General features: G+C 45.0%; 1 protein-coding gene, 2 long non-coding RNA genes and 1 pseudogene across 13 annotated transcripts; 1 reads left to right on the top strand and 3 right to left on the bottom strand.

The window, feature by feature from the left end:
* Positions 1-38,532: 38,532 nt before the first annotated feature.
* CCDC88A (coiled-coil domain containing 88A) lies at positions 38,533-395,743 on the bottom strand. 10 transcript variants are annotated; one of them, XM_043543868.1, is made up of 33 exons: positions 394,866-395,743; positions 394,667-394,767; positions 297,599-297,707; positions 283,474-283,543; positions 272,468-272,526; positions 267,532-267,615; positions 251,456-251,596; positions 231,516-231,685; positions 186,259-186,340; positions 172,329-172,487; positions 165,218-165,364; positions 161,952-162,096; positions 134,713-134,897; positions 125,081-125,218; positions 123,328-124,398; positions 122,657-122,784; positions 101,812-101,953; positions 99,875-100,051; positions 98,964-99,125; positions 89,953-90,230; positions 89,571-89,714; positions 87,974-88,160; positions 75,480-75,625; positions 74,687-74,779; positions 74,242-74,456; positions 58,030-58,113; positions 56,865-57,068; positions 56,471-56,542; positions 55,213-55,293; positions 52,487-52,752; positions 47,107-47,596; positions 42,532-42,631; positions 38,533-41,931 (listed from the first exon to the last, which is right to left on the bottom strand). In XM_043543868.1, exons 1-32 carry the CDS (start codon positions 394,926-394,928, stop codon positions 42,567-42,569), a joined length of 5,658 nt encoding a protein of 1,885 aa, XP_043399803.1. In that variant the 5' UTR covers positions 394,929-395,743; the 3' UTR covers positions 38,533-41,931; positions 42,532-42,566. The 10 variants fall into 10 exon arrangements, with proteins under 10 accessions (XP_043399803.1, XP_007070124.2, XP_007070126.2 ...); XM_007070062.4 differs by having other exon boundaries at positions 52,487-52,755; XM_007070064.4 differs by lacking the exon at positions 58,030-58,113 and having other exon boundaries at positions 52,487-52,755.
* On the bottom strand, positions 336,081-346,927 carry LOC122465228. Its single transcript, XR_006289907.1, has 3 exons — positions 346,917-346,927; positions 338,989-338,993; positions 336,081-337,468 (listed from the first exon to the last, which is right to left on the bottom strand). It is a non-coding gene; the product is annotated as an uncharacterized LOC122465228 (long non-coding RNA).
* Positions 395,744-395,948: 205 nt separating the features above from the next.
* On the top strand, positions 395,949-449,874 carry LOC114021913. 2 transcript variants are annotated; one of them, XR_005224914.2, is made up of 4 exons: positions 395,949-396,105; positions 436,803-437,024; positions 442,115-442,205; positions 449,674-449,874. It is a non-coding gene; the product is annotated as an uncharacterized LOC114021913 (long non-coding RNA). The 2 variants fall into 2 exon arrangements; XR_005224915.2 differs by lacking the exon at positions 449,674-449,874 and adding an exon at positions 446,523-446,744.
* A 2,825-nt stretch (positions 449,875-452,699) lies between these two features.
* On the bottom strand, positions 452,700-456,651 carry LOC114021911 (annotated as a pseudogene).
* Between the last annotated feature and the right edge of the window lie 76,622 nt (positions 456,652-533,273).

Here is a 533,273-nt window from a genome sequence, read left to right on the forward strand (position 1 = left end):
TTTCTTTTTAAAAATCTGTTTTTTTGTTAATTGTATACAAATTCATATTTAATCAAGAATATATTGTGACAAAGTTCCTCCTCTACCTTGGTGGGTCTTGCGCTTATTGGCAGATTTGCTCACCTCGGAGATTCACAGCAGAGCTCAGTTTGGCCACTTTTGTGGCTCAGATCTGCCGTTCACTCAGTTGGCCTCATCACTGGCCAGTATGGGGAAAAGGAAGAAGAACAATTCCTGCAGTTTCTGCTGATCCACCTAATGGATCGGGGAACAGGCCAGAGACCTTCCCCTCTGGTGGAACCCACAGTCCAGGACAACTCCTCCAGTATCAAGTAGGGAGTTGGGGGGGGGGGGAAATAGAGGGATGGGGGGAACCCAGGCCTCTACTCTGGGGGCCTGCTGACCCGCTCCCCAGAGGGGGGGGAATGGAGGGACCCAGCCCCCAGACCCAGCCGCTTGCTGTTTGTTTGTGGACCCGTATTTGGCCGAGAGGAATTTTTATCATCTGCTCCGGCATCCCTGGAATTTTGCAGCTGCGGACAAAGTCCGGAACAGAGAGAAAGAGAAACAGCCATCTACCAGAGGAACACTGCCCGGGGAACTTACAAATCGCCGTGGAGGGGGCCCAAGACTGAGTAACTTTCGAACTGTGCTCTCGTGTGGGGGGAGGCCTTGACTGTGTCGTGACTGTGTTTGTAGGGACATAGGGGATGTGGCACGGAGCTGCCCCCCGATCCATCTGTGTCCTCCCAACCCCCACACTACCATCTTCACAACTGCCTCCTCCACCGTCATTGCTGGCTGTTTAATATCTGCCTCTGGACTTAGCTGCTCGCCCTGATTCCACCGTGTGGGCCAGAAGCACCAGCCAAACAAACAGGACTCTCTGGACAAACGTACGGTGGTTCATGTGCCCGCCCCACCCCGAACTGCCCATCCCACAGCCTGTCCCTTTTTACCTGACCCCAACTCCTGTTAACCACCTGCCACTGCCCCCGCTGGGGCATCGGCAATGGAGGGCACCAGGGTGACCTCCGCCGCTGCCATGCCCACCACCTCCCCAGGCTCTAGGGGAGCCCCCCCAGCCGGCAGGAAAGGCCAGGGCAAGAAGAAGGGGAAGGTCCCAGCTAAAACCACCAGGCCCTCCGTGGCAGGGGCCACCCCCACTGCTGTGGCCCCGCCACCAACCACGGCGTCCCTCCCCACTGCCCCCTCCACCAGCTCTGCGGGTGTCCCTCCCTCACCCCCCACGACGTATGCCCGGGCAGCGGCAGCCCCCCCGCCTGCCGCCTCGTCATCTCTCCCACCCACCGCCTCTGCCAGCATCAACAGCGGCTGGGGCCCTTTCCCCACCTTGACCAGGAAGCACGGTGTCCGTTACCTCCTGGTGCCCGCCTCGCCCCACGTGGAGACATACGTGCAGGTGTTGGCGAAGGTGGTAGGACCCACGACTATTGTGGCGGCCTCCAAGATGTATGGGAAGGTTGTTTTTTTCTTAGCTATAGAGGCTGCCGCCCAGGAGGCGGTGGAGAGGGGCCTGGCGGTGGGGGGGGGGTGTTTGTCCCCCTAGAGCCGCTAGAAGACATGGGCGTTCGCCTCGTCCTCACCTCCGTTCCTCCCTTTTTACCCAGTGCTGCCCTGTTACCCGCTCTCTCCGCCCTGGGGAAACTTACCTCTGTCATCAGCCCTCTCCTGTTGGGCTGCAAGGACCCCACCCTCCGTCACGTCCTTTCGTTCCGCCGGCAAGTGCAGCTTCTGCCGCCGGCGGGGGTGCGTGACGGGGAGGCGCTTGAGGGGTCCTTCCTAGTCCCTTACCAGGGAGCCCGCTATCGGGTCTTTTACTCCACCGGAGAGGCCCGGTGCTACCTCTGCCGCTCAGCGGGGCATGTCCGCAGAGACTGCCCTTTGGCCCGGGGGGGAGGGGCACCCGAGACCCGGCAGGACATCGGCCCCGTTGTTGCCGACGCCCCTGGCTGCCCGGCACCTGAAACCAACCCTCCTCCTACTCACTCCATCGCTGCTCCCGTCCGGGCCCAGGAGACTCCTTCCCTACAACGCCCGGGCGAGCAAGGGAGTCCCACCCTTGCTATTTCCACTTCGGCAGAGCCTATGGAGGAGGGTGCGACAAAGATATTATCGAGCATAGGAGAGGGCCCGCCCCAAGGAGAACCCCCCCCCATGCTGCCTCACCGCTCCCCCCCCGAACCCCTGAACCATTGCCTCCGCCCCCCGACACGACCCTTGCTAACCAGCCCCCAGACGACGCTATGGAGGGCTGGAACCTAGTCCAGGGGAAACGAGGCAAGCGGAAGGCTCGAGCTCCGCTGCATTCATCCGACGCGGAAGCCCCCCGGAAGACCAGGAAGGGAGGCACTGATATCGAGCCCTCCGCTGCGACCACGAGTGAGATCTGTCCGCTGGTGTCGGGAGGAGAAGACAGACTGGCTTTGGAGGGCAGAACCCCCCCTCCACGGGAGACCCTCCCCTCTGAGACCCCTGAGGATGCCCCTTCTGCCCGGATGCCATCCGAACCCCCCGCGAACCCCAAGGCGACCGCTGAGGTGGGCCCTAGAGGAGAGGCCCCCGGGGTAGCAGGCGTTGGCTTCTCCTCCGTGTACGCCCTCCATCTCGGCGTTTACCTTTCTGCCATGCATCCCTCTCCACCGGAGAACTGGCACAATTTAGAGGGCGGGGTGATAGAGCGGCTTCGGAAATGGACAGAACTACTCCGGTGTCTCTCCCTTTGAGGGAGAGCGCTGGTGCTTCATCAGCTAGTCCTGTCCATGCTCTGGTACCAGCTCAACACCCTGGTCCCGGACCCGGGTTTCTTGGCCAACCTCCAGACATCGATTCTGGAGTTCTTTTGGTCAGGACTGCACTGGGTCCCTGCAGAGATTCTCCATCTACCCCTGGAGGAGGGAGGGCAGGGCCTGAAGTGTCTGCACACTCAGGTCCATGTCTTCCGCCTCCAGGCCCTGCAGAGGCTCCTTATTTTGCAGGTAGTCTGGCATGGAGCATACTAGCGCACGCCGTCCTGTGCCGCTTCCAAGGGCTCCGATACGACCGGCAGCTCCTTTATCTCCATCCGAGAGGTCTTCCGCGAGACCTCTCCAGGCTGCCGGTCTTCTACCAGGACCTCTTCCGAACCTGGAAACTGCTTTCAATGACCAGGTCCATGGCGGCCACCGAGGGGGCAGATCTCCTCGCGGAGCCCCTGCTACAAAACCCCCAGCTTCGTGTGCAGGTGGCGGAGTCTCCCTCGGTGTGCCAGAGGTTGGTCCTGGCAGAAGTCACAAGAGTCAGAGACCTCCTGGACTACAACCGGGGAGACTGGCTGGATCCCCTGACTCTCGCTCAGCGCATGGGGCTCTCCAGACCTCATACTCCCCGGCGCGTACTTCAGGAGGTGAAGGCCGCTTTGCCGCCCGCTGCTCGGGTTTACCTCGACCGGGTCCTGCATGAGGACGCTCCCCCCCACCCTCCACCCCAGGCCTGCTGGACCTTTTAATTGGGCCCCTACCCCGTGGACCCAACCGACCACCCCCCCATCCATTCACCACAAGCTGCAGCCGGTATGCTTCCAAACCGCGCCAAGGAAACATTTATACACGCTCATGCTCCACACCCTTCACGCCCTCACCCTCGTGTCCCGCCCCGATACAAAATGGCGGGACCTCCTGCCACCTTTGGAGGGTGAGGACCCCTGGTGGGCCAGCCTATATTCCACCTTGGTCCCGAGGCCCGCCAGGGATATCAGTTGGCGGCTCCTTCACGGAGCCGTGAGCACGGGCGTGTACTTTGCGCAGTTCACCCCTATCCCGGATACCTGCTCCTTTTGCAGCGTGAGGGAAACCTTGGCACACATATATTTGGAGTGTTCCAGGCTGCAGCCCCTATTCCGGCTCCTCACCAATATTTTATTACATTTTTGGTTGCACTTTTCCCCTCACCTTCTTATTTATGCACTCCCTATCCGAGGCCCCACAAAGTCACGGAATCTCCTGGTCAGCCTCCTCCTAGCCTTGGCTAAAACAGCCATTTATAAAACCAGAGAGAAGAGGTTGGCCCATGAAACGTCCTGCGATTGTAGGGCCTTTTTCCGATCCTCAGTACATTCACGTATCCGGGCGGAGTTTCTCTGGGCGGCGTCCACCGACTCCCTTGACACCTTCGAAGAGCGGTGGGCGCTGTCCGGGGTTCTCTGCTCGGTGACCCCGTCCGGTTCCCTCCATCTGACCCTTTGATTGAGGGGAAGAGCGAGAGACACCAGCCCCAGCTGTTGCCGCTGTGGATACCATCGTCACTGTCATCTAGGAGGGGTCCTATAATACGTGGGTGTCTACTCCCCCACCCCCAAACCGCCCACCCCGCAGCCGTGCCCATCTTGCCGGGCACTCTCGGGGGGGGATAATCGGTGACACTGGGCGCGGCACTAGGTAACTCGAGGGGGTGGAAGACCACGAGTGTCGAGGAAGCCCCCCCGCTCTAGGCCACCAGGTAACTCAGGAGGGTGGAAGACCACGAGTGTCGAGGAAGCCCCCCCGCTCTGGCCCAGGCTAGCCTGAACACTTCTCCCTCCTGAAAGCTGCTGTGTTATACCTTCTGTTTGCGTTGTTTTGTTGCAAAGTTTGTTTGTTTTGTTTGGTAATTCCTTGCAAGTGTTACAATAAAATTGTTTTCTGTTTAAAAAAAAAAACAAACCTTCCCTGCTCCCTTACCTAGGGAAAAGGGACCTCCTTCGCTTGCTGCTTAGCTATCTGCTTTCTACTCTTTCCTAAAGCCCCCTGGCCTGGATTTTTCTTACTTTTTCCCCTGCTTCAGTTCCCCCCCCGCCCCCGACCGGGCCAGACGCTTTTTCTTCGTTTGTTTTTTTTTTGCTGTTTTTTTGCTGCCGTTCGAGTGCTGGTCGGTTGCCAGCTTGCTGCCAGCCCCCCCGCCACGCCTGCTCTTGGACGCCGCTTTTGCTCCAGCTGAAACCCCCGGAGGAGGGGGGGAGGACTGCTGACCCGCTACCCGGAGGAGGGCAGTGGAAGCCCCCAGACCCAGCCGTTTTGCTGTTGTTTCTAAACCCATACCAAGCTAGGAAGATTCTTCTTATCTCTGCAATATTCTTGGCCAGCTGAAAGCCTCATTACAAAGCCAGAAGAGAAGATAGCCGACAGAAAAAATCACCCAGGGAAGCTACGAACCATCGTGGAGGGGGCCGTAAGACTGAGTAACTTTTAAATTGTACTCTCGTGTGGGGGGAGTTTGATTGTGTTTTAATTGCGTTTGTGGGGGCACAGGGGGTGTGGCACGGAGCTGCCCCCCGATCCATCGGTCCCCCCCCAACACTATTACAGCCGTCACGGCCCCCCCGCCGTCCGTCCCTGCTGGCAACTTGCCATCTGCCTTTGGATTCAGCTGTTTGCTTTGAATTTTGCTGTTTCGGACCAGACACAACAGCCGACCAAACGAGACTCTTTGGACAAACGTGCGTGGGTCCACTCCCCCCCCCCCCCCGGACTGTTTACCCCACACTTTGCCCCTATTACCGGACCCCAATTCCTGTTTTCCTCCCCTGTCCAGTCCGACCCATTTGGCACCCCCGCCCCCCCCCGCCTGCAGCCCAGCAGGGAGGAGTGGTTAATCTGCTTCCCCCTCCCTCCTCCTCCTTCTGGTGTCTCCCCGTCTCTCCCTGCTCACAATGGCGGGGAGTTAGAGGGATGAGGCCCCTCTAACAACCTCAGTTGCCCCTCCCCCACTTACCCCCCTACCCAACCCCCAAGCCCTCCCCCCCACCACTGCTGTCAAAACACCTACCACCGTCCCCGCTGGGGCATCGGCAGTAGGAGACACCGGGGCGACTACTGCTGCTGCAACGTCCACTGCCCGCCCCAGATTCTAGGAAACCCCCCCCAGTTGGCTGGAAAGGCCAGGGTGTGAAGAAAGGAAAAGGCCCCGCTAAAACCTCCAGGCCCTCCATGGCAGGGGCTGCCCCTACCACTGTGGCCTCGTCATCGACCATGGCATCCCTCCCCGCTGTTCCCTCCACCAGCTCTGCGAGCGTCCCTCCCCCGGCCCCCAGGACGTATGCCCGGGCGGTGGCAGCCCCCCCCCCGCCTGCTGCCTCTTCATCTCACCCACCCACCGCCTCCACTACCATCAATAGCGGCCGGGGCCCCTTTCCCACCATGACCAGGAGGCACGGCGTCCGTTGCCTCCTGGTCCCCGCCTCGCCCCACGTGGAGACATACGTGCAGGCATTGGCGAGGGTGGTAGGACCCACGGCTATTGTGGTGGCCTCCAAAATGTACGGGAAGGTCGTCTTTTTCTTAGCATCGGAGGCTGCCGCCCAGGAGGCGGTGGAGAAGGGCCTGGCGGTGGGGGGGGTGTTTGTCCCCCTGGAGCTGCTAAAGGACGTGGGTGTTTGCCTAGTCCGCACCTCCGTCCCTCCCTTTCTACCCAATGCCGTCCTGTTACCCGCTCTCTCCACCCTGGGGAAACTTGTTTCTGTCATCAGCCCTCTCCCGTTGGGCTGCAAGGACCCCACCCTCCATCACGTCCTCTCGTTCCACCGGCAAGTGCAGCTTCTACCGCCGGCAGCGGCGCGTGATGGAGAGGCGCTCGAGGGGTCCTTCCTAGTCCCCTACCAGGGAGCCCGCTATCGGGTCTTTTACTCCACAGGAGAAGCCCGGTGCTACCTCTGCCGCTCAGCGGGGCATGTCCGAAGAGACTGCCCTTTGACCCAGCGGGGAGGGGCACCCGAGACCCCCGAGACCCGGCAGGACATCGGCTCCGTCGTTGCCGACGCCCTTGGCCGCCCGGCACCTGAAACCACCTCTCCTCCTGCTTGACCCACCGCTGCTCCTGTCCAGGCCCAAGAGACACCTCCCCTACAACGTCCAGACGAGCAAGGGAGTCCCACCCTTGCTATCAACAATCCAGCAGAGCCTATGGAGGAGGGTGCAGCAAAGCTATTACCGGGTATAGGAGAGGGCCCGCCCCAAGGAGAACCCCCTGCCCCTCATGCTGCCTCACCGTTACCCCCCCGAACCCCTGAACCATCGCCTCCGCCCCCCGACACGACCCCTGCTAACCAACCCCCAGACGACGCTATGGAGGGCTGGACCCTAGTCCAGGGGAAGCGAGGCAAGCGGAAGGCTCGAGCTCCGCTGCACCCATCCGATGCGGAGGCCCCCCGGAAGACCAGGAAGGGAGGCACTGATATTGAGCCTTCCGCTATTCCGACGAGTCAGATCCATCCTCCGGTGTCAGGAGGGGAAGACAAAATAGCACTGGAAGGTAGAATCTCGCCTCCATGGGAGACCTTCCCCTCCGAGACCCCTGAGGAAGCCCCTTTTACCTGGATACCACCCAAAACCCCCGCGAACCCCGAAGCGACCGTCGAGGCGGGCCGCAGAGGAGGGGCCCCTGGGGTAGCAGAAGACGACCTCTCCTCCATGTATGAGGAGATTGAGGCCCTGGGTTTGACCCCGGTCACCCAGGGAGAGAATGATCTACTGCCGGCTGGCCTCGATCTGGGCAACCTCACCCCAGTCCCCCTTTCCCCATGCTCCCTCCCCCTAACCGCCTTCCTGGGCGGGCACCCTACAGAAGGTGGTCCACCACCTGATGCCATGGCCGCCAAATCCACCACAGAGCCTGCGCCTAGCATCACTGGGAGCCCCCTCCCCTACCCCTCAACCCTCGAATCTGCTCAGGAGGCACCACCTTTCAGCTGCTTGCCTCCCGAAGCCCAGAGCCTTGCCTCTGCCCCTGCCCCCACCCCTGTCCCTGCCCAATCCACCTCCTCCTGCAATGCTATTGCCACCCCTGGGGTTATTTCTTTTCCATTTTTTGTGGATTCCCCCCAGGGAGCAGCCTTTGCATTTTCCTGCCACGACCCATTAGAAGCCGCAATTTTCCCTCCGCCATTCCCTTCTACCCCAAGGCGTGAGATGGACCTAATAACTTTAGCCTGTCAGATGCCCCGTCTGTGGTTCGTACCCTGCCTGCCCGCCTCAGTGGACCACGAGGCTGCATGAAGAGCCCCACCAGAGAACAACCCGGAAATCGCAACCCCACCCCTCCATGAGCTGCGAAATGCATTGCGGAAGTTTTTAGAAAACATCCGTGGCACCCGCAACAGGGTACAGCTGGCTCTCCAGCTATGGGGGGACTTTGATCAAATCCTCCAGGCCACAAGGGCCCTTATAAAGGAGGGTAGAGGGCAAGGAAGGTGCGGTGCTGCGGCCTACGGGTGGGCCCGCGGCTTCCATAACGATTTACTCACTTACGGAATGGGTCACGGATTGCTGTGCAACCCGCTGGGGGCCGCGAACACCCCCGCCAATAAGGAACCCCCACCCCCCCAGCCCTCCGCATGACGCCTCTCATTATCGCAACTTTGAACACCAGGGGCTGTAGGATGGCTCTCCGCAGGTCCCAGGTGCTCTCTTACCCTAGGGAAGAGGGGTACTCTGTAGTTTTCCTGCAGGAGACCCATACGGATCCGACCGCCGAGGACAGCTGGAGTGGGGGGACGGGGTCTACTTTAGCCACTTCACATTGTGGCAAGCTGGAGTGGCGACCCTGTTCTCCCCCACCCTACGGCCCGAGGTGCTAGGGGTCACTGAGGCCGTGCCTGGCCACCTGCTGCATCTCCGAGTCCGTATCGAGGGGCTCGAGGTCAACTTTGTTAATATTTATGCCCCGACTACGAGCCCGAAACAGCCACAATTCTATCAGCGGGTGTCCGACTTCCTTGGCACCCTAGATTCTCACGAGTGCCTAGTCCTGGGAGGGGACTTTAACACCACCCTCGAGGAACGGGACTGCTCAGGGGCCGAGCTGAGCCCGGCCGCTGTGAACATTCTCCAAGAAATAGATGAATATCACTCCCTAGTAGACGTCTGGCATGACCACCACCCAGATGACACTTCCATGTTTACCTTTGTTCGGGTGGAGGCCCACCGGTCACACCACTCTTGTTTGGACCGTATTTATTTATCCCGTTTCCATCTTTCACAGGCCCACTCCTCCAACATTTGGACGGCCCCATTTTCAGACCATCAGCTAGCCACCAAAACAGCTTCCCTCCATGCAGAGAGGCCGGGGCCGGCCTATTGGCACTTTAACAACAGCCTGTTGGAGGATGAGGGCTTCGTGATGTCCTTCCGGGAGTTTTGGCTGGCCTGGCGAGAGCAGCGGCGTGCCTTTCCCTCGGTGCGGCGATGGTGGGATCTAGGGAAGGTGCGCGCCAAGCTCTTCTGCCGTGACTACACCCGGGGCACCAGCCGACGGAGAAATGCAGCGATAGAGCAGTTGGAACGGGAGGTCTTAGACATGGATAGGCGTCTGGCCGCCAGCCCCGAGGACCCGTTCCTCTGCGGAGCGTGCCGGGAGAAGCGGGAGGAGCTCCGGGCCCTCGAGGACCATCGGGCCTGAGGTGCCTTTGTTCGATCCCGCATCCGCCTCCTTCGGGAGATGGATCGCGGCTCCCGTTTCTTCTACGCCCTGGAGAAAATGAGGGGGGCCAAGAAACACGTCACCTGCCTTCTAGCAGAAGACGGCACCCCCCTCAGGGATCCAGTGGAGATGTGTGGGAGGGCCCGTGACTTCTACACAAGCCTTTTCTCCCCGGATCCGACCGATCCTGGCGCTTGCAGGGTGCTCTGGGAGGAACTCCCCATGGTCAGCGTGGGCGACCGAGACCGGCTAGAGCTGCCTCTCACCCTGGCCGAGTTCTTGGAAGCCCTCTGTCGCATGCCCACCAATAAATCTCCGGGCATGGACGGGCTGACCGTGGAGTTCTACCGCATGTTGTGGGACATCCTTGGCCCAGACCTAGCCACTGTCTGGGCTGACTCTTTGCAGGGCGGGGTCCTCCCTCTTTCGTGCAGGCCAGCTGTGCTCGCCTTGTTGCCGAAGAAGGGGGACCTCTGAGATTTACGAAACTGGCGTCCCGTCTCACTCCTTAGCACGGACTACAAAATCGTAGCAAAAGCAATCTCGCTGCGGCTAGGGTCCGTGATGGCGGACGTGATCCACCCAGACCAGACCTATACTTTCCCGGGTCGCAGCATTTTTGACAACCTCTTTCTAGTCCGAGACCTTTTGGAACTCGGGCATAGAGACGGTCTGTCGTTCGCCCTCCTGTCTCTTGATCAGGAGAAGGCGTTCAATAGAGTAGACCATGGGTACCTCCTGAGCACTCTGCAGGCGTTTGGATTCAGACCTCAGTTTGTGAGTTTTCTCCGGGTGCTGTATGCCTCCGCGGAGTGTTTGGTTAGGCTCAACTGGACCCTGACCGAGCCGGTCAGCTTCGGGCGAGGAGTACGAAAGGGGTGCCCCCTCTCGGGCCAGCTGTACGCTCTGGCGATCGAGCCTTTCCTCTGTCTCCTCCGCAGGAGGTTGACAGGGTTGGTGCTGTGGGAGCCGGAGCTGCGGCTGGTCCTGTTGGCGTATGCCGATGACGTACTCCTCGTGGTCCAGGACCCGGGCAACTTGGCGCGAATGGAGGCTTGCCAGGCCATCTATTCGGCAGCCTCCTCCGCCCGAGTCAACTGGGTCAAGAGCTCTGGCTTGGCGGTGGAGGACTGGCGGCAGGTGAGCTCCCTCCCACCTGTGCTTCAGACCATCCAGTGGAGTGCGGGTCCACTGCTCTATCTCGGCGTTTACCTTTCCGCCAGGCACCCTTCCCCGCTGGAGAACTGTCAAAATTTAGAGGGCGGGGTGCTAGAGCGGCTCCGGAAATGGACGAGGCTACTCCGATGTCTCTCCCTCCGAGGGAGAGCACTGGTGCTTAACCAACTAGTCCTGTCCACGCTCTGGTACCGGCTCAACACCCTGGTCCCGGCCCCGGGTTTCCTGACCAACCTCCGGACATCGATTCTAGAGTTCTTTTGATCAGGAATGCACTGGGCCCCTGTTGGGGTTCTTCATCTACCTCTGAAGGAAGGAGGGCAGGGCCTGAAGTGTCTGCACACTCAGGTCCGTGTCTTCCGTCTCCAGGCCCTGCAGAGGCTCCTTTATAGTGCAGATAGTTCGACGTGGAGCATATTGGCGCACGCCTTCCTGCGCCGCTTCCAAGGGCTCCGATACGACTGGCAGCTCTTTTATCTCTGTCTGAGAGGTTTTCCGCGAGACCTCTCCGGGCTGCCGGTCTTCTACCAGGACCTCCTCCGGACCTGGAAACTCTAATGACCAGGTCCATCATGGCCACCATGGGAGCAGATCTCCTCATGGAGCCCCTGCTACACAACCCGCAGCTCCGTGTGCAGGTGGCGGAGTCCCGCTCAGTGCGCCAGAGTTTGGTCCTGGCGGAAGTCACGAGAGTCGGAGACCTCCTGGACTACGACCGGGGAGACTGGCTGGATCCCCTGACGCTCGCCCAGCGCATGGGGCTCTCCAGCCCTCGTACCCCCCGGCGTGTACTTCAGGAGGTGAAGGCCGCCTTGACGCCCTCTGCTCAGGCTTATCTTAATCGAGCCCTGCGCGAGGGCGCACCCCGCCCACCCTCTACCCCAGGCCCGCCAGACCTTTCAGTTGGGCCCCTACCCCATAGATCCCAACAAACCCCTCACCCTTTCACTGCAAGCCGGCTGCATGAACTGCAGCTGGTCAGCTTCCAAATCGCGCCACGGAAATATTTATACACACTCACGCTTCACACCCTTCACGCCCACACCCTGGTGTCCCGCCCCGATACAAAGTGGCGGGACCTCCTGCCACCTTTGGAGGGTGAGCAACCTCGGTGTGCCAGCCTGTATTCCACCTTGGTCCCGAGGCCCGTTGGGGACATCAGTTGGCGGCTCCTTCACGGAGCTGTGAGTATGGGCATGTTTTTGACACGGTTTACTCCCATCCCGGATACTTGCCCTTTTTGCAACGTGAGGGAAACCCTGGCACACGTATATTTAGAGTTTGCCAGATTGCAGCCCCTTTTCCGGCTCCTCACCAATATTTTATCACGCTTTTGGCTACACTTTTCCCCTCACCTTTTTATCTACACACTCCCCATCCATGGCCCCACAAAATCGCGAGATCTCCTGGTTAACCTCCTCCTAGCCCTAGCTAAAACAGCCATTTATAAAACCAGAGAGGGGAGGTTGGCTAATGAAGCGTCCTGCGATTGTAGGGCCTTTTTCCGATCCTCAGTACATTCACGTATCCGGGCAGAGTTCCTCTGGGTGGCGTCCACCGACTCCCTTGACACCTTCGAGGAGCGGTGGGCACTCTCCGAGGTTCTCTGCTCGGTGACCCCGTCCGGTTCCCTCTGTCTGGCCCTTTGATTGAGGGGAAGAGCGAAAGACCCTAGCCCCAGACATTGCCGCTGTGGATACCATCATTGTCACCTAGGAGGGGTCCTATAACACGTAGGTGTAATCCCCCCCCACCCCAAACTGCCCATCCCGCAGCCGTGCCCATCTTGTCGGGCACTCTCAGGAGAAGAATAATCGGTGACACTGGGCGTGGCACTAGGTAACTCGAGGGGGTGGAAGACCACGAGTGTCGAGGAAGCCCCCCCGCTCTAGGCCACCAGGTAACTCAGGAGGGTGGAAGACCACGAGTGTCGAGGAAGCCCCCCCGCTCTGGGCCCAGGCTAGCCTGAACACTTCTCCCTCCTGAAGGCTGCTGTGTTATACCTTCTGTTTGCTCTTGTTTTGTTGCATAGTTTTGCTTTATCCTCTTTTGTAATTTTTTGTAAGTGTTACACAAATAAAATTCTTTTCTGCTTAAAAAAAAAAAATTCTCTCCTAAAGCCCCCTGGCCTGGGCTTTTCTTACATTTTGCTCCCGCTTCAGTTCCCCCCCCCCCCCCGACCGGGCCAGACGCTTTTTCTTCGTTTTGTTTTGTTTTTTGCTGCCGTTCGAGTGCTGGTCGGCTGCCAGCTTTCTGCCAGCCCCCCCATGCCTGCTCTCGGATGCTGCTATTGCTCCAGCTGAAACCCCCGGACCCGGGGGGACTGCCGACCCGCTCTCCGGAGTAGGGGAGTGGAAACCCCCAGACCCAGCCATTTTGCTGTTTATTTCTGGACCCGTACTGGCCAAGAGGAACTTTTTGGTATTTCTGGAATGCTCCACAGAGCCCGGGAGAGAAGACGGCCGACAGAGAAATCGCCCAGGGAAGCTACGAACCATCGTGGAGGAGGCTGTAAGACTGAGCAACTTTTGAACTGTACTCTCGTGTGGGGGGAGGTTTGACTGTGTCTTGACTGCGTTTGTAGGGGCACAGGGGGTGTGGCACAGAGCTGCCCCCCGATTCATCGGTGCCCCCCCCCAACACTACTACAACCATCACGGCCCCCCCGCCGTCCGTCCCTACTGGCAACTTGCCATCTGCCTCTGGATTCAGCTGCTCGCCCTGATTCCACCATCCGGACCAGAAACAACAGCCGACCAAATGAGACTCTTTGGACAAATGTGCGTGGGTTCAAGTCCCTCCCCCCCCCGGACTGTCCACCCCACAGTTTGCCCCTACTACCTGACCCCAACTCCTGTTTCCTTCCCCTGTCCAGTCCGATCCATTTGCCCCCCCCCCCCCCCCGCCTGCAGCCTAAAAGGGAGAAGTGGTTAATCTGCTTCCCCCTCCCCCCTCCTCCTTCTGGTGTCTCCCCGTCTCTCCCTGCTCAAGATGGTGGAGAATGAGAGGGGTGAGGCCCCTCTGACAACCTCAGCTGCCCCTCCCCCACCTACCCCCACCGCCCAACCCCTAAGCCTCTCCCCCCACCACTGCTGCCAAAACACCTGCCACCACCCCCGCTGGGGCATCGGCAGCAGGAGGCACCAGGGCGATTACCGCCACTGCCATGCCCACCGCCCCCCCAGATTCTAGGAGAGCCCCCCCCAGTTGGCCGGAAAGGCCAGGGTGTGAAGAAGGGAAAGGGCCCCACTACAACCACCAGGCCCTCCATGGCAGGGGCTGCTCCCACTGCTGTGTCCTCGTCATCAACCATGGCGTCCCGCCCCGCTGTTTCCTCCACCAGCTCTGTGAGCATCCCTCCCCCGACCCCCAGGGCATATGCCCAGGCAGCGGTAGCCCCCCCGCCTGCCGCCTCGTCATCTCACCCAGCCACCGCCTCCGCCACCATCAAGAGCGGCCGGGGCCCCTTTCCCACCATGTCCAGGAAACACGGCGTCCGTTGCCTCCTAGTGCCTGCCTCGCCCCACGTGGAGACATACGTGCAGGTGTTGGCGAGGGTGGTAGGACCCACGGCTATTGTGGCGGCCTCCAAAATGTACGGGAAGGTCATCCTTTTCTTAGCATCAGAGGCTGCTGCCCAAGAGGCGGTGGAGAAGGGTCTGGCGGTGGGGGGGGTGTTCGTCCCCACCCCCCATGAGCCCGAAAAGCGTTGCGGGAGTTTTTAGAAGACACCCATGGCTCCCGCAACAAGGTACAGCTAGCTCTCCAGCTATGGGGGGACTTTGACCAAATCCTCCAAGCCACAAGGGCCCTTATAAGAGAGGGTAGAGGGACAGGAAGGCAGGGTGCCGCGGCCTACGGGAGGGTCCGCAGCTTCCGTGATAAATTATTCACTTACGGGACAGGTCACGGATTGTTGCGTGACCCGCTGGGGGCCGCGAACACCCCCGCCAACAAGGAACCCCCACACCCCCAGCTCTCCACATGACGCCTCTCATTATCGCAACCTTGAACACCAGGGGCTGTAGGATGGCTCTCCGCAGGTCCCAGGTGCTCTCTTTCCTTTGAGGAGGGGTACTCTGTAGTTTTCCTGCAGGAGACCCATACGGATCCAACCGCCGAGGACAGCTGGCGACTGCAGTGGGGGGACAGGGTCTACTTTAGCCATTTCATGGTTTGACAGGCTGGAGTGGCAACCCTGTTCTCCCCCAATCTACGGCCCGAGGTGCGAGGGGTCACTGAGGCCGTGCCGGGCCACCTATTGCATCTCTGGGTCTGTATGGAGGGGCTCGTGATCAACCTCATTAACATCTATGCCCCGAAAACAAGCCCGAAGCGGCCTCAATTCTATCAGCGGGTGTCCGACTTCCTCAGCACCCTAGATTCTCACGAGTGCCTAGTCCTGGGAGGGGACTTTAACACCACCCTTGAGGAGCAGGACCGCTCAGAGGCCAAGCTGAGCCCGGCCGCCACGAACATTCTCCGAGAAATAGTCGAACATCACCACCTGGATGACACTCCCACGTTTACCTTTGTCCGGGTGGAGGCCCATAGGTCACACCACTCTCGGTTGGACCAAATTTATTTATCCCGTTTCCATCTTTCACGAGCCCACTCCTCTAACATTCGGCTGGCCCCATTTTCCAACCATCATTTAGCCACCATAACAGCCTCCCTCTGTGCAGAGAGGCTGGGGCCCGCTTATTGGCATTTTAACAACAGCCTGTTGGAGGATGAGGGCTTCGTGACGTCCTTCCGTGAGTTCTGGAAGGCCTGGCGAGAGCAGCGGCGTGCCTTTCCCTCGGCGTGGCGATGGTGGGATTTAGGGAAGGTGCGTGCCAAGCTCTTCTGCCCTGACTACACCCAGGGCACCAGCCGACGGAGAAATGCGGCTATAAAGCAGCTGGAAAGGGAGGTCTTAGAGATGGAGAGGCATCTGGCCGCCAGCCCCGAAGACCCGTTCCTCTGCGGAGCGTGCCGGGAGAAGCGGGAGGAGCTCCGGGTCCTCGAGGACCATCGGGCCCGAGGTGCCTTTGTTTGATCCCGCATCCGCCTCCTTCGGGAGATGGATCGCGGCTCCTGTTTCTTCTACGCCCTGGAGAAAATGAGGGGGGCTAAGAAACAAGTCACCTGCCTTCTAGCAGAAGATGGCACCCCCCTCATGGATCCGGTGGAGATGTGTGGGAGGGCCCGTGACTTCTACACAAGCCTTTTCTCCCGGGATCCGACCGATCCTGGCGCTTGCAGGGTGCTCTGGGAGGAACTCCCTATGGTCAGCATGGGCGACTGAGACCGACTAGAGCTGCCTCTCACCCTGGCCGAGTTCTCGGAAGCCCTCTGTCGCATGCCCACCAATAAATCTCCAGGCATGGACGGCCTGACTGTAGAGTTCTACCGCACATTCTGGGACATCCTTGGCCCAGACCTAGCCACTGTCTGGGCCGAGTCCTTGCAGGGCGGGGTCCTCCCTCTGTCGTGCAGGCGAACGGTGCTCGCCTTGTTGCCAAAGAAGGGGGACCTCCGCGATTTACGAAATTGGCGCCCCGTCTCGGTCCTTAGCATGGACTACAAAATCGTAGCGAAAGCAATCTCGCTGCGGCTAGGGTCCGTGATGGCGGACGTGATCCACCCAGACCAGACCTACACTGTCCCAGGCAGCAGCATTTTTGACAACCTATTTCTAGTCCGAGACCTTTTGGAACTCGGGCGTAGAGATGGTCTGTGATTCACCCTCCTGTCTCTTGATCAGGAGAAGGCGTTGGATAGAGTGGACCACGGGTACCTCCTAGGCACTCTGCAGGCATTTGGATTTGGACCTCAGTTTGTGAGTTTTCTCCAGGTGCTGTACGCTTCCACGGAGTGTCTGGTTAGGCTCAACTGGACCCTGACTGAACCGGTCAGCTTCAGGCGAGGAGTACGGCAGGGGTGCCCCCTCTCGGGCTAGCTGTACACTTTGGTGATCGAGCCCTTCCTCTGTCTCCTCCGCAGGAGGTTGACAGGGTTGGTGCTGCGGGAGCCGGAGCTGCGGCTGGTCCTGTCGGCGTATGCCAATGACGTGTTTCTCGTGGTCCAGGACCCGGGCGACTTGGCGCGGGTGGAGGCTTGCCAGGCCATCTATTCGGCAGCCTCCTCTGCCCAAGTCAACTGGGTCAAGAGCTCTGGCTTAGTGGTAGGGGACTGGCGGCAGGTGAACTCCCTCCCACCCGCGCTTCAGACCATCCGGTGGAACGCGGGTCCGCTGCTCTACCTTGGCATTTACCTTTCTGCCACGCACCCTTCTTCGCCGGAGAACTGGCAAAATTTAGAAGGCGGGGTGCTAGAGCGGCTCCAGAAATGGATGAGGCTACTCCGATGTCTCTCCCTCCGAGGGAGAGCGCTGGTGCTTAACCAACTAGTCCTGTCCACGCTCTGGTACCAGCTCAACACTCTGGTCCTGGCCCCGGGTTTCCTGACCAACCTCCGGACATCGATTCTAGAGTTCTTTTGGTCAGGAATGCACTGGGCCCCTGTTGGGGTTCTTCATCTACCCCTGAAGGAAGGAGGACAGGGCCTGAAGGATCTGCACACCCAGGTCCGTGTCTTCCGCCTCCAGGCCCTGCAGAGGCTCCTCTATAGTGCAGGTAGTTCGACGTGGAGCATACTGGTGCATGCCTTCCTGCACCGCTTCCAAGGGCTCCGATACGACCGGCAGCTCTTTTATCTCTGTCTGAGAGGTTTTCCACGAGACCTCTCCGGGCTGCCAGTCCTCTACCAGGACCTCCTCCAGACCTGGAAACTGTTTTCAACGACCAGGTCCGTGGTGGCCACCGTGGGAGCAGATCTCCTCACGGAGCCCTGCTACACAACCCTCAGCTCCATGTGCAGGTGGCGGAGTCCCGCTCAGTGCACCAGAGTTTGGTCCTGGCGGAAGTCACGAGAGTCGGATACCTCCTGGACTATGACCGGGGAGACTGGCTGGATCCCCTGATGCTCACTTGGCACATGGGGCTCTCCAGACCTCATACCCCCCGGTGCATACTTCAGGAGGTGAAGGCCACTTTGATGCCCCCTGCTCAGGCTTATCTCAACTGAGCCCTACGCGAGGGCGCACCCCGCCCACCCTCTACCCTAGTCCTGCCGGATCTTTCAATTGGGCCCCTACCCCGTAGATCCAAACAAACCCCTCACCCTTTCACTGTGAGCCGGCTGCACGAATTGCAGCCAGTCATCTTTCAAACCGCGCCAAGGAAACATCTATACACACTCACGCTTCACACCCTTCAAGCCCTCACCCTGGTATACCGCCCTGATACAAAGTGGCGGGACCTCCTGCCACCTTTGGCGGGTGAGCAGCCCCGGTGGGCCAGCCTGTATTCCACCTTGGTCCCAAGGCCCATCGGGGACATTAGTTGGCGGATCCTTCATGGAGCTGTGAGCACGGGCGTGTTTTTGATGCGGTTCACCCCCATCCTGGATACTTGCCCTTTTTGCAACGTGAGGGAAACCCTGGCACACGTATATTTAGAGTGTGCCAGGCTGCAGCCCCTTTTTCGGCTCCTCACGAATATTTTATTATGTTTTTGTCTGCACTTTTCCCCTCACCTTTTTATTTACACACTCCCCATCCATGGCCCCACAAAGTCGCGGGATCTCCTGGTTAACCTCCTCCTAGCCCTAGGGTAAAACAGCCATTTATAAAACCAGAGAGAGGAGGTTTGCCAATGAAGTGTCCTGCGACTGTAGGGCCGTTTTCCGATCCTCAGTACATTCATGTATCTGGGCGGAGTTGCTCTGGGCGGCGTCCCCCAACTCCCTTGACGCCTTCGAGGAGCAGTGGGCGCTGTCCGAGGTTCTCTGCTCGGTGACCCTGTCTGACCCTTTGATTGAGGGGAAGAGCGAGAGACCCCAGCCCCAGCCATTGCCGCTGTGGATACCATCATCACTGTTACCTAGGAAGGGTCCTATCACACGTGGGTGTACATCCCCGCCCCCCCCCAAACTGCCCACCCCGCAGCCGTGCCCATCTTGTTGGGCACTCTCAGGAGAGGAATAATCGGTGACACTGGGCATGGCACTATGTAACTCGAGGGGGTGGAACACCACGAGTGTCGAGGAAGCCCCCCCCGCTCTAGGCCACCAGGTAACTCAGGAGGGTGGAAGACCAGGAGAGTCGAGGAAGCCCCCCCAGCTCTGGGCCCAGGCTAGCCTGAACACTTCTCCCTCCTGAAGGCTGCTGTGTTATACCTTGCGTTTGCTTTTGTTTTGTTGCATAGTTTTGTTTTTTCCTTTTTGGTGATTCTTTGTAAGTGTTATGCAAATAAAACTCCTTTTTGCTTCAAAAAAAAAAAAAATCACTCTCCTGTAGCCATCTGGCCTGACCCTGTCACAATATGTAAAATAATATGTTAAAAAGTAAGCTTTCATTGAGTTTTGTTTAATTCTACCTGGCATTGCTCACACGCTCATGACAGGGAACGTAGAGGCAGCTGCATACAGCAAAAGTTGGCTGGCCTATTTCTGTCTCCTCCACGAAGACTCAGAGAGATTGCTCCAGAGTTTTCCTACAACTGTCACAGCTAAGAATTGTAAAAGGGCATGGCCATGGGTAAAATGGGTGTAGTCTCATGTTTATGCTTTTACATACGTGTCCTCTCTGCCCAACAATGGTGCTTCAGCATTAAGCTCCCTGTGTGAGTTATTCCTGCTATTTGAGAAAAAGAATGCATGAAGGGCTGTGCATTGAACTGATTTTAGGCAGAATACAGTGCACAATGACACTACCTGCCTCAGTGTTGTAATCAGGAAACTAAGGCAAAATCTTTTTCTTAATAACACAATTTGTTTAAGAAAACAAATATATAATTTCATTCCCAAAGGAGGTTCCACCTTCTAGTAGAGGGGCGAGGGGGAAAGACAGTCTTTCAGAGGAAGACTCCAAGGAGAGCTCCTACATTAGGATAGAAGGGAGGTGGATGAGTAATGGAGGTGTGGGGCACAGGTAAGGGCCAGCTGCTGTTAGTGCTGGCATGGGCCATGGTATTTGAAAGTGGGCAGGAAGAGTACTACAAGTCTCAAACAAAGAAGCTTTGATGTCTCCAGGTGAAGTAGGGAACTGCTTTACAGGCAGCAGGAATATGCTTCCAACATCTCCCTCCTGCTCCCCCGATCTTGCTCTTTCTGAGTGGGTGGCAAGATCCCATCCTTATTAGCTTCCCCATCTACAGCAGTGCCTAGTGGCCCACCCATCCTCATGTGTATCTTGCAAATGATGTCCTGGCTTCTCTGATGTGGCCTAAACATTTAAACCAAACCAGCTCTCTTACATTCTTCTGGTCGAATCTGCTAATTACATTTGTGCATCCAGTTTTACTAACAACACTGTTTGCGTTACTGAGCACATTCTGAACAGATAACACTGTTTTTCTTGTCATGCTTTTCTCTGTCTTTAAATAAGAAGAGCCAGTTCATGCTGCTGTTAACCGCCTCTGGGACTTGCCTCTTTTAATCTATTGGTTTAAAGATGTTTGGAGCATCAGTTAGCATAATATCCTACAAGCCATTTTAAAGCCTTTCCAATTTATTGTTAAAGGGACATCATGATGCAACCCACATATCCAGAGATTCACGAAGGGGCTTCTTTGCTGGAACTTCTCAGTACTCAACACTTTTAAATAGCAGGTCACTTATTCAGGCATCTATATATGGTTTTAGGAGCCTAATTTTAGGCACTTAATTTTAAAATTTTGGTCTAAATAGTTAAGTGAAAAAAGTTTCCATTGGTGCTGTTATTATTGTTATCGTCATCTTCTGCCTTTTCTCTAGTCCTTTCTATGTGTGCTGCACCCCCCTGTTATACTTTGGCTCTATGTAGATTGTAAACTCCTTGAACAGGGGTTTGTCTTTTACTATATGTTTTGTACAGAAATCAGCATAATAGAAGTCCAATCCTTATTACAGCCTCTGAGTGCTAGCATAAGATATAATCATCACAATTGCCAATCTAGTATTTGAATTGTATTAACATATATAATCTCAAATTGATTTTTGTGAAAAAAATAAATACCAAAAATGAGTTTCATTAAATATTTGTTTAAAGGTTAGTTCTAGAGCAAAATTCTGAAGTAATGTGTCAGATTATGGAACTACAACCTAATTAAGATACCCCCCCCACATACACACCTATATGAATACACAGACAGACATGTTTAATGGTTAGTGGGATTAGTGTTATGTCTCTTTTTAATTCTTCTTAAAGAAAGATTTATTATGTGGAATAAAATGTTTTGTCCATTAATGGCAACGGCTGTTACCTTACAGTTAAAATGTGACATATTTCATACAGTATGTTAACACATTTATTCAAATCAGATTATTATTTTTTTTTTTTTTTGCAAAACAGCTACTCCCAAATCAGAGTGAACCCAGGGTTAATATTGACTTAATATCTGAACCATCAGTTATTAGAATTAATGCAAATTTATTCCATTTGCAGCTAGCTTCCTGCTTGAAAATTGTTCACAAGACTTTTATATAAGCAAATACAGCCTACATACTGATGAAGAACATATCACAGACTTCCACAATAGCTTCTAAATACTTAATACAGACTGGCAAATCATTCCAAAATGGTAAAACACAAAGGGAAATATGTCACACAGATTTGGTTCTGGCCTGCTTACAAGCAAAGCCCTGCACAAGTTACTTAAGATATAAAAATTGAGACTTTTTAATATGTAAAATCAGTTCTCTCAAGTGGCCTAGTGTTAATAACCTTGTATCACACCGCAAGGGAGCCAAAGGCTAAATTCCCAGAAATGAAGGAGCTGCAGCATGGTATTTAGGCTCAGTCTGTCAAAAACATAGAGATCCTTGATTATATTAAAAAAAAGATGTCAGTATTCATTCTTTTAATTCGGGTAAAAGTCAGGCAAAGGAATGCAAAGCAATTTGTGGGTGCTGCAAGACCAAACTGTTTTTTAAAATCAAAATATTTTGTAATTAATTGATAAAAAAATTATTTTTCAGATAGATTTTTAGAGAATTCTGTTCAACATTGGGAACTACCACTAACTATAAGAGTGTATTTCAGCCTTGGGAAATCATCATGTAAATCAGCTACCAGTCCTTTCCCATGATATTCACTTATAAACCAAACCAAACATTCTTGCCCTAGATTTGGTTAAACTGGTTTAGATACAGTAGCAAATACACCCTCCACCCATAAATTAAAGGGAACCTGTGCTCTGTTATCCTCATTCACAGCCATACAGAACATAAAATTTGAGATTAACCCTCATTCCCATTCTGAATTCACACAGCAGTTAATCCTCCCAATAGATCTTGGGGTGGGGGAGAGATTCAGATCTCCTCTCCTGTAAACCTGCCTGTCTTTGCAGTTGTGGTTTGTGTAAGACCAGCTGCTGCGGAACGTCCGGCTCATGTGGGACTGAGCTTTCAGCAATGGCCGTCCAGCCGCAACAGCCTCTGTCGTCTCGTGGGCTTTGGGAGGCGCTGGACATCCCAGTGGTCAGTGTGGAGCACCCCAGAGTGTCAGTAGCTATGCAGCCACCTATGATGCTGGGTCAGTGCAGCAGGGAGGGAGGTGCCACGTGTCTGTTAGGGAGCAGGAAGGGTATAGGGCAGGGGTAGCCAATCTGAGCCTGAGAAGGAGCCAGAATTTACCAATGTACATTGCCAAAGAGCCACAGTAATACGTTAGCAGCCCCCCATCAGCCTCCACCCCCACTCCCAGCGCCTCCCACCCAGTGGCAGCCCCGCCGATCAGCACCTTTCCCTCTCTCCCCGCACCTCCAAATCAGCTGTTTTGTGGTGTGCAGGAGGGGGAGGAGCGAGGGCATGGCAGGCTCAAGGGAGGGGGCGGGAAGGGGTGGAGTAGGGGCAGGCCCTGTGGCAGAGCCATGGGTTGAGCAGTGAGCACCCCCTGGCACATTGGAAAATTGGCACCTGTAGCTCCAGCCCCAGAGTCGGTGCCTATATAAGGAGCCGCAAATTAACTTCTGAAGAGCCGCATGTGGCTCCAGAGCCACAGGTTGGCCACCCCTGCCTTAACCTTTTTGAATCCCGGTTGGCAATTCCTACATTTGATAGAATTACAAAAATAGTGGATGGCAGGAGGGCAGTAGATGTAATATATTTGGGGACATACTGTGCCACTAGTTTTTAAGCTGAACTCTACATTCAGTCCCCTGAAGAGTTTTGTTTAAAAAGATGGATGATGGATTTTAATAACTCTTTCAATACTATGTCTCAAAATCTTACTGGAAAAAATATTTTGTGTTGGCATGGTGTGGCAGATCCCTTCATAGAATTTGGTACCCTTAGCCTTGATAATAGTGCCTCTCCTGGTACTGGATGAGTGTGTATCTCATTTGCTATTGTCTGTGCTGATCCCTCATTCCTCTTCGGATCAATGCTGCCCTCATGTTGGGCTTCAGACAACTCTGACTCTTTGGCCCATTGGGGCTGGTTCCCCTGTTATCAGCAGAGAACCTCAGGAACTCCTGAATATCCAGTTCAGATTCATCTCCCCTTCATCGTCACCCAATAGGTTTTTCAGACCTTCCTCGGCTCACCATTGGTACTGAGATCACCATCTGTACTGGGTTGGGGACTCTTGGCTGGGCCATGCTGGCCACTAATGTCTTTACCCTGGTGCCCAGTGGCCTCCTTGAGACACTCTTCAGCCTCTGGGGTCACACATTTTGACCTGATGGTGGCGCCTGCTCCCAAATCACCCCATCTGGTAGTGACAGCTACACCTGGTCCGTCTCGACTGTTGGAGTTATTCTGAGCAGATTCTGTGGTGCAAGAACAGAACTATTGTTGGCACAGCCAACCAAACCACCTCTTGGACCTCTCTGGATGACTCTACTGTGCTGGAATCTTCTTCTCCATGCCTGAGGACTTTAAAGCATATCAGGACTTCCTAAGATGAATGGCCACTGCCTTGAGCATCCAGGCAGAATTCCTGTGGGAGAATACACACAAACTGCTAGATATTCTCCAATCATCAGCTCTGGAGAGAAGAGCCCTCCCAATAAATGAGGCTCTCTTGGAGCCTGCAAAGGACCTCTGGAATAACTCCAGATTCATTGTAAAGCATTCAGAGAAGGGGCACTTCGTTCAGGGGTTTGAGGGTTTCTGCACCCACTTGTCCCCTAACTCTTGGCTGGTAACTGCAGCAAATGACAGGGCATGACAAGGCAGGTATATGTCCACCCCTAAGGACAAAGAGTCCAAAAGGTTGGACTTTATGGGGGAAAAGATTTATACCTTTTCTTCCCTGCAGATGCACATTGTGAGCCAGTAGGCGTTGCTTTCCAAATATGACTTTGTTAATTGGGTGGCCATGTCACGCAGTCTGGAGTGGCTCATGATTGTGAGTGCCAACCTCAGGGCAGACTTGTCAAAAAGCAGGACAGAATCCCCAAACCAATTGTATGTTCTATAATCAGACTTCACCAACCTAGTAACAAGTGTGGACTCTTAAAGCACTAAAACAGTCTCACCATGGTGTCACAGACAGTCCCCTTGGGCATTCAAGTCTATCTTGCAATCCAGGCAAGCTGGACTTACTGACAGATGGTTCCTTACACCAAAACACACAACAGTATTCAGGTTACTCCCAGTCCCAAAGGACCAGTCACTTATCCCAGGTCAGTTGTACTCAGATTTCAAACCAAAGAAAACACTTATAGCCAATCCTGTAATAAACTAACTAAAGGTTTATTAACTAGGAAAAATAAAAGGAGGTTATTTAAAAGGTTAAAACAGGAAACACACACACACAAATCAGTTAGTCTTAGATGTAAAAAGGTAATGTAAATTTCTATAATATGCAGCTCTGCATGTTCTTCAGGGCTGACTCATGCCAAGCAGTAACTGGAAACAAGCCAGCAGCTTTGTTGACCTCCTCAGATTAATGACCACAAGAATCACTTCCACTTCTCCAACTAGGTTGCTCTGGTGGAGGGCTTCCTATTATTGAGCAAGACTTACCGGACTGCTTCCAGACATCATTCCTCCTCCTCATCTAACTATGCAGCATCCACCCTGTGAGATGCAGGCAGCTGAACACTGGATTCAAAACCTGACCATGTTGCTGGGTCAGGAGGTTGGGATGAAGAGAAAGGGATATGGGAGGCCAAATCAATAAAGCAAGGAGGTCGGAGAACCAATAGTGTCTCAGCTGTGATGGAGCAATGCCAATGAGCATGGCATGGTCCCGTTTCATTTTGAAAATGACCTGTGAGATTATTCGAATTAGTGGAAAAGCATATAGGAGTGCTTATTCTCAGCTCGGGCAAAAAGCATCAGCCAAGGAACCAGACAGAGACCCCCTCGGGAGTACAGCAGGCAGGATTGCTTGTTTTGTCTCATGGTGAAGGGGGGGGGTGGTGCCCCAAACTGCAAAAATGGACTGTAGGATGCTGGGCTTCAGAGACCACTTGTTAATCAGAGAAATTTCTGCTGAGGTGATCTGCCAGGTGATTCTGGACCTCAGGTAAATCATTGACCTTGGGTGTAATGTTTCCCCTGATGCAAAACTACCAGACTCTGATCACCTCCTGACACAGCATGTTGGAGTGTACGTCTCCCTGTCTGTTTACATAATGCATCACAGTGGTGTTGGTGATTATGAGAACCACTGAGTCCCTGACATGATTTTGAAAAATCTGACAGGAATCAGATGGCCCAAAGCTCCAGAATATCGACATGCAGAGAAGCTTCCTATTCTGACCATAGGCTTGAACTTTCAGTGACACCAGACGTGCTCCCCAACCTGTTTAGGAGGCATCTATGACAATAGTTTTGGTCGGTGGGCAACTGTCATAAATATAAAGGGAAGGGTAACTACCTTTCTGTATACAGTGCTATAAAATCCCTCCTGGCCAGAGGCAAAATCCTTTCACCTGTAAAGGGTTAAGAAGCTAAGGTCACCTCGCTGGCACCTGACCCAAAATGACCAATGAGGGGACAAGATACTTTCAAATCTGGAGGGGACGACGACAAAGGGTTTTGTCTGTCTGTGTGATACCTTTGCTGGGAACAGATCAAGGATGCAAGCCTTCCAACTCCTGTAAAGTTAGTAAGTAATCTGTCTTGTGAAATTCGCTGTGCTGGAGGGAATGTGTATTCCTGTTTTTGTGTCTTTTTGTAACTTGAGGTTTTGCTAGAGGGATTCTCTATGTTTTGAATCTGATTATCCTGTAAAGTATTTACCATCCTGATTTTACAGAGGTGATTCTTTTACCTTTTCTTTAAATAAAATTCTTCTTTTAAGAACCTGATTGATTTTTCATTGTTCTGAAGATCCAAGGGTTTGGGTCTGTGTTCACCTGTACCAATTGGTGAGGATATTATCAAGCCTTCCCCAGGAAAGGGGATGTAGGTCTTGGGGGGATATTTTGGGGGAAGACATCTCCAAGTGGTCTCTTTCCCTGTTCTTTGTTTAAATCGCTTGGTGGTGGCAGCGTATCAGGTTTTTAACCTAAGCTGATTCCCAAGGCAAGAAAGAAATCTGTGTCTTGGGGAAGTTTTAACCTAAGCTGGTAAGAATAAGCTTAGGGGGTCTTTCATGCAGGTCCCCACATCTGTACCCTAGAGTTCAGAGTGGGGAACACACCTTGACAGCAACACAGTTTATTGCACCCGTTGCAAGTCAGTGTCAGTATTGGGCATGATAGCTGGTGTATTGAGATCCTGCATGTTCCAGATGCCTTCCAGGCACAAAGATATGTGATGATTTTAGATCTGTCTCAGATCCTGCCCCCAAGTATGGATTTACGATGACATTTGGAATCTGATCACACATGATTGGGATTGTTGCACATGACATTGTGATACATGTGGTAGTCTTTATTGCTGCTTGTTTTGCAAAACAGCAGAGAAGACCAGCTACCACTCCAAAGTAACTCCCAGGGCTGAGGAACAAAGAACAAGAGACAACTTCATCACTTTCTATGCAGATCTCTTTGCAGTGCTTGTATGAATTTACTCCAATTTTTCCCAGCTTACCTGGTGCCTCTGCTCTCTGAAACTAAAATATTTATGGGGTTGCTAGGCAGCAGATGCCTGTGTGCTGGTGATACCACAGTATTGTTCCATCATCTCCTTTGATAAGGTAAGATATGGACAGGAGAATCCCAGTTGCTCCCTAAACTGCCCAGCCAGCTCCATGTTGAATACCACCACACATTGATACATTATGGGTTTTTAGAACAAGAAATACAATAACCAAGGTAAGATGGGCTATCTTGAGGTTGGAGGAGGGGCCTGGAAGTTAGGACTCATGGGTTTTATTTCTTTTTCTGTTGCTAATTCACTATGGTTATGTCTACACTGGAAAAAAAAAGTTATGTTCTTAACTTGGGTTGGCTAACCCATGTTAACTAACTCAGGTTAAATAGCAATGGAAACTGGACATTCCAGATTTTAATTCAGGTTAATAACTCCAATTAAATCTCAGCCTCCCTTTATAGACTTTACTTGAGCTGTTAATGTGCGTTAAAAGCAGAGCTGTCATACCTTCATTGCTATTTTAACCCAAATTAGCTAACCAAACTTAAGAAGGCACTTGGGGGGGTGGGGGAGAAGGGTGTTTGGCAGTGTAGATGTACCTTATGTGGCTTTTACTGAGCAGGTATGCTCATGATCCCCTACTGGTTTTACTTCTACAACATTTCCAAAATTCACTACTAGAAATCAGTGTACCTGAAAGAGTGAGGTGAAAAGCCATGGGGAAAAATGATAGATTGTAGAGGTAAAACTGGTGATTTTTTTTAATTGTACCTGCTCAATAACATTATCTATTTTGCCCTCATCACCTATGGGCATCCTAACCACACTCACGGGTCTCTTCTGTTTCCTGTAGCATGCGTGGGGTAAGGGCAACTATGTCCACACAAGGACTTAGGCTAGGTCTGTTATTAGCCCTGCCCCATACTGGGTGAACAGAGTTGGGAATGGAGGAAACATGCTAATGTCATTCGGTGTCATTAATGTATATAGTTTGTAAAATTCTTGGGGGAGAAGGGTTTGACACAAATAGTTTGTGCTTAATTAGTTGCTTTGCCTGAAGTTGTTTCTGAGTAGGAGCATAATTTTGAAAATGAAAACAGTGTTGGTATCTGCCCTGTATTGATCTTGGTAACTTCCCCATCACACCCTTAAGTTTATATTAGGACTGTCGATTAATCACAGTTAACTCACGCGATTAACTAAAGATAGACCAGGAATGGAGTCTTAGGACTTTTAGTAAGTAATCTAGCTAGGTACGTGTTAGATTATGATTTCTTTAAATGGCTGAGAAAAGAATTGTGCTGAATAGAATAACTATTTCTGTCTGTGTATCTTTTTTGTAACTTAAGGTTTTGCCTAAAGGGATTCTCTGTGTTTTGAATCTAATTACCCGTAAGGTATCTACCATCCTGATTTTACAGAGGTGATTTCTTTACTTCTATTTCTATTAAAAGTCTTCTTGTAAGAAAACTGAATGCTTTTTCATTGTTCTAAGATCCAAGGGTTTGGGTCTGTGGTCACCTATGCAAATTGGTGAGGCTTTTTATCCAACATTTCCCAGGAAAGGGGGGGTGCAAGTGTTGGGAGGATTGTTCATTGTTCTTAAGATCCAAGGGTCTGGGTCTGTAGTCACCTAGGCAAATTGGTGAGGCTTTTTACCAAACCTTGTCCAGGAAGTGGGGTGCAAGGTTTTGGGAAGTTTTGGGGGGAAAGACGTTTCCAAACAGCTCTTCCCCAGTAACCAGTATTTGTCTGGTGGTGGTAGCAGCCAATCCAAGGACAAAGGGTGAAATATTTTGTACCTTGGGGAAGTTTTGACTTAAGCTGGTAAAGATAAGCTTAGGAGGTTTTTCATGCAGGTCCCCACATCTGTACCCTAGCGTTCAGAGTGGCGAAGGAACCTTGACAGGAGGTCACAGTAAAAATCTTTTTTTTAAAGACAAAGAAGAAAGGGTTCTGGCTAGTAACCGTTCTGCATGACAAGCAAATTAATTTAAATGACCTCGCTAAGAAATTGGTTGTTGGGAATGGAAATCTGAGGTTTGCAGATGAAAATGCCGTGTTAGAAAAACAAAAAGTAGGCCAAGGCCGTGCAACACCAGTGGCCCTTTTCTGTGACCACAGAGATGTGAAATTTGTATTGTCCAATGACAAACTCAGCAACCCTGGGCTTAAACCCTGAAGACTTTCTAAAGTTTGTGAAATCAACAGGACATGACCCTCATCATCATGCATTTTGATGAAAATATTAAGTAGTTGAATCTCACAAAAATTTAATTATTTCACATTGGGCATCACTTGTTATAAAGAAAAACTGATGAAAGTTTAACTAGAAATACAAATTTTGAAGTTACAGAAACACACTTTAATATTAATTTTAGCTAAATTTGTATTTTATTATTTGGTGAAAAATATGTTGTCTTTGAATTATCCAAGGCTTAATAAAATATTCATTTCACCTTATGATAACGATAAGATTTAAAATTCTTTTGCAGCCTACCTGTATGTACACAGTGTGTAGAGTCGTGATACTCAGACTGGAGTTCGCCAGCCGCAAGTGGCTCCTTAGTGTGTCTCTTACTGCTCTTTGCAGCACAATATTAAAACACTGTGTGATTTAAATATTAACCAATCTAAGTTATTAACCAATCAGGATGTTTTTACTATGTTATTAACCAACTGTAGTTGATAAAATGATAATAGAAGATCTGCCATTTTGCTGTGAAAAAATATAAAAAATAGTAAATGAAACAATGAATGTACACTACTGTAGCTCTTTTGGGTAATGCTGATCACTAATTTGGCTCCTGAACCAGTGAGGTCTGGTGTAGAGGGATAATCTTTCTCTGAAATAACTTTACAGCCTCTCTTTTTTTAAAAAAAATCGGCTAAAATGGAAATGTCTAATAACTCATACTGTGCTTGAATGCTGAGACTTGAAATACTGTCACTGTTGGGAAAAAACTGAATCAACCAAGTTCTAGTATTTGCAGTACATTTGAGACAGTGTTCTAAAATAATAGAGTAACTAACTTCATGAGAAGAATTGTCTATTTCTCCTATAGTGCACCTCCTCCCCACATTCCCCCCTCCCCCCCCCCATTGTTTCCACTTTAATGTTTTTTACCTAGAAAACCAACTTGGCTACATTAAAAGAAAACATATTTGATTATCTATTATCTTTGCTATATTTTTTCTCTCCCCCACAATTAGTATCATTTTACAGTCTCAGTGGAAACATGGTCCTTGCTGGGTGTCAGTCCTGTATTCAAACCACTAGGTTTTTTGTAGACAACTTCTTTGGATAGATGATAAATTGGGTAATATAAGAGAGAGAGAGGAACTACATTCAAATTTCAGGGTCAGATTATCTCCCTTGTGAAATGCCAGAGAGGCCTTTTTATAAGGAAATTCCTGAAAGTAATTCCTTGCTGAGATTATTCCAGATTGTCCCATCAGGGAAGCAGTATTTGTCCCATCCATCTAAAGAAACACCACTCCAAACTTGGCAGATCCTGAAGGATACATTGAGGCCGGGCTCATCTGCAAGGAGGCTCTGACAACTGGAAGAATCCTACTCTTTGGCAACATGGCTCCAGAGGAGCAGTGCTACTAGAGACTCCTCCCATCTGCAGCACCAGTCAGAAAGGCTAATGTAGCCTGAAGCTGTATTAACTTTTGCTTCTAACTTCTACTAAGCTGTGGGGACAATGTGCATGTTCCCTACCTCCACCCAGCCACCCTGGGAGGGCCCACTGCAGAACAATGCAGAAGCAGAGGCACCTGAATCTTTCATTTCTCCACTGAGAGGGTGGGAGCTGCACGTGGAGAAACCTTCCATGTGTGGATCCAGGAGGAAGAGGTGGGGGTTGATCTTAGGGATGTAAAAGTTTAACCAGTTAACCAATAAGCATCAGTCGTATCAGTTTCAGTTAATGATTAAACTCTGCTGCCGGCCCCACCCAGGACTCCGCTGCTGCCTCAGGCCCGGGGCCGGCAGCGGGAATCCTGGGCGCAGGCGGCAGCGGAGCCCCGTGTAAAATGTGGGGGTGCTGTAGCACCCCCCGCACTCCAAGTTCTCCGCTGTAATGGTTAACCATTTAACCAACAGAATTTTAATAGGTTACACGGTTGCTATTTTTAAACCCTATTTACATCCCTAGTTGATCTAGCCCTTAGTATTTATTATTTTAGTATTATCTGCCAACAAGAATGACTCATTCACAACACTAATAACCCCTGCTCTACCCATTGCTCCTGCTCCCTCCCTCTCAAAAAACCCACCCCTACTTCAATCAGATTTTCTGTTCCCACCAAAGAGAGAGGAGCCAGAGATTCCAGGAAGTCCACCAACCTATTTTACATGGAAGGGGCTCAGCTACTATGAGAGGCAATATAAAACCCGAAACTAAATAGAAGTTGGGTATTGAATAGTGAGGTGATACAATTTGCAGATAATCTCAATATAGTGAACATTAGACAAAACTAAGAAGAACTCTAGATAAACCAGATAAAGTTAGGTGACTGGGCAGAATGATAAACAGATGAAATTTATTATTAACTATGCAAAGTAATCTACACTGAAAAGAATAATCCGAACTATTCATGACCATGGCTGGGATCTAAATTAACTACAACCAGTTAGAAATAAGACCTGAAGACAGCTCAGTGGAAACTTTTACTCAGTGTACAGCAATGTACAATACAAGCAAAAACATGACATGATATACACAGAATGAAACAGAAATAATAATTCATGTTTTCTGGCATTATATAAATCAATGGTACACCTGCACAGGGAGTACTGTGTTCAATTCTGGTCATGCTTTCTCAGAAAAAGATAAAGATGTCCAGGAAAAGATACTGAAAATGATCAAAGGAATGGAGAGACTTCTGGACAGAAATAAAAAAGACTGAGATAGTTTAATTTAGAAAGAAGACAAAAAAGAGAAGTATAGAAAGTACTGAATGCTAAATCTTGAATTTCTATTTACCCCTATTTATTTTTACATAATATGACAATGGAATAGACTGGAGAGACTGCCGGGACTCATCAAGCCCTCGGATCGCTACCCCTTCCTGCTTCTCCAGGTGGGCACCAGTGATACTGATAAGAATGACTTGAGCGGATCACTGCAGACTATGTGGCTCTGGGAAGAAGGATAAAGGAGTTTGAGGTGCAAGTGGTGTTCTCGTCCATCTTTCCCGTGGAAGGAAAAGGCCTGGGTAGAGACCGTCGAATCGTGGAAGTCAACGAATGGCTACGCAGGTGATGTCGGAGAGAAGGCTTTGGAGTTTTTGACCATTGGACAGTGTTCCAAGAAGGAGGAGTGCTAGGCAGAGATGGGCTCCACCTAACGAAGAGAGGGAAGAGCATCTTCGCAAGCAGGCTGGCTAAACTAGTGAGGAGGGCTTTAAACTAGGTTCACTGGGGGAAGGAGACCAAAGCCCTGAGGGAAGGAAGCACGAGCAGGAGCATGCGAGAGGGGAGGGCTCCTGCCTCATACTGAGAAAGAGGGACGATCAGCGAGTTATCTCAAGTGCCTATACACAAATGCAAGAAGCCTGGGAAACAAGCAGGGAGAACTGGAAGTCCTGGCACAGTCAAGGAATTATGATGTGATTGGAATAACAGAGACTTGGTGGGATAACTCACATGACTGGAGAACTGTCATGGATGGATATAAACTGTTCAGGAAGGACAGGCAAGGCAGAAAAGGTGGGGGAGTTGCACTGTATGTAAGGGAGCAGTATGACTGCTCAGAGCTCAAGTATGAAACTGCAGAAAAACCTGAGAGTCTCTGGATTAAGTTTAGAAGTGTGAGCAACAAGGGTGATGTCGTGGTGGGAGTCTGCTGTAGACCACCGGACCAGGGGGATGAGGTGGATGAGGCTTTCTTCCGGCAACTCAGGGAAGTTACTAGATCACAAGCCCTGGTTCTCATGGGAGACTTCAATCACCCTGATATCTGCTGGGAGAGCAATACAGCGGTGCACAGACAATCCAGGAAGTTTTTGGAAAGTGTAGGTGACAATTTCCTGGTGCAAGTGCTGGAGGAACCAACCAGGGGCAGAGCTCTTCTTGACTTGCTGCTCACAAACCGGGAAGAATTAGTAGGGGAAGCAAAAGTGGATGGGAACCTGCGAGGCAGTGACCATGAGATGGTCGAGTTCAGGATCCTGACACAGGGAAGAAAGGAGAGCAGCAGAATATGGATCCTGGACTTCAGAAAAGCAGACTTTGACTCCCTCAGGGAACTGATGGGCAGGATCCCCTGGGAGAATAACATGAGGGGGAAAGGAGTCCAGGAGAGCTGGCTGTATTTTAAAGAATCCTTATTGAGGTTACAGGGACAAACCATCCCGATGTGTCGAAAGAATAGTAAATATGGCAGGCGACCAGCTTGGCTTAACAGTGAAATCCTTGCTGATCTTAAACACAGAAAAGAAGCTTACAAGAAGTGGAAGATTGGACAAATGACCAGGGAAGAGTATAAAAATATTGCTCGGGTATGCAGGAGTGAAATCAGGAAGGCCAAATCACACCTGGAGTTGCAGCTAGCAAGAGATGTTAAGAGTAACAAGAAGGGTTTCTTCAGGTATGTTAGCAACAAGAAGAAAGTTAAGGAAAGTGTGGGCCCCTTACTGAATGATGGAGGCAACCTAGTGACAGAGGATGTGGAAAAAGCTAATGTACTCAATGCTTTTTTTGCCTCTGTCTTCACGAACAAGGTCAGCTCCCAGACTACTGCACTGGGCAGCACAGCATGGGGAGGAGGTGAGCAGCCCTCTGTGGAGAACGAAGTGGTTCGGGACTATTGAGAAAAGCTGGACGAGCACAAGTCCATGGGGCCGGATGCGCTGCATCCGAGAGTGCTAAAGGAGTTGGCGGATGTGATTGCAGAACCATTGGCCATTATCTTTGAAAATTCATGGCGATCAAGGGAAGTCCCAGACGACTGGAAAAAGGGTAATGTAGTGCCCATCTTTAAAAAAAGGAAGGGGGAGGATCCTGGGAACTACAGGCCAGTCAGCCTCACCTCAGTCCCTGGTGAAATCATGGAGCAGGTCCTCAAGGAATCAATTCTGAAGCACTTAGAGGAGAGGAAAGTGATCAGGAACAGTCAGCATGGATTCACCAAGGGCAAGTCATGCCTGACTAATCTAATTGCCTTCTATGATGAGATAACTGGCTTTGTGGATGAGGGGAAAGCAGTGGACGTGTTATTCCTTGACTTTAGCAAAGCTTTTGACATGGTCTCCCACAGTATTCTTGCCAGTAAGTTAAAGAAGTATGGGCTGGATGAATGGACTATAAGGTGGATAGAAAGCTGGCTAGATTGTCGGGCTCAATGGGTAGTGATCAATGGCTCCCTGTCTAGTTGGCAGCCGGTATCAAGTGGAGTGCCCCAAGGGGCAGTCTTCGGGCCAGTTTTGTTCAATATCTTCATAAATGATCTGGAGGATGGTGTGGATTGCACCCTCAGCAAGTTTGACACTAAACTGGGAGGAGAGGTAGATACGCTGGAGGGTAGGGATAGGATACAGAGGGCCCTAGACAAATTAGAGGATTGGACCAAAAGAAATCTGATGAGGTTCAACAAGGACAAGTGCAGAGTCCTGCACTTAGGACGGAAGAATCCCATGCACCGCTGCAGACTAGGGACAGAATGGCTAGGCAGTTCTGCAGAAAAGGACCTAGGGATTACAGTGGACAAGAAGCTGGATATGAGTCAACAGTGTGCCGTTGTTGCCAAGAAGGCCAATAGCATTTTGGGATGTATAAGTAGGGGCATTGCCAGCAGATCGAGGGACGTGATCGTTCCCCTCTATTTGACATTGGTGAGGCCTCATCTGGAGTACTGTGTCCAGTTTTGGGCCCCACACTACAAGAAGGATGTGGAAAAATTGGAAAGACTCCAGTGGAGGGCAACAAAAATGATTAGGGGACTGGAACACATGACTTATGAGGAGAGGCTGAGGGAACTGGGGATGTTTAGTCTACGGAAGAGAAGAATGAGGTGGGATTTGATAGCTGCTTTCAAGTACCTGAAAGGGGGTTCCAAAGGGGATGGATCTAGACTGTTCTCAGTGGTAGCAGATGACAGAACAAGGAGTAATGGTCTCAACTTGCAGTGCGGGAGGTTTAGGTTGGATATTAGGAAAAACTTTTTCACTCGGAGGGTGGTGAAACACTGGAATGCGTTACCGAGGGAGGTGGTGGAATCTCCTTCCCTAGAAGTTTTTAAGGTCAGGCTTGACAAAGCCGTGGCTGGGATGATTTAGTTGGGGATTGGTCCTGCTTTGAGCAGGGGGTTGGACTATTTGACTTCCTGAATTCCCTTCCAACCCTTATATTCTATGATTCTATGAATGTTGCATTATAGTGAAAGGCAAAATGTTTAAAAGTTATAAAAAGAAACTTTAAAAACACAGTGCAGAATCAATCTGTGGGACTCACTATTACAATATATCAATGAAGCCAAGAGGTTAGTAGCATTCCAAAAAGGAGACATTTGTATGGATAATGAAAACATTCACAGGAACACTGTATATTTTTATAAGGAACATAAACCATCGTTCTTAGGGTTATAAGTGAAACTTCCCTGGGACAGGTTTTTCATATTTGTCTTTTACACGTTTTTTTGCACCTACCTCTGAAGCATCTGGCACTTGCTACTTTCAGAGACAGAATATTGGACAAGGTGGGACTGGTGACCTGACCTGATATGGCAACTCCTATTTTTTTGTCCACCACATAAAGGTGCATAGTCACCACGTTTTCCACATGTAAACTGGCACATGTCTCAAAAGGGATATAGTTTGACCAGACTGAATTAACAAAAAACTACATGGAAGAATCAATAGGAAGTAGTTCAACTACACATGAGTTTACACATTTCAGTTAAAGAAAAGATCCAAATGCAACATCTTACACTTAGTAATGGTGGATGGGTTCAATGCACTGCCTAGAGAACTCTGTAGCCACAAACAAATACAGTGAGATGTTAAAATACAGGATAACAAATTTGCAGAAGTGAAAGCACCCGTCTCTGAAAACTACCCTTTAAAGTACTCTCAGTTGGGCACCCAAAATCATTGATCACTTTTGAAAATGTAGGCCAGTGTTTTAATTTGACATCTGTTAAGTGTTTTGAAGCTAATGAACAAATTAATGAAGTTAATAAACAGAAATTACTTAAATCACTGTGAATAAGGGTCTAGTTACTGTCTAGGTATTTCTGAGGTGCAGAGCTGCATTTGTGAAACTAATTTGGTAAATTCTACAGCTCTTAATGTTCACAAAGCAGCCTAAATTTTCAAGTTAAACATATTCTCACCTTCTCCTCAAAAAGTCCAGCATCTGACATTTGTTCTCAACAACAGTAACAGCCAAGATTAATCAATTTCAAATACTGCATAGCTATAACTTTTTGCAAGTTTGTGACAATATTTGTACTTATGAATTTCAGTAAAATGTGTTAGCAGTGTTTTATAATACTGTAGCAAAATATAGTTAAGAACTATTTCTTCACAAATAAACAGAAAGTGAAATGATAAAACAAAGCAAACCAGAGGAGCTCTGCTCCATTAGTATGACTCCCTTTCTGAACAAAGATCCACTATCATATTAAGAGGTTATTGAAATTAAGTGACCACAGAGTCATCTCTTATTTAACACCAGTTGACAGAAAAAAAAACCGTGTGTGTATATAGACAATGTGAATAAAAGTTATTTGGCTTGGCATTTTACTAATGTTCTTAAGTGTACACAATGGCAAACATTAAAAAAAAAGTCCTTACCAAGTATGTAAAGAAAAACACCGTTTTAAATTCGAATTTTTATAAAATGCTGTTTAAGTTCTGTGTCACACCTAGACACATTCCTTTAAGACAATTCCATTATTACCAATGTAATATTACACACACAGCAGCATAGTCTACACTAAAAATTATATATGAGTTCTTTTGTTGGAGTTGCATGCTGTCTCAGACAGAGAAAGCTTCAAAGAAATAATACATTTAGGGAATGTTATAGTAGCCTTTGCAGATGAGAACTCAGAAGAAAATTAAATGGAAATTATATATCATGTGGTATTATATCATTTACTATAATCTTAAAATTAGGAGCAACAAATTTTCCACTTCTTCTTCTAAACTGATATAGTGTTGTTGCATTCTGTTAAACAGCAGTTGTGTTCCACTCCAGAGGTGCCTGAATTTCAGTAGGGGTAAAGGGGCTCTCATATTACATATACATAGACTGTTAAAAGCAGTGGCTCTCAAACTTTCCAGACTACTGTACCCCTTTCAGGAGTCTGATTTGCCTTGGGTATCCCAAGTTTCACCTCACTTAAAAATTACTTGCTTACAAAATCAGACATAAAAATATAAAAGTGCCATAGCACACTGTTACTGAAAAATTGCTTACTTTCTCATTTTTATCATATAATTATAAAATAAATCAATTGGAATATAACTATTGTACTTACATTTCAGTGTATAGTATATAAAGCAGTATAAACAAATCATTGTATGAAATTTTAGTTTGTACTCACTTCGCTAATGCTTTTTATGTAGCCTGATACAAAACTAGGTGAATATCTAGATGAGTTGATGTACCCTGGAAGACCTCTGCGTACCCCCAGGGGTATGCATACTCCTGGTTGAGAGCCACTGGTTTAAAGGATATAGAGATTGTAAAGGACATTTGTGGTGAAAGGGGTCATATACATTTTTTTTTAAACTTATTCAGACAGGGTAAAAATCATAGGAGCAATAGAAGATCTACTCATGTCCCTCTGCCCTGGGATGCGATCTGTAAGAGAGAAGTACTGGGAAAGAAGTGACAAAGGGAACTTCTGCACACTTTCTGTGCTAAAATGAGCTCTGTGCTATTAAGAACATAAAAAAGGCCATGTGTAGGGTCAGACCAAAGGTCCATCTAGCCCAGTATCCTGTTTACTGACCGTGGCCAATGCCAGGTGCCACAGAAAGCTGAAGCCTGAGCCTCACTGCCTGTGGCTGAAGCCAAAGCCCAAGCAACTTAGCTTTGTGGGGCCCCCCATGGTGTGGGGCCCCGGGCAATTGCCCTCCTTGCTACTCCCTAATGTCAGCCCTGGCTTTTAATCTACTCAATATGCAGAAAAACAGTTATTGTGGCACAGGTGGGCTGTGGAGTTTTTATACCATGGGGAAGAACTCAGAAAGAAAAAGGTTGAGAACCCCTGAGAGGGGACAATCTTGGGAGCTGTCAAGTGGCTGTGCTGAGTTGACTAGTGTCCTCAACTCCCAATAAACTCCATGGTACTTGAGGACTCTCTCTCAGCACCTCTGAGAATTGAGCACTATCTGCTGATAATATACTGCATGTCTAGGCCAGACTAAGGAGCAGCTTCTGGATCAGTGCTTAGGTAGATCAAGTGGCTCCAAACCTGCTCATAGGGATATGGAAGGGCAGTAATTAGCATTTCAGTCCACAAGTCAGGAACAGCACCTGAGTAGTTGTAGCACAGCCCCGTGGCCTGCTGTAATTTGAAGGATGAATTGCTCCCAACTCCCTCCTTATTTTTTCCACACAAAGACTGACTGCCTAGGCATTGGGAAGGGGAAGAGTGAATTTCACCTTTAACACATTAATTTTTATCATTTAAATTATATATAATAAATGTACATTTCAGGCTAAAGCCTGCCTGGTGTCACAAATGTGCATTAGGAGACACAAAGGTGTAAAGAAAGACATAATGGGATGCAAAAGGCAGCATGTGTAGGAGGATCTGAAATGTAATATTAGCCAAACTCATGAGTGTATAAAAGAGCTAAATAAATGCAAAGCCAAGAAAGATGCTAATCTGAGAAAAAAGACATGGCCAATCAGAAACCTGATAAGTGTATATGCAGTTTATACATCAGAAGCACAAGATAGCCACAATAGCTGTGCATAATGTGCTTCATGGAAAAGCAATAAAAGAAGTACTGTGAAGCATGTTGGTCATGCCAATATATCACCCTGACCTACAATGGAAGGATTTTTCCTGGGCGGATACACTTTCTGGTATCCCTAGGTACATACTGTTGCCTAGCCTTTGTAGCATATAACTAGGATTTAGCCATTAGCATGTATGCTTGTTAAATCATAACGGAGTGCTTATTTATACTACTGATGTTGCTAATAATTCAGAACCTAATGGCATGAGGCTGAGTGCCGTCAATCCCCACTCTAATTTATGGACATTGAGGCCATGCAGCAACTCACAGGGGCAGACCCTTAACAAGAATTCAGAAGTTTGATCAAGACTGAACAGAGAGATGCTTTCAAAATATTTTATGTTTCGGGCGTCTCCTACTATAGGTACCTTCAAGTCCTTATGAATGTATTTAGCACAGCAGCACTGTACTTTCTGTCTGCCAAACAATGTAAGGGGAACTTTTGTCTCTATGGGCTAGATCCACAATGGGGACTTAGGCTCAGGCACTGCAATGCTTAATGTCTAGGCACCCTGCTGCCCAGTAAATTCACAGCCCCAAGTTAGACCTCTAAGAACAGGATTCAGAGAAGCCAGCATGCTGTGTAGCTAAACTAGCTAGTAAGAAATGCTGGGGAGAGAGGTGTGCCTTAAGCCCCACTACACAAAGGGAATTAGACACCTACGTCAAGGCTGGAGGGAGGTGCCTCCCTCTAGTCATGATTCACAGCTGTGAACCCTCTTCTGGAGTTGGGCACCTAGGGAAAGACAGAGACCCACTGCAGAATATCCTACAGCCTGGTCATTATGGCACTCACTTGGGAGGTGGGAAAATCAGGCAGAGTGGGGATTTGAACTTGGGTCTTCTGAGGAAGCGCTCGAACTACTGAGCTATAGGGTATTTTGGTATGGGACTCTCACAGTGTCAAATGTCAAAGTTGTTCCACTTTGTATAATCTACTTAAATATTCATTAGTGCAGAGCACCATGACCATCTCCACTGTGTTTTGGTCAGAACCTGATCTGGTAGGCATGTTCTTAGGTGGCTTATGAAAATGCCTACTGGATCATGCCCCTCAGGTGAGGTAGGCAGGATAATGGCTAGCATAAGGATCTGCCAGGGCTAAGGCGCTGAGCGTTTCATCACCAGCAGAAATTTAGGCACCTAGAGGACTTTACTGGTGGAAACTTCGGTACCTATGGACTTTAGGCATTTACAGATAATGGGACAGTTGAAGATTTTGAAGATCCAGATTTTGGGCTTAGGTGCCTAAACTCCTTTGTGGTTCAAGCCCTACGAGTCCAATCATGCCTCCATTAAAATCAATGAGAGTTTGACACTGAAAATAACGGTAGCAGGATCAGGCCCTCTATTTGAGAGCATTAAGTCAGTGATAAAATAATCTATCATTGTGACAAGCTATCAGAAATGTTTTTTGTGTGGAGAATGGAAATTCTGTTCTGTGGAGGATTAAGAGATTTGTTTTAATTCCTGTTTGAATGACATCCGACAATTTCAAAATTCTCTGCAAAAGAAAATTTTAAAAAATCGTTTCAGATTTTGACAAAACTAAAACTTGTTTAGATTTTGATTTTTTAATTTTCTATTATATATGATACTCCAAAAATTTCAAAATGAAGTTGTTTAGAAAGGAAAAAAATAAAAATGTTTCATTCTGATTGTATTGAAACAGGGTGTTTCAACATTGTCAGAACCACCCTCCTGCCAACCCCGCCCCCAATTTTGGCAAAATCAATATGATTTACAAAGTATTTTGATTTCGACGGAACTGCATTCTCAGATGGAAAATGTTTCTGTCAAAGTTTTTCCAACCAGCTCTAGTCTTTATAGATGGTCGTGAAAGCCTAAAAAAATAAATTATTACTACTTAAAACTATATATAGTTGCTCTGCCAAACAGGTTAAGGAATGTTGTGAACTTGGTGTAAATGTAGTCCATGGCCCTGATTCTGCAAACACTTATGGTCGTGCTTAACTTTACTTATGGGAATAGTTCCATTAACATCAGTGGGACTAATCATGTAAAATTACTCATGTGCATAAGCGTTTGCTGGATTAAACCCTATGAAGTTACACAGTTAATTTGATTTTTTCATAGAAATATTAATGCACTTATTGATATATAAGAAAATAAAATTTTGATATTTAATATAAATTGGGATTGAGTGATAAGTCCATGTACGTTTCCCTGGGTTAACTAAATCTGCTTTTCTGTGCTCTTGCAAATGTCTTCAAGACAACAAATGCATACAAATATTTTAAAAGTACTAATAACATTTATCGATTTTAATGTAAAATTATCATTAACAAAACAGAATGTCTTATTAATAAAAGAGAATCTTAATGAGTGAATTGATTGTGAAATGCAGATGACATTATTTACATAGTTTTTTGCCATAAGAAAACCTCCTAAGCCACAGTCAGCACACATCAAAACACAAATTTTAAAAAAATAGTTAAAACACAAACATTTAGTATAAGACAGTTTTATCCTGGGAATGCCATTTGTTGAAAAACTACATTAGGAAAAAAAAAGTCCTAGTAAAATTATTCTTGTCAATCTCCTGTAAAGAACTTCTGAACTTATCTGTGCAGTATAACTTGTGCATCTGGAAAACACAAGAATTTCTACATAGTGTGAATATTCCATCACTCCATCTTTATTATGGAGTTGTTCAAATGTTTTCATGTAGATAAACAGAATTTTCTTTTGCAGTATGCACCAAAATAATAATCAGCACAGATTTTTCTTTTAAAGAGCAACATCATGCAGATTATGCTAATCAAATAAGACAGTGAAGTGCCCGTAAGCTTGTGGGTTTTTTGTATCTGTACAGTAAATGTCCACAAAATACTATGGCATTTATTTCAGATTTACAGAACTAAATATAAACTGTTAGATTTTTGCTAATTATTAGCAGAAGCTGTAAGCAATCAGTGGCTAAATTCATAAACAAAAGATGAAAGACAGAGCATTTTATTCCTGGAGTAATCCTTGATATCTTAAATGGTTGGTCTTTAAGGAGATGAGAACTGTCCTTTATTCAGTAGATCTTAACAGTGCAATGTGCAACAATTCCTAAAACCGTCTAAAAAGTTTCATCAGTAGACTCCAGTAGAGCTCCTTGATTCAAGGAAGGAAGGAAGGTTTGTATTTCTTGCCTGCTCTATTCACGAAGAATTGTAAAAAGTTCCCTTAACGTTTTTTAAAGTTATTATTATTGATTCCTATAGTCGACTGTCTTGTTACTTCAGAAATAAAGGCTTCATACTGAGACACTGAAGGACACTTTTCTCTCTGTGTTCAGTTGAAAGGTAGAAAAAGAAGAAAGAGAACATAAGAAAAGCTTAAAGTGTAGAAGAGATACAAAATTCAGAGTAAAGTTTCTAAAAGAACTTAACAGCATGCTTCAGAGATTTAGTGAGAACAAGAAAAGGACAGAATGCCAAAGATAAACTTTACATAAAGGCAGTTTCCCTGCAATATATAATAGTTTGTAAAACTAACCTTTTTCGCTTTATAAAACTATTCTTTTGCATTTATCTGTCCCTTTCTAAATGAGTGATTTCAATACTGTTTCATAAGTTCATTTTCTTGAAGCTTTCTTTTATAAAATTTTAACAGTTTTTAAAAGACATCCTAGAAATCTTATATATAAAATTGATGTCATTTTACAAGGAAAAAAAGTGTTAAAAGATTTCACATTCCCTGCCCAGACAGGCAAACAAACCTAACTACAGCAGTCTGTTCTGGCTTTACTAATAAGCAAAATAGAAAGCCAGTTAAGCAAGCAATATTTACATCTGTTAATGCAATGTGCACTTATTGTTATACATAATGCTGTTAGTTTGTTGTAAATGAAATTAATCTCATTTACATTTTGGGCAAGAAACTCACCACTTGGCCCACATCTCATGTAGTGGGTAATAGCATTAGGAGCTTTGTTGCTCCCTAGACCTGCTTTTTGAATTTCTGCTTTCTGGTATAGCTTCCACATCTGCAGGAGATAAAGCATTTCATGTTATTCAATTTGTTTAGCAGGACAAGAAAAAGCCCCCACTTTACAATACGCAGTTACTTAATAGTAGGATATACCTGCTCAAAGGTATAAAAATACTTTTTTGAGGGACAGGGTTGTTGAGGGAGAGGAAAGGAAGGAATTCACTAGAATAATCTACAGACATATCTTAAAGGTCAACCTGTTATAAAAGTTCATATTTGCATTTTTAAAATAATTAAATATAAAATAATCAAATATTACTTTTCAAATCCACAAGAGGTTAAATACAACATTTAAATGTAATGGTCCTAAATCTGTGCCAGTATGAAAGGGCAAAACACCACTGAAATCAATGGAACTGTGTCCACTTACACCAGCAGAGATATTGGCTCAACTTTTGTTTGTTTGTTTAAACCTAACTGCTAGTAACACACACTAAAATGGCTAAATGCAAGTCTGTAAAGTGGAAAATAACCTTTGCATGCAACAGATGTAACATGCACAATACAGTATCTTAACTAAGCGTTCATTTAGAAAAGCAAAGCTTCAAACAAACCTTTCGTTGCAAGCAAAATATTATTCCTGTTCATGGCAGAACAATTAATTGTCTAATGTCCATTTTTGGCTGATGACCAAATACTCTGAATTACCATGCAAAATTTGATTTTTAGGTCTGGATTTTCATTTCTAAGGCCAGCAGGGACCAGGAGTTGCAGAGACATGGATCAAGAAATGAGTGCATTGTATTGCTTTGTAGGAAGCCCTCTGATTGATCTAGGAGCAACACTGATGGGATCTGAAGGGAATCCCACAAAGCCTCCACAGCTGAAACAACAATTAAAAGATTCAGCCATGATGTGTGAGTATTTGTTAGGGAGTACAAATTCAGAGGAGAAAAACTCTCTGTGCACGAGCACATCTGTTTTTTTCCAAATATTAGAGCTGATGAGCAGCAGTTGATTTTTTTTGGTTGATTTTTCAAGGCAACTAAAATACTCCCTAATAATGGGTCTGCTCCCACTCCCATTAAAATCAATGGGGCAGGATCAGGCCCAACAGAAAACGAGGAACACAGGGTCACTTTTAAAATTCCTATGATCAATAGCATGTCAGAAATTTGAAAAATAAGGGGAAATAGTGATAGTGGCCCAAGCTGAAAGAGGTCACTCCAGAACCCCAATGTGAAGATATGAAATTTAAAGGGGCTGATTTTCATTTATACAAAGCCTCTTAATATCACTCTGGTAGTGTAAGGTGCTGGTAGTGAAAATGAATATAAAAGAAAAATTGCATCCACTTTAAGACCCCTTTCTTTTGCCAGAGTTATTTTATTAGTTATCAAATTTAATTGGCGAGTGTGGTTCCTCACGACAGACCATCAAACATATCATTACCTACTATCCAATTTATAAATAGGAAGGCGGCATTACTGCAATAAGTTCTGCTACTCCTGATGTAGCCATTTGGCTTGATCAACTTCAGGTGAAATTGTAATTGCTGCTCTCTACCAGGCATATGGAAGAAGAAGATTGATGTGTGAGAATTTAGTGTTTGTGAAAGGAAAGAAAATGATTCAGAGATGGAAATACACATTGGCTGGAAAAGTTTCCTTTACTACCTCAATATCAATCTATAAGGATCACATCTAGGGTTGAAAATGTAGGTTGAAATTCTGTTTCCCTTCAATTGTTGGCCTCACTGCTGAGCGCTAACATAGGTCGCAATGGTGCTGTTGGTTTATTCTTAATAAACTCAATGTACTTCATTATAAGCTATCGGTTTTTCCAAGAAATAGGTTTCATGTCAGTTACCCAACCCCCCAAAAGTACCGATGCTTGTAGTGTGCTTTCTGAGTTCCTGTAGGATACGTCAAGATTTTATAGATTTCCTATATAATTCCATAGATAATTTTTAAAATTTGTTGTGCATATTTCTGTTCAACTGGCAGCACTGAATATGTTAAAAAATGAATTAAACACATATGGAACAACAAGAAGTGAAGCACAATGAAATGACCCAAGACTGATGTACTTTGTGTATGTGAGAATAAGAAGAATTATGTTGACAGCATTTCTTTTATTGTATTTAGGCCAGAAACCATCTTTAAAGGAGATACAGCAATGACATAATTGAGAAGCACAAGGCTGGATATAACCAAAGGATAAGTGAGAGATTTATCAGCCCATAAACTGTGTAGGAGTGCAAACATGGTAAAGGAAGGCTATTTTATGTTTTGGAAGAAGCACAATTTGTTCCTTCGTGGAGTCTCTCTCAGACACTTTACGTTCTCCTCCCACCTTTAAAGGCAGTTCATCATGCAGAGGAGACCTGCCAATGGATTCCTCCAAAGTTCATCAATGATGCTCCTGTATCAGCTGAAGATATTTCTAGAGAGTGACACAAAGGAATTACTGCTTCCCTCATGAAGAGCTATTCTTGCAGCACTTCTAGTCCTTGCTGACCTGGGACCAAAGGTATCAAATTTGGGTCCCCATGTGGCAGTGCTGTGTACTGCCACAAGATTTCTGGCCAAAGAAGCACAATTTTAAAAGTTAGAATATGAAATTCATTATTTTCAACAAGATATATTTTCTTCTCTCATGCAGGTTTTTATATAGCACAGCTACTTTTGATTTCTAAAACCTAAATATTTAATTGTGTTTCAATTTCTTAAAAAAAATGCTGATGTCTACTTAAGGGTCCAGCTCTACAAGCACATGCAATTTATAGCTGAAGTATGGTATAATTTTAAAGTTTGGGTGAAATTGTTTTAAGCTTAAATTGTTACCAGACTTAAAGTGTGATTTCAAGCAGTTGCAGAGATGCTAGAATTTTAAATAGCTTTTTTTCAACATTTTCTGTTTAGCTAAATTATTCCATAAAGCATTCCTAAATTGACAATTTATAATCAAATATTTAAATTATATTATTTCAGCTGCATTCATATTTAATATAGTCTTATTGTCAAATCTCATATGCCTCATTTTCTAACTAATCAATGTTCTATCTGCATAGGAAAAAAAAGAATTTCCACCATAATTAGTAAAGATTTTTATTATTATTATACATTGTAAAAATTCTCATAAAACTATAGTGTTACTTGACTCCAAATAAAACAGCATATTGGACCACCTCTGTATGTCAGACATGGGAAGACAAACCACAGGAAAGGGAAAAAGAGGTAGAGGAGGATAATTTTTTCTATGCAACTGCTACACTTAATTTGATTGTTATATTTTTTAAATGACCATTTATGAATATTAACAATTGTTTTATTTATTAAAGTTCAAATATTTTAATAAATATGAACTGCAGTTCATATTTATTGTGCAAACTACAGGCACTGAATTATTTGGGCTACAACTTATTCCTTGAGCAAAATGACACACAAAACATAGTATAAATAAAAAGCAAAAGATAATGAAATCTCTCTAATTAGTTGGGGTTTTTTGCTAGTATACGTGCAAGAGGATAAACAGGCATTTTTGTATGGGTGATGCATCTGAAAACAAAAGTACAAGTGAGAAAAGTACCTTCCTGTTGGTAAAAATTACCTGGTTCTTTGCGCCATTTTTGGCAATGCAGCATGCAACTGCTTTAACATGCATTCAATAATGTATAGAAAAACAAAATATTTCTAGCAGGTGACAAATAAAAATACAGAACATTACTTTGTATTATTAAGGCTTTTAGAGGCATGCAGAAAATATACAGTGCAATTAATGTTTCATGCAAGCTTTGGTGTGATTACAATTTTACATTTACGCATGCTGTAATACACAGCTGATTTTTATATTACCATTCAGAGGAAAACACCCACCCCCCATAAACCTGCCAAGAAACTATTTTTTATTTTTAGTAGAACATTCCCTAAATCAGCTGACATTGACAAGAACATCTGTGTCATTTGTATTTAATATGACATCTCTCTTATCATACACAACCATACTCATACCAAACAGTTTGGTTATCTTCAGAAACCAGTAAAGGGGATTCAATCTTGCTAGTATTTACACGTGCAGAAGCAATAAATTCAATATTTAGAACTGACTGTGGGTTACTGTTATCAGACATATGGTCATCAGAAGACTGTTCATGATCTTTCTGTAAAGATTTAACTGATGAGACAAATGTCTCATCAGTTACCTTTGCTGTAGACCTTTGAGGTAATCCACTTATATTACTAACTAATTCAGTGTTAAGAGATAAAAATGGCTGTGACACATGGGCCACAGTAAATGACCCTGTGCTATCATTAGTTGATACACCAACTTTATCACTGAACACATTAGTGCTTGAAGTTTTGTCAACAAAATCTGACTTTCCCATCCTTGAATTCCTAGGCTTCTCAGATTTATATCCCAAGTGATCTGGTTTAATTGTATTACCTAAATCATTTTGTGGAACAGAATCTACATTGTAAGATGTATAATGAAAAAAATTAGAGGACTGCTGGTGTGCACAGTACTCACTAGATGCTGATGGAATGCGTCTATCAGCTGTAGATGGTGCTGGATCAATTGATACAGGCTGCCTACTGTCCTTAGATAAAAAATCATGAATGCTTGTCCTTCGAGTAGTTCCTTCTGCTGTAGAAATCACACTGCTTGCACGAGGTAAGGTAGCATAAGGGCTGCAATCTTTTGATTGTCGTTGTGATGGATTTGTTTCCACTTTTTGTTTGATTGACTTGACCTTTCCTTGAGTACCTGACGTCAATTTTATTGGAGAGCTGGTAAAGTACGTATCTTCAGTTTTATGAGGGCTGGGCCTTACACGCAGTTCAGGTTTAGCTGACCTTCCATCTGAGAAGTCAACTGTGTTTTTCACACTTAAGGATCTGACGATACCGCTGCCGACAGACGACTGTTTCCTTAGCTTTTCTTTTCCTGCCAACTCAGCAGACTCAGACAAACTTTTCATTACTTCATCTAAAAGATTCTCTTGGCTTGCACACTTTATCTGTCAAAACATATCCAAACAGCTTATTGTGTAGTTCTGATTTAATTTTTAAATTTACAAGAGATATATTTTAGTCATCTTTATTACATGAAAGTGAAAAACAATTAGATTATTATTTTATTTAAATACTACATTAATTTGAGTATGAGAGGGGTAGCCGTGTTAGTCTGGATCTGTAAAAGTGGCAAAGAGTCCTGTGGCACCTTATAGACTAACAGACGTACTGGAGCATAAACTTCCGTGGGTGAATACCCACTTCGTTGGATGCATGGGGTGGAAATTTCCAGAGCCAGGTATAAATATGCAAGCAAGAATCAGGCTAGGGATAATGAGGTTAGTTCCATCAGGGAGGATGAGGCCCTCTTCTAGCAGTTGAGGTGTGAACACCAAGGGAGGAGAAACTGCTTTTGTAGTTGGCTAGCCATTCACAGTCTTTGTTTAATCCTGAGCTGATGGTGTCAAACTTGCAAATGAACTGAAGCTCAGCAGTTTCTCTTTGAAGTCTGGTCCTGAAGGTTTTTTGCTGCAGGATGGCTACCTTTAAATCTGCTATTGTGTGTCCAGGGAGGTTGAAGTGTTCTCCTACAGGTTTTTGTATATGGCCATTCCTAATATCTGATTTATGTCCATTTATCCTTTTACGTAGGGACTGTCCAGTTTGGCCGATGTACATAGCAAAGGAGCATTACTGGCTCATGATGGCATAGATTACATTGGTGGACGTGCAGGTGAATGAACCGGTGATGGTGTGGCTGATCTGGTTAGGTCCTGTGATGGTGTCGCTAATGTAGATATGATATCTACACCAGCGACACCATCACAGGACCTAACCAGATCAGCCAAACAATCACCAGACCTAAGCAGATCAGCCACACCATCACCGGTTCATTCACCTGCATGTCCACCAATGTAATCTACGCCAGTGGTTCTCAAAGCCGGTCCGCTGCTTGTTCAGGGAAAGCCCCTGGCGTGCTGGACCGGTTTGTTTACCTGCCGCGTCCACAGGTTCGGCTGATTGTGGATCCCACTGGCCACGGTTCACTGCTCCAGGCCAATGAGGGCTGCGGGAAGGGCGGCCAGCACGTCCCTTGGCCCGTGCCACTTCCCGCAGCCCCCATTGGCCTGGAGCGGCGGACCAAGCTTTGAGAACCACTGATCTATGCCAGAATGTGCCAGGAATGCTCCTCTGCTATGTACATTGGCCAAACTGGACAGTCCCTACGTAAAAGGATAAATAGACATAAATCAGATATTAGGAATGGCAATACACAAAAACCTGTAGGAGAACACTTCAACCTCCCTGGAGAAACAATAGCAGATTTAAAGGTAGCCATCCTGCAGCAAAAAACCTTCAGGACCGGACTTCAAAGAGAAACTGCTGAGCTTCAGTTCATTTGCAAATTTGACACCATCAGCTCACGATCTGACGAAATGGGTATTCACCCACGAAAGCTTATGCTCCAGTACGTCTGTGGTCTGTAAGGTGCCACAGGACTCTTTGCCGCTTTTACATTAATTTGAATTGCTTAGGACTACTCATTAGTGACATTTTACCTCTTAAATTTGAATTGTATATAACTTTGAGCTATCATATAGATTGGCTATAAGGAAACATTCCTACCCTGGAAACTAGACGTATGTGAAAGGCTGCAACTATCTGGAGTTCATGAGATATTGCTTCTCCTCTGATATCAAGTAGCTCAACCAATCAAGTAATTAGAACTTCACACTCACATCTTCTCTCCCAGCTGCCTTCCTTTTCAATAACTAATTGATAATTTCCTTAACAATATGAACAATATGTACCAGTGTTTTGAGCCTAAGACTAGTGTGTGGAGTTCTGGATTCGAACCAGGTTCGAGCGGCTGGAAGAAATTCAATATGCAAAGTTGGAAGAAAGTTTCCTTTTCTGTTCAACTAGCTCCATCCATCTGGAATTCATAGGCTATATCTAGTAGTACTCAAAATCTTGACCAGGAGGAATTTTCAATTAAGTCATGACCTCATTTTCTCATGAAAAAGTAAAGAGGTGGTTTGGTAATAGCTCTTAAGCATCAGGGAATTCCCCAGTTCAATGATCTCTAGGACCCAGTGGTCTGAAGCAATGCTCGTCATTCTTGAAATCAAAAAGGACATGAAGTCCTCAAAAGATGGCGTAAAAGGGGAAGAAAGACAAGGATTTGGATACTCCAAGACTAGTTCTTTGGAGCATCCTCAAATTCACTGACTACATATGGCCCCCACCAGCAGGTCAATCTACCAAGGTCTAGAAGGAAGAGCGTTGTCTCCCATGGCACGGACAGAATGACTTCTCCAATTGTGTGGGTCTTTGCTGGTAGCAAGCTCTTGAAGACGACTTCTGAAAGTGTCTGTTATGCAATCTAACTGAAGATTTCCTCTGAAAAACAGGCTAACTCAAGCCTAGCCACTGACTTTGTGCTTTTCTTTTTTTCCAAAATTCCAATAGTCTACAAAGCACTTAAACACACACAAATCTATCCATATTCAGCAAAGCACTTAAGAAAAGGTTTAACATTAAGCATGTGAAATGAGACAATCATGGGGAACAGGGATGCACCTAAGCATGAGCTTACATACCTTGCTAAATCAAAGCTCAAGAGCATACCTGTCTTGGAGCTGAAATCATCTGTGTCTTCAAAAGTGAAGTCCACAACTTTTGCCTGGGCCTCAACTTAGAGACCAGAATTCCTGAGCCAGTCGGGTTTCCTAAGGAAGAGTTCTAACGAAAGTCCCACCAGTTTTGTCTAAGATATCACAGAAACTGTTGGAAACAGTCTGGCCTTTTTTAAAGAACTCTGGAAATTTCTGTTTCTTAACCCAGGAATGTACTGGTCTCCAAAAGTGGTTCTGGACCAGAAAAAAAATTATATCTGGCTATAACCCCCACCAATCATAACGTCAGGGAAGCTGAAGAATAAACCTTTATTCCAAACATGACCAATCATTTGGACTCAATGACATCTTCCCATTTCTAGTTTTCTCACTTGCAACAGAAATCACAAGTGAGTACATTATAGGACGCTGGTAAAATAAATCAAATCCCTCCTTGGAAATTTCGTATGAAGGAATCAGGTTTCCTTGAGGCAGAAATACCATAGGCAGGAGTAGTTCCAGACCTCTTTAGCTAGTTTCAACAAACTTTCATTGACTGGGAGGGCTATACTTCCTTTCCCTTGGACTTCCAGGGAGTCCAAAAGTTTAAGTGGTGGCTTCCTGGCCAGGAGTGCTAAACCCAGAGCCCAGTAACATGTTAAACCACTGCCAGCAGCTGGAGTACCAATTGTTATGCTTATTGCTGAAAGCAGCTAAAAGGAGGTCTTTCTGACACCTCAGCACAGCTAACAGACCAGGAGGGGAGGGTGAAGTGAGTGACCTCAAGGAGAAAACATGACCCTCTGTCCTCCTGACATGAGTTGTTTTTCTGAAGCGTGTGGTTTTGCAAGATGGAAAGTCTGGCAATAGTTAACTATTGCTATACAGCTGGTTAACTGATGGAAAGTTCCCCTACCTGACTTGAATGTTTGGACACCTCTCAAGTTCCCTTGCAGATGGCTGGCTGGCCATTGGATGCTTGCAGTTATCCACTTGAGACCTCCCCAAGACCCTGGGTAAATATGAATTTCTTGGGGTGTTTTACTAACCTGTTGTGGACATGTGTAAGTGCTTGAGACTAAGTAAAGTATAGCTTTAAGTGAAAGCACTCTTGTATTGTCTTGTTTGTACCAACCATCTACCGGTCGGACGGCCGTATCTCCATTGATTTATTTCCTGACACCACCTCGCACAGAGTAAAGTTACTAAGAACTTTGGATTGAAAGAACCCCTGGTAACAATATCAGGAGTCACAGACATTCATCCCACCAAAACTAGAAAGATCCTAACATCAATTGGAGAAACTGAAACAGGCAAGACAGCCTCCTTAGATGATGCGTTAGAGGGGGGAAACCTCTGAAGACAATCCCACCACTTTCTCCATCTTCATGAGGAGGGCTCTGATAGCAGTTCTCACTGAAGACAATTTACCAGGCAGTGAGAAGAAAGGAAACCACTTTAGGGCATATGACTGCCCACCCAGCCACTACTGATGAGTATGCCCAGCTACAGCACTTAGGAGAGGAGCCCTCAACTTTTCTTTCCTAATGTGGTCATCAGGGAAGCAGCAACCACTTACAAATTGTTACACTTTGTATTTATTTTTTTTAAAACTATACCAGGAGTGGATCGGTCTCCTTTTACTGGGGATGCACACACTGATTTAAGTACATTCCCTGCCATCTGAGCAGCTCTACTAATCCCAGGTGGGTAGCAGCTGTTTTTCCCCACAGCACACTGAACCAGAATGCCACTTAGTTCCTACTTAGCATGCCATCTCACATTACATTCTGTAGCCTTCACCCTCCTTTTTCTGTTTTCCTTAACAAAAACTAAATTTTGGACCTGAAAATGAAGGGCTTTTCTATAGGAACATTTAGTTTGCAGCAAGCTGTGGTGTGAATCTACCCCACGCTAGCTTGCCACAGACTAACTGTCTGTATCAACACTGCTGACACTCATTATCAGTTCACTAATGCACTTTGATGTAGTCCTGATTCAAAAAAGACTATATCAAAGTGTATTAACAATCTATTAATGCATGTCAGCAGGGTCCACGTGGACAGATAGTCTGTGGCAGGCTAATGCGGGATATATTCATACCCCCAGCTTGCCATGAACTAATTGTTTGTGTAGACAAACTATTATTTGACAGTGTCTCTTTAAAAGGATTTTAATGGGGTCCTGCAATGGCACACGCTGTAAGTACCATATTAAATATGTGCATAAATATACGGTATTGTATAGCTCTAAAATTAAAATAATTTTTTAACTAACCTCTGTAGAAGTAATCTTGTTGCTTTCTTCTAAAAACTGCTGCAGAGTAACAACCTCACTTCCAGGAGAACCAGTTTTGATCTTCTGCTTTCCTTGATTATCCACTGTTTCAGGCATTTTTTCCTGGATCATGGGACTCGACTTAGTGTGACTTTTCAAATACTGGATAGGACTGCTGCTGCTGCTAGACCAAGCCTCATGTTCATGAAGCAGACTAAATTCTCCACTGCTGTGACTTTGTGGCCTACTTTGGTTGTTAACTCCACCTGCTTTTGGGTAAACAGTATTAAATATTCTCTAATAAAAATTACATGAAAATTATTGAACAGCACATTCTGAACAATATCTGGAGGATTATTAGATGTCATTTAATAATGCCTGTTTATATACTTTTTTAAAAATGCTGAAGACTCTAATTGTCCTATATTACTCAGATCAAATATCCTATTCTGAAATCATGTTATAAAATGCAATTTCATCCCCTTGGCTTATCTGTTACAACTTTTCAACCTGATTTTTCAGTTTTTCAATGAAAAAAAACAAAATACCTTTCACTTGAAATTTGTAAATTTATTTCCACAGTACTAGATTATAAGAGGTTAAATATATAGAGAAGACTTTATGATTCAATTCATGTTCAGCAACTCTGTAAAGTGTATATTGTCATCTGCTATTCATATGACATCTTATATAAATGAGACATAAAAGGTGGAACATGAATCATATCATAGAATCATAGGACTGGAAGGGACCTCGAGCGGTCACATAGTCCAGTCCCCTGAACTCATGGCAGAACTAAGTATTATCAGACAGATGTTTGTCTAACCTGCTTTTAAAAATCTCCAATAATAGAGATTCCACAACCACCCTGGGCAATTTATTCCAGTGCTTAACCACCCCCTGATAGTTAGGAAGTTTTTCCTAATGTCCAACCAAACCACCCTTGCTGCAATTTCAGCCCATTGCATCTTGTTCTAACCTGAGAGGTTACGAAGAATAATTTTTCTCCTTCCTCCTTGTAACAACCTTTTATATACTTGAAAACCGCTATCATGACCCCTTTCAGTCTTCTCTTCTCAAGACTAAACAAACCCATTTTTTTCAATCTTCCCTCACAGGTCATGTTTTAATCATCGTTGTTGCTCTTCTCTGGACTCTCTCCAATTTGTCCACATTTTTCCTGAAATGTGGCGCCCAGAACTGGACACAATACTCTAGTCAAGGCCTAATCAGTGCGGAGTAGAGCGGAAGAATTCCCTCTCCTGTCTTGCTTACAACACTCGTTAATACACCCCAGAATGATGTTTGCCTTTTTTTGCAAAAGTTTTACACTATTGACTCTCATTTAGCTTGTGATCCACTATGACGCCCAGATCCCTTTCTGCAGGACTCCTTCCTAGGTAGTCCATTTCCCATTTTATATGTGTGCAACTGATTGTTCCTTCCCAAGTGGAGTACTTTGCATTTGTCCTTATTGAATTTCATCCTTTTTTTGTCAGTCCATTTCTCCAATTTGTCCAGATCATTTTGAATTTGAATCCTATCCTCCAAAGCATTTATGATCCCTCCCAGCTTGGTATTGTCCACAAACTTGAAGAAAATGACTGCCAATTCTTCAACAGAATTTTCTAGAAAGGCTCCTCTAGAAAGGTTTTCCTTATACACCTCTACCCCAATATAACACGACCCGATATAAAATCATGACTGGTGTGGAGAAACTAAATAAGGAAGTGTTATTTATTCCTTCTCATAAAACAAGAACTAGGGGTCACCAAATGAAATTAATAGGCATCAGATTTAAAACAAACAAAAGGAAGTATTTCTTCACACAACACATAGTCAACCTGTAGAACTCTTTGCCAGAGAACGTTGTGAAGGCCAAGACTATAACAGGGTTCAAAAAGGAACTAGATAAATTCATGAAGGATAGGTCCATCAATGGCTATTAGCCAGGATAGGCAGGGATGGTGTCCCTACCCTCTGTTTGCCAGAAGCTGGGAATGGGCAACAGAGGATGGATCACTTGATGATTACCTGTTCTGTTCATTCCCTCTGAAGCACCTGGCATTGGCCACTGTTGGACGACAGGATACTGTGCTAGGTGGACCATTGATCTGACCTAGTATGGCTGTTCGTATGTATGGTCTATCTTAGACTTATTTTAAAATAGTTTCAACTTCATATATTGTAATTGCTCCTATTTTAATATTTACTAAATGCATTTGAAGGTCTACTGTATTAATATTCTTCCCTAATTTGGAAAACGAAGGGCATAAAGCAGTGGTGGGCAACCTGCGACCTGCACATGGCCTGTCAGGGTAATCCGCTGGTGGGCCGCCAGACAGTTTGTTTACATTTGCACGGCTTCCCGCAGCTTCTAGTGGTCGCGGTTTGCCGTTCCCAGCCAATGGGAGCTGTGGGAAGCGGCGTGGGCCACAGGGACGTGCTGGCCGCCGCTTCCCGCAGCTCCCATTGGCCGGGAATGGCGAACCGCTGCCACTGGGAGCTGCGGGTGGCTGTGCAAATGTAAACAAACTGTCTGGTGGCCCACCAGTGGATTTCTCTGATGGGCCGCGTGCAGCCCGCGAGCTGCAGGTTGCCCACCACTGGCATAAAGTGTTAAAAGAAAAACATGCCATGAATTTTTTATTTTATTTTTTTATCTGCCCATCTTACAAACAAAGTCATGGAAATGAAGCATAGATGGCAATTCACCTACACCATACCTTTGACTTCATGAAGTGAAGCGTTGTTATTGCTATTACTAGTGGATGTTCTGCCACTATCAAGGCTGGCTGGTCTGGAAGCTAAATGAAAAGTAAGGAGACAGAATGATAAACACAATTTTAGCAGATGACACTATACCTTTACATTCTGATCACAGAATATTCTGAGGTAGGAATCATGCACTATTTCACAGGCTGAGCACGCCCATTGTCAACAAAGTGTTGTTTCTTACAGATCAGAAAGCGAAGGGATTTCCAGGCAGTCCAAGAGGACACTTTAGTAAAGGATGCTACAGGAACAGTAAGATACAAGGGAAAGAAAAACAGAAAACAGAGTGCATGTTTAGAATTGAAACAGATTTGTTAGTGGGAAACCAGGATTTTAGAAGAACACAGTGGCATGCAGAAAGCTGCTTGTGATTTGGTCACTTACAACAGATTTGACAAGGAACCTTGCACACTGTAGAAATGCCACAAACAGGAGGAGCAAGAGCATCTGCATAGTTAATGTCCTGTACTCCTCCCCAATATAAACAGGGGTGCTGGAACAATTTGTATAATGGGGGTGCTGAGAGCCATTGAACCAAAACTGTAAACCCTGTATATAATGGAATCCACTTGAAGCCAGATGGTGCTACAGCACCCCCCCATGCCCCTAGTTCTAGCATCTGTTAGTACAAAGGAAATAATTGCACTGTTAATATTTTCCAAAATATTAAATAACAATATTTTATTTCAATTTTGTTTATATTCATTTTAAAATATTTTAGTAAAGAAAAATAGTTTCAGTTTTATTTCTTGTAAGAAATTTCTTGTATTTATTTCTTTATTTAGCTTTTTCACTCTATATTTTTACTTGATGAAAAGACTTATTTTGTACTATGAAATATATAAAACTTTACTTTAAAATCAAGAAATGAATCACTGAAACCTAAAAAGCTTTTTAATGCAAGTCAAAATTTCCCTTCTTTCACAATTAAACCCAAATATATCTGAAAATGGACAAAAAGAATTTGTATTCTTTCAGGTGCATTTCATAGATATCGTCTACTAAAATACACAACAGTTAGTGGAAAGATTATTTTATAGAAAAAGAAAAAGTATTAGGTTTGAAGAAATGGCACCATATAGTCAAGTCATACGCAAATTATAGAAAACATGCTCACTTGCAATGCTTCAATTCACTGTGTGTGCAAACATCGTTAGCATTCACATCATGTATTCTTAATTTATTATTTAATTAAAGTTCACATCTTACCATGAACTCTTGATCCTGTACTAGAATCATCACTAATGCCTTGTGGACTTACATCTTCAAAGGATGTAGTATCTATACATAGAGACATAAAACAGTATGTAAATTAAATTTCTCAGCAAAAATGTAATTTAAACATTTGTCATCTGTAAAATGTAATGAAATAATTATTTCAAATACAATCCATCTTTGCTTATGTAGCCTTTCTGTAGGAAAAACTCTAAGGTATTTTACAACTGAAGCTATTAAACCCATTCAATTACTTCTTAGTACTGTAATTCAATTATTCAGGTTGTTTTCTACAGAAGAATGTGAAATATGAAGGAATAAAAACAGATTTATATAAAATTGTTGTTACCAATATAATCACAACAGTGCAAAAAGCTTCTACCTATACCTTTATTATTTAGCAATTGCTTGGATCTGAAGCCTGAAGAAGAGTTGACAGTTGCAAAGTTGATAGCTGTAGTAGAGAAGGCCATAGCTCCCAATTCTTTTTTCCTTTTACCCGTAGATCTATCATCAGGGCCCTCCAGATGCTCAGAACTACCTGTCCATTGTCCTCCTGCTAGGACAATGGACTGCACCAGGTCATTCATGGCTGGGATGCAAATGAAAGCAAATGAATCAGCATGGTTGAATGTATTTTTTTTATTTCTATTTCGTATTGTAAAAAGTTTGACATTTGTCTAAGCTTCAAGGCATACTGAATACTGAAAGCTACAAACACAAGATCATCCATGTTATGACATGCAATCAGCTCAATGAATGAAAAGTATTACAGGCCATACTTTCAGTTCAGATATGATTTTTAATTGATTTTATTAGATAAAAGTGCCATGCTTGTGCTGCAATGATATGCAATATATATGTTAGAAGCTTTGATATGTTGTTTTGCAAAGACAAATGGAATGAATAAGGGTAAGATGGGCAGAGGTGCTAACACAACATGAACTTTGGCAATGGTTGGGGTCCTTGTTCAGTGCAGGTTACTGCAGGAATACTGTATTTTGCATTATAGTAGTTAAAAGGATCTGAAAGAGATGGCATCCTATGATATACTCCTTTGCTTTACAACACTATAGAAGTGTCCACCCCCTTTTTTAAAAAATAGAACATTTTAGTAAAGAAGAAATGACACACATTTGAAAAGAGTAACAGACCACTTTATATCCTTGCACTATTTTCTCTATAGATTCTTTAAACCAAAAATTTAAGATATTTGTGGTTTATAAAATGCTTACTAAAAGTGGAATTTAAAACTATTCAAATGTCTATAGAGTGCACTGTAAATTTATATACACATGCATGCACAATGTGTATATATAATAAATATGTATACAAATATATAAAATGTAATCACAATAAATCGAGTATGTATATATACATATATTATTCAGTGCCAAGGTTTTTCAAAAATTCTTCCAGCTCCTTGTATTATAGCAGGACTTGCACATTGCAAAATAGTAAAAAAACAGCACAGTCCAGGGGAAAGGTTAGTGAAAAATTAGTAATGGAAGCCAGTGTAGCCATTTAAAAGAAGCTAACTGTCAAAGTCTTACACATGGAGCGACGGTAGAAGGCCTTCATTTTGTCTTTTTCCTTCGGTCTGTTCCTCAAAAAGGGCAGTCTTTTCAGTGCAATCACTTTTATGTCATAGCATGAGGAAAAACGGAAACAGGGAAATGAAAGAAAAAAGGGAGAAGAACAGATGGAAGTTAAATGTTGAAACTAAGGATAGAAATGAATGTTTGAGTTTCAGCTATGTATGCTATGCTAAAAACTATTATTCTCATGCTGCTGAGTGATAATGAAATATGGAAACTACGCTATGAAACCTTCAATATACTCAGAAAAGCACTGAAGACAATGGTGAGGAACGTAATATATTTTGCAAGTGCAGAATGCCAAATTCTTGAAAAAACAAAAGTAACTTCTTTGCAGAGATTTATATAAAGAGATAGAGTTTTTCCAAGAAAGTGGAAAATAGATTTATTCAAAAGGCCTAAAATTTGATTACTTTGTGATTTCAATAAAACATCCACTTTTCCTCTTTAAAAAAGAGTTTGAATCTTAATTACTTGCTATAATGTATCTTTTCTAATTTGCTTTTCTCTTGTACTTTTCACTCATGATTTACATTTTTATAAGTTTTGATACATTATGTATTGTGCATATTAATTAAATAACTCTCTCTTTCACTCTTTGTTTCTGTACATTTTCTTTCTATGGACCACCTGTTCAAGGGACTATGTGAACGGAGTGCAGAAAACTGAAATAATAAACTACAAGTTTGTTATAAAGCTGCAGTGATTGCTCAGATTTCCTGGTTGGCATGGTACCCTGCCAAACTGCTACTGGAAAAAAGTACCAAACAGAAGATTAACACCTCCTCCTGACCACCACAAAAAAACAAAGAAAAAACAAACAAAAATGGGGGTGTGGTTATGACATTTTGGGGAGTCAGAAAAATTAAAATAATACATGTAACATCTGCAAAAAGAACATTAAAATTATATTAATTATTACAATTAGAAAAAGTCACAAGTTACTCCTGTCCTTAGGTTGGAGTGCAGTGCAACAGTAACTTGTTAATAGTGGACATCTGTGTCTTCACGTAGCATCATATAAATGTGTCAGCAGACTGCCAAGCATACAGGAGCAACATGCAAACAATGGAGATACAAGGGCTTCATCTTTGACAGAAAGGAGCTCAGAAATCAAAAATTTCTTACAAATGCCCAGGCCCCTGCTTCATTTGCATGCTACCCAACATCACAATCTACAGGTTTTACATCTTGTCATTTGCCTCAAATTTGTTGAACCAATGGCCTGTTACAAAGCCATTTAATATGCATGCACATGGATTTTTCTATATTTTTAGACACATCTGCTCTTTCTGTATTTCTCTGCACAAAAGGGGAAATATACCCTATATTTTGTTATATTTCTTTTTAGTTTGACGAAAATGGTGGTTCAACAGAAAAAATCAAAATATCCAATTTCTGGTATCGCCATTATGCAGTATTTCTCATACCGCTCTATTATAAGAACTATTTCATGTTAGAATTAATACAGCCATGCAAAATCACCACGAAATGGTACCAGACCAAATAAATGCTACTTAGCCATAATTATGGTGTAAAAATAAAAAAAATTACTAGCCTTTCAAAAAAAAAATTCCCTGGCCCCAAGTGAACAGGCAAATAGAATTTTGCATGGCTGGATTAACAATGTTAGAAATAGTATAACTTCAGCTACTTAAATGGACATTGATAAGTACATTTTTATCTATCAAAACATTCATTTTGTACAAAAGGCCAGGCTGTTTCTGACCTCACAAGAGTGCAAGTTGGGAGAAAATGTAAGCATCCCGTTGCACTCATGTACAACAGCCAGCCATAATACTGTGGAGGACTGCAAGCACTGGTGGTATCCTTTCCAAAGGAGGAGTACCTGATTGAAAGTGGGTTATCACATTGCTTCCCCTCCACCTTTTGCACTCAGCACGGGGGGGTGGGGGGGGCGTGTACAGTGTACCACTTTGAAATGTGGTGGAGCTCCTGCTGCAGCATGCACACCCCAAGAGACCTAGGAGGATGTATGTTTGATTCAGCTAGATTTCCTCCAGACAGTCCTGCTGTAACATGGCTCCATCAATTTAGCACTAAAATATTACAGTAAAAACAAAAGCTATATATTCTACAACTTTCATTACTGATTAAATCTGGTATAGTCTCATATGCTTTAACTCAGTGTTTCTCAACGACCAGTCCGTGGACCCTGAGATTTCCCTGACAGTTTAGGAAGGCAGCAAGCTGGTCCCTGCTATCAAAAAAGGTTGAGAAACACTGCAAAATGATCAACATACAGAGAATATTCACAGTTCTAATGTACAATGGTATCTAGATTAGAGAGAAGCTGCTCATCCTTAATATAAGTCAACTGTTCATACCTTTGGGTGGGGAAGGGTAGGGAGACATAAAGGGAACACACACCAGTCAATATATGTGTTTCTTATATAGGAGACAAGTACACTTAATATATGTTAACCTTTAGCTTGCTGATTGCGTAGATATACCGGTAGGTACTCAAACATAAATTAAGCTTTTCTGACCTTCGTTCAGCTCAATAAACACAGCTGCTTTCAATAATCAGGAGGGAATGAGCTGAAAGCAATGTGAAAATGGACACTGATTGGCTACAGTAAGTTGAGTGATCATTAAAGCCTTCATAAAGAAGATATGTTGTCTATCTAGATCTGTGAAAAGTTACACTTTTATTTCACTGTCTGCCAAAAGAATGCATGCACCAGTATGAAGCTTATTTCTTGCTTTTGTGACAAATAAAGTATAAATAACTAGTTTTAGCATTAGTGACAATGAAATGAGGAACACGCTGTGACAATAAGCACTCTCTGTATTCACATCCTACATACTACTGTAATAATCTTTGAACAAAATATGCCTTGTGAAGTGTCTTTTGAAAACTAATAACTCAATGATCATTAATATTCTTGTGTGATGTATGTATGGGGTGGGTATTAAGAGAGATGAATATATGCTGAAGTTATGACTGAAGTGTGAGTAAACCAGGTATGCCAGGGAGAGCTGGTAAACAGGACTACACTAGACAAAGGAATATGTTTTCTCCACCTGGGAGTTATTTCCAAAGTACTTTGAAAGACAAAGAGAATGTCTTTACATTAGAAAGACAAGGTGGGAGATATTAATCTTTTATTGGACCAACTTCTGTGGCTGAGAGATATATAACATATGTTGGTCCAATAAAAGATATTACCTTATCCACCTTGAGTGTCTCATATCCTGAGACTGACAGGGCTACAACACCACTGCATACAAAGTATTTACATATCATGTAAACAGATCCATCTAGCTAATGAGGGATGGAAGCAAATCTCACACTAACAAGTGGGGCAGAAGACAGCAGAGTGGCTGGTAGAGAGAAGCTTGATCTGGGTTTTACTTTTCAAAGAATACATGGCAAGGTTTAGAGGTCTACAAAGATAGAGTGGCTGAACCTCTAGTGATAAGCAATTGAATCAAACTGATGGTATACAATATTACTGTACTGTATTAGAAAAGTGTGACACTCAGACTTAGGCTTGGCAGCTGCAAGTGGCTCTTTAATGTGTCTTCTTGTGGGTCTTTGCAGCACCTTTTTAAACACAGTATGATTTAATTATTACCCAATCTAAGTTTATTAACCAATCAGGATGCTTTTACTATGTTATTAACCAACTGTAGAATACTTGGTCAGTCGTTTTGCTGTGAATTGATACACACACACAGAGTAAATGAAACAATGAATTTATACTACTGTGGCTCTTTTGGGTAATGTTGATTGCTAATTTGGCTCCTAAACCACTGAGGTCTGAGTATCACTGGTACAGAGTGAGTTCTTTTCTGAAAGCCTATGGCACACTGGTGATTGATATCACCATGAATTGTATGCATTACCACTATATAAGGAATTATGGATACTCATTGATATTGGGCTGTACAGTCTCTCCAGACAGGAGGGAATGCCACATTTATTAATTAAGCATTGTGGAATCAGAAACAATGGAAACCCCATTTACATAGAAATTGTATAGGGGGATGAGAAGCCCACAGGAAGAGAAAGACACCATGAGATCATTTTTCAGAGTAACAGCCATGTTAGTCTGTATTCGCAAAAAGAAAAGGAGGACTTGTGGCACCTTAGAGACTAACCAATTTATTTGAGCATGAGCTTTCGTGAGCCACAGCTCACTTCATCGGATGCATACTGTGGAAATTGCAGAAGACATTATATACACAGACATCATGAAACAATACCTCCTCCCACCCCACTTTCCTGCTGGTAATAGCTTATCTAAAGTGATCATCTGGAAATGGCCCAACTTGATGATCACTTTAGATAAGCTATTACCAGCAGGAAAGTGGGGTGGGAGGAGGTATTGTTTCATGGTGTCTGTGTATATAATGTCTTCTGCAATTTCCACAGTATGCATCCGATGAAGTGAGCTGTGGCTCACGAAAGCTCATGCTCAAATAAATTGGTTAGTCTCTAAGGTGCCACAAGTCCTCCTTTTCTTTTTTCATGAGATCATTCTGCCTCTTGAAAACAATTAATTGAATTTTGGAAGATATAAGCAAGGAGAAAGCCATCTTGGGCATCCATCACTAGACAAATACAAGAGGCCAGAGCTCTTCCAAGCTAAGAAAAATATGTCCTTCAACCAAGGAGGATTGAAGTCTCTGGAACTGAAGATAGGTGAGAAATCTGCTTAGGCAAAGATCTTTCACCTAAGATGACATGGGAAGCAAGCACCTTGTACTTTTGTGGAAGGTCCCGACTGGGGGAAAGATGGCCATGGCTGGGAAAAAGAATGACTAGGTAGAGAAACTAGCTTGAACAAAGACTGTATCTTGCTAGATTAGGTTTAAGACTTTTAGATGCATGTTTTCACTTTTATTTGCTTGTAGCCCTTTCTAACTTTATTGCTTGTACTTAGCATCACTTAATCTATGTCCTATTGTTAATAAATCTGTTTTATTTTACTATAAACCAACTCAATGCTGTGTTTAAAAGGAAGGGTGCATTTACTCAAGCTAAGTTAATAAGCCGTGATGTAGTTTTGTCTCTTTACAGGAGTATTGAACATTATTATTTCTCTGAGCTGTCCAGGAAAGGGCTGAATATTTCAGGGCACACAGTTTTTGGGAAATTTGGAATGGGGAGTGTGTTGGGGTCATCTTGCTGGTTGTAACCCAGGCTGGTTGAAGACAGAGTGTGACTGGTGTGTTGCTGGCAGGCTGCTGGCATCAGACTGCTGGACTCAGGGCTGCTGCTATATACAGATATTCATAGTGGCAGGCTGCTTGTGAGCGGCCCAGGTTGGGAGCTACAGCAACAAAGAGCTGTGAGGCACCCAGGGTTACAGGGCAGGTGGTGACAAAATCCTTTACTGGTCTGGACTGCCACCTGAATCCCATGACACACACTCCTTCTTTTTTCTTACTGAGTTAATCTTATTGTGGTTGTTTCTAACTGCATTTTGTTTTTTCATCCAAACTGACAAGAAATTACCTTTGATCATGTGTTTTATAAAACCTGTGTTCATACTACAAAAAGTATACAGTCACAAGTAAATAACTGCAGTTAAGACAATAGTTATCTTAACTTCATGGTGATTCTTGGTCTCTAAGAAACAGATCCACAAAAAGGGTTGGCTTGTGGCCCTCAGCTAACCTACAAAATGTGAGATTTAGCTGTAGATACTGATAGCACTTAGCTCACTAAAGCAGATATCAAATCTGTCCTTTGATAGAATCTGCTCTTCTTCTTGTTGGAATCACATGATTGTTGCTATGTGTGGCATATGGCTGAAACATTGCCTGAAAAATCCTTGTGACTGGTATGTGGAAGTGGAAGTGCTTTTCTTGGCAGATGAAGCAGTGGCCAAAAGGTTTTAAACATGTCCTGGCATCTTTAATGAAGTGCATCTGTTTTGATGCTGAACAATTCGGGGTCCTCAGAGATCACATCTTCTATTGCCTTTTGTACCCCCCCCCCCCACAAGTAAGGGAGAGGATTTTAGCAACAAAGACAAGAACAACATTACAGCGGTTGCCACTGTTCTCAAATTCAATTGGAAGAACTACATTTCCAGGCTGTTACATTAAAAAATTGTCAAAAAGACAATGAACTATATCTATTTTACACAAATTATGACAACACAGTCACCAAGCTAGTCCAGTGCTTGGGTGAGGAACTCACGGATGAAGAACACCTTGAAGTTGATGCTGAACCTGAGAAAAACAGAAGTCATGCTGTTTAGAAGAGGCAAATACTTTTGAGAAGTTTGTGACAGCCATGACACATTATTTTCTACCTGAGGAAGTAAGCTCATCATTTGTAAAGTTAGGAGTGAAAGGAGGGGAAGGTCTAGACACTGAATCCCCAAGTCCTGATGTCTCTGCACTTCAAGAGCTTCCCCTACGTTCCTGTCTCAGTTCCCCTGGCAAGGCTGCCTTGGTTCACAGTGGAGCCAAAGAAGCAGAACCACAGGAAACCTTTTAGGCACAGATGACCAAGGCTAGCAGGCAACCAGGAACAGACCTGAAGAGGATATTTTTTAAGCTGAGAGCAGCTAGAGGGTTTTCTGTCTATTTGCCTGGAGACAGCAATATTACTTTTTTACAAAGAGGTTTTTCTTTTTTGAGCTTGAGTTTTCTCTACCTAAAGGCAGGGTAGTTAACCTCCTGCAGGGAAATTCACAGATTGCTTTTTTTCTTTCCTCTCCTAACTCTCAGGTATAGCAGCTGGAAAATGAAAGCACAAGAAAGCAGGAAAATGACTACCAGTGAAGCAGCTAATAAACTAGAGCTGGCCAGATTCGAACCTGAAGAGAAAAAAAAGAGCATGATAGACAGATGATCTTAAGGCGCTTGGAGGTGGAGGCAGAAAAAGCCAGGGTGGAGGCAGAGGAAACTGCCCCTAAGAGAGCTATGGAGGAGAAAGAAAAAGAGAGGAAGCATGCACTGGAGATGGAGAAGGCAAGGGCTCAGCAGAATATACCAGCCAACCCTAGCAATCCTTCTCCAGGTACCGCTTCCCATCCCAGAAAGTTCCCCACCTACAAGGCAGGCGATGATACCGAGGACTTCTTAGAAAACTTCGAAAGGGCCTGCCTTGGATACAGCATCTCTACAGACCAGTACATGGCAGAGCTGAGGCCACAGCGCAGTGGAGCCTTAGCACAGATTGCGGTTGAAATGCCAAAGGAACACATGAACAGTTATGAACTTTTTAAAACCCAGACGAGAGTCAGAATGGGGCTAACATCCGAGCATTCTCATTGGCGGTTCAGAGCCCTAAGGTGGAAACCAGATGTGTCATTTACTCGACATGCCTACCACATTGTGAAAAATTGGGATGCCTGGATATCAGGAGCAAGTGTTAAATCTCCAGAAGAGTTGCCCTTCCTAATGCAAATGGAGCAGTTCTTAGAGGGTGTCCCTGAGGAAATAGAAAGGCACATCCTAGATGGGAAGCCCAAAACTGTAATCGAGGCGAGGGAGATTGGAGCCAAATGGGTGGAGGTGGCAGAAAAGAAAAAAAACTAGTAGCAGTTGGAGCGAATATCAGAAGGGGCAACCCGAAACAAAACCCTATCACTGGGGGTAACCCAAGGCCCCACCTACATCCCAAGGAAAACCCCAGACACCTTATCGTCCCACCACACCATTCTCCAGCAACCCATCTCGCCCCAATGCCCAGTCAACTGGATGATGTTTTAAATGTAATGAGCTGGAGCATGTGAAGGCCAACTGCCCCAAGAACCCCCGGCAGATTACACTTCATTGCACCGGGGTCACACCAAAGGTCTTCAGGCCCAGATGCCTCCCAGATACCCTTAGAGCGAAGGGAAACTGTGTGTGGGCAGGAAGAAGGTTACAGCGTGGAGGGACACTGGAGCGCAGGTGTCAGCTATCCATCAATCCTTAGTGGACCCCAACTTAATCAACCCAGAGGCCCAAGTGACGATTCAACCCTTCAAGTCCAACTCTTTCGATTTGCCTACAGCCAAGTTGCCTGTCCAGTACAAGGGCTGGTCAGGAATGTGGACTTTTGCGGTCTATGATGATTATCCCATTCCCATGCTGCTAGGGGAAGACTTGGCCAACCAGGTAAAGCTGGCCAAGAGGGTGGGAATGGTCACCCGCAGCCAGACTAAGCAAGCTTCCACACCTATCCCTGTTCCTGAGCCTTCCACCAGGGCCCCGTCTGTGTTACCAGAGACCCAGATGGAGGTGGGGGAACCGGATCCCCTGCCAATAACTGCAACGGCCATAGTGGATCCAGAGACCCAGCCAAAGCCAGTCCCCGAACTGAAACTGGCGAAGCAACCAGCAACAGAACCATTGCCAGCGCTGAGTCCAATGCTTGCAACCCCATCTACAGCTTGAACACCAGAGGGCACCATCGAGCCTGCACTGGCAGCAGCAGCAGCAAATGACCCTACACAAGAGGCTCAGCCAGATCCTGAAATACCCCATAGTGCACCAGCGGAGAGCGGTTCACCATCAATGGAAACAGCCCCATCACCTGCATCGTTTCCAGAGGGACCAAGGCGAGGTCCACAATCCATTGAGGAACTGATGTCTCCAGCATCAAGGGAACAGTTCCAGGCCGAGCAGGAAGCAGATGAAAGCCTCCAGAGAGCTTGGACAGAGGCATGGAGCAACCCACCACCTCTCAACTCTTCTAATCGATCCCGATTTGTTGTAGAAAGATGACTTTTATACAAAGAAACTCTTTCTGGTGGACAACAGGAAAACTGGCATCCTCAGAGACAGCTGGTAGTTCCAACTAAATACCGGGAAAAGCTCTTGAGCTTAGCCCACAATTATCCTAGTGGCCATGCTGGGGTGAACAGGACCAAAGACCATTTGGGGAAGTCATTCCACTGGGAAGGAATGGGCAAGGATGTTTCTACTTATGTCCGGTCTTGTGAGGTATGCCAAAGAGTGGGAAAACCCCAAGACCAGGTCAAAGCCCCTCTCCAGCCACTCCCCATCATTGAGGTTCCATTTCAGCAAGTAGCTGTGGATATTCTGGGTCCTTTTCTGAAAAAGACACCCAGAGGAAAGCAGTACATATTGACTTTAATGGATTTTGCTACCCGATGACCGGAAGCAGTAGCTCTAAGCAACACCAGGGCTAAAAGTGCGTGCCAGGCACTAACAGACATTTTTGCCAGGGTAGGTTGGCTCTCCCACACCCTCACAGATGCAGGAACTCATTTCCTGGCAGGAACTATGGAAAGCCTTTGGGAAGCTCATGGGGTAAAGAACTTGGTTGCCACCCCTTACCACCATCAAATAAATGGCATGGTGGAGAAATTTAATGGAACTTTGGGGGCCATAATATGTAAATTCGTAAATGAGCACTCCAATGATTGGGACCTAGTGTTGCAGCAGTTGCTCTTTGCCTACAGAGCTGTACCCCATCCCAGTTTAGTGTTTTCCCCATTTGAACTTGTATATGGCCGCGAGGTTAAGGGGCCATTACAGTTGGTGAAGCAGCAATGGGAGGGGTTTACACCTTCTCCAGGAACTAACATTCTGGACTTTGTAACCGACCTACAAAACACCCTCCGAACCTCTTTAGCTCTTGCTAAAGAAAACCTAAAAGATGCTCAAAAAGAGCAAAAAGCCTGGTATGTTAAACATGCCAGAGAGCGTTCCTTCAAAGTTGGGGACCAGGTCATGGTCTTAAAGGTGCTCCAGGCCCATAAAATGAAAGCGTCGTGGGAAGGGCCACTCACGGTCCAGGAGCGCCTGGGAGCTATTAATTATCTCATAGGATTCCCCACCTCCAACCGAAAGCCTAAGGTGTACCATATTAATTCTCTAAAGCCCTTTCATTCCAGAGAATTAAAGGTTTGTCAGTTTACAGCCCAGGGAGGAGATGACGCTGAGTGGCCTGAAGATGCCTACTAAGAAGGGAAAAGTGATGGTGGTGTGGAAGAGGTGAACCTCTCAAACTCCATTGGACGTATGCAGCGACAGCAGATCAAGGAGCTGTGCACTAGCTACGCGCTGACGTTCTCAGCCACCCCAGGACTGACTGAACGGGCATACCACTCCATTGACACAGGTAATGCTCTCCCAATTAGAGCCCAACCTTACCAAGTGTCTCCTCAAGCTAAAACTGCTATAGAACAGGAGATCCAGGATATGCTACAGATGGGTGTAATATGCCCCTCTGGCAATGCATGGGCATCTCCAGCGGTTCTAGTTCCCAAAACAGATGGGGAGATACGTTTTTGCATGGACTACCATAAGCTAAATGCTGTAACTTGCCCAGACAACTATCCAATGCCATGCACAGATGAACTATTGGAGAAACTGGGAGGGGCCCAGTTCATCTCTACCTTGGACTTAACCAAGGGGTACTGGCAGGTACCGCTAGATGAATCCGCCAAGAAAAGGTCAGCCTTCACCACACACGTCGGACTGTATGAATTTAATATGCTCCCTTTCGGGCTGCGGAATGCACCCACCACCTTCCAAAAACGTGTAGATGGTCTCCTAACAGGATTGGGAGAATATGCAGTCGCCTACCTTGACGATGTGGCCATATTTTTGAATTCCTGGGCAGAACACCTGGAACACCTACAAAAAGTCTTTGAGCGCATAAGGGAGGCAGGACTAACTGTTAAGGCTAAAAAGTGTCAAACAGGCCTAAACAGAGTGACTTACTTGGACACCAGGTGAGTCAAGGAACTATCAACCCCCTACAGGCCAAAGTGGATGCTATCCAAAAGTGGCCTGTCCCTCAGTCAAAGAAACAGGTTCAATCCTTCTTAGGCTTGGCCGAATATTACAGGCGATTTGTACTGCAATACAGTCAAATCGCCGCCCCACTAACAGACCTAACCAAAAAGAAACAGCCAAATGCAGTTCAGTGGATTGAAAAGTGTCAGAAGGCCTTTAACCAGCTTAAAGCGACACTCATGTCTGACCCTGTGCTAAGGTCCCCAGACTTTGACAAACCGTTCCTAGTAACCACAGATGCGTCCGAGCGTGGTGTGGGAGCAGTCTTAATGGAGGAAGGACCGAATCAAGAGTTCCATCCTGTCACGTTTCTCAGCAAGCAGCTGTCTGAGAGGGAAAGCCACTGGTCAATCAGTGAAAAGGAATGTTACGCCATTGTCTATGCTCTGGAAAAGCTACGCCCATACGTTTGGGGATGGCATTTCCACCTGCAAACTGACCATGCTTGCGCTACAGTGGCTTCATACCGCCAATGGAAATAACAAAAAACTTATTCAGTGGAGTTTAGCTCTCCAAGATTTTGATTTCGACACACAACACATTTCAGGAGCTTCTAACAAAGTGGCTGATGCACTCCCCCGTGAAAGTTTCCCAGAATCAACTGGTCCAAATCGTCCTTAAGATGTGGGAATATTGTTAGTCTTTATACAGTCAGTAGTATATTTAGAGATGCATGTGTCTTATTAACTCTGTTTTATTCTCGAGCTCCAGGAAGAAATCACATCCAGTGTTTCACCCTATCTGTGATTTGGGGGGCGTGTCATAAATATAAAGGGAAGGGTAACCACCTTTCTGTATACAGTGCTATAAAATCCCTCCTGGCCAGAGGCAACATCCTGTTACCTGTAAAGGGTTAAGAAGCTCAGCTAACCTGGCTGGCACCTGACCCAAAGGACCAGTAAGGGAACAAGATACTTTCAAATCTTGGGCGGGGGGTGTGGGGGGAGGCTTTTGTTTGTGAACTTTGTTTACGTATTTGTTCTCTCTTGGGACTGAGAGAGGCCAGACAGAAATCCATCTTTTCCAACCCATCCTAATCCAAGTCTCCAATATTGCAACCAGTGTAGGTATGCCAGGCAAGGCAGATTAGTTTATCTTTTGTTTTATGTGAATTTTCCCTGTGTTAAGAGGGAGGTTTATTCCTGTTTTCTGTAACTTTAAGGTTTTGCCCAGAGGGGGATCCTCTGTGTTTTTAATCTGAATACCCTGTAAAGTATTTTCCATCCTGATTTTACAGAGGTGATTCGTTTACCTTTTCTTTAATTAAAATACTTCTTTTAAGAACTTGATTGATTTTTCATTGTTCTTAAGATCCAAGGGTTTGAGTCTGTGTTCACCTGTACAAATTGGTGAGGATTATTATCAAGCCTTCCCCAGGAAAGGGAGTGTAGGGGTTGGGGGGATATTTTGGGGAAAGATGTCTCCAAGTGGTCTCTTTCCCTGTTCTTTGTTTAAAACGCTTGGTGGTGGCAGCATACTGTTTAAGGCCAAGGCAAAGTTTGTACCTTGGGGAAGTTTTTAACCTAAGCTGGTAAGAATAAGCTTGGGGGGGGTCTTTTATGCGGGTCCCCACATCTGTACCCTAGAGTTCAGAGTGGGGAAGGAACCCTGACACCATGTCTTTAGCTTATACAATCATAACAATTAAATACAACGGTTGTTAATAACTTAGCTTAATTACAACATTTTTTTCAAATAAAGCCTATACACAAGATTTCAATTAATTTTAACGACTGTATATAGAGGAAATTTTGAAGAATCTGTGTTATTCCATTATTAAGATAATTTTAGACAAAGAAAAGATTGACACCAATGCTACATTTCTTAAAGGACCCATTTAAAATTAATTTTAACTCATAAAACAATTAACAGATTTACTTGTAAATTCTAAAAAAAAATAGTACCTATATTTAAAGAGTAAGTGCCGAAAGTTTGTGGAAGATATACTCTATTTTTCATATATAACAAAATGGATGAATCGGTGCTGTAAGCACAAAACAGAACACAACCTTAGCTATGAAACTATGACCAGTGCCTCCATAATAAAGAACAGGAGAGTTCTTTGTCTCTAGATTCAGAGCTTCAGCAAGTCTCACGAGGAGAGGTGGAGAGACTGACATTAAAGCCTAAGATTAATCCAGAAATGAGGAAAATGGTGATTCTCCCTCTTCAGAAGGGTTATCTACCTGAAGCCTCTTCATCTTCACAATCTTCTGAAGCCAACAAGGGCCTAGAAAAAGATAGCAGTTGAGAGGACAGATATTCATTTTGGAGATGGAAATCTGACAGGAGATAGTCTCTTTTAGCTCTTTTTCATGGAAAAGATTTATGAATCTTTTCGACCCCAGAAAGTTAGTTGAGCCAACATCAGTCAATAAAGCCAGGATCCCCACTTTATAGGGATAAACGTGGATTTGATGATCTCAAGTTGTAGTTCTTAGTAGGTTTACAGAATAAAACAATCTGAGAGGAGTGGAAAGCCCTGGACAGCGAGGGATCCTAGGTGAACCTGAGGCTCTATACATTATGACATTGAGGTTAACCCTCAGCCATGGAACCTACTGCTCCAGGTTACTGTACTGATGAAACATGAAAAGGGATTACGTTGCAAAAGAGAATTCCTTGCCCAGAGCTACAAAAGAGAAAGATGACAAAGCTTGACTTGCCCACAAGCTGAGTTTCTCCTATTCACTTAGAATCCAATACACCAGGGGTGGGCAAACTATGGCCCTTCAGACCATTTAATCTGGCCCTCAGCTCCAGCCGGGGAGCGGGGTCGGGGCTTGCCATGCTCTGCGCAGCTCCCTGGAAGCAGCCAGCAAGACCTGCCCCCAGCTCCTTTGTAGTACGCAGAGGCATGGCCAGGTGGCTCTGCGCACTGCCCCGTCGACAGGTGCTGCCCTCGCAGCTCCTATTGGCCGTAGATCCCAGCCAATGGGAGCTGTAGGAGTGGTGCCTGTGCACAGGACAGCGCACAGAGCAGCCTGGCCACGCCTCAGAGCCAGAGTGGGTACATGCTTCCGGGAGCTGCTTTCAGTAAGCGCCGCCTGGAGCCTGGACCCCATCCCCCTGCCTATGCCCCAATCCCCTGCCCTATCCCTGATCCTCCTCCCACCCTCCGAACCCCTCGATCCCAGCCCAGAGCCCCCTCCTGCATCCCAAGCCCCACTCCAGAGCCCTCACACCCCCCAACCCAGAGCCGCCTCCCATACCCTGAACTCCTCATTTCTGGCCACACACCCATCTGGAGCCCTCACGTCCTCCTGTACCCCACCCCAATTTCATGAGCATTCATTTTCCACCATACAATTTACATACCCCTATGTGACCCTCAGGCCAAAAAGCTTGCCCACCCCTGCAATAGACCCCACAAAACGGGGATGAAAGATGGGATGTATGGATATATCTACTCAAAGAACTCCAGTTATAGATGAGTAAATCCTCTTTGAGGATTGTTGGTATAGGTTCCCACTCTTGGAGATTCACAAAGAATAACAAATCCCTAAGGAGATGGGAATGAGGAGGATTATTTAACTGAATAATGATTATTGTAGAATTACTCTCCTAGACTGGGCATCAGATCATAAGGCCAGGCCAACAGTGATGCTGTGTAAAAATATTGACTGCAATCCAGGTAGCAGCTCTGTATATTTCCAAAACTGCAACATTCAGGGATCTGATTCCGCATTATCACACAGCATTTTTGTATAAAGGATCTAATCCACTTTGACAAGCATTGATAGGAAATATCAGAAATATTTTGTTCCATAATCCTGTCACCATAAACCAGAAATAATATGGGGGATTATCTATGGAATGGTGTTATTTTATTAAGGTACAAGATAAAAGCCCTCTTAGCAACTAGTCACTGCTTTGTTGAAGGTCCTGGTCTTCTTAAACCAGGGCCTGTTTTTATCGTTAATGGATTTATGAAAGATTTAGTCTAGTTAAGGTCCTCTCTTGTTATACACAAGCAACTCTTGGTAGCACCACATTTGAGGGGAGACTAATCCTTGTAGTGAGGACAAAACGAATGAAGGCAAGCAAAATAAAAAAAATCCAGTATTTATATAGGCAAGGGAAGGGTTGTAATTATTTTAATCTGCATCAGGTTTCAAATTGCTTCTTTTCAAAGGGTCACATAACCTTTTATAGCCAACTCCTTTTAAGAAACTAGGAATTTCAAGCACTTCTTTTCAGCAAGATTGTCCCTAGATGCATTGGCACCCTATCCAAAGACAGACTCTTCCAGATTCTCTCATGCTCTACTTTTAATTTCCGTAAAAGTATGTGAAATAATACAGAATTTATTATTGTTTTTTAAATTTTTTATTAAGTTTGCACACTAAGAGCCAAAATCAAAAACCACCATGTGAGATTTTTTTTTTAAATAAAGGAAATTCTCACCTGGGATGAATATTGGAATACCAAATTTTCACCTTATATATTCTGAAGTCACTTAGATATTAAACTTTAAAAGGTATGAATTATAATATAAGGGTACATTGATGCTTTATATGTAACATCAATATCTCACTGGTAATAAATATATTAACTAATCAATAATGCAACTTGTTTAACAAGGAATGTAATGGCAAAAAACTAATTACCTGCCACTGGAAATTTCATGACTTAAATTATTGATGAACAACAAAAGAAACAAGTAAAGGTTGCATAAAATACTCTAGGCTATGTGAATCCTAACAGCTAGGACAAAGTGGCTCATTCAGGGTAACAATTAGTGTCTGGCAAACGTCAATTCCCCCTACGTCAGGAACTTATCAGTTATTTCTCTCCGTAGCTCTGCCTATCTCTAGGATCAGTAGTGATCTGTGTCCTTCTAACTACTTATATCGCTCCACAGCTCCTTCTGTTCTCTATTATATTGTTGCCAAAACCCATCATCATGAGGTTTACGAGACACATGATCTTTTAGCAGCTAATGGTTGTTAGTATGGACACAATATGGAGAGGCACACTCAAGGAGAGTGGGAGTCTCATGGGAATGAGAGAAAACAAACAAAGCAGAAGGAGGTGGATTAGGGAGAGAGGAACAGTGCCATCTGACCTTCCATTTGAAGTTCTGACAGGCTAAATGCCATTATTCTGATCCAATAACCCTACCTAATTCTGCATCCCTGATATACTGTAAATTCATTTTAATGTATTTAATTACATTTACTGAAATGCTAAAATAGGGCATCTATCCATATACACTCTAGGCAGGGTCTGAAGCTGTACCACCGAAGTCAATGGGAGTTTTGCCCTTGACCTAAAGATTACAGGCCTTGGGAGCTCTTAACATTATTTAAAGATTTCCAACTGACTTGTTCTTTCTTAAGTAGTTTTGAAGTTTTTACCACATCTTGGAAATATACTTAACCAAACAGTATTTCAAACTAAAATCATTTTGTAACTACTCACTACTGCTCTTTTTGGTTCCCAGTGTCTGGCCATCTTCAAGAGAGTTTGAGCCCACTGAGGAACTATCTTGACTCTCCTGATGGGGTAGCTGAAGAAATCCTTCGCTGGACTCCGAACGGGTAGGTGTAAGAGTCAGAGACTTCAGACGCTCACGGTTAACATCTTTCTTAGATTTTATCAATTTCCTCATTTTTAGAGTAATCCAATTGCCCCTTCTGTTATAATAAAATTAAATCCATTATTTCATTTATAATTCATTACTTTATAAAATGCATAATTTAAAAAATATTTTGTGTGCATGTTTAACTACAATATGTGGGCATGCTCTGCTCCCATGGAAGTCAATGGGAATCTTACCATCAACTTCAAAAGGGGCACAACTGGGTCCTTAGCTTGTTTAAATTTCTAGTTATGCTCATTTTTATAAAATATATTCAAGCAGTACCTTCTGGGGGGGGATGGCTCATAAAATTTATACTGATCCATAATCTTCTCCTCTAATTTCTCCTTTTGTCGTCTCAATTCATTTAACTTGTCACTGTAAATAGAAATTAATCAAAATTGCTATTTTAGCAGTTATTTATATATTTATATAATATTACATGTTTCTTTGTGTTTTTAGGTATCTGAGAGCAGACTCTCTTTCACCTAAGAATAAGCGGGAGCAGCATAAAAATTGCCAAGAAACAGAGATCTCTAAGTAATAAAGAGGAAGAAAGAGAAATACAGAAAATATGATGCAAAGATATATCTAAATGAATACATTTTAAAGACTTTCATGGGCCATTTACGGTCTTTAATATAATGTAATGCTTTACTTTATGAACATAGCATGCACATATAGGATACAATAAAGTAGCATTTAAAAACACTTTCTTTTTACTGCCAAAGGAAGCAAAAGTTCTCTGCTGGAAAAAGCAACAGAATTTTTAAAGGACTCTGGGATGCTTGTTTGAAGTGGAAGGAGGAATAAATTTTTTTTTTCAGTAGATCCACATACCATAAAAACCATGTATTTTTATTTTTTTTAGTTTTTAAAAATCAAGATTTCTGGTTGTGATTATCAGCAATTCATATATAATGCAATTACTTTAGTTATGTTTGAAGAAAAAATACAAGAAAATAGGGTATGAGAATATTATGTAATGTATCAGTCAGTAGAAGGTGGTTTTTAAAATTTGTAAGCTTGCCGTTGTCATATTTCTGAACAGCGGTTTCATAATTTTTGGTATACCTACATGTACTGTCTTTGTTCAACGTGGAAAAGATCCTTGCTTTCCATATTCTGCTCCAGTAATGTTCTATTCTGTAGCATTAATGTCTGAATTTGATCAAGTAGATGTCTGTTTTCTTCCTCCAGATTTCCTTTAAGCTGGCTAAGCAACTGTTAAAAATGTACAAAACAGGACTTAATATAAAACTGAGCACGCTGCCTGGTTTACAGGCTTATCTAGAAAATATAAGCAGGACACACAAAGGCTTCAGTAACTCAGGCAAAAGACAAAGCAAGATCAAATAAATCAACTCAGAAATGTTTCTTTTAACATTTTAATATTTTGTTAATTGTCTGGATTCACTTTAACTAGCAGAGCAATCATAACTGTAATAGAAAAATATCTTACTAATATGGGAGTCAAGAAATTATTTTTGACCTAAACTCTTGACAGTGAATACCAGGATATATGTTTCAAAAATGAAAATAAACAAATTTCCGCTGTTTTTGAGATGAGTTTTAAGGGTATTATTAAGTTGTTGCAGCAGAACACTGTGGCCCTGAAATAGCTTATTGCCAAGCAGACACTAAGAGAAGCTGAAGAAGCTTTAAAGTTCCTTTGGTGGATAGTTTCAATTATCCTTTCTGCAGGATCTTTTTGGGGAAAAAACCCATTCACAGCAGGAAATGGTGTCTTTTGCCAGGGATGCCACTGCTGCATTAACTATAGAGAAGATGAAGACGAAATCTCTGGGTTGTACTATAATGCACAATTTCTGGACTTGATGACTAAGCCTTTCCTATTGTTGGGTGTTTCCCATTCTTCCCTAATGATGTCCTTGAATGAGGAATTGAAGGGAGACAACTTGATTTTGGATAGAAGATTTAGCTTGCTTGTCTTCTTTCTCTGGTAGCCACTTCTTTCCTCCTCATAGTGTCAAACATATCTAAGACCAAGAACCTTTCCGAATTCTCTAGTTAGGGATTATACTGTGAAGCTGAAAGTTCCCCTACTATGGAGATGGGTTTTTTTGTCTTTTACTTTATTTTTGCTTTTAGAAGATCGATTTTCATCAACAGAGGATCTGTTCCTTTTCTTACAGACCTATCTCCCCACAGCTCCCCTGTGACTTAAGGTTTATGAGGCTATGGGGGAAATGGAGCAGATGTGGGGGAGAAGGCAGCTTTTTGCCCCCGTACTCATTATCCTCCAATATTAAAGAGGTAATGTTAAGAGTTCAAATCCTCCTTTTGTGAAGGACATTCAGATAAGCAGGCCAGACTCCTTACCTAGTGATTCAATTGCCTACTTATGCAGGGAGCTTCTTTTTTAAAAAAAATGGATTGGACTGGAGGTTGGGGAATTTTTGGATTCAGCACTGAAGAATCTCTGTTTGGTGAGGAGGGTCCAGTGTGCTCAGTCCATGGTATTGAAGAAGACTGACCTTTCTTTGTTGAGGTTTCTTTGGAGAAGTCTTGACCTGTGCATAGAGAGTGAAAGGCTCCAACACGGCCATCTAGACTTTTGAGCCCCTTCTCCTGGTAAGAAAGTGTCCACAGACTTTGATCAGCTATGGCATAGCTCTTCTGCAGCTCCTGAGAGCACCAGGAAACAAACTCTCAGGAAATTTTGATTTCCAAGGGACTAGGATAGGCTAGGACAGGGGTTCTCAAACTGGGGGTCGGGACCCCTGAGGGGGTCGCGAGCTGTCAGACTCCACCCCAAACCCTGCTTTGCCTCCAGCATTTATAATGGTGTTAAATATATTAAAAAGTGTTTTTCCATTTATAAGGGGGGGTCGCATTCAGAGGCTTGGTATGTGAAAGGGGTCACCAGTACAAAAGTTTGAGAACCACTGGGCTAGGAAAAGATTTTGCTCACTGATGTCTCTAAATAAGTTTTAAAAGCCAGGATGCTAATAAACAAAGGTAAAAACACTGAACTGCCACTCTATTAATACTATACACACAGAGAATCTAGCTGTATGCCTAGAAGGAGACAGGACCCATCTTCAGAGCCCATGGACAAGTCTGAATGGCCTCTGGTATTTACAGGAAAAGAAACACAAACCCAAATATGTTGGACTGAAAGAGAAGCCAAAATCCAGGAAAAAATTATTTGAAAAGTATTTTATAATCTTAAAATTTGTACTAGAGTTCCATTTTTCTCACATATCACCTATATTTAGTCAAGAAAAGTGTCTAGCACCTTGCAATGTTAACACAGCCAAAAAAGTTCATAGAGCTACATTTAAAAGTTTGCAGTACCAACATTTACAGTGACTCTCAGAAACCTGCATTTTTGAATGTTCTGATCTCCTGGTGATTTCTTAATTTCTATTTGGAATTAAATTGAATGACTAACTATCTATTTATTTCTCTATACATCCCATGCTCACTATCACCAATAGACTCTTTAAAATAATTCCAGAATACCTGCTAAGATGAAGTGGAATTTTGTCTCCATGGATATAATGAATATGATGTAATGACACTGAGAAGGAATTATATCTCATGATAGTTTATTTCAGTCCAGTCACATCTTGCTTGCAGTAATAAAAAGCTAAACTGTGGCCTATCTTGTGTGACAGTACAAGGGAGTAACAGAGTGTTGTAATATTTGGGCCTCCAAATTTACCTTAATTATGATGAGTTCAACTGTGAGAAGCGAGTTAAAGTTTATAAAATATCACAATAACCTGTAACAAGAAATGTTGATGGGAAAAGGTAAAAAGGGAGACAGAAAGACTAAATTAGTCCACACAAAAAAGGCCTGCTTTCAAAGACTGGGTTAAAATAATGCCTAGTAAACAAGAGAAATGTGGAACCAGAAATCAGTGGACCAAAACTGATGTGTCAGAAATAAGATTAATTGATGAACAAAATAACAAGGGGATGGGTTATTCCACTCATCACTCCCTTTTGAGGTTTTTAAAAAGAAAAGACTTGGGGGAAAAAAATTAGCAGGAGGCAACTGCTGGCTGGGAGATGAGTGGACAGGAAAGGAGCAACTTCACCATCATGGCTGCCACTCTACCATCTCCTGGGACCTCAGGATCCATTGTGTCATTGTTGGGCCTTTGTCATCCTAAGCCCAAGAGATGTCCTGACCAGAGTGGGTCAGAGACAGAGGGATCCAGATGACATTGCCATCTCCACCTTTACTGGCTCCAGCTAAATCCCAATCACCACCTGGGATGTGACACTGTCTTATCCATTCCCCCCCAGTATGTCCTTTTTCTCCTCCACTTTATTCCTTCTCTTTCCTATCACTCACCTTTTCCTTCTGTCTAATAACAACCTGTTTTATCGGGTCACAACTGTATTTTGCAACACTGATGTAATCCAGTGACCAGAGAGGCAACTAAAAGCAATGCCCTAAACCAGGGTGGGCAAACTATGGCCCATGGCCCACATCCGGCCTGTCAGACCATTTAATCGGCCCTCAGCTCCAGCTGGGGACTGGGGTCAGGTGCTTGCCCCGGTCTGTGTGGCTCCCAGGAAGCAGCTGGCATGACTCACCTCCGACTCCTACATAGTATGCGAAGGCATGGCCAGGCGGCTCTGCGTGTTGGCCCGCCCACAGGTGCCGCCCTCACAACTCCCATTGGCTAAAGTTCCCAGCCAATGGGAGCTCCAGGGGTGGCGCCTGTGGACTGGGCAGCGCGCAGAGCCACCTGGCCGTGCCTCGGAGCCGGATGGGGGACATGCTTCTGGGAGCTGCTTGCAGTAAGTACCGCCCGGAGCCTGCACCCCTGAGCGCCCCCCCAATCTCCTGCCACAGCCCTGATCCCCCTCCCACCCTCCAAACCCCTCAATCCCAGACCAGAGCCCCCTCTTGTACCCCAAGCCCCTCATCCCCAGCCCCACCTCAGAGCCCTAACCCCCCGGTGCCCCAACAGCCTGCCCCATTCCTGATCGCCCTCCCACCCTCAGAATCCCTCCATCCCAGCCTGGAGCCCTCTCCTGTACCCCAAACCCCTCATCCCCAGCCCCACCCCAGAGCCCTCACCCCCCCAACCTGGAGCCCCCTCCCGCACCCTGAACTCCTCATTTCTGGCTGCAACCCCAGCTGCAGCCCTCACCCCCTCCTGCACCCCTATCCCCAATTTCATGAGCATTCATGGCCCGCCATACAATTTCCATACCCCAATGTGGCCCTCAGGCCAAAAAGTTTGCCCACCCCTGCCCTAAACAGCCCTATGCTGGTACAAGTTTGCCAGGTCTCGGAGTGGCTATTAAGACCAAATGCCATGCATGTGTTTTCCGGCAGTGAGGTTACAAGTGACTGAACATGAAAGACAGAAGTTGCATTTTCTCTAGTTGTGGTTCTTTTCTCTCCCTTTTTGTGTGTTTGTCTCGTTTTGTTTTCTCGGAAACAGGTTCAGACTTTTACAATAGCAACAATAACAGCTCCTCCAGCTCAGCTCAACCAACTTTCATTCTTTTCTCCACAAAAAGGGCTGTCAAGCAATTAAATAAAAATTATTGCAATGTTAAACAATAATAAAATACCTTTTATTTACATATTTTTGGATATTTTCTACATTTTCAAATATATTAATTTCAATTACAACACACAATACAAAGTGTACAGTGCTCACTTCATATTTATTTTTGATTACAAATATCTGCACTGTAAAAAACAAAATAAATTGTATTTTTCAATTCACCTAATACAAGTACTGTACTGCAATCTCTTTATCATGAAAGTTGAACTTTCACATGTAGAATTAAGTACAAAAAACTCCACCTGGATTCAAAAATAAAAATGTAAAACTTTAGAGTCTACAAGTCCACTCAGTCCTACTTCTTGTTCAGCCAATTGTGCAGACAAGCAAGTCTGTTTACATTTGCAGGAGATAATACTGCCTGCTTCTTATTTACAATGTCATGTGAAAGTGAGAACAGGCGTTCGCATGGCACTGTTGTAGCCAGCATTGCAAGATAATTACGTGTCAGATGCGCTAAAGATTCATATATACCTTCATACTTCAACCACCATTCGAGAGGACATGCTTCCGTGCTGATGACGGGTTCTGCTCAATAACAATACAAAGCAGTGTGGACCAACGCATGTTCATTTTCAACATCTGAATCAGATGCCACTAGCAGAAGGCTGATTTTCTTTTTTGGTGGTTTGGGTTCTGTAGTTTCCGCATCGGAGCGTTGCACTTTTAAGACTTCTGAAAGCATGGTCCACACTTTGTCCCTTTCACATTTTGGAAGGCACTTCAGATTCTTAAACTCTGGATCGAGTGCTCTCTTTAGAAATCTCACACCGGTACCTTTGTGTTTTGTCAAATATGTAGAGAAACTGTTCTTAAAACGAACAACATGTGCTGGGTCATCATCTGAGACTGCTATAACATGAAATACATGGCAGAATGTGAGTAAAACAGAGCAGAAGTCATACAGTTCTCCCCCAAGTAGTTCAGTCACAAATTTAATTAACACATTATTTTTTTAACGAGTGTCATCAGCATGGAAGCATGTCCTCTGGAATGGTGGCCAAAGCATGAAGGCGCATATAAAAGTTTAGCATATCTGGCACATAAATACCTTGCAACGCCAGCTACAAAAGTGCCATGCGAATGCTTGTTCTCACTTTCTGGTGACACTGTGAATAAGAAGCAGGCAGCATTATCCCCCGTAAATGTAAACAAACTTGTTTATCTTAGCGATTGGCTGAACAAAAAGCAGGACTGAGTGGACTGTAGGCTCTAAAGTTTTACATTTTTTTGGTTTTTAAGTGCAGGTATGTAACAAAAAAAAAATCTACATTTGTAAGTTGCACTTTCACGATAAAGAGATTGAAGTACAGTATTTGTATGATTTGAAATAAAAGTACTATTTCTTTTGTTTATCATTTTTACAGTGCAAATATTTGTAATAAAATAATAATATAAAGAGCACTGTACACTTTGTATTCTGTGTTGTAACTGAAATCAATATATTTGAAAATGTAGAAAAACATCCAAAAATATTTAATAAATTTCAGTTGGTATTCTATGATTTAAGGAGTCAGGTCAGGCTATACCTGACACAGTACTGAAAGTAGATAGTACTACCTGCAGCTCATCAAACCCACTGCCTTGTGGGTGAATTCACGAGTAATGTAAGGCTATGAGACTAAACTCAGATAGAAAATCTGAAGTGGAGCCCCAAAGGCGATCAGGTACTAATATTTTAGTATCTTTCCGGCAGCTCCTGCAGTGGATTGGGTAGCAGAAGTATTGGTTTTTCCTCTCCGCTGGATTTTACCGGTGATGCCAAGAGGGAGGTCCTGATGCATGGGCAACTCAGGGCCTCCATATCATCCGCCCAGGCTCGCACCCTGGAGAGGTACTCCAGCTTTGCCTTGAGTGTCGACACAACTTGGGAGGCAGCAGTCAATGGTTCTAAGCTCTTACTTGATTGGTGTAGAGTTGAGCACCAGGGGCTGTCTCCAACGGTTGGAGAGATCATCGTATCTCACTAGACAACCACTGCTCGCCATAAAACTGGGCAGGCCCCAGACAATAGGGTGTTGTCTTGCCACAGTCTGCCTGTTTCAATGGGTGCTTGGAGCTTAGAGTTTTATAACTTGACAAGTGGACTGTAATCAATGCACCAGGCAAGTCAAGTAAAAGAAAGAAAACATCCTTAAAGACAGGGTGCTGGAACGTTCGCACCATGACAACTGGATTATCTGAGGACCTTCAACAGATTAACGATGTACGTAAAACTGCCATGATCAATGACGAGCTGAAATGACTCAATGTGGATATCGCATCCCTCCAAGAAACAAGGCTAGCCTCAAGCGGATCTCTCAGAGAAAAAGATTACACATTTTTCTGGCTGGGGAAAAGCTCAGAAGAAACACGAGAGCATGGAGTGGGATTTGCCATTAAGAACTCACTTCTGGAGGTGAGGGAGCCACCTACAAATGGATCAGAGAGAATTTTGGCACTACATTTGTTCACATCTGAGGGTCCAGTCAACCTTGTGAGTGAGTATGCCCCAACACTCTCCTCGTCTTCTGACATCAAGGACCAGTTCTACAACCAGTTGAACACCACCACCAGCAAGATTCCAAAACATGAATATGTTTTCCTGGTAGGGGAGTTTAATGCGAAGGTGGGAGCAGATCATGAAGCATGGACAAACTGTCTTGGTCAACACAGAACTGGTAAGATGAATGGAAACGGTCAGAAATTGCTAGAATTCTGTTCCTATTACGACCTCTGTGTAACAAACTCTATTCTTCCAGACAAAGTCGCAAAAAAGTGTCTTGGAAACATCCCAGATCTGGCCACTGGCACCAACTGGATCTTACCATTACAAGGCGTGCTAACCTTAACATCGTCCTCATTACCCACAGTTATCAAAGTGCTGATTGTGACACAGATCACTCTCTGGTATATAGCAAGGTCAGACTTAAACCAAAGAAGATATATAGATCTAAAGTAAAAGGATATCCTTGTATTAACCTCAGTGCCATAGTGGACCAAGAAAAGTCACAGCAGTACAAGAACATACTACAACAATCTCTTGACACCAGTAACTGTGCCACAAGCACCCAGCTGACATGACACAATCTATGATGCAGCTCTGTCAGTCTTTGGGAAGAAGGAAAACAAGACCAACAACTGGTTTGACACATATTCCAGTGTGCTGACACCAGTTATAGAGGTCAAACATAGAGCCCAAACCAACTACAAGAGAGACTCAAATGAAAAAACCTTACAAACATAGAAGTGGCAAGAACCAAGGTACAACAAACTGCTTGACGCTGTCCCAATGACTATTGGCTGCACTTATGTGAAAGCATCCAAATAGCAGCTGATGCAGGCAACACCAGAAACATATATGATGGAATCAAGAAAGCCTTGGGTCCAACTTTAAAGAAGACAGCCCCATTGAAATCAACAACAAGGGGAAACAATCAACGAGAACTAGGGGTCACCAAATGAAATTAATAGGCAGCAGGTTTAGAACAAAGAAAAGGAAGCATTTCTTCACACAACACACAGCCAACCTGTGGAACTCTTTGCCTGAGGATGTTGTGAAGGCCAAGACTATAACAGGGTTCAAAAAAGAACTAGATAAATTAATGGAGGATAGGTCCATCAATGGTTATTAGCCAGGATGGGCAGGGATGGTGTCCCTAGCCTCTGTTTGCCAGAATGAGTGACAGGGAATGGATCACTTGATGATTACCTGTTCTGTTCATTCCCTCTATGTCACCTGGCATTGACCACTGTCAGAAGACAGGATACTGGGCTAGACGGACCTTTGGTCTGACCCAATATGGGCGTTCTTAAGTTCCACTGCGCTTGGTTATGTCACTGTAAATGGCCTCCAGGAGATGTCGCACAATGACAGAGGAGGCTGTGCAGTCCTAGCTCTGCTCCAGCTGAAGGAACTCCGATATCTGTGGTCAGATTTCTTGTGGCATGTTGGATAAGGGCTATGAATGGGACACACATCAGTGCTATGTGAAGATAAAGGAGCTGATGCAGGAATACCAGAAGGCAAGGGAGTCAAACCGTATCTCTCATCCTCAGCGGTGACCCCACCTCTACCGCCAAGAGCCCGGTGGATACTTTCGCAGGGCTGGAGACAGCGGACAGCAGACTCAACCCCAAGGATGAAGTCATGGATGAGGAGGTCAAGTTGGAGGACAATGTGGAGCATGAAGCAGGGTCATCCAGTGGCACGGCGAGTCAGGACCTCTTTTCTACTCCAGAAGAGTCTAGCCAGTCACAGCAGTCTGTCTCTGGTGTGCATGATGCAGGACAGGAAAACTCTGGTAAGTGATCTTGTTGAGTTGATGCTGCTAGGTTATATGAGGTAGAGCTGTCCTTTGCTTTGTATATTCTAAAAGTGGATGAATGGGAAGAAATGTACAAGACTAGCTGTGTTTGCATGTGCTTCACATTCTCTGTGCAGCTAAGCAGTGCGGTGGAACAGTGTGTTAATGCACACTGAGATTTCACAAGAATCTTCCACAGAGAACTTTAGGAAACTTTCCTGGAGGTACTCGCCAATCCTATGCCAAAGGTTCCTTGGCAGAGCCGCTCTATTCCTTTCCACATTGTAGGAAACTTTCCCCGTCAATCACAACCATTTGTGCAGGGACCAAAGTGGCACACAAGTAAGCAGCAAAGGGACCTGGTCTGAAGCCACACGCATGCATGAGATGCGCCGTTGCTTACCCTCAGGAGTGATATATCAGCTTCAGTGACCCCCACCTGTGGAAAATGGTGGCAGAATTTACAATATTGTCCCTAGTCACCTGCAGTGATCCCCTTAAAAAAACACTGAGATCCTTTGCCTCATCTTGAGTGGTACCCCTTGGCTGAACTCACCATGTTTAGGGTGTTTGCCGAGCTGTGTGCTTGCCAAGGGACAGTGAGAAACTGATTCGTATTTAAAAAGAGGTGCATTTCACTATAATGATTCGATGCTGTGCATGCACTATCATGCTTTTGTTTATTTTTTCTTGTGCTTCTGCTTCAGGGGAACCCCTTACACATTGCTGGGGTGCCTCAGCCAGATAAGGAAACAACCAAGAAGGAGCAAGGACAACATGTTTCAAAAGGTTCTCCAATCCTCAGAGGCTGAAAAACAAGAATGCAGGGCATGGAGAGAGACGTTAAAAGAAAATTATAAAAAAGACACAAAAAGGAGAGCCAGGAGTGAACTTTAATGGGCCAGGAGCAGATGATAAAAGCGATGGAGGAGCAAACGGAGATGTTGAAGTCCCTAATCATGCTGTAGGCAGCATTCATGTGTGCTCAGCCCCCCATGCAGCCGATACAGAACTACTTTCCATGCCCTCCCCAAACTCCTCCCACACATTCCTTGCAACTTTCCAGCTTATCTTGGTACCCCGTTCACTCCACCCCTTCTGACAGCTTCCAAAATGATAGCTGGACTTACACACAGCTATAAGAGCCTATACTGCCCTTCATTGTTATCTCCCTTCCCACCAAGCCTTTTGTGTGTGTTGCTAATTGGTATTTAATGAAAACATACTCTCTGAAAAATAACCAATCTTTATTTGTCTCCTACACATGGTGGTTGCTGCTGGAATCACAGTGGCAATTTGATCATTTGCTGAGTACAAATCATGGTCAGGAATTATCAAAATGTTCATGCAAGGTGGCAAGTTAACAAAGCATGGCAGAGTGCTGTATAGAATGACACTTTACTGGATCTCATTGTCAAATATTGCCTCAAAGCCTCCCTGATTCCAATAGCCCCCCATTGTACCTTTCCAATAGCCCAAGTATCTGGCTCCTCAAAATCAGCTGCCAGGCGATCTGCCTCTGTACTCCATCCTCGGAGAAACTTTTCACCCTTAGCCTCACAAATATTTTGGAGTGCACAGCTCTCCCAGCATGCTTTTAATTTGCCAAAGGCACATTCAATGGTTATTCTGGAACTGCTCAGCCTATTGTTCAAGCACTCCTTGCTGATGTCAAGGTTTCCTGTGTAAGGCTACATGAGCCATGAGAGTAAGGGGTACACTGGGTCTCCCCAGGATCACTTTGGGTATTTCAACATCCCCCATTTGAATCTTCTGGTCTGGAAAGAAAGTCACTGCTTGCAGCTTTCTGTCTAGGCCAGTGCTCCTGAAGATACATGTGTCATGCACCTTCCCAGAACACCCTGTGTTCATGTCAGTGAAATGCCACGGTGATCCACAAGCGCCTGAAATACCATAGAGAAGTATCCCTTTCTATTGATGTACTCCATCGCAAGATGGTCCGGGGCCAAAATTGGGATATGTGAGCCATCTATCACCCCGCTGCAGTTAGGGAATCCCATTGCCACAAAGCCATCCACTATTTCATACACATTGCCAAGATTCACAGCCCTTCATAGCAGGATATGATTAATGGCCCTACAAGCTTGCATTAATGTAGCCCCAATGGTGGACTTCCCGACTCCAAACTGATTCACGACTGTGACTGACCAGTAGCAGTCTGGAGTTGCCAGTTTCCACAAGTGATCACCACGCAATGCTCCACCGAGAGGGCAGCTCTCATTTTGTTGTCCTTGTGCTTCAGTGCTAAGGTAAGCTCCACACACAGTTCTAGGAAGGTGGGTTTCTGCATCCAAAAGTTTTGGAGCCACTGGTCGTCATCCCAGATCTGCATAATGATGCAATCCCACCACTCAGTGCTTGTTTCCTGAGCACAAAAGCAACGGTCCACCATGTGCAGCTGCTCCGTGAATGCCAAAAATAATCTGCTGTTGTTTCTTTCCATGGCACACAGCAAATCAGGTGCCTTTCAACAGTAGACAGCAGTCCAGGATCCATCCTTTCAGACAGAGATGGTGGCTATACAGTAAGCAGGGGCCATTGAAAAATGGCATGAAACTCACTTGAAAGCCCAGGGAATGTTGGGACAGAAAAAACGGCATAATGGGATGTTGAGCCTGAACCCCTGGTGCACTGCAATCCATGCTGCCTTCCCACAACTCCTAGCTGCAGAAGGTGGAGAGTAGCACAGTGTGATAGCTACCCAGACTGCTCTCTCTGTCAATGCTAGAGCACCAAGTGTGGATGTGCTCTGCCGACAGAAGGAGTGTTGTGTGAAGATGCACAAGCAATGTAATTATACTGGTTTCTGATCGTCAGCAAAACTTGTGTCGACAAAACTCTGTAGTGTAGACAAAGCCTAACTTTGTCCTTCCTAATTTACCCGGAAGTTTCTATAACAGTAGAAGGCAGCAAATGTATGGTTATTTTATTTCTGTTGAAACAAGAACCTGTCCACTGACATGGATTGCTTTCAGGTATTTAAATTAAAAGCTCAGGAGGGCATGCACGCCTTTGGTGTTAGATAAACAAATACGTTTTGTTTTCCTTCTGAAAAAGATCACAGATAGCTTTCTCTAAAATTTGTGATAAAGATCTTAGCATCCCACTTGAGAAAGATCTTGTTCACTGCTTTATGGTTCATGAATCAGTTTTTATGACGCTGTAATTGCATTAGATTGTAAATTCTTCATAGCAATGATTTTTCAGAGGCTTATGGCTTGGTCTAATTTGGGCAGATCTTCAAGGGGATGGTAAAAGACACAACTCTGCCACTACAACTACACTAAGACTAATAAACTAAGGTATAGAGAAGAAAACCATTGAGAAGTGCCTTGCTGAAGCAAGAGGAGTTGTTCCAGCACCCTTCACTGGTGGTAAGAAGGAACTGAGAGCGTGCAGGGCTGATGGCATAAGCACGCGGCAACACAGGGCACTAGAGCTCGCCTGATGGATACCACTGAGGGAAAAATCTCCAGCAACGGTGCACGCAGCGTGCACACACCTAACGTGGAATGGACATGAGCAAGCACTCAAAAAACAGGGAGGTTCATTTTTCTTCTTAACAGTTATATTACAACCGTCCGATTACCTATAAAAGCAGATACATTAATAAAATCTAGCAAATTGCATAATATTATCTGAATTTACAATGCTATAGTAACTGAAGTATTAACAGAAGAGATTAAAAAACTTTAACTTACCTCACACTGATTATTCAGTTTTGTAGATGTAATATCCAGTTGTTGGTACTGTTCTTTCAGTTTAGAAAATTCAGCTTCTAATCGTGTTTGTTCTAGTTTGGAATTGTTCAATAAGCTTTTCAAATTCTTATGGTCAGTTTGAAGAACTTCATTCTCTCTCAAAAGTTGACTGTATGTATGATTTAGCCTGTAATTAAAAGATGTCATATAAGAATATATATAGATAAAAAGATAATACATATTTTAACCAGAATTTTGTTTAAAGCATGTAACTTCCATAATTCCATGCTATTTGTAACATGAGTGACACACATTCTTTGGAAGAATATATGAACTAATTAATAGCCTCTAGTCACCAGTCTGGTTAGATCAAGATATTCTACTCTATGAAAATTCTATTCTCATTAAGAGACAGGAAGAGTGATTGATTTCTGGGAAATTATATTATTATAGAACTCAAATTGTGGGCAAGTATTTTCTTTTCAAAATGAAATACCTTTCATATTTTAACTCTATGCTTGGGAAGAACACAAGGCTGCTGAAAGTTTCTATACAGTTAAAAAAGGAAAAGATTTAAGTGAAACTTTGTTTTTAGATCAAGTAACCATAGTTAGGATCCAAATCTGGTCTCAAGTAAAGGACAATAAAAGCAAAGCAGAGGTTTACAGTAGTACACTAGATCCTGTTTAACTGTGGAACCAGACCAAAAAAAGAAGGAAACTGGATGCACAGGAGAGCGAGACATTCCATTATTTGGAGTAGAAGCCATGTGTAGTAGGTGGGATCCTTCACTCTTTACAGGAGTCTGACCTAAGCCCAAAGAAGGCTCAAGAGTGATGAGTAAAATGACGCAGGGAAATGTGTATGTATTTTTACTATTTTGGATAGATCTGTACATTTCTTGTACTAGCTAAAGTAAAGAACAATTGTGTTTAGGAACCCCATAAAGTCTGTGTGTCTATTGGCTTATAACTATCACGTCCTCAAAGAGGTGAACTGTAAATTCAGAGCACCTCTGAAGTTGTTGCTCTGGAAAGAGTGTGCTTAAGTTACTGGGGAGGCTAAGTGGGTCAGTACTGGTTCAGGAAGCCTATGAAAACTGGATAGTGGGGCTTCATTTCCATGAAGAGGTAAAAGTCAGTCCGTGCATAGGAAGTGTAGTCCTAAAACCTACTCAGATCAAGGGAAGCTTCAGGGTACACAGACCCAGTTTGTACAGCTCAAAACACTGCAGCCTGATGTGCATCCAGCTAGGGGGAGCTCTACCAGGGTTGTACAACAACTAAGTTGGGGAGGAAATCATTAAAAAGCCCCTCATTTCACAGGGTTAGACTGTGACTTGGACTACATGCACATGCAGAGGAGACATACCATATGCAATAATATACTTTATATACAAAGGCATATACTATATGCAATAATACAAAATATTACACATGAGCAAATTAACTTAAATTATGGTTGCTGTGGGAAATGCAAGTTTGAATTTCTTGACTTTTATCAAGTTTAAAACCGCAGCCTTAATACCGTACAAATGTTGGCTTTTTCATTTAATAAGATATTTAAATCTAAATAAAGTATCAGATTTTTTACTTACCTATCATTTTCGTCACGAAGTTTTTTGTATTCTGCTGCTACAGTTTCATGTTTTTTGCTTTGCTGCAACATTTTCTCTTGTTCTACTTTGAGCACTTTTTCCAAGTCCTCTAATTGCACTTTTTGTTTCAGTAACTGATTGTACCTGTAAACGAGATTAATATAAAAATGTTGGTTATATCCTCTAGAACTAATAAAAATAGCTAAGGATGTAATTTCAATTTTGAACAAGGAGAAATTTATTCAAGGAGTTAAGATCTAAATGACAGATTAAGAAACATTCTTTTTATTCAACCTAATTTATACAACAATGTTCTTGTATTATTATGAAATGCAGATTTTTAATGTTACTCACAAGATCCATCTTACATATTCATGCTTACCTATCTTCTAAGTCCTTATGTTCCACCTCAAGATTTTTGTGTGCAGACTTGAGGCTTCCATGTTTGGCAATTAGAGATTCATATTCGGAAGCTTGACGTTCATGAAGATGTTCCAGTTTTTCATGATCTTTGACCAGTGAATCATACAATGATTTCAGATCCTCTCGTTCCTTGAGTATAGATTCATTTTCATTTTCCAAGGCAGACTGTTGGATCAGCAGTTGTGCATTCTGATTCATAAGAGATGTACTTTGAGAATTAAGGGTAGAATTTTCAACCTGCAGTTGTAAACAATGTTATCAGAAATAAAGGAAACTCCATTTAATTTAGTATCATCAACAATGAAAGTGGGGATTAGCATACTATAGTTATTAAGGTAACGAAGGACTTTAGGTCCTTTAACCTAGTCTAACTCCCCCTAGTGAAGGACTGGCCTCAAAATTAATTAAATGTTTTTTTAAATCTAATATACTTATGAATACTTCAGTGACTTCAACAACTTCATTAGCCAAGTTATCCTATTATCTAACACACCTTAAGGGTAATAATTTTACCTGATACTTAAATGGTATATTTTAGTTTCAAGTGGTACATCCTTAGGTAAGTCATTATGGCCACAATTCAGGAAAGCATTTAAGCATATGGTTAAGTTCATTTCTATTCAGGAAAGCATTTAATTGTGTGCTTAACTTCATGCCTCTTCTTAAATGCTTTCCTGAAGAAAGATTCTTTCCGACTTTTAAGCAGTGAGGTTGACAGGTCTATTAAAAAATGTTTTGGATACCAATGTTTATCACTATCTGATCACTAGAAATCCTTTGAACAGATGAGTCAGAACTGTGACTATTACTTGAAGAAAGGAAATTTTCAGGTAAGCATGCATGTTTTTTCTATTCTTCATTGTATTCCAGAGATCCATTACAATGGGATTTCAATCAACAGTGTCCATCTAGAGTGGGGAAATGGAAATAAAGTTAAATCAATAGCACCTAAGTGAAACTGTGTTCATTCTCTTTTACTGAGAAACTACACTGCAGAGCGCCCTTCTGCCAAAAATAATGGCAGCTGATGAATGGATGTCCAATTTATAAAATTTGGAGACAGGATGCACTGAAGAACAAGTGGCTGCCTTGAAGATCTTCCCATGGAGGCATACAATTTTTCTACCCATAAAGTCATCATTGCATCATTGCCCTTAAGGCGTGGGCCCTGAGGTTTGATAGAGGTGTAAGACTCTTTATTTTGTATGCCTCTGAAATACTCAGTTTAATCCCTGGACTTCATAAGGGGTTTAGTACACTTAGTATATATCCTGAAGTAATGGCAAACATCAAGTGTGAATTAGAACTCTCCCGTGGGTGGGAAGGCTTCGGGTAGAAGCACAGAAGGACTATTTCTTGATATGTATTGAAGATGGAAATTAATTTGAGGAAGAACCAACTTAACATTCAAAGGCCTGCTCTGTCCAAAAGGAACACACAGTACTGAGATCCTTTTGAGGGGACTTCTGTGGTAGATGAATCAGCCACCCATGTTTTAAATGGAATTTAACAATTCCTTCCTAGGTTCCAAAGGGTGCAGTTAGTACAGCAAGGGCTAGATTGTGACAGTATGAAGAACGTAACAGAAAGGCTTTCCCATAGAAGCATCTGATGTTCAGATATACAGACATTTTTCTTCTTTCAAATACAGAATACTTGCTAATATGGATATTTGGCCTTAAAGAGTGATGGCTTTGAAGCCCATATTGAGGCTTTCTTGGAGAAATTCTAAGGTATGTTTAACTTCTGCTCATGTAGGGGACACAGCTTGACATCTGCAGCAGTACCTGAATCTTAGCCAAGTTTTGGAGTATGTCTTATTTGTTGCCTGTGTTACCTCTTTTCTAAGATACTTTCCTTCAAAATCCAAGCAGCTAGGTTCTGTCCATCCGGATCTGGATACAGGGTTGGTCCCAGAGACAATAACTTGTCTGCAGAGTAAGTATATTAGTGGCTCACAAGCTAGATTGAGCAGGTCAGAAAACCATCATGTACTCCTCCACCTATAAGGGGCTATCAATATTACCATTGTTTCTTCCCCCTCCCCCCGACCCTTTTTCTGTATAGTCCTTGGGATTTGCAAAATGGAAAATTTCGTACCCAATAATTTTCATTCTACTAAAAGCATCCCCACAATTCTGATATGTATGGGCTATTCCTCTCCTGTGTGAAGTTTCATGAGGTGGTTTAAAGCTACAGCACAGCCCTTTGCCTGCTTGCTGCCTGATGATTCATTCCAAGCTGTGAAAAAAACTCCTAGACAATGATTAGTAACAATAATTTCAGTGCCAACCAATTAACCATGTACAGCAGGCCACTACATAAGAAGCAACTATCCAAATAAAATGCTGACCTGTAGTGGTGAAGCCATACAGGTTGGGTAGAACTATGGGAGACGCTGCTAGCAGAAAAGAAATGATCAGCTTAGAAACTTTCCATTCTGCAGCCCAGCATCTCCCACAATTGTGATTCATATGGCAAGTAGTGAACAGGAGAAGGGAGAGATACAAAGTGAACATAAAAAACAGGAAAGACACACTCAAATGGCAAGGTTATGTCTGGACCACCACTTGCAGCACTTTCCTGTCCAAGGAGTGCTCTGTAGAGACAGAAAGTCCACCTTATAATGTTTGATAGAGGTGTTGGCCGATGGCAATGTGGCTGCCCTAGAGATATCTGTGGTGGAAGCACATGCTTTCTCGGCCCATGAGGTTGCAATGGGCCTTGTAAATGTGCCTTGATTCCTTCTGGAACAGGTGCGCCCCAGATGGCTTGTTTGCCTCAAAGCTGTAAATCTAATTAATCTAGTAAGAGACAGTTTGGATGCCCTAAACAGCTCAAGATCAAAGGAAATGAACAGGAAGCCCAATCTCCTTGTGGATTCTGTAAGCCTGATATAAGTCTTTAGTGCTCTCAGTCTGCCTTTTGGTTCAGCTCTCCTTTCACGTGTATTGTCTTTAGAGAACAGAGAGTTTTGTCTGCTCATTCCATCACTTCTGCATGTAGTGCTACACTCCTTGTTCCCCCTTGATTGTTTATGTATGTAGCTGTGGTCGTGTTGTCTGGTTGGAACAAGACGTTCTTGCCCTCTAGGTAGCTCCGGAATCTCAGTAGAGCTAGTTTGACAGCTGTGAGCTTCAAGAGCTTGATGCTGAGGCTCCTTTTCCCAGAACTCCAGATTCATTATGTCATTCTGGCTCCCAGAAGTGCTCCCCATCCCTCAGAAAAGTGTCTGTTGTGAGAACCTGCAAACCGGGAAGGCATATGGGAAGACCCCTAAAGACATTCTCTATGGCCAGCCACATCTTAGGAAAGCTAGTACCTGACTGGGAACCAGTAACTGGTCTTACATTCGCTCCAGGCAATGGTCCCATTCTCTCAGAAGAAAGACTGGAGACACCTGATACGTGACCTCACCTATGGGGAGACCCGTATGTGCGAGACAAAAAGGCCCAGTGGCTAGACAGAACAGAGGCTCTTGGCCTCCAGCATTTGTTCAGCATGGATATCAGATACTGGATCTTCTGGAATCTGTCTAGCAATGGGTTCATCTTCATCACTGAAGTGTCTGTCTCCACTCCCACTGAACTATGTTTGCTGAGGGAATCAGGGAGCTTTTCTTGGTGTTATTGCAAAGTCAGGCACTTGGAAGCAATCCAGAGTCCACTGTGCCTTGCTGTGACCACTACCAACCACCTAAGACTGTAGGTGCAGAAGATGGATCAAAAGGAAGAGTCTGTGTTATGCTCAGAATTTTGTTGGTTTGGAGGAAAATTAATCTAGGTTTCCTTAGAAACTTCTGCTCCAGATTTTTTCCCCTTGCCAGGGTATCAGACTCCTTTCTTGGGTATCCTGTATTGGTAGCAACCTGGATTCCTGTAGACTTTGACAGTCAGGGCTGAGGCCTCTCTGCAGTCTCAGTTACTAATTTCTCTAATGTTTCTCCCACTAATTCTTCACCTGTAAGTTTGGATGCACAAAATATCAGTTTAGAATGAACAATGACTATTCATAGATGTAACATGACATCCTTGTAGCCACCAAATTAGAATCCATTGCTCATCACAAATCACATCAAGGGCTTTACCAAGACAGGACCCAAGACATCTCATTTGAATCAAGGATCATACCCCAGAAGCTGAGCCACTTGTTTACAACAAAGTAAGCTTTCTACTAAAGATATGAAAAGCTTTTGGTCTGAACAGCTATAGATGAGGCTTTGAAATTGCTGAGTAGTGTATCATCATTCTTATGGTCTATAGGGTCTGAAGGTGTGACTTTCTTTCACCGGTAGAACTCTGGCTGCACTAACCTTAGGCTCCCAAAATTTGTGAAATTTCTTTGTTTTATAGATAGATTAGATAGACTAAATAGATATAAACATTTTAGTTTAACATTTGGTTTAATCAGGTGACCTTATTTGGATGTAATGATGCCCTCAAAGGAGGCATCAATGGGAAAATGTGTCGTAATTATGTTTGGAAGGAAAGATAGGTTATTAATATTTATACATTCCTTACAGCCCACTCACTGACATCCTGTCTTAAAAAAGCTATGTAAATTGTTGGTGTGAGGTTTGTTTGGTAGGTGTGGTACTTCTTCCATGGATGTTTACGATGGCGATAGGGTAGTATACTATTCATCTTGGTCTGGGGAACCAGACAACAGAGGAGGGGTACTGGTACACATACCTCAAATGTGCAAATAGTTGAGAGTTGTCCTCATGAGCCTGAAAGTGCCCTGCCTGCTCCCCCCGGCTGGTGAGCACCCAAGTAAGTGCTGTACAAGGAACCTAGAACCGTTTGGAGCTTTACTCAGGAAATCAAGATCATTTTGAACATGGGAAGGGATTTCTCACTTACCCCTCTGTAATCCCAAGAAGGTGCAGCTTCATGGGGAGTGGATTTCTCAAGAGCTTCTGTTCTGGTCACAGACTGCCTGAAGTGTTCTAGACTTTAATGTGGAGCCAGCCTGCAGAGCAGGGGAGGGATAGAGAGACAGACTGTAAGCTGCTGTCTCAAATTTTAGCCCCTTTCCCTGGCACATAGATAGTCCTTGGGCTGAAATCCACACTGGCACAATTTCCATTAGGCTGCAGCCTGAGGCAAGGCTGCACAGGAGGCACAGGCTTCTCATCATGCCCAGACATGCTGCAAGTTGGGGAAGGGGTGGTAAGTATGGTACAGAGCACTGAGAGAGAGACTCTGTGAAGATAAACACTCCCTAAGGGGAAGATGGCATAGGAGAAGAGGTTTAACTCCTGATTCTCACTTCACTTGTTCATTAACAATAATAATCCCTGCCTTGCAAAGGACACATTTGCTTTTGCCATTTTGGGAGGATTTACCCCCAGAGTATCATGAGAATTGCCTGAGTCACAGTGCGAGGAAAGAGCTGTGTAGTTCTCCTGCTTCTGCTTCTCTCCACAGGGAATCTAAGACCCACTTCAGGACTTGTGGGGGGAACCAGTAGCCCAGAAAGCTCTCATCTTTATGGTCCTTTGTTGCCCTGGACGTACCCTGAGTCATTTCATTTGGATGAAGTTCTCCTAGTCCTCAAAGCCTACTCTATGTCTCTTGGTCAGGTTTTTCTGTGTAGTTGCAGCTACTTCAGAGGGTGGTCTAGAGAGGCTCCAACTTGTCTGACTCAGAGCCCTGTGTCCTAGCAGAAATATGGTCAGCTGCATGCAGGCTTGGCAATTTTTTACCTTATGCTGAGCCTGAGAAACGTATCTCATATACGGAGCACCTTTTGGATTTTGCCCAGTGCTTGAACGGTTGTTCTGCCAGGCCTCAAAGGGGGCACAGCAGCTTGGCAGGAAGGCACTGCAGCGGAGATTTCATATGGTTGTTGCCACCACACTGCTCAGAACCTGAACCAGGAAGTGGTGAGAAGGTTTGAAAGCAAATAAAAAGGCTTTAACTGCCTGAAAAATGGCTAAAAATTATTTTTTTTAAAAAAGCAAGGGAGTGAAGCAAACCACCACTTGACCGCTGCCGTGGAGTCAGAAGATCTGGCAGCAAGCACGAGAAGGAGGCATGGCTAGCATAGGCTGTGCTGTAGCTTTGAACCAGAAACCGCACACAGGAGGGCAAGAGCCTATATCAGAATTATGGGAGACACTGGGCTGCAGAAAAGGAGAAGGCATAGAGACAAGAACTTGGCCAGTTCTGAATGTTTATGTTGTTTCAGCCTCTGGATTCAGTCACCTACAGAAATAGCAAGATGCCTTCTTGTTTCTGGAAGAAAACAGGTCCATCACTGATCTGCCAAATAAACGGACCAGGGATGAGAATATTTCTGAGTGTGGACTCTATTCCACTTGAGTTAATGTTTGTTTGCAGAGCCAATCTATCTTTTTCAATTTCCCTTGAGGTACAGGATGCACAGCAACAAGAAGTTTTGTTCTTCTCAAGTCAACATGAGCAGAGCTTTTTTCTTAAATGGTATGGTCATAACCAACATATGTCTACTGCCTAGAGAGAAGGTCAATGCTTTGAGACCATAACTGACTACTCAGAGCTCCAGCCAGTCAATGCTATGCTTTCTCTGTTCTGCAGATGTGATCCCGGAATTGTCAGTTTCTGAAAGCACCCTCCTAGTTTCAACCTCCTACACTGATGTCTGTTGTGATTACTGTTCCAACTCACTTGCTGACTGCCTCTTTGAGGCTAAATCCTTTTTCATCAGCCAACTGAAGGAGATAGATACAATCCATATGACTTTGATTTTCACAACAGGCTGGAGTAGGATGGGATGTGGAAAAGATAACAGAGCTGGAGAGCTCTCGTATGTATCCTGGCACACTGCAGATTGTCTATTGAAGATACTAACAATCCCAACATGTTTAGTAGGGCAGAAAATGACATTTCTTCAGCAACTTTTACTTCCTTTATAGACCACTTAATCTTTTTCTGGTATTCCCTGGAGATGATCTCCTTGTGCCTCATTGGATTTATCTTCATAACCAAAAGAATGATGAAAATGTACTGGGGATATTACATTTTTTCTTCTCTTTATCTAACTATAATGTTCCAGAAGCTGCTTGGATTTCAGGTAATTTGCTTCTGCTTTCTCTCTGGATAGAACCCTGATCAGGTCATCCAAGGAGGGGTAATCCTGCTTCTAATACTACTATTGTATATCTTCTCCGGACTACGCCCAGAACTTATTTGTTCAGAGTCAACAGCAGTCATCAATTCACAAATTAAAGGAATCTGATACCAATTTGCTGTTCATTTTGGACTAGGGCTAGGAAGAGAGTCATTCAGTGTGTTCTGAGGAGGCTGAGAGCTGATCTGAGAATTCACTTGTTTCAGACTTTTCTGGTTTAATTATATCTTCTTGTGTAACTGCTGTCTCTATATGCTGTGTTTGTTAGTGTGAAATACCGGAAATGATTGGTTAGGCTTAAAATAAGGCTTTTACTTTCTGTAATGTATAATAGCAGGGGTCAAGGCTCTCTTGGTCATTTCTGATGATTCACCTATTTTCCCATAGATTCTCTAAAGAGGTTGCCTCTGGGAAGTAAGTATTTTGAAGCCTCTGTAAGTTGTTTAGTTGAGATCCATGGAACTTCATGTGCCTGTAAGAGAGTGCATTGTATCCCATTGCTCTAACTAAGAACAAGGGATGAAGGTTTCAAGTGATGATCCAAAACAAAGGCAGCCACATGGGAGATTTTCCAGAGAGAGGCGCTTAGGCTGTATCCTTTCTTAGTTCTGAGTGTAATGTCTACAAGAGAATCTATCTATACCAGGATTGGCCAGGCAAAACAAACAGAAACTGGTGAGGCTTTCATGGTGGCTGATGTAGCTTCATAATTCCTGTGGAGGGAGAAGTCTAATTCTTATGTCCAGGTGACTTTATGGAAGAAATCCAATTCACTGGGAGTGTCCTTCACCAAGGAGGATAAAGCCAAATCTGCCATTGCAATGAAACTACGTCAGATTTCAACTGATGTATGTTGTGGTCCTTTTTGGCCTATTTTCCTAGACTCTTCAATGTAGCTGTGAACTCCCAGTCATCTTTTATGATATCCTGCAAGACGATATGGAAAAGGATACATGGTTTCAATTTGAAACCAAATAGGAACTACTTCCTAGTTATTAAATTCCTTTTCCCTTCTGTTCAGATTCTTTTTCTTTCTGGGGGTCTGGAGGGATATTAGAACTGCAGTGGCCTTTCTACGAATGGTAGCAATTTGTTCACAATATCTCAATTAACAAGATATTAAAGTTGTTTATCCCTAAATATCCCTAAAGTTGTTTGATCCTTGGAGCCCTAAAAAACATAAGATCCATTTGCAAGAGGAATTCATTTATTGGAGAAACTGTATTTGAAAACATAGGTAGCCTGGGAGGGATGGCAATTTAGCTTTGATTTCCTTAAGGTATCTTTGTGAATGTTAATTTTGTTTTCATAGCTCCCAGGACCAAAGCATATGGCTTTATTTTTTTCTGAGCAAATTACATTGCACTTATCTGAATTAAATCTCCTATTAATTTTGGCCCACTTCTCTACATTTTCATTCAGTGTGTTCACAATCTTTCCTCTTTTAGTATTATGTGTCAATTTACACTTCATTACTTCTAACTCATTTAAGAAAATATTAAAGAGTATCTCACCTAATATTAGTGCTCAGGGTGCTTTAACTGCTTACATCACCAGAAGTCAGAAGTTAAGAACGTAAAAGAAAGGGTGTGGAAGGAGGCTGACAAAGTACACTTAGTTCCTGTGCATAAATTCCAAGGGTTTTAAATATGATAAATGTATGATGTTAATATTTTGTTGTAGCAATTTATGACTGACTGTTATTAGTGCAAACTAGAAATGGTGCAAGGTGCTTTGATTTCCATGTCAACTGAAATTGTGATTGCTAGTGCCAAACAGTTTATAGCAAAGCTCTGACTTGAAAAAAATCTACCTTTATTTTGAATCAGATGATAAAAGCAAAATATAAAATGTAACCTGCAGCTTGGCATTCTGAGTTTGTAAGGTTGTATTTTGCTCCTGTAAAGAAACAGTCTGTCTCTGAAGTGATAGAATCTGAGCTTGTAGATTATTGTTCTGGGTCTCGAGTTGCTTTAGTTGAGTTTTCAGTGCTTGTTTCTCTGCCTGCAGGGTAGCATTCTTAAAAAAGAAAAAAAGGTTAAAGATAGAAGAATCATGCATATCAAGAGGACATTGTTTATATTTTAGGTTAGTTTACCTAAAAAGAAGATTATTTATTTTAAATACAAGTAAGATGAAGTTATGGGTTTCCATTAAAATCACAAGAGAGAAGCAATTGTGAGATAAAGCTTCCACACTGTTATTAATTTATCTGTTTTTTGCTTATGAATGTAGTGGCCACACTAACCTGAGATATTCATACAGGGATGGAGGGAGGGCACATTTTCAAAACTGGCCCCAAACTAGACATTCAAATGGCGCTAGTACAATTACTGTCTTACACTCAAATCCCTGTTTGTATGTGACACCCATGGATGTGTCATTAGCAGCAGAGACTGAACCTTGAACCTCTGGTTCTAAAACTATACGCCTCTGCTATTTGAGCTAAAAGATTCAGGTCTGACAATGCAAAGACTGTAGGAGACCCATAAAGCGCTATGTGGTTCAGCCCCTAGAGAAGGACAGAGTCATACTGTGTAAGTGTGGATTACACATTCACCCTGGCCATGGAAGTTCATCCTAAGTGTCAGGGGGTCTATCCCGATTAAATCTCCACAGGGGGCATCACTTGTAATGTGACACTCCTGGGAGTAAAAGCATGAGCCTCTACTGGCTGAGCTAGAAAACCCATGTTTGTTAACTCACGTGTTTACTTTGGCCACGTCACTCTCACGTCACATTAAACAAGTAAAATTAAAACAACTTACATTCCTTTCTACTTCTATTAATCTATCTTTAACCTTCAATAGTTCTCTAGTAGTTTCCTGATTTTCCTTTTCCCATTTATTGACAGACTGGGTTTCTTCACCAGTTCTTGGAGGAGAATTCTGTACCATCCTTTCCTCCTCTTGTCTTTGCTTCAGGGCTTCATAGTTTTTTTTCACCTAAAATCAATTAAGACAATTACAAAAATTGAAAATATAACCTCCCAACTCTTTGTTTAACTATGTGTGAATGTAATTTGCACAGGACAAGAAACTCAATGAATATTTTCAATACTTATAATTGTGAATTTAACTGTGGGAGTTTACACATACTATATAAATATAAAACATGAAACAGCCAGAAGAGCGTGTTTGACATATGTATCTTTTGTGCACTCAATTGTACCTCAAACTAATTATACAAGTGTAAAAATCTAGATGGGTAAATTTCATAGATGACCATCCCATTCCAAATGTTTAAAGTTTTATCACTAAATTCTAGATTTCTTGGGAAGTGAGGATCCTTTGTACCCCAAATCAAGCCCTGAGTTCAACTGCATTTTTCTCTTTTACCCACAATCAAAGCTCTGTGACTTGGCCCATGATGTAACTCCTAGTTACAACCTGTCTTATCACTTATTTTAACTCTTATCTGGAAGACACAGTCCTGCCAACTCTGTGAGTTCAAAAATTATGATCCAAGCCAAAAAAAGTCATGAGATTGGCTTGAAAATCATGCATTCTGTAAAAATATCAATATTCCTTTTTGGTTTGCTTTTGGGATTTCTTTTATAAAGTCTTAGAGATCACCCTCTGCTCTCCCTTGTGTATGGATTTTTGGATGAAAACACAGACAAAATGCAACAGAAATTGAGAGGGTCTCCCCTCTTCTTTTTCCTGACTGATGGAGGCAAAGGTTCTCTGAACTCTCCCCAATAAATGCACTTTCCCTTCCAGATAGTTTCTGGGTACTACTGTCAGGTCCCTATTCTGTTTCCCACCACCTCTCCATTGAGTACTTCTGGCCTTCCCCAAACATCATCCTCTGCCTCTCCACTGGGCATTGTATTGTTTTGGCTCCCTTCTCTGGCATTTTCTCCTACCTTAACGAGCACTGCTTCCTGTCCTCTTCCCCACTATCACCTACATACACTATTTCAGCAGCAGTGTGGAGAAAAATGCAAGCTGAAGATGGGTGGGAACAGGGATACCCCTCCTCAAAGTGACCCTCTTTAATCACCATCTTTCCTGTGGGAATTGGTCATGTCTTGGAGTTGCCACTGGCTGGTGTCTCTAGTCCGACTCCTGCTGCTCTCCTTGCCTTGTTGGACTCTGCAGGATTCTGAACAGGCACAGAAGTGCAGAGCAAGCAGCTGAGACACTGGACTAATCAGTAAGTCAAGGAAATTCAGCCCCTAGTTTCAATTGCAACAATTGTTCACCCATAATTCTTCAACTGAAAACCACTGTACACGACATTGAACAGAAAATACTGCAAAAACTGTAACTCTTGAGATAAATTCACAAGAATTAGCAATGCTGAAGACATAAAACTGTTGTCTTAAGGTCTAAACTCAGTAAATAATTTGTTTTTAAACACTGTTCCTCACACACACCAAGTCTTGTCGAGAAATTCAAGACGTCCATCATGAATCACCATTCTAATATTTTTACTGAACAAAGATCTGAATTCTTATGTAACGTGAGTTTTTGAAAATTTAGTGCTCAGAAAATTACAGACAAGCTTTCCTGTGTCTTGTAATATAGAATGCACTACTTCTGAAGCTTAAGTATTTTGAGAGAGAAGTGAATTATTTTGTCAAGTGCACTTAATTTTGTAAGAATGTCATTATAAACTGCAAATAAAATTGGAAAATAAGAATGGTGTTCAAGAATTTTATAATCTGAGGAAAAAAATGGTCATGTCATTTTTTCCTTACTGTTTTAAGTTCCTGGCGCAGCTGCTGGTTTAAATTTGTTGACTCTTCTAAACGAGCTTCCAAAGCCGCAATTTTTTCTTCTTTTATTTCTAGAGACTTCTTTAATGTAGACTCTAATTTTGACTCCAAAAGCTTGTACCTACTACTCAATGACATTTAAAAATATATATTTTTATTATCTCCTATTTCAAGAAAGAAAAAAAGTTCTTTGAGACTTATTTTTTTTAAATGACATACATATTTTAAAATTCTGGGTGAATATAGTGCTCTTGAAAAAAATGGTTACTAACCTTCTGTAACTGTTGTTCTTTGAGATGGATTGCACATGTCCATTCCAATGTAGGTGTGTGTGTGGCCCAAGCCTAGTTGCCGGAAATTTTTCCCCTGTGGTAACTGCTGGGTCGGCTCTGGCACCCTCTGGTGTCGCACATTCATAGCACCAGTAGAAAGGGCTTGCCAACCCTGCACCCCCTCAGTTCCTTCTTTCCAGCTAACTACGTTAAGAGAGGAAGGAGGGTGGGTCTTGGAATAGACATGTGAAACACATCTCGAAGAACAACAGTTACGGAAGGTTAGTAACTGTTTTTTCTTTTTCGAGTGCTTGCACACGTCCATTCCAATGTGAGTGACTTGCAAGCAGTTGTATATGAGTGTAGTGTGGCGGCTGCCCCACTCCATAGGAAAAAGGGCTGGAACAGGCCAGAGAGGCTGCGCAGACCAGCCTCCAATCAGCAAAGGCCTGTGGAGAGACAATCAGGGCAAAGGAAGAGGCAGCCTATCAGGGCTGGGCTGGGCCCTAAATAAGGGCTGCCTAGCAAAGTAGAGGGCAGTCTCTCCCTGACTAGCAAGGGAGGAGGACTGGCTCCTGAGCTAAGGAGGTAGCACCTTGGACAGAGCAGTGTTGGGCAGTCTCAGGGGAGCAGAGGAGAGCTCCATGCCAGGCTGTAGCCCCTACTAAAAAGGGTCAAGAAGGTGCACGGGGCCAAAGGGGAAGTGGCCCAGGGAAGATAGATGGACAAGAGGGGTGTGAAGGAGGGGAGAGAGAGGCTGCCGGTAAAGAGTCACTGGGTCGGGACCTAGAGTAGCGGGTGGGCCTGGGTCCCCCCCTTCCCCTGCACCTGCCCACAGAGGAGTCTGGCCGAGACAGACTGCAACTTGCCCTGAGGTGAGGGGCTAGACTTTGGGGTTGTGCTTGGCCACTGAGGCAGGTGCAAGCCGAAGGACTGTTGTTATCCCCCGCCCCCCGGAAGGGGGTGAGAATGGAGTAGTGGGCACTGCCAGAGGGCAATGTCCTGAAGCGGACACCGCCGAATGGGGAGCAAGGCGGTTCCCAAATCAGCAGAGCAGATAACAGGCGAGACACCACACGCAGAGAGTGCTCCGCAGCTGACAAGAGCTAATTCCCGGAGCAACCACCCGGAGGTGCCAGCGGTGGTGAGTCATGACCCCGTTACAAGGAGAGAGGCTCAGAGTTCATGGACATGCTGACAGCCTGTTGGGTGATGGCTGTCTCAGAGATCACGGATTACTTGACTTTAAGAGGACTTCTTCGGTTGACTCAGCCTGCCGCAGTGGCGGGACTAGAGCAGCTGTCAGCTCCCATCCAAGAGCAGTGCTGGGGCCAGAGTAGTAGCTGGCGATCAGCCCACACCGCAGGAGCAGTGGCCAGGGACAGGAGCAGCAGCCCCTGGGGCTGGGGCTCAGCCATTGATACAAGAGCAGCAGCCCCTGGGGCTGGAGCCACGATCCGGGCTCAGTCAGCCCCCCACCGCAGGAGCAGCAGCAAGGCCGGAGCAACGGCTGGTGGTCAGCCCCCAGTGGGGCTCTCACTATTAGTCCCCCTCCCCGGCTATTTTTACTAAAAGTCACGGACAGGTCGTGAGCTTCCATGAATTTGTGTTTGTTGCTGGTTTTGCAGTCAGACCTATCCGTGACTTTTACTAAAAATACCTGTGACAAAATCTTAATCTTAGTGATGGCATAGTGTGCTGAGAACGTGTGCACTGATGACCAGGTTGCCGCACTGCAGATGTCCTGAATAGGGATTTGCACTAGGAAAGTGGCTCAGGAGGCCTGTGATCTTGTGGAATGAGCAGTCAGGTTAGCTGGAGACGGAACTCCCACCTACTTATAACACATGCAAATGCATGATATGATCCAGGACGAGATTCTCTGAGTGGAGATAGGGAATCCCTTGATCCTCTCTGCTACCACTATGAACAGATGGGTAGATCTATGAAACAACGTAGTCCATTCTATATAGAACATTAGGCCCTTCTAACATCTAGAGAGTGTAGCCGTTGCTCCTCCCTATTCTCATGTGGTTTTGGGAAGAAGACTGGAAGGAACACTGCTTGACTGCAATGAAAGTGCGAAAACCCTTTTGGGAGAAAAGCAGGGAGTGGACACAATTGTACCTTATCCTTGAAGAAAACTGTGTATGGGGGTTCTGACGTGAGCCACACATCTCTGAAACCTTTCTGGCTGAAGTGATGGCCACTAAAAAGGCCACCTTCCAGTAGAGGTGAGTTAATGAGTATGTCACCAGCAGCTCAAGCAGATGACCCAAGACCCATAAGCTTTGATAAGGCGAGTTTAGGTCTCAGGGAAGAATGGGATCTTTAACCTGAGGGTATAACCTCTCTAGGTCCTTAAGGAAATGGATAACTACCACATGAAAGAAGACAGACTGCCTGTTGACTGGGGGATGGAAGGCTGATATCATGCAAGGTGGACCTTGACAGAAGAAATAGCCAAGACTTGCTGTTTCAGATGCAACAGGTACTCCAATATAACTTGCAATGAAGAACTCAAGGGTAGAATTCCATGCTGGGAAGACCAGATGAAGAACTGCTTCCATTTTGCAAAGTAAGTAGCCCTGGTGGAGGGCTTCCTACTACCTAGCAGGACCTGATGAACCTGCTCCAGGCAAACCTGCTCTTCAGGATTCAGCCATGGAGCTTCCAGGCCATCAGATGAAGAGAGCTGAGGTTCAGATGGAGCAACCGACCATGGTCCTTGGAGATCAGGTCTAGATATAAAGGAAACGGGAGCAGGGCCCTCCACTGAGAGGCCTAACAGGGTGGCAAACCAATGTTGCCTGGGCATTGCTGGGGCTATGAGAATGACCTAGTCCTGCTTGATCTTCATCAGAACCTTGTGAACTAGTGGGATAGAAGGAAACGCGTAATACAGCTGATCTGTCCACAGTAGCAAGAAAGCATCTGTGAGAGACCCTGGGCTGTGGCCTCACAGGGAACAGAACTGGTGGCATTTCCTGTTGATTTGGGTAGCAAACAGATCTCTCTGGGGAATCCCCCACTGTTGGAAAATGTCCCTTGTGATATCTTGCCAAAGGGACTACTTGTGGTGAATGGAGAAAGACCGGCTAAGGTGAAATGCCAGTTGGTTCTGCACTCCCAGGAGGGAGAAGCCTTGAGGTGGACTGAATGTGCTATGCAGAATTCCCACAGATTAACTGCTTCCTGGGACAGCAGGAAAGAACGTGCCCCACCCAGTCTCTTGATGTAAAACATGGCAGTCATATTGTCCCGGACAGCCAATACGTCTTTGTTCACAATGTGAGACAGGAAGGATAATGAGAGAGCGTTCTTCTGGAGACTAAAGGCCTTGAGTCCTGAGAGGCGCTAAGTGGGCTCCCCAGCCCAGCACCAATGTGTCCAAAACCACCAACATCGAAGGTTGGGGCCGTGAAAAGGGTACTCTCTCACAAATCGTGTGATGGTCCAGCCACCAATCCTGGGAAATGAGGACCTGAAGAGGTATGGAGAGAATCGAGTCCAGATGGTGACAGATGGGTGAGAACACTGTGGCCAGCCACGCCTGAAGAGGTCTGAGGCGTAGCCTCACATGTTGCATGATGCATGTGGCCCAGGAGTCTCAGACAGCTCCACACTGTTGTAAGTGGGTGGGCCTTGAGGGACCTTATCAGGACTGTGATCGCCTGAAATGAGTCTCCTGGGAGGAAGGCTCTGGCCTGAGTGGAACTGAGTACTGCTCCAATGAACTGTATCCTCTGCACCGGGACGAGGGTAAACTTTTGCATGTTTATTAGCAGGTCTAATGCCTAGAAAGTTGACTGGATGAGGTGGATTCTGCATTCCACCTGAGCCCTGGACTGGCCTTTGACTAACCAGTTGTTGAGATATGGGAAGACGTGCACTCCCTGTCTCCTCAGGAAGGCTGCTACCACCGCCATGCCTTTGGTGAAGACATGCACATGGTTACCATCGAGACCAATCCCTAGGATCCAGACAGGGAATGATGGAGGCCAGAGAGATCATGCAGAACTTTAGATTCTTGAGGTAGCTGTTGAGGCGGTGCAGGTTTATAGTAGGTCTGAGATCACCCTTGGCTTTCAGAATTAGGAAATAATGGGAATAGAACCCCCCCTTTCCTTTCAAGTTTTGCTGAAACTCTTCCACAGCTCCCATCCAAAGGAGGGATTGGACTTCTTGGACCAAGAATTGCTTGTGAGAAGGGTCCCTGAAGAGGGATGGGGAGGGGAATGGGAAGGGTGAGTAGAAAGAAACTGGAGAGTGTATTCTACTTCCACCATGCTCAGCACCCAGAGGTCCAAGGTGATAGGGGCCCAGGCATTGATAAATTGGGACAGGGGTTCGAAAAACAGAGGGACAACTGGATCCAATATAACAGGGAGTGGGATGGCAACCTCGAGCATCCCATCAAAAGGAGAGCTTCAAGCTCCCTGAGTGCCTGGGAGCAGCATGTCAGCCCCGAGGCGGAAGCTGGTGGAGGAGGCCTACGCTCAAACCTCCTGCTCCTTCTCCTCTATGGGTCTTGACAGGCCAGTGGGGCAAAGCATTGGTCTGCTCAGAGAAGAGCGAGGATCCTTCAAAGGGGAGATCCTGGAGGGCTTGCTGGACGTCTTGAGGAAGACTGGAAAACTGTAACCAAGAGCTCCTTTGCATGGTTACCATCGAGACCATGGATCTGGCCACGGAATCAGTTGCGTTCAGGGCTGCCTGCAAGGAGGCCCTCGCTATGGTTTTCCCTTTGTTAACCAGCGAGGAGAACACCTGGCTAGCTTCTTAAGGGAGCAGATCTTTAAACTTGTGTATGACACCCCACATATTAAAGTCATAGTGACCCAGCAGTGCCCGCTGGTTTGCTATTTTCAGTTGCATCCCTCCAGTAAAGTAGATCTTTCTGACAAATAAGTCCAACTTTTTGGAGTCTTTTGTCTTAGACAGTGCCCCCAATTGCCCTTGATGATCTCTTTAATTGGTGGACGATACTACAGGGGACCGTGGAGGGGGATACAAGTATAAGAAATTGCAAATTTGGACTTGCAAATAATACTTCTGCTTCCTATGTTTTGACATAGGGGGAAGGGAAGCAGTGGGTCTGCCACAGAACTGTAACAAGGTCCATGATAGACTCATTGAGTGGCAGGGCCACCCTTGAGGGGCCCTCCGCTGTCAAGATGTCCAGCAGGCTATGAGAGGACTCTGTGACCACCTCTACCTGGATGTCCAAATTCAAGGCCACCTGCTTTAACAAATCCTGGAGAGCCTTGTGGTCATCTTGGGGAGAAGACACGCCAGCTGCCAATACTGTCTCATTCGGGGAGGAGGAGGAGGAAGCCAGCATTGGTTGAGGGCCCTCCACCCCTTCTTCCATATTGTCCGGGACTCGCGGTAACTCTTCTTGAAGCTCGGTACTGGAGTCCAGATGGGGAGTCTCCCATCGAGGCATTGGTGGTGCTCTACTCTCGGAAGCCACCAAATAGGAGTGCCTTGAGAAAGGACCCTGTGCGGGAGTGGGGGGGGGGGGGGGGAAGGGGGAGACGGGACGGACAGGGACGGGGACGGGGACCTGTATGGGTTCCAAAAGGGCCATTGCATTGGCACTGGCACCGAAGAATGAGAGGGGCAAGCACTCGGTGGTACCCCTGTGTGACCCCACTTCTGACTCTGAAGACATAGGGTCTGGGCAAGGCGACCAGGGAGGTGTGGACCCCATTGTTGCCGGAGATCAGTGCTGTGATGGTGAAGTCTGCGCTGGTCCTGATACTGGGAAGAGGCTGGAAGATGGTTCCCCGTCTGACTGTACCGGTGGTGCCAACTCCTGCACTGCTGAAGACATAGGCACTGGCAACAAGAGCAGGTCCCTGGATGCTATGAACGCCTCCAGAGTTGACGGCCTCGTAAACTTACTGGTACTACACTGCCTGCCTGAAGATGGAACCTCTGGAGCCAGAGTCAGCAGGGCCTGCATAGGCACCAGAGTCACTGGTACCAGCTGTTGCGGTGCCGAGGTAGAAGAGTGGCCTGACACAGTTCTCACTCTATCCCAGTCCCCATGCCTTGCCGACTTCAGTGACAGGGATTGAACCCTCTCAGCCGGCTGTCTCTTGTGCTTCTTTTTAGGAAACAGGGATGGGGAATGGTGCCAAGATTCTCGCACAGTGGTAGGAGCACTCCGCATGAACGCCGAGTTACTCAGTGCCAAGTCCAAGCAACTTGGTTCCGAAGTGGGTCTCAGAGCTGCCTCCATAAGAAGGAACATTCAATCTCGCCTCTCGATCCTTTTTCTGTGCAAGGTTTGAAGTCTTTACAGATCTGGCACTGGTCCTTTCAGTCAATCTCTGCCAAGCACTTGAGACACCTCAACTGTGGGTTTCTCAAGGGCTTTGACTTGCCACAGGAGGCACAGGGCTTGAAGCCTGGTGATTGAGGCATGCCCCATGACCAGGGAGTGGATGAACTTCGCCAACTGAAGGAGAAAAGCTCTGCCCTTATAGACTAAAACTGACTAACTATAACTAATTTAACTATATACACCACAAAAAACAGTGAAAACCACTGGGAAAGTTTGCCGAAGCAAAAAGAGCAGTTCCAGAGATCATCGCGGGTGGTAAGAAGGGACTGAGGATGCGCAGGGTCAGCAGGGCTCTTTATAGTGGCACTATGAGTGCATGGCACTGGAGGGCACCAGAGCTGACCCAACAGATACTACTAGAGGAAAAATTTCTGGCGACTGTGCTCGAGGCATGCACATGCCTACACTGGAATAAACATGTTCAAGCACTCGAAGGTGTTGGACTGACGCCCTAGTAGTGGCAATGTAAGCTTCCCTGACTCCCTGCCAACATGCTTCACTGGTGTCTTGGCAGGACCATGTGTAGGAGTGAATATAGTTCAGTATCCATGCCCATTCAATCCTAGGAACCTTTGATTAAATTGCAGAGAAAAGTACAGTACCATTTGACATGGACTGAATTTGACCCAACATTAATGATGAAAGTCTCATTATCCTATTACCAAAACTCGAGCCCTCCAATACTTTCTTTAGATATTTTTAAGGGATAGTTGTCAAATTTGTCACATCTTGAAAAATTTTACCCTCCATCACCCTTTTAAAATATATTCCTTGATACAGAAAAAGCTACCATATCTACAAAATCAACAGCAACACACAAACTAAAGATGCTGGTTTTGGTTGGACCATTAGTAGGCATGTGAGAAGATCACTCTTTCTTTTGGCTCCATTTCAACCAGCGAAGCACAGAACTGAACTTGATTAGACTCCTGTGCTCTGAAGTATTTGGAGAACAAGATTCGCATCAGTTTCTATTTCCTGCTTGCTCACAAACCAGAGGCACAAAGGAGGAGGAGGAATAGAGTATTGTGCACGTGCATGCTTATTTCATGTACATGTTCACATGTGAATTGCTCACCCAGCTCAGCTCCTGATATTTACAGCCCTTGTTTGGGAGTATTGTACTATATTATAGAGCATGAAAACAAAACACCCGCCACCCTGCATATATTTAGGGGTAAGTGGTCATATTTAAAATATTTAGGTTTGGAACAATATCTCTTGGGATTGTCAGTGACGGATAATCTTAAAGAACTGTTGTGATTTCAGAAAAACTTAAGTCACAGTCATTAATTTTTTTAAAAAATAGCTTAATCATTTTACTTATTCCCTCATTATTATATGCTCATTTTTTTCTTATTATTTTTAAGTTAGCCATTTCCACTTTCTCCAAGTGTAAGGCAAAATTGAACATGTTAGCAACTTGATTTCAGAAAAAACATATTAGGCTTATTAAATGGAACACACTATCTGTGATTCTTGAAGCTACATCCTGACAGGAATTGAAGCACAGGACCAAGAATAAAAGGATTTAAAAGATGATACAGTGGATTTTAAAGAGTCACCATCATATGAGGGGGAGATTACCCCAGAATTTCAGAGTTTACCTATTTGACAGCCCATGTAAACATCAAATTGCAAATAAAAAAATCTTCCATCTGTAACTGAGAACTAGACTAGACTATACAAAGAAGTGAAAAGGAAAAAGACTAGCAGAGACCTCACATCCAACATTTTTGGAAAATGTAGGGGACAATTTCCTGGTGCAAGTGCTGGAGGAACCAACTAGGAGCAGAGCTCTTCTTGACCTGCTGCTCACAAACCGGGAAGAATTAGTAGGGGAAGCAAAAGTGGATGGGAACCTAGGAGGCAGTGACCATGAAATGGTCGAGTTCAGGATCCTAACACAAGGAAGAAAGGAGAGCAGCAGAATACGGACCCTGGACTTCAGAAAAGCAGACTTTGACTCCCCCAGGGAACTGATGGGCAAGATCCCCTGGGAGAATAACATGAGGGGGAAAGGAGTCCAGGAGAGCTGGCTGTATTTTAAAGAATCCTTATTGAGGTTACAGGGACAAACCATCCCGATGTGTAGAAAGAATAGTAAATATGGCAGGTGACCAGCTTAGCTTAACAGTGAAATCCTTGCTGCTCTTAAATACAAAAAAGAAGCTTACAAGAAGTGGAAGATTGGACAAATGACCAGAGATGAGTATAAAAATATTGCTCGGGCTTGCAGGAGTGAAATCAGGAAGGCCAAATCACACCTGGAGTTGCAGCTAGCAAGAAATGTTAAGAGTAACAAGAAGGGTTTCTTCAGGTATGTTAGCAACAAGAAGAAATTCAAGGAAAGCGTGGGCCCCTTACTGAATGAGGGAGGCAACCTAGTGACAGAGGATGTGGAAAAAGCTAATGTACTCAATGCTTTTTTTGCCTCTGTCTTCACGAACAAGGTCAGCTCCCAGACTACTGCACTGGGCAGCACAGCATGGGGAGAAGGTGACCAGCCCTCTGTGGAGAAAGAAGTGGTTCGGGACTATTTAGAAAAGCTGGACGAGCACAAGTCCATGGGGCCGGATGCGTTGCATCCGAGAGTGCTTAAGGAGTTGGCGGATGTGATTGCAGAGCCATTGGCCATTATCTTTGAAAACTCATGGCGATCGGGGGAGGTCCCAGATGACTGGAAAAAGGCTAATGTGGTGCCCATCTTTAAAAAAAGGAAGAAGGAGGATCCTGGGAACTACAGGCCAGTCAGTCTCACCTCAGTCCCTGGAAAAATCATGGAGCAGGTCCTCAAGGAATCAATTCTGAAGCACTTAGAGGAGAGGAAAGTGATCAGGAACAGTCAGCATGGATTCACCAAGGGCAAGTTATGCCTGACTAATCTAATTGCCTTCTATGACGAGATAACTGGCTCTGTGGATGAAGGGAAAGCAGTGGACGTGTTGTTCCTTGACTTTAGCAAAGCTTTTGACACGGTACCCCACAGTATTCTTGCCAGCAAGTTAAAGAAGTATGGGCTGGATGAATGCACTATAAGGTGGATAGAAAATTGGCTAGATTGTCGGGCTCAACGGGTAGTGATCAATGGCTCCATGTCTAGTTGGCAGCCGGTGTCAAGTGGAGTGCCCCAGGGGTCGGTCCTGGGGCCGGTTTTGTTCAATACCTTCATAAATGATCTGGAGGATGGTGTGGATTGCACTCTCAGCAAATTTGCGGATGATACTCAACTGGGAGGAGTGGTAGATACGCTGGAGGGCAGGGATAGGATACAGAGGGACCTAGACAAATTGGAGGATTGGGCCAAAAGAAACCTGATGCGGTTCAATAAGGATAAGTGCAGGGTCCTGCACTTAGGACGGAAGAACCCAATGCACAGCTACAGACTAGGGACCGAATGGCTAGGCAGCAGTTCTGCGGAAAAGGACCTAGGGGTTACAGTGGACGAGAAGCTGGATATGAGTCAGCAGTGTGCCCTTGTTGCCAAGAAGGCCAATGGCATTTTGGGATGTATAAGTAGGGGCATAGCGAGCAGATCGAGGGACGTGATCGTTCCCCTCTATTCGACATTGGTGAGGCCTCGCCTGGAGTACTGTGTCCAGTTTTGGGCCCCACACTACAAGAAGGACGTGGATAAATTGGAGAGAGTCCAGCGAAGGGCAACAAAAATGATTAGGGGTCTGGAACACATGACTTATGAGGAGAGGCTGAGGGAACTGGGATTGTTTAGTCTGCAGAAGAGAAGAATGAGGGGGGATTTGATAGCTGCTTTCAGCTACCTGAGAGGTGGTTCCAGAGAGGATGGTTCTAGACTATTCTCAGTGGTAGAAGAGGACAGGACAAGGAGTAATGGTCTCAAGTTGCAGTGGGGGAGGTTTAGGTTGGATATTAGGAAAAACTTTTTCACTAGGAGGGTGGTGAAACACTGGAATGCGTTACCTAGGGAGGTGGTAGAATCTCCTTCCTTGGAAGTTTTTAAGGTCAGGCTTGACAAAGCCTTGGCTGGGATGATTTGATTGGGAATTGGTCCTGCTTTGAGCAGGGGGTTGGACTAGATGACCTCCTGAGGTCCCTTCCAACCCTGATATTCTATGATTCTATGAAGTACCTGAAAGGGGGTTCCAAAGAGGATGGCTCTAGACTGTTCTCAGTGGTAGCAGATGACAGAACAAGGAGTAATGGTCTCAAGTTGCAGTGGGGGAGATTTAGGTTGGCTATTAGGAAAAACTTTTTCACTATGAGGGTGGTGAAACACTGGAATGCGTTACCTAGGGAGGTGGTGGAATCTCCTTCCCTAGAAGTTTTTAAGGCCAGGCTTGACAAAGCCCTGGCTGGGATGATTTAGTCAGGGATCGGTCCTGCTTTGAGCAGGGGGTTGGACTGGATGACCTCCTGAGGTCCCTTCCAACCCTGATATTCTATGATTCTATGAACCTCCATGGATTAGGGGGCTGCACATGCGAAGATATCTTCTAACCTAATTTGAGACTTCAGTGTCAGATTGGGGTGGAAGAACCATGAATCCACTTTGTCTAAAGATAAAAATCCAACCCTAAGTGCTTGAAAGTGCAAAGAAACAAACGGAAAGATCTTTAATGTCATCATTATCAGGCTATGTGAGATTAGGCCCAGACAGAGGAAAGATTTTAAGATACTGCTAACAATGCTCAGTATAAAAAATGCCAATCCCACCCTCCATCCCAAGAAATTAGAAAGGCTAGATATATCTGGAATATTTTCTATCTCCATGACCAAAAAATGGGGAGCCAGACAAGGAATACTCTGGAATAGAAAACAGCCCTGTGGATAAAGACTATTACTATCCCCATCATTAGAGGTTTTTAAGAACAGTGCAAAAGGCTGGACTTGATGAATTCTCGAGGTCCCTTCGAGCCCTACATTTCTATGATTTTATATGAGTGATTGTTTACTTTAAGCAGTGAAGGCTGAACTACAGGAATACAAATGGTGACCTTCTGGCCTACCAGAAATCAATCCAGATACCTTTTAGGTGAAAGTAAGGGGTGAGAATAATGGATCCAAAGACATGACAATTTTGGAAGTTATTATCCCAAATGAACTAATCCATTTCTTGAGTAAAACAAACATTCATCATCCGCAGTCCTCCAACTTAGTCTGGAGCCATTGTGTCTGCAATGGCATCTTGAAAAAGATAGTGATATCAGCTAGGACAGCATCCATGATATGTGTTGCCCTGAAAGAACATTCATTTTGAACAGCAACGCCTATAACTGTCCAACTAATCTTGGAAGCAAGGGGAGCAATGAAGAGGTCAGGAGAGGAGTCAGCAATATATTCAGTGTCATCAATGGATCGTGGACCCAGGAATTGACAAAATATGGAAAAAAGCTATTAGTTAATCCCTAAGGACAAGTAATTTCTCATTTTCCTCCTGGACTCATGTCTATAGCTCCAATAAAATCACTTAAAATGGGAGGGAAATCATCTAAACTAGATGCTCCAGGGAGAAGGGAGAAATCTTTATGTAGTGATACCCTTGGACAGGTCACCTGCTGGGACTGAACCTATGATATCTGGATCTAAAAGCAGACACCCTTGAAGAAGGCAACTGATGAGGAAATCGATTTTGTAGAGTGTATGTGGAGTGCGGATGGAGATGCTAAACTGTGAATCTGGTAACAGAGTGTGATACAGTTCGAGACCTATTTAGAAAGTCTCTAAGCTGAAACTGCTTTTAGACCTATCTGCAATGGAGAGGAAGAGCCTAGGAGATTTCCTAAAAGCCTTTGTCTTGTCCAAATAGAAAGCCAAGGCTTTCCTTACATCAAGAGTATGTGGAACAGCTTCCCTATTATTCTGGTGTGGTTTGGGGTAAAAGGTCGGGATGTAAATGAATTGATTCATGTGAAATGGGGAAGTCACTTTGGTGGTGAACTTTAGGTGTGGTCTGAGTGTGACTTTGTCAGGAAAGTACACTGAAAAGGGAGAATGCACCATCAGGGCCGTTGTCTCCCCTATCCTCCTTGCTGAGGTAATAGCAATCAGAAATGCCATCTTCATTGAAAGGTGAGTTAGTGAACAAGTGGCCATAGGTTTCAAAGGGCTGTCTCGTCAGTCCTTTAAATACTAAATTCAGGTCCCATTGTGGGTAGAATGTCTGGGTTGGGAACAGAGGTTCGCTATGCTTTTAAGGAACCTCTTCATAGTTGGGTGCAAGAAAACCGAGTACCCTTCTATTTGTTGGTGAAAAGTTACTATTGTCGCTAAGTGTACCTTTAGCGAACTAACAGAGTCTCCTGATTTCTTAAGAGACAGTAAATAGTCTAAGACTATTGGTAGAGTGGCAGTATTTGGGGTAATTCTTCTGGAATGGCATCACGTCTGAAACCTCGTCCACTTTTGTAGGTAAATATAATGGGAAGTCACTTTCCTACTGTGAAGTAACACTTTCTGTACCTCCGCAGAGCAGGATGTTTCTATGTGGTGGAACCATGAAAGTGCCAAGCTTTGAGCCAGAAAATCCACAGGTTGGGATGGAGAGAGCGTCCATCATTCTGCGAGAGGTGGTAAGGAGTGGGTTGAAGAATCATCTGTGGACACAGTGCCAGTTGTAACAGGTGAGGATACCACATCCTTCTCGGCCAGGTGGGAGTGATCAGTATGATGTTTGCTCTCTTTTTATTTTCAACAGGACTTTCAGCAACAGAGGGAATGAGGGAAAGGCATAAAGAAGACCCTTGTCCCATGAGAAGAGGAGTGCATCCCCCATGAAGTGCTGGCTGATGCCTGTTCTGGACCAGTACTGTGGATATTTCTTGTTCTGTTAAGTGGCGAACAAGTCTATTATTGGTATCCCCCATCATCGGAATATGTTGTGGAGTGTCACCCAATCTATTTCCCATTCATGGTCATGTGGGAATTGGAAGTTAAAACTATCCACTGTTGTGTTGTGCACTCCTGGTTGGTACGCCTCTGCACCAGTTTCATAGCTTTAGTGCTTCGTCACAAAGGGAGGGTGATCTGGTACCTCTTTGACAAGTTATGTAGTACATGGACGCTACATTATCCGTCATGACCTTTGTGTGTGTGTCTCTGATCAACAGAAGGTAGTGAGCACATGCGTTCCTGACCGCTCTGAGTTCAAGGAGGTTGATGTGAAGACACACCTCGGAGGGTGACCATTTGCCTTGTACAGTGAGGTCGTTGAGATGTGCGCCCCATCTTATGAGTGATGTGTCAGTGGTGAGAAGTAGTAATGAGGGAGTCTGTGCAAACGGGATTCCTGTGCAGACGTTTGCTGGGTCCTTCCACCAATTCAAGGATTGTTTGATCTTGGTGGGCAGAGATAGTGCTTTGTCTAGGTTGTCTTTGTTTGGTCTGTAAACCAAGCTAAACCATGACTGGAGGCATGTGAAGTCATGGCATGAAAACTTCATGACATGTGAAGTCTGGCATGAGCTATCACAAATGTGCCTGCAGCCATGTGCCCCAGAAGAAGAAGGCAGTGTCTGGTTGATATTTAAGGGCTGGTTTGCACTGTCTATAAGCATGGAGAGACAGAGGAATCTGTGTTCTGGGAGGAGCACGCTCACTCGGGCAGAGTGGAGACTGGCTCCTATGAATTCTAGTCTCTGAACCAGTTAATGTCGACTTTTGTATGTTGATTTGTAGACCCAGACTTCTGAGTAAATCCAAAATGGTATCGGTAACTCATTCAGCTTCAGCGAAGGATGGTGTCCTGAGGAGACAATCATCCAGGTAAAGGTAGATCACAATGGCCTGGGAACGTAAGTAGGCTGCCATTACAGAGAGGACCTTAGAGAATACTCTGGGGGCCAATGAGAGGCCAAAAGGGAGTACTTCAGACTGGTAATGCTCTTGGCCTAGTGTGATTGTAAGGCATTGGTGAATCACTGAGGTGAATCACAGTATGTCTGAAATATGGAAAAGACAGTTACCTGTTTCGTAACTGGTGTTCTTCAAGATGTGTTGCTCATGTCCATTCCATTGAAAGTGTGTGCGCTTGCCACATGCAGCGGTGCTGGAAGTTTTTCCCTTAGCGATATCCATAGAAGACCGGCTCTGGCGCCCTCTGGAGTGGCGCCTATATGGCACAGTATAAGGGGCACTGCCTGCTTCCTCCACCCTCAGTTCCTTCTTGCCGGAAACTCTGATAGTGGGGAAGGAGGGTGGGTCATAGAATGGACATGAGCAACATCTCGAAGAACACCAGTTACGAAACAGGTAACTGTCTTTTCTTCTTCGATTGCTTGCTCATGTCCATTCCATTGTAGGTGACTCCCAAGCAGTGCCACCGGACATGGGTAAGAGTTCATGGACGTGTCGACTGGAACACAGCTCTGCTGAATCCAGCATCATCCCTGGCCTGCTGGGTGATGGCATAATGCGTCGTGAACATGTGTACCAATGACCACGTGGCAGCTCTGCAGATGTCCTGGATGGGGACGTATGCTAGGAAGGCCGCCAAGGACGCTTGTGCCCTGGTCGAGTGGGCCTTTAGTATAGGTGGCGGCTCGGACCGTGCCAACTCATAACAGGTCCGGATACACGAGGTGATCTGGTTAGAAATCCTCTGCGAGGACACCAGTAGGCCTTTCATCCTGTCCACGGTCGTGATAAAAAGTTGGGTCGACTTGCAGAAGGCCTTGGTGCACTCCAGGTAGAAGGCTAGGGCGCGATGGACATCCAAGGTGTGCCGCCGCCTCTCCTCCGCAGTGGAGTGCGGCTTTGGACAGAGAATCTGGAGAAAGATATCCTCGTTAAAATGGAAGTGAAATACCACCTTGAGCAGGAATGCAGGATGGGTTTGCAGCTGGACCTTGTCCTTGTAGAAAACCATGTAATGGGGCTCTGAAGTGAGGGCTTTAATCTCGGAAACTCATCTCACCGAGGTAATGGCTACAGGGAAAGCTACCTTCCATGACAGATGTGAAAGGGAGCAGGAGGCCAGTGGCTCAAAGAGAGGCCCCAGGAGCCTCGAGAGGACAAGGTTGAGGTCCCATTGTGGAATCGGATCCAGGACTGGTGGGAAGAGCCGCTTTAGTCTTTTCAGGAACCAGATGGACATGTAATGTGAGAACACCTATTTGTCCTGAACCTGCTGGTGGAAAGCCAACATGGCTGCCAAGTGCACCTTGATGGTGGAAAGCGTGAGTCTTTGTTGCTTAAGGTAAAACAGGTAATTGAGGATGGACTGCACAGAGGACCATCGGGGAGATGCCACGCTCCTCCACCCAGCAGGAGAATTGCTTCCACTTCGCCAGGTAAGTTGCTCTGGTGGAGGGCTTTCTGCTTTCCAAGAGGACCTGCTGTACCTGGCTGGAGCAGGACCTTTCCTCTGGATTCAGCCACCAAGCCGTGAAGTGGAGGGAGGGAAGGTTCGGATGCAGAAGCCATCCATGGTCTTACGAGAGGAGATCTGGATGGCTGGGCAGTGGCAATGGGGGTGCGACGGCTAGGTTCACAAGTGTGCCGAACCAATGCTTGCGAGGCCACACAGGGCATCCATGATTACCCTTGCCTTGTCTCTTTTGACTTTTGCTAGGACTCTGCTGACCAGCAAAATCAGCAGGAATGCATACATCAGATCCCCCTCCCATGACAGAAGGAAAGCATCAGAAAGGGAATCCCTGCCTAGGCCTTGGAGAGAGCGGAAGTGCTGGCACTTTCCGTTCTGCTGGTGGCAAACAGGTCCACTTGGGGAGCACCCCACCTTCGGAAGAGCACCTGGACAACCTCCGGGTGGAGGGACCACTCGTGGGGAGAGAAGAAGAACCTGCTGAGGCGATCCACCAGCGCATTCCAGATGCCGGGGAGGTGTGATGTCTCCAGGTGGATGTCGTGCTGGATGCAAAAGTCCCACAAACAAAGTGCTTCCTGACAGATGGCCGATGAGTGAGCTTCCCCTTGCCTGTTGGTGTAGAACATCGAGGCTGTGTTGGACGTGAGTATATGTGTACTTTGAGTGGAAAGGTGTGGCAGGAAAACTCCGCAGGCTAGGTGAATTGTCCTGAGCTCCCTGACGTTTATATGCAATGTCAGCTCCTCTGGGGACCATGTCCCTTGGGTCCGCAAGGTGCCGAGATGCGCTCCCCAGGTAAGGTCGGAAGCATCCGATATCAGAGATACCGAGGGTTGGGACTCTCAAATGGAACTCCTTCCAGGACCACCCTAATCGGTCCATCACTGCAGGGAGCTAAGTACCTTTGGTGGAATCATGACTATCTTGTCCAGATGGTCTCTGGGCGGGGTGTAGATTGTTGACAGCCACTGTTGGAAGGGTCGCAGCCTGAGCCTCGCATGAGGGACAACGTAAGTGCATGCCGCCATGGCCCAGCAGCTTGAGGCAGACCCAGGCTATGGTGAGGGGATACACAGAGATGCTGGGAATGAGACTCGCCATCGTCTCGAATCTGTCCTGCAGCAGAAATGCTCTGGCACGGATGGAGTTGAGGACTGCTCCGACGAGTTCTATGTACTGGGACTAAAGTTGATTTTTCCTCGTTTATCAACAGGCCCAGAGCACAGTACATGAGCTCCAGCACTGAGACGTTGTCTTGGACCTGAGACCTAGATGAGACCCTTGATGAGCCAGTCGTCGAGGTACGGGTAAAACTGGATACCTTGCTGCCTAAGGAAGGCCGCCACCACCGCCATGCATTTGGCAAACACCTTCGGAGCTGTAGCCAGTCTGAATGGGAGCACCGTGAACTGGCAGTGAGCGTGACCCACTGTGAAGACCGGGAATCGTCTATGTCCCTGGAATATTGATACATGGAAGTATGTGTCCTTCAAACTGAGGCTGACATACGAGTCTCCCGGATCCAGGGAGGGAATGATGGAGGCCAGGGAGACCAGGCAGAACTTCAACTTCTTGAGATATTTGTTGAGGTCTCACAAGTCCAGAATGGGTCTTAGACCTCCTTTGGCTTTGGGGATTAGAAAGTACTGGGAATAGAATCCCTTGCCCCTGTACTCCTGAGGGACTTCTTCCACGGCCCCCAGCTGCAGAAGGTCCTGAACCTCATGAACGAGCAGTTGCTCATGACAAGGGTCCCTGAAGGACAGGGAAGAGCGGTGGGAGGGGGGGACACAAAGAAACTGGAGAGTATAAGCCTGTGCCATGGTGTTGAGGACCCAATGGTCCAAAGTTGTGGAAGCCCATGCAGGGAGGAAAGGAGACAGGTGGTTGGAAAAGCACACAGAAGCAGGATCAGGGATACAGGCTAGTAGGTCACCCTCAGGTGCACCCTCAAAATGCCTGCTTGCCACCCTGTTGTTTGATAGCACTCAACTGGGCAGAGGACAGTGGCTGGTGACCTGGCCGGGGTCCGTAACCCCTGCTCTTTTGGGGAGGTTTAGGTTGGATATTAGGAAAAACTTTTTCACTAGGAGGGTGGTGAAACACTGGAATGCGTTACCTAGGGAGATGGTGTAATCTCCTTCCTTAGATATTTTTAAGGTCAGGCTTGACAAAGCCCTGGCTGGGATGATTTAGTTGGGGATTGGACTAGATGACCTCCTGAGGTCCCTTCCAACCCTGATGTTCTATGATTCTCTTTTTACGGGCAGGTTCCGACCTGGGTTGACTCCCAGAGTCCTGGGCCTGTTGAGGCTTGAACCGCTTTCTGGATGGGCCCAGGGTGTAGAGGCCGAGGGTCTTCAGCGTCGCATGGGAGTCCTTGAGCCTGTGCAGTTTTGTTTCTGTTTGTTCAGCAAACAGAGCTTGGCCATCGAATGGGAGGTCCTGTATTGACTGTTGGACTTCTGTCGACAGGCCCAAAGACTGCAGCCAGGATGCCCTCCTGATCGAGATGGCCGAGGCCATGGTTCTAGCCGCAGAGTCCGCCACATCTGAGGCTGCCTAGAGGGCCGCTCCGGCCACTGCTTTGCCCTCTTCGAGGATTGCGTGGAACTCCTTCTTGAGATCCTCAGGCAGCAAATCCTCGAACTTGGCCATTGACTCCCACATATTAAAATCATAGCAGCCAGGCAGGGCCTGGTGGTTGGCCACCTGCAGCTGGACACCCGCAGCTGGACACCCGAGGACGAATAAGTCTTTCTTCTGAACAAATCGAGCCTCTTCGAGTCTTTACTTTTCGGGGTGGAGCCTGGCTGGCCTTGCCTTTCCTGCTCATTAACCTCAGAGACCACTAGGGAGCTTGGAGCAGGGTGCGTATAAAGGTACTCATGAGCTTTAGCAGGCACATAGTACTTGTGTTCTGCCTTTTTTGAAACAGGAGGCAGCGATGAGGGGATCTGCCACAGGGACTTGGTGATCTTTGCTACCCCCCCTCATGTAAAGGCAACGCCACCCTGGCTGGGGCTGCTGAGCTAAAGACATCAAATAGGGAGTCTGAGGGTTCCTCCAGGTCCTCAGCATGAAGCCCCAAATTCAAGGTGACCCTTCTTAGCAGCTCTTGATGGGCCTTAGCATCATCCTGCGGGACTGGATGAGGGGGCCCTGTAATCGCCTCATCAGGCAAAGATGAGGCGGAAGCTGGTACCAGAGGATCTGTTGCCTCCGAAGGCTGCTCAGCTGGTTCCTCCATGGTATAGATGCGAGTCCGGTGCATCAGACACAGAAAGGTCTCTTGAGTATTGGAAGTCTGGTGATGCCATAGGCATCGGTACCGATAGTGGTTGGCAGTGCTGGGATGACTACAATGATGGTGTTGTAGATGCAGTCCTGGCAGAACGCGTGCCAAAGACAGTACTGACGTTGATGTCCATACCGAAGGAGCCTTCCCCAAGGCAGGTTCTCTATCTTTGTCTTATCCTGTCATTACCAAAGTTTCTTTGCCTCTGCCAGTGGGTCCTTAGGCATACCCTGTCCATGGGGTCCCCAGATGGGAGGGGGTGGTTGGGATTGAACAAAAAACGAAGTTTAAAGTTTTTTTAAAAAATAAAAGAATAAAGAAATGTAAAGGAAACGCTAAGAAGTAGTTTTCCCTTTTTAAACAAGTAGCAAGTCTTTAGAAGTTAATGATCTGCTAGCGGACAGCTAAAGCTCCGTCTCTAGCCAGGGGCAGTTGAGAAAGAACTAAGGAGGGTTTGCCTGCGCAATGCTGGTTAGCTTCATGGCAGAGCACAGGTGGGGGACAGCGCATGTGCAGGCCAGACACTGCTACCAACATTCTCTGATCAGCAGTGCAGAGACGCAAACATACCTACAGTGGAGCACCCAGAGGGACATTTCGAAGAAGAAGAACATTTATTACAATATTATAATAATTTCAATGACACTCCCATTTTGGGCCTAACTCTATTTAATGTCTTTTTTAAAATAATGCTGTCAGGGTTCCCTCCCCACTCTGAACTCTAGGGTACAGACGTGGGGATCCGCATGAAAGACCCCCTAAGCTTATTTTTACCAGCTTAGGTTAAAAACTTCCCCAAGGCACAAACTTTCCCTTGTTCTTGAACAGTATGCTGCCACCACCAAGCGATTTAACAAAGAACCAGGGAAAACGACCACTTGGAGTTCCTATTTCCCCCAAAATGTCCCCCCAAGCCCTTACTCCCCCTTTCCTGGGGAGGCTTGAGAATAAACAACATGAGCACAAACCCCTTGGATTTTTAAGACCCTAAAAACCCAATCAGATTCTTAAAAAATAGAACGTTATTAGAAGAACAAAAAAAGATAAGAGAACAACTCTGTAAGATCAGAATGGAAGATAATCTTAGAGGAAGTCAGATTCAAAACATAGAGAATCCCTCTAGGCAAAACCTTAAGTTACAAAAAGACACAAAAATAGGAGTACACATTTCCACCAGCACAGCGAATTTACAAGCCAAAACAAAGAAAACCTAATGCATTTTCTAGCTAGATTACTTACTAACTTTACAGGAGTTGGAGAGCTTGCATCCTTGATCTGTTCTCAGCAAAGGTATCACACAGACAGACAAAAAACTCCCCCCCAACTCCAGATTTGAAAGTATCTTGTCCCCTCATTGGTCATTTTGGGTCAGGTGCCAGCAGGGTTACCTTAGCTTCTTAACCCTTTACAGGTGAAAGGATTTTGCCTCTGGCCAGGAGGGATTTTATAGCACTGTATACAGAAAGGTGGTTACCCTTCCCTTTATATTTATGACAAATGTTATATGGAGAAAACCGTAGGAAGGAAAACCATTTTATTATTGTAAATGAAAAACAAATGTTTGCCAAACTATCCCAAACTGATCTAGGCACTCTCACCTGTCATCTGTGCTCTGTTCATCATGCAAGAGGCGCTCTTTATTTAAACCTATCTTTTCAAGTTCATGGGTAAGTTTTTCAAGCTCATTATTCATTTGCTGGGTCTTCAGTTTTTCATTCACCAAATCCTTATCCAAAATAAACAAAAAAATCAATCTAAAATGTTAAATTAATAATGCAGACTTAGTTTCTGGAAACTGTCTATGCACTAAATTTCTGTGATTACATGTAGCTTGTACAACCTGTTAATATAACTTCTTCCTTCCTCCCAACTATTAACATCTGGTAAAATCAGAAACTGTATCCTAAATATAAGTCTGATTTCATCTTAGATGTTTACTTCCTCTTTTTTTTTGCATGACTTCCTGTCTAAACTTGATTTGAACATGAGGATAAAAAAAATACCAAACTAGTTTAGCAGTATCAGAGTGAAATAATAATTATTAAATGATAATTATTAAAGTTTAAATACAATATTTAACATGTAAATACTATTAATTTAAGCACACCAACAAGGTAGGAATATGATTTTTTCAGAAATTACTAGTAGACATATTTTCTGTATTTTACAACTGTTAAAAAAGCTATTATGATCTTATAGACACACAGCACTTAGCTATATTAGATTTATGATGGACAGATAATAGAAGAATGGAAATTAGTCAAATTACCTCTCGTAATGTGACAAGTGTTTTCTTATCAATGGTAGCTCTTTTCACAAGTTCTTTATTTTCTTTTTCTAGCTCTTTTAGACGTACACAAGACTCTTTAAATATACCTATTTCTTTACATAGAGATTTGTTTTCCTTTTCCAGATTACTAATTTTTATATTGTTCTCTTCTAAAGTACTGTCTTTAATTTCTGCCTGTTGTCGGAGTCTCTTATTCTCTTTTTCTAGTTGTTTCTTATCCTTTTCCAGCTGAGAAGTCTCTTGTTCCAACAGCTTATTTTCCTTCTCTAATTGCTCTAGGCGTTTACTAGAGATTTTTAATTCTTCCAGATTCTTTTGCAGAGTTTGGTTTTCAGACTCTAAATCTTGTAGTTCACTTTCCAATTGTTGAATCTTTTTGTTACTATTTTCTAATGCTTTCTGTAGCCTTTGGTTTTCTGTATCTAAACCTTGGTAGCTGACTTCTAAACGTTCTGTTTTCTTACAAGAAGCTTTCATAAACTCCAACCCTTTTTTAAGTTGCTCCTTTTCACTTTCCAATTCCTTATTTTCTAACTGTAATTGAGCCATCTTGATGCTTGTACACTTCAAAGATTCAACTGTTCTTCTTAGTTCTAAATTTTCTTCATCAAGTTGTGAATTCTCTTTCTCCAATGATTCTAACTGAAAAGTAAGGTTTTTTAAGCTATCTAAAGTTTTTTTCAACTTTCTGTTTTCCACTTCCAGATCTGAGTTTTCTTGCTCTAAGGCTTCTATCTTCTCACAAGTAATTTTTAAATTGGTAATCTTTTTCTGTAATAACTCATTCTCCTTTTCAAGATGATGCAACTCATTCTCAAGCTCTTCTGCTCTTTCTCCTTTCTCTTTATAATGTTCCAGTTCTTTCCTCACTTGCTTTTTCTCAAATTCAATCTTATTTAGCTTACTGCTGGTCTCTTTGATAGATTCATGGAGGATTTTATTTTCTTTTTCAATGTCTTTCACTCTTGCTTCAGCGCTGATTTGGGACCGTTGCCTTAGAGCAGCTACTGTTTGATTTAAATGTTCATTCTCCTGTTCCAATATTTTAATCTAATTATTTGAAAAAAAATTATAAATTTAGGTCAGTACCATGCCAAAAATAATTTATTTCTATACATAAACAGCAGTCTACTGAGGTAAAACAAATGGAGATGGATTATATTATACATCACTTCCTCTTTAATATAAGGTAAAACAAAAGTTCTGCTGTGGTTTATTCTACTATATTATAACATGTAACATGTTCTACTGTATTATATACCATGTAACATAACACACATTGTGTGTGTGTAGAAGTGATGGTTATGTAATAAACTGTAAATACAGACAAATTTTCAAGTACATCAGTTTGTCTATTTTAAGATTATATAAACAGTCAAAACCAACATACATTATTAGCTTCACTCTCTTTCTGGTTGCCATTTAATCCAATAATGGATTCTTTTCCCAAAACAACATCTTGAGAAATAAAATATAGTAGAAATAGGCATATCAGCAAAAATCCAAACATCCAGTCAAACTATGGCAAAAGACTTTTTGAAAGATTCTGAATGCAGTTTAAGAAAAAAATACCTCATCATTTTATTTGAAAATATAGAAAGTTCATCTTTGAGGTTTGCAGAGTCTATAATTGCAGTTCCACTGATTTTTGTGACTGTTTACGCCAAGACTATTTTAACCTTTCATTAAAAAAGTTACTAGTCCTTTTTCTTTCAAAGATTATGTTACTTACCTGTCTCTCTGAATTTTCTCGAAGTGTCTCAATGGTCTTTTCAAGTTGTGCTTTTTCTTTCATCAGATCTTTGCTCATATTTTGACTATTCTGAAGACTTTGTTTCTCTTGGCTAATTTCATTCTCAAGTCCTTCCAACTGTGGGGAAAACATATTAAAATTCATCCAGAGATGACTATGGATATAAATGACTATTCTTACCGAGGTGAAGTGAAAAGATTATAATTATTATTTTTGTTTTCCATATGTGTTATACGGCCCGATCTAACACCTGTTAAAGTCAATGGAAAGATTCTCATTGACTTCAATGGAGCTGGATCAAGTCCATAAGTTTGTATTTAAGATCTGGCAAATATTACAATCTCTATCCTACCTAAAATAAGCTTTAATCTAAAAATTAAAAAAATCTAGCCCCCTTTGTTGTAAAGATAGCGTTCAATATGGAAAATATTGTTTGGTTTGAAAGTTTCCTGAAAATCATGAACTATTCATGAAGATTTTTTGAAACATCTCAGTCGCTCCACAGCTGCACACTTGACCTGTATTTTCAACTGCTATGTGACCAAGATCCTACCTTCCATGATTATTCCTGGCGTCTGGAATCTTCACAACACTAGTTCATCTGAAGCACAGAGTGTTCCTTTATCCTATTTTGCAATTATTTTATTTATTAACAGATCTATTCTTTTATAACAGAAATTGGACAAATTGGAGAGAGTCAAGAGGAGAGCAACAAAAATAATAAAAGGTTTAGAAAACCTGACCTATGAGGAAAGGTTAAGGAAAGTAGACATGTTTAGTCTTGAGAAAAGAAGACTGAAGGGTGACCTGATAACAGTCTTCAAATATCTTATGGCTAAAGAGTACTGTGATCAAATGTTCTCCATGCCCACTGGAGGTAGGGCAAGAAGTAATGGGCTTAATCTGCAGTAAGGGAGATTCAGGTTAGTTAGGAAAAACTTTCTACCTGTAAGATAGTTAAGCTCTGGAATATGCTTCCAAGGGAAGTTGTGCAATCCCCATCATTGGAGGTTTTTAAGAACAGGTTAGACAAACACCTGTCAGGGATAATCTAGGTTTACTTCATTCTGACTCAGCACAGGAGTCTGGACTTGATGACTTCTCAAGGTTCCTTCCATCCCTACAGTGCTATGATTCTATAAAATCTTACAAAACTTGTTTTACAACTTAAATAGAGATAAACTCAGTATACACAAAATAAACAATTATAAATTGGCTTAATGAAGTCCCTAAAGCTGTACTGAGGTGGCCTGCTGCTAATAGTTGCTTTCTTCAGCTTTATGGTATTGATCACAAATTGTGGTTGATGCTTTTCTCCTTTTCGTCGTCTTCTTCTGGCTTGTCTGTTTGTAGTGTCAGTTAAAGTATTTGTGTACATCTACACCACATACTTCTTCTAGCAGCATGTAGTGTACGTACATGTTTAGCCCCTTTGATGGGAGGTCTACCCCACACAAGGCTTGAAAGGATTGCACCTGGAGGAGGAGCCAGGGAGCACGGGTTGATTAAATGAGGCTCAGCTGGGTAAGAACAGGAAGGACCTGTATAAAGCCCAGGATCTGGTAGCAGAAGGGGGGCTGCAGGGAAGTAATCTGCAATCACTCCCTGGAAGAAGGGAGGTGTGTTGGAGCTATAGAGAGCAGTCTACACTTACTCCCTGGGGGGAAGGAGTTTGAGCTGGTACACCCAAAGGGTGGGGTGAACTAGAAGCTGTAAGAAGGAGTCCAGGGAAGGAGCAACAAGGGCTGAGAGAAAGCATACCACAGTTACCAGGTACAGGGTCCCTGGACTGGAACCTGGAGCATTGGATGGGCCCGGGTTCCCATACTGGCCACTGGGGAAGTGGCACCATCTGGACAGTGCTGGAGAAGACTGCCTGAGACTGTGTGTGTCATAACTATAAAGGGAAGGGTAAACCCCTTTAAAATCCCTCCTGGCCAGAGGAAAAATCCCCTCACCTGTAAAGGGTTAAGAAGCTAAAGGTAACCTCGCTGGCACCTGACCAAAATGACCAATGAGGAGACCAGATACTTTCAAAAGCTGGGAGAAGGGAGAGAAACAAAGGGTCTCTGTCTGTCTGTATGCTGCTTTTGCCGGGGATAGAACAGGAATGGAGTCTTAGAACTTTTAGTAAGTAATCTAGCTAGGTATGTGTTAGATTATGACTTCTTTAAATGGCTGAGAAAAGAGTTGTGCTGAATAGAATGACTATTCCTGTCTGTGTGTCTTTTTTGTAACTTAAGGTTTTGCCTAGAGGAATTCTCTATGTTTTGAATCTAATTACCCTGTAAGGTATCTACCATCCTGATTTTACAGAGGTGATTCCTTTACTTCTATTAAAAGCCTTCTTGTAAGAAAACTGAATGCTTTTTCATTGTTCTAAGATCCAAGGGTTTGCGTCTGTGGTCACCTATGCAAATTGGTGAGGATTTTTACCAAACCTTCCCCAGGAAGTGGGGTGCAAGGGTTGGGAGGATTTTGGGGGGAAAGACGTGTCCAAACTACGTTTCCCAGTAAACCCAGTTAAAGTTTGGTGGTGGCAGTGGAAATTCCAAGGGCAAAGGGTAAAATTAATTTGTACCTTGGGGAAGTTTTAACCTAAGCTGGTGAAAGTAAGCTTAGGTGGTTTTCATGCAGATCCCCACATCTGTACCCTAGAGTTCAGAGTGGGGAAGGAACCTTGACAGTGTGGAAGGACTTTGGGTAAGCCCTAGAAGGGGAAACCACGTAGTGACCCAGCTGGAGGGCTGAGTCATGAAGTGGAGGCTGCAGTTCCTAGAGTAAGAGGGGCTGCAGGGCAAGACAGGACAGGTGAAGACACAACCAGAGGAGGGTGCAACACCTGGCAGAGCTATTCCCCAGGACGGTCAGGAGGAGGCACCACTGGAAGTGAGTAGAACACAATTATAAATAGCAGGTTAGCCAGCGAGGCATGGCTTAGGCGAGTAAAGACACCCCTGAAGGGTGTGGATATGTACATGAGTATGTACCCGAAATGGCTAACTGATGTCTCCCCATCTACACTGCTATTTTTAGCAGTGTAATGTCCCACTACCAGAACCTTTACCCAGCAGTGGGGAATGGCTCTGGAAGGGGAAGGCAACGGGAAAAGGCTCAGGCAGCTCCCCCTGCTGGAGCCCTTCCCCACTACAGGTAAAGACTGGCATCAGGGAAAGGCTTTGGCAGCTCCCTGGTGCTGAAGCCCTTCTCCTCCACAGGGAAAAGCTTCAGCAGCAGGGAAAGGCTCTGTCGGGGGGAAGGAGTCTTGCGCTGGCAAGGGGAAGGCAGGAGGTTTTTCTCATTGCAGTGAAAGACTCCAGCAGTGGGGAGCACCTGAAGTTTTTCCCCAGCGCTGAAGTCTTTCACTGACAAATACAGCTAAACACTACAGTGGGGACGAAGCTTGCTTTTCACAGTGGTGTGCAGCTACATATACACTACATGCTGGTGACGCTGTGTGTAGTGTAGACATAGCTTCTGCGTCCCTTTATCCTGATCACCTTAACTATATTATCTGCATTGTGATGGTCTGGAGAGGCTACTTATTAAATTATTTTAGCAAACTGAAGGAAAGATGAGGAGATCTCCTTATCCTCTTATTCTGTTAGAGTTCACCCTGTCTCTGGATAATTGTACCATCTCCATCTGGACTTTTATCCCAAGGAATCATAAGTATACATTTTTTGTCTATAAAATGGGCCACATTCTACTAGATGATGGATATTTCAAAAATTTTCCTTAGGAAAGATTCCCTTTGCTGCTACAAGGCATTCACTGCTTCCCTACCCACGCTTTCATTTCTACAAATTATACATTATACTCTATATATTTTTAAAGAATTAAGGATAAACTTTTCCTGAAAAGGGTACTTTATGTATGGAGTTATTTTGCCAAATGGTGCTGCTGCCTCCCACCTTGGTTATGAGAATGCATAATTATTTAAATGTGGAAACAAATGAACATATTTCCTAGTCCCCCACTCCTTTTGTTTGCAAGCACCTGTATCCACAGGGCATAGGCTTTATCACAGGCAAAGTGAGAAATTTTTGGGCGAACACTTGTTAAAACTGACAGCACACCATTTCACCGATATTTCTAATAATGGCTTCAGACCACCATTATTCTCACATTAAGTGGTGAACCAGCCACCACATATGGGAAACTCACTTAGTTTTTCTAGAGTCCATCCTTCCACTACAGACCAAAGATTACAATATCTGGCATCTTATCCCTCAGATCTGCCACAAGGATAGATACTATAGGAAGTAATAAAATAATTATGTGAGAAATTAATTCAGACAGGACACTTCCCTCATTCACATACCACTAAGAGCCAAACATACCAATCGTCTACATTCACCATTCATATGAAGGTTGAAAACTCCCCTATACCTATCCTATTCTCTCTCCTCATGGGCTGGTGACATCCAACCTTCAAATGAAGTTCTAAGATTCATCTTTACCTCAATCTATGGACTCTGACCACAAATCCCATAGTATTCTTGGGCTAAGTAAAGTCTTTACTTCTGCCCTTCCTAGAGGGAAGACAGCATATGCAGTAGCTGAGACGGATGAGGTATGGAACATGCTTTCAGAAGTCTTAAAAGAGCTACACTCCAATGTATCCAAACAGAACCCAAAACACCAAAAAAGAAAATCAACCTTCTGCTGGTGGCATCTGACTTAGATGATGAAAGTGAACATGCATTGGTCTGCACTGTTCTGGATCATTATCGAACAGAACCCGTCATCAGCATGGACGCATGTCTTCTGGAATGGTGGTCAAATGAGGAGACATGAATCTTTAGTGCATCTGGCACATAAATATCTTGCAACACTGGCTACAACAATGCCATGTGAACGCCTGTTCTCACTTTCAGGTGACATTGTAAATAAGAAGTGGGCAGCATTATCTCCTGCAAATGTAAACAAATATTTTTGTCTTACTGATTGCCTGATCAGGAAGTAGGACTAAGTGGACTTCTAGGCTCTAAAGTTTGACATTGTTTTGTTTCTGAGTGCAGGGTTTTTTTGTACGTAATTCTACATTTGTAAGTTCGACTTTCATGATAAAGAGATTGCACTAAAGTACTTGTATTAGGTGAACTGAAAAATACTGTTTCTTTTGTTTATCATTTTTACAGTGCATATATTTGTGATCAAAAATAAATATAAAGTGAGCACTGTACACTTTGTATTCTGTGTTGTAACTGAAATCAATATATTTGAAAATGTAGAACACATCGAAAAATATTTAAATGGTATTCTATTGTTTAAAAGTGCGATTAATCATGATGAATGTTTTTAATCGCTTGAGAGTTCTAGCTATTAACATAATTTTATATGGCAATATAAAAGCTTAACTCTATTTTGACATTTGTTGTCTGGTAACGTATTACTGATGAGAGCAAAAGTTTATGAGACCTGCTCATTTGAAGATTACATCTGACCACAATTTTTGTAACAAGTAACGAGATAAATATGCTAAATTAACTGTCTTGTGTTTAGTTGCAGAAGTGTTGCAAATTGAAAAGGTAAATCTCTTGAAAATCTGCTATAAGGGAAAAATCTGGAAAGGCGAATTCCCCAAACTTACTCAAGTCTCAACTGCTAAAATTATTTCAACTGTCCCTGGGATCCAGATAACTGTCTCACTGATACCCAATGTTCTATTCAATCTGTTCAAAATTCCAATCTGATAATTTTATATTATGAGGCTGGGGTGCTGGGTACCTTATTACATCATAAGAGAAGTTTGTTGTGGAACAATTATTAAAAGGCCCGAAAATAGAGGTATCCCTCAAAATGCAACACAAGGAAAATTAATACAATTTTTTTTTGGTAATGATCTGCAAACATAATGTTGGATTTTGAGTAAAAGCCCTTTGAAAACCCATGTTTAAAGAAGATAAAGAAAATACTGACATTTTGAGGGTGTGGCACTTTTTAGAATAATATACACAACACAGTGGATTACGACACCGAAACATAAACATGAGGAACTGCTAAATGTACGAGGCCTTGCTGGCATAAGTGTCGTTTTCCCAGTTTTTTCTCCACTTGTAGAGATTTGCTTAAAATTATGTTATTGCTCACAGAACAAAAGTAATATGTTGTACTGGTAGATGTTAGGTAGAACATAAACAAACTTGAAAGGGTAAGAAGCCCACTCTACTGGGAAAACCCAGAAGCAGGGTGAGACAGAAACAGAATAACAAACAGCAAATGTGTAAATTGTAGCTTGGACATGCATATTGTACAGGTTATCTAAAACAAATACTACATGTACTTAATGCTGATTGAAGAAAGGTTCATAAATATGTAATGAGGAAATAAATAAATAAAAATTAAAAAAGACGCTAGATACTATTTTCTTTTACTAGTTGAGAAACTGAAAGAACGGGACTGATGGACCAGGCTGGAGATAAGAGGCGGCAATGACCATCACGAAGTACCGGAGAACTTTCCAGTGCCCCAGAATGCAGTAACTTGAGCCTGCTGTAGTATTTTGAGATCACATATGAGCACCTTCCAATGGCTGCAGAGAGAATGCAACCAAGTTCAACAGGATGCTGGAGGGAAGAGCAATTGATGGTAAATGAAGAGTGAGGGAAGGGGAGAGTTTGAAAAGCCCACTCCCCAGCTACCAGAGGGTGTGTGTGAGGGAATTAAAAAAAGAGAGTCCCAAGTCTCAAACTACTTACTATTTGAAGTAAGGAAGGAATGAAGGAATCTGCAAGAGCACCCTGTGAAGGAGCAGGCTATAAGGGCTAAAAAGCAGATGCAAGAGACACAAGAGGGGGAACCACCATAGGTGCACCAGACAGAAACTGTTCAAGGAAACCAGCCAATGGAGAAGAGGGTAAAGAAATCTGAACTTGTAGAGCCATTACCCCTCTTAGGGCCTGGAGCCTGCAGAACTTGTGCAGGGTCCACAGGGAGGGGGAGGTTTAATACTGGAGTACAATCTCTTTATCATGAAAGTTGAACTTACAAATGTAGAATTATGAACAAAAAATAATTGCATTAAAAAGTAAAACAATGTAAAACTTTAGAGCCTACAAGTCCACTCAGTCCTACCTCTTGTTCAGCCAATCGCTAAGACGAACAAGTTTGTTTACATTTATGGGAGATAATGCTGCCTGCTTCTTATTTACAATGTCACCTGAAAGTGACAACAGCCATTCGCATGGCACTTTTGTAGCCGGTGTTGCAAGGCATTTACGTGCCAGATATGCTAAACATTTGTATGCCCCTTCATGCTTTAGCCACCATGCCAGAGGACATGCTTCCATGCTGATGATGCTCGTTTAAAAAATGTGTTAATTAAATTTGTGACTTAAGTCCTTGAGGGAGAATTGCATGTCTCCTGCTCTGTTTTACCTGCACTCTGCCATATATTTCATGCTATAGCAGTCTCCGATGATGACCCAGAACGTTTGTTTTAAGAATGCTTTCACTGCAGATTTGTCAAAATGCAAAGAAGGTACCAATATGAGATTTCTAAAAATAGCTACAGCACTCGACCCAAGGTTTAAGAATCTGAAGTGCCTTCCAAAATTTGAGAGGGACGAGGTGTGGAGCATGCTTTCAAAAGTCTTAAAAGAGCAACATTCCAATGCAGAGACTACAGAACCCGAACCACAAACAAAGAAAATCAACCTTCTGCTGATAGCATCTGACTTAGATGATGAAAATGAACATGCGTCGGTCTGCACTGCTTTGGATCGTTATCAAGCAGAACCCATCATCAGCGTGGACGCATGTCCTCTGAAATGGTGGTCAAAGCATGAAGGGACATCTGAATCTTTAGTGCATCTGGCACGTAAATACCTTGCAACACCATGCCATACAAACGCCTGTTCTCACTTTCAGGTGACACTATAAACAAGGAGCGGGCAGCATTATCTCCTGCACATGTAGCACACTTGTTCGTCTGAGCGATTGGCTGAACAAGTAGTAGGACGGATGGAGAGGACTTGTAGGCTCTAAAGTTTGATGTTTTATTTTTGAATGCAAGTATTTTTTGTGCATAATTCTACATTTGTAACTTCAACTTTCATGATAAAGAGATTTTACTATAGTATTTGTATTAAGTTAATTGAAAAATACTATTTCTTTTATTTTTACAGTGCAAATATTTATAACAAAAAATAAATATAAAGTGAACACTGAGTACTTTGAATTCTGTGTTGAAATTGAAATCAATATATCAGAAAATGTGGAAACCATCCAAAAATATATAAATAAATGGTATTCTATTATTGTTTGATAATTTATTATTAATTTTTTTAATCGTGATTTTTTTTTTTTTATCGCTTGACAGCCCTAGTCAAGAGCTACACTCCATGCTTCCAGGAAAGAGGCATGAAAAAAGACTGAAGGGCTGGGGGTGGACTCAGCCTATTAAGTCTTTTGAGTCAGGCACTTAGGCTTTCATTATGATTTGTCTCCGTACTTCCGGGTAGTTGGTGCTGTAACATCAGCTGTTCTGTTCTTCCAGCAAGAGAGGAGCAAAGTGAGATGCTCAACAAAATTCAATTTAAGAATATACTTGGTGACTTCTTCAGTATCTATGAAACCGGGAGCTTTTTAAAACTAGATTCTTTATATTGGTTCATATTTATTAAGTTCATCACGATAAATATCTTAACATCTCTAAATATCAGGAGATATGCTGTGTTTTATGTATCTTTTCTAAGACTGGAAACTGAAGTTAATGTTGAAAAAGTAACAGTACAACAAAGAAAAAAAGAAAACATTATAGTTTTACAAACACAGACATCAGAAATCCAAGAAATTCTAGGTTAAGGTTAAATTCAAAACAAAATAACCTTCAACAAATCCAATGTTGTGAAGTATGGAAATTCCTAGTTAAAGTACTACGAACAACCTAACTTTGCCCCTTGCTTCCCTACACAAACATACATACACAGCTCAACCACCTAGCTCAACACAGCCCACACTTAGTTCAACCATTATTCAGCAAAAAAGTTTGTACTGATGCTGAAAATAGAGCTGGCTGAAACCTTTACAGAGTTCCTGAGCTGTGCAGAAACAGCCATGATAGATATTCCACACTTTAGTTAGTCACTAGTGAACAAGTCCAAAACAAAACCACCCAGTTCTCTCTAAATTAGTTCTATGCACTAAATCATATCAAGGACTCTTAAGTCAAACAAGTTTCTAGGCCAAGCTGTTCTGAAAATATAATGTGACAAAGATATGCCATTAACTTTCTGAAAATTATTGTAACATCTATTTTAAGTTCCACACGTGTCAGATTCACTGCAACAGTTTCATCAAAATTCCACTTTGGCTAAAGACCACAGATGCAAAATCTTAAATACAAAGAACTTTTTTTTTTTGAGAGAGAGAGAGAGAGAAAGAGATTGTAGCAAAGGGGGCAAAATCAGATTCAGAATGGAAAGCCTGCTTTAGTCTTAATTATGAAAAGACTAATCTCTCTCTCTCTCACACACACACACACACAAAACACTTTAGCACATGTGAGTAATGCATCCATCCCAAACTCATGCTGATAAAACCTGACATACCACACCTTTTATAGTCTATTTGATCATATTATACATGCACATATTGATGGTTACCTTTTTGCTAAGTCTTTGGTTTTCTTTTTCCATTTTTAGAATCTTTGAATTACTGCCTTCTACAGAACCCATTGTATTTTGTAGCTCTTCCACCATCTTCACCAAACTCTGGTTTTCCATTTCCAGCTTAAGCAATCTACTTGATGTCAATTCATTCACTTCATAGCCAAGTGACTTTCGTGGCACTGTAAGATTTAAAAGAAATGGAGCTTACTTATCATTAACTGAAGAACTTTGAGGTGAGCCTGTACATTTTTAGACTTCTGGGATAAAAAGGCCTGCACTACGATCCTCCAAAATCTTCTAGTCAGCATTGTTTGTTGGGGCCACTCACACATCTCTCTCCCCCACCTAAGAACAACTATGAAATTGTGGATGAAGGAGGACTGAAAAAAAATGATTACTAACCTTTCTGTAACTGTTGTTCTTCAAGATGTGTTCCTCATGTCCATTCCACTTTAGGTGTGCACGTGCCACATGCACAGTTGCTGAAGATTTTCCCCTCAGTGGTATCTGTCAGGCCGGCCAGCTCCTCTCAGTTCTTTCTTGCTGGCTAACTCTGACCAAGGGGCAGAAGGGTGAATTGTGGAATGGACATGAGCAACACATCTCAAAGAACAACAGTTACAGAAAGGTCAGTAACTGTTTTTTCTTTGAGTGTTTGCTCATGTCCATCCCATGTTAGGTGACACCCAAGCAGTACCTTAGGAGATGGGCTCGGAGTTCCTAGACATGTGGATTGCAAGACTGCTCTATCAAACCTGACATCATCTGTAGCCTTCCGGGTAATGGTGTAGTGGTATGAAAAAGTATGCACCGATGATCAAGTCACTGCTCTACAAATATCCTAGATTGGGACCTAGGCCAGAAACGCTGCTGAGGACACTTGAGCTCTTGTCGAGTGGGTGGTCAAGAGAGCAGGAGGCAGGGCACACACCTCCTCACAGAATGTGCGAATGCAGGAAGTGATCCATGATGAAAATCTTTGGACCAAAATTGGCAGGCTTTTCGTCGTCTGCTACTGTCACAAAGAGCTGCGTAGACTTGCAGAACGGTTTGGTCCTTTCTATATAGAAAGCGATGGCCTGCCTAACATCCAGCATGTGGAAACGCTGCTCCTCCCTATTCGTGAGCAGTTTTGGGAAGAATACTTGCAAGAAGACAGTAATGAGGCTATGGAACTGCGAAACCATCTTCGGGAGGAATGCGGGGTGGGGAAGTTGTACCTTGTCCTTAAAGAACACTGTATAAGGGGGTTCTGATGTAAGGACCCTGATATCTCAGACTCTCCTGGCCAAGGTAATTGCTACCAGGAAGGTGACCTTCCAGAAGACGTACAAAAAGGGGCATGATGCCAGCGGCTCAAAGAGAGGGCCTGAGAGTCTTAACAGGACCAGGTTCAGGTCCCATGGTGGAACGGGTTCACGAATCTGAGGGTATAGTCCCTCTAAGCCCTTGAGGAAGTGAACAGACATTTTGTGAGAAAAAAACGACCTTCCATCCACCAAAGGGTGGAAGGTGGAAATGGCCACTAGGTGTACGTTAATCAATGAAATGGCTAGGCCCTGCTGTTTCAGATGAAGCAGATATTCCAGCATAGACTGGAAAGGTGACCTACCAGGTGAGAGGCCTCACTGGGACGACCACATGGAGAAACGCTTCTACTTTGAGAAGTGGCAAGGTAAATCGCTCTAGTAGATGGTTTTCTACTACATAGCAATACCTGGTGGACTTGCTCCACTGCATTTAACCATGGAGCTTCTGCGCGGTCAGGTGGAGGGCCTTGAGGTTTGGGTGGAGAATCAGCGGTGATTTTGCCAGATCAGGTATGAGGGGGACGAAATGGCATCGGGGTCACGATAGGTCCAATAACGTGCCAAAACCAGTGCTGGTGTGGCCATGCTAGGACTATAAGAATAAAAAATGGTTACTTTTTGTAACTGTTGTTCTTCAAGATGTGTTGTTCATGTCCATTCCATTGTAGATGTGTGTGCTTGCCACATGCACTGGTGGTGGAAGTTTTTCACGCAGTGTTAGCCATAGGGGACCAACTCTGGTGCCCTCTGGAATGGTGCCCGTATGCCCCAGTATAACGGGCACCACCTGCTGTCCCCTCCCTCAGTTCCTTCTTGCCGGAACTCCAACACAGGGGAAGGAGGGTGGGTCCTGGAATGGACATGAGCAACACATCTTGCAGAACAACTGTTACAAAAGGTAACCATCTTTTCTTCTTCAAGTGCTTGCTCATGTCCATTCCATTGTAAGTGACTCCCAAAGCAGTACCATGGGAGGCAAGTAGGAGTTCATGGACATGTTGATTGCAACACAGCTCTGCCAAATCCAGTGTCATCTCTGGCTTGGTGAGTGATGGCATAATGCGTTGTGAATGTGTGTACCGAAGACCACGTCCTGGCCCTGCAGATGTCCTGGATAGGGACGTGCACCAGGAAGGCAGCTGAAGACGAGTGAGTCCAGTGGAATTAGCCTTCATTATTGGTGGGGGCACAGCCTGCACCAACTTGTAACAAGTATGGATGCTATTTATGATCCGATTCCAAATCCTCTGAGGACACCAGAAAAACCTTCATCCTGTTAGCTACTGCGATAAAGAGCTTGGTCGACATGTGGAAGGGCTTGGTGCACTCCAGGTAGAATGCCAGGGTGCGCTTGACATCTAGAGTGTGCAGCCACCTCTCCTCATTGATTGTGTGAGGCTTTGGACCGAACACTGGGAGGAAGATATAAAATCACAGAAGATTAGGGCTGGAAGAGACCTCAGGAGGTCATCTAGTCCAACCCCCTGCTGAAAGCAGGACCAACACCAACTAAATCATCCCAGCCAAGGCTTTGTCAAGCCAGGCCTTAAAAACTGCTAATGATAGAGATTCCACCACCTCCCTAGGTAACTCATTCCAGTGCTTCACCACCCTCCTAGTGAAATAGCTTTTTCTAATATCCAACCTAGACCTCCCCCACTGCAACTTGAGACCATTACTCCTTGTTCTGCCATCTGAGAACAGCCGAGCTTCATCCTCTTTGAAACCCCCCTTTAGGTAGTTGAAGGCTGCTATCAAATCCCCAGTCACTCATCTCTTTTGCAGACTAAATAAGCCCTGTTCCCTCAGCCTTTCCTCGTAAGTCATGTGCCCCAGCCCCCTAATCATTGTCACTGCCCTCCGCTGGACTCTCTCCAATTTGTCCACATCCTTTCTGTAGTGAGGGACCCAAAATTGGATGCAATACTTCAGATCTGGCCTTACCAGTGCCAAAGTGAGGGGAAAAATCACTTCCCTCGATCTGCTGGCAATTCTCCTACTAACGCAGCTCAATATGCCGTTAGCCTTCTTGGCGACAAGGGCACACTGTTGACTCATATCCAGCTTCTCGTCCACTGTAATCCCCAGGTCCTTTTCTGCAGAACGCCACTTAGCCAGCCTGTAGCAGTGCATGGGATTCTTCTGTCCTCAGTGAAGGACTCTGCATTTGTTCTTGTTGAACCTCATCAGATTTCTTTTGGCCCAATCCTCTAATTTGTCTAGGTCACTCTGGACCCTATTCCTACCCTCCAGCATATCTACCTCTCCCTCCAGCTTAGTGTCAACTGCAAACTTGCTGAGGGTGCAATCCATCCCATCATCCAAATCATTAATGAATATGTTGAACAAAACCAGCCCCAGGAGTGACCCCTGGGACACTCTGTTTGATACCAGCAGCCAACTATAAATCAAGCAGTTGATCACTGCCCACCGAGCCCAACGATCTAGCCAGTTTTCTATCCACCGTATAGTCCATTCATCCAATCCATACTTCTTTAACTTGCTGGCAGGAATACTGTGGGAGACAGTATCCAAAGCTTTGCTAAAGTCAAGGTATATCACATCTACTGCTTTCCCGATATCCACAGAGCCAGTTATCTCATCATAGAAGGCAATCCAGTTGGTCATGCATGACTTGCCCTGTCAAGGGTTCTTTCCCCACTCTGAACTCTAGAGTACAGATGTGGGGACCTGCATGAAAGACCCCCTAAGCTTATTCTTACCAGCTTAGGTTAAAACTTCTCCAAGGCACAGATTTCTTTCTTGCCTTGGGAACCAGCTTAGGTTAAAAACCTGATACGCTGCCACCACCAAGCGATTTAAACAAAGAACAGGGAAAGAGACCACTTGGAGATGTCTTCCCCCAAAATATCCCCCCAAGCCCTACACCCCCTTTCCTGGGGAAGCCTTGATAATAATATCCTCACCAATTGGTACAAGTGAACACAGACCCAAACCCTTGGATCTTAAGAACAATGAAAAATCAATCAGGTTCTTAAAAGAAGAATTTTATTTAAAGAAAAGGTAAACGAATCACCTCTGTAAAATCAGGATGGTAAATACTTTACAGGGTAATCAGACTCAAAACATAGAGAAACCCTCTAGGCAAAATCTTAAGTTACAAAAAGACATAAAAACAGGAATACACATTCCCTCCAGCACAGCGAATTTCACAAGCCAAAAAAAACAAAAGAAAATCTAACGCATTTTCTAGCTAGATTACTTACTAACTTTACAGGAGTTGGAAGGCTTGCATCCTTGATCTGTTCCCCGCAAAGGTATCACACAGACAGACAGACAAAAAACTCCCCCCCCCTTCCAGATTTGAAAGTATCTTGTCCCCTTATTGCTCATTTTGGGTCAGGTGCCAGCGAGGTTACCTTAGCTTCTTAACCCTTTACAGGTGACAGGATTTTGCCTCTGGCCAGGAGGGATTTTATAGCACTGTGTACAGAAAGGTGGTTACCCTTCCCTTTATATTTATGACACTTGCCCTTGGTGAATCCATGATGACTGTTCCTGATCACCGTCCTCTCCTCCAAGTGCTTCAAAATGGATTCCTTGAGGACCTGCTCCATTATTTTTCCAGGGACTGAGGTGAAGTTGACCAGTCTGTAGTTCCCCAGATTCTCCTCCTTCCCTTTTAAAAAACGGGCACTATATTTGCCATATATAAGATATTCTGACAGGTTTCAGAGTAGCAGCCGTGTTAGTCTGTATGTGCAAAAAGAAAAGGAGTACTTGTGGCACCTTAGAGACTAACAAATTTATCTGAGCATAAGCTTTCGTGAGCTACAGCTCCCTTCATCGGATGCATTCAGTGGAAAATACAGTGAGGAGATTTATATACACACAGAACATGAAAAAATGGGTGTTATCATACACACTGTAAGGAGAGTGATCACTTAGGATGAGCTATTACCAGCAGGAGAGCGGGGGAGGGGGGAGGGATCTTTTGTAGTGATAATCAAGGTGGGCCATTTCCAGCAGTTAACAGGAACGTCTGAGGAACAGTGGGGTGTGTGTGTGGGGGAAATAAACATGGGGAAATAGTTTTACTTTGTGTAATGACCCATCTACTCCCAGTCTCTATTCAAGCCTAAGTTAATTGTATCCAGTTTGCAAATTAATTCCAATTCAGCAGTCTATCATTGGAGTCTGTTTTTGAAGTCTTTTTGTTGTAATATTGAGACTTTTAGGTCTGTAATCGAGTGACCAGAGAGACTGAAGTGTTCTCCAACTGGTTTATGAATGTTATAATTCTTAACATCTGATTTATGTCCTATTATTCTTTTACGTAGAGACTGTCCAGTTTGACCAATGTACATGGCAGAGGGGCATTGCTGGCACATGATGGCATATATCACATTGGTAGATATGCAGGTGAACGAGCCTCGATATCACTACAACAAGTTTTCTTCTCCCCCCCCACCCCCGCTCTCCTGCTGGTAATAGCTCATCTTAAGTGATCACTCTCCTTACAGTGTGTATAACACCACCCATTTTTTCATGTTCTGTGTGTATATAAATCTCTGTGTACAAAATGTATTTTCCACTGAATGCATCCGACGAAGTGAGCTGTAGCTCATGAAAGCTTATGATCAAATAAATTGGTTAGTCTCTAAGGTGCCACAAGTACTCCTTTTCTTTATAAGTTATTCTGGTTGACATGGAAGTGCGACACCACCTTTGGTAGCAAGACTGGATGGGGCCGCAGTTGGACCTTGTCCTTGTAAAATCCTGTGTACGGGGACTCTGAAGTGAGGGCTTTAATTTCAGAGACACATCTCGCCGAGGTAATAGCTACAACAAGTGGGAAATGGAACAAGAAGCCATAGGCTCAAAGGGTGGATCCGTGAGCCTGGAGAGGACCAGGTTGAGGTCCCAATGGGGAACCGGGTCCCGAACCAGTTGAAAGAGTCTTTTAAGGCCCTTCAAGAAGCTGATCGACGTCTCATGCGAGAAGACCAATCTACCTTGGGTACGAGGATGGAAGGCCGATATGGCAGCCAGGTGCACCTTGATCGAAGAGAAGGTGAGACCCTGGTGCTTTAAGTGAAGCAGGTAATCCAGGATGAACTGCAGAGACAACTGGGTTGGGGAGATATTCCACTCCAATGCCCAGCAGAAGGAACACTTCCACTTTGCCAGGTAAGTTGCTCTGGTGGAGGGCTTTCTGCTCTCCAAGAGAACCTGCTGTACCTGACTAGAACAGAATTGTTCCTCTGGATTCAGCCACGCAGCATCCAAGCTGTGAGGTGGAGAGAGGTGAGGTTCGGGTGCAGAAGTTGACCGTGATCCTGCAAGAGTAGGTCCGGGTGGCTGGCAAGTTGCCATGGGGCTGCAACAGCCAGGTCCATGAGCATGCCGAACCAATGCTGGTGAAGCCATGCTCAGGCAATCATAATGACCCATGCCTTGTCCCTCTTGATTTTTGAGAGGACTGCTGATGAGCGGAATTGGTGGGCAGGCGTACATCAGGTCCCTGAGCAAGACAGGAGAAAGGCATCGGATAGTGAGCCTCTGCCGAGACCTTGGAGAGCACAAAACTGATGATAGTTTCTGTTCTGTCTGGTACAGGTCCACTTGGGGAGCACACCACTTCTGGAAGAGTATTCTGACAACCTCCAAGCGAAGGGACCACTCGTAGTGAGAGAAGAAGGACCTGCTGAGGTGATCCATCACCGTGTTCCGGATGTTGGGGAGGTGCGAGGCTTCCAGGTAGATTGCATGCTGGATGCAGAACTCCCAGCACAGAGCTGATGATCAAGCTTCCCCCTCCTGTTGACATAGAACACTGAGGCCGTGTTGTCCGTCTTTCACCACCCAGCCGGAGGGTTGGAGAAGGAAGACACTTCAAACCAGGCAGATGGCTCTGAGCTCCCTGATGTTTATATGCAATGTGAGCTCCTTTTGAGACCATAACCCTTGAGTCCGCAGTGTACCGAGATGCGTTCCCCAACCAAGGTTGGATGCATCTGAAATCAGGGAGACCATGGGTTGCGGGCTTGTGAACGGCACACCTTCCAACACCAGAATTAGGTCAGACCACCACTGAAGAGAGGTAAGCACCCATGGAGGGATCGTGATGACCTTGTCTAGGTGATGTCTGTCCAGGGAGTAGATCGACACCAGCCACATCTGGAGGGGATGCAGCCTGAGTCTTGCATGTCGGACTACGTACGTGCATGCTGCCATGTGCCCCAATAGTGTGAGACAGACCCTGGCAGTGGTGAGCAGATGGGCAGTGATGCTGGCAATCAGATCTGACTTTGCCCTGAACGTGGCCTCTGGCAGGAATGCTCTGTCTCAGAGAGAGTCAAGTACCACTCCGATAAACTCCATCCATTGGACCTGGATCAACATTGATTTTTGTTTATCAACAGGCCCAGAGCTTAACAAATGGCTTGCAACATCTCGACGCTGTGCTGGACCTGGACCGGCTGTTGATGAGTCAGTCATCAAGGTACTGGTAAATCTGGATATCCCGACATCTGAGGTAGGCCACCACCACTGACATGTATTTCGTAAACACCATTTTTGCTGTTGGTAGGCCAAAAGGGAGCACTGCAAATTGGCATTGGGTGGTCCCAACTACGAAATGTAGGAACAGTCTGTGTCAGTGAAATATTGATATGTGAAAGTGAGCATCTTTCAGATCGAGGGCAGCGTACCAGTCTCCTGGATCCAGGGAAGGAATGATGGAGGCCAAGGAGACCATGTGGAACTTCAACTTCTTGAGATACTTGTTGATGTTTCGCAGGTCGAGGATGAGGCATAGGCCCCCCTTGGCTTTTGGGATAAAAAAAATACTGTGAATAAAATGCTTTCCCCCTCAAGCGCAGAGGGACTTCCTCCATGGCTCCCACCCACAGAAGGCCCTGCATTTGAGCGAGCAGATGCTCGTGAGAAGTATCCCTGAAGAGGGACGGGGACGGAGGGTGGGAGGGGTGGATAGAAATAAACTGGAGGGTATATCCCCCTGCTACTGTACTGAGGACCCATTGGACCGATGTTACAGAAGCCCAGGCAGGGAGGAAGGGGGACAAATAGTTGGAAAATAACATGGGAGCAGGATCCAGGACACAGACTGGAAGGTTGCTCTCAAGCACACCCTCAAAATGCCTGCTTGTTACCTGATTAGTTACGGGGGGGGAGCTCAAGTGAGCTGAAGGTGCCGGCTGATGGCCTTGCTGGAACTTATAGTCCTTGCCCTTCTTGCGGAAGGGCTCTGACCGAGGTTGGCTCCCAAACTGGTGGGGCTGTTGTCGCTTAAACAGCTTCCTCACCGGTCCTGGCATGTAAAGGCCCAGGGAGCGCAAGGTAGCCCTAAAGTCTTTCAGGCCATGTAATTTACTGTCTGTTTGCTCCAAAAACAATGCCAGGCCATCGAATGGGAGGTCTTGGATGGATTGTTGAACCTCCATCGATAGGCCCAATGACTGCAACCAGGACATCTACCTCATAGAAATGGCTGAAGCCATGACCAGGCTGCAGAGTCTGCCGCATCTGAGGCCGCTTGGAGCGCTGCCCTGGCCACAACTCTGCCCTCATTGAGGATATCCAGGAATTCCTTCCTGGGCTCCTCTGGCAGCGAATCTGTAAACTTGGCCATGGAATACCAAATATTAAAATTGTAACAGCCAAGTAAGGCCTGACGGTTGGCCACTCTCAGCTGGAGGCTGGACGTAGAATAAATTTTTCTACCAAAGAGATCGAGCCTCTTTGCCTCCTTGTTCTTAGGTGTTGTTCCCAGTTGGCCCTGTCTATCACACTCATTAGCTGCCAACACAACCAGTGAGCTTGGGGCAGGGTGGGTATAAAGATAGTCAGTACCCCTTACTGGGGACGTAGTATTTTCTTTCCGCCCACTTGGAGATGGGGGGCAGGGAGGAGGGTGTCTGGCACAGGGCCTTAGTCATTTTCACCACTCCCTTGTGCACTGACAATGCCACCTTGCTTCACTTAGCACATTGAACAGGGAGTCTGAGGGCTCCGCCAGTTCCTCGGCTTCCAGCCCCATGAGTCCTGGTGGGGTCTTGCATCATACTGGGGAACCGACTAAGAGGACCCCGTTATTGCCTCACTGGGGGGCGGGTGGGAGACTGTCACTGACTATATTTCAGAAGTCCCCAAGGCCAACCTATGCTCCTGCAATGGGTGGGGAAATCCCCAGGGGTTCCATAGTTGCCAATGAGCCGGTCACTGGCCCTGGGGCCATGCTGCCACTGGTGGCCCAGAGGGGAATACCTGTGCCCCCAGTGGGTGGTCTTGGCCTGCAGGAAGGGTCTCCTCCTCACTGTCCGAGCCCGAGGAGGGAGAGACTTGACTGGAGGACCAGGACGGTACCAAGGCTGCCTGTCTACCCCAATCCCGTTGGCTCTGGGTGCAGACCTCCATTGAGGACCTGTATGGGGGTGATGGCACTGGTTGCTGTGACCCCAGTGATCGGTGGCGGTGTTCGGAGGATCAGTGACGGTATCCTGGTGATCAACACCTCACACTTAAGAGAGTGATTCCGCTGTGTAGATTGGGAGTGGGAATGAGAAGACCGATGTGTTGGAGACCGTTGACATGCCCACGGTGAACCGTACCGGCGATCCGGCAACTGGTGAAGGGGCTCCGGGGACTGGCGTCTCAACCCTTCAGAATGGTGCCATGAGCAACCTGAAAGGCCTCCGCCATGGACGGCACAGTGCCTCTGCTGCTTCCTGGGGTGGCAGGCGGGTCTTGAATTGGGCTTGACAGCTCAGCAGGCATTGGAGCCTGGCCGCCATCCAGAGGGGAAAGGCTGCACTGCGTGGGTCTTTGCTCTCCTCTTACTCTCTCCTTCCCTTTACAGGATGTAGGAGAATGCCCCCTCCCAGCCTTCCTCTGCTTTTTAGCCGGTACCGGGGATGGGGATCAGTGCTGGTCAGAGGTCAGTGCTGGTGGCGCGCTCTGCACTGAGGCCACAGTGGTTGGAGTAGAGTCCGATCCCATCAGCTCCGAGGCTGGTGGAGTCCATAAGGAGCACTCGGAGACGAATGTCCCGGTCCTTTATGATCCATGGACTGAAGCTCTTGCAAATGCGACACTTGTCACTCACATGGGTTTCCCCTAAACACTTTAGGCCGCTTCTATGGGGATAACTGACAGCCATGGGTTTTTTGCAACAGTCACAAGGTTTGAAGCCTGGGGCCCGGGGCATGTCCCATCCTTAGACTGAGTCCTGCCTGCGACTAACTATTTCTAACTTAACACTAAGGGAACTATTAACTATACAACTTTAAAACTACTATACACAACAAATTCACTACTAGGCACAGTAGAGACAGAAAGAAAAGCTTGCGAAGCAAGGAGATGTTCCAGCACCATCACCGGCGGTAAGAAGGAACTGAGCGAAGGGGGAGCCAGTGACGGCCCTTATACCAGCGCATATGTGTGCCTCTCCAGAGTTTCTTGAGATAACTGTTGAGGAAATGCAGGTCAAGGATGGGTCTGAGACCCCCATTTGGTCTTCAGGATTATGAAATAACGGGAGTAAAACCCTTTCCCTCTCAAGCTCTGAGGTACCTTCTCCACAGCCTCCTGGGGTAAAAGCTGCTCATGAGAAGGGTTCCTGAAGAGGGATGAGGAAGTGGTTGGGAGGGAGAGATAGAAATAAACTGGAGAGTGTAACCTTCCTCCACTGTACTCAGTATCCAGCAGTCCAGGCTGAAGCGGGAAAGAGAGTTTGAAAACAAAATGAGGGCAGGATCCAGTTCAGAAACTAGTATAACGTCTTTGGGCACCTCCTCAAAAGTTCTGCTTGGGGCCTCCGGAGTATCTGTGAGAGACCGGTAGCAAGGCTGAAGAGGGTGGGGGCAGATGTCTTCATTTATAACCCAATTTGCTTCTCAAACAGGTCCTGGTGCGGTGCTGAAGCCAAGAAGCAGACCGGTTGTTGAGGCCTGAAGTGTTTCCTTGAAGGCGCTGGTGCATATAGACCCAGGGACTCAGAGTGACTCTAGAATCCTTCAGGCCGTGAAGCTTCACAACCATTTGTTCAGAGAAGAGTAAAGGTCACTTACAGGCATGGGCTTGCTGCAGGAGGCAGAGGGCTTGAAACCTGGGGACTGAGGCATGCCCTGGCACCGGGAGTGGACGAAAATCTGCTAACAGGGCGAGAAGTGCCAACTAACTATATACGACTAATCTACAACAGTCCATACCGAGAAAATAAAGAACTGGGATAGAAAAATCAGGGAAAAGGACTAAACTAAAACCACTGAGTAAGAGTTTGCTAAAGCAAGAGGAGCTGTTCTAGCAACCATCATAGACAGTAAGAAAGAACTGAGAGGGTGTGGAGTTGGCCAGGCCCTTTATACCAGCAGATGAGTGCGCGGCAACAGAGGGTGCTAGAGCAGGCCCAATGGATATCACTGAGGGAAAAATCAAAGACTGTGAACATGAACCTAACGTGGAATGGACATGAATAAGCACTCAAAGAAGAACTACCAAAATAAATATCAGCTCTGGATGCCAGCTCAAGAAAGCATTACAAATTATTGCAATTTCACTTTTCCAAATCAGAGCTCAGCTAGGGAAACATTTGCTTGAAGCACATACAGAGAACTTCAGGTAGCAGCTCTGCAAAACTGTATGAGGAACATTGTGCAAAGACATCCTATAGATGCTGCCTTCAATCTAGCCGGGTATGCTTTGATACAGTGTTCTCAAAAACAGTTCCGTGGACCAGCACCAGTCCCTGAGATCTCCCTGAAACAGTTTAGGAAGGAAGGAAGCCAGTACCAAAAAGTTGAAAAGAAAGGGTTAGTTACCCTCTGCAATAAGTAAGGTTCTTCGAGATGTGTCTCCCTATGGGTACTCCACTGTAGGTGCAACCGTGCCACCTGCATCTGGGCTCGGAGATCTTCATCAGCGGTGCCTGTCGGACCACACATGCACACCTCCCCTCTCTTACACTGTATGCGGAACGTATACATAGTGCTGTGCAGTCCGACCACCCCCAGTTCCTTCTCTGATGCAGAGCGTATATTTTCAGCTCCAAAGCAGAGGGGAGGAGGGCAGGTAGTGGAGCACCCATAGGGACACACATCTCAAAGAACCTCAGTTACTGCACAGGGAGAGTAACTCTCTATTCTCTGAGTGATATCCCTTTGAGTGCTCCTCTGTAGATGACAATAAAGTAGTGCCCATAGTTGGAAGGCTGGGGTTTTGGAGCGACATGTACTGCTGAGGATAGGACAGCATGTCCAAGGAGAGTGTCTGTTATGGCATTGTGCATAACAGCATAGTGCTGGGTTAAAGTGTCTGTCAATGCCCATGTGGCAGTCTTACAAATGTCATCAATGGAGACATTATTAAGAAAGCAATCAGGGAGATAACGATCATGTGGAATATGTTCTGATTGAGGTAGGACGTTGTCTATCGTGGAGTTCGTAAGATAAACGTATAGACTCTGAGATCCATTTACAGAGGTATTGTTTAAATATAGCACTGCCTCGGGATTATCTGGTGGTGGGGAGGAACAATCATGGCAACTTCCAGAAGAGTTAAGTCCTGTCCAAGTAGAAGGCTAATTGTGCTCCTCACACATACGGTGTGTATAGCTCCCTCCTGTTGATTACTGTGAGGCTTCGGGAAGAAGCAAGGGAGGTTTATCGATTGACTGAGATGAAAAGATGTTGGGAATTTAGGTAAGAATCTTGGGTGTGGGCGTAGTGTAACTTTGTCTTTATAAAATGGTGCCTATGGTAGATATGCCACGAGGGCCGAGATTTTGCCTAGCAGAGGTGATGGTGACAAGAAAAGCCGTTTTCATTGATAGATGTACATAAGAACAGGTTGCCATTGGTTCAAACAGGAGCTTAGTTGGAGAATGTAGGACTAGGCTGGGTTCCCAGGTCGGTATCAGGTCTCGTATATGGGGATAGAGATTTTGAATACTCCTCAAGAAGCGTTTTATGAGTGGATGTGTGAAGACGGAGTGGCCATCAACGGGGGAGTGAAAAGTAGTGATTGCTGCCAAGTGTACCTTTATAGAGCTATTGGCCGATCCTGACTATTTAAAGTGTAGAATGTAGTCAAGAATAAGTGGCAATGGAGTGTGTGCTGTGTCAATGTGGTGTGAAGCACATCAGCAGTGAAATCTAGTCCACTTGTGAATGTAAATGTTCTGGTCGTGTCATGCCTGCTATTCAAAAGTATGTGTCTGACGTGTCTGAACAGGTGATTTCCAGACCCTGGAACCATGGAGGAGCCAGGCTTTGAGGTGGAGCATCTGCGGATGGGGAAGGAGAATGCATCCTTTGAGGGGAGCCCCTGCATTAGGTGGAGAGAGATCGGTCAGCATACCATCATGTGTAGAGGGTAAGTAGACCAGATCTGTCGTGGCCATGTTGGAGCTATTAGTATGACACGAGCTCGGTCCTTCTGTATTTTGTGAAGTACTCAGAATAGGAGGGGAAAGGGAGGGAAGGCATAAAGGAGTGGTGCGTTAGAGGTTATGAAGAACGCGTCTCCCAGAGATCTGCACCCCATTCCTGCTCTGGAACAGAATTGAGGGCAATGGGCGTTGTGTTGAGTGACAAAGAGATCTATGGTGGGATGGCTCCATCGGTTGAATATGGGTTAAAGTGCTCACATATCCAGCTCCCACTCATGATTGTGTGAGAACGTCCTGTTCAGTACATCCGTACTGGTATTCTGGTGTCCCGGGAGGTACGTGGCTGAAATGCAGATGTTGTTCTGGATACACCAGTTCCTCCATTTGATCACCTCTGAGCATAAAGGGTGGGACCACAGTCTGCCCTGCCTGTTTATGTAATACAGCAGGCGAGATTGTTTGTCATCACTCTTACGGTATTATGTTTGAGAAGTAGGAAATGTCGGCAGGGATTGCGGACCACTCGTAGTTCTAGGAGGTTGATGTGTAAGGTGGATTCGGTGGATGACCTTCTGCCCTGCACTGTGTGTTTGTGTAGATGTGCCTCCCAACCGATTAGGGAGACATCGGTGGTTAGGATCATAGTTGGTGATGGTTGTAGGAGAGGAATTCCAACACAGACGTTGCTGGGCTGTGTCCATTGTGACCTAGGGTAGCCTTCACTGAAAATGCCAAGGTCATGGCAGGCTGCAAAAAGGAGAGCAGATTCTCCTAACACTGGTGGTTAACACTGAAGTTAGACTCACCAACCAGTCACAAATTGTGCTCCTGATCCCCACACTGGTTATCAAGAAGCTAAAAAGGAAATCACACAGCTCCCTTTATTGCATTCCAGTTCTCTGGTTCTCAATCAGCACGACGGTCCAGTACAGTGAGAAGTTATTTAAAAACTCCGCTCACTATACAAAATGGTCTTCTGATCCACAAAGGGGCAGCCACTTTACCAGATCAGTATTAGTTTGGATCTTACCCAAAATATCATACTGCCAGCCAATCCTTCAGTATCTAAAACTAAAGGTTTATTATAAAAGAAAAAAAAACCAAAAAGAGAGTTGTTATATTGTTAAAGGAGTCAGATACATACTTAAGACCATATTACAGGTTCTTAGCAGTAGTGGTGAGTTTGCTGGCTTGAAAGTTCCTCTGGAGCACATCCACAGCTTGGATGGGCCATTCAGTCCTTTGTTCAATGCTTCAGTTTGTTTTGAACTGTTTGTAGAGAACCCCAATTTCCAGAGGTTGGAAGCAAAACTGAAGACCAAACTGGGGAAGATGCAGCAGCCTTTTATATTCTTTTGCCATGTGGCTCGTACTCCCTTTGTCCCAAACACAAACTTACAGCACATGGCATAGAAAAGCCTTAGAGTTCTCTGTCCACAAGCATGCCCCTACATGTCTTGCTAACTCATAAGTTGTAGCCCCTGCCATCTCTCAATGGGTTAATTGTATAGCTGATTGCCTTTGATAGGCCATCAAGCAGGCTGGATAATGCTGATGCCAATCTGTCTGGGGGTATCACCCAGAAACACAGCACAAAGTTTGAAATACAGATATATCACACATATTTGTAATTCACAATACAAAGATATAAACAAGATTATCATACTTGGTGTTAGGGGGCTTATTCCTTCACCCACTTACTTCCCTGGTCCTTCTCGCATGAACAGAGAGCAACAATACCCGAAGTCCAAAGGTGCAAACAATTCGATGTTTTCTGGGGTGAACTTCTAGCAAGCATAATTCCAGTTTCCTTCCTTAGTGTCCCCCTTCCCAGCTCTGACACCACAGAGCCTTACCTGTGTCCTTCTTCCCATTCCCCCCCTTAGCAAAACATGATTCCAATTTCCCAAACCCCCATTCCCTGTTCCCATTCCCCACCCCCTTACTTCCTGATTGACTGCAGACTATATAGTAAAACTTGAGTTCTGCTTAGCCATACCTTAACCAATCATTTTACTGAAATTTAACTAACCAATCCTAACACATTATAACATGATTATTTAATCAATTATATCCCACCACCTTAATTAGTTTACACCCAGCAAAATTAATTATACAGCAGACAGAAACAATCACAGAACCAGATAGAGACCATGCAAACAAACAATAGCAAAGTGGGAACTATAATGACAAAACAATACAGAAGTGTGGATTTCACAACTATATCTATAAAGACATAAGGGTTTCCCAGCTGTGTCTATTGATAAGTGAGTTCTTACCGAACAGAAAACTATCAAACTAAACTTCCTTTTACATCCTCTAGGCTCTTCCCTTTCTCTGGAGATGATAGATCAGATCACCTTTCTAATAGCCCGAGATTGCCTTATTTCAATGTGACTAGTTTGGAATGTGAGGTGTTAGGATATAGATATTCAGGCCTGTCTGCAAAGGCCTATACTTTAAGAATTTAGGTATAGGTTTATCATTTAGCTAGTTACAGAGGTATAAAAGAGAGAATCAAAATCACTGTCTGCTGGTGTAAGGGCCTTCTCTTACTGTGACAGCCTGAGGCCCTGTTCTTAGGCTAAGGCCTTTGCCTAAGTAGCAGAGGCAGCCATAAGCTGAGAAGCGAACGGTCACATCCTTACATTCCAAACTAGTCACACTGAAATAAGGTGCTATTGGACTGTTAGAAATACAATCCTGTCCTGATAATGCCTATCGCCTAGGGTAAGAGTTGGGGTCAGTTGGGTAATGTGATAATGCCTATCGGCTAGGGTAAGAGTTGGGGTCAGTTGGGTTCCCCGGACTAGAGCTAGGTTTACAAAGGATAGGACTCCTTCACCTAGGATTAAACTTGGGGTCAAATGGGCTCCCTAGCCGGGGTTTAGGTTTAGAAAGGGTAGAGTTCTCAGGCCTAGGATTAAGGTTGGGTTCTTTAGGGCTCCCTAAAGGGTTAGGATTGTGGTCAGTAGATCTCTCAGGATTTAGGATTAGGGTTGGGGTCAGCAGGGCTCCCCAGCCTAGGTTTAGGATCAGTAGGGCTCCCCACTCCAGGGTTAGGGCTGCAAAGGGTAGGTCCTCCTGGCCTCAGGTTAAGGTTGGGTTTAGTAGGGATCCCCAGCCAGGGCCCAATTTAGGGGCAGATGACCCAGGAGACCTCCTGGGGTGCCGTGCTTCAGGGGTGTCGGGCTCGGGGCGCTGTTTTTGTTGTTAGCGACAAAAGGAAAAATAGAATGTTTGAAGTAAAATGTTTCAGGTATTCCATATGTGCATTCATTTTTCACTAACCTCCTAGAATGTTCTGAACCTTTGTAGAATCTCATGGAACTTTCCAGACTTTCTGAGAACTACATTTTCCTTGAACCTCTTAGAATGTTGTCAGCCATGCCCTTGTGGGTATATAAGGGACAGGGTATCACTGGTCAGCCAGTGAGATATGAGAACGAAGTGAGAGCGCAGATGCGATATTGTGAACCTTTGTTTTATTGTGTAATTGTGAAACTGTACTTGTGTTTTAAGACTTGTCTACCCAATTTTGGTGCATAGTTCAATTTCTTGATGTTAGTACATTTCAGTTATTCTTAAAATTAAAAAGTTTTTATAAGCTAAGATGAAAGAGAAAGTTACTCACTCTGTGCAGTAACTGAGGTTCTTCAAGATGTATGTCCCTGTGGGTGCTCCACTTAAAGGTGTCAGTGCATCCGGGCACCATTAATCGGAGATTCTTGGTAGCAGTGTCTGTCTGAGTCATATGTACGCAGCGGTCATCTTGCAGCACTGTTGATGCCTTTTCTAGCACGTGACCCAACCCATTCAGTTCTTTCTCCACCGTAGAGTCCTTACTGAAAACTCCGAAGTCGAGGGAAGGAGAGTGGGTAGTGGAGCACCCACAGGGACACACATCTTGAAGAACCTCAGTTACTGCACAGGGTGAGTAACCTTCTCTTCTTCGAGTGATGTCCCTGTCGTGCTCCACGTGATTGTAGAGCAGTGCCCCGCTCAGGATTGAAGGGTCTTCGGAGTTTTATGTACAGATGAGGCTAGTACCGTTAGTCCTAGGATCACATCTGAGCCTGAGCTTTGAGTTATTGCATACTGGTTTGTGAGTGTGTGTTCTGAGGCCCAGGTGGCCGCTCTACAGATGTCTATAATGGGTACATTGTTCAAGAAGGCTATTGAGGTAATCATATATCTTGTCAAATCAGTTTTGATCCCTGATGGCGGGGAGGGGGTCCGTTTTGTTTTGTTGATAACATAAATGCATGCAAGTAGATAGTCATTTTGATAGTCTCTGTGTGGATATAGCAGAGCCTTTGGAACGCTCTGTAATGGACACAAAAAACCTTGGAGAGATTCGAAAAAGCTTAGTTCTAAGTAGAATGCAATTGTGCATCTGATAGTCCAAGGTATGCAGAATAGCCTCTTGTGTATTTCCATGAAGTCTGGGATAGAATGTAGGCAGGTGGATCGGCCGGTTGAGATGAAATGCTGAGATACTCTGGGCATGAATTTGGGGTGTGGTCTCAATGTGACCCTATCCTTAAAAAATATGGGGTATGGAGGGTACACCATGAGAGCTCCTAATTTGCTTTCTCGTCGTGCAGATGTGATTGTGACTAAGAATGCTAACTTCATAGACAGGTAAAGTAGAGAGCAGGTAGCTAATGGTTCAAACAGAGATCTGGTGAGGCCTCTGAGGACCAGGTTTAAGTCTTATCCTGGAGTTGGGATGCATATTTCTGGATAAACATTCTGTATCCCTGTGAAAAAGCTTTTAGTAATTGGGTGTGCAAATATTAACATTCTGTCGATTTTGTGATGGAAGGTGGGGTAATGACTGCAAGATGCACTTTAATGGACTTGTTGAAAGTCCTGGATTTTTTAATTCCAGTATGTAGTCTAACACCAATGGAAGTGGTGCCGTGACTGCAGTTTTTCGTTTGTTCTGACACCATAAGGAGAATCTTTTCCATTTTTGGATGTAAGTAGTATTTGTGATTAGTCTCTTGCTGTTTAGTAATATGTATTTAACCTGTTCTGAACAGGTTAACTCATCATGACGGAGCCATGGAGGAGCCACACCTTCAAGTGAAGTGTCTCCAGATTCAGGTGGAGAATCTGGCCATTGTCCTGTGATAACAGGTCCAACCTGAGTGGGAGAGATCATGGAGTGCAGGTCGCCATGCACATCAGGTAAGGATACAAGGTCTGTCTGGGTTACGTTGGGACTATTAGCATGACCTTGGCTTTGTCTGCCCATATCCTGTGTGTTACTCATGACATCATCTCTATCTGCGGGAATGCATAAAGAAGAGGAGCGTCTCATCTGATTCGGAAAGTGTCCCCTAAAGATTGGTGCCCCAGTCTTGCTCATGAGCAAAAATGTGGACACTTTTGGTTCTGTGATGTCATGAACAGGTTGATGAGGGGGAACCCCCATAATTGGAATATGGGTTGTAACACTGTTGTACAGTTCCCATTGGTGGTCCTGGGAAAAATGTCTGCTTAGTGTGTCCGCTGTCATGTTTTGGTAACCGGTTATATAGGAGGTGGTGATACTGAAGTTGTGGGTTATGCACCAGTTCCACAGTTTCATGGTCTCAATGCATAGGCAACAGGAGCAGGCTCCCCCTTGCCAATTTATGTAGAACATTCATGCAATGTTTTTGGTCATTGCTCGTATTTGTTTTGTTCTTTATCAGTGGAAGGAAGTGAGCATATGTATTGTGAACTGCGCGTAGTTTGAGGAGGTTGATGCGTAACTGTGTCTCCATGGGAGACCACGTCCCCTGGATTGTGTGGTGGTTCACATAGGCACCCCAACCAATCAGCGAGACATCTGTTGTGATCAGTACAGATAGCGGGTCCTGTTGAAAAGGGACCCACGTGCACACGATCTCTGGTTGTGTCCACCACTGTAATGATTGTTGGACATTCATTGTCACTGTTAGACTTTTGTTCAGGTTGTGCTCATTTGGTAATGTATACCGCACTTAGCCAGCCTTCTAGGCAACATATAAGTAGTTGAGCATACCCTTCTACAAAAGTGGTGGCAGCCGTGTAACCTAGTAAGTATAGGCAGGTGCGTGCTGATACCCGCAGGCTGTTTGTGACTACCAATATGAGGTTGGTCAGTGTCAGGAATCTGGTCACTGGGAGTGACGGTCTGGCCTCTATGAAGTCCAGGTGTGTGCCAATGAAGTCCAATTGTTGTACTGGGACTGAGGTTGATTTTTGTTCATTTAATCATAACCCTAGGCTCCAAAAAAGGATGGTAGTCCTTTGACTGATGTCTATTGTTTCTACTTGGGTGGGACTCTTCAGTAGACAATTGTCTAGATATGGGAATATTATGATCCCTTGCCTGCGCAGATGTGCCATTACTACCGCAAGGGTTTTGGAGAATACCCTCAGAGTGGTCGACAGTCTAAATGGTAGAACTTTTTACTCAAAGTGGTCACTTCCCACTATGAAACTTAAGAACCTCCTGTGTGCGGGATGTACGGTGATATGGAAGGTCGAGGGCTGAGAACCAGTCCCCCCTTTTCAGTGCTGATATTATTGAGGCCAGTCTGACCATCTTGAATCTTTGGTTCGTATGAACTTGTTGAGTTTTCTGAGATCTAAAATGGGTCTACACCAATGTTCCCTCTAATTTTTTCCATCCAGATGCAGAATAAATGTTATGTGCACCAAGGTATGTGCGGATGTGCACCACCAGTAGAAACAAAAAAACCTAGATATAATATATATTTTTAAAAAGTTACTATAGGGATAATTACTCCAGCCAGGACAGGTTAGGCATTTTAGAACTCACTATTCAAAGAATTAAATTTAAATGTAAGAGAAATAAAAATTATGAAATGCAAAGACCAGTCAAAACACTAAAATAACACACTTTGAAAGAATAAAATTACAGATAATATATGTGCATTGTAGGAAGTACCAAGAAGTAACGGCAACAATAATACAAATATGTGTTGGGAGGTGAGTGTGACACAGTGTGTGTGTGTGTGTGTGTGAGAGAGACAGACAGAGACAGAGACACACACACACAGACAGTGTGTGCGATGGCTGCTGGGGACGTTCCTAAGAGACGTTGTGTGCTGTCTCTTTAAGTCACTCACTGAAAGCTCTCCTGCTCTGTCCTGACTCTCAGCTCTGTCTCCCCTGCCCCATATCTGAGGAGATGAGGTACATGGGCAGGGGAGAGTGGGGGGAGAGAGAGTGTGTGTGTGGGGGGGGCCAGAGAGACAGAGACTGTGTGACCTGGCTGCTGGGGAAGTCTCAGAGACAGTGTGCTGTCTCTTTCAGAAAGGCACTCACTCATCACCCAGAGGCTGGAGTATTCAGACCGCAGACTGCAGCAGTTCCGAGTCTTGATCCAGGCTTTCCCCTCTGCCCTGCTCTGCAGAGATGAGGTATGGGTCAGTGGAAGGGTGACACCCTGACATCAGCACCCCCTTCCCCCCCCCCCCGGCTCTACACAGCCAGTAGAAGGGTCCCGGGAGCAGCTGCAGGACGGAGTAACATGGCAGCAAAGCAGCAGGGGGAGGGGCACCTGAACACACACTGCTGGATGTGAGAGCTCTGCTAATCAGCTGCGCGGCACTTGAATCTCTCCTGGGCGGCCGTCCAACCGCACAGCTTACAGGGAAGGGAACATAGGCCTCCATCCTCAGTTTTTCTTCTGGATTAAGTAGTAGTGGAAATAGAAACCCTTCCCCTTGTGTTGTGATAGAACATGTTCCATGGCACCTAACTGTAGAAGATGATTTATTTCTTGTTGTAGGCAGTACTTATGAGAAGGGTCCCTGAAGAGAGGCAGAGAGGAAGACTGGGCAGGTGGGGTGGAACGAGTGGGATGGAGCAACCCGACCTTATTATCTCTAGTACCCATTGGTCCATGGTGATGGGTGCCCAGGTGTAATAAAAAGGGCATAGGCGGTGACCAAAAATGTGGGTAATTTCTGTAGTTGGCACTGTTTGACAGGGGAGATCTTTCAGACCCTTGACGAATGTTTCAAAATTGTGGCTTGGCTGGCATTGTTTGAGATTTTGCAGACTGCTTCTGCTGAGTTCGGCGTCTCTGCGGTCGTTGTCTCTGTCTCTGGGAGTCATATGACCTCTGTTGCCATGGCAAGGTGTTGTCTCTACCACGTTGGTACAATTGGTATCGTCTCTGCATTCTTGTGGGTGTATAAACACCTAGAGTGAGGAGAGTCGCCAGTGAGTCCTTCATGGAGTGACGAACTTCATCCATTCTGGCAGAATACAGTTTTTCTCTATTGAATGGTAGGTCCTCTATCTTCCCTTGGAGGTCTTTTGGGATCCCGGATGACATGATGCTCTGCGCATGACTACTGCCGTGGCTGTCATTCATGTGGCCATGTCTGCCACATCAATGGATGCATGCAGCACTGTTCTGGCAACAAATTGTCCCTTGCTAATAATGGCCTTGAATTGTTCTAGTTTTTCCTCAGGGATGTCATTGAGGAATTTGTTCATTTTGTTATAATTATCATAATTATATTTCAGCAGGAGGGCAGCATAGTTGGTAGTGAGGAACTGTAAGGCCGCAGAACAACAGACCTTATGGCCAAATAGGTCTAGTCTCTTCTAGTCTTTATCTAGAGCAGACAACCTATTCTGTGGCTGTTTCCCTCGTTCATTTGCCACTTCCACCAGTAGGGAGTTGGGCTGGGGGTGCAAAAAAAGGAAGTTCATCCCTTTTGTTGGTACAAAGTATTTTCAGTCAATTCTCTTACACATTGGGGAATAGTTGCTGGTGTTTGCGAGACTGTGTCTGCCGGTTCCATCAACACATCGTTGGTAGGGTAGAGCTATCTTTGACATGGAGGCAGTGTGTAAAATTTCAAGGAGTCTGTGTTGGTTTTCCGTCACCTCCTTGAAAGGGATGTTCTGGCTTTGTGCTACTTGGCGGAATAACTCCTGAAATTGTTTGAAATCGTCTACTGCAGTGGGGGGCAGTAGCATTGCTGCCTCATCCAGTGATGAAGGTGAATTGTGGGCAGGCAAAATGTGCTGTTCCGTGTCTTCGTCTCTTTCCTGTCCCATTTCCTCAGGGGTCTCCGAGACCTCCTGTAAGGAGGCCATTATGGGGCGTATATGTCTCTGAGGAGTGGGAGGTCTGAGACAGTGTGCCCTGTAGGTCGCCCATGGGTCCTATTTTGGCCATTGCATTGCGAAAGGTATGGGTAGGCACATCCATGGGTTTTCCTTTCATGGTTGCATATCTCAGGCATGTGGTCCCTGGATCTGATGGGTCCCAGCAATGGTCCTGTGCCAGTGGGCGAGGAATGGTATGATGAGAAGATGCCCTCCTCCTTGTCATTGTCCTCCTTGCCTGAAAAAGGTGGGGCAATGGGAAAATTTGGTTGCTCCTATGCTGTCTGCACCAGAGAGCTGTCCATGCTGAATAATGGAGAGCCTGGAGTGGAGGACATCGTCATGTCGGCATGTTGCGTAAACCAACAAGGTGCCAAGGATTTTGGTGCAGTGTTCATGGGTCTTGACGATTTTGATGTTGCCATGGTCAGTGCCGTTTGTGTGTGCAGTGGTTTAACTGGTGCTGATGGTGCCATTTTAGATCTCTCGGTCAGTGCCGATACTGTTGGTGGTATTGGCATAGTTATTGGAGATGCCTGCGATGCCGTCACTTTCACCTGCGTTTTCAGTGCCCTAGAGGAGGAGACTGGCTTGTGTTTGCCTCTTCTCTCCTTACCCTTGACAGCAGAGGCCCCAGAGTGGGTGGGGCCAGAGGTTCCCAGTACCTCAAAGGTGCTCACTCTCAGCATGGGTGGCACTGAGGATGGCAACTGTGCAGGAGACAGTTTTCATTTTAACGGTTCTCTCTTTGTGGGGACAACATTGCTTTTTTCCTCGTTTTCTTGGAGAAAGGAGTCTTTCCCACCTCCAGTGATGACATGCCTCGAGAGTCCCCAGTTGAGGGGTCCTGTTATTCGGGGTCAGAGGCTGGCTGGAGAGACTTTTCCGTGAGGAAAGGTTTCAGGTGGAGATCTCTATCACACCTGGCTCTAGCCCTGACATTGCTGCAGTAAGTGCAGTTTTGTGGTGTGAGTGACACATAGTGAATCCCAAAATGGGCGTAGAATCCCTACAAGAGTTGCATGTCTTAAAGCCTGGAGAACCAGGCCTGTTGTTAAGGTTCCTCGCTGAGGTAACTTTTATCAGAGAAAAGATACTAAAGGGTGTGTGGAGTTTTGTTGAAACTATAATTAACTACTAACTGAAACTTAACTATTTCTAAATAATACTATTTCTAATTCCTTTTCTAGGTTTGTTGTCAACACCATTACGGAGCTTTGTCTCTCTGTCCCTGAGGATGGTTGAGAAGGAACTGAGGGGGTTTGGTCACATGCGCTAGAAGGGGTGCCAACAGTACTGCAAGGCGACCACTGCACAAGCGCAACCCAGATGGACACTACTATTGAAAATCTCCGATCAACAGTGCCAGGCCGCACTGACACGTGAAGTAGAGCACCCACAGAGACATCACTCAAAGAAGAATGAATTTGCTTATATATGGCATGAATAAATACAGATTTACAGATCCTAGCATGCAAATTTATCATCTTATATGACAGTGATAAATCATGCATGAAAATCATGTATCAAAATCGTGAAATGGGTTAAAATGCAATAAAAATAAGGTATTCAAAAGTTTAACAAATAGACGGGGGGGGGGGGGGGGTGTCATTTGGCCTAAGGTCACAGCCCTATCACCAGCCCATGATTAGGGTTCGAGCTGTAGGCTTCCTGGCCAACAGTTGGGTTTGGAGTCAGTAGTGGTCTATGGTTAGATTTTAAAAGGGTAGGACTCCCCAATTTAGGGTCAGGGTTACAAACTATATGGCCCTCCAGTCTAAGGGGCTGGTTCAATAGGGATCCTCGGCCTAGGGTTACAAAAAGAGCTCATTGGCCTACAGTTAGGATTAGAGTCAGCAGGGCTCCCCTGCCTACGGTTAGGGTTGGGTTAGGGTCTGGGTCAGCAGGGCTCTCTGGTCAAGAGTTTTAGTTGCAAAGAGTAGGCCTCCTGGGGCTTGGGTTACAATTTAAGTCAGTAGAGCTTCCTGGGCTAAGGTTAGGGTTCCAAAGGGTACAGCTTGTTCTTTGTTTATACAAAGTTCCAAGGACTGGGACAAGACGCCCATGTAGCTCTGAACCAAAGTCTGGAGACAGATATGCTTTACCCCTAAGACAGATATTTTGGTTTTGCTCCCAAAATGGTTGTCGGGCTTGCTGTTTGAGGTCAGTACTATAGTCAGAAGGAAAAGTATCTCAGGGATAACTTCTGGTTGGTTGGTAATCAGGAAAATCCCCTTTGGAATCCAGCAGAGTGGTCACCAACCCTCTGTTGTTCCTAGAGGGCTGTTACTAAAGGTCAGAAGTACGTCCCTTGATATAGTGCTCACAGTGCCTGATAGTTAGCAATTTTCACCCATAGTGTGGGAAAGAAATGTCCCCACATAGCTATACATTTGATTAATTTGTGTCTGTTCTCAGTTATGAATCCATGACTTGCAAGTTATCTGAAGCAACTGAACCCCTCTCAAACTGCTCTCAAGTGTTAGACCAAACTATTTCACTGGATCTGGTGACGGTTCAGACAAAGGGTGAAAGCTCATAATTCTTTCCAACCTTGAAGTAGAATATGTACTGGGACTAGAATGTGGGCAATATGGCACTGGGAAAATCAAATATGTCCAGTGCTCAGGTAATATGGTCCCAAGAATCACTGTATATAAATTCTTTTGATAGCTCTGCTCTATTGAAACCAGGTAGCTCCTCTCAATATGCTTTCTCCACTCCTTGTCCAGGTAATTGCATACAAACAGGAAAACCCTGCATATCTAGGGATTTGGTACCAGCAGATTATATTGAAGCAAGATTCAGGTAAAGCTCTTTTTGGCTTGTTCTCAGATCTGAAGCATCAACACCAGTGCCTACAACATTAGGTGTCTTGGGAGTGGGAGTAGAAAGGCTGGCCTTTTGAGTCTTGGCTGGTTTCAAAGTCAGTACACTGAAACCAGATTCAACAGTCTTAGCCAACGTTAATATCAAGAAGTACTGAGACACTGACTGAGACCCAGAAGATACATAAGGTCTCTCTATATAATGCCCAGGAAAAGATTTTTCAAAATGTTTAGGTGCTGAGGGTGTCTCAGCACTCAGGAAACAATCTGGGACTTCACTTCCTCTGCCAATTAGCAGGCGCTGCCAATGATGTTGAAGGTAGCTTAGGAAAACCAGAGTGGGAGGATTTTGGAGCTGATGAAGGCTGTGCTATGCCCTGCTTGGAATCCCAGCCTGGAAATTTGGGCGTTTCTGATGATTTTGCCTGCAGAGATTCCCACAATAGGACGTTCTAGAGCAGGAGTCGGTGACCTTTGGCATGCAGCCCATCAGGGTAGTGCTGCTTCCTCCAGCTCCCACTGGCCGGTAACTGCGGCCACTGGGAACTGCGGGGGGCCGTGCCTGCAGACGGTAAACGTAAACAAAGTGTCTCGTGGCCCACCAGCGGATTACCCTGATGGGCCGCATACTGAAAGTCGCCGACCCCGTTCTAGAGCTTCAGATGATGATCCCTGCAAGCTGTGGGTGAGACAGATCAGCAGGCCTCACATCTGTCCAGAACCATCACCAGGTTTATGCCAACCCTCCAGTTCTGTATGGGACTAGATGATGCCTGTGCTGGACAGGAACCATTTCTTCTTTCTTAAATAAAGAAAAGTTGACTAACTACAATCTAACTAAAATAAAAATAACTCAAACAGGGCAAAAGAAAAAATGACAAGAGAAGCATTTAGGACACTTCACACACACTGAGTTCACTGCACCTTCAGAGATTCACAAAGAATTGAAGGATGGTTTGGGCCCAGGGACGTAGTTTGGGGGGGAGAGCGTTGCCCCCAAAATTCCAGCCTTGGACAGGCGCAGAATTTCCCCCACCATGTGCAGCCCCATTGGCCTGACTGGAGCTGTCCCCCGCCCCCAAATACAGAAGTCAAACTATGCCCATGTTTCGGCCACTCCCCTTTACAGCCTCAGAATCCTGCACTAGATGAGGGAGATTCCAGAGGTGCACAGCACAGGGACTTTAATTTTACATGTGGGAAAGTGCAGAGGCCATTCCAAGTGGAACTATCATCATTAACAGACGTCTGTTTTAGCCAGTTGATTCCAAAGAAGATGGAAATTTCTATATTAATGGTATATTTTTCTTCAGCACGTCACAAAAATCATTATATAAATAAAGGTCTTTTAGTTATTTTCATGCTGTTTTCTAAATTAAACAAATTGGGTCAAATTGTCAGCTGGTGTAAACCTGTATAGCTCTACTGAAGATGATTTCACCTTATATGTATGACTGTAGAAATAACTATGCATGCAAATAGGTCACTTCAAGCATCAGTATTTTCAAAATTATTTCATAGTATTAATCTGATACCCTGTTTAACTATGCTATTCCAAACTTCTATCTAAACTAGTGGCAAGTATTCATTTACCTTCAGAAAGCTCAGTAGTTCTGTTAATCTGTTCAAGTTCCCAGCCAAGATGTAATGATTCATCCATGCTTTGTTTCTGAGCCATTTCTAGAGTCATATTTTCCTCCATGAGTTCCTCGATTTTTTTTCTGTCCATATCATGCTCCTTAAAAATTAACATGAACCTTTAAAATAGTCTGCCTCAAAATGCACAAAAATATAAAATTCAATAGCCATTTGTAACGTTGCACTCCATATGCTTTATGAAAATATGCTTGGAATGTGAATATTATGTAACTGGAATATGCTTTATGCAAAAGATCTCTTGTAAGGTATCATTACAAAGCTTATAATATACTGAGTGTGTTCATCACGTTTGTATAAATGTATCATTCTTGTATCTGATGCTAAAAATACGAAGTATTACTCTGAAGTTCTATTGTAACTATGCAAAGTGTGGGCCATTAATGGTGGCCTGGAATCTTGATAAGAACATAAGAATGGACATACTGGGTCAGACCAAAGGTCCATCCAGTCCAGTATCCTGTCTACCGACAGTGGCCAATGCCAGGTGCCTCAGAGGGAGTGAACCTAACAGGTAATAATCAAGTGACTCCCCCACCCCCCGCCTTCCATCTCCACTCTGACAAACAGAGGCTAGGGACACCATTCCTTACCCATCCCAGCTAATAGCCGTTAATGGACTTAACCTCCATGAATTTTAAACCCTGTTATAGTCCTAGCCTTCACAACCCTGTTATAGTCCTAGCCTTCACAACCTCCTCAGGCAAGGAGTTCCACACGTTGACTGAGTGTTGTGTGAAGAACTTCCTTTTGTTTTAAACCTGCTGCCCATTAATTCCATTTGGTGGCCCCTAGTTCTTATATTATGGGAACAAGTAAATCACTTTTCCTTATTCACTTTCTCCACACCACTCATGATTTTATATACCTGTGTCATATCCCCCCTTAGTCTCCTCTCTTCCAAGCTGAAAAGTCCTAGTCTCTTTAATCTCTCCTCATATGGGACCTGTTCCAAACCTCTAATCATTTTAGTTGCCCTTCTCTGAACCTTTTCTAATGCCAGTGTATCTTTTTTGAGATGAGGGGACCACAACTGTATGCAGTATTCAAGATATGGGTGTACCATGGATTTATATAAGGGCAATAAGATATTCTCCATCTTATTCTCTGTGCCTTTTAAAATTATTCTTAACATCCCATTTGCTTTTTTGACTGCCGCTGCACGCTGCGTGGACATCTTCAGAGAACGATCCACGATGACTCCAAGATCTCTTTCCTGATTAGTTGTAGTTAAATTAGCCCCCATCATATTGTATGTATAGTTGGGATTATTTTTTCCAATGTGCATTACTTTACATTTATCCACATTAAATTTCATTTGCCACTTTGCTGCCCAATCACTTAGTTTTGTGAGATCTTTTTGAAGTTCTTCACAGTCTGCTTTTGTCTTAACTATCTTGAGCAGTTTAGTATCGTCTGCAAACTTTGCCCTCACTGTTTACCCCTTTCTCCAGATCATTTGTGAATACAATGAATAGGATTGGTCCTAGGACTGACCCTTGGGGAACACCACTAGTTACCCCACTCCATTCTGAAAATTTACCAAAATTTGGCTCGAATTACCTAGGACAATTGGTTGTAAATGGCTCTGTTTACTTGTAAGCTTACCAGTGGGTAATGAAGTCTCACAGGACATGTGAACCTATCACGTGATCCTGGAATCCATCTTAAACCTGGCTCTTTTCCATTTAGAAAGAAGGGTAAGAACCCAGAGAGACACAAAGGATTCCCGCCTTGTGCCAAAGATATAAAAGGGGGTGGAATAGAATAAAGGGGGCTGCCGGTCATGAGAAATCCCCTAGTTACCATTTGAGCTGGAACTAACAAGAACTGTACCAGGGAAATGATTGGGCCCAGAATAAGGAGTCCAGTCTGTGAAAGAAGCTTATTGGAACACTTCTGAGGGTGAGATTTACCTCTATTCAGTTTCTTAAATGTATTAGGCTTAGACTTGCATGTTTTGTTTTATTTTGCTTGGTACCTTACTTTGTTCTGTCTGTTATTACGTGAAACCACTTAAATCCTACTTTTTATACTTAATAAAATCACTTTTGTTTATTAATTAACCCAGAGTAAGTGATTAATATCTGGGGGAGAAAACAGCTGTGCATATCTCTCTATCAGTGTTATAGAGGGAGGACAATTTATGAGTTTACCTGTATAAGCTTTATGCAGAGTAAAACGGATTTATTTGGGGTTTGGATCCCATTGGGAACTGGGTGTCTGGGTGCTGGAGATAGGTGATTTGCTGAGCAGCTTTTGGTTAAAGTCTGCAGCTTTGGGGACATGGACCAGAGCTGGGTCTGTGTTGCAGCAGACTAGCATGTCTGGCTCAACAAGGCAGGGTCCTGGAGTCCCAAGCTGGCAGTGGAAAACGGGCTCAGAGGTAATTCCAGCACGTCAGGTGACAGTCCCAAGGGGGTCTCTGTGACCGAACCCGTCACACCATTATTTTACAAAATACTAACAGTTGGATTCTCTGGTCTGCTAAGGCCACTTTTGGATTGATTACAATGGTCTCAAAGTGGCTGGAAACAAATCATGGAAAATTTCCCCTGTACAAAGGAACTCTCTTGTCAGCATTAAGCTTGTGGAGGTGGCTCTACTCAGTCCGCCACCCCAGCTCCAAAGTAAAGGGAAGGAGGGTGTTTATCATTTTGGTAAGGCATACTAGCATTTTGGTAAGATAAATAAGATTATAAATAAGATAAATCACATATTAAAAAAAGAAAAATAATGTTAATAATTATACAAACATTATTTGTTCTTTTAAACTTAATATTGCATTGTCTGTATTAGAGCTGGTCAAAGCACAGAAAATATTTTTGTGAAAATATTTGTGAAAACTTTGCTGTTTTTTGTCAACTTTCCAAATTTTGACCAATTCAATTTTGGATGAATATTCAACCAGATACCATCTTTATCTCACAGAAGGTTTTAATTGCTATCACTGGTTCTATATTCCTGTTCAACAGACTCCTCTTAGCAATAGATGTCTCTTTATGCAGAACTGAAGCTATTGAAGAAAATAACATCATGTTTGTGTGTCTGAAAACTGTAAGCTATTCAGGCCCTACTTTCTTCTTCCACTGAGACTTGAAGGTCTTCCATTATTAAAACTTTCAAATGTAAATTCAAAAAACAACAGTTATATTTTTCTTAAAAACACAGGTATGAATGTCATCTTCTATTTAAATACTTACCATCTCCATATCATGTAGTTTAGCTTTTAATTGCAGATTCTCCTTTTCCAGTTCATGTAATTTATCAGAACGGGCTCGGGTCCCTTCTAGTTGATCTTCCAACATTGTCTTTGTTTCCAACAATACCTGATTGTCTTCTTTTAACTCCTTCAAGAGTTAAACAGAAATCAAAGTTTTCTCATTCATACCAAAGCTGAATTCAGCATATCTAGTTTTTAAAATATCAATGTAAGAATACAAAATGAATTTTAATGGTAAAAACAAAAACTCGTTTTATACTATTTTCTACGGCTCTCGATTAATCGCACTTAACTCATGCCATTAACTCAAAAAAATTAATCACGATTAAAAAAATTAATTGCAATTAATCACACAGTTAAACAGTAGAATACCAATTGAAATTTATTAAATATTTTGGATGTTTTTCTACATTTTCAAATATATTGATTTCAATTACAACACAGAATACGAAGTGTACAGTGTGCTCTTTAGATTATTTTTGATTGCAAATATTTGCACTGTAAAAATGATAAACAAAAGAAATATTATTTTTCAATTCACCTCATACAAGTACTTTGTACAATCTCTTTATGGTGAAAGTGTAACTTACAAATGTAGATTTATTTAATTACATAACTGCACTCAAAAACAAAACAATGTAAAACTTTAGAGCCTACAAATCCACTCGGTCCTAATTCTTGTTCAGCCAATCGCTAAGACAAACAAGTTTGTTTACATTTAAGGGAGATAATGCTGCCTGCTTCTTATTTACAATGCCACCTGAAAGCGAGAACAGCCATTTCCATGGCACTTTTGTAGCGGGCGTTGCAAGGTATTTACTTGCCAGATTTGCTAAACATTTGTATACCCATTCATGCTGTGGCCACCATTCCAAAGGACATGCTTCCATGCTGATGATACTCGTTAAAAAAAGTGTTAACTAAATTTGTTACAGAACTCCTTGAGGGAGAACTGTATGTCTCCTGCTCTGTTTTACCTGCATTCTGCCATATATTTCATGTTATAGCAGTCTTGGATGATGATCCAGCACATAGAATCATAGAGTATTAGGGTTGGAAGATACCTCAGGAGGTCATCTAGTCCAATCCTCTGCTCAAAGCAGGACCAACACCAACTATGTTTGTTTTAAGAATACTTTCACTTCAGGTTTCACAAAACGCAAAGAAAGTACCCATATGAGATTTCTAAAAATAGCTACAGCACTCGACCCAAGGTTTAAGAATCTGAAATGCCTTCCAAAATCTGAGCCGGACAAGGTGTGGAACATGCTTTCAGAAGCCTTAAAAAAGCAACACTCCAATGCGGAAACTACAGAACCCAAACCACCAAAAGAAAATCAACCTTCTGGTGGCATCTGACTTAGATGATGAAAATGAACCTGCATTAGTCCTCTCTGCTTTGGATCGTTATCGAGCAGAACCCATCATCAGTCCTCTGGAATGGTGGTTAAAGCATGAAGGGACATATGAATCTTTAGCGCATTTTGCATGTAAATATCTTGCAACACTGGGTACAACAATGCCATGCGAATGCCTGTTCTCACTTTCAGGTGACATTGTAAACAAGAAGCAGGCAGCATTATCTCCTGCAAATTGTAATCAAACTTGTTTCTCTGAGTGACTGGCTGAAGTAGGACTGAGTGGACTCGTAGGCTCTAAAGTTGTACATTGTTATATTTTTGAATGCAATTTTTTTTGTACATAATTATACATTTATAAGTTCAACTTTCATGATAGAGAGATTGCACCTTAGTACTTGTATAAGGGGAATTGAAAAATACTATTTATTTTGTTTTTTACAGTGCAAATATATATAAAAATAAATATAAGTGAGCACTGTATTCTTTGTATTGTGTGTTGTAATTGAAACCAAAATATTAGAAAATGTAAAAAACACCCAAAAATATTTAAATAAATGGTATTCTATTATTAACAGCACAATTAATCGTTAATTTTTTTAATCGTGAGATTAATCACGATTAATTTTTAATCGCTTGAGAGCCCTATTTTCATAAAAAAGGCATTTACAACTGCATGTTACACAACAAAATGTTTGAGTGCTAAAAATTACATCTGAAATATTAAAATCAGACCTCTATTATGATTCAAGCAGACTGAAGTCTATATGAAATTTTAAGTAACTGTACTGTAAACATTTACTATCCAACTATTATTAGCTTAGGAAAAAGAAATGTTCAGTAAAATGATATGGATAAATGCATTGCCAATAATTGTGATTTGGCCTCAATTATCTCTGGATTTTGAAATTTGATCTGGACAGGCACAATCCCAGTCAGTGTCCTGGCTGCAACAAACAGGAGTTGTAGGGTTGTTGTTTTTTAAAACAATGTTGGCTTCCCTTGCACAGAGGAACAATACTAGTTTTGCACTACTTGGAGGACCACTGTTGCCAGTGAGGTGGAGGCTGGATTTTCCTTGTAGGACATGGGAAATTAAGCCACTCTAGCCTAAGCAATTGTTGTTCCTGTTAACTGAGTTGCATATTCAAAATACCACCAATATTTCAAAATATTAGGCAAAAAGTACTTGTTCAACTGCAACCACCTCTTTGTTCAATAAAACACCTCTCCCTCTTCTTTGTGCCACCATTTAATAAATTATTTTAATATCAAATAGATCCCGCAAGTTGAAGGAATTAGAGATCAAAGCATTAAAGAGTTCTTACTAATAAAGCATAATTATTTGTATACGCATATATATCCATTTTGCCTAGACCCATAATTACATGTCTAATACTGCTGAAAATGCAATAGCATTCTTAAGGGGTCCCAACAGCTTCAACTGATGCATATGTACTAGCAGTTTTCATATCCTTTAATGGCATCTGACGAAAATATTAATGAACGTACAAGAACTCAGTTTGATTCATTCAAGCCAAGCATATCTTTTTCAAATGTCAGCACAAGCCAGCTGCAATCTATGAAACTGATATTGAACAAAGAAATCTTGACTTCATATTCCTTACTTCACAAATGTTAAAAATTATTTTCGAATATTATTTTAGGTGCACAAATGACTAGGGGTGTGTGTGGCGGGGGGGTGTGCATTTGTTTTAAACCAGCATTTTAGGAACATGAAAATTCCATCTGTTTAGCTACTTGGCCACTTTGTTATTTTCAGTTCTGCCTTCATCAAGTCTTTCATCATATGGTTCCTGAAATCATTTATATATTATGGGTGAAATTCATCCCTTTCAGATGGCCCACATATGAGTGTCCTCTTCTTTACAGGCACCCCATGGAAAATGCACTATGTGCTCTAGCATCTGACTTTCAAATGCTCACCTACAGATTAATTTTCTTGACCAACTTCAAAATTTTGTTTCATTGTTATCTGCATGATTTAAACTCTATGCTCTCATTTTTAATGGAAAATTTTAGTTTCTACGCTTTTTGTGTAATTTGAACATATTTTGGGGAAAAATAGCTTCTTGTTAATTAAAATATTTTCTGCAATCTAATGTTAAATTTTATTTTGCCCTTAATTTATGTGCTACTGCAACACTTATTTCTATGTTTCTCCAAATCAGTTTCTCTATATTTTTAAATGCTTTCATTTTTTTCTAGAGAGACAAGGTGAGTAAGGTAATATCTTTTATTGGACCAACTTCTGTTAGTGAGAGAGACAAGCTTTTGAGCTTACATAGTGCTCTTCTTCAGGTCTGGGAAAGTAAGGGCAGGTCTACATGCCGCTATTTCACATCTGGTGAAGATACTCAAGCTTCTGGGAGAGATCTCACCCATTGGCTTAACAACTCCACCTCCATGAGAGGCAGTAGCTATGTTGGCAGGAGAGGCTCTCTTGCCGACATATTGCTGTCTACATGGGGGATTAATGTCGGTATAACTACATCGCTCAGGGGTGTGGATTTTTCATACTACTGAGCTATGTAGTTATACCAAAGTAAGCATGTAGTGTAGAACAAGTCAAATTTAAAGTATCACTGCTAAACACAAGGGTTGAACAGAATGTTTAACATAAGTAGTTAATACATATTTCAAGGACTATTCAAAGTTAAGTGGCCTGTTGACACCCGTTCAGTCACAGGGAAGAAAGGAAGGGAAGGAGGAGAAAATAAAACAGCTGGAGGGTTTGTTAGTGCATTACTGTTGTAATAACCCATAAATCCAGTGTCTCTAGTCAGTCCATGATTTTTAGTGTCTAGCAAAGTTATGAATTTAAGCTCCTGGGATTGTCTTTTAATAGTGTGCAGGTTTCCTTTCAGGACGAGCACTGAGAAGTCAGACATAGAGTGATTTCTCTGGGAAAAGTGTTCACCCACAGGTGATAGGGTGTTTTTGTGTTTGATTATTTTCCTGTGCGAGTTCATTCAAGAGCCTAGTGAAAAGAAAAGGAATACCTGTGGCACCTTAGAGACTAACAAATTTATTTGAGCATAAATTGTGAGCTACAGCTTTTGTGAGCTACAGCTCACTTCATCGGATGCATTCAGTGGAAAATACGGTGGGGAGATTTATATACACAGGGAATATGAAACAATGGGTGTTACCATACACACTGTAACAAGAGAGCTATTACCAGCAGGAGAGCGGAGGGGTGGGGGGGACCTTTTGTAGTGATAATCAAGGTGGGCCATTTCCAGCAGTTGACAAGAATGTCTGAGGAACAGTGGGGAGTGGAGGGGGGGAATAAACATGGGGAAATAGTTTTACTTTTTGCATTGCAATAGTGCAATGACCCATCCACTCCCAGTCTCTACTCAAGCCTAAGTTAATTGTATCCAGTTTGAAAATTAATTCCAATTCAGCAGTCTCTCGTTGGAGTCTGTTTTTGAAGTTTTTTTGTTGAAGAATTTCCACTTTTAGGTTTGTAATTGAGTGACCAAAGAGATTGAAGTGTTCTCCAACTGGTTTTTGAATGTTATAATTCTTGACGTCTGACTTGTGTCCATTTATTCTTTTATGTAGAGCCTAGTGATTGTCTGGTTTCACCCACATAATTGTTATTGGGGCATATTTTGTCCAATCAAGCCTAGTTTCCAACACCACTATTTTAGTTCACTGATTTCAGGTTCCACACTTGAACACTTGAGCTTGTTCAGGAATGGTAGGTTTGATGACAGATTGTTGATTGCTCCATTTGTTGTACCCAGGTAAGGTTTCGTCAGAGTTGCGAGTTGGTCAGACTATTGCATGGTTTAAGGTGGGACAGTAGAACAACTTCATCACAGAAGGCCATGTTGACATGGATGCAAAAATCCCCCAAGAAAATGAGTCTTAAGAACTTCACCACCATTGATGACAATGTCTCAGTTCCAGAAATCAAAAAAGGTCCCACATAACTGTCTCCCAACAGACATCTTGTAACTTGTCTCTTACCACAGTTCTCAAGTACCTTCTCTACTTTGCCAGTGATGCCGGCTTTGAAGCTCCGTTCATCTTATTTTTCCCTTTCTAAGAACACAGGAATTGCCATACCTCATCAGAACAGTTTTGTCCTGTTTTTGACAGTAGCTAGCCAGATGCTTCAGAAGAAAGAGCAACAATTCCCCATAGAAGTCTTTTATGCAATAATCTGCTTATTGGGAAGTTTTTTTCTACTCTCATCAATTAGTAGCTATCTTATGCTTTTAAATTCTTCAAAAATGTTTTATCCTATCTAATGTAACTGTGAATGTTCCAGTCTATATGAATGTCTCATCCTTTTCTGAATCCTTCTAAGGTCTTGGCTTCAATGATATCTGACTATGTGTTCCATAGCTTAATTATGAACTGCATACAAATGTATTTTCTTTCATCAGTTTCAAATTTGCTGCCTTTCAATTTCATTGATTCCCTCAGTTTTCTATGAAAGGAAAGAGTAAAGAATAGTACCAAACTGACTTTCTCTATATCATACATTATTTTACATATTTCTGTCATGTGATCTTTTATTTTACCCCTCTCTAAACTAAGTATTCCTAATTTTTTTCAATTTCTCTTCACATGGAAATATTTTCATGTTTCTAATAATCTTTATCATCTGTCTGTAAAACCTCTTCTATTTTCTGTTATATCATTTTTCAAGTTGAGTGACTAGACTTAACACAGTTTTCAAGGTAAGGATGTCCCATCAGGTTATATAATGTCATTATAAAAGTTACAGTATTTTATATCATATGTTATACAGACTAACACTGCTTGTTTTTTGACTGCTGCTTCATAATGAAGACAGGACATTAGTGAAATGTCAAAATGACACTGAAATCTTTTTCCCAAGTTAGTTTTCAACTTAGCAACATAGTTCAAATTATTCCTTCCAATAAACATTACCTTGCATTTATTGAATGTGATCTGCCAATTTGTCTAGTTTTGTTAGGTTCCTCTGAAGTTCCTTACAGACTTTTCTGATTTTGACTACCCTTAATAATTTTGCATTCTGTGCAAATTTTGTGACATCCCCATTCACCTGCTGTTTCCAGACAAAGGTCGTGGCCTTAGTAAAGATAATTGGGCATCCCACTGTTTACCATGTAGAAAATTAATTTATTCTTAGTTTGGCTTTTTTTTTTTTTTTGTCTCTTACCAATTTCTAATTCATGATAGAATTTGAAATGTCTCTTCAATTCTATCTCTCTGTCTTTTCCCATGTTTTATGCATGAAATACCGTCCTAATCCTGGTTCACCATGCCAACTTCTTTTCCTCATTCAGATCATTCCTGAAAACTTCCTTCCCCCATGATGCCCAGAAGAAGTGAATGAAAAATTAAACTTAAAATAAATTTCAAGCTAACTCCCTCCAGGGTGTTTCCCATGTCTTCTTTATGTCTGCTTGTAGACCCTGATCCTGCAAGTGGATCTGCATAGATGGACCCATGCACTAACAGAGAGTCTTGCTGACTTCAAATGAAACTCCATGTGGATAGATATTTGAACACTCATCTTGAAAACAACAATTTATCAGACAAGATAGAATAATATATTGCAGTGCAAGAATCTATCAAATTGCTTTCATGTCTTCATTTCTTTCATGTCAAAATAAAAAAAAAGAGAGAAAGCAATATCAATTGGCAACACGTTTTTTACTAAAAAAACAAATTGTACGTGATTTAGAATTGTTTTAAATATACCTCAACTCTAGCCTTGTAAAACACAATATCATGCAGCCTCTCTTTGTATCGGCTGACTTCACTTTCAAGCTTGTCAACTCGGATTGCCTTCTCACGGAGTGCGTCTAACTCATCACGGTACACTCTGGCAGAGCGCGCATCCGAAAGCAAATTCACGTTCTAGAAAATAAAAAATTAAGTTTTTGATAGGTAATCTATGAGATGATATATTGTTCATCTCTTTTTCTATTTTTTCACAAACCTAGATGGATTGCCTAATTGGAATATATAAACATAATGTATATTTACACAAATTACATGTCCAGATTTTGTTTCCTATCTAACACTAAAGCTCTTGAAAGGGGGGTTCAGTGAGTTTCAACACATATTTCTTTCAAGTAGAACAAAGAAAAATTACTTCAATGTGATTAAATTCCTACCCAAAAGATCCATATTATTTGTCATTTCTTACATGAGCAACTTGAAAATGCTTTAAAGCAAGTACAAAAACGCTGAATCTTCTTTATGTGTCTTAATTCTCAGTTCAAACCAAAACTGTGATGGTTTATAGGAATGTATATAGGAAGGGGCCAGAGAGGCCCTGGTGGCAGGGCTAGTGTCCCCCCACAACCCACCATCTGGCCCTGTCTATCATGCATGATAGGAAGTTGACATTTAAAAGGGAGAACCCTGCAGTAAATAGGGGGAAAGGAGCAAGATTGCCCTAAATAGCAGACAGCAGGAGCAACTTCTGATGCTGCAGTATGAACTTCTAAGCAGGAGATCTTCACCCCAACCCTGAGAAAAGTACAGTGGACTACCAGGTTAAGACAGACAGGCAGAGCCTGTCACAGAGCAATTTCCCCCAACCTGTTACATTAGGGATGGATTTTTGGCACCACCCCACCCCCTTTTGCCGTGACCTCAGGGAGGGAGTATCCCTGAAGGTGTGTGGGTTTGTGACTTTCATTTTGATCCCCCAGCTAGAGAGACTTAAGCAGGGGTGCCATTTCAGATAGGGCTGGGGGGCGGAAGACAACTTTAACTGTGATTCAAGGGACCACTTAGGCACCTGAAAACTCTAATTTTTTGCAGATAATAACTTAGAAATTAGCTGACAGGAGCACTGTATCTCATTCCTATATAAAGAAAGAAAAAATATACAAACAACAATTAAAGCCACATTTTAAGTGTATACTTAAGATTAGAACAATCAGGAGATAATACAGGAAGATATTGCCAATCCCAAACCTTGAGGTATCAGTTCTGAAGCCTTGACACAGATATCAGATACGCATGTTTGGATGTTAGCAGCACGGATCTATAACAAACAAATTTTGGCAGCCAAATTTTACAGATTTTTCAGATTGGCTTGTGTTTATGTTAACTGAAGGGTTTATACAAACAGTTACGATAAATACGAAGGATTAAGTTAGAAGGATGTTTCTTGTGTGTTGCTGTAAGGATTAGTGAGAGTAAACATCACCGCAATGAAATTCACAGATGGTACTGAACGTTATGAGACTCTGCCATACCCTCAGAAATGTTAGAGTAAGTATAACAGGAGATAAGAATACTTACCAGCAGGAAAAGAAGGAGATACAGCCGACAGCTGCAAAATGGCTGCTTGAGGGCAGCAGCTCCTCAAAAGGTATTCTGGGGAAAGGTCCTAGAAAAGTGCAACCAAACTCTGGGGAGATTTGATAAAATCCAGACATTCACAGAGGAATCAGTGTTTCTGTGTCACAGCCGATGGACCTGACCTAAAGCCCATTGTAGGCAAAGGAAAGACCCCCACAGACAAGTGGGACTAAATGGTAGAATAAATGGCCACACTGGTGCCATTCACTAAAAAATTAGAGAGTTGGAAAAAAATTGGGAAAATTTTAAGTGTATTTAAAACAATATTTTTGGTGGTGGCAGCACACGCTTGTTTCTTCACCGCAGGGTGGTCTATTCTGCAGTGCTATTCTTGCAGCCTGAAGCTTGCTAAGCTGGCCTGTCTGTGAGGATAATTATCCTCTGAATGTGCCTGGCGCAGCAGCCCCCTCCCCCACCTGAGCAACCTCATATCTATTGGTGTCACAAAGGGCTTGCCTTAGAAGCAAAAGGCCTTTTAACATGTTGACATGTGAAGGGTGAGGGGCAGATCATGATGAAATCTACAGCAAGCATCTTCCGGCCTAAGCACAGAGCTTGAGAGCTTCCTGCCTCCCACCATTACCTGAGCATGTTTGTTTCAGGAATGAAAAAGTGTTGCAGAAGCTCCCAGCCCTACCAGATAAACCTCTGCATTCTTATTTGCTGAGCAAAGAATAGGCCAGTGAGGGAAGGGGGGAGAGGAGTGAGCGACGTCACTCCCAGCCAGTGGTACGAAACTGGGCGGAGGCATGGAGGAGCCCCCTCTGCCTCACCTAAATGGTCCCCCTGGACTTAAGGAGGCCCACAAAACGCAGATAGCAGGGAAGTGGGGGCGGTGTCGCAACTACCCAGTGTAGACAACTGGGTGTGGTCAGGTTCCCCCACCCCCTGAGGGAGGAATCACCAAGGACTCTTGTTACAAAACCCCTGACAATGCTGAGCAATACTAGTACTGAACTAGTATTTTAAAAAATGGAGTCACTGATGAATGAGAACAAAAGTACAATACAATTGCCTTCAGAAGAAAAAAGAATTTCTTGTCACTTTAACAGTAACATATAGTAAGGACAACACAGAATGTTTATTTACCTTACTAGAACTGTCATTTTTCGAGATGTGTCGTCCACATGTATTCCACTTCTCATGCACACAAGATCAGACACTTTTGAATAGCAGTGTCTGTTGGGGCTCCATCTGTGCCCTGCATGCTCTCCAGTGACTGATAGCTTAGAGAGCACAAAGCGTGGTGCGGCTGCAACCACTCTCAAGTTTCTTCACCAAAACAGAATGCAGATTGCCAAATAGCCCACAGTAGCAGGGAAGAAGGGCAGGTTGTGGAATATATGTGTATAACAGATGTCAAGGAATCACTAGTTATAGGAAAGTAAACTGTTCTTTCTTCTTTGAGTGATTGTCCACGGGTATTATGGTAACCCATGAGCAGTAAATAAAGACCTGGAGATGGGTACTTTGACTCTACTGAAACAATGACAGTAGGACAAGTCTGCCAAAACAGGTGTCAGGATCAGGATGTGGGTGGTCTGACCTAGTGGTTAGTGTAACCCCCAAATTTGACATTTTTGTGTGTAACCCCAGAATTTGACAGTATTCAGTCAGCCATCTTGTGTGTCCAGCCACTGCTAGCTAAAGAACAAATAACACATAGCTAGGAATAATCGTAGACCCTGAGAGGCAAGGCCAGACAGCTGCATGTTTGCAGTTTGTCTAATCAGAGTGGGAGGGATTTAATGTACCATGAAAATGGAAGAATGTTTGGACAGTCAACATTGGTTAGGAGCCTCTGACATATACGTTTTATTGTTGTTATGACTAGAAATGCTTTAATAATAAGAGATAATGAGTAGTTTGCTGAAACTGGGAGAATTGGTGACCCACCGGGGTTACTTATGGTGACCCACTAGGAATCATTATGAGTTATGTGCTTTAAGTTCACTATAAAAGATTAGGTGAAAGAATATACTTTGAAGCAATCTGAGGAAGCTTTTCTTTGGGCAAGAATCTGGTACCTAAACTCCCCAGCAACTGGACAGAAGGAGGGCCCTTGGAAGGCTGGTTGCTGATTCCTCAAAACCATTTCAGCCTTTGGGTATATAAAATTTTTGGAATGCTCTAACCCTACTGCTACAGCTTGTGTATGTGTGCGTGCACACATGTTTAAGACCTAATGAAAAAGTAGTGTTAGGTAAAAGCACTTTGGTTTGTGCCAATCATTTAGCAGACAGAGGAGCTGACACCGTCTGGAGAGAAACAGTTAAGTTAAATCTTAACTTAAATCTCCTGTGTGTATATAAATCTCCTCACTGTATTTTCCACTGAATGCATCCGATGAAGTGAGCTGTAGCTCACGAAAGCTTATGCTCAAATAAATTGGTTAGTCTCTGAGGTGCCACAAGTATTCCTTTTCTAGTTAAGTTACTACTGCTTTGGGTTCTGAAAACCCTGGGTAAGAGTTAGAGTCAAGGCCCAGCCTAGTATTAGAACCAGGACCGTGCTTAGAACCAGGGACAGGAGTCGGGAGCCAGAAGCCAAACCCTGAGCAAAGAACGAAGCCCAGAGCCAGAGCCAGGGGTCAATAACCAGAGCCAATGGTCAGTGTCAGAGTCAGAAGCTGGAGCAAAGAAGCAGGACAGGAACAAGACTGGAACATGGCAGGGAGAGGAGCGACTGTAAATGGGTGTAAGTATTAAGCAGCCAGCAACTTGCTGCTGAACATAAATGCAGACCTGTTGGCTTCTTCCAGACAGTTAGGCAGGCCACCCAATCAGGTGATTCTGCTTCAGCCCAACTGGGCTTATTAGCCTGCCTGAAGACTGAACAGGCTAAGTCCCAGGCTCAGCTGAGGGATCTCAACCCATGTTTCCTGAAACAGATGTATGATCTGGAGCCCTCTACCAAACAGCAGTGTGAACTAAACTCCAGGCAGCTGCTTTGCAAATCTCCGCGATTCAGTCACCTTGCTTGAGCTCTGGTGGAATGGGTTCTAACTTGCCCAGGTGAGTCTAAGTGGACTACTGTGTAGCATGTTTTAATAGAATCAGAGACGTATTTCGACAGTCTTTGAGTGAAGACTGGTTGACCCTTCATTCTCCAAGCAAACACTAGGATCAATCTAGGAGAATTCCTGAATAGCTTTGTCTCTCCAGATAGTAAGAAAGAAACCTGACCATGTCCAAAGTGAAGTTTAGCTTTTCCCTGCATGGTATAAGGCTTGGGGAAGAAGATGGGTAGGTTGATCATCTGATTAATATGAAGGTCAGAAACCACTTTAGGTAAGAACTTCAGTGAGGCCTTAAAATCATTTTATTTTTGTCTAAGACTGCATAAGGTGGCCCCACCAAGAGGGCTTGACTCTCTCCTATCCTTCTGGCTGAGCTTATGGGGACTAAGAAGATGGTCTTCGTGGATAGATTGTACAGGTCGTCAAAGGCTCAAAAGGAGGATCCATAAAACCTGTTGGAATAATGTTGAGATTATAGGAGGTTGGAGTCTCTCTGACTGGAGGGTAGACATGAATGAGTCTTTTGAGAAATCCAATCACTATCAGAAGAGAAAAAAGGGTATAGCCTTCCACCAGGAAGATATAGCCATCAGGTGCTCTCTTGTGGAATTGAAGGAGAGGCCTGAATGCTTTAAGGCAAGCCCTTATGGAACAGATTTTTGGTATGTTAATACAATAATACCAATTAGACAGGTCTTAGGCCAGTAGTTTGCATAGGTATTTAATATCTACAGAGTCAAAAAACAACCTCCTATGAATGCTGAGAGTCATCTGAGGAGTGCAATATTCCTCTCTTTTCTCAGAAAAGTCATCTGGACTTTTTCCAGCATTTTTTTTTTTGAGTTAGAGGAGGAAAAGGATAAGAAGTGATAATATGGGCTGAGACATAGCTGTCTGTGTTATCTGATGTTTGAGAACTGGTTTTTAGGCTTAATCTACGAATGGAAGAAGAGTTTGGCTTTTGAAGGCCTCACTAAGTTTTCTAGTCTGGTGAATAAGACATTTATGATCCTGTGATCTTTGTCACAAGGAGCACAAAATAAAGTCACAATAGAATGAAACACACAGAAAAAGAAAAAAAAGTGCAGTGCCCTCATTTCAATAGACAGTAACATTTTAGGGGAAAGCATTTTGTGAGAAAAATGGCTCATACCTGGAGACAAATGGCTATGTCCTTGAGGCTGAAAGGAAACTGGAGTAGCTAAGTACAGAGAGAGACTGGTAAGGGTGCAGAAAAAAAAAAGCCAGGGTTGTACAGTACTACTAGACAATCTGCTTATTATAGAGAGCATGAAGGGACAACCCAGCTCTCCTGGCCATTGTTGCCTGGGAAAAGAGCCTTATTTAAAAGAGGCAACAATTCAAGGATACAGACAGAACACTGGAAGAGTCTAATAATGCAAAAGTCAAGATACTTACTCGTAAGTGTTTTGTTTCCTAAAGCAGATTTCTCATGAGTACTGTTGTGTTTCTCCATCCTGAACAGCGCTCAGGGTGAGTGAGCTTGGGAAATGCAATAGTTCTTTTCATATTGTCTGTTGAATAAGTAGGTCCCAACAAATTGGGCAACATAAATCCACAAACAGAAGGCTTTCAGAAGCATTTCCTTTGCCCCCTCATGATTTATGCAGTGTTACTCATTTCAGCTTATTTCTTGAGATTGAACTCAGCATTTCCCAACAATTTCCCTTACCAGGAAAAAGGAATGGTTACTTACTATAACTGTGGTTCTTTGAGATGTCATGCAGATGTGTATTCCAAGTACATGTATGTGCTCTGGAGCTGAAGACTTTTGCCTAGCAGTACCCATAGAGGGGTGGTGCTCCTGGCTTTCGCCCCTCCCCCGGCTACATAAGGTGGTGCCACCCTGACCCACTCAGTTCCTTCACACCAAACGTTCAGGGGAAGACGCCGATGCAAAGGGGATGGAGGGTGGGTCATGCAATACATGTCTGCATCACATCTAAAAGAACTATAGTTACAGCAAGTAACCATTTCTTCTTCTTTGAATAGATGCAGATGCATATTCCAAGTAGGTGACCAACAAGCAGCACCCCAATCAGAGGCAGAGCTCAGAGTAAGGACCAGAGGACAGACGTTCCAACATTAGCATCTCGCCTTGAAAGAAGCATTGAGTGCATAATTTGTCCGTAAAAGTATGCACGGACAACTATTTGGCCACCCTACAATGCCCAGTATGGAAACATCATCATGGAACACCACTGACGTTGCCTGCACTCTTGTCAAATGCACCCATATCTGTTGAGGGGCATACCAGACGCTATCTCGTAAGCACTCCTGATGCAAGATGTTATCCACCTGGAGATGGTCTGCACCGAGACCCCTTGACCCTTCATACAGTCCGCATATGATATGAATAGGTGAGAAGAGGTGCTGAGGCACAGAACTGTTCCGTCCTGTCCAGAAAGAAGGCTAGACAACAGCTAACATCTACTGTAGAGTGGCACTGCTCCTCTGGAAAGGAATGCAGTTCGGGAAAAAATACAGGCAAGTACACCACCTGGTGCAGGTAAAATTGGGAGACCATCTTGGAAACAAACTTCAAGAGCAGTCAACCTTGTCCCTGGAGCACGGTGTGTAAGGAAAACCAGCCATGAAGGCCTGTAACTCACACTCTCTCCTGGTCAAAGTAATGGCTATCAAGAATGCCATCTTCTGAGACAGGAGGGACAGTGGGCAGGAAGCAAGGAGCTCTAACGGAGACCCAATCAGAGCTGCTAAAACCATTTTCAGATTCCACAAGGAGGCTGGCTCTTGGACTGGAGGATGTAGGCGGAGGATCCCTCTGAGAAATCTCATCACCAAAGCTTTTGAGGAAACTGACTTCCCTTCGATGGGCAGATGAAAAGCTGATATTGCTGCCACATACACTCTCAAAGAACTGAGTGCTAGAACAATTCCTGAAGGTGCAGCAAGTACTCCAAGATGTCCTGGCTGGAAGTGTCTGCTGGACGGGTCCCATGGGCTAAGGACCAAATGGAAAACCTCTTCCACTTCACCAAGTAGGCTGCTCCAGTGGAAGGCTTCCTACTGTTAAGTAGAACCTGTTGGACAGTCTCTGAACAACATCCCTTCCTTCTCATTCAGCCACCATGCCATCAGGGACAGCAGGGCCATCGCTAGTTGAAAGGTGAGGCCATAGTACTGCTTGAGGAGGTCGCGAAGGAGAGGAAGCGGCGTGGAAGGCTGAAATGACAGTGAGAAGATCCAAGAACAAGTGCTGTCTTGACCACACCAGGGTGATGAGGATGAGTCTGGCTCAGTCCGCCTTGAGCCTGGCAATCACAGAGTCAGAGAATATCAGGGCTGGAAGAGATCTCAGGAGGTCATCTAGTCCAACTGCCTGCAGGACCAATCCCCAACTAAATCATCCCAGACAGGGCTTTGTCAAGCCTGACCTTAAAAACTCTAAGGAAGGAGATTCTACCACTTCCCTAGGTAACCCATTCCAGTGCTTCACCACCCTCCTAGTGAAAAAGTTTTTCTTAATAGCCAACCTAAACCTCTCCCACTGCAACTTGAGACCATTACTCCTTGTTCTGTCGTGATCTGGGTAAGGACCGGTATAAGAGGGAATGCATACAGCAGACCTCGCTTTCAGCTGCAGTGGAAGGCGTTGGAGAGGGAGCCCAGGCTGAGTCCCTCCTGAGATTAGAATAGGCAATACTTCTTGTTTTCACTTGTCACAAAGCAGTCGATTGTGGGAATGCCCCAAGTTGCAACCACGCCCCGGAGGACCTCTGTCTTCAAGGACCAATCATGGCTTGGGGAGAAGACCCTGCTGAGATGATCTGCAAGACAACTCTGGATCCCCAGCAAATGGAAAACTATTGTTTTCCATTGGGGTAATGTCCTCATCAATACAGAACTGCCACAGGTTGACTGTCTCCAGGCAGAGTGCTCTGGAGCAAACTCCCCCTTGTTTATTCACGTAGTACATCACGGTAGTATTGTCCTTGAGTATGTGAACCACTGAATGTCTGATCCAGTCCCAAAAGGCACAACATGCATTCTGGCTCCAACACACTGATATGAAGCAAGGGGTCCTGCTCTGACCACAGGCCCTGCACCCATAACGAGTCTAGATGCACTCCCCCAACCCCAGAAGGGATGCATCAATAACCACTGACTTGGTGGGAAAGGGCCAAGCGAAGGGGACCCCTTGGTACACACTGCATGGCCGAGGAAGCTGAACCAATCTGTCAAGAAAGTACAGGGTAGGGCAATAAACCGTCCTGAGCCACATCTGTGAAGAGGACAAAAGCATAACCTGGCAAGATAAACCACCTGGGTACATGCGGACATGTGGCCCAACGGGCTCAGGCACACACGAACCATCATAAATGTTTGCGATTGTAGGCTGAGATCCAGCTGTCAAATCACCTGGAAGTAATCGGCTGGCAGAAATGTTCTTGACTTCGTGAAACTAAAAGGGCCCCAATTCACTCTATTTCCTGAGTGAGGACCAAAGTCATCTTGATGCTGTTTAGAATGAGCCCCAGATGGTCAAGCAAGTGCACGGTGGTACTGACATAGGCGCAAACTTCTTCTCTGGAACCGCCCTTCAACAACCAGTTGCTGAGATAGAGAAAGACATGGATTCTCTTCCTCCTGAGATATGCCATGACCACCGCCATGCTTTTGGTGATGAAGACCCAGGGGGCAGAAGAGAGACTGAATGGAAGAACCATGTAATGAAAATGGCAGGCTCCTACCATGAAGTGAAGATACTTCCTGTGATTCAGCAGAATGGCCACACTGAAGTAGGTGTCTTGAAGGTCCAGAGCAGCAAACCAGTCGTTCTGAGACAGCACCTGGCGGATAGCTGACAGAGTAACTGTGCGGAACCTCATATATTTGATTAACTTGTTGAGTCATAGAATCATACACTTTAAGGTCAGAAGGGACCATTATGATTATCTAGTCTGACCTCCTCCATAATGCAGGCCACAGAAGCTCACCCACCCACTCCTGTAATAAAACCCTAACCTGTGTCTGAACTATTGAAGTCCTCAGATTGTGGTTTAAAGACTTCAAGGTGCAGAGAATCCTCCAGCAAGTGACTTGTGCCCCATGCTGCAGACGAAGGTGAAAAACCCCCAGGGCCTCTGCCAATCTGCCCTGAAGGAAAATTCCTTTCCGACCCCAAGTATGGTGATCAGCTAAACCCTGAGCATGTGGGCAAGACTCACCAGCCAGACACCCAGGAAAGAATTCTCTGTAGTAACTCAGATCCCACCCCATCTAACATCCCATCATAGGCCATTGGGCATATTTACCGCTAATAGTCAAAGATCAATTAATTGCCAAAATTAGGCTATCCCATCATACCATCCCCTCCATCAACGTATCAAGCTTAGTCTTGAAGCCAGACATGTCTTTTGCCACACTGCTCCCTTTGGAAGGCTGTTCCAGAACTTCACTCCTCTGATAGTTAGAAACCTTTGTCTAATTTCAAGTCTAAACTTCCTGATGGCCAGTTTATATCCATTTGTTCTTGTGTCCACATTGGTACTGAGCTTAAATAATTCCTCTCCCTTTCTGGTATTTATCCCTCTGATATATTTATAGAGAGCAATCATATCTCCCCTAAGCCTTCTTTTGGTTAGGCTAAACATGCCAAGCTCTTTGAGTCTCCTTTCATAAGACAGGTTTTTCATTCCTCTGATCATCCTAGTAGCCCTTCTCTGTACCTGTTCCAGTTTGAATTAATCCTTCTTAAACATGTGGGAGACCAGAACTGCACACAATATTCCAGATGAGGTCTCACCAGTGCCTTGTATAACGGTACTAACACCTCCTTATCTCTACTGGAAATACCTCGTCTGATGCATCCCAAGACCACATTAGCTTTTTTCACAGCCATATCACATTGGCGGCTCAGAGTCATCCTGTGATCAATCAATACTTCGAGGTTCTTCTCCTCCTCTGTTACTTCCAAGTGATGCTTCCCCGTGATGAGTCTGCAGAGGTTGACGATGGGCCTCATCCTGTCCTTGGATTTCAAAATCAGGAAATACCAGGAATAGAACACATATCTGTGATGTTCTGGCAGACCCAACTCTACCACTCCCAATGCTATCAGAAAGCTGAGCCATGCAGAGATGTGCTGGCCGCTGCTTCCCACAGCTCCCATTGGTTGGGAACGGCAAACTGCTGTGCCTGTGGATGGTCAATGTCAGCAAAAGGTCTCACGGCCTGCAATCAGATTACCCTGATGGGCCATATGTGGCCCGCGGGCCGCAGGTTGCCCACCACTGGCATAGCCTGATCTGACAGTGTCTAGGACCCTGCTGTCCAATGTTATTGAGATCCAGGCATTGAAAAAACAAGCCAGCCTGTCCCCAAAGGAACAGGGAGGAGGAAGAACAACTGGCAGAGTACTCTGGACCAATGACTCAAAACAGGTGCTCAGCAGATATCAAAGGAGGGTGCATTGAGCGCCCAGGTCCCAAGCTCCAGTGATTCCTCTTATGAAACCTATCCTGCTTAATGGAATAGTCTCGCTGTCTTGGGGGAACGGGTTGGACAAAGTGGGGCTGTGGCTTATACGGCTGGTGCTGTTGTGCCCCATAATGGCATCTGTAGTGGCTTGCAGTGGTTCCTCCCTGTCAGCATCAGAGGAAGGCTACCAAGCTGCTGAGAGCTGATCAACAGGAGATTAGCACCAATAACAGTCTGTAGCCAGCCCTCCAGCTGGGGCAGGCAGCAGGCACAGTAAGGCTCAGCCCTCTAGATGGGGCCGAGCAATATCAAGCAGTCAGGCTCAAGCACTCTGGGCGGGGCAGAGCAATGGCAGTCTATGACCCAACTCCTTGGCTGGGTAGACAGCAAACAGTCAGGCTCAGGCCCTCTGGGTGGGGCAGAGCAAAAGCAGTCTATGACTCAGTTCCCTGGCTGGGCAGACAGCAAACAAATGCAGGCCATCCTGCCTAAGGTGAGTAGGCAGGATGACTCTTATACTTCCTGTTCTGCCCTCAGGGTGGTGTTAGCAGCAGTGGGTAGGGGGACCCAGGCCAGTGCTACTCCATCAGGTCCCACAGCGGTGGGAAATCCCACCACTGGGTCAGCAAAGGTTCTACTGAAACATGCTTACTGTAGATTCAGCAAACACAACCAGACTAATATCTGGTTTCCCTGGGCTACTACTTACCCCCTACTTGTGCCCTCAGGGTACTTGACAGTCAGCAGTTCCAGCAGCTCCTTGGGGTATTCGCCAGGTGGCAGCTCCTCCGGGTATTCACCGGGCGGCAGCTCCTCCAAGTACTCCTCCAGAAGCAGGTCAGTTCCTGATTCAGTGGCCAGCAGCAAGGCAGCAGTGTCTGACTCCTTCTCTGGCTCTCCCTCAACTGAGCTGCAGGCCCCACCTCTTATACTTCCTGTTCTGCCCCTCCGCTTCCAGCACAAGGGGCAGGCCTAGCCTGGCTCGGCCCACCACGGGGTGGGGAGTGGTTCGTCCCTGTCAGCGTCACAGGGAGGCCACTCTGTCTCGCTACAGTGTCTCTGCGCCAATGGGGAGTACACCCCCAGTAACAGCAGGGTAGCCTTCAAATCTTTAAAAGAATGGAGGGTTTAATCTGTTTTGTCCAAGAATAGGGTTCAGCCATCAAACGGCAAGTCCTCAATTGTTTGCTGGACATCCAGCGCAATCCCTGAGTTCTGGAGCCAAGAAACCCTCCTCATAGTAATAGCTTAAGTCATCGCCCTGGCCAAGCGTCTGCCATATTGTGGTCAGATTATAAGGCCATCTTTGCCACTAAGGAGCCCTCAGCAACGAACTCCTGAAATTCATCCCGGGAGATCTCAGGCAAATGTTCTTCAAACATAGCCATAACTGACTAATTAAGAAAGTCATATTTGGTCAGCAGGGCTTGCTGATTTGTAACCCTCAGCTGAAGGGACAACAAGATGTAGATCTGCCTTCCCTACCCTGTATCAAGGGAGGGTCAGAAGCCCCCACACCATCCTGCATGCTGGAGTTGGTACCGAGCTGGCCTGCACTCTTACAGGAGGCAGAAGAGTCACTCCAGGACCGGGAACATCCCCAGTTGGTTTTATGTAACCTCCTTCTTGGCACTGATGACAGAGAATTATTTCTGTGCCTCTCTGGAGGTGACCCAGCCCCAGAACTAGGGGCAGCCAATCTCCCTCCAAGCCCAAGAGTGATATGAGGCTTGAGGAAGGACTCAGGACCTGAGGAAGGCCTCTGTACCAGATCAGGCATCATGGCCTTCTCGAGTAGGTGCTGCTTCAGGCAAAGGTCCCGCGCCACCTGAGTCCTCTTCTTGAACAAACGACAGATCGAGCAGCATTCCTTCAGGTGGGCTTCACCAAGTCAAAGCAGGCACTGCATACAGGAGTCACTGTTGGGCATCGCCCCACACGAATGGCAGTGCGTGAACCCTGCTAAGGGCATCACCGGGCGGGGGGGCAGTACCATTAAAAATGACACTATACTAACTCTAAACTAATGAACGACTAATGATCAACTATATACGCAACAACTAGGCTAGAAAATACAAGTTCACGAGGTTGTGGAGCAATAACCACACAGAGCTCCAACTCCAGCTGATGGGTGGTAAGAAGGAATTGAGTGGGTCGGGGCGGCACAGCCTTATACAGCCAGGGGAGGGGCGACAGCCATGAGGCACGAGCACTGCCCCTCTGTGGGTACTAGGCACAAGTCTCTGGCTCCAGTGCATGAGGCATGCACACACCTACTGGGAATAAATGTCTGCATTTACTCAAAGACGAATCTCTTTTTGTACATTTGTCCATCTCTCTATGAATCACAATAGGAGGACCAAAGTTCTTCCACTTACGATAGTATCTATGAATGACCTGAAATATGGTTTTATATATAGGTGTACTGAAGAACAATTGAAAAGTGCCTTTTCATCCTTTGTCTATCAACAGACATACACAAAATAGAGAATTAAAAATGAAGGCTACTGGAGCTTGTCAAGATACGCCTCTGTACATTCACATTTGTGGGGTATTCTGGTGGTACAACATAGATGTGAGACTTTTGCACAGGCCACTCATAGAAGACCCATTAATATATAATAAGTGATAATTTTTGCAATTAAGACAAACTGGATAAAATCAATCAATTAATAAGCTATAAAAGTTCATATTTATAGATGTGATATTAATGCAACAAAACAAAAATACTGCATAAGCTGAAAAATGAAAATAATACTGTTATGGAGATGGTCAATTTCTTAAAAGTTATGTTGACTTTGTATAATAGATGTCCAAGATACACACCTCCTGCTGCAGTCTCTTTAGTTCAGCCTCCAACTGTTCAAGTTCTTGTTTACAATCCAGCAACTGCTCAGTTTTTTCCTCCCTTGAAAAAACAAAAAATGTAATTAAAATAATATAGTACTATACCACTGAATCATTGTCTTATTTGCCAATATTTAAATTACTGACAGTAGCTGGGCAACGATAACTACCTCTTGATATTACTCAAACTTTTCTTTATTTAATCCATAATTTCTGGGAGTCTCTTTAGTTCAGCCTCCAAAGAGCTATGTTGTCTTGCGGAAGGGTTTAGTCCATTCGACATAGAAGGCTATCACCCGCCTAACGTCTAAGGTATGCAGCCAATGTTCCTCATCCGATCTGTGAGACTACAGAAGCAAGACAGGCAGAAATATGTCCTAGTTGTTATGGAACTGTGACACCACCATTGGCAGGAAGGACGGCTGGGGGCACAGTAGGACCTTGTCTTTGAAGAACACCACATAAGAGGGTTCTGAAGTTTGGGCTCTAATTTCGGAGACCCTTCTGGCCAATCTAATTGTCACTAGGAAGGCCATCTTCCACGAGAAGAGCAGCAGCAAACAAGATGCCAACAGCTCAAAGTGGGGGTTCTGTGAGCCTAGACAGTACCAGATTCAAGATTCAGACAGCACCAGATTCATGGGGGAATTGGGTCGCAAAACTGAGGGTACAGTTTTTCCAAGGCATTAAGGAACCTGACTGTTATCTTGTGCATGAAGACTGATTTACCTTGGACCAGAGGGTGGAACGCCGAGATGGCCGCAAGGTGGACCTTGACTGACGATAGGGTCAGACCCTGGTACTTCAGGTGGAGTGAATAGTCCAAGATGGACTAGACGACTGAGAGGGGGAAAGACCCTGATCAGAGGCCCAACAAGTGAAGTGCTTCCACTTAACAAATAGGTCACTCTGGTAGAGGGTTTCCCTCTACCCACTAAGACTTGCTGGACCTGCTCCGAGCAAGCCCACTCCCAAGGGTTCAACCATGCAGCAGCCAAACCATCAGATGCAGGGATGAAAGGTTTGGGTGAAGCAACTGACCTTGGTTCTGCGAGATCAAGTCTGGGCGTAGCGGGAGCTCTAGTGTGGCTGCTACCAAAAGGTCCAGAAGCATGCCGAACCAATCAAGATAACCCTCGCCTTGTCCCTTCTGTGATCTTTAAGGACCCTGTGGACTAAGGGTGTTGGGTGGGAAGGTGTACAGCAGTCCCACTGCCCACAAGAGCAGGGAGGCATCAGACACGGAGCCCTGGCCGAGACCGTGCATTGAGAAAAAATGCAGGAATCTCCTGTTCTGTCTGGAAGCGAAAAGGTCCACCAGGGGAGTCCCCCACCTCTGGAAGATGGAGTTGACAACCAACGGGTGCAGGGACCACTCAGGTGAGAGAAGAAGGACCTGCTGAGGAGATCCACCAGTGCATTCAAGTGGAGTCAAGTCAAGTGGAGTGCCCCAGGGGTCGGTCCTGGGGCCGGTTTTGTTCAATATCTTCATAAATGATCTGGAGGATGGTGTGGATTGCACTCTCAGCAAATTTGCAGATGATACTAAACTGGGAGGAGTGGTAGATACGCTGGAGGGCAGGGATAGGATACAGAGGGACCTAGACAAATTGGAGGATTGGGCCAAAAGAAATCTGATGAGGTTCAATAAGGATAAGTGCAGGGTCCTGCACTTAGGACGGAAGAACCCAACGCACCGCTACAGACTAGGGACCGAATGGCTAGGCAGCAGTTCTGCGGAAAAGGACCTAGGGGTGACAGTGGACGAGAAGCTGGATATGAGTCAACAGTGTGCCCTTGTTGCCAAGAAGGCCAATGGCATTTTGGGATGTATAAGTAGGGGCATAGTGAGCAGATCGAGGGACGTGATCGTTCCCCTCTATTCGACATTGGCGAGGCCTCATCTGGAGTACTGTGTCCAGTTTTGGGCCCCACCCTACAAGAAGGATGTGGATAAATTGGAGAGAGTCCAGCGAAGGGCAACAAAAATGATTAGGGGTCTGGAACACATGACTTATGAGGAGAGGCTGAGGGAACTGGGATTGTTTAGTTTGCAGAAAAGAAGAATGAGGGGGGATTTGATAGCTGCTTTCAACTACCTGAGAGGTGGTTCCAGAGAGGATGGTTCTAGACTATTCTCAGTGGTAGAAGAGGACAGGACAAGGAGTAATCAAGTTGCAGTGGGGGAGGTTTAGGTTGGATATTAGGAAAAACTTTTTCACTAGGAGGGTGGTGAAACACTGGAATGCGTTACCTAGGGAGGTGATAGAATCTCCTTCCTTAGAAGTTTTTAAGGTCAGGCTTGACAAAGCCCTGGCTGGGATGATTTAATTGGGGATTGGTCCTGCTTTGAGCAGGGGGTTGGACTAGATGACCTCCCTTCCAACCCTGATATTCTATGATTCTATGATTCCGGCCCCCAGGGAGATGTGACGCCTTGAGGTGAACGGCGTGTTCCACACAAAAGTCTCACAATCGAAGAGCCTCCTGACACAGGGCTGAGGAGCGAGCTCATCCTTGCTTGTTGATGTAGAACATCGTGGCCATATTGTTTGTCAAGATCTGTACAGCTCTCCCTGACAGATAGGGAAGGAATGCCTAGCAGGCCAAGAGTATCATCCTGAGTTCCCTGACATTTATGTGAAGAGAAATATCCTCCTGGGACCAGAGGCCCTGAGTACAGAGGCTGTTGAGGTGGGCTCCCCACTCCAGGTCTTCAGCATCTGAGACCAATGTCACTGACAGGTATGGGGCAGTGAAGGGGACTCGGTTCATCACCATCCACGGTTCTGACCAGCAAGTCAATGATGCCAGAACGCTCAATGGAATTGTGAGAAGCAAGTCCAAATGGTGTCTGCTGGGGGAGTAAACTGATGCCAGCCACATCTACAGAGGTCTGAGATGCAGCCATGCATACTGCACCACCTAAGTACATACTGCCTTGTGGCCCAGCAGCCTGAGTCATGCCCAGGAGGTCGTGAGCAGATAGGCCTTGATGTGGGCGATGAGTTCTGACATCACTTGGAACTGGGTCTCCGGCAGGTAGGCCCTGGCCTGAGTAGAGTTGAGCACTGCTCCTATAAACTCTATTTTCTGAACTGGGATCAGAGTTGATTTCTGCTCGTTCATAAGCAGACCCAGCTCTTGAAACGTGGGCCGTACTATGCTGAAGCTGTAATGGACCTGAGCTTGTAAACTGCCTTTGACTAGCCAGTTGTCAAAATATGGATAGATCTACATGCCTCGACATCTCAGGTAAGCTGCCACCGCAGCCATGCACTTTGTGAAAACCATTGGGGCTGACAAGAGACCGAAGGGGAATGCGGTGAATTGGTAGTGGCACAGTACCACCATGAACCGGAGGAATCTCCTGTGCCCACGGAAGATTGAGATGTGGAAATAAGCGTCTTTTAAATCAAGGGTGGCATACCAGTCTCCCGGATCCAGGGCAGGGATGATGGAGGCCAGAGAGACCATGCAGACCTTCAACGTTTTAAGATATTTGTTGAGTTGACGCAGGTCTAGGATGGGCCTGATGCCCCCTTCGGCCTTTGGGATTAGGAAATATCAGGAGTAAAAACCCCTTCCTCCTCAGATCTCAAGAAACTTCCTCTATGGTCCCCCACACGCAGGAGGGATTCCACCTCCTGGACGAGGAGCTGCTCGTGAGAAGGGTCCCTGAAGAGGGACGGGGTTGGGAGGTGCAACGGGGGGATGGATGAAAACTGCCACAGTCCGAGGTTATTCGGGACCATGCAGTACGGAAAGGAAACAAGTGATCCAATACCGAAAGAGGGCATGGATCCTGGGTCAAGTCTGGTACGCTGTCCTCGGGCACACTCTCAAAAGGCCTGCCTCAAGCAACCGGGGTATCTTCCTGAGCCCAACTGGGGAACCAAAGACGACTGAGTGGGCTATCAGCACTTATATCCTCTCCCTTTTTCTCTTATAGGGCTTGTGCCTGGGATGACCCGAGAACTGGAGAGGCGGCTGCGGCCGGACTGTCTTCTGGAGGCCAGAGCCGTGTACAGGCCCAAAAAGTGCAGAGCAGCCCTAAAGTCCTTCAGGCCATGCAACTTAGCCCTGGTCTACACTACGAGTTTAGGTCGGATTTAGCAGCGTTAGATCGCTTTAGCCCTGCACCCGTCCACACTACAAAGCCATTTTTTCTGACTTTAAGGGCTCTTAAAACTGGTTTCTGTGCTCCTTCCCGATGAGTGGATTAGCGCTGAAATCAACCTTGCTGGGTCGAATTTGGGGTAGTGTGGATGCAATCTGACGGTATTGGCCTCCGGGAGCTATCCCAGAGTGCTCCATTGTGACCGCTCTGGACAGCCCTCTCAACTCAGATGCACTGGCCAGGTAGACAGGAAAAGCCCCGCAAACTTTTGAATTTTATTTCCTGTTGGGCCAGTGTGGTGAGCTCATCAGCAGAGGTGACCATGGAGTCCCAGAATTGCAAAAGAGCTCCAGCATGGACCGAAAGGGAGGTACTGGATCTGATCGCTGTATGGAGAGAAGAATCCGTGCTATCAGAACTCCATTCCAAAAGACGAAATGCCAAAATATTTGAAAAAATCTCCAAGGGCATGAAGGACAGAGGCTATCATAGGGACCCTCAGCAGTGGCGAGTGAAACTTAAGAAGCTCAGGCAAGCGTACCAAAAAATCCAAGAGGAAAATGCCCACTCAGGGTCAGAGCCCCAGACATGCTGCTTCTATGATGAGCTGCACACAATTCTAGGTGGTGCCCCTACCACTGCCCCACCCCTGTACGTGGACTCCTGCAAGGGGGGAGTCACGCAACAGGAATGAGGATTTGGGGGACAAAGAAGATGATGAGGAGGGGAAGGTTGAAGATAGCGAACATCAGGCAAGCCGAGAAAACGTTCTCCCTGACAGCCAGGTACTGTTTATCACCTTGGATCCTCCCAACCCGGGCTCCCGGATCTTGAAGGCGGAGAAGACAGCTCTGGTGAGGGTACCTTTGTAAATATAATACACGGTTAAAAGCAAGCATGTTTAATGATTAATTTGCCCTGAAGACTTGGGATGCATTTGCAGCCAGTACAGCTACTGGAAAAGTCTGTTAACATGTATGGGGATGGAGCGGAAATGCTCCAGGGACATCTCAATGAAGCTCTCCTGGATGTACTCCCAAAGCCTTTGCAAAAGGTTTCTGGGGAGGGCAGCCTTATTGCGTCCTTCATGGTAGGACACTTTACCACAGCAGGCCAGCAGCACGTAGTCTGGAATCATTGCACAACAAAGCATGGCAGCGTATGGTCCCGGTGTTTGTTGGCATTCAAGCAACATCTGTTCTTTATCTCTCTGTGTTATCCTCAGGAGAGTGACGTCATTCATGGTCACCTGGTTGAAATAGGGGAATTTTATTAAGGGGACATTCAGAGGTGGCCGCTCCTGCTGGGCTGTTTGCCTGTGGCTGAACAGAAATCATCCCCGCTGTTAGCCAAGCGGTCTGGGAAGGGGTGAAGCGATCATCCCAGGGAATTAGCGGGGAGGGGGTTAGTTGGGTTTGTGCTGCACGTTAACACAAAAACCGCAGCCCCTCCTTTTAAATACCAACCCATTTTAAAGGGCCAACCCAACGGGTGCTTGGTATGTGAAATGAGGGTGCTGCTGTTTGAAACCATTCCCACATGTTAGGAAGGTTAAAGAAGCCAAAAGACTGTGGCTTACCATGTCTGCCTGCAAGCCGAATTCTGCTGCCTGCCAGCCCTGCATGTGTGATCTCTCACACCATACTTGCAGGCCATCGATATAAGAGGCAAAATGCGACCTTCTAAAGGTATGTAATGTTAACAGCTTGGTTCACCGTGAAAGAGTCTACCCATTGTTCTCTAAAATGTCTCTTTTTAAAGACTAATCTCCCTTTTTTCCCTCCCGCAGCTGCAAATGTTTCAACACTCCCCCTATCATCTCCGTCCCAGAAGCTATCAAAGATTAGAAGCCGAAAAAAAACGCACTTCTGATGAAATGTTCTCTGAGCTTATGCAGGCCTCCCATGCTGAAAGAGTACAGCACAATGCGCTGAGGGAGACAATGTCAGAGACCAGGAAAGCACAAAATGAACGCGAGGACAGGAGAAACGAGCGAGAGGAGAGGAGGAACGAGTGAGAGGAGAGGTGGCATCAGCGTGATGAGAGGAGGCAGGAGACAATGGTGAGGCTACTGGAGGATCAAACTGATATGCTCCAGCATATGGTTGAAGTGCAGAAAAGGCAGCAGGAGCACAGACAGCCGCTGCAGCCCCTGTGTAATCAACCGCTCTCCTCCCCAAGTTCCATACCACCCAGACGCCCAAGAACGCGGTGGGGGGGCCTCCAGGCACCCAATCACTCCACACCAGAGGACTGCCCAAGCAACAGAAAGCTGGCATTCAATAAGTTTTGAACTGTAGTGTGGCCTTGTCCTTCCATCCTCCCCTCATCCACCACCCCTCCTGGGCTACCTTGGCAGTTATCCCCCCATTTGTGTGATAAATTAATAAAGAATGCATGAATTTGAAACAACAATGACTTTATTGCCTCTGCAAGTGGTGATCAACGGGGGGAGGGGAGGACGGTTGGCTTGCAGGGAAGTAGAATGAACCAAGGGGGCGGGCTTTCATCAAGAAACAAACAGAAATTTCACACCATAGCCTGGCGAGTCATGAAACTGGTTTTCAAAGCAGGGCGTGCTGCGCATCAGAGAAGCTGTGCTCTTCTAACCGCTCTGGTGTCTAGCTGCGTGTAATCAGCGGCCAGGCGATTTGCCTCAACCTCCCACCCCGCCATAAATGTCTCCCCCTTACGCTCACAGATATTGTGGAGCACACAGCAAGCAGTAATAACAATGGGAATATTGATTTTGCTGAGGTCTAACAGAGTCAGTAAACTGTGCCAGCGCACTTTTAAATGTCCAAATGCACATTCTACCACCATTCTGCACTTGCTCAGCCTATAGGTGAACAGCTCCTGACTACTGTCCAGGGTGCCTGTGTATGGCTTCATGAGCCATGGCATTAAGGGGTAGGCTGGGTCCCCAAGGATAACTATAGGCATTTCAACATCCCCAACGGTTATTTTCTGGTCTGGAAAGTAAGTCCCTTGCTGCAGCCATTCCCACAGACCAGAGTTCCTAAAGATGCGAGCATCATATACCTTTCCCGGCCATCCCACGTTGATGTTGGTGAAACGTCCCTTGTGATCCACCAGTGCTTGCAGCACCATTGAAAAGTACCCCTTTCGGTTTACGTACTGGCTGCCTTGGTGATCCGGTCCCAAGATAGGGATAAGCGTTCCATCTATCGCCCCACCACAGTTAGGGAATCCCATTGCAGCAGAGCCATTCACTATGACCCGCACATTTCCCAGAGTCACTACCCTTGATAGCAGCAGCTCAGTGATTGTGTTGGCTACTTGGATCACAGTAGCACCTACAGTAGATTTGCCCACTCCAAATTGATTCCCAACTGACCAGCAGCTGTCTGGTGTTGCAAGCTTCCAGAGGGCTATCGCCACTCGCTTGTGAACTGTGAGGGCTGCTCTCATCTTAGTATTCTGGCGCTTCAGGGCAGGGGAAAGCAAGTCACAAAGTTCCATGAAAGTGCCCTTACGCATACGAAAGTTTTGCAGCCATTGGGAATCGTCCCAGACCTGCAACACTATGCGGTCCCACCAGTCTGTGCTCATTTCCCGGGCCCAGAATCGGCGTTCCATGGCATGAGCCTGCCCCATTGCCACCAGGATAGCCAAACTGCCGGGGCCCGTACTTTGAGAGAAGTCTGCGTCCATGTCCTCATCACTCTCCTCACTGCGCTGCCGTCGCCTACTCGTCTGCTTTTGCAGGTTCTGGTTCTGCATATACTGCATGATAATGCGCGTGGTGTTTAGAGAGGTCACAACTGCCGCGGTGATCTGAGCGGGCTCCATGCTTGCTGTGGTATGGCGTAAGCAGGAGAGCAGAGTGGCAGCAGAAGCGGCGGGTGGATGACGATGCTGACAGCAATATGGTGCCTGCACGGAAAAAGGTGCAAAACGATTGTCGACCATTGCTTTCACGGAGGGAGGGAGGGGTAGGCTGGCAGCAGACCGTGCTGCTGGCTGGGAGAGCAGCCTGAGGCAGAATGGCCCCCTCAAGGATTGAACTCACAACCCTGGGTTTAGCAGGCCAATGCTCAAACCACTGAGCTATCCCTCTGCCAATATTCCAGGCAGGACTGAATCTCCATTAGACAAAACTTAAAGAAGAGAATGATCTGAGTCACTCCCATTTATACGCAGGCGCCCCTGACAGACTTTACTGAGCGGGCTCCATGCTTGCGTGGTATGGCGTCTGCACGGGTAACCCATCAAAAATGGTGCGAAACGATTGTCTGCCGTTGCTTTCACGGAGGGAGGGAGGGAATGGGGGCCTGATGACATGTACCCAGAATCATCCATGACAATGTTTTTTGCCCCATCAAGCATTGGGATCTCAACCCAGAATTCCAAGGGGTGGCGGAGACTGCGGGAACTGTGGGATAGCTAGCCACAGTGCAACGCTCTGGAAGTCGACGCTAGCCTCCGTACTGTGGATGCACTCTGCCGACTTAATGGTCTTAAGTGGGGACACACACAATCGACTGTATAAAATCGCTTTCTAAAAATTCGACTTCTATAAATTCAACCTAACTTCGTAGTGTAGACATACCCTTCGTGTCTGTCTGCTCCGAGATCAAGGGGAGGTCTTGGACTCACTGCTGCACCTTGTGAGACACCTGATGATTGCAGCCACAAACTGTGACACATAGACACCACCCACGCCATTGAGCCTGGCTGCTGAATCAGCCACATCTAAGGCAGCCTGAAGTGAGGCTCTGGCCACTGACTTGCCTTCCTCCAGGATGGCCAAGAATTCCTGCCTTGACTCCTGAGGCAGGGAGTCTTTAAACTTGGCCATCGAGTCCCAAATATTAAAATCATATCTCCACAGCAATGCCTGCTGGTTGAAGAAACAAAGTTTTAGGCTGGCTGTCTAATACACCTTTCTACTAAACAAATCAAGCCTCTCTGCATCCTTATTTTTAGGGGTCACACTTGCTTGTCCCTGTCTATCCCGCTCATTTGCAGACGAAACCATCAGAGACTCAGTGGAGGGTGAGAATACATGTATTCAAACACCTTGGCTGGGACATAATATTTCTTCTCTTGCCTTTTCAAGGTCGGGGGCAGGGAAGATTGGGTCTGCCACAGTGCCCTAAACAGTTTCAGTACCCCTTCATTGACTGGTAGGACCACCTTGTAGGGGGCCACTGCAGTCAAAATGTCAAACAGGCTGTCCGTGGGTTCCTTGAGCTCCTCCACCTCTAGCTTCAAGTTTGCGGTGACCCGCTTGAGGAGCTCCTAGTTAGCCCTGAAGTCATCCAGTGGCAGTGCGTTGGCACGCCCCGTGACTGTCTCATCTGGGGATGATAAGGAAGAGGCCACCACTGTAGGAAGGGCTGGTTCCTTCTCCACTGCCAAGGCTGCCTCCTCTGGGACTGCTGGGGTCTCGGATCAGCGTCCAAATCAGGGTCGGGGTTCGCCTCTCGGAGATCAAGGATGACAGCTGGGATTAAGGTCCCGACATCGGAGGGAACCCCTATGTGTTCCAATATTGCCAGTGCACCAGCCACTGCTCCAGTGGCCAAACACCAACAGATGGTCCCGCACCGAAGTCCAGCATGTAATGCTGATGCCGGTGCCTCCTCGGGGGAGGGAGGGATTCGTCCCCAGACTCCGACAAGGATTCCTCTCTCGGAGACCATGGTGGAGCCATTGCCATGTCTGCCTGTCAGCTGTGATGGGGAGCCGGGGAATGACATTGGGTTGGAGACTGGTGCTGTGGAGCTGGTGACCGCTGTCATGGTACCAGGGATATGCGTTCCGGCACTGGTGACCAGTGCCGTGAAGTCAGTGACTGGGAAGCTGGTGATCAGCGCCGCGAAGGTGGAGATCAATGTTGCAAAGCTGGAGACTTGCGTCTGGTTGGAGACCACTGAGGTGGGCCCATGGAAGGTTTCCTTCTGGAGGGGGCCATCTTCGACAACTCCAAGGGAGTCACTTAAGGTTCTTGGGGTGTAAGCAGCATTGGAAGAGACATTAAGTCCCTTGCCGACTTGAAAGCCTCTGGTGTTGATGGGGCTTGTAGGTGGAGGATGGCCCAATCACTCCCAGGAGTCGGTGGTGGGTCCCGGACTGAGCTCAGAGCCCTAGAGGGTGTTGTCGCTGCCAACTGTGGCTCTGGGGAGGACGAGTGGCCCAGCACGGTTCTCAGCTCATCAACTGTCCCCTGCCTATGCCTCTGTGGCACTGGGGAGCACCCTCTTTTGGCACGCTGTTTTTTGTGCCTCTTCCTTGGCACAGGGGATGGAGACTGGTGCCAGGAAGGGCACAGTGCTGGGGGAGCACTCCGCACTGAGGCCAATATGCTTGGCACGAAATTGAAGTGGCACAGTTCCGAGGCCGGTCTAAGTGCTGCTTCCATTAACAGGGCCTTCAAGCAAATGTCCTGTCCTTAAGTGTGTGGTTGCTATTGCTATTGCTCCTTGCTGTGTGCTCCACAATATCTGTGAGAGTAAAGGGGACATGTTTATGGCAGGGTGGGAGTTTGAGGCAAATAGCCTGGCAGCCGATTATGAGCAGCCAGACACCAGGGCGATTAGAAGACCACAGCTGGGTGTCCTGCGCATCAGAGAAGCTTTGAAAACCAGTTTCATGACTGGCGAGGCTACAGTGTGACAGTTCTGTTTGGTTGACTCTACTTCCCTATAAGCCAACCGACCTCCCCCTTTATCACCTATATCACCGCTTTCAGAGGCAATAAAGTCATTATTGTTTCAAAATCATGCATTCTTTATTAATTCATCACACAAATAGGGGGAAAACTCACAAAGTAGCCTGGGAGGGGTGGGTGAGGAGGGAAAAACTGGGTGGGGTGGTGGATGAGGGGAGGAAGGAAAGACAAGGCCACACTACAGTTCAAAACTTATTGAATGCCAGCCTTCTGTTGCTTGGGCAATTCTCTGGGGTGGAGTGGCTGGGTGCCTGTAGTCTCCCCACCCACGTTCTTGGGCGTCTGGGTCAGAAGGATATGGAACTTGGGGAGGAGGGCAGGCGTTTATACATGGGCTGCAGCGGCGGTCTGTGCTCCTGCTGCCTTTCCTGCAGCTCCACCAGATGCCTGAGCATGTCAGTTTGCTCCCCCATTAGCCTCAGCATTGCATCCTGCCTCCTCTCATCGCGCTCCTCCGTCCTCTCATCGCGTTCATTTAATGCTTTCCTGGACTCTGCCATTGTTTGCCTCCATGCATTCTGCGGAGCTCTTTCAGTGCGGGAGGACTGCATGAGCTCTGAGAACATTTCATCGTGAGTGCGTTTTTTTCACCTTCTACTCTGCCCTAGCCTCTGGGCTGGAGATGATAGGGGGAGCATAGAAACATTTGCAGCTGCGGAAGGAAAAAAAAGGGAGAGTCATATGTAAAAAGATACATTTTAGAGAACAAAGGAAAGACTATTTCACACTGAATCAAGCGATTCACATTACATAGCACATGTGCTTTTGGTACAAGGTCGCATTTTGCCTCTTATATTGAGTGTTTGCTGGTTTGGTGTGAGACATCACACATGCTCGGCTGGGCAACAGAATTCGGCTTGCAGGCAGCCATGGTAAGGCAAAGGGTTTCGTCTTCTTCAACCTTCATAACATGTGGGAACAGTTTCAAACAGCAATGCCCTCCTTTCCCATACCAAGCAAAGCCCGCTGGGAAGATCCCTGTCAGCCAAACGCAAACAGCTCAGTATGAACGGGCCTCCCCGCACCGCGTGGCTAACAGCAGGGATGATTTCTTTTCAGCCAAAGGCAAACAGCCCAGCAGGAACGGGCACCTCCGAATGTCCCCTTAAATAAATTTCCCATATTTCAACCAGGTGACCATGAATGATATCACTCTCCTGAGGATAACACAGAGAGCACCCCAGGAGAGCTTCATGGAGATGTCCCTGGAGGATTTCCACTCCTTCCCAAGACATGTTAAAAGACTTTTCCAGTAGCTATACTGGCTGCGAATGCATCCCAAGTCTTCAGGGCAAATTAATCATTAAACATGCTTGCTTTTAAACCATGTATTATATTTACAAAGGTACACTCACCAGAGGTGCCTTCTCCAGCTTCATGGTCCGGAAGCCCACCTTGGGAGGGTATTGGCTCCAGGGTGATGAACAGTTCCTGGCTGCTGGGGAAAAGGGATTCTCCTCTTGCCTGCTGTGTGCTATCCTCAACCTCCTCCTCCTCATCCACAAAATCCTCATCCCTGTTGCGTGAGACTCCCCCATTGCAGTTGTCCACAGACAGTGGTGGGAAAGTGGTAGGGGCTCCCCCTAGAATTGCATGCAGCTCATCATAGAAGCGGCATATATGGGGCTCTGACCCAGAGCAACCATTTGCATCCTTTGTTTTTTGGTAGGCTTGCCTAAGCTCCTTAACTTTCACGTGGCACTGCTGTGTGTCCCTTTTGTAGCCTCTGTCCATCATGCCCTTGGAGATTTTGGCAAATATATTGGCATTTTGTCTTTTGGAATGGAGTTCTGCCTGCATGGATTCTTCTCCCCATACAGAGATCAGATCCAGTACCTCCCATTCGGTTTATGCTGGAGCTCTTTTGCGATTCTGGAACGCCATGGTCACCTGCGCTGATGAGCTCTGCACGGTCACCTCTGCTGATGAGCTTGCCACGCTGGCCAAACAGAAAATGAAATTCAAAAGTTCCCGGGGCTTTTCCTGTCTACTTGGCCAGTGCATCTGAGTTGAGAATGCTGTCCAGAGCGGTCACAATGGAGCACTCTGGGATAGCTCCCGGAGGTCAATACCATAGAATTGTGTCCAAACTACCCCAAATTCGACCCAGCAAGGTCGATTTTAGCGCTACTTCCTTCGCCGGGGAGGCGTACAGAAATCAATTTTAAGAGCCCTTAAAGTCGACAAAACAGGCTTGGTCATGTGGATGGGTACAGGGTTAAATCGACCTAACGCTACTAAATTCGACCTAAACTCCTAGTGTACACCAGGGCTAACTATTTTAATTCACTAACAAGAGAAAACTATACACAACCGAAAAAGTCCGAACCACTAGGGTAAGAAAGCCTTACAAGCGCAAGAGACCAATCCAGCAACCATCATGGGCGGTAAGAAGAAACTGAGAGGGTGTCGAACCAGTGGTGTCCCTTATACTGGCACATGAGCGTGGGACTCCGGGGGGGGCGGGGGTTAGAGCTGGCCCTATGGATACCACTAAGGGAAAAATCTCCAGCAACTATGCATATAGGTGCGTGCACACATAGCATGGAATTGACATAAGCAAGCACTCGAACAACAAAAGTTACGGTACAGGTTAGTAACAGTTTCTTATGAATGACCGCACATGTTCATTCCACTTCAGATGAACTCACAAGCTATATCTGGTGGTGAGATTGGAGTCTGCCTGAATGATTAAAGGACTGCTCATCCAAATCTGGCATTTCTAGATTGCTAAGAGATGGCATAATGTGAGGCAAAGGTATGCATTGAAAATCAAGTTGCAGCTGTACAAATGTTGAGACTAAGTACCTGGGCTATTAAGCCTGGAAAAGTTGCATAACATCTGGTTGAATGCATTAGTACCCTGTTTGGAGGAGTTACATTGGCCATGCTGTAGCACAAATGTACACAAGAAAAGATCCAGAATGAGGTTCTCTGAGAAGAGATCAGAAGTCCCTTCATCCTGGCTGCAAATAGAGAATCTCTTCCACTTCACCAAGTGAGTATGCCTAGTGGTTTTCTACTATTCAAGAGCACATCTTGCACCCTCTTTGAACAGATCTCCTTCTGAGATGTCAACCACAGAGCATCCACGCTGTCAGGTGAAGGACCTCTAGGTTGTGATGGAGGAAGATACCATGGTACCATGAGATCAGGTCCAGGTCCAGTGGTAGCGTCAAAGAACTGTGTCTGAGAGGCTCAGCAGAGTGAAAAACCAGTATCTGAGAGGCCATGCTGGTGCTATGAGCATAGGTGCCAAATCTGTGGGTGCTCTGGGGCTGGAGCACCCAAGGGAAAAAAATAGCGGATGCTCAGCACCAACCAGCCACCGCTGCTTGGTGGCTGGGGAGGGGCTTGGGGGAGGGTGAAGAGCAGTGAGTGGAGAGTGGGTGGGGGCCTCAGATAGGGGGCAGAGCGAGGTTGGGGCCTTGTGGGGAGGGGCAGAGCAGGGGCGGGAGGAGAAGGAGTGAGGGCAGGGCCTTGGGGGATGGGGCGGAGTGGGGCGGGGCCTGGCTCGGAGATGGAGCACCCCTAGGGAAAAATAAAAGTCAATGCCTATGACTATCATTCATGTATGGTCGTACTTGATTTTTAACAACACTCTGGGTAGGAATGGAATAGGAGGGAATGCGTACAGAAGCTTGTCCATCCAAGGCAACAGGGAAGTATTTGAGGGAGATCTTGGACTGTGACCTGCTCATGAACAAAACTGATGACACTTCCTGTTAATTTTGATTGCAAAAAGGTCTATGTGGGGAATCTCCCACAGCTGGAAAACGAACCTGGTTACATCTGGACAGAGACACCACTCATGCTCAACTGGTCTCCCAGACAGTTCTGTACACCCAGAAAGTGGGAGGCTTTGAGGTGGATTAAGTTGTTGATAGAAAAGTCCCACACTAGAACTGCCTCTCAGCACAGCAGAGTCAACCAGGTCCCTCCATGCCTGTTCACACAAAACATGACAGCTGTATTGTCTGTAAGCACTAACAAATTCTTTCCCTGTTGATATGGGAAAGGATATCAGGACAAGCTAGTCAAATAGTTCTCAATTCTGTTATATTTATGGGGAGAGCTAAATCCTGGGCAGACCACAGACCTTGAGTCTGCAGGAATCCCAAGTGGTCCCCCAACCTTGGGCAGAAGTGTTTGTAACTAAGGTCAAAGTAGGTTGAGAAGGGGCAAATGGAAGGTCCACACATACATTGGCTGAGATGGTCCCCCAGTCCAGAGAGGCTAAAGTTCATGTAGGCACCTAAACTTCCATGTCCAGATGATGATGAATCATGGAGTACCTTAAACTCATCATAGAATCATAGAATATCAGGGTTGGAAGGGACCTTAGGAGGTCATCTAGTCCAACCCCCTGCTCAAAGCAGGACTAATCCCCAATTAAATCATCCCAGCCAGGGCTTTGTCAAGCCTGACCTTAAAAACTTCTAAGGAAGGAGATTCCACCACCTCCCTAGGTAACGCATTCCAGTGTTTCACCACCCTCCTAGTGAAAAAGTTTTTCCTAATATCCAACCTAAACCTCCCCCACTGCAACTTGAGACCATTACTCCTTGTTCTGTCATCTGCTTCCACTGAGAACAGTCTAGATCCATCCTTTTTGGAACCCCCTTTCAGGTAGTTGAAAGCAGCTATCAAATCCCCCCTCATTCTTCTCTTCTGCAGACTAAACAATCCCAGTTCCCTCAGCCTCTCCTCATAAGTCATGTGTTCCAGACCCCTAATCATTTTTGTTGCCCATCGCTGGACTCTCTCCAATTTTTCCACATCCTTCTTGTAGGGTGGGGCCCAAAACTGGACACAGTACTCCAGGCGAGGCCTCACCAATGTCGAATAGAGGGGAACGATCACGTCCCTTGATCTGCTGGCTATGCCCCTACTTATACATCCCAAAATGCCATTGGCCTTCTTGGCAACAAGGGCACACTGTTGACTCATATCCAGCTTCTTGTCCACTGTCACCCCTAGGTTCTTTTCCGCAGAACTGCTGCCTAGCCATTCGGTCCCTAGTCTGTAGCGGTGCATTGGATTCTTCCATCCTAAGTGCAGGACCCTGCACTTATCCTTGTTGAACCTCATCAGATTTCTTTTGGCCCAATCCTCCAATTTGCCTAGGTCCCTCTGTATCCTATCCCTACCTGCCACCGTATCTACCACTCCTCCTAGTTTAGTATCATCCGCAAATTTGCTGAGAGTGCAATCCACACCATCCTCCAGATCATTTATGAAGATATTGAACAAAACCGGCCCCAGGACCGACCCTTGGGGCACTCCACCTGATACCGGCTGCCATCTAGACATGGAGCCATTGATCATTACCCGTTGAGCCCGACAATCTAGCCAACTTTCTACCCACCTTATAGTGCATTCATCCAGCCCATAATTCTTTAACTTGCTGACAAGAATACTGTGGGAGACCCTATCAAAAGCTTTGCTAAAGTCAAGAAACAATACATCCACTGCTTTCCCTTCATCCACAGAACCAGTAATCTCATCATAGAAGGCGATTAGATTAGTCAGGCATGACCTTCCCTTGGTGAATCCATGCTGACTGTTCCTGATCACTTTCCTCTCCCCTAAGTGCTTCAGGATTGATTCCTTGAGGACCTGCTCCATGATTTTTCCGGGGACTGAGGTGAGGCTGACTGGCCTGTAGTTCCCAGGATCCTCCTCCTTCCCTTTTTTAAAGATGAGCACTACATTAGCCTTTCTCCAGTCGTCCGGGACTTCCCCCGATCGCCATGAGTTTTCAAAGATAATGGCCAATGGCTCTGCAATCACAGCCGCCAACTCCTTTAGCACTCTCGGATGCAACGCATCCGGCCCAATGGACTTGTGCACGTCCAGCTTTTCTAAATAGTCCCAAACCACTTCTTTCTCCACAGAGGGCTGGTCACCTACTCCCCATGCTGTGTTGCCCAGCGCAGCAGTCTGGGAGCTGACCTTGTTCGTGAAGACAGAGGCAAAAAAAGCATTGAGTACATTAGCTTTTTCCACATCCTCTGTCACTAGGTTGCCTCCCTCATTCAGTAAGGGGCCCACACTTTCCTTGACTTTCTTCTTGTTGCCAACTTACCTGAAGAAACCCTTCTTGTTACTCTTAACATCTCTTGCTAGCTGCAGCTCCAGGTGCGATTTGGCCCTCCTGATTTCATTCCTACATGCCCAAGCAACATTTTTATACTCTTCCCTGGTCATTTGTCCAATCTTCCATATCTTGCAAGCTTCTTTTTTATGTTTAAGATCGGCAAGGACTTCACTGTTAAGCCAAGCTGGTCGCCTGCCATATTTACTATTCTTTCGACACATCGGGATGGTTTGTCCCTGTAACCTCAATAGGGATTCCTTGAAATACAGCCAGCTCTCCTGGACTCCTTTCCCCCTCATGTTATTCCCCCAGGGGATCCTACCCATCAGTTCCCTGAGGGAGTCGAAGTCTGCTTTCCTGAAGTCCAGAGTCCGTATTCTGTTGCTTTCGTTTCTTCCCTGTGTCAGGATCCTGAACTCTACCAACTCATGGTCACTGCCTCCCAGATTCCCATCCACTTTTGCTTCCCCTACTAATTCTTCCCGGTTTGTGAGCAGCACAGGTCAAGAAAAGCTCTCCCCCTAGTTGGCTCCTCCAGCACTTGCACCAGGAAATTGTCCCCTACATTTTCCAAAAACTTCCTGGATTGTCTGTGCACCGCTGTATTGCTCTCCCAGCAGATATCAGGATGATTAAAGTCGCCCATGAGAACCAGGGTGTGCGATCTAGTAGCTTCTGCGAGTTGCCGGAAGAAAGCCTCATCCACCTCATCCCCCTGGTCCGGTGGTCTATAACAGACTCCCACCACTACATCACTTTTGTTGCTCACACTTCTAAACTTAATCCAGAGACACTCAGGTTTTTCTGCAGTTTCGTACCGGAGCTCTGAGCAGTCATACTGCTCCCTTACATACAGTGCTACTCCCCAACCTTTTCTGCCCTGCCTGTCCTTCCTGAACAGTTTATAACCATACATGACAGTACTCCAGTCATGTGAGTTATCCCACCAAGTCTCTGTTATTCCAATCACGTCATAATTCCTTGCCTTCACCAGGACCTCCAGTTCTCCCTGCTTGTTTCCAAGGCTTTGTGCATTTGTATATAGGCACTTGAGATAACCTGCTGATCGCCCCTCCTTCTCAGTATGAGGTAGGAGCCCTCCCCTCACAGACGTTCCTGCCTGTGCTTCCTCCCGGTATCCTGCTTGCCCACTTACTTCAGGGCTTTGGTCTCCTTCCCCCGGTGAACCTAGTTTAAAGCCCTCCTCACTAGGTTAGCCAGCCTGCTTGCAAAGATGTTCTTCCCTCTCTTCGTTAGGTGGAGCCCGTCTCTGCCCAGCACTCCTCCTTCATGGAACACCATCCCATGGTCAAAGAATCCAAAGCCTTCTCTCCAACACCACCTGTGTAGCCATTCGTTGACTTCCATGATTCGACGGTCCCTACCCCGGCCTTTTCCTTCCACGGGGAGGATGGACGAGAACACCACTTGCGCTTCAAACTCCTTTATCCTTCTTCCCAGAGCCACGTAGTCCGCAGTGATCCATCCTCACAGCCTCCTGAGATGAAGCCTGGCATACCACTGAAGTCTGAGGCATGGCCCAGAAGTCTGAGGCAATTCTGTGCTGTTGTGGTAGGATGGGCCTTCAGATCTAAAGAAATGGTCAGCATTGTCTGAAATCTGGTCTGTAAAAGGAAATCCTTGACTTCCATAGAGTGCAAGACTGCGCCTATGAACTCTATACTTTGTACAGGTGGCAGAGTTGACTTTTCCTTTTTGATGAGCAATCCTAGCGTGGCCATGAGCAATCTTGGGCACATTACACAGCACTTGCCCCTTGGCCCCCGTGGCCCCGTCATTCATTTAGGGAAACACTAACTCCTGATTTTCCCAGGAACACTGCCACTACTCCCATGCACTTTATGAACACATGAGAGGCTCCAGACAAGCCAAATGAGAGGACTGTAAACTGGTAGTAGGATTTGTTGACCAAAAACCTGAGGTATTTCCTGTGGCTCTGATGTTTTGCCACATGGAAATATGTGTCCTTTAAGTCAAGGGCAGCATACCAGTCGTCAGGATCAAGGGAGGGGATAATGGAAGCAAGTGTGACCAAGCAAATCTTTATTTCCTTTAAATATTTGTTGAGCTGTTGAAGATCTATTATAGGTGTGAGACCTCTTTTTGTTTGTGGTATGAGGAAGTAATAAGAATAAAACTCCTTCCCTCTGTGAAGTGAGGGAACCTCCTCTACGGCTCCCAACCAGGAGACAGAACGAAAGTCTCAAAGGAGAACTTCTTCATGAGAGTGGTCCCTGGGAAAAAGCAACAGGGAAGAGGAGTGAGAAGGGGATGTGTGTGGAAATAAACTGAAGGGTGTATCCCAATTCCACTATACGTAGGACCCACTAGTCTGTAGTGATGTGGATCCAAGTACTTAGGAAGTGAGACAGCCTGTTGGAAAACACTAGGGTAGGAGAAGCTAGCAGTGTCCTCAACAAACATCAAAATGCTAGCTTGGAGTTTCCAGGCTGTCTGGACGAGCTGGCTGCTGCTAAAGAAGTAGGTGAGGGTGGACTCCTCTTATAACTCTTGCCTATCATTTTGGTTTGGTCTTGGTGGCGAGGAGTAAATGAAGCACACTGATGTGGCTTCTGGAGATGGAACTGTTTCTTCTTTAGGACAGGTGTATAAATGACCAAAGACTTGAGTGTAGCCCTAGAGTCTTTAAGGCTATGCATCTGAAGAAGTGGGGTTTTTACCCACAAAAGCTTATGCCCAAATAAAATCTGTTAGTCTTTAAGGTGCCACTGGACTCCTTGTTGTTTTTGTGGATACAGACTAACACGGCTACCCCTCTGATATACAGCTATGCAGCTTGTCATTCGTCTGCTCTGAGAAAAGTATTGGACCCTCAAAAGGAAGATCCTGGACAGTCTGTTGGACCTTCTGAGAAAGACCCAATGACTGGAGCCATGAACATCTGTGCATTATAATGGCCAACGCAATGGCTCTAGCTGCAGAATCCGCAGCATCCAAAGCAGATCCAGCCTGAAGTGAGGTCCTGGCTACTAACTTTCCCTCTTCCATCATAGCAAGAAACTCCTGTCTTGCCTCCCATGGCAACTTGTCCATAATTTTTAAAACATTGTCCCAGAGATTAAAATCATAGAGCCAGCAATGCCTCCTGATAAGCAATCTTGAGCCATAGCCCAGCTGTTGAATAAAGTTTCCTGCTAAAGAGATTGAGCTTCTTTGCATGTCTAGTTGGCAGCCAGTATCAAGTGGAGTGCCCCAAGGGTCAGTCCTAGGGCCGGTTTTGTTCAATATCTTCATTAATGATCTGGAAGATGGCGTGGATTGCACTCTCAGCAAGTTTGCAGATGACTCTAAACTAGGAGGAGTGGTAGCTACGCTGGAGGGTAGGGATAGGATACAGAGGGACCTAGACAAATTAGAGGAGTGGGCCAAAAGAAATCTGATGAGGTTCAACAAGGACAAGTGCAGAGTCCTGCACTTAGGATGGAAGAATCCCATGCACTGCTACAGTCTAGGGACTGAGTGGATAAGCAGCATTTCTGCAGAAAAGGACCTTGGGGTTACAGTGGATGAGAAGCTGGATATGAGTCAACAGTGTGCCCTTGTTGCCAAGAAGGCTAATGGCATTTTGGGCTGTATAAGTAGGAGCATTGCCAGCATATTGGGGGACATGATCATTCCCCTCTACTCGGCATTGGTGAGGGCTCATCTGGAGTACTGTGTCCACTTTTGGGCCCCACACTACAAGAAGGATGTGGAAAAATTGGAAAGAGTCCAGTGAAGGGCAACAAAACTTTTTCACTTGGAGGGTGGTGAAGCACTGGAATGCGTTACCTAGGTAGGTGGTGGAATCTCCTTCCTCTGAGGTTTTTAAGGTCAGTCTTGACAAAGCCCTGGCTGGGATGATTTAGTTGGGGATTGGTCCTGCTTTGAGCAGGGGTTGGACTAGATGACCTCCTGAGGTCCCTTCCATCCCTGATATTCTGTGATTCTATGATTTTTGGGTTAGATGCTTGCTGACCCTGAAGCAGTCTCTCTTTGAAGGCTGAGACCACCAAAGACCTCACTGGGGGTTGAACATTTTTTACACCCAATCCCCTACTGGGTCTTTGGTGGTCTCAGATGTCAGAGACACAGTTCTTTTAGTTGTGGGAGGTAGGGAAGATGGAGTTTGCCACAGCACTTTAGCAGGCTCTGTAATAGCCTTGTTAATGTGAGTGCCAATCAAAAAGGCCCCACAGATGTCAAGATATCGACCAATCTGAGAGACCTTTCTTGAACCATTGCACCTGAATATCTAAGGTGCAAGACACTCTCTTTAGGTGCTGGTGGGCCCTGTAATTGTCTGTGAAGAAAAAAAAGGTTACCTACCTTTCATAACTGTTGTTCTGCGAGACGTGTAGCTCACATTGATTCCATTCTAGATGTGCGCGCACCCAGGTGCAAAGCTGTCAGAGATTTTTGAGTTCAATTTGCCCTCCACTTCTGATTTTTGAGGCTTCGGAAAGAAAACCGGTAAGTATATGTCTTGACTGGTATGAAACTGTGAAACTAACTTGGGCAGGAATGCTGGGTGCAGCCACAGATGGACCTTGTCCTTGTAGAACACAGTATAGGGCCTCTCTGAAGTAAGCACCCTGATCTCAGAGACCCAACTGGCGGACATTATTGAGATCAGGAAAGAAACTTTCCAGGACAGGAGGAGAGGGGAGCAGGTAGCTGGAGACGCGAAGGGAGGACCCATGAGCCGTGACAGCATGAGGTTCAGGTCCGAGAGGGACAGGATCCCTGACATGAGGGTAGAATTGCAGGGTGTAGTCCTGAAATACAATTTCTAGCACCCTGATGTGTGGGTAGAATTGCATGGTGCAGTCTTGAGATACAATCTCTAGCACCCAACAGTCTGAGATGACCCGCGACCAGGCCGAACGGTATGGATAAAGACGGTTGAGGAAAGAACGAACTGGATCCGGGGAGTTGACTGGGGCGTTGCTCTCAAGAGCATCCCCAAAACAAACACTTCTGGCCCCTCTGACCCTTCAACTGACTGACGGAGGCATCGGCATCATAGGCATGCCCTACGCGCTCCAATAGGGCCATTGCGCAAGCCACTGGCTTTGCTGCCATGATGGCATCGCAGAGGTTGATGCAGCCTCAAGTGCCCAATCACGCCGGTGCTGTCGCAGTGAAGGGCTGAATTCCCTTTCTGTACTAGAGGAATCACCTTCCGGTGACCATAAAGGGACCGTCAAAGCTTGCATCTGACGGCTAACTGTTGCTGTGAGACACTGGTGCCTCAAGTAGGAGGATCAGTGCTGTGACAGAGACTCCTCCCACTGTCTGGAAGACAGGGATTTGCACTGAGGAGCCAGCCAGTGGGAGGATGATTGGTGCCAGCAATAAGGTGACCGATGCCTTCCTCTAGGTGACCCACGTCGAGAAGGCGGAGACTGCGAGTACAGTGCCGGTAATCTAGGACATCCTGCAGAAGACAGAGACATGGGGCGTGGAGATAGAGAGCGCTGTCTCGTTGCCAGAGACCAGTGTAGTTTGCCCGCCCTCTGTGGGGTCTTTACGCACGGCTTGCCCTCGCCGGAAGCCTTTGCCTTGTCCTGTGACACACACGGTGCCGCAGTGTTGGTAGAGGCCTCTGCTCTCTGGGAAGGCGTCGTCCCCTACCACTACGTGGAGTTGGTGGGGATCCCTTGGGGTGGCTCTGGTGTGGGCTTGTGGCCCGAACTGGATCATTTGCCCTTCTTGCTTGGTGCCAGGGAGTTGATCTTTTTCGACCTCTTCTTAGGCACTGCTGATGAGGAGCAGAGCCGGGCGGAGCCCGGTGCCGGGGGTGCGTTGCACACTTAGGCCAAGGTGCTAGGGGCAGATTCTGGCCGGGAAGGCTTGGACACTGGGCAGAGAACAGCCTCCATGAGGAGGGCCCTCAAACAGATGTCTTGCTCTTTCTGAGTTCTGGAACGAAAGTTCTTACAGATGCGACACTTGTCCTTCACAGGTGATTCCCCCAAACACTTGAGATATGAGGGTTATTAACAGGCATAGGCCTGTTGCAGTTAGAGCAGGGCTTAAAATCCAGAGACTAGGGCACGCCCCGCCTGGGGCAAAGTCCCCACTGGGACTCTCTGTCTAACTATACTACTTTACAACTACTTACTAACTACTGTAAACAAATTATTTACAAGGCCTTAAGGCTCAAAGACTGAAGTAGAAGAACTGCTATCCCTTGCAAAGGCAAGGGAAAGGCGCTCCGACTAACCACCACAGGAGGTAAGAAGGAACTGAGAGGGCGTAAGGCTGGCGGCGCCTAATATACCGACACATGAGCGCAGCACTCAAGAAGGCATCACAGCCGACCCTTTGGATACCACTAAGGCAAAAATCTCTGACGGCTGTGCACGTAGGTGTGCGCACACCCAAAATGGAATCGACATGAGCAAGCACTTGAAGAAGAACCTGCCTCATTGGCCAATTGCCTCCTCACTGGAGGACCACCTCTGGACTCGGGGAGCTGAAGTTTCTCTCAATTCTTGCAAGAAGGGGGAGAGTTCACCAGAGCACACTGTTCATGTTTGGTACCGATCCCAGTACCAGGAATGGCTTCCTGCTGCTCTTGATGGGGAGAATTTTTATGACTACTGAAGGAAATAGAACAGAGAGGCCATGGAGACGACCTGCAGGCCAAGGGTTCTAAAATGGCTACTGGTGTGGTCTCAGAGCCCAATTCTTTCCAGACCACAGGTCTCTACCAGTTGGCCAAGACGGAACTTCTGCTGGGTAACCAAATGAAAGGGAATGGTAACTAATATGATGCAGTCGCAATACGTCAAAGCTGACTTCCGACTCAGAGGATAAACCAGATTCATCCGACCAAGGAGGAACTGGGGATCAATGCCGGGAGTCTGGAGAAGGCGGCACTGGGTGAGATCATCACCAGTTTGCCTCTGAAATGACATCATACGAGGAAGTACTAGAGTGTCCGGCACTTCCCATTGTACTGGATGCTGAACTACAGCAGATGGCAAATCCTAAAAACAACTGTTGGTTCTAGATGGGATGATTCTTGAATACCCAGCTAAACCAGTACCAAGAGACGCAGATCGTGTGCCACAGTATATGCTTCAGGTGTTAATAACACAAGGATAGATTCTTGCTGCTGCTAAGCCAATAAAGACCACACTGCTGAGCCAGATGGTGCCACCTTAAGGATTGGTCTCAATGGGGTCAGTACCAGGCCTGCAATCGATGACCCTACCTGAGCAGTTATCTGCACCGGGGAGTTACCTCAGGTCGAGTGCACTCTACCTTCCCTGCCAGCATGTCTGACGGACTTCAGTGACAAGGACCTCAATCTTCTAGATACTGAGTCCTTTGATGCCATCTTCCGACGCCTCTTCCTCCATACCAGAGAAGGAATCTGGTGCTGAGAGTCTGGCAAACCAGGAGGAGTGTTCCTAACCAGATCAAATATGCTTGGTACACACTCCAAACAAGCGGGCTCTGAGGGTGGGAACAGGGCTGCCTCCATCAGGTATTTTAATCTGAACTCTCTGTCCTTTTTAAGTTCTGGGCTTAAAGTCCCTGCAGATTTGGCACCTGCCTCTGACGTGAGCCTCTCCTAGGCACTTCAGACACCTGCAGTGCGGGTCACTAACTGGCATCGGCTTCTTGTAGGCGCTGCAGGATTTGAAGCCTGGGGACTGAGGTATGCCCTGGCACCAGCTACTGGTACCCAAATGGCGGGAACCAAAAAGTACAAAAGCAGTACACCAATAAAGGAAACCCACTACTAACTTAACTCTTAATGAGTACTAACTATATAAAGATGTAAAATGAGGGAACTTGTGGTAGAAAGATAAAACACTCCAACAACTATCACAGATGGTAAGGAGGAACTGAGGGGGGTTGGGAGTGGCTTTGCCCTTAACATCATCACGCAGAAATGCAAGGCAGCAGAGGGCGCATGCGCCATCCCCCTGGGTACCACTGAGGGGAAAAATCTCCAACAACAGTGCACTGGGTGTGCACGGACCTGAAGTGGAATGGACATGTGCAATCACTCAAAGATTAACAATGTAGTTAAGGCTAAGAGTACCTATCAGTAATGAAAGAAGTTGAAAATATTCCAGGTATGTTGTGACAATCCCAAAAACAAGCATTACATGCTCAGGAAATTCAGAGTTAAACTTACAAAAAAATCCAAACATAGTAAGATATGGAAATGTACAGTTAAAACACTCAAACAACTTGAACTTAGCACTGTAGTATGAAATAACTGGACAGCTATAATTGATGCAGGTAAGTGCTTGTGGTTCTGAATCAGATGGAAGTAATTTTTAAAACCACTTGATTTTTTTCAGGGTCAATAAAAATCAATGATTTTTAAAAAAAAAAATTTTTAAATCTGTTTTTATTTATATTGGATTTTTTTTTGATAAAATGCTTTTTGATAGTTTTAATTAAGATACATTATAGCTCAAAGATATCTCATCATGGAATAGGTATTATAAATTCTAATTCTATAGTGTGAGACAACATATTAATGTCATGTTTAAGAAAAGTTTTGTAAATGAGTTCCAATAATTCATGGATCAGGGACCCAATCTTATGGGGTTCTAGGGGCTTCTGTATAGATTATTTAGGTTAATCTATATACCCAATGGGACTCAGTCTAGATGACACCTTTAGAGTTTTGCAGTTCTCAAACTGTGGACTTGTGTTTCGAGAGATAACATTCTAGTTAACAACAAAAATGTTTTAAAATAAATAAATAAATACTATATAGAGGCTTTTCCAAATGTGTGGCAGTGCCCTGGTGGGTGGAAGGCTGATTTGGACGCCAAGTGCACCTTGACGGACGAGGGCACTAGGCCTTGGGCTCTAAGGTGAAGGAGGTAGTCTAAAATGAGCTGAATCAGAGCAGACACAGGCGAAACGCTCTGATCAGCCGCTTAGCGGAAAAAACCGAGACCACTTATCCAGATAGGCCCGACTTGTGGAGGGGCGTCTACTTTCCAGCAGGATGTGCTGAACCCCTTCCGAGCAAGCCCTCTCCTTCCGGCCTAACCACTGAGCAGCCATGCCATGAGGTGGAATGCCGCTAGGTTGGGGTGGAGGAGGCGGCCCTGGTCCTGGGATAGCAGGTCCGGTCAGGATGGCAACGGCCAAGGTGGGGCAACTGCCAGGCTCGCGAAAGTCCCATACCAATGTTGCCTGGGCCATGCCAGGGAAATCAGGAGGACCCGGGCCCTGTCCGTTTTTATCTTTTGCAAGACCTTGCTGATCAGCGGGATTGGGGGAAAGGCATAGAGCAGCTGGCCCGACCAGGACAGGAGGAAGGCATTGGAGATGGCACCCAAGCCCAACCCCCCTTCGTCCCCCCGGAGCGAAAACGGGAACACCAGCAGTTCTGCCTTGTTGCAAACAGGTCCACCTGGGGAGTGCCGCACATTTGGAAAAGCCTATGCACCACCTCTGGGTATAATGACCACTCGTGCTCAGAGGAGAAGTCCCGGCTCAGGTGATCCGCAGGGGAATTATGGGCGTCCAGTAAGTGGTGGGCTTCCAGATAAATATTGTGGATATGCGGAAGTCCCACAGCCTGACGGCTTCCTGGCAGAGGGCTGAGGAATGGGCCCCGTCTTGCCTGTTGACTTAGAACATCGAGGTCCTGTTGTCCATGAGAACCCTGACCACTCTGCCCTCCAGGTGTGAGCGGAAGGCCATGCATGCCAGATGAACTGCCCTTGACATTTATATGCAGGGCAAGGTCCTGCGCGGACCATGGACCTTGGATCTGAACGTTCCCCACACGGGCTCCCCACCCAAGGTCCAACACGTCGGACACCAGCTCCACAGACAGGGACTGGCCTCTGAAAGGGACCCCGTGGAGCATGTTCCCCAGGGAGAATCACCATCGCAGAGAGGCAATCACCGGTTCGGGCACAGTGAGGACTTTCTCCATCCTGTCCCTGGACTGGGAGAACACCGAGGCCAGCCAGAGCTGGAGGGGCCACATCCTGAGTCTGGCATGATGAACCACATACGTGCATGCCGACATATGATCCAGGAGCTGGATGCACACTCTGACCATGGTCACGGAGAACCTTGGGACTGTGCTGATGAACTCCCTTTGGGCCTCGAACCTGTCCGGTGGGAGAGACGCCCTGACTGATACCACGCCCGGAAGTGCCCTGATAAACTCTATGAACTGCGCGGGGACTAACATGGACTTGGTATCATTTACCAACAGCCCAGAGAAGTGCACATGGACATAAAGAGTGCCATGTGATCCTGCACCTGTGACCTGGAGCTGCCCTTGACCAGCCAGTCGTCGAGATAGGGGAAGACCTGGACCTCCCCACTTCTGAGGTAGGCCACCACTACAGACATACACTTTGTGAATACCCTGGGAGCCGTGGACAGTTTACGGTCCTTCCGTTTGGCCTGGTAGTGCTCCTGCCCAACCGTGAAAAGGAGGAAACATCTATATCCCTCTAATATATGAATGTGGAAGTACATGTCCTGCAGATCAAGGGCAGTGTACCAGTCCCCAGGATCCAGGGAGGGGATGATGGAGGCCAGAGAGACCATGCAAAACTTGAGCTTTACTAGTTCAGTCTTTGCAGGTCCAGGATGGGCCTGAGCCCCCCTTTGGCCTTTGGGAGAAGAAAGTAGTGGGAGTGGAAACCCTTGTGTATGAACTCCGCTGGTACCACCTCCACTGCTCCTAAGCCAAGGAGCCGCCTCACCTCCTGCTTGAGCAGGGTCTCATGAGGGGGTCCCTGAGGAGGGACGGGGTGAGGTAGAGGTAAACTGGAGGGTGTAACCCTAGGAGACAGTGTTGAGGACTCAATCGGTCCGAGGTCAGTCACGACCAGTCCGGGAGAAAAGCACACAACTGGCTGGAGAAGGGAAGCTTTATTGCGCGTGGATCCCTGGAATGAACTGGTAAGTTGCCCCCGAGCATCTTGTCAAAACTGACACTTTCCCGCCTGTTTGCCCTTAGAGGGTGCAGACCCGGATTGCCTCTTCGGGTGTTTCTTACAGTCCCTTGACTTTTTATAAGGGGGCTCATATTTAGAGTGGGTGGCCTGGGTGGGAGCCTGCTGCGGCCTAAACTTGGTCCTGTTCGGGGCCGGGACATACAGGCCAAGGGTCTTTAGCGTTGTACAGGAATCTTTCAGGCCCGGCAATTTCATGTCCGTCTGTTCCACAAACAGGGCCTTGCCATTGAATGGAATGTCCTGTAACGAGTTCTGCGCCTCTCTGGACAACCCAGACAGCAGAAGCCATGATGCCCTCCTCATGGACACCACGGAGGCCATGGACCTTGCAGTAGTATCTGCAGCATCAGAGGCTGTCTGAAGGGCTACCCTGGCAGCCGTACCCTCTTCCACCTGAGCCTTGAACTCCTTTTTGTCACGCTCTTGGAGGGAATCCTCGAATTTGGGCAGAGAGCCCCACAAATTGAACTCATACCTCTCCAGGAGGGCCTTGGTGGTTTGCCACCCTTAGTTGGAAACTGGAGGACGAATAAACTTTTCTACCAAATAGATCCAGCCTCCTTGAGTCCTTATTTTTAGGAGTAGGGACTGGTTGACTTTGCCTCTCCCTGTGGTTAATCGACTCCACCACTACGGAGTTGGGGGCAGGGTGCGTGTACAGGAATTCATGCCCTTTGGCAGGTACAAAGTATTTCCGTTTTCCCCTCTAAGAAATGGGGAGCAAAGAAGCTGGGGTTTGCCACAAGCCATTGGAAATCTTTGCCACCCCTTCATGGAGAGGGAGAGCCACCCTGCCCGGCGCCGAAGCCAAGAGGACGTTGAAGGGGGAGTCCGAGGGTTCATCCACCTCCTCGGCTTGAAGCCATCGTTTTCAACGGTTCTTGGTGGGCTGTAGAGTCCTCCTGTGGGACAGGCGGAGGAGGGGTCATGACTGCCTCATCCGGGGAGGACGAGGATGGGGGTGCAGAACTCTGCGTACCCACCGGAACCATAGGTCCCACCCCTGGGTCCCCCTCCAGGAGCAGGACCAGGGATGAGCGCCCCACCGACTCCTTCCTCGGAGGCTGAGATAGGGAGGCTGACGGGGGCTGCATCGGGTGCCACAGGGCCCATTGGTACCACGATGCCAGCCAAGGGGCTCGGTGCCACTGCACCTGCTCTGGCACCAGGGGAGCAGGCTGTTCAGCCTGACTGGCCTGTCCCAACGGCTGATGACTGCGAAGGGAGGCTGGGCTGGCATATGACCTGCTGCTATCCCAGGACTGGGAGGAGCGGTGGCGTTGGGAACGGTACCAACCACGAGACCGTGATCCAGGCGTGGAGGAGTGGGAGTTCTGCCGGTAGCAGCTTCTCCGTGATTGGCTCTGACGGGCGGATCCGTGACGGCAAGGTGGCGGAGATCGACGACTGGGACTGCGAGAGCGGTGCCGTGGCAGGGACCTCAAGCAAGACAAAGAACGGGAATGGCGTCAATGCACGTACCGCACTGGCCTACAGTAGCCTCTCGGAGATGAGGACCTCCGGTGCCAACTGTCCCAGTGTCGATGGAACACGCTCTTCTCGCGGGGCCTACAATCCCTTGAGGTGGAGCAGTGCCTGGAACCCCTGCCAATTGGTACCAAGCCAGACAACCTGGTAGGGGTTGATGGTGACCAGCACGGACTGCGCACGGGGCGGTGGCTGAGTGGGGAACGGCGTCGGGAACATTCCCTAGACTGACCAGCACCATACAGGCGGCGACTGCAGAGATCCAAGCAGCTGCTTGCCTCTAGACTGGGGAGCCAACGGTGGCAGTGCCCCTGCACTGGCAGAGACATAATGTCCCGAGCCACATGCAGGGCCTCCAGCGTGGAAGGCATCTGGACATCAGGGAACGCAGGCTCGGAGTGTGCCGGGCTACTCCGCTCAACTTGAGTGGGAGGCCGGGAGGCCGATGGGGACCGAGAACTGCCCAAAATGGGTCTAGTTTCTCCCCCCGGTCTTACTCTGGTGTTTCGGCAGAGAAGACCTCTTCTTAGCCTTCTCGGAGTGCCCCGTGGACGGGGAGCCATGACGGCTGGTGGAGGGTACAGAAGGGTCGCCATGCACTGATGCCGTGGTGCTTGGCAACAACTAGGAGCAGTGCAATGGTTCCGGGGTCAAGGCCAACTCCAACAAAATGGCTCGGAGCTGAACGTCCTGCTTCTTCTTCGTCCGAGGCTTGAAGGATCTGCAAATCTTCCAGTGAGAGCTGAGATGGGTCTCCCCAGACAGCACAAACAGTCCGCATGCAAATCACTCGCTGGCATCAGTTGCTTCCAAGTGTCGCAAGACTTAAAGTCCAGGGCATTGGCATGCCCCAACCTTCTTCAAATTCAAAAATTCAAATTCTAGTACGCAGCTTGCTCACAGACAGTGCTCATTTCATGCATCTCCTAGCCAAAGACTTCAGTGTTTCAGAAATAAAGGCTAATGTTGTTGAAATTGCAAAATTTCTTGTCATCTAGTCCAACCCCCTGCTCAAAGCAGGACCAATCTCTGACTAAATCATCCCAGCCAGGGCTTTGTCAAGCCTGACCTTAAAAACCTCTAAGGAAAGAGATTCCACCACTTCCCTAGGTAACCCATTCCAGTGCTTCACCACCCTACTAGTGAAAAAGTTTTTCCTAATATCCAACTGAAGTGAGTTGGAGTGGCCTCCCTCCTCTGGGGCGAGCGAGGATCCGCTACACTCCCATTGGAGGGCGATGCCTACGTCGCCCCACCCCCCTCACCGGAAATACAGGGGTGGGGCCGGAGAAGGACAGGGGTGACCCTGCACCTGGCTGTGCCCAAGCCCCGGACACTGACAAGGACTGGCCCGGAGTGCCCGCCGCTGTGTACCCCGAAGAGCCAGATGAGGCCTGGAGGCCAGAGGTACCAACCCCTGGGGAGGCAGGAAGTAGCCCAGAGGCAGCCACAGACTGAGTCGGCCAGAGATTAAGCCACAGACTGCTAGGGCCCTGGGCTGGGATGTGGTGGAGTAGGGTGGGCCCTCATCACCCTGCCCACACCCCGGGGAGCCAACTCCTGCCTGGTAATGGGAAGGTCCTGCTGTGGAAGAAGGCGCCTCCCTGCCCAGGCACCCAGCTAAGACTATATTGTTTGCTGTCTGCCTGAGTCCTGCCCAGGCTAAAGTCAGCCCTGAGACTCTTTGGTTACGGACTGCCTGAGCCTCCTCAAGCCCAGGCCCCAGCCCACTTATAGACTTGGCTTAAGCGACGACAGATTGAGATGCCCAGATCAAGCTAACGCCTGATGGGGACTGTGTGTCGCCCAGCTCCACTGGGGGCCCTAGACTGTCTGCGGACTCTGATTCTGGCCAGACAGGACCGGATGGAGTGAGCGAGGGCCCACTACACCAACCTAAACCTCCCCCACTGAAACTTGAGACCATTACTCATTGTTCTGTCATATACTACCACTGAGAACAGTCTAGATCCATCCTCTTTGGAATCCCCTTTCAGGTACTTGAGAACAGCTATCAAATCCCCCCTCATTCTTCTCTTCTTCAGACTAAATAATCACAGTTCCCTCAGCCTCTCCTCAGAAGTCATGTGCTCCAGCCACCTAATCATATTTGTTGCCCTCCGTTGGACTCTTTCCAATTTTTCCACATCCTTCTTGTAGTGTGGGGACTGGACACAGTACTCCAGATGAGCCCTCACCAATGCCGAATAGAGGGGAATGATCATGTCCCTTGATCTGCTGGCAATGCTCCTACTTATACAGCCCAAAATGCCGTTAACCTTCCTGGCAACAAGGGCACACTGTTGACTCATATGCAGCTTCTCATCCACCGTAACCCTTGGTCCTTTTCTGCGGAACTGCTGCTTAGCCACTCAGTCCCTAGACTGTAGCAGTGCATGGGATTCTTCCATCCTAAGTGCAGGACTCTGCACTTGTCCTTCTTGAACCTCATCAGATTTCTTTTGGCCCACCCCTCTAATTTGTCTAGGTCCCTCTATAGCCTATCCTTACCCTCCAGTGTATCTACCATTCCTCCCAGTTTAGTGTCATCTGCAAACTTGCTGAGGGTGCAATCCACACCATCCTCCAGATCATTAATGAAGATATTGAACAAAACTGGCCCCAGGACCACCCTTGGGGCACTCCGCTTGATACCGACTGCCAACTAGACATCGAGCCATTGACCACTACCGTTGAGCCTGATGATCTGGCTAGCTTTCTATCCACTTTATAGTCCATTCATTCAGCCCATATGTCTTTAACTTGCTGGCAAGAATACTGTGGGAGACCCTATGAAAAGCTTTGCTGAAGTTAAGGAATAACATGTCCACTGCTTTCCCCTCATCCACAGAGCCAGTTATCTCATCATAGAAGGCAATTACGTTAGTCAGGCATGACTTGCCCTTGGTGAATCCACGCTGACTGTTCCTGATCACTTTCCTCTCCTCTAAGTGCTTCAAAATGGATTCCTTGAGGACCTGCTCCATGATTTTTCCAGGGACCAAGGTGAAGCTGACTGGCCTGTAGTTCCCCAGATCCTCCTCCTTTTCTTTAAAGATAGGCACTACATTAGCCTTTCGGGACCTCCCCTGATCACCATGAGTTTTCAAAGATAATGGCCAATGGCTTTGCAGTCACATCTGCCAACTCCTTTAGCACCCTCGGATGCAGCGCATCTGGCCCCACGGACTTGTGTTCGTCCAGCTTTTCTAAATTGTCCCGAACCACTTCGTTCTCCACAGAGGGCTGGTCACCTCCTCCCCATGCTGTGCTGCCCAGTGCAGTAGTCTGGGAGCTGACCTTGTTCCTGAAGACAGAGGCAAAAAAAGCATCGAATACTTCAGCTTTTTCCACATCCTCTCTCACTAGGTTGCCTCCCTCATTCAGTAAGGGGCCCACACTTTCCTTGACTTTCTTCTTGTTGCTAACATACCTGAAGAAACCCTTCTTGTTACTCTTAACATCTCTTGCTAGCTGCAACTCCAAATGTGATTTGACCTTCCTGATTTCACTCCTGTATGCCCGAGCAATATTTTTATACTCCTCCCTGGTCATTTGTCCAATCTTCCACTTCTTGTTAGCTTCTTTTTTGTGTTTAAGATCAGCAAGGATTTCACTGTTAAGCCAAGCTGGTCGCCTGCCATATTTACTGTTCTTTCTACACATCGGGATGGCTTGTTCCTGCAACCTCAACAGGGATTCTTTAAAATACAGCCAGCTCTCCTGGACTCCTTTCCCCCTAACATTATTCTCCCAGAGGATCCTGCCCATCAGTTCCCTGAGGGAGTCAAAGTCTCCTTTTCTGAAGTCCAGGGTCCGTATTCTGCTGTTCTCCTTTCTTCCTTGTGTCAGGATCCTGAACTCAACCATCTCATGGTCACTGCCTCGCAGGTTCCCATCCACTTTTGCTTCCCCTACTAATTCTTCCCTGTTTGCGAGCAGCAGGTCAAGAAGAGCTCTGCCCCTAGGTTGGTTCCTCCAGAAAATTGTCCCCTACACTTTCCAAAAACTTCCTGGATTGTCTGTGCAGCGCTGTATTGCTCTCCCAGCAGATATCAGGGTGATTGAAGTCTCCCATGAGAACCATGGCCTACGATCTAGTAACTTCTGCGAGTTGCCAGAAGAAAGCCTCGTCCACCTCATCCCCCTGGTCTGGTGGTCTACTGCAGACTCTCACCACGACATCACGTTGTTGCTCATACTTCTAAACTTAATCCAGAGACTCTCATGTTTTTCTGCAGTTTCATACTGGAGCTCTGACCAGTTATACTGCTCTCTTACATACAATGCAATTCCCCCACCTTTTGTTCAACTTCCATAACAACCACTTTGCAGCAGCTGCTCTGAAAAAAGTGGAAGGAACCAAGCTAACTCTCCCACAAGATGTGCGATGGAACTCAGTAGTGGACTGTTTTGGGCACTATATCAAGAACTGGCCTAACCAGATGACAGTTTGTGAACAAAATCGTGAAAAAATAGATGGCACTTTCACAGCCGAAGTTCTCAACACTGGGCTTGAGAAAATGTTGAACACATGCTTAGTATCCTGAAGCCTATTTCTGTAGCCTTGAATAAAATGCAGGGAAATAGCTATTTTATTGTTAAAAGAAAAGGAGTACTTGTGGCACCTTGGAGACTAACAAATTTATTTGAGCATAAGCTTTCGTGAGCTACAGCTCACTTCATCGGATGCATTCAGTGGAAAATACAGTGGGGAGATTGCTGACGCTGTTGAAATTTGGAAGGAACTGAGTGAGATCTTAAAAAGAAAATATGCAATGACAGAGTTAAATTACAAGATTAAAAAAACGAATGCGACAAGCACTATCTCCAGCTCATTTTCTTGCAAATATTCTAAGTACTCGGCACCAGGGTCAAACCTTAACTGCTGAAGAAGAAGAGTTGGCTATGACATGGACATCCAGCAATCATCCCCTCCATAATGCCAACTACAATAAACTTCAGAGCTAAGGGTGAACCATTCAAGAAATATATGTTTGCTGATGGTGTTTTAAAGAAAGTCACACCAGTGAACTGGTGGAAGTCACTTAAGCACTCGGATTCAGAGACTGTTGAAGTGATAATCTCACTTTTAAGAGCAATAAGCTTCTTCTGCTGGTGTAGAAAGAATATTTTCTTCCTTTGGACTGATTCATTCCAAATTGAGAAATCATTTGGGAACTGAAAAAGCAGGAAAGCTTGTTTTTCTTTTCCAGATTATGAACAAATAGGAAAATGACGGTGAAGATGACTGAGCTAGCTGCAGAAGCCAATATTTTAAGTTTTGTCGTGTTGACCTGGCTGACATAGTTGATTTAATTTTTGTTTTTTTAAATAAAATATTTCATTTAACTATTTTAGTTTCAAACAATTTAAACCAAACCAAACCTGATTTTACAAAACTCGAATGTTTAACTAAATTCAAAAATTCATATGCTTGTTTTGTTAAAATATTATACGTTTGTTGTTGAAAAAAAAATCCAGAATACATAACATTGTTGTTTTGGTTAAATAAAACAATTTAAATGTCTGTCTGGTGATGTTTTCCTCCTAATACAGCATGGCAAGAAAATCCTCCAAATATTAACGATTAACCTGTTGAATTGGAGATAGTTCACCTCCCAGTGACTTCATAAATATCTGCTTCAATTACTTTTGGTAAATGAAGTAACCAAACAATCATTCCTTTTCTGATATAGCTGTAAAACTAATCTGAAAAGTTTTCAAAATAAATCACTTTTAAAATGTATAGTGTATACCTTCTAAAAATGAAACCTACATCTATCTCTGAGTTGTGAAGAATATGTATTAAGGTCTTAACAACGAACAAGAATGAACTTTTATGTAGAAATCCATGATTAAATCAAGTCTTCCTGACTAGTGATTTAAACCAAATCCACTCTGATTTTTTTCATTTTTTCTTCATTGCTCCAATATAGGGGTGAATTAAGGTTGTTTCAGTGCCTTAACTGATAATAAGAAGATACAGCTTAGCTACATAATTTCTTCAAATATAGCCTAAGCACAAATTTCAATAAGCCTAAGCTTTATGGAAAATCTGAAGTGTCGGCATTATTCCATCAAGATAATTGAGGACAAAAAACAGAAAAGTGCAAAATTTCTTAAAGATGTCTGTTTTTAAAATGATTTTAATTCAGACTAACACATCTACTTGTGAATTCTCAGAAAATTCATTCCGTACTCAAAAAAAGTTAAATAAGTTTAGTGAAGATATGCTTTATTGTGCATACGTTACAAAGGTTGAACCCTTGATTTACAAGCAAAACTCAATTCAATCTCAATGCAAACCCAATTAATTAGAGAGGCTACCAGTGCCTCTATAATTCAATTCCTCTCCAGGTTAAAAAAAGTTTCAGTTTGAAATATCACACATTCAGATATATTATTACATTTCTGAGTGATCTTTGACTTTACTTGACGAGTGAAATAGAAAAGAAACATAATAAGAGGGACTAAGAGAACTATCTTGACTTTGGCAAAGCTTTTGATACGGTCTCCCATAGTATTCTTGCCAGCAAGTTAAAGAAGTATGGGCTGAATGAATGGACTATAAGGTGGACAGAAAGCTGGCTAGATCATCAGGCTCAACAGGTAGTGATCAATGGCTCGATGTCTAGTTGGCAGCTGGTATCAAGCAGAGTGCCCCAAGGGTCGGTCCTGCGGCCGGTTTTCTTCAACATCTTCATTAATGATCTGGAGGATGGGATGAATTGCACCCTCAGCAAGTTCGCAGATGACACTAAGCTGGGGGGAGCGGTAGATATGCTGGAGGATAGGGATAGGGTTCAGAGTGACGTAGACAAATTGGAGGATTGGGCGAAAAGTAATCTGATGAGGTTCAACAAGGACAAGTGCAGAGTCCTGCACTTAAGAAGGAAGAATCCCATGCACCGCTACAGTCTAGGGACTGAGTGGCTAAGCAGCAGTTCTGCAGAAAAGGACCTGGGGATTACAGTGGATGAGAAACTGTATAGGACAGCAGTGTGCCCTTGTGGCCAAGAAGGCCAACGGCATATTGGGCTGTATTAGTAGGAGCATTGCCAGCAGATCAAGGGAAGTGATTATTCCCCTCTAGTCAGCACTGGTGAGGCCACACCTGGAGTACTGTGTCCAGTTTTGGTCCCCCACTACAGAAGGGATGTGGACAAATAGGAGAGAGTCCAGTGGAGGGCAACGAAAATGATTAGGGGGCTGGGGCACATGACTTATGAGGAGACGCTGAGGGAATTGGGCTTCTTTAGTCTGCAGAAGAGAAGAATGAGGGGAGATTTGATAGCAGCCTTCAACTACCTGAAGGAGGGTTCCAAAGAGGATGGAGCCAGGCTGTTCTCAATGGTGGCAGATGACAGAACAAGAAGCAATGGTCTCAAGTTGCAGTGGGGGAGGTCTAGGCTGGATATTAGGAAACACTATTTCACTACAAGGGTGGTGAAGCACTGCAATGGGTTACCTAGTGCAGTGGGGGAATCTCCATCCTTAGAGATTTCTAAGGCCCAGCTTGACAAAGCCCTGGCTGGGATGATTTAGTTGGTGTTGGTCCTGCTTTGAGCAGGAGATTGGACTAGATGACCTCCTCCAACCCGAATATTCTATCTATATCTGTACTGAGATATTCAACATTTGAATGAAAATGTAACAAACATGAAAAGAAACATTTGTTTAAATGAGTGCCAGGCGGATGGACCCCTGAACATAGGCAGAGTCTCAATTAAATAAATGGGTCTCCACATGCATTCAGGAGCCCACTCATGTCAAGCTCATTGCAATACCATGGCCCACAGTAAAAGTCAAAGATGCTTCCCTATACTGATATCCAGAAATCACATATTTTTGATATAAGCAAATTCTGCATAATATTGCACATTATTAGATTAGGGCACTATGACTTTTCTGTTAATGTTTATGTTCCTTGCTTACATCTCATTCATATTTTTAAATAGAAATCTACAAGCAGTTTGATTTCGATACATTGAATTAAGCGTGTATGAATACAGTTTCTTGCAGTGTCTTCATCACACTGAATTCTTGGATCATATTTTGTATCTAATTCCTTGTGCAGCATGCTAAAAATATATCTCAAAACAATCTTCATACACTTTTTTAAGGAATTGTGTGGTATATGGTATAGGTTAAAACAAACTATGAAGTTAGTCTACAAGAAACAGCTTACACTGTCTGTCATCTAGGACTACTTATTTTTTGACTCAAGATATGAATCTACTTGTATTTTCACAATTTTAAATGCAACCCAATATATAGTATAGAATCCCAAATGTTACTGACGGTTTAATAATTTAAAGAAGTCTAAGATTTTCAATATACTCCTATGCCTAGAGGAAATGTATTTATAAATTAAATTCAAATACAGTGCAAAATGTTAAATGTTCAGAGCCTTCACTGTGGTTCTAATTGTATGCTTCAACTAAAGACTAGAGAGAATTGTACTAAATTATAAGGAACATACTGGTGTTCACTGTTTAGGCTATCTATTAACTGCCAATCAAACTAATAACAGTAATTTTTTCACTAATTTTCTTGGTGCAGCTGTTTATAGAATATCCTGGGCGGGATCATTTCAATAGACACATAATAATACAGACATCAGAAAATGAGAGCCACTTCTTTTGTTCTATAGTCCTCATAAAGACTAAAATGTAGTGGGGGAGGGGGTTTCTGAATGAATCAGCAGATAGTTCAAAAAGAAAAGGAGTACTTGTGGCACCTTAGAGACTAACCAATTTATTTGAACATGAGCTTTCGTGAGCTACAGCTCACTTCATCGGATGCATACTGTGGAAACTGCAGAAGACATTATATACACAGAGACCATGAAACAATACCTCCTCCCACCCCACTCTCCTGCTGGTAATAGCTTATCTAAAGTGATCATCACGTTGGGCCATTTACAGCACAAATCCAGGTTTTCTCACCCTCCGCCCCCCCGCCACACAAACTCACTCTCCTGCTGGTAACAGCCCATCCAAAGTGACCACTCTCTTCACAATGAGTATGATAATCAAGGTGGGCCATTTCCAGCACAAATCCAGGTTCTCTCACCCCCTTACCCCCCTCCAAAAACCACACACACAAACTCACTCTCCTGCTGGTAATAGCCTATCCAAAGTGACCACTCTCCTTACAACGTGCATGAAAATCAAGGTGGGCCATTTCCAGCACAAATACAGGTTTTCTCACCCCTCCCCCTTTTTGGGAAAAAAGAGAGCTGGGAAAAGGGTGGGGGGTGAGAAAACCTGTATTTGTGCTGGAAATGGCCCACCTTGATTTTCATGCACGTTGTAAGGAGAGTGGTCACTTTGGATAGGCTATTACCAGCAGGAGAGTGAGTTTGTGTGTGTGGTTTTTGGAGGGGGTGAGGGGGTGGGAGAACCTGGATTTGTGCTGGAAATGGCCCACCTTGATTATCATACACATTGTGAAGAGAGTGGTCACTTTGGATGGGCTATTACCAGCAGGAGAGTGAGTTTGTGGGGGGGGGGGGGCGGAGGGTGAGAAAACCTGGATTTGTGCTGGAAATGGCCCAACGTGATGATCACTTTAGATAAGCTATTACCAGCAGGAGAGTGGGGTGGCAGGAGGTATTGTTTCATGGTCTCTGTGTATATAATGTCTTCTGCAGTTTCCACAGTATGCATCCGATGAAGTGAGCTGTAGCTCACGAAAGCTCATGCTCAAATAAATTAGTTAGTCTCTAAGGTGCCACAAGTATTCCTTTTCTTTTTGCGAATACAGACTAACACGGCTATTACTCTGAAACCTAAAAAATGAAAGAATCATGACTACCTTTTTTAGACATGTCAGGTTAGCATTTAAATGCAAACATTATTCAAGACTGAACAGTTACCAAAATAATAATAATAATAATAATTTTTAAATTACTAGGTAGGCAGCAAGCAAACTGTTCATGCAGCTTGCTTTTCATTAACTTCTTTTTCTTTATCAGCTTCAACTGCTTCATCTATATCTTTGTCATCCTCATCACTTATCAGTATCTCCTTCTTGCTCTTCATCTGATGAATACATCTTCATCTGCCATTTTCTCCTCCAATCTTAAATTGTGATGCGTACTCACCAGATTCCCAGTAGTGGAGGTCTGCAGTCTATTTCTGATTTTTGAACGAATGATTCCGCAAACCAACCAATTTAGTTCTGCACAAGCAGTCGTACACAGAAGTGTTAAAAGAATTTCTACCACTTTGCAGCTAGAATGCAATGAGGACACAACCCTTTCCACCATGATGGAAGTGCAGAAGTATTTCAATTCAGCTGCTGGGATTGCACTACATATTGTTTTATGTTTTATGACTGAATGAGCTGATTCTTGTTTTATAATTTCCTGTCTCGGTCAGAGTTGTTTGTTCATTTGTATATCCTTTAAAATTTGCAACAGCCACTATGAAGTTACAGGCTGAATCAAACTTATCATCAGAAATGTCTTGGCCCCTGAAGTGTGGTTCAAGAAGGTAAGCCCTGACTGGGATGATTTAGTTGGGGATTTGTCCTGCTTTGAGCAGGGGGTTGGACTAGATGACCTCCTGAGGTCCCTTCCAACCTTGATATTCTATGATTCTATGAAGTAACAACAAGCAAAAAGAAAAGGAGTACTTGTGGCACCTTAGAGACTAACCAATTTATTTGAGCATAAGCTCTGATGCATCCCGATGAGTCGAAAGAATAGTAAATATGGCAGGCGACCAGCTTGGCTTAACGGTGAAATCCTAGCAGATCTTAAACATAAAAAAGAAGCTTACAAGAAGTGGAAGGTTGGACATATGACCAGGGAAGAGTATAAAAATATTGCTCGGGCATGTAGGAATGAAATCAGGAGGGCCAAATCGCACCTGGAGCTGCAGCTAGCAAGAGATATCAAAAGTAACAAGAAGGGTTTCTTCAGGTATGTTGGCAACAAGAAGAAAGCCAAGGAAAGTGTGGGCCCCTTACTGAATGAGGGAGGCAACCTAGTGACAGAGGATGTGGAAAAAGCTAATGTACTCAATGCTTTTTTTGCCTCTGTCTTCACTAACAAGGACAGCTCCCAGACTGCTGTGCTGGGCATCACAACATGGGGAGTAGATGGCCAGCCCTCTGTGGAGAAAGAGGTGGTTAGGGACTATTTAGAAAAGCTGGACGTGCACAAGTCCATGGGGCCGGACGAGTTGCATCCTAGAGTGCTAAAGGAATTGGCGGATGTGATTGCAGAGCCATTGGCCATTATCTTTGAAAACTCGTGGCGAACGGGGGAAGTCCCAGATGACTGGAAAAAGGCTAATGTAGTGCCAATCTTTAAAAAAGGGAAGAAGGAGGATCCTGGGAACTACAGGCCAGTCAGCCTCACCTCAGTCCCCGGAAAAATCATGGAGCAGGTCCTCAAGGAATCAATCCTGAAGCACTTACACGAGAGGAAAGTGATCAGGAACAGTCAGCATGGATTCACCAAGGGTAGGTCATGCCTGACTAATCTAATAGCCTTCTATGATGAGATTACTGATTCTGTGGATGAAGGGAAAGCAGTGGATGTATTGTTTCTTGACTTTAGCAAAGCTTTTGACACGGTCTCCCACAGTATTCTTGTCAGCAAGTTAAAGAAGTATGGGCTGGATGAATGCACTATAAGGTGGGTAGAAAGTTGGCTAGATTGTCGGGCTCAACGGGTAATGATCAATGGCTCTATGTCTAGTTGGCAGCCGGTGTCAAGTGGAGTGCCCCAGGGGTCGGTCCTGGGGCCGGTTTTGTTCAATATCTTCATAAATGATCTGGAGGATGGTGTGGATTGCACTCTCAGCAAATTTGCAGATGATACTAAACTGGGAGGAGTGGTAGATACGCTGGAGGGCAGGGATAGGATACAGAGGGACCTAGACAAATTGGAGGATTGGGCCAAAAGAAACCTGATGCGGTTCAATAAGGATAAGTGCAGCGTCCTGCACTTAGGACGGAAGAACCCAATGCACAGCTGCAGACTAGGGACCGAATGGCTAGGCAGCAGTTCTGTGGAAAAGGACCTAGGGGTTACAGTGGACGAGAAGCTGGATATGAGTCAGCAGTGTGCCGTTGTTGCCAAGAAGGCCAATGGCATTTTGGGATGTATAAGTAGGGGCATAGCGACCAGATCGAGGGACGTGATCGTTCCCCTCTATTCGACATTGGTGAGGCCTCATCTGGAGTACTGTGTCCAGTTTTGGGCCCCACACTACAAGAAGGACGTGGATAAATTGGAGAGAGTCCAGCGAAGGGCAACAAAAATGATTAGGGGTCTAGAACACATGACTTATGAGGAGAGGCTGAGGGAACTGGGATTGTTTAGTCTGCAGAAGAGAAGAATGAGGGGGGATTTGATAGCTGCTTTCAACTACCTGAGAGGTGGTTCCAGAGAGGATGGTTCTAGACTATTCTCAGTGGTAGAAGAGGACAGGACAAGGAGTAATCAAGTTGCAGTGGGGGAGGTTTAGGTTGGATACTAGGAAAAACTTTTTCACTAGGAGGGTGGTGAAACACTGGAATGCGTTACCTAGGGAGGTGGTAGAATCTCCTTCCTTGGAAGTTTTTAAGGTCAGGCTTGACAAAGCCTTGGCTGGGATGACTTGATTGGGGATTGGTCCTGCTTTGAGCAGGGGGTTGGACTAGATGACCTCCTGAGGTCCCTTCCAACCCTGATATTCTATGATTCTATGATCCGATGAAGTGAGCTGTAGCTCACAAAAGCTTATGCTCAAATAAATTGGTTAGTCTCTAAGGTGCCACAAGTACTCCTTTTCGTTTTGCGAATACAGACTAACACGGCTGCTACTCTGAAACTTGTCTATTATCTTCTTCTCTTCAGCTTTTGCAAGTGGACTGCGTTCATTATTCTCACAAATATGTCTCTTACAAAGTGTTGTTGTAGCCACATTGGTCCCAGGATGTGAGAGACCAAGGTAGGTGAGCGTATATCTTTTATTGGATCAACTTCTGCTGGTGGAAGAGATAAGACAAGCTTTTGAGCTACACAAAGTCTCTTCCACTGATCCAATGAAGGATATTATTTCTCCCAAATAAGTTTTAACACCAAGAACAAGTTCCTGAACCTCAGACAATACAGAACTATCATTTTCCAATTCGGAATGGACTGAGCTACAAGTTCAGGCAGTGAAATGAATTTTTGCGTTTCAGATCCAAAAAGGCATTGTCTTCAAGAATATTAGTGAGGATTTTTCAGAGGTAGCACCTAGCCACCATTTCTTCAAGCTGACTGACTAGCTTTCTTGCTTATTTGAAGATCTTTGAGACATTTAATAGAAGATGCCCATTGAGTACAACAAGCCTTACTCAATGTGGATGAAATTGAGTGCTGTATTAAATGACACTGAAAAAGGCTGTTGATACTTCTTTGTTTTTTAAAAAATTGACAATGCTTTTCATTTTCGAGGCATGATGAGAAAGTTGTCAGATCTTCAGTTTCACCAGTGAAAACCCGCATTGTATGGGCAGCTCATTCATAACACAGAACATTTATCAAAGACCACCAAGCAGAGCTTCCATATTAGCCACTTCGTCAGCCACAAATGAAATAACCTTCCGTTGACCCAAGTCCATTATATTTTTTTAACTGGTCAGCTATACGTTGGGCTGTGTAATGATGCTCAGTTATGCAATGGAACAAGTAAAACTTTGGTTGTGGAGCTGTTATCATGAAGTTGATGACAGTCTCATTGCTCCATCCATCAGACACTAGAGATATGAGGGGTTTGTGCAATAAAAACACCAGCTCTCTTTTTTCACATCATCCACTTCAGCATTCAGAAGACTTCCTGCAAGCTGTTTCCTACTTAGTATTTTGTAAATTGGACAAAACTTATGAAAAAATTATGGCATATAAGGATTACTGACTATATTAAGTGTACTACTGGCATAAATACCTCTAGCAAATCTACAATTAAGTTCATTTTTCTGGTAACAGGACACTCTATCCAAAAACCTCTTAATACCACTTTCAAGAACATCTGAAGACTTTTCAGAAGTAGGAGTTTTAAATGCTGAACCAGATGGAGTAGTAAAATTCTTATTAGAAGATCAAGAAATGGCATCAGCTTCACTTTCATTGTCATATCACTATCTTCATCAAAAGACTCCATGTGTTGTGATACTGCTGCCGAAGACAAAGTAGGAGAATGCAGACAAATTTTGATGCAGACCACTTTTCCCTTTCTTGTTGTTTGACCATAATAATCTATCTTTGACAGTAGTTGGACATATATCACAAGAATTCAACAAGTGTTTCTTCATTCTAAATACATGTGTTATACTCAGCAAAAAGATCTTCCATATAGTTTGAACAGTTTTTCCATGTTCCTATCTAGTAAAAAATTTCCATGCAAATGATTTTGGCTTTCTCCTACTCTGCATCATTTATTATGTCACTGGTGGGTGAGGTAGAATCTTTTATTGGACCAACTTCTGTTGGTGAGAGAGATAAGTTTTTAAGAGACACAGAGCTCTGTGTACTGTTATTAATGTCTCATTACTTCTAGAATGCTCTCTAGATTATGAAGTATTTCTTGTATTTAAAAAAAAAGAAGTACTTGTGGCACCTTAGAAGACTAACAAATTTATTTGAGCATAAGCTTTCGTGAGCTACAGCTCACTTCATCAGATGCATCCGATGAAGTGAGCTGTAGCTCACGAAATCTTATGCTCAAATAAATTTGTTAGTCTCTAAGGTGCCACAAGTACTCCTTTTCTTTTTGTGAATACAGACTAACACGGCTGCTACTCTGAAACCTGTTCTTGTATTTCAGTCAACCAGTAGCCATTCAGTTCTATTTCTAACTGATCCTATTCCAGAAGATTCCAGTAAATCAAAATGCTTTTGGGCTTGCTGCCCTCTCCTCCCCAAGACGCTTACAGACTCCCAGATCACATAAAGGGGAGCAGGTGGCCACTCCTTCCTGCAGCAAAAACAATCAACTCATAAGCAGCAAAAGAAGCAGAAACAGAGCAGGGAGAGAAGGACTTCTATAGAGATGTGATGTCACAACACTGTCAATCGCACAGAACTTTTTATATGATCAGTAAGGTTTTGGCTGAGGATAAACAGGAGGGGTCGAATAACAGGTGGTCATTATTTGACTGGTCAATTGACTGGTTTACCAAGCCTAAGGTAAAGTACACAAGAATGTGTAAGAATGTACACATAGGGAGTTAGTGGGGTTGCACCTACTGTGCTGTAAATTCACACCCTAGCTTTCTGTGCACTAACTTCTCATATAGACAGGCCATTACATTATCTGAAGATTGTGAATGTGAAATGGCTCAATTACACCAACCAGGCACCGCAGGTTTAACATAAGTCACTGAACTGCATGGCAACTCACGATTGGTCATGTATATCCCAAACCCGCAAGGAGTTCCCAAATATGCGAACCCTCAGGAAGTTGCATAGTATACTTTTATGAGCACTTCACACTCATTTTACATCATCACAATGACACAAACTAACCACAACATACTCAAAAGTTCAACTTATTGTTCTGTTGATATGTTCATAGCTAAAACATCAATGAATTCTCAATATACAGTAAGAGAAAAAGCACATATACTAAGACACATCTGAAACTACAGCTGTTGTTACAATAAAATTCTCACACTCTAGATAATATATAATAGTAATAGCTCCAAAATATATTTAAAACTACCGTTTCATATTTAAAACTGGACAATTGGCCTAGAGAGTACAGTATTGTGTGAGGTCAGCAATACTGTAAGACCCAAGAACCCAATTCTCGCATTGAGATTCATTTCCAATCAATATGTACTTACAGCTCCTGCCTAAGTCTTCTTATTTTTGCTTTGGCATCTGCTAGCTCCACTGACAAGTGCTGTCTGCTTTCAGTGCGTTTAATGCCTGGAGATCCACAAGGTGATTGTGCTGCTGATGCGTGAGGTAGAAAATGAAGACAGTCCCGTTCTTCAGAAAGCTCTACGATAGTCTAAGAAATAAAACACAACAAGCATATAAGCACTTCAGATGGCTGTTTATATGTCAAAAAGTAACAAATAACTTTTACAGGTATAGTAAGTCAAAGATTGAAATGATACAAGAACTAAACTAATATGGTCTTGTGGTAAAAGAACAAGTTGGAATCAGAAATACTAGGTTCAATTCCTAGCTCTGCCACAGACCTCCTTTGTGACTTTTGGCAAGTCACATAAGATTTTCAAAAACAGAAGCTTAAATTTAGACTTCTAGTCTCATATTTAAGTACCAAGTAAGAGGCCTGCTTCTCAAAAATGTTCACCACTCAACAGTTTCCATTGACTTTATTGAGAACAGCAAGGTTCTCAGCACTTTTGAAAATCAGCTTATTTATTTAGGAGCTATGACACCGGGCCAGAAAGGGTTAAGCAACTTGTAGGCTAAATGACCCAAATTCAACCTTTAAAGACATCTGAGAGAAGTATGTAAATACTAACTAGGGCTATTCCTTATAAATAGCTAACATAGCTATGTTAAATAGACTAGAGTTTTGAAATGCAAACCTGTATTGTTAGAGAATTAAAGGTAATACTAATTGTATGTGTTTTTATGTTGTTAGTTGTTAACCATGTAAACCACCACTGATGTAAACAGATAGTTCCTGTCTATTACTATAGCTATCGATTCAGAGATCAAAAGAGAATATTAACATTTAGATTAAACTTGGCTGTAATAGTGTAATTGTCTATATTTCTCTTTGAACGTTGTAGTAAACTGTCTTTGACCTGCTTAATGGATAATTACCTTATGCTAATGAATGCAACCAGTTACCTGTGTATACATAGGAAATAGGTAATTCTACTTCAAAGCAACTATTCTTCACCCAATGGATCAAACTGATATTGGACATTGAACTGAACTTATGGACTAACTCTGAAAGAACTCTTTGAAACTTTAAAGCTCACCATCTCTACTATTAAACTGATAATTTATTCAATTCTGTATGTATAATGATCTTTTAACCAATACTCTCTCTCTCTTTTCTTTTTTAATAAAGTTTACTTTAGTTAATAAGAATGGCCTGTAAGCTATATTTGGGTAAGATCTTCCCTGATGCTCCCTGACTCAGATGAGAGAAGAGTAGAGAGTCAGGAAGGGACAAAACCATCAAGTCTTTAGCTACTATATAGGAGGTGTAGACAATACCAATATGGTACTGGATAGGATGGTACTGACTGTGAGCTGGGAGGCTTCATCAGTAATGACCCTGTTAGTGCTGGTCTTGCGAACAAAGTCATTGGGGATGATCTTGTTGACCAAAATTACCAGTACCAAGGTCATTAGTACTCACGGAAACTGAACCTGTAGAGACAGTGCAGAAGATAACAGTACTGGGCCCTTTGAGGAACAATTAGACCATGGCAAAATGGGGTGTGAAACTAAACTGCAGTAGTCTGCCAGAGTATAACAGTCTGTGTGCATCCTGTTGATGCATGTTAACAGTCCTCTTTGAAATGGGACTAGTTCATAGTGCATTAAGGGACTGTTAATATGTGTCAGCAGGGTGCATATGGACAGTGAGACTGCAGCAGGTTACCGCAGGGTAGATTCACACCCCAGTTTGCCATGGTCTAATTATTTGTAAAAACAAACTTTATGTTGTTGAATGGGCACTAAGCACCAGTATGTCAAAGTGCACTACAAAACTTTTAGTGAGGTAGCAGGGTCCACATGGTGACTTAGACCAGTGGTTCTCAACCAGAGGTAAGGGTATCCTTAGGGGTACACAGAGGTCTTCCAGAGCACACATCAACTCATCTAGATATATGCCTAGTTTTACAGCAGGCTACATAAAAAACACTAGCGAAGTCAGTATAAACTAAAATTTCATATAGACATGACTTGTTTATACTGCTCTATATATTATACACTGAAATATAAGTAAAATATTTATTTTCCAATTGATCTATTTTATAATTTTATGGTAAAAATGAGAAAGTACTCAATTTTTCAGTAATAGTGTGCTGTGACATTTTGAATTTTTATGTCTGATTTTGTAAGCCAGTAGTTTTTAAGTTACGTTTACTTGGGGCTACGCAAGACAAATCAGACTCCTGAAAGGGGTACAATAGTCTGGAAAGGTTGAGAGCCACTGATTTAGACCTGGTCTACACTACAAACATAGGTTGATGAAAGCCACCTTATATCAACCTGTATGCGTCTACACTACCAGGTCCCTCCTACCAACCTAACTTGACTGTTATGTCGACTTAATTACTCCACCTCTGCGAGAGACATAGCGCTTAATTTGATGTTGTTGGTCGACAGAGAGGCAGTATAGACACAGCACTGTGTAAATCGACTGTATTGGCCTACAGCAGATGTGCCACAATGCTCCGCTGTGACCACTCTGGTTATCGTTTTCAACTCCGCTGCACAGCCACTGGGTACACAGGAAACAGCCCCTCCCCTTTAAAGCCCTTGGAATTTTTGAATTCCCATTTCCTGTTTGACAGTGTTTTCCCCAGGAATTGACATTAGGGAGGTGTTCGAATTTGCGGGGTGGGGAGGTCTCAGGGCCGATCAGAGGTGCGACCGTGAGGGTGAAGGTGGGCTGTATGGCACCATAGTAAAAACTGAAAAATGTTTCATGACTATTAGATTTAACTCATGTTTTAAAATCATCACACAAATTAAAGTTGGCTACTCAAGCCTTCTATGAAGCACTACATCTACATCCTTCTCGGTTTCTCGTTATAATTTTGCACAACTCTGTTAATGAACTTCTTGAATGCAATGCTTTCATCTTTGGTGGCTTCTCCTATGTCCGATACTTACATTCCTTCAACTGATATGCTCATTAGTTCATTCACATGATCAGGCAGAAGGTGACTTCTTTCAGAACACAAAGTTCTGTTCAATGATGAAAAAGAACACTCAACTGTAGCTGTTGTGACTGGGAGTAGCAAGAGATGCATTCCTACTTCTTTCATCCCAGGAAACATAGCACAAAGATCAGTTTGAGCCATTAGTGATGATAAAAAAGAAGTTGAAGTCAAATCTTCATTCATTCATTGCCTGATACTCCAACCTGTGTTCAAATTCTCTATTCTGTCCTGAGCACATGGCAGCCCCATTGCTGGTAGTGTTTCACTCCGCTCAACTGTCGGTGTTTTATAGGACAGCAAAAGCTATGTAGAGGTTCACTAGAATCCAGAAGTCTCTGTTGTAGGTTTTTAAGAATCAAGTCTGTGTACTTTTTCAGCTGGCTTAACAAATACTTCTTGTCCTCTTCACTTAAGGATTCAATATAAATGCCTTCATTAGTCAACTTCTGGACTGAAGTCTTTGCTTCTTCCAGTACTTTTTCAATGGATAGCTCTCTGATTGATCCAAATGTAGCTTCTATTGCTGGACAAAGATCTACTACTGTTGTAGCAGATGCCTGGATGGCATTGTTTAATGACCCAAGTGGTTTCAACAGTAGACTTACAAGAGAGAGAATGGCAATAGTCTTCTCTGAACATAGTAGCAAAACCCTAAGCCTCACTACTTAGATCCATCCCATCTTGGTAGATACTTTCCAAAGCCAGTAACAATGGCTGGAGTAATTTTAAGACAACAGCCAAGGATCAATCATGAGAAAACCAGAGGGTTTTCCCAGGTTGGACTAATTTGAACTTCAGCCCCAGTGTATCTTCCATATTTTCCTAGATATTCAGTCTTTTTTGGACTCTTGCTGAAAAAAGAATATAATGAAGACATCAAATTTATAGCTTTGTTAATGTCTTTTGAAGAGTCTGCAGCTTGTACTAGCACTAGTTGGAGTAGATGGCCTCTACAGTGTCTATAGGAGAGATTAGGCTTACACTTTTCTCTGAGCAAAGCTTGTACTCCACCATGTCTTTCAGAGAAGTTTGCAACTCCATCAAATGCACAAGCAGCCATCCGTTTGGAATCCAACTGACAAGCATTTAACTCTTCTAAGATGTGGGTTGTCACAGACGCAGCTGATGTGTCTTCTATAACTTGAACATCTAGAAATACATCTACTGGCCTACCACTGACATCAAGATAAAGTACACAATGACTTAATACTTGATGCCCATTTGCATCGGTGCATTCATCAGCCACGTATGCAAATTTTTTGAATGTGGTGAGAGAGTTCTTCACTTTTTCAACTGTTGAGTCTTCCACTGTTGCACCACATGCTTGTAGCCAGTCAGTTGAGTATCTTGCAGAAAGATAGTGAGCATTTGCTGGTCTTGTTCGGAACCAGTGTTCAACTTCAGGGTGAACAAGTGACAATGCACTTAACACTGGCCTCCAGTTTGTAATGTGTGGTATCTCTTGCTTAAATAGAAAGTAGGATGCCACAGCCATGTTTGTTCGCATGAACTGTGTTGTGTCTCCAGCATTCTTAACAGCCCATTAACACTCACCGGTGTTGTCCTTGGTCAGTGGAGACTCAGCATTCAGAGGTGCTTTCACATGAGTTCACCTCCCAGCTGGGGGACAAGAAGGCACCTTGCACGTTCCTCCAGCTGCTCACTGTTCGCTCTGGCCACTGTTATTCATTGTGCCACCGTTCACTCCATCGCTCTGTTGCCAATGGCCCTGCGCTGTCACCTTCTGCTGCCACCTGCCACTGTGACCTCTGCAAGTGGTCTCTTGAGGTTCCACCCAGCTCTCAGTGATTTCAGCTGATCTCTCAGTGGGGGAACCTCGCTGCTAGTACAGACTGGACCATCTCTTCCACAGAAACACTGTCCCACAGCAGGTCTAAGCACTTAGACCTGATTATCAGTGATTTCAGCTGTAGTGGTCACTTAACAGAACAAAAGACTATCTATGGAGCGTAATCAGCTCTTTCTTTAAATAGTAGAAAGGGGCAGGTCAAATAGTACTTGTGACTCAAGCAGACCATCAAGCGAAACACCTGTCCCCACCCTCTCATAAGAACATAAGAATGGCCATACTGGGTCAGACCAAAGGTTCATCCAGCCCAGTATCCTGTCTACCGACAGTGGCCAATGCCAGGTGCCCCAGAGGGAGTGAACCTAACAGGTAATGATCAAGTGATCTCTCTCCTGCCATCCATCTCCTCCCTCTGACAAACACAGACTAGGGACACCATTTCTTACCCATCCCAGCTAATAGACATTAATGGACTTAACCTCCATGAATGTATCCAGTTCTCTTTTAAACCCTGTTATAGTCCTAGCCTTCACAACCTCCTCAGGCAAGGAGTTCCCACAGGTTGACTGTGCGCTGAGTGAAGAAGAACTTCCTTTTGTTTTAAACCTGCTGCCCATTAATTTCACTTGGTGGCCCCTAGTTCTTATAGTATGGGAACAAGTAAATCACTTTTCCTTATTCACTTTCTCCACACCACTCATGATTTTATATACCATATCCCCCCTTAGTCTCCTCTTTTCCAAGCTGAAAAGCCCTAGCCTCTTTAATCTCTCCTCATATGGGACCTGTTCCAAACCCCTAATCATTTTAGTTGCCCTTTTCTGAACCTTTTCTAATGCCAGTATATCTTTTTTGAGATGATGAGACTACAACTATGTGCAGTATTCAAGATGTGGGCGCACCATGGATTTATATAAGGCCAATAAGATATTCTCCATCTTATTCTCTATCCTCTCTCTTGATGCCCTCAATCAGCACAGGCTAAGTACAGTTCCACTGCCCTTTACTCATACAATAAGAACAACAACATTTCATTACCTACCCCCGCCCCACATTCAAGTGATTTGTAACCCAACCCCAGCCAAAATCTATCACTTGGGCAACACAGCTCTGTTTGCTGGATATCTAGGTGATTAGGTGTGAATGTAAATACAATCTGGTCCTGAAGCCTTTGCTCCCAGCCCCCAGCTCATCACTAGCTGTCAGGGAGAGCTCATTTAGAGTTTGCTTACAAATCATCATTTGAAATTATTATGTTGGCCAACATCACCGAAATGAAAGCACTGACACTGTCATAAAAAACAACACCTGTATAAGGAAGCTAGCCTATGTTCATATTTTTCAAATCTATTATACTTAAGTGTGTATTAATGTTTCAATTTCAATTCAAATTTCTAAACAGTCACTAAATTGGCAACACTGCATGTAATTAGTTCACAAAACTGGGGTGAAGGGGTGTTGGGGAAATTCGGGGGGGGAGTGTAGGGAAATCCCTACTGTTTGATCAACATGGAGAGCTCGGCAACCCAGCTGATCATGGTGACTCAACGCACCGAACGCACTCCAGTCTGGAGTACATAGAAGGTGGTGGATCTTATTGGTCTGTGGAGAGAATAGTTTGTGCAGGCACAGCTCCGACCCAGCCATAGAAAAGTCGACACATACACAAAGATTGTGTGGGGCATGGTGGAAAAGAGCTACACCAGGGACATACAGCAGTGCTGCGTGAAAATCGAAGAACTTCGGCGAGTGTACCAGAAGACAAGGGACACAAACAGTCATTCTGGTTCTGCACCACAGATATGCCATGTCTACAATGAGCTGCATGCGATTCTCAGTGGCGACCCCACAACTACCCACAAATGCAGCGTGGATACCTCACAAGAGTCTGGGTCCGGGGCCACCTGAGGAACAAGGAGGGAATTGTGGATGAGGAAGAGGAGAATGGGAGACAGGCAAGCCGGGGATCCATTCTCCCCAAGAGTCAGGAGCTATTTTTAACCTCAGAGCAGTCCAGTTGGTCGCAAGACAGCATAATGGCCGAGCGTGATGCCGGGAAAGGCACCTCTGGTGAGTATGCAATTTCAATCAAACTGTAGGGGTTACATGCTCTTATATTTTATGTTTAATTTGAAGAAAAAGTGAGGTGCAGTGGGTATCTGTTTCCCAGTGTACGCTCCAACTACGGAGAGGGTGCCCCAAGAAAATCATAGAATATCAAGGTTGGAAGGGACCTCAGGAGGTCATCTAGTCCAACCCCCTGCTCAAAGCAGGACCAATCCCCAACTAAATCATCCCAGCCAGGGCTTTGTCAAGCCTGACCTTAAAAACCTCGAAGGAAGGAGATTCCAGGACTGCACTAGGTAACCCATTCCAGTGCTTCACCAACCTCCTAGTGAATACTTTTTTCCTAATATCCAACCTATACCTCTCCCACTGCAACTTGAGACCATTACTCCTTGTTCTGTCATATGCTACCACTGACAACAGGCTAGATCCATCCTCTTTGGAACCCCCTTTCAGGTAGTTGAAAGCAGCTATCAAATCCCCCCTCATTCTTCTCTTCTGCAGACTAAACAATCCCAGTTTCCTCAGCCTTTCCTCACACGTCATGTGCTCCAGCCCCCTAATCATTTTTGTTGCCCTCTGCTGGACTCTTTCCAATTTTTCCACATCCTTCTTGTAGTGTGAGGCCCAAAACTGGACACACAGTACTCCAGATGAGGCCTCACCAATGCCGAATAGAGGGGAATGATCACGTCCCTTGATCTGCTGGCAATGCTCCTACTTATACAGCCCAAAAGACTGTTTATGTCCTCCAGGGAGATCTCCAGGAAACACTCTGCTATCCTTTGCAGAAGGTTGCTGGAGAGGGTTGTCTTATTTCTACCACCTCAGTAGGACACTTTCCCATGCCACTCTAGTATTAATTCTGCTGTCATCATTCCGGTACACAGCATAAGGACCAGGTCTTTACCCAGGTGGTTGCAACATCTGCTCCCTTGCCACCTCCTTTACCCTCAGGAGACTGATAACCCATAGGGTCACCTTGGGGAGATGGTGGAAGCTTTCATTACAAGTACTCATACTGCAAACAGAGCATGTGATCCGCCACCCACGGTACCTCAACCACGTTTTCGCTAACATGCCTGTGGTTTGGATGGCTAGGATCTGCTTGACCTTGGAATCTGGAAGCCCAGGGCAACTGCTACCAGCAGTGTTAAGGGGGGGCAGAGGGGAGGGAGTGTGATTTTAAAATACCGACTTTGTACTAGGGTATGCACTGACAATGGTTGCCTTGTGCTTTGCATGCCTTACAGTAGAAAGCTTGGCCTTTAGCATATCCTCCACACTGTCGGAGAGGCTTTAACAGATTAGAAGACAGAAAAAGAACGTGTGATGACCTAAGTTCCCTCTAAGCTGTGCGGCTGCGCAGCTGCCTATTAAGCCTCAGGCAGGGGCTAAGGGCCCTCCCCGCCGGCCCCAGCGCGGACCTGCAGCAGCCTGGAGAGGTTGCCCCTCACCGTTGGCCACAGCGCATCCCTGCCATGGCCAAGGGAGAGGCATCCCTCACCGTTGGCCCCAGCACGGACCTGCCTCGGCCGGAGGAGAGGTGTCCATCCCCGCCGGCACCAGCGCGGACCTGCCTTGGCCGGGGGAGAGAAGCCCTTCCCTCAGCCCAGCCCAGGCCCACCAGAAGTGCCGGGGAGAAGAGCCCCTCCCTTGTCCCAACCCAGCCCCACTGGAGCTGCCACAGCTGGGGAGAGGCGCCTCTCCTCCAGCCCCAATCTGCTATGGCAAGAGAGGGCTGAGAGGAGTCATCTCTCCCCACTGCAGCTCTAGGATAGCCTGCACCTCAAACCCCTCATCCCTGGCTCCACCCCCGCACCGCACCCCAACCCTCTGCCCCAGCCCTGAGCCCCTTCCCAAACCCCTCATCTTTGGCCCTACCCTAGAGCTCGCACCCTCTGCACCCCCACCCTCTGCCCCAACCCTGAGCCCCCTCCCGCATGCCAAACCCCTCATCCCCAGCCCCATCCCAGAGCCCGCACCCTCCCACACCCCAACCCTCTGCCTCAGCCCTGAGCCCCCTCCCACACTCTGAACCCCTAGGCCTCACCTCCATATTGGTGCACATAACAAAATTCATTCCGCACATGGACATAAAAAATCAGAGGGAACACTGGTGATGACATGTTCAGCGAGATAATGAATGCCTCTGGGACAGATGATATGGAGCTAAGAGCCTGGAAGATTTCATTGTCTGAAAAACTGGACATGGACAGCAAGAGAGTATTCTGGAAGCATGAACATGCCATGCAAGACGAGATCCTGAGGATTATGAAGGATCAGACATGTTGAGGCGTCTGATTGAGCTTCAAGAAAAACAGCTTGAGGTTAGACTCCCTCTGCAGCCCCTGCAGAACGGCCTGCAAACATCACCCTATTTCAAAATCCCCCTTCCCCAAACTTCCAGGAAGTGGGGGTGGGGGGAGGGAAGGTGCAGTATCCCTTCCACTCAACACCTGGGGAGGGTACTAAGAGCTAATGGCGGTCATTTTAAGACCTTTGATAGGCAAGACTTCTGTGCTTACACAGAAAAGCTGACTTGATTTCTCCCCTCCCAATTTTATCACACTGTTTGCTCAAGGTTAAACTATTTTCCTGGTCTTTCGGTTTGTTTGTGCAATTAAAGTCAATGTTTCAATAATGAAATATTCTTTATTTATTCTAAGCATGGAGATTTGGTGGGTAGAAGGGGAGATACAGGGAAACTGATGCAACGGAGGGGATGGTATGGGAATGCAGCCCAATATGCCATTAGCTTAATGCAGCCTAATATGCCATCAGCCTTCTTGGCAACAAGTTGCACAATACTGTGTGCCACTTACCATAACAGTATTCTGGCTCATTACTGAAACAGGTTTTCAAAGTCTCCCAGAGAGGCAGAGCTCCTTGCTGGGCTCTTCTTATTGCCCTGGTATCTGGCTGCTCAAAATTAGCTGCCAGCCTATCCGCCTTCATGCCCGACCCCTGTGGAAACTTCTCTCCTTTGATGAACATATATTATGGAGCCCACAGCAGCCAGCGATAACAATGGGGATATTGCTTTCACTGAGGTCTAGCCTAGTAAGCCAACTGCGCCAGCAACCCTTTAAATGTCCAAAGGTACATTCCACCACCATTCTGCACCTGCTCAGCCGACTGTTGAACTACTCCTTCCTGCTGTCCAGGTGGCCAGCGTATGGCTTCATTCAGCAGTTCTGCAGAAAAGGACCTAGGGGTTACAGTGGACGAGAAGCTGGATATGAGTCAACAGTGTGCCCTTGTTGCCAAGAAGGCCAATGGCATTTTCGGATGTATAAGTAGGGGCATTGCCAGCAGATCGAGGGGGATGTGATTGTTCCCCTCTATTCGACACTGGTGAGGCCTCATCTGGAGTACTGTGTCCAGTTTTGGGCTCCACACTACAAGAAGGATGTGGAAAAATTGGAAAGAGTCCAGTGGAGGGCAACAAAAATGATTAGGGGACTGGAACAGATGACTTATGAGGAGAGGCTGAGGGAACTGGAGATGTTTAGTCTACGGAAGAGAAGAATGAGGAGGGATTTGATAGCTGCTTTCAAGTACCTGAAAGGGGGTTCCAAAGAGGATGGTTCTAGACTGTTCTGAGTGGTAGCAGATGACAGAACAAGGAGTAATGGTCTCAAGTTGCAGTGGGGGAGATTTAGCTTGGATATTAGGAAAAACGTTTTCACTAGGAGGGTGGTGAAACACTGGAATGCGTTACCTAGGGAGGTGGTGGAATCTCCTTCCTTAGAAGTTTTTAAGGTCAGGCTTGTAAAGCCCTGGCTGGGATGATTTAATTGGGGATCGGTCCTGCTTTGAGCAGGGGGTTGGACTAGATGACCTCCTGAGGTCCCTTCCAACCCTGATATTCTATGATTCTATGATTCATAAGCCATGGGAACAAGGATTAGGCTGGGTCTCCAAGGATCGCTATTGGCATTTCTACATCATCTATGGTTATTTTGCAATCTAGAAAGAAAGTCCCTGATTGCAGCTTTATGAACAATGCACGTCATGCACTTTTCCTGGCCATCACACGTTGATGTACATGAAATGCTCTCTGTGATCCACCAGCACTTGTAACACCACTGAAAGGTATCCCTTTCAGTTTATGTACTCTCTGGCTAGGTGGTCTGGTGCCAAGATAGGGATATGTGTGTCATATATTGCCCACTGCAGTTAGGGAACCCCACTGCAGCAAAACCATCCACTATGTCCTGCACATTTCCCAGAGCCACTACCCTTCTTAGCAGAAGTCAATTAATGTCCCTGCCAACTTCGATCACAACAGCTCCAACAGTGGATTTACCAATTCCAAATTGATTCCACACAGAAAAGTAGCAGTCCGGCATTGCTAGTTCCACAAAGCAATCGTCACTCACTTCTCTGCTATCAGCAGCTTTAGTATTGCTGCGCTTCAGGGCTGGGGAAAGCTCTGCACAAAGTTCCTGGAAAGTGGCCTTCCACATTCTAAAGTTCTGCAGCCATTGCTCATCATCCCCTAACTACATAAAGATGCAATCCCACCAGTCAATGCTTTTTTCCCAGAACCAGTAACGGAGTTCCACCGTGTTCTGCTGCTGTGCAACTGCTAGCAGCAACTGGGAACTGTTTCATTCTATGGCTTGCAGCAGGGCTGCTCGAAGGACATTGTAACGTTCCATGCGGCAGCGCATGTCTCAGCTCTGGAAATACTGCAGGATAAGGTGCGAGGCATTTGTAATGCTCACAACAAGAAAGCACAGCTGAGCAGGGTCCATGCTTCTCAGGCTATGACGTATGCGTGGCAAAGCCAAGCTTTTGAAAACAGGCGTGAAAAAGTATGGGTTGTTTGCCACTAATATCAGGGTAGCGAGACAGGGAGGGAGGAAACTGCATCTTGGGAGGTTGAAGCCATGTTCCCATTCTACCCTGAGACAATGTTTTGATCCCACGAGGCATTGCAAGCCCTTCCCAAAACCCCCAAAGGTTAGTTGCACTGTGGGATAGCTACCCATGGTGCACTGCTCTATGCATTGATGCAAGCGCTGCTAGTGAGGATGCACTCTACCAAGACAATGAGCATGGTTTGCAGTAATTAAGTCCAATCAACTTAATTACTGCAGCGGCTACATGTCGACTTAAATTAAGCAGGGGGAGAGGTAGATACGCTGGAGGGTAAGGATAGGGTCCAGAGTGACCTAGACAAATTGGAGGATTGGGCTAAAAGAAATCTGATGAGGTTCAACAAGGACAAGTGCAGAGTCCTGCACTTAGGACGGAAGAATCCCATGCACTGCTACAGGCTGGGGACAGACTGGCTAAGCAGCAGTTCTGCAGAAAAGTACCCGGGGATTACAGTGGATGAGAAGCGGGAGAGGAGTCAGCAGTGTGCCCTTGTTGCCAAGAAGGCTAATGGCATATTGGGCTGCATTAGTAAGAGCACTGCCAGCAGAAGAGGGAAGTGATTATTCCCCTCTCTTCAGCACTGGTGAGGCCACATCAGGAGTATTGCGTCCAGTTTTGGGCCCCCCACTACAGAAAGGATATGGACAAATTGGAGAGAGTCCAGCAGAGGGCAACGAAACACTATTTCACTAGGAGGGTGGTGAAGCACTGGAATGGGTTACCTAGGGAGGTGGTGGAATCTCCATCCTTAGAGGTTTTTAAGGCCTGGCTTGACAAAGCCCTGGCTGGGATGATTTAGTTCATGTTGGTCCTGTCTTGAGCAAGGGGTTGGACTAGATGACCTCCTAATATCTCTTCCAACCCTAATCTTCTATGATTCTATGATCTTATGAAATTAAGTTGACTTAACTTTGTAATGTAGACATGTCCTTAGTGTGTGGCACTGTAGAATTACATCCTGTCTTGTCATGCATTAACTCTCTGTGTAAATATGTACCAAAGAAGTGCTATAAAAGTGTTGACAACAGTGAGCTGTGAGGCACCACTAAAGCTCTGACTTTGTAACCACAGGCAGTGAAAAGGAACTGCGAGGGTGCTGAGGCAGCCCTGCCCTTTTTTCCCTCTGATGGTGGCATCAGGACACAGGGTGCATGTGTCACCCCCAGAGGTACGGCTAATCAAGTCTCCAGCTCAAGTGCATGGGGAATGCACATACCTAAGGTGAAGGAACTAAAGTGGAACATACATGCGCACAAACAGCTGAAGAACCACCTAACTTTAGGCTCCTATTTACGAAAACCTTGCATTTAAATGTCTCTTTTGTCTTCTTCCTCAACTGTAAAATGGGGTATTAATACTTACCTAGCTCTCCATGATGTTTTGGAGCAAAATTAATTAATATTGTAAAACACTTTAAGATCTTCAGATGAAAGGTGCTATGATTGCAAACGTTTTATTTTTTGTTTTTGTTAATAGTATTGTGCTAATGCCTGAGGTTCCCAATCAAGATTGGAGCCCCATTACTCTAAGCTCTGTATCAAAATAAGATATGGCTCCTACCTTAAAGAGTTTACTATCTAGAGCTCCAATCCTGAAAAGACCTACACATGTGCTTAACTGTATACACAGTGATCAATCGCACTGAAATCTAACTCTTTTCCTGAACCAATGACCGTTCATTGTCATTCTTTTATAAAAGAAAGGGAAAGGGGGGGCACTGAACCTGCGTCTTCCATATTTCAGGAGAGTACCCTAACCACTGGGCTAAAAGTTATAAGGAAGGGCTAGCAATCTCCCCCCCCCACCTCCCTTTTTTTTATGAATCTAGTCCTCCTTTGCTTTTGTCAAAACGCTTGAATTTAAAACAAACAAAAAAATCAAGTCAGACCAAAACAAAACATTTTGTTTCAATTTTTCAATTCATCAAAAAATGTTTTTAAAAAATTCTTTTTCAGTTCAACCAGAAACAAAAAACTGTTTTTGGATTTTTCATAACTCTCAGCAAACCAAAAATCCATTATTCACTCAATTCTATATGTAACAGGCACGTAGCTTTCAAATCCTTCCACTCCTTCATTTATTCCTCATTACTTGTCTAGGAAGATACTGGGCATAGCTCCGAACAGCCCTTCATTGTCAATTTCCAATTGTGCTTCTGTCATAAATATTCTGCTAAGGGTAGCATAAAATCCCTCCTTTACCTATAAAGGGTTAAGAAGCTCAGATAACCTGGTTGGCACCTGATCAAAAGGACCAAAAAGGGGAGAAGATACTTTCTAATCTGTGGGGGAAGGTTTTTGTTTTGTGTTTCTTTGTATTCTCTTGGGAGGCAGAGAGGCACCAGGTCGGGGAAATCCATCTCCTCCAAACAATCCTGAAACGAGTCTCTAATATTACAAAAAGTGTAAGTAAACAAGGCAAGGCACATGAGGTTATCTTTTGTTTTAGCTTGTGAATTTTCCCTGTGCTAAGAGGGAGGTTTATCCCTGTCTTTTGTAACTTTAAAGTTTTGCCTAGAGGGGAATACTCTGTTTTGAATCTGATTACCCTCTAAAGTTACCTTCCATCCTGATTTTACAGAGGTGCTTCTTTACTGTTTTTTCTTTATAATAAAGTTCTGTTTTTTAAGAATCTGATTGGTTTTTAGTGTCCTAAAAACCCCAGGGTCTGGTCTGTGCTCACCTGGTTTACCTATTTGGTTGGTAGATTATTCTCAAGCCTCCCCAGGAAAGGGGGTGAAGGGGCTTGGGGGGATATTTTAGGGAAACAGGAACTCCAAGTGGTCCTTTTCCTGAATCTTTGTCTAACTCACTTGGTGGCAGAAGCAGTACCCATTCAAGGACAAGGAAGGATTTGTGCCTTGGGGAAGTTTTTAACCTAAGCTGGTAAAAATAAGATTAGGGGGTCTTTCATGCGGGTCCCCACATCTGTACCCCAGAGTTCAGAGTGGGGAGGGAACCCTGACAGCTTCCCTTTTCATTAGTATTTGGATCCCTTATTTTCCATAATGGATTTAGTGAAAGATAATAAGTGTTCACCTTTTAAATCACTTCACTGCTCATGTGTGAGATTTCCAAATATTATTATTTTGAACATTTCTCTCTCTGGGAGCATAGATAGCTACACTGCTATCCAAACAGCTATTCATAGGATCCTAAATTAAGTCATACAGGAGTCAGTCACTCTGTTTTTCCAACTTGCTTTCTATTTTTATATAGTCTCTAGTCTCTAACTAGTCTCTAATGTAATTTACTTCCTATATACACATTATGATGATCAAATCAATAACTATTAGTAATATAATTAAACTTACTTGGTTGCATAACACTTTATTTTCTAATCCCTTGCTTTCGTATGCTTAGAACTTTCTAGAACATTCACATTGGGCTGATTTTTTTCTGAGTGGCCTCTGGTGATATTCATTGGGGAAAAAAAGTTTGAGCAAAACCCATTGAAGCTGTACTTGAGATAAGGGAGATTTAGGTTAAAAAAAAAATCTCTTTTCAGTTTAGCCGTAATTTCTGAACACAGCTCTGATAACAGCAGACATTTTAAGTTGTTTTTTAATATGGCTTAGACAAAATCCTCCTTGAGGACTCATATCTTTGTTTGGTTCAGAATATAATTGTTTTTATTTAACAAAAAGTTAGAAACATTTGAAAATTTCAAACTCAAAACACTTTAAGTTAAATCAAAGGGTGCACACTTAACATAGGCACATTTTGAGCTGTATCTCCTTGCACAAAGTGGACACTCTTAAAAGCTACTGAAAGGAAGACTAACAAAACTTACATCACTCAGGCTGCAATTTTCCAGGCCTGGTTTTTATCTATGTTCTTACACTGTATTCCTCAACGTAGTAGCTGAGTACCTTACACATTTAAATGAACACAAGATTGACCTCTGTATTTGTTACTTTCTTTCCCCATTCTGTAGGGCTTTAAAAAAATATAACATTGAGATATGGCTCAGTTGAAGAAACCTGGCTGCATTTCCAACTGAAAGTGCTGAGGTTTGTGATCATTTTGTCTAAAAGCCAGTTCCACGGTTGTGGGGGCCAATCCCCGAGAAAGCAGTCTCCTGTACACACAATTCTCCCTCATGAGGAACACCGTTCCATTATTCTAGTAGAACGTACCTGTCACAGGAGATCAAGATTAAATACAGCAAGGCAATCCTCCAAGTAACTTGGATAAATCCATGGAAGGCTCTGAAGAGCAGGACTGCAACCTTGAAATAAACCCAGTGATCAAATAAGAAGTTAGTGAAGAGAATGGAGCACTGAGATGACATACTTTCAACGGCTTGTGCTGCTGACTAAGAGAACCATTATGTACTGGACCAATTTTTGAGGCCAGTAGTTTCACTCCAGTAGGTGCAGATCATCATGGCCAAGTGACAGGATGGAACATAGTCTTCTAGTCAGCTGCAGGGGGAAAAGGGTGTGGCTTTCAGGATATCCCGAATCACTGAGTTATGCAGGTGAACATCGAAGTCATGGATCTTCTTAACGATCCGAAAACATGGTGTCAATGGAGTATGATGCATTGAAGATGAAAAGTTCTGCAAAAATTTCCCTTTCCCTACCAGCATCACAACAGTCTCTTCCAGATTCAGCTTCATCCAGCTGTTTATCACAGCCACACCCTTAAGAGGAATTGGAAAATGACCGTGATTGCATCTGATGTAAATGTATCATAGACTTGAATGCGTCTACGTACTGCTGAAATGTTAGTACACACTGTCTCACAATGGATCCTAGCAGTTTCAGGATCAGTAACAGGTTGGGGGATACGATGGATCTTTGTAGAACTCCACAAGTAATATCTCTACAGGCAGTAGAATAGGCACCCATCATGACTCTGTGCATGCAGCGTGAGAACACCTGAACTCCCACTGACCTCTGCCACAACCCTGAAGTAGGGTAGAAGCACTACATTGTTGACTCAATTGTTGTGGAGATGCCCAGCAATATGAGCATGGATGTATGCTAATTCACCATCATCAAGAGGAGATCAATGTCTCCAACCCTATTTATTTTCTATGATTCAGGAGATAGGTGGAACTGGAGATGACCACTGAAGAGGATGGCTGCACTGAGGAATGTTTTTTTAACTGCTGTTCTGACTACAGAATGCTTTAGGGTGGATATTAGATTTCCCTCCACTTGGGTGGTATTGACAATTTCTCTCATTCTGTGATTTCCTGCTGTGTTTCTGTGTCTTCCTGTCATGGAACAGAGCAAACTCAGAAAAAGAAGGTGATGTGTTATCAAGTCTGCATCCAATGTATTGCTCCTCAAGTCCAGAAAAATCACCTTGGATGCAGGCAATTTTCTCTGAGAAGACTTTGCAAAGGAAGGTTCTAGAGCTGAACTGAGGCAGTCTCAGTAGATCAAATGATTCAAGGTTTGGAGTAGTGTTCAGCGTGGCATGATTAGCAGCTGTTATGGTGAAAGAAAGGTAGGACCCATTGTGCTTTTTTCACTGTCAAGGCATACAGATTCCTTGTGCAAGTCTGTCTGCTTGCGTTTTCCACCACTGATACTTGAGTTTTCCTTCTTCCCACTTCTGTCGCAGACCACATGGAGAACTGTGGAAGTGATGGGGAGTGAGTGTCCTCAGTTAATAGGATAAGCTGACTGTAGTTAATGAGGTAGGAGCTCTGCAGAAATAACATTATGTGATCATATAATTAAAGACATCATAATGCGTATGGACATGGGGACAGTTTTTTCTTAAATCTGAATATCCAAACATGTCTATTTCTGCTTCTCTGAGGACATCACACAGGAGTCTCACTCCCGGGCATCTTGTTCCTATCATGAAACCACAGAAGCTCCCAAATATCAAAACTTCTAAGTCTAAGGGACAGCAGTAGTGGGAGTAGGGTGTATGCCAGGCCCCCTATTGAATATCATGTGATATACCTCTCCAACATATATATATACAGCTGCCTGTAAATTCTATGCCAATCCCTTCCTTTCTGTGTCATGTAATCTGTGCATCATATTTGACTTCAACCTCTCTTTAGACCTGTACATCCAACATGTATGCAAAATATGCTGCATCTTCCTCCATATTGTTTCCAATATTTCACTTTTCCCTCTCACTACACTACTAAAACCCTCACCCTTGCTTCCTGTTTTTCCTACTACAACCTCCTTTCTCTGGTCCCCCCAGAACCCACTTTGCTTTACTTAGATCAAAATACTGCTTAAAGATCAGAGCTACAGCCAGAAACCAAGAAAACAGAAGGAGATTTACACAGGTATTTTAAATACATTCTTTATTGCTGGGGGAAGGAGGTAAGAGCAGGAGGGGGAGAATATTGTTTAGTGTGAACGTCTCTGTAAAATCAAAGGAGCCATAAATATTTGCCTCTTTTTATTTTATAATTGGCTTATGGAGTGAAACTCTTTTGGATTCCAAGTCTCAAAGTCCATCGGACCACATTGTTTTGGAGAAATTAACATATGTGGATAATCAGCTCAAAACACATGTGGCAAATTGCTGGTACTCCTATGATGGGTCCCGCACTTTCTCTTCTTGGGGTGGGGGGATTTTCAGGGTGCCGTTTCTCACCCCTGAATTGGGGTATTAACTGTCCCACTAGTATCGCAGAGAAAGGGAATGGAGAGGAAGAGGGACCCGGGCCCGCCCTCTACTCCGGTCCCAGCCCAGTGGCCCTAGGGGTAGCGGCAAACCACTTGAATTAGCGATTCCTTCCCCTGGGCTACTTCCCTCTCCGGCCTTTCAGCTTGTGGGGCTTCCTGCCCTCTCTCTCTGCTTGGACCAGGTTTCTCCCAACCCCTTGTCTGTGGAGTCCCTCTGCTCTGCATAAGCCGGGTTTCCCTTTACCTAGGGTCTTGGTCTTCTGGCCCGCCACAGCACTTCTCCAAACTCTCCTCTGTTTCCCTCCAAACTGCTCTCTGCTCCAACACCAAAGCACTCTGCTTCAACTCCTCCAACTGCCTGATTGAAGCAGGGGTTTTTTATCAGGTGCTCTAATTAGTCTATAGCAACCTCTCTTCCCTCTACAGGGAATAAAGCTCTCATCATCCTGGGGCTTACATATCTCACCTCTGGCCATGCTGTATCACACACAATATAAAATTATGACTTCAAAAATGTTCAGTCTATGCTCAGAAAGAATATTGTATCAAAGTCAGACTCTTTTATAAAACTATTGTCATCCTCTCAATTAATCCAAATTCTATGGCTTTTCTATCTAACAACTGTCTGATCAAAACTGGGAACTGGATGAAAGTAAACTGGCTGAGACACAATTTAAACAAAACTAAATGGCTGGGATAAATATCTGAAGGAATGGGCAAGAGATGTATCTGCCCTCTGTTGTGGGGGGTATGTCCAGCACTGAAATGATTAATAACTTGCGAGTGTTACAAAATTCATTCCTGTTTCTGGATTCTCACATAATAATAGTAGTTTGTGGTGTCTTTCTCTGTGTTTAGAGATGAGGCTGTGTGACCTTTCCTTTCTAACATGGACTCTATACATGGTCTGAAATTCTTGCAGATCCTGCACTTCTAACATATGCCTCACCAAGGCACATAGGCAGCTTGTGTGTAGGTCACTGATTGGCATAGGTTTGTTGCATGCAGCATATGGCTTAAACCCCAGGGACCAGGGCGTACCCCGTCCCTGGGGCTATGTCCCCAACGGGACTCTGCTACTAATGACTACTAACTATAAAACTACAATAACTATGTACAAGAAAAACTCAGAGTCCAAGCGAAAGAAAACACTATGGGGCTTGTGAAAGCAAGGAGCATTCCAACAACCATCACTAGTGGAAAGAAGGAGCTGAGAGGGCGCGGGGCCGACAGTGCCCAGTATGCTGGCATGTAAGCAAGGGGCTCCAGAGCTGGCCCAACAGATACCACTAGACGAAACATTTCCAATGACCATGCACGTGAGCACGCACACACCTAACATGGAATTGAGATATGGAACAACTTGAAGAAGTGTTATTTCAAGCCATGGTGCCAACTGATAAAGTTCAAAGAACGTATATTATCTATTTTCAAAAATTCCAAACGGTTTAATTTTAAAAAGGTATTTTCTTATACTTTTTATTTTTAAATAATAAAACACATACAACATACCTCAGAATGTTCATCTCTTTCATCTATAAGTCTTTTTAAATGTAATGCCATATTTTTCAAGAGAGGCTCGATATATTCTTGTGACAGAATGCTGACATCCATCCACTGCAGATCAAACACATTTTCCTGATTATGAGTTACCTATAGGAGAAAGAAATAATTGTGAAAACAACCTTTATGTGCTATTTAATTATAAGAATGCACAAGAAGTATAACAAGAGGAATAATTGGGAAAACTCCTTTTAACTCTTGTCTCCCAGCACAGTTTATCCTCCATGGGTTCTAATACATGTCTGATAATTAAAAATATTTTAAGTTGTATTTGATGGAATAGTTTCTCTATCCACAATGAAAACCTGGAAAGCAGATCAATTAGGCTTAGATGTAACTACACACGAAATATTATTTAAAAGCCTACTCTGACACAGAACTATTTCTTTTTGCCAAATTAAATTCCTATACAGAATTTGCACAAAGAATTTTTACTAAAATAAAAATCCTGTAATTTTAAGTAATTCTTAGAACCTGAGATTTGTGCCACGGAAACTAATTACCTGAAGAGTGCCATTGCAATTTATTGTGAGCACACACTTGCTCACAATATCTCCTTTTATTTCATTCATTTATAATACTTTATGATTTTTTTAAAAATAATTTTATCTAGAATATTAAAAATATGTGCACAAATCACATCTTGCAGAAGTATTACATTTTAATATTCAGAAGTGTGATGGGATGCGTGATGGGTTGGATCACAGGAAACCCCCTTGGGAACTGCCACCTGATGTGCTGAGACTACCTCTGAGCCCCTTTTCCCTGGCAGCTTGGGACTTCAGTGCCCTTCCTGCTTTGAGCCAGACACACTAGCCTGCTACAAACACAGACCCAGGTCTGAACCACATCCCCCAAAAGTTGCAGGCTTAACTGAAAACAGCTTAAGAAGTGTTCCTGTCTTCAACACTCAGATACCCAACTTCCAATGAGGTCCAAACTCCAAATAAATCCGTTTTACCCTGTATAAAGCTTATACAGGGTAAACTCATAAACTGTTTGCCCTTTATAACACTGATAGAGAGGTATGTAGAATGTAAGTGGTTCCAAGTAATAACAGACAGAACAAAGTGAGTTACCAATCAAAATAAAATAAAACACACAAGTCTAAGCCTAATACAGTAAGAAAGTGATTACAGGTGAAATCTCATCCTCAGGGATGGTCTAATAAGCTTCTTTTACAGACTAGTCTCCTTCTAGTCTGGGTCCGTCACTCACTCACATCCCTGAGCTTACTGTCCTTTGTTCCAGTTTCTTTTAGGTATCCTTTGGGGGTGGAGAGGCTACCTCTTGAGCCAGCTGAAGACAAAATGGTGGAGTCTCCCAGGACTTTATATACAGTAACTCCCCACTTAACGTCCTCTCACTTAATGTTGTTTCGATCTTACGTCCCTGCTCCATTACAGAACGTGCTCTGCTTAAAGTTGTGCAATGATCCGCTATAAAGTTGTTTGGCTGCCTGCTTTGTTAACAGCTGGCAGACCCTCTATCAGCTCCCCTACACACACATCCCAGCACCTCCCGCCTGCTGGTAGACCCTGCCACTCAGCGCCTTCCCCCTGCTCCCCACGCCTCCTGCCCACGGCAATCAGCTGGTTTGCGGCGTTCGGGAGGGGGGAGGAGTGAGGACTTGGCGCGCAGGCTCCCCCTCACTGCCCTGCCTCCTGAACACTGCAAACCAGCTGATTGCCACGGGCCGGAGTCAGGGGAAGGAGGAGAGAGCCTGCATACCGCATCCTTACTCCTCCCCCGTCCCTCTCCTGCCTGCAGCAATCAGCTGGTTTCAGGCATTCTGGAGGCAGGGGAGGGAGAGGGGAGGAGCAAGGATGCGGCATGCGGAGTTGGCGGATGTGATTGCAGAGCCATTGGCCATTATCTTTGAAAACTCATGGCGATCGGGGGAAGTCCCAGATGACTGGAAAAAGGCTAATGCAGTGCCCATCTTTAAAAAAGGGAAGGAGAAGGATCCTGGGAACTACAGGCCAGTCAGACTCACCTCAGTCCCTGGAAAAATCATGGAGCAGGTCCTCAAGGAATCAATTCTGAAGCACTTAGAGGAGAGGAAAGTGATCAGGAACAGTCAGCATGGATTCACCAAGGGCAAATCATGCCTGACTAATCTAATTGCCTTCTATGACGAGATAACTGGCTCTGTGGATGAAGGGAAAGCAGTGGACGTGTTGTTCCTTGACTTTAGCAAAGCTTTTGACACGGTCTCCCACAGACTTCTTTAACTTGCTGGCAAGAATAATGGGCTGGATGAATGGACTATAAGGTGCATAGCAAGCTGGCTAGATAGTCGGGCTCAACGAGTAGTGATCAATGGCTCCATGTCTAGTTGGCAGCCGGTATCAAGTGGAGTGCCCCAGGGGTCGGTCCTGGGGCCGGTTTTGTTCAATATCTTCAAAAATGATCTGGAGGATGGTGTGGATTGCACCCTCAGCAAGTTTGCAGATGACACTAAACTGGGAGGAGTGGTAGATACGCTGGAGGGTAGGGCTAGGATACAGAGGGACCTAGACAAATTGGAGGACTGGGCAAAAAGAAATCTGATGAGGTTCAACAAGGACAAGTGCAGAGTCCTGCACTTAGGACGGAAGAATCCAATGCACCGCTAGAGACTAAGGATCGAATGGCTAGGCAGCAGTTCTGCGGAAAAGGACCTAGGGGTTACAGTGGACGAGAAGTTGGATATGAGTCCACAGTGTGCCCTTGTTGCCAAGAAGGCCAATGACATTTTCGGATGTATAAGTAGGGGCATTGCCAGCAGATCAAGGGACGTGATCGTTCCCCTCTATTCGACATTGGTGAGGCCTCATCTGGAGTAGTGTGTCCAGTTTTGGGCTCCACACTACAAGAAGGATGTGGAAAAATTGGAAAGAGTCCAGCAGAGGGCAACAAAAATGATTAGGGGACTGGAACAGATGACTTATGAGGAGAGGCTGAGGGAACTGGGATTGTTTAGTCTGTGGAAGAGAAGAATGAGGGGGGATTTGATAGCTGCTTTCAACTACCTGAAAGGGGGTTCCAAAAAGGATGGATCTAGACTGTTCTCAGTGGAAGCAGATGACAGAACAAGGAGTAATGGTCTCAAGTTGCAGTGGGGGAGATTTAGGTTGGATATTAGGAAAAACTTTTTCACTAGGAGGGTGGTGAAACACTGGAATGCGTTACCTAGGGAGGTGGTGGAATCTCCTTCCTTTGAAGTTTTTAAGGTCAGTCTTGACAAAGCCCTGGCTGGGATGATTTAGTTGGGGATCAGTCCTGCTTTGAGCAGGGGGTTGGACTAGATGACCTCCTGAGGTCCTTTCCAACCTGATATTCTATGATCTATGATTCTATGATAATGGGAGGAGGTGGGGGGGAGAAGAGGCGGGTTAAGGCTGGCTTGCAAATCCTGAGTGATGACGATCCTGACAGGGAACACAGCTCCAAAGTGATTAGGGGAGGTCATCTAGTCCAACCCCCTGCTCAAAGCAGGACTGATCCCCAACTAAATCATCCCAGACAGGGCTTTGTCAAGACTGACCTTAAAAACTTCAAAGGAAGGAGATTCCACCACCTCCTTAGGTAACGCATTCCAGTGTTTCACCACCCTCCTAGTGAAAAAGTTTTTCCTAATATCCAACCTAAATCTCCCCCACTGCAACTTGAGACCATTACTCCTTGTTCTGTCATCTGTTACCACTGACAACAGTCTAGAGCCATCCTCTTTGGAACCCCTTTCAGGTACTTGAAAGCAGCTATCAAATCCCCCCTCATTCTTCTCTTCCGTAGATTAAACATCCCCAGTTCCCTCAGCCTCTCCTCATAACTCATGTATTACAGTCCTCTAATCATTTTTGTTCCCCTCCGCTGGAGTCTTTCCAATTTTTCCACATCCTTCTTGTAGTGTGGAGCCCAAAACTGGACACAGTACTCCAGATGAGGCCTCAGCAGTGTCGAATAGACGGGAACGATCACATCCCCCTTGATCTGCTGGCAATGCCCCTACTTATACATCCCAAAATGCCATTGGCCTTTGTCAAGGTCCCTCCCCCACTCTGAACTCTAGGGTACAGATGTGGAGACCTGCATGAAAACCTCCTAAGCTTACTTTCACCAGCTTAGGTTAAAACTTCCCCAAGGTACAAATTAATTTTATCCTTTGTCCCTGGATCTCCACTGCCACCACCAAACTCTAACTGGGTTTACTGGGAAACGTAGTTTGGACACGTCTTTCCCCCCAAAATCCTCCCAACCCTTGCACCCCTCTTCCTGGGGAAGGTTTGGTAAAAATCCTCACCAATTTGCATAGGTGACCACAGACCCAAACCCTTGGATCTTAGAACAATGAAAAAGCATTCAGTTTTCTTACAAGAAGACTTTTAATAGAAGTAAAGAAATCCCCTCTGTAAAATCAGGATGGTAGATACCTTACAGGGTAATTAGATTCAAAACAGAGAGAATCCCTCTAGGCAAATCCTTAAGTTACAAAAAAGACACACAGACAGGAATAGTCATTCTATTCAGCACAGTTCCTTTCTCAGCCATTTAAAGAAATCATAATCTAACACATACCTAGCTAGATTACTGACTAAAAGTTCTAAGGCTCCATTCCTGTTCTATCCCTGGCAAAAGCAGCATACAGACAGACACAGACCCTTTGTTTTTCTCCCTCCTCCCAGCTTTTGAAAATATCTTGTCTCCTCATTGGTCATTTTGGTCAGGAGCCAGCGAGGTTACCTTTAGCTTCTTAACCCTTTACAGGTGAGAGGATTTTTCCTCTGGCCAGGAGGCATTTTAAAGGGGTTTACCCTTCCCTTTGTATTTATGACAGCCTTCTCGGCAACAAGGGCACACTGTTGACTCATATCCAGCTTCTCGTCCACTGTAACCCCTACGTCCTTTTCTGCAGAACTGCTGCCTAGCCATTCGGTCCCTAGTCTGTAGCGGTGCATTGGATTCTTCCGTCCTAAATGCAGGACTCTGCACTTGTCCTTGTTGAACCTCATCAGATTTCTTTTGGCCCAAATCTAATAACTTGCTATAAAGAAATTTACAGAGGAAAAAAAAAAGAAAGCAAAACAACAATCTCTAGATGTGTTTTTTCAAGTTCAGAAAGTTCAGCAAGTACAGCAAGAGAAGCAGCCGAACAATCCACCCTCTTCCACTCTCTGACTCCACCACCTCAGCCAAGCTTCATACTCCGCAATGATGATTGTAGTATTAAATTGCTTCTTTAAAATTGTTTCAAACTTATACCTGTATTAAATTGCTCATTTAAAATTGTTTAAAATGTATATAATGCCTTTTGTCTGGCAAAAAAAAATTCCATGGAACCTAATCTCCCCTATTTACATTAATTCTTATGGGGAAATTGGATTCGCTTAACATCGTTTTGCTTAAAGTCGCATTTTTCAGGAACATAACTACAACATTAAGTGAGGAGTTACTGTAGTTTCTCTCCTGTGGGTGGAAACCCCTCCCTCCCCCGTGTAAAATTCCAACTACAAGATGGAGTCTTGGAGTCATATGGGCAAGTCACATGTCCATGCATAACTTAGTTCTCTACAGGGACGTTCCCAGGAAAGCTCAGATGTGCACTGGCATCTATCAAGGTCCACTGTTCACCAAGTACTTCCGTTTACTTGAATAACCCCTTCACAATATGTTGATCAAATCTGCCTTAGGTGCTTTCTACAGCAAACACTTTAAATACAAGAATAGAGCCAATGCTCATAACTTCAGATATAAAAATGATACATGCATGCAAATAGGATGAATACATGCAATAGAACATAAGCTTTGCAAAGATATGTTACATGGCATATCTAGCATAAAACATATTCCAGTTATGTCACATTTACATTCATAAGCATATTTCTAGCCTGGGAACTGATAGCAGAAGGGGTCTGCAGTCACTCCCTGAGAGAAGGTAGGTGTGATTAAAGCCAGAAGCAGGTAGCCTACAGCTACTCTACTCTACCCTACTCTACTAGGGAGGAGTTGGGAGGCTGGCAAACCTGGGGTGGGGAGAGCCAGACAGGTTGGAAAGGCTCAGGGAAAGAGGCAGCAGGTCTAGGAAGGAACAGACCTTGGCTGCTGATTAGAGGGTCCCTGAGCTGGAACCTGGAATAGAGGGTGGGCCCAGGTTCCCATACCAGTCACTGGGGAAGTGGCACCAGCTGGGCAGGGGATAGGAAGACTGCCTGAGCCTTTTCATAAGAGACTTCGATACCCTGGAAGGTGAGGACCATAGTGACCTGGCCAGAGGGCCAAGTCACGAAGAAGCAGCAGCAGCTCCTGGTGCGAGAGAGTGGCTGCAGACAGAGAGTGAGAAGGAGAGACAGAGTGCAACTGCAGAAAGGGGTGTCAGCGTCACAGAGGTAATCCCCAGAACCACCAGGAAGAGGCACCATCCAGTGATGAGTAGAGCACCCAGTCACAAGAAATCAAAGATTTCTAGTCTCATACAAAACATTTCGTTTAAGAAGCCACATCTTTGTGAACAGCGTAAAAGAACCCTATGAATAAGTTATCTAACATCCTTAATTTCAAATGAAAGATTAATCAAACAATATTAACATCCAACAGTATTTCATTTCAGCAAAATAAAAATGGAACATCAAAAGAGGTAAAATACAACCGTGCGAGCCTGGGGCATGACAGATGCTGCACCATGCTTCCATGTGTGAGACCTACACTTAAGAGTGACCTCAGGATGACATAATAAAACCAATGCATTCTTCTTCCTGCCTACGTTGAGTTTGAAATTAAAGTACAGCCTGACTGCTTGTTTTCTTCTTGTACCTGGTTAAGTGCCTTATTCACAAGTTGAGCATAGTTGCAATAAGAAAAGGATGGTATGGTATGTTTATTTGGGAAAAAATATGCTTGTAACTTAGAGTGAATGGAAACTTTAAGAGTTCCAGACTTAAACCCCAGACTCCCATGCTGTCAATTTCTCCTTCCTGGCTTACCAGGCCTCTGCGCTGAGCTCAGATAGAATTAGGAAGACTTACAGGCAGCAACAGAAACAGAAAGTAGCTGACAGAGCTGGGAAATTCCATTAGCTATTCTTGGCAGAGCTTCTTAATGTAATGGCAAAATAAGGGAATAAATTTTAACATATTGTCTGTAAATATTTGCAATCTACACTATAGTGCACAGGTAATTATCATGTGTGGTTGCTTAGCTAAATGGATCCGAAAAAATATTACTGGAAATTCAATGGGGCTTGTTCATTTAAAATTTGGTGATTACATTAAATCTACAGGATTAAAAAAAGAGATTTCAGTCCTCTTACCTGAAAAACTCAACTCATATTTAATGGTAGAGTAGCTACCAGACCTCCAAAATATATACATATTCCCCAAGATACACAAGATATAAGCATATTTCTTGAGGCAAAAAAGATTACTCACTAAGGGCAAGATCCTGCGAATTGATTAATCCAGGCACATCTGTGTGCTTGCATAGAACGCAGTTGATGGATCCATTTATATAATCTAGGTCTAAATATTATTTTGTTCCTTTAATCCCTGTATACAGCCCAATACAGTGGATCCACACACTGCTTTAAAGAACGATATTTTTAACAAATCACTTTTTTCTGATTCAGTTCATACTAACGTATTTGTACTAGACAGAACTAAATTTCACATTTATTACATATACTAGTATGAACTGTAATGAAGAGATCTCTGAGCCTTTAGCGATTATGTGTGAGAACTCATGGAGGATGGTAGAGATACCAGAGGAATATAAAAAGGCAAATATAGTACCTATGTATAAAAAGGAGAATAAGGACAACCCAGGGAATTATAAACCAGTGGTTTTAACTTCTGTACCCATAAAGATAATAGAGCAAACAAACAAACAATCAATTTGTAAGCATCTAGAAGAGAATATGGTGATAAGTAACTGTCAACATAATGTGTCAAGAACAAATCACGTCAAACCAACCTAATATTCTTCGACAGGGTAACAATGCTTGTGGATAGGATGGAAGCAGTAGATGTGATATAGCTTGACTTAGAGTAAGGCTTTTGATACTGTCTCACATAACTTTCTCATGAGAAAACTAGAGATATATAGTTTAGATGACCCTACTATAAGATGGGTGCACAACTGGTTAGAAAAATCATACTAAGAGTAGTTATCAATGGTTCACAGTCAAGCTGGAAGGACATATCAAGTAGAGTCACACAGGGATCTGTCTGGGTCCGATTCTATTCAATATCTTCATAAATTATTTGGATAACGGCAGAGAGAGTACACCTGTAAAGTTTGAGTACAATACCAAGATGGGAAGGATTGCAAGTGTTTTGGAGGACAGGATTAGAATTTAAAACGATCTTGACAAACTGGAAACATGGGCTGAAATAAACAGGATGAAATTCAATAAGGACAAATGCAAAGTATTACACTTAAGAAAGAATACTCAATTACAAAAATAAAAAATGGGAAATGACTACCTATGAAGGAGTACTGCTGTAAAGGATCTAGGAGTTATAGTGGATCACAAATTAAATATGAGTCAACAATGTAATACTGTTGCAAAAAAAGCAAATATTCTGGGATGTATTAGGAGGAGTGTCGGTAAGCAAGACATTAGAAGTAATTCTTCCACTCTACTCAGCACTGATAAGGCCTCAAAGGGAGTACTGTGTCCAATTCTGGACACCGCACTTTGGGAGAAAATGTGGACAAATTGGAAGAAGTCCAGAGAAGAGCAACAAAAATGATTAAGGGTCTAGAAAACATTACCTACAAGGAAAGACTGAAAAAGAGGAAGTTACTCACCTTGTGCAGTAACGATAGTTCTTCAAGATGTGTCCCACTATGGGTGCTCCATGGTAGGCGTGCTTGTGTCCTTGTGCTGCTGATCAGAGAACTTTGGTAGTGTCCGTTAGGCTCACGCATGAGGCTAGCCAGCGCACACAGGCTTACCCTCCTCAGTTTCTTCTTTACCACAGAGTCATTGACAAGAACTCCAAAGTAGAGGGGAGGAAGGTGGGTTGTGGAGCACCTGTAGGACACACATCTCAAAGAACTATTGTTACTGCACAAGGTGAGTAACTTCCTCTTCTTTTTCGAGTTGTGTCTGTATGAGTGCTCCATGGTAGGTGACTCCCAAGCAGTATCCCTACTCGTGGGCTGGGACTTTGGGGCAGAGTCAGTTACAGATGACAGCACTGCGGCGCCGAAGTTGGCACTGGAGGCAGAATCCCCAGTTATCGTATAATGTTGTGCAAAAGTGTGGACTAATGCCTATGTCTCTGCTCTACAGATCTCTTGAAGAAGGCAACGGATTAGGAGATTGACCTCATGGAGTGTGTTCAAATAGAGTCTGGAGGAGTTGTCTAATGCAATTCGAGACCCACTTAGAGAGCCTTTCGGCTGATATTGCTGAGTCCTTGGACCTTTCCGCAATGGAAATGAAAAGTGTACGGGACTTCCTAAAGGCCTTTGTTCTATCCAGGTACAAAGCCAGGGCTCTCCTGACATCTAAGGTATATAATATAGCCTCCCTGTTGTCTTGGTGAGGCCTGGGGTAGAAGATTAGAATGTGAATCAATTGATTCATGTGAAATGGAGAGGTTACCTTAGCGATAAATTTTAGATGCGTCCTGAGCATAACCTTGTCCAGAAAAAAATATTGTGTAGGGGGGATATGCCATCAAAGCTGCTATCTCTCCTATTCTCCTGGACGAGGTAATTGCCAAGAGGAAGATCACCTCCATTGATCCCACCCACACCAGCAAACAGGTGGCCATGGGTTTGAAAGGCAGTCTAGTCAGCCCTTTTGGTACCAGGTTTAGGGCCCCCGTAGGAGCAGGAAGTTGAGATTGTGCAAAAAGGTTCACTATATCCTTGACGAACCGATTAGTGGTTGGGTGTGACAGCATTGAGCATCTCTCAATAGGTTGGTGGAAAGCTGTTATGTGAACTCAGAGAGCTTAGAGATAGGCCCGATTTCTTTAAGGTAAATGCATAGTCTAAGATATATGGAAGAATCACGGATGTTGGGGAGATTTGCTGGACAGAATACCAAGTCTGAAACATGCACCATTTCTGCAGGTAAGTGCGTCAAGTCGAGGACTTTCTGCTGTGCAACAGAACCTCTTGTACCTCTCTTGAACAGGTGTTTTCTATATGTTGGAACCAAGCAGGAGCCATGCCTTGAGGCAGACAATCCCAAGTGGGGATTCAGGGTGCATTTTCTGTCCTGCAAGGAGATGCAGTATGGCTGGGAGAGAGATCAACAGGCATGTCACAAGCTGTGACACGTAGGGAAACCAGGTCTTTCTGGGCCAAGTAGGAACAATCAGAATGACATGGGTTCCATCTCTTTTTATTTCCAGCAAGACATTCACAAGTAGGGAAAATGGAGGAAAGACATAGAGAAGGTCCTTGTCCCAGGGGATGAGGAGGGCCTCGCCCAGGGAACGTTGACCCATCCCCACTCTGGAGCAGTAGCATGGGCATTTCTTATTCAGGTGAGTGTCGAACAGGTCTGTGGACTGTGTCCATCATAAGCTGAATATGTCATGAAGCACAATCAGGTCTATCTCCCAATCATGGTTGTATGGGAATTTGCAACTGAGATTTCCACTATCAAGTTTTGTGTGCAAGCAATGTAATGTTATGGGAGATGCACCAGTTGCATAGCCTGATCACCTCAGTGCATATGGAGGGTGATCTGGCTCTCCCCTGACTATTGTATGTAGGCTATGTTGTCTGTTAGGATCTTCATGTGTGATCCTCTGATCAGCTGGAGGAAATGGGTGCAGGCGTTCCTGACCATTCTTAGCCTGAGGAGATTGATGTGAAGGGACAGCTCCATGGGTGACCACTTGTGTTGTGAGGCCGTTTAGATGTGCAACCCACCATATCAGTGATGTGTTGGTGGTGAGCAGCAATGACGGTGAGGTTTGGGAAAAGGGGATCCCTTTGCAAATGTTGGTTGGGCTCTTCCATCAGTCTAGGGAGTTTTTGACCCTGCTGGGTGGTGACAGGGATTTGTCCAGCCTGTCCCTGTTTGTAGACCAAGCTGAACCACATTTGGAGGCATCACATGTGAAACCTGGCATGTGGTATTACCGTTGTGCTTGCTGCCATGTGCCCCAGAAGTTGGAGGAAGAGTCTGACTAATATTTTCAGGCTGCTTTGAACAGCGTCCCTAAGTGTGGCTAACGAAAGAAATCTGTGCTGAGAAAAGAGTTCTCTGGCCTGTAACGAGTCAAAGTCAGCCCCTATGAATTCCAGGCATTGCACCAGAGTGAGAGCTGACGTCTGGATTTTGATCTGTAGACTCAGCTCTGTAAATAAGTGGATAGTTGCTTTGGTGACTCGGTGAGCCTCCTGGAGAGATTAGGCTCTGAGGAGGCAATCATCGAGGTAAAGGTAAATCTTTATCCCTTGACACCGTGAGTGGTTATCACCCAGAGAACCTTGGACAATACTCTCAAGGCCGACAATAGCCCGAAGGGAAGCACTCTGTATCCGTAGTGGTCTTGTCCCTGGATAAATCTGAGAAATCATCTGTGAGCTGGTAGGATAGAGATGATCGAGGACCGAAAACCAGTCTCCTTGTTCCAATCCTGGAATGATTGTTGATAAAGTGACCATTTTGAATTTTTGAGCCTGGACAAACTTGTTGAGAGCTCTGAGGTCTAGTATGGGTCTCCAACCTCCCTTCCTCTTCTGTATTAGGAAATAAAGAGAGTAGAACCCTCCTCCTTGTTGATGTTGAGGTACTGGTTCTGTGGCTCCTAACTGGAGGAGACTATTGACTTCTTGTCATAGAATCATAGAATATCAAGGTTGGAAGGGACCTCAGGAAATCATCTAGTCCAACCCCCTGCTCAAAGCAGGACCAATCCCCAATTTTTGCCCCAGATCTGTAAATCGCCCCCTCAAGGATTGAACTCACAACCCTGGGTTTAGCAGGCCAATGCTCAAACCACTGAGCTATCCCCCCGCACCTGAGCTATCCCTCCCCCATTGTTCTAAACTCATGAAAAGGATCCCTGAAGAGGGACAGGGAAGGGTGTTGTGGAGGGGGTAGGGAGCTGAAATAGATGGAGTACTCAGTTCAAATGATTTCTAGGATCCATCAGTCCAATGTTATGTGTTTCCAGGCACTGCGGAATACTGCCACTTGGTGGTCAAATGGGTGTGAAGCATTGGTCGGCTGTATCAGTTGGTGGGAGTGGTCCAGCGGCGCTTCGACTCGCCTGTCAAAACTGGTGTTTGGACATAGAGGGCTGGGACGATGAAGATTGCAAGCCAGATAGTTTCTGCTTGGGGAATTTTGCTTTCTTCCTTTGCAGTTTGTATTGTCACTGAGGTTGATATTGGGACGTATATGGTCTACGCTGGGATTGGGGACTAAATTGTCTCCTTTGTCCCAGCGTGTAGATACCCAACAACTGGAATGTAGCCCACGAATCCTTCAGGGTATGAAGGGAAGCATCAGTCTTCTCTGCAAAGAGCTTTGTGGCCTCAAAGGGGAGGTCCTCAACAGTAGACTGCAGGATTTCAGGAAATCTGACAGATGGAGCCATGATGTTCATTACATCACCACTGCCATGGAAATTAAGCTAGCTACTTTGTCAGCAACGTTGAGGGCTGATTGCAGCTTTATCCTTGCCACTATTTGTCCCACCTGTATAATGGCCTTAAATTGGTCACAATACGACTCTAGCACCTACTCAGTAAAGTCATTCAACTTTGAATAGTTAATATAATCGTATTTCACTGTGAAGGCCTGATAATTGGTGATACAGAAACGGAATGTAGCCAAGAGTACACCTTCCTACCAAAAAGATCCAAGCGCTTTCAATCCCAGTCTTGTGGAGTAGCCCTCGATTCATGTCATCAGCCGCATGAGTTGACGGCGTCCACCATGATGGAGCTGGGTGGTAGGTGGGACAAAAGGAATTCAGATTCCTTCATGGGTCATAATACTTTTTGTCTGCTTGCTTGCACGTCAGTCCTACTATCACCAGGATTTGCCATATTGTTCTTGCTGGGTCTAAGATAGTCTCATTAATCAGGAGGGCAATCTTGGAGGAGGACGAGGAGTGGGGGATGTCAAAGAGCTGATGGTGGGTGTCCTTGACTTCCTTCAATGGTATCTTAAGGGTGTCCACCATCCTCTTTGCCAGCTCCTGGAAGAGATGAAAGTGGTCTGCCAGATATGGTGGGGAAGGCATAACGGTCAGGAAAGAAGGAAGATATAGTCCTCAGTGTCACCTCTTTCCCGGTATCACCCTCCTGTTTCTCCAGGATGTCTTGTGGAGGTTCCAAAGCTCTGGAAGCCGCGGCTGAAGGGGTATGCCTTGAGGGATCCCAGACGAGGCTTGGAGCTCGAGAGACATGTTGGCGGTATGCTTCCCACGGGTCCCAATAAGACCACAGGGGTGGTGGTGGCATAGAGCGTGGTGGCAGTGCCGATGGGTGGCTGTACCATGATTTCGGTGGTGGGGACATCTGCAGGTATGGGCCTTGCTTGTACTGAGCACCATATGAAGCCTGAGAGGAGTACTGGGATGTTCTTTCCTCCAGCTCACTGTCTGAACTTTCGCTAGAGAGTTGGGGATTGAGGCATGGCAGCGGTGACAATTCCCATGCCAAGCAGAGGCTCAGTGCAGAGGTTGCAGTACCAAGAAGCAGGGATCCCAGTACATCCGATATACAGAGGTCGCTGGAGTGGAGGAATTCTGTTGGTATTGACTGCCCCAGTGTTGGGTGTCAGAGGCGGACAGGGGTCTTGTCCATACGACCTGCTCTGGTGCCGGGTGAGACATTGATGATAGTACCGATAATGATTCGCGTATTTGGGCTGCCTTTTTAGCGGAGTGCTTACTCCTGTCTCTCGGTGCCGATGACTCGGTGCCCGTGCCCATCAGGTCCGTGGGCATGTCAACAGTACCGACTGCTGTTGGTCTCTGTGAGCCATGAGTTCTGGACTAAGATGGTCTTGGTGTCCAAGATACCAAACAAGATGCAGAATGCCTATGGAGATCTCGGGGCTCACTTTTGGGAACTTCTGGCTCTCCTCTAAGATGACATCTAGGAGGGGTCAGCAGTCTGTTTCTTCGATCCACACCCCTTAGACGGCTGTGGAGAAGATTCACGTCTATCCAGGGACTTGCAGCACAAGTTCTGCGTGGTCTGAAAGCAGCCTCCATTAAAATAATCTTCTGCCTGAGCAGTCTGTTCTTATGGGAATGTGGCCAGATTTGCTGGCAGAGACTACACTTTTTCTGGATGTGGCCCTCCCCAAGGCGACAAATGCACTTAAGAGTCCTTGTCTGTAATCGGAATTGCCTCTTTGCAAGCGAGGCGCTTCTTGAAAGCCGGTGAACCGGGTATACCCAATGTGGGAGTGGGGAGGAAGGATCCCTGGAAGGGAAAAAATAAGCAGGAAAATGAAGTTTTGGGGGGAGTTTTTTTTTTTTTTTTAATTTTTGGTGGGATAAAATAAGAGGGAAAAGAACAATAAACTATACTGTACTAACAAAATAACTATATAAAAGTGAATAAAGCAAAATCCGTCTCTAATAAGGGGCAGTTGAGAAGTAACTGAGGCGGCTTAGCCCGCGTGTGCTCGCTAGCCTCGTGGCGCAGCACGAGGGGAGACCGACAGCGCATGCGTGGGCCTAATGAACACTACTACTGAAGTTCTACAATCAGCAGTGGGGGGGACACAAACAGACCTACCATGGAGCACCCATAGGGACACTACTCAAAGAAAAAATTGGGTTTGTTTAGTTTGGGAAGAGAAGTCTTGGGGCACGTGATAAGTCTTCTAGTATATAAAAGGTTGTCATAAAGAGAAGGGTGATAAATTGTTCTCCTTATCCACTGAGGACAACACAAAAAGTAATCGCCATTGCTGCAATTTAAGCCCATTAAAGGTTAGACATCAGGAAAAGCTTCCTAACTGTAAGGATAGTTAAGCATTGGAACAAATTATCTATGGTATCTCAGTCATTGGAGGTTTTAAGGAACAGCAGGGATGGCCAAACGTACAGACCCTCCAAGCAGCATATCACAATCTTCAGAAGTTCGAGAGCTGGGGCTGAAGCCCCGAGACACCCCCCCACACACACACACTTCATTCTGCCAGAGGCAATGCGAGGGGGAGGCATGTGGTATCACATGCCCCTCCCCCCAGATTTTTGCCAGGGTTTGCTGGCTAGGTCACATGGTGCTGCCAGCCCCACCCCTGCACAGCAGCTGCTGGATCTGGCAAGTTGGGAGCTGCGGCCGTGGGGAGAGGCAGCGGCAAACAGCTGGGAGCTGCAGGAAGAGCTGCTGCCTCTCCCCGCAAAGCTAAAGCGACAGCCCCTCCCTGCACCTCCCAGGTGTTTCCGGATGCCTCTCCACACGGAGCTAACGCCTGGGAGCTGCAGGGAGGGGCCGCTGACGATAAGAGGTGGGGCATAATTCAAGCTGTTGAGGGTGCCGAACCTTCAAATTATGCCCCCTCACTCTCAGCAGGCACCAGTCGTCTCTGGCAGAAGCCCCTAGCACCACCACCGGGCAGAAGCCCCAAGTCTCCCCTCCTCTCAGTCTGGTAGACAGAGAATGGGAAAGGAGTGGGGGGTTCCACAAGCCATACTTTAACTGTAAAAGAGTTTGCTGCAGTTTGGCCACCCCTGGGTTAGACAAATACGTCTCAGGAATGGTCTAGATAATACTGACGCCTGCCTCAGTGCAGCGGACTAGAGTATATGATCTATCAAGATCCCATCAAGTCCTACACTACTATGATTCTGTGATGGAAAAAACTATTCAGTATGAAAAAAATGTTTTTATTCAAGTACCACCTTTAGAAAGAAATGTGATTTACTCTCACTCTTATAAAATAAAGCCTTCTCAATTAATGTTCTCTAATGCAATCGTTTAATGCTAATGTCAAATAGATTTGCCTTGTTTTTGACTAAATAAAATTATTCTTCTTTCCTTAATATTCCAGCAAAAATAAAAATCACTTGGATATCAGGTAGTACAAAAGTAACAAATACCTCTTGAATGTGGGCAGCAACAGCTGCTCTTGTATCAAAATCTAAACCTTGGATTCTTTCAATGAATTCTTCTTTTTTCTGACACTAAAAGAAATACATTAACCACAATTATTTATCGTATCTCCTTAGTATATCGTGAGAGCTGAAAGCTGACGAAAAAATAATTATCAGCTGTCCAATCCCCTAACTGGCTAGTACAGATTAAATGTAATTGTAGCAAAATATTGTAGTTTCTGCTTGACTTTTAATATTAGTGAACTGACACTATATTCACTTTGAAAAAAATTGATGAAGGGGGGCTTCTTAAAATTAACTTATTTCTTGCTCAGATTCTATGATGATGTTTACTTCATAAATACCTTTTCTTAGTACTCAAACAGCCAATCTCCCTGAACTGTTTTTTACACTGTTCAATTGAAACCAGCTGTACAGTATACTCTACTTTTCTAATTAACTTTGACGCAATCAAAAATAGCGTATTTAGAAAAGTTTAGCATAGTTTAAAAAAACCCCACAACTTTCATGGATAAACTGGTCATTAATTTAATGAACTATCGTAGGTATGATCTTTAATCAAATTGGATAGTTACAAGCTAATCATGTTATAGGCCCTGATCCTGCAAAAAGACTTAAATACAATTTTACCTTTACACAGACAAGAAGTTATGTTATTTTCAGATCAGGAGACATGGATCATGTGATGTTTTCTAATAATTTTATTTTCAGTAGGTCAGTGTAGATTTCATTTAATCTGATTGAGGGGGATCAGCAAAGTAGAAGAAAGATTTATATGCACATGAATAGTGCAACTAACCATACACACACAGATCAGCAGGCGCACAAGTCATTGCTGGATCGGTGCCACAGTGAGTAAATGTTACTCAACTGAGCCCTCTCAGACTAAATTCAATCTACACTAGCCTTTTGGTATAATAAACATAAAATTTAGGGCTACCGATTAATCGCACTCAACTCGCACAATTAACATAAAACAATTAATCGCAGTTTTAATCGCATTGTTAAACAATAGAATCCCAACTGAAATGTATTAAATATTTTTGGACGTTCTTCTACATTTTCAAATATATTGACTTCAACTACAACACAGAATACAAAGTGCATAGTGCTCACTTTATATTATTTTTTATCACAGATATTTGCACTATAAAAATGATAAACAAAACAGATAGTATTTTTCAGTTCACCTCATACAAGTACTGTGCTGCAATCTCTTTATCATGAACGTATAACTTACAAATGTAGACATTTTTTGTTACATAACTGCACTCAAAAACACCACAGTGTAAAAATTTAGAGCCTACAAGTCCACTCGGTCCTACTTCTTGTTCAGCCAACCGTTAAGACAAACAAGTTTCTTTACATTTACGGGAGATAATGCTGCCTGCTTCTTATTTACACTGTCACCTGAAATGAGAACAGGGGTTCGCATGGCAATTGCAAGGTAATTACATGCCAGATACTAAAGATTCGTATGTCCCTTCATGCTTCAGCCACCATTCCAGAGGACATCCTTCCATGCTGATGATGCTTGTTAAAAAAAATAACGTGTTAATTAAACCAAGCCTGAATTCCTTTGGAGAGAATTGTATGCCTCCTACTCTGTTTTACCCACATTCTGTCATATATTTCATGTTACGTTTCATCCCAATACCCAGCACTCGACCCAAGGTTTAAGAATCTGAAGTGCCTTCCAAAATCTGAAAGGGACGAGGTGTGGAGCATGCTTTCAGAAGTCTTAAAAGAGCAACAATACGACGCAGAACCTACAGAACCCGAACCACCAAAAAAGAAAATCAATCTTCTGCTGGTGGCATCTGACTCAGATGATGAAAATGAACATGCATTGGTCTGCACTGTTTTGAATCGTTATCGAGCAGAACCTGTCATCAGCATGGACATTTGTCCTCTAGAATGGTGGATGAAGCATGAAGGGACATATGAATCTTTAATATCTTGCAACGGCGGCTACGATAGTGCCATATGAATGCCTGTTTTCACTTTCAGGTGACACTGTAAACAAGAAGCAGGCAGCATTATTGCCCGCAAATGTAAACAAACTTGTTGGTCTGAGCGATTGGCTGAACAAGAAGGAGGACTGAGTGGACTTGGAGGCTTTAAAGATGTATTTTTTTAAAGTTTTGAACGCAGGTATGTTTGTACATAATTCTACATTTGTAAGTTCATCTTTCATGATAAAGAGATTGCACTACAGTACTTGTAAAGGGGGAATTGAAAAATTTTTTCTTTTTTTCTTTTTCTTTCTTTTGTTTTTTTACAGTTCAAATATTTGTAATCAAAAATAATATAAAGTGAGCACTGTACACTTTGTATTCTGTGTTGTATATTAATTGCACCACTAATCACAATTAATTTTTTTAATCGCTTGATATCCCTAATAAAATTGTATTACAGATCATCATCATATGATCCATGTCTTCTAATCTGAAAATGACTATCTCAGCTTCACCTTGATACTTTATGATATCTGTACCAGATAATTAACTGATGCTAATTTAGTTCAGCTTTACCTTTTCAGTTCATGCCAGACTTTCAAACCCTGGCCTTTACTTATGCAAGTACAAATAATTACAGTAACTCCTCACTTAAAGTCATCCCGGTTAGCATTGTTACATTGCTGATCAATTAGAAAACATGCTCATTTAAAGTTGTGCAATGTTCCCTTATAACGTTGTTTGGCAGCTGCCTGCTTTGTCCACTGCTTGCAAAAAGAGCAGCCTGTTGGAGCTAGCTGGTGGAGGCTTGGAAACAGGGTTGGCCGGCAGCCCCTCTATCAGCTCCCTGCTCCCCTAAGTTCCCTGTGCAGCAGCCACCTAGCAGGCTATCAATTGCCAGCAGTTCAGTTGTCCCTCCCCTAACTGCTGTGTGCTGCTCCTGCCCTCTGCCTTGGAGCTGCTCCAAAGAGCTTCCTGCTTGCAGGGGGGGGGGGGGGGGGGCGGAGGCTAATGTCAGAGTGTCCCCCTCCCCTCACTCCTGCTCCCCCATCTCCACAGGGGAGGGGACAGGAAAGGGCTCAGAATGTAGGGAGCTTGCTGGCAGCAGCTACTGTATCAACTTGCTGATCTACTTAAAAAGGCAGTGTACCTAGAGTGGGGTAAGCCTACTTAAAGCGGCAATGCACATCTCTCTCACACACACACACACTGTGTCTCTGTCTCTCTCTGCCATGCTGTCTCCCCTCCCTCCATTCCTGCTGCCTTGCTAATGTAGCCTCACACTCTACAACAATGTGTTAACCATTGAGGGCTCAGCCAAGTCCTAGTTCATCATTTAGCCGTTAGGCATTCCCTGGGAAATACCCCCCCCCCCCCGACTTCACCACTTCAACCAAGCTTCACAATCATCATTTCTGTGTACAGTATTGTTTGTTTAAAACTTATACTGTGTGTGCATATGTATCTATATATATATAAAATATAGTTTTTTGTCTGGCGAAAAAAATTTCCCTGGAACCTAACCCCCCGTTTATATTAATTCTTATGGAGAAACTGGATTCGCTTAACATCGTTTCGCCTAAAGTAGCATTTTTCAGCAACATAACTACAATGTTAAGTGAGGAGTTACTGTATGAGCACAATTTAGAACGTGTAGCAAAGATAATTGACAATTTTAAGGTGCCAATCCTGATTAGTGGGTTACAATGCCAAAATGGAGGCCTGGTTAGAGCTACGGTGAAAAGGTGGGACTTATTTCATAGATACCAAAACAAACATCAAGTGACTGTTATCCTATGAAAATGTGTTATTCCATTACTATTATATCTTAAATATACAACAGAATTTCACCTACATCTTATTTTGCTCATTACATTATACTTTGCCAGTCAATGTCCTGTCATATCCACACCAGTTGGGTAAACCCAGACCTTGCCTGTAATTCTAACGTGCACATTAAAGGTCAGTTTTATTTCCATTATTTATTTAAGGCTACCACTCTGAATGCCTTATTCCCACTGGTGAACAATCACTCATGTAAATAATCCCATTGAAGTCAATTAGATAAATTCATGGAGAATAGGTCTATCAATGGTCATTAGCCAGGATGGGAAGGGATGGCGTCCCTAGCCTCTGTTTGCCAGAAGCTGGGAATGATAATTACCTGTTCTGTTCATTCCCTCTGAAGCACCTGGCATTGGCGACTGTCAGAAGATTTGGTTTGACTCAGTATGCTCGTTCTTATGTTCTCATGAGATTAATTGTGTAAGTAAATATTTATCAATAGGATTAAAGGGTTCATAATTTGGCCCTAAGATTGATAAAGACACACTTTCTATGATTTGCAATAGAAACTTTGATTATAGGGAATGCATAAGGGAGTTCAGTTATTTAGTTTCAATTGAACTAAAATCAAGCACACAAATAGGCAGCCTAGATGCAAATATTTTCTTTTAAAAGAATATTTTATAACGCTTTTTCTTCAAAAGTAAAATAATTCTTTGATAGTTTGAACGACCTTCTTAAACAGATTTTATGAAAGGGGGAAATATAATTTACTTCTAACTTTAGAACACCAAGAAAACTAAATAAAACAAATTAACATTAATAAAACAAGAAATGCTAAAAATTAAGGTTGCTCAAACAATATTAACTCATTCATGTTGTTTGTGTGTCATATTAAGCATTCCAATTTTGCTTACTAAATGTAAACCTTAATACATTAAGACAAAGATACTTTGTTATTTATTTATACTATAAAATATACAGAATTTGCAATGTCACCACCTTAATATTGTTAAAGCAATCTTAAAACTGTTGGAATTTCCTGATTTGAGTTAATGCTGTATTAAAAAACAAATTGGGGGGATGAGGAGAGGAGAGGATATGTTTGCATCAGGGAACAACCATTAAAAATGTGTAATACAACAACAGCATGTAAAGAAACATATTTAAAAACTTACCTGAACTGCACAGCCAAGTAAGAGTAAAAGTAGTTTTTTAATTTCTTCAGTGCCTGGTTCTAAAATAAAATAAATTATTGTGGGTGCAAGTAACTGTTCAGATAGGGTTTCAAATCTGATCTTTCTTTATGAAAAGCTCTTTTACTAAATTGCACATTTTATTTATCACCATTATCTTTATACAATTGAGCATTTTGGCTTAGTTCAGAATAGTAACAAAGATGATGAGGGAATGTATCTCAAAGCTTTCAGCTCCTTGTTCCTTTGTCTTTTAAGATAGTAACTTTCAGCACACACACACACTTGATTACTCACAAGTAGTTTCAAAAACAAGAGGAGGTTACTTACTGTAACTGGAGATCCTTTGAGATGTATGGTCCCTATTTGAATCATAGAATATCAAGGTTGGAAGGGACCTCAAGAGGTCATCTAGTCCAACCCCTTGCTCAAAGCAGGACCAATCCCCAATTTTTGCCCCAGATCCTTAAATGGCCCCCTCAAGGATTGAACTCACAACCCTGGGTTTAGCAGGCCAACACTCAAACCACTGAGCTATCCCTCCCCCGACTCCAGACATGACTGCGAATGCGCACCACGTGCCAGAGCTGTTTGTAGTAGTGTCTGTTGATCCACACATGCATAGGCCATACGGTGTGTCCGAGGCTTTAAGAGGCTGTGCAGGTCTACACCACTACAGGTCCCTCTTACCAGCATGCAATGGATCCCGCAGCAGAGGGGATTGAAAGCGGGTATTGGAATCCAAATAGGGACGGACCACACATCTTGAAGAAACCTCAATTACAATAAGTAATCTCCTCTTCTTCTTCGAGTGATAGTCCCTATATGGATTCCAGATGTGGGTGAGCAGCAAGCAGTGTTCAGCCTGGAGATGGATGGAAGGACTCACAAGAAGTTACAGTCTGTAGGACGGCACAGCCGACTGCTGCATCCACCACCGCTGCTGCAGCAATGGCATAGCGAGTGGTAAAGGTGTGGACAGAGACCCACGTGTCCGCCTTACAAATGTCCTCCCATGGCATGTCCACTAGGAAGGCAGACGTGGTAGCACATGCCTGTGTGGAGTGGGCCATTGACTCCCGGAGGCAGAGGAACGTGAGAGAGGGTATTCCTCAATGCAATGGGAGATCCATTAAGAGGGGCACTGGGAGAAGAGGGCATGGCCCCGGCAGTGTTCTGTGATGGCAAGGAAGAGGCTGGGTGAGACGCGGGTCCACTGGAGATAAAAGGTCAGTGCCCGGCAGACATTGAGAGAATGCAGCGTTTTCCCTTTGGGGGAGATGTGCAGTTTGGGGTAGAAGATCGGAAGGTGGATGCACTGGCTGAGGTAGAATTGAGAGGCCACCTTGGGGAGAAATTTGGGGTGCAGGCACAGAGAGACTTTGTCTTTGTGGAAGACAGTAAAGGGTGGGTCGGCCATCATGGCCGCTAGCTCGCTCACCTGTCTTGCCGAGGTGATGGCCACCAAGAAGATCATCTTCACAGAGAGGTGGGCGAGAGAGCAAGTTGCGAGAGGTTCGAAGGCAGCTTAGTGAGGGCAGAGAGGACGAGATTCAGGTCCAAAGAATGGGCAGGATTCCACACCGACAGGAAGGCATTGAGTAGGCTACGCAGGAAGAGGGTGGTGGTCAGGTGAGTGAAGACCAAGGAGCTGTCCACGGGGAGGAGGAAGGCACTCAGCATCGCCAGGTGGACGCAGATGGAAGAGGTGGCAAGGCCTGAGAAGGTACTCCAGGAGGATGGGAATGGAGATGGAGTCCAGAGGGTAGTGATGGCGGTGCACCCAGGTGGTGAAGTGTCGCAATTTTGCTTGGTAGACTGCTGTCTGCTGTGTGTGAGGATGTTGTGCATGGGTATCGAATGTGCATTGGTATGGAACATGCTCTGCCTACACATGAACCCCATCCAAATACCAACACATAAGGGGGAGCAGCTTTCAGCTGGAGTGCCACAGGCAACCTTACACCTGTGTGAAGATATCGAGGAGGAGGGGAAGGCAGACCAGGGTGCGAGCAGAGAGGTGGAGGACATCAGTGAAACAATACTGGCAAGGCCAGGAGGGGGCTACCTGAATGACCATCATGCAGTCCTGCCACACCTCGCTCAGGACTTGCGGGAGCAGGGGAATGGGTGGAAAGGCATAGCATAGTTTGGTGGTTCAGTGCAAGAGAAGGACGTCGCCCTGTGATCCTGGCCCGAGGGTTCCTCTGGAACAGAAGAGGGGAAGTTTCTGGTTCGCAGCAGTCACGAAGAGGTGATATGCACAGAAGGACCTGCTGAGTGTGTCCACCAGGGAGTTGCTGGTGCCCAGGAGATGCATGCATGGAGGGTGAACCCATGCGTGAGGCACCAGTTCTAGAGGAGAATGGCCTCTGCACAGAGGGAGAAGGACCAGGCACTGCCTTGCTTGTTGATATACATAACTGCTGTCATGTTGTCAGACAGCAGCTGAATGTGCCGGGATCTAATGAGGGACAGGAACACCCAACAGGAAAGGCGGGCAGCCCGCAATTCCAGAATGTTGATGTACATCCACACCTCTCGCGGAATCCAGTGGCCCTGTGCCATATGGCCCTCCAAATGAGCGTCTCCCCAAGCAAGGGAGGCATCCGTGGTAAGAGTGGTGTGAGCAGTGGGAGGAACGAATAGAGCGCTGACCAAGATTTTGGACGGGTTGGTGCACCATGTGTGGGAAGCCAGGATGGAGGAACTGGGTGGGAAGCAGGACCAGTTTGTTCAAAAGGTCCAATTGCAGCATGCAGATTGACCGGAGCCAGAGTTGTAGGCAGTGGAGATGCAGGCCGCCATGCAGCCCCGGAGGGAAAGGCACTGGTAGATAGTGCATATGCAGTTTGTGGCGTAGCTGCGTGATGAAAAAGGTAAGGGTAGCAAAACAGTCCGTTGGGAGGAAGACTCGGCCCACGAGAAAATACAGACATGCCCTGATAAACGTGAACATACAGGTAGGGACGAGAACTGACTTGTCCTCGCCGATACAGATGCCCAGGCCAGCAAGGAGAGCCCAGAGGGTGTGGATAGTGGAGAGAAGATAGGTGCACGACGGCACAACAAGGAGCCACTCATCCAGGAAACACGGAGTGCCCAAACCAACTCATGTGGGCTGCAGTGACAGCAAAGACCTTTGCAAACACTTGGGGAGCAGTGGTGATACCAAAGGGAAGGACCCAAAACTGGTAATGAGAATGTCCCACCATGAAACGGAGGAACTTCCGATGAGCTAGGTGGATGTCAACATGGAAAGAGGCATCCTTCATATCAAGAGCCGTGAACCAGGCTCGAAGGGGAAGGGATGGGCGAACGAGAGGGAGCGTGACCATGTTCAGCAACTGAAGGTCCAGAAGCACGCGACGGCCATCCCCCTTCTTCAGCATAAGGAAATAGGGGGAATAGAACCCACAGTCACAGTAATGACGAGGAACTCATTCTATGGTGTCCTTCCGGAGGAGGCTGTGGTGGGAAGGATTCCCATGGCCACCAAGGGGTGGACGACGAGGGAAAATGAGAGGAACTCTATCAAGTACCCCGGTGGATGATGTCCAGAACCCATCAATAATCTTGCCCAAATTTTGGGTGAGCCAGGCAAGATGGCCCACAAAAACGATCTGGGTCACTGTGGGAGAGGTAGGAGGAGGTTAGCAGGTCTCAAGGGAAGAGTCAAAATGGCTATTTGGACAGATGGTGTGAGGGAGCCGAGGCAGCAGAAGTGCCAGCGGCGAAATTAGTCAACAGTGTGCCCTTGTTGCCAAGAAGGCTAACGGCATTTTGGGCTGTATAAGTAGGAGCATTGCCAGCAGATGGAGGGACGTGATCATTCCCCTCTATTCAGCATTGGTGAGGCCTCATCTGGAGTACTGTGTCCAGTTTGGAGTCCCACACTACAAGGAGGATGTGGAAAAATTGGAAAACGTCCAGCGGAGGGCAACAAAAACGATTAGGGGACTGGAGCATATGACTTATGAGGAGAAGCTGAGGGAACTGAGATTATTTAGTCTGCAGAAGAGAAGAATGAGGGGGGATTTGATAGCTGCTTTCAACTACCTGAAAGAGGGTTCCAAAGAGGACGGCTCTAGACTGTTCTCAGTGGTAGCTGATGACAGAACAAGGAGTAATGGTCTCAAATTGCAATGGGGGAGGTTTAAGTTGGCTATTAGGAAAAACTTTTTCACTAGGAGGGTGGTGAAGCACTGGAATGGGTTACCTAGGGAGGTGGTGGAATCTCCTTCCTTAGATGTTTTTAAGGTCAGGCTTGACAAAGCCCTGGCTGGGATGATTTAGTTGGGGATTGGTCCCGCTTTGAGCAGGGGGTTGGACTAGATGACCTCCTGAGGTCCCTTCCAACCCTGACAGTCTATGATTCACTGTAATAGCAGTGTCGCTGGATGTGCGGATGACAGTAAGACGGCTCCTGGGGACATTGAAAGTAGGGCTGGTAGGTGGCACGGAAAGGGTCTTTGTTGCCTGCAGGTCGTGGCTGAGGTGTAAATACCAAGCAACCACAAAGTGACACGGGAATCCTTGAAAGAGTGGAGGAATTTGTCTGTCTTGTCACTAAAGAGTTTTTGGTTGTCAAAGGGGAGGTCCTCAGTGGTCTGGATCTCCGTAGGGAAGCTGGAGAATTGGAGCTAGGAATCCTGGTGGAGCATGACACCGGTCACTAGAGTGTGGGACGCAGTGTCAGCGGCTTCGACTGCAGCTTAGAGAGCCACCTTGGCAACCAGCTTGCCCTTGTTCGGCAGCATCTGGAAATCTTGCTGTTTCTCCACCAGGAGAAAAGCCTGGAGCTCTACCAGCTTCAGGTAGGAAAGGAAATTGTATTTTGCCAAAAAGGCCTAGTAAGTGGCAATACAGAACTGGAGGCCCACAGAGGAATAAACTTTGCACCCCAGAAGGTCCAATTTCTTCACCACCCTGCTCCTCCTCTTTCCCCTGAAAGCCTGTTCCCAGCCAAGCCAGAAGCCGGCGCGGGACCAGGGAGCTCAGGCTCCTCCAGCTGCCTGGGGTAGGTGGGCCCGAGAGTAAGCCCTGACCCATGTCTCTGCCCAGGACAGGTGGAGGGCTCCACACAGCTGCCAGTGCATCTCTTATGCCAACCCAGCTCCAGCGGGGGGGGGGCGAGGCTTTGAAGCCAGGCTATGGTAAGAGTGGCCCAGGCAGCTGTGGGGAGACACAGACCTACCACCTGCCCTGGGTGGGGGGTCCAGGGTGAGGGGACACGGTCTGGGGGCTGCTCTCAGGTCCCCCCACTCTGGGCAGATGGAGGGTCCACGGCTCCCCACAGCTGCCTGGGCTCCGGCTGCCAGCCTGGCCAGGAGGCGGGGGCCTTGGGGGGGAAGAGGTGGGGCAGGGGTGGGGCCCATGGCAAAAAGTGGATGGACCAGGCCTGTCCACTTTCAAAAAAGTGGGAGGGCCTTGCTCCGCCCCCTTTTCCGGTGCCTCTGGCGGGGAGGTGGCCTTGAAGTGTTGCTGGCGGGAGCATTCAGTCACTGCATGGATCACAAGTGAATTGGGTGGTGTAAACAGGAAGTCTGTACCCTTAAATCAGATGAAGTAGCGGCATTCAGTGCACTTCGTAGTAGGGACACAGGAGGCTGGGGTGCGCCAGACCAGTTGGGCCAGTTGGAGGATGGCCACGTGGATAGGGAGGACAGTCCGGGAGGGTCCCAGCAGTTGCAGAACATCCAGGAACAGGTTTTGCAAGTCCTGGACCTCCTCCACCAGGAGGTTGAGAGCCACAACCACTCACCAAAGCAGGTCATGGTATTGGCTATGGTCGACTTGAGGGTAGAGGGAAGGAGAAATAAGCGCATCGTATGGGGACAATGAGGCCTTAATGGGAACCGTCAGTGCCAGTGGAATGGGAACCTCCTACAGTTCTTCATAAATGGAGGAGGGTGCAGTATGGTGGCAGCGGCAGCACCCCGCAGTCCTGGTAAGGGTCACAAACAGGCCAATAGGGTCAAGCGTATGTGTCGTTGGGCATCGGTGGCCCTTGGGGATAGCAAAACCACATGTTGGAAGAAGGTCAGTATGTGGGCAGACAGGGTGGCTGTTGTCGAGGATCCAGGCTGTAGGAGCGAGCAGGTGAGAATGAGGAGTCTGGCTCGGAAACCCACTCAGACTCTGAGGAGAAGCGGGGCTTTTGGTACTGGCTATGCTGTTCGTGCGAAGCAAGACAGTGCAGGGCACTGCTCAGGGAAAAGTAGGAGAGGTTCATTTGCCAGAGATTGAAGCCTTAAGGCATCCATGGAACCAGGGGGAGCCAGCATATGTAAATGCAACTCCTGGGTTCCCTATCAGACTAGTAAGGCCCATAAGAGTGGAGTGAGGTGAAAAAGTGAAAGATACCTCCCTGCTGTGTTCAGAAGGGGAAGAAAAAAATGTGCACTTTTCCACTACCTACACTGGTGGCACAGACAGACACTTGGATCTATTCCTGGCTGCTGTCCTCAATCCTCAAATTGTCCAGACAAGAGCAACATATGCACTGCCATCCTATTTACATTTACTACTTGTAAGCATTCTAGCCAAAGTTTTCAAATTTGTGTGTCTAAATCTAGGCACCTTAAGTCTCTATTTACACACTTAAATAAGTGACCTCATTTTGAAATGTGCTAATCAAGCATATTTCACACTACAGTAAATTAAAACTGTGGGTTTACAGACCCACACCTCTGAAAATTAGACCACTTATTTAGGTACCCAAGTTTGATATTTATTGTATGTTCAAAACGTCAACATAAGTCAATGCAATTACAAAAATCACAAAAACAACAACTAGGATCTCCCATAAATTAAAAATATGTATTTTACTGAGGGAGCATTATTTCAGTTAAAAATTGCAGTTGGCAGGATCATGCCTCATTCCTGTGGAATGAACTGAGACTGTCCCACGGCTTTTATATTTAATAATCCTGCCAGGATGACAGTCAATCTGCAAATAATCATACAACAATCCCATTTTATTACATTTTCCCCTTCTATATTAAGACAACATTTTCATGGGTATATTGGGATGCCTTAGCTTTCATACTTTTGTATTTTGAAATGCTAAGCCATCATGTGCAAACATGTCTCCCTACAGTATGTTTAATATAAATGCTGGCTATTATTCCCTTACCCGTATCTTGCAGGGAGAGATTTCAGATTTTCCCTAAAATACCTCACCGAGTGCACGTAATTTTCAATGGATCCAACCCAAGACAGGATTTTAGTGTTCCACCATTAGAAATATGCCATTATATTAAGGAAGTAACAGAAGAACACAATAGTGCCATGCTGGATCATGCCAGTGGTCCATCTAGTCTAATATCCTATCTTCCAACAGCAGTCTGTACTAGATGCTTCAAAGAAAGGTGTATGAAACCCTTGAATACACAGTTATTGAAGAACCTGTCCCCCAGGGAAAGTTTCCTCTTAAAACCTAAAAGTTAGGGACTGGTATGGCCTGAAGCATAAGGATTAATACTCTTTCCAAAACTCTTATTTAATCTTTGAATCCAAATAAGCACCCAGTTCTTTTTTGACATCTGATAAATTCCTAGCATCAGTGATGGAGGCAATAAGTTACACAGGCAGTGTGCATTAGGTGAAAAAATATCAAATTATCAATTCTGATTTTGTCACTTTCAAATTTCATTGAATGTCCCCTTGTTCTTTCATTATGAAATAGGATGAACAGAAGACCCTGATTTACCTTTTCTACATCATCCATTATTTTATATATTTTTATAACGTTCATCTTATTCCTTTTCTCTCAACTTTTCAATCACTGTTCATGAGAATTTTTCCATACCTCTTATTCTCACTGCCTGGCTCTGAAGCACCTCTATTTCTGCTATATAATTTTTGAGAACTGAACACCGGACTCCAAGTGAGGGCATACCACTGATTTATATTATGCATTGTAATTCTTTCCAAATGATTTTCCAGCCTAACATCGTTTTTGCCTTTTTTTTTTTTTTAAAATCACTGCTGCAGATAGAGCAGAGCTCTTCATGGAATTTTCCCAGTGATGGCCAGGCCTTTTACCTGAGCTGATAGTTAAATTAGGACCACGTAAGGTATATGAGTAGCTCAAATTACTCATTGTAACGTACATTTCACACTGTATCTGTGAACATTGAATTTCATCTCCCATCACGTTGCCCATACACTTAACCTAATTAGGTGTGTCTGAAGTTCCTCTCAGTTTTCTCCCATCTTGAGCAAAAAGAAAAGGAGGACTTGTGGCACCTTAGAGACTAACAAATTTATTTGAGCATAAGCTTTCGTGAGCTACAGCACACTTCATCGGATGCATTCAGTGGAAAATACAGTGGGGAGATTTATATACACAGAGAACATTAAACAATGGGTGCTACCATACACACTGTAACGAGAGTGATCAGGTAAGGTGAGCTATTACCAGCAGGAGAGCGAGGGCGGGGACCTTTTGTAGTAATTATCAAGGTGGGCCATTTCCAGCAGTTGACAAGAATGTATGAGGAACAGTGGGGCGGGGGGCGGGGGAATAAACATGGGAAAATAGTTTTACTTTGTGTAATGACACATTCACTCCCAGTCTTTATTCAAGCCTAAGTTAATTGTGTCCAGTTTGCAAATTAATTCCAATTCAGCAGTCTTTCGTTGGAGTCTGTTTTTGAAGTTTTTTTGTTGAAGAATTGCCACTTTTAGGTCTGTAATCGAGTGACCAAAGAGATTGAAGTGTTCTCCGACTGGTTTTTGAATGTTATAATTCTTGATGTCTGATTTGTGTCCGTTTATTGTTTTACGTAGAGACTGTCCAGTTTGGCCAATGTACATGGCAGAGGGGCATTGCTGTCACATGATGGCATATATCACATTAGTAGATATGCAGGTGAACAAGCCTCTGATAGTGTGGCTGATGTGATTAGGCCCTATGATGGTGTCCCCTGAATAGATATGTGAACACAGTTGGCAAAGGGCTTTGTTGCAAGGATAGGTTCCTGGGTTAGTGGTTCTGTTGTGTGGTTGCTGGTGAGTATTCGCTTCAGGTTGGGGGGCTGTCTGTAAGCAAGGACTGGCCTGTCTCCCAAGATCTGTGAGAGTGATGGGTCGTCCTTCAGGATAGGTTGTAGATCCTTGATGATGTGTTGGAGAGGTTTTAGTTGGGGGCTGAAGGTGATGGCTAGTGGCATTCTGTTATTTTCTTTGTTGGGCCTGTCCTGTAGTAGGTAACTTCTGGGTACTCTTCTGGCTCTGTCAATCTGTTTCTTCACTTCAGCAGGTGGGTATTGTAGTTGTAAGAACGCTTGATAGAGATCTTGTAGGTGTTTGTCTCTGTCTGAGGGGTTGGAGCAAATGCGGTTGTATCGTAGAGCTTGGCCGTAGACAATGGATCGTGTGGTGTTCCTCAGACGTTCTTGTCAACTGCTGGAAATGGCCCACCTTAATTATCACTACAAAAGGTTCCCCCCCCCCCCGCTCTTCTGCTGGTAATAGCTCATCTTAAGTGATCACTCTCATTACAGTGTGTATGGTAACACCCATTGTTTCATGTTCTCTGTGTATATAAATCTCCCCACTGTATTTTCCACTGAATGCATCCGATGAAGTGAGCTGTAGCTCACAAAAGCTTATGCTCCAATAAATTGGTTAGTCTCTAAGGTGCCACAAGTCCTCCTAAATAATTTTGTCTCATCTTCAAATTTTGCTACCTCACCGCTCATCCCTTTTCCAGATACTAAATATATTAAAGTACAATGAACCTGGTATTTAACCTTGTGATACCATACTGTTAGCCTTTTCCTATTACAAATATTAACCATTTACTCCTATCTTTGTTTTCTCTCTCTTAATCAGTTTTTGATACATGACAGTACCTGGCCTCTCACATCTGATTTTACTAACATTTTTAAAAAATGAAGGACTCAGTCAAACAAGACAGAAGCAGGTGTTAAATGATCACAGGCAATAAAAGAAAAAACTAATACAAAGAGATGAGGTCTCTGAAGCAGGTAAAAGCAAATCCATGGAATGTTTTGAACTATAACATGCAATAACTGAACAGTCTGTGGTGTTTGAGAATGGCAGGAACATGTTCAGACTTCTTACTACACATGAGAAATGAGGCAGAAGTATTCTATTTATACTAAAACCTAGGGAGCTGAGACCCAGGCTGTATGTGCACACAGCTCCCAGAAGTGAGCCTCCCAGCTGGGTCGACAGATGTGTGCTAACGGGCTTGCGCCAGCGCTCTAAAAATAGCTGCATAGACAACAGTTTGAAGTTGCAGCTGGAACTCGGGTTCTGAAATCCGCCCCACCCCTTGGCTTCAGAGCCTAAGCTACAACTTCAAAGCACTATCTATACAGCTATTTTCAGAATGTTAGTGCAAGCCCCTCTACCTCAAGTCTGTCAGCCATGGCTGAGAGACTTGCTTCCATGGGCTATATGGACATACCCTGAGTGTCCTAGGAGAAGATAGCAGCAACAGTCAAGATTAGAAAAGATAAAGTCACAAATGAGTGGAGGCACAGTACCCAGGAAAATGGGATATGTTACAGACACGGCTATTGAGACAGATTTACAGATATGGGAGGCGAAAGGAAAGCTCAGGGTCAAGGATAATGTCAAGATTCAAAATAGTGGATTTGACAAGAGAGATAACAGATAGGTAGTTTTGTTTGAGATGGTTTCTCTTGCCCAAGAGAAATAATTCCTCCTGTCATGCACTGAAGCATGGCATAGAAAAAATTAAAAAGACAGTTATCGTTTAATATAAATCCCAATGGGAGCATCTCTACCTCGAGGTTTTATTTGTTTAATATTTTGTGGTTTTTATTGTTGACCTTCAGATCTGAGCAGAAGCAATGAAATTCATCATTCTGTAGTCAAGTGTTTGCTAAAATTTTCATCAAGCCCTCTGGCGTGGCTCATTCCTACCTGAGCTACATTTTCAATGAGCTAACTACAAATTTAAAAAAAATAAAATAAAAAATACTTACCAGAAAAAGGATTTTTGCCAATTATTAAGACATTTGGCAAAGACATCATGATCAACTGCTGCAAAGTCTCCTGTGGAAATTGATAAAATTAATATTTTTAATTCATGTGTATTGAACCAAGTCAAACATCAAACGCTAATCAAACTTAAATTGAAGTTAGTGAAATAGGAGTAGCTTCTAAATAATATATATCTTAATTCAAACTCATTCACACATATTCTAGATTTAACTATTTGGGCTTTGTAAAAACCTTAAAGCTTTGCATCAGTTCTACAAAAGCTTTGTTCTCTTTCTGTTGGCTGCAGAACTCTTATAACTGGGCACTGAAGTGTAGTGAAGTCCCAGTATAGTGAAATCCCCTAGTGGCACAGAGCCAGCCTACAGATCCTGAATCAAAGGAAGAATGCAGCAAAAAAAAAAAAAAAGGCTTTTAAATTAGCTGATGTTTACAGTCCTATTAATAGACAATTGATAAATGTATTTATTTACTTTGTACTTTATTTAAGAAAATGAAAATTACAAATATTGGTCATTCCACTTTCTACTAGCTGTTGTTTTGCTTATATGTTTTAACAGAGAGTTATGCAGGTATTAAGTAAATCTAAAACAAAATACACAGGTATTCTTAAAATGCTTAAAACTGTAAGTGAAGCAAACTACCATGAAAGCTCCACTTTCCTTTATTTCCAAGTACATACTTTTGGAGGCTTACCTGGACTTGGATTTGTGACAATTAATGTTTTTAACCGCCACCCATCTGTGTAGCTGCACTGGTATGATTCTGAGTGCAGAGAGGCAAAGTCACTATTTGCACGAGGAGATTTTAGCCTGGGGTAAGACAGTCTACACTAGGGAGCGCTTCAGCAAAACTACAGTGACAGTTATTCACTGAATGCTGTAATTAAGGCAAATCCCCAGTCTAAACAGAACCTAATTCTTTTGAGGCAGAGTGGTTTATTTTCAGTGCCCACATGTTTATACCACAGCAGACGCCACCCCACGTGAAGCTTTGAAATAACATTTTTGTATTTCTCATTATGGCACAGATTCAGCAACATGTACAATACCAATACCCAACACAAAATATAATACAACATACACACAATATACAATACACTCTAGTGCAGTGGTTCTCAAACTTTTTTTTTCCACAGACCATTTGAAAATTGCTGAGGGTCTTGACGAACCACTTAATGATCTTTCCAAATGTTGTTTGTACTGTTAGCTAACTATTATAAAGCATATATAAAAATAACTTAATAATTAATGTTTTTTTGTTCTACAAATAAAAGCACACACCTTATATTTTAATATCAGTAGTCTTAACTTTCTAATGTGATGGATGTGCCCTTTCTCTCCCGCCGCAGCAGCCCCCGAGCTGGGACTGGGAAGGAGAGGGGGTCTCTCCCTCTCTCCCGCACCGCAGCAGCCCCGGAGCTGGGGTTGGGAAGGAGGGAGGTCTCCCCCCAGCCACAGAGCTGAGGCTGGGAAGGAGGGCCATCTCTCCCGGGCAGCCGCAGCCCTGGAGCTGTGGAAAGTCGCCTCTTTCTCTGGCTGCCACAGCCCTGCACATCCCAAATTTTCCCCACCCTCTCTTCTGACCCCACTGCCCCCCTCCGACCTACCCCCTATTCCCCCCAAGGCTGCCACCTCACCTTACATGTGCATCTTCTCCAGGGTCCAGGCACCTAATTAGTGGAGCCACGCCTGCGTGGCTCCACTAATTAGGTGGGTGGCCCTTCATTATCTTGTGTGCAGCCGCCCAGGCGTGCACCTTAGAGGGAACTATCCACGGACCACCTGAATGGAGCTCGCGAACCACAGTTTGAGAACCTGTGCTCTGGTGATTAACTGCATGTAAGAGAGCAAATTTAAGAATCAAAATCAGAAATGCTAATTCACTTGATGCAGCAAGTCTAAAAATGATGTTTCTGAGGATGGGACTTGTTTTACAGGTAAGTACTGTAGGAGACTTTTACAACTGAAAGTAGGATTCCTTGCAAGTATTCTTAGCTATAGCTAAACACTAATGGGTAACACAGCTTTCAACACATGGTATAGGGATGAGCAAATGTATAGCTCAACTGGTTAAGATTAGAGTAAAACTAATTAGACCTGTGTTGCATATGCCTTAAGTGAGTTATACAGTAGACAGCAGAGAAAGCACGGTGTAAACCTCTTCAGTTCCCTCAGTAAAGGACCAACCACTTGATGCAAAGTTCCCACTGATAGTAACAGCTGTTTAAGCTTTTAAAGACCCTGAACAACATGGCCCAGTAAATTTTACAGAAAATATTTAGGTGGTAGTTTTGACCTATTTAAATATCAAAGATTTCTGATGAATAATCATAGAATCATAGAATATCAGGGTTGGAAGGGACCTCTGGAGGTCATCTAGTCCAACCCCCTGCTTAAAGCAGGGCTAATCCCCAACTAAATCATCCCAGACAGGGCTTTGTCAAGCCTGACCTTAAAAACTTCTAAGGAAGGAGATTCCACCACCTCCCTAGGTAACACATTCCAGTGTTTCACCACCCTCCTAGTGAAAAAGTTTTTCCTAATATCCAACCTAAATCTCCCCCACTGCAACTTGAGACCATTACTCCTTGTTCTGTCATCTGCTACCACTGAGAACAGTCTAGAGCCATCCTCTTTGGAACCCCCTTTCAGGTACTTGAAAGCAGCTATCAAATCCCTCCTCATTCTTCTCTTCCGTAGACTAAACATCCCCAGTTCCCTCAGCCTCTCCTCATAACTCATGTGTTCCAGTCCCCTAATCATTTTTGTTGCCCTCCACTGGACTCTTTCCAATTTTTCCACATCCTTCTTATAGTGTGGGGCCCAAAACTGGACACAGTACTCCAGGTGAGGCCTCACCAGTGTCGAATAGAGGGAAACGATCACGTCCCTCGATCTGCTGGCAATGCCCCTACTTATACATCCCAAAATGCCATTGGCCTTCTTGGCAACAACGGCACACTGTTGACTCATATCCAGCTTCTCGTCCACTGTCATCCCTAGGTCCTTTTCTGCAGAACTGCTGCCGAGCCATTCGGTCCCTAGTCTGCAGCGGTGCATGGGATTCTCCCGTCCTAAGTGCAGGGCTCTGCACTTGTCCTTCTTGAACCTCATCAGATTTCTTTTGGCCCAATCCTCCAATTTGTCTAGGGCCCTCTGTATCCTAGCCCTACCCTCCAGCGTATCTACCTCTCCTCCCAGTTTAGTGTCATCTGCAAACTTGCTGAGGGTGCAATCCACACCATCCTCCAGATCATTTATGAAGATATTGAACAAAACCGGCCCCAGGACCAACCCTTGGGGCACTCCACTTGATACCGGCTGCCAACTAGACATGGAGCCATTGATCACTACCCGTTGAGCCCGACAATCTAGCCAACTTTCTATCCACCGTATAGTCCATTCATCCAGCCCATACTTCTTTACCTTGCTGGCAAGAATACTGTAGGAGACCCTATCAAAAGCTTTGCTAAAGTCTAGGAATAACATGTCCACTGCTTTCCCCTCATCCACAGAGCCAGTTATCTCATCATAGAAGGCAATTAGATTAGTCAGGCTTGACTTGCCCTTGGTGAATCCATGCTGACTGTTCCTGATCACTTTCCTCTCCTCTAAGTGCTTCAGAATTGATTCCTTGAGGACCTGCTCCATGATTTTTCCAGGGACTGAGGTGAGGCTGACTGGCCTGTAGTTCCCAGGATCCTCCTCCTTCCTTTTTTTAAAGATGGGCACTACATTAGCCTTGATTTCTGTATCATGATTTCTGTATATCTGCGATCTTGACAAAAAGACTAAATTCAACAATTTCGCTCTTTTCCCATCAAAAAAGGCTAAAAAACTAAAGGAAATGCAGAAGATTTAATGAAATAAAACAAGGACAAAAGATGACAAACATAATGATACATAAAAAGAAAAGGAGTACTTGTGGCACCTTAGAGACTAACCAATTTATTTGAGCGTAAGCTTTCGTGAGCTACTGCTCACTTCATCCGATGAAGTGAGCTGTAGCTCACGAAAGCCTACGCTCAAATAATGATACATGTTACAGCTATTACCTGTTGAAGAGAGACTACCAGGCTAAAAATTATGTATTTTAAAAAACAACATTTCTTTTTTATATCGCTAACACCTTAAATTAGTAAATCAGAAAGCATTTTAAAAATACAGGACTGGATCTTTTGGCCACAGCTGAGGATGTAAGTTTACGTTAGTGCAGACGGATGTAAAGGTGGTGTAATTCTCACCTTTGTACTCTTACAATACTGAGTTGTCTGTAATGCTTGGCTAGACCCCTTAGCATAATTAGAGCAGCATGAAGTGATAAACTAACTACCATTTTTGGAAACGTTACCACCCATTTCCATGACTTTTCTTTCTTGATTATATAGTCAACTAAACATGTTTTAACTAGTCTGCAAATCTGTTGCATAGAGTACTACAAAGTGGCTGTAATACAACTATAAGTAACTACTATACATCAACTCTCTGTACAGTTGTAGGACAAGGGAAATGTGACTCCTTAAAGATCCTTTGATTTTTTTGGCCAAAACTTTTGTTATACTACTACTAAGCTGCTGCTAAAGCGGTCTATTTCTGCCCCTCTAAAATCTGACAGTCTGAATGCCATTCCAAGTCCTACTGAGTAGTGTTCAATGAATCATGGGGGCCTATCCACCTCCACTTTGAACTGCAATCAAAGCTTGACCAGAGGTTGATTCTCTTGCTACTTCTTTCCTACAAATACTCTGAAGTGGTAACAAGAAGAAAGAGCAACAGTAGGAGGAAACACTACCTGTTGTCAAATATGCATATCCTCTTAACCCTCCCCATCCAACACACACACATGCCCCTGGTAACTGAGCAGAAAAGGCCAAATTAAAAAAGTTTGACCATACTATTGTTATAGAAAAGACACTATATTAGAAAACAGCTCCTGGCTTTAAAAAATTAGAAATTAAAATCAACCAAAATAACCCCGGAAAGATATTTTACAGAACTGTTAACTCTTTTAAACTATGTTTAAAATCCCTTTGAACCTTGACATTAAAATCAATTTCCTGATCAAATTATTTTCCTTTATTGTACATACACACTAACTTTGTTATTTCTTACTTGCCGAAGTCATGAGAGATGAATTACTAGCACTAATATTCTTTTAAATATAAACAAAATATAGAGAATATACTTTCATATAATTCCACAGAAAAGACTGTGTATCTATAGAACTGCTCAGCGACTGACAGACAAAACTAAGACAATTTGGAAAGAAATGTTATATGGGATAATTTTCATTCTCTCTCTGGAAGAAGAGGTCTACTGGTTTGGACTATAAAATTATGGAGTATAAAAGTTATAGGACGCATCACAGCATTAATGGTAAGAATGGAATTTAAAATATTTCACCACAAAATTACACATGCACAAAAACAAGGCATCCAATTAAATGTTTGTATTAGACTGCAGATACTATAAGAATTTAAAAAAGAAAGAAAAATACATGTAAGAACCATCTTTTCTTTCAAGAATAGTAAGTGGTCATCACCACCTAAAGCTTGAAACTCATTAAATGTAACCTAAGTTATGCACCATCTTCTGTCTCAAGGACAGATTTAGCATTTTATTATCCAGTTTTGTTGTGGCCTTAAGGTGTTGTTTTGGCCAGAGATATGCATACATAAAAATGTGTTTTCTCACACAACCTATCTGCTTGTGTTGTGTCTTGGGCCATATCTGCTTACTTTATTGACAAAACTGTACTTCTGTTAACACTGCATGGTCAATACAGCTATGGAAGAAACCTGGCTTCTATTGTGCCTTGCTCATCAATAAAATTGTCAGTTAAATTCTAATTTAAGAATCTTTATTAATGGTGATGCAAAAGGCAGAAAAAACATTGATTTCCAGAAGCTCGTTTCGATTTGATATATTATTTATTTTTTTTTAAAATCACCCTTTTACTTGTAAGCTGAGCAAATGTTGTTACACAGAGCTGCGTGAGCAGGTTGCTGGGAGGATCTTCTTTCTTTCTTTTTTATTTTTTTAAAAAAGAGGAGCAAGGGGCTACTAGTTCTGGGACTAGCCTACAGGACAAAACTTGAGAAGCTGGATCAGCACTACAGTGACTCCAATCGTTACTCTCTAGCAGAACCCAGAATGGTAATTGGTAACTGCTCCTGTTCCTCAAAAGCTGTCACCTGTTGAGTGCCTTGAGGATCAATACTCTTTTCTGTTCTCTTCAATATAAGACCACTTGGACAGATAATTAGGCATATTGGCTTTGTTGTCAACTATATGCTGATGACAACTACATTTCATTTCCCACTGATACAATTATAGCTAACATTGTCTACAAGCTAGCTCCTGGACGAAAAAGAGCTGGCTCAAACTCAACTCAGGCAAGACCAAAGTAATGATGGCTGGACAGAGGGAAACTAGTTAGGACACTATCCTCTTCCATTTTTTCCAGTGAAATCAACCTGCTCCCACTAATCAAAGTGATGCAAAGCCTAAGGGTCCTGTGTGACTTATCAATGAACTTGGATGATCACATAGAATCAATAATGAAGTGTCTTTTTCATTTTCTTGCTAGGAAACTCCACCCTTGACACATGGATTAGGACCTGGTCACAGTGGTACATGCATTTTTCACCTCTAGACTTAATTACTGTAATTCACTGTGTCTAAAGTTGAATGTGCAAATAATGCAAAGGCACCAGCTAATGCAAAATACAGCTGCCCCCTTCTTCCACAGTTTAGGCTAAATTCATCATGTCTGTGCTCCAATCCCTGAAATGGATCCCTATACAATTCTGCTGCTAATTTAAATCTTCAAGGCACTTAATGGATCAAGTCCCAGCTACACTGGAAAAATAGGTAATATTTTCAAAAATGCCTGATTAAGAAGCTTAAGCCCCATTTTCAAAAGTGACTTAAGTATTTAGGCGCATAAATATGATTGACTTTCAAGGAGATACAGGCTCCTCCTAAGTGTCTACAGTCAGGTCTACACTACAAATGTACATCGGTATAACTATGTTGCTCAGGGGTGTGAAAAATCCACAACCTTGAGTGACCTAACCCCCAGTTGACATAGCTACCACCTCTCCCAGACAGGAGAAGCTCTCACGTCCGCATACTAGCATCTTCACTAAAGCACTACAGCAGTGCAGTTACACTGGTGCAGCTGAGCCACTGAAACGCTAAACACGTAGATAAGCCCTGAGTTACTTTTGAAAATGGGAATGAGGTGTTTCTGAAAACTTCATATATACATGAACTGCCACGAAAGATATGTTCCTCTGGAACAATGAAGATCCCAAAGCCCAGAACAAAGTATGTGAGAGTTGGAGACAAAGCATTCTTAATTGAGGGGCTCTGGCTAAGAACAAACTTCCAGATATTAGATTAATCTAGTGCCTTCTCCACCTTCCTGTCTCAACGTTTTTCCACTATAGCTAAAACAACATTCACAACATCTGCCACCTTTACTCCCACCCCTCAAAAAAAGCCAAACCCAATTAATCCCAAGCATAAGTATCTAACACCTATTTCAAGGGTCCATTCAAGATGCAGTGGCCCATTAACACACACACCATTCGCCCAAATGGAGGGGTGTTAATGGGCCACGTCATCTTGAATGGTCCCTTGAAATATGTAACTACTTATGATAAACAATCTGTTCCATCTTGCATTTAGCTGTGATACTCCACAGGGCATGTCTACACAACAAAATTAAGTCAACCTAAGTTACATCAATGTACAGCCACCACAATAATTAAATAGCTTTTGCATGTCCACACTATGTTCCTTGTGTCGGAGGTGTGCATCCTCAGTAGCAGCGCTTGTACAGATGTAGAAAGCAGAGCACCGTGGGTAGCTATCCCACTGTGTAACTCACCACCCTGATGCAGGGCATTTGGGAAGGAATTACAAAGCCTCATGGAGACAAACAAGTCACGCAGGGGTGACTAGGAACATGGTTTCAATGTCCCAACATGCAGTTTTCTCCATCCTATATTATCTGCATCCCATAATGATTCGCTCCTTTTTTCCAAAGCCCTGAAAACCCACGCTTCTGACATCTCTGTGAGAAACATGGATCCTGCACTGCTCTTCAGTACTGTGCTAACCGTTACAAACACAGCACACACCTGGTCCTTCAGTATTTTCAGAGCTATCAGAGGAGTTGCGAGGGATATGACAATGCATTGCAGGCTGTCTTGCTGACAGACATAGACAGAAACAATTCCAGGTTGTTGTTGGCATTCACAGAGCAGCTGCAGATGGTGCAGTGCCAATTCTGGGCCCGAGAAACAAGCACTGAGTGGTGGGATCACATCATTATGCAGGTTTGCGATAACGAGTAGTTGCTGCAGAATTTTCGGATGTGCATAACCACATACATGGAACTGCATGCAGCGCTCGCCCCAGGCCTCCAGCGCAGCAACACTAAAATGGAAGCTGCACTCATGGTGGAGAAGCGAGTGGTGATTGCTGTATGGAAGCTGGCCAGGCCAGATTGATTCCCAACTGATCGGTAGCAATTCAGAGCTGCAAAATCCACCATGGGGATTGCTGTGATGCAAGCGGGCAGGGCCACATAAGACTGTGACTCTTGGCAATGATTAGGACATTCTGAATGGTTTTGCACCAATTGGGCTCCTGAACTGGGGTGGGTCAATAGATGGCATGCATATCCCTATTTTGGGCTCAGACTCCCTTGCCATGGAGTACATCAACAGAAAGGGCTACTTTTCTATGGTATTGCAAGTGCTGGTGGATAACCAGAGACATTTTACTGACATCAAGGTGGATGACGTGTGCATCTTAAAAAACACAGGCCTCTTCAGAAAGATGCAAGTAGGGACTCTCTTTCCAGACCACCATTAGGGATGTTGAAATGCCAGCAGTGATCCTGGGAGACCTAGCCTGCCCCTTACTCCCACAGTTCATGGACCCATACACCGGCCACCTCAACAACAGAAAAGAGTGCTTCAACTACAGGCTCAGCAGGTGCAGAATGACTGCTGAATGTGCTTTTGGCCATTTGAAAGGGCACTGGAGCTGTCTACTCACATGATTAGACTTTAGTGAAAAAAATATCTCCACGGTTATAGCTACCTGCTGTGCGTTTCATAATATCTGTGAAGCAAAGGGGGAGAAGTTTCTGCAAGGGTGGAGCACAGAGGTGAAACAGCTGGCTGATGATTTTGAGCAGCCAGATACCAGGACTATAAGAAGAGTTCAACAGGGAGCTATACGGCTCAGGGAGGCTTTGAAAGACCATTTCAATAATGAGCTACAGTAATGCGTGTTGTAGTGTGCTCTGTTTGGCATTGTTTTTTTAGCACCCCAGTATGAATCTTGTAATGAGTGCTCTGTGTTTGGTAATACGACACTTCAAATGAACCTATTGCTATTATCTTTGAATTCTGTCGGTCCCAGCCCCCATATGTTGTGAACTAATAAAGATTAATTAAGTTTTCATAAACAGATTTTTATTCCAAACATAAGCAAACAAACATAACTTTAAATGAGTGAAACTTTATAAATACAGGGAAAATAACCTTTGAAGGGAAAGAACAGTCGTTCTCATTTCAACAGCACATATATTAACCATGTTTCTCAGAGGTCAGTGTATGTGCGGCTGTGATTGTATGTACTCTCCCTTGGGGTGGAGTGGTAGGGGTACTGCAGTGGCCCCGGAACATATGTGGAATGGGGGGGGGGGGGGGAAGGTGTATGGAGGTCCTGGAATGCAGTTACTGATAATGGTGTAATGGGAAGTGAGTACAGGTGACTTGGACCCGAAGATATATAAGAGTCTCCAGCATGTCCATCTGGTGCTTGAGAAACGGTATCGTGTCCTGCTGCACGTCTCTGCCCTTTTGCTGCGTGTTTCTCCTCTCCACACTCTCCCTTTCCATTAGAGAAGGGCTACTAGGATGATCCGAGGAATGGAAAACCTGTCTTATGAAAGGAGAGTCAAGGAGCTTGGCTTGTTTAGCCTAACTAAGAGAAGGTTGAGGGGAGATATGATTGCTCTCCATAAATATATCAGAGGGATAAATACTGGAGAGGGAGCGGAATTATTTAAGCTCAGTACCAATGTGGACACAAGAACGAATGAATATAAACTGGCCACCAGGAAGTTTAGACTTGAAATTAGACGAAGGTTTCTAACCATCAGAGGAGTGAAGTTTTGGAACAGCCTTCCAAGGGAAGCCGTGGGGGCAAAAAATCTATCTGGCTTTAAGATTAAACTCGATAAGTTTATGGAGGAGATGGTATGATGGGATAACATGATTTTGGTAATTAAATATTCATGGTAAATAGGCCCAATGGCCTGTGATGGGATATTAGATGGGGTGGGACCTGAGTTACCCAGGAAAGAATTTTCTGTAGTATCTGGCTGGTGAATCTTGCCCATATGCTCAGGATTTAGCTGATTGCCATAACTGGGGTCAGGAAGGAATTTTCCTCCAGGGCAGATTGGAAGAGGCCCTGGAGGTTTTTCACCTTCCTCTGTACCATGGGGCACAGATCACTTGCTGGAGGATTCTCTGCTCCTTGAAGTCTTTAAACCACAATTTGAGGACTTCAATAGCTCAGACATAGGTGAGAGGTTTTTCACAGGAGTGGTGGGTAAAATTCTGTGGCCTGCGTTGTGCAGGAGGTCAGACTAGATGATCATAATGGTCCCTTCTGACCTAAATATCTATGAAAAAGTAGCCCAGGGAGTTGTAACTGTCACGCAGCTGTTACAGGAGGCACTCTAGACAGCTGCAATCCACAGGGCTCTGGGCTGGAACCCAGAGTAGAGGGCGGGCCCGGGTTCCCCCAAACCTCCCAACTCCTGATTAGACACAGGAGGAGTTGACCTGGACTGTGGGTTCCACCAGAGGGGAAGGTTTCTGGGCTGTTCCCCAACCCACATGGTGGATCAGGAGAGACTGCGGGGGGTGGTTGTTCTATGATTGATAAATATGGGGATTACAGGGTGCTATTTTGAGATAAGTGTGTGTTACACCTGTTTTTTTCTTCAAGTGCTTGCAGTCCATTACACTAGGTGACTTCCAAGTTATTATCAAAGGTGGTGGGGGTCAGAGGCTGAGCGGAAGAGGGACTGCAAGACAGGTTTCCCTACCTTTGCATCGTCTCTTCATCTCTTGACACAGTGGTGAGAGCATAGTAAATGTGGACAGAAGACTACGTTGCTACTCTACAAACGTACAATAGCGATGTGTGCTACAGATGTTACCGAAGCTGCATGAGCTCTGGTAGAGTGTGCTGTCAACTTTTCAGGTAGAGTCCTGCCCATTGCAGCGTAAGACAAAGATACAACTGGTAATCCATTTTGCAAGTGAGTCAAAATCAGGTGACCCTTCCTGTGTTCCATGTAAGAAACTAATAACTGGGTAGAGATCCTGAAAGATTTTGTTCTGTCCAGGTCAAACGCCAAAACTCAGTGCACATCTAGGATGTGCAGCTTTTGTTCACCCTTGTGAGCACAGAATTTTTGGGAAAAAAACAAGAATATAGGTTGATTAAGATGGAAATGGGAAACCACCTTACACAGAAACTTCACATGAAGTCTGTGCTGGACTTTTTCCTTATAAAAAACAGTACTGCAGATCCGTGACAAGTGTCTGCAATTCTCCCACTCTGCTGGTTGAGGTGATGGCTGAATGATGCAGAAATGAACAAGATGCTAAGGACTTCAATGGGGGACTCATAAGAGCAGACAATACTAAATTTAAGTCCCAAGTCAGCACCGGGTCACAAACAAGAGGGAATAATCTATATAATCTTAAATAATCTGGTTATTATAGGATTAATGAACACAGTTGAGGCCAAATGTGTGCAAAGTTGACAGTTTCCAGAAAGCTGCCCAGAAAGACAAACATTCCATTTATTCAGGTAAGTAGCCCTTGTAGAAGGCTTCCTGCTATTAAGTAGAACATCCTGAACCACCACTGAGCAATGTACCTCTTCTACACCTAATCACTGATGAACCACACTGTGAGGTGGAGCATTTGAAGATTTGGATGCAGCACATGCATAGTGGTTCTTGATTACTCACAGAAGCAGAGGCTATCTGGTGGGAACCTATCAGAGCTTGGAATACCACAGTTATCTCAGCCAGCAAACCACTAGGAAAGGTAAGATAAGTACCCACATCTTAGCTCTCGAACAAACTATGAACCCAGAGGCTCCAACTACTCACCACAGAGGGTAAGAAGGAATTGAGCACAAGGAGATGGGAAGAGTGGAGCCTTCCCTACAGATACCGGTAAAGAAAACTCTCCAATGTTCATGCATGAGACGTGCACAAACCTACAATGTAATGGACAAGTGCAAGGACTCAAAGAACTTTATCTTCACTATAATGAGCATTTTTACAGTTGCCAAACATGTCAGTGTCATCAGGCAGGCACACACTTACAATAATCATATATGACACAGCCTAACATTCAATTGATTTCAACATTCGATTGACAGATTATTTAACATGGTAGCCCAAGACTATACAAATGATCCAGGAAAAAAATGTTATGATTAAAATCAATGAACAGTAAAATAATGCCCCACTAAGTCCCCAAACCTGTACTGTTCATTGTATAGATTGCAGGCAGACCCCCATATCATACAGAACCACAATGACTTCACAGTAGGGCTATGTGGGGGCACACAGTCTGCCCACACAATACTATGCCTTCTATCACATTAAAATAAAATAAAATAAAATAGCTAAGCTGTAGCTGTGGAATTAGCTCATCACTGGGTTTCTCAAGTACTTCCTGTTAGGGAAACTCAACCAAATGATAAACAAAAATCAAACAAAAAATTTAAGTAGTTCTGTCAGGGTTCCCTCCCCACTCTGAACTCTAGGGTACAGACATGGGGACCCACATGACAGACCCCCTAAGCTTATTTCCACCAGCTTAGGTTAAAAACTCCCCAAGGCACAAATTCTCCCTTCTACCTTGGATTACGTAACGCTGCCACCACCAAGTGATTTAGACAAACTCAGGGAAAGGACCACTTGGAGTTCCTACTCCCCACTAATATCCCCCCAAACTCCCACACCCCGTTTCCTGGGGAGGCTTGAGAATAAACAAGATGAGCACAGACCAACCTTGGGTTTTTTTAAGGACACTAAAAAAAAAAAACAATCAGATTCTAAAAGAAACAGAACTTTATTAGAAAGAAAAAAGGTAAAAGAAGCACCTCTATAAAATTAGAATGGAAGATAATCTTACAGGGCAATCAGATTCAAAAAACACAGAGAATTTCCATCTGGGCCAAACTTTAAAGTTACAAAAAGAAAACCAGGAATATACCTTCCTCTCAGCACAGAGAAAATCACAAGCCAAAACAAAAATAAGCTAACACATTCTCTTGCTAGTACTTACTAATTCTAATGGAGTTGGTTGCTTGTTTCCTTGATCTGTGTCCAGCAAGCACACAGAACAGACAGACCAAAACCTTTTTCCCCCGCCCCAGATTTGAAAATATCTTGTCCCCTTATTGGTCCTTTTGGTCAGGTGCCAGCCAGGTTACCTGAGCTTCTTAACCCTTTACAAGTAAAAAGATTTTGTGCCTCTGGCCAGGAGGGATTTTATAGTACTGTATACAGAAAGGTTGTTACCCTTCCCTTTATCTTTATGACAAGTTCCTACGACAGTAATAAAAATTTAATGAAAGTCATCGTAAACCGGGGGGCAATTTGCAGACTTTGATTTCATATGTGATATACTTATCCCTTATTTGCACAAAATGTATGTGGATTCAGAGGCTGCTGATTGACATTAAATGATTTAATATGAGAGCAACTCAGAACAGTGAATAATCAGCTATATGCACAGATCAATAATTCACATTTTAGTTGTTTTCAGATCCCCTTCCTACTTTGGAATATAGTCACCAGAACCAGGCATACACTGAACAGTGGTAAATGTTGACTAAAAGACAAATTGAAAAAAATAAACTCATACAGTTGTGGTTTTAATTGCTCACCTTGCTTTTGTCAGACTCATCTCTAAAAATTTATTAAGAACTCGTTCAAAAATCTACATAAAAGGCAGCAAGAGAAAAAATTACTTACCTGATAATAAGATTTTATTTGTCTCACCAAAATAGACAAATTTTGAATCCTAAGTGATGCATCATTGTTGACTTTCTTATTTACTCTCTGGCTGGTGGATTTAGGGTTGCTGCAAGAAAAAAGAAAAAGAAAACTAATTACCAACAAGTATTACACTGACAGATTCATATTTTTGAGATCTTTCTCTAAACAAGTAGACATAGAAAATGACTGACAAATCCAATCATCTGAAACTTCCAGTACAATTACTAATTACTGTGAATACTGGGGCAGAAGCCCCAAGCCCTGGTCCAGTTAATACAGATAGCTGGATAATGGAGGCTCGGATAAATGGGGTTCTACTGTATATCAATTTACAGTACTCTGCTGCTAAAGATTATAAGAGCAGATCCTCAGCTATTATAAATTGTCATAGCTCCACTGAAGTCAATTTACAAGAACGAAGCATCTTGTGTTATCTAAGCTGATAAAATATTCCAACTGGAAAATATTAATAGTGTATTCCTAAGCACACCAATGCTTTTAGCCTTTTTTTGTTCTCCTTTTCTTCCTATGATTGTGGAGGTGTTAACAGGTCACTTCCCTTTGAATGGTCCCATGAAATGTGTTAACTACTTATGCTAAACAATCTGTTCCACTTTGCATTTAGTTTTGACACTGAGTACATTTCCCAAACCTAAAGAGCTCTGTGTAAGCTTAAAGGCTTGTCTCTCTTACCAACAGAAGTTGGTCCAATAAAAGATACTACCTCACTCACCTTGTCTCTATAATATCATGAGACCAATAGGGCTACGGTAAAATTGCATACATCTTGACAGGAGCAGTCACAAGCGTAAATGGGGGGACAAAGAACACTGGCATGTGATGGAGATAAATGAGAGGGTGCAGAATTCTTGGCATGGGGGAGGAAGGAGGGGAAAATGGGGTGGCACAGAGCCTGACACTGGGGGGAAGGGAGGAATGGGGGCCGCACTGATCCCCTGGCATGCTGGATGGGTGGAAATGGGAAGCACACAGTGCCCCTGATATGAAGGTAATGTGGGGCACACAGAGCCCCTGCCATGGGAGGAAGGGAAGAACAGAAGATAATAGTATAAAGCCATCACAGAGAAACACAGAGCCCCTGATATGTGGTGAAAGGAGGACTGGGAAGGGGTGTTTGTGTGTATGGGCAGGTAGGGAGGGGAGTTTCTGCCGGGAGTCCCTGAAATAGAGGGACCATGTGGGGAGGAACTGAGGGATGCAAGGAGCCCTTGGTGTGTGCCATGAGGTTGGTCTACAGAGGCAACAAGGTGTGTGATCCTCTAGTTAGAATTTATAAGAAGCTAAAATATTATATATTTTAATGTCACTGCTGGTAGAATATCTTTGAATTTTACAAGACTGCTATGCCAAAAAACAAAATATTGAAAATTAAGGACCTAATTTTGTAAACACTTAAGTGGGAATACAACTTTGTTCGCATGAGTTCACCATTGATTTCATTGAGTTTACCAAGATTATTCATATGGTTAAAGCTAAGCATGTGCTAAAATTGAATTTTTAATAAAAACTTTTCCTCTCAGTAGGATAAAACTTTTGTCACTTGAAAACCCAACTGCTTCAGGGTCAACAACTACAAGTTTAGACTTTCAATATATTAACAAAGTTGCTATGAACTATATTTATGGTTTGTCTTCACAGTTAACTCAAGTGTTGCCCCCTAATTTCATTCCTATCCACACACAAAAATCCTTAACTCAAATACAGTGGCGCTCAGGGCCGTCCTTAGGATTTATGCAGCCCTACGCAGTATTATTAAACTACTGCCACTATGCCTGCCAGCAGCCCGCACTCACAGCCCAAGGGTGGGGAGGGACAAGGCAGCAAAGGATACCGAGACGCCCGGCCCGCCTCACAGCGGCGGAGAATCATAGTTCCCCCCAGAGACCCCCGTACTCTCTCCCTCACACAGAATGTGCGGTGCTGGCGCATTTGGCTCTGTGAATATGGACCCCGCCTAAGGAGACTGCAGTGCGCGCTAGGCATGCGGGAGCCAACCCACTCTTACCTGCTCTCATGGGCAGTGGGTGAAGCTGCCGCTTGGGGAGGCTAGCTCCCCAGCCCACCTCTTCTGCCTGTGGCCCCACCCATACTCCACTCCTGCTTCGCCCTAGGCTCCGCCCCACTCTGCCCAGGCCCCGCCCTCTCCCCATTGTTTCCCTCCTCTCTTCCCTCCCCCACCCTGCTCACCCCCTTCCAGCCAAAACCCTGAACCCAAATGAAGCAAATGGAATTTGAAAAAAACACTCTTCTGCAATTTCTTTCTAAATAAAATGAAGCATGTTTCCCACTGCATACCAGATGGTGAAGACTGGACATGCAGAAGGTACCTAATTAAAAGCACTGAATTTGGGAATAAAAAATGTCAGTCACAGGTTGTTTTTTTTATATAACCTGAAGTTTTATTTGCAAAAACTTTGTAGTAAGGGCGAGTCAGCTATCTTGCTGAATACAACATTAAATATTATGGAATACATGAGGCAGTTCTTCTCTGTTTTACATTTTCTTAATCAGTATTTCTAAGATGATTTTATATTTTAAATGAACTCTTAAACCTTCATAAAGTAATCATTCCAGATTACTACATATTTAACTCACTGAAACAAAGCCATTATTTTAAATTAATCAGTCACAGAGGTTTAGTGTGTTCATAACAACGTTCATTGCTTTCAGAAAAAGGGAACACTAATTTACTTTGCGTGATCTCCATAACGATAGACATGTTTATGAAATTTCACCAACTTAAAAAAATATGTTTCCAAATATTTTAGGAATAACAAAGGATTTTATATCTTACTAGGTTCTCATTTTGCGGGAGGGTTCTCTTAAAACTAGTTCATAAGATAGTCAGAAGTAAAGAAAGGGAAACTCTCTGTCCGGCTATCTGGAAGGAAAGGGGTGTTGTCCCTTTAAGGGCTCTCTTCAATGAGGGGGAGAGGGGTGAAGGGAGAAAGGAATGGACAGGAAGACTTTGGAAGCAAGTTTTTTTTTTACTATAGTAATTAAAATTAAAATTAAAATGTGTATTTTAGATAACAGTGGTCTTTTGAAGGATTTAGTTAAACTATATGTCTGAAGATCTGAGCATTTAAGGCTAAAGATGAGTGTGCATCTAAAAATCTATGCAAGGATTTTTTTTTTAGAGATGTGATTTTATAATTTTCACCAACTCACTAATGAAATATTTTTAAAACAAATTTTAAACTAAGGTCCTGTAGACTAACATGTTCTGAGTAAATATTACAATAATGCACAACTGTTTTTGTCAGAAATTCAGAAACCTTATATTCCTGGAGGTTGGGAAATGCCTGTTAAATGGCTTCATTACCACTTGAGTGGCGATTTAACAGTTTCAATGTTGTGCTAATAGGTCTGGCAGGCTGGAAAGCTTTTTCACTTTTAGGTTACTAGATACCCTCCACAGTTAAGAATCACCAGGCTGCAGCAGCCAGCTGTGGGAGCCTGCAGGAAGGGTCAGGAAGTTTTTGGAAAGTGTAGGGGTCAATTTCCTGGTGCAAGTGCTGGAGGAACCAACCAGGGGCAGAGCTCTTCTTGACCTGCTGCTCACAAACGGAAGAATTAGTAGGGGAAGCAAAAGTGGATGGGAACGTGGGAGGCAGTGACCATGAGATGGTCGAGTTCAGGATCCTGACACAAGGAAGAAAGGAGAGCAGCAGAATGCGGACCCTGGACTTCAGAAAAGGAGACTTTGACTCCCTCAGGAAACTGATGGGCAGGATCCCCTGGGAGAATAACATGAAGGGGAAGGAGTCCAGGACAGCAGGTTGTATTTTAAAGAATCCTTATTGAGGTTGCAGGAACAAACCATCCCGATGTGTAGAAAGAATAGTAAATATGGCAGGTGACCAGCTTGGCTTCACAGTGAAATCCGTACTGATCTTAAACACAAAAAAAAAGCTTACAAGAAGTGGAAGATTGGACAAATGACCAGGGAGGAGTATAAAAATATTGCTCAGGCATGCAGGAGTGAAATCAGGAAGGCCAAATCACACTTGGAGTTGCAGCTAGTAAGGGATGTTAAGAGTAACAAGAAGGGTAGTCAGGGAAAGAGTGGGCCCCTTACTGAATGGGGGAGGCAAACTAGTGACAGAGGATGTGGAAAAAGCTAATGTACTCAATGCTTTTTTTGCCTCTGTCTTCACGAACAAGGTCAGCTCCCAGACTACTGCACTGGGTAGCACAGTATGGGGAGGAGGTGACCAGCCCTCTGCGGAGAAAGTGGTGGTTCAGGACTATTTAGAAAAGCTGGACGAGCACAAGTCCATGGGGCCGGATGTGATGCATCCAAGGGTGCTAAAGGGGTTGGCGGATGTGATTGCAGAACCATTGGCCATTATCTTTGAAAATTAATGGCGATCGGGGGAGGTCCTGGATGACTGGAAAAAGGCTACTTTAGTGACCCATCTTTAAAGAAGGAAGAAGGAGGATCTGGTGAACTACAGGCCCCTCAGCCTCACCTCAGTCCCTGGAAAAATCATGGAGCAGGTCCTCAAGGAATCCATTTTGAAGCACTTGGAGGAGAAGAAACTGATCAGGAACAGTCAGCATGGATTCACCAAAAGCAAGGCATGCCTGACTAACCTAATTGCCTTCTATGATGAGATTACTGGCTCTGTGGATGAGGGGAAAGCAATGGACGTGTTATTCCTTGACTTTAGCAAAGCTTTTGATAGGGTCTCCCACAGTATTCTTGCCAGCAAGGTAAAGAAGTATGGGCTGGATGAATAGACTATACGGTGGATAGAAAGCTGGCTAGATCATCAGGCTCAACGGGTAGCGATCAATGGCTCTATGTCTAGTTGGCAGCCAGTATGACAGAACAAGGAGTAATGGTCTCAAGTTGCAGTGGGGGAGGTTTAAGTTGGATATTAGGAAAAAAAATTTCACTAGGAAGGTGGTGAAGCACTGGAATGGGTTACCTAGAGAGGTGGTAGAATCTCCTTCCTTAGAGGTTTTTAAGGTCAGGCTTGACAAAGCCCTTGCTGGGATGATTTAGTTGGGGACTGGTCCTGCTTTGAGCAGGGAGTTGGACTAGATGACCTCCTGACGTCCCTTCCACCCTGAGATTCTATGAGATTCTATGATAAAAGAGGGACAGGAAGAGCCAGGAGGGTGGACACTGAGACCCAGTGGTGCCCCAAATTTTCAGGTGCCCTACACAGCCGCATATGCTGCGAATGCCTAAGGACGGCCCTGGTGGGGCTGTTAGCTTGTGTTGGCTTACCTGTCAGGGAGTAGAGGCTACAGCCTGAGTTAGCACAACTTGTCAGCTACTAACACAATTGCTTTTGCAGTAATCCAATCACTGTGTGATGTTCCAGTATTATTTTGAAGTGTGGCCATTCTCATTCAAACAAGATTACCTCAAGAAGAGTTAACTCGAGTTATCTACATTCACGTTAACTCTGCCGTGAAAAACAGCCTTATACACACACACGTCAAAAATATAAGCCTAAAATTAGGCTCCTAAAGCTTATACTTAGCCATTTCACAGTGACATTTTAAAAAGCATCTAACTGATCAGAAGTACAACTCCAATGGACTTCAAACTGCAAACTTTGGTGTCAGGGTATAGCTTGGATGAAGCATTCCAGCTTCCTGTACATTAAGCTTCCACAAGTCAAGAAAGATAAGTGGTTGTAAATAGAGCACAGGCAATCAATTTTGTATTTTGAGTTTGTGTTCCCTTCACAGTAAGGATGTTAATGAGGCCCTAGATTTATCTTTTTCAGTATAGCTGAGCATTTTAAATATGAAACTTCTTAGTAGAAAATATCTCTATGTAAAATCTGAAATTCTAAGACCAATTAGGAAACAAAAGACACAAGGAAAAATCAACAAATTTATCAATTTAAGACTATAAAATGGGAAGTAAAGAATGAGCAATATATATGAATTTTAAAAAGCAATTTAAATTTTAAAACCAAGTTTAAATCATGTTTTGTAGCCATTTAAGAGCAGAAAAACACTTTCACATCAAAATTGTAATGTTTTTCACTCACTCTGCTATAATGTAAAATCATTATACAACGTGCAGGGCAACACAGAATGAGGCCTACCAACCCACTCAGACTCAGTTATTTTAAGAATCCAATATACATACAATCGTTCTTGCTTAGATTTGTAATATTATGTATCTGGCAAAATTGGCATACAAACAGATTCTTACTGATCATAACTGGAGTATTGTGCTGGTTATTATATTCTGTAAAAATGACTAGGGAGACCATTTTGGATGAGTCATTCACAAGGTGGCTATAGTAATCAGAAAAGTGATTAAGTAGAGACCAATGTATGGGTTAAATCTGAACATGTTTGGCAAATATTAAGATTTGATAACCCCTTAGAGAGCCAAATTCATACAGAGATTTGTGAAACTCGAACGATGGATGCAGGATAAATTCTGCTGATTAACTGATCTGTGCATGTGCATCTAAAGTTTTCTACTTCTGCATTCGTATCTCCAAAATGGAGCTTTGGGCCATTAATATTCACCTTTAATCTTTATTGCTATCTGATTATTTCTAGGCTTTTTCATGATCTTTAGCAGAATTTCTGCAGCCATATGTTTTTGCTGTGAGTCTCCTGTTCCTATTATTCCATCAAAGAGTACTACAGCTTCCTGGATCAAAACCTAAAATTGCACTCTTATTTAATGCCATCAGCCAAAACATAATAAAACTGTACAAACTGCAAGAATTTTAAATACTGATATTACAACAGGTCAGACTCTTGAAAGTAGACTTTTGCTCCAAGTTTCTTTAACTTGAAAGTTGGTGTAAAGTCTAAAAGAACACCTGCAAATAATGAACAAACAAAATAATATTTAGCTTTTATATAGCACTTAACATCCTCATAGTGCTCCACAAACCTGAATCTTCACACTTCTAAAACAAAGTATTATTATCCCAATCTTGCAGATGTGAAACGGATTCAGAAAAGTTAGGTACTGAATATTTGCACTAAAGCTGCATAGTCAGTGCCAGAGATGGAATTAGAACCCAGGAGTTCTTAGAACACAAGCTCTTGGTCCCATGCCACATCCACTAATCAATACTATATTACATGCATGCTCTACTCCTGGGAAAATTCTGTATCACTGCGCATGCACAGAATTCATAGCCCCCGCAGATTTTTTTGCTTCCCCGCAGAAAAATTACTTCTGATGGGGAAGCAAAGGGAAGCCACAAGAGCAATCATGCGCCCCTCCCCAGCAGCGCAGGCAGGTCAGTTTGGGTGCCTGGAGCAGCCAGTAGGGATGTAAATCACCACAAGGGCTGGGGGGGGGCTGGGCAATCATGCGTGTGAGAGAGAGACACTCTGTCCCTCTCGCTCACTATTTCACAACACTTGGCGTAGAGGGGCAGGGCTTTGGGGTGTTTCTGAGGAGGTAGGTGTGGTGCAGGCTCTGTCCCCTCAGGCACAGCAGAAGTAGCAGCCTGCCTGCTTAGTGAATTGTTCCCATTGTTCTCAGTGAATTCCCCCCGGAGCATAAAACAGGTGTAAAAATTTTAAGGCTCCTTTACATTGCCCAAGTGGTATAAAGGAGCCTTACTGTAAAGGACAGTATGGCCTTATAAATGCTTATGGTGCTTTAGTGATTAGATCTGGTCTAAATTCTTGGAGTGAAAAAATTTCCTACCAAAGTGTGCTCCATGAACTGTTTGCTACTGACCTTTCTGGAGATGGTCAGTAGCCAATATAAATTGTGAGTTTGAGTCCCCAGCCCTTGCTTGCTCTTCAGTTGCCTATGATGTAACACTGAGCATATGGCTGAATATATTTGTTGACTAGAAGTAAAGGGTCAATACTAGCTACATTACTATTAGACCGAGGGGGTTTGGGGATTTCCTCAAATGCTCTCCACTCCCATTCTCCATCCATTGTACTGTAGTTTAAATAAATGATCAAAATAATTGTAACCAGCATGATTATATTGTGTTATTTTAACAGATAAAATATTCAGAATTTTAAAATATTGTGCACAGAATTTTTAACGTTTTGGTTCAGAATTTCCCCAGGAGTAATGCTCATGTAACTACACAATTGAAACAGGCACTAGTCCAGTACTTACAAGAAACATACCCTGCAACCAGGAAGTGCATACTAATAAAGTTTGAGTTTCTCACTGACCCCACTTGTCCCTTTTCTCTTTAAGACAATACCTAAAAAATTAAATGCAAAAAAAAACCCTATGCTTATATAAAATAAGAACATGAAGTTTAAAAATCATAAATAGTGAAGGAAAAGATGTAGTTCCAAAAGCACCATTAACTCTGTTGTATTGCCCACATATGTATTTTGGGATATAAATACATTATGTTACCTGTTCAAAAAACTTCAATATTTATTATTATTAGTTAAGAACAAATTATACTTGATGCTATACCAGTCACAAATATAGGCCCTACCCAGAGCAGCCAAAAGAAGTAGATTCTAAGTCACCAGTTACCCTTGATTTTACAATTCTTAAAGTAGAGCTCCAACAAGATAAAGAAAGCAAAAATTCTGTTTTCTTTCTTCAGGTTTCTACTGAAACATTTTAAGCTTGTTGTTTGGTTGATACACAGCATTATAATATGTTCATGAAATGTAGTATTATCCTGTGAAACCTGCCAACTTGCTCTATGAAAAACGATGCTTTACACTGTGAAAAAGATTTACCCATGACATCTGTCTTCTGTCATCTGTCTTCTGCTCTTCCAGCCTCCTTTTGATGATCAATGCCTAGTTCTCTCTGTTCCCCCCATTCTCCATCAACAGATTTAATAAGTGTGTCATGAGCTCCCTTTTCTTCCCATCTCTTTGTCTTCAAGGTACCATCGAGCTCTTCTTTCAACTCTTCACACAAATATACATAACTTACTTCCCCAACTCATCTTCCTTAGACTTTGACACATATCTCTCTTTATTCCCCTGACATTAATCCCCACACTTCTTCTAAAGACACGTATTTCCAAATCTACAATTCATCTGAATTATCTTGCCCAGTCACCACATCATTCACTTTGAATCTGTTCTTTTATTAAACTGTTCATTTTGATTTCTCCGAATCCCATCGCAACACTTGTTACTCTTTCAACATTGAACACCCTCACCCATCCAATCACTCAATTCTTTTTGTGATCTTCAACCGATTAGACACTGCTGATCTTAGCTACCTCCTTCCCTTCTTGTTCTTGAGGCTTTTGTCAATACTATGGTCTTTATATTTTACCCTAAACTTACTAGCCCACTCCTTTCCTCCTTGCTCACACTGCTGTGACTGCATCTTTAATCTACAACTTTGCCTCTCCTGCTGCTCAATGAAATCCAGTTACTATACACAGGGCCATCCCTACCCATAGGCAAAGTACACAGCTGTGTAGGGCACCAGGAAATTTGGGGCACCAAATTTCCTGGTGCCCTGTGCAGCTCGGTGCTGCTCCAGCCCCTGCCATGCCCCTTCCTCATGGCCCCCGCCCCTGCTCTGACCCAGCCCCGCCTTCTCCCATCCCTGCTCCACCCCAGCCCCACCTCTCCCCTGCCCTTATCAGCCCCAGGCCCGCCCCCCCTCCCCTGAGGACTGCAGCAGGGCCGGGCCTGCACTCACCTGCACCAGGAGTTGTAGGGACCCGGCCCTAGTGGTGCCGCCGGTGAGTACTCGGGGGCGGTTCCCCCCTGGCCCCCAAGACAGCCCTGCCCCCCTATGCGGAGGCCTGGGGCCCCACACACACACACCCGGGGAGGGGCTGCATAGGGCCCCAGAATAGCTAGGGACAGCCCTCGCTATACACACATCTTCCTCTTTAAATCTACTCTCTTTTCTCAACTTTACTTTCCTCTCTTCCAAGATTCTCCTACCTCATTTACTTGTCATACTGCCAATTCCTGAGTGAACTCTCCTACGTTCAACTCTCCATGATCCTTTTACACCCACCCATTCACCACATCTTGTTTTGCTCAGGATCTTGACATTTCAATAAAAAAAAAAAAACACCAAGTTTTCACTATGTAACACCTTTTCTCCCTGTCTTTTTTTATACCTTCTTCCCTCTCAGGCAGGTCTTCTGATTGCTCTCACACAGTCTCTGTCACTCTGCTTTACACCATATACTTGGAACAGCGTTCTTTCTACTTCTCTGGCATATGATATCTGTGTACTCAGGGTGGATAAAAATCAATGATTTCTTTAAAAAAATTTAAAAATTTGATTTTTTTTGTTTAAATCGGTTTTTGATAAAATGCTTTTTGAGGAAAAAACCGATCTAAAGATAGTTTTAATTAAGATACATTATAGCTCAAAGAGATCTCATAATGAAATAGGGATTATACATTCTCATTCTACAGTATGAGACAATATATTCATGTAATGTTTAAGAAAAGTTTTATAAATGAGTTCCAACAGTTCATGGATTAAGGACCCAATCTTATGAGGTTCCAGGGGATTCTGTACAGAATATTTAGGTTAATCTTTCTATTTACTCAGATACCATCAGAGAGGCTTAGTTTTGCAGTTCTCAAACTGTGGATTTGTGTCTCCAGAGATAACATGCTTGTTAACAGCAAAAATGTTTGTAAATAAATAAAATAAATAAATAAATACTATATAGAGGTGAGAAATAACAGACCTCAACCCTATTGTCCCTCTGCAGATTTGTACACACAAAATCAACCCCTTACCTCTCTCTAAAAGTAAAAAAAGGTTCAAAAAGTACAATAATGAGAAGATTGTTGGGGGCTGAATAGATCTGGACAAGGAGAAGTCGTCTGGAGATAAATGTGAGAAGGGAGGGACAGGCAATAGAAACAAAAGTGAAACTGTTTGAGCAGCATATTCCAGAAGTCTTGAGGTCTTTCTGAGTGTAGCCTTCATTGATTTGAGATCTACCAATACCATTCTCTCACTAGAAGGGAAAACCTATCATGGCAGCAGGACATAAAAGAGACCCAGTTTGGGAATATTTTAATGAAGTTCCTCTGCCTGTGGGTAAGACAGGCAGGTACGCAAAATGCAAACAGTGCAACAAAGAAATGCAAGGCCTAGTTGCCTGAATGAAACAACATCATGAAAAGTGTTCCTTCTCAGGAGGAAGTTGCACTGAAGATTATGAAAGGAACATGTCTGAACATGCAGGATCTTCAGGTTGGTAAACTTTTTTATTTCATGCTACTTTCTTAAGGACTGCCTGTCTTCCCTCTGGACTATTCTTGAATTCTCATGTTTGAGCAAAAAATATAGTTGTTAGTTACTCTCTGGTACTATCATTTTAGATGCAGTTGTGATAAAAAATAAATGTGATAAAAATAGCTGAAATAGGCAGATCTTCCTTTTACAATTTCACCTTTAAAGTAGTACTGAGTGTCAGTGGATGCAATGAGTAATACTAAATGAGCAGTATGGTAATAATAATTAAATAACTGCATTGAATTATTTTGTTTAGGAGAATCAATCCTCAACATACAGGATTCTGAAGACTCTCCACTTTCAAGATCACCATCATTTTCTATAGTTTCAGAGTTATCTGCCAATGATAATGTTTCAGTCACATCATGTATGTCACATAGCCACAGTATATCACCTGTAGCGAAAAGAAAAAAAAAATCTCCGTCATCCAGAAACAACCATAAATAAGTTTGTGATAAGAACCAGCAGATTACAAAAAGAGGTAATTAATGAAAAAATTGCCCGGTTTGTTTATGCAACAAACTCTCCTTGCCGTATGACTGAGGACCCACACTTCATTAACATGGTTCAGTCATTATGACCAGGATACAGTCCACCCAACAGAGCATATGTCGCAGGTAAACTGCTGGATAAAGTGTATGAAAGAGAAATTGAGCAGTGTGCAAAAGATCTAGAGGGTAGAATTGTTAACCTGAGTCTTGATGGGTGGAGCAATGTACACAATGATCCTCTTGTATGTGCTTGTGTGACAACAGAAGGGAATGTCTTCCTTACAGAAACAATTGATACATCAGGAAACGCACACACAGCAGAATACTTACAAGAAGTAGCAGTAAAAGCTATAACAAACTGTGGGGAAAAAAATTCAAATGTCTAGTATTCAGCTTGGTCACAGACAATGCTGCAAATGTATCCAAGACAAGAAGAAATGATTTAGAAGAGAGTGAAGGGAGTCCCAAGCTAATAACATATGGTTGCAGTGCTAATTTGATGCACCTCCTAGCCAAAGACTTCAATGTTCCAGAAATAAAAGCTAATGTTGTTGAAATTGCAAAATACTTCCCTAACAACCACTTTGCAGCAGCTGCATTGCAAAAAGTGGAAGGAACCAAGCTAAGTTCCCCACAAGCCATGTGATGGAACTCAGTAGTGGACTGTTTTGAGCACTATATCAAGAACTGGCTTAATCTGATGACAGTTTGTGAAAAAAATCGTAAAAAAATAGATGGCACCTTCATAGCCAAAGTTCTCAACACTGGGCTTAAGAGAAATGTTGAACACATGCTGAGTACCCTGAAGCCTATTTCTGTAGCCTTGAACAAAATGCAGGGAAATAGGTGTTTTATTGCTGACGCTGTTGAAATTTGGAAGGAACTGAGTGAGATCTTAAAAAGAGAAATATGCAATGACAGAGTTAAATTACAAGCATTAAAAAAAAGAATGGGACAAGCACTATCTCCCGCTCATTTTCTTGCAAATATTCTCAATACTCGGAACCAGATTCAAACTTTAACTGCTGAAGAAGAAGAGTTGGCTATGACATGGACATCCAGCAATCATCCCTCCATAATGCCAACTACAATAAACTTCAGAGCTAAGGGTGAACCATTCAAGAAATATGTTTCCTGATGATGTTTTAAAGAAAGTCACACAACTGAACTGGTGGAAGGCACGTAAGCACTTGGATTCAGAGACTGTTGTAGTGATAATCTCACTTTTAAGAGCAATAAGCTTCTTCTGCTGGTGTAGAAAGAATATTTTCTTCCTTTGGACTAATTCATTCCAAATTGAGAAATCATTTGGGAACTGAAAAAGTAGGAAAGCTTGTTTTTCTTTTCTAGATTATGAACAAACAGGAAAATGACGGTGAAGACGACTGAGCTAGCTGCAGAAGCCAATCTTTTAAATTTCTCATGTTGACCTGGCTGACATAATCGATTTAATTTTTGTTTTTTTAAAAAAAACACAATTTTAACAAAAACAAACCTGATTTTAAAAAACTTGAATGTTTAACTAAATTCAAAAATTCATACAATGTTTTAACAAAACAAGCATATGTTTGCTGTTGAAGAAAAAAATCCATAATACATAATGCTGTTTTAGTTAACTAAAACAATTTAAATGTCTGTCTGGTGATGTTCTCTTCCTAATACAGCATGGCAAGAAAATCCTCCAAATATTAATGATTAACCTGTTGAACTGGAGATAGCTCACCTCCCAATGACTTCATAAATATCTGCTTCAATTACCTTTGGTAAATGAAATAACCAATCAATCATTCATTTTCTGATATGTAAAACATCTGATATGTAAAACTTGCTGAAAAGTTTTCAAAATAAATCACTTTAAAAATGTATTGTGTACACCTTCTAAAAATGAAACCTACATCTATCTCTGAGTTGTGAAGAATATGTATTAAGGTTATACCAAACAACAAGAATTCAGTTTTATGTAGAAATCCATGATTAAATCGAGTCTTGCTGACTAGTGATTTAAATCATGATTTAAATAAATCTGATTTAAATCAAATCCACCCACTCTGTACTTCCTTCATATTCCTCCTTAAAACCTACTTCTTATAGAAGTTCTTCCTAATGCATCTTGTTCTCACCCATAATTTCTCCACAGCCTTCCATCCCTGAAATGTTGCACAATGCCTTGTCTATCTCAAATTGTAAGTTTTAAAATGTAAACCTTTCATCAAACACTGAGATGGCCTGGATGAATCAAGCCTCCCACCACCCAAAATACATCTGCTGATTGAGATTTTGGGGGTGCTGTGGTGGAGGAAAAAAAACACTCCTTTTCTTGCACCGTGCAACAATATAAGAAATAAACAAACAAAAAAAACACTACTTTTGATGCAGTCAAACATGGGACTTGCACTCCAACCATTGTTCCTTGTCCCTAATCTGTCACCAGTCATCTGTAAACCAGGATGACTGGTAAGCATAAAGCTGGGGAAGATGACGCTTGGGGCCACACTACTGATACCTGAGGATGAAAGACTCAATAACTTTGTAGGGCTATAAAAAAGTGGTCTATTGAGAAAACAATGTACTCAGAGTCATCTGGAAATGCTCAGGTTCCATTAATCTCTGAGAATGCACCATCAAAACAGGTTCCTTGCCCTCACAGGAGAAATTGGACCTCAAATTGCAGGAACTAGTGATCAGTCCATAATAAGAACATGAGAACGGCCATACTGGGTCAGACCAAAGGTCCATCTAGCCCAGTATCCTCTCTTCTGAAAGTGGCCAATGCCAGGTGCCCCAGAGGGAATTAACAGAACAGGTAATCATCAAGTGATCCATTCCCTTTCGCCCACTCCCAGCTTCTGGCAAACAGAGGCTAGGGACACCATCCCTGCCCATCCTCGCTAATACTCATTGATGGACCTATCCACCATGAATTTATCTAGTTCTTTTTTGAACCCTGTTATAGTCTTGGCCTTCACAACATCCTCTGGCAAGGGGTTCCACAGGTTGACTGTGTGTTGTGTGAAAAAATACTTCCTTTTGTTTGTTTTAAACCTGCTGCCTTTTTAAAAATTGGTATCACATTAGCTATCCTCCAATCATTTGGTACAGAAGCTGATTTAAATGATAGGTTACAAACTACAGTTAGTAGTTCTGCAATTTCACATTTGAGTTCCTTCAGAACTCTTGGATGAATACCATCTGGTCCTGGTGACTTATTACAGTTTAGTTTATCAATTTGTTCCAAAAACCTCCTCTAATGATATCTCAATCTGGGACAGTTCCTCAGATCTGTCACCTAAAACGAATGGCTTCGATTTGGGAATCTCCCTAACATCCTCAGCCGTGAAGACTGATGCAAATAATTCATTTAGTTTTTCCGCAATGACCTTATCATCCCTGAGTGCTCTTTTAGCATCTCTATCATCCAGTGGCACCACTAGTTCTTGAGCAGGCTTCCTGCTTCCGATGTACTTTAAAAAAGTTTGCTATTACTTTTTGAGTCTTTGGCTAGATGTTCTTCAAATTCCTTTCTGGCCTTCCTAATTATATTTTTACACTTCATTTGCTAGAGTTTATGTTCCTTTCTATTTTCCTCACTAGGATTTAACTTCCACTTTTTGAAGGATGCCTTTTCGTCTCCCACTGCTTCTTTTATGTTGTTGTTTAGCCCCAGTGGCACTTTTTTGGTTCTCTTACTATGTTTTTTAATTTGGGGTATACATTTAAGTTGAGCCTCTGTTATGTCGTCTTTAAAAAATTTCCATTCAGCTTGCAGGGATTTCACTTTTTGCGCTGTATCTTTTAATTTCTAACTAACTTCCTCACTTTTGTGTAGTTTCCTTTTCTGAAATTAAATGCTACAGTGTTGGTTGCTGTGGTGTTTTCCCTGCCACAGGGATGTTAAATTTAATTATATTATGGTCACTATTGTCAAGTGGCCCAGCTATATTCACCACTTGGACCAGATCCTGTGCTTCACTTAGAACTAAAACAAGAATTGCCTGTCCTCTAATGGGTTCCAGAACTAGCTGCTCCAAGAAGCAGTCATTTAAGGTGTCAAGAAACTTGATCTCTGCATCCTGTCCTGAGGTGGCATGTACCCAGTCAATATGGGGATAGCTGAAATCTCCCATTATTATTGAGGGTTTTTTATATTTTTATAGCCTCTCTGATCTCCCTGAGCATTTCATAGTCACTATCACCATCCTGGTCAGGTGGTCGGTAATATATTCCTACTGCTATAGTCTTACTATTAGAGCATGGAACTACTATCCATAGAGATTCTATGGTACAGTTTGGATCATTTAAGATATTTACTTCATTTTATTCTACACTTTCTTTCACCCTTTCATTCTCTAATCCCAGTAAAAATTAAAAAAGATTGTGAATTAATCCATCTATCAGATGCCTTTGATATCATTGATCATGTGGTGTCGATAATTCATCAAATGCCCTCGCAGGAATCAACAGAGTTCTTCTTTGGTGGCACTACTCCTTTCTTTCAGAGAGAATCCAGAATATAATACTGGATAATTCTTTTTCAGCCCAACAGGCACCTACCAAGGGTGATGGAGAATTCCACTTATCTCTTCTATTTGATGTGTACATCGGGCCTTTAGGACAGTTATGAAAAAATATAGACTGAAGAGTTTTCAATAGGATTATAACACCTGGTTCTATATCTCCATTTCATTCAGCCCTAACCACATGGTTTTATCTCTCCTAGTAAATGTGATCTTAGGGCAAGGATGAGAGCAAGCTCATTGAAGCTCAATCAAAATAAGAGCAAGATTTAGATGGCAGGTTAGAGGAAGGAAAAAACGTTTACTCACCTTCTCGTAACTGTTGTTCTTGGAGATGTGTTGCTCATATCCATTCCAATTAGGTGTGTGCGTAACGCGTGCACAGTCGTCGGCAAGTTTTTCCCCTAGAAGCACCCGTCAGGTCAGCTATGGAGCTCCCTGGAGTGGCGCCTTCATGACTCTCAACCTAACCCTGCCAACTCCTCAGTTCCTTCTTGCCAGTTACTCTGACAGAGGGGAAGGCGGGCGGGTTTGGAATGGATAGGAGCAAAGCATCTCAAAGAACAGTTACGAGGAGGTGAGTAACCGTTTTTTCTTCTTCAAGTGATTGCTCATATCGATTCCAATTAGGTGACTCCCAGGCTTTACCTAGGTGGTGGGGTCGGAGTTATGGAATCGCTGATAAGGAGCACCGCTCTGCCGAAAGCTGCATCATTCCTGGCATACTGGACGATGGCGAAATGAGAGGTGAACGTATGTAGGACCAAGTTGCTGCCCTGCAGATTTCTTGTATCAGGACCTGGGTCAGGAATGCCACTGATGAGGTCTCGGACCTTGTGGGGTGTGCTATAAGAGCCGTGGCTGGTATTTTGGCCAGCTCATAGCACATGCGGATGCATGATGTGATCCAGGAGGATATTCTTTGAGATGAGACTGGGAGTCCTTACATCCGGTTTGCCACTGCTATGAACAAATGATTCGACTTCCTGAATGGCTTAATGCGCTCGATGTAGGATGCTAGTGCTCGAGGGAGTGAAGCCTCTGCTCACGGCTACTATCATGAGGCTTAGGGTAAAAAACAGGCAGGAAAATATCCTGACTAGTGAGGAAGTATGACACCGCCTTAGGAAGAAAGGCCGAGTGAGGTCTGAGTTGCACCTTATCCCTGTGGAAACCGTATAAGGTGGGTCTAAGGTAAGGGCCTTTAACTAAGACACCCTCCTTGCAGATGTAATGGCGACCAGAAAGGCTACCTTCCATGACAGCTATAGTCACCAGCCATTCGAATGGGGGCCCCATTAGCCTGGAGAGGACCAGGTTAAGGTCCCACGCACGGACAGGCTGTCTGATCTGCGGATGTAGGCGTTCCAGACCCTTGAGGAAGCGACCAACCATCGGGTTGGCGAAGACGGAGCGACCACATGCTCCCGGGTGGAAGTCCAAGATAGCAGCGAGGTGTACCTTTATGGAGGACTCTGCCAGGCCTTGCTGTTTCAGGTGCAGAAGGTACTCTAAGATGAGAGGTACAGGTGCCTGGAGAAGGGATGTATGACGTTGGTCACACCAACAAGTAAATCTCTTCCACTTTGCCAGATATGTGGCTCTAGTGGAGGGCTTCCTGCTACTGATGAGGACCTCTCTTACTTGTTCTGAGCACAGAAGCTCTATGGGATTCAGCCATGAAGCTTCCAAGCCATGAGGTGGAGGAACTGCAGGTCAGGGTGATGAAGGCGACCATGGTCCTGAGTGATTAGGTCGGGGAGGAAAGGCAACGTGACCAGGGTGTCTACTGACAGTTCTAGGAGCGTGGTGTGCCAATATTGTCCAGGCAATGCTTTATTCTGTCCAGAATTATTTCTGCCCCGTCCCTGCAGACCTTGAGTAAGACCTTGTGCATGAGAGGGAATGGGGGAAAGGTGTAGACCAGGGTAGAATCATAGATTAGGGTTGGAAGAGACCTCAGGAGGTCATCTAGTCCAAACCCCTGCTCAAGGCAGGACCAATCCCCAACTAAACCATCACAGCCAGGCCTTTGTCAAGCCAGGCCTTAAAAATATCTAAGGATGGAGATTCCACCACCTCCCTAGGTAACCTATCCCAGTGCTTCACCAGCCTCCTACTGAAATAGGGTTTCCTAATATCTAACCTAGACCTCCCCCACTGCAACTTGAGACCATTGCTCCTTGTTTTGTCATCTGCCACCACTGAGAACAGCCGAGCTCCATCCTCTTTGGAACCCCCGTTCCAGGTACTTGAAGGCTGGTATCAAATCCCGCCTCATTCTTCTCTTCTGCAGACTAAACAAGCCCAGTTCCCTCAGCCTCTCCTCATAAGTCATGTGCCCCAGACCACTGATCATTTTCGTTGCCCTCTGCTGGACTCTCTCCAATTTGCCCACATCCTTTTTCTGTAGTGGGGGTCACAGGAATGCATCTGTGTTTGATCCTGGGCTGTGTCTCTGGAAGGAGCAGAACATTGGGCACTTCCTGTTGCTCCAGGTGGCAAACAGGCTGACCTGGGGAAACCCCCACTTTTGGAAGATGAGGTTTACGATATCCATCTCGATGGACCACTCGTGCGCTTGGAAGGACCTGCTAAGGTGGTCCATCAGTACACTCAGAACTCCTGGTAGAAGGGATGCTTCCAGGTGAATTGAGTGGGCTACACAGAACTCCCACAGCCAGAGAGTTTCCTGACATAGGGGAGAGGAACGGGCTCCACCCTACATGTTGATGTAAAACATGGCAGTGGTGTTGTCCGTTAGAACTACTATGCACTGACCTCGTAGTCGGGCCTGAAAAGTCTGGCATGCTAGTTGCACAGCCCTCAGCTCCTTGATGTTGATATAGAGGGAGAGCTCATACTGTGACGAAAGGCCCTGCGTTTGGAGGTCTCCCAAATGCACCCCCCATCCCAGAGCTGACATGTCCGTTACCAGTGACATGAAAGGATGAGGGCTGTTGAGGGGCACTCCTTCAAACATTGCCTGAGGGTCGAGCCAACACTGAAGGGACTCGTACACCTGCCCCAGCACCGTGACCACTGAATTCAAGCTGTTGCATCCCGGACAGTAGGCCAAAGCAAGTCATGCCTGTAGAGGCCTGAGCCTCAGTCTGGTGTTCTGGGTCACATAACTGTAGGCAGCCCCTTGCTGTAGTGGTTGGGTATTGCCGGAGGCCTTGAATGATGTCCATGATGGCTTGGAAATGGGGTTCTGGCAAACGTGCTCTTGCCTGAACCGAGTCTAACACCGCCCCGATGAATTATATTCTTTGGGTCAGTTCCAAGGTTGATTTCTTCAAGTTGAGGAGACCACCCAGTCACTCAAATGTAGATCTGACTAATCCGATTTGAGACCCCACCTGCCTCCTGGTGCGGTCCCTGCGCAGCCAGTCACTGAGGTAGGGGTATACCTGCACATGCCTCCGATGGAGGAAAGTGGCCACGACCGACATGCACTTGGTGAACACTCAGGGGACTGTTGAGAGGCCGAATGGAAGGACTATGAATTGATAATATTTGTGGCCGACCACGAAGCGTAGGAATCGCTGGTGCGCAGATCGAATCGCTATATGGAAGTACGCGTTTTTCATGTCGAGGGCAGCGTACCAGTCTCCCGAATCCAGGGAGGGAATAATGGTGCCCAGGGAGATCATATGGAACTTCAACTTTGCCATGAACTTGTTGAGTCCTCGGAGATCTGGAATGGGTCTGAGGCCCCCTTTGGCCTTGGGGATAAGGAAGTATCAGGAGTAGAATCTCTTGTCCCAGAGTTCCTGAGGAACCTCCTCCACCGCTCCCAAGGCGAGGAGCACCTGCACCTTCTGGATAAGCAGTTGCTCATAAGAAGAGTCCCTAAAGAGGGACAGGGAAGGGAGGTGGGAGGGAGGGCAGGAGCAGAACTGGAGAGAATATCTCACTTCTGCCATACGGAGGACCCAGCAGTCCGAAGTTATTTGGGACCAAGCACGGTAGAAGTGGCACAGACTATTCAAAAAAGACAGGAAAGGATCCAGAATTGAGGCTGGTGCACCGTCCTTAGGCGCCCCTTCAAAAGGCATGCTTGGAACCAGACCATGGTTTAGTCGGGCACTGGCCTTGCCCGGATGGGGGGTTGGAAGGCTTTCATCTGCCATTCCTGTCCCTCCTCTTATAAAAGTCCTGCCTCGGCCGAGGAAGATAGGAGCACTACTGCTGAGGCGCTTGTCATCCTTGGACTTAGGTGCTGGGTCTTGTTGTCCCTGCCTCTCCGTCTCATTTACTGCAGCCACCAACAACAAGGAAGGCTGCGGGTGTGTGAAGAGGTATTTGTACCCCTTAGATGGGACGAAATACTTCCTCTCCACGCCCTTCACGGTGGAAGGGATGGAGGCCGGGTCTGCCAAATGATCTTAGCATTGGCCTGTATGGTCCTGATGAGAGATAGAGCCACCCTCAATGGACCTTCTGGAGCCAGGATGTTGACCACTGGGTCCTCCAACTCCACCATAGCCTCAGCCTGCAAGCCCATATTTCGTGCCAATCTGTGAAGGAGGTCCTGGTGGGCGCAGCTGTCTATGTGGGGTGGTCCCAAGATGGAGGTGCCTACAACCACCTCGTCTGGGGAGGAAGATGAGGAAGCTAATGGGGGAACAGGGTCCTCCTGACTCTCTTGGTCTCCAGGGGCCTCCTGTCCTGCCTCATTGACGGGGCCAGCCACACCTGGATCAGGCTCAGGGGTTGGTTCCAGGAGAGGGCAAGGAAATAGTACCTCTTTGGCACCCCTTGGGTGGGGTGAATGGCGGAAGCCTCCGGCATCCGTGGTTCAGAGGTCGACGACCGGGAACCTTTAGTTGGGTGCCCTGGGTCTGGTGGTACGCCCATGGGGTCCAAAATGGCCGTTGCGCTGGTCCCTGCCACTGCGCAGGCCATGGTCCTGCCACCAATTCAGGCCTTCCACGGCCCAACCGGTGCCAGCCCTGCTCAGAGTATCTAGACCCCGTCTCCGAGTCTGAAGATGGGGACTGGGACTGTGATGGCCAGGGCGGTGCAGAGCGGAGCTGGACTGGTGAGTGGCACCACGCTGGCGAGCGGTGCCGCAAGGCTGGGGAGCAGTGCAGGGCCAAAGTTGACAGTGCCATCTCCAAAGACTACGGCACTGAGTGCTCCTCTTTGAGACGCACCCCACTGGCCAGCTCCAAAGGGGTGGGTCCCTAAGCTGGAGATCCACTCCTTCCCTGCTTCTGGTGCCACTTTTGTGCCAGGAAGTGGGACCGGTGCCAGGTCGATCCCTCTGGTTTTGGTGCTGGGGACCACAGTGCTGAGAGTCTCTCCCAGAGTCTTTCCACGGTGCCATTTCTACCACTGCCAACAGGGAGCTGCACACCGATGAGCACGGTGCCGAGTCTTGCCGAGCCGATGTAGGTTGCAGTCTGAGTGCCGCCTCCATAAGGATTTGCTTGAGGTGAAAGTCTCGCTCCTTTTTTGTTCAGGGGTGAAACGCTTTACAAATCGTGCACTTGTCTGTTTGGTGTGCTTCCCCCACACACTTTAAACAAGCGTCATGGGGATCGCCCATTGGCATGGGCTTGTGGCAGGACTTGAAGCCCTGGGACTTGGGCATGTAAGCCCCCCAAGAAGAATGCGGTCAGGGTGGAGAGTAAACACCCCAGTTCAACAGCTAACTAACTGCTCACTATAAGAACTAAGAACTAAGAACTATGAAGTACAAACAGTCAAAATGCTAGGGAAACATGGAGAGTTTTCAAAGCAAGACGCCACAGTTCCAACGACCAACACTGGAAGGAACTGAGTCGGGGCTGGGTCAGCAAGGTCATATATTGAATACCATGAAGGCGCCACTCCAGGGGGCTCCACGGCCGACCTGACGGGTGCTGCTAGAGTAGAAAATTTCTGATGACTGTGCACGCGGCGCACACACACCTAATTGGAATCGATATGAGAAATCACTCAAAGAGGAACTGTAGAATATAACAAACATATTGCTTCCTTTCATAGAGGATATCTGTCCATCAGTTGTAACTTGGATGAACATCTTGGGATCTGGTTAGATGTCCAGTAGCTTTGAATGAATGCTTTTCACAATCTGCATCTGGACAGAAGATTGAGAACGTCTCTCATGGGATGAAATCCTGCCCCACATTAACTTCAGTGGGGATAGCAGTTTACCTCTGGTGTGGAACATACTGCTCTGGTCTATGTCTTTGTTACCTCAAGAATGAATTAATACAATGTGCTCTAAATGGGGCTACACCTTAAAACCATTTGGAAGCTGAAGCTTACACAGAAAGAAACAGCCCAATTAGTAAGTGAAGAATCCTTTTGTGAGTACATGACACCAGTGCCTCAAGATCTCCATTGGCTGCCTTCTGAACTCTAGATGGTGTTTAAACTGTTGATTTTGAACTACAAAGCCTTATTAAATACCTTGAAATCTGCTAGAGCAGAGCTGGGCAAACTACGGCCCCCGGGACCATCCTGCCCAGCCCTTGAGCTCCCGGCCAGGGAGGCTAGCCGCCAGCCCCTCCCTTGCTGTCCCCCCTCCCCCACACCTACGCCGCCGCGCGGGACTCTGGGCAGCGGGGCTGTGCACTCCTGCAGGGCAGCACGGCAGTGTGTTTGGCACCGGCCGGGCGGTGCGGCTGCCAGACATGCTGCTTTGAGCGGCATGGTAATGGAGAGGGGAGCAGGGGGGTTGGATAAGGGGCAGGGGATTCCAGGGGGCAGTCAGGGGACAGGGGGCAGTTGGATGGGGCGGGGCTGTCGGGGGTAGGGAGGGTTCGATAGACATGGAAGTCCCCGGGGGCCTGTCAGGGGGCGGGGGTGTGGATAGGGATTGGGGCAGTCAGGGGACAGGGATGGGGGGGTTCCAGGGGGCAGGGGGTCCTGGGAGGGGGCAGTCAGGGAACAAGGAGCGGGGGGGTTGGATGGGTCTGGGGTTCTAAGGGGGGCAAGTCAGGGGGCAGGAAGTGGGAGGGGTTGGATAAGGGGCAGAGGCCAGGCTGTTTGGGGAGGCACAGCTTTCCCTATCCGGCCCTCAATACAGTTTTGCAACCCTGATGTGGCCCTCAGGCCAAAAAGTTTGCCCACCCCTGTGCTAGAGAGACAGACCACCTATCTCCCCACGCGATGCTGCCACAGTGTCAATCATTGGAGATGCTAGAGCTTGAACGTCCCTAGTTTATGAAAAGGAGCTGCTGGCAGGACATTTTCCATGAGAGCCTTCTGACTTCAAAACTCACTCTTCTCCCCACCCCCAACTCTGAAATTGCATGAATCTGGAGAACTTCAGGCACTCCTCAAAGTCTATCTTTTTAGACATTTGGGAAGGTCCGAGATTTCTAGAATGTGGAATTTTGGGTGTTTCTGGGATTGGGGGTGTTGGGTTTTTTTTTTTTTGCAAAATAATTAAGCTTTAAAGCATCACGCTGGTTTTGTTTTCCATTATATCCTATTGTTATGAGTTCATGTTTAACAGTTTGCCAGCATGCCAAGAACCTGGAATAGGCATAATTGTATATTTTTAAATCATAAAAATCTTTTATAATTTATAATTATAAATTAAAAGTTTTAAACAGCTAAATCAGGAAAAAGTGCAACAAAGTACTTTTGAAACTGTAAAGAAATAGGTTTCTATAAAAAAAGATAAAAGTATCAAATAAATGTTTATGAGCTTGATTTTATAAACAGTTTCAATACAAAAGATTTGGAAAACATACAATGGTTCTCTGAATGTTTGTTTATGCCAGGATGTTTACTATTTTCTTTTAATTGTAGCTAATTTTTTACTTATCTCCTTTCAAATAATGCGTGTATGGTAGATAAATCTGAATCATTAACAATTGTAAGTTTCTACTCAAAATAGAAAATTCTACTTACTAAAATATATTTGGTATGAAGTCACTAAAATATCTAACTACTACATTACTGAAAATTAGAAAAAAATATCTCTCAAAACCGAAGATACAGAGAAATAACTTCTGAAAAAAATACATTTTTCTGTTCTACAAACTGATTTTGGTTGTCAACAGTAGATGATCATACAATATCAAGGTTGGAAGGGACCTCAGGAGGTCATCTAGTCCAACCCCCTGCTCAAAGCAGGACCAATCCCCAATTTTTGGCCCAGATCCCTAAATGGCCCCCTTAAGGATTAAACTCACAACCCTGGGTTTAGCAGGCCAATGCTCAAACCACTGAGTTATCCCTCCCACTCTTAAAAAAGAATTTTGCATGAAAAAACAAAAGATGCTAGATACAACCTCACTAGTCACACTATAGATATTTTTCAAGGCAAAGAATCCTACAACTCTGAATAACTCCTTTTGTAAAATGGAATATTAAAATGCTTCACTGGCTAATAGCCTAGCAAAATAAGAGCAGATCTGTGTAGAAGTCAATAGACAGCACACTAGTAAAAGATAGCCTTAAGCAATTTTACATTTAGGAGCAACCTACTTATGACAAGTTACATTAATTTCAACTAAGATAAGAACAGACAAAAGCATCTACCACTGTAATACATTAGTTTAAAAAACACAGAAAATGGGGTGACCTCAGTTATTTTAAAATACTATCAGTACCATGAACTACAGTTTGAGACCTCATTTAATCAGGGATTATATATCTTTACTTATTCACTGACCAAAATCTATCAGAAATAGGAATATGATAGCTTAATGGCTTCGTACTTAAGTCTAAACAGACTACAAACCAGTTGTATCCTCTCTTGCCATATTTTATTTGATGGTGCTTAATGACTAAATCCTGTACTGTACTGCACTGCACCCTAATTTTAAAGACAAGATTACAAAACACTGGTTTCAACATTCAATTTACTGTAACAAATAAATTCAAACAATATTAAGATACAAACTAGCTGCACAAGTTTTCTAAGTTCTACAAAGCAAAAACTGGTTGTTCCTGTATATGAATTTTCAAATTAAGTATCTGAACGTTTACTTTTTCAGAGAAATGTTTTTGGCTAAATACGTTAAGTCAAAAGCCTCTAAAGAGAATACTGTCTGTGCATCAACTACTTTTAAAACTTCTGATATAAAAGTCTGTATAGATTTTGCATCCTGCTTCAACATTTCTACTGTTTATAAATGACAGAAAATACGAAACATGTTTAACAAACTAAGCAAGTAAAGTCATACACCGTCCAATTTACTGTAACATTTACAGTAAGACAGGTGTCTTCACTGGAGTACAGCAATACCAATCAACTCCTTTCCTACTTTATTCTGCACGTGCTTAAGCAGCTCAAGTAACAGTATAGAAAATGACATGTTGAAGCATTAAAATGAGTTCTTGGAAGCACCTCTGCATATGGAACTGCGGTATAATAACTTCTACTCTTTCATTACCTATCAACTGTTTGGCCAGTCCTTATCTGCACAAAGGTCTGGTCTACACTACGGGGTTAGGTCAAATTTAGCGACATTAGGTCGATTTTAAAATGAATGGGTTTACACAACCAACCCCGTTCTGTCGACTTAAAGGGCTCTTAAAATTGACTGCTGTACTCCTCCCTGGCGAGGGAACTAGCGCTAAAATCGACCTTGCTGGGTCGAATTTGGGGTAGTGCGTACGCAAATCGACGGTATTGGCCTCCAGGAGCTCTCCCAGAGTGCTCCATTGTGACCGCTCTGGACACCACTTTGAACTCCAATGCACTAGCCCAGTACACAGGAAAAGCCCCGGGAAATTTTGAATTTCATTTCCTGTTTGGTCAGCATGGCGAGCTCAGCAGCACAGGTGACCAAGCAGTCCCCCCAGAATCACAAACGAGCTCCAGCATGGACTGAAACGGAAACACTTGATCTGATTGCTGCATGGGGAGAAGCATCTGTGCAGGCAGAACTCCGATCAAAAAGAAGAAATGCAAATATATTTGCCAAAATCTCACAGGGCGTGTTGAAGAGAGGCTAAACCAGGGATGCACAGCAGTGCCGCGTGAAAGTTAAGGAGTTCGGGCAAGCCTACCAAAAGACAAAGGATGCAAATGGTCGCTCTGGGTCAGAGCCCCATATATGCCGCTTCTATGATCAGCTGCATGCCATTCTAGGAGGGGACCCTACCACTACCCCACCACTGTCCATGGACACCTGCAAGGGGGGGAGTCTCACTCAACAGGGAGGAGGATTTTGTGGAAGAGGAGGAGGAGGAGGAGAATGTGCAGCAGGCAAGCAGTGAATCTGTTCTCCCTGGCAGCCAAGACCTTTTCATCACCCTGGAGTCAATACCCTCCCAAGGGATCCCCGACCCTGAAGCTGGAGAAGGCACCTCTGGTGAGTGCACATTTGTAACTACAGTACAGGGTTTAAAAGCAATAGTGTTTAATGTTTGATTTGCCCTGAAAAATTGGGATGCATTCATGGCCAGTACAGCTACTGGAAAAGTCTGTTTATAGGTTTGGGGATGGAGTGGGAATCCTCCAGGGACATCTCCATGAAGCTCTCCTGGAGGTACTCTGAAAGTATTCTGGAATCATTGCAGCACAAAGCATGGCAGCGAATGGTCCTAGGTTTTACTCGCATTCAATCAACATTTGGTCTATATCTTTCTGTGTTAGCCTCAGGAGAGTGATATCATTCATAGTCACCCGGTTAAAATACAGAAATTTTTGTAAGGGAACAATAAAAGAACCCCATTCATGCTGGGCTGTTTGCGGTGGGCTAAAAGGGATCATCCCGGAGAACAGCCACACAGTGGGGTGGAGGAAGGTGTGTTCTGCACATCCACCCGAAAACCGAAGCCCCTTCTTTTAAATGTGAAACCCAACCCATTGCTTGCTATGGGAAAGGATGGCGCTGCAGTTTGAAACCATTCCCACATGTTATGAAGGCATAAGAAGCCAACCCCGCATACCAAAAGCTTTACCATGGCTGCCTGCAAACCGAATTCTGTTGCCCAGCTGTTTGTGATGTGTCACCATAATGGCAGGTGCTCAATATAAAAGGCAAAATACGACCCTGTACCTAAAGCACTTGTGCTGTCTGCTGTGAATTGCTTGATTCACTGTGAAAGTGTCTCCCTTTTGTTCTCAGAAATGTATCATCTTAAATTTTACTCTCCCTTTTTATCTCCCCCTATCATCTCTGTCCCTGAGGTTATCGCAGATTAGAAGGCAAAAAAAATGCACTTGCGATGACAGGTTTTCCGAGCTCATGCAGTTCTACCGCACTGATAGGGCACAGCTGAATTCATGGAGACATTCACTGTTAGAGGCTAGGAAAGCATTAAGTGAGAGCGAAGAGTAGAGGTAGGAGCATGAGGAGCAGAGGCAGGAGGCGATGCTGAGGCTAATGGGGGAGCAAACTATATGATGAAGCATCTGTTGGAGCTGCAGGAAAGCCAACAAGAACACCAACCCCCGCTGCATCCATTGTATAACCTCCTGCCCTCCTCCCCAAGTTCCATATCCTCCTCACCCAGACGCCCAAGAATGCGGAGGGGGAGGCTCCGGGCACCCAGCCACCCCACTCCAGAGGACGGCCCAAGCAACAGAAGGCTGTAATTCAAACAGTTTTGATTTGTAGTGTGGCTACAATAACCAATGTGGCCTTGTCCTTCCCTCATCCCGCACCCCACCCAACCCAGGCTACCTTGTCAGTTATCTCACTTTTTAAAAAATTAATAAAGAAAGAACGCATGGTTTCAAAACAATAGTTACTTCATTTCCTTTGCCAGCTGTGATTGAAGGGGGGAGGGTGGTTGGCTTACAGGGAATTAAAATCAACAAAGGAGGCGGGTTTGCAGCAAGGAGAAACAGGCACAACTGTCACACCGCAGCCTGGCCAGTTACTAAACTGGTTTTCAAAGCTTCTCTGATGCGCAGCACGCCTTGCTGTGCTCTTCTAACCGCCCTGGTGTCTGGCTGCTCAAAATCAGATGCCAGGCGATTTGCCTCAACCTCCCACCCCGCCATAAACATCTCCCCCTTACTCTCACAGATATTATGGAGTACAGAGCAAGCAGCAATAACAATGAGAATGTTGGTTGCGCTGAGGTCTAACCTAGTCAGCAAACAGCACCAGCGAGCTTTTAAATGTCCAAAGGCACATTCTACCACCATTCTGTACTTGCTCAGCCTATAGTTGAACTGCTCCCTACTACTGTCCAGGTTGCCTGTGTACGGCTTCATGAGGCATGGGAGCAAGGGGTAGGCTGGGTCCCCAAGGATAACTATTGGCATTTCAACATCCCCAGTGGTAATTTTCTGGTCTGGGAAGTAAGTCCCTTCTTACAACTGCTCGAACAGCCAGGAGTTCCTAAAGATGCAAGCGTCATGCACCTTTCCCAGCCATCCCACGTTGATGTCGCTGAAACGTCCCTTGTGATCCACCAGTGCTTGTAGCACCATTGAGAAGTACCCCTTGTGTCTTACTTACTGGTTGCCAAGGTGGTCCAGTGCCAAGATAGGGATATGCATTCCACCTATCGCCCCACCACAGTTAGGGAACCCCACTGCAGCAAAGCAATCCAGTATGACCTGCATATTTCCCAGAGTCACTACGCTTGATAACAGAACGTCAATGATTGCATTGGCTACTTGGATCACAGCAGCCCCCACAGTAGATTTGCCCACTCCAAATTGATTCCCGACTGACAGGTAGCAGTCAGGCATAGCAAACTTCCACAGGGCTGTCGCCACTCGCTTCTCAACTGTCAGGGCAGCTCTCATCTTGGTATTTCTGCGCTTTAGGGCAGGGGAAAGCAACTCAGCATTCCAGGAAAGTGGCCTTACGCATGTGAAAGTTTTGCAGCCACTGGGAATCATCCCATACCTGCAACACTATGTGGTCCCACCAGTCTGTGCTTGTTTGCCGGGCCCAGAATCGGCGGTCCACTGTATCAACCAGCCCCACTGCCGCCATGATCTCCCAATTGCCACAGCCCATGCTTTCAGGAACGTCGGTGTCCATGCACTCATCAAAATTGTCCTCGTGCTGGCGTCTCTTAGCCAGGTTCTGCATATACTCCAAGATAATGCGCGAGGTGTTTACAATGCTCACAACAGCAGTAGTGAGCTGAGCGGGCTCCATGCTTGCCAGGGTATTGCATCTGCAGGAGAGCAGAGTTGCAGCGGAAGCGGTGGATGACGACGGATGCCGTAAGAATAGATATTTATACAGAACGACAAGAGGACCTGCAAAGTGGATTCATGGCACCAGGAGAGCACAGTTGCAGCGGAAGCGGTGGATGACAACAACATGGAGAAATTCGCTATTGAGACTGAGCTCATTTACAAGAGCAGGAGAGCAGAGTTGCAGCGGAAGCGGTGGATGATGACAGTTAGCAGTCGTATTGTACCGTCTGCTGATGGCAGCACCCAGGACACAACAGCAGCGGTGATGGTGAGCTGAGCTGAGCGGGCTCCATGCTTGCCGTGGTATGGCGTCTGCACGGAAACAAGGCGCAAAACGATTGTCTGCCGTTGCTTTCACAGAGGGAGGGGCGACTGATGACATGTATCCAAAACCACCCACGACAATGTTTTTGCCCCATCAGGCATTGGAAGCTTAACCCTGAATTCCAGTGGGCGGCAGAGACTGCTGGAACTGTGGAATAGCTACCCACAGTGCACCGCTCCGTAAGTCGATACTAGCCACGGTAGGAGGACACACTCTGCCGAATTAATGCACTTAGTGTGGACGTATGCGATCAACTGTATAAAATCGATTTCTAAAAATCAACTTCTATAAAAACGACCTAATTTTGTACTGTAGACATACCCTAAATATTAATGATCTGAGCCTGCAAAATAGGGCTTATCTGGAGGTGGATTCAGTGACACTTTTTGTCAAATTGTACCCGTACAAATTACTTGGAACAGAGTTTCTCAAATATGCACCATGGCCGCATACAGCCACCAGGGGCTTTTCTTGTGGCCACAGCCTCCTGGGCAGTGATGGCGGGGAGGGGGGAGACACAACAAAGCAGTGGACCCTACCACCGGGCCACCAGCACAGGTTGGGCCCTGCCCCGCCTCTGGAGAGAAACACTGGAGGAGCAGGCAGCCAGTGAGTTCCCCACCTTCCTGGGGGTGGTGGGTGGCAGTCTCCAGCTGCGGGACTTCAGGTTCTGGCCACATGCCAGCGAGCTCTGTGACTGTAAGGCTTCGGGCTCCTGCCACGGGACTTGAAGCTGTCTCCAGACCCCATCCCCTGGGCAGGTTCAACACCCCTTGCCATCATCCCTGGCTCCCCCTGCCTCTTCTGGTCCTGGGCTTCGGCCACGTGGCAGCAGGCTTTGGCTCCAGCCCCAGGCTCACCCCACCCAACCCCTGCTGTTTTCTCCAGCCCTAGACTTTGGCCGTGCCGCAGCAGGCTCCATCCCCCAGCTGTGGGGCTTGGGCACCAGGATCCTGCCGCAGGGCTTTGCGCTCGGGTCCTGGCCCCCACCCTCGGCCATGCAGTGGCAGGTGCCTCCCCTGGCCCCTCATCCTGACCCCTGCTGCCTCCCACAATCTCTATCCATTCCCCCCATCACCCCTGGCCCCCGCTGCCTTTGTATCCACCTCACCATCCAGGACTTAATTTGCATGCCAGGGCTGAGCAAGGTCTACTATGATTGTATGATTGTTAATATCATTTTTCACAACAGACTTAGTAGCTAGCTGGGAGGCTATGAAGAGTCATATTAACATACAAGTATCACTTTTCACAGCAGCAGACTGACTAGCTAGCAAGTATTAAAAAAAAGCAATCAAAAAAGCAAAAGAAACAACAACAAAAAACAAGAACGTGCAAAGCACCTTATTTGTGCTTCTATTTTGTTTAGGTCCAGTAAAGAATAGAGACAACTGTACATTATTTTTATTCTTGACTCTACAAAAAAGAACCCAACATAATAAATTACTTTGATTTGGACATGTATATGTGCATATTTATTTATTTCTAAAAGTTAATTAAGTATTTTAGGGAAAAGTGTCAGAGTGGCCCCCAGCAAGAGTTGGTGGCCGCACTCTGGGGCCATCAAAAAATTTGTTTGTGAGAACCTGACTTAGAAGATCTTATACAGGTAACGTCTGCAAATCCTTACTTGTTTCCACCTCCCCTTACACTTGTATTGGCGTAAAGCCTGAACAGTTTATGAACATCTTCACTGGCAGCAGGGGACTGGACCCCGTGCCTAGAACAGTGAAAAATACAATAAAGAAATATATAACAACTTTCTGTAAAAGCCAGGTAACCTCAAGCTTGTGCACTGTAGTGCCTTGAAAAGCATGATCAGTTATGCAATCAAACAACGATCCAAGGCCCGGATCCACAAAGAGACTTAGGCATTGCAATGCCTAACTTTTAGGCACCTAGAAAATCACTGAAACAATACAGAGAACCACAACATCTGGTTTAGGTGCCTAGGCTCCGTATACAACAGTGGTGGGCAACTTGTGGTCCAAGGGCCACATACGGCCCATCAGGGTAATCTGATTGCGGGCCGCAAGACATTTTGCTGACGTTGACCGTCCGGGAACAGTGATCTGAGGCCACTGGGAGCTGCAGGGGTGTGCCGTGCCTGCAGACAGTCAATGTCAGCAAAATGTCTCGCGGCCCGCAATCAGATTACCCTGATGGGCCGCAGGTTGCCCACCACTGCTATACAATGAATGGTGAAACAGGGTACCTAAGAATGGGATTCACAAAAGCCAGGACTTTGACTAGTTCAGATGACTTGCTGCCTAATAGGAGATGCTAACAAGAGAGGTTTATCATAGAGTTAGGCACTTAAGTCCAGGCCACAGGTAACGTAAGAACAGCCAAACTGGGGCAGACCAATGGTCCATCTAGCCCAGTACCCTGCCTTCTGACAGTGGCCAGTCCCAGGTGCCTCAGAGGGAAGAGCAGAACCATCAAGTGATCTATCCCCCGTCACCCATTCCCAGCTTCTGGAAGCACCTAGCTCTGTTAGCAATCAACAGATGGGAACACCTCTCTTGGAGTCTAGCAGTTTAAGCACCTAAGTCATTTCTGATGCGAATGAATTAGGTACCTGTCACACTCCACACAGGACGGAGGGAAATGGTGCCCATCTTATAGCTTTTAGCCAATGGTCAGAACACTCATCCTGGATGTGGGAGACCCAGGTTCAATTTCCACCTCTGCCTGAGGGGGGAAAAGGATTTGAACAGGGGTCTTTTACACTTCTCAGTAGAGTACTCTAACCACTGGGCTAACAAATATTCTTTTGATGTGGGTCTCGCTATCTCCTGTTGAAGCTGTTTCACTATGGATACATTCTTAGAGAGACATTGGGCCACAGAGATTGAGAATGACTCTATAGTCCATTGATTAGGGTAACCACCTGGGAGGTGGGAGATCCAGGGTCCAGTCTCCCTGTTCCAATGAATAATTATTTATACATAATGGAACAGCTTCAACAGGAGAGAGTGAGTGAGACCCACATCCAGTTATCTCACAGCCCTGTTGTTAGAGCCCTCTCCTGAGAGGTGAGGGAGAACCCTGTTCAAATTCTTTCCTCCTCTTCAGGCAGAGGGGTAATTGAGCCTGGGTCTCCCATATTATAAGGGTGAGAGGTCTAACCAATGTCAAAAAATTATAAGGTGGGCAACACCACCAAAACCGCCAACTCCTTTGGATTGATTCTATATGGGGACTGATCTGTTAGATGTGAGCACACCTACTGAATTGAGCCCCATAGGGAAACTAGATACACTTCTATCTTCCCCCAGTTTATGGACTGCACTGGGGCTTAGGTGGCAGACAGACATTCAGATGTCTAGATTGATGCAGCAGTGCACATGCCCAGAGGCAGAAATACAGGTGCCTAGGGATCTTTTGCCCTGAAAACTTAGGCATCAAGTAAGTTTAGGAGCCTATAGGTTTAGGTAGCAGATGAGTGAGAGTTTTATATATCACAGTGGAGCCCAAAACTGAAACTTAGGCACCCAAATACCTTTGTTGATCTGGACCCAGGTGTCCCAGACCTCAATGTTTCTGCAAATGAGGACATGTACCCATGGTAGAGAACAACTGTTTTAGACAATCCTTAAGATTTATTAATTTTTTCCCCTGTGAAACTAGGTTTAGAATAAATTATGTTATTTAAACAGTGGTACAAACAGCTACAGTAGAAGAAAGATGGTTACTCACCTTGTGCAGTAACTGAATTTGTTCAAGATGTGAGTGCTCCACTTCAGGTGTTGGTGTGTCCCTGCGCCTTTGATCAGAGAATTTCATCAGCAGTGTCCATCCAGGTTGCGCATCCGTGGTCCCTGTCTCACAGTGCTGATGGTGCCTCAACTAGTGTGTGCGTGACCTGACCCCCTCAGTTCCTTCTCTATCGCAGAGTCCAAACTAGAACTCCAAAGTAAAGGGGAGCATGGTGGGTAGTGGAGCACCCACAGTAACACAAATCTCGAAGAACCTGAGTTACTGCACAGAGTAACCTCTTACAGAATATCAAGATTGGAAGGGACCTCAGGAAGTCATCTCGTCCAAGCCCCTGCTCAAAGCAGGACCAATCCCCAATTTTTGCCCCAGATCCCTAAATCGCCCCCTCAAGGATTGAACTCACAACCCTGGGTTTAGCAGGCCAATGCTCAAACCACTGAGCTATCCCTCCCCCCGCCCCCCATCTTCTTCGAGTGATGTCCAATCCTAGCAGTCCATCGGAGCCTGACCTCTGGGCACTAACATAGTGTATTGTGAACATGTGTTCAGATGCCCAGGCAGCAGCTCTAATACGTCTATGAGTGAAACATTATTTAGGAAGGCTACTGAAGTTGCTATTGATCTGGTAGAGTGAATTCTGATCCCAGATGGGGGTTGCAGATACTTTTGTTGGTACCAGGAGTGAATGCAGCCTGAAATCCATTTTGATAATCTCTGTGTGGAGATCGTGGAGCCTTTAGAATGCTCCATGATAGAAACAAAAAGCCTTGGTGATTTTCTGAAAAGCTTAGTTCTATTGATGTAGAACGCTAATGCATATCTGATGTCCAGGGTATGTACTATGGAGTCCTCTGCACACAAATGATGTTTAGAAAAGAATGCTGGGAGATGGATTGGCTGATTTATGTGGAAGGACGAAGATACTTTAGGTATAAATTTTGGATGTGATCTTAGAGTGACCTTGTCCTTGAAGAAAATGGTATAGAGTGGGTGGGCCACGAGAGCCCCTACCTCATCCACACGGCGGGTCGATATAATAAATACTAAGAATGCCACCTTCATTGATAGGTGTGTCAGAGAGCATGTCACTAAGGGTTCAAATGGGGGCCTGGTAAGGCACCGTAATACCAGGTTCAATGGTGGTGTGGGTGCGCATACATCAGGGTAAACATTCCATCAATTTTGTGGTGGAAAGTGGTAACAGCCACTAGATTTACTTTGATCAAACTAATGGATAGTCCAGACAGTTTTAGTTTCAACTAGTAGTCCAATATCAAGACCAGAGGTGTGGAAACTACAGCAGTTCGTTTGTCTTGGCACCATATGGAGAATCTCTTCCATTTCTGAAGGAAAGTATTGCGCCTGGTTGCCCTTCTACTGTTGAGTAATATGTATTTCACCTGTTCCAAAAACAGGCTAGTTCATCATGATGGAACCATGTAAGAGCCACATAAGAACATAAGAACAGCCATACTGGGTCAGATCAAAGGTCCATCTCGTCCAGTATCCTGCCTTCCGACAGTGGCCAATGCCAGGTGCCCCAAGGGGAATGAACAGAACAGGTAATCATCATGTGATCCATCATGTGAACCATCACCCACTTCCAGCTTCTAGCAAACAGAGGCTAGGGATACCATCCCTGCCCATTCTGGTTAATAGTCATTGATGGAAATATCCTCCACGCCTTCAGGTGAAGTCTCTCAAGGTTTGGATGGTGAACCTGTCCGGCATCCCATGATAGAAAACCATATTGGGTCTATTGTATGGCTTTCACCTTGTTGATATGTATTTTGTGTATCACCCATGATAGCAGAGCTATCCATGGCTATGTATATAGAAGTGGTGCTTCCCATTTTTGGAAGAAGACATCCCACAGCACTAGGGGTCCCAGACCTGTTCTTAAACAGAATTGTGGGCATTTCTAGTTCTGCGATGTTGTAAAGAAGTTGATGGATCGGTTGCCCCATTGTTGGAATATGTTCTGTAAGACCACATCATTTAGTTCACATTCAAGAAACAATCCCTGCTTAAAGAAAAGGAGTACCTGTGGCGCGTTAGAGACTAACAAATTTATTTGAGCATAAGCTTTCGTGAGCTACAGCTCACTTCATCGGATGCATGCAGCTCACGAAAGTTTATACTCAAATAAATTTGTTAGTCTCTAAGATGCCACTAGTACTCCTTTTCTTTTTGCAGATACAGACTAACACGGCTGCTACTCTGAATCCCTGCTTAGCATGTCTGCTGTAGTGTTCGGACAGCCTGGGAGGTAAGAGGCTGAGATGTTGATATTTTGCCTGATTACCAATTCCACAGTTTCATGGCTTCGGTGCATAGGGACTGAGATCAGACTCCTCCCTGTCAATTTATGTAAAACATGCAAGCAACATTGTCAGTCATTACTCAAATGTTCTTGTTCTTTATCAATGAAGGAAGTGAAGGCAAGCATTGCAAACTGCGTGGAGTTCTAATCGGTTTATGTATAACTGTGTCTCTGAGGGAGACCACTTGCCCTGAATCGCAGGATGTTGGAGATGGGCTCTCCACCCTATCCAGGAAGCATCAGTTGCGACTATTATGGAGGGTGGATTCTGAGTGAAAGGGACCCCCACACACACATTGTTGGGTTGTGTCCACCGATGTAGAGTTTCTGACTTTGGGTGGCATCATAAGATGTCTTTTTAGGCCATGTTCGTGTGGTATGTAAATGGTTCTGAGCCAACCCTGGAGGCAACACATGTGGAGACCGGCATGTCGTACCACAAATGTGGTTGTAGCCATGTGGTCCAAGAGTTGGAGGCGGGTGCGTGCCCATATGCGTGGGCTGTTCATTACTGAGGAGATGCCTTTGGTCACAGTGAGAAACCTGTTCGCTGGTAGTGATGAGGAAGTTACTCACCTTGTGCAGTAACGATGGTTCTTCGAGATGTGTGTCCCCATGGGTGCTCCACTTTAGGCGTCTGTGTGCCCCTGCACCTCTAATCGAAGATTTCTGGTAGCAGTGTCCTGTTGAGCCTGCGCATGTGCTCTCCCTCCCTCATGGTCTGCCTCGAGGCTATTTAGCACTGCACGGGCGAACCCCCCCTCACTTCCTTCTCTACCACAGAGCCCTATAGAGAACTCCGAAGTAGAGGGGAGGAGGGCGGGTTGTGGAGCACACACAGGGATACACATCTCAAAGAACCATAGTTACTGCACAAGGTGAGTAACTTCCTCTTCTTCTTCGAGTAGTGTCCCTAGGGGTGCTCCACTTTAGGTGACTCCGAAGCAGTACCCACCACTGGAGGCTGGGACTTCAGAGCAGAGTCTTTTACTACAGAGAGTACTGCGGAGTCAAAGATGGTGTCAGCAGTCAACTCTTCAGTGATCGCATAATGTTCTGTGAAAGTATGGACAGAGGCCCCAATCATTGCTCTATAGATTGGGGAGATAGGAGTATCCCTATGAAATGTGATTGAGGTAAGAACTGATCTCATGGAGTGCGTATGGACGGGAGCAAGCTGCACCCTTGCTAAGTGGTTAATGCAACCCATTTGGATAGTCTTTGAAGAGATATCACAGAGCTTTTGGATCTTTCTGTGGATGAAAGGAAGATTTTAGGGGATTTCCTGAAGTCCTTAGTCCTGTCCAAGTAGAATGCTCATGTCCTTCTAATATCTAGCATATGCACAATTGTCCTCCAGTTGTCATAATGTGGTTTTCGGAAAAAACAGAGAGATGGATCTATTGATTCATATGGAAAGTGCAGAAAAAGTAGGGAGAAACTTGAGATATGGCCTTAGAGTTTTGGTTTGGGGGTTTTTTTTGGTTTTGTTTTGTTTTTTTTTAAGACAAAGGCCATGAATGATGGGTATGCCATCAGGGCCGCTATTTCTCCTATGTGCCTAGCTGAGGTGATGGCAATTAGAAATGCTGTCGTCATGGACAGGTGTAAGAGAGAACAAGTTGCCCTGGATTCAGAGGGAGGTCTAGTCCAAGCCCTGAGAACTAGATTAAGGTCCCAGGCTGGAGCGGGTGGTGTCACATGGGGGAATAGAGTCCCAATGCCCTTAAAGAATCTACGCATTAGTGGTGAACAAATTCCCAGTAGGAAGCCATTTTCACCATGAGATGTACCTTAAGGGAGCTGAGTGAGAATTTAAAATGTAGTGCAAAATCAAAGGGAGGAAAGATGAGGTTGGGTCTGTCCGTTAGGAATGGTACAAACTTGGAGTCATTTCCATTTTGTAGACAGGTATGTGGAGTGGTCAACTTGTGGTTGTGTTGCAACATGTGTTTCAGCTTGTCAGAGCATTCTGCTTCTAAGCCTTGGAACAAAGAAGGATCCAAGCCTGGAAGTGGAGGACCCAGGGGTTGGGGTGAAGGGTCAGCCCATTGTTTTGAGAGAGCGGGTGAGGAATGGGCTGACATCAGAGCAACAGGAGGGGATATTGCCATCTGCATCAGGTAAGGGAGCCAGACTTGTCATAGTCAAGAGTGGCAATCACAATAACTCTCGCTTTGTTTTGTTGAATTTTCCAACAGAATCTTGGACAGGGTAGGAAACTGGGAAAAGACATACAAATAGGCCCTGTCTGCTGGGAAGATGAGGGCAACTGCCAGTGAATATTTCCCCAAGCCGGCCCTGGAGCAGTAACAAGGATCCTTCTTGTTCCGATAAGTAGCGAAGAGATCCATAGGCCGGGTTTCCCAAAGGGTGGCTATATCTTGAAGCACCTCTGAATTCAGTATACACTCATTGTCGTGAGAAAATTCCAACTGAGACTGTTGATTATCCCGTTCTGTATCCCTTGTAGACAGACAGCTGAGATGAACACATTGTGATGGGTGCATCAGTTCCAAAGTTTGAATGCTGTCTTGCAGAGGGAGGGAGATCTGAGAGCTCCTTGGCAGTTTATACAAAACATACAGGTCACATTACGTCCATCATAACCTTTGTGTGTTGTTTTTGATGAAAGGCAGAGTTTGTGCACAGGCATTCCTGACAGCCCTTAGCCCCAGAAGAATGATATGGAAGGTCATTTCTGTGGAAGGCCATTTGTCCTGAACCTTATTGTTGTGTAGGTGAGCTCCCTAGCATATTAGGGAGACATGTTTCCCAGGGTGGTGAATGTGGGTAGTGAGAGGAGCGCTCACGCTTGTACTGCATCAGGTTGGTGCTGATGAAGTCCAGTCACTGTACCGGGGTTAGTATGCCACTACAATGAAGTGAACCTTGAAGACTACCCTGTGTGGAGCAGTCTGTACCTATAATGATCCTGCCCCGAAGATAAGCAGTAGAAAATCTCCTGTACGATGGTTGTATTGAGATATGGAAGTAGGCACCCTGTAGGTTCAGGGCTAGAAATCACTCTCTTTACTCTAGAGCTGGTCCTAACTGCTGAGAAGTAAAGGAAGGTGACTTCTGAGTGGCGTGACAGGTGTATAGATGGCAGCTGATGCTGTAAGGTATCATTGTTCAGACCCCCGACCAGCTCATCAAAGTGCTTATAAGAGGCAGTTTGAGAAGTCATGGACTGGGGTGCAGACTGTTTTCGCTTTTGAGCCCTGAGCCTCTTACACTGTGGCTCATAACAGCACAGAGACGGTGAGTATTGAGAAGATTGTGATCTGTGGTGTGGTTGAGAGGTATATCTTCTCTTCTGTTCCACAGTGTAGATTCCTAAGGAGTGTAGTGCGGTCCGAGAACCCTTCAGGATGTGGAGAGAAAATCTGTCTTCTCCGCAAAGAGTTTGGCCCTTCAAGTTGGAAGTCTGTAGCTCTTTGAGAAATCTAGAGAGGTGTAGCGAACAAAAACAAAAAAAAAACAAAAAAACAACCCACCTCAGTACCACTGTCATGGAGACTGGGCAGGCAGCTGTAACAGCTACATCCAGTGGTGTCTCTCGGACCAGTCTAGCTATTAACTGACCTTCTCTAAGAATGGTCTGAATCTGTTCTTTTTGTGTTTCCAGTAATGTTTCAGAAACATCTTGGGTTTCCCAAGATTAACAAAATTGTTTTGGCCATGACAGTTTGGTAATTTATGACTCTAAACAGTAATGTTGTTGATGAATACGCCATCCTGCGAAGCCTGATCAAATGGAGTTGACTTGGCATTACGTTGCTTGCTTCATGCATTAACCACATCCACTATGATGGAGTTGGGTTGCGGATGTTGAAAACAAAGTCTTCCTCTTTGGGTAGAGATGTCGTGTTGTTTTTGTTTACACTCTGTTGCTGGTTGGTGCAATGGAGGCTGGTTCTGCCAGATGATTTTGGTAGGATATAGAATCAGCTCATTAATTGGGAGGACAGTTCTAGATGAGAAGGTAGTGTGCAGAATTTCCACCACCTTGTGATGTGTATCTGCCACCTCCTGTAAGGGAATCTGCAGCTCGTCTGCCACCCTCTTGGTAAGATCCAGAAAGTTCTTAAATCTTCACCTAGTGATGAGGGGTGGGCAGCACAGTCTCATCTGGGAGAGATGAGAAGTGTGCTGAAGAGGTAGCTTTCTCTTCAGGTTTTTGTTTTTTTTTCCTCCTTCTTCTCCCTTCTTTCCTGTTCTGAAAAAGCTTTCTCCTGTCCTGGCTCAGGTGCTTTCCTGCCCTGGCTCAGGTGCCAGGCTGTAGCAAACCATCTGGTGGACTCTCCCTGAGAGACACTGGAGACAGTCGCGCCATGTGTGGGTATATACCCGAAGAGTTACAATATGGCCTTGGGAGGAAGAGGCAGGAAGGCAGGCACGCGCGGTTGGCATGATGGAATTGGGGATGACCCTTGTAGTGTGGTGGTGGGCCACCTTGAGGGGCCAGGGAATCATCTCCTCCTGGCCAGTGTCAGATTCGTCAGTGGGTAAGGGTGCCGCTGTCTGGGGTATTGGCAGTATACAGCCCAGTGCTAAGAGCGATTCTGGGTGCCGGGATGTGTTCGATACCGGGGTCCTGGTACCAAGTAATGGAGATTGTGGTTCTTCCCCAATCATCAGTTCTCCAGGGTACCAGAGCTCATCCAGTACCATGGGTTCATTTGGTACCACAGAGGAGGGTCCGTGGTACATTGTCAGTACCAATAGTTGGGTGGAGCACTCCCTAAATGAGAGTTTTGCCCAGTTCAAAAAGTTGTTGGTGCCACTTTTTTAGAGACGGTATGGTAATTGCCTCTCCCTGGATACTGAGGCCACAGATCTCCAGAGTATCAGAGCACCTGTGTTACCATGGGCTCATCCGGAACCCCAGAGGAGTGTCTGTAGTCGGTATCAATGGTTGGGAAGGTGCAGAACACTTCCTAGATGGGAGTTTTGTTGCATCTGGAACCAAAGGGTTTCTCTATGCCGCTCTTTTAGAGATGGTACGGTAACTTTTCCCTCTCCTTGGGGGATGGTACCATTGCCTCAGAGCATGAGGGTGGAAGCCTCTGGTGTCTCTGTGCGGAAGCAGCGCTGACAGCAGGGCTTCTCTGTGTCGCTCTTTTAGCGATGGTACGGCAACTATGCCCTCTTGGTGCAGTAGTTGCCCAAAGTAGAACTCAGAGCACCACAGAGCTTACAGAAGCCCCTTGTCCTTGCGGAGAGCGGAGCTCAGAGCAGGGCAGAGCTGACAAGAGGAAGCCCCTTCTCAGGTTTCAGCTTCCAGAGCTTCAGTGCCAAACCCTGCGGCAGCTGAGCTCACAGCAGGAGGTTCCTCTGCTGGTATTGTCCTACCGAGGTGGCCGCTCTGGGGAGTCCCACTGGCTGGGCAGCTACTTGGGGATCAGTGCCGAGATGGCCGCACTGGGGAACACCCCTCTGGCTGGTCAGTTCCTCGGGGGTCGGTGCCGAGATGGCTGCACTGGGGAACACCCCTCTGGCTGGCCAGTTTCTCGGAGGAGCGTTTCCGGGGGAGTCTGCTGGTGGCTTTTTTTTCCTCTCTCTCTCTCTCCTCCTCTTCACCACTCGACCCCTCTTGAAGTGAAAGCTCCGGGGATGATCCGGGATCAACACCCACCAGAGTCCCCTGCAGATTGAAGTGTTTTCTCTATAGGGAGGAATTTTTACTTCAGCTCCCAGCTCCTGTGAGGCTGCAGTTTTAGGTGTGGCAGGTAAAGCACTTCTGTGAGGGTCTCCCAGGCACAGTGAGTGTCTGGCCATTACAGGAACTGACTCCTGGCAGGAGAGGCACCGCTTGGAGCAGAGAAAGCCAGGCAAGCCCCGGGGCAAGGGGTTGTCATCCTCTAGCAGGGAGGAATATGCAGAAGAACATAGTCTTTAATTTTTTTTTTAAACAGAAAAATAAAATAATTAGGAGTCTACTAGATGCCTGGGGAAGGGGTGGGGGGAATGCCCCCTGACAGGGAAGGAATAAAATGAAATAAAACACTAGCGTGAGTTCCTTTTTCTCTTTTCTTTTTAAACCAAAGGAATAAAATAAAATAAAACACTAGCCTGAGTACTTTTAGGGAGAACAAAGGTAACAAAACAAACACTACTTAAGTTAATGACACAGATAAAGAAGGGACAACTGCTCCTTTGTCAGAGGCCAAAGGCAGTAGAGAAGGAAGTGAGGGGGGTTCGCCTGTAGTGCTAAATAACCTCCAGGCAGACCAAGAGGGAGGGAGAGCATATGCGCGGGCTCAACCGGACACTGCTACCAAAAATCTCGGATTAGAGGTGCAGCGGCACACAGACACCTAAAGTGGAGCACTCATAGGGACACTACTCAAAGAAGCAGCTTTGGCTTCCAGAGAGTCAAGATGGGCCCCGATGAAGTCCAACTGTTGCACAAAGTTTAAAATCGATTTGTGTGTGTTTATCTATAGTCCCAGACTCAGGAAGAGGGCAATCGTTCTGTGAGTAACAATGAAGTGTCTCCTTAGAGACTAACAAATTTATTTGAGCATAAGCTTTCGTGAGCTAAAGCTCACTTCATCGGATGCATACCATCCGATGAAGTGAGCTGTAGCTCACGAAAGCTTATGCTCAAATAAATTTGTTAGTCTCTAAGGTGCCACAAGTACTCCTTTTCTTTTTAATGAAGTGTCTGCCTGAGTGGGAGCTTTTAGTTAACAATTGTCAAGGTAGGGGAAAATTATAATCCCTTGTTTGCAAAGGTATGCCACTACTACTGAGAGGATTTTGGAGAACAGGCATGGTGCTGTGGAAAGACAAAAAGGCAGGACCTTGTATTGGTAGTGATTTGTTCCCAGAGTAAATCTCAAAAACCTCTCATGAGCGGGTGTATTGTTATGTGGAAATAGGCATCTTGAAGGTCAAGGGCTGAGAACCAGTCCCCTCGTTCCAGTGCAGGTATAATCATTGCTAGTATTATCATGGCTAATGTGAACATCCTGAACCGCTGGACCCTCAAAAATTTGTTAAGCTTTCTGAGTTCAAGGATCGGTATCCATCCTCCGTTTTTCTCTTGGGTTAAGAAGTAGTGCAAATAGAAACCTTTCCCCCTATGTTATGGAGGAACTTGTTCCACAGCACCAAGATGTAGAAGGTGGTTTACTTCTTTTTATATAAGGTGTTCATGAGAAGCATCCCTAAAGAGGGACGGGGATGGGGAGCTGAGGTGGGGAGGTGAAGATAAAAGGGATGGATATTATGTGCATATTATTTCTAGGGCCCACAGTTCCGTGGTCATGGAAACCCACGCCAAAAAGAAGGGGTTCAAACAGTTCCCAAAATGGGAGATGGTTGGTGTTATCAGCATGTAGAGTGGAGGAGTTCATCCAGACTCTCAACGAAGTCCTCAAAATTGCTGCTTCGAGGAGGACGATTGAGATGCTGATGATTGTGGCTGTGGAGGCCGGCGTCTCTGCGTTTGTTTTAGTGGCTCATACTGGCGCTAATGTTGGGCATATGGGGCATACCTGTTGCGCTGGTAAGACCGATACCTGGTTTGCCTTCTCTTGGTTGCAGGCGTGTAAATACCCAGCATACGGAGGGTCACTCGGGAGTCTTTCATGGTGTGGAGGACTTTGTCCGTCTTTGTGGTGAACAGCTTCTGTGCGTTGAATGGGAGGTCCTCTACAGTGGACTGTATCTTCCTGGGGAAGCGAAAAGAATGGAGCCATGTTGCCCAGCGCATGACCACCGCAGTGGCCATGGAGCTTGCCACTGTGTCAGACACATCTAAGGTGGTTCTGGCCACAAGCTGTTCTTCGGATATGAGAGATTTAAAGTGGTCCCTTTTGTCCTCCGTGATATCACTAATGAAATCCATAAATTTTGAGTAGTTGCCGTGGTTGTATTTTGCTAAGAGGGCCATGTAATTGGCAACCTGTAACTGCAGGGTCACTGAGGAATAGACCTTGCGGCCAAAAGAGTCAACCATCTTTGTCATTAGGCGTCGACCTGTATTGTTGCTGTCTACAGTGTTGGTTGACAGCGTCCATTACAAGAGAATTTGGAGCTGGGTGGGGAAAAGAGGAAGTCTACACCTTTTGAGGGTACATATTTTTTGTCAGCCCTCTTACAAGTGGGTGGTATGGTGGCCGGGATCTGTCAAACTGTTTTGGCTGGCTCCATTAGTGCATCATTGATTGGAAGCACTATTTTGGAAGCTGAGGAGGCTTGTAGGATATCCAACAGTTTACGTTGGGCCTCTGAGACTTCCTCAAGAGGGATCTCTAGAGCATCTGCCACCCGTTTGAAGAGCTCCTGAAATGGTTTAAAGTTGGCGGCAGCTGTGGATGGAGGAGACATGATGGCCTTGTCTGGGGAAAAGAAGGAGTTGCTAGCTCCAGTGCTATATCTGCCTCCCATTCCTCAAAGGTATCCTCAACAGTTTCCGACTGTCCAGGTACCAATGGTAGTGGTGGGGATCTAATCCCCTCCCTGTAGGGGCTGGGGGGCTTCCTGTGATGCCTATCTATAAGTGGCACATAGGTCCTAGTAAGGCACAATCTGTTGGAAACAGCAGAGGAGGGCCCATCCATGGGCGGCCCATACCATGGGCGGCCCATACCATGGGCATATATCTTGTCCATAATAATGCCTCAATCATAGGGGCCCAGGGGAAGGCGTTGGTCAGGCAGGTGAAGTGTGTCTGGAAGAAAGACATCCTCTTCCTCATCATCGTCCTCCTCACTGGACAGAGGAGGGGCTGGTGGTGAATCTGCGAGCACTGGAGAGCCATCAGAGCTGAAGAGTGGTGATTCCAGCATCAACGAGACTAATAGGTCTTTATGATGAAGAGAGCGTCAATGTGCAGTAATTTTAGTGCTAAGTGATCAGTGCCAATGTATTCGGCGCTGTAGGTAAAGTAAAGTAGTTGGCACCAATGGCATTGTTGTTGATATGGTCGTCGGTGCTGCTCTGGCTGGTGGGGCAGGCGGTGGTGAAATAGCCTGTGGTTAAGGTTTGGGTGCCGCTTCCTTAAGCGATGTCAATGGTGCTGCGGCACAGGAGGTAGAATCACAGGACAGGAAGGGACCTTGAGAGATCATATAGTTCAGTGCCCTGCACTCACGGAAGGACTAAGCATTATCTAGACCATTCCTGACAGGTGTTTGTCTAACCTGCTCTTAAAAATCTCCAATGATGGAGACTCCACAACCTCCCTAGGCAATTTATTCCAGTGCTTAACCGCCCTGACAGATAGGAATTTTTTCCTAATGTCCAACCCAAACCTCCCTTGCTGCAATTTAAGCCCATTGCTTCTTGTCCTATCCTCAAAGGTTAAGCAGAACAATTTTTCTTCCTCCTCCTTGTAACAGCCATTTATGTACTTGAAAACTGTTATCATGTCCCCTTCCAGTCTTCTCTTTTCCAGATTAAGCAAACCCAATTTTTTCAATCTTCCCATATAGGTCATGTTTTCTAGACCTTTAATCATTTTTGTTGCTTTTCTCTGTATGCTCTCCAATTTGTCCACATCTTTCCTGAAATGTGGAGCACAGACTGGACATAATACTCCAGTTGAGGTATAATCAGCGCAGAGTAGAGCTGAAGAATTACTTCTCGTGTCTTCGCTTACAACAGTCCTGCTAATACATCCCAAAATGATTTTTGCTTTTTTGGCAACAGCGTTATACCATTGACTCATATTTATGACCCCCATATCCCTTTCTGCAGTACTCCTTCCTAGGCATTCATTTCCCATTTTGTATGTGTGCAACTGATTGTTCCTTCCTAAATGGAGTACTTTGCTTTTGTCCTTACTGAATTTCATCCGATTTACTTCAGATCATTTCTCCAGTTTGTCCAGATCATTTTGAATTTTAATCCTATCTTCAAAAGCACTTGCAACCCCTCCCAGCTTGGTATCATCTGCAAACTTTATACGTGTAGTTTCTATGCCGTTATCTAAATCATTGAAGAAGATATCTAACACAATGGGACCCAGAACTGATCCCTGCAGGACCCCACTCGTTATGTCCTTTCAGCATGACTGTGAAACACTGATAACTACTCTCTGGGAATGGTTTTCCAACCAGTTAGTCACCCACCTTATAGTAGCTCCATCTAGGTTGCATTTCCCTAGTTTATTTATAAGAAGGTCATGTGAGACAGTATCAAAAGTCAAGATATACCACGTCTACCGCTTCCCCCCATCCACAAGGCTTGTTATCCTGTCAAAGAAAGCTATCAGGTTGGTTTGACACGATTTGTTCTTGACGAATCCATGCTGTTACTTATCACCTTATTATCTTCTAGATGTTTGCAAATTGATTGCTTAGTTATTTGTTCTGTTCTCTTTCTAGATACAGAAGTTAAGTGACTGGTCTGTAATTCCCCTGGGTTGTCCTTATTTCCCTTTTTATAAATGGGCACTATATTTGCCCTTTTCCAGTCTTCTGGAATCTCTCCCGTCTTCAAAGATTTTTCAAAGATAATTGTTAATGGTTCAGATATCTCCTCAGTCAGCTCCTTGGGTATTCTAGGATGCATTTCATCAGGCTCCGGTGACTGAAGACATATAATTTGTGCAAGTAATTTTTAACTTGTTCTTTCCCTATTTTAGCCTCTTCTGATCCTACCTCATTTTCACTGGTATTCACTATGTTAGACGTCCAATCACCGCCAACCTTCTTGGTGAAAAACGAAACAGAAGTCATTAAGTACCTCTGACATTTCCACATTTTCTGTTATTGTTTTTCCCACTTCATTGAGTAACGGTCCTACCCTGTCCTTGATCTTCCTTCTAATGTATTTGTAGAATGTTTTCTTGTTACCCTTTATGTCTCTAGCTAGTTTGATCTCATTTTGTGCCTTGGCCTTTCTAATTTTGTCCCTACATACTTGTGTTATTTGTTTATATTCATCCTTTGTAATTTGACCTAGTTTCCATTTTTTGTAGGACTCTTTTTTTATTATTTTTAGATCTCCTGCTTAAGCCAGGATGGTCTCTTCCCATACTTCCTATGTTTCCTACGCAGTGGGATAGTTTGCTCTTGTGCCCTTAATAATGTCTCTCTGAAAAACTGCCAATTGTCTTCAATTGTTTTTCCCCTTAGACTTGCTTCTCATGGGATCTTACCTACCAAATCCGCAACTTTGCTAAAGTCTGCCTTTTTGAAATCCATTATCCTTTATTTTTCTAGGTAGGCCTGCTTTTACCTCTTACTTCCAAACCAATGTGCCTGGGATTGGCAGAGGCCATGGTGTGGGCAGTGTTGGAGGATCCCGGTCTCATAGGTATTCAGCCATGGTGCGGTCGGTACCAAGGAAAAACACCAAGCTGGAGACAGCTTCTTTTTGGTCATCTCTCTCTGAAGTGAAGTATCTTTCCTTGTTGATTTTTTTGAGGAATGACCCTTCCTCTGCGACAAGGGTAAGATCTCCGCTTACCCTTGTCTAGAGGGAATCTGCTGGCTGGGTCTGAAGCTGGACGCAGGGATTTTTCCATGAGAATGAGCTTGAGACATAAGTCTCTATCCCTTTTAGTGAGAGCCTTTAGGTTGTTGCAGTGAGCACATTTCTGAGGGATGTGCAACTCACCCAGACACCGGATCACAGAATCATAGAATATCAGGGTTGGAAGGGACCTCAGGAGGTCATCTAGTCCAACCCCCTGCTCAAAGCAGGACCAATCCCCAACTAAATCATCCCAGCCAGGGCTTTGTCAAGCCTGACCTTAAAAACTTCTAAGGAAGGAGATTCCACCACCTCCCTAGGTAACACATTCCAGTGTTTCACCACCCTCCTAGTGAAAAAGTTTTTCTTAATATCCAACCTAAACCTCCCCCACTGCAACTTGAGACTATTACTCCTCGATCTGTCATCTGCTACCACTGAGAACAGTCTAGATCCATCCTTTTTGGAACCCCCTTTCAGGTAGTTGAAAGCAGCTATCAAATCCCCCCTCATTCTTCTCTTCCACAGACTAAACAATCCCAGTTCCCTCAGCCTCTCCTCATAAGTCATCTGTTCCAGTCCCCTAATCATTTTTCTTGCCCTCTGCTGGACTCTTTCCAATTTTTCCACATCCTTCTTGTAGTGTGGGGCCCAAAACTGGACACAGTACTCCAGGTGAGGACTCACCAATGTTGAATACAGGGGAATGACCACGTCCCTCAATCTGCTGGCAATGCCCCTACTTATACATCCCAAAATGCCATTGGCCTTCTTGGCAACAACGGCACACTGTTGACTCATATCCAGCTTCTCGACCACTGTCACCCCTAGCTCCTTTTCTGCAGAACTGCTACTGAGCCATTCGGTCCCTAGTCTGTAGCGGTGCATGGGATTCTTCCGTCCTAAGTGCAGGACTCTGCACTTGTCCTTCTTGAACCTCATCAGATTTCTTTTGGCTCAATCCTCTAATTTGTCTAGGGCCCTCTGTATCCTATCACTACCCTCCACCGTATCTACCTCTCCTCCCAGTTTAGTGTCATCTGCAAACTTGGTGAGGGTGCAATCCACACCATCCTCCAGATCATTAATAAAGATATTGAACAAAAACGGCCCGAAGACCGACCCTTGGAGCACTCCACTTGATACCGGCTGCAGTGAGAGTCGCCATCTGACAGTGGCATGGTGTCCCAACATGACAGGCAGTGCTTGAATCTGGGCGAGCCAGGCATAACTGGAATAACTATGATTCACCGTAAGAGTGAGCCCTAACTAATATAAGGGAAAAGTTGGGGGGGTTTTTGGTTGTTTTTTTTTAAAAAGGATAGAAAAACAGGGAAGAGAGTGTAAGTACTCTAGTACCTACTAAGTACTCTTAGTACCTACTAAGAAACTAAACTACTCTAAAAAAACTATTTTAACACTAAACGAGCTATCTCTGTGACACTGTGGAGAGCTCCATCTCAGGCAGAGAAGGGTGAGAAGGAACTGAGGAAGTCAGGTCGCATGAGCTGTATGACGTGCCAACAGCACCGTGAGACAGGGACCGCGGATGCGCAACCCAGACATACACTGCTGCTGAAATTTTCTGATCAAAGGCGCAACACCTGAAGTGGAGCACCCACACAGACATCACTCTATGAAGAACCTCATTTTTTTAAAGCAGTGCACTGAGTAATATTTAGTGACTGACTTTTTTTTCCATTTTGTTTCAGGAACCAGATTTGACAATAAGGGGCTATGAACATCCATCTACATCATTTACAACTTCCCAGTCATCATATGTCAGACAGTAAGTTACCTGTATAAAAAAATAAAGTCTTCAACATCCAGTAAAACCATAGATGAGTTCACAATCAGGACCAGCAATGTCCAGAAAGACACCATAGATGAAAAGATTGTTCAGTTCGTTTATGCAACAAGTTCTTCCTTTGGTCTTGTTCAATACAAACAGTTCTTTGATATGATTCAATCATTACGACCACATCACTCTCCACCCAGCAGAGCAGACATTGCTGGAAGGTTGCTGGATATAGTGCATGAAAGGAAATTGGAAAGCCTACAAAATACACTTATGTGGAATTAATTAATCTGAGTCTTGATGGGTAGAGAAATACACAATTATCCAGTAATATATGCTTGACAACAGAAGATGGGGTTATCTATTTTACAGAAAAAAATGATACAACAGGAAACGCCCATATAACAGAATACTTAAAAGTAGTAGCACTAAAAGTTCTAACAAACTCAGGGAGAGGGATAGCTCAGTGGTTTGAGCATTGGCCTGCTAAACCCAGGGTTGTGATTTCAATCCTTGAGGGGGCCATTTAGGGATCTGGGGCAAAAACTGGGGATTGGTCCTGCTTTGAGCAGGGAGTTGGACTAGATGATCTCCTGAGGTCCTTTCCAATCCTGATATTCTATGATTCTATGTGACTCTGAGGGTAAAGAGAAAGAGTAAACCTCCTCCAGATCTCTTTGGTGTACTCTGTTCTGCAGTTGATACCACGGTTGGTTTGGTAGTGACCTTCTGTAGCCTCTCAATGAGAGATGAATCTGATACCTATCCCACAAAAAGGTCTCTCACTGTTGCCAAGAAGGCCAATGGCATATTGGAATGTATTAGTAGGAGCATTGCCAGCAGATTGAGGGAAGAGATTATTCCCCTCTATTGTGCACTGGTGAGGCCATACGTGGAGTACTGTGTCCAGTTTTGGTCCCCCCCACTACAGAAGAGATGTGGACAAATTGGAGAGAGTCCAGAGGAGGGCAACGAAAATGATTATGGGGCTGGGGCACATGACGACTTAAGAGGAGAGGCTGAGGGAACTGGGGTTATTTAGTCTGCAGAAGAGAAGAGTGAGTGAGGGGAGATTCGATAGCAGCCTTCAATTACCTGAAGGGGGGTTCCAAAGAGGATGGAGCTCGGCTGTTCTCAGTGGTGGCAGATGACAGAAAAAGAACCAGTGGTCTCAAGCTGCAGTGGGGTAGATCTCGGTTGGCTATTAGGAAACACTATTTCACTAGGAGGGTGGTGAAGCACTGGAATGGGTTACCTAGGGAGGTGGTGGAATCTCCATCCTTAAAGGTTTTTAAGGCCTGGCTTGACAAAGCCTTGGCTGGAATGATTTAGTTGGTGTTGGTCCTGCTTTCAGCAGGGGATTGGACTAAATGACCTCCTGAGGTCTCTTCCAACCCTAATATTCTATGATTCTATGTATATGGTTGCAGTGCCAACACAGAGAGCTCATGCACTGCCAGAACTGAAAACTCCAAGGTGCCAAAGAGGTAGTCGTGATGAGGAAAGGAGTCTTGGTATGGAAGTGTTCGGTGCTGACATGCATGATGCTGAGATGCTCGATGCCGAGATGCTCGATGCCAGCCGACAGTGTCCTCCTACTGGTATCAGAGGCAGTGTGGTCCTTGGAACGGAAAGAGAGTTTCTGCATTGACTTGGATTTTGGTGCCAAGTCACTGTTTCTGGAGGAGTAAGTCTTAGGAGAGGCTTTCTGTCCCCCGTTCAGAGAACAGGATTGATACCTGCCCAGGTCCCCGGAGTGGTGCTACTTATAGCCCTTTTCTGATTGTGTTACCGATGCTGCTGACAAGGGGGCTTATGCAAAGTAGCCTGGGAGGTCAGAATGGCATCTTAGCTCATTGCTAAACTGGCCACATGGGACTGACCCAATACCTGAAGCTTCTCTGAAGATGTACCCAGATCCAATAAAGCTTGCATGGATCTTTCCAGGAGGAAGAGCTTCAATTACACCACTCTCCTTCTGAATCCTCTTAGAAGAAGGACTTGCAGATCAAGCAGCCTGCCTAAGTATGGTCCTCTCCAAAACACAAAAGACATCAGTGTACCTATTGTTACAGGGACAGCAGCATCACAGGACAGTAGATCTTAATCTGGTGATTTAGTGCCAGCTATTTTAGGCTACTGTAAAGGGTGTTAGGCCCTCATATGAGGGGAAACCCTATCACAATTCTGTTTCAAATTAACTAACTACAGCTACTTGTCAATAGTAAACTAAGATTATCAAGGAAGCCTATCAACACCAAACTAACTTCTCCTATTCACTGAAAAACTGTTCTAGCTTGTTAACAGCAAGGACAGTGGACACTACAGGATTCTGTCTCAGCCATAGGTGCACAGCCACTGCCCCAAAAGATCGAGCTATTCAAAACAATCCAATATGATGCACATAAGGCACTTGAGTAGAATCTGTATGGACAATCACTTGAACTAATTTTCAAAGTAACAAGGAATCTGTTAGGAACAGGGCAGACAACTACAAAGAAGACAGTGCCATCCTAATTAAAAAACAAAGTCTGAAGCTCTGGTACAAAGCTGGAACCCCAGACCCTAATGGTCACAATTCCAATCGAGTTCCTTTGCCAACCATGATCAAAAAGAAACTGAAATGGAAAATTTCAAAGGACACTGAAGACTGGAATTTGGTCTGTGCATTAAATATTTATTAATGCCTCAAAGAGTTAAAAATATTTGAGAGCTAAGGGAGATCTCGCCTGTTTCACACTAGAAGCACAACCCTCAAGAGAAGCAATCCAATCACTATATCTTTAGAGAAGAAATTACTCACCTTGTGCAGTAACGAAGATTCTTCGAAATGTGTGTCCTCTGTGGGTGCTCCACTTCAGGTGTTGGTGCGTTCCTGCGCTGGAGATTTTTGGTAGCAGTGCTCAGTCGGGGCATGCGTGCACAGTAATTGTTTTGCGGTGCCGTTAGCACCTCATCTAGCACGTGCGTGACCAGACTCTTTCACTTCCTTTTCTATCACAGAGCTCAATTAGAAAACTCCAAAGTAGAGGGGAGGAGGCTGGGTAGTGGAGCACCAACAGGGACACACATCTCAAAGAACCTTTGTTACTCACCTTCCTGTAACTGTTGTTTTCCGAGATGTGTTCTTCACGTCCATTCCAATCAGGTGTGCGCTCAGCGTGCACCGTCGTTGGAAACTTTTCCCCTTAGCAGCTCCCGTCGGGTTGGCCAGGGAGCCCCCCGGAGTGGCGTCTGTGATGGGTTTGGTCACAGAGACCCCCTTGGGACTGTCACCTGACATGCTGAAACTACCTCTGAGCCAGTTTTCTTTCTCAGCTTGGGACTCCAGAACCCTGTCTTGTTGAGCCAGACATGCTAGCCTGCAACACAGACGCAGGGTCTGAACCACACGGCCAAAGCTGCAAACTTAACTGAAAACAGTTCAGCAAGTACTCCTGTCTCCAGCACCCAGACACCCAGTTCCCAATGGGATCCAAACCCCATATAAATCCGTTTTACTCTGTATAAAGCTTATATGGGGTAAACTCATAAATTGTTCACTCTCTATAACACTGATAGAGAGAGATGCACAGCTGTTTGCTCCCCCAGGTATTAATCACTTACTCTGGGTTAATTAATAAACAAAAGTGATTTTATTAAGTATAAAAAGTAGGATTTAAGTGGTTTCAAGTAATAACAGACAGAACAAAGTAAGTTACCAAGCAAAATAAAACAAAAACACGCAAGTCTAAGCCTAATACATTAAGAAACTGGATACAGGTAAATCTCACCCTTAGAGATGTTCCAATAAGCTTCTTTCACAGACTAGATTCCTTCCTAGTCTGGGCCCAATCCTTTCCCCTGCACAGTTCTTGATAGTTCCAGCTCAGGTGGTAACTAGAGGTTTTCTCATAACTGGCCACCCCTTTCTCCTGCTCTACCTCCTTAATATCTTTGGCGTAAGGCGGGAATCTTTTGTCTCTCTGGGTCCCCACCCCTCCTCCTAAATGGAAAAGCACCAGGTTTAAGATGGATTCCAGTATCAGATGACATGGTCACATGTCACTGTAAGACCTCATTCTTCGTTACCCACAAGCTGGCCCACATGTCCACAAGAAGGCTTGGAGGTGAATAAACCATCTACAAGCAATTGTTCTAGTCAATGGGAGCCATCAAGATTCTAAACCACCATTAATGGCCCACACTTTGCATAATTACAATAGGACTTCAAAGTATACGTCATATTTCTAGCTTTAGATACAAGAATGATACATTCATACAAATAGGATGAACACACTCAATAGATTATAAGCTTTGTAATGATACCTTATAAGAGACCTTTTGCATAAAGCATATTCCAGTTACATTATATTCACACTCAAACATATTTCCATAAAACATATGGAGTGCAACACCACAGCGCCCTCATGGTGCTCAATATATGATGACTCTGATGACCCAAATGCCCTTCGATTCCTTCTTGCCAGCTACTCCGATAGAGGGGAAGGAGGGTGGTTATTGGAATAGATGTGAACAACACATCTCGAAGAACAACAGTTACAAGAAGGTGAGTAACCATCTTTTCTTCTTCGAGTGACTGTTCAAGTTGATTCCAATCAGGTGACTCCCAAGCTCTCCCACAGGGGTGGGGTCAGAGTTAAGGAATCACTGACTGGAGCACTGCTCTGCCGAGAGCTGCGTCATCTCTAGCATGTTGGGTAATGGCATAGTGAGTGGCAAAGGTATGCACCAAGTACCAGGTTGCAGCTCTTCAGACCTCCTGGATGGGCACCTGGGCCAGGAAAGCGGCGGATGAGGCTTGAGATCTTGTTGAGTGGGCCGTAATAGCCAGGGCTGGGACCTTGGCAGGGTCATAACAGGTACGGATGCAGTCTGTAATCCAGGAAGAGATGTGTTGTGAGGAGACCGGTTTGACTTCCTGAAAGGCTTCATGCATTCAACGTAGAATGCTAGCGCTCTCTGCACATCTAAAGAATGAAACCTCTGCTCCTGTGCATTGGCATGTGGCTTGAAACAGAAAACTGGCAGAAAAGTGTCCTGGCTGAGGTGGAATTGGGATACCACCTTGGGCAGGAAAGCTGGGTGCAGTCTGAGCTGTACCTTATCCTTGTGGAAGACTAGAGGGATCGGGGGAGGGGGGAGTTGGAGGTTAGTGCTTTTAACTCCGACATCCTCCTGGCCTATGTGATGGCAACCAGAATGGCCACCTTCTACGAGAGATACAGAAGGGAACATGTAGCCAGTGGCTCAAATGGGGCTCCCATTAGTCTAGCTAGGACCAGGTTGAGATCCCAAGTTGGTACCGGTGGGCAGGACTGTGGGTATAGTCGTTCTATGCCATTAAGGAAATGGCCAACCATAGGGTTGGGGAAGACTGAACACCCCAGCTCTCCCAGGTGGAACGCTGAGATGGTCGTGAGGTGTACCCTGATGGATGATCTGGCCAGGCCTTGCTGCTTCAGGTGCAGTAGATAGTCCAGGATGAATGGTATACATGCCTGAAGTGGGGCTGTGTGACTGCGATCACACAAGCACAAGAACCTTTTCCATTTGGCCAGGTAGGTGGCCCTGGTGGAAGATTTCCTGCTCCCAAGCAGCACCTCCCTCACCAATTCCGTGCATTGGAGCTCCCTTGCGTTTAACCATGAAGCTTCCAGGCCGTGAAATGGAGGAACTGGAGGTCCAGGTGAAGCAGGAAGCCGTGGTCCTGTGTAATCAGGTTGGGGAGGAGCAGCAGCATGATTGGGGTGCCCACTGACAGCTCCAGAAGCGTGGTGTACCAATCTTGGCGTGGCCACACAGGAGCCAGCAGAATTACCTCTGCCTTGTCTCTGCGGATCTTGAGGAGAACCTTGTGGACGAGTGGTATTGGAGGGAAGGCATACAGTAGACGGTTCCTCCAGTGCATCATGAATGGGTGTGAGATAGAACCCAGACTGTGCTTTTGGAAGGAGCAAAACGTTGGACACTTCCTGTTGCTCCTGGTGGCGAATAGGTCTACCTGGGGAAACCCCCACCTTTAGAAGATGGAATGTATGATGTCTGTCCAGATGGACCACTCGTGACTGCAGAATGACCTGCTGAGGTGGTCTGCAAGCTCATTGTGTGCTCCTGGGAGATAGGACGCCTCCAGGTGAATGGAGTGGGCTATACAAAAATCCCACAGGTGGACAGCCTCCTGACAGAGAGGGGAGGAGCGGGCTCCGCCCTGCTTGTTTATGTAAAACATGGTGGTGGTGTTATCGGTCAACACCACCATGCACTGTCCTTGCAACATTGTATGGAAGGTTTCGCAGGCTAGTCTCACTGCTCTGAGTTCCTTTATATTGATGTAGAACGGGATCTCGGACTGCAACCACATGCCCTGAGTCTGTAGGTCTCCTAGGTGTGCCCCCCAACCCAGGTCTGATGCGTCCATTACTAAGGTCATGGATGGTTGAGGGGTGGTGAATGGAACTCCTTTGCAGACCATGTGAGGGTCCAACCACCAGCCTAGGGTATCTAAGACTCACAACGGAACTATTACTACCGAGTCTAAACTGTCTCAACCCGGGTGATAAGCTGAGGTGAGCCACACCTGGAAAGGCCTGAGCCTCAGCCTGGCGTGCCTGACCACATAGGTGCATGCTGCCATGTGTCCCAGGAAGCTGAGGCATATCCTCATGGTCATGGTGGGGTATTCTCTGAGAGTCTGAATGACTCAAATAAATTTGTTAGTCTCTAAGGTGCCACAAGTACTCCTTTTCTTTTTGTGGATACACACTAACACGGCTGCTACTCTGAATGACGTTTGACAGTGTTTGGAATCTGGGCTCTGGTAGAATGGCTCTTACCTGAACCAAGTGCAGCACTGCCCCCAAGGAATTCTATTCATTGGGAGGGCGACAACGCTGACTTGTCCACACTGAGGAGACCTAGTCTCTGGAAGGTCTCTCTGACTAACTTGAACTGGGACTCCACCTGGCACCCCCACAGCAGCCAGTCGTCGACGTAGTGATACACCTGCACCTGCCTCTTTCGGAGAAAGGCCGCGACCACTGACATGCACTTGGTGAACACCTGGGGGGCTGCTGATAACCTGAATGGGAGCATTGTGAACTGATAATGTATGCGGTTGACAGCGAACCTCAGGAAATGTTTGTGGGCCGGCCAAATGGCTATATGAAAGTACATGTCTTTCATGCCAAGGGCAGCGTAAAAGTCCCCCGGATCCAGGGAAGGAACAATTGTGCTCAGGGAGACCATGCAGAACTTCAACTTTACCATGAACTAATTGAGTCCTTGCAGGTCTAAGACAGATCTGAGACCCCCCTTTGCCTTGGGGATTAGGAAATAACAGGAATAGAATCCCTTGTCCCTTAGCTCCTGAGAAACCTCCTCCACCGCTCCCATGGCGAGGAGCGCCTGCACCTCCTGGATAAGGAGTTGCTCATGAGAGGGGGTCACTGAAGAGGGGCAGGGAAGGCGGGTGGGAGGGAGGGAAGGAGCAGAATTGGAGAGAATATCCCACTTAAACCGTGCGAAGAACCCAGCGGTCCGATGTTACCAGCGGTCTGATGTTATATGGGACCACGCTTAGTAGAAGTTGGACAGACAGTTCAAAAAATGGGGTGGAGGGTGGGGAGAAGGATCCATAATAGTGACTGGTACGCCATTATCGGGTGTCCCTTCAAAACCCTTGCTTGTATCCTGACGATGGCTTCCTTGGGCCTTGCCCTGAGTCAAGGTTGGAGGGTCTACACCTGGAATTCCTGCCCCTACGGCGGTATGTATCGTGCCTCAGGCAGGGTTGGTGTTACCTCTGCTGCTATAGGGGCTGAGGCTTGAAAGGCTCTCTTTGGGTAACAGGCGTATGCATCCCCAGAGATTTCATAGTTGCCCTGGAATCTTTTGGGCTCTGGAGCCTTGAATCTGTCTGGTCCGAAAACAGCCCTGCACCCTCAAAGGGAAGGTGCTGAAGGTCTGCTGAACTTCCAGTGGAAGCCCGGAAGCTTGGAGCCAAGCTGTTCTCCTCATGACCACCCCCGAGAACATGGTATGTGCCACAGAGTCAGCTGAGTTGAGTGAGGCCTGCAGGGATGTCCTGGCCACTGCCTTCCCCTCCTTGACCAGAGCCAAGAACTCAGCCTTTGACTCAACAGGGAGTAACTCTCCCTGGGAATAACTCTCAACAGCAGCACTAGGAAGGAATGTGACTTCAGTTTGAAGCAGCTATTAATGGAAGCTGCACTCCATCCAGTGGCACCCGACCACCAAGTTCCGGTCCTAAGCTTGGTGAGGAGTGCCCCGGCGTCAGTCCATGAACTGGTACCGAGGAAGGACTCTGGTGCTAGAGACCCTCGGTACTGAAGATCCCCGGCACCGCAGCATGGTGCAGCACCCTGGCACCAGTCAGCCTCCCCAGTGCTCCTTAAGTGCCATAAGAAGGTGGACAGAGGGCGCTCTCCTCCGAGAGCGAGACCATCTGGGGAGACTTTGCTGCCTCAGAGGAAGGATTCAACTTCCAAACAGCAAGATCTCTTGCTGTAGACTCCGGCGACCCAGTTGGTACCATTGAGTCCGGCACTCAGCAATTCTCTGGCGGGGCAGTGCTTGGTGGAGGAGTTGGAACCCCCCCTCCACCCCAGATACTTTCGAGGCTGCAAAAGAGCTGATAGAAAGTACTGCACCTCAGCCCCTTGCTGTTAGAGAGAAACCTCCAGCACCGCCAAGACGGGTGCCATTTAGAGGCAAACCTGCTATGATGAGGCCCTCTTCCTCACCAGACCGGCACCGCTCACTGCACTGTTCTAGGTCTACATCACCGCAACACCGCCCGGCACTGGCTTTGGTACAAGATCGCCCAGCGCAGGGAGTGCAACATTCTGTGTCTCCAGCACCGAGGAGTTGGCACTGATTGTGGTCGCCCGCTCTTGTCCGGCACCATGATACCGCACCAGAACGCAGGAGCCGTTCTCCGGCACTGGACTCGCGGCACCAGTCGAAAGACTGCACCGATCCTCTACACAATCGTCAAGGCTCCGATACCTGACTTCCTCTTCTCGGCATCGACCGCTGGCTCAGGGATCGTTGGCACCGCCGTGGTCGTCGCACTTGGGGTCCTCAGACTCTGAGTCCAACTCCTACTATTCACGGCGCAGTAGGCACAGGTCGGATAAGCACGAGAGGCACACTCATTCGACTTGGCAACCACAGTGGCCACTCGCTGCACAATGACTTTCTGGACCCCCTGGGCTTACCATCAGGCTCGCGGCATAAGAGGTATTGGTGGGAATACATACATAAGTGCAGAGTCCCATTTGATGAGGAAGGCATCCCCTATTGACTGGGGTGCTAATCCCATCCTGGAGCAGAAAAGTGGGCACTTGTTTGTGTCAGCAAACCACAAGTCTACAGATGGAAAGCTCCATTCTGGAATATCGATTGGAGGACACAGTCATGTATTTCCCATTCGTGTTCCTGGGAAAAAGGTCTGCTTAGTGTGTCCGCCGTCGTGTTTTGGCAACCCGGAAGCTAAGATGCTGAGATAGTTATGTTGTGGTGGATGTACCAATTTCATAGTTTCATGGCTTCAGTGCACAGTGAATGGGAGCGAGCTCCTCCTTGGTGATAGATATTGGACAAGCATGCTATTTTGTCGGTCAGTATCCAGATTGACTTGTTCCGTATGATGGGAAGGAAGTGTCTGCATGCACTGTATACTGCCTGGAGCTCTAGGAGATTGATGTGAAGTTGGGTTTCCATCGCTGACCACCTGCCTTGTACGGTGTGCTGGTCCAGGTGAGCATGCCAGCCTACCAATAACATATCCTTCGTAATTATTAGTAATGGTGAATCCTGTGGGAAAAGGATCCCTGTGAAGACATTTTCTGGTTTTGTCCACCACTTTAGGGACACAATGACCTTTGATGGTACCATTACTCTTTCGTTTAGACTGTGTTTGATGGGGATGTATACTGATCTCAGCCAGCACTGTAGGGAACGCATTTGCAGTCTCACGTGTCTTACCACAAATAATGTGTCCGCCATGTGACCTAATAGTTGTAAGCAGGTTCTGGCGGATGTTTCAGGGCTGCTGACTGTCGAAATGAGACTGTTTAGTGTTATGAATCTGTGGCTGGGTAATGATGCTCTGGCCTGTGTGGAATCAAGATAGGCCCCAATGAATTCCAGTTGTTGCACTGGGATCAGGGTTGATTTTTTATACATTTATTTTCAACCCCAGGGTCTGGAACAAAGTGATGGTGTTCTGCACCACATTTGTCATTTCTTCCTGAGTCATACCTTTCAGTAGACAGTCGTCTAGGTACAGGAAGATCATTGCCCTCTGTTTTCGCAAGTGGGCTGCCACTACTCTGAGGGTTTTGGAAAAAACTCGCAGGGCAGTGGAGAGGCCAAAGGGTAGTACTCTATATTGGTAATGACTGGTCCCCACTGTGAACCGTAGAAATAGTCTGTGCACAGGGTATATGGTAATGTGAAAATAAGCATCTTGGAGGTCGAGGACTGAAAACCAGTCCCCACTGTCTAGCGGTGGATAATTGTGGCCAGTGTGACTATTCTGAATCTGTGGTTTCTCACAAATTTGTTGAGCTTCCAAAGGTCCAAGATGGATCTCCACCTGCCATTTTTCGTTTTGGTGAGAAAATAATCAGAGTACAAACCCTTCCCTCTGTATTCAGTGGGAACTTGCTCCATGGCACACAATTGTAGAAGATCTTACAACAAGAAGTGAACTAAGTGCTAGTGAGAAGGGTCCCTGAAGAGGGACGGGGAAGAAGGTATGGTAGGAGGGTGGGAGAGAAAGGGGATGGGGCAGCCTGATCTTATGATCTCCAGTACCCATTGATCCATTGATATTGCTGCCCAGCCATGGTAGAATGGGCGCAGGCGGTGGCCAAAAGGGTGGCTGGAAGTAGTTGATAGCGCCGTGTTCCAGGGAAGGTCATTCAGGCCCTCAACCAAAACTTCAAAACTGTTGTTTGGTGGCGGTTGGTTGCGAAGTCGAGGACTGATTTTGAGGGGTCCTGCGTCTTTGTGGGCATTCTTTGCTCCTGTTAGGTTTGAATTGTCATTGTAGGCGGTGGAATGAGGTATCCTTGCCCTTTTGGTACAGTTGGTACTGATGCCTTCTGGTAGGTGGCATGTATATACCTAAAGTGCGCAAAGTGGCCCATGAGTCCTTCACTGAGTGAAGGACGTCATCCGTTTTTGTGGAAAAGAGTTTCTCCCTATCGAAGGGTAGATCCTCAACCTTGAGTTGGAGCTCTTTCGGGATAGCGGATGACTGCAAACACAAGGCCCTGCACATTACTATTGTGGTAGCCGTCATTCTCGCAGCTGTATCAGCCACATTCATAGATGCTTGTACTGCTGTTTGGGCGATTAGTTGCCCCTCTGTCATTATGGCTTTGAACTGTAGTAGTTTTTCTTCCGGTAAGTCCTCAAATATTTGCAGATTACCATGATTGTCAAAATTGTATTTAGCTAAGAAGGCTGAGTAATTGGCAACCCGGAATTGTAGTGCAGCTGACGAGTACACCTTTCAGCTAAAAAGGTCTAAATGTTTATATTCTTTGTCCTGGGGAGTGAGCCAATATTGGGGTTGTTTGCTGTGGCGGCTGGCAGCTTCCACAACTAGGGAATTAGGTTACGGGTGTTAAAAAAGGAAGTGCATCCCTTTAGCTGCGACAAAGTATTTTCTGTCTGCTCTTTTGGTGATATGCGGTATTGTCATGTGCGTCTGCCAAATGTTCTCCACTGGTTCCATTATCGCATCATTTATGGGTAGTGCTATATTAGATGATGCTGATGTGTTTACGATTTGCAGCAGCTTGTGGTGGTTTTCTTGCACCTCCTTCAGTGGGATGTGTTGGCTGGCGGCTACTCTTTTAAAGAATTGTTTCAGGTCATCCACCGTGGTTGGTGGAGGTGGCATTACTGCTTCATCGGGGAAGAGAATGAGTTGTGGGCCAGTGAAATGCTCTGATGTCTCCCAGCTTGGGGGTGATGAAGGTGATTGGATTTCACCCCGGTTGGAGTTGAGGGTTTGATGTAGTGAGCCTTATACACCCCTCATGAGTCCCAGTGGGGCCATTGCTTAGTAAAGGGCATCGGTGGACAGATCCAGGGCTGCCCACAGCATCTCACGACTCTGATGGGTCTTAGTTTTCATTGCTTCCCATGAGGTCTATGTTCCATGGGAGGGGAGCGTTGGGAGGAAAAGCAGCTCCCATGTAAATCCTCCTCCGCATTCACTGGAGATGGGTGGGGGAGCAGGTGAAGTGGGTATCTGCTCCGATATTGGGCCCGGAGATTCATTGGTGAGAAGCAGGTGTGATTGTGGCATCCAAGAGACTACAATGTGTCTGTGTTGCAGAAACTGTTGCAAACTGTTTCTGTGCTGATGATGCCGTTGTTGTAGATTTGGTTGGTACCATGATCGATTTGCATGTAGTCTTGGTCGGGACAGTCAGCGCCGTTCTCGGTCTGTCAGTCGGTGGTGATGACTCTGTCGGTGCCAGTGATGGCGGCATTGCCAACGGTACATGTCTCTGCACTGTGTCACATACCAAGGTGGTCAGTGCTGTAGAGGAGGAGGCACTGTGCCTTGACTCCGTATCAGTGCGATGGGGCTCAGCAGAGGTCTGCGAAGGGACGGTGCCAGAGGTGCCCAGAGCCTCAAAGGTGCTAACTCTAGCCAAGCTCAGCAGCAAGGACGGCAACCTCGCAGAGGACCTCTTCTTTTTCTGAGTGTTCCTGTGAGGGGAGGTCACAGCTCACTTCCTAGAAATTTTGGAACACTGAGCACTTTCTTTAGCAGAGGTTTTGCCCAGGAAGCCACCTGCTGACATTGGTTTTGGTCCTGTATCAGTAGGCTGAAGTGACTTTTCCATTAGGATCATTTTGAGGTGAAGGTCTCTGTCGCACTGTGCCCAGGCTTTCAGGTTACTGCAATGGGCACATTTTTGAGGGATATCCGTCTCCCACAAACATCAGACACACATAAAGCGGCTATCGGAGATTGGCATCACCCCATGGAAGGAGTCACATCTTTTAAAGCCAGGAGAACCAGGCATCATGATCGTTAAGAGTTCCCGAGCAGGGAATGGGGAAATAACAATAAAAAAAGTTGGTTGGGTTTTTTTGGAAAAAGGATATCTAACTAATCTAAACTAAACAAGACTTATTTAATTACTACTAACTTATTTATTTCTAGATTTAACAAAAAGGTAGCACTGCCACTGAGCTCCGTCTGCAGCCGAAGACAGTTGAGAAGAAACTGAAAGCACTGGGTCGTGCGTGCGCTCGATGAGGCGCCAACAGCACTGTGAAACAACTACTGCATATGTGCGCCCGACCAAGCACTGTTACCAAAAACTTCCGATCTCTGGCGCAGGGATGCATCGACACCTGAAGTGCTGCACCCACAGGGACAATTGCCTCAGAGTCAAGCAGCAAATTTAGTTCTTTAAATCTTTCCTTCAACCTCCAGATCATGTTTGTTGCTCTTCTCTGAGCTGCCCCTAATTTGTCAATATCTTCCTGGTAATGTGGTGCCCAACCTTGAATAAGATTCAAGCTACAGTCTCACTATCACTGTAGAGAGACTATTGGCTCCGTGGCATAATGCCTCTACATATGCAGCGTGCAGCCTAAAATTGCACTGGCCATTTGATTTTTGGGGGGGTTGACATGATTTTTAAACCTCTGAAGTTGGCAATACTGCTCACTACAACCTTCATCATATTTGTATAATGCTTTGAAGATGCAAAGTGTTAGATTAGCATGTAAATTGCTGTCAGTGTGTAAACTAGTGTTCAATTTGTCATATCAGCCTTATGTGCCTCTTCCCACAACACTCACCATGTATTCTCTATGGGGCTGCACAATTACTACAGACTCCTCTCCTTGACATACTGGATTTTATTCCAAAACCTTAGCATTCCTTTAAAAAAAAAAATCAAACACTTCCAAACAAACTGTTGAAGTGCTGTCTTCCTGAATACACAGGTAGCCTGAATTAACAGTTCCAGGAGAGGCATAAATTACCTCATCCATCTCAAGGACATAACTCTAAATTTTTGTTGCAATTTAAATGTCAACATTGTTAGCTACTTCAGTGCTGATCATTTAAGCTGAAACATCCAACTTGTGCTCATTCCACAATTCACAACTGTCTCCTAGACCTTCCACAGAGGCAAGAAGCTCCTTCGCTACCAAAATCTACAGTTTAACCTGACATACTGAAAATTTAGAGACAAAGTAAAAAATAAGCTGAATATGAAAACCACCACCTCACAGTCTACAGTACCGATTATGTTCTTTTTTAATATTTAATAAATATCTCCCAATTTTAATTTATCTAATGTTGGCAGTATTTCCAGTATGCCACACTGGAATGCTGCAGAAACCAGGAAGGACCTTCCTGCAGAAGTGAGGAACAGCATGCAAAAGAATTCAAAGAGCCTTGATGTCAGATCTCGTTTAGCATTACTGCTTTCCAAGTTTCTTCTTGATTGACCATATTTCAGATTAATATACCACATGATTAATATACCACCTCAGTCCCTGGAAAAATCATGGAGCAGGTCCTCAAAGAATCAATCCTGAAGCACTTAGAGGAGAGGAAAGTGATCAGGAACAGTCAGCATGGATTCACCAAGGGAAGGTCATGCCTGACTAATCTAATCGCCTTTTATGATGAGATTACTGGTTCTGTGGATGAAGGGAAAGCAGTGGATGTATTGTTTCTTGACTTTAGCAAAGCTTTTGACACGGTCTCCCACAGCATTCTTGTCAGCAAGTTAAGGACGTATGGGCTGGATGAATGCACTATAAGGTGGGTAGAAAGCTGGCTAGATTGTCGGGCTCAACGGGTAGTGATCAATGGCTCCATGTCTAGTTGGCAGCCGGTGTCAAGTGGCGTGCCCCAGGGGTCGGTCCTGGGGCCCGTTTTGTTCAATATCTTCATAAATGATCTGGAGGATGGTGTGGATTGCACTCTGAGCAAATTTGCGGATGATACTAAACTGGGAGGAGTGGTAGATACGCTGGAGGGGAGGGATAGGATACAGAAGGACCTAGACAAATTGGAGGATTGGGCCAAAAGAAATCTGATGAGGTTCAATAAGGATAAGTGCAGGGTCCTGCACTTAGGATGGAAGAATCCAATGCACCGCTACAGACTAGGGACCGAATGGCTAGGCAGCAGTTCTGCGGAAAAGGACCTAGGGGTGACAGTGGACGAGAAGCTGGATATGAGTCAGCAGTGTGCCCTTGTTGCCAAGAAGGCCAATGGCATTTTGGGATGTATAAGTAGGGGCATAGCGAGCAGATCGAGGGACATGATCGTTCCCCTCTATTCGACACTGGTGAGGCCTCATCTGGAGTACTGTGTCCAGTTTTGGGCCCCACACTACAAGAAGGATGTGGATAAATTGGAAAGAGTCCAGCGAAGGGCAACAAAAATGATTAGGGGTCTAGAGCACATGACTTATGAGGAGAGGCTGAGGGAGCTGGGATTGTTTAGTCTGCAGAAGAGAAGAATGAGGGGGGATTTGATAGCTGCTTTCAACTACCTGAAAGGGGGTTCCAAAGAGGATGGCTCTAGACTGTTCTCAATGGTAGCAGATGACAGAACGAGGAGTAATGGTCTCAAGTTGCAATGGGGGAGGTTTAGATTGGATATTAGGAAAAACTTTTTCACTAAGAGGGTGGTGAAACACTGGAATGCGTTACCTAGGGAGGTGGTAGAATCTCCTTCCTTAGAGGTTTTTAAGGTCAGGCTTGACAAAGCCCTGGCTGGGATGATTTAACTGGGACTTGGTCCTGCTTTGAGCAGGGGGTTGGACTAGATGACCTTCTGGGGTCCCTTCCAACCCTGATATTCTATGATTCTATGATTCTATGAAAAACAGCTTATGCTTTTCTCAATTGAAACTCATTTTATTATTTTTTCTAACCTCCGTAGGAATTACTGTATTATTTTTCAATTTTCTTTGAGAAAATTTGCAAACTCTTCAAATACAGTATCACCCAAAAGTTTAATCAAAGTGACAGTGTCACAATTCCAACTGCAAATTTGTAACTACTATTTAAAAAAATCTTCGGCATGAACCTGCAATGTGACGCTTAATGGGACCACTTCACCACATCAATGTAGCTTCATTCAAGTAGAGGGGTCTACTTATCCATATAGTACTTCTGGATTGGGGCCTGAGATTGCTGAAGTAAAAGATTAGAGAACACAACTCCAGTGTCACGATGTAATAACCATGAAGTTGTACCTAATGCATTTCAGTGTCTGTGGTACCATATTTGATTAAACTGATTTTTAAAGATATATTAGGCTTTTTCCCCCGATGGTATCACTTCAAGGCAGAGTTAAAGTTGTCTGGGTGCCTCAACTATGCTTTTCCGTACCTTATATGTTTGGTTTCCTTCAAAGTTCAACCTCCAATTTTGAGGATGATATGATGTATAATTAATACACAACAAAGAGAGAACTTCTGCTTTAAAAGTGAAAACCTCATCTCAGTTTTAACTGTGGTGCTGCAATAAGCATTTTCATAGTATGCTCAGTAACCTATTTCCAGATCATTAATGAAGAGGTTAAATAAGGCAGGACCTAACACACACCACAACTAAGTACAGTAAATTGTCTTGGTTTACAGTTCTTCAGCTGTTTTCAATCTACATGACAATATTCCTGTTCAAGACAATTTGAATTAATTTTCCAATAAGAATTCATGAGACACTACCAAATATTTTAGTAAACTTGAAATATTACACTTAACATGTTCCCCCCTCATCTACTCACTTTCTAACTCTGTGATAAAGAAGTCAAGCTTTTCTGGAAATATTTTTATTACATAAACCTGTATTGCTTATTGACCATGATTCCATTACCCTTTTAATATGTGTTCCACTATTTTCAGTGCTTGAAAATCCCACTCATCCACAGAGAGTGGAAAACTTAAACAGGAATGTGTGCTGACCACCTGCGGAGCAGCTCCTTCTAGGTGTGGGGAGAGGCTAGGACAATGAACAAAGCAGTCTAAATTTATGCTCCTTTTTCATAAAGGGAATAGAAAGGAACGAGTAAGGAGCATGTGTGTAGGTGAGCAAGTGTTCATGAAAAGAGGAGAGAAATTTTGGTGGGGAAAGTAAAAAGGAAGGCAGAAAAGGAGAGAAGGGAAAAGGAAACAACAGACAAAAAATAGCACAGGAAAAGATATACAATGATCTATGATATGGAAGAAAAAGTGGAGTGAACCCAGGGAGCTTGTATAAGAAAAACAACAAAAATATAGTAAATTATTTTAACTTAGGCCTGAAGAAAGACTGGGAGTGGATGGGTCATTACACAAAGTAAAACTGGTTAGTCTCTAAGTTGCCACAAGTACTCCTTTTCTATTTCCCCATGTTTATTCCCTCCGCCCCCTGTTCCTCAGACGTTCTTGTCAACTGCTGGAAATGCCCACCCTCATAGAATCATAGAATCATAGAATATCAGGGTTGGAAGGGACCCCAGAAGGTCATCTAGTCCAACCCCCTGCTCAAAGCAGGACCAAGTCCCAGTTAAATCATCCCAGCCAGGGCTTTGTCAAGCCTGACCTTAAAAACCTCTAAGGAAGGAGATTCTACCACCTCCCTAGGTAACGCATTCCAGTGTTTCACCACCCTCTTAGTGAAAAAGTTTTTCCTAATATCCAATCTAAACCTCCCCCATTGCAACTTGAGACCATTACTCCTCGATCTGTCATCTGCTACCATTGAGAACAGTCTAGAGCCATCCTCTTTGGAACCCCCTTTCAGGTAGTTGAAAGCAGCTATCAAATCCCCCCTCATTCTTCTCTTCTGCAGACTAAACAATCCCAGCTCCCTCAGCCTCTCCTCATAAGTCATGTGCTCTAGACCCCTAATCATTTTTGTTGCCCTTCGCTGGACTCTTTCCAATTTATCCACATCCTTCTTGTAGTGTGGGGCCCAAAACTGGACACAGTACTCCAGATGAGGCCTCACCAGTGTCGAATAGAGGGGAACGATCATGTCCCTCGATCTGCTCGCTATGCCCCTACTTATACATCCCAAAATGCCATTGGCCTTCTTGGCAACAAGGGCACACTGCTGACTCATATCCAGCTTCTCGTCTACTGTCACCCCTAGGTCCTTTTCCGCAGAACTGCTGCCTAGCCATTCGGTCCCTAGTCTGTAGCGGTGCATTGGATTCTTCCATCCTAAGTGCAGGACCCTGCACTTATCCTTATTGAACCTCATCAGATTTCTTTTGGCCCAATCCTCCAATTTGTCTAGGTCCCTCTGTATCCTATCCCTCCCCTCCAGCGTATCTACCACTCCTCCCAGTTTAGTATCATCCGCAAATTTGCTCAGAGTGCAATCCACACCATCCTCCAGATCATTTATGAAGATATTGAACAAAACGGGCCCCAGGACCGACCCCTGGGGCACGCCACTTGACACCGGCTGCCAACTAGACATGGAGCCATTGATCACTACCCGTTGAGCCCGACAATCTAGCCAGCTTTCTACCCACCTTATAGTGCATTCATCCAGCCCATACTTCCTTAACTTGCTGACAAGAATGCTGTGGGAGACCGTGTCAAAAGCTTTGCTAAAGTCAAGAAACAATACATCCACTGCTTTCCCTTCATCCACAGAACCAGTAATCTCATCATAAAAGGCGATTAGATTAGTCAGGCATGACCTTCCCTTGGTGAATCCATGCTGACTGTTCCTGATCACTTTCCTCTCCTCTAAGTGCTTCAGGATTGATTCTTTGAGGACCTGCTCCATGATTTTTCCAGGGACTGAGGTGAGGCTGACTGGCCTGTAGTTCCCAGGATCCTCCTTCTTCCCTTTTTTAAAGATGGGCACTACATTAGCCTTTTTCCAGTCATCCGGGACTTCCCCCGTTCGCCACGAGTTTTCAAAGATAATGGCCAAGGGCTCTGCAATCACAGCCGCCAATTCCTTCAGCACTCTCGGATGCAATTCGTCCGGCCCCATGGACTTGTGCACGTCCAGCTTTTCTAAATAGTCCCTAACCACCTCTATCTCTACAGAGGGCTGGCCATCTCTTCCCCATTTTGTGATGCCCAGCACAGCAGTCTGGGAGCTGACCTTGTTAGTGAAAACAGAGGCAAAAAAAGCATTGAGTACATTAGCTTTTTCCACATCCTCTGTCACTAGGTTGCCTCCCTCATTCAGTAAGGGGCCCACACTTTCCTTGGCTTTCTTCTTGTTGCCAACATACCTGAAGAAACCCTTCTTGTTACTCTTGACATCTCTTGCTAGCTGCAGCTCCAGGTGCGATTTGGCCCTCCTGATATCTTTCCTACATGCCCGAGCAATATTTTTATACTCTTCCCTGGTCATACGTCCAACCTTCCACTTCTTGTAAGCTTCTTTTTTATGTTTAAGATCCGCTAGGATTTCACCATTAAGCCAAGCTGGTCGCCTGCCATATTTACTATTCTTTCGACTCATCGGGATGGTTTGCCCCTGTAACCTCAACAGGGATTCCTTGAAATACAGCCAGCTCTCCTGGACTCCCTTCCCCTTCATGTTAGTCCCCCAGGGGATCCTGGCCATCTGTTCCCTGAGGGAGTCAAAGTCTGCTTTCCTGAAGTCCAGGGTCCGTATCCTGCTGCTTACCTTTCTTCCCTGCGTCAGGATCCTGAACTCAACCAACTCATGGTCACTGCCTCCCAGATTCCCATCCACTTTTGCTTCCCCCACTAATTCTACCCGGTTTGTGAGCAGCAGGTCAAGAAAAGCGCCCCCCCTAGTTGGCTCCCCTAGCACTTGCACCAGGAAATTGTCCCCTACGCTTTCCAAAAACTTCCTGGATTGTCTATGCACCGCTGTATTGCTCTCCCAGCAGATATCAGGAAAATTAAAGTCACCCATGAGAATCAGGGCATGCGATCTAGTAGCTTCCGTGAGTTGCCGGAAGAAAGCCTCATCCACCTCATCCCCCTGGTCCGGTGGTCTATAGCAGACTCCCACCACTACATCACTCTTGTTGCACACACTTCTAAACTTAATCCAGAGACACTCAGGTTTTTCCACAGTTTCGTACCGGAGCTCTGAGCAGTCATACTGCTCCCTTACATACAGTGCTACTCCCCCACCTTTTCTGCCCTGCCTGTCCTTCCTGAACAGTTTATAACCATCCATGACTGTACTCCAGTCATGTGAGTTATCCCACCAAGTCTCTGTTATACCCTGATGTTATACCCTGATCCCACCAAGTATTCTGTTATACCCTGATGATCACCACAAAAGGTTTCCCCTCCCCCGCGCCCGCGCCCCCCCGCTCCCCCCCCCGGCTCTCCTGCTGATAATAGCTCACCTTACTGGATCACTCTCGTTACAGTGTGTATGGTAACACCCATTGTTTCATGTTCTCTGTGTGTATAAATCTCCCCACCGTATTTTCCACTACATGCATCCGATGAAGTGAGCTGTAGCTCATGAAAGCTTATGCTCAAATCAATTTGTTAGTCTCTAAGGTGCCACACGTACTCCTTTTCTTTTTGCAGATACAGACTAACACGGCTGCTACTCTGAAACCAACAGTAAATTATATACATGAAATAGGTAAAACACTGACAATGCTACAATTACAGCAGCTGCATACAACAGTTTCATGCCTTAAAATTACAGGAGAGTATGACTGGATCAGTATACTTTAACCTGGGTAGTACAGTCTGTGGGGTTAACAAATGTCAAGCAGATTTTTCACACACTGACAGATTTACTAGTGATAGAAATTAGCTGCCAAGACCACTCACTTTCTTTTTTGAAAATATTACAATTGCTTTTCTTCAGTTTTCTGATACTTTCCCCAGTTATCCATGATTTTTCAAAAATAACTGTCAGTACTACAGTAAGTTTGTTAGCTAATTCACTTAATATTCCAGGATGACTATCATTCAGACATGCTACATGTTCAAATTTTCCATGCATTTATTCACCTATTCTTTGTACAAATAACTATTGATAGTAACACTATTACTATCAGAACAGACCACAACCTGGCCATAGGAGTTCAAAATTTCATGCAATAACAAAGGAATTTATTTCCCCATAGCCAATACACCTCCTGACGAACCACAGAGGAATGTTCTTATGGTGGTGCTATTATTGTACACAGCACTCAGAAGGAGCAGAGTGAAAATAGTATCTTAACAGCATTTGCAGCAAGAGAATGAAATATATGAGGAAGAAAGTAATATATCCAGGAGCCACAAGCATGATCCTTTGTAAAGAGAAAAATATCTACACAAAAATGGTAAGGTAAAACAGGTATCCTGCAAATCGCAAATCCCCTTCTCCAACCAAAAAAGGGGAACAGACAGACTTAGAAGGGTAAGGAAAGACTTGCAGAAAATAAATGTAGGGAGACTGACAGAAATGAAGATAGTGGAGAAGGAGAAATCCCTAAAATCTAAAAGTGAGAGAGAAATAAACTTAAAAGTAAAAAGAGGAAAGGGGAGGAAATGAAATAATTTCTTAATTTTAGGGGTGACAGTTGTATTCAAAAGAAACTCAAATACAATCGAAGGATAAACTAGAATCCAAAACTTCAAAAAAGACAAAATAAAACCTCCTTTTACCATTTTGGAATTCTCTTCTATTTGAAAGTCCTTCTTTGAGAGAGAGACACAAAAATTGCTTGTAGGAATTTAATTTCACATCAACTTAAACAGCTGTCTCCCAGCTATGACCAGCATAGAACATGAAAACAACTTTCCTATTGTTCTGTTTCAATCTGACTGCCACATGTGCTGCTTTCTGTAATATACAAACATGTATTGTTAACTACAGTATGTTAAAACAAAACAAACGTTCTGTCAACAATACTAGATAATCACTACCAATTCTCTACAATAAGCTCTCACACAACATATTTTCAGGCTACATCAACCAACTGTAAGCTGTATTTAATTTTTACATAGCTATTTTACTAAAAGTTTTCTTGCCAAATTTAAAGCTTGTTTATTTTGCATTCCAAAATTTGATACACAGGCTGTTTAAGATTATATTCTAAAATGTACTTATCTATAAACAACTCCGTAGTAAAATAATTTAGTTTCTATGTATACAAAAAAGAAATTGAGAGTTTTAAAGCAAAACCAAATGATATGGAGGGGGGACACAGATAATTTCAGACTGAAATTTAGATTTGTTTTTATAAAAGTCTTACAAAACCTAATATTAGTCCAACTTGTGCTCAACAACCCTTCTTTAAAATTTAGTATCTTGCTAACTATCAGTTGGTCTCAAGTATTTCTTGAGTAAAAATTACTGAGAGGTTGAATTGGATCATTTCTAGAAGCACCTGACCTCTTCCATTATTTTTGTCGATTCCAGTCACAGTCTAGACCTGGAGACGGCAAAGAGATGGCACTCGCAGCACTGATGAATGATCTCCTGGCAATGAACGGAGGTCAAACATCCCTGCTAATACCGCCTGACTTAAGAAAGGCATTCAAACACAGTTGACCATAAGGTGATGCTGACCTATTTATGGGACTTGAAAGGAGTAAACAAAGTCGCCCTAAAGGTGATCTGCAAAGGAAAACAAAAATAACTAGTGGGAATATGACATCACTGAAACCCTGTAAAACTGAGATGTGGAGGGATTTTTAGTCAGATTTTAAAATTCTGTTTTTATCATCTATTAAACTCAACTACTGGCAAGTATTTGTGAAAAAAATCTTTGCAAATGATTTGACAACTATGACTACCTCATTTCTTCAGTCATCCAAGACCTCCAGTAAAAAACAAACAAAAAAACCCCCCAGGACCTGATATTTCTAATGTAAAAATAGAAAAAACCTTTTTAAAAAATCAAACATTTCTTTTAAATAATAAAGGAGGATAAAAGGGTGACATTGTGACAATCCATCTGGGTCCCAAGGCGGGCAGGAAAGCAACTTGAACAGAAAGCTATGGATTTCCAGTCCAAGCACGCAGAGGTTAGTCATCATTGCCAGGAAACAGCTAAAGCCTATTAAGGTATGTCTACACTGCAATTAAACACCCAGGGCTGGCCCATGTCAGCGGACCTAGGGTTGCAGGGCTCTGGCTAAGGGGCTGTTTAACAGTGGTGTAGACATTCGGGCTCAGACTAGACTATTTCAATATGTACAACCCAGTGACAACATTGAAAGTCACCAAGAAACTATATTTAGTACAGCATGCAACAGCTTTCTTTCTTAATGTGGAAAACCAATACCCATACCCCATCACACCAGTTATTTGCAGTCTTTATTAATTTTCAGTACAGTTCCAGGTCACATTCAAGGTCCTGCTCTGCATCATAGAATCATAGAATCATAGAATATCAGGGTTGGAAGGGACCCCAGAAGGTCATCTAGTCCAACATACTAAATGGACTAGAATGCTGCTTTCTCTTAGGCCATCTTTTCCTTTGACCTCAATGTGACAACTGCACTCTTTCAGGATGCTTTGAGTGTTGGAGCCCATATTTTAAATGTGAAGGTTGACAGCTACACAGATAAGAGAAGAATCCCCTCTCACCTGGAAAAGTGTTCTGATTACACATAGTAGGGAAAGAATGCTAAAATCTCCAGAATGGGTATAAAGTGTTTACTAGCTGAAACTGTCTGGATAACCAAGACAAACTAAACTGCACACAAATTCAAAACAAAAGGAAATACAGTGAAATCAGAGAATCAAGGGTGACGGAGAAAACCAGAGGTCAAAAGAAATGCGCAGAATAAAATATAATTTTGTTTCATTCAGCTTTTTATAAAATAACTTTAAAAGAAGTTTATAAAATGAACTAGACTGTTAAGCTATGGGGAGTATCTTTACCATCTCTTTCCAAACTCTCATCTTCTTCTGCCTATTATCTCTACTCCCCTACAATGTATCCAATGCAAGGACAGTAGATATATAGCAACAAAGAGTTCAGTAAAGACTAATTATTCACTGAAGTGATGGTGTAGTATACTTTACCTCTTTTTTTACTAATACAATTTAAGAAAGTATATATTTTACTCACCAAGAAGGAATGGCTCATTAAACACATATTTGGGAGATCAACATTTAAAACAGTTAGTACCACTAGAATTTTTAGATAATCCTGTTCAAGATCATATCCTCCTTGAATGAACTGAAAAACTAACTCTGACTTTCTTTGTTCTCTTACATAAAAGGATAGTGTGATTAGCTATTACTGCTACTTTTCTACCCTGCATATCCTTAGAGTGAAAATTGCATTTTCCTTTCCAAATTATACATTTAACAAGCACTGATTTTTTGCTGTTTTCAATAACTGAAGTTAACTTGGTTCTCGAAGTTGTCTCCGTAGCTATTATTTGTCCATTATCTCTTATTTTACTTCTTAAAACTCCTACTTTTTAACTCCTTCATATAGGAGGAATATCCCAGCACTTTTTTCCTTTGAACAAGGAAACTTTTGGCTACAAAGTCTACCAAAAATTCTCCATTAGCTGTCAGCAGAAGTATTGCTGATAGCATTTAAACTTTCAACAGCTGTTACGGAGAGACTTTGATACCCCCTCCCCGCCCCCAAAAAAGTTAATATGAATCATTAAATACACACACCATGTTAAGGCAGTGTTTAAATACTTCTAAAAAATGGGAAGTGTAAAACAATATATAACTTAATATTGTTAATTCTCTATTAAGATATGTACCTATATGTGTAAAGACAATGTAACTGTAATGTCTTATTGTAAAAGCTCCAAAAATCAAATAAATTCTCCCCCCAAAACCAGTTACTGTCTTAAAAAGAAGTATGTTTTCTTACAGTTAACTGAATTCCAGAACACAGTAAATCCGATTAATGTGCAATTCATATTAGCTGTGCAATATAAGACAAAGAAATAGAAGGCGGCAATTTTTAAAAAAGGTAACTTTTCACAGCCCCATAATTTGTCTGAGTTTTCACTTGTAGGATAAGACTAAAACTGAACAGTGTAAGCAAAAAAGGGAATAGGACAAATAGGGGGAGTTGGAAAGTAGTGAAGAATAGATGTCAAAATAAAACAACTCTTCAAACTTAATTATGGAACCACTGCAGTGATTCCATAATAGCTAGCAGCCCAGATAAAATATAAAACTTTAAAGTGTTACAGTGACTGCATAATAGTTTTTAACAGTACTTGTCATTAGAAAGATAAAATGTACTTAACCACCCATAATTTTTCCTTTCCTGAAATGGACACCTAGTTCTCAATGATCCATTGTGACTAGGTTATTCCTCTTCATCTTCCAAGAATGGAGGCTTCCCCCCAAGTGTACTGCCAGCAGGTGGAGTTGTTCAGATAACTCTGTGCCTTTTAACTCCCAACTCCCAAAGCTGAGCAGACACTATAATTTCTGATTAATAAACATTACAAAGGACATCCAGGCAGGATACTCTATCTACTTATACATTTATTATACAAAAAATAGAAATGAAAATGTATGGCAAAGCAAGATCTCCACATGAGGTAATCCTAAAATTTCTCCCTCTCTCTACAGAAAAACTCCATAAGAGACAAAGGAAGAACTGAGATATTTCATCTCCAACTGAAATGTAATGTAAAATTTGGTGAAATTGTGGGGGGGTGGGGGGGAAGCTCATGGAACACCAGGCACCACTTCAGAGAAGGACAAATTACACATGGATACGTAAATTTTACCTCTCCCCCTCACAGACACTTGCTGCACCATTAACCAATACAACTGGGAAGTAGCCAACAGTAAAACTAATGTCCACAAACAGGAAACTTAAACTATCAAGAAAACTGAACCAAGAGGAAAAACAGCTCTTTTTTGTCTTTTTTTTCCCCTTCATTTCTTCTTCTTCCTTCTGCCACCACATAAAGGGTTTTAATGAAGGAAAACCAAGAGACTGCAGAACCTTTCATCTAAGAACCATATCAGACAAAGACAACACATCTATTTTTCAGTGATGGATAACACAATACATTAAAGACCAAGTAGTCATATGCCAAAATACTGAACTTCTCTGCACAGAAAATGGTCATATGCCTAACAGAGTGAGTTCCCACTGAAGAAGGGTGATGTTCTATGAACAATTTGTAGGCCTGACAAACTACTGTATTTATGCATCTGGAAATAGTGCCTATGGATGGATTCCTTGCATCCCTTCTTAGGTCACCCAACTAATCCTGAAATTGCATCAAATTTTTTTTCCAAGGATTAGTCTTGCCTAAAGAGAATCTGAATGACCTGACCTCATCTAAAACGTGCAACTAATTATCCTACGTGTGGAAGGACTTGGCACAAAGGAAGTCAAATACCTTGATTCAAGGTTGGGGGACAGAAAACTCTGGTGCAGTCCTGAGAATTACCTCTAGGAAAAAATAAACTGCATATAAGGCTTCCAGATAAATACAGCCCCCAGACCTGCTAAGTCTTGTGGCCAATGTAACTGCCAACAAGAAAAACATTTAACAGTGAGAACAGGAAAAACTCCTTCATATAGTAAAAAATAAAAAAGAAAAGAAAAGGGTTTAGGGATTAGCTGATGTATTATGTTACTCTACTAGTCACCTGTCAGCATCTCTGTAGACACATATCTTTAAAGAATTGAGAGGGTGAGGGTGGTGCAAAGAAGGGCTAGGAGAGGAAGGAATGTACAACAAGGCTTGTAACAAAGAAACGTGGACCTACAAGGAGCTCCAATATATCCCTGGTTGTAAGAGAAAATAGAATTCTTGTTCTTCTGATAGCACAATGAAAATCAAGTTCTCTGAATCCCTTGAAAAGCCAAGATTTGTAAAGTTTCTAGATTTGAGTGGGAAATCCATGAGCTCTTCTCAATATTCACAGTCCAGAAAGTAAAACCTCTCAAATTTGAGGGCAAGAATCTCAGGTGCCATAGGTCTAGGAGGTTGACGATCTTGGAACAGAACTTTTCCCCCAATCTAGGAAGTTCAAGGATCCTGAAAAGACACATGTAGGAATTTATGAGACTATGGATGCCCATGCCTGGACCACTAATTTCTGTTAACTGCTCAAAGACTTGATGATTTAGTTCTCATGCTCATGTGTCCAACTGGGATCTACTTAGCTGACCTGCAGGCTGTTCTTTGGTGCAGAAGATAATCTGCTTCCTGATTTTGGAAATTCCACTGATAAACAGGACAGTTTGTAGGGTAGTGAGGTGTATCAGCTCTGTGGAACAGTTTCCACATCCAGTCACTGTCACACAAAGTAACTGGAGTTCCTAGAAGGAAAATACATCTCCCAGAGCTGTTACAAGAAATACAATTGGTTAACCCTTTCCTTGGGCAACTGGAGTAGAAGCAGGAAAGTCTGACAGGTCGGCCAAGTCCTGAGAAGTTACTGAGGAGTTCCTCTGAAAACAGACGAAGCAGCCCAGGGACTCAAGCAGCTGAAAGATCTGGTCAGTAAATACATCTATTATCTTGTATAGATAGGCTTATCAACAAATCATCTATGACCTTATCATAGACTGGCCATCAGAGATATCACTCGACAGGTGAGAAAACAAGAAACGTGAGAGAAGTCAAAAGGCATCGCCTGGAATTAGAAGTGGATCCACCATACGCTAAGTGCAAGTAGCACAGCACAGCAAATTGTCACATGGGGCCAGGTGTCCTTATAAGACAATGAAAAATCCTAGAGAGAAAACTCTATCAGAAAGGCCTGGATTCACTGCAGAATTGAACCTTGTACAATGTCAATCAGTCTTGACAGAACCAGAGCTGGGCAAAATTTGTCTACATTCTCTTTCTACACGGGAGAAAGATTTGAATGAACACCCCATAAAAATCCCCACAAAAGTAGTAACTGATTAAAGCAGTTTGCAATGTTGTTCTTCATTGCCTTTTTAGTGGCCCATCTGAAGGAAGGGTGACAGTATAGAGCAGAGGTGGGCAAACTACGGCCCGCGGGACCATCCTGCCCGGCCCTTGAGCTCCAGGCCCGCGAGGCTAGCCCCCCGGCCCTTCCTCTGCTGTTCCCCCTCCCCCGCAGCCTCAGCTCACAGTGCCACCAGCGCTCTGGGCAGTGGGGCTGCAAGCTCCTGCCGGGCAGTGCTGCGGCGTGGCTGGCTCTGGCCAGGTGGCGCAGCTGCCAGTCCTGCTGCTCTGAGTGGCATGGTAAGGGGGCGGGGAGTGGGGGGGTTCGATAAGGGGCAGGGAGTCCCGGGGGGCAGTCAGGGGACAGGGGGCAGTTGGATGGGGTGGAGGTTCTGGGTTGGGGGGGTGGGGGACGGTCAGGGGACAGGGGGTCCCGGGAGGGGACACTCAGGGGACAAGGAACTGGGGGGGGGGGGTTGGATGGGTCGGGGATTCTGAGGGGGGCAGTCAGGGGGCAGGAAGTGGGAGGGGGCAGATAGGGGGCGGGGGCCAGGGTGTTTGGGGAGGCACAGCCTTCCCTATCCAGCCCTCCATACAGTTTTGGAATCCCGATGTGGCCCTCAGGTCAAAAAGTTTGCCCACCCATGGTATAGATAAAGGTGGGAATACTCTCCCTGAGAGTTTTGAGAACTAATCTGTCTGATGTGGATTTTTTAAAATTTTATGTGGAATGCTCAGAAACTTTGGAAGAAAGCTCAGTTATAACGGGAAAAATGGAGAAGCCCAAGGTGAGGGGTTTTCCCCCGCTTTCTCTCTTCCCCCGCCTTTTTTTGGTCATGGTACAGAAAAGCATCTTATTGAAGACTTGAAGGAACCATGTCAGAGAGTAAAGCAACTCCCAATCTATTGGGCTATCCAGTCGCACAGATATAAAGACTGCTCCTTTTGCAACTACCACTTTGCTGCTGCCCCAGTCTACAGCCTGCCCCTTGAACGGGCACGATAATGCCTTTTTATTTTTGAACACATTTATAGGAGCAGAGGATGATAAGGAATGAGGGAGGGAAGAGAGGAGAACTTGGCACAAGCACTCATGTTAAAGCCCCTGGTTTATGCAGTAATGCTCTTTGAGTCTTTAAAACCTTTGTGAAGTGGTTTTACACTTATGCAACAAAATGGTGTATTCACCTCCCTTAATGCTGACTTTCAATGCAGCATCACAGCTGTTCAGATCATCCATTGGAACTAACAGGCTGATGATGTGAGCAACTAGAAACTCTCAGGAATGCCACTTGGATGAAAGTGACTGGCTGTCAAACTCAATAAAATGGCCAGGTAGGGCAACTGACATACATGAAGGGCACCTGGAAACATAAAAGCTTAAGTGCACCTCCACCTGCAGTTTCCAGCTATTTCAGTGGCCTATTGAAACATGCAGGCTAGAAATACGGACTAGGCTGGTCTGTTGCACTCGTAATAAAACACCGAGTAGGTGTGGCAAAAAGGCAGTCTGCATCCTGCAAAAAAAGAAAACAGACAAGGCAGTGGTAGAATGGAATACTGGATTAGACCAAACTTGAGGGAGCACGCAGAATAGAAGACTTCCTCGCACCACAAGGCTGGCAGTATGGGCCACACCACCTTGCTGACTCACTGAGGAGAAGCCAGTGGAAGAAGTGAGAAAAAAACAGAACAGACCATGTTGCACACACACATATCTGAGTGAGTTGAAAGAAGAAGAGGATCAGTGCACAGAACCCTCAGACTGCAACAGTAACTGGTACCAAATACAGAGAAGTGGATATTTGAATCTATTTGAATAGATTTTTTGTCTATTTTAAGCTGTGGTTTCCGTCTCAGAGCCTGCGGGATTCAGAGCTATCCTCAGAAAACCATACCGGGAAACGGGTTCAAGATACTGACCACAGCCAGGGCTGATTAAGGCCCTTCCTGCAACAAGTTGGGAAAATATATCTGGGTTATTGTGGTAGTCTGAAAGGAGTGGTGGTTAAGGAGGGTGGGATCCTGCAGGATGGCTTTTTTCCTGCCTCTCTGGTTTACCAGCTTCTTGGAGACGCTCCTGGACACCATATTTCAACTCAGTCAAAACAAAAAAAAACAGCCAAGAATCTCTGGGTTGTTCATTCCCAAAGTCAGATCCCACTCCTGAATTTTCACCCCAAGTAACTTCACAATTAACTGTTACATTGCTGCCATGCTTCACCTCAGCATGGAGCACCAAGTAGCCAGGAACAACTGGTTTGGAGATTCTGCATGGTCAGTTCCAATTGTTTTCATGAGAAATTTAAAACGTTCTTTGATATTAATCAGTTTTTAAATTTATAACCTACCAAAAAGAGCAAAGTATTTTGTTCTACTGTATTCTACCACACAAATAAGAATTTAGAATTTCAATTCCTCCAGAGTCCAAAAAAAAAAAATCTGCAGAGATTTGCAGTGTACTTCCCCAACTACACTAATGCACTATCTACCTCCAGATCAATTATTTTTTTTAACTCCAAGTTGACAGGATCAGAACCTTTCATAAGACTTCTCCAAAGACCAAGATGAGAACTTTTCACTTTGGCTCACATTAGAGTGAATTTCCACTAAAAATCAGAAATAGGGGTTTTTTGTGGAAATTTTTTTTGGTGCAAAGAGGATCACTGGAAATCAACACAGGGACTTCAGCCCCCATCTGCCAACATGTATTTTGTGTGTTTAACTTTACACACTTATAGTTCAATTTAAGTGAATGGGACTACGAACAAGTTAAGATCCAAACCTGCAAATGCTTACAACATATGCTTAAGAGGTAAATTCCCAACCAATTTAGAATGGCTGTCAAGTAATTTTAAAAAAGTAATTGTGATTAATCGCGCTATTAAACAATACAATTTATTTAAATAGTTTTGGATGTTTTCTACATTTTCAAATATTGATTTCAATTACAACACAGAACACAGTATACAGTACTCACTTTATATTTTTGATCAAATATTTGCACTGTAAAAAAAAAAAGAAATAGTATTTTTCAATTCACCTAATATAAGTACTTTAGTGCAATCTCTTTATCATGAAAGTTGAACTTACAAATGTAGAATTATGTAAAAAAATAACTGCATTGTTTGCTTTATTTTTGAATGTACAACTTTAGAGTCTACAAGTCCACTCAGTCCTACTTCAGCCAATCGCTCAGACACAGAAGTTTGGTTATAATTTGCAGGAGACAATGCTGCCCGCTTCTTGTTTACAATGTTACCTGAAAGTGAGAACAGGCGTTCGCATGGCACTGTTGTAGCTGGCATCAAGATATTTATGTGCCCGATGCGCTAAAGATTCATATGTCCCTTCATGCTTCAACCACCATTCCAGAGGACATGCGTCCCTGCTGATGATGGGTTCTGCTCGATAACGATCCAAAGCAGAGCAGACCGACATATGTTCATTTTCATCATCTGAGTCAGATGCCACCAGCAGAAGATTGATTTTCTTTTCTGGTGATTCAGGTTCTGTAGTTTCCGCATTGAAGCGTTGCTCTTTTAAGGCTTCTGAAAGCACGCTCCACATCTTGCCCCTCTCAGATTTTGGACAGCACTTCAGATTCTTAAACCTTTGGTTGAGTGCTTTAGCTATTTTTATAAATCTCACAATGGTACCTTCTTTGTTTTATCAAATCTGCAGTGAAAATATTCTTAAAACGAACATGTGCTGGGTTATCCGAGACTGCTATAATATGAAATATATGGAAGAATGTGGGTAAAACAGAGCAGGAGACAAATTTGTGACTGAGAGAATTGTAATTAACTCTTATCTTTTTAACGAGCAAAAGCCCCATCATCTCAGACATTGACACCCTGACAGTAGGATTGTCTGGCTATGTAGACTCCCTCCTGAGACCCTACGCTACAAGCACTCCCAGCTATCTTCGAGACACCACTGACTTCCTGAGGAAACTACAATGCATCGGTAATCTTCCTGAAAACACCATCCTAGCCACTATAGATGTAGAAGCCCTCTACACCAACATTCCACACAAAGATGGACTACAAGCTGTCAGGAACAGTATCCCCGATAATGTCACTGCAAATCTGGTGGCTGAACTTTGTGACTTTGTCCTCACCCATAACTATTTCATATTTGGGGACAATGTATACCTTCAAATCAGCGGCACTGCTATGGCTCCACGTATGCCAACTTTTTTATGGCTGACTTAGAACAACGCTTCCTCAGCTCTCGTCCCCTAACGCCCCTACTCTACTTGTGCTACATTGAGGACATCCTCATCATCTGGACCCATGGAAAAGAAGCCCTTGAGGAATTCCACCATGATTTCAACAATTTCCATCCCACCATCAACCTCAGCCTGGATCAGTCCACACAGGAGATCCACTTCCTGGACACTACGGTGCTAATAAGCGATGGTCACATAAACGCCACCCTATACCAGAAACCTACTGACCTCTATACTTACCTACGTGCCTCCAGCTTTCATCCAGACCACACCACACGATCCATTGTCTACAGCCAAGCTCTACGATACAACCGCATTTGCTCCAACCCCTCAGACAGAGACAAACACCTACAAGATCTCTATCAAGCATTCTTACAACTACAATACCCACCTGCTGAAGTGAAGAAACAGATTGACAGAGCCAGAAGAGTACCCAGAAGTTACCTACTACAGGACAGGCCCAACAAAGAAAATAACAGAACACCACTAGCCAAAACCTTCAGCCCCCAACTAAAACCTCTCCAACGCATCATCAAGGATCTACAACCTATCCTGAAGGACAACCCATCACTCTCACAGATCTTGGGAGACAGGCCAGTCCTTGCTTACAGACAGCCCCCCAACCTGAAGCAAATACTCACCAACAACCACACACCACACAACAGAACCACTAACCCAGGAACCTAACCTTGCAACAAAGTCCTTTGTCAACTGTGTCCACACATCTATTCAGGGGACACCATCATAGGGCCTAATCACATCAGCCACACCATCAGGGGCTCATTCATCGGCTCATCTACCAATGTGATATATGACATTATGTGCCAGCAATGCCCCTCTGCCATGTGCATTGGCCAAACGGGACAGTCTCTACGTAAAAGAATGAATGGACACAGATCAGACGTCAAGAATTATAACATTCAAAAACCGGTTGGAGAACACTTTAATCTATTTGGTCACTCGATTACAGACCTAAAAGTGGCAATACTTCAACAAAAAAACCCTCAAAAACAGACTCCAACGAGAAACTGCTGAATTGGAATTAATTTGCAAACTGGACACAATTAACTTAGGCTTGAATAAAGTGGGAGTGGATGTGTCATCACACAAAGTAAAACTATTTCCCCTTGTTTATTTCCCGTCCTACTGTCCTTGCCAACTGCTGGAAATGGCCCACCTTGATTATCACTACAAAAGGTTCCCCCCCCCCCCGCCTCTTCTGCTGGTAATAGCTCACCTTACACACTGTAACAAAAGTGATCAGGTGTGGTAACACCCATTATTTCATGTTCTCTGTGTATATAAAATCTCCCCACTGTATTTTCCACTGTATGCATCTGATGAAGTGAGCTGTAGCTCACGAAAGCTTATGCTCTAATAAATTTGTTAGTCTCTAAGGTGTCACAGGTACTCTCTCTCTCTTTTTTTTTTTTTTTTTTTTTTACAGATACAGACTAACACGGCTGCTACTCTGAAACCTAATTAACAGTGCGATTAATTGATTAATTTTTTTAAGCGTGATAATTCTGAGTTAATTGCGTGAGTTAACTGCGATTAATTGACAGCCCTACAACTTAGATATATGCAGAGCAGAACATTAAGGGCCTGATCCTGGTAAAATGGAACTACTCACATGGACAGAATTAAGCACATACTGAAGGCCCTGTCTTGACATGCAAAAGAGGTGTGTTTTTTCACTTGTTAGCTCAATAGAGTTACCTTAATTGTGAATGAAAAGCCTTCTTAATGCTTGTTAATACACAGACTAACATTTTAAGCCATGTTAACTGGTCATGTTTTAGCCTAAGTTAAACATTTCTGTACTGCACTGTTTTGGTACACACAGTACCATAAATATACAGCCACAATCTTCCAAAGCCACCACAAAATTACTCCATATATTTTTTTCTGGAAGGGCCTTGTTTAAAAGGGGGGGGGGGAAGAGAACTGGAGCAGCAAATGTCTCTCTATAGCTGCCTGTGGGATTTATTTTAGAATTTCTACACAAGTCAGACCGTGTCCCATAATGATGAGAAACAGGGAACCAAATTTAAGAAAGATCATAGCCCAAAGTGTCTTACACCAAAAAACAGTCATAAAAATTTAATTGTAAACAGAGTCCTAATAACTAGGTCCCCTAAGATATATTTTTGTGCACATTCAACAGTATACATTCAATAAATATGAATTATTTATCAACTTGTTTCTGCTGCTCCCCATCCCAAAAATATAGCATATTTACAGTTTTAAGTTTACTGAATTGTTATACCACTTTTAAAAGACCCCCTCCTTCCAAATTCCCCCCCTCGAGTCTGGCATTTACATGAAAGAGTGAAAATCTCATGAGGGAAACTGGATCAGTAGGGTCTGGGCGAAGCAGTAGCCTTTGACATTGCCTCTGATCAGTGATTTGACTAATTGTTGGCCTAATGCAGTAATGGAAAAGGAGTTTCAGAGCTTTCCTTCAACAATGCTGAGCAATAGTAACCTAGGAGTCCTGCTGGAGTTCATGCCATGCCTCTCCTTACCAACCTGCAGCAACTCAAGCGAGAAGAGTGAGGAGTCTTAATTAGCAGAAGTCACAATACTGTCCAGAAAAAAGAAAATGAGTACTTGTGGCCCCTTAGAGGCTAACAAATTTATTTGAGCATAAGCTTTCGTGAGCTACAGCTCACTTCATCGGATGTCCAGATAATCTCTTTGCCCATCTAGGCCATGTGCTCCAGGAATAATATATCTTGAAAAATGCCTCTTTCCTCAGTGAGTTGTGTTTGTTTGAGGATTGTGGGGTTTTTTTTTTTTGGGGGGGGGGAGCAGTTCAGTAAGAAGAAACTGGGCTGGATGGATGCACTACAAGGTGGGTAGAAAGTTGGCTAGATTGTCGGGCTCAACGGGTAGTGATCAATGGCTCCATGTCTAGTTGGCAGCTGGTATCTAGCGGAGTGCCCCAAGGGTCGGTCCTGGGGCCCGTTTTGTTCAATATCTTCATTAATGGTCTGGACGATGGTGTGGATTGCACCCTCAGCAAGTTTGCGGATGACACTAAACTGGGAGGAGAGGTAGATACACTGGAGGGTAGGGATAGGATACAGAGGGACCTAGACAAATTGGAGGATTGGGCCAAAAGAAATCTGATGAGGTTCAACAAGGACAAGTGCAGAGTCCTGCACTTAGGACGGAAGAATCCAATGCACCGCTACAGACTTGGGACCAAATGGCTAGGAAGCAGTTCTGCAGAGAAGGACCTAGGGGTGACAGCGGACGAGAAGCTGGATATGAGTCAACAGTGTGCCCTTGTTGCCAAGAAGGCCAATGGCATTTTGGGATGTATAAGTAGGGGCATTGCCAGCAGAGTGAGGGACGTGATCGTTCTCCTCTATTCGACATTGGTGAGGCCTCATCTGGAGTACTGTGTTCAGTTTTGGGCCCCACACTACAAGAAGGATGCGGAGAAATTGGAGAGAGTCCAGCGAAGGGCAACAAAAATGATTAGGGGTCTGGAACACATGACTTATGAGGAGAGGCTGAGGGAACTGGGATTGTTTAGTCTACGGAAGAGAAGAATGAGGGGGGATTTGATAGCTGCTTTTAACTACCTGAAAGGTGGATCCAAAGAGGATGGATCTAGACTATTCTCAGTGATAGCAGATGACAGGACAAGGAGTAATGGTCTCAAGTTGCAGTGGGAGAGATTTAGGTTGGATATTAGGAAAAACTTTTTCACTAAGAGCGTGGTGAAACACTGGAATGTGTTACCTAGGGAGGTGGTGGAATCCCCTTCCTTAGAAGTTTTTAAGGTCAGGCTTGACAAAGCCCTGGCTGGGATGATTTAGTTGGGATTGGTCCTGCTCTGGGCAGGGGGTTGGACTAGATGACCTCCAGAGGTCCCTTCCAACTCTGATATTCTATGATTCTATGAAACCAGAGAAGCAACAAAGCGGGACCTAATCTGGAAGAGAACGAAGGACCTTGGAATATTGGTTGATCACAGAATGACTATGAGCCGCCAATGTGATATGGCCGTGAAAAAAGCTAATGCGGTCTTGGGATGCATCAGGCAAGGTATTTCCAGTAGAGATAAGGAGGTTTTAGTACCGTTATACAAGGCACTGGTGAGACCTCACCTGGAATACTGTGTGCAGCTCTGGTCTCCCATGTTTAAGAAGGATGAATTCAAACTGGAACAGGTATAGAGAAGGGCTACTAGGATGATCCGAGGAATGGAAAACCTGTCTTATGAAAGGAGACTCAAGGAGCTTGGCTTGTTTAGCCTAACTAAAAGAAGGTTGAGGGGAGATATGATTGCTCTCTATAAATATATCAGAGGGATAAATACCGGAGAGGGAGAGGAATTATTTAAGCTCAGTACCAATGTGGACACAAGAACAAATGGATATAAACTGGTCATTGGGAAGTATAGACTTGAAATTAGACAAAGGTTTCTAATCATCAGAGGAGTGAAGTTTTGGAATAGCCTTCCAAGGGAAGCAGTGGGGGCAAAAGACCTCTCTGGCTTTAAGATTAAACTCGATAAGTTTATGGAGGAGATGGTATGATGGGATAACATGATTTTGGCAATTAATTAATCTTTAAATATTCATGGTAAATAGGCCCAATGGCCTGTGATGGGATGTTAGATGGGGTGGGATCTGAGTTACTACAGAGAATTCTTTCCTGGGTATCTGGCTGGTGAATCTTGCCCATATGCTCAGGGTTCAGCTGATCGCCATATTTGGGGTCGAGAAGGAATTTTCCTCCAGGGCAGCTTGGAAAAGGACCTGGAGGTTTTTCGTCTTCCTCTGTAGCATGGGTCACGGGTCAGTTGCTGGAGGATTCTCTGCTCCTTGAAGTCTTTAAATCATGATTTGAGGACTTCAATAGCTCAGACACAGGTGAGACGTTTATCGCAGGAGTGGGTGGGTGAGATTCTGTGGCCTGCGTTTACAGGAGGTCAGACTAGATTATCGTAATGGTCCCTTCTGACCTTAATATCTATGAATCTATGAAAGAGAAAACCCACGAACAGAACAGGAGCAGAAGACATGTAAAGAAAAGGAGGAAACTCAAACATAATCCCAATTTGGGATTGAGAAAGAGGAAAAAATACAGAAACCTATTAATTTTAAAATGGGGGATTATAGCTGTTATTTGGCTATCAACCCAATTAACTGAATTATAGCAGAAAAAAATAAAAACAAAGCATCCCCACCCCAACTAAAGCACAACCTGTGTAACCTGGACCAATATATTACTGCACTCTTACTCAGTTTTTCTTTCTAGCAGTAAAACTGAGAGAAAATACACACTTCACAGGCTGTTACAATCTACCTAGTTTAAAACACAAGTTGATTAAAGCGTACTAGGGAACTTGTAGTGCGGCAGCAGTATCCTATGGCCACACTGACACTGTGGCTACATCTATACTTGGAACTGGGGGTGTAATGCCCAGCTCAAGTACCCGCACTCACACTACATCTCATCAACCTAGCGCATTAAAAACAGCAGTGTGGCTGCCATGGCACAGGCTAGCCACACTGAGTACAAACCCACTTAGACCCCATGGAAACATACTCAGGGTGGCTATCCCGTGCCACTGTTTGCCACAGTCCATGCTACCGCAGTTACACTACTATTTTTAGCTCAATGAGAGCTAGTGTGAGTACATATGCTCAAGCTTGGACTCACACCCCCAGCTCTAGAGTGTAGAGGAAGACTTAGTTTGTGGCAAGCTGGAGTGTAAATCTATGGTGTACTCAGCGTGCATACAGACACATACTAAGATGGCAAGGTCTTTTTTTGTTTTTTTTAAACTAAATTTCAATTAAGTTTTGGTAACTAAATTCCCTCTCAACTGTGGTATACATTGGTGATAAGGACAAAGCTAGCAAGCTACAATTACTCTGGGAAATTGATTTCTGACACTTATGCTAGATCTACAATAGAAGCACTTTGCTGGTACAGCTATACCAGTACACTCTCCCAGCAAAGCGATCTTAGTGCAGAGTTTGTTTGCAAAACTGGCATTTTGCAAGTATACCTTATTCCATTCCAGCCTGCACCCCTATCCCTGAAGCAAAATAAACTACACTGGCAAAAGCACAGTTTTGCCAGTACATCTTCACCTACACTACAAACTTTTGCCTGCACAGCTATGTCAGTCCGATCTCGTAATTCTTCACACCCATGACAGCATAGCAGGAAAATTTCACAATGTAGATCTGGGCTTATTTATATCAATAAAACATCAGTTCTCTCCCTTAGGTAACCCTTCTGAACCAGAGGAATGTTTCACTTCCACTCAACTTTGCTCTCAACACTGTGTACACCAAAGGGAGTTATTAGAACATTAAGTTTGTGGTTTTTATTCATGATGAAGTATTTATGAGCCAGTTGTGACTATTGTTTATGAAAAAACTGATAATTTCATTGCCAGACATCAACTGTGTTACGGCAGTAGTTGCTTCTCAAGTTAAGAATGAAGATAGCACCCTACCATAAATCCAATTTTTAAAACTTTCCTCAACTACCTCACAAAATTCCTCATTCTTCCTGAAATTTTGCTCACATCTCATCTGAGGCCAATTTTTTTACTGCAAAATTGTCAAACAGTTCTAAATTACTGTACCATATTTTGAAAATTTAACTGAAGTTTACTTTTTTGAAACTTATTCTTATACTTTTTTGCTTCAACATATCTCCAAAATGGGCCTAGAAACTCCAGATTTGTTTAGTTTTGTTGGCTTTGCTGAGAAATGCTGTCATAACGCAAAGGGTAGCCTGGAATTCCTCCTAACCTGCAAGGGATTAAGAAGCTCAAATAACCTGGTTGGCACCTGACCAAAAGGACCAACAGGGAAAGAAGATACTTTCAAATCCGGGTGGGGGAGAAAGGCTTTATTTTGGTGTGCTCTCTTGGGAAGCAGAGAAGCATCAGGTCAGAAAACTCCTTCTCCTATAAACCATCCTAAAAGATCTCATATTACAAATTGTAAGTAAAAGCCAGGCAAGGCGTGTTAGATTATCTTTGCTGGAGGAAGGTTTATTCCTGTTTTTTGTAACTTTGAAACTAAGCCTAGAGGAAGTTCTGCTGTGCTTTTGAATCTTTTGTTACCCTGTAAAGTTATTTTCCATCCTGATTTTACAGAGGTGATTTTTACCTTTTTTTAAAATAAAATCCTTCTTTTAAGAACCTGATTTCTCTCTTGTCCTGAGACCCAGGGCTTTGGGTCTGTGATCACTTTGTAACCAATTGGTTAGGATATTATTCTCAAGCCTCCCCAGGAAAGGGGGTGTAAGGGCTTGGGGGGGATATTTTGGGGGAATAGGAACTCCAAGTGGTCCTTTCCCTGATTCTCTGTTAAATCACATGGTGGTGACAGCGACCAAGGGCAAATAATTTGTGCCTTGGGAAAGTTTTAACCTAAGCTGGTAGAAATAAGCTCAGGGGTTCTTTCATGAGGGTCCCCACATCTGTACCCTAGAGTTCAGAGTGGGGAGGGAATCCTGACAAGTGCCTTTTAGTATTTTTGGATAGGGCATTTAAGATATAAAGAGGGCCTTTATAAAAAATGTATAAGGAGCAACACTTATAAAACATTTATAGTATAAAGGTTATAAACAAACACTGACCTTCTGGCTCCAGCTGCTAGACTGAACCAGAGACGGGGAAGTAGGAGGCCAAAAGGAAATTTGGTGGAGCAGGATTCCAGGAAAGATACGAAGGGGAATGCCTGGAGATGGCAGCAGGAAAATGAAGGTACATGTGCACAGGTGTAATGGAACTGTGCTCCCCAGTCTCAGAAATATCTTAGAGCAGAGGTGGTAGGCAGGAGGGGAAGACCAGGACATTAAGGAAGTATGAGGGGGAATGAAGGACAGTTTACTGAACCAGCAAAATAGAGAGGTGATGGGGTGCCACAAAGAGGACATGGAATAGGGACAAAGGAAAGGGGGCACAGAACTGGGGGAGGGCATATAGGGGTGGGTGGGCACGCATGCAAGCGAAGGGGACCTAGGGGAGAAAAAGAAGGACAGGGAAAGACCAACTGTTGGAAAATTTCCATGAGGCTATGTCTCTCCATGTCCTCTATTCCCTTCATCCATCCACTACTCCAATATATCACGCAAGTACAGATCCTACCACCATACACCTCCTATGGACTTGCTAACATGTGTAAGATGGAAGCCCTGCTTTAGATAAAATAAATCTTTACAAAATCCTTTTCCAACAATAATATTTAGGGCCCTGTGTACACGGCAGCAATGGAACTTGTTCCTCCTTTTTGCACAACTGCGCTCCACAATCTTAAATTTCATTTTAAAAAATTCTAGCACTTCTGATAGCAAAGAGTTAAAAATGTGGACAAGTATAAAACAAACAGTGACACCTGCCTGTGTCTGTAACAGTAAGTCTGAGAGGTGTGCCCCGTTCATCTCAATTGAGGGAAGAGGGCATGGACTCTGCAGCTGCAAAATTTGACATTTTTCCAAGGTGTTACAGAATTCAGCATTTTGCTTCTAAATTCATCTAACATTTTATTTTCCATCTCCCCACCCTGGCAGGATTTGCCTGCAGCTGCCTCTTGCCTCCAGCTTTCTTCACAAGGAGTAAGTTAGCTTACAGTGCATATTCTGCACACGTTGTACGGAAATGGGGAGAGAAGGTTGTTGAGTAGGCTGCATGCACAACATCATGGGAGTTGAGGGACCCCTAAGTGAAGTCAGCCACTAGAAAAAGCAGAGTGAAAAAAAATACTTACCCTCTAAAATAATCACTGTTAAAATATTGTTGAGAATTATAACTTACTAATTGATGTAATATTCATATTTTCAACCAAAAGACAGTTTGGACATGGATAACGGGAATGAGAATGAAATACAATAATGTTGCCCCAATATTTAGGGTCTGGTGCTACGGAATTTGGTCTTGTTCATCAGGGTACACAAGTCCCCAGTAATAATCTAGTTACTTTTTAATTTGAGTTTTGTATATATTTTTGCAAACTTTAGTGGGAAGCAATGTAAGTCACATGGGGCTAGTGAATGATAAAGATTATACAGCAATAGAGAATTAGTTGAATTCCTTAATGTAACAGAACAGCCAGTGTTCTCGTGTAAAAATACTTCATTAATAGCTGGAGATGATCCTGCTGGTAGATGCTAAGTAGCTCCTCCTGACTCACCAGTGTATTACTCCACGCAGATCGAGAACAAGACCACCTATGGTACTGATTGTACAGTCCTGAAAAAGCAATCCAAATAGCAGTAATCAAACTTGAACTTTAGCTGAACACTGTTATTTGTTGTTTATTTTCTCCAATAATAAAACCAAACTCCAGGAAGGGAGAAAGTTGACTCCACACAGTGTATGGACTATGTTTTAGAGCAGGATGAGAATGGTACCCACTCATACTTAGTATTACTAAAGCCGAAAATGTAAACTCTAAATGGTGAATTTCTAATTTATTTTTAAATATGCTTGATTTAGCTACCATTAGTTTTCAAGACCTAAATTCAGCTCTTTGAGAGCAATACTTGTAGTTTGCCTGTACTGCATGCTCTTTTTCCGTATCATTACCAAGAGGTTTATATCCCGATAGTGCTATTTCCATAACAGACATAAAGCACAATCAAAGAAACTCTTCCGTAAGACCACAATATAGCTGCAGGACACCATTATATGACTGAAAGCTCATGGATGGTGAGAATGTAATGATAGCCCCAAATCCTGCAAACATTTACACGTTGAACTTTATTTAATGGGACTAAACTTTGCAAGATCCAGGCCACAAACTATACTACTGTTAGATTTCCATAAAACACAAAAGATGTCTATATAATGTAGAATGCCATCTATTAAAGCTAAAACAAAAACAAACTTTCTATAAGACACTGGTTATAACTGTGTTGTCACTTTCTTACTTTAATAGTATGTAAATGTAACAATTTATGCACTGATTACATAACACTACCCGTAATCAACGATCAGTGGAATAACCTGCATACTCAGTAAATCCTTAGACCTACTGATTAACAAATATAATTGTAAATAGCATTCTATGTTATCTGTTTCCACATGAGAATTAACAAATATTCGTGTTTCTACTTTTGTACAAAGTCCTGCGGTCTTGACATTCCCACATACAATAAAATATCTGAATGATCTAATGTGCTACTAAAATTGTATTATGCGATATGTTCCTCTCTACTGCAAAAAGACAAATTCATTTTCTTAAATATAGAGAAATGTGAAAATTTATGAATTCCACCATAACTGTTTGTACTCATAACATAAAAAAATCTAGTAGTCACTATTGAGTCATAAAGGAATTTTCCATTTGTACAAGTTTTTAAAAAGTTTATTTTGATAAGACAGTACTAATCTGAGTATAACTGAGAAATTTACAATGTAACTTTAGACAACTTTTTTCAATTCAAAATATAATTTGTCTCTTTACTTTGTATTTCTTTTAGTAACTGGTACTTTAAATATGTAAATATTTAAGGTACAGGCTTTCTATACATCATAACCATAACACATTTATATAGCAAGAAATATTTTAAGACTAAAAAATAGAAGATTAATAGTCAGGGCCTTTGTGATCTATGGATGAAAATATCTAAGAGCTAACAATGTATTATAATTATGTAAGTGCATGCAGATGTGCAATAGGAGCACTATATACATTGAAAAAAATTAATTAAAATACAGTTTTAAATACCATTTAATCTATTTTAGGTACTTATATGGTGACAGTTACTGTAGTATCTGAGCACCTCACAATCTTCAATCCATTTATCTTCACAGGGAATACGATTAACTTTATTTTACAAGTGGGGAACTGAGGCATAGAAAGACTAAGTGACTTGAGTCATACATGAAGTCTGTGTGGGAGCAGGAAATCAAGTTCATAACTCCCAAGTCTCAAGCTACCTTTCTAATTGCTCGACTATCCTTCCTCCCTTAAAGAGTATTAGTTTGGAACTTGTCTCTGAAGTTCCCAGTAAAGGAAGAGATCCTCTGAAATTTGCGTACCATATGGCAGTGGTTCTCAAACTTATTTGCTCGTGCTCCCCTTCTGTATGTCTGTAGTAGTTTACACCCCCGACCACCACACAAGTACATGTACCGATTTAAAAAAAAAAAACATGCAACTCTCACTAAATATTAAAAACAGTAAGGCATTGATTCAAACAGAATCAACGATCCATTGTAACAAGAGCAAAACCGCAATTGTGGTCGATGCTACGACGCGATGTACACAATTAATTGTAAGCAAATGGATTAACCTATGGTTGGCAATGACTTTGTATAATAATATGCAAGCTTAACAGAAATCCATCAAAATGCACAGCACCATCTAGAGTCAAATGCACAGCACCATTTGAGGGCCTGATATATCTCGAATAATCAGCTTTGCTAATTCATTGCCGTGGGTAAAAAGTGTGCAGTCTCTCTCACACACACACACACACCCCCCACACACAGAATACATTATGCACCCCCCAGGCCGGCACACCTCCCCTCCAGTTTGACAGCTTCTACCATACGGCAGGGGGTCCCAAACTTTTTTCCCTGCGGCCCATCTGTGCAGCTGTGATAGGCACTGCGGCCCACTATTAACACTTCTTGAGGAAAATTATTCATTTTAATTATTACATACATATAAAATGTAACACTGTAAATAAATAATGTACATGTTTCCTTTTCATGATTAAATTGTACCAGCGGACCACCCAGGCCCACAATTTGGGAATCCCTGTGATATAGTTTCATCTGCATGCAAAAGGAGCCAAAGATACATGCAAAATTACAAAGCATAGAATTTTCTCTTTTTGACTGAGAACTGGTGAAATCAATGTAAATACAAATAAAAGTCTCAGTACCCACTGTATGACTATTGGAAACTAATTATTCTGACAGATATCTGCTTCCATAGTCATGAAACGTCTTAGCTCTTGGAAGTAAAGTTTGTCCAGCTAGGAGTAAGGCACACTAAATGCCATACTAAAACTCCTGCTGGCTGGCTAATCTGGGACTGAACCAATGACCCTACTTTAAATCACACACGTTTTCTCTAACAAACAAAACCTCCTTTTAGATTGCACAATTATTTTAACATAAACCATTTCTAATCCGAGATTAATACTCCCCTTCATAAATTCATATAACATTTGTTTTAAAACATTTGGCAAAAATGAAATATGTACCAAAGCAGAAAAGCAGCAGGGCTTCAACCGTTGAAACAGTGTCCAATTGTTCATGTTCTGAACCTATGTAAACTGCTTACTGTGATGGTTTCCCTACTCACATATTAACCAACACACACACACACACACTCACACCCATCTCCAATACTGACACCAAAATCAGAAGCACATAATGTCATCCTATAAAAGGGTTTCAAGCCAATACATATTGCTAGCTGCGCTCTGGCACTAAAACACTAACATTAATACCATCACACACTTGAAACACACTAGTGTAGAATGTTAAGAAGACGATAGCACTTAATGTATTAGACACATGCTTCTGATAGCACTTCTCACATCTAACGCAACTATCACTCCTAATGATTCTTGCTGGACCAACAGTTCATGCTCTCCATTGGAGTACAAAAGTATGGTGGTGTAAAGAATTTTTGTTTCTAACCCTATCACAAGATATCTAGACAATTACCACATTATGATTTTTAGAATACTTTTCAAAAGCTAGTGTGTCTCAAAATGCACTAGTACTATTTTTTCTGTCACACTTCTCTTGTACATGGTAACTAAAGTTTTAAAGGAAGAGTATAGGTAAATGTTAAGGTTCATTTTAAAACTGCATCTATCTTTAAGTGCATAGCTCTGTAACGGTTTTAAACTGCTGCCCGCTGCTGTAATATCTGAGCACTTTCCAGGTAAAATCAGTAGCAACAGCAAAGTGCCCAGTGGACTTCTTGGAGCCTTTGGCTCTCCTCCGTTTTTGAGGTAACATTTCTGCTGGGGGCATAGCTTTGTTTCTTGAGTTGTCTGTTTGTTTGTTTGTTTCAGTGGGTGTTTGGGAAGATGGGTGGAAATTCAACATTACCAGTAAAAAGAAAAGGAGTACTTGTGGCACCTTAGAGACTAACCAGTTTATTTGAGCATAAGCTTTCGTGAGCTACAGCTCTCACGAAAGCTTATCCTCAAATAAATTTGTTAGTCTCTAAGGTGCCACAAGTACTCCTTTTCTTTTTGCAAATACAGACTAACACCGCTGCTACTCTGAAACATTACGAGTGTAATTCTTGCTATAGTGAAAAGAACATGTATAAATTATCTACAATGTATGCATGGCATACAGTTTTTCAAACACCCGTATCCTTTTCAAATCAAGAAAAGTAAGCCTTTGATGAAAAACTGCATTCATGCAAACTTCCAAAACAGACATTTTTGCCATACTTTACCTATATACAGACAAAAGTGTTTGGTTGTCAGTGGGAATTGGATTGGGCCCTAAAAGTCAACAGAAAGGCTCAAAATGAGCCTTTCAGTTGGAATACAGTCAAGCCTCAATCAAGCAACTTTTTTTCACCCTTACCAAATACAAATTTATAAAAGAGCAGTTGGAAGTTTGAGCAAAATCTCTCCAAGAAACGTCAAGTTTGGACAGAGAGCAAGCACAGCAAATTTAAACCCAAAAGATTAATATTTTGGAAAAAAGTTACAAACATGAAAACAAGGTTATAACTGAAATTATTTTTACAAATATAAAATAATATTGGACACCACCAACTCCCTCATCACTGTTTCTAATGTGATGCACATTCTATTGGCAAGACTATCAAATCATCTTTGTTTCAAAATTATCTGCAATAGATTTTGTATATTTTTGCATTTTATCTATACGTGCAATGACCACTTTTCTATGTGGACTACTTTTTCAGGATGTGGTCCAAGATTTACACACAAGACAAGACAAAAAAAAAAAAAAAACACCAGGGCCTGGAGCTTGGGCATAGATCCTCATGACAACTATACCTGTTGACTTTGTATTATTTTTAATAGTTCAGAGGAAGACTACTAACATATTTCTACAAGGATGTTTTCTCAGATAAAATTCCAAAGACTTGAGAAATTTCTCAGAATTTCAGTCCTGATATTTTCAAGATTAAACTATTAAGTTTTTGACCAAAGTTAGTGACCAGCCTCCAATTAAAAATTAAACATTTTTATAATGAATAAAAGTTCTGTTGCCAGCATATACATTCATGTAGTTTCCAAGTTACCTTAACTTTTCTGATTTGGATTATTTCAAATTCAATTATGCAGTAAAAACAGTGTTTCAATAAATTCATCGTTGGAAGACACTGTACCCTCCAATCACTTACAAATTTATGCAACAATAAAAGCTTTCTAGAAGAAGATGCACATTTTTTTAAAAGGGTTCTTATTGACCTCACCATATTTTGAACATTCCTCTGCAGGATTTATACTACAAAAATAAATTTTAAATATTAGTTCTACTGAAGTCAATGGCAAAAGTGACGCTTGACTTCAGAAGGCCGAAAACTTGGCTTTAAAGTTGCTCAGTACACCCAGTATACATATTTACAATACTGTACATAAAATTAATAATTTAACAATATTTTTACCATGAGTGAAAACAGTATAAACAGAGTACAAGAATGTGCCCAGCCATCGCTGGGCAGTATTCTTGATGAACAGCTGTCATTGCAAGCTGCTTACACACTGGTATATCTGTACTTATGTGTACAGTTATTCCTACCTAGATATCCAAGCATAGGTTAAATTTATATAGGAAGACTTTAAAATATTGTGGGGAGAAAAAAGCAAGGGCCAGCTTTAAATGAGAAGTTCTTTCCACCAGTACCATCTTGCTTATTAGTGAAGTACAGTACTACAGAAATGTACTTGTGAAAGATGTCACTATCTGGGCAGTATACTAGTAAGCAATGTTCCATAGTCACAACTGTGGTAGAAATCACAATAGTTCTTAATAAACTGACATATACTTCAGTTCTGTTTTTATTTAAACTTCAATAAGTGGAGCACTTATTTACTCCAACAAACATTTTCTAAATTGTGACTAATAATACATAAATGAACAAATTAGATTAATATAACTCTTATACAATTATACATGCCTTTAAAACAATCAAAATGTTCAATAATTAGTTTCTGATACCAGACAGAAAAACTGTGTGGTATATGGTTTGTGGCAATAAACAAAAAATGGGCGGCGGGGTGTCTGGCGCCCGCCACAGTCTTCTGGGAATAGGAATATGCTATTCCCACAGAAAGGTTGGGGACCACTGTTCTATAGTATGAATAAAAATGTAGTCATACAACAATTCACAACCAGTGTTTACTAAAGTTTCTGATCCTGTAGAAACGAAGTAAAAAACAAGTCTGTCCCACTTAGCATGCATGCAATATATAACGGTGTATCATACAATTTCAAAAAATCGTATGCCACATGAACTAAAACAAAACATTAGAACTTCATCAACAGGCAAATTATTAGTCATTCTGGTCTTTTATTTAAGTTGTGCTTGACACACAAGTCCATTGCTATTCTTCAAGATTTTAATTTACATCTTTATTTTTAAACCATTTATGTCAAAATGAAACTGTATTTGCAGATGTTTATAAAAAACACAATTTCTATTAAATCTTACATTTCATGATTCTGTGGGTATTGCACCACATACTTTGCAATTATATCATTTTTACCATACTGTCTCAGACTTGCAAATTCTCGTGGCAGTATCATATAATTAACAATACAGTTCCAGATTTTGAATAGTAAATTTTAAAAAATTTTTCTATATTAGAAAAAAAAGATTACAGTAGCAACAAATTAGACTAAATGTAGTATAAGTTAGATTCTCCTCATAACTGACCACATGAATACTTTTAGCCAAAACACAATTTTATGATCAGACATATTTACAAAGCGATGCCGGAAGTCAAATGACATGTTGAAGAAACAAAAGACTTGACAAAAAATAAAAAAGAATGACAAAAAACACATACACAGGCACTTACATTTGGAGCATGACTTCGTTCAAGAATATGCCATCCACTAGAGCCACATATTCCTCCAGGTTGCTCCGATTTCCTCCAGCTAAGGGTCCAAATGTCTTAACCTAAAATATAATCATCACCATGACACTAACTCCACCTCAAACTCTGCAGCTAGATATTTACCCTTAAAAAAATGCCATTTGGGAAAATTAATGCTTACCCAGGTGACAAGAGGGCTAGACATAAACTGCTCCAACAGTGGTGTGAATATCTCATTCTCCATTTTATAAAAAAGGCTAAAATCAATGTGGCTCCTTTGCTTCAAAAAATACAGATTTGCCTTCTTTGCAGCAACTCTCTAAAATGCTCCCAGGATTTAGCAGCAGCAAATGACCCCCATTTCTCCAAACCAATATAAAAAACTGTGCATTGGCAACTGAGATTTATCCTCTTCTTTTTTAAAAAAATGCAATTGAAAGTCCATCTACATTCATTTCAGCCTTCCTATTGACGGGTCTCTCCCGCTGTACATAGTGAAGGGGAAGAAGGAAGGATGGAAGGAAAGAAAGGAGGAAGGCTGCTGGAGTCTACATCAGACAAAAAAAAAAAAACCCTCCAGGCTACCGCTGCAACTCCTCACTCAGCGAGTAGGGGAAACCCCAGTTTAACTCTCCAGGCTAATCGCCCCCAGAGCAAGGAGAGGAGGAAGAGGGGGCAAATACCACTCAGCAGCCCCCACCTCAGATTAAACGTTGTGCCGCCCCCACTAGTGTCACAGGCAGCCCAGGGATAGGGAACCAGCCTACCCCTCAGCAGCGAGGGGAAGCTATTTCTAATCAGTTCCCCTTTCTAGCCCCCGCTGCCATCAACTGAACTGCGACAGAGAAGGGACAAGACCCCTTCCCACACGCACCCTGCCTCGCCCTGTGATCTCGCCCTCCCCCACGCCCGTTGCTCTCGCAGCCTCCCTCCTTTCCGCGGCTTCTCAGCGCCCCACACCCCTACTTGCTCCTTGGTGCCTCGCTGCTCCTGAGCCCCCCTACCTCCCAACAGACTCCTCAATCCTCCCTGCTCCCTTGGCTCCTCAGCCTCCCGCTGTCCCTGAGAACTATTTTCCTTTGCAGGAACCGCCCCCCGTCCCTTCTCCAAGTAACGGCCACCAAGCCCAATCAGCCCCAGCACAACCGCATCACACTCTCTGTACACACGGCTCCAATGAAAGCAAGAGCGGATGGATCCCTAGCTCGTCTCTGCAAAAACGAAGAGTATCCCTCCGCCAGCCTGTTCTCCGCCTCCGCCTCTGGATGGTGGTGGAATTGAGGAGGGGGATGGGGGAAACCGCTGCATGGCTCGCGCCCGCGCACACGACTTCAGCTCGCGTATTGCAGCTGCGGCAGCAAAGACGCGCGTCCACGGAGGGGCGGGACTCGGGAGCTCGGAGAAGCTTCAATAGACCGAAGGTGAGGGGTGGGGCGTGCCTCTGCCCTCAGGCTTCTCTGGGGGTGGACTGCTCTGCCTGCCCGCTGGCAGAAGGACACTGATTCAGTTTGACTCTCTGTGGGGAAAAGGTGTGCGAGGGAAGAGTGGGGTGAAACCGCTCTGGGGTGCGGATAAAAAGGTGTCAATCTTCTCCAGTTCCCCTTGAGGAGAAAGAGAGGCGCTGAATTCTCCCTTTTCTGCCGCCTGCGGATGAGGTGGTTCAGCCACTCTCATAACCATGGATGTTAGGGGGGTTTTAAGGGAGGGGTCCTCTCTCTTTTTTTTTAAAGGTGAAATTGAGACACACCACATAGACGAAACCAGTCTGCTTGAACTTGGGACAAAGAGGGGAACGAGGACGATCTTGTTAATGATGACAAGCAGTTTGTTCACCCACGCTATTGTCCTTGTGCTGTCTCCTGACTCTTGCGCATTCAATTCTCATCTCAAGCATTACATTAATATAGGGGATTTTATGTACTTAATATACTCAGACTGTATTGTATTGACAGAGCAGTTTACAAAATCTCAGACTAAATCCAACCACTCTCATGTGACAGGAGAGAAATTTTAGCTGCATATTTTCCAGATAACTTTATCTTGTTTTTCCAACCCTTCCAGCCTAATATGGTTCAAATTAAATCTTTGAAAAAATTCCAAATAGGGAAACAGATTGTGTTTTTAACCCAAATGTCTGGATGCCATATCTGTCCTAATTCTCTAAGATTAGGAAGGAAATCTCCCTTAATGACCTCCTCTCTTCTACCTTGTAAAAGAGTAGAAAAAAATAAATTATGGGTTGTGGGGAAAATAGTCTTTAAATCAGATTTCAAATACAAGAGATTTACTGGTAAATTATTAACACACAACAAAAGTTGTAGATTTGGGTGGCTTTGCTTTGCAATAATGAGATTTCATCTCTCTGTAAATCAGTCATGGATGTATACAAAGCAAGGTCTTCTTTCTCTCCTTCCCTCCCAAAACCAGATGAGTAGGGAGGTTTCATTGTTAGTTTTGCCATGAAATGGGAACAGGCAGAAAAAAAAGTTGTGAAGTCTTGGACCAGAGTAAAGGTCTGGTGATACATGAGTGAAATAACGGCCAATAAACTACTAGCCCTTAAACACAACTACAAAAGCATTTTTGTAAAAGCCTGGATAACTAACCAGTAAGCTCTCCATGTGCTATAAAGCATTTCCCGGGAATTAAAGACTGGCTAGGAGGAACTGCTGATTCCCAAGGCTCAGCTGCAGGTTAGTAACACCAGTTGATCTTCAATTCCTGGAAAATACTTTGGGCTGACATCTGTGTTATTATTATGAGATGAACATTTGATGAAACAGTTTTAAAAGTATGTTTTGTTTGGTTTTTTTCCAGCTTGGGTGTTGTATGACATCACTGACAGCAGGAGCACTCATTTTATGCATGTTCTGGGCATTTCTAGATAATGAGTATACTGTTTGCAGTGTTGTTGTAGCCCTGTTGGTCCCAGGATATTAGAGAGACAAGGTGGGTGAGGTAATATCTTTTATTGAACCAACTTCTGTTGATGAAAGAGACAAGCTTTTCAGTACACAAACATGAAAAAGACCTCTATGAAGCTCGAAAGCTTGTCTCTTTCATCAACAGAAGTTGATCCAATAAAAGATATTACCTCATCCACATTGTCTCAATATACGGAGCAGTCAGGCCACTGAATTTGTGGTATCCATTTTATAATTTCTTTAAGAAGTCCACTGCAAATTGGTGCATCTCAACAAATGATTCATAGTTAATTGCAAAGTCTGGAGGTGCAGGCAAGGGAAAACAACCACATAAACAAAATGGGGAAAAAGTAATGTATTACTTTCATTATTTTTTTTTTTAGGATAACCACACACTAAAATTGACAAGCTGTTATAATTGCAGTAATTGTGAAATTCCAAATTCAAGAAAATTTACCTTGATTTCTGTTATACATCCTCAGATTAGCTTCAGAATTAATTACTGATGGGTTGGTCATTTATCATTGCAGAAGTGGCTGCAAAAATAGGGATTACTGGGGGTTGTTTTATTGACAGTGTTGCTCAGTATGTATATAACTTCCCTCTGATAACTGACAAGACAGCATGGTGTTAGGTACAAATACACTGATGGTACCCAGATATGTAGTTCTGTCTCAGCCAATCATGGCCACTCCGTCTTGGCACTCTTTCATTGCTTCATCAAGATTGAAGAGTGACATAAAACAGTTAGTTGAAACTAAACCGCTCTACAGGAAAGGTATTGATGGTAGGATAGGGAATTGTGTGTGATGGCTAATCTGTCTACTAATAGGGTTTGCCTCCAAGTGAGTCGCTAAAGATACAGAATGTGGAGGTTTTTTTACCACATACTGAAATATGGAAATCCAATTTTTAGCAGTTTCAAGAGGATTTTGTTCACCTCTGAAATATTTAGAAGTTGTGAATTTTCTTTTATGGCACAGAACCACATCACTGAAATCCATGTCTTGCAACCTGTAGGATGGATTGCAATAATGCTTTTTACTTGAGGCTACACGACTGGTTATTATAGAATCATAGAATATCAGGGCTGCAAGGGACCTCAGGAGACATCTAGTCCAACTCCCTGCTCAAAGCAGGACCAATCCCCAACTAAATGATCCCAGCCAGGACTTAGTCAAGTTTGAAAACCTCGAAGGAAGGAGATTCCACCACCTCCCTAGGTAACACATTCCAGTGCTTCACTACCCTCCTAGTAAAAAAGTTTTTCCTAACATCCAACCTAAACCTCCCCCACTGCAACTTGAGACCATTCCTCCTTGTTCTGTCATCTGCTACCACTGAGAACAGTCTAGATCCATCCTTTTTGGAACCCCCCCTTCAGATAGTTGAAAACAGCTATCAAATCCCTCCTCATTCTTCTCTTCCGTAGACTAAACATCCCCAGTTCCCTCAGCCTCTCCTCATAAGTCATGTGCTCCAGCCCCCTAATCATTTTTGTTGCCCTCCGCTGGACGTTTTCCAATTTTTCCACATCCTTCTTGTAGTGTGGGGCCCAAAACTGGACACAGTACTCCAGATGAGGCCTCCCCGATATCGAATAGAGGGGAATGACCATGTCCCTCAATCTGCTGGCAATGCCCCTACTTATACAGCCCAAAATGCCATTAGTCTTCTTGGCAACAAGGGCACACTGTTGACTCATATCCAGTTTCTCATCCACCGTAACCCTTGGTCCTTTTCTGCAGAACTGCTGCCTAGCCACTCGGTCCATACTCTGTAGCAGTGCATGGGATTCTTCCATCCTAAGTGCAGGACTCTGCACTTGACCTTGTTGAATCTCATCAGATTTCTTTTGGCCCAATCCTCTAATTTGTCTAGGTCCCTCTGTATCCTATCCCTACCCTCCAGCATATCTACCACTCCTCCCAGTTTAGTGTCATCTGCAAACTTGCTGAGGGTGCAGTCCACACCATCTTCCAGATCATTAATGAAGATATTGAACAAAACCAGCCCCAGGACCGACCCTTGGAGCACTCCGCTTGATACCGACTGCCAACTAGATATGGAGCCATTGATCACTACCCGTTGAGCCCGACAATCTAGCCAGCTTTCTGTCCACCTTATAGTCCATTCATCCAGCCCATACTCCTTTAATTTTCTGGCAAGAATACTGTGGGAGACCGTGTCAAAAGCTTTGCTAAAGTCAAGGAATAACACACCCACTGCTTTCCCCTCATCCACAGAGCCAATTATCTCATCATAGAAGGCAATTAGGTTAGTCAGGCATGACTTGCCCCGGGTGAATCTATGCTGACTGTTCCTGATCACTTTCCTCTCCTCTAAGTGCTTCAGAATTGATTCCTTGAGGACCTGCTCCATGATTTTTCCAGGGACTGAGGTGAGGCTTACTGGCCTGTAGTTTCCCTGATCCTCCTCCTTCCCTTTTTTAAAGATGTAGTATTAGCCTTTTTCTAGTCATCTGGGACCTCCCCCGATCGCCATGAGTTTTCAAAGACAATGGTAAATGGCTCTGCAATCATATCCGCCAACTCCTTTAGCACCCTCGGATGCAGCGCATCCAGTCCCATGGACTTGTGCTCGTCCAGCTTTTCTAAATAGTCCCGAACCACTTCTTTCTCCACAGACAGCTGGTCACCTCCTCCCCATGCTGTGCTGCCCAGTGCAGCAGTATGGGAACTGACCTTGTTCGTGAAGACAGAGGCAAAAAAATCATTCAGTACATTAGCTTTTTCCACATCCTCTGTCACTAGGTTGCCTCCCACATTCACTAAGGGACCCACACTTTCCTTGTCTTTCTTCATGTTGCTAACATACCCGAAGAAACCCTTCTTGTTACTCTTAAAGTCCCTTGCTAGCTGCAACTCCAAGTGTGATTTGGCCTTACTGATTTCACTCCTGCATGCCTGAGCAATATTTTTATACTCCTCCCTGGTCATTTGTCCAGTCTTCCACTTCTTGTAAGCTTCTTTTTTGTGTTTAAGATCAGTACGTATTTCACTGTTAAGCCAAGCTGGTCACCTGACATATTTACTATTCTTTCTACACATCGGGATGGTTTGTTCCTGCAACCTCAATAAGGATTCTTTAAAATACAGCCAGCTCTCCTGGACCTCTTTCCCCTTCATGTTATTCTCCCAGGGGATCCTGCCCATCAGTTCCCTGAGGGAATCAAAGTCTGCTTTTCTGAAGTCCAGGGTCCGAATTCTGCTGCTCTCCTTTCTTCCTTGTGTCAGGATCCTGAACTTGACCATCTCATGGTCACTGCCATTTATTTTATAAATAAGCTGTAGAATTGCTCTGTGACCTTTGCCAATAGCCTTCAGTAATATCTGAGGAGTTTGGCAATCTGTGTTCACTGCCAATTAAGTGAATGCAATTCTAAGTGTATGTCTACACTGTGAAATTAGATTGATTTTATAGAAGTCAATTTTTAGAAAACGATTTTATACAGTCGATTTTGTATGTCCCTACCAAGCACATTAAGTCAATGGAGTGCGTCCTTACTACTGTGGCTAGCATCGACTCACGGAGCGGTGTATTGTGGGAAGCTATCCCACAGTTCCCGCAGTTTCCACTGCCCATTGGAATTCTGGGCTAAGCTCCCAATGCCTGATGGGGCAAAAACATTGTCAAGGGTGGTTTTGGGTATATGTCAGTCACCCCTCCCTCCTTTCCTCCCTCCGTGAAAGCAACGGCAGACAATTGTTTCGCGCCTTTTTTCTTGGGTTACCCTTGCAGATGCCATACCACGGCAAGCATGGAGCCCGCTCAGCTCACCGCTGCTGTTGTGAGCATTGTAAACTCCTCACGCATTATTCTGGAGTATGTGCAGAACTGGGCTAAGAGATGCCAGCACAAGGATGATTGTGATGACGACACAGACAGAGCCGTTCCTGAAAGCATGGGCTGTGGCAATTGGGACATCATGATGGCAGTGGGGTTGGTTGAGACAGTGGAATGCCGATTCTGGGCCCGGCAAACAAGCACAGACTGGTGGGACCACATCGAGTTGCAGGTATGGGATGATTCCCAGTGGCTGCAAAACTTTCACATGCGTAAGGCCACTTTCCTTGAACTTTGTGAGTTGCTTTCCCCCACCCTGAAGCGCAGGAATACCAAGATGAGAGCTGCCCTGACAATTGAGAAGCGAGTGGCGATAGCCCTGTGGAAGCTTGCAACGCCTGACAGCTACCGGTCAGTCGGGAATCAATTTGGTGTGGGCAAATCTACTGTGGAGACTGCTGTGATCCAAGTAGCCAATGCAATCACTGACGTTCTGCTATCAAAGGTAGTGACTCTGCGAAATGTGCAGGTCATACTGGATGGCTTTGCTGCAATGGGGTTCCCTAACTGTGGTGGGGCGATAGACGGAACACATATCCCTATCTTGGCACCGGACCACCTTGGCAACCAGTACTTAAACAGCAAGAGGTGCCTCTCAATGGTGCTACAAGCATTGGTGGATCACAAGGGACGTTTCAGCGACATCAGCGTGGGATGGCCGGGAAAGGTGCATGACCCTCTCATCTTTAGGAACTCTGGACTGTTCGAGCAGTTGCAAGAAGGACTTACTTCCCAGACCAGAAAATTACCATTGAGGATGTTGAAATGCTAATACTTATCCTTGGCGACCTAGCCTACCCCTTGCTCCCATGCCTCATGAAGCCGTACACAGGCAACCTGAACAGTAGTAAGGAGCAGTTCAACTATAGGCTGAGCAAGTGTAGAATGGTGGTAGAATGTGCCTTTGGACATTTAAAAGCTCGCTGGTGCTGTTTGCTGACTAGGTTAGACCTCAGCGCAACCAACATTCCCATTGTTATTGCTGCTTGCTGTGTGCTCCATAATATCTGTGAGAGTAAGGGGGAGATGTTTATGGCGGGGTAGGAGGTTGAGGCAAATCGCCTGGCATCTGATTTTGAGAAGCCAAACACCAGGGCGGTTAGAAGAGCACAGCAAGGCGTGCTGCGCATCAGAGAAGCTTTGAAAACCAGTTTAGTGACTGGCTGGGCTACGGTGTGACAGTTGTGCTTGTTTCTCCTTGCTGCAAACCCGCCTCCTTTGTTGATTTTAATTCCCTGTAAGCCAACCACCCTCCCCCCTTCAATCACAGCTGGCAAAGGAAATGAAGTAACTATTGTTTTGAAACCATGCGTTCTTTCTTTATTAATTTTTTAAAAAGTGAGATAACTGACAAGGTAGCCTGGGTTGGGTGGGGTGCGGGATGAGGGAAGGACAAGGCCACATTGGTTATTGTAGCCACACTACAAATCAAAACTGTTTGAATTACAGCCTTCTGTTGCTTGGGCCATCCTCTGGAGTGGAGTGGCTGGGTGCCCGGAGCCTCCCCCTCCGCATTCTTGGGCGTCTGGGTGAGGAGGATATGGAACTTGGGGAGGAGGGCAGGAGGTTATACAATGGATGCAGCGGGGGTCGGTGTTCTTGTTGGCTTTCCTGCAGCTCCAGCAGACACTTCATCATGTCAGGTTTCAGAGTAACAGCCGTGTTAGTCTGTATTCACAAAAAGAAAAGGAGTACTTGTGGCACCTTGGAGACTAACCAATTTATTTGAGCATAAGCTTTCGTGAGCTACAGCTCACTTCATCGGATGCATACTGTGGAAAATACAGAAGATGTTTTTATACACACAAACCATGAAAAAATTGGTGTTTATCACTACAAAAGGTTTTCTCTCTCCCTCCTACCCTACTCTCCTGCTGGTAATAGCTTATCTAAAGTGATCACTCTCCTTACAATGTGTATGATAATCAAGATGGGCCATTTCCAGCACAAATCCAGGGTTTAACAAGAACGTCTGAGGAACAGTGGGGGGGTAGACAATGGCTGTAGTGGCTGTAGACAATGGATCGTGTGGTGTGGCCCCACAGTATGCCAGCATTTTTATGGCTGACTTAGAACAACGCTTCCTCAGCTCTCGTCCCCTAACGCCCCTACTCTACTTGCGCTATATTGATGACATCTTCATCATCTGGACCCATGGAAAAGAAGCCCTTGAGGAATTCCACCATGATTTCAACAATTTCCATCCCACCATCAACCTCAGCCTGGTCCAGTCCACACAAGAGATGCACTTCCTGGACACTACAGTGCTAATAAACGATGGTCACATAAACACCACCCTATACTGGAAACCTACTGACCGCTATTCCTACCTACATGCCTCCAGCTTTCACCCTGACCACACCACACGATCCATTGTCTACAGCCAAGCTCTGCGATACAACCGCATTTGCTCCAGCCCCTCAGACAAAGACAAACACTTACAAGATCTCTATCAAGCATTCTTACAACTACAATACCCACCTGCGGAAGTGAAGAAACAGATTGACAGAGCCAGAAGAGTTCGCAGAAGTCACCTACTACAGGACAGGCCTAACAAAGAAAATAACAAAACGCCACTAGCCGTCACCTTCAGCCCCCAACTAAAACCCCTCCAACGCATTATCAAGGATCTACAACCTATTCTGAAGGATGACCCAACACTCTCACAAATCTTGAAGACAGGCCAGTCCTTGCCTACAGACAGCCCCCCACCTGAAGCGAATACTCACCAGCAACCACATACCACACAACAGAACCACTAACCCAGGAACCTATCCTTGCAACAAAGCCCGTTGCCAATTGTGCCCACATATCTATTCAGGGGACACCATCACAGGGCCTAATAACATCAGCCACACTATCAAAGGCTCATTCACCTGCACATCCACCAATGTGATATATGCCATCATGTTCCAGCAATGCCCGTCTGCCATGTACATTGGTCAAACTGGACAGTCTCTACGTAAAAGAATAAATGGACACAAATCAGATGTCAAGAATTATAACATTCAAAAACCAGTCGGAGAACACTTCAATCTCTCTGGTCACTCGATTTCTGATCTCAAAGTGACTATCCTTCAACAAAGAAACTTCGAAAACAGACTCCAACGAGAGACTGCTGAATTGGAATTTAATTTGCAAATTGGATACAGTTAACTTAGGTTACTTTTTATAATGACTCAGCCATTCCCAGTCTCTATGCAAACCTATTTCCCCTTGTTTATTCCTTCCCCTCCTCCCCCCACTGTTCCTCAGACGTTCTTGTTAAACCCTGGATTTGTGCTGGAAATGGCCCACCATGATTATCATACACATTGTAAGGAGATTGATCACATTAGATAAGCTATTACCGGCAGGAGAGTGGGGGGGGGGGGTTGAGAAAACCTTTTGTAGTGATAAACACCCATTTTTTCATGGTTTGTGTGTATAAAAACATCATCTGTATTTTCCACAGTATGCATCCGATGAAGTGAGCTGTAGCTCACGAAAGCTTATGCTCAAATAAATTGGTTAGTCTCTAAGGTGCCACAAGTACTCCTTTGCTTTTCATCATGTCAGTTTGCTCCCCCATTAGCCTCAGCATCGCCTCCTGCCTCTGCTCTTGGTGCTCACTTAATGCGTTCCTGGCCTCTGTCATTGAATGCCTCCATGCATTAAGCCCTATCAGTGAGGGAGGACTGCATGAGATCGGAAAACATGTAATCGCGCGTGTGGTTTTTTTCGCCTTCTTATCTGCGATAACCTCAGGAACGGAGATGATAGAGGGAGCACAGAAACATTTGCGCCTGGGGGGAGATAAAAAGGGAGAATAAAATTTAAGATGATAGATTTCTGAGAACAAAAGGGAGACTCTTTCACAGTGAATCAAGCCATTCACAGCAGACAGCACATGTGCTTTAGGTACAGGGTCGTATTTTGCCTTTTATATTGAGCACCTGCCATTATGATGACACATCACAAACGGCTGGGCAACAGAATTTGCTTTCCAGGCAGCCATGGTAAGCCTTTTGATATGTGGGGTTGGCTTCTTACGTCTTCATAATGTGGGAATGGTTTCAAACTGCAGCGCCTTCCTTTCCCATAGCAAGCAGTGTCGGTTGGGTTTCATATTTAAAAGGAGGGGCTGCAATTTTCGGGTGGATGTGCAGCACACACCTCCCGCAACCCCACCGCGTGGCTATTCTCTGGGATGATTCCTTCATCCGTCCCCCCCGCCGTGTGGCTATTCTCCGGGATGATCCCTTTTAGCCAAGCACAAACAACCCAGCATGAACAGGGTCCTTTTACTGTTCCCTTACAAAAATTCCCTTATTTCAACCAGGTGACCATGAATGATATCACTCTCCTCAGGCTAACACAGAAAGATAAAGACCAAATGTTGCTTGAATGTGACCAAAACCCAGGACCATTCGCTGCCATACTTTGTGCTGCAGTGATTCCAGACTATTTGCTACTGGCTTGGTGTGGTAAAGTGTCCTACCGTGGAGGAAGAAATAAGGCAGCCCTCCCCAGAAACCTTCTGCAAAGGCTTTCAGAGTACCTCCAGTAGAACTTCATGGAGATGTCCCTGGAGGATCCCCAGACACGTTAACAGACTTTTCCAGTAGCCGTACTGGCCGCAAATGCATCCCAATTGTTCAGGGCAAATCAAACATTAAACACTATTGCTTTTAATCCCTATAGCGTCGTTACAAACGTGTACTCACCAGAGCTGCCTTCTCTGGCTTCAGGGTCAGGGATCCCGCCTTGGGACGGTATTGGCTCCAGGGTGATGAAAAGGTCCTGGCTGCTGGGGAGAACGGATTCACTGCTTGCCTGCTGCACATTCTCCTCCTCCTCCTCCCTGTTGCATGAGACTCCTCCCTTGCAGGTGTCCACGGACCGTGGTGGGGTAGTGGTAGGGTCCCCCCCTTGAATGCCATGCAGCTGATCATAGATGTGGCATGTATGGGGCTCTGACCCAGAGCAACCATTTGCCTCCTTTGTCTTTGGTAGGCTTGCCTGAGCTCCTTAACTTTCACACAGCACTGCTGTGTGTCCTTGTATCTTCTCTCCATCATGCCATGTGCGATTTTGGCATATATATTAGCATTTCTTCTTTTTGATCGGAGTTCAGCCTGCACAGATTCTTCTCCCCATACAGCAATCAGATCCAGGGTCTCCCTTTCGGTCCATGCTGGAGCTCGTTTGCGATTCTGGGGGGACTACATGGTCACCTGTGCTGCTGAGCTCGCCACGCTGACCAAACAGGAAATGAAATTCAAAATTTCCCAGGGCTTTTCCTGTGTACCTGGCTAGTGCATCGGAGTTCAAAGTGGTGTCCAGAGCGGTCACATTGGAGCACTCTGGGATAGCGCCCGAAAGCCAATACTGTCGAATTGCATCCGCACTACCCCAAATTAGATCCAGCAAGGTCGATTTTAGCGCTACTCCCCTCACCGGGGAAGAGTACAGCAGTCAATTTTAAGAGCCCTTTAGGTCAACGGAACGGGGTTGGTTGTGTAGATTCTTTCATTTTAAAATCGACCTAACGCGGCTAAATTTGACCTAACCCTGTAGCGTAGACCAGGGCTAAGTCTTAGCATTTCAAGCCACGAAAACTATGGTTTACTTTAGGAACTGTTTTCTGCTTTACATCCTGCTATATCAGATGTAATGTGGTTGGAACTGCTGTTCATCTTTATTTATGATGTAGGAATGATGGAAGACACTTTCTCTGTCTAGGATCTGTGGGATGCTCTTCTTACTGTTTGCCTTAAGTATACTCTGGCATCATTCTGGACAAGACTCAAAACTTAGTTTACTTTGTAGTTTTATATCTATGGTTCTGTATAAATAATTTGTGCTCCAATCTGATCATCCCATTTCAAAGATATGTAGCAGAATTAGAGAGGGTGCAAAATGGCTGATTAAAATAATTTCAGATATGACAATATTTCCATATGAGGAGAAAATAGTAGGAACTGTTTAGTTTAGAGAAAAGATGAAGAAGGGACATGTGAGGGGTATATAAAATAGTAAATAGTATCAAGTTCAGTTAGATGCTCCTATTTACCCTCAAAACAAGTACAAAAAGGACATCTAATGAAATTAAAAGGTAATACATTTAAAACTGCTAGAAGGGATTTTTTTAAAAAACATAACACAGCCTTTGGAACTTGTTGCCAAACGATATCACTGCATCAAAGAGTTAGCAGAATTCACACCAGGAGTGTACATTTTTACAAATGAGTATATCCACGGTTACATTAGATAAGGCAAAAATAATTATCAGGCACACAAGCCCTCTTACACAAGCCTCTCATAATTATTTATAGCTTATCTACTGTTCCTCCTCACTTGGTACCTACTCATGCATGGAGCCCAGTCCCAGGTAGCTTGCAATGGGAGGGGCTTCTGTCTGGTTAAGGAAGGGGTAGAGTTGTGGAGCTGACACTTTTCCACCGTTGTTCTACAGTCCTTCCCCTCCCCACCCTCCACCCAACCACATATACCAGTTCAGGGACCCTCAATTCACAGAAAGTAGAATGACCAACCTGCCTCTTCATACGCACCTTATTTTCACCATGTTACCTCATGGCTGTGTGTTGGTACCAGCTCCATGGGAGGTACAAGTTAGACAGATTTGTGGGGCCAGGTATTAAGGGCTTCACCCTTCACTCTTGAAGTAAATGGAAGTTTTGCCAATGATTTCACTTGGCACAGGATCAGGCAGTTCAAATTCTGAAATTTCTAAGACATAGGTTTGGAGTTCAATCTCTTTTTGATTAAACTATTCTTGGCTTTATTTATTTAATTTAACTTTTTGAGATCTTCACATTTTCAGTTTTTATCATTTGTTAGGTTTAATTTATACAAAAATTGTTGTTAAAAACTTTTAGCAAAGGGCATAAATTAAGTGCCCAGTTCTGCAGATTGCTACTTATGTAAGTAAGAGTGTGCAGGATCAGTTTCATACTATTTTTTCCTTTTTTAAACTAACATTCCTCCCACTCCTCTCCTGTTCTAAAAAACCTTCCACAATCTTCTAAAATTTTTAAATTAAAACAAAAAGCTAAGGACATATGCAAACTTTCTACACATATGGCAAGTGGCTGTCAGCAACACTCTCAAGTCCTCCTGAAGCCTGGTCTGCTAATTTGGATGAAATCATAGACATCACTAAAAAAATACCTAACAAAATTATACTTACCAGCAAAGATCCATTCTACTCAGAGTTTCAAAATCTGCCCTAGTTACATTAGTTCCTACAGGTCTCCTACAGGGTAGGATTTCATTTATTTTCCCGTCTTCTCTATGGAATAGGAAATTTCATAGGGAGGGGGGGTGTTTTGTTTTTCAGTTAATGCTTTAAACATTTTCCTACTTAGTTTATTTTACTTGTAAAATATAGAGACATTTGAATATTTTAAAATAGCTTTAAGGATTATTGATATTAACTCTTTTAAACATTCCAGAGCCAAACATTATCAAGAGTGTTTTGTATTTGTATGAAATGGTTCATTCAATAATCTATCTATGTGCAGACAGAGGAAGGAAAAATCCTGTTCTTTCAGGTTTATATTGTCTAAAACAGATCTGTTAGTACTTAATACAGTATGTGACCTACTATTGCTGAAAAAACAGCTTTAAGGATTAACCTTTTTTATTTAAAATGTAGTGTTTGTGTCTAAATACATTTGTTATAGAAGAGAATTTCTGAGCCATAAGAACATTAGGGCACTAAACTATCTAAACTACTACATGCCACAAGGGGCCACAACAGTGGTTCCCTTAACCCACCCAGCAATATTGTTAATCTATCCACCCATACTCTTAGCCCAGCAGAAGAATCTGTCCTGTCTCGGGACCTCTCCTTCTGCCTCTCATAGAATCATAATAATAGAATATCAGGGTTGGAAGGGACCTCAGGAGGTCATCTAGTCCAACCCCCTACTCAAAGCAGGACCAATCCCCAATTTTTGCCCCAGATCCCTAAATGGCCCCCTCAATGATTGAACTCACAACCCTGGATTTAGCAGGCTAATGCTCAAACCACTGAGCTATCCCTCCACCCCCATGAACATAATACAGTTCTGTGGTGACCTAGAATCCTATTTTCAATGTCTCCGACTCAAGGAATATTTCCAACAGACCTCTGAACAACATACTAACCCACAGAGACCTTCCTACCAACACTACAAAAAGAAGGATTCTGGGTGCACTCCTCCTGAAGGTCGAAACAACAGACTGGATTTCTTACATAGAGTGCTTCCGCCAACGTGCACGGGCTGAAATTGTGGAAAAGCAGCATCACTTGCCCCATAACCTCAGCCGTGCAGAACACAATGCCATCCAGGGCCTCAGAAACAAATCTGACATCATAATCAAAAAGGCTGACAAAGGAGGTGCTGTCGTCATCATGAATAGGTCGGAATATGAACAAGAAGCTGCTAGGCAGCTCTTCAACACCACCTTCTACAAGCCATTACCCTCTGATCCCACTGAGGGTTACCAAAAGAAACTACACCATCTGCTCAAGAAACTCCCTGAAAAAGCATAAGAACAAATCCGCACAGACACACCCCTAGAATCCCGACCAGGGGTATTCTATCTGCTACCGAAGATCCATAAACCTGGAAATCGTGGATGCCCCATCATCTCAGGCATTGGCACCCTGACAGCAGGATTGTCTGGCTATGTAGACTCCCTCCTGAGACCCTACGCTACCAGTACTCCCAGCTATCTTCGAGACACCACTGACTTCCTGAGGAAACTACAATGCATCAGTGACCTTCCTGAAAACACCATCCTGGCCGCTATGGATGTAGACACCCTCTGCACCAACATTCCACACAAAGATGGACTACAAGCCGTCAGGAACAGTATCCCTGATAATGTCACGGCAAATCTGGTGGCTGAACTTTGTGACTTTGTCCTCACCCATAACTATTTCATATTTGGGGACAATGTATACCTTCAAATCAGCGGCACTGCTATGGCTACCCGCATGGCTCCACAGTATGCCAACTTTTTTATGGCTGACTTAGAACAACACTTCCTCAGCTCTCGTCCCCTAATGCCCCTACTCTACTTGCACTACATTGATGACATCTTCATCATCTGGACCCATGGCAAAGAAGCCCTTGAGGAATTCCACCATGATTTCAACAATTTCCATCCCACCATCAACCTCAACCTGGATCAGTCCACACAAGAGATCCACTTCCTGGACACTACAGTGCTAATAAGCGATGGTCACATAAACACCACCCTATACCGGAAACCTACTGACCGCTATACCTACCTACATGCCTCCAGCTTTCATTCAGACCACACCACACGATCCATTGTCTACAGCCAAGCTCTACGATACAACCGCATTTGCGCCAACCCCTCAGACAGAGACAAACACCTACAAGATCTCTATCAAGCATTCTTACAACTACAATACCCACCTGCTGAAGTGAAGAAACAGATTGACAGAGCCAGAAGAGTACCCAGAAGTCACCTACTACAGGACAGGCCCAACAAAGAAAATAACAGAACACCACTAGCCATCACCTTCAGCCCCCAACTAAAACCTCTCCAATGCATCATCAAGGATCTACAACCTATCCTGAAGGACGACCCATCACTCTCACAGATCTTGGGAGACAGGCCAGTCCTTGCTTACAGACAGCCCTGCAACCTGAAGCAAATACTCACCAGCAACCACACACCACACAACAAAGACACAAACCCAGGAACCTATCCTTGCAACAAAGGCCTTTGCCAACTGTGTCCACATATCTATTCAGGGGACACCATCATAGGGCCTAATCACATCAGCCACACTATCAGAGGCTCGTTCACCTGCACATCTACCAATGTAATATATGCCATCATGTGCCAGCAATGCCCCTCTGCCATGTACATTGGCTAAACGGGACAGTCTCTACGTAAAAGAATGAATGGACACAAATCAAACATCAAGAATTATAACATTCAAAAACCAGTCGGAGAACACTTCAGTCTCTTTGGTCACTTGATTACAGACCTAAAATGGCAATTCTTCAACAAAAAAAACTTCAAAAACAGACTCCAACGAGAGACTGCTGAATTAAAATTAATTTGCAAACTGGACACAATTAACTTAGGCTTGAATAAAGACTGGGAGTGGATGTGTCATTACACAAAGTAAAACTATTTCCCCTTGTTTATTTCCCCTCCTACTGTCCTTGTCAACTGCTGGAAATGGCCCACCTTGATTATCACTACAAAAGGTCCCCCCTCCCCCGGCTCTCCTGCTGGTAATAGCTCACCTTACCTGATCACTCTTGTTCCAGTCTGTATGGTAACACCCATTGTTTCATGTTCTCTGTGTATATAAAATCTCCGCACTGTATGTTCCACTGCATGCATCCGATGAAGTGAGCTGTAACTCACGAAAGCTTATGCTCAAATAAGTTTGTTAGTCTCTAAGGTGCCACAAGTACTCCCGTTCTTTTTGAAGAACATTAGTGAGTTTGTGGCACATTTTAGGAAGCTTCTAGAGATAGCATTATATAAACATAGGCACCCATCATCTCAGTGGGACCCCAGTCTGCCCTCTTATAAAGAATACATTCATTAGAACCAGGACTGGCACTTCAGAGTAAAGTTCTGCCCTGATTCAGCTAGCCCCTAGGGAGAGGACAGCATATTGCCTTTACCAGTCTTTGTGCACAAAGTTCCAAATCCTTCTATTTTTACTCAGGGCTGAATTGTGATCCCAAGTTTCATGCACAGGGGAGACTCTGCATGTGCATTGCCCCTGCCCTGTAACGAGCCAGGTATAAGCCACCTCTGTGTCATCCTCCTTAGAACTGTATGGAGGGCTCTTGACGGGGAGAATGAAGGTATAGACATGATCAGTCTGCAGCAAAGACCCCAGCTCCTCAGATAATACAGTTTAATCAGAATCTGATCTTTCATTAAAAAAAAATCTAGCTCTCATTGTTGCAAAGAAATGGTTGAAAACATGACGTGGGCATAATTAATGTGGAGATGTCTGCTTGAGTCTGCAGAGAGCCTAAAACAATAGCTATGAGATGTGTGAACAGCCCCATTCATCATTTTAATGTCAATACCCAATGGTCTGGGAATCCGTGCCAATACCACCCCAACAGGTGTTAGGAGGAGAGGAATTCAGACCCACTCCACCCACACAAGCAGATACACCCTGGCTGATGCAGAATGCACCACAGGGGCCTCTCTGCTACCTCCACTGTCTTTAGGGGGAAGAGGAGCAAAGGAAACCCCTGTTGCTACTCTCCCTGCCACTCCTGTTCAGGAGATGGCCCCCAGTGCCACTGTCCTGGCCCCTCTGGAAAAAGTGGAGGGGGTCTCCCATGCCACTAGTACTTGAAGTGGGGGGCAGGGCTACAGGGGTGTGCCCATATTGTTATGTGCCCAGGGCTCCAGATGAAACGGTTACTCACCTTCTCGTAACTGTTGTTCTTCAAGATGTGTTGTTCACGTCCATTCCAATAAAGTGTGTGGACGCCGCTTGCACGGTCTTCGGAAATTTTTCCCTTAGCAGCTCCCGTCTGGTTGGCTGTGGAGCCCCCTGGAATGGTACCTTCATGGCGTTCAATATATGACGCTGCCGACCCAACCCCCCCTTCAGTTCCTTCTTGCTGGCTACTACGACAGAGGGGAAGGAGGGTGGTATTGGAATGGACGTGAACAACACATCTCAAAGAACAACAGTTATAAGAAGGTGAGTAACCGTTTCTTCTTCTTTGAGTGCTTGTTCACATTGATTCCAATCAGTTGACTCCCAAGCTCCACCCCGGAAGTGGTGTCGGAGTTAAGGAATAGCTGATTGGAGCACCGCTCTACCAAACGCTGCATCATCTCTGGCGTGTTGGATGATCGAACAGTGAGAGGTAAACGTATGCACTGATGACCATGTTGCTGCCCTGCAGATCTCTTGTATCAGTGTTTGGGCCAGAAACACTGCTGATGAGGCTTGTGCCCTTGTGGAAATTGCATTAATAGCCAGAGCTGGAACCTTAGCCAGCTCGTAATGAGTGCAAATGCAGGCTGTAATCCAGGAAGATATTCTTTGAGATGAGACTGGGAGACCTTTGATCTAGTCTGCCACATCCATGAATAGTTGGTTCGACTTCCTGAACAGCTGTGTGCGCTCGATGTAGAATGCTAGCACCCACCGAACATCCAATGAGTGTAGCCTCTGCTCTTGGGTACTGTTGTGAGGCTTACAGTAAAAGACAGGTACAAATATGTCTTGGCTAGTATGGAATTGTGACACTACCTTAGGAAGAAAGGCTGGGTGAGGTCTTAGTTGCACCTTGTCCATGTGGTAGACTGTGTATGGAGGATCGGAGGTAAGGGCCTGATACCCTCCTAGCTGATATGATGGCAACCAAGATAAAGAAGGGAGCAAGTTGCCAACAATTCAAATGGGGGCCCCATTAGTCTGGAGAGGACCAGGCTAAGGTCCCATGCAGGAACAGGCTGTCTAACCTGTGGATGTAGCTGTTCCAGGCCCTTATGGAAATGTCCTTCCATAGGATTAGGGAATAGAGAATGCCCAGACGCTCCCGGATGGGAAGGCCGAGATGGCTGCAAGGTGTGCCTTGATGGATGACACTGCCAGGCCCTGTTGGTTGAGGTGCAGAAGGTACTCTAAGATGTGTGGTATAGATGCCTGGAGTGGAGGTGTGTGTTGCTGGGCACACCAGCAAGTGAACCTCTTCCAGTGGGTTAGGTATGTGACCCCGGTGGATGGTTTCTTGCTGCCGAGTGGAATCTCTCTTACTGTTCCAAGCACAGGAGCTCCATGGGGTTTAACCATGAAGCTTCCAGGCTGTGAGATGGAGGGACTGGAGGTCTGGGTGGTGAAGGCGACCGTGGTCCTGAGTGATCAGATCGGGGTTGAATAATAACATGATCAGGGTGTCCATTGACAGCTCCGGAAGTGTGGTGTACCAACGTTGATGGGGCCACGCTGGAGCCAGCAGAATTACCTCCGCTTTGTCTCTGTGAGTCTTGAGCAGCACCTTGTGCACGAGTGGAACTGGTGAGAAGGCATACATGTGTCAGGCTCCCCAGGGGAGCAGGAATGCATCCGTGATTGAACCCGGGCTGTGTTTCTGTAACAGAACATTGGGCACTTTCTGTTGCTCTGGATGGAAGAGAGATCGACCTGGGGAAACCCCCACCTTTGAAAGATGGAATGAAGGACATCCAGATGGATGGACCACTCATGGTTGTAGAACGATCTGCTTAGGTGATCCGCTAGTTCATTCTGCACTCCTGGGAGATAGGACGCCTCCAGGTGAATGCAGTGGGCTATGCAGAATTCCCATAGCTGGAGGGCCTCTCAACATAGCGGGGAAGAACGGGCTCCACCCTGCTTGTTGATGTAAAACATAGCAGTGGTGTTGTCCGTCATCACTGCCACGCACTGGCCTTGCAGCTGGGACTGGAAAGTTTGGCATGCTAGTCACACTGCTCTCAGCTCCCTGATATTAATATGGAGGGAAAGCTCATCCTGTGACCACAGGCCCTGTGTTCGGAGATCTCCCAGATGCGACCCCCAACCCAGAGCTGACGCGTCCATTACTAGGGACAAGGACGGCTGTGGGCTGTTGAAGGAACCACCTTCGCATACCATCTGAGGGTTGAGCCACCAAGGTAGGGACTTGAGTATATGTTCTGACACCGTCACTACAGAGTCCAGGCTGTCACATCCCACGGGGCAGCAGGTTTGTATAATTTTTGGTGGTGCCCAGAACAGGTCCAAGTCCCACCCCCCTCACACACACACACATACACACCTGCGTTGTAAGCCGATATATATATTTTTAAATAATGTAAGAATGTGAGGGCTCTGGGGTGGGGCTGGTGATGAGGGGTTTGGGGGGTGTGAGGGGCTCAGGCAGAGGGTTGGGATGCAGGGCTGAGGGGTGTCACTGTACATAGAATCATAGAATATCAGGGTTGGAAGGGACCTCAGGAGGTCATCTAGTCCAACCCCCTGCTCAAAGCAGGACCAATCCCCAATTAAATCATCCCAGCCAGGGCTTTGTCAAGCCTGACCTTAAAAACTTCTAAGCAAGGAGATTCTACCACCTCCCTAGGTAACACATTCCAGTGTCTCACCACCCTCTTGGTGAAAAAGTTTTTCCTAATATCCAACCTAAACCTCCCCCACTGCAACTTGAGACCATTACTCCTTGTCCTGTCCTCTTCTACCACTGAGAATAGTCTAGAACCATCCTCTCTGGAACCACCTCTCAGGTAGTTGAAAGTAGCTATCAAATCCCCCCTCATTCTTCTCTTCTGCAGACTAAACAATCCCAGTTCCCCCAGCCTCTCCTCATAAGTCGTGTGTTCCAGACCCCTAATCATTTTTGTTGCCCTTCGCTGGACTCTCTCCAATTTATCCACATCCTTCTTGTAGTGTGGGGCCCAAAACTGGACACAGTACTCCAGATGAGGCCTCACCAATGTCGAATAGAGGGGAAAGATCACGTCCCTCGATCTGCTCGCTATGCCCCTACTTATACATCCCAAAATGCCATTGGCCTTCTTGGCAACAAGGGCACACTGCTGACTCATATCCAGCTTCTCGTCCACTGTCCCCCCTAGGTCCTTTTCCGCAGAACTGCTGCCTAGCCATTCGGTCCCTAGTCTGTAGCGGTGCATTGGGTTCTTCCGTCCTAAGTGCAGGACCCTGCACTTATCCTTATTGAACCTCATCAGATTTCTTTTGGCCCAATCCTCCAATTTGTCTAGGTCCCACTGTATCCTATCCCTGCCCTCCAGCGTATCTACCACTCCTCCTAGTTTAGTATCATCCGCAAATTTGCTGAGGGTGCAATCCATACCATCCTCCAGATCATTTATGAAGATATTGAACAAAACCGGCCCCAGGACCGACCCCTGGGGCACTCCGCTTGACACCGGCTGCCAACTAGACATGGAGCCATTGATCACTACCCGTTGAGCCCAACAATCTAGCCAACTTTCTACCCACCTTATAGTGCATTCATCCAGCCCATACTTCTTTAACTTGCTGACAAGAATACTGTGGGAGACCGTGTCAAAAGCTTTGCTAAAGTCAAGAAACAATACATCCACTGCTTTCCCTTCATCCACAGAACGAGTACATGCTCCTAGGGCCCCTCTCAGGCCCAGGAAGCCTCCTCGCCTCCCCTGTGGTGGGTGCTGGGGGGGCTGCCATCACATGTGTACCTCCTCCTCCCCTGCTGCCCCTCACTGTAGCCTCACAGGGGGTGGGTGGGTGGGGCTGCCCCTTGCCCAGCATGGGGACGGAGTGGTGACTGCAGGTTGGGGGGGGCCTCCTGTACTGGTGGAGGGTCTCACCGGAAAATGAGAGACCAAGTGGCTAGGCAGCAGTTCTGCAGAAAAGGACCTAGGGTTACAGTTAAGAAGAAGACGAGAAGCTGGACAGTGTGCCCATGTTGCCAAGAAGGCTAACGGCATTTGGGGCTGTATAAGGCATTGGTGAGGCTTCATCAAGACTACTGTGTCCAGTTTGGGGCCCCACACTACAAGAAGGATGTGGAAAAATTGGAAGGGGTCCAGCGGAGGGCAACGAAAATGATTAGGGGGCTGGAGCACATGACTTATGAGGAGAGGCTAAGGGAACTGGGATTATTTAGTCTGCAGAAGAGAAGAATGAGGGGGGATTTGATAGCTGCTTTCAACTACCTGAAAGGGGGTTCCAAAGAGGATGGATCTAGACTGTTCTCAGTGGTAGCTGATGACAGAACAAAGAGTAATGGTCTCAAGTTGCAGTGGGGGAGGTTTAGGTTGGATATTAGGAACAACTTGTTCACTAGGAGGGTGGTGAAGCACTGGAATGTGTTATCTAGGGAGGTGGTGGAATCTCCTTCCTAAGAAGTTTTTAAGGTCAGGCTTGACAAAGCCCTGGCTGGGATGATTTAATTGCAGATTGATACTGCTTTGAGCAGGGGGTTGAACTAGATGACCTCCTGAGGTCCCTTCCAAACCTGATATTCTATGAAAAGGGAAGGGTCTGAGGCAGAAGGGCAGGGGCAGAGTCAGCCTGCCCTGGCACTAGTGAATGGGGGGGCACTAGGACCCTGCGGCGGCAGTTGATGCCAGGAGCCAGCAGAGCGTAGTGTAGTGAGGAGTTGAAAGGGACAGCCACCAGCGTGAGGCAGGGACGCTTTAGGACCCGGGAGAGGCACACAGGGGCAGCAAGTGGGGGGACACTCGGGAGAGGTGCACGGGGCCGGCAGGCGGGGCTGGGGGAGAGATCTGACCCCAAACATTGGTGGAGTCGGGCCCCCGGGCCCTGAATATTGGTGAAGCCCGGGCACCACAGGCCCATATAACTCGCCCCCTTGGCGTCCCGGGTGGTATACCGACGCAAGCCACAGTTGAAGGGGCCTGAGCCTCAGCTTAGGGTCCTGGACCATGTAAGTGCAAGCTGCCATGTGGCCAAGCAGACTCAGGCATCCCCTTGCAGTAGTGGTCAGGTACCACCTGAGGCTTTGGATAATGTCTATCATAGCTTGGAATCATGTCTCTGGCAGGAACGCCCTTGCCTGTACTGAGCCCAGCACCACTCCAATTAATTCTATTCTTTGGGTCCGTGATAAGGTTGACTTGGTCATGTTGCAGAGGAGTCCCAGTCTCTCAAAAGTGGATCTGACTAAGTAGACCTGAGATTTCACCTGCTCCCTGGTATGCCCCCTGAGCAGCCGGTCATCTAAGTATGGATATACCTGCACCTACCTCCTGTGGAGGAAGGCTGCTACAACCAACATGAATTTGGTGAACACTTGGGGGGCTGTTGACAGACCGAAGGAGAGGACTATGAACTGATAGTGTTTGTGGTTGACTACAAACTGCAGGAATCATCTACGCATGCTGAATGGCTATGTGAAAGTACGCGTCTTTCATGTTGAGGGCGGCGTACCAGTCTCCGGGATCCAAGGACAGGATAATAGAGCTCAGGGACACTATGCGGAACTTCAACTTTACCATGAACTGGTTGACCCGTCGCAGGTCTAAAATGTGTCTGAGACCCCCCTTTGCCTTGAGGATTAGGAAATAGCGGGAGTAGAATCCCTTGCCCCTTAACTCCCAAGGAACCTCCTCCACTGCCCCTATGGCAAGGAGCGACTGCACCTCCTGGATAAGGAGTTGCTCATGAGAAAGGTCCCTGAAGAGGGATGGAGAAGGGGGGTGGGAGGGAGGGGAGGAGCAGAATTGGAGAGAATATCCCACTTCTACCGTGCAAAGAACTTAGCAGTCCAATGTTATTTGGGACCAAGCATGGTACAACTGGGACAGATGCTTCAGAAAACATGGATAAGGATATGGTGGAGAGACAGGTGCACCATCCTCAGGCTCACCTTCAAAAGGCCTGTTAAGAGCCTGACGAAGTTTTGGACTGGCCTTGGCCTTGCCCCAAACGGGGGTTGGAAAGCTTGCACCTGCCGTTCCTGCCCCTTCGTCTATAGAAATCCTGCCTCAGCCGAGGAGGATATGGGTGCTGTTTTTGTGGTTGGGGCTTGAAGTGCTTGTGTTGGGTTGCCAGCGTGTGCATTCCCAATGACTTCATGGTAGCCCTGGAGTCTTTCAAGCTGTGCAGCTTGGAGTCTGTCTGCTCAGAGAACAGCTCCACACCCTCAAAGGGAAGGTCCTGCAGGGTTTGCTGCAGCTCTGGGGGTAGCCCAGATGCCTGAAGCCATAATGTCCTCCTCATGGCTATGCCTGAGGAGAGGGTACGGGTGGCCAAGTCTGTAGAGTCAACAATGTCAGAGAATTCTTCCCTAAAGTCCGCAGGGATCAGCTCTAAACTTCATCATGGAGGCCCATAAGTTGAAGTTATATCTACTGAGGATAGCTTGCTGGTTAGCTATCCTCAGCTGAAGGCCCCCAGTGGCATAGATGTTCTTACTGAAAAGGTCCATCCTTTTTGCCTCCTTAGATTTGGGGGCCGGCCCTTGTTGTCCCTGTCGCCGTTTCTTGTTAACCGCTGACACGAGCAGAGAGCGTGGCTGCGGGTATGAGAAAAGATGTTTACTCACCTTCTTGTAACTGCTTTTCTTCGAGATGTGTTGTTCACATCCATTCCAATCAGGTGTGCATGCGCTGCATGCATGGTTGTCGGAAATTTTTCCCTTAGTAGCTCCCGTCGGGTCAGCTAGGGAGCCCCCCGGAGTGGCACCCTCATGGCACTCAATATATGACCCTGCCAACCCAACCCCCCTTCGGTTCCTTCTTGCCAGCTACTTCAACAACGGGAAGGAGGGTGGGTATTGGAATGGACATGAACAACACATCTTGAAGAACAACAGTTACAAGTGACCGTCTTTTCTTCTTCAAGTGCTTGTTCACGTTGATTCCAATCAGGTGACTCCCAAGCTCTCTGGGGGTTGGGTTGGAGTTAAGGAATCACAGATTGGAGAACCGCCATGCCGAAAGTTGCATCCTCTCTAGCATGCTGGGTTATGGCAGAGTGGGTGGTAAATGTGTGCACCGAAGACCAGGTTGCCACTCTGCAGATCTCCTGGATGGGCATCAGGCCAGGAAAGCGGCGGACAAGGCTTGAGCTTGTGTCAAGTGAGCTGTAATAGCCGGGGCTGGGTCGTAGCAGGTATAGGTGCAATCTGTGACCCAGGAAGAAATGCGTTGTGAGGAGACCAGAAACCCCTTCATCTGGTCTGCTACCACTACAAACAGTTGGTTCAACTTCCTGACAGGCTTCGTGTGCTCAATGTAGAACGCTAGCGCTCTCCGAACATCTAGTGAGTGAAGCCCCTGCTCCTGTTCATTAGCATGTGGCTTGGGATAGACTGGTAGAAAAATGTCCTGGCCAATGTGGAATTGGGATACCACCTTGGGCAGGAAGGTTCGGTGCAGCCTGAGTCGTACTTTGTCCTTATGGAAGACTGTGTAGAGGGGGGTCAGAGGTTAAGACTTTTAACTCTGACGCCCTCCTGGCTGATATGATGGCAACCAGGAATGCCACCTTCCACGAGAGATACAGAAGGGACCATGTAGCCAGAGGTTCGAATGGGGCCCCCATTAGCCTAGAGAGGACCAGATTGAGATCCCAAGCAGGTACCGGTGGTCGGGACTGTGATTATAGCCTTTCCATGCCTTTCAGGAGACGGCCCACAATAGAGCTGGCGAATACCAAGTGAAACACCTAGATGGCCACGAGGTATACTCTGATGGATGATCCTGCCAAACCTTGCTGTTTCAGATGCAGTAGATACTTCAGGATGAAAGGTATAGATGCCTGAAGCGGAGGTTCATGACTCTGCTCACACCAGCACTAGAACCTTTTCCACTGAGCTAGGTAAGTGGCACTAGTGGAAGGTTTCCTGCTACCAAGCAGCACCTCCTTCTCTGATTCCGTGCATTGGAGCTCCATTGGGTTTAACCATGAAGCTTCCAAGCCATGAGATGGAGGGACTGGAGGTCCAGGTGAAGGAGGCAACCATGGTCCTGTGTGATCAGACTGGGGTTGAGCAGCAGAGCGATCGGGGTGTCCACTGACAGCTCCAGAAACATGGTGTAACAATGTTGGCGTGGCCATGCAGGGGCCAGCGGAATTACCTACGCCTTGTCTCTGCGGACCTTGAGCAGCACCTTTTGGACGAGTGGTATCAGAGGGAAGGCATACAGTAGACGCTCTTCCCAGAATAGCATGAACGCGTCCGAGATAGAGCTCGGGCTGTGCTTTTGGAAGGAGCAAAACGCTGGACACGTCCTGTTGCTCCTGGTGGCAAATAGGTCTACCCGGGGAATCCCCCACATTTGGAAGATGGAATGTATGACTTCTGGCGGATGGACCACTTGTGATTGCGAAACGACTTGCTGAGATGGTCTGCAAGCTCGTTCCATACTCCAGGGAGTTAGGATGCCTCCAGGTGAACGGAGTGGGCTATACAAAAATCCCACAGCTGGAGAGCTTCCCGACAGAGAGGGGAGGAGCGGGCTCTGCCTTGCTTGTTTATGTAAAACATGGTGGTAGTGTCAGTCAGCACCGCCACACACAGAGCTTGTATTCTGGTCTGGAAGGTCTGGCAGGCTAGTCTCACCTCTCTGAGCTCCTTTATATTGATGTGGAATGGGATCTCGGACTGCAACCACTGGCCCTGTGTCTATAGGTCTCCAAAGTGGGCCCTCCAACCCAGGTCTGATGCGTCCATTACTAAGATCATGGACGGTTGAGGGGTGCTAAATGGGACTCCTTCACGGACCATGCGAGGGTCCAACCACCAGCTTAGGGTATCTAAGACTCACCCCGGCACTGTTACTACTAAGTCCAAAGTGTCTCAACCTGGGTGATAAGCTGAGGCAAGCCATGCCTTGAGTGGTCTGAGCCTCCCCCTGGCATGCCTGACCACATAGGTGCATGCTGCCATGTGCCCAAGGAGACTGAGGCATATCCTTGTGGTTGTAGTGGGGTATCGCCTGAGAGTCTGAATGATGCCTGTCAGTGCTTGAAATCTGGACTCTGGTAGTATCGCTCTTGCCTGAACCGAGTCCAGCACCGCCCCAATGAATTCTATTTGTTGGGTTGGTGACAGCGTCGACTTGTCCACATTGAGGAGGAGTGCTAGTCTCTGGGAAGGTATCTCTGACTAACCGGACTTGGGACTCCACCTGCTCTCTGGAGCACCCCTGCAGCAGCCAGTCGTCGAGGGAAGGATACACCTATACCTGGCTCTTGCGGAGAAAGGCTGCAATCTCTGACACGCACTTGGTGAACCCCCGGGGGGCCATTGATAAACCGAATGGGAGCACCGTGAACTGAAAGTGTTTGCAGTCGACGACAAACCTCAGGAAACGTCTGTGGGCCGGCCAAATGGCTATATGAAAGTACACAACTTTCATGTCAAGGGCAACATACTAGTCCCCCGGATCCAGGGAAGGGATAATCGTGCTCAGGGAGACCATACGGAACTTCAACTTTACCATGAACTGATTGAGTCCTTGGAGGTCTTAAGATGGGTCTGAGACCCCCCCCTTTGCCTTGGGGATTAGGAAATAACAGCAGTAGAATCCCTTGCCCCTTAGCTCCTGAGGAACTTCCTCCACTGCCCCTATGGTGAGGAGCAATTGCACCTCCTGGGTAAGGAGTTGCTCATGAGAAGGGTCCTTGAAGAGGGACAGGGAAGGGGGGTGAGAGGGAGGGTCGGAGCAGAATTGGAATGAATATCCCACTTCTACCATGCAAAGAACCCAGTGGTCCAATGTTATATGGGACCATGCAGAATAGAATGGGATAGACTGTTCAGAAAGCAGGGGGAAGGATCCGGGATAGTGGCAGGTACACCATCCTTGGGCGTCCCTTCAAACCCGAGGGGCAGGTCTATCCATCGGTGACTGGGAGGGGTGACATCCTGAGGCCACTGACCTAGAAACCCTCGAACAGGTACCCTGGGCCTGATGGTAAGCCCAGGGTGTCCAGAAGGGCCATTGTGTGGCAGCCGGCCACTGAGGCTGCCAGGCTGCTTGTATGTCTCTTTGGCACTTACCAGACCTATGTCTACTACGCCTTGAGTAATATGAGTCAGCGTCTGCATATGAAGATCCTGAGGGCGATGAGCACAATGGTGCCAATGACCCCTGCACCGGTGGTCAGTGCTGTGAAGAAGAGGTCAGAGATCAGTGCTGCAATGATCACGTCGAGGATCAGTGCGGGCTGTCCCGTGACCGAGACCGGTGCTGTGTGTCTGGTGCTGGGGAACAGCTGCTGTGCTCCGGTGCTGCGTGTCAGTGCCCCTGCGAGGGTGTTCTAGATCGGTGCTGACACCTCAGTGCTGGAGACATAGATCGTCGCACTCCCTGTGCCATGCAATCTTGTACTGAGGCTGGTGCCGGGGAGTGTTGCAGCAATGGAGACCTGGAACAGTGCCGGGAACGGTGCCAGTCCAACAATGAGGAGGGCTTCATCATCACGGGCTTGCCTCTAGATAGAACCCATGTAGGTGGTGCCAGAGGCTTCTCTCTAACAGCTGGGGGCTGAGGCGCAGTTATTTCAATGAGCTCCTTAGCAGCCTCAGTAGTGTCCGGTGTGGAGGGGGGCTGAAACACCTCCACCAGGCACTGCCCCACCAGAGAGTCACTAAGTGCCAGGCTCAATGGTGCCATCTGGGGCACCAGAGTCGACAGCACAAGCTCTTGCTGCTTGGGAGCCGAGTCTTTCCTCTGGAGCAGCAAAGCCTCCCCTGATAGTCTCGCAGCTCTCTGAGGAGAGTGCCCTCTGTCTGCCTTCTTATGGTGCTTGTGGGGCACCAGAGACGTGGGGTGGTGCCGGGGCACTGCTCCTTGCTGCAGTGCCGGGGATCTTCGGTGCCAAGTCGAGTGGTGCCGGGCCACTGCCCCTGGCTGTTGTGCTGGGGAGCGCCAGTACCGAGGGTCTCTTGTACTAGAGTCCTTCCTCAGCACCGTGTCACGTACTGATGCTGGAGCACTCCATACGGACGTGCTTGGTGCCAGGTCCTGACGGTTCTCAGCAGCGTGGGGATGCAGAGCGGAAATTGCTTGAGGCCAAAATCTCACTCCTTTTTGGTTCTCAGACAAAAATCCCTGCAAATTTTTACCTCTCAGTCTGGTGCGCCTCCCCCAGATGCTTCAAGCAAGAGTCGTGGAGGTCACTAATGGGCATAGGCTTGTTGCTAGTAACACAGGGCTTAAAACCGTGAGCTCACAGCATGCCCCAGAGCCAGAGTTGGGGTTAGGGATTGGGGAGAGATCCCGCTCTCAAACCTTACTATCTGAACTATCTACTATGTAAACTAGATTAACTAGGGAGAAACCCTAAGGAAGGTCTTTGCTGAGCAAGCGCTGTTCCAACGGCCATCACAGACAGTAAGAAGGAACTGAAGAGGGGTCAGGTCAGCAGGGTCATATATTGAGCGCCATGAAGGTGCCACTCCAGGGGGGCTCCACAGCCGACCTGACGGGAGCTGCTAAGGGAAAACTTTCCAATGACCGTGCATGCGGTGCGCGCACACCTGATCGGAATCGATGTGAACAAGCACTCAAAGAAGAATGCCTAATCTGGCCCTGACTCTTGACATGAGAGTGGCCTGTAGAGACTATGCTGGTCCATATTGGGTGGGGTGAGGGCAGGGAAAGATGCACATTGTTCTCATCTCACTGGCCCTGCATAGATACCCAAGGAAAGTTACATTTTCCCTTCACAGTAGGGCCCTATGGACAACCAGAGGCAGTATACGGAAGGGTGAAGGCACTGAGGGTCCAAAGTTGTTGAGGATGGTCCTGGCTTCCTGCAGATGGGGCAAAACCTCCATGACAACTGAATAATGTAGGAGAAATTGTACAAAATATTCTCAGAGATTTCTTCTCTGCAAGTCCTTCTGTTCTAACTTGGCAAAAGTCCATTGACTTCAGGGAGGTGTTGCATGACTAGAAACTGTAGGATTTGACCCTAATATCAGAGTAGTTTCAGGAAAAAATTAAGAATGAGACAGTGGTGTGGGATATTTTGAGTGGACAAAAGGGGATGGGCACAGAGGGGCAGCTTTCAACCCCTAAATGTTGTTAATCACGATTGGCATCTAACTGCCTATGTCAAGCTGTAACAAGCAGAGAGAGACCTGGGGACAGTCAGAGGAGAAGGGAAAGAGGCAGGACAGACAGAGATGTCTGTGTTGCTATCGGCAACTCCAAAACTGCTCTTCTGCACAACTGTCTCCAGACAAATGCATTAAACTTTGATATAGGGTAGAATATTGGTTGTAACAACATACTATACTTTTTGTTTCCAGACGTCTTGATAATTGGTACTCATCAGGCCATATGACTCTGATTTAGTCCACGTGGACACCAAATCCTTTAGCTTCTGAACTAAAGTATAACAGAGTGAAACACACATTTCCAATATTCTCTAATATTGATTTTAATTCGTTATTTTTAATTTTTGATTTTGTAATGGTGGACTCTGTCTACAATAAACTATGACAACATGTGAAGTTTGAGAAGGTGTAAATTGACATTTTAAAATTAATTCAAGGGGAAGCAGGGTAGTCTAGTGGATATGACACAGGCAAGAGACCAGGGTTCAAGTTCTCGCTTTGTCACTGAGTTGCTGTGTGATCTTAGGCAAGTTACTCTACTTCTGAGTTTTCCTGTCTCTAAATTATGGTAATAATGATGTTTACCTACTTTTTTCAAAGTACTTTGAGACTATGGAATGTATGAATGAAAGCACTACGTAAATTCTAAGTATTAAGTAATACTAAGTATAATAATTATTTGTGCGTGTGTTGCCTAACCTGTAAAACAATCTGTGGAAGTTTTAAATCTAAGTTAACATTTAACCTGAAAAGACACAAGTAAACTTGTTCCATTTCTTTTCAGTCAGCCTGTTGTCACTAGTGTTTCAGTTTTCATTGGCAGGAAACTGTGTGATGTCATTGTAGAAAGTCTGCTGATCTGACCAAAAGTAAATAGTGAGATTTCTCTCTTGCTAGTTATATTTATATTAACAGATTATTTTAAAAGGTGTTTAAATAGGTTTAGATTATTAAGAATGTCAACTGTGTTAATATGAAGGCAAATAATGCCTCACAAATAAGTTTTACTTAAACTTACTACTTTGGTCTTTTAATTCAAACTATCTAATATTGCTTTAGTCCTGTCCTTTTTCTGATTCTAGTTAGTTGAACTACAAGACTGGCTGTAATATTTATTTCTTTTAATATCCTTTTATTCGTTATTTGCTCATAAATAGAAAAAGAATTGTAACCATCAAAACAATACATTAATAGCAGTAGTTTTCTCGGACAACAGCTTTTGCACTAAATCCTACCCTGGCCAGCAGAGTAAGGCAGAGAAGATGCACTCCCTTAAGAACATAAGAACATAAGAATGACCATACTGGGTCATAGAATCATAGAATCATAGAATATCAGGGTTGGAAGGGACCTCAGGAGGTCATCTAGTCCAACCCCCTGCTCAAAGCAAGACCAATCCCCAATCAAATCATCCCAGCCAGGGCTTTGTCAAGCCTGACCTTAAAAACTTCCAAGGAAGGAGATTCCACCACCTCCCTAGGTAACGCATTCCAGTGTTTCACCACCCTCTTGGTGAAAAAGTTTTTCCTAATATCCAACCTAAACCTCCCCCACTGCAACTTGAGACCATTACTCCTTGTCCTGTCCTCTTCTACCACTGAGAATAGTCTAGAACCATCCTCTCTGGAACCACCTCTCAGGTAGTTGAAAGCGGCTATCAAATCGCCCCTCATTCTTCTCTTCCATAGACTAAACATTCCCAGTTCCCTCAGCCTCTCCTCATAAGTCATGTGTTCCAGACCCCTAATCATTTTTGTTGCCAAAATGTTTTGTTGCCTTTGGGTCAGACCAAAGGTTCATCCAGCCCAGTATCCTATCTACCGACTGTGGCCAATGCCAGGAGCCCCAGAGGGAGTGAACCTAACAGGTAATGATCTAGTGATCTCTCTCCTGCCATCCATCTCCATCCTCTGACAAACAGAGGCTAGGGACACCATTCCTTACCCATCCTGGCTAAAAGCCATTAATGGACGTAACCTCCAGTTCTCTTTTAAACCCTGTTATAGTCCTAGCTTTCACAACCTCCTCAGGCAAGGAGTTCCACAGGTTGACTGCATGCTGTGTGAAGAAGAACTTCCTTTTATTTGTTTTAAACCTGCTACCCATTAATTTCATTTGGTGGCCCCTAGTTCTTATATTATGGGAATTAGAAAGTAACTTTTCTTTATTCACTTTCTACATACCACTCATGATTTTATATACTGCTATCATATCCCCCCTTAGTCTCCTCTTTTCCAAGCTGAAAAGTCCTAGCCTCTTTAATCTCTCCTCATATTGGACCCGTTCCAAACCCCTAATCATTTTAGTTGCCCTTTTCTGAACCTTTTCTAATGCCAGTATATCTTTTTTGAGATGAGGGGACCACATCTGTATGCAGTATTCAAGATGTGGGTGTACCATGGATTTATATAAGGGCAATAAGATATTCTCCGTCTTATTCTCTATCCCTTTTTTAATGATTCCTAACATCCCATTTGCTTTTTTGACTGCCGCGGCACACAGAGAACTGTCCACAGTGACTCCAAGATCTTTCTCCTGATTAGTTGTAGCTAAATTAGCCCCCATCATATTGTATGTATAGTTGGGGTTATTTTTTCCAATGTGCATTACTTTACATTTATCCACATTAAATTTCATTTGCCATTTTGTTGCCCAATCACTTAGTTTTGTGAGAGCCGCTCCACTCAGGACTAGATCGAAAGTTGCCTCTCCTCTTGTGGGTTCCTGTACCAGCTGCTCCAAGAAGCAGTCATTTAAAGTATCGAGAAATGTTGTCTCTGCATTTCATCCTGAGGTAACGTACTCAGTCAATATGGGGATAATTGAAATCCCCCACTACTATTGAGTTTTTTATTTTGATAGCCTCTCTAATCTCCTTTAACATTTCATCATCACTATCACTGTCCTGGTCGGGTGGTCGATAACAGATCCCTACTGTTATATTCTTATTAGAGCATGGAAATACTATCCATAGAGATTCTATGGAACATGTGGATTCATTTAAGATTTTTATTTCATTTGATTCTACATTTTCTCTCAATATAGTGCCACTCCCCCACAACCTGTTCTGTCCTTCCGATATATTTTGTACCCCAGAATGATTGTGTCCCATTGATTGTCCTCACTCCCCGAGGTTTCTGGGATGCCTATTATATCAATATCCTCCTTTAACATGAGGCACTTTAGTTCACCCGTCTTATTATTTAGACTTCTAGCATTTGTGTACAAGTACTTTAAAAACTTGTCACTGTTTATTTGTCTGCCCTTTTCTGATGTGTCAGATTCTTTATGTGAATGTTTCTCGTCTGATCTGGCCCATACTTTATTCTCTTCCATCCCCTCCTCCTGACTAAAACCTAGAGAATCTCTATCAATAGACTCTCCTCTAAGAGAAGTCTTTGTCCGATCCATGTGTTCCTCTGCAGCAAATCGGCTTTCCCCCATCTCTTAGTTTAAAAACTGCTCTGCAACCTTTTTAATGTTAAGTGCCAGCAGTCTGGATCCACTTTGATTTAGGTGGAGCCCATCCTTCCTGTATAGGCTCCCCCAATCCCAAAAAGTTTCCCCAGTTCCTAATAAATCTAAAGCCCTCCTCTCTACACCATCATCTCATCCACGCATTGAGACTCTGAAGCTCTGCCTGCCTAACTGGCCCTGCGCGTGGGACTGGAAGCATTTCTGAGAATGCCACCATAGAGGTCATGGATTTCCGTCTCTTTCCTAGCAGCCTAAATTTGGCCTCCAGGACATCTCTCCTGCCCTTCCCTATGTCATTGGTACCTACATGTACCACGACCACCGGCTCCTCCCCAGCGGTACACATAAGTCTATCTAGATTCCTGGAGAGATCTGCAACCTTCACACCAGGCAGGCAAGTCACCATATGGTTCTCCCGGTTATCACAAACCCAGCTATCTATGTTTCTAATGATCGAATCCCCAATTACTACCACCTGCCTTTTCCTAATGACTGGAGTTCCCTCCCCTGGAGAGGTAACCTCAGTGCAAGAGGATACCCCAACATCATCTGGAAGGAGGATCCCAACTATGGGAAGGTTTCCCTCTGTTCCCGTTGACTGCTCTCCTTCTCTGGGCCTTTCATCCTCCTTAACAGCACAGGGACTGTCTGACCGGAGGTAGGACAAATCTACAGTGTCCCGGAAAGCCTCATCAACATACCTCTCTGCCTCTCTTAGCTCCTCCAGTTCTGCCACCCTGGCTTCCAAAGCCTGTACACGGACTCTGAGGGCCAGGAGCTTCTTGCACCTTATGCACACATATGCCACCCGCCTACAAGGAAGGTAATCATACATGCTACACTGAGTGCAATAAACAGGATAGCCCCCACTCTGCTGCTGGGCTTCTGCCTTCATTTTCTCCTAGGTTAATGATAGGAATTTTGTTTAAATCAAGAAGTTTTGATTATAGTTTAGTTTAAAGGTTTTAAAGAATGGCAAGTGTACCTCGCCCCCTTCCCACTCCCCTCTCAAAACCCTGTTCGCAAAGCTCCCTGGTTGCTTGCTCACTCCTTTATAAAGCCCTGGCCTTCTTGATAGCCCCGCCCCCTGACTAAGGCTCAGCCAATGAACAGAGGCTTCTAGATTTCAAACCTTGTTTAAAAGCTCACAGCTTCCAACTGCCAGCCACAGCACATGGTCCTTCAAACAAACAAACAGACAGACAAACACAAGCTCAGTACACAGCAAGTAGCCCCCAAACATAAACACTACTACAGACAGCCACTTACTCCAAGGGTCCTGTATTTGCTCCTCCTTCACCTGGAGAACTCCTTCTTGAAACTTCCTGTTCGCAAAGGACAGGGAATATGTCCCTTGTATGTCTTCTGTCAAAGAATTCCTGACAATTTGGGCAGCTTTTCTTGTAATGGGTCAGGGAGATGAATTAAAGTGTATTAAGCCAGTGGTTCTCAACCTGTGGCCCGCGGGCCGCTTGCGGCCCAATCAGCACACAGCTGCAGCCCATGTGACATCCTCAGGGCCATTCAGGTAATATTGGACACAGCCCACAATGGTATATAGGTTGAGAACCACTTCCCTAAGCCTCCGACTGCTAGATGCTGGGACTCTGTAGGGTTGCCAACCCTCCAGGAGTCTTCAGAAATTAAAGATTAATCTTTAATTAAAGGTTAAGTCATGTGATAAAATCTCCAGGAATACATACAACCAAAACTGGAAACCCTAACAACAGGGGAGGGATCACTCAATAATTGCCCTGTTCTGTTCATTCTCTCTGAAGCATCTGACATCGGCCACTGTCAGAAGACAGGATACTGAGCTAGATGGACCATTGGTCTGATCCAATACAGCCATTTTTATGTTCTTATATCCCTGGATCCACAGACTACAATCAGCTGGAGACATGACTCAGACAGAGGGTGTTGTATGAGCTGGCTTTCATCTCTACTGCATTCAAACCCTATAGAGAGATTCTATCCTTTGGCTTAAATAGGCAGAAGAGGATCTCTACACCCTTTTGCTCTCTGCAAGAGGGTTGCTTACCTCTTTGGTCTCAGGTGTGGTGACTGGCTTGGTTTCCCCCTGCTGATAGAGTAAATGTACCTCACTTTCCACAGATCTTCTCTGTCAGCCAAAAATAAAAGTTCAGCCATTGCAGGATAATGAAAAGTCCACACCAACCAATCAGCCAAACAAAAAGCGTCACAGTTCTTCGTGTTCCCCAGGCACAGTCCTTTCTCAGGCTACACACAACATTTTCCTTTTGGCCGCAGGGTTACCCAGTCTTGTTTCTGTATCATAGATTCTCTTTCACGTGCCTATATCAGCCATACCTCCTGATGGTCCCTCAGAGGTGTAGGGGAGATCTCTCCCCTCTCCTCTCTGCTGTGAGCTCCAGCCTTGGGCCTCAGAAGCAGTCATCCCCCCACTTCTTTTGTACTCAGGGCTCCTTCCCATGCTTTGCCCTTCAGGAAATATATCTTATAACCAGCCCCATCTTTGCTACTTGTCTCTCTTCAGGATCCTTATTCTTCTTCTTATACCCTCAAAACCTCATGTGAGCCCTTTGACTGAAGAGCCTCAGCAGCCAGGTCTCTTCCTATACTGAGGAAAGCAAGCAACTTTTTTACTATATCTCTTTCCAGCTTGCTGCTTTGTTACCAGCCTACGGTTCCCATATTCCTTTGGGAACTATAATTCTCAGAATGTCTTATTGCTCTTGGTTGGAATTTGGAACAGGGCTGAGCTGGACCTTGGGCCTGCCTTTAAAGGGAGTACTTTCTGTTATACTTGTCTTACACTACCGCACAGGGCAGGATGTATCCCTTTATGTTCACCGTGAGTGGCTTATAATTTTTAAGCCATTTATTTGTTTCCTAAACCAATTCAGAGCAGATAACATCTTTCTATTCAGTTAGTTGGGGAACTGAGAAGAAAGTAGAAAGATTTGTGCCCTAAGCCCTGATCCAATGCCCACAAAAGTCAACAGAAAGTATCCCATCAACTTCAGAGGGCTTAGATGAAGCCCATTGTTTTTAACTATCTAAAGCACAGAAGAGTAGTAAATATCAGCAATAATGATAAGCCTAAGACTGATTCTGTACTCTCTGCATACCAAATTTTTGTCTTCAATAGACATTCTACATATGGACTTCTCGTATCCACCAAAGTTCATTAAATAACCATCAGCACAATCAGAAAGGATATGTTTCTGGATTACTTTGATGCATGATTCCTATACATGCACATGGTTATACCAACAATAGCAATAAAAAATATACAAAATTATAACATAAGTAATAGACCATCCTGTTCAAACCATCCTAGTTCTTTGATTTCTCTGCCTCAGGATCTTCCATTTTGTTTTCATTTCTAATTGTATCACAAAGTAATTTTTCCAATTGTTTGTCCCAGACAGGATGTCACCAGAATTTTCCAAAGGAGTGGGTTCAGAGTTCTTCCTTCCCTACCCTGGGCCCAGCCCCACACACACTCTTCCTGCTGCCACACACCCAGCCCCATGCTCTTCCCCCTCATATTGTTCCTCACCCAGCTACAAGCTCTCCCCACTGCACCCAGACCCATGATCTTTCTGCCCCACACCTAGCCATGAGCTCTTACCCAGAGAGGCAGTCAAGCTGAAGAACACTGTCCCCATTATGGATCAGGCAGTTCTGGAAGCCCTAAACCCTATCCTCCTCCCACACTGGAGAAGAGGAAGGTGATCAGGAACAGTCAACATGGATTCACCAAGGGCAAGTCATGCCTGACCAACCTGATTGCCTTCTATGATGAGATAACTGGCTCTGTGGATATGGGGAAAGCGGTAGACATGATATACCTTGACTTCAGCAAAGCTTTTGATACAGTCTCCCAGAGTATTCTTGCCAGCAAGTTAAAGAAGTATGGATTGGATGAATGGACTATAAGGTGGATAGAAAGCTGACTAGATTGTTGGCCTCAACAGGCAGTGATCAACATCTCGATGTCTAGTTGGCAGCCTTTATCAAGCGGAGTGCCCCAGGGGTCGGTCCTAGGGCCGGTTTTGTTCAACATCTTCATTAATGATCTGGATGATGGGATGGATTGCATCCTCAGCAAGTTCGCGGATGACACTAAATTGGGGGGAGAGGTAGATATGCTGGAGGGTAGGGATAGGGTCCAGAATGACCTAGACAAATTGGAGGATTGGGCCAAAAGAAATCTGATGAGGTTCAACAAGGACAAGTGCAGAGTCTGCATTTAGGACGGAAGAATCCCATGCACTGCTACAGGCCAGGGACCGACTGGCTAAGCGGCAGTTCTGCAGAAAAGAACCTGGGGATTACAGTGGATGAGAAGCTGAATATGAGTCAACAGTGTGCCCTTGTTGCCAAGAAGGCTAACGGCATATTGGGTTGCATTAGGAGCATTACCAGCAGATCGAGTGAAGTGATTATGCCCCTCTCTTTAGCACCAGTAAGGCTACATCTGTAGTATTTAGTCCAGTTTTGGGCCCCCCACTACAGAAAGGATGTGGACAAATTGGAAAGAGTCCAGCGGAGGGCAACAAAAATTATTAGGGGGCTGGGGCACATGACTTACAGGGAGAGGCTGAGGGAACTGGGCTTATTTAGTCTGCAGAAGAGAAGACTGAGGGGGGATTTGATAGAAGCCTTCAACTACCTGAAAGAGGATTCCAAAGAGCATGGAGCTCGGCTGTTCTCAGTGGTGGCTGATGACCGAACAAGGAGCAATGGTCTCAAGTTGTAATGGGGCAGGTCTAGGTTGGATATTAGGAAACACTGTTTCACTAGGAGGGTGGTGAAGCACTGGAATGGGTTACCTAGGGAAGTGGTGGAATCTCCATCCTTAGAGGTTTTTAAGGCCCAGGTTGACAAAGCCCTGGCTGGGATGATTTAGTTGGTGTTGGTCCTGCTTTGAGCAGGGAGTTGGACTAGATGACCTCCTGAGGTCGCTTCCAACCCTAATCTTCTATGATTTTCACTTCCCCAGGAAGTACTAAAAACCAAAATCCTACACTCCTGGAGAATGGGAGTTCCAGGTGAATCCTACTCTTCTTCTGTCTGAGGGTGGGGTGTACCATTGTCTGCCACCTGGAACTGGGGTACCACTGAGCTCTCTGACCCACCAGCCTGGGCTCCCTCTCTCACTGTGCTGCTGTGACAAGCTGCAAACCCATTCCCAGTCCTACACTTCCACCAGCATTCACACAGGTAGGGACACACCCAGCTGCAGTTACATGCAGGCTTGCTGATCAGCCACTGCATGAACCAACAGTAAAAAAGGCTACAGACAAGGTAACTCTCAGCTCCCCAGGCACGCACCTCCTCTGGAGCATAAATCCAAAATTATGCCATCTTCCGGTGTACCGGGAACTGTACAGCGTAAGCTCTCATAGAGTTCGCCACCTCAATGTGAAGAGGAAATACAATGTACATGTGTTAAACCAAGCTGAGATCTTTCCTCAGACACTTCACTTAAAGGTACATTGGGTTTAATTTGAAACATAAAACAGGTTTATTAATTACAAAAGATAGATTTTAAATGATTATAAGTGATAGAAAACAGATCAAAGCAGATTACCTAGTAAATAAAAATGCAAACTAAGCCTAAGATATTAGAAAGAAGGATATGAATTAGCAAATTCTCACTCTGGCTGATGATACAAGCAGGCTGTAGCTTCCTAAGACACAAGCTACACTTGCTCTGAAGCTTGGAATCCCCAGGTTTTCATACAGAGGCTAGAAATCCCTTTAGCCTGGGTCCAGCATTTCCCCCCATTCAGTCTGTGTTCCTCAAGTGTTTTCAGGAGTCTTCTTATGTGGGGAGTGAAGAACAACAAATGATGTCACTCCCTGCCTTATATAGCTTTAGCATATGGCAGGAACTCTTCGTCCCAAACTCAGTTTGTGGAAAAACACTGACATCCCAAGATGGAGTCCAGAGTCATGTGGCCTGGTTACATGCCCTTCCATACGTTGCTGAGTCATAGCAGCCATTACTTACAGGCTGTCTGGAATGTTCACAGGAAGGTTAAGTTCTTCCAGGGTCCACTGTCTTTGCTGATGGGCCACCAGCACTGTCTGGCTTCTTCATTGTTGTACCGGAAAGGCTAGTTGTGCGTGTCACCCAGAGTAAGCACGATTGAAATACAGATATATAGTCAATATTCCTAACTTTAGATACAAAAATTATACATGCATAGAAATATGATAATCATATTCAGCAAATCATAACTTTTCCAATGACACTCACATGATCCGTCTTGTACAAAATGCATCATAATTATGCCACAATCATATCATCATAATATCACTGTGAAGAATATGGGGTGCAGTGTCCCTCAGACCCGGAAGGACTGCAAAGATGGAAGGGGAGCAAGCAGGCACAAGGAGGCTAGGCAAAATTTGAGTGAGTGGCGTTGCAACCTGGTGCACAGGGTTGCAGTGCCACTCAAATTTGGCCCAGCTGTCCCTCCATCATGATAGAGGCCAAATTTCCAGGTCTGATCACGAACTAAGGGGATTTGGGCCCTCTGCCCCACCCCTCATTACACCCCAGTTCCAGAAAATACAGTTTTATACCCTTATGAACAACTCAGTATTTAAACCAATTCAGGAACATTTTTGTTAAGGCCTTTTTTTTACCATGTGAGAACTTTTTGCCATGCTGGTAGAGTAGGACTGAGATCAAGAAATATTAGAATCTTATTCCCTCTAACTTCACTAGCTGTCCTTTTGAGTCATTATATAAAAACCTATGGTTCAGATTCAAAAAGTCGATGTGGCTGAATTAATAGAAAAAGGAATACTGAAGGTCTAGAGAAATATTTCACTGAAATCAAATATCACTATTTGATTATATCCACAACAATTCCTAAATACCATTCTCACACCGGGCTTTCCTGCAGTCATTATAGACCATGAGCCACACACAGATGGGAACAACCTGCTCATCCACATCTTTGGGAGGTCTTTGTCAACAATCAGATTCTTTTTGCCATTATGTACATATAGTTAAACTCACTTACAATACCAATTTAATTTGGACCTTAAAGAGAATTGGAAAGAAGAAATTCTCTTATCCATCTCTGCTCATCCCTGGCAAACCTTGTGTCATAAAGTTAAAAATAATTCAAGCTCTCTATATCAAAGGGGCGAAACAGAATCTATCAGGTACCTGAGCATTCATTCAAAGCAAATTTAGCAAGTCACAGAATGTTGGAGCTGCATTCAGTAGCAGGCTGTTTTTTTACAGGTGCCATATACTTGGCAATTACTGGCACTTGCATTCAATGATAACTTAACTTGTGGGTATTATGGGTACTGAATTAATTAATGTTGCCTAATAATATTAAGAAATGACTAGCTATATCAAGATTAGTGACTAAAAGAATTATAATGAGGAGATGGAAATCCAAGATTCCTATATATTATATAATCATCACTTAAGTGTGCTGTCCACAATAGCACTAAATGGAATAAATTATATTAAAACAGAAACAATTAGAAAAAATACTAACATATACTCATGCATCAAAGATGCACATTTCCTAATGCCTTAGTTCTATACATAGAATTTTCTTCTCCACTTTGCCATATTTTCTGATGTTCTTACCAGACATCACCTTATGGAGTCTTTCTACCATCAGGCTTCTTTTTAACAAGTATTTTAGTGTTAGTTTGTTAGAGTCTATACTGTGACCTCATTATATTATGTAAATGTTGTGTTCAGATCACAATTTATTTTTGTCTTGCTGTCTTAATGATACTTTATTGTTTATGCAACATTAAACAAAGAATTTAAAAAATAGTCAAAATATTTTTCCCCCAGCAATAAAGAGGTCCTCAATTCCTGTAGATCTCATTTTTTAGGCTTTCAGGTTCATACTTCTTTCCTTCTTTCACCTTTTTTATTCAGATTCAGCAGTGATGGGATAATTAATTTAGCAAAACTTATTGAATCATGATTTTCCATTCCCTCTACTATATTAAATTATTTTTCCCTCGCAGATGATTTTTTTACGCTTCAACCCTACAGTCTCATATCACTGTTTGCTTTGTCTGAGTTTTCTTAACCACTGTCATTTCAACAGCTGTTTTTTTGTATGTTCCTTTCCACATGGTCTAAATGTTTTTCCATCTTGTCCATGTGGCTCTCCTTACCGCATATTTGTGCAGAAAATACAAAATATCACTTTTTCTTCTAAGTAGATCATGCTACAATGAAGACTATTTTTTTATTTTGCTCTGCAGTGCTTCCAAAACTTGTCTTAAAGATTCATCATCACCTCAGGGAAGAGCAGAGGATGGAAATGACTGAGAGTAAAAAGGCTGACTTTGGAATAATTTTAAGGTTCTCCACAGTTTTGGATTTATAGTTAGATGCCTGCATTGTGAATCTATTCTATACCATTTCACATGCTACTGATTTTCTGTCTCATGTTATAAAACTTGCAAACAATCCTCTGAAAAAAGGTAAAAGGTTTTATTTTTATTTTTTTTAATTATTTTTCTGAGCATGATTAGATTTCCTGTCTCCATGTAGTTAGGTTCTGACTCCAGGCTGGTAATCTTAAATTCTGATGTTTGGCTGGGAAAGGGGTTATTTATTTTTACTTATTTTATTATTTTTAAATACTGTATAAATATAAATTTTAACCTATATTTTAAGATAGTAAATAAAGTCATGCTGGTGGTAAATGCACAATAATATTAACCAAAAAAGAAAAGGGAAAGCCCTTTTTCACAGGGCTTTTTAGCAAAGGTTACATTGCTCAATTCAAACAATACAATTGCTCTTCAGATTTTAATGTTCTGTGGGTTGCAGAAGCTACTAACCATAGTCAATTTCTTAATGTATTAATATTCTTCATGGCTTTATATAGAACAAATAGTCAACTTTAACAATCTACCTTAAAATGAGATGGCTTCAACCATTTTAAGTCTGTATCTCTGTAGAGATCACAATAAACCTCTGTACTACCACATGACTAGGGCCCTACCAAATTCATGGCCATGAAAAACATGTCACGGACTGTGAAATCAGACCTCCCCCATGAAATCTAGCTATTGGAGGGGAAGGGCTGGGGGTGTCTCAGCCAGGGACTCCTACCATGCACCAGGCTCCAGCTGCTAGTCCCAGCTGGGCTAGGGAGGGATGGAACTTCCACTTCCCCTGCCTGGCTGCTCTTCGGGGGAGATCAGACCCAATTCTGGGTACCTCCCCTGGCTTCAGGAAGCTCCGCAGGTGCTGTCTTCCGAGCCCAGCTCTGAAGGCAACACAGAAGTGAGTGTGACAATCTCGTAACCCCCCTACAACAGCTTTCTGACCCCCTTTTGGGTCGGAATCCTCACAGTTACACCACCATGAAATTTCAGATGTAAACGTCTGAAATCGTGAAATTGCCTATTTTAAAAATCCTATGGTCATAAAATTGACCAAAATGGACCATGAATTTGTTAGGGCCCGATAGATGATTGGAGGATAGCTAATATAACCCTGATTTTTTAAAAAGGCTCCAGAGGTGATCTTGGCAGTTACAGGCTGGTAAGCCTAACTTCAGTACCAGGCTAACTGGCTGAAACTATAGTAAAGAACAGAATGATCAGACACATAGATAAACATAATATGTGGGGAACAATCAACATGGCTTTTGTAAAGTGAAAGAATGCCTAAACAATCTATTCAAGTTCTCTGAGGGTGTCAACAAGCCTGTGGACAATGGTGATCCAGTAGATAGTATTGTACTTGTCCTTCCAGAAAGCCTTTGACAAGGTACCACACCAAAGACTCTTAAGCAAACTAAGCAGTCATGGGATAAGAGGGAAGGCCCTCTCATGTATCAGTAATTGGTTAAAAGATAGGAAATAAAGGGAGGAATAAATGGTCAGTTTTCATAGTGGAAAGAGGTAGATGGCAGGGTCCCCCAAGGATCTGTACTGGGACCAGTGCTGTTCAACATATTCATAAATGATCTGGAAAACAGAGTAAACAGTGAGCATTTGCAGACAATACAAAATTAATCAAGATAGTTAAGTCCAAAGCTGACTACAAAGAGTTACAAAGGGATATCACAAAACTGGGTGACTGGGTAACAAAATGGCAGGTGAAATTCAGTGTTGATAAATTCAAAGTAATGCACATTGGAAAACATAATTCCAAGTATACATACAAAATGATGGGTATTAAATTAGCTGTTACCACTCAAGAAAGAGATCTTGGAGTCATCATGGATAGTTCTCTGAAAGCGTCTACTCAATGTGCAGTGGCAGTCAAAAAAGCTAACAAGGTTAGGAACAAGGTTAGGTTAGGAAAGGGATAGATAATAAGACGGAAAGTATCATAATGCTACTATGTAAATCCATGGTATCCCCATACCTTGAATACTGTGTGAAGTTCTAGTTGCCCCATTTCAAAGAAGATATATTAGAATTGGAAAAGGTACAGAGGTAGGCAACAAATATGATTGGGGTATACAATAGCTTCCATACGAGGAGAGATTGAAAAGACTGGGATTCTTCAGTTTAGAAAAGAAACGACTAAGGGGGATATGATAGAAATCTATTTAATCACAAATGATGTAAAGAAAGTGAATAGGGAAGTGTTATTTATCCTTTCACACAACGTATAAACCGGGGGTCACCCAATGAAACTAATAGGCAGCAAATTTAAAACAAACATAAGGAAGTACTTCACACAACACACAGTCAACTTGTGGAGTTTGTTGCGTGGGGATGTTGTGAAGGCCAAAAGTATAATTTGATTAAAAAAAGAATTAGATAAGTTAATGGAGGATAGGTCCATTAGCAATTAGCACAGATGGTTAGGAACGCAACCCCATGCTCTGGGTGTCCCTAAACCTCTGATTGCCAGATGCTGGGACTGTACAACAAGGGATGGATCACTCAATAATTGCTCTGTTCTGTTCATTCCCTCTGAAGCATCTGGCACTGGCCACTGTCACGAGATAGGACACTGGACAAGGTACACCATTGGTCTGACACAGTATGGTCATTCTTGTGTTCCTAGAAAGAAAAACCTTAATAAAGAAGGGTTTGTTGCTGACCTGCAGCTAGTTCTAGTATTTTATCTGAGAATCTATTTAAGTTCCAGTAACAGTTATTCCCTATCCCTCAATGGAATAGTCTATAAACAAAATCAATTAGAAAATGAAGGTAGTTTATGTTGAATTCTAGCTCAGCCTAGTGATTATTCTGTCCCAAAACAAAGGTGTTGCCATTAATAATTCAAGGTAATGGGAGGTTTTCTTGTCAAATGATGTTTGGATTGTGGTGTATTGGAATAGGAGTTTTCATCATAGCACGTTGTATATGAAAAAGACAATGAGACAGACAGTAACTGGCATGCAAAAAGAACTTGGGATAGAATTTGTTATGATTGAGAGGTGTTCTGGATCTGAAAAAACTTGCCATTTCAGCTGATTCATCCACTGAAGGTATCATAGTTCTTGCAAAAAGATGATTGATATATCTCCATCTTGTGAGACAATTTTATGTATCCCACAGTAGATGGTGATCCTGTTTCTGCACTGACTACTGAAGGAACTCTTATAGCCTCTTTAGCAGAGTGACAAGTTAGAAATGATTTGTCCTCATATAATGATTCTGCTTTTGGTGTATATCTTCCCTTTGTCTAGCTCTTCTTCTTTTCAGCCTCTGTCGAGAATGATTGCAGAAACAAGCAGCTGCCAGCCAAATGTTAGAAGTGCTAGAGACTCCTTTGTAGGGGCATATGAACTATCTTTAAGAAATTACTTAGGCATTTAGGAACAGATAATCCTCCTTGTGCAGAACACAAAACTTGTTTCATTAAGGAAATTTCTCTCACACACACCAGTCTTTGATGCCTTGGAAATACATAGTCCACAAGTAGGTTGGTTTTGCCTACTAAATGCTCTTGCAGCTGAAAAATTTGGGTTTTAACAGTGCAAATTCTTCCTTTCCTGGCAAATTTTCCTGTTGCTCTTTTCCTGTGGCTGATGTCATAGTGGAGTCATCATCCTTATAACTAGTGAAAATATTAAATAAAACTAGGCTTAAATAAACAAGGGAACACACCAGATGCAGGTCAGCAACAAACTCTTCTTTATTAAATTCTTCCTTCGAGAAACAGATTTTAAATGGTTTCTGGTTTCCCATAATTTGTATGGTAGACTTTTAGGGCTGATTATTCAAGGCATGGTAAGTTCTTCTTCAAGGAGCGTCCCTGTGGGTGCTCCACTTTTAGGTCTTTGAGCGCCCCTGCGCTTCTAGTCAGAGATTTAAGGTAGCAGTGCCCTGGTTGGCCACGCACACACTGCAGCCAGCTCGTGCTGCTCTGAGTGGGTATCGCGTGCACATAGCCAACCGTTGCCCAGTTCCTTCTTTGCCGCCGTTGGCTTCAGTCAGAACAACAGCAGTGCCTCAGAATAATCTTCCTCAGAATACTTTTTCCTGTCCTTTTTGCCCAAAATTACCCCTTCCTGTTCCTTGCGGAGTTCCTGTTTCTTCCCTTTCCGTTTAAAAACAAAACCAAACCCAGAGGCACTCTTCAAATGGCCATGCCTGGCTCCCCAGGCTTTAAACGTTGCCTCACTGTAGACTGTCAATACCAGTCTCTGATGGTCACTCCCAGTGTGTTCACTGCCTGGGGGAGACTCACGTTCCACAGAAGTGCCACCACTGCAAAAAGTTAACCGCAAGGACCAGAAAGGCGAGGGAACTCCAGCTGAAACTGATGCTTATTGAGAAATCCCTGCGTCCTGCCTCTGACCCTCCCCACCAGCTCACTCACTCACCAACTGCCGTGTGGGACATGGGATCCAGCCCCCATGAAAACAAAGAAGCAGTCTCACTCCTCCCCCCAGGATTTCCGACCGCTAAATGTGCCCCAGTACCGTTGGCATGCAGAGCCCCGGACCGCGTGGCACCGGGTTCGTCCAGTGCAGAGGCAACCTGAGGAGCGAAAGACCAGTGCAGTCTAGCTCTAAGACAGGCAGTCATGGAAGAACTAAGCCTGTTCCCTCAGAGGCTTGAGAGCTGAAGCCCTCGGCACCGAGCAGTGCTGTGGTGCCACCTGCTGTGCCTATATTGAAGGAACAAAAATGGACACTGTGTAGAATCAAGCACGTGGGTTTATTACTTACAGCACTGGCGGAGTGTCACTTTGCTTATTAGACGCAGAGACACTGCCAAGCAATTGATTACAATAGATTATATAGGTTATCCGTGGGCGGAGGGAAGCGACGGGGTGGGAGGTCCCAAGCCCCTGGATAGGTCTAGCGGCAAGACAAGATAAACACAGTAAGCCAGTAGTTTAAAAGATTACATAATGGCTTTCAGGTTAACTTACAGCATACTGTTAGTACACAGGTGTTTTCCCTTAAACAATGTATAAAGCGTATAATTATAAAATATATATGTTGAATTCTGATTTGGGGTCCATAAGAATGAGGTAGCTTTTCTGGTTGTCCAACAGGTACCTTCCTGGGGGTTAAAGCAAAAAGACATTGAAAAGTTCATGGCAATAGAAATTGTTTTCACATTGCCCCATTGTGTTTCTAAAGGCTAACATTGGCATCTGGGAGGGGGATGCAGCTGAGAAGAGAGAATGTCATATCTCATGCTGACGTGCTTGGGCCTCTCCATGAACTCAAGGTTGGTATGGGGGGAGGGTATTAATTATCTCCTTCCCACACAAAGGTGTGGACATGGAAGTCCCTTTCCATACTTTGGTATGGCTGTAGCTTCTGATAAGGACACCAATTACCGCTCCCCATCTGGAGCTATGCTGACCATGTTTATCTTAGTAAAAAGCAAAGTTGTCTCTTGTTTGTTCAGCTTCTCTTAGTCAGTATTGTTCCCGGTGGGCTAGGCCCCCAGCTCAAACCAAGCTTTGGACTTTGGGCCTATGTGAAAAGTTGCTGACAGGACTTGTGGTCAGGGGTTTACAAACACAGCAAATGGATTTTGGCCCTTCATATATATTACAGGTTTCAAAGCGGTAGCCGTGTTAGTCTGTATCAGCAAAAACAACGAGGAGTCCTTGTGGCACCTTCGAGACTAACAAATTTATTTGGACATAAGCTTTCGTGGGCTAGAACCCACTTCATCAGATGCATGGAATGGAAAATACAGTAACAGGTATATATACATAGTACATGAAAACATGGGAGTTGCCTTACCACGTGCGGGGTCAGTCTAATGAGACAATTCAATTAACGGTAGAATATAAATGGAGGAAAAATCACCCAGTGTTTCAACGCTCCTTGAAAAATGGGGGCAAGCACTCATTGTAACCGAACCGGTTCTCCCTGCACAAGGGTTAACCACAACATCTCTATTTGCATCAAAGCTACAACTTGCTCCACTACACATGACACCATTAAACTACTATTCCGTGCAATATTAGCAGCAACGTGAGCTGTTTCCCAACTGCTATGGTTTAATACCGTCCGCATTTGCCATTGTCCTTTCCAATTTTGAATCAACCCTCCCAGCAACAAGGGGAGCCATTCCGCCTGCAGCTGGATCACCCCTGAGTTGAGGGTGCCCAATGTGGCAAGCTTATTTCGCAGTACTTCTATATCAAAGGAATTTAATATCCCCGTACCAGTTCCAACCCCTCCTAGCACTGTCTCCATAAAGCCCCACTTTTGCGCCCCTTCCCCGTCAGGGGGTCAACTGACAAACCCACAAACCATCTGTCCAGGGCCGACAGCTCACATTATATAACCCAACATGGACTGCACTCACATTAATATTTACATTAATTACATCAATCTGTGGCCCCACAATTAGGGGCTACACAAATCGCGCAAAACCATTAGATGAGGTTTGCGTCAATTCAGCTGGGCAAAAACAGGAAGTACATATAGCAATATCAAAAAGGGGCCTCGCCCCTCTATGTAAGACTTATTGGTGAAGCTACACATAGTTTCACGGGCTACGAGAAAATGGGTATCATTCCCAGTGCAGTTAAGCAACTCTCATAGGACAGTCGTATTAGAGGGCTGGATTTGCGGCGTCACCTGTCCACACCAGTGGGAGGAATCATTTAGCAAATGAAGGGTCATATTGACTGATGAATCAGCATACACCAAGAGGGTACCTGGCCGGTGGCCCGGGAGTTGAAGCATATACGCACTCGTACAACTGATTGAGACCGTCATGATGGGGCAGCTCAGATGAGCAGGGCAGGTAAAATTCCCAATGGTTCGGTTTGTGGTGGCAGCGCTCCATCACAAATGTCCGTGGTGCAACAACGGTCCCACTTGCCCACCGAGCACGGAGGCCCAAAGTCCGCAAAAGACAAACACGAGCATCATCTTTGGAGTAGTTTGCCCCCTAGCAAGACAAACAAGATCATTATCCCCATCAATGCTGACCCAGTAAGTGTCCCCGGGCTCCCAAGCAACGATCTCCCTCTACTGGAGGCGCCGCCCAGGGTGCCACACCTACACCCGGCCACCCTCTTCCCCAGGCCTATCCATGGACCCAAATCCTCCCGCTCCGCAGGCAGTGTCTGGCACCTCCATTTCCTACAGGCGCTACACTTCAGGGAAGGCAATCTGCTCACAGATGAGCTGGGCCACCTGATCGCCCGGTTGTATACTCACGGGCTCCTTTCTGAGACTGAACAGCAAAACCCATACTTCTCCCCGGTAGTCATAGTCTACAACCCCCACCTGTATGTGCACTCCTGCATGCAAAGCCAGCCCGGAGCGGGGAGCAACCCTCCCGTAATTGTACCCATATCCCGATGGGAATCAATTTTTGAGTGCCAGGGTCAGTGGTGTCGGGGCGACTGCATACAAATCCACCCCTGCTGACTCCGGTGTCCCCCTAGTCTGGAGATGGGCAGCGGGGTGTAGCAGTACAACTCCTAACGCATCAGGGTCTGACTGCCCTGAGCCCTCGGTCTCCGCAGTCACCAGTCACACACTCACTCCGCCATGTTGGTTTTCATTGGCGTCAGGCCATAGTACGGATGCGTATTCAGCTGATAGGCAGCCTTGATCAGTACCCCATACCACCCCTGAGTGTGTCGTTCGGTGACAGGAGCCGTAGCTGCTGTTTCAGCAATCCATTATACCGTTCCATGACACCCACCCCTTGGGGATGGTCGGGGATGTGAAACACCCATTGGATTCCCAAAGATGCAGCCCAATCCTGCACCATGTTACTGGCAAAATGGGACCCATTATCAGAATGCAGTTGAGAGGGAATTCCATGGTGGAATACAATTCGCTCAGTAATGCCAGTGATTGTATTCCACTGGTCGGGATGGGATGCCGGCCAGACCTCTCCATAGCCGGTGGCCGTATCGACGATAGTGAGAATATATGCTTTGCGGTGGTCAAGAGGGAGTGGGCCAACATAATCGATTTGCCAAATTTGAGCAGGCTGGTCTCCCCACAGCACCTGTCCAGGGGAACCAGCTTCCACCTGTAACGGCTTAACAATCTGGCAAATCTTACAAACAGCTTTAGCTGTTTTTAGGGCTACATGTGAAGTGGGGATACCTCGGGCCTGCGCCCAACGGTACGCCCCCTCTGGGCCCAAGTGCCCTGTCATAAATATAAAGGGAAGGGTAAACCCCTTTAAAATCCCTCCTGGCCAGAGGAAAAATCCCCTCACCTGTAAAGGGTTAAGAAGCTAAAGGTAACCTCGCTGGCACCTGACCAAAATGACCAATGAGGAGACAAGATACTTTCAAAAGCTGGGAGGAGGGAGAAAAACAAAGGGTCTGTGTCTATCTGTCTGTTGCTTTTGCCGGGGACAGAACAGGAATGGAGTCTTAGAACTTTTAGTAAGTAACCTAGCTAGGTATGTGTTAGATTATGATTTCTTTAAATGGCTGAGAAAAGAGCTGTGCTGAATAGAATGACTATTCTTGTCTGTGTGTCTTTTTTGTAACTTAAGGATTTGCCTAGAGGGATTCTCTATGTTTTGAATCTAATTACCCTGTAAGGTATCTACCATCCTGATTTTAGAGAGGTGATTTCTTTTTACTTCTATTAAAAGTCTTCTTGTAAGAAAACTGAATGCTTTTTCATTGTTCTAAGATCCAAGGGTTTGGGTCTGTGGTCACCTATGCAAATTGGTGAGGATTTTTACCAAACCTTCCCCAGGAAGAGGGGTGCAAGGGTTGGGAGGATTTTGGGGGGAAAGACGTGTCCAAACTACATTTCCCAGTAAACCCAGTTAAAGTTTGGTGGTGGCAGTGGAAATTCCAAGGGCAAAGGGTAAAATTAATTTGTACCTTGGGGAAGTTTTAACCTAAGCTGGTAAAAGTAAGCTTAGGAGGTTTTCATGCAGGTCCCCACATCTGTCCCCTAGAGTTCAGAGTGGGGGAGGAACCTTGACATGGTGGCAGAGTGGTGGGATTAACCTGAAATCATTTTGAGATCAATTTGAGATTTTTTGAACCAGAAATACAGATTTTAAAAAGGAATTTTTTTTTTCCTTTGGGGCTGCTGGAAAGGAGGTCCAACTGAAAGCAGCTAGTTTTTTCTCTGCTTTGGGTCCAGAGCAGAGACAAAAGGGGATTATCTTTGTGAATTGCAGGTCTTCTTTCTTTCTTTTTCTTTCTTTCTTAACCTCCTGCAGGGAAATTCACAGTCTTCGCAAACCAGAGGTTTTTTTCCCCTAAAAGTAAATAGGGGGGGTGTTCTATACCCATTTGTCTGGAGACAAAAGTGGTAGGGGTTTTTTTTTTTAGGATTTTGATTTTTTTTTTTTACAAGGAGCACAGGTTTGAAAAGGAATTTTTTTTCCTTTGGGCTGCTGGTAAGCAGGTTTCCAAGTAGTTGGAGGTTTTTTGCTTTGATTTGAGGCCAGAGCAGAGACAAAGGGAATTGTCTTTTTCTGTAGGCTGACAATCACTATCAGAGAATAGGTATCCTATTCCAGCACAGCAAAATTTTACAAGCCAAGTTTTGTTTGTTTTATTTCTAACCCTCGGGTGTAAAGTTAGTTAAAAACAGAGAGGTAAAGATGACAGACACCAAGGCACTACACAAATTGGAGTTAGCCAAACTGGAGACAATGAAAGAAGCCGAAAAAGCTCTAGAAGCTGCTCACAGGAGAGCAATGGAGGCAAGGGACAAAGAGATGGAGGCAAAGGACAAAGAAAGGGAGGCAGCGAAAGAGGCAGAACAACACCAAGTGGCTGCTCACAGGAGAGCTATGGAAGCAAGGGACAAAGAAATGGAGGCAAGGGCCAAAGAACTGGAGGAGAAGGAAAAAGAGAGGAAGCATGTGGAGGAGATGGAGAAGATAAAGGCTTAGCAGAATATACCAATAAACCCTAGCAATCCTTCTCCAGATACCACTTCCCATCCCAGAAAGTTCCCCACCTACAAGGCAGACGATGATACCGAGGCCTTCTTAGAAAACTTCGAAAGGGCCTGCCTTGGGTACAGCATCTCTACCGACCAATACATGGTAGAGCTGAGGCCGCAGCTCAGTGGAGCCTTAGCTGAGGTGGCGGCTGAAATGCCTAAAGAACACATGAACAAGTATGAACTGTTTAAATCCAAGGCGAGAGTCAGAATGGGGATAACACCCGAGCATTCTCGTCGGAGGTTCAGAGCCCTAAGGTGGAAACCAGACGTGTCATTTACCCGACATGCCTACCACATTGTGAAACATTGGGATGTCTGGATATCAGGAGCAAGTGTTGAATCTCCAGTAAATTTGCCCTTCCTAATGCAAATGGAACAATTCTTAGAGGGTGTTCCTGAGGAAATAGAAAGATACATCCTACATGGGAAGCCCAAAACTGTAATCGAGGCAGGAGAGATTGGAGCCAGATGGGTGGAGGTGGCAGAGAAGAAGAAAACTAGTCGCAGTTGGAGCGGAGACCAGAAGGGACAACCCCAGACCACACCCTATTACCGGGGGCCACCCAAGGCCCCACCTACCTCCCAAAGAACCCTCCAGACACCTTATCGTCCCACCACTCCGTTCTCCAGCAACCCGCCTCGCCCCAGTGACCTGTCAGCTGGACGATGTTTTAAATGTAACGAGCCGGGGCTTGTAAAGGCCAACTGCCCCAAGAACCCCAACAGATTACAGTTCGTTGCACCGGAATCACACCAGAGGTCCGCAGGCCAGATACCTCTCAGATACCCTTGGAGCGGAGGGAAACTGTGAGTGTGGGCGGGAAGAAGGTCACCGCGTGGAGGGACACCGGAGCTCAAGTGTCAGCTATCCATGCTTCCTTAGTGGACCCCAATTTAATCAAACCCGAGAGCCAAGTGACGATTCAACCCTTCAAGTCCAACTCTTTCGATTTGCCTACAGCCAAGTTGCCTGTCCAGTACCAGGGCTGGTCAGGAACGTGGACTTTTGCAGTCTATGATGATTATCCCATCCCCATGCTGTTGGGGGAAGACTTGGCCAATCATGTGAAGCGGGCCAAGAGGGTGGGAATGGTCACCTGCAGCCAGGCTAAACAAGCCGTGAGGCCTAGCTCTGTTCCGGAAACTTCTATCAGGACCTGGTCAGAGGTGATGGACCCGGACCCCAGGCCAATGTCTGCAACAGCAGTAGTGGATCCAGTCCCAGCGACCCAGACGGAACCAGTCCCAGAACCGGAACCAGCCGAACAACCAACACCAGACCCATTGCCAGCACTGAATCCAGTACTTGCAACCTCAACACCAGAGGGCCCCACCGAACCTGAACTGGCAGCAGCCCATAACCATACACAAGAGGCTCAGCCAGAGCCTGAACCCCAACAGTCAATGGAAACAGCCCCATCCCCTACATCGCTTCCAGAGGGACCAAGCATAGGTCCACAATCCAATGAGGAACTGATGTCTCCAGCATCAAAGGAACAGTTCCAGACCAAACAGGAAGCAAATGGAAGCCTCCAGAGAGCTTGGGCGGCGGCACGGAGCAACCCACCGCCTCTCAGCTCTTCTGATCGATCCAGGTTTGTGGTAGAAAGAGGAATTTTATACAAGGAAAGTCTTTCTGGTGGACACCAGGAAGACTGGTATCCTCAGAGACAGTTGGTAGTTCCAACTAAATACCGGGCCAAGCTCTTGAGCTTAGTCCACAATCACCCTAGTGGCCATGCTGGGGTGAACAGGACCAAAGACCGTTTGGGGGGGTCATTCCACTGGGAGGGAATGGGCAAGGATGTTTCTACCTATGTCTGGTCTTGTGAGGTATGCCAAAGAGTGGGAAAACTCCAAGACCAGGTCAAAGCCGCTCTCCAACCACTCCCCATCATTGAAGTTCCATTTCAGCGAGTAGCTGTGGATATTCTGGGTCCTTTTCCGAAAAAGATACCCAGAGGAAAGCAGTACATACTGACTTTCATGGATTTTGCCACCCGATGGCCGGAAGCAGTAGCTCTAAGCAACACCAGGGCTAAAAGTGTGTGCCAGGCACTAGCCGACATTTTTGCCAGGGTAGGTTGGCCCTCCCAACATCCTCACTGATGCAGGGACTAATTTCCTGGCAGGAACTATGGAAAACCTCTGGGAAGCTCATGGGGTAAATCACTTGGTTGCCACTCCTTACCACCATCAAACAAATGGCATGGTGGAGAAGTTTAATGGAACTTCGGGGGCCATGGTACGTAAATTCGTAAATGAGCCCTCCAATGATTGGGATCTAGTGTTGCAGCAGTTGCTCTTTGCCTACAGAGCTGTACCCCATCCCAGTTTAGGGTTTTCCCTATTTGAACTTGTATATGGCCGTGAGGTTAAGGGGCCATTACAGTTGGTGAAGCAGCAATGGGAGGGATTTACACCTTCTCCAGGAACTAACATTCTGGACTTTGTAACCAACCTACAAAACACCCTCCGAACCTCTTTAGCTCTTGCTAAAGAAAACTTACAGGATGCTCAAAAAGAGCAAAAAGCCTGGTATGATAGACATGCCAGAGAGCGTTCCTTCAAAGTAGGGGACCAGGTCATGGTCTTAAAGGCGCTCCAGGCCCATAAAATGGAAGCATCGTGGGAAGGGCCATTCATGGTCCAGGAGCGCCTGGGAGCTGTTAATTATCTCATAGCATTCCCCACCTCCAACCAAAAGCCTAAGATGTACCATATTAATTCTCTAAAGCCCTTTTATTCCAGAGAATTAAAGGTTTGTCAGTTTACAGCCCAGGGAGGAGACGACGCTGAGTGGCCTGAAGGTGTCTACTACGAAGGGAAAAGTGCTGGTGGCATGGAAGAGGTGAAGCTCTCCATGACCCTTGGGCGTATGCAGCGACAGCAGATCAAGGAGCTGTGCACTAGCTACACGCCAACGTTCTCAGCCACCCCAGGACTGACTGAACGGGCATACCACTCCATTGACACAGGTAATGCTCACCCAATTAAAGTCCAACCTTACCGGGTGTCTCCTCAAGCTAAAACTGCTATAGAATGGGAGATCCAGGATATGTTTCAGATGGGTGTAATCCGCCCCTCTGGAAGTGCATGGGCATCTCCAGTGGTTCTAGTTCCCAAACCAGATGGGGAGATACGTTTTTGCGTGGACTACCGTAAGCTAAATGCTGTAACTCGCCCAGACAACTATCCAATGCCACGCACAGGTGAACTATTAGAGAAACTGGGATGGGCCCAGTTCATCTCTACCTTTGACTTAATCAAGGGGTACTGGCAGGTACCGCTAGATGAATCCGCCAAGGAAAGTTCAGCCTTCACCACACATCTCGGGCTGTATGAATTTAATTTCCTCCCTTTTAGGCTGCGAAATGCACCCGCCACCTTCCAAAGACTTGTAGATGGTCTCCTAGCGGGATTTGGAGAATATGGAGTCGCCTACCTTGACGACGTGGCCATATTTTCGGATTCCTGGGCAGAACACCTGGAACATCTACAAAAAGTCCTTGAGCGCATAAGGGAGGCAGGACTAATTGTTAAGGCTTAGAAGTTTCAAATAGGCCTAAACAGAGTGACTTACCTTGGACACCAGGTGGGTCAAGGAACTGTCAGCCCCCTACAGGCCAAAGTGGATGCTATCCAAAAGTGGCCTGTCCCAAAGTCAAAGAAACAGGTTCAATCCTTCTTAGGCTTGGCCGATTATTACAGACGATTTGTACCACAATACAGCCAAATCACCGCCCCACTGACAGACCTAACCAAAAAGAAACAGCCAAATGCCGTTCCGTGGACCGAAAAGTGTCAGAAGGCCTTTAACCAGCTTAAAGTGACACTCATGTCTGACCCTGTACTAAGGGCCCCAGACTTTGACAAACTGTTCCTAGTAACCACAGATGTGTCCGAGCGTGGTGTGGGAGCAGTTTTAATGCAGAAAGGACCTGATGAAGAATTCCACCCTGTAGTGTTTCTCAGCAAAAAACTGTCTGAGAGGGAAAGCAACTGGTCAGTCAGTGAAAAAGAATGTTACACCATTGTCTACGCCCTGGAAAAGCTACACCCATATGTTTGGGGACGGCATTTCCAACTGCAAACCGACCATGCTGCACTACAGTGGCTTCATACCCCCATGGGAAATAACAAAAAAACTTCTTCGGTGGAGTTTAGCTCTCCAAGATTTTGATTTCGACATCCAACACATCTCAGGAGCTTCTAACAAAGTGGCTGATGCACTCTCCCATGAAAGTTTCCCAGAATCAGCTGGTTAAAATCGTCCTTGAAATGTGGAAAATATTGTTAGTCTTTATGTACTTGGCAGTATATTTAGAGATGCATGTGTCTTATTAACTCTGCTTTTCCCTAGAGCTCCAGGAAGAAATCCCAGCCAGTGTTTCACCCTAGCTGAGATTTGGGGGGCATGTCATAAATATAAAGGGAAGGGCAAACCCCTTTAAAATCCCTCCTGGCCAGAGGAAAAATCCTCTCACCTGTAAAGAGTTAAGAAGCTAAAGGTAACCTCGCTGGCTCCTGACCAAAATGTCCAATGGGGAGACAAGATACTTTCAAAAGCTGGGAGGAGGGAGAAAAACAAAGGGTCTGTGTCTGTCTGTATGCTGCTTTTCCCGGGGACAGAACAGGAATGGAGTCTTAGAACTTTTAGTAAGTAATCTAGCTAGGTATGTGTTAGATTATGATTTCTTTAAATGGCTGAGAAAAGAGCTGTGCTGAATAGAATGACTATTCTTGTCTGTGTGTCTTTTTTGTAACTTAAGGTTTTGCCTAGAGGGATTCTCTATGTTTTGAATCTAATTACCCTGTAAGGTATCTACCATCCTGATTTTACAGAGGTGATTCCTTTACTTCTATTAAAAGCCTTCTTGTAAGAAAACTGAATGCTTTTTCATTGTTCTAAGATCCAAGGGTTTGGGTCTGTGGTCACCTATGCAAATTGGTGAGGATTTTTACCAAACCTTCCCCAGGAAGAGGGGTGCAAGGGTTGGGAGGATTTTGGGGGGAAAGACATGTCCAAACTACATTTCCCAGTAAACCCAGTTAAAGTTTGGTGGTGGCAGTGGAAATTCCAAGGGCAAAGGGTAAAATTAATTTGTACCTTGGGGAAGTTTTAACCTAAGCTGGTAAAAGTAAGCTTAGGAGGTTTTCATGCAGGTCCCCACATCTGTCCCCTAGAGTTCAGAGTGGGGGAGGAAACTTGACATGCCCTAAGTGCATGTGTATCCAGGAAGCCAAGAGGGAAAGAGCCTCCCCCTCATTGGCAGGAGCACCGTACACTCAGCTGTGTGGGCCAGTTGGTCCGCGGCAGCATTCCAGTGATGCTCTTGGGTACGATTCTGGTGGGCATCTACATGAAACACATCAACCAAAAGGTCCTGTGCAGTGGAATACAATTCCTGCCAAATAGGGGCGCCCCTCACAGGTTTGCCATGGATGGCCCAATACTGGGTTCTCCAGCGGCCCATCAAGGTGGCCAGTCCCTGAGCCACTACCCAAGAGTCAGTGTACAGGCGTACCTCGGGGTCCCCAAGGGGAAGCGCCTGCCTCACCGCCAGCAGCACAGCATGAAGCTCAGCATATTGGCTGGAGGCTCCCTGTCCCTCAGCAGTCTCGTGCAACTGGCAAACAGGATTTAAGGCGACAGCTCTTCAGCGCCATGTATTAAAACATACCTGGCTGAGTCATCAGTAAACCAGGCATAGGGCCACTCGGCGGCACTCACAAATGAGGCACCCTATTGCACAGTGGGGGCTTCGGGTAGGGGCTGGGCTGCCCCGCCCTCCTACTGGGTCTACACCAACTGTTCATGAAGCTTACTAGTGCCCTGGGGTCCTGCGCGGGCACAGTCACTAATGTACCACTTCCACTTCACAATAGAGCTCTGTTGTGCCCTCCCCACTCAATTTCCAGTGTTGGGGTCCAAAATCCAATTCATAATGGGGATTTTGGGCTGTAAAACCACAGTCTGCCCCTCAGTCAGGTGCTCAGTTTCAATCAGGGCCCAATAGCAAGCCAAAGCTGCTTCTCTAACAGAGTATACCAGCTGGCTGCCTCGGGGAGTTTACAAGACCAAAACCCGAGGGGCTGCTTATTGCGGGCACCCAACAATTTTTGACACAGACTCTAAGAGGTGTAATCCTCCAGCACTGACACCTCCAGGTGGAAGGGGCTATGAGGATCATAGGGGCCCAAGGGCATTGCAGTCTGGATGGCAGCTTTAACCTCCTCAAATGCCCACTGCTGGGCTTCGTCCCAATCGAATGCCATCTTTTTCCTGGTGACATTATAAAAGGGCTTTAAAAGCAAAGTGAGATGCGGGATGTGGTTATGCCCGTTACCAAACAACCCGATCACTTGCTGTGCCTTGACCTTGGTAGTCGGGGCTGCAAGCTGGGAAATTTGGTCTACAACAGGAGGTATGTGGTGCTGCGCCCCTTGTCGCACAATCCCAAGAAATTTCACAAATCGGCTGGTGGGCTGTACTTTGTTGGGATTAACAGCCCAGCCCCTGGCCTGCATGTGAGTGGTGAGTGCCTGCAAGGTTCTCTCCACTGCATCATGATCCAGCCCCTGAATCATCAAATCATCAATATAGCGGTAGATAGTCGGTTGCGCATCCCGGCTGTGAAGGTCTCCTGGTCGGGACCCTAGAAATTATTCGTAGAGAGCCCTACCTGCATCCCCATTTCCCAAAGGTGAATGGAAGCCTCGGGAATTATGCTCTAGGGTTTATCCACATCATCCCAATTCATGGGATCCAGCCACTAGTGTTCTACAGGTTTCAGAGTAACAGCCGTGTTAGTCTGTATTCGCAATAAGAAAAGGAGTACTTGTGGCACCTTAGAGACTAACCAATTTATTTGAGCATAAGTTTTCGTGAGCTACAGCAAAATCCACTCCAGCAACATCCTACTCCCTGCTGTCTCCTGAGCACCCCTCAGGAGCTGATGGATCGAAACATCCATGGAAAGGGCCCCTAACTTCAAGATCTTCCCCGGGAACAGGTGCACTGCCTCAGCGCCCTGGTCCTAGCAATGGAGCAGCCAAGACTTCACGCTCTCACCCTCCCACTGCCTGAAATGTGCCTGAAGGCCCTGGAGTTCTGTTTGCATATAGTCCCAGATTATCCGTGTCTGTTGGGGGGCAGCTCCGGGAGGCCCCTTAGTTTTGTTAGTAATCAGGGGCCGGACCTCCTTTGCACCACCTCCCTCTGCCTCAGTCTCAATTTCACCTTCCCACCCATCATAGTCATCACTGGAGTCCCATATGTCCCTGTCCCACGTCTCTGGGTCCCAATCCGACGCCATAAGGGCCCTAACCTTGGACTGGGACACGGTGGGGCGGGGGTTCTGCAGGAGGTGGCGATGGTGATCCCAGGCATAGCGGACCGCCATAGTCTCAGCTATCTCCTGCTGCTTGCGGGCTCCCTGCTGAGCCGCTTCCAAAGCCTCAGTTAGTATGTTATTCTTATCCATGAGAGCCCGCTTATCATCCACAAGGACGCTTACATTTTTCTCTAGCTGCTTGTTATCTGCCGATAGCTTTTCCACCATCATCAGGAACAACCATCCCCAACCCCAATCCTTATAGAGTTTATTATGCCCATATAACTCTATTGCCTTCTCCATCTGCTCGGCCAATTTGACCGGGGTGAGAGGAACTTCATCCCTGTCCCATCCAACCAGGGGAGCCACCCGGCATAACAGTTTGGCCACCGGTGCCCAGTGGGAGGTACTACTCCAGCTGGGTATCTTGTCGGTGGCCATAACCCCACATCCTCGCTAACCCCACATCTGGCTACACTGGGGGTATCACCGAGTGTATCCTGCCAACTACGCCAGGTGACGTGCAAAAGGGAGGCTCAGATACACTCCATGTAGCCACACCAGTGTATAAGTATAACCGGTTTTATTGCCAATGCATAATAAGCTTCCCAGCCTTCACGTGTTACTAAATACGTGCTTTCCAGCAACAAAGCAGGCAGGCGAGAATCAATACTTACGTCCCTTCTGCTATGGACAGTCCCAGACCCTCCAGCCTTGTCCCTGAGGGCTTGTAGCAGGCACTGCTCCAGGATGGGGAGTTCCTGGGCACCCACAAGGCCAAGGTCTGCAGGTGAGACTGTTCGTCTAAAGCAATTCTCATAGCCATTTTTATCATCATCTTTTTCTCAGGGTGCATATACAATCACAAGCAGGCTCTGGCAGGAAACACTGTTGCTTTCTAGTCCCACACTTAACACTCTTGGGCCCCGCTTATCTCTTCACTTGTTTATCCAGTCGGAGTGGCTGCAAGTTCACTACTAGCTCCACCTGGATTGTTCTGTAATAACAAGGTAACTTGTGGTCAGCCCCAACACCTCACCTTCTTGTAAACGTTCAGACAAGAAGTATTATGTGCCAGCAAAAGGGGGCTGAGTTCCTCTTCACTCACCCTTGCCCAAATTCACACTGGTTGTGGAAGCCGTTAATCAAAAGGGAAAACAACACCTGGCTCGTACCACCCCTTACGACAAAGACTGGAAATGACTTGACCTGTTTGGTAGAAAGGCCTTTTCCTCAGCGACTCTTCAGTTACACTTTGCTAACTACTCCATGCTATTAGCCAAATACACTCACAACATTTTTGCATGTCTATGTTTATTGAGCATCTCCCCGCAGACAAAAAAGAACAATACAAAGCGAGCATCTCAGAAGGTTCCCTGATTGCCAGGGTGGCCTTGCAGGCATCATTGGATTCTGCAGACACAGTGGCTCACTCTATTGCCATGTCAGTAGTCATGCAAAGGGCCTCTTGGCTCCACCTTTCCGGCTTCCCCAAGGAAATCCAGGCCACGATCAAGGATTTACCTTTTGAGGGACAGAAACTCTTTGTGGACACCACAGAAGCAGCCTTGCATACACTCAAGAACTCCCGTGCCATGCTGAAAATCTTGGGAATTCACGTACCTGATAACAAAAAGAAACGGTGCATGTTACACCCAGCACTTCCATACTGCTCTGTATACCCAGCCGCAGAGAAAGTACTGCCAGCATCGCAAACAACATCAACCAAGATGACGACAGACACCGGGGCAATCCATCACATCCCAACCATCTACTTCTAGACAGGCAGTTTGAAGTGTTGGTCGAGGGCATGAGAGCCCCTCAAATTCCATTGCCACAATCATCTGATTCCAGTCCATTTGGAGACTGCCTAACACCTTTCTATCCAGTCTGGGCAACCATTACATTGGACAAATGCGTTCTTGAAATTATGCGCAAGGGCTATTCCATCCCCTTCACCTCTATTCCACCAACCCACCCCCCTTCTCTGTCCCCTTTCAGGGACCCTTCTCACGAGCACCTACTACAGCAGGAAATAAATCACCTCCTGCAACTCAGTGCCGTAGAACTTGTACTTCCCAAACACAGGAGGACCGGGTTTTAGTCACTTTATTTCCTCATCCAAAAATAACCAGGCATCTGGAGGCCCATATTGGACTTGTGCAAGCTAAACAAGTTTATCAGAACTCAGCATTTCAAGATGGTTTACCCTTGCAACCATAATCCCGGCATTGGAGAAGGGAGATTGGCTCTCAGCCCTCAACCTCCAGGATGCTTATTTCCATGTTACCATACATCCTGCACAGGTTCCTTTGCTTCACAGTAGGCAACCTACATTTCCAGTACAAAGTGCTCCCATTTGGACTTTCCACAGCCCCACAAGTTTTCTCCAAAACCCTCGCTGTGGTCGCAGCCCATCTTCGTAGACGGGATAATTACATTCCCCTACCTGGACGATTGCCTGTTGAAAGCTTCTACATACTAACAGCAGCGGACACTTTGTCGCTCACTGCAAATCTGTTCATAAGACTAAGACTACCAATCAATGTCCTAAAATCCACCCTAATTCTGACCCAACAGTTGGAATTCATAGGTGCTCACCTGGACTCCACCATGTCATTAGCAAGTCTACCCCAACAACGCTTCCTCACATTAATGAACCTCATAGCAACTATACAAAACAGCTGGCAGACATCTGCCAGGTTATGCCTCCAACTTCTAGGACACATGTCAGCAACCACGTTTGTCGTGAAACATGCACGACTTCATATGAGGCACCTTCAGGCATGGCTCCGTACTGTATACATTCCTCACAGACATTCCATTCACAAGCGACTGACCATGCCCACCACAATAAAGAACTCATTATCCTGATGGACAAACCATTCCAACTGATGGGGTGTCCCTTTCCAACAACACACCCTTCAGTAATGATAACCACTGCTGCATCTCTCCTGGGCTGGGGGGGGCACACCTGTCTGAACATACCATCCAGGACAGATGGTCCTCCGTGGGGTCCAGGCTCCACATAAATCTATTGGAGCTCTGGGCAGTCCACAATGCATGCCACCATTTTCTGCCCCTCATTCGCAACAAGATAGTGCAGATCCTTACAGACAATTTGGTCACCATGTTTTATATCAGTCGCCAAGGTGGGGGCTTGATCTTACCCGCTCTGCCCAGAGGTGGTTCACCTTTGGGAGTGGTCCATCTCCCACAACATAGACCTCAAAGCAGCGTACCTACCAGGAAGCCAAAACAGCACAGCAGACGAGCTAAGCAGAAACTTCTCCCAGATACACAAATGGGAAATGGACCCGAAAATCATCATTACTATCTTCCAACATTGGGGTCTCCCCAATTGCAATGTCCCACAATACCAAGTGCCCTCAATACTGCTCCTAGGCAGGACTCGGGGAAAGCTCCCTCACGGACACCTTTCTCATGAAATGGGAAGTGCCCCTAATGTACGCTTTTCCCCCAATTCCTCTGATATCTCATGTCCTTTACAAGATAAAACCGGACAGATCCTGAGTAATCCTGATCGCACCAACGTGGCCCAAACAAACCTGGTTTTCCTACCTCAACCAGATGATCACAACACCACCCTGGCCCCTCCCACTCATACCTCACTTACTCACACAGGACTCAGGTCGTCTCCATCACCCCAACATCCTGATCCTCCATTTCAAGGCATGGCTAATCCTTGGCTGACACCTCTGGAGGCAGGCTGTTCCACAGAGGTCCAGGATATTTTGATGGTTAACCACACAAAAAACATATGCTCAAAAGTGGCGTCGTTTCTCCATATGGTGTGGAGACAAACAACTCTCCCCTTGAACAGCTCCATTACCCACCATACTTGAATATATGCTGACTCTAAAAAAATTGGGTCTTTCTATCAGTTCACCCTGGGTACACTTATCTGCAATCACAGCTTTCCATTCCAAAGTAGATGGCCTCACTGTATTCATGCATCCTCTCACTAAATGCTTCCTCAAAGGTATACAGAATACTTACCCTACAGTCAGAGACCCTACCCCATGTGGGACCTTAACTTAGTCCTCCGTAGCCTCATGGGCAAACCTTTTGAGCCTCTGGCTACCTGCTCACTATTACACTTGTCCATGAAAGTCGCCTTCCTAGTCGCAATTACGTCAGCATGACAGGTTGGAGAGCTTGGTGCCCTGATGGTAACTTCACCTTACACCATATTCCTCAAGGACAAGGTAATCCTTTGCCCACATCCAAAATTCATACCTAAAGTGGCCTCATCCTTCCATTTCAACCAGCGCATCTACTTACTTGTATTCTTCCCGAAGCTGCACGCTGACAGCAGGGAAGCATCTCTTTACATGTTGGATGTTTGTAGAACACTCACGTTCTATATAGATAGAACAAAGACATTCAGAAAATCCACCAGACTGTTCATTTCCACAACAGAACGATCTCAAGGACTAGCCATTTCCAAACAACAACTTTCAAGATAGATATCAGAGTGCATCCGATTATGCTACCGTGAACATGACCTAGAACCCCCCCTCTGGTCTTCGCACGCACTCCACCAGGGCTATAACCACATCAATAGCCTTTCTTACAGATATACCCATCAATGATATATGTAAAGCAGCTACCTGGGCATCACCCCACACCTTCACCAGACATTACACCATAGAGAAGCAATCAGCTGCTGACGCTCGTTTTTGAGAATCGGTGTTATCCACTGCTCAGTAAACATCTCCGAAGCCCCTCCTTCCACTGAAGGGTACTGCTCCATAGTCACCTAAAAGTGGAGCACCCACAGGGGCACTTCTCGAAGAAGAAGAGAAGGTTACTCACCTGTGCAGTAACTGAGGTCCTTCAAGATGGTTGTCCCTGTGGGTGCTCCACTACCCCTCCTCCTCCCCTCTGCTTCGGAATTTCTCTTCAATCCTCTGCAGCAGAGAAGGAACTGAGGGACAGTTGGCTATGCGCGCGTGCTACCCACTCAGAGCAGTACGAGCTGGCTGCGGCGTGTGCATGGCCAACCATGGTAGTGCTATCTTAAATCTCCGACTAGATGTGCAGGGGCACTCAAACACCTAGAAGTGAGCACCCACAGGGACAACCATCTCGAAGAACCTCAGTTACTGCACAGGTGAGTAACCTTCTCTTCCCAAAGGATCAGTGCAAAGCTACATAATTCTAATACATAAGAATTTTGGCTTTACAAACTGTTTTAACATTCTTATTAAATTACTATTTTAGTTTTTATACCCACAAACAGATATTGATACATGTACAAAGAGGCAATATGGTTTAGTGGACTGATTTTTAAACTGGGAGCCAGGAACTGCTGAGTTTTAACCCCAGGTCTGAAAGCAACTCCTTCTCTGGCCTTGAGTGAGAAGATTTAAACTCTCAATTTCCTGATCTGTCAAACAGAAATAATATTAATATAACTGTCTCAAAACATAATTAGGATTAATTATTTAACATTTTAAAGCTGTTTGAACATGTAAATAATTATACAAGTGCTTATTATTATTAATAATCATCATCATAATAATAATTAATAAATCAAGAAATTCAGCTAGTCCTTAACTATTAGCAGGAGCACACTAATGGTATGCTTACTAGTAAACTGCAGTTCAGTTAATTATCATGGAGTTCAGATACTGAGACTCCAAGCAGGAAGCTTTCTCCAAATTACCAAATAAATTGTTCTCAGGACTTCGACACCCCTTTCATTCTCATCCTGGATCTGGTTAACTTATGAATCCTAGTCACTAGCAGCAAGTAAGTCAAGGTATTGTACATAGTGGGCCCACCTTGATTATCACTACAAAAGGTTTTTCCCGCCCAGCTCCCCCTCTTCCGCCCCGCTCTCCTGCTGGTAATAGCTCACCTTACCTGATCACTCTTGTTACAGTGTGTATGGTAACACCCATTGTTTCATGTTCTCTGTGTATATAAAATCTCCTCACTGTATTTTCCACTGCATGCATCCGATGAAGTGAGCTGTAGCTCACGAAAGCTTATGCTCAAATAAATTTGTTAGCCTCTAAGGTGCCACAAGTACTCCTTTTCTTTTTGCAGATACAGACTAACACGGCTGCTACTCTGAAATCTGATTTTATATGCATCAAATTCTAACCTATCACTATTTTGCTAATATAAATGTATTTAATAGCAGCAGGACAGAAAAAGAACAGTAAAATGACACTGGAAAATCAAAGTACACACCAAACTTCTGAATATTACAATAAAACTCCTTGTCTACTATTTTCCTATTCCTAATTGCAAGCTACAATCCTGACTCCAGTCATCATATAATGAGGCTCGATCTGTAGCAAAAATCATAATCTGAGTACAAATACAGCTTTGTGCAAGGCTTAGTTAGAGAAATGAAGACTCTTACCTTTTGTCTGAGGTACTTTGGCTATATAATGGTTCAAAATATGACAATTTCTAAGAGATCTTATGGTGGACTTTTGTGTCAATGAACAACAAAGAAAAATCTAGATGAAAAGATTACACCTACTATATTGTATTTAGATCAATAGTGACCCCATGAGGACAACTTTTTTAAAAGGAGATTAATATGACTGTTCCAATCACAAATTAAACCAAGTATGTTTATTACTTGTACAGTACCTGTCAAGGTTCCTTCCCCACTCTGAACTCTAGGGTACAGATGTGGGGACCCGCATGAAAGACCCCCTAAGCTTATTCTTACCAGCTTAGGTTAAAAACTTCACCAAGGTACAAACTTTACCTTGTCCTTGAACAGTATGCTGCCACCACCAAGCGATTTAAACAAAGAACAGGGAAAGAGACCACTTGGAGACATCTTCCCGCAAAATATCCCCCCAAGCCCTACACCCCGTTTCCTGGGGAAGGCTTGATTATAATAATACCTCACCAATTGGTACAGGTGAACACAGACCTAGACCCTTGAATCTTAAGAACAATGAAAAATCAATCAGGTTCTTAAAAGAAGAATTTTATTTAAAGAAAAGGTAAAAGAATCACCTCTGTAAAATCAGGATGGTAAATACTTTACAGGGTAATCAGATTCAAAACATAGAGAATCCCTCTAGGCAAAACCTTAAGTTACAAAAAGACACAAAAACAGGAATACACATTCCCTCCAGCACAATGAATTTACAGTGAATTTACAAGCCAAAAAACAAAAGAAATCTCACGCATTTTCTAGCTAGATTACTTTACAGGAGTTGGAAGGGTTGCATCCTTGATCTGTTCCTGGCAAAGGTATCACACAGACAGACAGTCAAAAGCCTTTCCCCTACCCCCCTCCAGATTTGAAAGAATCTTGTCCCCTCATTGGCCATTTTGGGTCAGGTGCCAGCAAGGTTACCTTAGCTTCTTAACCCTTTACAGGTGAAAGGATTTTGCCTCTGGCCAGGAGGGATTTTATAGCACTGTATACAGAAAGGTGGGTACCCTTCCCTTTATATTTATGACAGTACCTATATGTAGGGACACTCAAATAAGCATGGCTGCTCAGATTTAGGACCTTTCTACAGATTTTGTTAGATAATATTCTGAAGAATGAGCCTTTTTGTTTCAAACAAGTATTGTCTACAGCCTATCAGTATTGGCTATATCTGAGTGAAGTACATATACATAGGACTATTTTGCCCCATTAAGGCCAAATTATGAAGTTCTTTATCAAGTAATATACCCACTAACTCAAACTGAACCCTCAGTGATGCCTCCCTGACCTCATTATCTTCAAATTATGTCCTCATTGATAACTATGCAACTTCTAATTTGCCCTGCAGAACATCTCTTATTGGTAATGATGTGCAAGAGAGTCCACTTTGACTTTCAGAACCCAGGTTCTGAGTTTGGGGGATGTCAGTTAGAAAAAAAATCTTGTTGGTTGCAACAGAGGAAGTTTAATGTAGAAATCAGTAAGACGATGCATATGGAAACCCACAATACCATTTTTAAGAGTCACTTTTCAGGGTTGAGTAACATTTTAAGATGGGCCCTCTAGAGGGTATTTAGTGTTCCACATTTTCAGTTTTTATTTGTAAAAAAAAAATCTGGGAATTTTTCAGTGTTTATTTTCCAAACATAAAAACTGGGATTAAATCAGGTTAAAAATTAAAAAATGGGAAAAATTGGAGGGAGGTGGGGAAAGAAAAACAAAAAAACTTTCATAATATACATATTACAGTATAATTGAAACTTTTTTTAACGTGTTTTCTGTGTGTCACACAGTCCAAAGCATCAGGAGACTCGTCAAAAATCAGACTAGACACATTTCATAGAATCATAGAATCATAGAATCATAGAATATCAGGGTTGGAAGGGACCCCAGAAGGTCATCTAGTCCAACCCCCTGCTCGAAGCAGGACCAATTCCCAGTTAAATCATCCCAGCCAGGGCTTTGTCAAGCCTGACCTTAAAAACCTCTAAGGAAGGAGATTCTACCACCTCCCTACGTAACGCATTCCAGTGTTTCACCACCCTCTTAGTGAAAAAGTTTTTCCTAATATCCAATCTAAACCTCCCCCATTGCAACTTGAGACCATTACTCCTCGTTCTGTCATCTGCTACCATTGAGAACAGTCTAGAGCCATCCTCTTTGGAACCCCCTTTCAGGTAGTTGAAAGCAGCTATCAAATCCCCCCTCATTCTTCTCTTCTGCAGACTAAACAATCCCAGCTCCCTCAGCCTCTCCTCATAAGTCATGTGCTCTAGACCCCTAATCATTTTTGTTGCCCTTCGCTGGACTCTTTCCAATTTATCCACATCCTTCTTGTAGTGTGGGGCCCAAAACTGGACACAGTACTCCAGATGAGGCCTCACCAGTGTCGAATAGAGGGGAACGATCACGTCCCTCGATCTGCTCGCTATGCCCCTACTTATACATCCCAAAATGCCATTGGCCTTCTTGGCAACAAGGGCACACTGCTGACTCATATCCAGCTTCTCGTCCACTGTCACCCCTAGGTCCTTTTCCGCAGAACTGCTGCCTAGCCATTCGGTCCCTAGTCTGTAGCGGTGCATTGGATTCTTCCATCCTAAGTGCAGGACCCTGCACTTATCCTTATTGAACCTCATCAGATTTCTTTTGGCCCAATCCTCCAATTTGTCTAGGTCCTTCTGTATCCTATCCCTCCCCTCCAGCGTATCTACCACTCCTCCCAGTTTAGTATCATCCGCAAATTTGCTCAGAGTGCAATCCACACCATCCTCCAGATCATTTATGAAGATATTGAACAAAACGGGCCCCAGGACCGACCCCTGGGGCACTCCACTTGACACCGGCTGCCAACTAGACATGGAGCCATTGATCACTACCCGTTGTGCCCGACAATCTAGCCAGCTTTCTACCCACCTTATAGTGCATTCATCCAGCCCATACGTCCTTAACTTGCTGACAAGAATGCTGTGGGAGACCGTGTCAAAAGCTTTGCTAAAGTCAAGAAACAATACATCCACTGCTTTCCCTTCATCCACAGAACCAGTAATCTCATCATAAAAGGCGATTAGATTAGTCAGGCATGACCTTCCCTTGGTGAATCCATGCTGACTGTTCCTGATCACTTTCCTCTCCTCTAAGTGCTTCAGGATTGATTCTTTGAGGACCTGCTCCATGATTTTTCCAGGGACTGAGGTGAGGCTGACTGGCCTGTAGTTCCCAGGATCCTCCTTCTTCCCTTTTTTAAAGATGGGCACTACATTAGCCTTTTTCCAGTCATCCGGGACTTCCCCCGTTCGCCACGAGTTTTCAAAGATAATGGCCAAGGGCTCTGCAATCACAGCCGCCAATTCCTTCAGCACTCTCGGATGCAATTCGTCCGGCCCCATGGACTTGTGCACGTCCAGCTTTTCTAAATAGTCCCTAACCACCTCTATCTCTACAGAGGGCTGGCCATCTCTTCCCCATTTTGTGATGCCCAGCACAGCAGTCTGGGAGCTGACCTTGTTAGTGAAAACAGAGGCAAAAAAAGCATTGAGTACATTAGCTTTTTCCACATCCTCTGTCACTAGGTTGCCTCCCTCATTCAGTAAGGGGCCCACACTTTCCTTGGCTTTCTTCTTGTTGCCAACATACCTGAAGAAACCCTTCTTGTTACTCTTGACATCTCTTGCTAGCTGCAGCTCCAGGTGCGATTTGGCCCTCCTGATATCTTTCCTACATGCCCGAGCAATATTTTTATACTCTTCCCTGGTCATATGTCCAACCTTCCACTCCTTGTAAGCTTCTTTTTTATGTTTAAGATCCGCTAGGATTTCACCATTAAGCCAAGCTGGTCGCCTGCCATATTTACTATTCTTTCGACTCATCGGGATGGTTTGTCCCTGTAACCTCAACAGGGATTCCTTGAAATACAGCCAGCTCTCCTGGACTCCCTTCCCCTTCATGTTAGTCCCCCAGGGGATCCTGGCCATCTGTTCCCTGAGGGAGTCAAAGTCTGCTTTCCTGAAGTCCAGGGTCCGTATCCTGCTGCTTACCTTTCTTCCCTGCGTCAGGATCCTGAACTCAACCAACTCATGGTCACTGCCTCCCAGATTCCCATCCACTTTTGCTTCCCCCACTAATTCTACCCGGTTTGTGAGCAGCAGGTCAAGAAAAGCGCCCCCCCTAGTTGGCTCCCCTATCACTTGCACCAGGAAATTGTCCCCTACGCTTTCCAAAAACTTCCTGGATTGTCTATGCACCGCTGTATTGCTCTCCCAGCAGATATCAGGAAAATTAAAGTCACCCATGAGAATCAGGGCATGCGATCTAGTAGCTTCCGTGAGTTGCCGGAAGAAAGCCTCATCCACCTCATCCCCCTGGTCCGGTGGTCTATAGCAGACTCCCACCACTACATCACTCTTGTTGCACACACTTCTAAACTTAATCCAGAGACACTCAGGTTTTTCCACAGTTTCGTACCGGAGCTCTGAGCAGTCATACTGCTCCCTTACATACAGTGCTACTCCCCCACCTTTTCTGCCCTGCCTGTCCTTCCTGAACAGTTTATAACCATCCATTTCCATCAACTCATTCCATCAGTTCAGCTACTAAAGCATCATCATCTTCTTTCAGATACTTATGAGTGAGGTTGTCTGCATTAGGAAGGTTTTTTGCTGCTGGACAGTATTGTCATTCAAAGTCACCAATAGGCCCATACTCCCTCCTGCACCCATACCCCCTCCTGCACCCAGCCCCTTGCCACAGCCCTGACCTCCCTCCTGCACCCAAACTCCCTCCCAGAGCCCACACCACCTCCTGTACCCCAACACTCTGCCCCAGCCCGGAGCCCGCTCCTGCACCCAAACTCCCTCCCAGAGCTTGCCCGCCTCACCCACTCCTGCACCCCTGTAGGGACAGGATTTTATAATTGTACTATAAAAATTGATGTAAACTTTGAATTAATTCTGCCAGCCACCCTTTTTGAATAACAGAAAGGAATGACCATCTGAGACTGCGATCTTGTTTCCTATATGCATTATACACGTCCCTCTAGTCATTTCTTTGGTTTAAGGTTTAGTGAGTAAAAGACAAGATCTTGTATTGTGTTTATGTTAATTAGATTAAAGGAATGTTAAAGGCCTGAGCTACAATGTAAACTGTTTTGACCACAAGATTTAGTGAAGTTTAATTTACAATGTATTCTGCTGAATATAAAATGCTGCTGTGAGAGATTGTGTGAATGAGGAATGCATGCATCAGGAAAAGATAAGGTGTGAAAGCCATCACAAATGTCCAGATGGTCAAGAAAAAGTGAGAGACTTGGAAACACCAGGAGACAATCAGAAAACATCCATTGTATCTGATGCTAAACATGTTAGCAACATTGACGGCCTCAGAGGTCAGGCAACCACCCCCGAAGGCAAGACAACAAATAGGAGATAACGATGGGAAGCCCGACAATAACCATCAAATGATAACAGCGGAAAACCCCAAGAATACCACCACTAAAGGACTAATGATTACAGGATGACATTGCAAAATGCATGGACTCAAATGGGAATTTACAAGTATAAAGCTGGGGTGTTTTGCCATGAAACTCTGGGTTCAGTCCTGCCAAAACCTCGGAGCATCGGATCACGACCGACAGAGCCCAGCTCCTCACTCGTGTTCAATCTAACTGGCCATTAGAGTGACTCAAGCTACAACAGACTGGTAAATATAAAACATCAACTGGCAGGACTGTGTGCATGATGTGTATGTGTGTGTGACTGAAAAGCATATGCTAACTGTTGTATTTTCAATAAATATGGTATATTTGCCTTCTCTTTTATAAAAGATCCTGTGTGCTTTGTATAGCCTAACATCCCAACCCCCTGCCCCAAGCTCAGCCCGGAGCCGCCTTCCACACTGCGATCCCTCGGCCCCAGCCCAGAGCCCACACCCCCTCCCAAACCCCAACCCGCTGCCCCAGCCTGGTGAAAGTGAGTGAGGATGGGGGAGAGTGAGCAACAGGAGGGGTGGGAGGGTGGAGTGGGGCGGGGGTTCAGGGAATGGGCAGGGCCTCAGGGAAGTGGCGGGGTAGATCCCGGGTTGCTCTTAAATTCTAAAAGTGATTTGGGGCATAAAAAGGTTGGAGACCACTGAACTATTTCAATCTCAGAACTGCAGGACACAACAACTGTGTAAAACATTAGTGTTTAACAAAAATAAGTACCTGAAAAAAATATTGAGTGGATTGATAAATAGATGTAAATCAGTAAAAACTGAACTCCTTCAATAAAAAACCTGGTAATTTATTGGAGAAAATCAGTAAAAACTGAAAACATGGAATACTAAGGGTTTTTAAGGAATCCACATTCATTGATTACCTACCACTATCCACTTCTGAAAATACATATGAAAAGTGTCTTAAAAGCTACTCAATGAAATTCTGAAAGGTAATGAATTTATTTTCTAAAATAAATGCTTCAATATTCTCAGCAGGTCAAGAAGGAAAATATGACTCTGAAGCTAATAAAAAAAGCAGAGACAGAATGGAGCCAGCAATAAAGACTGATAACATTAAAAGCAATAAGAATGAAAATAGATACAAAGATTTTCTCTATTAAGAAGAAAGTAACTCACATGGAAGACAGAGTAATCAACTTAGAAACAAGAGGGAGGGAATTCTAAGAATTAAAAATGGAACTGCCATAACATGAGATTAATAGGAAAAAGAGAAAGTGTGTTACAACTGAAGCTTGATTATATAGAGAAGAGATAAAAGGAATAACCTTTGATTAAAGAGCATTCCACAATATTCTGAAAAAGTTTTATGTATAAAACTTAATAAAAGATTTGCTAAATTTAAATTAATAGAAACTTCTATTACAGACAGAGCTCTCAGAATACTGCAGTACATACTTCTGTTGGGACAGAAATCAGACCAAATACATTAAATTGCATTACTTTCAGGAGAAAGAAGTAGCAGTGAAAAAAGCAAGAAAATTAGATGAAATCCACATATAGGGAAATAAAATTAATATTTGCCAAGATTTGTTAGCCCTGGCATGAATTAAATGCAAAGAAATCAGTGGGAAAACTAAGGAATTATGGGAGGCAGAGAAGGTGAGGTTTCCCTTTAAATCTATCTTCTCTCATGAACACCAGGTTCTACAATGTTCAAGATTTGAAAGATAGAAAGAAGATACTGAAATTCTTGGATCTGGAAGCAAAGAATAAGGGCATGCCTGAAGAATTATTTGGAGACAGACAGCTCAGAAGGAGACGTGAGTGCAAGAATGGAAAATCCTCCCCGCTCATCTCCCCCCCCCCAAAAAAAAACCCCCCAAAAAGTAGACAAGGAAATTAAAGCTTGCAAACTTGCTTGGAGCAGAGAAAGAGAACAACTCAGAAGCTGAGTTAGTTGACCCTGCCAAGAATGGAATGGTAAGAAATCAAAATAATTAACTGTAAACTGTTAAAATCTGAAATGCAACAGAAGGGTGAAAGACATGGGGGGAAGAGAGAAGACTTGGAACTGATAGAATAAGCAGCTATTCAAATATATGTTTCTGTAAGGATCATAAAACAGTTTGATTTTGTTTTGGGTAACAATTACTATGAGAAGGACTCACGAAAGCTTATGCTCAAATAAATTGGTTAGTCTCTAAGGTGCCACAAGTACTCCTTTTCTTTTTGCAAATACAGACTAACACGGCTGTTACTCTGAAACCTATGAGAAGGACTGAGGCTAATTAAGATAACCTCTTGTGATAACATAAGTAAATAGGCATTAGGAACAGAGGTCTGAAGAAGAAACATATTCTATTCCCACTTATTTATTTTACTATTATGGTTTGCTGTGACCTTAAATTTTCATCCTGTATGGTTATTTCATCCAGTACAGTACTTTATATCACTGTTACAGGTCATATGCAGTGGTGTTGTAGCCAAGTTGGTTTTAGGATATTAAAGAGACAAGGTGGGTGAGGTAAAATCTTTTATTGGATCAACTTCTGTTGATGAGAGAGACAAGCTTTTGAGCTTACATGGTGCTCTTCTTCAGGTCTGGGAAAGGTACTTAGGGCTTGGCTACACTTGCAGATATAGAGCGCTGGGAGTTAAACCAGCCTTCGGAGACCACAGCAGGGAAAACGCTACCATGTGTTTACACTGTCAGCTGCAAGTGCAGTGGCATGGCCACATTAGCAGCTCTTGCAACGCCACAGAGAGCAGTGCATTGTGGTAGCTATCCCAGTGTGCAAGTGGCTGCAGTGTGCGCTTTTCAAATGGGGGGGGTGGAGTGTGTCAGGGAGTGTGTTGTGTGTATGTGGGGGGAGAGACAGTGTGTTTTGGGGGACAGAGAGTGTGTCAGCATGTTGTCTTGTAAGTTCAGACAGCAGCAGACTGCCCTCCGCACCTCTCTCTCTCTCTCACACACACACACACACACACACACGCACAAACGCCTGTCTCGGCAGCAGCAGCATTCCACAGTAATGGTTTGCTTTGTCCTGGAGCAGATGAGCATGCCGGTGGTCAGAAACAGAGCTTTGAAAGGGGATATCCGCATGCCTGCAGCCAAGTTCAAAACAATGACAAGAGGGGCCACTTGACTTCAGGGGATTATGGGATGTTTCCGGAGGCCAATCACAGCGCAGCAATGCAACATGTCGTCCACACTGGCACCTGGGCGTTTCAGCCAGGGCACAGCAAGCTTTATGCTTCTCGTGGAGGTGGATTACCAGGAGCGCTCCAGCTGCAGAGTTCAGGTGCCCTAAGTGCCTTGCCAGTGTGGACACCTCAGGAGTTAGGGTGCCCAGGGCTGATTTAATGCACTCTAACTTGCAAGTGTAGCCAAGCACCTTTGAGTGTCACAGCTAAATACAAAGTGGAACAGATTGTTTAGCATAGGTAGTTAACACATATTTCAAGGGACCATTCAAGATGAAGTGATCCGTTAACACCCCTCCAGTTACAGAGGGAAAACGGGGGACGGGGAATGTGTGGAGGGAGGGGAGGAGGCTGTTAGTGGGTTATAGATTGTTGTAATAAGGCATAAATTCAGTGTTTCTCTTCAGGCCTTGTCTACGCTACAGAGTTTTGTTGACAAAAGTCAGCTTTTGTTAACAAAACAGTGGAGGTGTACACACTACAGTGCTCCATCTGCCAACAAAACTCTCCTGTTTTGTTGACAAAATAAAACCACCTTGACGAAAGTCATAGAGCTTTTTGCGGCAAAGTTACATTGACAAAGTATTGATATAGACACTTATTATGTTGCTGTAAATGGCCTCCAGGAGATGTCCCACAATGTCCATCCTGACCACTCTGATCAGCGGTTTGAACTCTGCTACCCTGCACGCAGGTACAAAGGCTTCTGCCCCTCCCTCTTTAAAGGTTGAGGAATTTTTGAAATTCCATTTCCTGTTTCCTCAGTGTGGACATCACATCTTCCCAGCTGACCATGGCAGCTCCACACAGCAAACACTCTCCTACTTGGAGCACACTTGAGTTGTTAGATCTGCTGGCACTGTGGGGAGAGGAGGTCCGAAGCGTAGTACCCTGTACTGGTAGTGACCGTGACCGATGATGAATTGTAGGAAATGTCTGTGCGCAGGGTGTACTGCAATATGAAAGTACGCATCCTGTAGGTTGAGGGCCAAGAACCAATCCCCCTGTTCCAGTACTGGAATGATGGTGGGATAGGGTAACCATCTTGAAATGTTGTAGTTTGACAAACTTGTTGAGACAGGTCTAGTATGGAGCACCAACCACCAGACTTCTTTTGTACCAGGAAGTAGTGAGAGTAGAAACCACATCCTCTGTGTTGTGGAGGGACTGGTTTTATATCTCCCAGTTGAAGATGTCTCACCTCCCCCTCCCAGGATGGGCTCATGAGAGGGGTCCCTGAAGAGGGACAGGGAGGGGGGTTGGTGGGATGGTATAGCTAGGAAGGGGATGGAGTAACCTGCCTTTACTATTTCCAGGACCCATCTGTCTGAGGTAGTGAGCATCCAAGATGGTAAAAATGGTTGCCAAACTATTGGTGTGTAGATGGCCTTTACAGGTGGTAGGGGCAACTGGAGCAGGCAGGAGGTTCCCTGGACCTCAACCACACCTTCATATTTGCTGCTTGTGCAGGCAATTGTCTGTGCCTGTTGGGTTGTCAAACTGCCGCTGTGGGTAGTATGTCTGAGGACGAGATTGTGGAGGGATCTGATATTTCCCAGATCTTCGTTTTGGCTGTGGTGTGGTATATACTGAGGGATTTTAGAGTGGCTCGAGAGTCTTTCAGTGAGTGTAAGGAGTTGTCTGTGCGCTCAGAAAAGAGTTTTTGTCCCTTGAATGGGAGATCCTTGACCATATTTTGCACCTCCTTAGGGAATCCTGAAGGAACAACCATGATGCATGTCATATTAGTATCGCAGTAGCAGTGGATCAGGCAGCTGTGTCAGCTGAGTCCAGGGAGGCCTGCAGGGCCATGTGGGCTATTAAGTGACCTTCCAAAATGAGGGGCAGGAATTGTTCCCTTTTTTCCTCTGGCAGATCCTGGCAAAATTCCTCCACCTTAGAATAATTTTTATAATCATATTTGCCCATAATGGCCTCATAGTTGGAAAGTAGCAGATTAAGTAAGATTTTCTGCCCAGGAGATCTAAACATTTCCAGTTTTGGTCAGGTTGACCGGATCAGGATTGGCATTGATGACCCTTTTCTTGCACTGCATTCACCACAAGGGAATTCAGGGCAGGATGTGAAAATAAAAACTCTGCATTTTTTTGAAGGTACATAATATTTCCTTTCCACCTGTTTGCATGTAGGGGGGATAGTGGCTGGAGTCTGCCAAAGAAGGTTTGCAGGTTCAAGTAATGCATCGTTGATATGTAGGATAATTTTTGTTGATGAGGAGGTGTGGAGAATGTCAATCAGTTCATGTTCCTTGACCTCCTCAAGTGGGATGTTTAGGGAGTCAGCCACTCTCTGAAACAACTCCTGAAAGAGACGAAAATCATCAGCTGTGGGAGATAGTGGCATGATGGCTTCATCAGGTGAAGATGAAGAAAATGGGAATATTGAAAGTATCTCCTCATCCTTCTCTCCTTCCAGTTCCTCTTCCAGTGGTGGTATCTGCAGAGGCCATGGTTCTGGAGGTCGAAAGATTGTTGAGGAGGGGATTGATGGAGGCGGCATGTTTGCAGCAGTGGGGGATTACCGAATTGTGCCCTATACATTGCCCAATATGGCCAATTAGGGGGAAAGAGAATATATGGTTGCATCCATGGGGGCCCCTGAAAAGGCTGGGGGCCCTGAACAATGGCCTGGTAAGGCTGGTAAGTTGATGTCAATTGCCCTGATGTTGATGGGGCAAGACAGTCTTGATAATCACCCTAGTCCTGCTCGACATCACTAAGAAAAGGAGGTTCTGTCCCTGTGGCGGAGCTCGAAGAGTGTGTTGATTGAGAAGTGGGTGAGATTTGGGACACCTCCTATCTGAGGAGTAGAGACTCGGGAGAGTCAGATATAGTGAGGTATGACAGCTGTGTGAATTCCTGTGGGTTATCTCTCCTCAGTGCGTGTTGAGCATGGTGGAGAGGTGTGATATGGAAAAGAGTCAGCAGATGGCGCCAGAGAGCTTTTGAACAGGTTTCAGAGTAGCAGCCGTGTTAGTTTGTATTTGCAAAAACAAAAGGTGTACTTGTGGCACCTTAGAGACTAACAAATTTATTTGAGCATAAGCTTTTGTGAGCTAGAGCTCACTTTATTGGATGCATTCAGTGGAAAATACAGTGAGGAGATTTATATACATAGAGAACATGAAACAGTGGGTGTTACCATACACACTGTAACCAGAGTGATCACTTAAGAGAGCTATTACCAGCAGGAGAGCGGGGGTGGGGGGAACCCTTTTGTAGTGATAAGCAAGGTGGGCCATTTCCAGCAGTTGACAAGAACGTCTGAGGAACAGTGGGGGGTGGAGGGGGGGAAGATAAACATGGGGAAATAGTTTTACTTTGTGTAATGACCCATCCACTCCCAGTCTCTATTCAAGCCTAAGTTAATTGTATCCAGTTTGCAAATTAATTCCAATTCAGCAGTCTCTCGTTGGAGTCTGTTTTTGAAGTTTTTTTGTTGAAGTATTGCCACTTTTAGGTCTGTAATCGAGTGACCAGAGAGATTGAAGTGTTCTCCAACTGGTTTTTGAATGTTATAATTCTTGACATCTGATTTGTGTCCATTTATTCTTTTACGTAGAGACTGTCCCGTTTGGCCAATGTACATGGCAGAGAGGCATTGCTGGCACATGATGGCATATATCACATTGGTAGATGTGCAGGTGAACAAGCCTCTGATAGTGTGGCTGATGTGATTAGGCCCTATGATGGTGTCCCCTGAATAGATATGTGGACACAGTTGGCAACGGGCTTTGTTGCAAGGATAGGTTCCTGGGTTAGTGGTTCTGTTGTGTGGTATGTGGTTGCTGGTGAGTATTCGCTTCAGGTAGGGGGCTGTCTGTAGGCAAGGACTGGCCTGTCTCCCAAGATCTGTGAGAGTGATGGGTCATCCTTCAGGATAGGTTGTAGATCCTTGATGATGCGTTGCAGGGGTTTTAGTTGGGGGCTGAAGGCGATGGCTAGTGGCGTTCTGTTATTTTCTTTGTTGGGCCTGTCCTGTAGTAGGTGACTTCTGGGTACTCTTCTGGCTTTGTCAATCTGTTTCTTCACTTCAGCAGGTGGGTATTGTAGTTGTAAGAATGCTTGATAGAGATCTTGTAGGTGTTTGTCTCTGTCTGAGGGGTTGGAGCAAATGCAGTTGTTTCGTAGAGCTTGGCTGTAGACAATGGATCGTGTGGTGTGGTCTGGATGAAAGCTGGAGGCATATAGGTAGGAATGGCGGTCAGTAGGTTTTTGGTATAGGGTGGTGTTTATGTGACCGTTGCTTATTAGGACCGTAGTGTCCAGGAAGTGGATCTCTTCTGTGGACTGGTCCAGGCTGAGGTTGATGGTGGGATGGAAATTGTTGAAATCATGGTGGAATTCCTCAAGGGCTTCTTTTCCATGGGTCCAGATGATGAAGATGTCCTCAATGTAGCACAAGTAGAGTAGGGGCCTTAGGGGATGAGAGCTGAGGAAGCGTTGTTCTAAGTCAGCCATAAAAATGTTGGCATACTGTGGGGCCATGCAGGTACCCATAGCAGTGCCGCTGATTTGAAGGTATACATTGTCCCCAAATATGAAATAGTTATGGGTGAGGACAAAGTCACAAAGTTCAGCCACCAGGTTTGCCGTGACGTTATCGGGGATACTGTTCCTGACGGCTTGTAGTCCATCTTTGTGTGGAATGTTGATGTAGAGGGCTTCTACATCCATAGTGGCCAGGATGGTATTTTCAGGAAGATCACCGATGGATTGTAGTTTCCTCAGGAAGTCAGTGGTGTCTTGAAGATAGCTTGGACTGCTGGTAGCGTAGGGCCTGAGGAGGGAGTCTACATAGCCAGACAATCCTGCTGTCAGGGTGCCAATGCCTGAGATGATGGGGCGTCCACGATTTCCAGGTTTATGGATCTTGGGTAGCAGATAGAATACCCCAGGTTGGGGTTCCAGGGGTGTGTCTGTGCGGATTTGTTCTTGTGCTTTTTCAGGGAGTTTCTTGAGCAAATTATGTAGTTTCTTTTGGTAACCCTCAGTGGGATCAGAGGGTAATGGCTTGTAGAAAGTGGTGTTGGAGAGCTGCCTAGCAGCCTCTTGTTCATATTCTGACCTATTCATGAGGACGACAGCACCTCCTTTGTCAGCCTTTTTGATTATGATGTCAGAGTTGTTTCCGAGGCTGTGGATGGCATTGTGTCCTGCACGGCTGAGGTTATGGGGAAGTGATGCTGCTTTTCCACAATTTCAGCCCGTGAATGTCGGCGGAAGCACTCTATGTAGAAGTCCAGTCTGTTGTTTTGACCTTCAGGAGGTGCTGTCATCATCATGAATAAGTCGGAATATGAACAAGAGGCTGCTAGGCAGCTCTCTAACACCACTTTCTACAAGCCATTACCCACTGAAAATACCATCCTGGCCACTATGGATGTAGAAGCCCTCTGCACCAACATTCCACACAAAGATGGACTACAAGCCGTCAGGAACAGTATCCCCGATAATGTCATGGCAAACCTGGTGGCTGAACTTTGTGACTTTGTCCTCACCCATAACTATTTCATATTTGGGGACAATGTATATCTTCAAATCAGCAGCACTGCTATGGGTACCCACATGCCCCCACAGTATGCCAACATTTTTATGGCTGACTTAGAACAACGCTTCCTCAGCTCTCGTCCCCTAACGCCACTACTCTACTTGCGCTACATTGAGGACATCTTCATCATCTGGACCCATGGAAAAGAAGCCCTTGAGGAATTCCACCATGATTTCAACAATTTCCATCCCACCATCAACCTCAGCCTGGACCAGTCCACACAAGAGATGCACTTCCTGGACACTACAGTGCTAATAAACGGTGCTCACATAAACACCACCCTATACTGGAAACCTACTGACCGCTATTCCTACCTAAATGCCTCCAGCTTTCATCCAGACCACACCACACGATCCATTGTCTACAGCCAAGCTCTATGATACAACCGCATTTGCTCCAGCCCCTCAGACAGAGACAAACACCTACAAGATCTCTATCAAGCATTCTTACAACTACAATTCGCACCTGCTGAAGTGAAGAAACAGATTGACAGAGCCAGAAGAGTACCTAGAAGTCACCTACTACAGGACAGACCCAACAAAGAAAATAACAGAATGCCACTAGCCATCACCTTCAGCCCCCAACCTCTCCAATGCCTCATCAAGGATCTACAACCTATCCTGAAGGACGACCCATCACTCTCACAGATCTTGGGAGACAGGCCAGTCCTTGCTTACAGACAGCCCCCCAACCTGAAGCAAATACTCACCAGCAACCACACACCACACAACAGAACCATTAACCCAGGAACCTATCCTTGCAACAAAGCCCGTTGCCAACTGTGTCCACATATCTATTTAGGGGACACCATCATAGGGCCTAATCACATCAGCCACACTATCAGAGGCTTGTTCACCTGCACATCTACCAATGTGATATATGCCATCATGTGCCAGCAATGCCCCTCTGCCATGTACATTCCATGGACAGTCTCTATGTAAAAGAATAAATGGACACAAATCAGATGTCAAGAAATATAAGATTCAAAAACCAGTTGGAGAACACTTCAATCTCTTTGGTCACTCGATTACAGACCTAAAAGTGGCAATACTTCAACAAAAAAACTTCAAAAACAGACTCCAACGAGAGACTGCTGAATTGGAATTAATTTGCAAACTGGATACAATTAACTTAGGCTTGAATAGAGAATGGGAGTGGATGGGTCATTATACAAAGTAAAACTATTTCCCCATGTTTATCTTCCTCTCCTCCACCCCCCACTGTTCCTCAGACATTCCTGTCAACTGCTGGAAATGGCCCACCTTGATTATCACTACAAAAGGTTCTCCCCCCCCTGCTCTCCTGCTGGTAATAGCTCTCTTAAGTGATCACTCTGGTTACAGTGTGTATGGTAACACCCATTGTTTCATGTTCTCTAAGTATATAAATCTCCTCACTGTATTTTCCACTGAATGCATCCAATAAAGTGAGCTCTAGCTCACAAAAGCTTATGTTCAAATAAATCTGTTAGTCTCTAAGGTGCCACAAGTACTCCTTTTCTTTTAGAGAGCTTTTTGGAGCTGTAGCTTTGGTAGGATTTTGCAACCCTGCCGGAGCCAAGAGCTTCAGTGCCGTGCACATCATCAGGGCCGAGGGCTTCAATGGAGCCGGCTGTTTTGCTGGTGCCGACGGCAGTGCTGACGGCGTCCTCGATGCCAGAAATGGCACAGGAGCAGCCAAGGAGGTAAGGGACTTGCTTCAGTCGCCCACAACAGGACATGGTGCCAATAACTGCTGTTGTGCCCTGGCACTGACCTTAGGGCTTGTCTACACTGGCAAGTTTTGTCACCAAAAACTGCCTTTGGTGACAAAACAGTGATAGCATACAGACTGCAATGTGACTTTTTTCGAAAAAAATGCCTAGTTTTGGCGACAAAAAACTTCTACCCCATGAGAGACTTTTGTCTTTTCCCCTCCCTTTATTGTGGACAAACAGCCAGTGTAGACACTACAGGTTTTTTTTTTCCAATTTTATTGGCCTCCAGAAAGTATCTCACAATTCCCATGCTGCCTCTCTGGTCAGCGGTTTGAACCATGCACCACGTGCACCAGCGGTTTGAACTGTGCACCACGGATCTATCTGGGAATGGCATTCCTGTGTTTTGCACTTCAGGAGCTGAGGGAGGGACCACTCTCTTCTTAGTGTCAGCCCAGCCAGAGGACGACCCTTCCTTTACTCGGGCGAGGGGAGCGAGGGTCAGCAGATGACCTTGCTGAGCATGAGGGTCTCTCCGGTGAGGAGTAAGAACCAGGGTCCGATGCTGGTTGCAGGGACTTGTCCATGAGGAATAGTTTGAGTAAAGGTCCCTGTCTTTCCTTGCTCTTGGCTTCAAGCCCAGACAGTGGGAACACTTCAGGGAAACATGTCCCTCTCCCAGGCAAAGAATACACTGTGTGGCTGTCTGTTATAGAGGACGCGGGCCCGCACGACACACACCGCTTAAACCTGGAGGAGCCAGGCATAAGGATGAGGGAGTAGCTTGGCGGGAATTAGGGAAAACAAAAGAACTAATTTTTTTTTTAAGGATGAAGGAGAAGAAAAGAAAATGAAGGTGCTAACTAACTAGGAGAGGGAAAAACAGGTAAAGACTAGCTAAATAACAAAGTGGGCTCTGCCTACAGTTCCAGATCGCAGGCAGTAGAGAAGAAACTGAGGGCAGTCAGACTGCACAGCACTATTTATACTACCTGCGAACAGTGCGGGTGCGCATGTGCGGTCCAGGGGCACTGCTATTGAATATCTCTGACTCCAGACACAAAGGTGCTGCCGCACCTACAGTGGAGCACCCGGGGGACATCATTTGATGAAGAACTAGAATGTCTTTATGCTCCCTTTGTAGTTCTCAGAGTCCACTGTCTTTGTCTCAAGAGCCAGGAAGACCTCTTGGGGGTTCGGATTTCAGTGTATCCCCTGGTGTGCTCACCAAGCTATTTCCTCCACCACTTGTTAGCTTGATAGATTTGTGTATCTTATATGTAAATGTACTTTTACTGTCTATAGGTTACAAAGATTGAGCGAGATTGGTAAATCCACATTCCTTTGTCTAGGGGACTCTTACCTCCAAAATATATTTTAAGAACATATTTCCAGCTCACACACATAACTCTTTATACATAACCTGTAAATACAGCACACAATGATATTCATGACCTGAAGGATTCATGCAGGGTTCATGCACTTGGCAACATTCAGGGTACATCCTGAGTGTTGTGTAGGAGCAGTGCACACACGGCTCCTCTCAAAGGCATGAACCTTGGAAACTCGCCCAGATGACATGAACCGTGGGAAGCCTCCCAGGACTGGGCTCAAGGCCCGAGAGCAAGGAATGCGGTAGATAGAAATTGGTAAATAAGAATATTAAACAAAGCCAGTGTATTCCTTTTATCTGTTGGAGTATGTAACGCGCAGGAAGAGAAAAGGAATAAAAGAGAGGGTGGAAAGCTGACAAGGCAGACCAGCCTGCTTGCTTGCTTAAAGCCTTGTTCTGTCTTGTATTTGAACCGCAACAACTGGCACCCAACGTGGGGCCCTCAGCACTCACCTCTCCCGGCAAGGGTTTCAGACGCGTCACTCATCCGCTTCGCGGATCCCGGTGGGTATTTTTCGTCGTGGTAAGTATGGGAAGCTCCCTCTCTGCTTTGCAAGTGCAACACCGCAATGAGCTATAGTATTTGCTGCGTAAGGCTCAGCATGATTGCCCCACTCGAGAACTCACTCTCCTGCTACAGGAGGTGAGTGCCCAATGCCCGTGATACCCTGAAGCCGGAACCCTTAAGCTAGCGGACTGGGAGCGGTTGGGCCAGACATTGCACAAAGAGCCTCGGGCGCCCGTGCAGGCTTTACATGCCTGGCACCTCTGCCGCGACGCGATACAGCGTGTCGCCTCGGAAAGGCCCTCCCTTGCGCCAAGAGAGAGGCTGGTGATCTCGCCACTCCCGTCCGCTCCTGCAGCCATCCCCCCTCCTGGCGATGCGACACAGCGTGGCGCCTCGGAAAGACCCTCTCCCGCGCCATTAGAGGGGCTGCCGATCTCGCCACCCCCATCCGCTCCTGCAGCCATCCCTCCCCCTGCTTCGCCCCCAGTGCCTCAATTACTGCCGCCTCCTTTGTTGTCCCCTCTGGAGCCTGTGAGTGGTCACCGTCCCCCTGTGGGGCCCCATGCTCCGGGGCCCCCCGAGGGGTCATCCGCATCTGCTCAGGGGCTTTCGCTGGTGCAACAAATGGTTCATGCAGCGAAGACTCGCCCAGATCTTACAGCAGAGGAATTAGCTGATCTGGTCTCAGTTTGCCCGGTGACCTGGCAGGATGATGGCCAGGGCAACCAGCTTGCAAACTGGGTCAGTTTGCCTTACTCGGTGATCAGAGAGGTAAAGAAAGCGATTCGCGAGTTCGGCCTCACTAGCACGTATGTACATGGTCTCCTTGAAGGGCTAGGTACTGGGTACACCCTGGTCCCTGAAGATTGGAAGGCGCTGTTGCGCATGATGCTGATGCCCAGTCAGTATGTTATTTGGCTTAGTGAGTATCGGCAGATGGCGGAACGCCAAGCCCAGGTATATATAGCGCAAGGTGTAACTTATGAGCAGTTAGCAGGGGAGGGCCCGTTTGCTACCGTTCAGATGCAGTCTCAACTCCAGCAGGCTGTCTTCCCCATTATTTCTGCCTGCGCCCAGCATGCTTTCCAGAAGGTCCCGGATTCAGGCAAGCCTACCAAAAGCTTTGCCAGTATCCGTCAGGGTGCATCAGAGTCCTTTATGGATTTTACCAACAGATTGCAGGAGGCTATCCTCCGACAGGTGGATAACCCTGCGGCAGCTCAGGAGATTCTGTTAAAAATGGCGGTTGAAAATGCGAACGAGGATTGCCGCCGTGCTCTCCAGGCGGCACAAGCCGCTGGCATTCTAGAGCTGTCGGACATGCTGCGGGCGTGCCAAAACATCGGCACACAAGCACATAAAGCTGGGGTTCTGGCCGCCGCTCTGCGGAAAAGCGGGAAGGAGGGGAAGCATTGTTATTGCTGTGGTAAGGAGGGTCACTTTCAGCGGGAGTACCGCTCATCGATGGCGCCCGCCCACCCCTCAAAGAAGTGCCCCAAGTGTCGGAAGGGCTATCACTGGGCTAATCAGTGTCGTAGCGGGTCGGGAAACCGCACGACGGGTCCCCCCCGAACCCAGGGCCAAACGGGGGTGTTCCCCACTCAGACAACTGTTTCTCTGCCTTAAAATACATAGACTCCATGAGGGCGGTGACTGCCGGAAGTGCAGGGCTTGATTTGATTATGCAGGAGGATGCTGATTTTCAGTTGCCGGGGGAGGTTTGCGCCATACCTACACAGGTGATGGGACCTGCCGGATTTGTGGGTCTGGTTCTCCCTCGCTCACACGCTGGGAAACAGGGTTTTCTTGTCATCCCAGGGGTCATTGACGCCGATTACACCGGCGTTATTAAGGTTCAGGTGTGGACCCATCTTCCGCAGTCGCTGCCGCGTGGACGGTCAATTGCACAGTTGATTTTAGTCCCCTATCAGGTGCCAGCCGCAGAGGAATGGGCCCGGAGCGGGAACGGCTTTGGATCGACACTGTCTCAGTTGCCGTCTCACAACACGTCCTCTCCACTTGTTGCTCTAACAATGTCGGTCCGCCCCTCGAAACCTCAGTTAACACTTCTCTTAAATAATGTTCCTTTTACAGGGCTGGTGGACACTGGAGCTGACGTTGCGGTGATTCGTGATCAGGAGTGGCCGGTCAGTTGGCCAACAGTTCCTTCTAAAGAGTTGTGGGGGATCGGGGGTAGCAAACCCGGGCGCCAAAGCTTGTCTTGGATCACGGTCTCTAAAACAGGAGGCCGTGCCCTTGCTACAATCCGCCCTTTTGTGCTCCCTGTCCACCTCAATATTTGGGGCCGTGACTTACTTGTAAAGCTGGACACCACCCTCGATATTAATATATAATGGCCCCAAACCCTCCCCCACCCACCTTGCCCTCCGCATTACCATTGGTATGGCAATCCTTAGAGCCCGTATGGATTGACCAGTGGCCCCTCCCCCTAGAAAAGCTGAAAGCGCTTCATTCACTTGTACAACAACATTTGCATGCACAGCGCTTGGAGAGCTTCACTAGTCCTTGGAACTAGCTGCTGTTATTTTGGCCTTTCAATTTTTTGCTGATTGTCCCTTTAATTTGATTGTGGACACGCATTATGTTTATCAGGTAATCGATCATTTACCCCTTGCCCTCATTACCTCTCAGATTGATGCGGACCTCCTCCGCCTGTTTTTGTCCTTACAGTATCTCCTCACCACTCATAATTTCCCTTATTTTGTTGCTCATATTCGCAGTCATACCCCTCTGCCTGGGCTACTCACTGAGGGCAATGCGCTCGCTGATCGCGCGTTAAGTGGTCAGGTAAATTCCGTTTTTTCTGACCCCATCGAAAGCCATTCCTTTTTTCATCAGTCTGCCTCTGTTTTGGCCCGACAGTTTCACATTCCTGCTAGTCATGCACGTTCTATTGTTCGTTCCTGCCCCCACTGTGCCGCTGCTGCCCCTACCTTTTCTTATGCTGTTAACCCCAGAGGTACTGCAGCGAATCAGCTGTGGCAAATGGATGTCACTCACGTGCCACAATTCCACCCCTATTCATTTTTACATGTTTCCATTGATACCTATTCGGGATTCCTCTGGGCGACCCCACAGCGTGGGGAAGCCACTCCCAAAGTTATTCACCATTTGCTAGCCTGTTTTGCTGTTATGGGTCGCCTGAGCCAGATAAAAATGGATAATGCCGCAGCCTATTGCTCCACAGCCCTCTCCACCTTTTGTGCCCAATGGGACGTCTGTCTCAAACACGGGATCCCTTATAATTCCACAGGCCAAGCTATTGTTGAACATGCAAATCGCACGCTAAAAACCTTGCTTGATAAACAATTAAAATAAGGGGAGCTGCGTCTCCGAACCTTAGGAGACATTCAGCAACAATTGCATGTCCTTTTGTTTACTTTAAATAATTTAACACTGAATACAGATCAGCAGACCCCCGTGGATTGGCATTTTCATAAGTCCAAGGTACTGGAAAGATGGCGTGTCTATTACCGTCAGCTGCCCGATCCGCAATGGTTGGGCCCAGTACCTTTAATTACCTGGGGTCGGGGATATGCTGCTGTGTCTCTCCCTGCAGGACCGTTGTGGGTTCCGGCCCGGTGTGCGACCAGCACGGCGTGGCACCAGGGGCTGTCAAACCCCATACCGGAGTTTCAGCTGACCTTGGAGGAGAACGCGGTGCCTCCCAGATCGACAATGGCGGGATGGAGACGGAGGAGACGTAGCGTCCCAAGCCAGCCCGTGACATGGGGAGTAGTGAAAGTATTGGTCGCCGCGGCTCAATGAAGACTGGCAGCAAACCAACAGCCAGAGACTCCTGAGACTCTGTTTGTGGCCATTCTTGCCCAAATCACTGCTAATTCTGTATTGATTGTGTGCCTTATGTGCCTGCTATTTCCTGTAGGGGTTGACTCAGGAGCGCCTCCTCCATTACGGGCCCGAATGACATATAACCTATGGGAAAGATTGGCTTCAATAGCAAATGTTACCAACTTTTATTTATTTGATTTTGTAGCAGCTGAAGAATTGTTAGGTACGTGCCTTATTCCAGTATGTCATCACCCTGAGGAAATAGGGAATGAGACGATGCTCGCTGCTTACGTGAACCTCTCTTCCCAGTACTCTAGCATGGCTAATTGGGGCCCGGCCAACTACATTTTACCTTCTTGGGCTTATTTTTTGCTGTTGCTGTGTGCAATGTATTTCCTTTTTGTTAAGGCTTTGTCGAGACCCGCCCTGGCAGGCTCCACGAGTTATGACCTTGTCTGTCTGGGAGTTAATGGCTTGCAAAAGCAAATTGATGGCTACCATGAGATGGCCGAGCACAAATAAACAAAAAAGGAGGGGATGAAGGATTCATGCAGGGTTCATGCACTTGACAACATTCAGGGCACACCCTGAGTGTTGTGTAGGAGCAGTGCACACACGGCTCCTCTCAAGGGCATGAACCTTGGAAACTCGCCCAGATGACATGAACCGTGGGAAGCCTCCCAGGACTGGGCTCAAGGCCCGAGAGCAAGGAATGCGGTAGATAGAAATTGGTAAATAAGAATATTAAACAAAGCCAGTGTATTCCTCTTATCTGTTGGAGTATGTAATGCGCAGGAGGAGAAAAGGAATAAAAGAGAGGGTGGAAAGCTGACAAGGCAGACCAGCCTGCTTGCTTGCTTAAAGCCTTGTTTCTGTCTTGTATTTGAACCGCAACAATGACCAACATGTCACCACATTTTATATGATACCTTACTAGATAGACACTGTTTGTATACATATTCTGACAACATATGTTGATTACGCCCTTTTCCAGTTGGCATACACAACTTAATTTTCAAGTGGAAAGGTTGGTATCTACATTTAAGAGCTGGATAGGTAAAGGAATTAAAGTTTATGAAACGTTACCAGAAACATGAATAGTAAGGTCAAAATAATTACCATAAAAATGTTCAGTCAGTTATGTAGTCAAACAGGAGTTAAACTTTATTATTATAAAACTGCTTGATAACTATGCCTGTTAATTTTTCAGAGTGCAGCAGTTTAAATGTTTTAGTCACCTCTTTCTCATGATATTAGAGAGAAGAAGCACTGTCTAGTGGTTAGAATGTGGGACGGTTCATTGTTAGTTCTGGGTTCTATTTCTGGCTCCTGCACAGACTTTCTGTGTGACATTGGTCATGTTACAGCCTCTCTGTTCCTCATTCTCCTTACCTATAAAATTTATACTAGAAGTTTTGCATGGCTTAATTAGTATTTGTAGAGTGTCTTCTTTGATCCTTGGATAAAATACACTATGCAAGTGCAAAGTATTATTCATTAATTATTAGAGAATCATATATACATGGGTGTATTTTAGCTAAACTAAGCAGCTGAAAATTTGCTAGAAAATGGTGCACTCTGGCATCTGTAACTCATAATCTGGGATTGTACAGAATCCTATAAAATTCCTCCAAAATCTGACTAATCTGGAATGATCTATATATCTGTGTCCTCTTTTATATCTGACATTCAGAACATAAATTCATGTTTGTCTTTTCGTAACTCAATATGCAAAACATTTCTAGCCTTATCTCCATGGACATATTTTTATCTGGTATATCTAATAGATTTTTCTTCTTCAGAAGTCTGAAAGCATAGCCAGCTTCCCTAGGGCTCCCTGGAATTTTTTATTTTATAGTTATATTCTGTCCTTTTTTCCTTCTTTTATGGTCTATGTCTACATTACAATGTGATTATCCAAAGATATTTGGGGCAGTTGAAACTTCTGAATAACTTAATCAGGAGTACCAACTGAAGGTTTTAAAAAATAAACCAAAAAGGTGTATGTATCCTGGAGCATGAGAAACTGAGGAACGAATGAGTGTCAATTTATCATGGATTTCCATGACTGCTAGGATGCAATTCTAATTAATGCACAGCTCCCATCCCTTTTCCTTAACTGAAATTAAAGCAAACATTCATGGTGGGTATTTAATTGCAAATGCAGCAGTAATTCTGGTGAATTTAGACTACATGTTCAAAGTGATTTACTGAATGGTCATAAAGCAGTCCTTCCCCCATAACTGCATGGTATGAGAGTTATAGACTGTAATTTTAATAATGAGCCTTAGCCAGTCCTCTATAGAAACCAATGCATTTGGACAGTATGGTGCCCTACCTGATGGATAACTGACGGTTTTAGAACTTTTAACTGATATAGGGTTGGAAGATGTACACAGAAGCCCACAGTCTGGAGGACAGGAATATATACTTTTGTTCCCCTAATTCTATATCAGTCTTCTAGTAGGCTAAATATTTGTCCTTATAGTCCTCTTAGTCTACTCAGGCCATATCAAAGGTTAAGATGTGTGACATTTATGGCAATGATTCTCTGACCATTTCCCACTTCTATTTGGTAACAGAAGATATCTTCGCATGCACCTGGCAATTTATTCCTGCATGAGAGAAATTCTTTAGTTTAGTATTTACAGAGCACTATTTGGATCAGTTTTTCTTGCTCTGTCCCAGAGAAGACTTTGCACCTTCTCTCAAAGTAGTTATCACATGGAAACACATCTGACTACATAAAGCCACACTGAAAGATCAGCACAAATTTTCTGGATAAGATATGAGTCACAAATAGGATCAAGTGAGGCTGTTTCAGTGAGGTTCAGATATTACCACAATGTCAGCCTTCTTAAGACTGGTCAGTTTATCAGTGCATAATAGGACTAAGACATTTAGAAGAGGTCAGGATGAATACCATAAAGACTGCGAACAGAGTGCCTCTGTGTGTGTGTGTGTATGTGCACGCATGGTGTACAGGGATCATTCAAGTGTTGAGACTGCTCTCTCATCCCCACAGTCTTGGAGGCAGAAGGAAAATCCCTGGTGGGCCCTATGGTCTTTTCTTGGTTGTCTGTATTTGGGAGCTATGAACCAGGGCATAAAGATTCTGGCCATATGGTCCTTGTAAGGTTCCTGCATGACTGGCCTGTTGGTTTACAAAGAACATGCCAATAATATCCCTGCCAGATACTTCCTCCTCCTTGTGAGAGGAAAAGAGGACTGTAGTTTTGCCTGTCTGAGCAAAACAATGCTTGCAACATCTCAAGGATCCTGGAAAAGTCCACCCTGAGCCTGCAGTATCTATTAAATATTCACTTCCTGCCCTAAACTGTTTTCAACCATTCAACAGCACTCCGTACATAAACCACATGAATGGTAGCCAGTGTTCCCACTAATTTTTCCCACCCATGTGAGGAATGAATTTTGTTATGTGCATCAATATGGAGGTGATGTGTGGGGCTGTGCCATGCTGCCCCGGCCACGCCTGGGCCCCATCCAGCTGCAGCTGGGGCCGGGATGCTGCAGCTGCGCCGCCCCAGCAGGTCCGGGTGCACCTGGGGCTGGCCTGAGCTGCTCCGGCTGCCCCTGGGGCTGGCCTGGGCCCAGGGTGACCAGATGTCCCGATTTTATAGGGACAGTCCTGATTTTGGGGTCTTTTTCTTATATAGGCTCCTATTACTCCCCACCCCCATCCCAATTTTTCACACTTGCTGTCTGGTCACCATACCTGGGCCGCGCCGCCACGGCTGGGCCCGATCCAGCCGCAGCTGGGTCTGGGCCACTCTGGCTGTGCTGCCCCAGCAGGTCTGGGTGCCCCGTCCTCAACTGGGTCCGGGCCGCTCCGGCTGCACTTGGAGCTGGCCCAGGCCATGCCTCAGCAGAGTTGGGGCCGGGGGAGGGATGCACCTGCCGCAGCAGGTTGGGGGCCAAGCTATGTGGGGGACGCGGGAGGGGCGCCCCTCCCCTGGCCACGGCAGGTCCCTGGGTGGGTTCCCTGAGTGCCTACATGGCACTAAATAGGCTGCTGCACGGCTGCGCAGCTTACAGGGAACGTAGATGGTGGCTGCATTTCAGTAGTGAATGAAATAATTCTTCTACTGTATACAGTTTCAAATAAAGAACTTTGGGATTCTTTGGAAGTAATGATTTTATATAAGTGTGAGATATATTTATTATTATTATTACTACAGTTGCAAGATTACAAAGTTTGGCAATAGACTTGTAAAGATACTTATTATAAGTATATATTAAAAAAAAAAAGACCATAAAAGCAACAGTGCACTCTGTGGGAGGCGGAGCTCAGATCACGATCTGGTCTTTTGAACTATTTGTTTCTCGTTACGAGCTCCATCACAGAATTAGTCCACACTCAAGAGATATTGGGCCAAGTCCATTGAAGCCAAGAGAATAACAAAGGATGAATTTACCCCATTGTGAATTATGTAGATGTTGTTTAGCTATGTAAGAGTATGACAATTATAAAATTATGTATTCTGCTACAATATTGTTTTGATATTTGAACTGTTTGGGCATTACTCTGCATGATACATTTGTAAATGGAAAGCTGTGTGAAAGGTTTTCTTTCTTTTGGTTAAATAAAAACTACTAATGCATCCTGTTACACTAATATAGCTAAGTATAATTTATAAGCATTCCTAACAACAAGGTGCATTAGCTAGGTACATGCTCTGCTTTCTGACTAACACCACAGATTTCTATTCAGCAAAATGTTGGAGTTATGTTAATGTGTTTCAATATCCTATCTTTTAAACGATTTCAGCTAGGGCTGTGTCATGCAGTAGTTTGCAGTATAGTTAATTACAAAATTTAAATAAAAAAAAGTAAAATGAGCCTTTTAGCAGTATTGACAAGCTGAATTGCTGAGTTATATGGGACCATTACACAAGGCTAAATCTGCAAGCCCTTACTTGGGGTCAGCTCTCTCTATGGGAATCTGCATGTAGGCTCTCCTCCACATGTAGCTCTCCCTTTTTCACCAGGAAGGGAGTGGAGAGGTCAGCTTCACTGGATCTGTTCTGCTAGAGGGTCCCAGAGTGGGAAGCAGAGGGCACAAGAACAACTACAGAGGCCACTGTGTGGATTATCCTGGCCTCCAACAGATTATGGAGGGATCTGTGATTTTAGGGGGGCGCTGAATCCCTGGATAAATTATATCTCTTGTTGAATATTCCTTTCTTCTGGCTCTCTCAGGCAGGTTTTCCCTTGGAGAAGAGCAACCTGACCCTCGTTTCACTCAGTCAAAACTCTTGGTGACATCAACGAGAGTTTTGCTTGAGTAAGGACTTCAAACTTTAACCCACAGTTAGCAAGAAAATAGCAAATGATTTCATAAGACCAACACAAAATATCAGACAGAAGCATCTTGCTTTAAGTATAAAATGTGTTGAGCATATTTGTGAGTGGTTTATAAACGCAGTATTTTACATTCAAAGTTTGAATAAAAAGAGGTGATGAATTTTGGTGTTAGATGCACTAGGGGTGTGATCCAACATAATATTTCCATGGGTTTCTGAGTGCTGTAGAAAGGTGTGGCTGTTACTTCCACAGAAGGCTGATCAATACAGAAGTAAGGCACACCCCCTGTTGTAAATAAAATAAACAAGCACAAATACTCTTGTGATGATAGGGTTGCCAACTGTCTAATCGCATAAACACCCCTGTCCCTGCCCCTGCCCTGCCCCTTCTCCCAGGCCCTGCCCCCGCTCACTCCATTCTCCCCCCCTCCCTCCTTTGCTCACTTTCCCCCCATCACTCACTTTCACCGGGCTGGGGCAGGAGGTTGGGGGTGCAGGAAGGGGTGTGGGATGCAGGCTCCAGGAGGGAGTTCGGGTGCAGGAGGGGGCTCTGTGCTGGGGTAGGGGGTTGGGATGCAGAAGTAGGTGCAGAGGTACCTCTGGGAGGTAGTTCGGGTGCAGGAGAGGGCTTGGGGCTGGGGCAGCAGGTTGGGGTGTGGGAGGGGGTTGGGGTGCAGGCTCTGACTGAGCGGCACTTACTTCAGGTGGCTCCCGGAAGCGACCAGCATGTCCAGCTCCTAGGGTCAGGGGCAGAAAGGCGGTTCTGCGCACTGCCCCTGCCTTCAGGCAACGCTCCCCCGCAGTTCCCATTGGCCGTGGTTCCCAGCCAATGGGAGCTGCAGAGCCAGCGCTCAGGGTGGGGGCAGCATGTAGAGACCCCCTGGCCACCCCTGTGCCTAAGAGCCAGAGGGACATGCTGGTTGCTTCCGGGAACTGCGTGGAGCCAGGGCAGGTAGGGAGCCTGCCTTAGCCCTGCTGTGCCTCTGGACTTTTAGGGTCCTATTAAAATCTCCCAGATTGGTTTCAGTAGCCTCTGCAAGATCAAGGCCGATTCCTGGAAACTCCCGGCCAATCCAGGATGGTTGGCAACCCTATGTGACAACCATCCGTGGCTTGCAAATTAACCCATTACCTGCAATATGTTCAACAGCTAAAGATGAGCTATACTGTTTATAGGGGTTACTATATCCCTATGACTGGAGTAAAAGTCACTGCTGCTCAGCTGGAAGCCAGTTTAAAGTCAGTTTAAACAAAATAAAATAATTACCTGGGGAGAAAGGGGGCTCCCATCCTTATCAGATGAACAAGGAGTATCAGGGTAATCTTTTTCTTGTTACTATTATGTTTGAAAACCTCTCCTTTTCTCCTTCCCAATCATCATATTTTGGTGAGCAGGTTGATCTCTGAACTGCGTAACTAGGATGACCATATTTATCATAGAATATCAGAGTTGGAAGGGTCCTCTGGAGGTCATCTAGTCCAACCCCCTGCCCAGAGCAGGACCAATCCCCAACTAAATCATCCCAGACAGGGCTTTCTCAAGCCCGAGCTTAAAAACTTCTAAGGAAGGGGATTCCACCACCTCCCTAGGTAACGCATTCCAGTGTTTCACCACCCTCCCAGTGAAAAAGTTTTTCCTAATATCCAACCTAAATCTCCCCCACTGCAACTTGAGACCATTACTCCTTGTCCTGTCATCTGCTATCACTGAGAATAGTCTAGATCCATCCTCTTTGGATCCACCTTTCAGGTAGTTAAAAGCAGCTATCAAATCCCCCCTCATTCTTCTCTTCTGTAGACTAAACAATCCCAGTTCCCTCAGCCTCTCCTCATAAGTCATGTGTTCCAGACCCCTAATCATTTTTGTTGCCCTCCGCTGGACTCTCCCCAGTTTCTCCACATCCTTCTTGTAGTGTGGGGCCCAAAACTGGACACAGTACTCCAGATGAGGCCTCACCAATGTCGAATAGAGGAGAACGATCACGTCCCTCGATCTGCTGGCAATGCCCCTACTTATACATCCCAAAATGCCATTGACCTTCTTGGCAACAAGGGCACAGTGTTGATTCATATCCAGCTTCTCGTCCACTGTCACCCCTAGGTCCTTCTCTGCAGAACTGCTGCCTAGCCATTCGGTCCCTAGTCTGAAGCGGTGCATTGGATTCTTCCGTCCTAAGTGCAGGACTCTGCACTTGTCCTTGTTGAACCTCATCAGATTTCTTTTGGCCCAATCCTCCAATTTGTCTAGGTCCCTCTGTACCCTATCCCTACCCTCCAACGTATCTACCACTCCTCCCAGTTTAGTGTCATCCGCAAACTTGCTGAGGGTGCAATCCACACCATCCGCCAGATCATTAATGAAGATATTGAACAAAACCGGCCCCAGGACCGACTCTTGGGGCACTCCGCTAGATACCGGCTGCCAACTAGACATGGAGCCATTGATCACTATCCGTTGAGCCCGACAATCTAGCCAACGTTCTACCCACCTTGTAGTGCATCCATCCAGCCCATACTTCTTTACCTTGCTGGCAAGAATACTGTGGGAGACCGTGTCAAAAGCTTTGCTAAAGTCAAGGAATAACACGTCCACTGCTTTCCCTTCATCCACAGAACCAGTTATCTCGTCATAGAAGTCAATTAGATTAGTCAGGCATGACTTTCCCTTGGTGAATCCATGCTGACTGTTCCTGATCACTTTCCTCTCCTGTAAGTGCTTCAGAATTGATTCCTTGAGGACCTGCTCCATGATTTTTCCAGGGACTGAGGTGAGGCTGACTGGCCTGTAGTTCCCAGGATCTTCCTTCTTCCCTTTTTTAAAGATTGGCACTACATTAGCTTTTTTCCAGTCTTCCGGGACTTCCCCCGATCGCCATGAGTTTTCAAAGATAATTTCAAAGATAATTTCCCTATGCTGAATACGGGACACCTGGTAAAATTACTCATATTCAAGTGAATTTGACAGGAATCAGTCAGAACTATGCAGTACAAATGTTCAAATTAACATCAAGTTGACTGAGCCCTTGTTAAAAAGAAATACTGCATAGTCGGATTTTTTTTATTTACCTTCTTATCTTTATGTAAGCCTTCTGCCAGGTGGAGCCAAGGGCCAGGTTCAGTATCTAGAGGTTCCTTTTCAACAATACAATACAAAACCAGCTCAAGCCCCATCCAGTGACCTGGGACAATTGCACACCACCTTCTGGGTGCCTCTAAGAGGCAATACTTCCCCTCTCACAAGCACAGAGTCTGAGTGTAGCAAAAACTTTTAATAAAAGGAGGGAAGTAACTCAGCATTAATTTGGGAAAACACCACAACTAGGGTTCATAAACACAAAAAAGACCCACCCCCAAGTAAGTTGGGCAGGGTCTTAAGTCCAGCAACCCAAAAGTTCCTTTAACATGCTCATCCCTTATCTGTACCCCACTCACAGTTGCTGTCGTTGGCCAGTGCAGCCCTAGAGTTCAGCCACAGAGTTCACCTTCCACCCTGTGTGGAAGGGAGGAGGTAAGGTGGCACCTTACATGTGCCACTGCTCAGGCACACACTCAGCACCACAATGGATGATTGCCATGCCTCTGCCATGTTCTGGCCCTCACCGCCAACTGCGCCTCTCCACCAGCTGCCTAAGTATCAGTGATTTGAGCGCTGCAGTATGTAACAAGACTCTCAATTGACTCTAAATTAGCTCTTTTATTATACCATGGAGAAAGAACGGATCAAATGGTGTCTAGACAGCTTAACCAAGGCCCACACCACTAGGTACAAGAACCTCTCCCCACCCTCTCTGAACTCATTGGACTTTGGAACCCATATCCCCTGCCTAGTGAGTGCCATTCTGTTCAGGGTAAGTCCCTCCATCGGGGAATGCCAGGTACAGTTCTGCTGCCCTCGGTTCACACAAGGATAACAACCCTTTATTACTCCTGCCCCAATAACAAGGGGACCTGGGATCCAACATGAGCCACAAGTGTTCATTTGGGCAAGCAATCCCATCATGCTGAGCACACAGGCAGGGTGGGTTTGTCCATGCAAACGAGATCAGCTTCTGAAGTCTTTTTTCCACAGCTCACCACTAGATGTCAGGGGAGAGCTCATTCAGACTCTGCTTACATCTGAGGGCATGTCTACATTGGCAAAGTTACAGTGCAGGCAGTTACAGTGCTGCTCAGAGAGCGCCGAAGGAAAACCCGCTGTTGTGTGTTCACATTGAGAGCTGCCTGCACAATAGCATGTTCATACTTGCGGCACTTGGGGTGCTATTCAGAGCGGTGCACTCCGGGCAGCTATCCCACAGAGCATCTTTTCCTCTTCTGCCACTGAGACTCATGGGAAGGGGTTGCGGGCATCCTGGGTCCTGTCCAAAAGCCCCGTGATGCATTGCTTCGCATCCCAGCAATCCCTGTGCTTCCGTCCGCATTTGATGCCATCTTTCAACAGTTTGTGTACTGAGTGCCCTGCCCTGCCTCTTTTGGGCTGCAGGAGTGGATCCTGAGCTGTTGACCAGTATGCTGCTCGCACTGTTCAATACATCATGAGTGGCACTGGAGTTATTCCTTAAACTACAAAGTGAAGAGGGTTGTTAAACTCCTGCCCTGGGGGCTGCTGTGAAGCCTGCAGGTTTGGGGTGTGAACAGGCTGGAAATGGCTTCTCCCTTTCCACTCCATAGTTTAGTTGAGGAGCAGAGAAGCTTCCCCATGCCACAGCTGTGTGGGGCTTTGGCACATGCAGGGCTTGGCTTCTTCTGGTCAGCACCCTGGGCCAGAGGGTCTTTGGCTTTCCCAGTATGCTGGCCCAGCCAGAGGCAGTGGGGGAAGAAAGGAGCCTGACAGCCAGGCTGTTGGTGAGCTGAGCGCTCTGACCAGGGGCTGGTTCTCCGCATAGCGCTGGGAGTGGGACTGTCATAACCATAGGGGTAGCCTAAATTCCTCCTTACCTGTAAGAGGTTAAGAAGCTCAAGTAACCTGGTTGGCACCTGACCAAAGGAACAAATGGGGACAAAAGATACTTTCAAATCTGGTGTGGGGGAGAGGTTTTGTTTTGGGTTCTTTGTTTCTGTGGCCGTTCGCTCTTGGGACTAAGAGGGACCGGACATCAATCCATGTTCTTCAAATCTTTCTAAGCAAGTCACTCATATTTCAAACTTGTAAGTAACAGCCAGGCAAGGTGTATTAGTTTATCTTTGTTTTCTCAACTTGTGAATTTTCCCTTTGCTAGAGGGGGGTTTATCCCTGTTTTGTTGTAACCTTGAAACGAAGGCTAGAGGGGGTTCCTCTGTGCTCTTTGAATTTTCTGCTACTCTGTAAGGTTAACTACCAGCCTAAGTTTACAGAGGTGATTCTTTTACCTTTTTCTCTTTAAATAAAATCCTTCTTTTTAAGAACCTGACTGATTTTTTCCATTGTTCTAAGACGCAGGGGTTTGGGTCTATAGTCCCATCTGCTCGGGCATGTAGGAAAGATATCAGGAGGGCCAAATCGCACCTGGAGCTGCAGCTAGCAAGAGATGTCAAGAGTAACAAGAAGGGTTTCTTCAGGTATGTTGGCAACAAGAAGAAAGCCAAGGAAAGTGTGGGCCCCTTACTGAATGAGGGAGGCAACCTAGTGACAGAGGATGTGGAAAAAGCTAATGTACTCAATGCTTTTTTTGCCTCTGTTTTCACTAACAAGGTCAGCTCCCAGACTGCTGTGCTGGGCATCACAAAATGGGGAAGAGATGGCCAGCCCTCTGTAGAGATAGAGGTGGTTAGGGACTATTTAGAAAAGCTGGACGTGCACAAGTCCATGGGGCCGGACGAATTGCATCCGAGAGTGCTGAAGGAATTGGCGGCTGTGATTGCAGAGCCCTTGGCCATTATCTTTGAAAACTCGTGGCGAACGGGGGAAGTCCCGGATGACTGGAAAAAGGCTAATGTAGTGCCCATCTTTAAAAAAGGGAAGAAGGAGGATCCTGGGAACTACAGGCCAGTCAGCCTCACCTCAGTCCCTGGAAAAATCATGGAGCAGGTCCTCAAAGAATCAATCCTGAAGCACTTAGAGGAGAGGAAAGTGATCAGGAACAGTCAGCATGGATTCACCAAGGGAAGGTCATGCCTGACTAATCTAATCGCCTTTTATGATGAGATTACTGGTTCTGTGGATGAAGGGAAAGCAGTGGATGTATTGTTTCTTGACTTTAGCAAAGCTTTTGACACGGTCTCCCACAGCATTCTTGTCAGCAAGTTAAGGAAGTATGGGCTGGATGAATGCACTATAAGGTGGGTAGAAAGCTGGCTAGATTGTCGGGCTCAACGGGTAGTGATCAATGGCTCCATGTCTAGTTGGCAGCCGGTGTCAAGTGGAGTGCCCCAGGGGTCGGTCCTGGGGCCCGTTTTGTTCAATATCTTCATAAATGATCTGGAGGATGGTGTGGATTGCACTCTCAGCAAATTTGCGGATGATACTAAACTGGGAGGAGTGGTAGATACGCTGGAGGGGAGGGATAGGATACAGAAGGACCTAGACAAATTGGAGGATTGGGCCAAAAGAAATCTGATGAGGTTCAATAAGGATAAGTGCAGGGTCCTGCACTTAGGATGGAAGAATCCAATGCACCGCTACAGACTAGGGACCGAATGGCTAGGCAGCAGTTCTGCGGAAAAGGACCTAGGGGTGACAGTAGACGAGAAGCTGGATATGAGTCAGCAGTGTGCCCTTGTTGCCAAGAAGGCCAATGGCATTTTGGGATGTATAAGTAGGGGCATAGCGAGCAGATCGAGGGACGTGATCGTTCCCCTCTATTCGACACTGGTGAGGCCTCATCTGGAGTACTGTGTCCAGTTTTGGGCCCCACACTACAAGAAGGATGTGGATAAATTGGAGAGAGTCCAGCGAAGGGCAACAAAAATGATTAGGGGTCTAGAGCACATGACTTATGAGGAGAGGCTGAGGGAGCTGGGATTGTTTAGTCTGCAGAAGAGAAGAATGAGGGGGGATTTGATAGCTGCTTTCAACTACCTGAAAGGGGGTTCCAAAGAGGATGGCTCTAGACTGTTCTCAATGGTAGCAGATGACAGAACGAGGAGTAATGGTCTCAAGTTGCAATGGGGGAGGTTTAGATTGGATATTAGGAAAAACTTTTTCACTAAGAGGGTGGTGAAACACTGGAATGCGTTACCTAGGGAGGTGGTAGAATCTCTTTCCTTACAGGTTTTTAAGGTCAGGCTTGACAAAGCCCTGGCTGGGATGATTTAACTGGGACTTGGTCCTGCTTTGAGCAGGGGGTTGGACTAGATGACCTTCTGGGGTCCCTTCCAACCCTGATATTCTATGATTCTATGATTCTATGATTCTATGTAACCAATAGGTGAGGATATATGCTTAAGCCTTCCCCAGGAAAGTGGGGGTAGGCTTGGGGGAATATTTTGGGGAAATAGGACTCCAAGTGGTCCTTTCCCTGATTGTTTGTTAAATCACTTGGTGGTGGCAGCGATCCCAAGGCAAGAAAGGAATCTGTGCCTTGGGGAAGTTTTAACCTAAGCTGGTAAGAATAAGCTTAGGGGGTCTTTCATGCAGGTCCCCACATCTGTACCCCAGAGTTCAGAGTGGGGAAGGAACCCTGACAGGGACACATCCCACCAGGGGGGGATATGGAGGAGCAGTGGGGTGGGGGGGGCGAAGAGGCAAAGCAGGGAGAGGACAGTGAGCGGGGGAGCATGTAGAGGGCCAATGGGTGGGTAGCACACACATAACCGCCTGGCGCCTGCCCGCACTCACCAGTCACAGCAGCTCACAGTGTGCAGCCAGCACTGGCTAGAAATGGGATGGGGGCGGGGCCCTGCTGGCCGAGAGCTGGCACGCAGCGGAGGCTGTGCTGATGGACCAGCAGGGGGAGTGACCAGCCCCGCATGCTCTATCTTCACCCCGCACCAACCTTACACACCCACCCCCATCATTGGCCACTGGACCTCCCCCCCCCCCACTTACTGCTGGTGGCCGGGAGGCTGGTGAGCAGAGATCTGGCCAGCAGTAGGGCCCACCAGTACTAATGGGGGAGGGACGGAAAATAGGGGACAATTTGCTCATTTTTAAGAAAAAGTAGGGACACTTGCAGGAAGGCTTAAATACTGGACTGTCCCTTTAAAATTGGACATCTGGTCACCCTATGTGTAACCCATATTCTCTTTTCCTTAACTGATCTCCAGAATGCTGCTGTCATCCAGAGAAAGCCTGATAATTTTGGACTGCAGCCTTTTAAAAAAATGTCTCCAGTTGACTGACCTTTAGTCAACCAAGGAAGAACTCAAATCTGTAAAGGATAGTATGGTCTGGCAGACTTTCAACATTGTTCCCAGTATTATGACTGCCACATGATGAAGAGGCTGCATACTCTTGGCCTGCTAGCAAAGGGATATTCCCCTGTAGCTGCTGAGCCCATGAAGGACAATATGACCAACAATTGTAGAAGCTTCTTTTATTTGGACTGAGCCTGATGGGTCAAACTTTGTTCTCAGTTACAGGGGTGCAGCACTCATTCAGTGGGCAATATGTTCATATAACCCAGAATGGATTTTGATCTTGTGATATATGCTGCTCAGAGATATATTTGCAATTTAGCAACTTTTAAGGTGAACTTAGCAACATTTAAGAGCATTAAAGGTGAATTCAATACGTAGCTTGCTGAAAGGTATAAGCAATGGTATTTTAGTTCTTATTTTGTTTTAGTTATGAAATATTAGGTATAGTTTAAGTGAAAAGTAATTATTGGCAAAAATTTTAATGTCAAAGTATTAGATATAAATGCTACATATATCCATATGTGCTAACTGGATTCATTATTATGTAGAAACCAGGGTACATAATATGATTTTCGTCACCACAATTACTTTTGGGCCAAATCACAGCCTCATGTAGAAACCTAGGGGACAAATTCTGCAAGGTTCTCTCGAGTTTTCCCTGGAAGTGCACAAATTGGTATGAGGGGATTGGAGAATTGCACATATTGGTAGCTGCATCCCCTCATCCCTGAAGAACTTGGGGATCCAAAAGGAAGGAAACCTCCTTCTGCACCAAAATAGGAGCTATGCTGCCATTGGATGGGTCTCCACACAGCTGCAAAAGGGACTCAGGGAGATAATACAGTTAATATTATCTCAGAGCTATCTCTTAGGGTCTGACTACACTGCAACATATCCCCATGCTTGAGCTCAGACTCAAGCCTAACCCCCCTTGTGTCTACATCACAATTGTGTTAACCCAGGGCTCAGACCCAGAGTCCCAGGACCCTGCTGTGCTGGAGAGTCCAAGCATGAGTCAAGCAGGGACCCAGGGTTCAAGCCCTATTGCTCTGCAGTGTAGACGCAGCCCCACTTGATTCTTGTCCCAGTAGTTCACCAGAAGTATCCCATAATTCTATGGGACAACTTCCTTAGTCCTCTCTATCCCAACAATCTACTCTATTGAAAATGGAACCCAAACCTGCCCCTCTCTGCCCCCCAGGGAATGGCAGCAGCTCAGGTCAACATTAATCCATTCTCTTTTGATCACTAATCTGCAAGCACACTTTCAGAGAGTCCCCTTGGTTTTCAATGGAGAGACAACCAATCAAGCCTTTTGCAAAACAAGATGCTTCACGGTCACAGGAGCACAGCCAAATTTTGGTGATCTCTGGTAAAACTGTGTATTTCAGCAAAAGCACCAGGAATCACCAACCATACCAGCAGATAGCTAAAAAGCTGGCAACTCTGCAGATTTTCTGGACTGTTGATCAGTGCAGGGAACATATTAAGAGGCTGAAGAGCAAGTACCAAAAGACCAGGGACAAGAACCATACCAGGGGCAACTCACCCATAACTTGCCCATTTTATGATGACTTTGACCGGGTTCTGTGCACTGCGCTTAGCATGGAGCCAACTGATCTGTTCAGCTGGCATGATGCTCTGTTGGCACCTGAATCAAGCCGCAGGCTCCCAGTGAGGAGCAGGAAGTGACCCTTAAATCACTGGGAAATCAGTCCCAGAACAGGCTGTGATCAGGATCAACAGCAAATCCTTATTACTTATTCCTTATTTACTTTCTCCACACCTGTCATGATTTTATAGACTTCAATCATATCCCCCCTAGTTTCTCTTTTCCAAGGTGAAAAGTCCTAATCTTATTAATGTCTCCTCATATGGAAGTTGTTTCATGCCCCTAATCATTTTTGTTGCCCTTTTCTAATCATTTTTGTTGCCCTTTTCGAGAGTGCTAAAGGAGTTGGCGGATGTGATTGCAGAGCCATTGGCCATTATCTTTGAAAACTCATGGCGATCCGGGGATGTCCCGGACGACTAGAAAAAGGGTAATGTAGTGCCCATCTTTAAAAAAGGGAAGAAGGAGGATCCTGGGAACTACAGGCCAGTCAGCCTCACCTCCAGTCCCAGTGGAAAAATTGGAAAACGTCCAGCGGAGGGCAACAAAAATGATTAGGGGACTGGAACACATGAGTTATGAGGAGAGGCTGAGGGAACTGGGATTGTTTAGTCTGCAGAAGAGAAGAATGAGGGGGGATTTGATAGCTGCTTTCAACTACCTGAAAGGGGGTTCCAAAGAGGATGGATCCAGACTGTTCTCAGTGGTAGCTGATGACAGAACAAGGAGCAATGGTTTCAAGTTTCAGTGGGGGAGGTTTAGGTTGGATATTAGGAAAAACTTTTTCACTAGGAGGGTGGTGAAACACTGGAATGCGTTACCTAGGGAGGTGGTGGAATCTCCTTCCTTAGATATTTTTAAGGTCAGGCTTGAGAAAGCCCTGGCTGGGATGATTTAGCTGGGGATTGGTCCTGCTTTGAGCAGGGGGTTGGACTGGATGACCTCCTGAGGTCCCTTCCAATCCTGATATTCTATGATATTCTATGATTCTAAACCTTTTCCAATTCCAATATACCTTTTTTTGAGCTGGGGAGACCACATCTGCACACAGTATTCAAGATGTGGGCATACCATAGATTTATATAGAAGCAATATGATATTTTCTATCTTATTATCTATCCCTTACTTAATGATTCACCATGATTTCAACAATTTCCATCCCACCATCAACCTCACCCTGGACCAGTCCAGACAAGAGATCCACTTCCTGGACACTACAGGCCTAATAAGCGATGGTCACATAAACACCACCCTATACCGGAAACTTACTGACCGCCATTCCTACCTACATGCCTCCAGCTTTCATCCAGACCACACCACACGATCCATTGTCTATAGCCAAGCTCTACGATACAACTGCATTTGTTCCAACCCCTCAGAGACAAACACCTACAAGATCTCTATCAAGCATTCTTAAAACTACAATACCCACCTGCGGAAGTGAAGAAACAGATTGACAGAGCCAGAAGAGTACCCAGAAGTCACCTACTACAGGAGAGGCCCAACAAAGAAAAAAACAGAATGCCACTAGCCATCACCTTCAGCCCCCAACTAAAACCTCTCCAACGCCTCATCAAGGATCTACAACCTATCCTGAAAGACGACCCATCACTCTCACAGATCTTGGGAGACAGGCCAGTCCTTGCTTACAGACAGCCTCCCAACCTGAAGCAAATACTCACCAACAACCACACACCACACAACAGAAACACTAACCCAGGAACCTATCCTTGCAACAAAGTCCTTTGTCAACTGTGTCCACATATCTATTCAGGGGACATCATCATAGGGCCTAATCACATCAGCCACACCATCAGGGGCTCGTTCACCTGGACATCTACCAGTGTGATATATGCCATCATGTGCCAGCAATGCCCCTCTGCCATGTACATTGGTCAAACTGGACAGTCTCTACGTAAAAGAATAAATGGAAACAAATCAGATGTCAACAATTATAACATTCAAAAACCAGTCGGAGAACACTTCAATCTCTCTGGTCACTCAATTACAGACCTAAAAGGGCCAATTCTTCAACAAAAAAACTTCAAAAACAGATTCCAATGAGAGACTGCTGAACTGGAATTAATTTGCAAACTGGATACAATTAACTTAGGCTTGAATAGAGACTGGGAGTGGATTGAATAGAGACTGGGAGTGGATGGGTCATTATACAAAGTAAAACTATTTCCCCATGTTTATCTCCCCCCCCCCGCCCACTCCCCACTGTTCCTCAGACATTCTTGTCAACTGCTGGAAATGACCCACCTTGATTATCACTACAAAAGGTTTTTTCCCCCCGACTCTCCTGCTGGTAATAACTCATCTTAAGTGATCACTCTCCTTACAGTGTTTATGGTAACACCCATTGTTTCATGTTCTCTATGTATACAAATCTCCCCTCTGTATTTTCCACTGAATGCATCCGATGAAGTGAGCTGTAGCTCACGAAAGCTTATGCTCAAATAAATTTGTTAGTCTCTAAGGTTCCACAAGTACTCCTTTTCTTTTTAATGATTCCTAACATTCTGTTTTTGACTGCTGCTGCACATCGAGTGGATGTTTACAGAGAACTATCCACAATGACTCCAAGATCTCTTTCTTGAGTGGTAACAGCTAATTTATACTCCGTCTTTTTATATGTATCGTTGGGATTGTTTTCCAATGTGCACTACTTTGCATTTATCAACATTGAATTTCATCTGCCATTTTGTTGTCCAGTCACCCAGTTTTGAGAGATCCTTTTGTAGCTCTTCGCAATCTGCCTGGGACTTAACTATCTTGAGAAGTTTTGTACCATCTGCATATTTTGCCACCTCACTGTTTACCCCTTTTTCCAGATCATTTATGAATATGTTGAATAGGACTGGTCCTAGTACAGATCTTTGGAGGACACCAGTGTAGCCACTAAAGGAGTGTAGCCACTTAAGGAGGATTGTATCACATGGAGTTCAAAATGGCAACTTGGAATTTCAAAAATCATAAACAGCTGTTAAGTTTATTTTAACTGTTAAGTCACATGTTTGCTATGAAAAGGAGTACTTGTGGCACCTTAGAGACTTGCTGTGGTCATTCATGTTTTTCTTTCAGTAATAAGAAATTTGCCACTTTGTAATCACTCCTCCTGGGTCTATGGAACCACCTGTAAACAGTGAACAGTGTGTGCATGTTTGGGAAACAGTATTCTATTTTCAAATCTAGTCATTTCAGTTAGAGCTAATCCATGCAGTCTGCAGGTCACAAAATAATTTCTGCAAAGTATGAGTGGGGTGTCAGTTTTTCCCCAGAACTGTGCTGGGTGGAGGAAAGCTGCAGATTTCACGGTATTTGAGTGCACCATTAACAGAGGAAATCACATGGCTGCTGAAAGCAGGAAAATTTTCCTGAAGCAGGAACTCCAGATAGTCACATCGCAGGGAAGGGGAATACTTCAGCTGCATAGACTGCAGGTTTGCCTCCAGCAGCTTGGAATAACATCTTCCTCTGCCAGTAGGGTGCCACAAGAACAGTTATGTCTTCCAAAATATGAAAGGCTTGAAATAACAGAAAAAGCCTTTTGCAGCAAGGACACTATCCACACCTGCCTCCCACCCCCATCTGGCAATTAGTTATGAAATTTTTGTAAAACAAGAAAATGGTTATAATTTTAAACTCACCATTGTCTCTGCACTTCTGTAATTGCAATTAACAAGACTGTGTCCAGAGACAGTATGAGGACTGCAGCACCCCTTCACAATATGTATTGGTTCACTTTAGAAATGTTATATTTTATGTTTCAGAGTAACAGCCGTGTTAGTCTGTATTCGCAAAAAGAAAAGGAGTACTTGTGGCAGCTTAGAGACTAACCAATTTATTTGAGCATGAGCTTTCGTGAGCTACAGCTCACTTCATCGGATGCATACTGTGGAAACTGCAGAAGACATTATATACACAGAGACCATGAAACAATACCTCCTCCCACCCCACTCTCCTGCTGGTAATAGCTTATCTAAAGTGATCATCAAGTTGGTCCATTTCCAGCACAAATCCAGGTTTTCTCACCCTCCGCCCCCCCCCCCACAAACTCACTCTCCTGCTGGTAATAGCCCATCCAAAGTGACCACTCTCTTTACAATGTGTATGATAATCAAGGTGGGCCATTTCCAGCACAAATCCAGGTTTTCTCACCCCCCCCATTTTCCAAAAAACACACACACACAAACTCACTCTCCTGCTGGTAATAGCTTATCCAAAGTGACCACTCTCCCTACAATGTGCATGATAATCAAGGTGGATCATTTCCAGCACAAATCCAGGTTTTCTAACCCCCCTCCCCGACACACAAACCCACTCTCCTGCTGGCAATAGCTCATCCAAACTGACCACTCTCCTTATAATGTGTATGATAATCAAGGTGGGCCATTTCCAGCATAAATCCAAGTTTAACCAGAATGTCTGGGGGGGTGGGGGTAGGAAAAAACAAGGGGAAATAGGCTACCTTGCATAATGACTTAGCCACTCCCAGTCTCTATTTAAGCCTAAATTAATAGTATCCAATTTGCAAATGAATTCCAATTCAGCAGTTTCTTGCTGGTGTCTGGATTTGAAGTTTTTTTGTTGTAAGATAGCGACCTTCATGTCTGTGATTGCGTGACCAGAGAGATTGAAGTGTTCTCCGACTGGTTTATGAATGTTATAATTCTTGACATCTGATTTGTGTCCATTTATTCTTTTACGTAGAGACTGTCCAGTTTGACCAATGTACATGGCAGAGGGGTATTGCTGGCACATGATGGCATATATCACATTGGTGGATGTGCAGGTGAACAAGCCTCTGATAGTGTGGCTGATGTTATTAGGCCCTGTGATGGTGTCCCCTGAATAGATATGTGGGCACAATTGGCAACGGGCTTTGTTGCAAGGATAAGTTCCTGGGTTAGTGGTTCTGTTGTGTGGTGTGTGGTTGTTGGTGAGTATTTGCTTCAGGTTGGGGGGCTGTCTGTAGGCAAGGATTGGCCTGTCTCCCAAGATTTGTGAGAGTTTTGGGTCATCCTTCAGGATAGGTTGTAGATCCTTAATAATGCGTTGGAGGGGTTTTAGTTGGGGGCTGAAGGTGACGACTAGTGGCGTTCTGTTATTTTCTTTGTTAGGCCTGTTCTGTAGTAGGTGACTTCTGGGAACTCTTCTGGCTCTATCAATCTGTTTCTTCACTTCCGCAGGTGGGTATTGTAGTTGTAAGAATGCTTGATAGAGATCTTGTAGGTGTTTGTCTCTGTCTGAGGGGCTGGAGCAAATGCGGTTGTATCGCAGAGCTTGGCTGCAGACGATGGATCGTGTGGTGTGGTCAGGGTGAAAGCTGGAGGCATGTAGGTAGGAATAGCGGTCACTAGGTTTCCGGTATAGGGTGGTGTTTATGTGACCATTGTTTATTAGCACTGTAGTGTCCAGGAAGTGGATCTCTTGTGTGGACTGGACCAGGCTGAGGTTGATGGTGGGATGGAAATTGTTGAAATTATGGTGGAATTCCTCAAGGGCTTCTTTTCCATGGGTCCAGATGATGAAGATGTCATCAATATAGCGCAAGTAGAGTAGGGGCGTTAGGGGACGAGAGCTGAGGAAGCGTTGTTCTAAATCAGCCATAAAAATGTTGGCATACTGTGGGGCCATGCGGGTACCCATAGCAGTGCCGCTGATCTGAAGGTATACATTGTCCCCAAATGTAAAATAGTTATGGGTAAGGACAAAGTCACAAAGTTCAGCCACCAGGTTAGCCGTGACATTATCGGGGATAGTGTTCTTGACGGCTTGTAGTCCATCTTTGTGTGGAATGTTGGTGTAGAGGGCTTCTACATCCAGAGTGGCCAGGATGGTGTTATCAGGAAGATCACCGATGGATTGTAGTTTCCTCAGGAAGTCAGTGGTGTCTCGAAGGTAGCTGGGAGTGCTGGTAGCGTAGGGCCTGAGGAGGGAGTCTACAGAGCCAGACAATCCTGCTGTCAGGGTGCCAATGCCTGAGATGATGGGGCGCCCAGGATTTCCAGGTTTATGGATCTTGGGTAGTAGATAGAATATCCCAGGTTGGGGTTCCAGGGGTGTGTCTGTGCGGATTTGATCTTGTGCTTTTTCAGGAAGTTTCTTGAGCAAATGCTGTAGTTGCTTTTGGTAACTCTCAGTGGGATCATAGGGTAATGGCTTGTAGAAAGTGGTGTTGGAGAGCTGCCGAGCAGCCTCTTGTTCATATTCCGACCTATTCATGATGACAACAGCACCTCCTTTGTCAGCCTTTTTGATTATGATGTCAGAGTTGTTTCTGAGGCTGTGGATGGCATTGTGTTCTGCACGGCTGAGGTTATGGGGCAAGTGATGCTGTTTTTCCACAATTTCAGCCCGTGCACGTTGGCGGAAGCACTCTATGTAGAAGTCCAGTCTGCTGTTTCGACCTTCAGGAGGAGTCCACCTAGAATCCTTCTTTTTGTAATGTTGGTAGGGAGGCCTCTGTGGATTAGTATGTTGTTCAGAGGTATTTTGGAAATATTCCTTGAGTCGGAGATGTCGAAAATAGGATTCTAGGTCACCACAGAACTGTATCATGTTCGTGGGCGTGGAGGGGCAGAAGGAGAGGCCCCGAGATAGGACAGCTGCTTCTGCTGGGCTGAGAGTATAGTTGGATAGGTTAACAATATTGCTGGGTGGGTTGAGGGAACCATTGCTGTGGCCCCTTGTAGCATGTAGTAGTTTAGAAAGTTTAGTGTCCTTTTTCTTTTGTAGAGAAGTAAAGTGTGCGTTGTAAATGGCTTGTCTAGTTTTAGTAAAATCCAGCCACGAGGAAGTTTGTGTGGAAAGTTGGTTTTTTATGAGAGTATCCATTTTTGAGAGCTCATTCTTAATCTTTCCCTGTTTGCTGTAGAGGATGTTGATCAGGTGATTCCGCAGTTTCTTTGAGAGCGTGTGGCACAAGCTGTCAGCATAGTCTGTGTGGTATGTAGATTGTAATGGATTTTTTACCTTCAGTCCTTTTGGTACGATGTCCATCTGTTTGCATTTGGAAAGGAAGATGATGTCTGTCTGTATCTGTACAAGTTTTTTCATGCAGTTGATAGATTTCCACTCCATACGGCTAAATGCAGTGCCTTGCATAATGACAGGTTTCAGAGTAACAGCCGTGTTAGTCTGTATTCGCAAAAAGAAAAGGAGTACTTGTGGCATCTTAGAGACTAACCAATTTATTTGAGCATGAGCTTTCGTGAGCTACAGCTCACTTCATCGGATGCATACTGTGGAAACTGCAGAAGACATTATATACACAGAGACCATGAAACAATACCTCCTCCCACCCCACTCTCCTGCTGGTAATAGCTTATCTAAAGTGATCACACAAATTAATTCTGTGCTCACGGAGCTAGTTTAGACGATAACCCTCTGTTTCTTGTCCTGTTTCAGGATCCTCAATCTATACTGCCTGATGATCTTCAGGAACTTGATCCTTGGCCCAATATACCTTCACAGACAGTTCCATAAGGAAGCATTTCCATGATGAAGTTATGGTCTATGTTCTTGAGAGGGCAGACCAGCAAGTCCAATATCAGAAAAAGAGGGACAAAAGCCTGGAACACTGGCATGCTGACAGGGAGGAGGAAAGACTGAGGCTCACTGCCCAGGTGGAGGATAGGGTTTCAGCAAGGGAGCAGGTTCCTGGAACAGAAATGGCAGCTAAGGGAGGAGGACAGAGAGAACTTTCAGCGACTCCTGTCCATAAGGGCTGCAAGAGTACCATCTCCTACTGCCTTCCCCAACACCATAGCATGATCACCCTGCAATGTACCCTCACTCCAGCAGCAGCTTGGACAAGTTCATGTCAGTACAAACCATCCATTCCTGACTCATGAGTGGCTGGGCAGGGCAACTTAAACCCATGCAGCCTTCCTTCTTCAACTCCAATGGAAAACTCCACCCCCTCTCCCGCCACCAAATGAGAGAAAAACATGTAAAAAGGGAAAGGAGAACATGAGGCCAGGGACATGTAGCGGTAGAAGGATTCTGTCAGGTATTAATTATTTCCTGCTCTTTTGTGTGTGAGTGGGGGAGGGGGGGCAGGGAATTTGTAATGGCAGCTGGCCTGCCCAACACTGTGTTTTTTACTATTTTAAGACATGTTTATAAATAAAGTATAGGTAATATTCCCCTTCTTCCATTGGGCCATGCACATCTGTAGCCCATAGAGTTAGCTTTAGGATTTATTTTATTCAGTAGTAATGCAAGGAACCTGTATCCTACAGTGGTTTTCAAACTTTCCAGGCTACTGTACCCCTTTCAGGAATATGATTTGTCTTGCCTACCCCAAGTTTCATCTCACTTAAAAAACTACTTGCTTGCAAAATCAAACATAAAAATACAGAAGTGTCACAGCACACTATTATTGAAAAATTGTTTACTTTCTCATTTTTACCATATAAAATAAACTGATTGGAATATAAATATTGTACTTACACTTCAGTGTGATATTTGAGCCTGTTTTTCACTTGTGAGCCTTATCTGAAGCCTGAGCCCCACACAGTGGGACTGAAGCCCAAGCGGCAGAGCTAAAACATGTAACTTAGCTTCACAGAGCCTCCTCTGGTTTGGAGGCCTGGGCAGTAGCCCTGCTTGCCACTCCCTAATACTGTCCCTACTCTTGTGACCTCCCTGAACCCTCCTAGGAGCTGCAATCCCCAGGTTGAGCAACACTGATCTAGATGAGTTGAGACCTCCTGGAAGACCTTTGTGTAAGACACTGGGTTCAGCAGTTAGCATAAGACTTCAGGCCCATGAACTCTGGCACAGATAAACACAGATAAATACAGATAAACCAACGGTCACCCCTAAGTATTGGGGAATAGAGTGTTTAAGGGGGAGTTTGTCCATAACAACACCAGCCAACCACAGGAATATGAGCTAACATCAGCTTTTGGATATTTTAGGATAGGAACATCTGCAGATGTTTGACAACAAGAGTGCCATGGCAATGAATTGACATATATGATAATAAGTTGAGATCATTAGTATGCTAACATATAGAAGAAGGGGATCCCAACATTAGTAGGGTGAAGAAATACAAATAAAGAAGAAGGGAGAAACCCCTACTGAATATGCATTAGACATAGTGGCATCAGTGTAACATATGACAAAAATTGTATCCCAGCCTGTGGGTAGGAGGAGAGAGAGATGTAGCCTTTGGGAGATGCCAGGATGGCCACTGGTGATGATGAGGAAGATGATGTTGATGAGGAAGATAATGGCTAACATTTCAAGCTGTTCTGCAACAGATTGAGTGAGTATATGGATGTTTAGATGTACATTCTATATTATCTCTATCTACCTTGCTGGGTTAGAGTGTTTGTGACTTTGATAAATGTATTAATAAACTATTACAAATGCAGAAGAGCTCCTAAAGTGTGAGTGTCGCAACTGTGCACACTGGGGTTCCCAACTAATCAGTAATTTTAATAATACTGTGCCTGATCTTGAGACAGAGTGATAACTGGGAATTCTTAAGTAATCAATATAATTAATATATGATTCATAGATCAGATTACAGTCCATAATTTGAAAACACAAAGCACCCCTGACTTCTGTGCAACCAGCTCCCGCAGTGGTAGCATCACTTTCTGGCTGAGGGTACCAATCTAGTGTCCTCTTGCTGTCATAGGTCCATTCAGGGGGAAATGGCTCACCTCTGGTTTCACAAAGGTGAAGAGCACAGCAAGCCATAGTAATGCAGACAGCATTGGTGAAACTGGCCTCCAAACAGGTTTGTTGACATGTCCAATATGATTTTAATCTGCCAAGAGCACATTCTGTACCCTCTGAGATTGTAATTAAACCTTCTTTTGCCAGGGCCTCTGAAATCAGGGTACGGTTTCATAAGCCAAGGCAAAATGGAGTATGCGGGGGCCCCCCAGAATAACACCGGGGACAGTAACACCATTTATGTCAATGTCATTAGGTGGGAATAGTGTCCCAGCCTGTCCATAAATGTAGACTCTCGAGCAGCATTGTGAACTTTTCCAGCACAGTCCAAGCTGACATTCATAAATCTGCTTCTGTGGTCCACTAGTGCCTGTGTAATAATGGAGTAGTACCCTTGGCAATTTATCTACTCATAGGCTCTTTGAGAAGGGCAAACTATAGGCACATGAGTCCCATCAATGGCCCTGACACAGTTAGGAAACCCCATTCTCTCAAAGCTAGCAATTACCTCCGGAATAGCTTTAATGCCTGGCACCTTGGGGTAAACCACACACTTGATTGCCTCAGTAACCTCCACCACCACTTTATCCACAGTAGACTTTCCAAGCCTAAACTGGTTGGCAACAGACCTGTCAGACCTGTAGCAGTCTGGGATAACCAGCTTCCAGATAGTTATAGCAACCCACTTCTGGACCGGCAAGGGTGACTTCAGATGTGTCTGTTCATGCTGGAAGTGTGGGGGCAAGCTGCTCACAAAGCTATAGAAATGTGGCTTTCATGATGTGAAAGTTGTGGACCTACTGCTGGTCATCCTAGGTCTGCATGACAGTGTGGTCCCACCCACAGGCGCCGGCTTCCAACTTTCCCCAGGGGTGCTCAACCCCTGCTCAGTCCAAGGCCCTGCCCCCACTCCACCCCTTCCTCCACACCTGACCCGCCCCTTCCTGCCCACGCCCTGCCCCCACCTCACCACTTTCCCCTCTCTTCCTGTCCAATTCAGCCCCCTCCCCTGAGTGCACCCCATCCCTGCTTCTCCCCCCTCCCTCCCAGCACCTCTTGCATGCCTCAGAACAACTGATCCACGGCAGGTGGGAGGCGCTGGGAGAGAAGGGGAGAAGCTTGGCTGCCAGTCGGTGCTAAGCCACTGAGTTGTTCCCACCAGTCTGTGCTTGTGGCTCTGCACCAGAAGCAGTAGTCTACATAGAGGGCATCAGCAACTATCAAGGGAGAAGTCTGCAGCCTATAGGGCTAGCTTGCCTTTATTATATTCATTGCTTTGCATTATATTTACTCCTGGGGGAATTCTGTGCCACTGCACAATGCAGAATGTTGCAGAAATTAATGTAAAGCATGCAGAATTTCCTCCCCGCCCCCCAAAATGAGCTGCAGAGCTGTTGGCCGCCACTAGGGGATGCTGGACCCAGCAGACCCCAGCTTGCAAATAGAAGACAAGGCTGGGGGAGGCAGAGGGAACTGGAGGGTTTCCAGCAGCTGCAGTTCCCAGCACGCCCTGATGGAAAGAGGCAGTGGTGAGCAGGAAACACCATGCAAGCCCAGGACCCAGTATCAGTCTGTTTCTTCCTCTGGACCCCTGGGCTCTAGGATGGTAGGGTTTGTGAGTGTCTGGGCTGGGGTGGGGGGCACAGCTGGGCTCTGGGGGGAAGGGAGTGTGAGTGTCTGGCCCTCCAGCTGGGCTCTGAGGGGGAGAGAGGGCAGAGAAGCAGGAACTGGGTTGTCATAGGAATTTCTTTAACTCTCTACACCTGGGGAAATTTTTATCTGTGTCTGTATTTTTAGACATACTTGTGACAGGTATTTTAAAATAAATTACCAAAATAATTGAAACTGGCATGATTATATAGTCTTATTTTGACAAATAAAATTTGCAGAATTTTGCAGAATTTTTAATTTTTGGCACAGCATTCCCCCAGGAGTATATATTCAGCAGTAATGCAAAGAACCTATAGGCCTGTATCCTGTAGTGATAGGATACAGTAAGACATTATCTTCAGCAAAGTTAGCATAAGGCTTGAGGCCTATGAACTTTGAACAGGTAAACTTTGAACAGATGTACAGCCCAATGGAAAACACCAAGTATTGGGGAGCTGAAAATAGAGTTTTTAAGGGGAATTTCTGACCACAGGAACAACCAACCACAAGAATGTCCAAGAGTCCAACAGTAAAAGTGTCATGGCAATGAACTGATGTACATATTAGGTACATGAGCTACATCTGCAGATATCTAACCACAAGAGGACCATGATAATGAACTGTCGTATATGATAATAAGTTGAAATTATTGATATACTAACCTATAGGAGGACACTCCAACATTAGTAAGGTGAGGATATACAAATAAGAAAAAGGGGAAATACGCCTACTAAATATACATCAAACATAGTGGTATCACCATATCATATTATAAAAGTTGCATCTGAGCCTAGGGGCAGTAGAAGAAGAAGATGTCCTTGGGAGGTGCTAGAATGATGGCCACTGGTGATGAGAGGGAAGGTGATGGTGATGAGAAAGATGATGGCTAAAATTTCAGGTTGTTCTACAAGGGATGGTGTGAGTATATGGATTTGCAGATGTACATTCTTTAGTATCTCTATCTACCTTACTGAGTTAGGGTGCTTCTGATTGTGCTAAATGTATTAATAAACTATCTGTAAATACAGAAGAGTTCCTATAATGTGCAACTATGCACGTCCGGTTCCCATGTAACACTCCAAGTTCCTGCACAAGCTCCAGGTTGTGTTTCAAAACCCAGGGGTGTAAAAGGAGGAGAAATCTAATGGTTCCCAATAGCATTTATTTAATGTGGAAATTTTAATAACTAATCTTTTTTAATTAGGCTCTTTAACTTGTCTGTGTTTTTGACCAGATACCACATCCTTTTTTAGCCTTGATGAAAAAAAATCAAGACACTAATGCAGTGAAGAAGCTTGGCAACATGTCACCTCCAGAAGAAGAAGGAGGAATGTCCGGGTTCCAGCAACGCAGACGCAGGTAACTAACCGCTTTCATGTTCTCTCCACAGGTACCATTGCGGAGAGTGGACCAGATGATACATCTGGGGGGAGAAAGCAGAAGGAGACTCCGCTGGTTGGAAGGCATGAGATGCGATGTCCTGAGGTTGGGGGTTCCACGACCACCACTCCCAAGAGAAGGAGGCGGGTGGTGGTGGTCGGGGACTCTCTCCTCCGGGGGACTGAGTCATCTATCTGCCGCCCTGACCGGGAAAACCGAGAAGTCTGCTGCTTGCCAGGGGCTAAGATTCGCGATGTGACGGAGAGACTGCCGAGACTCATCAAGTCCTCGGATTGCTACCCCTTCCTGCTTCTCCACGTGGGCACCAATGATACTGCCAAGAATGACCTTGAGCAGATCACTGCGGACTACGTGGCCCTGGGAAGAAGGATAAAGGAGTTTGAGGCACACGTGGTGTTCTCGTCCATCCTCCCCGTGGAAGGAAAAGGCCTGGGTAGGGACCGTCGAATCGTGGAAGTCAATGAATGGCTACGCAGGTGGTGTCGGAGAGAAGGCTTTGGATTTTTTGACCATGGGATGGTGTTCCATGAAGGAGGAGTGCTGGGCAGAGACGGGCTCCATCTTACGAAGAGAGGGAAGAGCATCTTTGCGAGCAGGCTGGCTAACCTAGTGAGGAGGGCTTTAACTAGGTTCACCGGGGGAAGGAGACCAAAGCCCTGAGGTAAGTGGGAAAGCGGGATACCAGGAGGAAACACAGGCAGGAACGTCTGTGAGGGGAGGGCTCCTGCCTCATACTGAGAAGGAGGGGCGATCAGCAGGTTATCTCAAGTGCTTATATACGAATGCACAAAGCCTTGGAAACAAGCAGGGAGAACTGGAGGTCCTGGTGATGTCAAGGAATTATGACATGATTGGAATAACAGAGACTTGGTGGGATAACTCACATGACTGGAGTACTGTCATGGATGGTTATAAACTGTTCAGGAAGGACAGGCAGGGCAGAAAAGGTGGCGGAGTAGCACTGTATGTAAGGGAGCAGTATGAATGCTCAGAGCTCCGGTACGAAACTGCAGAAAAACCTGAGTGTCTATGGATTGGGTTTAGAAGTGTGAGCAAGAAGAGTGATGTAGTGGTGGGAGTCTGCTATAGACCACCGGACCAGGGGGATGAGGTGGATGAGGCTTTCTTCCAGCAACTCGCAGAAGCTACTAGATCGCACGCCCTGGTTCTCATGGGTGACTTAAATTTTCCTGATATCTGCTGGGAGAGCAATACAGCAGTGCATAGACAATCCAGGAAGTTTTTGGAAAGCGTATGGGACAATTTCCTGGTGCAAGTGCTAGAGGAGCCAACTAGGGGGGGAGCTTTTCTTGACCTGCTGCTCACAAACAGGGAAGAATTAGTGGGGGAAGCAAAAGTGGATGGGAATCTGCGGGGCAGTGACCATGAGTTGGTCGAGTTCAGGATCCTGACGCAGGGAAGAAAGGTAAGCACCAGGATACGGACCCTGGACTTCAGGAAAGCAGACTTCGACTCCCTCAGGGAACGGATGGGTAGGATCCCCTGGGGGACTAACATGAAGGGGAAAGGAGTCCAGGAGAGCTGGCTGTATTTCAAGGAATCCCTGTTGAGGTTACAGGGACAAACCATCCCGATGAGTCGAAAGAATAGTAAATATGGCAGGCGACCAGCTTGGCTTAACGGTGAAATCCTAGCGGATCTTAAACATAAAAAAGAAGCTTACAAGAAGTGGAAGGTTAGACATATGACCAGGGATGAGTATAAAAATATTGCTCGGGCATGTAGGAATGAAATCAGGAGGGCCAAATCGCACCTGGAGCTGCAGCTAGCAAGAGATGTCAAGAGTAACAAGAAGGGTTTCTTCAGGTATGTTGGCAACAAGAAGAAAGCCAAGGAAAGTGTGGGCCCCTTACTGAATGAGGGAGGCAACCTAGTGACAGAGGATATGGAAAAAGCTAATGTACTCAATGCTTTTTTTGCTCTGTCTTCACGAACAAGGTCAGCTCCCAGACTGCTGCGCTGGGCGTCACAGCATGGGGAGTAGATGGCCAGCCCTCAGTGGAGAAAGACGTGGTTAGGGACTATTTAGAAAAGCTGGACGTGCACAAGTCCATGGGGCCGGACGAGTTGCATCCGAGAGTGCTAAAGGAATTGGCGGATGTGATTGCAGAGCCATTGGCCGTTATCTTTGAAAACTCGTGGCGAACGGGGGAAATCCCAGATAACTGGAAAAAGGCTAATGTAGTGCCAATCTTTAAAAAAGGGAAGAAGGAGGATCCTGGGAACTACAAGCCAGTCAGCCTCACCTCAGTCCCTGGAAAAATCATGGAGCAGGTCCTCAAGGAATCAATCCTGAAGCACTTACACGAGAGGAAAGTGATCAGGAATAGTCAGCATGGATTCACCAAGGGTAGTCATGCCTGACTAATCTAATCGCCTTCTATGATGAGATTACTGATTCTGTGGATGAAGGGAAAGCAGTGGATGTATTGTTTCTTGACTTTAGCAAAGCTTTTGACACGGTCTCCCACAGTATTCTTGTCAGCAAGTTAAAGAAGTATGGGCTGGATGAATGAACTATAAGGTGGGTAGAAAGTTGGCTAGATTGTCGGGCTCAACGGGTAGTGATCAATGGCTCCATGTCTAGTTGGCAGCCGGTGTCAAGTGGAGTGCCCCAGGGGTCGGTCCTGGGGCCGGTTTTGTTCAATATCTTCATAAATGATCTGGAGGATGGTGTGGATTGCACTCTCAGCAAATTTGCGGATGATACTAAACTGGGAGGAGTGGTAGATACGCTGAAGGGCAGGGATAGGATACAGAGGGACCTAGACAAATTGGAGGATTGGGCCAAAAGAAACCTGATGAGGTTCAATAAGGATAAGTGCAGGGTCCTGCACTTAGGACGGAAGAACCCAGTGCACAGCTACAGACTAGGAACCGAATGGCTAGGCAGCAGTTCTGCGGAAAAGGATCTAGGGGTTACAGTGGACGAGAAGCTGGATATGAGTCAGCAGTGTGCCCTTGTTGCCAAGAAGGCCAATGGCATTTTGGGATGTATAAGTAGGGGCATAGTGAGCAGACTGAGGGACGTGATCGTTCCCCTCTATTCGACATTGGTGAGGCCTCATCTGGAGTACTGTGTCCAGTTTTGGGCCCCACACTACAAGAAGGATGTGGATAAATTGGAGAGAGTCCAGCGAAGGGCAACAAAAATGATTAGGGGTCTGGAACACATGACATATGAGGAGAGGCTGAGGGAACTGGGAATGTTTAGTCTACAGAAGAGAAGAATGAGGGGGGATTTGATAGCTGCTTTCAACTACCTGAGAGGTGCTTCCAGAAAGGATGGTTCTAGACTATTCTCAGCGGTAGAAGAGGACAGGACAAGGAGTAATGGTCTCAAGTTGCAGTGGGGGAGATTTAGGTTGGATATTAGGAAAAATTTTTTCACTAGGAGGGTGGTGAAACACTGGAATGCGTTACCTAGGGAGGTGGTAGAATCTCCTTCCTTGGAAGTTTTTAAGGTCAGGCTTGACAACGCCCTGGCTGGGATGATTTGATTGGTCCTGCTTTGAGCAGGGGGTTGGACTAGATGACCTCCTGAGGTCCCTTCCAACCCTGATATTCTATGATTCTATGTATGTCCTCCATATCGTGCTAGAAGAAAATTTGTCAATAATGTAAATTTTAACGAAAACAGTCTCAACAGGATTTGAACTTACAGCCTTTTCTACCAAAGTTATATCATACATTGTCTCTTAGAGAATACAGAATCATTAGGGGAAATAATTAGAATGTTCATGTGTTAAATTAGCTACCAGAGGCAGACCACACGGTCCTACTAATGTAATATAAACCTCCTGATATTGGCAAAACAGCTTAATTTAACACTTTATAAGGACTGCAGAGTGCTAAGTGCATTATTTAGTACATACTAAGCAATATATATAAGAAAAAAATCAGACTTGGTTTACTACAGAATGTTCAGTCTCTACTGAGCAAGGAAAAAAATAGATTCACATTTTGAATGGATATTTATGAAATCCAAAACTATCAATATTTTTGCATGTTCTAGTGAACAGTTCTATATAAAAGGAGAATAAAGTATATGTCATTACTCCTGGGGGAATTCTGCACCAAAAAATTAAAAATTCTGTGCACAATATTTTAAAATTCTGCATATTTCATTTGTCACAAAATAACACGATATAATCATGCCAGTTTCAATTATTTTGGTAACTGGTTTCAAGATACCTGTCAGCAAGTATGTGTGTAACAGTACAGACCAAAAAAAAGATTCTGTGATGAACTTCTACTCCAGGCGGAATTCTGTGCCACTGTGCACACAGAATTTTTTCCGCACAGAAAAAAAGGTGCAGTTCCACCTTTTGCCCTCTAGAGGCCACGGTGGTGGCAGAACAGCTGGCAGTGTTCATGCTGTTGACTGTTCTGGTGCCACAGCGGCCACTGGTGGGAAAAAGGCAGAACTGCAGCACTTCTTGGGCAGAATGTATTTTCTGCAGAAAAAAATTCTGCTCCAGACATGAATTCTGCATGTGCGCAGTGGCACAGAATTCCCCCAGGAGTAATGTGTGCAAGGTACTGGCAGGCAGTATCTTGGAATTCCGGTCAAGTTGAAACATATATGATAAACAGGACAAGAGTCTTTATCTAACTTGACTATAATGTCTGCACAGCAAATCATAATACATGTGAGAAGACAGTGTCTGTAGGATCTTTCAGTCTGTGGGCCAAACTGGAGAAAAAAAATCTGTGTTGATTCAAATAGAAAACAAATTAAATTTTTTTTTGTTTTATTGAAAAATATGTTTCAAATCAACCAAAACATTTTGGGTTGACTACAAATGAAACTCTTTTCAAGTTTTTAATTTGGCTTGGCTGGTTTTGGGGTTATTCTTTAAAACTGGCCAAATTAAAGAACAAAATGCTCTTTTTGAAAGAAAAAGTTGAAACAAAACCTTTTGAGAGAGTTGAAATTAAATGTTTTGACTTAAAAAATCATTTTTTTCCTGGCTGAAATGATTTGTTAAATTCAACCCAAATGAGCAAATAGTTTTGAAGCCCTGAAAAATGCAGGTTTTTTCTATTTCTATTTGCAAAAAAAATTCTCTCAGCTCTACTCTTAAATCCTGCTGCTGCTGAACATCTAACTTGGCCCTGAAGGGAAAAAATAAGACAAAAGCATAGCCCTCAAGGAACTTCCAATCAAAGGGCTTGCCCTACAAACCTTTGGTCATGAATAATCCTATTGGCTGCAGTTAGATTGCCCCCACTGATAAGGGATATGAAGACGGGTTTAAAGGATCAAGCCCTAACATTTACTGGACATTAAATTCAGTTGGAGTGAAGTAGCTAATTTAACAGTGCAGGACAGTTATGAAGGACATAAAAATGTGGACCTTACAAAGTCTGCAAGGGAGCTAAAAGGCTAAAATAAGTTTTAAAATCTATATCAAATTAATTTATATTCTGGTAGTCCCTACTATCTGCTAGATACTGTCCATATCTATGAGAAGAAGCAGTAAGCTCTATGGGACAGGAACTCCCTGTCCCTCCCTCCCAAAAGAAACAGATTTCATATCCTTTGTCTAATCCCCTCAAAATGTTTACTTCTGTCTGAGAGTCCCACAATCCTCTATAAATCAGAGGGAACAGGAAACTACACTGTTCTATTTTCTTCTCCATAAAATGAAATGCTGCTTTATTCAGAGTATACCCAACCTCGAGAATTCACTGTAAGAGAAGGTCACTGAGCTAAATACTGTGACTAGTTTTAAAAGAGGATTGGAGCACAGCTAAGATTATAGTAATTAAATTTCATGCTTCAGGGGATAATTTGTTCTCTTGTAGGGGTTATTTGAAAAAAAATGTTTATTTAATATAGTTAATAAACATCCTTTTAAACAAATTTTAGAGTTTAAAAAAATCTCTATTCTGTCAAGTATGGTGTGATATGTAACAAAATACAGGTCTTCCATATAGTTGGTCCAATAAAAGATATTACCTCACCCACCTTGTCTCTCTAATATCCTGGGAGAAACATGTCTATAACAAGACTGCATTCCACATTTCAGTCATTTGTCACACGTTGACAGATTTGAATGTTTAAAGTTGAGAAATATTCAAACCTCCACAATAGGTCATTACGGCTAGAAGTTTTTAAAATGGCATAGTTATCAATTATGCTCTTCAAAAGCAGGTCCCCTCTGATGAATGCAACAAGCAGTAGTGGTTTAACAAATAATCCAAGACCATCTACCACAGGACATTGGCATCCAAAATTGGATTGACAGCAACGTCTTCAACCTTTCTCATCTCCGTGCCAGAACTAAATTAATATCGGCAACAATAACAAAACTCCAGTATGCAGATAATTGTGCTATAGTTGCACACTCAAAGAGGATCTACAAACAGCCCTTAATTGCTTCTCTGAAGCTTACAAAAGCCTAGGGCTAACTCTGAACATCGGCAAAACAAAAGTTCTCCACCAGCCAGTCGCCGGTCAATCATCAGACCCAGCAAGGAAGATCTACATCGATAAAGAAGAACTGTAAAATGTAGAATACTTTGCCTATCTTGGCATCCATCTCTTACAGAGGGCAGACATAGACGTCAAGATTCAGCAAAGAATTTGCCGTGCCAGCCTTGCCTTTGGCAGACTGTCTTGGCTGGGTGTTCAACGATCACAATATCAGAACACATACTAGACTTTTAGTTTATAAAGTGGTGGTAATCCCAACTCTCCTCTATGGCTGTGAGACTTGTGTGACCTATAGAAAACCCCTGGAAAACCTGGAATGCCAGTACCACCACTTTCTTCAGAAGATCCTCAACATAAAATGGGAGGATCGTCGCACTAATGTCAGTGTCCTCACAGAGGCCAACATCTTTAGTGCTGAGGCCCTGAAATGAGGTGGAGAGGGCACTGTGTGCGCATGCCTGATGTATGCTTACTCAAACAACTGCTGTATGCCCAACTCACCAAAGGAGAAAGGAAATGGGGAGGCCAAAAGAAACGCTTTAAAGACACTCTCAAGATAAACATCAAGAGATGTGGCATCAACACCACACACAGAGAGACAGCAGCCCAGGATAGGAATAACTTTGTGAAGACTTGTAAGAGAGGGAACGTCCACTTTTGAGGAAAACTGCCTTGCCCTGGTTGCAGAAAAATGCCAGAAAAGAAAGGAAAGACAACTGTCACGCAGCAATCGCAGCCCAACCATGTCTTCCAACGCCACCTGCAATGTCTGCCAATAAGCCTGTGGCTCAAGAATCAGATTCCTCTGTCATCAGAGGACCCATGAAAAATAAAACCTGTGAAAGAGATCATCCTCAACCTTGAGGGATCACCAACTAAAATAACTATAAAATGTTTGCAATGGATTTAAATGAACTGGACTAAATTTTTATGCCTGATAGTATACCCTTTCTTCAGGCAAAAATCTCACAATCAGCAGGAGAATGGTTTGAGTAAGGGCAGTAGCATCAGACCTTTAGTTAAACAGAATAGCTGTACCTGGACTGCTGGTTCCTCACTTCTGTAAGAGCCAAAATAATCAATTAAAAATAATGTGTAAATATATTTTAAATAATAATTGGATTTTTCTGTTAAGTACACACAAGTAAAACAAACAGTCATATAATCAAGATTATTTGAAGGGAATGAATATAAACATTTTAAATACTACTTTCAGCATTGAAGTAAGTCGGGAAATGACTGAAATTACTTTGTTTTACAGTAGAAAAACAATAAATCCACAAATATCCACTCTAAGAGTGTGTACCCAAGCAAATAAATTTTAATGTAAACATAAATACATTTTGACTTATAAGTTATTCTTCTAAATTTCTCATAGTTTAACATGTACTACAAAATTACTAGGTGATAAAATGAGCTTAGGTTCCCGTGTTCTCATTAAGGCTTGAAAAATCAGAAAGCATTTAATATATAACACTATGAGTTTCTTGATTTGGAATATATGCTACAACATCTAGTTAAGAATACTCAAACATTATTAATTATTATTATTATCATTATTATTTATTTGCTAAGTGCTGAGAGGGCGTTCAGCATGGCGCAAAGCACAGAATTCGGCAAGTAAAAATTTATCACACAAGAACATCCTCCACCCCTTTATTGTTATATAGACCAAAAAATAGACAGAGGAAGTTGATAAACTATAATTTGTTAGAATGTTCTTAGATTATTCTAATGTTATTTTTATATTCTTACCAAACTGGGAGAAAACAATTCTGGTCACTTAAAGTGTAATTGCCTGACAAGAAAACATTCTTGACTACATTTTCAGGGTATAGTCCCAGTCTCTCAAATGAATTGCAATATAGGGGATGTTGTGGTTCTTTAAAGACATTTCTGTGCATTCTGCTTGTGACTAACTGAGTCATGATTTTTTATTTTTATTCTCATTTTCAGTGCATCAGACTCTAATTTTTGGTCCTATGTTTCATTTTGTCCTCACGTTATAAAAAATAAGACAGTTACCTTTTCCATAACTGGTGTTCTTTGAGATGTGTTGCTCGTATCCATTCCATATTAGGTGTGTGTGCTCGCCAGGTGCTGGAAGTTTTTCCCTCAGTAGTATCTGTAGGGGACCGGCTCTGGTGCCCTCTGGAGTGGCGCCTACATGGCGTGGTATAAGGGCACCGCCACCTCCCCCCACCCTCAGTTCCTTCTTGCCGGAAAACTCTGACAGTGGGGAAAGAGGGCGGGTCATGGAATGGACATGAGCAACACATCTTGAAGAACACCAGTTACTGAAAAGGTAACTGTCTTTTCTTCTTCGAGTGCTTGCTCATGTCCATTCCATATTAGGTGACTCTCTGGAGGTGGGTAGGATTTCACGGACGCATAGATTGCAGCACAGCTCTGCCAAACCCAGCATTGTCCCTGGCCTGCTGAGTGATGGCATAATGAGCAGTAAACATGTGAACAGAGGACCACGTTGCAGCTCTACAGATGTCCTGGATAGGAATGTGCACCAGGAAGGCTGCCAAAGATGCCTGCGCTCTCATCGAGTGGGGTCTGGCAATTGGTGGCAGTGGAACCCCCGCTAGGTCGTAACAGGTCCTTATGCACGAGGTAATCCAATTGGAAATTCTCTGCGAGGACAGTGGGTGACCCTTCATCCTATCCGCTGTAGCGGTGAAGAGTTGAGTCTATTTACGGAAAGGCTTGGTACACTCTAAGTAGAAAGCCAAGGCCCTCCGGACATCCAGGGCATGAAGATGCCTCTCTTCACTGGTCTTGTGTAGTTTGGGACAGAACACCATGAGGAAGATGTCCTGGTTCATATGGAAGGGGGAGACCACCTTTGGCAGGAAGGCCGGGTGAGACTGCAACTGAACCTTATCTTTGTAGAAGACCGTGTACAGAGGTTCTGAGGTCAAGGCTTTAATTTCAGAAACCCGTCTCGCCGACGTCACCACCACCAGGAACACGACCTTCCATGACAGGTGGTGAAAGGAGCAGGAACCCAGCGGCTCAAAGAGCAGGCCGGTGAGCCTAGAAAGGACCAAGTTAAGATCCCACTGCAGGACAGGAGCCCGTACCCGCGCGAAGAGTCTCTCAAGCCCCCTCAGGAATCTGACCTTCATGTCATGGGAAAACACTGTCTGTCCTTGGATCAGTCGGTGAAAAGCAGAGATGGCCACGAGATGCACTCTAATGGAAGAGTGTGCCAGATCCTGGTTCCTCAAATGGAGCAGGCAGCCCAGTACAGCCTGTATGGAGGAATGCGAGGGAGAGATGCCCTGTTCGGACACCCAGAAGGAAAACCTCATCCACTTGAACAGGTAACTCAGTCTAGTTGAGGGCTTGCTACTTTAAAGGAGGACCTGTTGGACTCCTTCCGAACAGGTCCACTCCTCCAGGTTCAGCCACGTGGCATCCATACTGAGAGGTGGAGGGATCTGAGGTTGGGGTGCAGGAGTTGACTGTGGTCCTGTGACAGCAGGTCCGGTCAGTTGGACAGGGCCAGGGTGGCCGCTGACAGGCTTATGAGAGTGCTGAACCAGTGCTGGCAAGGCCACGTCAGAGTGATCATGATGGCCTGCTCTTTGTCTCTCTTGATCTTTGCCAGGGCCCTGCTGATGAGCAGAATCAGAGGGAACGTGTACATCAGGCTCCCTGACCATGACAGGAGGGAGGCATCGGAGAGGGAGCTCTTGCTCAGACCTCATTGAGAACAAAATTGGTGGCACTTCCTGTTCTGTCAGGTAGTGAACAGGTCCACTTGGGGAGTTCTCCACCTTTGGAAAATCATGCAGGCTACCTCTGGATGGAGCAACCACTCATGGTGAGAGGAGAAGTCCCTGCTGAGCTGGTCCGCCAGTATATTCCTGATGCCGGGAAGATGACAAGCTTCCAGGTGGATCTCGTGGCTGATGCAGAAGTCGCATAGCCGACAAGCGTGCTCCCCCTTGCCTGTTGATGTAGAACATCGAGGCTGTGTTGCCGGTCAGGACTCGTACCACGTTGCCTGACAGGTGGGGCACGAAGACTCCACACACCAGCCAGATTGCTCAGAGCTCTTTGACGTTTATGTCCAATCGCACTGAACCGCGCTTAGTTCGGGGACCACATCCCCTGAGTCTGGAGGATGCCAATATGCACCCCCCAGCCGAAGTCCGAGGCGTCTGACACCAAGTTGATGGAATGGGCAGGGCTGTTGAACAGAACCCCTTCCAGGACTGTTCTGCAGTCGGTACACCACCGCAGCAAGGTAAGTATCACCTGGGGAATGGTAACGATCTTTTCCAGGGGGTCTCGGGAATGGGAATAGACAGTCGCCAGCCATTGTTGCAGGAGCTGCATCCAAAGCCGAGCATTGCGGACCACGTAAGTGCATGCTGCCATGTGGCTCACCAGGGGTTGACAGACCCTGGCTGTAGTCATAGAACCATAGAATATCAGGGTTGGAAGGGACCTCAGGAGGTCATCTAGTCCAACCCCCTGCTCAAAGCAGGACCAATCACCAACTAAATCATCCCAGACAGGGCTTTGTCAAGCCTGACCTTAAAAACCTCTAAGGAAGGAGATTCCACCACCTCCCTAGGTAACCCATTCCAGTGCTTCACCACTCTCCTAGTGAAAAAGTTTTTCCTAATAGCCAACCAAACCTCCCCCACTGCAACTTGAGACCATTAATCCTCGTTCTGTCACCTGCTACCACTGAGAACAGTCTAGATCCACCCTCTTTGGAACCCCCTTTCAGGTAGTTGAAAGCAGCTATCAAATCCCCCCTCATTATTCTCTTCTGCAGACTAAACAATCCCAGTTCCCTCAGCCTCTCCTCATAAGTCATGTGCTCCAGCCCCCTAATAATTTTTGTTGCCCTCCACTGGACTCTTTCCAATTTTTCCACATCCTTCTTGTAGTGTGGGGCCCAAAACTTGACACAGTACTCCAGATGAGGCCTCACCAATGCTGAATCACATCCCTCGATCTGCTGGCAATGCTCCTACTTATACAGCCCAAAATGCCGTCAGCCTTCTTGGCAACAAAGGCACACTGTTGACTCATATCCAGCTTCTAATCCACTGTAACCTCTAGGTTCTTTTCTGCAGAACTGCTGCCTAGCTACTCGGTCCCTAGTCTGTAGCAGTGCATGGGATTCTTCCGTCCTAAGTACAGACTCTGCACTTGTCCTTGTTGAACCTCATCAGATTTCTTTTGGCCCAAACCTCTAATTTGTCTAGGTCCCTCTGTATCCTATCCCTACCCTCCAGCGTATCTACCACTCCTCCCAGTTTAGTGTCATCTGCAAACTTGCTGAGGGTACAGTCCACGCCATCTTCCAGATCATTAATGAAGATATTGAACAAAACTGGCCCCAGGACCGACCCTTGGAGCACTCCGCTTGATACTTGCTGCCAACTAGACATGGAGCCATTGATCACTACCTGTTGAGCCCAACAATCTAGCCAGCTTTCTATCCACCTTATAGTCCATTCATCCAGCCCATACTTCTTTAACTTGCTGGCAAGAATACTGTGGGGGATCATATCAAAAGCTTTGCTAAAGTCAAGGAATAACATGTCCACTGCTTTCCCCTCATCCACAGAGCCAGTTATCTTATCATAGAAGGCAATTAGGTTAGTCAGGCATGACTTGCCCTTGGTGAATCCATGCTGACTGTTCCTGATCACTTTCCTCTCCTCTAAGTGCTTCAAAATGGATTCCTTGAGGACCTGCTCCATGATTTTTCCAGGGACCGAGGTGAGGCTGACTGGCCTATAGTTCCCCTGATCCTCCTTCTTCTCTTTTTTAAAGATGGGCACTACATTAGCCTTTTTCCAGTCAATTGGGACCTTCCCCGATCACCAGGAGTTTTCAAAGATAACAATGGCAGACATTGGGGGGTGGGGGGTGGGGTGTCATATGCCCCAAGGGGTGAGTCATGCCTGCTAATACTGGGTGGGCACAAGATAAAGGGGGGACATGTAACCACCCCACATGTCGCCTCTGGGAGGAACTTCCAGCCCATCCTCCATGGGGCGGGGCAGGGCAGCCAATCCTGCTGGCTCCAGGGGGGCTGGGACCACAGGAGTGGGGAGCACTCCCAGCACCACAGTGGCTCCACACCCTCGTGGACACCTCAGCAGAGGAGACGCGTGCAATACCCCTACCTCTGGCTGAGCAGAGGCCAGGGAACCTGCTCCCAGCTCTTTTTCCAGCAACCCCCTGCTAAGTGCCCAACCCAGGGCCACTGCGCTCTCCTTGCCCCACTAGAGTTACGTGCAGAGGGATGGTCCCTCTCTTTCTCCCGCTGTGCCTCCCTCTCTGGCACATTTCCAGCTCGCTCAGCCGCTCTCTCCGGCAGCCGGACCTGGGAAGGAAAGGGAGCGGAGGGGGCAAGATGGAGTCACTTCTCACGCCGGCTGAAAATGTCCAGGTCACTGCCTCTGTGCAGAACAGCCGCGGCCTGAGAGAAAGCCCAGCTGGGGAGGCGGCAGCAGCCCGTCCCCTCCACTCCCTGCCCAGGCCCGGCTGCCAGGGATGGGGCTGAACATGCTGGGAAGAGGCGCAGCAGGAACAGGACAGAGCCCATCTCTCCCCCTTCCCCAGCAAGGCAAGCAGGAATCTGGGGGGGGGGCATTTAACCCCATATGCCCCCCCATGCATCACTCCCTGTGTGGCAGCTCCTGAAGCTGGCAAGCTGCAAGCTGTGGCTGCAGGGAGAGGTGCGGCAAACAGTCGATAGCTTCAGGGAGGAGCTGCTGAGGGTAAGGGGGGGTGTACCTAGGGAGGCATGACTCAAGTTGTTCGGGGGAGGTGAATCTTTAAATTGTGTCTCCCCCCCACATCAGCACAGAATAGTTGTCTCGGCCAATCTTTGAAGCATTTGATTCTAGCCACTGTCAGACAGGATATTGTACTAGATGGACCACTGGTCTGATCCAGTACAGCAATTGCTATATTCTCTACCAGCTTGAAGGGGAATCAGGAATAAAACATATTGTCAAACACACTGACAATGAATATTCAATGGCTGCCAGATTAGTTGTATTCTGTATGATCACATCTAGGTTTCAAGAAAGATGCAAGTCGTCCACAATATTATTTAGACATTAGAAGTTTTACTTTAAAATAGCACTGACAATATATAGTAATTTAGCTCAAAGTCTCAGTTGGGAAGCAATAGATTCTTCTTCGAGTGCTTGCTCATGTCCATTCCATATTAGGTGTGTGTGTTTGCCACATGCACCGGTGCCAGAAGTTTTTCCCTCAGCAGTATACATAGGGGACCGGCTCTGGCACTCTCTGGAGTGGTGCCCGCATGGCGCAGTATAAGGGGCACTCTCAGCTCCCCCCACCCTCAGTTCCTTCTTGCCGCCAGTGACGGTGCTGGAATGTCTGCTTCTTCGACTAGCATTGTTTTGTTCCCTGTTCTTGCAAACTTTGTAATCCTGTAAAATTGTTATATATAGTTAGTAGTTTCTTAGTTACCCTTAGTAGTCGTTCTTGAACTCTTCATTAGCCAGCAGGGGGTTGGGGCATGCCCTGGTCTCAAGGCTTTAAGCCTTGTGATCGCTGCAAACGGCCTATGCCCATCAGCAATCCACATACCAGCTGCCTAAAGTGCTTAGGTGAAGGGCACATAAATGATGAGTACCGTATCTGCAAGTCCTTCAAACCTAGGATGAAAAAGGAGCACAATATCCATCTAAGAGTGCTCCTAATGGAGTCGGCACTCACTCTGGCACCGGAGCAGCGGTCCGACTCCTTTCTACCCTCTGAGACTTCAATATGTGGCAAGCCATGGCCAAGTTCAAAGGGTCGCTCCCCAAGGCTTCCAAGAAGGAGTTCTGAGCGATCCTCGATGAGGGCATAACAGTGGCCAGGGCAGCCCTCCAGGTGGTGTCAGACGCTGCTGCTGCTGCTGCCCGCACAATGGCTTCCGCTATCTCTTCAACCCTAATATTCTATGATTCGATGATTCTTTCTTCATGTGGCGAGCCTCTTGGCTGCTCGTCTCTGGGTTGTCCACTGAGGCCCAGCAGTCTATGCAGGACCTGCCCTTTGATGGCCGGCCCCTATTTGCAGAGAAAACACACACAACTGTCACACCGTAGCCTGGTCAGTCATGAAACTGTTTTTCAAAGCCTCTCTAACGTGTAGCACGCCTCATTGTGCTTTTCTAATTGCCCTGGTGTCTGGCTGTTCAAAATTGGCCACCAGGTGATTTGCCTCAACCTCCCACCCCGCCATAAACATCTCCCCCTTACTCTCATAGATATTACGGAGCACACAGCAAGCAGCAACAACAATGGGAATATTGCTTTTGCTGAGGTCTAACCTACTCAGCAAACAGTGCCAGCGCCCTTTTAAATGTCCAAAGGCACATTCTACCACCATTCTGCACTTGCTCAGCCTATAGTTGAACTGCTCCTTACTGCTGTCCAGGCTGCCTGTGTACGGCTTCATGAACCATGGAAGCAAGGAGTAGGCTGGGTCCCCAAGGATAACTATGGGCATTTCAACATCCCCAATGGTAATTTTCTGGTCTGGGAAGAAAGTCCCTTCTTGCAGCTTTCCGAACAGCCTGGAGTTCCGAAAGATGTGAGTGTCATGCATCTTTCCTGGACATCCCACATTGATGTCAGTGAAACGGCCCTTGTGATCCACCCTTGAGCAGCAGCACCATTGAGAAGTACCCCTTGCAGTTTATGTCCTCTTTGGCAAGATGGTCAGGTGCCAAGATAGGGATATGCGTTCCGTCTATTGCCCCACCACAGTTAGGGAACCCCATTGCAGTAAAGCCATCCACTATGACCTGCACATTTCCCAGAGGCACTACTCTTCTTAGCAGAAGGGTATTGATTGCCCTGGCTATTTGGATCACAGCAGCCCCCATGGTAGATTTGCCCACTCCGACTTGATTCCCAGCTGACAGGTAGCAGTCAAGCGTTGCAAGCTTCCACAGGGCTATCGCCACTCGCTACTCAACTGTCAGGGCAGGTCTCATCTTGGTATTCCTGCACTTCAGGGCGGGGGAAAGCAACTCACACAGTTCCATGAAAGTGGCCTTATGCATGCGAAAGTTTTGCAGCCACTGGGAATCATCCCATACCTGCAACACTATGCATTCCCACCAGTCTGTGCTTGTTTGCCAGGCCCAGAATTGGCGTTCCACTGTATCAACATGCCCCAATGCTGCCATGATATCCCAACTACCACATCCCTTGCTTTCAGGAACATCTGTGTCCATGTCCTCCTCACAATCTTCCTCGTGCTGGTGGCTCCTAGCTAGACTCTTAACATACTGCAGGATAATGCGCGAGGTGTTTACAATGCTCACAAAAGCAGTGTGCAGCTGAGCAGGCTCCATGCTTGCCGTGCTATGACATCTGCATGGATAACCCAGGAAAAAAGGCACAAAATGATTGCCATTGCTTTCAAGGAGGGAGGGAGGGGAGACTGACAACATGTACCCAAAATCACCCGTGACAATGTTTTTGCCCCATCAGGCATTGGGAGCTTAACCCAGAATTCCAATGGGCAGCGGGGACTGTGGGATAGCTACCCACAATGCACCACTCTGTGAGTCGATGCTCGCCACGGTATTGCGGACGCACTCCGCCGACCTAATGGGGATGTGTGCGATCAACTGTATAAAATCGCTTACTAAAGATTGACTTGTATAAAATCCACCTAATTCTGTAGTGTAGACATACCCTTAGCTCAAACCTCTGGACTCCAGCATTTCTGTTTCACACTGTGAGTTCCGTCCAGTGAGTTCAATTGAAATAGACTCCTGGTAGAATCTTGTACACTCTTCAGGGTCTAACGCACCTCAGAAAGTATTTGCAGGGACACCCAAGCAGTTTTCAAAACAGTAGGATTTATTAGTCAACTGGAACAAATCACAGGAAGTCCTTAGGTTAGCATAAAGACAAATGTTAAAGCACAGTCAATTCTGGTCAAGCCAGAGCAATTCACTGGTGAAGCTGTAGTGGATTACATTTCAGGTTCTGTCTCTCTCTGGCTCCTCAGTCAGTGCCAATAGAGAGCAGCCAACCTCTTTCAGGGCTTGTCTAAACTGGCAATGGGACTTTTGTAGAAAAAAACGCCCAGTTTTGGTGACAAAAAACTTCCACCCCTGCGAGAGACTTTTGTCTTTTCCCCTCCCTTTATTGTCGACAAACAGCCAGTGTAGACACCACACCTTTTGTCCCCCCAGTTTTATTGGCCTCCAGAAAGTGTCCCACAATTCCCATGCTGCCTCTCTGGTCAGCGTTTTGAACCGCACCTCCCCCTTGCAAGCCCCAGGAATTTTAAATCTCATTTCCTGCTTGCTGGCTTCCCAGGTGAGCATGACTGGCTATTGCACCAAATGTGCTCCCACTTGGATCACAGCTGAGCTGTTGGATCTGATTAGTATATGGGGAGAGGAGTCTGTTCAGTCACAGCTGCGACTGACCCGTAGGAATCGGGACACATATGGGCAAATTTCTCGAGGCTTGTGTGAAAAGCGCTATGATCAGGACACACAGCAGTGCAGAGTGAAGATAAAGGAGCTGAGGCAGGTGTACCATAAAGCGTGGGAGGCAAACCATCGCTCTGGTGGTGCACTTAAGACCTGGCGCTTCTATAAGAAGCTGAATGCTATCCTCGGTGGTGACCCCACCTCCATCGCCGATAGCACCATGGATACTTTGGAGGCAGCAGAAAAAGGGGGTAACCCAAAGGCTAAAATTCTGGATGAAGAAGTGGAGCTAGAAGAGGATGTGGAGCTCCCAGCAGGGTCGCCTGGTGTGGCATGCAGCCAGGAACGTTTCTCTACTCCAGAAGTGCTCTACAGGGAGCAGGAAGCAGATGAGATGCCAGATAAGTTGCTGTGGCTTGTGTAGGGAATCAAAAAGTGGGAGGCAGGTAGTGTTTTATGTGAGCTGGACATTGCCCTGCGTAGCTAATCTGCATGGCCAAGCAGGGTGTTGATGGACATCAAGACCTGCAGGGAATCCTCCTGAGAGAGGCTCTGGAAAAGTTTCCAGGGTTTCCAAGATTAATCCTCTGCCGCAGATTCCAAGGGACTGCAGCCTTATTTCCCTGTAGAAAACTGTACCATGCCATTTAGCAATCACTGAAGCTGGGACCAAAGCGGCACATAGCTGAGCTGCATATAGACTGGGGTGAAAGCCACAAGCATGCAGTAGTTGTGCCCTGGTTTCCCTGCTTACCTGCAGCAGCGAGATGTCAGCCAGCAGGTTGGCAGCCTGTGAAAAAGTGTGTGATAATTTTAGAATGAGTTCCCTGCAAATCTGCCCTGCAAGCCGTGACCGTTTTGTCCGAAAGCACAACCACCTTCCCCCCACTTCTGACACTCACCATGATTGGGGTTCTCGCGGAGCTGTGTGCCTGCCTAAAGTCACCGAGAAAGTGATTGCTACTAGTTGCAAAAGGCCCTTGTTATGGAAATGTTTCAACCATTTGCTGGAATATAACAATCCCTCTTCCGTACATTGTCCACAGCAGTGAAGACCTTGAGGAACACACCACGCACCCCTGCTGCGCGGCTTCGGCAGACAAGGAAGAAGCCAAGCTGCAGCAAAGAAGACATGTTCAGGGAGGTGCTGCAGCGTGATGAGAGACAGACCAGGGAACGGAAAGAGTGCTGGGAAGCTGAATGTCAGGACAGAAAGGAGAGTGCAGCATTTGCTAGGCAAGCGACAGAGCGGCTGATAGAAGTGATGGAGGATCAGACAGAGCTGCTCAAGTCTTTGATACAGCTGATCCGTGATCAACAGATCACTGAGCAGATCCGTGATCAACCTCCACTGCAGCACATGCACAATTCTTTGCCAACCCCACCCCCTCTATGCCCAGACGTTCCTTTTCACTTCACAGCACTCCTGAGTTTCCCCATCGCTCCACCCCCTCTCACAGCCTGGACAATAATAGCTGGAGCTACACACCATTGTGCGGTTTTACCCTTTTTAACAATAAATAAAGGCTAAGGTATTTAATGGTACAGTGTTTTTATTCTGTGTTCTACAAAAGCATATTGTAATCAATTCACTCTCGGGAAAAGGCTTCTAAAGCATTTTGTTGCATGGATCTCGGGCCCCAAAATTGTTCATGGATGCACCAGGGAAGCAACTCCAAAGCAGACGTGTTAGTTCCCCTCATTGTCAAAGTGGTTCCTCAAAGCCTCTCTGATGTTAATAGCAGCCCTCTGGGCTCCTTGGACAACCCAAGCATCTAGCTATTCAAACTGTAAAGTCAAGTGAGAGAGGATGGATCCCGCACTTCTCTCCTATGTGCTGTTAACTGCCGCGAGGACATCGTGCATGGCAGCAGAGTTATTTGCAAAGTTACTGACAGAGAATGAATCGCACACAACTGAGTGTGATATGGACAGCAGCAACTTATCAGTGCTTTTGGCATTCACAGAGCAGCTGCATATGGTAGATCGTCGCTTTTGGGCTAGGGAAACAAGCACTGATTGGTGGGATTGCATTGTCATGCAGGTGTGGGATACAGAACTTTAGGATGCGTAAAGCAACCTTCCTGGAGCTATCTGCTGAGCTGGTACCCAGACCTGCGGCACAAGGACAGCAGAATGAGAGCTGCCCTTTTAGTAGAGAAGAGTGTTGCAATCGATTGGTGGAAGTTGGAGTCCATCCTCACTACAAGCTGTCAAGAACAGTATCCCTGATGAGGCCACGGCACACCTGGTGGTTGAGCTTTGTGACTTTGTCCTCACCCACAACCATTTTAGATTTGGGGACAACTTATACCTTCAAGTCAGCGGCACTGCTATGGGTACCCGCATGGCCCCACAGTATGCCAACATTTTTATGGCTGACTTAGAACAACGCTTCCTCAGCTCTTGTCCCGTAGCGCCCCTCCTCTAGTTGTGTTACACTGATGACATCTTCATCATATCGACCCATGGGAAGGAGGCCCTTGAAGAATTCCACTTGGATTTCAACAATTTCCACCCCACCATCAACCTCAGCCTGGATCAGTCCACACAAGAGATCCACTTCTTGGACACTACAGCGCAAATAAGTGATGGTCACATAAATACCACCCTATACTGGAAACCTACTGACCGCTATACTTACCTACATGCCTCCAGCTTCCATCCAGGACACATCACATGATCCATTGTCTACAGCCAGGCCCTAAGATACAACCGAATTTGCTCCAATCCCTCAGACAGAGACAAACACCTACCAGATCTTTCTCAAGCATTCTTAAAACTACAATACCCACCTGGGAAAGTGAGGAATCATAGAATCATAGAATCATAGAATATCAGGGTTGGAAGGGACCCCAGAAGGTCATCTAGTCCAACCCCCTGCTCGAAGCAGGACCAAGTCCCAGTTAAATCATCCCAGCCAGGGCTGTGTCAAGCCTGACCTTAAAAACCTCTAAGGAAGGAGATTCTACCACCTCCCTAGGTAACGCATTCCAGTGTTTCACCACCCTCCTAGTGAAAAAGTTTTTCCTAATATCCAATCTAAACCTCCCCCATTGCAACTTGAGACCATTACTCCTCGTTCTGTCATCTGCTACCATTGAGAACAGTCTAGAGCCATCCTCTTTGGAACCCCCTTTCAGGTAGTTGAAAGCAGCTATCAAATCCCCCCTCATTCTTCTCTTCTGCAGACTAAACAATCCCAGCTCCCTCAGCCTCTCCTCATAAGTCATGTGCTCTAGACCCCTAATCAGAAACAGACTGACAGAGTGAGACAGGTACCCAGAAGTCACCTACTACAGGACAGGTCCAACAAGGAAAATAACAGAACACCGCTGGCCATCACATACAGCCCCCAGCTAAAACCTCTCCAGCAATCATAAACAATCTACAACCTATCCTGGAAAACGATCCCTCACTCTCACAGACCATGGAAGGCAGGCCAGTCCTCTCTTACAGACAGCCCCCCAACCTGAAGCAAATACTCACCAGCAACTACACACCACACCACAGAAGCACTATCCCAGGAACCAATCCCTGTAACCAACCTCGTTGCCTACTCTGTCCCCATATCTACTCTAGCGACACCATCAGTGGACCCAAACACATCAGCCACACCATCAGGGACTCATTCACCTGCACATCTACTAATGTGATATATGCCATCATGTGCCAGCAACGCCCCTCTGCCATGTACATTGGCCAAACCAGACAGTCTCTATGTAACAGAATAAATGGACACAAATCAGACATCAGGAATGGTAACATACAAAAGCCAGTAGGAGAACACTTCAATCTCCCTGGACATTCAATAACAGATTTAAAAGTAGCTATCCTTCAACAAAAAAACTTCAAAAACAGACTTCAAAGAGAAACTGCAGAACTAAAATTTATTTGCAAATTTAACACCATTAATTTGGGCTTGAATAGGGACTGGGAGTGGCGGGCTCACTACAAAAGCAACTTTCCCTCTCCTGATATTGACACCTCCTCATCAATTATTGGGAGTGGGCTACATCCACCCTAATTGAATTGGCCCTGTCAACACTGGTTCTCCACTTGTAAGGTAACTCCCTTCTCTTCATGTGTCAGTATATAATACCTACATGTGTAATTTTCACTCCATGCATCTGAAGAAGTGGGGTTTTTTACCCACGAAAGCTTATGCCCAAATATACCCACAGTGCATTGCTCACAATGTTGACAATGGTGCCCCGAATGTGGACATGATCTGTCGACAGAGGGAGAAAATGTAGACTCGGCGACTTTGCTTCTGTCTATTTTTTCGTGCCGACATTAGTTTCATCGACAAAACTTGCCAGTGTAGACAAGCCCTCCAAAACCATTTATTTTCTCCCTGTTGTTCACCTCCTAGTCCTTTGTTCTCCAGGCAGGGCCATGCTGAATTCACAAACCCCTTCTGAGAGGTGGGAAAAAGCTCCTTTCTCTGGGATGTTGATTGCTAGCTGCGTTGGCTAGTCCTTTTAATGCCCCATTCAGTCCACTCAGACACGTAGGCAACACTCACATACCTATGTTTTTTTGGTCTGCCCTTAAAGCAGACTTAATCCTCTTTCCCCCACATGGTAGCAAAGCAACATATAGGGGAAAAATGAAGCACACACAGGATTCATAAAAACTTTATGAAAAATTCCCACTTCATTACATTCATCCCCTCCAGACATCCTTCCCCATGACTGGCAACTCAGTATAGCTGTATCTGATCTCATGCAACCCACTGCAAGTCTCTCTTGTTTTTGTCTGGCAGACAGAAATCATGATACTTTTTACTTGTCCAGATCGTACTCCAACTTGTCCTGGGCTTCTAGGCAACAAGATTTTTCACATCCTGATTCTTACATATAATGTTAACAAAATATAATGTAGCTTTCTCCAAGGGATGGAGAAAAGGAAGAAATGGAGCCTACAAGTCTATCTTTGAATGAGACTGTCATTGGGGGCAATTAAGCTATTAAGAGATCTGTTCCAGACAGAATAATAGGATGGCAGAAGGCTGGAAGAAGCCAGTTTGTTCCAACTTCTCTGCAAGAGTTGGGCTTTGGGGAGTGCAGAACAAAGGAATCTGTTGTTGGTTGTGGGACACATAAACTTGATTAATTCACAGAGTACAAAAGAAGCTTGGGGCAGGAGAGAGGAAGAGAGTTAGCTGTGGGTGGAGTTCAGGGGGGAGCGGGGGCTGTTAACTGAGGGACCAGCCAAGGAAGACAAAAGCTTGCTGACCTAGAGGAAAGAAAGAGACTTCATGATTAGGAACAGAAGCCATGTGCAGTAGAGGAGACTCCGGGACTCCTCAGAGGACTCTGCCATAAACCCAAACTACCTCCAGAGTGGTGAGAAACTGAGGCAGAGAAATATGTGCAGGTGTCATTTTGTCTAGCTCTCATGCTATTTAAGAGTAATTATTTAAGAAACTATTTAAGAAAAGAAGAAATTATTTAAGAAAAATTATTTATTAAAAAGCCTATATGACTGCTCGCTTTCCACTATCACGTGTCTCTGAATAGCTAAACTGTAAACCCAGAGTTCCCACATGGTTGGAGTTGTTTTAGAAATAAAGCTATGGTTATGTCACAGAAGTCACGGAATCCATGACATCCATTGACCTCCGTGACATTTTCTGCCACTGGGCTGGAGCTCCCAGCCCGCCTCCCTGCAGTTCCCAGCCCCCGCCCTGGTGGGAGGATCCTGCAGCTGCCCAGGCGCAGTGGGTGGGAGTGGACCCCCCTGAGTACCCAGCTGCCTTGGGGGGCGAGGGGACCGCAAAGAAGCCCAGCCCCCAGAGACAGGGGGACCCCAGAGCTCCCACTCCTTGCAGCAGTGGGGGGACCTGGGTCCCCCGGCAGCCGTGGGTGCTGAAACCGCCTCCCCATTTTGTCATGGATATTTTTGGACTTTTCTGTAGCTTAAGCACACCTTCTAAATAAGGATACATTTTTATCACAGATACTTTTAGTAAAAGTCAGGGACAGGTCACAGGCTTACCTGAATTTTTGTCTATGACTTTTACTAAAAATATCCGTGACAAAAACGTTGCCTTATTTAGAAGGTGTGCTTAAGCT

Source organism: Chelonia mydas, chromosome 3 (assembly GCF_015237465.2).
Source record: "Chelonia mydas isolate rCheMyd1 chromosome 3, rCheMyd1.pri.v2, whole genome shotgun sequence".
NCBI lineage: Eukaryota > Metazoa > Chordata > Testudines > Cheloniidae > Chelonia > Chelonia mydas.

Excerpts from the sequence above, each read along its gene's own strand:
- CCDC88A (XM_027832194.3), bottom strand. The coding sequence starts at position 394,928 with ATGGAGAATGAGATATTCACACCACTGTTGGAGCAGTTTATGTCTAGC. Across the intron at positions 297,708-394,666 it reads AACGAAGTCATGCTCCAAAT|CAACCCTAAATCCACCAGCC; the intron begins GTAAGTGCCTGT and ends TTTTTCTTGCAG. Across the intron at positions 74,457-74,686 it reads GAGCCATCCCCCCCCAGAAG|AAGGGGCAATTGGATTACTC; the intron begins GTACTGCTTGAA and ends TTATTATAACAG.